General features: G+C 44.3%; 1 protein-coding gene across 1 annotated transcript; it reads right to left on the reverse strand.

Moving 5' to 3' along the window:
• Nucleotides 1-622: 622 nt before the first annotated feature.
• On the reverse strand, nucleotides 623-264724 carry rxfp2b (relaxin family peptide receptor 2b). The gene is given in 18 exon segments (XM_068034408.1): nucleotides 623-909; nucleotides 48733-48951; nucleotides 57979-58389; nucleotides 76327-76556; nucleotides 89245-89316; nucleotides 89724-89795; nucleotides 89898-89969; nucleotides 120084-120155; nucleotides 136556-136627; nucleotides 136787-136861; nucleotides 144690-144761; nucleotides 155077-155148; nucleotides 175096-175167; nucleotides 195470-195541; nucleotides 228591-228696; nucleotides 231505-231582; nucleotides 233728-233874; nucleotides 264634-264724. Coding segments are annotated over 18 exon segments (2292 nt in total).
• Nucleotides 264725-576716: the final 311992 nt, after the last annotated feature.

The raw sequence follows: 576716 nt of genomic DNA on the forward strand, positions 1-576716 counted from the left end.
GGAGAATAATTAAAAAAGGAAGGAAGTGTGATCACAATGAAAATATTTACAGTTAGTGTTTATTTTGGTAGTGCAGGGTTAATATTACAAATTGAAGGTTATGCCACACATTTGGATGATTTTATATAATGCTAGTGTTTGTTTCTAAAAATCTAAAAAAAAGGCTAGCTGAAAGAGCCTGCAATTCTTCAGAGCTGTTGGTGTTCTGAAGGGTTCAAATGAAACACTAGGTGCAACATATCACAGTTAAATAACTGTAGTATAGGCTTCCCATTCTTTTTGGCTGCCTACTCATTTTAACAAGAATTTCACAAAATAACAAAACACAGTTAAATTGAATTTAAAATTATTCTTGTTAAAATAGTATTTCCATTTTCATTTGCTGCCTCTGTAGAACTTATATTGAAGAAAAAGGAATAATACCAATCACCAACATTGTATTTAAAGTTTTAAGAGAAACCATTTTCAGGTAGTAACTGATACATAACTACCAAAGACACTTGCCTTCTTCAAATTTTGCAAATTTCCAACTGTAGTAATGAAGGCACACACTCAAAATACAGGCAACAATTACTTTAGTCAGTAACCTTCTGAATAATTTAATATTCACTTTCCTTGTAAACTATCCTTCCACAATTGATGGTAAGAATTTTTCACAGTGTCAGCGATGTCTTGAATTCATTACATTTTCTACAACAGATACTCTTTTCAAAAATCCAAGTTTAACTGATGAAGTTGACTGTCTTGAAGAACTCTCTGTCCACATGTTCTTTCCATTACTTTTTTGTTGTTTGCACAGAAATTGTTTCATCTTTTCTCTGAAGAAACTGGTTGTGAGTGTATAGAGAATTGGGTTCAATGCGCTGTTTATTGGGAGTATGAATATAACTACCCATGATGTAATTGTTCCTGAAAAATCAAGCAAACACCAATAAGAATACATTTATATTTTTATCAATGTTGATAGATTGAAATACTAAAAGAAGCATGCATTTATATAGTATCTTTCACAATGTCCCAAAGGGCTTTACAGCCAATGGAGTACTTCTGAAGTGTAATTATTGTTGTTGGAAATGCAGCAGCCAATCTGTGTACAGCAAGCTCTCACAAACGGCAATGGGATAATGACCAGAGAATCTATTTTGTGATGTTGATTGAAAGATAAATGTTGGCCAGGACACCAGGGATATCTCCCCTTCCCTTCTGGAAATAATGGCATGGATCTTTTAGTTCCACTTGAGAGGGTAGGCAGGGCCCTCAGTTTAATATCATACCTGAGAGACAACACCTCTGACATTGCAGCACTATCTTAGCACTGCACTGGAGTGTCAACCTAGATTTTTGTGCTCAAGTCTCCGGAGTGGAACTTGAACCCACAACCTCCTGACTCAGAGTAAAAGTGCTACTCACTGAGCCATAGCTGACACCTTACTCCATTTGTTCAGGAAAATATAACAAAATGATTTAAATGTTGCAACTATTGATAAAGAAAAGCTGTAGACCATCCTCTAATTTCTTTATGGAGCCAGCCCAATGTTGCATTTATATTTTTAGAATGAACCAAAATGTTGATTAAGAGAGTAGGCTGGATTTTACCTTAGGCGGACGGGCGAACCCGCTTCCACCTCGCCCAGCCCGAGATCCATCCCGCATTTTATGGGTCCCTGGGCTTTAATTGTCCAGAGGCAAGACTTCCATCCACTTGAGGGAGGAGGTCCCACCTCAGTGAGCTGCCGGTCAATCAGCGGGCCGGCAGCTATTAGTCTCAGCATTGCTACTGGGAGTGGTGGCCACTGCTGGGACTGCAGCCCAGCTGACCTGATAGAGCCAGGAGTCCAGGTAAGTTGGGCTTGCCTCACCAGGGGGATTGGTCCTTCCCTGGTGAGGCTGGAGCAGTTGTTTGGGGGGAGAGGGGGGCATCTTGGGTCCCAGGGGTGGGTTGGGAGGCGGGGCGGCCCTCAATTGGGCACCTTGTGCCCGACTGCCATGGCCCCAACCACCCCCCCAGGGCACGGAAAGGCTGGCAGCTATCGCTGGGTGGCCTTTCACGTCCCCAGCACACCCGCTTGCCGTGGGTAAAATACCCGTAGAGGTGGGACAGGGCCCTTAAGTGGCCACTTAAGGGCCTTGAATGGCCTCGGGTGAGCATGCCGTTTCTCCCCACCCCCCGATGGCGTAAACTTGACTGGAGGCGGGAGCAGGGCGGGTAGGCCTCCCGGAGCCTCCCGCTCAACTTTACGCCGCCCCACACCACCATCGTGCGGCGGTGTAAAGTTCAGCGCAATGAAATTATTGAAATCTTACTTTAAAAATGGAGCTTAACTCAGGGCAGAAAGCTATTTTCATCAGTTTGGTTGACATATTTTCAGAGTGTCATCGAATTAATATTTAGTAGTGCCATTCTATACCAGTGAGTGGCTCTGCTGCACTTTGCAACAATGGTTTTTAAAGAACTTGCGCTTATGTTGCTCCTTTTACAACCTCAGGGTATTAAACAGGTAAGGAACTTGCAGATGCATTAGTCAAAATTTTCCAAAACTCTCTAGATTCAGGAATGGTGGCTTTGGATTGTAAATTGGAAATGTCATTTAATTATTTAAGAAGGGAGGGAGAGAGAAAGCAGTTAACAACAGGTCTGCCAGTTTAACATCCATTATGGGCAAGTTACTGGAATCTATCATCAGATACTGAGTAGTTAAACACTTGAACAAGTAGCAGTTGATAAAAGAGAGTCAGAATAGATACGTGAAGGGTCTGAATAACCTGATTGAATTTTCTGAAGTGATCACCAGTATGGCGGATGGGAGAGTTTCTGTGAATATTGTCTATATGGATTTCCAGAAGGCATTTTAAAGTTCCATGTGCCAGACTGGCAGCAAAATGAGGGTGCATGGAATTGGAGATAACCTTGAGATATGGGTTGGTAATCATTTGGGAGGTAGGAATCGGAGGTAAAAGATTTATTCTCTGGTGGGATGTGCCAAGAGGTGTTCCCTGGGGATTTGTACTGGAGTCTCAGCTTTACACCATATATATTAATGACTTGGAATAAGAAATAAAATTGTGCATCCACAGTAAGTTGTATGGATGGGAAATGGAAGTTCTAAAGGGACATAGACAGACTAAAACAGTAGACAAAATATGGTGGGTGGATTTCAATTTGCGAAAGTGTGAGGTCATCTACTTTGGATCTGAGAAATACTACTATTGCAGTCATGCCATAGTGTTGGAAATGGTATCTGTTGGATGAGATGTTAAATCAAGGCACTGCCTTCCTTCTCAAGTGCGCTGTAGTATTATTCAAAGGAAATTAAGGGGTGTGTCGTATCCACATTTATACCTCAAACTGTTATATGATTGCCTTTAAGAGTGATGTCCCTTTAAGATCTTAGCATGCTAATGAGCTAAGCACCAAGGTGTAATCATGTGATGTGAAGCCAGAGTCACTCTGCAACTGTAACACCCAGAGCAAGGTTCTGTAAATAGTTTGTTCTGTATTGTATAACAGTTTAGCTGTAATAAACTGGTTTGAGATCTTCAACCAACTGGACTCCACACATCTCATTCATGTTGCATCAGTCAACAACAAAAGAACTCATTACTTGGTGGCAACTCATTACATGGTGGCAGCTGTGGTGAGAAAAAAAGTCTAAGTTGAACACCACAGGTAAAACAGCTCTGAAAATGACTTTCCTACAGCCACTGGAGAGAAAAGTAAAAAACAATACTGTCTCAAACAGTAAAGAAAAAAGGGACTTACCTCCAATTGTAGCAGACAGAGCTCATAACGACAGGCTGCAAACAAACCAGTTGAGTCATTGTCCCGATGATCGAGGGGTACTGCTTTAAATAAAAAGCTTTGAAGTCCTTCAAAAGATTGCCTTTTTCTAAAAGCTCCGTGTAAAAAAAAACGGGGAAGACCCGACTCCACTCCCAGGCTGATCGAGGTTGGCACCATTATGGGAGGTGCCCATTAGAAAAAACGTGGGAAAACCCGGATCACTACAGAGCCTTCATCCACGCATTCAAAGTTAAAAAAAACCCATTAAACAACTTGAGGATGAATAGGTGCTTCCATTCACAAAGTCACAGTAAAAAAACATTAAAACCCTCAAGTGTGAAGAACGTAAAAAACTCAAAGAAAACATTGAAGTGCCTATTGAACAGCTGTGTAAACAGGCTTAAATGCTGGAAGCAAGATAAATTGAGTACTAGCAAACAGATGCTCCTGTCAATCAAAGCAGCTGGTATAAATAACAGAGTCTCTTAAAGGGGAAACAGTGCAGATTCATTGAAAAAGTCTTAAATCAAGTTTTAAAGCAAAAGAACAGCAGAAATATGGATACCAAATTTCCCAGCATGAACTGGAAGGCCTTGGATATCCTATCCGACTTCCAACTGTTCAAACAAAGAATGCAGTTATTTTCACAGACCAAATAATTGTAGACCCAGAAAAACAGGTTGTAAAATACTAATAGCAGTTAGAAATGAGGAATTACACAGAATCAACACCTCTGGACAATCTGACAAAGACCATAAAGATCCTGCAAAGATATGGAAAGTACTAGAAGATCAGCTCAGATTATGAGTGAATTTTAGAATTCACTGCCTGGAATTGATGTCCTACAGGCAACAGCCACGGGAATCATGCGACTTCTCAGAAACTGAGCTGTCAGACTGAATAATGGAGCTGGTGATTGTAGTCACACATTGAAGCATTTCAGAAGGACCTCTTGGGGGAAAAAGAAGAGTCACAGCATCGATGCATTGCTGGAGAATGGCAGGAGATACAAAGCCATTGTAGCTGGACAACAGCAACTGCAAGCACTAGGTGCAGCCAACCATATTGGCATGATAACCAGATCAAAAAGAGCAAGCAAGATGCGTGGTAAGTGTGGTCTGTCACACTGACCGCGAAGTTGTCCTGCATTTTGAGACCTGTGCAAGGCATGCAGTGCTAAAGGACACTGGGCCCGCCTATGCAAGAAATATGACTCCAAAGATGCAGCCAGGAATCAAGCAAACAGAAAACAGGGCAACAACAGCAAGGAAAGCACCAGAGACCGCATAAACACAAGCCGATACACAAAGTCTACAGCGAAACAGACCTGAGACAAGAATCAGAGAGAAGCTGTAATAAACCTGTTTGAGACCTTCAACCAACTGGACTCCACGCATCTGATTTATGTTGCATCAAACAACATAAAAGAACTCATTATATGCTGGCAGCTCATTACAAATCAACATCACGAAAACAGAATATTTGGTAATATATCTCATTGCTGGTTGTGGGACCTTGCTGTGTGCAATTTAGCTGCTGCGTTTCTCTAAATTGCGACAGTAACTTCAGAAGTAATTAATTGGTTGAAGCTGGTTGGGACATCCTAAATATCAGAAACAGGAGTTGCCCATTTAGGCCCTCGTGCTTGCTATGCTATTCAATTTGATCATGGCTAATTTGCATCTCAACTCTAACTTTGCACCATATCCCTTGATACCCTTACCTAATAAAATACTATCTATCTCAGAAATTTTTGGCTAAAGTGAACAGCATTACAAGTTCTGCCAGTGGTGGGATTCAAACACACTCCCCACAAAGAATGGAGTTTAAATCCAACACCATAGACTACCTGGCCATACTACCGCAGCTGAGTGTTGCGTGAAGGAATTATGAACACAGTGCTTCAAATGGTGTGACCGGGATCAGCTCAGTTAGATTTTTAAAAAATATTTGCTAACAGAGGATTTCATATACTAAGGTATCATTCGAAAACCACATTCATTTTTGTTACCTCTTGATCTAAATAATTCTATGGCAAGAGTTTACTCCTTCAGTTCCTGTTATTTCCTCACACAGAAAACAACATATTACGTTTTGCATGCAACGTGATTATTGTGTAAGACTTTATTGTTGCTGGATCAAAATCATGGAACTCCCTTCCGAAAAGCACTGTGGGAGTTTCTTCACCACATGGATTGCAGTGATTCAACAAAGTGGCTCGCCACAACCTTCTCAATGGCAATTAAGGATGGGAAAGGGTCTTGCCATTGGTGCCCACATTCCATGAACAAAGAAAAAAGAGAAACTTCTTAGCTAAGTGTTCAGTTTTATTAAATGACATAGAAACAAAATTGAGGAAATTATTCTTCTGTAGTACTGTATAAGGGAACAAACACCATAGATTTATATAAACTGTCCAATGCATATGCATATGCAATTTAGCATAATATGCCTGCTAGAAGCCATGGGGACAATATCATACAAAAGATAGCATTAGAAAGACTCACATTGATTAGATAACCATTGTACTTTTTCAAAAGCCATGTCAAGTTAAAGTACTAAGTTCATGCTATCTGCTACTTTAATACAAAGAAAGACTTTTGTTTAAGAAGAAAGGATTAGGACAAAGAAATGACAAATACACAAATTTTACAAAGAACCTGGAATTTCCTCATGTTTATCACCATAAATGTGGCATGTGAGTGCTGTAGTGCCAACTTTTAACAAGGAAATTAGTGTGCAAGTGATTTCAGACACTTTTTATGCTTAAAAAAGCACTACATGAGATCCCTCAATTTTTTTGGCTGCTCACACCATCTGCTTGGCAAAACCATTTTCCATAGCTCTGCCTCCATCTAATGATGCAGTTGATGTGGATTGCCTGTTTTAATGTCACCAAGATGCTGGTATGGATTTATACCCAGATATAAGAGGCATGGTACAGACCACGTCACCTGAATTTGACGTACCTGTGGAGTTTGAGCACTGAAGAATCCCCAAACATTTCTCTGGATTTCTGCAGTTTGTTTACGAGTTTCCTAGCAGTTTTTAAAAACGTCACCTCAGTGAGACCTATGCTATACATTGCTACAGTACTATCAATCCCACTGCATCTGAGACATTTCAGATCCTTGAATCTCCCAACATGGTCAGAACGACTAAGCAGCAGGTATGAACTATCCAACTGGCATACCTCTGCACTCTATTATAATGGAGGAGGCAGAGGAGCAGCAAAGGCAAGAGGCTATGGAGTGAGATATCATGACAAAAACAGCAACCTATTCACTATTACCCCTCCCCAGAAAGTGAACAGACAGCACAGGTGGTAAGGAGACCTTTCTGAGGAGCTATGCATCAGCAGACTTGTGATTCTTCAAGAAAGCGGTAGACCACTTGTCATTTTGAAAGAACACTTCAAGCCACAGCCAACTGTCCATAGATAGTTCTTTGTACAGATGTAGATTACAAAATCCCTGGACATTTATGAGTTCTGAAGAAAGGTCACAGACCTGAAACGTTAACTCTACTTCTCTCTCCACAGATGCTGCCTGACCTGCTGAGCATTTCCAGCACTTTCTGTTTTTATTACTGGACATTTATGGCTCTGGATCAGTCCAGTTAGTCACAGAGGACCTGTATAATATCAACATGGAACGGCTACAACCTGCATTTGACAAGTTTGACAAATCTTTTCTGAAGGGCACCTGAATTCATGAACTACATAAAGCAGAGGGACTGATCCATTCAATTCTGCAGGCTTGTTGGCTGTGCACATATGGGAACAAAGAACAAACAAAGAACAAAGAATAGTACAGCACAGGAACAGGCCATTCGGCCCTCTAAGCCTGCGCCGATCTTGATGCCTGCCTAAAGTAAAACTTTCTGCACTTCCGGGGACCGTATCCCTCTATTCCCATCCTATTCATGTATTTGTCAAGATGCCTCTTAAACGTCATTATCATACCTGCTTCCACCATCTCCCCCGGCAGCAAATTCCAGGTACTCACAACCCTCTGTGTAAAGAACTTGCCTCGCACATCCCCTCTAAACTTTGCCCCTCTCACTTTAAACCTATGTCCCCTAGTAACTGACTCTTCCACCCTGGGAAAAAGCTTCTGACTATCCACTCTGTCCATGCTGCTCATAACTTTGTAAACCTCTATCATGTCACCCCTCCACCTCCGTCGTTCCATTGAAAACAATCTGAGTTTATCCAACCTCTCCTCATAGCTAAGGCCCTCCAGACCAGGCAACATCCTGGTAAACCTCTTCTGTACCCTCTCCAAAGCCTCCATGTCCTTCTGGTAGTGTGGCGACCAGAATTGCATGCAACATTCGAAGTGTGGCCTAACTAAAGTTCTGTACAGCTGCAGCATGACTTGCCAATTTTTATACTCTATGCCCCAACCAATGAAGGCAAGCATGCCGTATGCCTTCTTGACTACCTTATCCACTTGCGTTGCCACTTTAGTGACCTATGGACCTGTACGCCCAGATCTCTCAGCCTGTCAATACTCATAAGGGTTCTGCCATTTACTGTTTCCTTCCCACCTGCATTAGATCTTCCAAAATGCATTACCTCACATTTGTCCGGATTAAACTCCATCTGCCATTTCTCCGCCCAAGTCTCCAACTGATCTATATCCTGCTGTATCCTCTGACAATCCTCATCACTATCCGCAACACCACCAACCTTTGTGTCGTCCGCAAACTTACTAATCAGACCAGCTACATTTTCCTCCAAATCATTTATATATACTACAAAGAGCAAAGGTCCCAGCACTGATCCCTGCGGAACACCACTAGTCACATCCCTCCATTCAGAAAAGCACCCTTCCACTGCTACCCTCTGTCTTCTATGACAAGGCTAGTTCTTTATCCATCTTGCCAGCTCACCTCTGATCCTGTGTGACTTCACCTTTTGTACTAGTCTGCCATGAGGGACCTTGTCAAAGGCTTTACTGAAGAGTATTTAGATAACATCCACTTCATCAATCATCTTCGTCACTTCCTCAAAAAACTCAATCAAATTAGTGAGACACGACCTCCCCTTCACAAAACCATACTGCCTCTCGCTAATAAGTTTGTTTGTTTCCAAATGGGAGTAAATCCTGTCCCGAAGAATCCTCTCTAATAATTTCCCTACCACTGATGTAAGGCTCACCAGCCTATAATTTCCTGGATTATCCTTGCTACCCTTCTTAAACAAAGGAACAACATTGGCTATTCTCCAGTCCTCTGGGACCTCACCTGTAGCCAATGAGGATGCAAAGATTTCTGTCAAGGCCCCAGAAATTTCTTCCCTTGCCTCCCTCAGTATTCTGGGGTAGATCCCAACAGGCCCATTATACAGAGTAGTCATTATACTGCTATCCTAATGATTGCATCGCACATCAGGTACAGTGCCAGAATATTTTTAATATTCCCCTTAAGATGGCCTTCATGTCATTCTTTAAGTTGTATCTTAATTGCATGGTATATCTGAGCATTTGGACTGTTTCAGGATTTGCAAATTCAATGAAAAACATTCAAGTTTTCAGATACTATCAAACTTGGAGAGCCAGTGTATTTAAAAGAGGCAGATTAGAAATTATAGAATGAGTTGGGCAAGATACAATAGTGGTCAGAACAATAGCAATGAGATTTAGTGCAGACAACTATACAGTGCTACATCTGTGAAAAATAGCTGATGTGTACTCCATGAATGATGTTGAAATAGCTAAAGATGAAATTGAAAGAGATTTATAAGTCCGATTAGACTCAGTGCTAAACATGTCTAATCAATGCAAAACAGCAATCAATAAAGTCAACTGGATGTTGAATTACATGGCCAAAAATAGTAGAATATAAGTTAGAGTGGTGACTAAACTGTATAGCGGCCAGGTCAGACCACACCTTGAACACAGTATCCGGTTCTAGTCATGAAGAAAGAAGAGACATGCAAGCATTTGAGGCAGTGCAGAGAACAGCAGAGATCGATCCCTAATGTCAGGGGTTTCAGTAGTAACAACAATTACTACTACTATTATTTTCATTTATATATTGTTTTTATCATTGGCAAACATCCCAAGGTGCTTCATCGAAACATAATCAGACAAAAATGGATACCAAGCCAAAGAAGGAGAGATTCACAATGGTGACCAAAAGGTTGGTCAAAGAAGTGGGTTTTAAGTACGGGTCATAAAGGAGAAGCTAGGGCTTAGATAATTGAAGCCTGAGCTACAAGGAAATACTGGAGAAACTTGGACCAATGATTGTTTGATGACGTGCCAGTTTTACAGGCATAAAACTTAAGATTTTCCAGGTTTCCCTCATCCTCTTCCTGAGATGTGTGAAACTTATAGAATCATAGAAAGTTACAGCACAGAAAGAGGCCACTTGGCCCATCGTGTCTGTGCCGCCTGAAAAACGATCCACTCAGTCTACTCCCACCTTCCAGCATTTGGTCTGTAGCCCTGCAGATTACGGCACTTGAGGTGCATATCCAGACTCCTTTTGAATGAGTTGAGGATTTCTGCCTCAACTACCCTTTCAGCCAGTGAGTTCCAGACCCCCACCACCCTCTGGGTGAAATAATATGTCCTCATCTCTCCTCTAATCTTTCTACCAATTACTTTAAATCTATGCTCCCTAGTCACTGACCTCTCTGCTACGGTAAATAGGCCCTTCACCTCCACTCTCAGCAGGGCCCTCAAAATTTTGTACATTTCGATCAGATCTCCCCTCGGACTTCTCTGTTCCAAGGAGAACAACTCCAGTCTATCCAATCTTTCCTCATAGCTGCATTTTTCCAGTCCTAGCAATACCTTCGTAAATCTCCTCTATACCCTCTCTAGTGCAATTACATCCTTTCTGTAATGAGGTGACCAGAACTGCACACAGTACTCAAGTTGTGGCCTAACCAATGATTTATACAGTTCCAGCATAACCTCCCTGCTCTTATATTCTATACCTCGGCTAATAAAGGAAAGGATTCCATATGCCTTCTTAACCACCTTATCGACCTGTCCTGCTACTTTCAGGGATCTGTGGACATTTACTCCAAGGTCCCTCACTTCCTCTACATTTCTCAGTATTCTTCCATTAATCATGTATTCCTTTGCCTTGTTTGACCTCCCCAAATGCATCACCTCACATTTCTCACAGTTGAATTCCATTTGCCACTTTTCTGCCCATCTGATCAGACCATCAATATCCTCCTCGCTATCTACCACACGGCCAATCTTTGTGTCATCTGCAGACTTCTTGATCATGCCCCCTACATTTACGTCCTGATCGTTAATATATACAACAAAAAGCAGGGGACCTAGTACTGAGCCCTGCAGAACGCCGCTGGAAACAGCCCTCCAGTCGCAAACACACCCGTCAACAATTACCCTTTTTTTCCTGTCACTGAGCCAATTTTGTATCTACCTTGCTGCATTTTCCTAGATCCCAAGGGATTTCTTTTAACCAGTCTGCCAATGCGGGACCTTGTCAAAAGCCTTACTAAAATCCATGTGGACCACATCAACTGCACCACCCTCATCTATCTTCCTTGTTACTTCTTCAAAAAATGTGATCACATTGGTCAGCCAAGACCTTCCCTGAACAAATGCATGCTGACTGTCCTTGATTAATCCATGCCCTTCTAAATGACAGTTTATCCTGTCTCAGAATTGTTTCCAATAATTTGCCAACTACTGAGGTTAGACTGACTGGCCTGTAATTATTCGGTCTAACCCTCGCTCCCTTTTTAAACAGAGGTACAACATTAGCAGTCCTCCAATCCTCCGACACCACATCTGTATCCAGTGAGGACTGGAAAATGATGGTCAGACCTTCTGCTATTGCCTCCCTGGCTTCTTTTAACAGCCTGGGGTACAATTCATCTGGCCCTGATTTATCAACTTTCAAGGATGCTCATCCCATTAATACTTCTTCTCTCCCTATGTTTATCACATCCAACACTTCACATCACTCTTCCTTAACAGCAATATTTGCATCATCCCCCACTTTTGTGAAGACAGAGGCAAAGTATTCATTAAGAACAATACCAGCATCTTCCACCCCTACACATAGGTTACCTTTTTGGTCTTTTATGGGCCCTACTCTTTCCTTAATTATCCTTTTACTCTTAATGTATCGATAGAACATCTTTGGATTCACCTTGATTTTGCTTGCCAATATTCTTTCATGCTCTCTTAGCTTTCCTAATTTCTTTTTTGATTTCACCCCTCTACTTCCTACACTCCTCTCGGCTTTCTGCAGTATTGAGTTCTCGGTGTCGGGCATAAGCTTTCCTGTTCTGCCTTATTTTACCCTGTAAGCTCCTTGACATCTATGGGACTCTAGATTTGGCTATCCCACCATTTTTCTTTGTGGGAACATGTTTACTCTGAACCCCTTGAATCTCCCTTTTGAATGCCTTCCACTGCTCTGACACTGATTTACCTTCAAGTAGCTGTTTCCAGTCCACTTTCGCTAAATCACTCCTCAGTTTAGTAAAATTGGCCTTTCCCCAATTATAGGGCGGCACAGTGGCGCAGTGGTTAGCACTGCAGCCTCACAGCTCCAGCGACCCGGGTTCAATTCTGGGTACTGCCTGTGTGGAGTTTGCAAGTTCTCCCTGTGTCTGCGTGGGTTTACTCCGGGTGCTCCGGTTTCCTCCCACATGCCAAAGACTTGCAGGTTGATAGGTTAATTGGCCTTTATAAATTGCCCCTAGTATAGGTAGGTGGTAGGGAAATATAGGGACAGGTGGGGATGTGGTAGGAATATGGGATTAGTGTAGGATTAGTATAAATGGGTGGTTGATGGTCGGCACAGACTCGGTGGGCCGAAGGGCCTGTTTCAGTGCTGTATCTCTAAACTAAACTAAACTAAGAACTCTAACTCCTGTTCTATCCTTGTCCTTTTCCATAATTATGTTAAAACTGACTGAATTATGATCACTACCACCAAAATGCTCTCCCACTGCCACTCCTTCCACCTGCCCATCTTCATTTCCTAAAACTAAGTCTGAAACTACACCCTCTATTGTTGCACTTGCTACGTATTGGCCAAAAAAGTTCTCTTAAATGCACTTCAAGAATTCTGCTCCCTCAGTTCCTTTCACACTTAAACTATTCCCGTTAATATTGGGGTAATTAAAATCCCCTACTAATACTGCTGTATTGTTCTTGCACCTCAGATTTGCCTACGTATCTGCCCTTCTATCTCCCTCTGACTGTTTGGGGGTCTAAAGTACACTCCCAGCAGTATGATTGCCCCTTTTTTGTTCCTTAGCTCAATCCATATGGCCTCATTTGATGAACCTTCCAACATATCATCCCTCCTCACAGCTGTAATAGTTTCTGTGACCAAAATCGCCACTCCCCCTCCTTTCTTATCCCCCTCCCTACTGGGTCTGAAAAGCTTGTAACCAGGAATGTTGAGCTGTCATTCCTGTCCCTCCTTAAGCCATGTTTCTCTAATAGCTATGATATCATACTGCCACGTGTCTATCTGTGCCCTCAGCTCATCTGCTTTATTTGCTATACTCCTTGCATTGATACAGATACCCTTGAGCACTGCCAAACTCTTTTTTTTATTTTCTAACCTTTGTTTCCTTTGTTCCAGACTCATCCATTAATGTTCTGCCTTCCGTTTTCATTTCTGATTTTGTCCCAACTGAGCATCCATTCCCCTGCCAAACTAGTTTAAACCCTCCCCAACAGCACTAGCAAAATGTCCCACAAGGAATTCAGTCCTGGCTCTGTTCAAGTGCAACCCATCTGGCCTGTACAGGCCCTATCTCCCCCAGATCCAGTCCCAATGTCCCAAGACATGACACTGGGAGTAATCCGGAGATTACTACTTTTGAGGTCCTGCTTGCTAATTTCTTACTCAGCTCCCTAAATTCTGACTACAGGACCACATGCCTCTTTCTACCTATGTCATTGGTTCTAATGTGGGCCACGACTGCTGGCTGTTCACCCTCCCCCTTCAGGATGCTCTGTAGCCACTCAGTGACATCCTTGACTCTGGCACCAGGGAGGCAACACACCATCCTGGATGAATGTCTGTGGCCTCAGAAACACCTTTCTGTTCCCCTGACTATTGAATCACCTATCACTATGGCTCTTCCAGTCTTTCCTGTACCCCACCCTGTGCAACTGAGCCACCCGTGCTGCCATGGACTTGGCTCTGGCTGCACTGCCCAGATGAACCATCACTCTCATCAGTATTCAGAACTGAACATCTGTTCAAGAGTGAGATGCACTCAGGGGTCTCCTGCACTATCTGCCTGTTTCTTTTTGACTGCCTGGCAGTCACTCTTTCCCTCTCTCCCTGCATACTGTTAAGCTGTGCGGTAAGCACATCTATAAATGTGCTATCCACATAACTCTCATTCTCATGAATACGCCACAGTGTCACCAGCTGCCGTTCAAGTTCCAAAACCCGGAGCTCAAGCTGCTGCAATTGACAACACTTCCTGCACAAATGGTTATCCAGGATACAGGAAGAAACTTGGAGCTCCCACAGCACAGGACGTGCACTCTCGAGGTTGAAGCTACCCTGCCACCCTGCCATTCCTTTATTTATGAGTTGACCCTTTGCTACTGCTAAAAAAAGAAATGTTAACCAATACTAAAACACCTTAGAACTAGTTATAAAACCTTACTAGTACTGATAAATCCTACTAATCAATATAGTTCACTAGTTAAAATAAACCTTTTCTCAAAAAAGGTAATACTCATCAGCTACTCACTTGTTCCTCATTATTAATACTTAATTTTTTACTCGTTTTTAATATGCCTGTTGTTGAGATGCCATAATCCAGGTATTTATAGATACTCCCTAACAGCAGTTACTCACCAACCAATCATCTTACAGCTTTCCTGTGATGTCACTGTTCACTTTTGTTCAAACTCAGGCGCCCCTGGACTCCTGTTTGCCGGTCTCCTGGAAGGTAAGTGCTGTAGCCTGCAACCCTCGGGCTTTATTTAACCGCTCCCCACTCAGTGTTCCTCCCGCAGGTCTGCTCATGTCCGCTGCTTTCCCGGAAGGGAAGCGCTGTAGGCTGTGATCCTCGGTCTTTATTTAACTGCTCCCCGCTCCGTGTTCCTTGTGCAGTTCTGCTCCTGTCTGCTGCTCACCAGGGTCAACAAGGTGAAAGCCTAGCGGGGATTCATTGCTATGTGAAATTAACAGGCTAGAAAGTCTTTAAAGACTGAAAATTGCACAGCTGGTTCTCTGCCTACGTGAAAGGTTTGTGCTCACAGGACTGGTTCTGAGAGCGTACTTTTACTGATTTACAGGTGATTTCCAATATTTTGGAATTAATTTCTGTTATTGTATATTTTACTCACCTTGATCAGTCAGCCTTCACTGCAGCATGGGAGCAGCTGTACTTGGACCTCTGATGAGGCACAAGCGTAAGACCAACAGCAACACCAACAGCACCAGGAGAACAGGAGCAACGCCAACAGCAGCAGCAGCTGCCTTCTCCTCAGTCACATGCCACTCCACAGGACAGAGGAGATGGACACAGAGCTGCAGCTTGGAGGAGGCAATACCCCAGCACAGAGTACACAGGCAGAGGATCGGCTTTTTTGACATGAGTGAGCAATAGTGTCTCAGGAGGCTCAGGCTTTCACAGCAGGTTGTTGCTGACATTGGCAGCCTCTTGGAACAAGACCTCCTTTCCATTGGATCAGGTGAGCATGCAATGCCAGTGGCTATCAAGGTCACCACAGCCCTGAGTTTGTTCACCTCCATGACTCTAAGGTGTTGCTCTGCCTGGCACTGGCATTCTTAGGGCGGCACAGTGGTTAGCACCACAGCCTCACAGCTCCAGCGACTCGGGTTCGGTTCTGGGTACTGCATGTGTGGAGTTTCCAAGTTCTCCCTGTGACTGCGTGGGTTTCCACCGGGTGCTCCGGTTTCCTCCCACACCCAAAGACTTACAGGTTGATAGGTAAATTGGCCATTGTAAATTGTCCCTAGTGTAGGTAGGTGGTAGGAGAATTGAATGAAGATGGGAATATGGGGTTAATGCAGGATTAGTATAAATGGGTGGTTGTTGGTCAGCACAGACTCGGTGGGCCAAAGGGCCTGTTTCAGTGCTGTATCTCTCTATGACTCTATTTCCAGGGATCTGCTGGTGAACATCTGCAGGATTTCACAATCTGCTGCCTGCAAGTGCATCTCCTAAGAGACCAATGTTGTATAAGGACCTGAAAGGGTTAGTGCTGGAGATAGTGAGAGCAACCCCTTCCACTGCAGTGATGATGATGATATAATAATCACATGGTAATGGGCTTTGGAAAAAGAGTGTAGAAGCAAGAAGGATGCTAGCTAGAGAGGCTTGTGGAGAGTGTAAATAGAGATGTGTAAATAATAAGTTATGAGTTGACCTTATCCAGACTCCTAGACTTTATCAACAACATCTTAGCTATGTTACAACTACAACAACACACAACATGGTGACACTAGTTAACACAACTAGAAATTACTGAAAACATTTCACCATGTGAAGCAGTGCCAAGAGAACAGCAGATCTTGGGGGACTACAAAGAGCTCCAGAGCTGCTCCATAGCTGAAGAAGACATGGACAGTCTGTGAGTCAGCCATGCAGGCATTCAGACTGCACCACACAAGTGTGGTGGTCCATAATGAAACAACCAGGTCCAGCAATTGGTTCCAAGTCCAGGATAGGGTGAGAGAATTTTAAAAGGGTCATTTTTGAGAACGGCGCACTGAGTTGGAAAAGTGGGGAGGGAGGTCCATCTCTAGCAAAAAGTTGACTCATGAGTCGGGTGGAGTCGGCAGATTTTATTCAACCAGACCGCAGAGAGAAAGCGCTGGAATTCCCGGAAAGCGTGGGAAACCCCCAGAAAGAGCGCAAACACCTCCATTAAAGTCAAAACAATTTAAAAAAGAAAGGGAAACACCCTAAAATGCCTAGGAAAACAAAATGGATTTGAAATTTAGAATGCCTGAAAGCTTCCATGATCAGGAAGGATCCAATCAGCTACAAAATTGGTCCTTATGGAGTAAAAGATTCCTATGATTTAAGATAGCTTTCTAGCTGCATACTAAATCAGAAGCAGAACAAGTAAATACCCTTTTATACTCTATGGGTGAAATTGCAGATGACGTGATTGTGAGGCAAGGAATAAATGAGGCTTCTGATAAATTTGAAGATGTGCTACAAGTCTTCAACAAATATTTCAATTTAAACTGTAACAAAATTCTGGTAAGAGCAAAATTTAACAAGCAAGTCCAGAAGATAGGTGAATCAGTATATTCTTTTATAAATGGCCTGTACAGACTGGCTGAGGGATGTGACTATGGAGAATTGAAGATGGAACTGATAAGGGACTGAATAGTTGTTGGAATAGCTGATGAGTCTTTATCAGATTTCTTACAGTCGAAAGATGACCTTAAACTCGAGAAGGCAATTCAAATCGTACGGCAGGCAGAAGTCTGAAGACAAACTGAATCATTCTGCTTGCTGAATTGAAGCCTTGGATTAGAAGAAATCCAATGACTGTACAGTTCTTGAAGTCAAAGATGGAGAAGCAATCTATAGAGAAGAAGACACACACAAGTGAGAAGTTGCATAGCACCGGGAAACCGTGCCAGCACTGTGGAGCCAGGAAGACCCACAGACGGGAATTGTGTCCTATTAGTAAAGCGGAATGTTTCAACTGTAAAAAGACAGGCCATATGGAAAATGTACCAGAGCAAGACCACTTCGCTCAAGATTGCAAAGCAAAGGACCTTCACACAAAGAGTGGTTAATGAAGTGCATCAACTTACAGCAGAAAAGGAACCAGGAAATTTCCGAGGTGAAATTAATGACCCAAATCAAGGATTTTGGATGGCAGACATTTATGTAAATGGCCGTCTAATGGGTTTCAAATTGGACACAGGTGCGAGTGTCACAGTTCTGTCAGACCAAGAGCTATGGTTGATGAGACATTGCCTACAACCGGCAGACACACAGTTGCATGGTCCAGGCAGGAGACAACTGAAAGTGAAGGGTAAGCTTCAAGCAACTCTTCAATATAGAGATAGACAAATTATGAAAACCCTATATGCCTTGCAAAACCAAGAATTTTCCCTCTTAAGTAGAAAAGCATGCTTAGACCTGCATCTGATCAAGAAGATTGATGAAATCAAACAGCGACAGGTAAACAGTCGCTTACAAGCAGACTATCCAAAAATTTTCTCAGGTTTAAGTAGACTGAAGACAGTGTATAGAATCACATTTAAAGAAGATGCCAGACCTGTATGTATCTTTACACCCAGAAAGATATCACACCCCTTGATGAACCAAGTTCAAGACCAGGTGGAAGAGATGACCAGGATGGCAGTAATTTCTCCTGTTATGAAGCCAACAGAGTGGCTTTCATCTATGGTTTCAGTCCCAACACAAAATGATACTCTTCGTATCTGTGTGGATTTAACACAGCTTAACAAAGCACTGGTGCGGGAAATTCGTCCAATGTCCACAGTGGATGACAGCTTGGCAAAATTGTTTCATAGCATCATGTTTACCAAATAGTAGGCTTTGGAAGGTTCCCTTAGATGAGACCTCAATATTAATAACGACATTTATGACCCATTAGGAAGGGTTTCTTTCAATCGGTTACCGTTTGGGATAACTTCTGCACCAGACATCTTCCAAAGGTCTACGTCTAACATCTTAGAAGGGCTCAAGGGAGTTATTTGTCACATGGATGACAACCTGGTATATGGACAGTCAGTAAAGGAATATGACCAAACAGTTTGAGCAGTTTTACAATGGCTTCAAGAAACAGGGCTAACACTGAGCAAGAAGTGTGAATTTTCCAAGACATCAATTCTTTTCTGGGACACATAGTAAGCAGTAAAGTTACAATGGCAGACCCACAGAAGACACGAGCCATTACAGAATTCCCTACTTGTACTTCCATTCAATAGCTCCTAAGATTCCTTGGAATGGTGAATCAGTTAGCCAAATTTCTACTTCATTTAGTGAACTGCTAAGACAACTTCTCAAAACAGATCAAGCGTGGTGTTGGAGTTTACATCAAGAACAAACATTCTGGAAGATTAAAGAAATGCTCTTATCATTGGACATCTTGGTACACTATAACCCTACACTACCAATAACGATTGCTGCAGATGCCTCTTCTACAGGGTTAGGAGCAGTCCTTTTCCAGGAGCAACCTGATGGTTCTTGTAGACCAATATACTACGCACCTAGAGCTTTGTCCGAGACAGAGACAAGGTATGCGGTAATTGAACAAGAAGCACTTGCCATCACATGGGCATGTGAGAAGTTTTCTGATTACATTGTTGGATTAAGAGTCATCATTGAGACAGACCATAAACCTTTGGTATCTTTGTTGGATGAGAAGGAGATCGCAAAAATGCTTCCAAGAATCCAAAGATTTAGTTTAAGATTGATGAGATATATGTACGAGACAGTATATGCCCAAGGAAAGATGCAAATGTCCGCTGATACGCTATCAAGAGTGATGGTAGATCATTTGACACAAGAAAATGTGAATTTTGTGGACGAGATAGAATCATATTCACAATACAATGTACAACAATGGCTGGCAAATATACAGAAACTGCAAGAAATTCGTCACGCCCCAAAAAGCGATGAAGAATGTATTCATATAAGGCAGTATTGCAGAAAAGGGTGGCCACAAGAATGTCCTAGTGGGAAGACAATGAAAACTTTCTGTGAATATAGAAAATACTTCACAATCATTGACGATTTGCTCGTTATAATGGCAGACTAGTCATTTCCAGTTCACCTAGACTGGATATCTTGGAACGCCCTACATCAAGGCCACATGGGAATAAGTGCAGAGCAAGAGCACAATCATCAATGTCATGGTCAGGAATATCCAAAGACATTGAAAATGTGATCCAGAACTGCCAGATCGGTGCAAACAAAGACCAGAACAGCATGAATCTCTGATAACTACTCAATTTCTGACCAGACCATGGGAACGTCTAGGTATGGACTTATTCACATTCAATGGAAAGTCCTACTGAATCATCATTATTTCTCAAGATGGATAGAAGTGAGAACATAAAAACATAAGAACTAGGAGTAGGAGTAGGCAATTCAGCCCCTCGAGCCTGCTCCGCCATTCAATACGATCATGGCTGATCTCATCTCGGTCTGAACTCCACTTTCCTGCCCGTTCTCCATAACACTTCAAACCTTTACTATTTAAAAATCTTTCTATCTCCTCCTTAAATTTACTCAAAGTCCCAGCATCCACCGCACTCTGGGGTAGTGAATTCCATAGACTCACGACCCTTTGAGAGAAGTAATTTCTCCTCATCTCGGTTTTAAATCTGCTACCCCTTATCCTAAAACTAGGACCTAGATTGCCCCAGCAGAGGAAACATCCTCTCTACGTATACTTTGTCAATCCACTTAATCATCTTATATATCTCAATTAGATCTCCTCTCATTCTTCTAAACTCCAGAGATTAAAGACCTAAACTGCTCAATCTCTCTTCATAAGATAAACCCTCAACTCTGGAATCAATCTAGTGAACCTCCACTGAACTGCCTCCAGTGCAACTACATCCATCCTCAAGTAAGGGGACCAAACTGTACTCAATACTCCAGGTGCGGTTTCATTAATACCTTGTACAGTTGCAGCAACACTCACCTACTTTTATACTCTATTCCTTTAGCAATAAATGCTAAAATTCCATTTCTTATTACCTGCTGCACCTGCATACTAGTTTTTTGTGATTCATGCACGAGGACACCCAGATCCCTCTGCACCGAAGCACTCTGAAGTTTCTCTCCATTTAGATAATAATTTGCCTTTCTATTCTTCTGACCAAAATGGATAACCTCACACTTATCCACGTTAAACTCTATCTGCCAAATTATGGCCCATTTACCTAACCTATCCATATCCATTTGTAAATTTCTTATTTCTTTATTGCAACTTACCATCCCACCTATTTTAGTGTCATCTGAAAATTTGGCTATAGTACCTTCTATCCCTGCATCCAAGTCATTAATATAGATTGTAAATAGTTGGGACCCGAGGACCGAACCCTGTGGCACCCCACTAGTTACATCTTGCCAACCAGAAAAGGACCCATTTATCCCGACTCTCTGTTCTCTGTTGGTTAGCCAATCCTCTATCCAAGCTAATAGATTGCCCTTAACCCCATGTGATCTTACCTTGTATATTAACCTTTTGTGCGGCACCTTATCAAATGCCTTCTGGAAGTCCAGATATACTACATCTACAGGATCCCCATTATCCACTTTACTAGTTACATATTTGAAGAACTCTAGCAAATCAGTCAAACACAATTTACCCTTCATAAAACCATGTTGACCTTGATGGATTGCGTTTTGACTTTCTAAATGTCCTATTATTACTTTCTTAATGATGGATTATAACAATTTCCCAATGACAGATGTTAACTGGTCTATAGTTTCTTACTTTCTGACTCCCTCCTTTTTTGAATAAGGGTGATAATATTAGCATTTTTCCAATCCACTGGACCCTTTCCCGCATCCAGGGAATTTTGGAATATTATAACCAATGGATCCTCTATCTCTGCTGCCACTTCCTTTAAGACCCTAGGATGTAGGCCATCAGGCCCTGGGGACTTGTTTGCCTTCAATCCCAATAGTTTACTCATAACTTTTTTCCTAGTGATGATGATTGTTCTAAGTTCCTCTCTTCCTATAACTTCTGCATTACTTGTCACTATTGGGATGGTACTAGTGCCCTCCACTGTGAAACCTGAGGCAAAATACTTATATAGTGTCTCCACCATTTCTGTGCTCTCCACAATTAACTCCCCTGTCTCATCCTCGAAGGGACCAACATTCACTTTAGCTACTCTCTTCCATTTTATATACTTATAGAAGCTTTTGCTATCTATTTTTATATTTTGCACTAGTTTTGTTTCATAATTTACCTTTTCTCTTTTTATTACTTTTTTAGTAACCCTTTGTTGATCTTTAAAAGTTCCCCAATCTTCCAGCCTACCACTGGCCTTTGCAATATGGTATGCCTTAGTTTTTGTCTTTATGTTACCCTTAACTTCCTTGCTGAGCCATGGATGTTTTCTCCCCCTCTTACAATTTTTCTGCCTCCCTGGAATATATTTTAGTTGGGAGGATTTGAATATCTCCTTAAACATCTGCCACTGCTCATTAACTGTCCTACCTTGTAGTCTTCCTGCCCAGTCCACTAGGGCCATATCTGTCCTCATGCCTATGTAATTACCTTTGTTTAACTCAAGAACTCTAGTGTGGGACCCCAGTTTCTCGCCCTCAAGCTGAATTTGAAATTCTAGCATTCTATGATCACTCTTCCCTAGAGGATCATTAACTATGAGATCATTAATTAATCCCACCTCATTACACAATACCAAATCTAGAATAGCCTGCTCGCTGGTTGGTTCCGCAACATATTTCTCCAAAATAAATCTCTAATACATTCAATGAACTCTTCCTCGAGGCTCCCCTTGCCAATCCAGTTTGTATGCATATTAAAATCACCCATGATTATTGCCGTACCTTTCTGACAAGCCACCAGTATTTCCTGGTTTATACTGTGCCCCACCGCGGAACTACTATTTGGGGACCTATAGATTACTCCCATCAGGACATTCTTTCCCTTGCTATTTCTTATTTCTACCCAGACTGATTCTACATCTTGATCTCCAGTGCCTATATCATTTCTCACTACAGCACTGATCTCTTCCTTTACTAACAAAGCTACACCACCTCCTTTTCCTTCCTGCCTATCCTTCTGAAATACTGAGTACCCTTGGATATTCAATTCCCAAACCTGGTTTCCCTGCAACCACGTCTCAGTAATCGCCACTAAATCATATCCATTCGTCTCTATTTGTGCTGTTAACTCATTAATTTTATTCTAAATGCTTCGTGCATTCAGATACAAAGCCTTAAAGTTTGTTTTATTATCAAATTTCCCTACTCTTGTATGATTCCTTGGTGCAATATGGCGTTCACACGTTCTGTCCCTACCATTTATATTCTGGTAACAATCAGTCTCATCACTAACCTGCACACCTACCTTCTCCTTTAGCTCTGACTTCCTAATGTTCCATGCAACTGAACCCTACCCCCCACTATTTAGTTTAAAGCCCTATCTACAGCCCTCATTATGCGATTCGCCAGGACTCTGGTCCCAGCATGATTCAGGTGGAGCCCGTCCCATTGGAACAGCTCCCTCCTTCCCCAGTACTGGTGCCAATGTCCCATGAATTCGAACCCATTCCTCCCACACCAATCTTTGAGCCATGTATTTACTTCTTTAATCTTATTGACCCTGTGCCAATTAGCTCGGCTCAGTTAGTGATCTGGAGATTACCACCTTTTTGGTTCTGCTTTTTAATTTAGCCCCTAGCTGCTCATATTCCCTCAGCAGAACCTCTATTCTCATTCTACCTTTATCGTTGGTACCTACGTGGATCACGACAACTGGATCTTTCCCCTCCCACTCCAAGTTCCTTTGCAGCCCAGATGAGATATCCTGAACCCTAGCACCAGGTAGGCAACACAGCCTTCGGGACTCTCGATCCTGGCCACAGAGAACAGTGTCTATGCCCCTAACTATACTATACCCAATTACAACTACATTTCTCTTTTCTCCCCCCACTTGAATGGCTCCCTGTACCACGGTGCTATGGACAGTTTGCTCATCCTCCCTACAGTCTCTGCTCTCGTCCACACAGGGAGCAAGAATCTCGAACCTGTTGAACAAGGACAGGGCTGAGGCTCCTGCAACACTACCTCCTGGATCCCTCTACCTGCCTCACTCAGTCACACCCTCCTGTCCCTGACCACTGGCCGAATTCAAGGTAGTTAATCTAAGGGGTGTGACTGTCTCCTGAGTGTCCAGATAACTTTCCCCTTCCCTGATGTGTCGCAGTGTCCGAAGCTCAGAATCCAGCTCATCAACTCTGATCCGGAGCTCCTTGAGCAGTCAACACTTGCTACAGATGTGGTCATTAGGAACCACATTGTGTCCACCAGCTCCCACATCATGCAGGTACAACACATCACCTGGCCCTGCATCTCTATTTTATTGAATTAGATTTGTTTCTTAAATTTTCGACTTGTCTTTAGTTTTTTAATCTGTAAAATATTTCTCCTATTCACCTTTAATCTGAAATCAACTTAGAATAGGTAATTCAAATTAGCCGTTACTTACCAATCAACGAACTTACAGTTTTCCTGTGATATCACTCTTCTTTTCACTCTGTTTTTACGCCCTTAAATTGCCCAAAAATTAGATTATTTACACTAGGAACCTTGATTACCTAAAAAATCCCACTACCTATTGTATTAAAAGAGAACTGTAGACCTTTCTCTTTACTTTCGTTACTTACCGAGTTATTTAGAGTTATTCCCTAACAGCTGTTACTCACCAACCAATCACCTTGCAGCTTTCCTGTGATATCACTGTTGACTTTTTTTTCAAAACTGCTGTGCGCCTGGACTGCTCTTCGCTCCCTGTGCTGGTCTAGTTCTGTCTCGCTCCTTCCTGCCGCCGCTGCTGTTTTAAACTGTGCTGGTCTTGCTCCGTCTCGCTCCTTCCTGCCGCCGCTGCTCTTTTAAGTTGTGCTGGTCTCGCTCAGTCTCGCTCCTTCCCACCACCGCTGCTCTTTTAAAGAGAAGGTTGTAAGGTTGTATTCAACAACAGAAGCAGTTAGAAGAGTTCTTTGCGACACATGGTATCCCTGATGAAGTACTGTCAGACAACGGACCACAGTTTGCAAATGAATATTTCACACAGTTTGCGAGAAGAATGGGATTTCAACATCTAACAAGTTCACCACATTGTCCACAGTCGAATGGTGAAGTGGAAAGACTTACCTTTCAACCTCACTTCTAACTTATCAATCTACACCGTTGATGTATGGACTATCACCTGCAGAGTTACTGATGGGCAGAAAGATTAGAACGCAACTTACTGTGTTGCCTAAAAAATTGCTTCCAGGATTGGATGTCCAGGACTACAGGAGAGTAAGAAACTGGGATAACTCTTATAGAAGGAAACAAACTTGAAATTACAACAAAAGATTTCATACCAGAGACTTACCAAAACTGAATGAAAGCCAAAGAGTATGGATATGAGACCTAGAAAGGGAGAGTACTGTAATCCACAGAGATGAAAACTACCAGAGATCATATGTGGTACACACAACAGAAGGTATCAAGTGTAGACATAGGAAAACATTATCCCTATTCCCAGAAGCAACAGTCAATCATTTATTTGGAAGAATCAGATGATGAAGAAACCCAGAGCAAACAGAATACCACAATCGTTAGTAAAAATCAACTAAGTCAGCGATCCAGACTCACAAGGAAGACCACTGATTATCCCAGTCAGACTAGAACAAGATCAGGGAGAGTCATGAGCCCTCCTAACATACTAAATCTCTTACGTCAGAGACTTGTGGGGAGAAAGGGTAGTAGGTAAAGTCAAGTATAAATGTTAAAGAAAATGCATGGATAAAGATATGGGCGGAGATGTAATATAAGGACTTGAAAGGGTTAATGCTGGAAACAGTGAGAGCAAGTCCTCCCACTGTAGTGTTGATGATGTAATAGTCACATGGTAATGGGCTTTGGAAGAAGAGAGTAGAAGTACAAAGGATGCTTGTTAGAGAAGCTTGTGGAGAATGTAAATAGAGATGTGTACCTAATAAAAGTTATCAGTTGACCTTATCCAGACTCTGAGACTTTATCAACAATGCACTAGTTATGGTACAACTACAATAACACACAACAACCAAGGCCACTTTCATCCACTTTGCTACTGATGAGGACAGTCAGAACCAGAGGGCTCTCACATTTGCTGCAGTGGCTGGATTCCCACAGGTACAGGGAGTCATGGACTGCACACGTGTCAATCAAAGCAACCGCAGATCAACCAGCAGTCTTTGTCAATCAGAGGGATTCCACTCCCTCAACGTTCAGCTGCTAGGGGACCACCGGAAGGTTTTCTTGCATATCTGTGCAAAATATCTTGGAAGCTGCCATGATGCCTTCATTCTTTGTCAACCACATCTCTGACAGGTCTTCGTACCTTCAAGCAGTGTGAGCCTGTGGCTCCTTGGAGAGAAGGGCTACCCTCTAAGGATATGTCTGATGGCACCAGTGAGGAGCTCTACTACTGAAGCGGAGGAAAAATACAACCAGAGCCACAAGAGCACAAGAGCGTTCATTGAGAAAGCCACTGGATTGCTGAAGATGCAATTCAGGTGCCTGAACAGATTAGTGGGTGCCCTTCAGTATGTACCAGCTAGGGTGTCCAGAATGGTAGTGCCTTACACAACACTGTGCTGCAGAGAGGACTAGAGCTGCAGGAGGAGGAAGATGAGAAGGAGGAAGGCCCTCTGTATCATCAGAGGAGGAGGCGCAGCAGGATGAGGAGGAGTCTAATGTATCAAGGGTGCCTGCATTGGTTCACCTAGCTGCCAGAAAAGGCTGTGACAGACTCGTCCAGGCATAGTTCAGATAACCTGAGTTTGTGAAACGTTACAGCACAACATTGCTGAACCTACTGTCCCTACATCCAGCACAAATCATTCCCACAGTCAGAAATCCCTCCATATCATATCACAGCCTTTGCTCATCTTCCACTCTGGCCATACCATTCTCTTTAAGGCTAATGCCCATTTGGAACTTGTGCAACTAAACAGTCTTACATTTCCTTTTCCTTTTACTTCTATGTAGTGCTACACCTGTGACTTCAGTGGAGCTAGAAGCAGGCTGCATGTTCTCCTGTTCTGACACCTGAGATCCCTGAGTTGGATGTCCTGTGGGTTTTGGGGCCTGTGAAGGACTCTCCAAAGACTGCTTTACCTGCACCTGTGCAGGGGCAAACCCAGTCATCGGAGCAGGAGGCAGCATGTGGGGCTAACACTAAGGGGGTGGGGGTACACTGCCATGGATGAGAAGTGGGAGCACCTTGAGCAGAGTCCCCACTGCTATGTGCCTTTTCTCCATCTTCCCTCTCATGGTCCACCCACACTTCCCTGCTAGCCAAGAGCTGGTGAGTACTTTGCTCCACTTCAGTGAGGTGCTGAATGGCCAAGGTAAGGCTTTCCTCCATCCTACTTAAAGTGGCAGATGGAGGGCTGAATTTTTTGGGCCCTCAGAGATGGGCTAGGAGGTGGGAGGGGGAGGGGCCCATAGAATTGTAACGGGAGGAGGGCCCATCACCTTCCCGTCACACCGCAATTAATTCAGGGATGGGTTAGGCCGAAGATGCCTTTCCCACCCAGAGGCCAAATGAGGCCTTAAAAGACCTATTAGCAGCCACTTAAGGGCCTCTTACCCCCACCACTAAAACCAGCAGTGTTGGGGGGTGGGGGGGCGGGGGGGTGGGTTGGTGGTGGGCCTCCACCACAGGGAGAGGTTGACTAGTAACATTAGGTGACTTCCCTGTGGGCTTTGGTGGGGGTCCCTCCTCTGTGGGCAATCTGTGGCCCCCACCAGAAAACAACACCTCATTGGAACACACCTCCCCCTGTATTTAATGCCCACCCTCTCCCCCCACCTTATCGCTGGGGCCTGCCCGAGTGGCCTCGGCAACCCCACCTCACTTACCTAGGGTCCGGGGCTCCATTACTGGGCCTGGGTCCAAGGCCTCTGCAGTATTGGCAATGGCCACTGCTGTCGGTGGCACTACCGACACTACTGAGTTGCCAGACCTGTGATTGGAGGGCTGGCAGCTCTTGGAGATGGAATCCCCATTTTTAAAGATACCGGGATCCTGGTGCTGGGCTGTTAATTGCCTGGGCGTCGTTGAATCACGCCGGGGCGGTTGGGGGGGTGGGGTGGGGGTGATGCTCCAAATAGCTGAGGCAGGATTCTCCCTGCTTTTTTGGTGATGCTGGGAGCTCTGCCGGCGCCACTAAGTTCAGCCCAGAATGTGCAGGTTATTGGTTTGATTGCCTGCCACATCTGATTCGCCATGCAGGTGGCCACTCTTTCCATGGAGGTGGGCATCAGCATAAATGCCAGAGACATCATTGCACTCTCTCCAAGGGTGTGCATTACTTCTGGAAAGGCTGACAGAACCTCACACATTTTCTGTTGCTGCTATGGAACTGTCCTCTTCATGGATGATCACCACCGCACCACCACCCCCACTCCAAGGCTCAGCATCTGCATCCAGCTGAACAGAGTTTGGCAATTTCCTGCACCCTCTGACAGGGAGCTTCCATTGCTGTTTCTATCTCTATCACCTGCTCACTTGTGATGTGCCCCTCACCTTGTGACAACTAGCTAACTAGCTATCTCCCTTGGACGTCCTCCAGGATGCTTGTATCTGAACTAGTGCATTTGAATCATTTGATGGTGCTTCCACCTCTGCTTCCTCTTGCTTCAACTTCTGTGTCATACTTGAAGGACCTATGGAAGATGAAAAACATGAATTAGAACTACATTGAGAAGGGGTAAATAGTAAACATTCTGCAGATGTTCACATTTCAGTTAGTGGTGATAGCAAATTGACATTAATGATTGTTTGTTTTGTTTTGTGCAAAATGGCAGCGTGATTTCTAATTCTGTCACCAGGTATCTGGGAGGAGAGCCTCATCTCTCCATTGCCAATGGCCATGCATTGCGCCACCCTGTCGATCTCCAAGGTCTCCTCCTTTGCAGTGGTCTGGGTGGCTTTCATTGGATGGCCACTCCTATTCTCTGTCTCTCCCTGGACTTCTGCGCTTTCTTCTGCAAGGAGAGAAAACAGAGAGTTATAAGTATGAGAAATGGATTGTGGGGGAGGACAGAATGGCAACATTTGCGAAGTTATCTCTGAGGAATTGGTTTGAGATGCCAATACGATGAGGGTGGGTGCTAGTGTGTGCTGTTCAGGTAGGAATGCAAGGAGTTACCTCAAGAGAGAGGAATGTCAAGCTGCAAGATGAGGAGTGCTGTGCAAAAGATGCTGGGGAAGTCGGTGTGTGGGTTTTGCCACCTGAATGTGGAACACCACTCCCCTTTCCTGCCCACATGAGGTCATAGAACCTCTTGTGACACAGAATCCAGGTGTGAGGACCACTATCCTGACTGCGTCTTTGACTTCCAGCCACACTTGTTTGGTCTGAGAAGCTGGTCTCTTCCTCCCATCCGCAAGAGGCAATACTTCTCAGCGGGCTCTCACATCCTGCGCTGGACCTCCAGAGAAGAGTCAGAAAGTGGGGGGTGGGCAGCCTTCCCACTTTATGCTTCTATTCTTGTGCTTGTAGAAGCCTCTGGAACAAATCTGGGATGCAGCCATTCTGACCCCTGCTGAGGTCCCTTTCAATTCCATTGTCTGATGTGGGTCGTCATCAGGTCCACACTCTGATTGGTCAGGAAACCTAGAAGAGGGATGTTAATGCTGTGGCTGACTTAAACAGCTATGGCAAAGCCTAATTCTCTCATAATCAGGTTTCTAACCTGCTGCCACCCAACCCCCAACCCCAGTACGAGCAGGTTGGTTAGGTAAAAATTCTGCCAGTTAACTCTGCTTCTCCCTCCAAAGATGCTGCCTGACTTATGAAAGTCCCAAATGACATCCTATGTGAATGTGACCAGGATAGAATATCCCTTCTCATCCTTCTCAACCTTTATGGAGTCTTTGACACAGATGACCACCACACCATCCTCCTACAAACCTTCTCCACCGTCATCCAGTTGGTGGAACTTCATGTGCCTGGTTCCATTCTTATCTATCTAATCGTAGCCAGAGAATCACCTGCAATGGCTTCCAGTGTAGGTTAACAAGCACAGGGGTGTGGGGTGACAGGACTTGGTGCATGTAAGAACACAGGCATCAGTGTTTTGGATAACCTCAAGTTTATGGAGGGTAGAATGTGGGAGGCCATCCAGGAGTGCATTAGAATAGTCAAATATAGAGGTAACAAAAGCATGGATGTAGATTTCAGCAGCAGATGAGCCAAAGCAGGGGCTGAGTTGGGTGCTGTTACAGAGGTGGAAGTAGGCGCTCTTAATGATGGCACAGGTATGTGGTTGGAAGCATATCTTGGGTCAAATATGACACCAAGGTTGCGAACAGTCTGGTTCAGCCTCAGACAGTTGCTAGGGAGAGGTATGGCCAGAATATTATGTTGGGCAGGAGGTTCCGCCCACCGGCCGAAAAGTTGGGGGTGAGCCCAACTCTGCCGGGCCTGGGGAGCCACACTGGGATTTTTCACTCCCCAGGCCCTTAATTGGCCTTGTTTGGGACTTCCACCTCCTGCCAAATGGAGCTACTGGTCAATCAGCGGGCCAGCAGCTCTTAGTCCCAGCAGCGCCACCAGGAGCGGTGGCCATTGCTGGGACCATACCCAACCATCACAAGCAAGGTGAAGGACAGCCCTGGAATGAAGGGAGGTTTTTGGGGCCTAACTGTCAGTTGGGTGGTGGGGAGAGGGGATGAGGAATGTAGTGCGGTGGGGGCGGTTGGGACAGCGGGGGTGGCACTCGGTGGAGCACAAGTGGCCTGATCAGGAGGGCCCCCCAGCCCAGAAGGCGGCCACCAGGCTTTACCTAGTTCTTGGGATCTTTGCCATGTGCCCGCTGAGGGCAAAAAACCCCGGCGGCAGGAGGAGGCCCTTAAGTGGCAGTTAATTGGCAACTTAAGGGCCTTGATTGGTCTGGGGTGGGCAGGCCATTTCTCACCACTGCCGCCCTGCATAGAATTGCAGAGGGGGTGGGAAGGCTTCGGGAACAGACTCCCCGCCTCCCACTCAATTTTACACCGCCCCACCCTGCCACCAGCCCGCTCATTGCAGGGCTGTAAAATTCCGGCCATGGAGTCAGTAGCTAGGGGAATGAGTTTCTAATGGGGACCAAAGACAATGCCTTCAAACTTCCCAATATTTAACTGGAAGAAATTTCTGCTGATCTGGTACTGGATGTGAGAAAAGAAAATGAGTCAATGGAGGAGTCAAGAGAGATATTAGTGAGGTAGAGCTGGTGTCGTCAACATACATGTGAAAACTATTGCTGTGTTTTCCAATGGTGTCACCAAGGCGAAGCATGTCGATGAGAAATAGGAGGGACCAAAGATAAATCTTTGGGGTCACCTGAGTTAATGGTGGAGAGCTGGAAGTGAAGCCATTGCAGGTGATACTCTGCCTACGATTAGATAGGTAAGAATGGAGTCATGATCTAAATAGGTCACACAGCTCAGGTGGTATAAAAGGCTGAGGGCTGAATTTTCCCAACCCCGTGGTGGTGGGCTTCAAGGCGGGGGAGCTGGCAAAATACAGGCAGCCGACAAAAGAGCATCAGGACGGCTCCCCAACACATTCCCACTGCTGGGGAGCTTTCCGTGGCAGGATGGGAGGTGGGTCAGCTGCCTGCTCCACGGAGGCTGGCAGCCAATTGGCATAGTTAAGGTCCCAATTAGGAGCAATCCTGTGGCCTCTCTGCCATTTTGTTGGTCGCGGAGTGCCTCCTCCCCACCAACAGCCGAGTGTGGAGGCTGCCAGCTCAATGGATGCAGCCCCCCTGCGGTAGGTGGAGGGCATTGGAGCCAGAGGCTCTAAGCTGTAAAGAGGGGGCTGAAGTAATGAAAGGCTGCAATTATAGCCCAGACCAATCCAACGAGGGGTTTCCCCTCCATCCATCTGTACTTACCGAACTGGATCCTTCTTATTTGATTACTCCTGTGTGGATAGCAAGGGTGCTTCCATTTTGAGTCACCCTTATCGTCTCCAACCTGCCTCAGCAGCGCCCATCTTTTCTGGTGGGGCTGCCAACCGTCTGACTGGGCCAGCAGCATCAAGAGCCCGGACACTGTCCTTATTGGACGTCAAATGCGGTGGCAGCCAAATGGGAGGCTGCTTCTAGAAAGTTTGCTATGCTGGTCTCACTCTCAGCAGGTGTGGGCTCGAGACCCACATTTGGTCCTGCCATTGGGGTCCCGAAGCCTGTGGCAAAATCCAGCCCTGAATATCAGAAACATGAAGATAAGAATTTTAAATTGGATGCAATGGAGATCAGCAAGGTTAAGAATGATGGGTTGATAGGTGTTAATTGTATATTGTGTTTAATTGTATGCAAGCAGTAGGCATTAACTGGGGATTCACTTGAGCCCAATAAACAGACACAGACTAAAACTGTGGTTGTTGGTTTAGGAGGTATATGCTTGTAATGTGTAACTCTGTAAATAAATAAAAAAGTGTGTAAAGATTGTCTCTAATTCTATACTTCACCAGCTGGCTTTCTGAAATAGAACAATGAGATCTGGCGCAGGATAGAATACAAACAGCAGAATTGTAGATGAGCTGGTTTACAGTTTTGATGAAGAAGACTAGACAGGGATAGTCAAATCAGGAGGTGATAAAGGCATAGATGAGACTTTCAACATGAGATGAGATGAAGCAAGGGCAGAAGCAGGCAGTATTATGGAGGCAGAAGTATGGTAGTCTTTGTGATTGAGAGGATTTGGGTTAGAAACTCAGCTCAGGGTCAAACAGAACACAAGATTGCGCACAGTCTGATACAACCTGGGAGGGGGTTGGAATAGGTGGAGAGGATACAGTAAATGGAAAAGTCCTGGGGAAAATTGATGTACAGAGAGATTTGGGTGTTCAGGTCCATTGTTCCCTGAAGGTGGCAACACAGGTCAATAGAGTGGTCAAGAAGGCATACGGCATGCTTTCCTTCATCGGACGGGATATTGAGTACAAGAGTTGGCAGGTCATGTTACAGTTGTATAAGACTTTGGTTCGGCCACATTTGGAATACTGCGTGCAGTTCTGGTCGCCACACTACCAAAAGGATGTAGATGCTGTGGAGAGGGTGCAGAGGAGGTTCACCAGGATGTTGCCTGGTATGGAGGGAGCTAGCTATGAAGAGAGGTTGAGTAGATTAGGATTATTTTCATTAGAAAGACGGAGGTTGAGGGGGGACCTGATTGAGGTGTACAAAATCATGAGAGGTATAGACAGGGTGGATAGCAAGAAGCTTTTTCCCAGAGTGGGGGATTCAATTACTAGGGGTCACGAGTTCAAAGTGAGAGGGGAAAAGTTTAGGGGGGATATGCGTGGAAAGTTCTTTACGCAGAGGGTGGTGGGTGCCTGGAACGCGTTGCCAGCGGAGGTGGTAGACGCGGGCACGATAGCGTCTTTTAAGATGTATCTAGACAGATACATGAATGGGCAGGAAGCAAAGAGATACAGACCCTTAGAAAATAGGCGACAGGTTTAGATAGAGGATCTGGATCAGCGCAGGCTTGGAGGGCCGAAGGGCCTGTTCCTGTGCTGTAATTTTCTTTGTTCTTTGTTCTTTGTACAGAGTTTCTTTCATGATCTAGCCGCAGCAACTGTATGATCTGAATATTCATTGTGCTCTTACAGCTATGCATTAATTCTGACATAAATGTATTGTCATGCTAGGCCCCCACCTGCCAAGAGTGAGGCACATTCATTTTGTCATGAACATTGATTTTAAACTGTTGCTGGAGTGAGGAAATGACTTGTTAAACAGATCAGCTGTGGCTGGAAAAGACATTTGCATTTTAACAGACTATGCTTGGAAGGATAAAGGACCATTCCCTGACACATTCAACCCACAATGGACCTTGATCACCAGGTATTGTGTGTAAAAGGAGTATTCCAGAGACTGCTCAGGTGATACAATCCAGGACTGGTTAGATCAGCTGGTCACATGACTGATTGGCTGTTCCAGGGTCTTTTGCACTAGCCACAGAGAGTTTGAACTCAGAAAGACTGTTTGTTCCTGGACTGAGAAGATCTCTCCTGCCTGCTCCCATCTCTTTCTCACAAGTCTCTGAATCCACTAAAGACACATGCACCCAAAGAGAGAAAAGTCTCCTACAGTGAACAAGGTTTAAGAAGAATACGGGCCCAACAAAAAGCAAGATCTACCTACAATCAATGACTCTACAGTGAGCTCATAGAACCGTAACAACAACTCTTCAGCTATTGCCTCAAACTTTATTTTTCTTCTCTTTTCTATCTCTATTTGCATGTGTGTATCATGTATGCATGCTAGCGTGGGTGTGTCATGTATCTGTAGGTGTCAACCGAATTAGAGTTTAAGTTTAAGAAATTTCAACCTTCCTTCTATAAACCTAAGAAAACCTATTTGTGCTGGTTGCTTTGCCTTATAATTGGAAAGCAGTGAACAAGGATTCACCAAGGGGGAACTAAAAACATGGTGTGTTTAAAATTAAACCCTGTTCCGGTAAGAACAAGAAATGCTGGAACCACTCAGCAGGTCTGACAGCATCTGTGGAAAGAGAAGCAGAGTTAACGTTTCGGGTCAGTGACCCTTCTTCGGAAGGTAAGACCAGGTGAAGGCTGAGAGGGAACCCTAGACCGCTTTCTAACCTGGTCGTAACAGAAATTTGGGTGCTAGCATCTGGAATTGACCCACAAACGAGAGAAAATAGAAGTGGGAAGCCAAATTGTTCCCAATCAAAAAAGAGAAACATTTTAATACAGGTTTTCCTGTGCTTGTGTGTGCTTGAATACTAACATGTCTGCAATTGAAGCTAATAGCTTCCCAAGCCAGGGTGAAGTAACTTGGGATAAGTTAAAAGCACTGTCTATGGAAGAGTTGAGGAAAATGGCTAAGCAGTGTGGGAACACTGTACGTGGAAAGGCTAGGAAGTCTGAACTCCTAAGGCTAGTGGCCAACCATTTCCCCTTGACTCTGAAGAAGCAGAAACAGGGTTAGACTAACCAAACTAGGTGTCTTTAGATCAACAAATTAGAAAAACTACATTCTTAAATACTACTAAGATATAAACAACATTTAAAATAGAAAGAATTAGCGTCCTTGCATATTTACGCTCCTGCCAAAGTGAAATCTTCCATGTGGAATAGTCCAAGGTTGCTTGAGGTCCTCACTGCCATCCGACGGGGAAAAAAAGTTCTTCAACATTGAACAGTCCATCGTGCAATTCAATGGTTGAATTGATGCTCTTCTTTTCCAGCAATGAATTTCAACAATTACAGTTCAGTAGTTAAAGGAATTGGTTATTTTCTTTTAAGAAATTAATATAGCTTGACATCCAAATTCTGAGTGTATGATAAATAGGGTTTAAATAAACCAAGAGAGAGCTCTCATTTCTTTCAGTATATGCTGGTCCAGCTGTCTGTCTGTGTCTCTGTAAAAAGTGTCCAAAAGCCAGTTTTAACTAGTTTCAATAGTCAATCAGCAACAATGTATCTCGTGTCTTTGGTCCTGAGTGGCTGTATCGTGGGCAACCAGAATGCACTTTGAATCACAGTCTGAGTGGTTGTATCCCAGGCAATGAGAATGCATTCTTTGATGCAGTCTCTGGAGTTTGTTGCCTTAAAGCAGTACTGCTCCCTTTTCAGCCTTAAAGGCACACCGCATTCTTTCCAAAACAAAACAGGATCATAACATCTCCGCCCCTGGCGGAATGAAATGCCTTTCCTAAAAATGTGTTTCATTACAATGTGCAGAAAATACAAATTGAAAAAAATGCTAACATTTTTTTCGCATTTGCTGGCATACACCTTTCTAAAATCTTAAGACTAGAGCAACAAGTTCCACCAGAACACGTTGGCTTTAAATTTTCAAAAGGTTGTTCAAAAGGTTAACCCATTTTAAATTTCCAAGCCTAGTCTCCCAATTGATTCGTGTTTTTCTTACACATGTCCCTATTGTCCATCACCTCAGCCAGGTGAGCTGCACAGCTAGGAGCAATGACCACTACTGGGCTCTGAGAAGTTTCTCAAGTACCCTTTAACCTATGTGGCATCATTTGACACTGGAAAACCCTGTTCAATGTAACAGAAGCTGATTTTTGTACTTACTTTGGGGTGCCAAAGCAATTTGACAGTATCCCTCCAACACATCTATCTCTTAAAGACACATTGTGTTGCCCTCTCTGTCCGTACATTCCTTTAAATAAGAATTTGGGTAGGAGTCTGCCTTCTTTACCACAGTGACTTTTCTAGAGTCTATGCAAGTTTGAGCCAACCCATGAGGTTTTAGCATCAAGACCACCTGCGAATTCCATCTGTCCTGACTAGGTTCAACTAAGCTGCCCTTCAGCATGCATTGTACCTCTGCTTCCACTTGGGCTTGTCTGTCTGGACCTGAGCAACAAGGATTTTGTTTTAAAGGAATGGTTCTCCATACACCCTCTACATGTGTATAAGGTTGTACGTCCCGGCTTATCCCCACAAACTTTTTGAAACATCGTGAAAACCCTGTTTTGGACTTCACACTGTTTTGCCTATTGTTTAATTTTCCTAGCCATTCTATATTCACTAATCGGATAGTTGGAGGTTCAATCTGAGCATTTCCCAGGTCTGCTTTTCTGCATTCTCACAATCCTTTTCCTTCTCCACAGTCCCGAATACCTGACATACCTGTACTGGCTTATCCTCCTCCCTATGGTAATATTGTTTGAGCATATTAATGTGACACAACCGGTTCTTCTTCCGGCGATCAGGGGTGTCAATCAAGTAATCTACCTTACCCACTCTTTTGATCACTCCATATGGGCCACTGAACTGTGCGTTTAATGGTTCTCCCTGTGCTGGTAAAAACACTAATACTTCATCCTTGGTTTTATGGTAGGTTGTGGTTTTCCCACCATTTGACAGGTATGTCATGTCCTACAAAATTGTCTCACGTCCATTGTAAGACCTGGCCAGTAATAATGTTTGCTTATGTGTGATTTGGTCTTCCAAATTCCCCAATATCCTGCAAAAGGAATGTTGTGTGCTAACCTTAATAATCCTTGCCAATGTTTAGGTGGTACCACTATCTGTTCAACAACTGTCCAGTTGTCGTCGGCAGGTCTATGAGGCAGTCTCCATTTCCTCCTCAAAACCCCATTTGCCATATAATAGCCTTCCAGAACTCCTTTCACTTCAGCTTCTGACAGAGCCATCTGTGCTCTTCGGTATGTTTCTGGATCAGCTTGCTGTGCTGCAATGATAGACAATCTGTTAAACATCTCATTTGGATTATCTAAATTGCCAAATAAAGTTTCAGGTACTTGACTATCTATTTGTGGTGCCCCTTTTACCTCAGACAATGGATCCTGTTTAGCCATTGCTCAGATAACTACACATGCAGCAAATATTCCTAGAACTGTAATTGCTCTGTTTCCTTAATTTCACTTGGTTCCTCTGTAACTATAGGAGAAACTGATATTTTTGATCCAGCCAAATCATTTCCTAGGCGTAGATCAATTTCATTTACTGGTAAACTGTGGACAACACCTACAGTTACTATCCCAGATATTAAGTCACTCTCTAGGCGTACTTTATACAAAGGTACGGATATACACTCCCTGCCAATTCCATTAACTAAAACTTTAGTGTTTAAGGCGCTGTCAGGTGGAAACCTCAATTCTTTCCCCAGCAAGAGTGTTTGGGTTGTTCTTGTATCCCTGAGTAAAATGGTAGGTTTTCCCATCTCACTTACAGGATATGGAGTTACTCTCCCCTTTGACAAAAATTCATTATAACTCTCAGGTATTTTATTCTTAATCTCTACACTCCTTTTAGTTTTAGTATCTAGTTTCACAGCTGTCGTTAAAGCTGGTCTGGTATACTCTCAGTCAGAGTCCTTTCCTCTGCGCTAACTTTGCGTACCCCAACAAGTCCTATGGGTTTACCTGGCAATTTCCAGCACTCTGAATGAAGCTGACCTATTTTGCTGCAATGATCACACTTTGGCTTGCGAACCTCACTTCTACCCTCAGCACCTTCCTTTCTGACCTGAAGAGGTGATCCTGGGGCATTCCCAGCTGTTCCTTCTTGTCCCCAGCTATTTGCCTTCCTTTCACTCTCCCACTTTCTACGCTTCTTGGATTTATGGGGGTAATGGACAATATAGGCTGGCTTATTCACAAGCTCAAAATCATCAGCAATTTCTGCTGCTGCCTAGCTTTCAAAACTCTCAGATTAACTATAGGAATACTGAAGAAATTGAGTTTTTAAACTCTAAGAGAATCAATTCTCGAAGGTTCTCTTCGGTTTTTTCTATCCTTAATGCCCGTATCCAATGGTCAAAGTTAACTCTCTCAAATTCTAAATATGTCTGCCCAACCAATCTCTGTAAATTCCTAAACTTCTGATGTTAGCTTCAGGGACTAACTCACACGCAGCGAGAATAGCCTTTTTTGCCATCTCAACCTGCAGAAGCCTCTTCAGGAAGCATGGCATAAGCTTCATGAGCTCTGCCTACCAGCCTGCCCTGCGTGAGCAATGTCCAGCTTTCTTTCGGCCATTTCAGCTGTTTGGCTATTTTTTCAAAAGATATGAAAAATGCCTCTAGGTCCCTTTCCTTCAACTTAGGAAGAGCCTGTATAAATGTAAACAACTTTTTGCTGAGCCCTGATATAAATTCAGATTCTTCCTGACAGTTTTGTCTTAGTTCCATCTCTTTTAGCCTAAATTCCCTTTCATTCTCCCTGCCTTCCAATTCAAGTTTTTCATTTCTAACTGAATCCTAGTCAATACCACTGCATCACTCTCAGACCTACTACTTTCTTGTCTCTCGTATTCCCTTTCTTGTTCCTCGTATTCCCCTTCAGCTTCATCATCGTCATCATTATCTTCTACTAATTCCAGATGTTTAGCTATTATGTCAATTATTTCTGCTTTTTTGGCACCTGATTTTAATTCCAACCCCAATTTCGCTGCCAATTCTTTTAATTTGTTCTTAGTTAAAGTTATCAAGTCACTCAGGGAAACAGTCTGCTTTCCCAAAAACTCTGCTACCTTATAGACTGTAGCTTATTATACAAGAGACCTGGTTCTTTTAATTTCTTTGTAATTGGTGTTAGTTTTAGATCCCAACAATTGAGTTTCCAATTGCTATGATCCCAGATGCAAGAGCAATTAAATACGATGCCAAATGCAAGACCGCAATTTAAATATGATATCCCAGAGAAGAATAGTTAATGATTCCAAATGCGAGCCCTTCAAATTAGTCTGATTCTGATCCTAGATATGAGCGGCTTAATTAAAAATGATTCAATCTCGAGCGAGCCCCCAATTAATATAGGATTCAAATCCCGGACGAGAAACCCAATCAATATGTTATGACCGACTGCTCTCCAGTCAAAGCCCCGATCAAAATAAACGATTCAGATTGTGGTGGGAGAAATGCACCGTTGATTCAGTCTCATCCCTCCACAGATTGCCTAACATATTATTTTAAACTTTCCAAATTAAATAAAGACCCAGCCAAATTGTACCATCTATTACCATCGAATGAGGCTAACCAAACCAGGTGTCTTTAGATTACCAAATTAGCTGTTTAATTAGAAAAACTAAATCCTTAAACATTACTAAGATATAAACAACATTTAAAATTTAAAAAAATTGGCGTCCTTGCATATTGACACTCCTGCCAAAGTGAAATCTTCCAATGTGGAATAGTCCAATGTTGCTTGAAGTCCTCACAGCTGACAGATGGGAGAAAAAAAGGTTCTTCAATAGTAGAACAGTCCGTCATGTAATTCAGTGGTTGAATTGATGCTCTTCTTTTCCAGCAATGAATTTCAACAGTTACAGTTCAGTAGTTAAAGGAATTGATTATTTTCTTTTAAGAAATTAATCTAGCTTGACATCCGAATTCTGAGAGTATAATAAGTAGGGTTTAAATAAACCAAGAGAGAGTTCTCATTTCCTTCAGTATATGCTGGTCAAGCTGTCTGTCTGTGTCTCTGTAAAAAGTGTCCAAAAGCCAGTTTTAACAAGTTTCAAATGTCAATCGGCAACAATGTGTCTCGTGTCTTTGGTCCTGAGTGGCTGTATCCCGGACAACCAGAATGCACTTTTTGAATCACAGTCTCTGGAGCTTGTTGCCTTAAAGCAGTACTCTTCCTTTCCAGTTTTCCAGTCTTAAAGGCACACCACATTCTTCCCCTCCAAAAAACTACAGGATCATAACAAGAGACAGAGCTGAAGTGGCTTGAGTTAACTAGGGGGTGACACAGTAATCCCAGTGAAAGCATGGCCAATATGGAGGAGCATAATTCAGGGCTGGGCACAAAATTGTTGAAAAAAACTAGCTCAACTAATCCCAAAACTCAATGAGGAAGATGTATAAGTATTTTTTGTGTCCCTTGAGAAACTGGCAAGGCAGCTAACATGGCCAGTTGAGACCTGGCCTCTTTTATTACACAGCAAGCTAACCGGAAAAGCCCATGAGGTTTATTCCCTGTTGCTAGATGAGAGTTTATCAAATTATGAACTGACCAAAAATGCTATCCTCGGGGCATATGAATTAGTACCCGAAGCCGATCACCAAAAGTTTAAAACCCTCAAGAAGCAAGCTAATCAAACTTACCTGAAGTTTGAAAGAAGTAAGCAGCTGGCTTTTGACCAGTGGCTGAGGGCGCTTAAAGTTCAGCTCAGCTATGAGAATCTCAGAGAAGCAATTCTGTTTGGAGAATTTAAACACTCTCTCCCACTCTCCATAAAGACCCATGTAGAGGAGCAGCAGGTCCAGAGAGCCCAGCAAGCAGCCATACTGGCCGATGAGTTTGCTTTAATTTATAAGTCGGTTTCCCAGGGGAGAACCTTTCCTAGTCACCCCCACAAATCTGCAAAGGGAAGGTGATAGGAGCTTAAGCACTCCTGGGAGAGAAAGGAAAGAGGGAGACACAGGTGGCCCTCCTTTAGCTAAAAAGGAAGGTGCTGGAGCAAAGGTGAGACCCGGAGACCTGTATGCTTCTATTGTAATAAAGCAGGGCATTTAAAATCTGACTGCTGGAAACTAAAGGGAAAGCCGGTAGGGTTAATCAGGGCACACTCATTCAGTGAAGAAGCGAACCTGATGGAAAGCACAGCAGAAAAAGCTGTGGCTTTAACTGCAGTAAGAGTGAGACCCAGGAAGCTAATGGATGCAAGTGCAGGAAAATTTAATAGGATTCTTGAAGGTTATCAGGGTTTTGTGTCTGAAGGGAAAGTAACCCATACCCCTCGAGTGGGGCAAGCAAGGCCATAGTAATTCTCAGGGGCACAGGGGCCATTAGATCCCTTTTACTGGGAAAAGGCTTGACCTTACCCCCAGAGAGTGCAGTGAACACCAGAATAGTGGTGAATGGTTTTGGAGGGCAGTGTATGCCTGTACCTGTACACCGGGTGCACCTGGAGTGCGACCTAGTTTTAGGACCGGTAATTGTAGGGATTGTCCCTAGTTTGCCTGTGGGCGAGGTTGACCTGCTCCTAGGTAATGATCTGACAGGGGTGAAGGTGGTAGCTCCCCCGAGTGGTGAAAGAAAGACTGCAAGAGGTCAGAGAGACAGAGCCGTGGCAGGAGACAGACCCCTGCACTTTCCCTGAATGTATAGTGGAACAGGTCATGATCAAACATAGCTCCCCGAGAGGAGACTGCATTGGCATTGCAGGAAAATAACCTGGTATGTCTGCCTGAGACTTTCTTTGGAAAGTTAGGAGATCCAGGGAATGAATTAAATGGATTTTCCCTAGCTGAGGCTCAGCGAGCCGACCCAGTATTGCAAGAGTTAGCACAGGCTGCCCAGTCTGAAAGTGAAACAGAGGGAGTCCCTGATACTCTTTAAAGAATGGGGTACTGATGAGGAAATGGAGTTTTCCTCACAGACCTGAGAGCAAGAAGTGGACAGTAATTCACCAGTTAGTGGTGACGCAGAGGTACCGGAGCAAAATATTAAGAAGGACCCACGAGACTACAGAGACTGTACATGCCGATATATGAAAGACCAAAGCCCGCATAAGACAGCAGTTGACTGGCCAAAACTCCACAAAGATGTGGTGGAGTACTGCAGGAGTTGCCACATGTGCCAGGTTGAGGGGAATCCCCAACCTACAGTGAAACCTGCACCCCTAAATCCTGTACCGGTGTTAGGAGAACCCTCCAGCAGAGGGTTGGTGAATTGTAAGGGACCCCCACTGCGAATAAAAAGGGACAGGCAGGCACATGGCTGGAAAAAGGTTAGACAGGGAAGGGGGAAAAGTGACCAAGAGGGCAGGTTAAAGAAAGTCCTGGAGGAATCTCGGATGAAAACCCCTACTGTCCGGTCAGCTAACCCCAGAAAATGTGAAAAGTTAGACCCCACATCCTCCGACGTAAATGCAGACACTAGAAGAAGCCCACCAGAGTTGCGACAGCATTTACAGGAACCTGCAGAGACAAAGACCTCTAGGTGGCAGAGAAACCATGAAGGTGATACCTCACCTAGTCAAAGTGCCACAGGGAGTGCAGTAGAGTCTGCACAAATACCTGCAGGCAGAAGTGTCCCAGAGGACAAAGGGGAGATTAGCAAAGAATCCTCCCTTGCAGTTAGAAAGAAGAAAACTATCCAGCCCCCTAAAGTCAAAAGCCTTTGCATGACTCAGCAAAGTACTGAAAGAGTGTTCAGGATAGACCCGCCCACTACTGACTCTCCTGAGGAAAAAAATTCCAGCTTAGTTCTAATTAAATCTAACACCCCCCACTGCCTTTTCTAGGCAGCCATGGAAATGGGCAAACTGAAGAAAAACTTTCCCCCAAAAAACACATGTTTACTGGGATGCCAAAAAGGTGGGGGGGGGGGCAGTTTTAATAAATTTTGGGATTTATGAATGAATGTGAATGAACGAGAGGGAGAGGGGCGTGTTTTTCCCCTATATTTTATATTTTTTCTCTCGACCCTTTTAATGAAATGTTCTCTTTAAAAATCACATTTCATTCCGGTGGGTGTGGAGGCATCATGCTAGGCCCCCATCTACCGAGAATGAGGCATATTAATTTTGTCATGAACATTGGTTTTAAACTGTTGCTGGAGTAAGGAAATGACTTGTTAAACAGATCAGCCATGGCTGGAAAAGACATTTACATATTAACAGACAGTGCTTAGAAGGACCAAGGACCATTCCCCAACACATTCAACCCACAATGGACCTTGATCACCTGTTATTGTGTGTAAGAGGAGTATTCCAGAGACTACTAAGGTGATACAATCCAGGACTGGTTGGAGGGGAGGTGGTGGTGTAGTGTTATTGTCACTGGACTAGTAACCTAGGGTATTGCTCTGGGGACATGGGTTCAAATCTCACCACTACAGAAGGTGGAATTTGAATTCAATTAATAAATCTGGAATTAAAAAAGCTAGTCTAATGATGGCCATGAAACAATTGTCGATTGTTGTAAAAACCCATCTGGTTTACTAATGTCCTTTAGGGAAGGAAATCTGCTGTCCTTACCTGGTCTGGCCTACGTGTGACTCCAGACCCACAGCAATGTGGTTGACTCTTACATACCCTCTGAAATGGCCTAGCAAGCCACTCAGTTGTATCTAACTGCTACGAAGTCAATAAAAAAAGAACTCCCTTCCTAACAGCACTGTGGGTGTACCTACCCCACATGGACTGCAGCGGTTCAAGAAGGCAGCTCACCACCACCTTCTCAAGGGCAATTAGGAATGGGCAATAGATGCTAGCCTGGCCGGCGATGCCCACATCCCATGAATGAATTAAAAAAAAACAGCTGGTCACAAGACGAACTAGCTGTTCCAGGGTCTTTTGTGTTAAACAGGCAGATGTCCATTCACCAAAATGAGAAATACGATCCACAACTGTTTCATTGGCAATTCCTACTTCAGTCCAAATTTCCTTCCCCCTTTGGACTAACTCTCTATCCAGAGGTAACACCCCCAACTGGGTAAAAGCCCAGCCCTTAAATACAAAACCATAATGAGCAGCACCTGTTCTCTATTAACACTGAAATGAGTCCTGTTTAATTAAAGGGACCAGCATTTTCAATATTGTCATTTTGAACTAGCCACAGAGAGTTTGAACTCAGAAAGCCTGTTTGTTCCTGGACTGAGAAGATCTCTCCTGTCTGCTCCCATCTCTTTCTCACAAGCCGTTAAATCCACTGAAGACACATGAACCCCAAGAGAGAAAAGTCTCCTACAGCGAATAAGGTTTAAGAAGAATACTGGACCCCAACGAAAAGCAAGATCTACCTACAATCAAGGACTCTGCAGTGAGCTTGAAGAATCATAACAAAAACTCTTTAGATATTGCATCAAACTTTTCCACTTTATTTTTCTTCTGCTCTTTTCTATCTCTATTTGTAAGTGTGTATCGCATATGCATGCTAGCGTGGGCGCATTGTGTATCCGTAGGCGCAACTGAATTAGAGTTTAAATTTAGTAGATTTCAACCTTTCTTCTTTAAGCCTAAGAAAACCTGTTTGTGCTGGTTTCTGTGCTTTCTTTGCCGCGGGTCGCAGCGCAGGGGCCAGTAAAATGCTTGCGGGAGAGGCCCGCCTCGACCTGTGATGTCGTGAAGCTCCTGCCGCATATAACCGATGGCGGGGGGACTTCAGTGCGGCCCCCTGCCACCTGGCGGTGGGCCCTTCATCTCCATATGCAGATGGACACTAAATATATGCAAAGTAACTTACCTGCCGTCCCACACCAATTTTACGTTCTTTGTTCGGCCTTCGCACACGTTTGGAACTCCGCACGGAGTTCCGAGGTGAGAACCTGTTGGGGAGGGGGAAGTAATAAAAATGTCAGGGTGGGAGGGGTGAGAAAGCGGGGAAAACAGAATTAATTGATTATGTGAATGGTGGGAAGGGGTCAGAGGCCAGATGTTAGAAGGTTGCGGGGGAAAGTTCGTGTTTTCGAGAAATCAATTGGATGTCATGCAATGAAATGACCATTGGGGGGGGTTGGGGAAGGGCCTCCATAACTTACGTTTCTATTTAGCAACAGTCACTTATGTTTTGCCTTTAAGCATTAAAATGAATTGTAAGGGCTTAAAGCCCCTTAAAAATGGTGCCGGCGCCTGCGTGGTGGCCGCCCCTACAAGTCATCGTGGGTGGGCTCTCCGTCCCCACTATTGAAATGAGGGCTCCTTGGCGGCTGCTAAATGCGGGCACCCTGCTGAGTTTAAAGGACGCTGCCAGGGAGCGCGGTGCTGGGATAAAATCCAGCCCGGTGTATTTAAAATTAAATCGTTACGGTAAGACCAGGTGAAGGCTGAGAGGGACCCCTAGACCGCTTTCTCACCTGGTCATAACAGTATTTTTTTTTATTCATTCATGGGAAATGGGCGTCACTGGCTATGCCAGCATTTATTGCCCATCCCTAATTGCCCTTGAGAAGGTGGTGGTGAGCTGCCTTCTTGATCCGCTGCAGTCCATGTGGAGTAGGTACACCTACAGTGCTGTTAGGAAGGGAGTTCCAGGATTTTGACCCAGCGACAGTGAAGGAACGGCAATATAGTTCCAAGTCAGGATGGTGTGTGACCTGGACGGGAACTTGCAGGTGGTGATGTTCCCAGGCATCTGCTGCTCTTGCCCTTCGAGGTGGTAGAGGCCGCGGGTTTGGAAGGTGCTGTCTAAGGAGCCTTGGTGCATTGCTGCAGTGCATCTTGTAGATGGTACACATTGCTGCCACTGTGCGTTGGTGGTGGAGGGAGTGAATGTTTGTGGATGGTGTGCCAATCAAGCGGGCTGCTTTGTCCTGGATGGTGTCGAGCTTCTTGAGTGTTGTTGGAGCTGCACCCATCCAGGCAAGTGGAGAGTATTCCATCACACTCCTGACTTGTGCCTTGTAGATGGTGGACAGGCTTTGGGGAGTCAGGAGGTGAGTTACTCACCTCAGGATTCCTAACCTCTGACCAGCTCTTGTAGCCACTGTATTTATATGGCTACTCCAGTTCAGTTTCTGGTCAATGGCAGCCCCTAGGATGTTGATAGTGGGGGATTCAGTGATGGTAATGCCATTGAATGTCAAGGGAAGATGGTCATTGCCTGGCACTTATGTGGCACAAATGTTACTTGCCACTTATCAGCCCAAGCCTGGATATTGTCCAGGCTGCATTTCTACACGGACTGTTTCAGTATTTGAGGTGTCGCGAATGGTGCTGAACATTGTGCAATCATCAGCGAACATTTCCACTTCTGACCTTATGATTGAAGGAAGGTCATTGATGAAGCGGCTGAAGATGGTTGGGCCTTGGGCACTACCCTGAGGAACTCCTGCAGTGATATCCTGGAGCTCAGATGATTGACCTCCAACAACCACAACCATCTTCCTTTGCGCTAGGTATGACTCTAACCAGCAGAGAGTTTTCCCCCTGATTCCCATTGACTCCAGTTTTGCTAGGGCTCCTTGATGCCATACTCGGTCAAATGCTGCCTTGATCTCAAGGGAGTCACTCTCACCTCACCTCTTGAGTTCAGCTCTTTTGTCCATGTTTGAACCAAGGCTGTAATGAGGTCAGGTGCTGACTGGCCCTGTCGGAACCCAAACTGGGTATCACTGAGCAGGTTATTGCTAAGCAAGTGCTGCTTGATGACACTGTTGATGACGCCTTCCATCACTTTGCTGATGATTGAGAGTAGGCTGAAGGGGCGGTAATTGGCCGGGTTGGACTTGTCCTGCTTTTTGTATACAGGACATACCTGGGCAATTTTCCATATTGCCGGGTAGATGCCAGTGTTGTAGCGAGACTGGAACAGCTTGGCTAGGGGTGCGGCAAGTTCTGGAGCACAGGTCTTCAGTACTGTTGCCGGAATATTGTCAGGACCCGTAGCCTTTGTAGTATCCAGTGCCTTCAGTCGTTTCTTGACATCACACGGAGTGAATCGAATTGGCTGAAGTCTGGCATCTGTAATGCTGGGGACCTCAGGAGGGGGCCGAGATGGATCATCAACTCGGCACTTCTGGCTGAAGATTGTTGCAAATGCTTCAGCCTTATCTTTCGCACTGATATGCTGGGCTCCCCCATCATTGAGGATGGGGATATTTGTGGAGCCACCTCCTCCAGTTAGTTGTTTAATTGTCCACCACCATTCACGGCTGGATGTGGCAGGACTGCAGAGCTTAGAGCTGATCCGTTGGTTATGGGATCGCTTAGCTCTGTCTATTGCATGCTGCTTACGCCGTTTGGCATGCAAGTAGTCCTGTGTTGTAGCTTCACCAGGTTGACACCTCATTTTGAGGTATGCCTGGTGTTGCTCCTGGCATGCCCTCCTGCATGCTTCATTGAACCAGGGTTGGTCTCCTGGCTTGATGGTAATGGTAGAGTGGGGGATATGCCAGGCCATGAGGTTACAGATTGTGGTTGAGTACAAATCTGCTGCTGCTGATGGCTCACAGCACCTCATGGACGCCCAGTTTTGCATTGCTAGATCTGTTCGAAATCTATCCCATTTACCATGGTGATAGTGCCACACAACATGATGGATGGTATCCTCAGTGTGAAGGCGGGACTTCATCTCCACAAGGACTGTGCGGTGGTCACTCCTACCAATACAGTCATGGACAGAAGCATCTGTGGCAGGCAGATTGGTGAGAACAAGGTCAAGTATGTTTTTCCCTTTTGTTGGTTCTCTCACCACCTGCCGCAGACTCAGTCTAGCAGCTAGTTCCTTTAGGACTCGGCCATTAATGGTGCTACTGAGCCACTCTTGATGGACATTGATGTCCCCCACCCAGAGTACATTTTGCGTCCTTGCCACCCTCAGTGCTTCCTCCAAGTGGTATTCAACATGGAGGAGTACTGACTCATCAGCTGAGGGAGGGCGGTCGGTGGTAATCAGTAGGAGGTTACCTTGCCTATGTTTGACCTGATGCCATGAGACTTCATGGGGTCCAGAGTCAATGTTGAGGACTCCCAGGGCAACTCCCTCCCTACTGTAGACCACTGTCCCGGCACCTATCAGGGATAATGATTGCAGTGTCTGGGACATTGTTTGTAAGGTATGATTCCGTGAGTATGACTCTGACTAGTCTGTGGGACAGCTCTCCCAACTTTGGCACAAGCCCCAGATATTTGTAAGGAGGGTTTTGCAGGGTCGACAGGGCTGGGTTTGCCGTTGTCGTTTCCGGTGCCTAGGTCGATGCCGGGTGGTCCGCCGGTTTTCATTCCTTTTTATTGACTTTGTAGCGGTTAGGTACAACTGACCATTTCAGTGGGCATCTAAGAGACATTGCTGTGGGTCTGGAATCACATGTAGATTTCCTTCCAGATGGGTTTTTACAACAATCGATAATGGTTTTATCATTAGACTAGCTTTTTTAAAATTCCAGATTTATTAAATTCAAATTCCACCTTCTGCCATGGTGGGATTCGAACCCATATCTCCAGATCAATACCCTGGGTCTCTGGGTTACTAGTCCAATGACAATACCACTATGCCACCGCCTCCCCTCACTATTGACATATAACTGTCAGTGGTATTAAACCATGATCTAAATGTGTCATATAGCTGAGTTGGTATAAAATCAGAATTGGTTTAATCAAATGGTTTAATATCAGTAATGCAGCTGTTGCTAGGATTCTTCCCAAAAATTGTCTTAGTTGGTATTTCAGTCCATTGATGGTCAATTGTTTACTGCTTTGCTAAATCCTGAGGATTTTGTTAATCCTTAGACTGCTTGATGACCCAAGGAAATATACCAGCTGATTTTATACATTTTCATCTGATGCATTCGTTCTGAAATGAACAGTGTCATAGTAATAAATTTAATTAAATATCAGGATGAGCTTTATTACTAAATATTAACCACATATACCTAAAATGTTTCTTAAACATTTTTAAGTTTAAAGAAATACTCTAATACTGTCTTTTATCCCTTCCTCTCCATTGTCTCTGTCTTTTTTATTTTTAGCTTTTCTTTTCACATTGTTTCTGCCTAATATAATCTCATTCATTCTTTTTCTTTTAAAGCCCCATTGAAACAAATTACATTGTTTCTTTTTTCATCTTGAAAACTTGAAACACTGAAAGTTGACACAATTGCAATGTACAGCTAGAATTCTACATGTATAAGACAACTTCCAGGAATAAAACTAATGGCTAACCAGAAATATGTGTAGACAAATGCAGCAAATTACATATATGATCAAGAAAACACTGAACCTATCTTTCTGGAACAAACAAAATATTGCGCCCTTTAAGGGAAAGAAATAGCAACAGCAGTAAGAGATACCTGGAATCTCCACCTTAATCAATGAAAGGACTTTTAAGAGAAAAATTGGAATCCAACAGAGGGCATCAGAAAGCACTATGAAGAAAAATCTGTAAGCCACTGTAACTTCACTTCGAATGTGTCTTTTCATTTCTGGTGTTTGGACTCCAGTTTTGTGAATGGAATAAAACATGCTGGAGTAAGAGAAGACAATTATGACGAAGGCAATCAGATTCAAACCTAGCAGAAAAGAAAAAGGAAATGTTGCATAAGTTGGTATCTAAGGATATAATGAATGCATTTATTAATTTTTCTCTCTATGCATACAAGACATAACCAGACCCTTTCTCATGTTACTGTTAAAGCTAGCAACTAGGATTTATCTAACAGCAACACAGCATCACAGAAACAGTAATTTTACCTGTCTACTAGTTGATCACCTGTAGTGATTAACACCAAGGGTAGTTTCAAATAAGGAATCAAGGCCAAATGTAGCTTTTAGGTGAAGTAGGATTAGAGCCTAGGGCTCTCGTTCTGCTTCTCTCTATTCTTGTCTGCTTTTTTTCTTTTCGAGTGGGAAATGGAGGACGGTAAGTGAAGGAAGACACCAATGGCTGCAAGCTGTATTTGGGATGAGAGTGGCAGAGCAAATACAGTCCTCATAGGCTTCCTTACTATCCTCTTCCGCAAATGCTTGTGCATCCTCAATCTCCACCTCATCACATCCTCTACCCCTTCACCTTCTTACTATCTTCTCACTTCCAGCCACTGATTGTTACCCCTATCTTTAGAACTACCCACTCAACCCCTGTATTACCCAACCTGCTTGCTTCACTATCTAGTCACCTCAGCTTTAACTTGCCATCCATTCTTCCTCCATTCCATTTGCTCCTACAAATAATGGGTGGTGAGAAGCCTAGGGCCATCACTCTTAACTAGTTCGTCTCCTTTCCTGCCTCTCTCACCATCCCTTCTTGTTTTCCTAAGACATTTTATTTGCTTTCAAAATTCAATTATTTAACATATACTTGTCTGTCTCAACCCTTGCTGCCTACTTCAACCTCTTTTATCTTAACCTCCTCTTTCTTATAACCTCCTCTCGCTCTCAACTTTCTGGCTCTGTTGATCTCCACTCCTTCCCTTTCCCTTTTAGTTTAGTTTAGTTTAGTTTAGAGATACAGCACTGAAACAGGCCCTTCGGCCCACCGAGTCTGTGCCGACCATCAACCACCCATTTATACTAATCCTACACTAATCCCATATTCCTACCAAACATCCCCACCTGTCCCTATATTTCCCTACCACCTACCTATACTAGTGCCAATTTATAATGACCAATTTACCTACCAACCTGCAAGTCTTTTGGCTTGTGGGAGGAAACCGGAGCACCCGGAGAAAACCCACGCAGACACAGGGAGAACTTGCAAACTCCACACAGGCAGTACCCAGAATTGAACCCGGGTCGCTGGAGCTGTGAGGCTGCAGTGCTAACCACTGCGCCACTGTGCCACCCTTTCTTCCTATCTGTTTTCCTCAGAGTTTTGCTTTCTTTGAAAATGCAACTTAAAAAAAAATCAATTAGAATGAGTCAATAAACTGTCTGCTGGCTTCCTCTCAATTTGTGTCTGTCTGTCTCTCTTACCATGTCTTATATGTGTTAGGAATGAGAACTTCTGTCTCACAGCAGAGCATTATTTCCACTAGCATTAACCTTTTCCAAATGTTAACAAAAACAGGTAGAGATAATTAGTTGGCTTCAAAATTTATAAATTTTTTTTGAAAATTGAACATTAGTCTGAATAAATATTCTGTCCTGAAGTTTGGAAAGGCACTGCATAAATGTAGTCTTTCTTTCTCAGCTTAGTACATTTTCTTAAGTTTGTAGGGCAGAAAATGAAAACTCTAACAGGTGTGTAATTAGTACACTCATTTTTCCTCTCAGTTTTTCCACACAGATATAGTCCTTTTAATAATATAAATTTTACCCCAGTTAAGCTTTTTAAATTTGTCCTCTTGATTTTCAAAATTATTTGAAGTAAAGCTACAGGAAAGTTCCTGAAACTAAAGAAAATTATTCCGTCAGTAGAACTGACTGGTATTACATAGAAACATAGAAAATAGGAGCAGGAGTAGGCCATTCAGCCCTTCGAGCCTGCTCCACCATTCATTACGATCATCCATACCCTTTGATCCCTTTAGACCCAAGAACTATATCTAACTCCTTTTTGAAAACATACAATGTTTTGGCCTCAACTACTTTCTGTGGTAGCGAATTCCACAGGCTCACCACTCTCTGGGTGAAGAAATTTCTCCTCATCTCAGTCCTGAATGGTTTACCCGTATCCTTAGACTGGTTCTGAACTCCCCCATCATCGGGAACATCTTTCCTGCATCTGCCCTGTCAAGTCCTCTTACTCTATTTTCCCCTTAATCAATCCCTTGGTCCTCCTTTGCTGAATTCTAAACAGCTCCCAATCCTCAGGTCTGTTGTTTTTCCTGGCAAATATATACGCCTCTTCCTTGGATCTAATGCTATCTCTAATTTCCCTTGTAAGCCACGGTTTGGCTACCTTTCCCATTTTACTATTGCGCCAAACAGGGATAAACAATTGAAGCATCCTGAGAAATTCACATACAATCCAAATGCAGCTCACATAGTCACAGCTTAGGGCAAAAATACAAAGTTCAAGTCCAGTTATTCGAGAGCAGCTGAAGCCTTCAAGTAAAAAAATTAATGAAGGTATTAAAAATCACAAAATAATTAAATGGATAAATTTAATCATGTTATTGTGAAATGTCATCTTTTTAAATTTGTAAGCTTATTTTAAACCCTTATCTTACAGATGGGACATTAAATGAGGACCCTATCTGCTCTATCAGGTAGATGAAAAAGATCCCATGGCATTATTCAGCTAAGAGTAGGGAACTTTTCCTAGTGTCCTGGCCAAAATCTATCCCTCAATCAGCACCACTAAAATTAGATTATCTGGTCCTCTACCTTATTGCTGTTTGTGGGACCTTGCTGTGTGAAAATGAGCTATTGTGATTTCCTATAGAACAGCCGTGACTACATTTCAAAAGAGCTTTATGAAAGATGGTATAAAAATGCACATTTTTTTCTATTAGAATTCAGTTACAGAGAAAAAAGATGGCAATGAAAATATTTTCAGAAAGCATTTTGGTGATATATGGGAGTCCAGAAGCCAGATTGCACAATCTGAACAATTAGTTTGCTTAGGCAAAACCCATATTAAGAGTGGACATTGGAATTTATAATAGGAAAAGGTTGACATAAAAAGTGTGACAAAAATGTCACAGAGACAGGAAAAGCCCACAAAATTGCAAGATTTTTAATAAGATATGGAACGATGAGCAGCATCTAATACAGCAGCAATACATAATACTTCCTGCAATAGCATGGCCTGGATGTGGAATTTGATGTGCATAGAATTCCAGTACCAAAAGAAGTCCTGAAACGTTAACTCTGCTTCTCTCTCCACAGATGCTGCCAGACCTGCTGAGTATTTCCAACATTTCTTGTTTTTATTTCAGATTTCCAGCATCTGCAGTATTTTGCTTTTACCAAAAAAAGTCTTATTACTCTAGCGATGCAATTGCTTATTTTGGCAATATAATAGGAGTGATTTAGCAGCAAATAATTGGATTGAATGCATTTATACATGCCCAATTTATGGTGTTTGTTTTGACAAACAATTGTGCAAATAATAAACTCCGTGGGTCTGAATAATGACTTTGGAAAGATTTCCAGTAAAAAAAGCAACTTTTTAAGTTACGTAATTTCAATGTGATAGATCTGCTGACTAAACCAAATAAAAACGTAGGGTCATAGCATTTCAGGGTCATATAATGTCCCTTCTTTAGCTGAGAAGAAACAGTGCAACTTATTTTTCTCTAATCAGATGGACCTGCCAGAAAATTCCTTTCCACATGACATTATACCTTGTGTTTATGTACATGTGTATATAACAAGTGGAGGGAAGATGTAGAGATTTGCCTGGATCTACACCAGACTACATATACTCATATTCGAAAACACACAGCCAGCCCATTTTTGATAAAAATGAAAATATCTATCTCATCCATTTTGTTTCTCCTCATAAATCAATCAACGTTAAACAATCAGACTTACCTCCAGGCTGCCTATTATTTGGCCTGACTGATTCCAGTGCAGCCCATCAGGATGCCCATTTGAGGAAAGAAGCTTGACAGCACCATTGAACTGAGTCGCAAGCCTCAAAATAGCTCTGAACTCTCTCTGCTGGAATGGGCAGACTGTTGGCATACATCACCAGTTGATGGCCCAAAAGTTAAATTCGACCAGTTAGTTTCCCGTGGCCTCACAGGTAGCTTCACTGCCTCCGATATATAGGTAAGTTTTTAACAGGATTGGATGTATCCTATGCTTCCGCAGGATTCTACTCATCTTTGAAAATGGCAGAACAATACTATCAACAGACTTTGATTCTGGTTTATTTACTGAACACGTTTATTGTACAACAGATGAACAAGTGAATCGATAACAGTAATATACATTTGCAGTAGACTTGAGACTACTCTAATTCCTCAAAATAAAGAATATAATAAAAAAGTTCAGAATGTATTCGGATAGCATATGCTAATTAATAACCCCAAAACAGTTGCTGGAGCTTCATGCATTTAAATAACTGTCAGTTGACAGTTATTGAAATAACAAGTGATATAGAAGCTTTGGAAAAGGTTCAGAGGAGTGGCACTAGATTGACACCGAGTTTAAATTTTTTTTAGTTATCATGATAGTGTTAGAAAGCTGGGTCTTTTTACTGCATAAAAGTATAGACTTTGGAGAGTTTTGATTGAGGTATTTAAAATAATGAGAGCAATTTGAAGTTGATAGATTAGGAAGAACATCCCCGGGAAAGGCGGAACTCCAAGAACAGGAGGACATGAGGGAAGAAAGAGGGGCTGGAAAGCAACGGAGGCCATACCCTCAAAACAGAATCTACCACTGAAGACGGAGCTACCTGGAGATGACTGAGACCCAGCGCCACAGGAGACTGAGACTCTCCACGCAGATGGTCACAGACATCTGTGACCTCATTGCAGTAGATCGCACACTTCATAGCACTGGTTGCCATGCCCTGCCAGTAGCCATCAAAATCACTATGGCCTTGAACTTCTTCACTTACAGCTCCTTCCAAGAATCAGCTGCAGACCTTAATGGCATCTTGCAAATGCCAGCACTACTTCTCACAGGTCTCTGATGCCCTCTTTGCCAGAGCTGGACAGTACATTTATTTCATGACAGACATGGCCTTGCAGGGATACAGGGCAGTTGTTTTTAGCACCATTGCTGGATTCCCCCAGGTGCTATCAAGGCACCCAGTGACTGCCCACACAGATTCATCAAGAGGAAGGGCTTCCATTCCTGTAATGTTCAACTAGTCCGGCACCACAACAAGAGCTTCCACCATGTGTGCGCTTGCTTTCCTGACAGCTGCCATGACTCCTTCATTCTCTGAAAGTCCAGGTTGCCAGATCTTAATTCCAACAACCAAAGTGCATGGATGGATCCTAGGGGATAAGGGATATCCCTTGAAGACATGGCTACTCACTCTTGATGGGAGCGCCAGACAGAAGTACAGAGGTGATACACCAATGCCACCTGCTCAGTTGGACAACCACTGAGTTGGCTATTGGGTTTCTGAAGATGCAATTCCAGTATCTGTTCCAGTTGGTGGCACCCTCCAATACCTTTCTGCAAGGGCGTCTGTCATTGTGGTTGTGTGATGAGCTCTCTATGGCTCTGAACATGGCCTTCAGAGAGCTGTGGACCTTGAGGACAGTGAGAACCTGGAAGGAAACAACTCATCTGGGAAGAAGGAGCAGGAGATGAGAGAGGAGGAGGAAGAGGAGGTGGAGGGAAATGTCCCTGAACAATGAGATGCTCCTGCTGCATGACATGGTGGTCTCCTCCTGCCACCCTCCGGGAAGAGGGCCTCCCTTCTCTCCCTCATAGTGTCCACCATCAGATCTAGGTTGGCAACAATGAAGCAAGGGGCAGCCCTGCCGAGGGTGCCAGGCCTCCGGCTCTCCTATGATATCTCTCTTCCCTTTGGAGCTGTGGAAGGCTTTGGCACAATCAGCATATTTCTCCCTAGGACAACCAGCAATTTAAATCAGTCCCCTCTTCATCTGACCCACCCCCATTCCCACTCGCCTCCATCCCACCCCCAACATCCCCCGGCTCTAATAGGACAGCAAACCTGTCTCCATACCAATTAAGGGCTTACCCAAGTGAAAATCTTAACTTTAATCAGTTTCCCACCAGAAGCAGGTTTCTGACCCAGAAATAAACCAGGCTGCTGTTTCTTGCTTCCGTGGCGAAAATTCAGCCCATGATCTGGATTGTAGCTGAGTTTCAAATCTTTATGTAATGCAATTGAATTAAAGAAACCATTGCCAAAGTAAGGCTAGGCAAAAATGTTTCATCTTTGTCAGAGTAATCACAAAAAATTTACAGTATTTTGCTCAATGTTGTGTTGCATTAAAAACTATTTTATATTAATGAATGGAGAGCAGGGGGCAAATTTTATGCTCTCCTCCAAGTTGGGTTTGGAGGCAGGGAGGGCATTTAATTGGGCGGGATGGTGGTGAGGGAAACCCACCCCCTTCCTGCCTCCACCCAAATTGTCCAGGAAATTAATACCCAATTAAGGGCCTCATCCCGTCGCCACAGGTATTAGTGTAGTTCCGAAGTTCCGAAGAAGGGTCACTGACCCGAAACGTTAACTCTGCTTCTCTTTTCACAGATGCTGCCAGACCTGCTGAGTGGTTCCAGCATTTCTTGTTTTTATTTCAGATTTCCAGCATCCGCTGTATTTTGCTTTCATAATTAGCGTAGAGGTGGATGGGCATGTCGCTGGACGGGGAGCACGCCAAGCAAACCCGTGCAGGTTGCTTGCTGGCTTCGGGGCTGGGGGGTGGGGGGGGCCTCGTTAAAAGGCACTTAGTGCCTGATTGAGGGACCTGGCATTGGGAAGGGGGTGCCTGCTGAAAGCCACCCCCTGCCCCTGCTGCCTACCCCCTATACATTCCTCCCCCCGCAACCTCTACCCCACAAAACCCCTCCCACCCTGACTTACCTGTGGCCTGGGTCCAGCACCTCCTGTGAGTTCAGTACCTGCATCAGCCACTGCTTCTACAGTGGCACTGCTCAGTTAAACAGCTGCCATCTCTGATTGGCCAACAGCTCTGAGCTGGCGGAACTCCTGTCACTGGGGTCTTTAATCCTGGGGAAACATAGAAACATAGAAAATAGGAGCAAGTGCCTAAATGGCACGTAATCCGGCAGGCCTTCCCCAGAGGAGGCGACGCTTAGCCAGTTGTCGAGTCCCCCATCGTCAAGATCGAGACCCCCCGTCACCAAGATAAAATCCCAGCCCAGTGTTGAAGTGCAAACATGAGCTAAAAGTGAGCACTTTATCAGAACTGTTTACTGCAGATAAGTTGGTAGAAAGTTAATAGATATATATGGTCATTGTTTGGCTACATTACAAAGTATACACTAGTCATTAAATTCCCAATAAAAGTATCAAAAAACTGTTAAGAATGTATTGTTGTTATTGTCATTTCAATATGCTATCCTGAAACACCTTAGGATTCAGACTATTTCTTTATCAATTGACAGGTCTTTCTTACTAACAGTGGCTGATCTTAACTAACAAATATTTTAGAAAAAATTACAACAGTGAAAGACTTGAAAAAGCCTTGCATAGTATCTTATGTTTCTGAGGAACATCTCAAAGTACTTTAAATAAATTAATTTTTGAAGTGAAGTTATTGTTTTTATGTTAGTAAATGTGGCAGCCAATTTAGCTGAGGGGTAAAATATAATAAAGATAATTCCATGCGCTTTAATTTCCAACCAAACAGCCAGATGGATCTCAGTTTAATGTCTCATCTGAAGGACAGCACTTTTGGCAGTGCAGTATTACACTAATCCTCAGGTTTTGTGTTCAAGTTCTATAGTGGGGCTTGAACCTGACAATTGGGCAAATCTGTGACAATAAGTCTATTGTTTGCATGTTTCCATCCCTCTCCCAGTTCCCACTCTCCCCCATCACACGCATTGTCCTTTTCGATCAAGAATGCAGGTTTTTGCTCAAGATTGCAGGATGGTCCATTCATAAATGTCTCCACGGGTGTTGTTGAATACTGCTCCTTGTTTGATTCAGCATGAACAGTGGCGATGCAGCTATTTGGAACTGTTGTTTTCCCTCCCTCCCTTAATGAAATGATGACATTGTCCTCTATAGGAAACTAAAAATATGACAATTGGTTTCAAACTTGAATCTGCTAATGAGAAATATTAGAGTATAAGAACTAAATTGTTGGAAATTTATTCTGGTGAGAGTAGCTAGATTTACACCAAAATGGTTAGGACACCATTTTGACTGAATTTGAAAACCACCAGGAATAAAAATTTAGAGTCAGTTAACAGTCTGAATGCATTATTGTTCTTATCAAAAATGCTTCTGCTATTTAATGAAAGGTTATTTAACATGGGTTAATACCTCTGCTAAAATAGTTGGGAAAGAATTTTCAGATGAATACTTTAAGGCTTTATAAACTTGAATTTCACAGTGTAATTTCAGGGCTCATGTTTTCATGTTAAGAAATAAAGAACTTGCATTTATATAGCACCATTCACTTCTTGAGGACATCCCAAAATGCATTATACCCATTGAAATTTAGCCATTGTTGCACTGTAGGCAACTACAATTGCCAGTTTGTGCACAACACAGTCCCACAAACAGCAATGAGATAAATAACTAGATAATCAGTTTTAGTGGTGTTGTTCGAGAGCTAAATGTTGGCCAGCACACCAGGAGAACTCACCTGCTTTTCTTCCAATTGTGCCATGATATGTTTTATGTCCACCTGAAAGGGCAGGCAGGGCCTTGGTTAATGTCTCAGCCAAAAGATGACACTTCTGACAGTGCAGCATTCCCTCAGTATTGCACTGCAGTATCAGCTCTAAAGTCAGTTTTCAGGCCAAAGACGTTCTTGCCTGGTATTATCTCACCTTTCTTTACTATTTATAGCTTTATATTTATATATAGCTACTGTCCCAATAATGGATTTGTCAGATGCAACTGTTAGCCATGTTTGCTTTAATTGTGTCTTGTACATTTTGCCTGCTGTAATATTTCTACTTGCCCTGTCCAGACAATAAAATTATTAATTACAAAAATTATAAATACATACCAAGGAATATTCCAATAGAATAGCCTTTTGCAGCATCCTTTTCAACTTGGTCTGCATGAAGAGGAAAACAAACTCCATTTCTTCCATAGTAGTTCCCAAATGTATCTTCATTCCAGAGTGGAATTGTAGCAATGATAAATCCAATAAGCCAAATGGTAATGAGTATTATCAAAGTCTGGTGCTTTCCTGGTTTGATATTACTGAATGGAAAGACTATGACAATATATTTCTCCAGACTCAGGTAAGTCAATAACAGAACTGAGACCTCAGTAGAAAGCATAGCCAGAAATCCTATCATTCGACACTGGACACTTTCCATCCATAGCTGTGCATGTTTGTTGTACTCCCCACGATATTTGACATCGAAAATTCCAACAAAGAATAGATATATTCCCATCAGGCAATCGGCACCTTGTATACAAAAAAGGGAGGCATACATCTTTTAAATGAGTTATTTGTATTTTGTAACAATATCATCAGTTACAAACTTTGGTAAAAAGAAAGGAATTATACAAATTTTCATTACCTATCTGGGCTCGAGATATATTGAGCTGGTTACCTATGTTATGAATGCTGGACTTTGTAGTATGGTTATGTTTTAAAAACTGTGATCTTTAATGCAGTGTAAAATGGACATTCGGAGAAAACATGTGACCTCACACAAAATCTACCTAGAGATAAGCCTTGGTTACCATGAGAACAAGAAACCTAGATCAAAGATCCTTTTGAAAGCAGAGTGCAAGGTTGTAACACATAAAGAACAATGGGTTTCACTCTCTCAAACTCACATATTGTAAACAGAGAGCCAGGAGCTCTAAAATGTAGATTTGAGTTGCAATTCTTAACACCTGGAAACAAAGGTGGTTTTCCGAGGGTCAGAATTACTGAGAATTATCAAAGACAACTAACTATTGACTTTTGATCTGAGTAATTCGAGAGGCTTTCCTAGGTCTGGGGGGCTGAAAGGAAGAAACAAAGACCAGCAGTCAGCTGCGCAACCAAAAGAGAGAGAGAGACCAGTGGGCTGTTTCTGGGCAACAGCTGCTCTCAGATCACCAATACAGCAAAAGACTACTATGATTTGAAGGCGGCTCGAAGGCTCGAGGTTTGAGGAGGAGAGAAGACCAACAGGGTCACCATAGATTGCCTTATTAATGGAAATCCAGTCGAATGTGCTCGGAAGAAGTGACTGAAGAAGACATTTGTTTTGAGAAGGACACTGGGAGATCCAACCCATTGCAGCTGGGAGGAGTTTGGGACTTTTAACTGCAAGGATACGTTTTACGCTGAGAACACTGTGTAATGTATAAATGTTGTGTAGGGTTTTCAAGTGTGTTAATAAGTTAATGGGAAATACCTTTCTCTGTATTTTTGTGTATTAGTACCTACTAAGTACTGTTAGTTAATGTTGATTTTTTAGTTTAGTTGTTCTAGTAAAAGTCTTAAAACAAGAAATCTTGTAATATAATTATTTAATTGGTTGGGGAAGTTCATATCTCTTGTTTTAAAATTAGTGGTCTCTAATGATGTTGTAACACCTATGTCATGTGCTCTGAGAACTCTTGTTCCCTCAGCACAAAGCACAGGAAAAGGTTGGAGACTGTTGATGCTGGGTCTCCTGACCCCGAACTTTAAACTTCTCCAGGTTTAACTGGGCTTTCCCTTTTTGAACAGCGGTAGCAGTGAGAGTGCGAGCCAGGGGGCAGCTGCGAAGGTAAGTTTCACTATAAAGTACTTACCTAGCGATTTGGCAGCTTCTTTTTGAACAGCGGTAGCAGTGAGAGTGTGAGCCAGGGGGCAGCTGGGAAGGTAAGTTTCACGATAAAGTACTTACCTAGCGATTCGGCAGCTTCTTTTTGAACAGCGGTAGCAGTGAGAGTGCGAGCCAGGGGGCAGCTGGGAAGGTAAGTTTCACTATAAAGTACTTACCTAGCGATTCGGCAGCTTCGGCAGGGTGGGAAAAAAAAACTGAAAAAGTGACGTCACAGGAAAGCTGTGACCTGATTGGCTGGTAGGGAATCTATACCGAATTTGTAAATAAAACTGATAAAAATTGATTAAAACACTAATTAACTAATTAATAAGTAGAGTAACTAAACCAGAGGGAGGAGATTACTGTATTTAGACAGCATTTAATATTTACTGTAGAAATCTAGCACGAGGGACCACATAGTGAAGTGTATCATAATTTAGTAAGGATTTAATAAGTATTTATTTATTTTATATCAATTAACTAATTAGTGATAGAAATGACAGTTAGAGGGGTGAAGTGCTTCACCTGTGAGATGTGGGAAGTCCGTGACGCTTCCAGCGTTCTAGGCGACTACATCTGCAGGAAGTGTACCCAGTTGCAGCTCCTCACAGACCGCATGGATCGGTTGCAGCGGCAACTGGATGCACTTAGGAGCATGCAGGTGGAGGAAAGCGTCATAGACAGGAGTTTTAGAGAAGTGGTTACACCCAAAGTGCAGGCAGATAGATGGGTGACCGCTCGAAGGGGCAGGCAGTTAGTGCAGGAATCCCCTGTGGCTATCCCCCTCTCTAACAAGTATACCGTTTTGGATACTGTTGGGGGGGATGGCCTATCAGGGGAAAACAGCAGCAGCCAGAGCAGTGGCACCATGGTTGGCACTGTTGTTCAGCAGGGAGGGACAAAGCGCAGAAGAGCAATAGTTATAGGGGACTCTATAGTCAGGGGCACAGATAGGCGCTTCTGTGGACGTGAAAGAGACTCCAGGAAGGTATGTTGCCTTCCTGGTGCCAGGGTCAAGGATGTCTCTGAACGGACAGGGGGCATTCTGAAGGGGGAGGGTGAACAGCCAGAGGTTGTGGTACACATTGGTACCAATGACATAGGCAGGAAGAGTGATGAGGTCCTGCAGGGGGAGTTTAGGGATTTAGGTAGTAAATTAAAAAACAGGACCTCTCGGGTTGTAATCTCTGGATTACTCCCTGTGCCACGTGCCAGTGAGGCTAGAAATAGGAAGATAGTGCAGCTAAACACGTGGCTGAGCAGCTGGTGTAGAAGGGAGGGTTTCAGATATCTGGACCATTAGGCTCTCTTCAGGGACAGATGGGACCTGTACAAGAAGGATGGGTTGCATCTAAACTGGAAGGGCACTAATATCCTGGCTGCAAGGTTTGCTAGTGTCACTCGGGAGGGTTTAAACTAGTGTGGCAGGGGGGTGGGAACCAGAGCAGTAGGACAGCTAGTGAAGTAAATGAGGAGGACATAGTAAATAAGGCCAGTAGGACTAAGAGGAAGAGCAGGCAGGGAGATGTTGCTGAGCACAGCGGGGACTGGTGGTCTGAAGTGCATTTGTTTCAATGCGAGAAGTATAACAGGTAAGGCAGATGAACTTAGAGCTTGGATTAGTACTTGGAAATATGATGTTGTTGCTTTTACAGAGACTTGGTTGAGGGAAGGGCAGGATTGGCAGCTAAATGTTCCAGGCTTTAGAAGCTTCAGGCGGGATAGAGGGGGATGTAAAAGGGGTGGGGGAGTTGCATTACTTGTGAAGGAGAATATCACAGCTGTACTGCAGGAGGACACCTCGGGAGGTCATGCAGCGAGGCAATATGGGTGGAGCTCAGAAATAGGAAGGGTGCAGTCACAATGTTGGGGGTTTACTACAGGCCTCCCAACAGCCAGCGGGAGGTAGAGGAGCAGATATGTAGACAGATTTTGGAAAGATGTAAAGGTAACAGGGTTGTGGTGGTGGGTGATTTTAACTTCCCCAATATTGACTGGGACTCACTTAGTGCTAGGGGCTTGGATGGGGCAGAATTTGTAAGGAGCATCCAGGAGGGCTTCTTGAAACAATATGTAGATAGTCCAACAAGGGATGGGGCCATTCTGGACCTGGTATTGGGGAATGAGCCCGGCCAGGTGGTCGAAGTTTCAGTGGGGGAGCATTTCGGGAGCAGTGACCATAATTCCATAAGTTTTAAGGTACTTGTGGATAAGGATAAGAGTAGTCCTCGGGTGAAGGTGCCTAACTGGGGGAAGGCTAATTATAGCAATATTAGGCAGGAACTGAAGAATTTTGATTGGGGGCGGCTGGTTGAGGGTAAATCAACATCTGACATGTGGGAGTCTTTCAAACGTCAGCTGATTAGAATCCAGGACCAGCATGTTCCTGTGAGGAAGAAAGACAAGTTGGCAAGTTTCGGGAAGCTTGGATAACACGGGATATTGTGAGCCTCGTCAAAACGAAAGAGGAAGCATTTGTAAGGGCTGGAAGGCTAGGAACAGATGAAGCACTTGAGGAATATAAAGACAGTAGGAAGGAACTTAAGCAAGGAGTTAGGAGAGCTAAAAGGGGTCATGAAAAGTCATTGGCAAACAGGATTAAGGAAAATCCCAAGGCTTTTTATACATATATAAAGAGCAAGAGGGTAACCAGGGAAAGGGTTGGCCCACTCAAGGACAGAGATGGGAATCTATGCGTGGAGCCAGAGGAAATGGGCGAGGTGCTAAATGAGTGCTTTGCATCAGTATTCATCAAGGAGACGGATTTGATGGATGATAAGCCTAGGGAAGGGAGTGCAGATAGTCTCAGTCATCTCATTATCAAAAAGGAGGAGGTGTTGGGTGTCTTGCAAAGCATTAAGGTAGATAAGTTCCCAGGGCCTGATGGGATCTATCCTAGAATACTGAGGGAGGCAAGGGAAGAAATTGCTGGGGCCTTGACAGAAATCTTTGCATCCTCATTGGCTACAGGTGAGGTCCCAGAGGACTGGAGAATAGCCAATGTTGTTCCTCTGTTTAAGAAGGGTGGCAAGGATAATGCAGGAAATTATAGGCCGGTGAGCCTTACGTCAGCGGTCAGGAAATTATTGGAGAGGATTCTTCGGGACATGATTTACTCACATTTGGAAACAAACGAACTTATTAGCGAGAGACAGCATGGTTTTGTGAAGGGGAGGTCGTGTCTCACTAATTTGATTGAGTTTTTTGAGGAAGTGATGAAGATGATTGATGAGGGAAGGGCGGTGGATGTTATCAATATGGGCTTTAGTAAAGTCTTTGACAAGGTCCCGCATGGCAGACTGGTGCAAAAGGTGAAGTCACATGGGATCAGAGGTGAGCTGGCAAGATGGATACAGAACTGGCTCGGTCACAGAAGACAGAGGGTAACAGTGAATGGGTGTTTTTCTGAATGGAGGGATGTGACTAGTGGTGTTCCGCAGGGATCAGTGCTGGGACCTTTGCTGTTTGTAGTATATATAAATGATTTGGAGGAAAATGTAGCTGGTCTGATTAGTAAGTTTGCGGATGACACAAAGGTTGGTGGAGTTGCGGACAGTGATGAGGATTGTCAGAGGATACAACAGGATTTAGATCGGTTGGAGACTTGGGCGGAGAAATGGTAGATGGAGTTTAATCCGGACAAATGTGAGTTAATGCAAATGGAAGGTCTAATGCAGGTGGAAGGTATACAGTAAATGGCAGAACCCTTAGGAGTATTGACAGGCAGAGAGATCTGGGCGTACAGGTCCACAGGTCACTGAAAGTGGCAACGCAGGTGGATAAGGTAGTCAAGAAGGCATTCGGCATGCTTGCCTTCATCGGTCGGGGCATAGAGTATAAAAATTGGCAAGTCATGTTGCAGCTGTACAGAACCTTAGTTAGGCCACACTTAGAATATTGCGTGCAATTCTGGTCGCCACACTACCAGAAGGACGTGGAGGCTTTGGAGAGGGTACAGAGGAGGTTTACCAGGATGTTGCCTGGTCTGGAGGGCATTAGCTATGAGGAGAGATTGGAAAAACTCGGATTGTTTTCACTGGAACGACGGAGGTGGAGGGGCGACATGATAGAGGTTTACAAAGTTATGAGCGTCATGGACAGAGTGGATAGTAAGAAGCTTTTTCCCAGAGTGGAAGAGTCAGTTACTAGGGGACATAGGTTTAAGGTGCGAGGGGCAAAGTTTAGAGGGGATGTGCGAGGCAAGTTTTTTACACAGAGGGTGGTGAGCGCCTGGAACTTGCTGCCAGGGGAGGTGATGGAAGCAGATACGATAGCAACGTTTAAGAGACATCTTGACAAATATATGAATCGGAAGGGAATAGAGGGATATGGGCCCCGGAAGTGCAGAAGGTGTTAATTTCGGCAGGCATTAAGATCAGCGCAGGCTTGGAGGGCCGAATGGCCTGTTCCTGTGCTGTACTGTTCTTTGTTCTTTGAAGAGGGGAATGAAGTGCCTGCACTTAGAATTGGCGCAGGCTAAGTACTTCTGTGGTGATGAGGTGGGAGGGGGCATACCCAGATTTACTCTGCTAATGGAGCCATTCTTTGCAAAAACTGCTCACTCCAAGACTAAATTAAGTGATTTCCCAACATTTATATTGATTAAGCTGTTTTGAACAATGTTGAAGCACAAAAGCTTTTTGTTGCTGCTAATGGATTACACTATCAGAAATTGCACGCTGCAAAATATACAATTAACTAATTTAATTAATAGTTGTTTATCTTGACAAAAACAGCCATTTTGCTTTTTTTTGAAAAAAATAATATTTGTCCCAATTTTTCTCAATCTAACTTTGGAAAACAAGATCTAATCTCAATACCTTTTCTATAATTTGTTCAGGGCATGGCCAGCATGTATTGCCCATCCCTAATTGCCCTTGAGAAGATGGTGGTGAGCCATTTCTGTGAACCACAGCAGTCTGTGTGGGGCAGGTACACCCACAATGAAGGAATGGCAATATATTTCCAAATCAGGATGGTGCATGACTTGGAGGGGAACTTGTAGGTGGTGGTGTTCCCATGCGCTTGCTACTCTTGTTTTTGTAGATGGTTGGGCTCACAGGTTTGCAAGGTACTTTCAAAGAAATCTTGGCAAGTTGCTGCAGTGCATCTGGTAGATGGTATTGTTACGAGAGTCCATTTTTGTTTGTTAAAAGTTGAGAATCTGTATTTTAAAAAAACTGAAAAGGATTTCATGGGCATTGAATCTTCTGGAGATGGATGAGCTTTGTGTTTTTGTAAAAAGAAAAATGGTTTGGGATTGAGTTTGACCTGAGATTGGAATGTAAACAGTTATTGGAAAACACCTGTTGCAAAGAACCCAACAGTGGTGTTGTCTTCTGACCTGAGGGGACAGATGTTTACAAGCAAGTGACAAAGGAGTGATTTATGGTGGCCATGTAACTTGTTTCTGGAAAAGTTTAGTTTCAATTTGAACTGTTGAAACAGTCAGTTGTTGTTTCTGCCTGGAGGGAAGAAAACCTGCCCACATTCCCTTTGCAAAGGAATCCTGCATCTCTTGAGAAGAAACCCTTTATTTCGATTGTGGCAGATTCCTATTTCTTCCTGTCTCTGAAGAATCCCTGGATCAAGCTGTACTGTTGCTTCCTGTGTTTTAAGAAATCCTGAATGTTTGCAGAAACCTTGCATCTTTAAAAGATTTGAACCGAATGTGTAAGAATTGACATCTGTTGCTGCACGCCTGATGGAACGCCTATGTGAAGCTTCTGCAGTTGACTGTCTTTGAACACCCATCCAAAACAGACTGTTTATCAACCTCGCCTGGAAAGACTCTGAGTGACATCCAACTATTCAACTTTGGGACACCTCGCCAAACCAAAGGACTTCCAACTCTTGGCTTTAGCATAAGTTTTTTTCTTATTCCTTTTACTCCTTTGAAACAGCTGTAAACAAAACTCCCTTTCTTCCAGTTAACTGGTTTTTGGGTGTATGTGCGTGTGCGTAGGGCTAGGATAATAATACGGCTCTTTAATATTTTGATTCGCATACATATTTACTTCATTATTGGTTTAGACTTGGTTTTATAATAAACGGTTAATTTTGTTGTTTATTAAAGAAACCTGGTTGGTGTGATTTATTCTGGGGACAAATGGAGTATCTAATTGACTATTTCGGTAAGTGGGAACATTTATTGATACGTTTTGACCTGTGGGGAAGTGAGACTGAATTAACAGTGCACTGCTTCCACCTTGGTCATAACATATTAATTGAGGTCTTTTGTCAGGATTAAACCCAAAGCTGATAACGTTTAATTGTAGGTGGAGTAATAATAATTGAATGAGAAAAATAAAAGAACCAGGTTTCTTGTGTAATAGGGTAAAGTCTACACCACCAGAATGTCTGTAGCAACTGCTGAAGCTTTTCTGGGGAAGGAGAATGTATTCCTCAGTGATTTGGAAAATTTAACTAAGGTTAAACTAAAGGATTTGGCAGCACAATTGGGGTTACAATTGAAAACAGGTGCTAAAAAAGCAGACGTAATTGAAGTAATAGCCTAACATTTGAAATTGGAAGAAGACAGTAAGTCAGAGGGTAATGTAGTTGAATTATCTAAACTTCAATTACAACTGAAAAAACTTGAGCAAGAACAGGAATTGGAAAAACATGGGCTTCAACAGGAAACAGAAAAAGAAACAGCAATAGCATTGGAAAGACTTAAGCTTGTATTTCAAAGAGAAAATGAAAAAGAAGCAAGGGAATTCAAATTAAGAAAGATGGAACGAAGACAAGATGGTGGTCTTGACTCCAGGGAAAATTCTGGTCAGAAAGAATCTGAATCCAATCCAGGACCCAGCGAAAAGCTGTTTAGATTTCTACAAGTTCTCCCTAAGTTTGAGGAAAGGGACGTAGAGGCATTTTTCATTTCTTTTGAAAAGATAGCCAAACAAATGAAACGGCCAAAGGAAAGCTGGACACTGCTTATGCAAAACAGGTTGATGGGCAGAGCTCATGAAGTTTATGCTGTGCTTTCTGAAGAGGCTTCTTCAGATTAGTAGATGACAGAAAAGGCTATTCTCGCTGCATATGAGTTAGTCCCTGAAGCTTACCGACAGAAGTTTCGGAACTCCGTAGATTAGCTGGGCAGACTTATATAGAATTTGAGAGTGTAAAGCAAATTAATTTCGAGTGTTGAATATAGGCACTAAAAGAAATCCCAATTTTTTTTTATAGGCATATAAATGGTAAAAGGGTAGTAAAAGGAGGAGTGGGGCCAATTATGGACCAGAAAGGGGATTTACACATGGAGGCAGAGGGTATAGCTGAGGTAGTAAATGAATACTTTGCATCTGTCTTTACCAAGGAAGAAGATGCAGCCCAGGCAATGTTGAAAGAGGAGGTAAGTCAGACACGAGAGGGGTTTAAAATTAGAAAAGCTGTCTGCACTAAAAATGGATAAAACACCAGGACCAGATGAGATGCATCCAAGGATACTGAGGGAAGTGAGGGTGGAAATCGCAGAGGCACTGGCCATAATTTTTCAGTCTTCTTTAGACTCCGGGGTGGTGTCAGAGGACTGCAGAATTGCAAACGTTACACCCTTGTTCAAAAAAGGGTGTAAAGATAAGCCCAGCAATTACACGCCAATCAGTTTAACTTCGGTGGTGGGAAAACTGGTAGAGAAAATAATTCGAGACAAAATCAACAGTCACATGGACAAATGTGAGTTAATAAAGGAAAGCCAACATGGATTTCTTCAGGGAAAATCATATTTAACTAACTTGCTGGAGTTTATTGAGGAGGTAACAGAGAGGGTTGATGAGGGCAATGCTGTTGATGTGGTGTACATGGACTTTCAAAATGCATTTGACACAGTGCCACATAACAGACTTGTGAGCAAACTTGTAGCTCATGGAATAAAAGGGATGGTAGCAACATGGATATGAAATTGGCTGAGTGACAGGAAACAAAGACTATTGGTTAATGGATGTTTTTTGGGCTGGAGGAAGGTTTTTAGTGGAGTTCCTTAAGGATCAGTGTTGGGACCCTTGCTTTTCCTGATACATATTAATGACCTAGACCTTGGTATACAGGTCACAATTTCAAAGTTTGCAGATGATACGAAATTTGGAAGCATTGTGAACTGTGAGGAGGATAGTGTAGAACTCCAAAAGGACATAGACAAGTTGGTGGAATGGGCAGACAGGTGGCAGATGAAGTTCAATGCATAGAAATGTGAAGTGATTCATTTTGGTAGGAAGAACTTGGAGAGACAATATAGAATAAAGGGTACAATTCTAAAGGGGATGCAGGAGCAGAAGGACCCAGGTGTATATGTGCATAAGTCATTGAAGGTGGCAGGACAGGTTGAGAAAGTGGTTATTAAAACATACAGTGTCCTGGGCTTTATTAATAGGGGCATAGAGTACAAGAGCAAAGAAGTTATGTTGAACTTGTGTAAGACACTAGTTTGGCCTCAGCTGAAGAATTGTATGCTGTTCTGGATGCCACACTTTAAGAAAGAGATGAGGGCATTGGAGAGAGTACAGAAAAGATTCACGAGAATGGTTCCAAGGATGAGGAATTTCAGTTATGAAGATAGACTGGAAAAGCTAGGACTGTTTTCCTTGGAGAAGAGAAGGCTGAGAGGTGATTTGAAGAGGTATTCAAATTCATGAGGGGTCTGGACAGAGTAGATAGAGAGAACCTGTTCCCACTCATGAAAGGATCGAGAATGAGAGGGCACAGATTTAAAGTATTTGGTAAGAGGAGCAAAACTGACATGAGGAAAAACTTTTTCACTCATCGAGTGGTTAAGATCTGGAATGCACTGCCTGAGAACGTGATGGAGGCAGGTTCAATTGAAGCATTCAAAAGGGAATTAGACTATTATATGAAAAGGAAGAATGTGCAGGGTTATGGGGAGAAGGCAGGGGAATGGAACTGAGGGAGTTGCTCTTTCAGAGAGCCAGTGTGGACATGATGGGCCGAATGGACCCCTTCTGCACTGTAATGATTCTGTGAAGATGGAAGCCACATTTGAGAACTTTAGAGAACTAATTCTCCTGGAAGAATTTAAAAATTCACTCCCTCCAGTAGTGAGAGCTAATGTGGAGAACCAAAAGGTTTCAAGGTCCAGCAGGCAGCAGAAATCGTTTTTGATTTTGAGCTTGTGTATAAGCCCAAACCCTTTTTCTGTCACTCCCACTATCCCGAGAAGGATAGAGGTGGGAGCGTGAAAGGAAGGCAAGTAGCCGAGGACAAGAAGGGACAGTTGGGAGCACCCCAAGATCCCCTCCTCAGGCCAGAAAGGAAGGTGCTGAGGGTAGAAGAGAGATCCGCAAGCGGAAGTGTTATCATTGTCACAAGGGGAGATATATTCGTTTAGAATGCTGGAAGTTGCGAGGTAAACCCCATGGGACTTGTTGGGGTACACAAAGTTAATGCAGAGGAAGGGGCTCTGATTGAGAGTACAGCAGATCAGGTTGTAGCTTTGACGGCATCTGTAAGATCAAATACAAAAACCAATATGAGTGTAGGGGTTGAGAATAAGATACCCGAAAGTTATAGGGAATTCTTTTCGTAAGGAAAAGTAACTCCTTATCCCTCAAGTGAAGCAGGCAAACCGATAGTTATACTTAGGGAAACAAGAGCAACCCAAACTCTTTTGCTGGGGAAAGGCATAACATTTCCAATAGAGAGTACAGTGAATGCTAAAGTTTTAATGAATGGTTTGGCGGTAAGTGCACCTAGAGTGTGACCTAATGTCTGGTGTAGTAACTGTAAGGAGTTGTCCATAGTTTGCCGGTAGATGGAATTGACCTAGGGAATGATTTGGCCGGAGCAAAAGTATTTCTTCCATAGTCACAGAGAAATCAAGTGAAGTTAAAGAGACACAACAGTTACAGGAAAAAGTTCCAGGAATTTTTCCTTCATGTGTAGTAACCCGAGCAATGGCTAAACAAGTTCCATTGTTGGAGGTAAAATTGGCACCACAGTCAGATAGCTGAATACCTGAAACTTTCTTTGGGGATTTAGATAATCCAAATGAAATGTTTAATAGATCTTCTCTGATCACAGTTCAACAAGCTGAACCAGAGTTAAATAAAGTGGCACAATCAGCTCTGACAGAAGTTGAGGCGAAAGGAGTTCCAGAAGGAAGATGGGACTCTGCTGAGGAAGTGCAGACCGCCTCATAGACCTGCAGACGAAGAATGGTTAGTTGTTCAACAGGTAGTGGTACCACCTAAGTATCGCCGTGAATTATTAAGGTTAGTGCATGAAATTCCTATACCAGAACATATGGGGATCCGGAAGATCAAATCACGTATAAGTCAACATTATTACTAGCCAGGTCTTACCAATGACGTGGTGCAGATTTGTAAAACATGCCATAGGTGCCAGATTGTGGAACAACCGTAACCTGCCATAAAACCGGCACCTCCAATTCCCATACCAGTTATTGAGGAACCATTTAGTAGCGTGTTGGTAGACTGTGTAGGACCCTTGTCGAAAACAAAAGCGGGACACCAATATATACTCACTGTCATGGATATGGCCTGATTCCCAGAGGCCATTCCCTTGAGGACAATTACTGCTAAATCAGTGGTAGAGAAGTTAACCCAAATCTTTACTAGATATGGATTACCAATTGAAGTTCAGTTGGATCAAGATTCCAATTTCATGTCTAAAATGTTTCAAGATGTTATGGGTAATTTGGGTATCATACAGTTAAAGTCTTCAGCATACCACCCACAGGTACAGGAGCTTTAGAAAGGTACCAACAAACTCTCAAAACAATGATTAGCGCATACTGTCATGAATCTCCCCATGATTGGGATAAAGGGCTAGACTTTCTTTTATTTGCCACTAGAGATTCACCGAATGCGTCTATAGGTTTTAATCCTTTTGAATTAGTTTACGGACATAAGATAAGAGGTCCTCTAAAACTAATCAAAGAAAGGTTTTTCGAACAGAGCTATGAATCTTCTCTATTAGACTATGTATCCGTGTTCCAGGAAAGTCTCACAAAAGCTTGCAATGTGTGCAAAGTACTTTCAGCAATGGGCTCTGTGAAAGGAATCATGCAGTGGTTGACAAAATGCTGCATAAAATCTTAGCTGACCAGCCAAACTGCAAATTGACAACTGCCCTGGCATGGGCGGTTCATGCAAAGAATTCGCTTCAGATGGTTGGAGGATATTTTCTTCCTCTTCTTTAGCCTCCTTGTCTTGAGAGACAATGGGTAAGTGCCTGGAGGTGGTCAGTGGTTTGTGGAGCAGCGCCTGGAGTGGCTATAAAGGCCAATTCTAGAGTGACAGACTCTTCCACAGGAGCTGCACATAAAATTGGTTGTTGGGGCTGTTACACAGTTGGCTCTCTCCTTGTACTTCTGTCTTTTTTCCTGCCAACTGCTAAGTCTCTTCAACTCGCCACTCTTTAGCCCCACCTTTATGGCTGTCCACCAGCTCTGGCGATCACTGGCAACTGACTCCCACGACTAGTGGTCAATGTCAAAGGACTTCATGTCGCGTTTGCAGACGTCTTTAAAGCGGAGACATGAACGGCCGGTGGGCCTGATACCAGTGACGAGCTCGCTGTACAATGCATCCTTGGGGATCCTGCCATCTTCCATGCAGCTCACATGGCCAAGCCATCTCAAGCGCCGCTGGCTCAGTAGGGTGTGTATGCTGGGGATGTTGGCTGCCTCGAGGACTTCTGCATTGGAGATCCGGTCCTGCCACCTGATGCCAAGGATTCTTAGGAGGCAGTGCTGCTGTAGAGCAAGGTACTGAGGACACAGGCTTGAAACACTCGGACTTTTGTCTTCCGTGTCAGTGCGCTATTTTCCAACACCCTCTTGGTCAGTCTGGACAGTCTGGTTGGAGGATATTTTCCCGATCAATCATCTATAGGCGGAATCCCAAATTGCTTTCTGTACTGTGCGACAGTCCTCCTGTTCTAGAAGGTACTATAATTAGTTCAAATTTTTTCTGCACATTTGAATGCTTTACATGCAGGGAGGTCGGCTTTCATCAAGGCTGAGGTCTTTGAGAAAATTCGGAGAGCTCTAAGGCATCGTATGAGACCACCTGGGGTGGAATTTAATTCAGGAGATTTGGTGTATAATAAAAGAGAGGTTCATAGGGAATGGAAAGACCCTGGTAAGATAATCAGTCGTGATGTAAGATCGTAGTTATCAAGCATGGAATTCAAACTATTAAGGTTTATTCCTTGCGATTGATCGGGGTTGATTACAAAATCTCAGAATCTGAGCAATTGATAGAGGGAAACGATGCACCTTGTACCTCAAATATTCATGAGTTTTGTGATGAAGGTTCTGAGGAACAGAATGAGGTAGATCAGGGGTTGAAATGTAATTGATCATGACGCTCAAGAAAGAGCTATCACATCCAAAGGCCAATTGCCCTAAGTAGGTACTCGGGTAACATAAATTCCAGAAGGGTCTAATAGATGTAGGGATGCAACGATTGTGGAAGGTGCAGGAAAATCTACAGGCAAGTTTAAATATTGGTTAAATGTTCAAGATGATGGCCAAGAAGCAAGGTCCATAGACTGGCAGAATGGCGTGAAAGAGTGGAGGGTGAGAAAGCGCAGTGCAAGTTGTAACAGTGGATCCGGAAGTAACTCTTGCATAAGGAAGCGATCACATACTGGAGAAAGAGCCTCCAATAATGTGCAAGGGAGATCTTCTAGCAGTAGTCCTGAAAGACATCAAAGTGCTAATAGATGCCGTAGTTTGAATAGATTCCACAATGAAACGAAGGCTAGAGAGCACACTCAGAATAAAACTAGAAACAGAAGTCCTCATGTCTGTGAAGTTTTAGTGGCCGGCAATAAAATTGAAGATAAACTAATAAGAGAAGAAAAACATAAGGAATTAGAGATTTGGAGAGAGTTTGGGGTTTATTCTGAGGTACCAGATAGGGGACAGCCAGATAGATGGATCTGTACTGAAAAAGTCCTTTCTAATGGAACTTATAACACTACAGTGGGGCTAGTTGCAAGAGGTTTTGAAGAGCGACTGGGTGGACACTCCCACAGCTGGAAAAGTAATCTTGGAACGTTTTTTTAGCTCTTTTGGCCACATATTCATAGGCGTGTAGATCCATTGACATAAAAGCCGCATTTCTGCAGGGTGATATTTTTCAGAGAGAAGCGTTTTTGAAACCACCCAAAGAGACAGCAGATGCAGAAGGAAAACTATGGAAACTAAACAAATGCGTCAATGGTTTGATGATGCTTCCGGGGTATGGTATTTCTCTGTGAGATCTTTTTTGTTGAAAATTAGTTGTGTTCAACTAAAAGAAGATCCTGCAATGTTTTATTGGTATCATAAAGGGAAACTTACAGGCATCTTCATGATGCACATTGATGATTTCTTATGGGGTAATACTGCGGATTTTGTGAAATATATTATGAATAAGGTTAGGGCAGAATTTAAGATTGGGAGTCAAGCTTGTGGAACCTTCAAATATATTGGTTTAGATATTAAGCAGACTCAGGGCTGGATTTTACCAGCCCCCTGACATCGGGGGAGCCTGGAAAATGCTTCCGGGAGTGGCCTGCCACGGGCCTCAATGCTGGAAAGGCCCTGCCCCATATCACCGGCAGCAAGGCCTCCTGGCGGCCTCCCCACCGCTCAGTGACGGGAGCAGGATTTAAATATGTTAATTGATTCATTATGACCTACCTGTTCCTGTCAGCTCTCCCGCAGCCATATTCCGGCTGGTTGCCAGGACTTCCTGCCTTCGGATCTCTGACTGGTTGTGGGACACTAGTGGGGAGGGGGGAAGGAGGTAGTTTTTCGGGTGGCGGGGGGCAAATGGGGCAGATCTTTCTGAATGGTCTAGGGGGTGGTGCAGAGGTAAGGTTCAAAGTTTGTAAACTTTGCGGGGGATGGTCGCGACCGCAAGGTAAGTTTTCTGGGGGGGGTGGGGGGCAGGGCAAGTAATAATCTGTTCTCTCATTAGGAGGGGTTGAAGAGTGTATTGAAACTTTTGTTAAGTTTTTCATTTTTAATTCATAGTGTCTACAACTTTAAAAATTGAAATGAACTGGAAGGGCTTGAAACCCTTTAAAAATGGTGCCAGCGCCTGCATGGTGGCGCCAGATTCCATTGCCAGGGATGAAGTACCCCCCTCCCCCATGTCATCCGTGGGGGGGGAGCTGCAGTGCACCCCGGCCATGTAAATGAGCCGCCGTGCTAAATATCGCGGCAGCTCCGTGGAGTAAGTCAACGCATGCGGGCTGCCATCTTCGTCGGTGAGCTGGTAAAATGCAGCCCTAAGTCTGGAATAACGTTAAATCAATAATCCTATTTAGAGAGTTTTACTCCCATCCCGGTTAATCATGTTAGGTCATCACAGAAAGATGATGATGTATCTAAAGCATAGTCTGAGTAATTGTGAAGCTGGATTGGTCAATTAAACTGGTTGTGCTCTCAAACCAGGTCTGATGCTAGTTTTGATGTGCTGGAGTTAAGCATGATGATGAAGCATCCAAAAGTTGAGAATGTTTTAAGGGAAAATAAAACATTAAAAAACTAGATCTGGGGAAATGTGTACTAAAGTTCCCATCCTTAGGTGATCCAAAGAACATGAAGCTAGTAATTTTTAGTGATACTTCACATAGTAATCTTGCTGATGGGTATTCAAGTGCAGCTGGTTTCATAATACTTCTGATGGGTGAAAATGGGAAATGTCCTTTAGCTTGGGAGGCTAAAAAATAAAAAGGGTTATTAAAAGCACTTCAGCTGTGGAAACACTGGGTCTTATGGAGGCAGTGGATATGGGATTCTATTTGTCAAATATTTTGGATGAAATTCTGAACAAGGGACATACTGAAGATAGGATACCCATTGAATGCTATGTGGATAATAGTTCTTTGTGGGACAATGTACACTCTAAAAAAGTGTGAGTGAGAAAAGACTACGTATTGACCTTGCTGTTGAGAAAAGACTACGTATTGACCTTGCTGTTGAGAAAAGACTACGTATTGACCTTGCTGGATTGAAACAAATGCTGGAGAGAAAGGAAATCTCTAAACTTGAATGGGTAAATGCAAGCCATCAGCTATCCGATTGTTTCACAAAAAGAAATGCTCATACAAAGAAATTGTTAGGGGTGCCAGAGGAGGGACGTCTCACAATATAATACTTTGTACCCAATATGGAATTTATTTTGAAATGTTGTTTGAACATGTTAATCTACATTGTATTATAAAAGAAAGAAGGAAATCTGTTAATTGTGTATCAATTGTTTGATTATATGCAAGTGGAGGGTGTTAAATTGGGGTCTTACTTGAGCACTTATAAGCAGACACTTACTGAGACTGGTGGAGGGTTTGAGTGAGGAGCTACATGTCTGTAATCCTTTTCCCTGTACAATAAATGTGAAACTGAGGAAATATAGGCTCCAGAATTATCCTTCCATAACACGCTTTCTGGAATTTAACAGATGGTGAGGGATTCAGCGATTGTAATGCCATTGAACTTCAGGGGAGGTGGATAGAATCTCTCTTGTTGGAGATAGTCATTGCCTGGCACTTGTGTGGCACGAATGTTATTTGCTACTTATTAGCCCAAGCCTGAATGTTGTCCAGGCCTTGCTACATGTGGGCACTGATTACTTCATTATCTGAGGAGTTACAAATGGAACATCCCCACTTCTGTCCTTATGATGGAGGGCAGGTAATTGATGAAGCATCTGAAGATAGTTGGGTATAGGACACCACCATAAGGAACTCCTTCAGCAATGTCCTGGGACTGAGATGATTGGCCTCCAGCAAACAAAACCATCTTCCTTTGTGCTGGATATGACTCCAGCCAGTGAGGAGTTTTACCCCTGATACCCATTGACTTCAATTTTACTAGGGCTCTTGATGACCTATTCCATCAGATGCTGCCTTGATGTCAAGGACAGTCACTCTTAGCTCACCTCTAGAGTTCAGCTCTTTTGTCCATGTTTGGACCAAGGCTGTAATGAGCTCTGGAGCTGAGTGGTCCTGGCAGAACCCAGGGAGTAAGGGCAGGAAGAGTCCCTTTCAAACCTAATGTCGAATTCTATCAAAATATGGTTACTGTTAGACATGTGCTCCCTTACCAATAGATTATTGACTAATTCAGGCTTATTACTCATTACTAAATCTAAGGTGGCATTATCCACAAAAATGTTTTAACTCTTTGTGGATCCTGGACACCCATGCTGGTCTCTATTTGCACAATTCAAATGGCCAGTATCCCTCTTTGCATTTGGACTACCACCTTCCAAAGTTATTCCAAGTCCCTCTAAAGTCAAAGATGCAGGAATTCCCAATGGAGAGAGTCCCTGCTGCTAGCCACACATCTACCCACTCTGACATGGATGCCCTCATAATGGTGAACAGAGGTTACAAAACTACATGAATACTAGATTCCAGGTCCTAATTGTTTTTGCCCCTTTCTACCACATCTCCATTGGAGTTATAAGAGAAATCTTCCAGAATAAACACAGAATTTCAGGCCCAGTGTTACTAACAGACAAATGGGAGGATTACATGACAGATCTGTAATAGTGAAAGCTTTACTGACTTTTTCTTGCAATGCATTTAAAGTTTCAAAAATAAATTATACTTACAGCATAAAATTTTTATGGACATAGCATGAAGTTTGTTTTCAGCTCTAATAAGTGATCTCATGAAAATGACGAAAAGGTTTCCAAAGAAAATGAGACAAGCTATCACCCAGACAAATACTCTAAGGATGATGTTTGCGAGTAGGTCTTCAAAGGAAGATATGCCATCTGTATTTGGTTTACAACTGCGTACATGAGGAGAATACGCACAGTACTGAAATTTATTGAAATATCTGTGAAGAAAAATAGCACAAATAACACTACAGTGACCATTATGTCCACTGTTAGCTGCTACATTATTGCACATCTTGTCAGAAAAGGTATTGTACTTTACATCTATGAAGATGTATTAGAATTTCTGTGGAAACCATAGAAAATCGACATAGTTTCAAATTTGTTTTTAACTCATGTCTGAATGCAAAGTATCAGCCAAACACAGTGGTCAATATCTAGTTTTTCCTCTTTAAAATATATGCTCAGTTTTTAATCTTAGGTTATAACCTAACAAAATTGCATGATTTTGAAAAATGTAGTATCAGTTCTGACACAATAGTAATAATGATCCATTAATTCTTCTCAAACAACTAATTACCACTTAACTGGTATTGGAAAAGTTTGTGAATGCAGTTTTGGAATGCACAACATTTGTGGACAGTGGCCTAACACAATTGAGAAAAGCCTGTTTTACTGAACATGCCCTTCAAGTGCGAGTAGAATTTGTTGGGGAGAGACGTAAACAAAGTTTTGCTGGGTGATGACAGGCTCCAAATATGCAAAAGAGATAGCAAGCATAGCTACTGAAGGAATGAAAGTGTGTCAATTACTCAGGAGTTGACTAGTGATTTGGATACAAACTTGAAAAGGAAAGATTTGCATGGCCATGGGAAATGATCAGGGCAGTGAGACTGGATGGATAGCTGTTTGAAAGAACCAGCACTAGCATGATGACCTGTGTGCTATGTGATTCTATTAGACAGGTGGGAGGAATGGCTATTACAGGTATATTCAGCTGCACTTGAATGGTGCACAGGACATTGAACCACCGTCCTTTGAATGCAGTTCAACATTAAGAGTGTTGAGTTCATCTGTTAGTATAAAATAGCAGCACAGGCCTTAAGGACATAAAGAAAATAATATTTCTTAAAGACTAGGCAAAAATACTGCACTGACACAAAGAAATGCAAGCAAGAATGTAACAAGTAAGGTAGCATAATTAAAACTAGCACGGTAATGCAAATAATATTACACAATCAATGATGGGAAAGAATGCACTGCAGCAAGGAATTTCCCTGGGCTAAATCACTCTTGCAAGAAATTCCCTTGAGGGTTCCCCTAATCAGCTACTGTCATTTTGAAGGAAGACAGATGGGAACCGATTATTGATGCATGAGCAAAGTTTCCGCCAAAGTTATGGTGGCTAATTGGGAGAATGCCTGAGGAAATTCCTAACTTATGGCTCAATCTCCACTGCTCATGTTTACAGCAGAAATCCTATATAACAAGCAAGCACAAGATGGCGATCTCCCTGAATTGAACAAATTGATGCAATTCAAGGAAGCAATAGTTGGAGTAGTTGATTTACTCAGAGGTGAGAGTCTGGAAGGCATTTGGACTGTGGAGATTGGAGTGGTGCACAAAGCTACCAGTGTGTGCTAAATCTATTATATATTGTGCAGATTTGTACACTAGTACATGCAATGACAATGTAGTACTCAGATGAATAAATATGTTAATTACATTTTTAAGGTTCTTTTATCCTTTTCTCCGTCTAGATATTTTTGGCTTCCAGGTTATCAGACTATGCTCATAGGTGAACCCCAGCTCTCTGTGCCTTGAGAGTGCTTTCATTTGCTGCATATTTCTAAGTAATGGATAGGGAATGAACCGAAAATTCACCATTAAAATTGAAATCAATAAATTTTGTTAGGTAATTGTATCAAGGGTTAAAGAGCAAAGGTGGGTAAATGGATTTAAGGTACATATCAACTATGATTTAATTGAATGATGGAACAGGTTTGAGGGCTGAAAGGCCTACTTCTGTTCCTAGAATGAGCTTGAATATTTGAATGTGGATGTAGTTGGTGTTTAATTCCATATGTACTGTGACAGAATTGAAAAACCAATGGCAAGCTAAATCTTAAGACAAAATTTTTACTTTTTATGTCCTTAAAATATCCAAATTCTTTCTTCACAGACCAAGGAGACCTAAAAGTTGGCCATATGCATTCAAAAAGCACCACTTACCTGACCACCAACAATACCATCCTTATTTGAAGAAGCCACTGGCACAGATAAAAACACTTTGAGAGAAGGTAATAATGATTTTGGGAGGAAACATAGGGTTAGGAACCAAGAATTGGTGCTGAAATGATAGCGAAGGTAGAGATTGATGACAAATCAGCAGGCATAAGGTGAAGGCCCATAAAACTGAGTGTAAGTCCTGAGTTGTATGGTATACTGAATTCGATGGCATACTTTTCAACAGAGGCTGTTAGAGCACACGACTGTGTTCTGCAGTTATTTACCCCATATTTAAACCATTGGAGGAAAGTATGGTTAAGGCTAACCAATAATTATCTGCAATGTCCTCTGTTATTGAGCACATGGCAACACCATTGTCATCTGTAGTAGAGATCTCAGTTATGCAGGCCATAAAAATAATAGCAGCATCTCTCTAACGCCCTCACTGCTATTAAGAAAATTTTGGGGACAAAGCTCCAATATACAATCATTGCCAATGCCAACTGTTACATGAGAGTGTGATGCCAAGATCTTATTTATGCCCATTGGGGGAAAGTAAGGCAAACAAACCCAGAGCTCCCTGGATGACAAAAGAGATAGAGATTAATATAAAGAAGTAAAAGTGTGCTTATGACAGATGCCAGGTAGAAAATACTATTGAGAACCAGGCTGAATATAGAAGGTCCAAAGAGAAAGTGAAAAAGCAAATAAGAGAAACAAAGAGAGAGCATGAAAAAAGACTGGCAGCTAGCATTAAAGGAAATCCCAAAGTTTTTTATAAGCATATAAATGGTAAAAGGGTGGTAAAAGGAGGAGTGGGGCCGACTAGGGACCAAAAAGGGATTTAGACATGGAGGCAGTGGGCATAGCTGAGGTATTAAATGAATACTTTGCATCTGTCTTTGCCAAGGAAGAAGATTCAACCCAGGCAATGTTGAAAGAGGAGGTAAGTCAGACACGAGAGGGGTTTAAAATTGATAAAGAAGAAGTATTAGATAGGCTGTCTGTACTTGACGTGGATAAAGCACCAGGACCAGATGAGATGCACCCAAGGATACTGAGGGAAGTGAGGGTGGAAATCGCCAAGGCACTGAGGGAAGTGAGGGTGGAAATCGCAGAGGCACTGGCCATAATTTTTCAGTCTTCTTTAGACTCCGGGGTGATGCCAGAGGACTGCAGAATTGCAAACGTTACACCCTTGTTCAAAAAAGGGTGTAAAGAAAAGCCCAGAAACTACAGGTCAGTCAGTTTAACTTCGGTGGTGTGAAGACCTCTAGAAAAAATAATTCGGGACAAAATCAATAGTCACATGGACAAATGTGAGTTAATTAAGAAAAGCCAGCATGGACTTCTTAAGGGAAAATCATGTTTAACTAACTTGCTGGAGTTTTTTGAGGAGGTAACAGAGAGGGTTGATGAAGGCAATGCTGTTGACGTGGTGTACATGGACTTTCAAAAGGCATTTGACACAGTGCCACACAACAGACTTGTGAGCAAACTTGTAGCTCATGGAATAAAAGGGACGGTAGCAACATGGATACGAAATAGGCTGAGTGACAGGAAACAAAGAAGAGTGATTAATGGATTTTTTTGGGCTGTAGGAAGGGTTGTTGTGGAGTTCCTTAGGAATCAGTGTTAGGACCCTTGCTTTTCCTGATATATATGAATGACCTAGACCTTGATGTACAGGTCACAAGTTCAAAGTTTGTAGATGATATGAAGCTTGGAAGCATTGCAAAATGTGAGGAGGATAGTGTAGAACTTCAATAGGACATAGACAAGTTGGTGGAATGGGCAGATAGGTGGCAGCTGAAGTTCAATGCAGAGAAATGTGAAGTGATTCATTTTGGTAGGAAGAACATGGAGAGACAATATAGAATAAAGGGTACAATTCTAAAGGAGGTGCAGGAGCAGAGGGACCCACGTATATATGTGCATAAGTCATTGAAGGTGGCAGGACACGTTGAGAGAGCGGTTAATAAAGCATACAGTATCCTGGGCTTTATTAACAGGGGCATAGAGTACAAGAGCAAGGAAGTTGTTTTGAACTTGCATAAGACATTAGTTTGGCCTCAGCTGGAGTATAGTGCCCAATTCTGGGTGCCGCACTTGAGAAAAGACGTGAGGGTGTTAGAGAAAGTACAGAAAAGATTCACGAGAATGGTTCCAGGGATGAGGAATTTCAGTTCTGAAGATAGATTGGAGAAGTTAGGATTGTTTTCCTTGGAGAAGAGAAGGCTGAGAAGTCATTTGACAGAAGTGTTCAAAATCATAGGGGTCTGGACAGAGTAGATAGAGAGAAACTGTTCCCACTTGTGAACTTGATTGAGTTTTTTGAGGAAGTGACGAAGATGATTGATGAAGGAAGGGCAGTGGATGTTGTCGATATGGACTTCAGTAAAGCCTTTGACAAGGTCCCTCATGGCAGACTGGTACAAAAGGTGGAGTCACACGGGATCAGAGGTGAGCTGGCAAGATGGTTACAGAACTGGCTCGGTCATAGAAGACAGAGGGTAGCAGTGGAAGGGTGCTTTTCTGAATGGAGGGCTGTGACACGTGGTGTTCTGCAGGGATTAGTGCTGGGATCTTTGCTTCTTGTATTATATATAAATGATGTGGTGGAAAATGTAGCTGGTCTGATTAGTAAGTTTGTGGATGACACAAAGGTTGGTGGAGTTGTGGACAGTGATGAGGATTGTCAGAGGATACAGCAGGATATAGATCGGTTGGAGACTTGGGCGGAGAAATGGCAGATGGAGTTTAATCCGGACAAATGTGAGGTAATGCATTTTGGAGGATCTAATACAGGTGGGAAGTATACAGTAAATGGCAGAACCCTTAGGAGTATTGACAGGCAGAGAGATCTGGGCATACAGGTCCACAGGTCACTGAAAGTGGCAACGCAGGTGGATAAGGTAGTCAAGAAGGCATACGGCATGCTTGCCTTCATTGGTCAGGGCATAGAGTATAAAAATTGGCAAGTCATGCTGCAGCTGTACAGAACCTTAGTTAGGCCACACTTAGAATATTGCTTGCAATTCTGGTCGCCACACTACCAGAAGGACGTGGAGGCTTTGGAGAGGGTACAAAAGAGGTTTACCAGGATGTTGCCTGGTCTGGAGGGCATTAGCTATGAGGAGAGGTTGGATAAACTCGGATTGTTTTCACTAGAATGGCGGAGGTGGAGGGGCGACATGATAGAGGTTTACAAAGTTATGAGTGGCATGGACAGAGTGGATAGCCAGAAGCTTTTTCCCAGGGTGGAAGAGTCAGTTACTAGGGGACATAGATTTAAGGTGCGAGGGGCAAAGTTTAAAGGGGATGTGTGAGGCAAGTTCTTTACACAGAGGGTGGTGAGTGCCTGGAACTTGCTGCGGGGGGAGGTGCTGGAAGCAGGTACGATAGCGATGTTTAAGAGGCATCTTGACAAATACATGAATAGGATGGGAATAGAGGGATACGGTCCCCGGAAGTGCAGAAGGTTTTCGTTTAGACAGGCATCCTGTTCCAGTGCTGTACTGTTCTTTGTTCTTTGTGAAAGGATTGAGAACGAGAGGGCACAGATTTAAAGTATTTGGTAAGGGAAGCAAAAGTGACATGAGGAAAAACTTTTTCACGCGGCGAGTGGTTAAGTTCTGGAATGTGCTGCCTGAGAACGTGGTGGAGGCTGGTTCAATTGAAGCAATCAAAAGGGAATTAGACAGTTATATGAAAAGGAAGAATGTGCAGGGTTATGGGGAGAAGGCAGGGGAATAGAAGTGAGGGAGTTGCTCTTTCAGAGAGCCAGTGTGGACACGATGGGCCGAATGGCCTCCTTCTGCACTGTAATGATACTGTGATTCTGTTTTATGCCTGCTGGGGATTATGTGAATGTGCCCTTGAAGTGCCTTGCACTGAGTAACACATGTGCAACATACAACATGCACAATGACAAGTAGGTATTGCTTCTGAACGCAATGATCCCTCAACAAATATTCTGTCAGGCTTCATCATGATACAGATAGCAGGTTTGGAGTATCCCTTGTAGCTCACTAGTCAATTAGAATCATAAAATCATAGAAAGATAACAGCACAGAAAGAGGCCACTTGGCCCATCTTGTCTATGGTAGCCAAAAAATGTACCATCCATTCTAATCCCACCTTCCAGCATTAGGTCCGTAGCCTTGCAGATTACGGCAGTTGAGGTGCATATCCAGACTTCTTTTGAATGAGTTGAAGGTTTCTGCCTCAACTACCCTTTCAGGCAGTGAGTTCCAGACCCCCACCACCCTCTGGGTGCAAAAACATTTCCTCATCACCTCTCTAATCTTTCTACCAATTGCTTTAAATCTATGTGCCCTAGTCACTGACCTCTCTGCTAAGGTAAACAGGTCCTTCATCTCCACTCTATCCAGGTCCCTCAAAATTTTGTACATTTCAATCAGATCTCCCCTCAGCTTTCTCTGTTCCAAGGAGAAGAACCCCAGCCTATCCAATCTTTCCTCATAGCTGCATTTTTCCAGTCCCGGCAACATGCTCGTAAATCTCCTCTGTAACCTCTCCGGTGCAATTACAACCTTTCTGTAATGAGGTGACCAGAACTTCACACAGTAATCAAGCTGTGGCCTAACCAATGATTTATACTGTTCCAGCATAATGTTCCTGCTCTTATATTCTATACCTCGGCTAATAAAGGAAAGGATTCCTTATGCCTTCTTAATCACCTTATTGACCTGACCTTCAGGGATCTGTGGACATTTACTCCAAGGTCCCTCACTTCCTTTACACCTCTCAGTATTTTCCCATTAAACGTGTATTCCTTTGCCTTGTTTGACCTCCCCAAATGCATCACCTCACACTTCTCTGGGTTGAATTCCATTTGCCACTTTTCTGCCCATCTGACCAGACCATCAATATCTTCCTGCAGCCTACAGTGTTCCTCCTCGCTATCTAGCACACAGCCAATCTTTGTGTCATCTGCAAACTTCTTGATCATGTCCCCCACATTTACGTCCAAATCTTTAATATATACCACAAAAAACAGGATACCCAGCACAGAGCCCTGCGTAACGCCTCTGGAAACAGCCCTCCAGGCACAAAAACACCCACCAACAATTACCCTTTATTTCCTGCCACTGAGCCAATTTTGTATCCACCTGCTACATTTCCCTGGATCCCATGGGATTTTATTTTTTTAACCAGTCTGTCACGTGGGACCTTGTCAAAAGCCTTGGTAAAATTCATGTAGCCCACATCAATTGCACTACCCTCATCTATCTTCCTTGTTACTTTTTCAAAAAATTCGATTAAGTTGGTCAGATAAGATCTTCCCTTAATAAATCCATGCTGACTATCCTTGATTAATCTGCGCCTTTCTAAGTGATAGTTTATCCTGTCTCTCAGAATAGATTCCAATAATTTGTCCATTACTGAGGTTAGACTGACTGCCTCTATCCTTCACTCCCTTTTTAAACAGAGGTACAATGTTAGCAGTTCTCCAATCCTCCGGTACCACACCTATATCCAGTGAGGACTGGAAAATGATGGTCAGACCTTCCGCTATTTCCTCTCTTGCTTCTTTTAACAGCCTGAGGTACATTTCATCCAACCCTGATGATTTATCAACTTTCATTTGATCCCATTAATATTTCCTCTCTCCCTATGTTGATCACATCCAATACTTCACACCCCTCTTCCTTAACAACAATATCTGCATCGTCCCTCTCTTTTGTGAAGTCAGACGCAAAGTATTCATTAAGAACAATACCAACATCTTCCGCCCCTACACATAGGTTACCTTTTTGGTCTTTCATGGGCCCTACTCTTTCCTTAGTTATCCTCTTACTCTTAATGTATTGATAAAACATTTTTGGGTTCACCTTGATTTTGCTTGTCAATATTCTTTCATGCCCTCTCTTTGCTTTCCTAATTTCCTATTTGATTTCACCCCTCCACTTTCTCTACTCCTCTCGGCTTTCTCTAATTTTGAGCTCGGTGTCGGGCATAAGCTTTCCTTTTCTGCCTTATTTTACCCTGTAATCTCCTTGACATCCATGGGGCTCTAGATTTGGCTATCCCACCCTTTTTCTTTTTGGGAACATGTTTACTCTGAACCCCTTGAATCTCCCCTTTGAATGCCTCCCACTGCTCTGACACTGATATACCTGCCAGTTGCTGTTTCCAGTTCACTTTTGCTAAATCACTCCTCAGCTTAGTAAAATTGGCCTTTCCCCAATTGAGAACTCTAACTCCTGTTCTATCTTGTCCTTTTCCATAATTATGTTGAAACTGACTGAATTATGATCATTACCACCAAAGTGCTCTCCCACTGCCACTCCTTCCACCTGCCCATCTTCATTTCCTAAAACTAAGTCTAAAACTGTGCCCTCTATTGTTGGATTTGCTGCATACTGGGCAAAAAAGTTTTCCTGAATGCACCTCAAGAATTCTGCTCCCTCAATTTTTTTCACACTAAAACTATCCCAGTTAATATTGGGATGGTAAAAATCCCTTACTATTACTGCTGTATTGTTCTTGCACTTCCCAGAGACTTGCCTACATATCTGCTCTTCTAGTTCCCTCTGACTGTTTGGGTGTCTATAGTACACTCCCAGCAGTGTGATTGCTCCATTTTTGTTCCTTAGTTCAATCCATCTGGCTTCATTTGATGACCCTTCCAACATATCCTCCCTTCTCGCAGCTGTAATAGCTTCTGTGACCAAAATTGCCACTACCCTCCTTTCTTATCCCCCTCCCTAACATGTCTGAAAAGCCTGTAACCAGGAATGTTGAGCTGCCATTCCTGTCCCTCCTTAAGCCATGTTTCTGAATAGCTATGATATCATACTGCCACGTGTCTATCGGCGCCCTCAGGTCATCTGCTTTATTTACTATACTCCTTGCAGTGAAATAGATTCCCTTGAGCACTGCCAAACTCTCTTTTTTTATTTTGTAACCTTGTTTCCTCTGTCTTCCAGACTCATCCTTTAACTTTCTGCCTTCCATTTTCATTTCTGATTTTGTCCCAACTGAGTCTGCCTTCAGGTCCCCATTCCCATGCCAATCTAGTTTAAACTGTCCTCAACAGCATGAGCAAAACGTTCCGCAAAAAACTCAGTCCCGGCTCTGTTCAGGTGTAACCCGTCTGGCCTGTACAGGCCCCCATCTCCCCCAGAGCTGGTCCCAATATCCTAAGAATTTAAAGCCCTCCCTCCTGCACCATCTTTCCAGCCATGCATTCATCTGTCTTATCCTTTTATTCCTGTACTCACTTGTGCATGGCATTGGGAGTAATCCAGCGATTTCTACTTTTGAGGTCTTGCTTGCTAATTTCTTATCTAGCTCCCTAAATTCTGACTGCAGGACCACATCCCTCTTTCTACCTATGTTGTTGGTTCCGATGTGGACCACAACTGCTGGCTGTTCACCCTCCACCTTCAGGATGCTCTGCAGCTGCTCAGTGAAATCCTTGACCCTGCAGTCATGCAATATTACTACTCCCCAGAGTGCATGGCGATGCTGCACACAAGAGTTCCAAAACATAGCTCACAATACAGAAAAAGCTAATGCAGAGGAAAAACAATTTAATCAAATGCATCTGAAGTAAATACTTAAAATTAAATAATTTTAATGAGGTAGATCTTTGGTCCAAGCAGGTTTTAGGTGGCTGGCCCGTAGAGGCCTTGTTCTTTTAAGGTCCAGGCCTATTTAGCATGGGGTTAGAGAGCAGTGAAAGGAAAATCAGTGCTCTTGGACAGCCCATTGGCTCTAGACTACCACAGTATCAGGAAACGTGGCCTGCCTTCAGGCCCAGAAAAAGATAACATGGAGGTGATATGATCAGGGGTGGTGGTGGTGGTGCATGGGGTGGAAAAACAGTGGTGCAATGGGGCAGGTTATTTGCTGTGCAGCTCAGGGGAGCAGTCTTGCTTCTGACCCTAGAAATAAAATCAGTACTTATATTTGCGCTCCTCTTCAACTGAACTGAGGTGACTCATCAGAGGCTTTATAAAAGCAGTCAGGATTTCAAACCACATGGAGTGTGGGGTGCACAAAGTGGAGACTTTGCCAGAGAGAGATGTAGTCAGAGCGTGAAGGCCGGAATTTGGTTCATATGGGAATTCGGTGCAGAGGGGGAAAGAGGAATTGATGTGTGATGTTCCAGCATCGAAGTTAAGTGATTGGTTGGTGAATATTTTCTCTTTTCTCTTGTCTAAACTAAGGAATTTTATTTGGGGTTAGTATAACATTAATTGGAATAGCAACCAATAAATCTTCTAGGAATTGAAGGCGTGGGAGTGCTGGCCACCGTGCCAAAGATTGCAGCGGGCCCGTAAGTTTGCAGGTAAGTCCATTTAAATTTATGCATGTAATTAATGTAAATATTGAAATCTAGGTACCATCACCCAGTGGCGGGGGGCCGCCACAGAACTTCCCTGCCGCCGGGAGGATTGGGCCGGGCCCTCTCGATGTCGGGCTCCATGGCGAACTGCTGCCGGCCCCCCCCCACCATGGAGCCTGATGTCAAGGGCTTGGTAAAATCCGGTCCATTGTGTGCAGTTTTGGTCTCCTTACCTAAGGAACTATATACTTTCCATGGAGGGAGTGCAACAAAGGTTCAACAAACTAATTCCTGGGATGGATGGATTGTCCTATAAGGAAAGATTGAATAGATGAATAGATTGGGCCTTTATAAGAATGAGAGGTGATCTCATTCAAACATACAAAATTCTTACAGGGCTTGATAGGGTAAATGCAGAAGGATGTTTCCCCTGGCTGGGGAGTTTAGAACCAGGGGACGCAGTCTCTGAATAAGGGGAAGGCCATTTAGGACTGAGATGGGGAGGAATTTCTTCACTCAGAGGGTGGTCAATCTTTGGAATTTTCTGCCTCAGAGGGCTGTGGAGGGTCAGCCATATGTTCAAGACTGAGATCAATAGATTTCTACATATAAAAAACATGAAGGGATATGGGGATAGTGCAGGAAAATGGTGTTGAAGTAGAAGATCAGCCATGATCTCACTGAATGGTGGAGCAGGCTCGAAGGGCTGAATGGCCTACTCCCTCTTCTATTTGTTATGTTCTTATGTTGACTGCTGGTCAGAGCTTGCATATAGCAGTTTCATGCAGTTGAGTCCTAAAATGGCATTTTATCATTGGACCCCAATTTAAATACCTAAATTAGCTATGTTTGCTGCAGGTGGCTGTCTAACTCACCCACTTCAATGACCCTAGAAAAATAACAACCACTGCGATAGTGAAAACTAGGCTGAAAATACTTCCCTGCAATTTTTGGGGTGCTACCATCCCATTTCTGCAAGGCAAGCTGCAACAAAATCTCCCCAAGTATATCTGGCAATCTTCCATTATTTCTTGTGAGGAAAAGAAAGTCTCAGGTAAGCAAAGGCCAAACTAACTAAGTGACTGGCTCTTGTAATATCCCCTGTGAATGCCTTGTGGCATAAAGGTTGAGGGCAGTGTTGACCTTCATTTTCACTGGGTAGTGCAGAGTTGACTAGGGAACAATTTCCTTTTACAATAAGCCATTATAACTCACTGGTTTTTGGGGACGCCACTCGCATTTTCAAAATGAGCTATTGACAGCCATTTAAGATATTTAACAAGGCAACAGACTGCAATTTTACGGGCCCTTCCAGTTTTAACAGTAAGCGCACAGGGGACATGGGGCTTCAGAGCCTCAGCATATTTTAAAAGGTGCAACAGAGTAGCAGCTGTTGTCATTGCTGCATTTGGCAGCCGTGGAGGGAGGCACTTTTCATTCATAGGTAGGAAGGAGTTGGGCCATTGATCTGGGCTCGAGCCCCCTTTAATGCCATTGTGGTTTTGGCAGGGGGAGCACTTGAGAGAGGCCTGAGGGAGGGGTGAAGTGGGTTGTGCTGCAGCAGCTACTGGCAGGGCCCAAGTGCCATAGGCATCGTTAATTCAGGAGGAGGGTCCTCCAGTGAAGAGGGGAACCAAAGAGAGAGGGAGGTGTGGATTTCTTCCGAGGATGCTGGAGGGTTCAGTATTTGGAGGATGATGACGGGTTCAGTGTGTGGAGGATGCTTGTAGGCTTGACTGTTCAGAGGATGATTGCAGGGATGAGTGCTCCAGCAAAGAATGTTTGCATCAGGGCTCAGGTGCTGGCAGCCCTTTAAACATGGTGCCAGCACTTCCTTCTACATCAGATGACAATGTGGCTGTTGCCTCAATGCCCGCCTCCGGCCACTGAGTGGTCGGCCACCCCGCCTGCCAGCCATTGATTGTCCAGTCAGCATAAGATTGCTATGAAAATGGGAGTCGGAGTGGGAGGGCTTACACCACCCCCTTCCAGTTCCGACTTCCCTTTACAGTCAGGTCTCATAAAATTCCAGCAGTAGGGTTTGAAATCTTCAGCCAGATGAGCTTGTGGGCAGTGAGGTGGGGGGCTAATTTGTTGGCAGCATGGTGTGCCTCCTTTGTCCTATCTATTGCACCTGCAGCTTCACTTCTCAAAGCCCATCAACACATCAACTTCTTGTTTTTTCTTCAGAGATGGATTTGCAAACTGTGAAATGAATCATTCCATGTAGATCTGAACAAATACTTCCAACTCATACCAAAGCATTACTATTTTCTAATGCATATTTAATGGTAAATTAAATGCTGATGTATTTGTCTCAAAAATGAATCAATGTGGTGAATCTTCAGTTGTGTACTTACATGTGTTCTAAGTTTTTCATCGGCTTAAACATTCTGCTGTCTATGTTTGTAATTTCTATTCCTTCAATACCGCTGTTCAAGGAAAATGAAAAAAAATTAACATCAAGTTAAACAGGAGATAGGTCCTTAAGTAAAAAAACAGCAAAATGCTAGGAACCTATTTATTTGTTATGGTATCTGAAAATTCATTTCATTAAATAAAAACATGCATAAAGACATACCAAATTTATTTTCAAACAGTAGTCTCATGACACATGAGCAGTACTTTTTCTTTCAAAATGAAGCAATATAATTCTATGCCGTTGTTCACTTGTTTGATCTTGTAAACTATTTTGTCCATGTGATGAACTCAAGCCAAACTATATAAAACTAAATAACTGATTAGATTATGAGCTACATCTTAGAGATGATGTACAACATTCTATTTAATTCCACAAAAATATTAGCTGATATTAGTATAAATTTGGTAATTAACTTACAGAGATTGAAGTTGGTTAAGAGCATCAAACTGATCGAGATGAATAAACTTGAGGGGATTATCAGATATATTCCTGAAAGAAGTTAATGATTATTTTTATTGTAGAAGGAAAAAAATGTATATTATATTAAGTAATAATGCATCAATTATGGTAACATTAAATGGTTTTGCTTACAGTTTTATCAGTAATTTAAAATTTTTGAAAAGATTTTTAGGCAGTTCCTGAATCTTGTTTGATGACAATTCCCTGAGAAAAATACAAAATAAGTGATCATAAAATAGCTATTATTTGTTCAGCAAAACACAGCAACTTCATAGTACATTAAAACTTATAAGACCTTTTGTACATATTGATATTGAAGGTTTAACATCAACAGAAAAATGAATGTTTCAGATATTAGTCCATATGAAATCATCAGAAATCAATCCAAAGATGGCAGAGCTGCACTTCACCGTTCTGTAACTAAAACACTTTGGGCTGAATTTTATGAGTGCTCTGCAAATCGCGGTGGCACGCTCTGATCCCGGCGGTCTTCAGGTGCAGATACGCCGTCGCTGCGCCCCCGTGATATTTCACGCCGGAGCTCATTTAAATGGAGGGGGCGGAGTGGCTACCCCCCATGACATAGACCTGAGAATTTCACTCCTCCCCCCTCCACACCAGTGTCACACCTCGGAACTCTGAACGGAGTTCCGAAGGCGTGGGAGTTCCAGCCATTGGAGGTCATGGCAGGCCTCTCCCAGAAGAATTTTCCAGAATCCCCCCCGCCAAGACCCCTGAAGCTGAAGGGCTCATAAAATTCAGCCCTTTAGATCGATTTTAATTTTAGAATGTGGTTCAGATAATGTTTTTAAAGACATGAGTAGAAACCTCATGAAACAAACATCATGGTAGCATAGCCAATAATATAAATTTGTTGGTAAAAGGTAATGTGAAACATATTCAGGCTAATAATATTCTAAATATAATTTTTTTTCCATTGTATTACCATTAAGCTATAACTAGGTTAATTTATATATGCAAATTAAGTGGGAATCATGCTTTATTTTCATAGTTTACAAAGTAAAATTATCTGGATTCTAGAAAAACATTTAATTGATTGTAGAAAAATATATCATATTGAAAGATATCCACCAGTGTCTACTTTATGAAACAGGACCTATTTTAACAAGTTTTGGTATAATATGATCCCTGTGGAGACCACCAACAAACGAAAAGAATCGAATCCACTGATCGACCCCAATTTAGGAAACCAACCCAGCAGACAAGATTTTACTTCTTTAAATTTTACTTTAACATTCAAGCCAAAACCAACATAAATTAAACATGAAGCAACACGGTCTAAAAATAATAAAAACAAAATACTGCAGATGCTGGAAATCTGAAATAAAAACAAGAAATGCTGGAACCACTCAGCAGGTCTGGCAGCATCTGTGGAAAGAGAAGCAGAGTTAACGTTTCGGGTCAGTGACCCTTCATCGGAACTCATATATATATATATATATATATATATATATACTTAACTATCAGATTCAACAGAGATTGATCTCATGGTTTCACTGGGCAGCCCACCCAGCATATATAGAAACAATTACAGTCGCACAGTTCTTCACAGTCTGAAGTTCCTCAGGTAAGTTTTCTGCACCTTCCTTCAAGGATTTAGCCACTGTTCTTCTTCTGACAGCAGTTCCCTCTCAATCGGAACTCCATGGGTGTTGTCTTCACCATAAGGTGCACTTCTCCAGAACCTCCTCAGCTCTGCTCACAACAGTCTTGATGGTGTGGATTTACCAGTCTTCCCTTTGTCTCCTTCAGTGACAATCTGTGCACTGTATGGTCAGTTCTGGTTAGTCAGCTACTTTAAGTAACAGAAACAGCTCCTGGATTCAGTCTTCACTTTCTTCTGCTTGCTGGCACTCCACTCCTGTCTCCTTTTGTCTGTTTCTAACCGGTGTCAGTTTCCCTCGAAACCTGAAGTTGTTTTTCCAGCTTCTGTTTCAGTTTTGGTTTCTGTTTCAGTTCTAGTTTCTGTTCTAATTCTAGTTTCTTTTGCAATTCTAGTTTCCCTCTTAGTTAGGCGCTAAAAAAAAGCTTTGCAACCATGGATTCCATCACAATATCATAAGCAATTTTATTTAAAGGTATAGCTTAATTTCCTCTGAGAGACAGTGGTTGCGCAGATGCTAAATCCACTGTATGCAGATATTCTGAGCTTGCACTAAAATGTCACGTGTTAGCTTTAGTACATATGTGTAGATGAGGTAAAGCAGTTGATGTAGTATACATGGACTTCAGTAAGGCTTTTGATAAGGTCCCGCATGGGCGATTGGTTAAGAAGGTAAGAGCCCATGGGATCCAGAGCAATTTGGCAATTTGGATCCAAAATTGTCTTAGTGGCAGGAGGCAGAGGGTAATTGTCGAGGGTTGTTTTTGCCAGTGGTGTACCGCAGGGATCGGTGCTGGGACCCTTGCTGTTTGTAGTGTACATTAATGATTTAGACATGAATATAGGAGGTATGATCAGTAGGTTTGCAGATGACATGAAAATTGGTGGTGTCGTAAATAGTGAGGAGGAAAGCCGGAGATTACAGGATGATATAGATGGGCTGGTAAGATGGGCGGAGCTGTGGTAAATGGAATTTAATCCTGAGAAGTGTGAGGTGATGCATTTTGGGAGGACTAACAAGGCAAGGGAATATACAATGGATGGCAGGACCCTCGGAAGTACAGAGAGTCAGAGGGACTTTGGTGTACTTGTCCAAAGATCACTGAAGACAGCAGCACAGGTAGATAAGGTGGTTAGGAAGGCATATGGGATACTTGCCTTTCTTAGTCGTGGCATGGAATATAAGAGCAGGGAGGTTATGATGGAGCTGTATAAAGTGCTAGTAAGGCCACAGCTGGAGTACTGTGTACAGTTCTGGGCACCCCACTATAGGAAGGATGTGATTGCACTGGAGAGGATGCAGAGGAGATTCACTGGGATGTTGCCTGGGCTGGAGCATTTCAGCAATGAAGAGAGACTGAAAAGGCTAGGGTTGTTTTCCTTAGAGCAGAGAAGGCTGAGGGGAGATATGATTGAGGTATACAAAATTATGAGGGGCATTGATAGGTTAGATAGGAAGAAACTTTTTCCCTTAGTGGAGGGGTCAAAAACCAGGGGGCATAGATTTAAGGTAAGGGGCAGGAGGTTCAGAGGGGATTTGAGGAAATTTGTTTTCACCCAGAGGGTGAATCTGGAACGCACTACCTGAAGAGGTGGTAGAGGCAGGAACCCTCACAACATTTAAGAAGCATTTAGATGAGCACTTGAAATGCCATAGCATACAAGGCTATGGGCCAAGTGCTGGAAAATGGGATTAGAATAGTTAGGTGTTTGATGGCCAGCACAGACATGATGGGCCGGAGGGCCTGTTTCTGTGCTGTATAACTGTGTGACTCTATGACATATGCTAAAAATTGCTCCTGGGAGAAAAATAATACAATCCATTATCACAGACTTGGTCCAAATGCTGTTATTTTATGTTAACTATCTAAATAAAGTTTATAGATACACACCAAGTTAAAGACAAATGGTGTAAATTTCCTCCCAATTTACAGCTTTTTGTATTGCGTTAATTATTTCCATTTGGAACTGAGGGTATGAGTTCTGTTGATGCTTTATAGTACTAATAAGCCTCTTTCTTGATATAAATAATGCCAAAATTTCTAGATTACCCAGATGAATTACTGCTCGCATGAGGCATATGGGTGCTGTTAACCCTTTGCAAATAAGGTGCCGTCCTACTGATCCTGCAAACTGTAGAGTGAGGGTGGTCAATGTTGGAGGGCAGCATCAGTGTCCCTTACTATCTTTAGCTTATTTATTAGTTTGTACAATTTTAATTTCCATTCTCAGGTTGTGTGCATTCATGCCAAGGCTGGCATTTACTGCCCATGTCTGGAAAAAGCATGATGCCCTCCCTCATCCAGTTGCTGATCCATCTTCCTCCAAGTGTTCCTCCACCCAAAAGGAACCAGTTATAATTGCACCCAAAACAAGCATGAAAAGCTTGCTGAGGGTAAAATGGTCAAAAAAGTGGGAAAGAAGTGATTTGATAAATAGGAACTCATCTGGAAAACCAGACAACAAAATGATCCTATGATCCACTCACTTACAGCTGAGCGCCCCTTATAAATAGCTTCAGTAGCTCTGAGACTGAGGTTTCACTGGCGCGTCAGGCACTGGACATCACTTTTGCTATTTTAGTTAAAATGGCAGCAGGGTCCTAATTGCATCATATGTTCACAAGGCTGCCGCCTGCTTGTGGTTGCACCTCTCTCGAATCAAAAAACTGCATGGTTAAAATGGCAGCGGGCAAGAGTCCATGGGAACTCATCGGGAAGCACATGACCACATCTTAATCACCTGCTTGCTTTGTTTCTGTAGGTGGACAAGGTTAAAATCAACCCTTTACTATTTAAATGCTTTGCACATACATATGAAATTTTCATTTGAAAAGATTTGTTAGCACTTTAAAATGGGTTAGCACTTTGTTATGAAAATGCTTCCATTTCTTTTCATTTTTTTTGAGGACTTGTGTTAAAACCGAAAAGATTCCATGGATGTGTTTTTTTTTACCAAGTTCACTGACAAGACTTAAGATGTGGTTTGAAAGCCACCTGTGCTGGAAGCCACCTGTGATTTGGGCTCAGAAAGCAGCAGAACCCTTGATAACCTCGGGAAACTGGTTATAGAGAAGCCACATGTCAAGGTTTGTGGCGGTCAGGAGGTCGACTCACTGTTTGGGATTTGAACATTGTTTTCAGTTTTTAGTGGTGGTGTGAACTATTTGAAGACAGTTGGTGCTTTCCTGCCAAGGAGAAAAGAAACCACCCAGCTCACCTCCTTCTCTACCTTTTTGAAGAAATCCTGCCAAGATGCAGTCTGGAAAATAAAATCCCCTGGTACCGTATAGCTCCTGAGGAGCTGAAATAAAATCCTGCGATTCAAATGTGCATTGGTGGAAAAACCTTGAAGCCACATTTCTCCTAGAAAGCCTACTAGAATAATTCTGGACATTTCCAGAACAGACTGCTTCTGAAACGATCCTAGTGAGCTGTCTCTGTATACCTGGATGCCAGACCAAAAAAGGGACAACTGACTTCCTTCCATATCTTCTTTCTTTTGTCATCAAGAATTAGCAAGTATTTGGCCAAAGTAGGTTTTATGTTGTCTTTTTTTTGGTAACAGACTTCTACAGAGTGAATTTCTGTATTTTTCCAGTGTGTAGGTGAGTAGTTACAGAATTTATAAAAAGGGTACTTCCATATTTTAATCGGTGAGTTAATACTTTGCTTCATTCCTGGTTAAGTCTTGTTTTATAATAAACTGATAATTTTGTTGTTTATTAAGAAACCTGCCTGGTGTTTATTGTTCTGGGATAAAAAATATACGATTGGCTATATCGTTAACTGGGTAAACATTTAAATAGGTGCTGTGACCTGTGGAGAAGTGGAACTAGAAAAGACAGTGCACTCCTCCTACCTTGGTTGTAACATCTAAATGGGGGTTCATCATCTGGGATACCCAAAGGCGATGACGTACAATTGTAAATGGTGCGATATTAATTGAAAAGAGGAAAAGAAACAGGTTTCTTGTGCATGCAAGTAATGTTTATACTACTGGAATGTCTTTGTCAGTTGCTACGACCTTTCTGGGGAAGCAGGATGTATCCCTGAGTGATTTGAGAAACTTAACCAAGGCTAGGCTAAAGGATTTGGAAGAATTGTTGGTGTTAGAGTTAAAACCAGGAGCTAAGAAAGCAGACATAATTGAATAGCACAGCATTTGCAATTAGAAGAAGAAGGCAAACCACATGGTAGTACAGTTGAATTAGCGAAAATTTTGTTGCAGATGAGGCAGCTTGAACTTGACAAAGAAAAAGAAAAAGCAATACAACTGGAAAAACTTAAGCAAGTTCACAGACCTAAAAGTTAACTCTGCTTCTCTCTCCACAGATGCTGCCAGACCTGCTGAATTTCCCCAGCACTTTTTGCTTTGTTGCCACATACTTACCCTGCTGTGTCCCAATGTCCTGTGAAGTTGTGATCCTCTTCGTCCACTCAAGTGTAACATTCCTTCTTGTAGGCATGCTGCAACTGGGTGAATAATCTTAATTTTGCACACTCCAGGACGTGAGGCTTAAATGTACCATAAAAGGCAAATGCACACAGAAATAAAACCATAATTGAAGAATATTTACATACTATGGGCTTCTAATCATCTGACTGTGAAAAGCTGCAGACTAATATGAATTTGGAATCGGTTTTCATTTCTCTGCTGTTATGTGAAAAGACATGTAACTGCTATTAAACGATCTTTGTAAAAAAAACAGGAAAATATGGTCATATTCTAGCTGCATTGCCAAATAGAAATATTATGCCACTAACTATGACCAGCTGCTGCAGAAGCAAAGTGTTCGTGAACATGTGTCAATGTGTAATAGTTGAAAAACCATGACAACAGCATAGATTTCCTCATCAGTCCTGCATTGGTTATCAAACATATGCAAGATAAACCTTGCAGCCGTAAGTTAGAGCAGTTACACGGCAGAGTCACCTTTAAGGACCACACCAAAAGTCGAGGATGGTGAAGGGATGCTTTAGGGTGACCCACAGGTCACTGAAGCCTCCCTGCTCACTCTCCTCCAGGTTGTGCAGGCAAGGTGGGTGGTTCTTTTCACCAGGGATGGTAAGAAGAGGCCCTCCCGCCTGAACAAGGCAGCCTGGCTGGAGATGGCAGAGGAGGTGAGTAGCCATGGGGCCATCGGCGTCAAAGGGTTCAATCCTGGAAGGGGATGGACAATCATTCTGCAAGCCAGCCAGGGCCCACTAGGCCTCATGCGTACAGGGTACGAGCGCCAAAGTCGTCCACAGCCAAAGGCCCATCAGATCAACAGCCTTCCTACAGTCAGGCTGCTAGCGCAGAAGTGGCACCGCGTAGGAGCATCCGCAAGCATTTCCAAAAAGCATCGTGACACAAATGGGTCTGCATGGGTGACGCAACAATGCAGAAAGGCCGGACACAAAATTGTCCACACTAACATGTACGTTGCTTTCACTGTGTGAATGAAGTGTGCCAGCAGTGTACCGATTGTGGCTCCTCCCATTAGATCATTGGCCTTTCAGAACTGGCAATGTATGGAATAACATCATTGCCATGCCAGTATCACTCCTGTGTGTTTCCACGGATGCAGTAATATGGACAATGGCTCAGTATTCTGCTGTCAGTAATGGCGGACGCAAAGATGTTGTAGATGTGGACTGCTACACAGCAGATCAGCAAGGGTAACATGTGGCATGCAGAGCTCATGTTGGCTCCTATGGAGCAGACAGCCTTTCTCTGATAAGCCACTGCCGTACATCCCTAGCTCATTGCTAGCCCTACATACAGAGCCTAGGTGCCATTTGCCCTCCCATGCGCCTTTCCTGTTGTAGGTCCTCAGCATCCTCATAGTCAGTGAAGGAATCCTGTTGACGTCTCTCCTCATCATGCCAGGCCTTCCCCCTATCGGGTGTGTAGTTGTGCAGAGCACAGCGAGCAGCAAAGAAAGAAGCTGGCCTTTTCGGCCCATAGTACAGGGCACCACCCTATCCATCCAGGTATTGAAAGCGCTTTTTCAGCTTGAATGGTCCACCTGCTCAATGGTGGCTCTTGTAGCTCAGTGGCTGGTGTCGTATCTCTCCTCTGCAGCAGTGTTGGGGTCTCTCACTGGTGTTGGGAGCCATGTCTGTAAGCCCTTGTCTCCAAGAAGCCACCCCTCCATCTGAGCCAGTTCATCGAACAGCAGTGGCAGCTGGGAATGGCGAAGGGCCTAGGTATCATGGTAGCTGACTGAGAAGAGGGCACAGATTTGCATGAAGCATCTCTGGTGATCACATACCAGCTACACCTAGATTGAGAGGATTCCTGTAATGGTAATGTCTGCAGGTGGTAGCCTGGTGGGAGGCCTGATGGCCACATGGGTGCTGTCTGTGAACCCAAAAACCAATGACAATAGTGCCGAAACCGATGGCCCTCAGGGCCTGGCTGTGACAGTCCGTCCTGAAGTGCACATACTCATTGCCCTCCGTTGCAGGGCATCGGTGACCTCCCTGATGCAGCGGTGCACTGCTGACTGTGTGACCCCACAAAGGTCTCTGGTGGGCCCTTGAAATGCTGCACTGGCATCAAGCTTAAGGACCACTGCCACTATGAGGACCGCAGGCATAGGATGTCCACCGAAGCCCGCAGACTGCAGGTCATTGTTGAGCAGAGCACAGAGACGTGTCACCACCCTCTTTACATGCACAATCGCCTCTGAAACCGGTGCTCTGACATCCGATGGCATGTCATGTGGGGCCTATAGATGCACGGTGACCGTAATGGCGAGCTCCCCTTGGGGGCTGCTGCTCACGACCAGGGGTCTCTACATGGACCGCACCTGCCTGTTGATTTTGCCTCTGGTGCATACGGATCCTCAGGCGAAGCAGATCACACAATCTAGGATGAGCCATACCCATTTCCATGTGATAAATAAAGTTGCATCCCTTATTCAAACGTTCCTAACAGGCAGGGATTAGTGTTGAAAGGTACATCAGGTGCTTTCATGGATCAACTATATGGCGTGGCATGGCATTGCCCATCTTGGCTAACACTAAGAGTGGCACAGCATAACCACATCAAGATCCTACCAGCTGCATCAATTGCCCCCACCATCCATATAGCCTTAATGCTCCTACCCTTTCTGGCATCCTCCCCACACACAGGGTGACTAGAGTGCCATTGCTCCTTCACACACACAAACATTACAGAGCTTACACTGCTTATGCAGAGCTGAGACCCCTGTAATCCCCATTCCCTCCTCCCTCAGAGAATGCAGAGTGAGACCCCTGTAAACCTCAACTCCCTCCCTCACAGAATGCAGAGTGAGACCCCTGTAGTACCCCACTCCCTCCTGCCTTACTGAATGCAGAGCTGAGACCCCTGTAATCCCCTCCTCCCTTACAGAATGCAGAGTGAGACCCCTGTAATCCCCCTTCCCTCCTCCTTTACAGAATGCAGAGTGAGACCCCTGTAATCCCGCCCTCCCTTATAGAATGCAGAGTGAGACCCCTGTAATCCCTCTCACACCTCACCCCTCCCTTCCAGTATGCAGAGCTCAGACCCCTGTATATATCTGGACTTACCTTCACTGTCCGGACTCTTGCTTTTGCTGTCCAGTCCGGTTTTCTATTCGTGAACTTGATGGCATGTGACGGCCGCCCATTCTACGTTAAATGAGGAAGTGTGCAGGAGAGGCGGTGGGATGTATAATTTGCAGAGGTAAGTATCATTTTACATATTCTAATTGGGATGCCGCTGCCCAATGGTGGGGGAGCCGCACTGAGGTCCTCCCACTGCCGGTAATTTGCAGCGGGCCCGTCTCGACGTCATGGGTTGAGGCGGACCTCTCCCCGCAGAATTTTACTGGCCCCCGCGCCACGAACCACAGTATCGAGGGGCCAGTAAAATTCAGTCCTAGGTCACAGTCTAGGTGCACCCGATGCAAAGGTATGTGGCAATACCATTCGCTAAAACCTTGGCATTCAGTGTGCTCTCTGGTGGAAAAGTTATACCTTTCCCCAGCAAAAGAGTTTGGGTGGTTCCTGCATTCCTAAGTATAACTACAAGTTTACCTACCTCACTTGAGGGATAAGGTGTTACTTTTCCTTCTGACAAAAATTCCCTATTACTCTCAGGTATCTTGTTCACATTCCCGCACTCACAGTGGTTTTCGTACTTGGCCTTACAGCTGCAGCCTGAGCTGTCCTACTCTCGGTCAGGGCCCCTTTCTCTACATTGGCTTTGTGTACCCCAGTAAGTCCCATGGGTTTACTCCGCAACTTCCAGCATTCTGCACAAGGTGTCCCACCTTGTGACAATGGTAACAATTAGATTTGCAGACCTCACTTCCACTCTCAACTTCTTCCTTTCTGGCCTGAGGAGGAGATCCCAGGGCGTTACCAGCTGTCTCTTCTTCTCCCCGGCTACTTGCCTTCCTCTCACCCTCCCACCTTCTATCCTTCTCGAGTTTGTGGGGGTGTTGGAAAAAGGGTTTGGGCTTGTAACCAATCTCATAATCATCAGCAATTTCCTCTGCCTGCATGGCTGTTGAAATGTTCTAGTTCTTTACAAGGGTTCTGACCAACAGAGAGAGTGAATTTTTAAATTCTTCCAGGAGAATTAATTCCCTAAGGTTCTCATATGTGGCCTCTACCTTTAGTGCCCACATCCAACGATCAAAATTAATTTGCTTTACCCTCTCAAATTCTACATAAGTCTACCCAGGCTGTCTCTGGAGGTTCCAAAATTTCTGGCTGTATGCTTCAGGGACCAACTCATAAGCAGCGACAATGGCCTTTTTTGACATCTCATAATCTGCAGAAGCCTCCTCAGAAAGCAAGGCATAAACTTTATGAGCTCTGCCCATCAACCTGCTTTGCATAAGCATTGTCTCGCTTTCCATCGGTCACTGCATCTGTTTGGCTATCTTTTCAAATGAAATGAAAAATGCCTCTACGTTAAAGGCCTGCTCCCCGACCCAAACCCAATGGGACCTGACAACATGTGTCGGGTTCGGGTCGGGTCGGGCTGAGTCCGGGTCTGGCCGGGTCCGGGTTGGGCCGGACACATCTGGTAAGTGCTCTGCTGGTAAGTATTGAAATTAAAAAACTTATCTGAGCTGGGAGTCTGGGATGAAACTGAGTCTGCGCAGTGAATGAGTGATGTCACTATGATGTCATCACGCATGCGTTGCAGCTTCCTGCAAGTTCGGTGTCAGGAGGGTAAGTAAATGGATGGTTGGGTCGGGCTCGGTTCGGGGGCGAGTCGGGGTCAGCCTTGGCCCGGGCTCGGGTCCACTGTGGTTCAGTTGGGTTTGGGTCGGGTTCTTTTCCCCCGAACTGAGCAGGCCTTTACTCAATGTCACTTTCCGCAAAGCTAGGGAGCGCTTGCTCAAATTTAAACAGCTCTCCACTGCCTCCTGGGCTGGAGTCAGATTTTTCTCCACCAAAATTTTCACCGGAGCCAAGACCACCTCTTTTTCTTCGTTCCATCTTTTTAAATTCAAAATTCCTTCTCTTACACTTTCGCTTTGACATTCTAGTTCAAGATTTTTCATTGTCTATTCTTTTCCCTTCTCATGCTTTCTCATTTCTATTTCTTTTTCTTTGTCAAGCTTAAGTTTTTCCATTTCCTATTCCTGCTCAAGCTGCTTCATCAGTAACTGAGTTTTAGCTAATTCAATTGCACTAATTTGCCTTCATCTTCTTCCAATTTCAAATGGTGTGCTATTACTTCAATTATGTCTGCTTTCTTAGCTCCTGGTTTGAACTCTAACACCAACAGGTTTGCCAAATCCTTTACTTTAACCTTGGTTAAGTTTCTCAAATCACTCAGGGATACATCCTCCTTCCCCAGAAAGGTTGCAGCAACTGATAAAGACATTTTGGTAAAGTAAAATCAACTGCATAAGAAACCTGTTTTTATCTTTTCCTTCTTTTCAATTAATATTACCCCACTTACAATTATACGTCGTCAGCGTTGAGTTATCCCGCAAGGAGCCCCCAATTATATGTTATGACTGAGGTGGGAGAAGTGCACTGTTTTTCTAGTTCCACTTCTCCACAGGCCACAACATATTTTTAATTTTTTTCCCAGTTACCAATACAGTCAATCATAGACTCTATTTTTATCCCAGAATAAAATAAACCAACCAGGTTTCTTCAATAAACAACAAAATTATCAGTTTATTGTAAAACAAGTCTTAACCAGTAAAGATGCAAAGCATTAACACACAGACTGAAACATAAAAGTTCCCTTTTCACCCTAACCCCTCATGCACACACACATAGACACACACACATACACCAGTTAACTGAAAAAATAAAGAGATTTACTCTTCAGAGCTCGATTACAAAAAAACCCCAGAATATTTTGGCCAAATACTTACTAATTCTTGAAGAAAAAAATAGAACATCTGGAAAGATGTCAGATGTCCTTTGTTTTGGTGTTCCAAATACACGTAGGCTTTCTCTGGGATCTTCCTAGAACAGTTCTTGTCAGATGACATTGAAGATCAGTTTAGGTAGGCTTTCCAGGAAAAATGCAGCAACAGCAGTTTCAGGCAGTTTCTTACATTTGCTTCTCAGTGCTTCTTCAAGAGATGGAAAAGTTGGCAGGCTTTTTTAAAGAGATGGAATAAGTTGAGTTGGGGTTTGCTCCCTTGGCAAGTTTTCTCCAACTGTCTTTTCAAGCCATTGTCCATATCCCAACTGCTGTCCAAAGCAAAACCAAAAACATCGAGGGAGTCAAGCCTCCTGAACCCTATAAATCTTGACCTGTTATTTCTCTGTATATATTTTCCCCACGTCCAAAAGCCCCCAGCTGGGTATTTATCTGAAAACAGGTGCTTTCCAGTAACTGTTGTTTACAAGCAAGTCTAAAAGACCTTATGGCAACATTAAAAAAAAACACAAATTCCAGCATCTATGGAATCCCTTTTTTCAGTTTTAAAACACGAGTCATCAAAATGTAACAAAAAATATAAGTAATTTTGTAACAATTTTTACTGGCCAGGTCTTTCCAAGGACATGGTGCAGTTTTGTAAAACGTGCCAATTGTGTCAGATTGTGGGAAAACCACAACCTGGCAAAAAATCGGCACTTCTAATTCCCATACCAGTGTTTGGGAACCATGTCATAGGGTGTTGGTAGACAGTGTAGGACCTTTGCCGAAAACACCAATATATATTCACTGTCATGGATATGGCTACTCGGTTCCCAGAGACCATTCCCTTGAGAACAATTTCTGCTAAGGTAGGGGTAGAAAAGTTAACCCAGTTTTTCACTAGATATGGATTACCGATTGAGATTCAGTCAGATCAAGGTTCCAATTTAATGTTCAAAATTTTTCAAGAAGTTATGTGTAATTTGGGTACAACAGAAGTAAAGTCATCAGCATACCACCCACAGACACAAGGAGCTTTAGGACGGTACCATCAGACTCTCAAAACGATGATCAGGGCATACTGTCATGAATATCCGCACGATTTCGATAAAGGGCTAGAATTTCTTTTGTTTGCCACAAGGGATTCACCTAATGAGTCTACTAGTTTTAGTCCGTTTCAATTAGTTTATAGCCATGAGATAAGAGGTCCTCTAAATCTAATGAAAGAAAAGTATTTAGAAAAGCGGGACCAATCTTCTCTGTTAGATTATGTATGCTTGTTCCGGGAGTCGCTCATGAGAGCCTGCAAAGTGGCTCAGGAACACCTTAAAGCTTCCCAAACAACCATAAATAAATGGGCAGACAAGCTTGCCAAGACCCAAATGTTTCAACCAGGGGATGAGGTGTTGGTATTACTGCCTTTACAGAGTGAACCACTGAAAGCACGGTTCAGTGGTCCATAGAAAGTGGTGAGAAGAATTGGTAAAGTAAACTATTTGATTAACACTCCTGATCGCCAGAAAAAGAAACAGCTGTGTCATATCAATATGTTGAAACAATATCATCGCCGGGAGGAGGATAAGCAAGAACAGGTATGAAGGGGGAGAAAAAGACTAGGACAGTGAATAAAGAAGAAAGCCTGATGAACCACAAGTTGTTTGAGTAATTGGAATCAGACAAGGGTCAAATATGTTTCATGCGTACATGCCTTAGGGTGAACAAAGGAGAAGGCCTGATGCTGTCAGAGTGAGAAAAAACAGACAACTCTCTGAGTTTCATGTTTACGTGCCTTGCTAATGATTGGATAGTATAAAGTATACCAGCTTAGGATGTAATAGGGTAACCTAGCTATGTACAAATAGACACAATTGGATAGAGATAAGAGAGTAAGAAGTGTAACTGATTGATTGGTAAATGCAAACGAACTGTTATCTGTAAAATGGTATAAGAATGATGCTTTGTAACCACTCGGGGAGTTCGTACGTCATCTTGTATGGGTACGGTCTCCCCTGCATATGCTTGCAATAAACCGGTAAACAAAGGATCTTGAGTCTCGTGTGGTCTATCACGGAATCGGAGGGTGACTGAACTCCCTTTCAAGGTATATCAGGTAGTAGGGATAATGAAAGATGAAAGGGATAGTGAGCATGAGGTAGAAGGAGGCCTAGACCATTCTCAAATTGAACCTCCTACTATCCGGTTCGCTAACTCTGAATTGTTCGGGAGACTGGACACTATGCTTTCATATTTAGATGCAGAACAATGAGAAGATCTAACAAAGTAACTCACAGCATTTAAAGAAGTCTATAGGGCCAAGCCAGGATGTACAACCTTAGCAATACATGATGTAGATGTATGGGAATCCTTTCCTATAAAACAGCATCCTTATTGCTTAAGTCCAGGGAAACAGGCCCAGGTGAAAGCAGAAATACAATACATGTTGGAAAACCATCTAAATGAACCCAGTCAAAGTATCTGGAGCTCCCCAGTTGTATTATGCCTAAATCTGATGGTTCAACTAGATTTTGCATAGACTGCAGATAGGTTAATACAGTCACAAAGGCAGACTTCTACCTAATTCCTCGCTTGGGCGAGTGGGCAGTGTGACGTTTCTTACAAAAATTGATTTTTTAAAGGGATACTGGAAGGTTCCTTTAACAAGCCAAGCTAAAGTAATATCGGCCTTTGTCACACCAGATAATCCTTTCCAATGGCGAGTGATGCCATTCGGGCTAAAAAATTATCCAGCCAATTTTCAGAGACTAATGAACCAAGTGGTAGCCAGTATTCCTAACTGTGTGGTTTACCTTGACAATGTGCTGGTATACAGTGACACTTGGAAGGACCACTTGGAACAACGAGAAGCTCTGTTTAGAGAATTACGATTGGCTGCTTTAGTGATAAACTTAGCTCAGGTATATAGTAGGGCAAGGACAAGTGTTGCCAAGAACAGCAAAAGTACCAGCCGAACTGCAAACACGGCGCAACATAAGGGACGGGAAGAAATACCTGGACATTTTGTTCTGGAAGATGGTCACACACACAGGGTCATCTGTTTTGGCCAGCAGTGAGGGACAGGAGGATGTGACTGTGAGTGAGGCAGGTAATGGGACTGGACAGAGAGTAGTGGAGGAGCCTCAGACTTTGCAATTGTCAAACAGGTTTGAGGTGCTCTCAACCTGTGTAGACGAAAGCGAGGTCTGCAAGGTGGAGAGCAGACTGGCCATGGTACTCTGGTACAGGAAGCCATTCAAGTGGGGGGGGGGGAGCAAAAAAGAATTTAGTGGTAGTAGGGGATAGTATAGTGAGGGGGATTGGCACTGTTCTGTGCAGCCAAGAGCGTGAGTCCAGAAGGTTGTGTTGCCTACCCAGTGCCAGGATTCGAGACATCTGCTCAAGGCTGGACAGGAACTTGGAGTAGGAGGGGGAGGATTCAGTTGTCATGGTCCATGTAGGTACCAACGACATAGGCAGGACTAGGAAAGAGGTTCTGCTTAGACAGTATGAGGAGCTACACCAAATTGAAGAGCAGAACCTCAAGGGTAATTTCTTGATTATTACCCGAGCCACATGCTATTTAGCAGAGGGCACATAAGATTAGTGAAATTACTATGTGGTTCATAGACTGATGTGGGAGAAGTGGGTTTTGCTTCGTGGGGCACTGGCACCAGTACTGGGGAAAGTGGGGGCTGTACTGTTGGAATGGTCTGCACCTGAACCGTGCTGGGACCAGTGTTCTAGCAAACAGTATAACTTGGGAAGTAGAGAGGGCTTTAAACTAAACGGTGGGGGGTGGGGAGCGTGAGGGAGCAAGCTTGGGTAGATGTAGCAAATCAAGGGGGAGAGTCAAGGCAGGAGAGCAGAATAGTAATATGGGAAATGAAGGTCAGAGAATGGCAGGAAGGAACGGAGAGAAAATTCTAAGGGGAGGACCCACCATCCATGGTTAACTAAAGAAGTTAAGGAAAGCATCAAACTTAAGGAAAAAGTATATAATTGCACAAGGATGAGTGGCAGGTCAGATGATTGGTCAGAATATAAAGAATGGCAGAAAATGACTAAAAGCTTAATTAGGAGAAAGAAATTAGAGTATGAGAGGAAGCTAGCTAGAAATGTAAAAACAGATAGCAAGAGTTTCTACAGGTATTTAAAAAGGAAAAGAGTAAGTAAAGTGAGTGTTGGTCCTCTAGAGAGTGAGAATGGAGAGTTAATAGTAGATAATAAGGAAATGGCAGATGTAATGAACAAATAATTTGCTTCTGTTTTCACTATAGAGGATACAAATAACATTCCAGTGATAGCTGTAAATCAGGAGGTGGAAGGAAGAGAAGGAACTTGCTGAAATTACAATCACCAGGGAAGCAGCACTGAGCAAACTGACAGACCTGTGGGCTGACAAGTCCCCGTGTCCTGATGGACTTCATCCTAGGGTCTTAGAAGAGGTGGCTAATGAGGAAATAGATGCATTGGTGTTAATTTTTCAAAATTTGCTAGTTTCTGGAAAGGTTTCAACAGACTGGAAAGTAGCAAATATAACCCCTCTATTCAAGGGGGGAGGTAGAAAATCACAGAAACACAAAATCACAGAATCATTACAGCGCAGAAGGAGGCCATTCGGCCCATTGTGTCCACACCGGCTCTCTGAAAGAGCTACTCCCTCAGTTCCATTCCCCTGCCTTTTTCCCCATAACCATGCACATATTCCTTTTCATATAGCTGTCTAATTCTCTTTTGAATGCTTCAATTGAACCAGTGTCCAACACGCTCTCAGGCAGTGCATTCTAGACCTTAACCACTTGCTGCGTGAAAAAGGTTTTCCTCATGTCACTTTTGCTTCTCTTACCACATACTGTAAAAGCTGCGTTTGCTGACAATGCAACTACTAGCTGCCCCTGCACTAGCACATGCGCAAATGCAGCCTGTTCCAGTAAAACGTCACAGTTTGCGATGTTCAGGCAGCTGCCAGGACTAAAGATGGCACTGCTCAAATAATCACACAAAGACAATGTAAACCATAGCAGCACACAATGGCCGGAGAGAGCGAGTGGGCAGGGGGGGAGAGAGCGAGTGGGCGGGGGGGGGGGGGGGGGGAGAGAGCGAGCGGGGCAAGGGGAGAGAGCGAGCGGGGTGGGGGAGAGAATGGGTGGGGTGGCGGAGAGAGCGGGCAGGGTGGGAGGTGGAGGAGAGCGGGAGGGGGGGGGGGTAAAAGTCTTCGGCCGCTCTCTCCCCGCTTCCCACCCACTCCCTCCCCGCTCTCTCCACCGATTCCCCCCGGCTCTCCCCTACTTCCCCCTGCTCTCTGCCCCACTTACCCCCCGCTCTCTCTCCCACTTCCCCACCCCTGCTCTCACCTGTTTCCCCCCCAATCTCTCTCCAGCTTCTTCCCCGCTCTCTCGCCCACTTCCCCCCACTCTCTCCCCAGCTTCCCCCTGCTATCTCTCCCCATCTTCCCCCTGCTCTCTCTCCCACTTCCCTGCGTTACGCGATGACGTCACCTGCAAATGCGCCAACCAGTTCTGGCAATGCGGAACGCAGTGCACGCGCAGAGAGCAGGTGCCCATTGGCACATGTGCGCATTTGGCGCACTCTGATGACGTCAGCGGCAGGCTGTGTTGTCAAGAATCACTTTGTACTTTAAACCAGTGCCCTGTCGTTCTCGATCCTTTCACGGGTGGGAACAGTTTCTCTCTATCTACAGAAAGTGCTGGAAAACTTCAGCAGGTCTGGCAGCATCTGTGGAGAGAGAAGCAGAGTTAACATTTTAGGTCAGTGACCCTTCTTCAGAACTGGCAAATATAAGAAATGTAAAAGATTTTAAGCAAGCAAAGCAGGGGTAGGGCAAGAGATAACAAAAGAGAAGGTATTGATAGGACAAAGTCACAGAATAGCTAACCAGAAGGTCATGGAGCAAAGGCAAACAATATGTTAATGGTGTGCTGAAAGACAAAGCATTAGTACAGATAGGGTGTTAATGGACTGAAAACTGAACAGCCAGAAGCACAAACATGAAAAAACAGTGGGTAGGCACAGTAGAAACAAATTGAACAAACTAAAATAAAATAAACACAAAAAAAAGAAAAAAGAAAAAATAACTAAGATAAAAGTAAAAAGGGGGGCCCGTCAGGCTCTGAAATTATTGAACTCAATGTTCAGTCCGGCAGGCTGTAGCATGCCTAATTGGTAAACGGGATGCTGTTCCTCGAGCTTGCGTTGATGTTCACTGGAATACTGCAGCAATCCCAGGACAGAGATGTCAGCATGAGAGCAGGGGTTGTGTTGAAATGGCCAGCAACCAGAAGCTCGGGGTTATGCTTTTGGACTGAGCAGAGATGTTCCGCAAAGCAGTCACCCAGTCTCCATTTGGTCTCCCCAATGTAGAGGAGACCACATTGTGAGCAGTGAATACATTATACAAAATTGAAAGAAGTACAATTAACTAGACATAACTAGGCCTGTCTTTTTGTGGGATATTTCGAACATTCCTTGTTCCAGTCCTACTCAGGCCCCCTCCCCCAACTCTTTTTCCAGTACATTGATCACTGTATCGATGCCATTTCTTGTACCCGCCCTGAACTGGAAAACCTTATCAACTTTGCTTCCAATTTCCCCCTGTCTCTCACCTTTACATGGTCCATCTCCGACACTTCCCTTCCTTGACTTCTCTGTCTCCATCTCTGGGGATAGGCTGTCTACTAATATTCATTATAAGCCCACCGACTCCCACAACTATCTCGACTACACGTCTTCACACCCTGCCTCCTGTAAGGACTCCATTCCATTCTCCCAGCTTCTCCATCTCTGATGCATCTGCTCTGATGATGCTACCTTCCATGACAGGGATTCTGATATGCCTTTATTTTTCTTCAACCGAGGATTCCCCCCCACTGTAGTTGACAGGGCCCTCAACTGTGTCCGCACTTCTACCCTCACCCCTTCCCCTCCCTCCCAGAACTGCGACAGGGTTCTGCTTGTCCTCGCTTTCCACCCCACCAGCCTCCATATCCAAAGGATCATCCTCCGCCATTTCCGCCACCTCCAGCGTGATGCCACTACCAAAGGCATCTTCCCCTTCCTTCCTCTGTCAGCATTCCAAAGGGATCATTCCCTCCGCGACACCCTGGTCCATTCCTCCATTACTCCCACCACCTTGTCCCCTTCCCACGGCACCTTCCCCTGCAAGCGCAGGAGATGTAATACCAGCCCATTTACCTCCTCTCTCCTCACTATCCAAGGCCCCAAACACTCCATTCAGGTGAAGCAGTGAATTACTTGTACTTCTTTCAGTGTAGTATATTGTATTCGCTGCTCACAATGTGGTCTCCTCTACATTGGGGAGACCAAATGGAGACTGGGTGACCGCTTTGCGGAACACCTCCGCTCAGTCCAAAAGCATGACCCTGAGCTTCCGGTTGCTGGCCATTTCAACACACCCCCCTGCTCTCATGCTCACATTGCTGTCCTGGGATTGCTGCAGTGTTCCAGTGAACATCAATGCAAGCTCGAGGAACAGCATCTCATTTAGCGATGAGGCACGTTACAGCCTGCCGGACTGAACATTGAGTTCAATAATTTCAGAGCCTGACGGGCCCTCCATTTTACTTTTATCTTTAGTTATTTTTTCTTTTTTCTTTTTTTTTGTGTTTATTTTATTTTAGTTTGTTCAGTTTGTTTCTACTGTGCCTACCCACTGTTTTTTTTATGTTTGTGCTTCTGGCTGTTCAGTTTTCAGTCCACTAACACCCTATCTGTACTAATGCTTTGTCTTTCAGCACACCATTAACATATTGTTTGCCTTTGCTCTATGACCTTCTGGTCAGCTATTCTGTGACCCTGACCTATCAATATCTTCTCTTTTGTTATCTCTTGCCGCACCCCAACTTTACTTGCTTAAAATCTTTTACATTTCTTATACCTGCCAGTTCTGAAGAAGGGTCACTGACCTAAGATGTTAACTCTGCTTCTCTCTCCACAGATGCTGCCAGACCGGCTGAGTTTTTCCAGCACTTTGTTTTTATTTCAGATTTCCAGCATCCTCAGTATTTTGCTTTTATTCTCACTATCTACTCTGTCCAGACCCCTCATGATTTTGAATACCTCTATCAAATCACCTCTCAGCCTTCTCTTCGCCAAGAAAAACAGTCCTAACTTCTCCAATCTATCTTCATAACTGATTTTCCTCATCCCTGGAACCATTCTTGTGAATCTTTTCTGTACTCTCTCCAATGCTCTCACATCTTTTCTAAAGTGCAGCACGCAGAATTGGACACAATACTTCAGCTGAGGCTGAACTATTGTCTTATACAAGTTCAACATAACTTCCTTGCTCTTGTACTCTATGCCCCTATTAATAAAGCCCAGGATACTGTATGCTTTATTGATCACTCACTCAACCTGTCCTGCCACCTTCAATGACTTATGCACATATACACTTAGATCCCTCTGCTCCTGCAACCCCTTTAGAATTGTATTCATTATTCTATATTGTCTCTCCATGTTCTTCCTACAAAAATGAATCACTTCACATTTCTCTGCATTGACCTTCATCTGCCACCTGTCTGCCCATTCCATCAACTTGTCTATTTTCTTTTTGAAGTTCGACACTATCCTCCTCACAGTTCACAATACTTCCAAATTTCGTATCATCTCCAAACTTTGAAATTGTGCCCTGTACACCCAAGGTCTAGGTTATTCATATATATCAGGAAAAGCAAGGGTCCCAACACTGATCCCTGGGGGACTCCACTACAAACCTTCTTCCAGTCCAAAAACATCCATTAACCACTACTCTTTGTATCCTGTCTCTCAGCCAATTCCATATCCATGTTGCTACCGTCTCTTTTATTCCATGAGCTACAAGTTTGCTCACAGGTCTGTTGTGTGGCACTGTGTCAAATGCCTTTTGAAAGTCCATGTACACCACGTCAACAGCATTGCCTTCATCAACCCTCTCTGTTATCTCCTCAAAAAACTCCAGCAAGTTAGTTAAACATGATTTTTCCTTAAGAAATCCATGCTGGCTTTCCTTAATTAACTCACATTTGTCCATGTGACTCCTGATTTTGTCCTGAATTATTTTTTTTCGAAGTTTTCCCACCACCGAAATTAAACTGACTGACCTGTAGCTGCTGGGCTTATCTTTACACCCTTTTTTGAACAAGGATGTAACGTTTGCAATTCTCCAGTCCTCTGGCACCACCCCGAGTCTAAGGAAGATTGAAAAATTATGGCCAGTGCCTCTGCGATTTCTGCCCTCACTTCCCTCAGTATCCTTGGATGCATCTCATCTGGCCCTGGTGCCTTATCCACTTCAAGTACAGACAGCTTATCTAATACTTCTTCTTTATCAATTTTAAACCCCTCTAGTATCTGACTTACCTTCTCTTTCAACATTGCCTGGGTTGCATCTTCTTCCTTGGTAAAGACAGATGCAAAGTACTCATTTAATACCTCAGCTATGCCCTCTGCCTCCGTGTCTAAATCCCCTTTCTGCTCCCTAATCAGCCCCATTCCTCCTTTTACCACCCTTTTACTATTTATACGTCTACAGAAAATTTTGGGATTTCCTTTAATGCTAGCTGCCCGTCTCTTTTCATGTTTTCTCTTTGTTTCTCTTATTTGCTTTTTCACTCCCCCTCTGGGCCTTCTATATTCAGCCTGGTTCTCAATAGTATTTTCTACCTGGCATCTGTCATAAGCACACTTTTTCTTCTTTATCTTAATCTCTACCTCTTTTGTCATCCAGGGAGCTCTGGATTTGTTTGCCTCACTTTTCCCTTTCAATGGAACATTCCTTGACTGTGCCCAATCTATCTCTTCTTCCATTGTTCATCGACCAATTTTCCTGCCAGCTTTTGACTCTAATTTATTTGCCCCAGCTTCATTCTTATCCCATTGAAGTTAGCCTTCCCCCAGTTAATTATTCTTACCCTGGATTGCTCTTTTCCATAGTCAGCCTAAACCTTATGATACAATGATCACTATCCCCTAAATGCTCTCCTACTGATACTTGATCCACTAGGTCCACCTCATTTCCAAGAACCAGGTCTAGCAGTGCCTCCTTTCTCGTTGGAAAATTTTCCTGAACACACTCTAGGAACTCTTGCTCCTCTCTGTCCTTTACACTACTAAACAGGTAACTATAGGCCAGTTAGCTTGACGTTTGTCATGGGGAAGGTGTTAGAATTGATCATTAAGGGGGTTATAGCTGGCCACTTAGAAAAACACAAGGTAATCAGGAATAGTCAGCATGGTTTTGTGAAAGGGAAATCATGTTTAACCAATTTATTGGAGTTCCTTGAAGGAGTAAAATGAACTGTGGATAAAGGAGAGCCGGTTGACTGTACTGTATTTAAATTTCCAGAAGGCATTTGACAAGGTGCCACATAAAAGGTTATTGCGCAAAGTAGAAGCTCATGGTGCAGAGGGTAACATATTAGCATGGATCGAAGATTGGCTGTCTGGCAGAAAATAAAGAGTATGCATAAATGGGCCCTTTTCTGATTGACAGGATGTGACGAGTGGAGTCCCACAGGGATCTGTGCTGGGGCCTCAACTTTTTACAATCTATATCAATGACTTAGATGAGGGGAGCGATGACATGGTAGCTAAATTTGCAGATGACACAAAGATAGGTAGGAAAGTATGTTGTGAAGAGGACATAGGAGGTTGCAGACCGATATAGGTAGGTTGAGTGAGGGCAAAAATCTGACAGATGGAATATGATTAGATTAGATTAGATTAGAGATACAGCACTGAAACAGGCCCTTCGGCCCACCGGGTCTGTGCCGAACATCAACCACCCATTTTATACTAATCCTACACTAATCCCATATTCCCAACAAACATCCCCACCTGTCCCTATATTTCCCTACCACCTACCTATACTAGTGACAATTTATAATGGCCAATTTACCTATCAACCTGCAAGTCTTTTGGCTTGTGGGAGGAAACCGGAGCACCCAGAGAAAACCCACGCAGACACAGGGAGAACTTGCAAACTCCACACAGGCAGTACCCGGAATCGAACCCGGGTCCCTGGAGCTGTGAGGCTGCGGTGCTAACCACTGCGCCACAATGTGGGAAAATGTGAAGTTGTTCACTTTGGCAGGAAGAATTAAAAAGTAGGGTATTACTTAAATAGAGAAAGACTGCAGAATTCCGGGGTGCGAAAGGATCTAGGTGTTCTAGTGCATGAGTCACAAAAAGTTAGTATGCAGGTACAGCAAGTAATAAAGAAGGCTAATGGAATGCGATCCTTTATTACAAGAGGAATTGAAGATAAAAGTAGGAATGTTATGCTTCAGTTATACAGGGCATTGGTGAAACCACATCGTGAATACTGTGTGCAGTTTTGATCTCCTTATTTAAGGAAGGATGTAAATGCATTGGAGGCGGTTCAGAGGATGTTTACTAGACTGATACCTGGAATGAGTGGGTTGCCTTATGAGGAAGTGTTGGACAGACTGGGCTTGTTTTCACTGGAGTTTATAAGAGTGAAGGGAGACTTGATGGAAGTATATAAGATCCTGAACGGTCTTGACAAGGTGAATGTGGAAAGGATGTTTCCTCTGTGATGTGTGTCCAGAACTAGGAGGCACTGTTTTATAATTATGGGTTGCCCTTTTAGGGCAGAGATGAGGAGAAATTTTTTCTCTCAAATGGTTGTGCGACTTTGGAACTCTGCCTCAGAAGAGAGATGGAGGCAGGGTCATTGAATATTTTTAAGGCGGAGGTAGATAGATTCTTGTTAGGTAAGGGAATCAAAGGCTATCGGGGGTAGATAGGAGTGTGGAATTCGAGACACAAACTGATCAGCCATGATCTTATTGAATGACAGAGCAGGCTCGAGGGGCCGAATGACCTACTTCTGCTCCTAATTCGTATATTCGTATATGGGTCAGCAGCCATGGGGTCACCCCCTGTAGCTGGATCCAGTGCCAGAAAAGGGTCAATGACCTGATCCAATCTGCCAAGGTGAGTGCTCCACACACTTCCAACACTTGGACCTAGCTTGTGGCAGAGCGAAAGGTTGCGTTTGGTGGAGAAGGAGTGACCACCAACCGTGGCAATGGGGTTAGGGAGTCAGAAATGACACCTGAGGCATGGCTGCATCTCGATGAGAGGTGCTCATCTGTCAATGCATTCACCTGCATAGTCCCTCGAGAGTGGTTGCATGCAGGAGGCATATGTATGCCCCCATCATGGCTCGCTGGACTATCAACATCAGAGGTCTGGGGCTATTCTCCGCTCCGAGACTAACTTTGTTCATCTTTGTGTCAGCAGGCGAAGACTTCCCACAATAGGAAGGAGCATGCCAAGACCGGCGGTGGAGTGGCCTGACTCTGATGGTGGAGGAGGCCATGGAACTGGCAGGCCAACAAGCTGGCCCCGCCATAGCTGATGGCGAGACAGGATCCCTATGCAAAATAGTGAGTGAGCATCTCCTGGGGCACAAGGGTGTATCTGGTACTAAAGAGCAATGCTGCACATATGATTGCTACTGCATCAATGGAGAAGCACATTTGGGATGGTAGGAATGTCACAACGGGCAGACCCTAATCCTTCAACGTCTATGATTTCTCCTGCAGATCAAATTGAATGACAAGAGAGAGCAGCTGAAGAGGCTGGGGGACAGTCGGCCACCTCTGAGAAAGAGGAGAAGTGAGCCTCTGAGGCTCCACTGTCTCATCATTTTCCCACACCCTCCACCAGTGCAGGTACTCTCACATCAATGGGTAGTTGCATTGTTTAGATTCGGGCACACTACCTGATGAGTATAACACAGACACGGCAGGGCAGCTGACGGAGGCTGTAAGAGCACAGGCTAGTGGCAGTCGCGGATGGTGGGAAGTCAGACCCATGTGAAGCCCCAGGCTGATGACATGCCTCTGGTGTTGGCAGCAACATGGGAAATGCTGCAGCTACGGTGAGAGGTGAGGCCACATTTGGCAAAGATGCCAGAGGCTCTGCATAAACAAGGGAGAAGGATGGAGGAGTCCATTCAGGCCTTGGATGCTGCACAGTCTCTCATGGTTGTGCACCTGGCTTCCTCCATTGAGAGATCAGCGACTCTCATGGAGAGCTACATCCTGCAGACCAATCAGTGGGTGTGGGAGATGTGCGCAGACTTGCACATGATCGCTTTGTCCATGAGCTCCATGCAGCGGTGTCAAGGCAACCTGTCTCCACCTCAGCCGACAGCGCAGGGGGAACACAATATAACAGCACCTGGAAACGATGTAAAAGGAACCATAGATGCACTTAGATGATCACAGGTAAAGATGCAGTAGAAATGGATAGTTGTGTGTTGGTTGTGACGAGGAATAAAATAATAGCGTTGACTCACCACATTGCCTATCTGTTGTTGATACCCTTTGGTAATTCATTTGAATCCTTTCTCCCAAGGGGCTGGAAGCGGGGGACCAAGCCCTGACCGCTCAATGCTTCAGCTTTGCCACTGCGCGAAGTGCACCTGGGTACTGCAGTACAGAAGGAAGGTGGCGACAACAGGGATGCTTAATTGTTGTGGTAAAGCTCAAAGGAAACATGAATGTATAAAGGCGTCTCGTGCCTCCCTGTGCGTAACTCAGGCGCCTTTCCTGCTGTGCCTGGAGCCTTTCATCTGGTGCTGCCTGGGCAGCATCCTCCTCCACATCCTTGTCATTAGAGGAGGCATCTCATTCCACAACATCCTCACTGGTCAATGCCTTCCCTCTCTGTAGCACTAGGTAGTGCAATGCACAGCAGACCACCACAATACCTGACACCCTTGCTGGGGCATACTGGAGGGACCACCAGATCAATCTAGGCACCTAAATCTCATCCTCAGGAAACCAATGGTCTGCTTGATGGTCGCTCGGGTTGATCCGTGGCAAGTGTTGTATCTCTCCTCTGCATCCATGCATGGGTTCCACACAGGTGTCAGTAGTCATGTTCTCAGTGTGTAGCCCTTGTCTCCTAGGATCCAGAAGACCATAAGAAATAGGAGCTGAGGTATGCTATTCGGCCCCTCGAGCCTGCTTTGCCATTCAATAAGATCATGGCTGATCTGATTGTGGCCTTAACTCCACTTTCCTGCCAGCCCCCCACAAGCCTTGACTCCTTTGCAGATCCAAAATCTGTCTATCTCAGCCTTGAATATATTCAATGACCCAGCCTCCACTCTATCTGGGGAAGAGAATTCCAAAGATTTAATGACCCTCGGAGAGAAGAAATTCCTCCTCATCTCCTTCTTATATGGGAGACTGCTTATTTTTAAACTATGCCCCCAGTTCTAGATTCCCCCATGAGTTGAAAGATCTTTTCAGCAGCTACCCTGTCAAGCCCCTCTGGATCTTATATGTTTCAATAAGATCACTTCTCATTCTTCTAAACTCCAATGAGCATCGGCCCAGCCTGCTCAATCTTTCCTTGTAAGACAACTCCTTCATTCCAGGAATCAGCATGGTGAACCTTCTCTAAACTGCTTCCAATGCAAGTATATCCCCCCTTAAATAAGGAGACCAACACTGTACACAGTACTCTAGGTGCGGACTCACCAATGCCCTGTACAAAATCCCTGAAGGCACTCGGGGCACAGAAAAGTTCTGGCACTTGGGACTGCCTTAGTATGCAGGCTGTTTCCCGGGAATCGTGCATACACTTGTAAGATTCATTTGTAGTGGTTGCAGATCAGTTGTACATTAAGACAGTAGAAGCCCTTCTGATTAATGAAGGCAGCAGTCTGGTCCATGGGAGCCTTGATGGCTTAGACCTGGGGGAATCCAGCAGTGGCCCTGAATCCTATAGTCCTCTGAGCTTGATTGTTTGGATCAGCCTCCTGAACAGGGCACTGGTGACCTCCTTGATGAAGCCTTGCACCGAAGACTGGGAGATTCCACACATGCCTCCAGTGGACCCTTGGAGTGATCCGGTGGTGTAGAAGTATAGTGCCACAGTGTCTTTCAGCACCACTGGCATCAGGTTCCCACCAAGTCCCATGGGCCTCAGCTCATACTGCATCATAGCACATGGATGATTGAAGGCCTCGCTGGAGAGGCGCAGTCTGCGGAGGCACTGCTGTTCAGACATGTGCAGGTAGTTGTGCCTTGGCCGTTAGACCCTCTCTGGAGGATAGCTTCTTTTGCAACTGAAGCCTGCATGGCATGCCAGTTGCATCCTTCTCTAGCCTTCCCTGCCTAAGGCTGGCCCTTCTGCGTGCTCCCAGATGGTGCTGGTGCCCTTGTCAGTTTATGCTCCTCCCTCGCTCTCGGTTGCTGCTCCTCCTCCAACTGCGCCTCGAAGCCAGGGTGAATGAGGTCCATGAGAGGTTTCCTCTCCTTGAGTGCAAGGCCTTGAGGCCAGACAGACCCTCCCCACATTCCCTTACTTGTGACCTTCAATGATGAGGCATTGCCCCGATTCCACCCTGATATGTCTCCCCACAATGCTTGCTCCTTACAGTGCTTTCCAATGTCCCTCCTCTCCACCCTTCCTGCCAAGTGACATTGCCTCACCCGATGACTTCCCAGTGAATCCAACACTGAGCTCCTGCCTCCTTCTTGCCTTCCTTCACCAGGCAAGGCCCTGAAGCCCCATGGTTCCCATGTACCATCAGAAAAATTCAAAACGCTGAATAAAATTGCAGTGTATTGGGATATTAAGTACCTTAATTGGCTTAGCACCTCGTGAATGTGCGAAGCCTGCCCTCCATGTCAGCCGCTGACAGTAAAATCTAGAAGGGATTTCACGATGTTGAACTTCCTGTCCGATGTCTTCCGTTCCTATTTTATACACCCCTTCTATTTCCGTTCCCATCTCAAATGGTCCCTTAAAACTCAGCCCATATTCTCTCTTTGCCAGTCTCATTTTCCTCTTAATTTCCCCTCTCAACTTATTGGTTCTTGCTTGAAGAATTCACCTGACATGCATCATACACCCTCATTTTTTTCCCATCATATTCTCTATCTCCCTTGTCATCCAAGGAGCCCTGGCTTTGGTTCCCTTACCTTTCGCCCTTGTTGGAATGTACCTAGCCTGTACCTGAACCATCTCCTCCTCAAAGATCACTCATTGTTCCATCATAGATTTTCCTGTCAATCTTTGCTTCCATTTTACCCTGGCTAGAACCCCTCTTATCCCACTGAAGTTAGCCCTCTTCTAATTTAGAAGTTCTACTTCAGATTGTTCCTTGCTCTTTGCCATTGCTAATCTAAACCTTATAATGCAATGATCACTCTTACCCAAGTGTTCCCCCATAGACACTTGGTCCACCTGGCCTACTTCATTCCCCAGCACCAGACCCAGCAATGCCTCCTTGCTAGTTGGACTGAGAACATATTGGTCAAGGAAGTTCTCCTTAACACGTTTTAGAAATTCCTTCCCCTCCTTACCCTTTATTCTAACCTTATACCAATCGATATTTGGGTAATTAAAGTCCCCCAATATCACCACTCCATAGTTCTTGCACATCTCTGTGACATCCCTGCAGATTTGCTCCTCTATCTCTCTCTCACTATTTTGAGGCTTATAGAATACCCAGTAGCGTAGTCATCCTCTTTTTCTTTCTTAATTCTAACAAATATGTTCTGTCTTTGCCCCCTCAAGGACCTCTCTTTTTACCTTCCCTATCTTTTCTGAACACTTTGTATCCTTGAAATTTAAGCACCCATTCCTTGCCATTTTTAAGCCACGTTTCCATTATTGTCACTACATCATATTCCCACAAGGCTATTTGTACTTGTAGCTCACCAACCTTATTCACCGCACTTTGTGCACTTGTAAACAGTCCTTTTTCTTCTTATATGTGCATTACATGTTTTTACACACATATTTAAAGAGCTTATTTTCCAAGCTTTGATTCAGATTTTGGAAACACCAGAATTTTAGACAATTGGTACCAAATTAAGATCAGAAAACAAAATGAAATTAGATCCTTTTTACTGCACAACTGTAACTGAAATATTTATGTGTGACTTTGTGTAACTCCACTAAAAGCCTTTAACTTATAAAAGTGACAATCAACTGAAAGATAAATCACTTGCAGTTATTAAAAGTGTTCATGAACCAGATTGTATTTCAAAATCCCTGGTATTTTTAAGGTGAACAGTTTTGGGATGCAATGCTAGATTATCTCACTATGGTAGTAAGTGTGTTCACCTATCATTTGGTTGATTTTCTTCTGATGTTAGCCCAGTTGGACTATTTACATAGCATCAATCAGGAGATACTTAGTTCAGAAATGTAACAGTAATGTCTGAAAAGAAAGTCTATCCAAGCAATAAATGTAGCATTGGCTAGCTAATTCACTGCTCACCCATTCCTGATTATTCTATCCTAAGGGCTGAATTCTCCCAGCCCCTCGATGCTGCGAGTTGTGATGTGGGGGCCAGTAAAATGCAACGGGGAGAGGCCTGCCTTGACCCGCGACGTCGGGAAGGGCCCACCGCATATTACCGGCAACGGGGGGACCTCGGTGCGGCCCCCCCCGCAAGCCGCCTAACGGCGGGCCCTTCATCTTAATATTCAAATTAACAATAAAGAGATGTAAATGAACTTACCTGCAGGCAATGGCTGCCCCACGCTGATTTTACAGCTGCTGTTCGTACCCTGCGCGTCTTCGGAACTCCGTATGGAGTTCCGGGCGCGAACCTGGTGGGGAGGGGGGAAGAATAGAATTTTCAGGGCGGGACGGGTGGAGGAGTGGGGCAAACAATCTTTACTGGCTAATGGGGTAGTGGGAAGGAGTTGACTGTCAAAGGGAACAAATTTTGGGGGGAAATTTCGGAATATTTTTAAAGGTTTATTATGGGGGAAGAGTGCGATTGATGTATAATCTACCCATTGGGGGGAAGGTGGGAGAAGTGATTTATATTTGAAATGACATTTCATTGTTATGTCCCAGAGATCGGGACCTTTAAATTTTAAAATGCAACTGAAGGGCTTAAAGCCCTGTAAAAATGGCACAAGCACCTGCGCGGTGGCGCCGGACGCTGTTGCCGGGGATGTGGCGGCTGCCCCCTTACATCATCGGGGGAAGCCGCTCCGCCTCCTCTACTTAAATGAGCCCCGCGTATAATATCGCAGGGGTTCAGGGATGACGCATCCGCGCGGGATGCTCGCCGCTTTTAGAGTGCGCCGCCGCGAACTGCGGTGCACTCGTAAAATTCAGCCCTAACTGTCACCTTATTATCTAGGATGGATCACTTTTCTGGTGGGGAAATGTACTGTTATAGCTTTGATAAATAAAAAGTATGCTGGCATTATCACGAAGAGTAAAATCTAGACACTTCAACTGATATTTCAAAAGTCAGGAACTTTTCAATATATTTTAAAAAAAGCATAGTTGCATATTAGAAAGCACATAAACTTACAGTTCTATCAAATTGTGTAGTGGAGCAAATGCTTTTTCTGAAATGGTAGTAATTTCATTCTGCTGAATGTACCTGTCAATAAAATAAAATCACAACTATATTTCCACTTATTCAAATGGGTATCAAATTATCTTTAAACTCTATTGTTTCCTTCAATAATTAAATGCTTAGACCTTTGTGCCCAATAGAGTTATATCAGACATTCAAGTTGTTTGAAGTTCACCTTTGGCCTCTTGTGCATCTCCCACTCCCTTTTCCCACCATTGGCAACTGTGCCTTTAGACGTCCAGGCCTTTAGCTCTGGAATTCCCTCCCTAAACCTCTCTGCCTTTCGACCTCTGCTGAGTGGGGAGAAGATCAGAGGACAGTGGATGGAGGTGGAATGTGAAGACCGCGAAGGAGAACAAAGACTAGCAGAGCTCGGTAATCGGGTCAGAGAATGCAACAGTGGTGGGGGGCATTTGGGGAGTTGTGGCTGCATTCCATAAGTGTGGGATTCCTTCCAGCTCTATGTTCAGGTAAATATATTTCAACAGCTTACTTTGGTGGTAACTGTTCACAACTGGGTGTCCAATCCCACATGCTCTCCATCACAAAAGACACCTATTTCCAGCTGTACAAGATCTGCACCTGCCTCAGTCCATCTGCCACTTAAATTCTCATCCATGTCCTTGTCACCTGGTGACTCTGTGATGGAATATAGGTATAATTAGGTAATATAGGCTTAATTAGGTAGACTTTAGATATAGTTAATATATTATACCTTTTAGATTTAAAGATTGAATAAATGGTCAGTTTTTAAGACTCACTGACATTCCCCTTTAAGAAGGTAGAGTTAAAAATTTCAAGTTCTTTCAAGGTCCCTGTTACAATACAATGTGAAGCAGAAACAAGTTGGAAAATCCATTTCAGTGTTTCTGTTGCCAGGGGATTGAAGGATAAACACACATTGAAATGTCCTGTGTGACATCAGTAAAAGGTAGCCATAAATTTTATTAATTGATGGTGTTGGTAAATGTAGGCAGATTAGATTAGATTAGATTAGAGATACAGCACTGAAACAGGCCCTTCGGCCCACCGAGTCTGTGCCGACCATCAACCACCCATTTATACTAATCCTACACTAATCCCATATTCCTACCAAACATCCCCACCTGTCCCTATATTTCCCTACCACCTACCTATACTAGTGACAATTTATAATGGCCAATTTACCTATCAACCTGCAAGTCTTTTGGCTTGTGGGAGGAAACCGGAGCACCCGGAGAAAACCCACGCAGACACAGGGAGAACTTGCAAACTCCACACAGGCAGTACCCGGAATCGAACCCAGGTCCCTGGAGCTGTGAGGCTGCGGTGCTAACCACTGCGCCACTGTGCCGCCCTAGAAAGAAAGTTCAAGCTACCATAAAACACAATTATAGATAATAAAATAATAAATTAGAAAAATGCTTACAAAAACAGATGTCAAGTAAAGCCAATTATAAACATTTTGACCAGGGCAGCACAGTGGCGCAGTGGTTAGCACCGTAGCCTCACAGCTTCAGCGACCCGGGTTCAATTCTGGGCACTGCCTGTGTGGAGTTTGCAAGTTCTCCCTGTGTCCGCATGGGTTTTCACTAGGTGCTCCAGTTTCCTCCCACAGCCAAAGACTTGCAGGTTGATAGGTAAATTGGCCATTATAAATTGCCCCTAGGTGGTAGAGGAATATAGGGACAGGTGGGGATGTGATAGGAATATGGGATTAGTGTAGGATTAGTATAAATGGGTGGTTGATGGTCGGCACAGACTCGGTGGGCCGATGGGCCTGTTTCAGTGCTGTATCTCTAAATATAATAAAATATAAATGCTCATAACTTCAAGAGCAGGGGAATTCCAGCAAAACATTGAGTGGAGATGTTTGTTAGTTAATCATGTTCCCATATATGGATCTTGAAAACAAGAAAAACACACACAGTAACACCTATATGCTGAAAGGTCAGATGACACCTTATAAACAGTATAAACATAAGGGTATCTCAAGCAAAAATTAATTCCTCAAACAGTACTTCTCACCCTATGGTTTTCTTGGGGAATTTAAGGTAAAAGTTTACTTTAAATTTTGATGGGTATTCTAAGATATTTTGCTGTAACATTAGCAATGTTAAACTTTTGGATTCTATGTTACAAATAATATTATGTTTTACATCTCTTAGCATTATTTGATATTGTGATATACTTATCCATTTAAAAGTGTATTGCATGTTAAATTCTTTAATAAATATATAAAAGTTAATAAATTGTCTCATGTAATATTCTGTATACAACTATAAGAACCCCCTCTCTGTGTCTCTTTAAGTGGAACGATACATATTGAAGAGAGTTTCCCAGGCCCTTGTAATATCTGGGATATTTATGACTTAGATCTATTATTATGATCATAATTATTAAAGATAGGCTATCTGAGAGATGGTAATATTCTCTGTTAGTTTTCTTTCTTTGAGGGAAAACTAGTTCAATTCTTTGGACCCAAATAAGTGTCTATAAGAATTTGTCTGGTTTGAACTTAATTATGGGAGATTCAAAAGGATGTACGCCTGATTTGGTTTAGTCCCTATAAGGGGTTAATGTCATAAATCACTTCAACTCCACTATTTCAATGCTCTCTTGGCTGGCCTCCTGTTTTCCACCCACCACAGCTCCTCAACTGATGATTCAGTACTCATTCATGTTGAGAACACCTGAAGGAAGCAAAGGCACAAAATATATTATAAGTGTATGACTTTAATGTCCATTATTAAAAGTGGCTTGTTAGTGCCACCATTGACCAAATCCTAAAAGGACATAGCCATCATAATGGGCCTGCATCAGGTAGTGAGGAACTAACATGAGAAAGTAACCTGCTTCCCCTAATCCTAACCTTCACCAATCTAGCTGTTGTAAAAATGTCTGCCCATGAAAGGACAAGTAAGAGTGACCTAGTGGTATCAATCCTAGTGGAGCTATAACAGAGGATTAATGCATGCCAAACACCAAAACCAGCAGGCTACTGAGTGCTAAGTTTTTCCATAATAAACAGATTAGAGTAAAGATTTCCAGTCCTACAATTGAGAATGGTGATCGATAGTCAAGCAATTAACAGAAGCTGAAGCTTTCATAAATATCCCCAACTTTAACTATGATGCAGCCTAGCATGTAAGTGCAAGGGATAAGGAGGAAGCGTTTGCAAATGACTTAAGCCAAAAATGTCGAGTGGTGATCCTACTTGTCCTCCTCCTGAGGCTCCCACCACCAATGTGAAGCCAATTCTATTCACTCAATGTGACATTAAGAAATGGGTGAGTGCATTAGACACAGCAAAGACCCTAACAACATCCTGGCTATACTGCTGAATACCTGGTACCACCAGAGCTATCTGCTCCCCTGACTATACTGTTCCTGCACAGCTATGTCATTGGGTCAGGCAGGTGATTGCCCAGGTATGTTCAATCCACAAAATACATGATAAATTTAACCTGACAATTACCACTTGATCAGCATTTTATTAATCATCATTAAAACGTGTTGGAGGGGGCCAAGAATTAAATCATCAAGCAACAGCTACTCCCTAACAAACTGCTCACTAATGGTCAGTTTGGATTCTGCCAGTACCACTCAGCTGCTGACCTCATTATACCCTGATCCAGACATGGACACAAAAGCTGTATCGTAGAGAAGAGGTGAGAGTAACTACCCTCAAGGAAACATTTGACCTAGTATGGTACAAAGAAGCATTTGGTGAGGAACCATACTTTATATGTTGGAAGATGGTCATGGTTGTTGGAGGTCAACTCCAGGACATAATTGCAAGAGCAAATTGCTGTGAATGCTGGAAATCTGAAATAAAATCAGGCCATCAACCTAAAATATTAACTTTGTTTCTCTCTCCACAGATGCTGCCAGACCTGCTGAGTATTTTCAGCATTTTCTGTTTTTATTACATAATTGCAGGCATTCCTCAGTCCTTTGACCAACCACCTTCAGCTACTCCATCAACGACATTCTCTCAGAGATGAATAAGGTTATGAGTTGGGCTTTGTCACTGATGATTCCACATAATTCAACTCCATTTACAGTTCATCTGATAATGAAGGAGCCCACACCAGCCTACAGCAGGACTTGGGACAACATCCAGGCTTGAGCTAACAAGTGGCAGGTAACATTTGTGTCATATAAGTTTCAAGCGATGACAATCTTAAACAAGAAAGGCCAACCACCTTCTGACATTCAACAGCACGACCATTGCAGAGATCCCCACAACTTCAACTTGGTGGGGTCATCATTGCTTATTGGACCAGGCATATCAACACTGTGACTACAAGAGCAGGGCAGAGGCTACGTACTCTGCAAAATCATGGCTCATATTCTGATGCCTCAAAGCCTTCCTACCATCTGTTGTATTATCTCATTCTAGATTAATACAGACAAAGCTGTAGGGCAGGTATACAGGTTGAACACAGAGCTTTAATGGAGACTTATTGTTGCGTCAATTTACACGTGCTGACTATGCAAGAGAACTGAATCATATAATATAACATCACTTCCTGTGATGACATACATATTAGCATTAACATATGTTTAAATTATTATATTTAACATACTAACAAATCCACTATTACAACATCACCCTTCCCTTAAATGACAAACCACATATAGTATAACACTAATATATATATGAATAAGCAATCCTTATGAGATATAAGAAACTTGACAACTATAATACTACATAAAACATTCAACCGTAACAAGAACATTTGGAACATTCCTCTTCAAGGTGTTGTGCATGTTTGAAACTGTACTGGTCGTTGGCTGACTCAACCAGACCTTGTGACAATGACATGTGGGTGTGTTCTTGAACTGTCCATCCTCTCCTCCTGAAGATTATGTTTGGGAGGATTGTCCTCAGTTGTCGGTGTGTTGCTTGTTGTCTCATTGGTCTGGATTTTAAAAGCCCACCGCCGATCGCGGCGGCAAGCTCAGAACGCCAAAGAGCTGCCGCAATCTTAAGCGCGGCAGCTCATTTAAATAGCCACGGCAGCCCACCGCACCCCAAGCTTGTGGAGAGGACAGGTAGTCCGTCCCCAGTAATGGCATCAACTGCCTGTACGCAGGTGCTGCAGCCTTTTTTAAAGGGCAGCCAGCCCTGCCGCCTAATCTAAATTTTTAAAGACAGACCCAGCCCCAAAATTAAATAAATACATTTCTGATGTCCCTTTCCCCCCACCCCCAATCACAATTACATTAACTATTTGCCCTTCCCCCCAAAACACTTACCTTTAACATCTGACCTTTCAAACTACACAAAGTTTAAAGTACTCCCTTCCCACCATCCCCTACACCCATTACGTTCATTTGACTCTCCCCACCTTCCTGCACTGACGAACTTACCTCCTACCCTCTCCACCAGTGTGGCGCTGTGTTTTCCCGGACAGGGATTTGAAGGCGCAGCAGTGCCAGCTTCTGCGCCAAAGATCATGGCGGGCCCTCAAGATTGCAGGTAAGCCTCAGAGCCTTGCCGCCGCCGGGAGGATAGGGCTGGGCCCTCCCGGTGTCAAGGTCCGTGGTGGACCACATCCGGAGCCATTTTGAGCCCCCCCCCCCAGCTCGCCACAGAACCCGACGCCTGGGAGAGAACAAAATCCAGTCCTTCATCTGCAAAACGTATGCGGCCACGAGCAGGCGACCGCTAGTTGGTCACTTTGTGCATGGCTAGCCGTGAGCCCTCTGAGATGAGATCGATTCCTTCGCAGTACTACACTATTTGGTGTTGTCACCTCATATGAACGTGGTTCTTTGCACACCTTGGACATCTCTGCTGGGGTCCAGGCCTGTTTTTGCGGGTGTAGGATCCTCACCTTCTGGTCAATGTATAGCGGCAGTAATTCTGCACCCACATGCATGTCATGTGCATCTTTCACCTTATCTTGTTTCTGAAGTAACTGGTCTGTGATCAAGGATGCCTTGGTAACATGGCTTTCACCGGTGAACCAAACAGAATCTCAGCAGGTAATGGCAATCTAGAATCTAATGGTTTTGCGCGAAGTCGCAATAATGCAACTTGGGTATCTTGCCCGGTTTCCAAACACTATTTGATCAGAGATTTGACTGTCTTGACCATATGTTCAGCCATCCCATTCCAATGAGGATATCGGGGTGATGATGTGACATGGTGATGGACCATCCTTCAAGCTGTTACAGCTGAGGCAATGCACCATCCATTCAGTCCCATCGCTCCACAGGTCGCAGCATGTTATTGAAGTTTTCCCACCTAACCAGAAAACAGCCAGATTAAACACTCTAGTAATCCCTGGACCAAACCAGGTATCTTTAGACAACAACAAACTAACTATTTATTAAAACTAAATCTTAAACACTATTAAGATAAACCTATGTCTAAAGACCTTACAAATTTCTTATTTTAACCGCACTCCCCCATTCACACACATACACTCAAAAATCAATGGTTAACCGTTTAAAAAAAAATGATGTTTTAAAAATTAGCTGTTTCTTAAGGACAAATGAATAACTGGGTTATAAGTCTTTGTGGATTACGTTCCTGATGGGTGAGGTATCCTGGTGTAAAAATAATCAAATGCCACTCAATGTCTCCACACAGATTTGATGAAACAGTTTTCTCTTATGAGGCATTCAAAGCACTTTGCTGAAGCAGGCGTCAAACAGTTCTTTCAACATGGGGTATAACGACAGTTTTATGTTTGGATTTTAAAATTGGTAGATTTCAGTCAAAGCTTTACTATGAATTCCAGAAAACATGATCAGTCAAGGGAGGTTCAATCTTGAAGCAAAGACTCCTTAGATTGGAAGTAAAAAGAATTTTGCTACCTCCAGCAATACGAATACTCTCTTCAAAAGGGATTTTTTTCTCCTTAGGCAATTAGCACAGCCTGTGGCTCATTGTAGAAATTCTGCTGAGAGAATTCTCTTCTTTCAAGGCAAGCACACTTTGCTGGTATCTCTCAAAAACTGGTTTTACAGTCAAATTGAAACATTACACCATGTGACCTCCTCACTCTCCTGTTTTTGCCTAGGTAACAGGTGCAGCTGGTACACTGCGCCTCTTAGTTTTTAAAGGCACACTGTTTTAATCTGATGAGAAAATAAATACAGTTCCATGACAACACATATCCTCGAACGGGTTTCCTGTGTATTGTAGACCATTGTTGGAGACCACGTCTACTGGAGTATCAAAAGGACTAAAGTTGGCACTAACAGTTTTGGCCACTGCTGCACTCAACATGTCTCAAAGCTTCTGTACAATCGGAAATTTGGAGTGATAGACTTCTCTGCCCACAGAGCACAGATCTGTTGCTATCTTGTTCCATGTAATGACGGTATGTCATGTGGTTGGAGAGGCTCTTTCTGTTGACTAGCTTGATGTTCCTGATACGCATCACAGTTGGACAATGTCCTTATTGATGCCGGGCCTGAACACTGATGCACAAGCAAGTTGTCTTTTCCTCTTTATTCCCATGTATCCTTGGTGGAGCTGTCCAAGTATGTAAGACTGAAATGTTGCCAGAATGAATACTTGGCGTCCTTTGAATAGTACTCCATTGAATATACTGATTTTGTCTCGATATAACCAATACTACCTCAGATTCATAGCAATCTCCTGAATGGTCTAGGGCCAATCCTCTACAGCAATTTGCCACAGCACTTGGTGCATGGGAGTTTCCCAATGGAGTTCTGCTCTGTTGTTTTGACTAAGGCACGTGAGATCTATGTTGTCGACATCTGCCATGATAGCTGATTGTTTGTGTCTGTGTGGGCTTGAGTATTAGATGCTATACGGTACTTGGAAGAGAAAGTGAAAGGAACTCTCTGCACTATGGGGAGTCACCTGACCTGGGGGTTTGTTGCAAGGTCAGATAACACACGTAGCAGAAGTAAGAAGGAGCATCCATTAAAATCATAGAATCATACAAAGTTTATGGCACGGAAAGTGGCCACTTAGCCCATCATGTTTGTGCCAGCCGAAAAATGTTCCACCCATTCTAATTCCACCTTCCAGCATTTGGTCCGTAGCCCGGCAGATTATGGCACTTGAGGTGCATATCCAGACTCCTTTTTAATGAGTTGGGGGTGTCCGTCTCAACTACCTTTTCAGGCAGTGAGTTCCAGACCCCCACCACTCTCTGGGTGCAAAAACATTTCCTCATCTCCCCTCTAATCTTTCTACCAATCACTTTAAATCTATGCGCCCTAGTTACTGACCTCTCTGCTAAGGTAAATAAGCCCTTCAGCTCCACTCTATTCAAGCCCCTCAAAATTTAGTACATTTCAATCAGACCTCCCCTCAGCCTTCTCTGTTCCAAGGAGAACAACTCCAGCTTATCCAAACTTTCCTCATAGCTGCATTTTTCCAGTCCCGGCAACAGCCTCTTTTAAAAACTTATTAAATCTTTGTTAAAGTTAAATATGTGACTTCAAGTGCAATTCTTTCAGCCTGAGATGTGACATTGGCAATGAGGATAAAGATTAAAAAATGCAGAGGTAAATATGATGCTATTTAGGATTGTGCCATGGCATTTGCTGGAGCTGATATGTCTGCAGTCCAGGGAAGTGAGCTGTTTGATCTGACAGGAGATACTAGTACCATCGGCGTGAAATGGAAAGTGTGGCTGAAGGAGTTCGAAGCATATGCTGACAGTCACAGTTTGTCTTTGGATGAGGTGACGGAGGTGCAGAAAGCACAGCGATGGACCTTATTGCTGTCCAATGCAGGTGCTTTGGTGAGGGAGACTTTCAAGATGTTGCCTGACACGGGAGAAAAGTGTGGAGGTCACAGTATTGAAGACATGACTGGGCTGATGGTGCTTGTTTCAGTGAATTGCATGCATGTTGATGATTGTCCTGTCACAGGGAAGGCATGTTTTTCTTCAGCAATTCTCTTAGTGGAGATGCCTTCTCCAAGAAGCTCAGTATGTATGCAGCAAGGAAGTTGGACAGACTTAGACACCTTTGGAGGTCATCCGAGTCCTGCGGTGTCAGCATTGACTAGATGTCTTTGATCTTCCAAGGATCCACGCGGCTATCTGAGCTTGAGTAAATGGCACTGAAAAAATTTATGTGATCTGCCTTAATGAAGCACTTTTTGTTGTTGAAAACCAAACCATCGAGTCTGGCGGTCTCCATTAACAATTATAACTTTCTGTCACGCTCTTCTTCTATGCATCTTACTGTGGTGATGTCATCCGCAATACACACACAACCTGTGACTCATTCCTTTATCCAGTCCATATGCTGTTGAAACATATCCTGGCTGACTGACAGTCCAAATGGTAAATGGAGGAAGCAGTACCTGCCAAAAGGAGTTCTGAATGTTGTTAGCTCTTGCGACTCTCTTGACAACAGGATGGACCAATATCAACTTATTGTGGCTAATTTGGAAAAGTGTTTCGCTCCCGCAAATGTTTGCTTTAATTCTTCTAGCAATGGTATCTTACGAGGATATCTCTTTAAGGCTTTGTTTAGCCTTCTTGAGTCAAAACATAATCAAACTGAACTGTCCTTCTTGATTGCAGTCGTGATGGAACAGTCTGTGTGATGTTGCACTCGTTGAATTATGCCTTTTTTTTTCTTTACTCTGTATGTAACCATTTTTTCCCCCTTTTTTTGTATTTAACCCTTTTTTTTAGTTGTCAATGTAGAGGGAGCCTTTCTCTGTATATAACCCCCTTTTTTTTTCTCCAAGGTGGCCTTTATTCCTCAGGCCCCCTTTATATACATTTTATAAAAATAACTTTATTAAAAAACAGATAAATAAAATAAAAACTCAAATCAAAATGCCATTCTCGGTGACCACCAGTCACGGAAGGCTACGCTACATGCTCCTTCTCCAGGGACACCTGAGCGCGAACGTAACCAGGGAAGAGGGTCAGGCAATCAGGGAGTACAGACCCCCTGACGGCCCGCAGCCTGGACCTATGAATTGCCACCTTGGCCAGGCCCAGGAGCAGACCGACGAGGAGATCCTCCTCCGGCCCACGTCCCTCTGCACCTGGTGCCCAAAGATCAGGAGCGTGGAGCTGAAGTGCAGCCAAAACTTGAGGAGCAGCACCTTCAAATGCTCAAAGAGGGGCTGCAACCTAGCACACTCCATATATACGTGGAACACGGTCTCGTCCAGGCCGCAGAAATTACAGGCGGTCTGGGAGTCGGTGAACCAACTTACAAGTCTATTGCAGGGGACTGCCCTGTGCAGCACCCTCCACCCATGGTCCCTGATGTAAAGGGGCAGGACTCCCGCATAGAGAGACCTCCAATGGGGCTTCCCCTCACCGCCAGATGGCAATATAGAACGCCAAGGCGTGTCCGGCTAGCTGACGAAGGTGAGGAAGTGGACAGTGTGCAGGAGCAGCCCGTACAGGAAACCCCTCCGCACTGACTGGAATGGCACGGAGGGCATTTCCGAGAGGTGGCTCGAGGCTTGCGGGACCGGTTCCCGAGGAGGGTTTTGGGGCCTGGGTCCGATGAGCAGTTCCGGCCGAGCGGGAGTCAGCTCGGCCAGGAGCGCTCCACGCTCCCGAGCCCCCTTGCCACCCACAGTGAGGGGCATCCCAGGGGCTTCGGCTACTCCTCCACCCGTCGGTCCGCCCCCGGATTCGGTCGCCCGGACAGCCGAGGCGCTCTTCTTCGCCGGCGGGGGAGCACCCTGACTGGAGGCAACCATGTTCCAGACTCGGAATAGATCCCGGTAAAAGACAGGCAACTCCCTCAGGGAGGTGTGACTAACAGTCTCCGCCGGGAGCTGCGTGTCGTCTTGAAGGCAGGCACACACTATCGGGGAGGACGCTCGATGTAGAGGTATCTCTGCAGGGTCCGAAGGCGGAGATTCACAGCCTGGGTGTGGACGCACACCAGCGACTGGCCGCCCTCCTCGATCGGGACACCGCGGCAGAGACCCAGTGTTTGCTCTTGCCCATAAGAAATCGAGAAGTTTCTTCTGAATCTTGGTGGCGAATGCAGGGGGCGGGGCCGAAGTGACCAACTGGTACCACAGCATTGAGGCCACCAGTTGGTTTATGACCAGCTCTCGGCCCTGTAGGATAGCACTCGGAGCAGTCCTGTCCAGCGTCCCAGTCGAGTGGTGACTTTCGCCTCCAACTCCTGCCAGTTTGCTGGCCAGGCTTCCTCAGCGGGGCTAAGGTGGACTCCCAGATAGAGGATGTGCATGGTGCTCCACACAAAAGGTGTCAACTCCTCCAGCAGGGAGTCCACCCGCCACTGACCCACCAGGAGACCGGAACATTTCCCCCAGTTGATCCTCGCGGAAGACGCAGCAGAAAAGGTCTGCTGGCAGTTGCGCATCCTCCACAAGTCAATGGGACTTGTGACCACGAGGAGCACGTCATCGGCGTAAGCTGAGAGGACAACCCGAATGGCCGGCTCGCGCAGAGCCAATCCCACCAACCTCCTGTGAAGCAGGCACAGGAATGGTTCCACGCAGATGGTATACAATTGGCCGGACATGGGGCATCCCTGATGCACTCCTCTCCAAAAGCAAAGGGGCGCCGTCAATGACCCATTAGCTTTAACCAGACACTCTGTGGCGGCGTATTAAAGTTGGACCCGGGCCACAAAATGCGGCCCAAGTCCGAAAGCGCGCACAGTCCCGAAAAGGTATTCGTGATCCACCCTGTCGAACGCCTTCTCCTGATCAAGGGAGAGAAAGGCGACCGACAGACCAGTCCTCTGGGAAAGATGGATCAGGTCGCGGACGAGGTGGATGTTGTCTTGGATGGACTGGTCGGGGTGGATCATGTGGGCCAGCACGGAGCCCAGGTGGGTAGACATAGCCCGGGCAAAGATCTTGTAATCCATGCTGAGGAGGGAGTCCGGATGCTAGTTTTTAAGCAGGCGGAGATCGCCCCTCTTCGGCAGCAGGACGATGACCGCCCTGCGCCACAAGAGGGGCATCTCCCTGGTCACCAGGTTTTCCCCCAGGACCCGCGCGTAATCGTCCCCCAGGACGTCCCAGAACGCCCTGAGGAACTCCATGATCATCCTGTCCAGCCCCGGGGATTTGCCCCTCGAGAGCTGGTGGAGGACGCCAGTCAGCTCCGCCAACATGAGCGGAGACTCCAATCCTTCGACGCCCTCCGGGCTGACCTGCGGCAGGTCCTCCCACAAAACTCTGCACGCGTCCTTGCTGGACGGATACGGAGAGAACAACATACTGTAATAAGTATGGACCCAGGAGGCCCATTCCCTCCGGTGAAATGATGCGTTGTTTTTCCATTCCATTCAATGCCATCCTCAACTTTTCTCGAATGTGCAAGCTGCATTTTCACAGTAGGTCGATTGATAGCATTGCACCTTCATTAAGGTGTAGGACTGCATCTCCATGGAAATTCCCAACTGTGTGAAATCAGTCTGGGTACAACCTTTGGAGGTCTTGTATCGACGCAATGAGCATGCTTTTGACTGTTGTGGTCTTCTGACTGGGTCAGTTCATCCATGGTTACCATGTTAAGTTTGTTGCACACTGGCAGCCCTGCTACTGCTGGTCCTGACACATTCACTTTGTATAATACCTGAGTACAGCATGTTGACTCTTTGTACCTGCATTCCAGGTCTAGCAAACCTGGGCACTTTACTGTGAAGCCATTGTATGCTGTATGCTTCACACTTGGGCGGCACAGTGGCGCAGTGGTTAGCACCGCAGCCTCACAGCTCCAGGGACCCGGGTTCGATTCCGGGTACTGCCTGTGTGGAGTTTGCAAGTTCTCCCTGTGTCTGCGTGGGTTTTCTCCGGGTGCTCCGGTTTCCTCCCACAAGCCAAAAGACTTGCAGGTTGATAGGTAAATTGGCCATTATAAATTGTCACTAGTATAGGTAGGTGGTAGGGAAATATAGGGACAGGTGGGGATGTTTGGTAGGAATATGGGATTAATGTAGGATTAGTATAAATGGGTGGTTGATGGTCGGCACAGACTCGGTGGGCCGAAGGGCCTGTTTCAGTGCTGTATATCTAATCTAATCTAATCTAATCTTGTGGGTTGGACCACAGACTTCCATGCCTTGTTGTACATGTCCTTGAGAATGCAGAAAAGTAGAATGTTGGCACCTGCACCTGTGTCAATCTTCACTCTCAGTTGATGCTGTCCAGCCTTATTGGGGTAGACTATCTGGAGCATTGCAAAAGCTTCCATTTTGTTAACGGATTGGACCTGTTCTGCTAAGGTGACGGTGTGAAATAACTGTTCACCTGTAGTGTTTGCACCTCGATTTACCTCATTCATTTTGGTCAAGTGTTCCCCCATTTTGTGGATGGGGGAGCTTTGACGACGCCTGGAAGTGCTGCGTCTCCCTTCGCCCCTGGGTGACGTACTTCTGCAATTTGATCGTTGTCCACTCTGGCTTCTCCCTGCGTTCCTACTTCTGGACCGTCTACAAAGTTTGGCCCTGTGCCCTCTAAGCATGCATGCCTGCGTATACCGGGCATCTACGCGGTTGGTGGAACAGCCTGCAGTTATTGCACACCTTGTTCTGTCTGGGTGCCTTGGATACTGTACCCACAAGTGTTTCAGACCCTAAGGCTTGCAAATACTGTCTCCCTGTGATAATTGCCTCATATCTGCATCCGTCCTGTAGTATGCTCTCCATGCCACGTCCCTTCAGCTTTTCCAGGAGGTCTTTCAGGAACACCTCAATAGGAGTGGAGGAGATAACCAACTCTATAATTCGTACTGAGAGTTCAGCATTAGAGATGTCGCATTCTTTTGTTTCTCTCTGCATCGGTTAACAAAGTCATCCAAGCTCTCATTGGCTTTCAGTCTATATCTCATGAGTTCCAGGTGGTGGACTCTGAAATTGATTTTAATCTTAAGCTGATTTTCTAATGTTGCCCATAGCTTTGATGGATCCTTCTGGTCAGCAGCAGATAAACCAGAGGTATTGATTCTGTGCAGATCTTCATTTCCTATGGTGATTGTAATTTTTATAGCCTGCTTCTCTGCATCCAAGACCTTGTGGCCTATGGAGTATAGTTCAATCCTTTGTTTAAATAACGAACTCACCTAGGACATTGGACACTTTCCAGTTCATCTCGGGGAATCTGATTGCCATGACCTCAGCCTTCAACCACTGTTCCCCCTAAGGAGCAAGTCTCAGTATTGGAGCTGCAACTACCCATGATGTCTATGGAGCTGAGCCAGTGCCACACCCTGAGTTATGTTGCTGCAGCACAGGCTTCGAGCTTGCAAGTGGGAGCTGCTCTGGTGATGGGGTCGGTTAGTGACACGAAAGTATAGCGACGGCAGGAAGAAATCTGTACCCAAACACATGCTGTCCTGGTCTCTCTGACTAAAACGGTGGCTATATTTGCTGTGATGTGGAGGGGAAAACCCAGGGTGCACTCAAGCCACTCTAAATCTCACTATTCACACCTTGCTATCCTGATATGAGAGCTATAGTTCGGTTGTACCACTTCTGGCAAGGTTTCAGATTCCACTGTCGATTCTGCCACTGATTAATGCTGCCGATTCATCACAGCCGCCATCATATTGTATTATCTCTTTCTGGATTAACACAAATGAAGCTGAAGGGCACGTATAAAGGTTGAACACAGAATGGAGACTTTTTTTACATCAGCTTACATGTGCTAACTGACTACAACAGAACTGAATCATGTGATATTGCATCACTTCCTGTGATAACATACATATTGGGGCGGCACAGTGGCGCAGTGGTTAGCACCACAGCCTCACAGCTCCAGCAACCCGGGTTCAATTCTGGGTACTGCCTGTGTGGAGTTTGCAAATTCTCCCTGTGTCTGCGTGGGTTTCCTCCGGGTGCTCCGGTTTCCTCCCACATGCCAAAGACTTGCTGGTTGATAGGTTAATTGGCCATTATAAATTGCCCCTAGTATAGGTAGGTGGTAGGGAAATATAGGGAAGGTGGGGATGTGGTAGGAATATGGAATTAGTGTAGGATTAGTATAAATGGGTGGTTGATGGTCGGCACAGACTCGGTGGGTCGAAGGGCCTGTTTCAGTGCTGTATCTCTAAACTAAACTAAACTAATTAGCATAAACATATATTTAATGATTATATTTGACATATTAACATCATCCACTATCACAACACCATCTACTAATCTGAAGTCGGGAGTGTGATGGAATACTCACTACTCATCAAATGGGTACAACCACACCAACAGTCAAGCAGCTTGACACTATCCAGAACAGAATCTTCATATTCAAAACCAACAAGCACCTGTGCGATGTCATCCCTTCGCATGCCTCGGCCGATCATGGTGCCAGCCACTGAAATCAACACCCACCTCCTTCATCACCGATGCAGGATGATTGCAGTAGGTATTAACTGCAGGATGCACTACAGCAACTCACCAAGATTATTCTGACCTCCATCTCACTTCCCAACTAACTGAGATGTGCAAAATGGGTAAGAAATACAATAGAAATAAAAGAAAATCTATGTGGAAAACAAGGCAAGAATTTGTGAAGAACAAAGATGCATCTCAGCCTAACAGGAAGCACTCCTAAATCATATGGCTCTCACACCTGGCAGGATAGATTGAAGTGAGAGATTTAGCAACATTTTCTTTTCATGTTATTAAGCTGCATTGCAGAACAAAGTCTATGCCAGGAACAGAGCCTTAAAGGTCTACCCCATAAGATTCAGCCACATATGACTTAGCAGTCTATTGAGATAGAGTTGTTGAACCTCTGGGATCATGAGAGAATAAAATTACTTTCTTTACAAACGTCCACCTACTTGTCAGATTTTTTATTTATTTGTTCATTTTAATTTTTCATGCTACAATCTGTGGGTTGGCATATGTCCTAACATCCTTAGACTTTTGCACTGTATCTTATTTGCATTTAACTGCTACCACCCCTTTCAGGAATGTCAAAATGGATGCAATCACTGCAATATTGAAATAGTAGAACAAAGAGGTCACTGGCCTCTAAAACCATAGAGTGAATAAGCTTAAAAAGAAAACTCCCAACAGATTACACACCCTCCACCATAAGATATAAGTTGAAAATAATCTGTGGTATTTTACAAGACACTGATTTGTGATTTTCAATAAAAAAAATGAATGGAATATAATCCCCAAAACACCAGATAAGCTTCCATCAAATCCCACAGTTCTATGCACTAAAGACAGAATTTGATTTATTTAGTCAGCATAAGCCAGTAGGCTGAATTATGAATGGACAGAACTACAGAATGAAATGCCAAAATACTGGTTAAAAATGCCACTACTCCATGTAATAAAAATGAATTTGAATTATTCAGTCTCGGTAAAGCATCGGCTGTGATAGTGAACTCTCGGATAGCCATATCTTAATCCCTGCAATAATGTCAACAAATAATAATATGGATGAGTGGACTTGACTATTTTGTGGACTTCTCCAAATGTCTTTATCTTACAAATAGATTTGTCTGTATAAATATACTTACAGCACAATCAGTTTATCACATCTCAGGAAAGTTGAATAATCTAAAGACTTGATGCGATTATTATCAAAATCCCTAAAAAGAGAGTTGGTACCAAAATAAATTTGAGCACAGATAAAATAGGATTAATTGGACCACAATAAGTGTTTATAAAATTAATAGTAATTTCTGAAAACACAAGTTACACCAGAAAGCAAAATACTAACTTTATAAATAGAAAATGTATTCACTCACAGCCAATACACACTTGGGATTTCAGCACATATTGTTCTCTTTGGCAATTTTTCCAGTAAATTGTTGACCATGGATCTAAAAAAAAACAGATTTACTACAGTATGCTGAGCTAAGAAATTAAGTATTCTCCTACTTGTGTTATGACGGTGCTTCTATATTTGTTGTTAAGTATTTTTTTGAGGACTCATGTATTTTAGTATTGTGGACATTGTTTTATTTGGGATAACAGAAAAGGATTCCATGGATTTTTTTTTTCACTGGGGTCATTGAAAGGATACTGAGAGGACTTGGTTTGTAAACAACCCTTACTGGAAGTCACCTGTCTTCAGATAAATACCTAGCAGGAGCTTTTTGACTTGGAGAAGATGTTTACAGAGAAGTGACAAGTCAAGATTTATAGGGGTCAGGTGCTTGACTCTTGGGATTGTTTTTAGTTTTGCTTTGGACAGTCAATTGGGATTTGGACAGTGTTCTGAAAGAAGTTTATAAAAACCAGCAAAGAGAGCAGTCACCCCAACTCAGCCTTTACTATCTCTTTGAAAATCCTGTCAACTTTTCCATCTATTTAAGAAGGTCTTAGAAGTGAGTGTAAGAACTAGAGAAATTGATGCTGCATTCCTCCTAAAAAGCCTGCCAGAAACCCCCGTTGCCACTTTTCTTCTGGAAAGCCTGCCGAACTGATCCTCAATGTTGCCAGAAAAGAACTGTTCTAGAAAGATTCCAGAGACAGTTGTCTACGCATATTTGGGATGCCAAACAAAAAATGGACAACTGACATTGTTCCATATCTTCTCTTTTTTTCTTCAAGAATTAGCAAGTATTTGGTCGAAGTATTTTTTGTCTTTTTTTTGTAACAGAGCTCGAAAGAAAATAATCTCTATTTTTCGGTTAACCGGTGTGTGCATGTGTGTGTGTGTGTGTGTGTGTGTGTGTGAGGGGCTAAGGTAAAAAGGGAACTTTCATTTTTCACTCTGTGTATTAATGCTTTGCTTTGTTACTGATTATGTCTTGTTTTATAATAAACTGATAATTTTGTTGTTGATTAAAGAAACCTTGTTGGTGTATTTTATTCTGGGATAAAGAATAGAGTCGATAACTGGGTAAACATTTTCATATATATTGTGACCTGTGGAAGAGTGGAACTAGAAAAGACAGTGCACGCCTCCCACCTCTTTCGAAACACTTGTCATTCATTTGCAGAACAAAGAAGTAGCACAATATCACAAAGGCAAATGAGCAAGGTCATTTGACCCATCCTCGTTTTTAGGCCTGAAACGGGTGCTGCAGACAGAGCACCATTAATACTAATTTTGCGACCTCAATTTCCCACTTCCATATGTAAGGGGCCTAACACTTCTTTTAGATAGCCATCAGTGACGCCTGAAAAATGGCCTGACTAAATATTGGGTCGGATATCTTCCAGGCATCCTTGGGTGGGGAACATTGGTCCCTGAAATTGACACTCATTGCATCCATTTTACACCCGTAAAATGGGCATGACAAGGTGCAATTTCTGCCCCAAACTGTTTCCAGTGGTTGAGGGGTTGATTAATAAGGGGACATAGATACATGATTAAATGTAGACAACTTAGAAAAGGGAACAGGAGAAACATTTTTATGCAGCAGGTTGTGAGACTGGGGAATACACCACTGGTATTAATGAGTGAAGCAGAGGTCATGTCAACTTTAATAATAGGTTAATTGGTGGTCAAATCTAGATCTAGATCATCTTTCAAACTTGGCTTTAAATTCCTGGACTTCTCTCGACATCAAAAAGATGCTTCTACATACGAACATATGAATTAGGAGCAAGAGTAGGCCACTTGGCCCCTTCGTGCCTGCTCCGCCATTTAACAAGATCATGACTAATCTGATTATGGCCTCAACTCCATTTTCCCACCTACCCCTGATATCCTGTGACTCGTTAGTCAAGAATTTAGCTACCTCTGACTTAAAAATATTTAATGGCCCTGCCTCCACCGCTCTCTGGGGAAGAGAGTTCCAAAGATTCACAGCTCTCTGAGAGAAAAAATTTCTCCTCATCTCCATCTTAAATGGGCAATCCCTTATTTTTAAACTGTGTCCCCTAGTTCAAGTCTCTCCCACAAGGGGAAACATTCTTTCAGCATCCACTCTGTCAATTCCCCTCAGGATCTTATATGTTTCAATAATATCACCTCTCATTCTTCTAAACTCCATTGGATACAGACCGAACCTGTCCAACCTTTATTCATAAGATAACCCCCACCACCTCCCCCCCATCCCAGGCATCAGTCAAGTGAACCTTTGCTGCACTGCCTCCAATGCATTTATATCCTTTCTTAAATAAGGAGACCAAGTTCTAGTCTCTCCCACAGTTTTTCAGCATTTCAGTCTTTCCAGCATTTCTTGTTTTTATCCCTACTTTTACATTCCATTCCCCTTGCAATAAATGACAACTTTCAACTTGCCTTCCTAGTCACTTGCTGTATCTGCATACCGACCTTTTGTGACTTATATACCTCTGTACCTCAGAGTTTCACAATCTCTCTCCATTTAATAATATGCTGCTTTACTATTCTTCCTGCCAAAGTGGATAACTGGACTACACTGGCTATACTATAAGACCTAACTTCTGTCTCTGAATTGCTGCTCTTCTGTGATATTTAAAGTAACTTTGATCAGTCTACTGCCCCTCCCTCACCACTGCTGTGACTTCAATCTCCTGCTGAGCCTGTTTTTCAGCTTTAGTCTGTTCTTGGCTAGAATATCACCCACCTGGACTGAAGAACAAACCTCTGCTGCTTTTGGATTTTATGGTGTCCTCCAACTTCACCATCATCTTTTTATCCTGCAGCTGACTCTGTACACCTCCTGGATCTTCATTCCAATGAAAATATCTCCATCAGTGCATCCTCCGATACTCCACCCTCAAATGGCTTCTGGACTTCACTTGCTACACCTGTCTCCAAACTCGATCAGCAGCTCATTGATGCTCCATGCTGATTGCACCCTACCTAAGTCATCATTATTCCACCACGGGATCTATGACTTTAACTCTGGACTCCTTCCTATTATCTCCATCTGTTTCCTATTTCCCGTTTACTATCATGTTTTTATGAATCCTAATTTTTATGTAACTGCACCTATGTAATTTGAGCTCTCCCTGAGTCCATTTGTGTGCACATTTTGGCTACCGTTCTGGACCCTAGCCCATCAATCTATTTCGACTTTTTCCCTTTCTTTTTAACTTCTTTTCTCTTTCCCCCTCCAAGACTCTCTTCTGTTGTCATGCTTCCTTTCACTTCTTCACTCTCAGGTACCCTGTCCTCCCAATTCCCTACCCCAACCCTTCAGTACTCCTTGACCTTCCTGCTCTCTCATTCCAGGTTTGATTCCCTATTAGATACACCTACAGCTTCCCTCTGTGCTTCTCTTGGGCTATTCTGACAGGCTCATTGAGGCATTCGGCACTGGCTCATTATGAGCAGCAATCCCAATTGCCCCATCCCATTCTTTCGGTCCGCCTACTGGGGGCTAAACTTGCCAATCCTTTTCCTGTCATACTCACCCCTCCCATTGCTGACCCTGTGGACTCTGCCAACAAATCAGCTCTCACCAGACCTCTATGCATCTCCCTCCAGAACGTCTGTTCACTTGTGAGATCGGCCCTTGCCATCCATAAACTTACTGTGGATGATTGCATCAACACCATGCCTAAACAGAAACCTGGCTGAGGGTTGAAGCCACATTGCCACATAATGATGCCGCCCCGCCAGGCCAGATCTTCCACCACTTGACACACCAAGACCATTGTGGTGGTGGTGTGGCGCTTATCACTAGATCACACCTTGGTCTGACCCCCTTACCCCTCTGGTAATTGCTCCTCCTTTGAGCATCGCACCTTGTTCCACCCCTTTCACTTCTCTTTCAGAATCATCATTCTCTACTGACCTCCCAAGTATGATAAGAATTTTATCACTGATATATCTTCACTGCTTTCCTCCCTCAGACTCTGCGCCAAACAGCTTCTCATCCTCAGTGATTTCAATTTCCTTCTCAACTCATCATGTTTTCTCTTCTTTGAGTTCACTGCCCTGCTATCCTCCCTAAATCTCTCCCTACATGTAAACTCCCCAACCCATATTCATAGCCACCCCCTCGGCCTTGCCAGCTGACGTGATCTTGCTCGTCCCATCATATCAATTACAGATAAGGCCATCTCTGATCACTTCCTTGTATCACTCTCCATCCAGATCCACCTTCCGCCTCCCAACCTTAGCTCATTCTGTATCTATCCCTGGAAAAAAACTACCCCCCTATTCATTTACAATTGCATGTTCAAATTGTCAACTATCTAGCATTTGGCTGTCCGTTTGTCACAACATTTCTACAGCTACTGAGTTGCTCAACCGCATCCTCACCTTCACCTTTGATGCCCCAGTCCTCAATAAAAAGATCAGTTTCTCTCACCCTGGCCATTCCCCCGGAACGACACCCATCTCCACTCCCTTAATTCCAAGGGACACAGACTTGAAAGAATATGGTGGACAATTGTTTTGATATCCATCGTTAGATGTGGGCGGACCACTTAAAACAGTCTCGGGTCCTGCTCTCATTTGTTAAAATTGCTCACTATTCCAGGATCATCTTGGAATACAAAGATAACCCCCAGCTTCTTTTCCCTACTGCAAATCGTCTTCTTAAACCCCTCTCCCCGTTCCCTCCACCCTCACCTCCAACAATAGGGGTGAGGTACTCATGGACTTCTTTGTCACGAAGATTCAGACCATCTGATCAGCTGCCTCTGCCATGTTCCTTTCTTCCACTAGTCCACTTGGCCAAACTTCCTACAATGCTCCCGCCTCCCTAGCCCTGAACGCACATCTTTCTCTAGTTTTTTCCAATCTCCCCTTATGTCTTCTCTGAACTCATCTTGTCTATGAGACCCATCTCCAGTACCCTTGATAATATTCCCACTAAACAGCTGATCATCCAACCTCCCCTCCTGGTCCCCATGTTAGCCAATGTTGTAAACGGTTCTCTGTCTTCAGGTGTTGTTCCTCTCTCCTTTAAATCTGCTGTCATCACCCTTTTCCACAAAAAAAAAACACTTGACCCCACTGCCCTTGCAAAATACCACCCCATCTTCAACCTCCCTTTCCTCTCTAAAGTCCTTGAACGTGTTGCAACCTTTCAAATCTGTTCGCATCTTTCCCAGAACTCCATGTTTGCATCCCTCCAATCCGGTTTCTGCCCCACCACAGTACAAAAACAGCTCTTATTAAAGACACAAATGACATCCTATGAGATTCTGGCAAAGGTAAACTTTCCCTCCTCATCCTTCTCAACCTGTCTGCAGCCTTTGACGTGGTTGGCCACACCATCTTTCTCCAATGCATTGCCACTGTCTTGCAGCTGTGTGGGACTGCTCTCAGCTGGTTCCATTCTTATCTCACTAATCGTAGCCAGAGCATCACTAGCAGTGGCTTCTCTTCCTGCTCCTGCACATTTACCTCTGGTGTCCCCCAAGGAGCTATCCTTGGCCCTCTCCTATTTCTCATCCACATGCTGCCCCTCGGCAACATCATCTGAAAGCACAGTGTTCATTTTCACATGTATGCTGACAACACTCAGTTCTACCTCACCACCAAACTCTGCTGTCCATGTCTTAATTTGCACCAAGTCCCATTCACCCATCACCCCTTTGCTCGCTGACCTACACTGACTCCCAGTTAAGCAATGTCTTGATTTTAAATTCTCATCCTTGTTTTCAAATCCCTCCTTGGCCTCACCCTTCCCTTTCTCTCTAATCTCCTCCAGCCCCACGACCCTCCAAGACATCTGCGTGCCTCTAATTCTTTTGACTCTTCCACCGTTGCTAAATTATCAGACTGCTTATCAGATATCCAGTTCCGGATGAGCCGAAATTTACTCCAATTAAATATTGGGAAGACTGAAGCCACTGTTTTCTGTTCCCCACTCCAAACTCCATTCCCTAGCTCCATCCCTCTCCCTGGCAATAGTCTGTTCGCAACTTTGGTGTCACATTTGACCCTATCACATTTGAGCTTCCGACCTCATATCCATGCCATCATGAAGACCGCCTCTTTCCACTTCCGTAACATTGCCCGACTTTGCCCCTGTCTCAGTTTATTTGCTGCTGAAATCCTCATTTGTGCCTTCGTTACCTCTAGAATTGACTAGTCTAACGCACTCCTGGCTGCTTTACCACATTCTACTCTCAGTAAACTTGAGATCATCCAAAACTCTGCTGCCTGTGTTTTAATTTGCACTAAGTCCTATTCTCCTATTACCCCCGTGCTTGCTGACCTACACTAACTCCCAATCAAGCAATGTCTTGATTTTAAAATTCTCATCCTTGTTTTCAAATCCCTCCTTGGCCTCACCCCTCCCTATCTCTGTAATCTTATCCAGCCCCACAACCCTCCAAGATATCTGCACACCTCTAATTCTGGCCTCTTGTGCATCCCTGATTCTAGTCGCTCCACCATTGGTGGCTGTGCCTTCAGTTGCCTGGGCCCAGGCTCTGGGCTACCCTCCCTACACCTCATCACCTCTCCATCCAGCTGTCCTCCTTTAAGTCGCCCCTTAAAACCTACCTCTTTGAGGTATATATTGGTCATCTGACCTATCATCCCCTTTTGTGGCTCTGTGTCATGCTTTATTTTATAATGCCTCTGTGAAGTGCCTCAAGATGTTTTAATACATTAAAGGCACTATATAAATATAAGTTGTTGTTGGTGGTCAAAGATAACCAGGATAAAGGGATATGAGAACAAGGCAAGCATACGGAATTACGATTACTGCTTGCATGGAGGATAAAGACTGATGTGGAATGGTTGGGCTAAATAGCCCATTTTCATGTTGTTATTTCTAGGTAATTCCATGTTGTTATGTTGTGCTTTCTTCCAATAAAGTGAAGGAATATTAATTATATCTTCAGCTTAAATTTTGCACCACCCATGATAGTTTTATTATTAGGGCTGTCTTGGAGTTCTAATTTTTTGGGAAGCTGTGCCAGCTTTTGCTAGTTTTGTAGTTTGACATGTTTGACATAAATGTTGTTTGAAGATCTTCATGGTAAGAGTGGTAACATTGAGTAAGACAATTTTATGATTTAACACCATGTGAATTTGCTCTGAAAAGAGAGTTGTTCTTTGAAAAAAGTTCTTAGAAGAACTGGCAGGCCCCGATGTTCCCTTTTTTCAAGGAACAACTGCTCTTTTCAGAGCAAATTCACATGGTGCAAAACCGTAACATTGTCTTATTCAACGTTGTTTGCCATAAATATCAATTACGCCTGCAGGCACATAATTTGCCTATATAGAAGGATTGCATGTTGCAACAAGAATGGGAGGGAGAAAGATGCAACAGAGGCAAAATAAATTGGCTATGGGCCTCCAATTTGGATTTCGGAGCCAGGTCCAATTGGAGAAGAAATTGGCATTGTTGAATCCCAGATGATAGTGCCCTCCTTGGTCTGGGTTGCAAAGGCAGGCAGGAGAGAGAGATAACTCGCCCACTTCTCGAAATGTCAGATGTTATGTTTGGTTGGCACAGTAGCGTGCAGGTCACTTAAATGCAAAATAAATTACGTCAACAGAATAAGCAAAATGTCTCACCAGAGGCATTAAGCACAATGCCTTTCTTTTATGTGAGCTATATATCTTCTATACTTTTGCAATCTGCAGTGTACACTATATACCACACAGAAATGTTAAAATACATCAGCCTTATTCAGAACAATGATATCAGTAAATCAATTACAACCATCTGAAAACCTTTGAGAAAGAATGAATGCCAAGTGTTCCAAAACACAAACTGCAATAAATTCACATTATTCAGAAAGAAAACCCTCAAAATATTTACTAAATTGGAACTGTAAAAAAATGCAACTTACAAAATAAACAAAGACTTTAGTCCAATAAATAACTGTGGTGAGATTTTTGATATTAGGTTGTCATCAAGAAATCTGAAAAAAGAATCACAGTATTTCAAGCAAGAAAAGCAAAATATGCAAGATGTACATGGAATGTACATTACAGAAACAGACGATTCGGTCCAACTGGTCCATGCTTGTGATCATGCTCCACATGGGCCTGCTCCCACTCCTCTTCATGTAATCCTATCAGCATAACCTCTATTCTTTTCTCCCTCACGTGTTCATCTATTTTCCACTTAAATGCATCCAAGATATTCACCCCAACTACTCCTTGTTGGGTAGTGAGTTTCACATTCTAACCTCTGCCTGGGTAAAGAGGGTTCTCCTGAATTCCTGATTGGGTTTATTATCTTATTATCTTATATTTATGGCCCTGAGTTTTGGTCTCCCCCATCTGTCTTGCAGTGGCTATAATCAAATATAGTTCTGAAGAAGGGTCACTGACCTGAAACCTTAAGTCTGCTTCTCTCTCCACAGATGCTGCCAGACCTGCTGAATATTTCCTGCATTTCTTGTTTTTATTGCAGATTAGCAGCATCCGCAGTATTTTGCTTTTATCAAATATTATAGGATGCATAAAGCATTTCAGGGCTGGTATGAGGCAACAGTGAATGCCAAGCTGCAGAGTTTCCTGTTCCTGCACTTGGACACATTGGATTGTTGGGCACAGTGAATAGAGGAAAATCAGTTGGAGAGGTTTGCGTGCACGTAAGGGAGCCTCCCAGCATTTTATCCGTTAGTTTAAAACAATTAAAGTGATGGGGAACACGCCTGTGATTTCCTGATTTTGGCTCCTGGTGATATTGATCTGCACCAGGAGTGCGCATCCATAAAATCTACCCTGTTGGTGTGTGCTCCTTTGAAGGATCAATGTCTTCTGAGTAGAACCTACTTCGGTAAAGTGTTTTTGAATTTTTTATTATTCATTCATGGGATGTCGGCATCACTAGCAAGTCCAGCACTTATTTCCTATCTCTAATTGCTCTTGAGAAGGTGAAATTGATGCGCTTTCTTGAACCGCTGCAGTGCTTATGGTGCAGGTACTCCCACAGTACTGTTAAGTAGGGATTTTGATCCAATAAGGATGAAGGATACTGTGTGACTTAGGGGAAACTTACAGGTTGTGGTGATCCCATGCGTTTACTGCCATTTTCCTTCTAGGTGGTAGAGGTCAGGGCTTGGGAAGTGCTTTTGAAGAAGCCTTGGTGAGTTGTGCTGTGAGTCAACCTTAAGAGCAGACCACCTTCAGAAGCTGTAAGTGAACATCACCAGAGGAAGTGGTGTTGCATCACATATAACCAGTTAGTTGTAGGTGGAGCCAACAGAGCATGATGTCTTTCGATGTAGCTCGTGCAGTAACTGTTTGTATATATATATATATATATATATATATATTATATGTTCCAGTTAAGGTATAATAAAACTCTCATTTTCTTTGGATATTACTTGTAGTCCTGTGAGTCTTACAATAGCTCACACACCAAAGGAACAAGTAATATTACAAGTTGCGGCAGTGCATCTTGTAGATGGTACCCATTGCAGCCATGGTGCACTGGTCGTAGATGGAGTGAATGTTTAAGGTGGCGGATAGGGTGTCGATCAAGCAGACTGCTTTGCCCGGATTGTGTTGAGCTTATTAAGTGCAATAGGAGCAGCATTCATCCAGGCAATAATTCCATCACATTCCCAATTTGTGCCTCGTAGATAATGGAAAGGCTTTGGGGAGTCAGGACAGGAGCCACTCACCACAGAATACCCAGCCTCTGACCTGCTCTTGTAGCCATAGAGTTTATGTGACTGGTTCAGTTACGATTCTGATCAATGGTGACTCCAATATGTTGACGATTGAGGATTCAACGATAATAATGCTGTTGAATGTCAAGGGGAGGCGTTTAGACACTCTCTTGTTGAGATGGTCATTGACTGGCACTTGTGTGACACGAATGTTACTGGCCACTTATCAGCCCAAGCCGGAATGTTGTCCAGGTCTTGCTTCATGTGGGCACAGACTGCTTGAGTATCTGAGAAGTTGTGAATGGAACTGAATGCTGTGAAATCATCAGCAAATATTCCAACTTCTGACTTTATTATTACTGAACATAGAGACATGTTGTCAAAGCTTTTCGTCTTGCATTCATCAGGACAATTACAAGAATAACCAATGTAACTTCTTCTGCATGAGAAGAGAGTGCTGATTGGTTGGCAAGTGAACTCGGATTGGTAGAGGCGAATGTACCTGTTTACGATGATTGACAGTTAACTGCCAAGCTTTGTTTAAAATTTAAACCAGGCAGCTTGACTCTGGTCCAGGCATTGCCCTGAGGAATGAACTAGCGAATGGTTGTCACTTAATTTGTTCAGCTGAAACAGGCGCAATGTTTGTACATATTCGTTCTGTCTGCAAAGAACAGGGCCCTGTGTATTAAACTTTTGTTGCAGCAGTTTTTTCGGAAGCAGAGATAGTGCGAGCGAGTTAACAGCTGGGAAGTCAGTTTCAGCTTAAAGTAGATTACCTTTTGTTTCGGCGGACCAGGGGACTGCTGGGTAAGTAAAAACCTATATATTTGGGCAGTGGCTGAACCCGAGACACTACACGTGTAGTGTCTCCCACCCGCCCTCCTCCTCTAACCAAAAAAAAGGACTCTGGTGTGTTGATAAGGTAAGCTTTTTTATTTCTTCTGTATCATGTGATTGGTTAATAATTTACTTTCTTTTTTTTTACTTTCTTTTTTTGATTTATCTATTAATTGGTTATTTGAAAAAGACCATAGCAGAGAAGTATCAGAAAGTATTTAACTCATAAATTTATATAAAGTAATAAAGTAATTAACTAAGTAGAGATGGCTGGGCAGGTGATATGCTGTAGCTGTATGATGTGGGAGCTGGCTGTCCCCATTGTGAACGGCAGGGACCACATCTGCAGCAAGTGTTGGTTGCTGGAAGAGCTCCGGCTCAGAGTTGATGATCTGGAATCTGAGCTTCAAACACTGCGGCACATCCGGGAGGAGGAGAGTTACCTGGACGTTTTGTTTCAGGAGGCAGTCACACCTGGTAGATTAAGTAATTCAAATTCAGTTAGTGATCAGGGACAACAGGGTGTGATTGCAAGTGAGGCAGGTAGGGGGATCCTGAGTTCAGGAGTGGAGGAGCCTCAGCCTTTGACCTTATCCAACAGGTACGAGATACTTGCTCCCTGTGTGGATGAGGAAAAGGGCTGCGGGGAGGATGAGCCAACTGACCATGGCACCATGGTGCAGAAGGCCATTCAAGAGGGGGGAGCAAAAAGACAAGTGGTAGTTATAGGGGATTCTATAATTAGGGGGATAGATAGTATCCTTTGCAAGCTGGATCGGGAGTCCTGCATGGTGTGTTGCCTGCCCGGTGCCAGGGTGCAGGACATCTCTGACCGGCTTGAAAGGATATTGGAGCAGGAGGGGGAGGATCCAGTTGTTGTGGTCCACGTTGGGACTAACAACATAGGCAGGGCTAGGATGGAGGACCTGTTTGGGGATTATAAAGCACTAGGAACGAAATTAAGGAACAGGTCCTCGAGGGTCATAATCTCCGGATTACTGCCCGAGCCACGTGCAAATTGGCTTAGGGATAAGAATATTAGGGAAGTAAACACGTGGCTAGGGAGTGGTGTGGGAAAGAGGGGTTCCATTTCATGGGCCATTGGCATCAGTTTTGGAACCGGGGGGATCTGTACCGATGGGACGGTCTCCACCTGAACAGATCTGGAACCAGTGTTCTAGTGAAACGGATAAATAGGGTGGTCTCTAGGACTTTAAACTAGTGACTCGGGGGGAAGGGAAAGGGAAAACGACAGGGAGTATGATGGCAAATAAAAAGGTAAGCAGCAGGTTAACATGTGTGCAGGAGGGTTTAAGTTCAAGGCAGACTATGAAAGAAGCAGAAAGGAAGGATAACTCAGGAGTTATTATTAGAGATGTTGGAAATCATGAGGGTAAGAAAGCTAGCATAAAGGCACTTTACCTGATTGCTCGTAGCATTCGTAACAAGGTTGATGAGTTAACGGCACAAATCATCGCGAATGAATATGATTTGGTAGCCATTACGGAGACATGGTTACAGGTTGGTCACGACTGGGAGTTAAATATCCAGGGGTACCAGACTATTCGGAAGGACAGACAGGAAGGTAAAGGAGATGGTGTAGCTCTGATATTCAAGGACGACATCAGGGCGGTGCTGAGAGATGATATAGGTTCTATGGAGAATGAGGGTGAATCCATTTGGGTGGAAATTAGAAACTCTAAGAAGAGTCACAGATAGGCGTAGTGTATAGGCCACCAAATAATAACATCACATTGGGGCGGGCAATAAACAAAGAAATAACTAATGCCTGTAAAAATGGTACGGCAATTATCATGGGGGATTTTAATCTACATGTAGATTGGTCGAACCAGCTCAGTCAGGGTAGCCTTGAGGAGGAGTTTGTTGAGTGTATCCGTGATAGTTTTCTTGAACAGTATGTAATGGAACCGACGAGAGAGCAAGCTATCCTAGATCTAGTCCTGTGTAATGAGACAGGAATAATTAATGACCTCATAGTTAGGGATCCTCTTGGAAGGAGTGATCACAATATGGTTGAATTTAGAATACAGATGGAGAGTGTGAAGATAAAATCCAATACCAGGGTCCTGCGCTTGAACAAGGGGGCTACAATAGAATGAGGGAGGACTTGGCTAAAGTAGACTGGCAACAAAGATTTTATGATGGGACAGTTGACGAGCAGTGGAGGACTTTCAAAACAATTTTTCAAAGTGCTCAGCAAAAGTATATTCAAGTGAAAAGGAAGGACTGGAAGAAAAGGGGTAATCTGCCTAAGGAAATAAGGGAGGCTATCAAATTGAAAGAGAAGGCATACAAAGTGGCCAAAAACAGCATGAAACTAGAAGATTGGGAAAACTTTAAAGGTCAACAGAAAGCCACAAAAAGAGCTATAAAGAAAAGTAAGATAGAACATGAGAAAAAACTAGCACAGAATATAAAGACAGATAGCAAAAGTTTCTATAAATATATAAAACAAAAAAGAGTGGCTAAAGTAAATGTTGGTCCTTTAGAGGATGAGAAGGGGAATTTAGTTATGGGATATGATGAAATGGCTGAGGCATTGAACAGGTATTTTGTATTGGTCTTCACAGTGGAGGACATTAATAACATGCCAGTAATTGACAAAGAGACGAACGTAGGTGAGGACCTGGAAACAATCATTATTACGGAAGAGGTAGTGTTGGGCAAGCTAATGGAGCTAAGGATTGATAAGTCTCCTGGCCCTGATGGAATGCATTCCAGGGTACTAAAAGAGATGGCGGGAGAAATAGCAGGTGCACTGGCGGTAATTTTCCAAAATTCACTGGACTCTGGGGCAGTCCCAGCAGATTGGAAAACAGATGTGACGCCACTGTTTAAAAAGGGAGGTAGACAAAAGATGGGGAATTATAGACTGGTTAGCCTAACCTCTGTAGTGGGGAAGATGCTTGAGTCTATTATCAAGGAAGAAATAGCAGGGCATCTCGATAGAAATTGTCCCGTTGGGCAGACGCAGCATGGGTTCATGAAGGGCAGGTCATGCTTAACAAATCGTTTGGAATTCTATGATGACATTACGAGCAAGGTGGACAATGGGGACCCAGTGGATGTGGTGTACCTAGATTTCCCAAAGGCCTTCGACAAGGTGCCGCACAAGAGGCTGCTGCATAAGATAAGGATGCATGGCGTTAGGGGTAAAGTATTAGCATGGATAGAGGATTGGTTGACTAACAGGAAGCAGAGAGTGGGGATAAATGAGTGCTATTCTGGTTGGCAATCAGTCACTAGTGGTGTGCCTCAGGGATCGGTGTTGGGATCGCAATCATTTACAATTTATATAGATGATTTGGAGTTGGGGACCACGTGTAGGGTGTCAAAGTTTGCAGATGACACTAAGATGAGTGGCAGAGCAAAGTGTGCAGATGACTGTGAAACTTTGCAGAGGAACATAGATACATTGAGTGAGTGGGCAAAGGTCTGGCAGATGGAATACAATGTTAATAAATGTGAGGTCATTCATTTCGGTAGGAGTAACAGTAAAAAGGATTATTACTTGAATGGTAAAACGTTGCAGCATGCTGCTATGCAGAGGGACCTGGGTGTCCTTGTGCATGAATCGCAGAAGGTTGGTCTGCAGGTACAGCAAGTAATTAGGAAGGCAAATGGAATTTTGTCCTTCATTGCTAAAGGGATTGAGTTTAAAAGCAGAGAGGTTATGTTGCAGCTGTATAAGGTACTGGTGAGGCTGCACCTGGAGTACTGTGTGCAGTTTTGTTCTCCTTACTTGACAAAGGATATACTGGCACTGGAGAGGGTGCAGAAGAGGTTCACTAGGTTGATTCCAGAGTTGAGGGGCTTGGCTTATGAGGAGAGACTGAGTAGATTGGGATTATATTCATTGGAATTCAGAAGAATGAAGGGGGATCTTATAGAAACATATAAAATTATGAAGGGAATAGATAAGATACAAGTAGAGAGGATGTTTCCACTGGCAGGTGAAGCTAGGACAAGAGGGCATAGCCTCAAGATTAGAGGGAGCAGATTTAGGACTGAATTAAGAAGGAACTTCTTCACCCAGAGGGTTGTTAATCTATGGAATTCCTTGCCCAGTGAAGTAGTTGACGCTTCTTCAGTAAACGTTTTTAAAGCTAAGGTAGATCTTTTTGAACAATAAAGAAATTAAGGGATACGGTGAGAGCGCGGGTAAGTGGATCTGAGTCCACAAAAAGATCAGCCATGATCTTATTGAATGGCGGAGCAGGCTCGAGGGTCCGGATGGCCTACTCCTGCTCCTAGTTCTTATGATCTTATGAATATATGTAGCTTCCAGTACACACAAATGCACCACACTGAGAGCTCTTCTGACAATCTTAAATTGGTTGTCAGCGTAATTCTTAGCACACTGTGGATTATTTAGAAAATGCTGTCCAATCGGGGAATCACATCTAATGTTGTACATTGTGTTTTGAGTTTTGCAAGCATGGGTTGGTTGGGTACGGCCCATACCTTACCAGCTGTGAACAGCAGAAAGGACATGTTGTTTGATATCATTCGCCAGTCTTTGGGAGTATTTGCGCATACTAGAAGGTACATATTAATACACAGGGCCCTGTTCTTTGCAGGCAGAGAGAATATGTACAAACATTGTGCCTGTTTCAGCTGAACAAAATAAGTGACAGCCATTCGTTGGTTCATTCCTCAGGGCAATACCTTAACCAATCAGAGTCAAGCTGCCTGGTTTAAATTTTAAACAAAGCTTGGCAGTTAACTGTCACTCACCATAAACTGGTATATTCTCTGTGGCAAAGCCTCTACCAATCAGAGTTCACTTGCCAAACAATCAGCACACTCTTCTCATATAAGTTGTTGTTTTCTCTTATATTCATTATTCTTGCGATTGCCATGATGAGTGCAAGATGAAAAGCATTGACAACACGTCTCTATTTTCAACAATACTCAAATTCAGTACTGCTAAATGACTATTCTGACTTTATGTTGGAGGGAAGGTCTTTGATGAAGCAGCTGAAAATGATTGGGCCAAGGACACTACCCTGAGGAACTGCTGCAGCGATGTTCTGGGACTGAGATGATTGGCCTTAACAACCACAACCATCTTCCTTTGTAAGAGTTATGACTGTAGCCAGTGGAGATTTTTCCCCTGATTCCAATTGATTTCAATTTTACTAGGGCTCCTTGATTCCACACTTGGTCAAATGCTGCCTTGATATCAAGGGCAATCACTCTCACCTCTGGAATTCATCTCTTTTGTCCATGTTGGGACCAATGCTTTAATGTGGTTTAGAGCCAAGCGATTCTGGTGGAACCCAAACTGAGGATTTTTGAGCAGGTTATTGGTAAATAAATAACAATGGTAGCACTGTCAACAACCCCTTCCATCACTTTGCTGATGATTGAGAGGAGGCTGATGAGGTGGTAACTTACCGGATTGGATTTGTCCTGCTTTTTGTACACAGGACATATTTGGGCAATTTTCCACTTTGTCAGCTAGATGTCAGCATTGTAGCTGTACTGGAACTGCTTGGCTAATGACATGGCTTGTAATGGAAGACAAGTCTTCAGCACTACAGTCGAGATGTTATCGAGACCCATAGCCTTTGCTGTATCCAATGCACTCAGCTGCTTCTTGATATCACCTGGAGTGAATCAAATTTACTGAAGACTGGCTTCTGCTATGGTGGGGACCTCAGAAGAAGGCCGAGATGGATCATCCACTCGATATTTCTGGCTGAAGATGAGTGCAAACCATTGCTGTCTTTGCAGCTGTAGTATGGAGAATAATTTACATTGATTGGCATTCTCACATACACTTTTTTCATCAACACTGTTATATTTCATTAATCGTATTTGTCTTAATTTATTTTATTCATTCACAGATTGTGGGTGTCGCTGGCAAGGTGAGTATTTATTGCGCATCCTTATTTGCTCTTGAGAAGATGGTGAGGAGCAGCCCTCATGAACTGCTCCACGTCATAGATTCATAGAGTTATTCAGTACAGAAGCAGGCACTTCGGCCCATTGTGTCTGTGCAGGCCATCAAACACCTAACTATTCTAGTCCCATTTTCCAGCACTTGGCCCGTAGCCTTGTATGCTATGGCATTTCAAGTGCTCATCTAAATACTTCTTAAATTTTGTGAGGGTTCCTGCCTCTACCACCCCTTCAGGCAGTGTATTCCAGATTCCAATCACCCTCTGGATGACAATTTTTTTCCTCAAATCCCCTCTAAACCTCCTGCCCCTTACCTTAAATCTATGCCCCCTGGTTATTGACCCCTCCGCTAAGGGAAAAAGGTCTCTAATCTATCAATGCCCCTCATAATGTGGTGAAGGTAGTCTCACAGTCATGTTAGGTAGGAGGTACCAGGAATGGCAATGTACTTTCAAGTCAGGGTAGTATACGATTTGGAGGGAAACTTGGAAATTCCTGTCCTTCTAGGTTGTAGAAATCGTGCGTTTGGGAGGTGCTATCAAAATTATGTTTGAATTCATCTGAATCCAAAGAGATATCTTGAACTCCATGGCTGATTTGCTGCACCTGAAGTCTGTTGCACTTGGTCAGACTCAAGAACATTGCTACTTCCTGTTCCAGGCCATTAAAACAGGCGTGGAGGCACCTTTGATGCAGACCTATACATTACTGGGCCTTGTGTCCAGGTGCAGGCCTCTTCGATCTGCAGCTTTTGTGAGGCACTAAGATTGGGGGACTTCTGGCTGCTGCTGGAGATGAGGGTGGGGGCTGAGGGTAGGATCCTAAAAAGATAGAATACTCACCTGCATTTTAGCCTTTCTTTAGCTTGCATCTGGGAGCCTGCAGACCTTCCAATTAGCTAGGGTCAGGGGACAAGCCATTGCATCATATTTCACTTGGTGTCCCTGCACTTGTATACTCCTTTGCTATTGCTATACCAGGCTTTTATCATTCCATGACAAGCCCATGGACACCCTCTACTGTACCAAAGTTGGATTCAGCTACAGTACACATTGCTGGCTCTTGTCAAGCAGCCACTTGAAGCACCACATTTCTCTCTCTTATCATTTATTGTCTGTTACATTACATGGCATCAGCTTCCCAACCTCCACCCTCTTACGCCCACTGTAGTTTACAATTGATTGATGTAAGGAATAATTTTAGAAAATTGCACTCCTGCCAGGGAACTTCCCTCACTGGAAAGTTTCCCTCATCACAAATATGTTTTCACACACCCTATGATTTTTCATCCATTTGGACAGAAATTCACATCCAAATTGCCAATATGTGTTCTCAGCAATGAAGCACCACACAAGGAGTATGCTTTTGTAAAATTACCCTCATAATGCCAAAATTGTTCACAAAGATAATGTGCCTCGTTTCTAACTGAATTGATTAATCAGTATGATGACTTAACCTTAAGTTTTTTTTTGGTGTTTCAGCTTGCAGGAGGTGGAAACAGAAAATCAAGTGTTAGCACTTAAATCCAAAGTTCAGGCATTATACCTAACTTATCAACTAATTACCCTTAACACACGTATCTTGAAAATTCAGATCAGACAAAAAGATTCTCTTCACTGGCTTATGAATGTTTAAAAATTAAAATATCAATGTGGCCAAAGTATCCCATTTGAAAAGAAATGTTTATCCTAATAAGCATTTAATTAGTACACCAAAAAATCTTGTAAATTTAAAGAACCTCAAAAGTACAGTTTTTAAAAAATAAATTGGAAATGATCAAAACTGTAAAATTGAAACTGCACTGCAGCAGCAGAGAAGTACTTTGGGAATGGTTGATACATACAAAATTTCCAATTTGTGAAGGTCTTGAAATATTCTTGGCTTCAGAGCTGTGATTCGATTCTGACTGATGTACCTAGAAAATCAAAGGTAATGTGAAACTAACTAACCTTGCTCACAAAACCATTGTAATTATTTCCAGTAGATATGTAAATATGAAAAATTTGGAGATAATTTAAGGAAATGAGATAGATAACAAATCATCCTGAACACATAGTTGAATTGTATTGTAGTACAAGATGCAACACTTGGGGAACTTGAGGAATGATGTGTTATTAATTGACTATTATCCTAAAGAAAAATATATTCACATTAAATTTACGAAGAAGGCAAAGGAAACTGCAATAGAGGTACTCTTTGTCCCCAAAATATAAACAGCATGAACTGTTAGCTGGACCCCTCCCTCTGACTTGTTACCTACTCTTGATCTTTTCATTGAAAACTGTCGGCGAGACATCGGCCATCTCAATTTCTCTGGCCCCCTCACTCACAATAACCTGTCTCCCTCTGAACTTGCTGCACTCAGTTCTCTCAGGTCTAACCCCGACATTGTCATCAAACCTGCAGACAAGGGTGGTGCTGTTGTTGTCTGGCGTACTGACCTCTACCTTGCAGGGGCTCAGTGCCAACTCTCAGACACTTCTTCCTACTTCCCCCTGGACCATGACCCCACCACCGAACATAAAGCTACTGTCCACAGGACTGTCACTGACTTCATCTCCTCTGGAGATCTTCTCTCTACAGCTTCCAACCTCATAGTCCCGCAACCACAGCCAGCCCGTTTCTACCTCCTTCCTAAAATCCGCAAACAGGCCTCTTCTGGCAGACCCATCGTTTCAACCTGTTCCTGCCCCACTGAACTTATTTCTTCCTATCTTGACTCTATCTTTTCTCCCTGGTCCAGTCTCTTTCCACTGACATCTGTAACGATGTCATTTTGACAATTTCCAGTTTCCTGGCTACAATCGCCTCCTCTTCACTATGGGCTTCCAATCTCTCTCCACCTCCACCTTCCCATCAGGATGGTTTGAGGGCTCTCTGCTTATTCCTTGAACAGAGTCCCCATCCACCACCACCCTCCTCTATCTGGCTGAACTTGTTCTCACATTGAACAACTTCTCCTTTAACTCCACTCACTTCCTTCAAGTAAAAGGTACTGCTATTGGTACCCACATGGGTCCTCGCTATGCCTGTCTTTTTGTGGGATATGTCGAACATTCCTTGTTCCAGTCCTACTCAGGCCCCCTCCCCCGACTCTTTTTCCGGTACATTGATGACTGTATTGGTGCCGTTTCCTGCTCCCTCCCCTGGAAAACTTTATCAACTTTGCTTCCGATTTCCACTCTTCTCTCACCTTCAGATGGTCCATCTCCGACACTTCCCTTCCCTTTCTCAACTTCTCTGTCTCCATCTCTGGGGATAGGCTGTCTACTAATATTCATTATAAGCCCACCAACTCCCACAGCTACCTTGACTACACTTCTTCACACCCTGCCTCCTGTAAGGACTCCATTCCATTCTCCCAATTTCTCTGTCTCCGATGCATCTGTCCTGATGATGCAACCTTCCACGACAGTGCTTCTGATATGTCTTCCTTTTTCCTCAACTGAGGATTCCCCCCCCACTGTGGTTGACAGGGCCCTCAACCGTGTCCGGCCCATTTCCCGCACCTCTACTCTCACCCCTTCCCCTCCCTCCCAGAACCACGACAGGGTTCCCTTTGTCCTCACTTTCCACCCCACCAGCCTCCACATCCAACGGATCATCCTCCGCCATTTCTGCCACGTCCAGCGTGATGCCACTACTAAATGCATCTTCCCCTCCCTTCCCCTGTCAGCATTCCAAAGGGATCGTTCCCTCTGTGACACCCTGGTCCACTCCTCTATTACCTTCAACACCTCATCCCCTTCCCACTGCACCTTCCTATGTAATCACAAGAGGTGTAATACCTGCACTTTTACCTCCTCTCTCCTCACTATCCAAGGCCCCAAACACTCCTGTCAGGTGAAGCAGCAATTTACTTGTACTTCTTTCAATTTAGTATACTGTATTTGCTGCTCATAATGTGGTCTGCTCCACACTGGAGAGACCAAATGCAATTGGGTGACCGCTTCGTGGAACACCTCTGCTCAGTCCGAAAGTATGACCCCAAGCTTCCGGTTGCTTGCCATTTCAACACACCCCCTGCTCTCATGCCCACATATCTGTGTTCCAATGAACATCAACGCAAGCTCGAGGAACTGCATCTCATTTACCGATTAGGCACGCTACAGCCTGCCGGACTGAACATTGAGTTCAATAATTTTAGAGCATGACGGGCCCCCCTTTTTATTTTCAGTTATTTTTTCTTTTTCTTTTTAGTTTGTTTCATCATTCATTTTTCTTACTATGTGCCTGCCCACTTTTTATTTTCATGTTTGTGCTTTGGGCCAGGGCTGTTCATTTTTCTGTCCATTAACACCCTCTCTGCACTAACAGTTTGTCTTTCAGCACACCATTAACATACCGTTTGCCTTTGCTCCATGATCTTCTGGTCAGTTATTCTCGGTGATCTTCTGTCCTATTACCACCTTCCCTTTTGTTATCGCTTGCCCCACTCCTGCTTTATTTGCTTAAAACCTATTACATTTTTAACCTTTGCCAGTTCTGATGAAAAATCACAGACCTGAAATGTTAACACTGCTCTCTCTCCACAGATGCTGCCAGACCTGCTGAGTATTTCCAGCATTTCTTGTTTTTATTTCAGATTTCCAGTATTCGCAGTATTTTGCTTTTATATTTATGAACTGTTAGCTATTATTTTTAAAGATAACTAACCAAAACAAAGTAACTGGAGGCAAAAATGCTGCAGTTTATGCAAGATATTTTTGAAATGAAAAGCCTATCTTTAGGATAATAGCAGACTTGCCCCATAAAGATAACTGATATAAAGCTACAGCCAAAACATCAGTTCCTGCTGGACACCAGTAAGGCTCAATGTTGCTATGGGTGTTTAATTATAGTGTGTGGATAAAGGCTCTCATTATTCACCACCCTAACTGTCATTAGGTGTTATTAAAGCTAGCTCAATATAAGTATGACCACCATTCCAAATCATAGAATCCTAAAAATTTACAACAAGGAAAAAGGCCATTTGGTCCATCGTGTCTGCAGCGGCCGACAAGTACCCATCCAGCCTAATCCCACTTTCCAGCTCTTGGTCCATAGCCTTGTAGGTTACGGCACTTCAAGTGTATATCCAAGTACTTTTTAAATATTGTTATGACCAGGTGAGAAAGGTGTCTAGGGGTCTTTTACTGTCTTCACCTGGACTTATTGTAACAGTGTTTAATTTTAAACACACTGTGTTTTGAGCTCCCCCTTTGTGAATCCTTGTTCACAGCTTTCCAATTATAAGGCAAAGAAATGAGCACACCAGGTTTGGTTTAGGTTTAAAGAAGAAAAGTGAAATTTATTAAACCTTAAACTTAAACTCTAATACGTTTAATGCCTTCGTATATACGAAGCACCCACGCGAGCATGCACATACGATACACACATGCAAATAGGGACAGAAAAGAGCAGAAGAAAAATAAAATGGAGAGGCTGAGGCAGTCTCTAAAGGGGGTTTCTTGTTACTGTTTCTGTGTTTCCAGCTTGCCGTGGAGTCCCTGATTGTAGACAACTCTTACTTTTCATTGGGGCCCAGTATTCTTCTTAAACCTTGTTCACTATAGGAGACTTTCTCTCTTGGAGTTCATATGTCTTCAATGGTTCCAGAAGCTGGTGAGATGAGAGCGTACAGGAGAGAGATGTTCTCAGTCCAGGAGCTAACAGCCTTCTGAGTTTAAAATACTATTGGAAGTTCAAATTCAAAAACTCCAACAGTCAGTCAGTCATGTGACTAAATTGGTCTGACCACATTGGTTTGTGTATTCAGCCATTTTAGTAATTAACCTGGAATGCTTCAAAAGTCCATTGTGGATTACATTGGAGCAGGGATTAGCTCCTTTGTCTTTTGAAGTACTTGTCTGTTGATATGCTAATGTCTCCTCCAACTAAAGTCTCCAATTGTTTTTTAAAGCAAGTTCTTTCTTCACCATCAGCAGTTTAAAATCAATGTTCATGTGGCAAAATTAATTTTCCTCATTCTTGGCAGGTGAGGGACTTGCCTGACAATATTATGAGGGTTACTGCCTCTACCACCCTTTCAGGCAGTGAGTTCTAGATCCCCATCACCTTCTGGCTGAAAAGGTTTTCCCTCAAGTCCCCTCAAAACCTTCTACCTCTTACCCTAGATCTATGTGCTCTGGTTATGGACTCCTCAACCAAGGCAAATAGAACCTTCCTATCCACTCTATCTAGATCCCTTATAATTTTATACACTTCAATAAGGTCTCTCCTCAGCCTCCTCTGTTCCAAAGAAAACAACGCGAGCTTATCCAATCTTTCCTCCTAACTAAAATTCTCCAGTCCAGGCATTATCTTCGTAAATGTCCTCGGTACCTTCTCTTATGCAATCATATCTTTCCTATAGTGCAGTGACCAGAACTGCACACAGTACTGCAGCTATAGCCTATCTAGTGTTTCATACAGTTTCAGTATAACCTCCCAGCTCCTGCCTTTATTAGCCGAAGCATAGAATGTAAGTATCTCGTATGCCTTCTTGACCACCTATCTACCTGTCCAGTTCCCTTCAGAGATCCAGGGACATGCACTCCAATGTCCCTCTTTTCCTTTACACTTCTCAGTATCCTACCATTAACTGTATATTCCCTTGCCTTGTTCGGCATTACCAAATGCATTACCTACGAAGGTATGAGGCGCGAGTTGGCCATGACAGATTGGGAAACGTTACTTAAAGGGATGAAGGTGGATAGGCAATGGCAAACATTTAAAGAGCGCATGGATGAACTGCAACAATTGTTTATCCCTGTCTGGCGCAAAACTAAAACGGGAAAGGTAGCCAAACCATGGCTTACAAGGGAAATTAGAGATAGCATTAGATCCAAGGAAGAGGTATATAAATTTGTCAGGAAAAACAACAGACCTGAGGATTGGGAGCAGTTTAGAATTCAGCAAAGGAGGACCAAGGGATTGATTAAGAAGGGGAAAATATGAGAGCAAGCTTGCGGGGAACATAAAAACTGACTGTAAAAGTTTCTATAGGTATGTGAAGAGAAAAAGATTGGTGAAGACAAATGTAGGTCCCTTACAGTCAGAAACAGGGGAATTTATTATGGGGAATAAAGACATGGCTGACCAACTAAATGCATACTTTGGTTCTGTCTTCACAAAGGAGGACATAAATATCATACCAGAACTGTTGGGGAACACAAGGCTTAGTGTGAGAGAGGAACTGAAAGAAATCAGTATTAGTAGAGAAATGGTGTTGGGGAAATTGATGGGATTGAAGGCCGATAAATCCCAGGGCCTGATGGTAGGCATCCCAGAGTACTTAAGGAAGTGGCCCTAGAAATAGTGGATGCATTGGTGGTCATCTTCCAAGATTCTATAGTTCCTACAGATTGGAGGGTAGCTAATGTAACCCCACTATTTAAAAAGGGAGGTAGAGAGAAAGCAGGGAATTATAGACCAGTCAGCCTGATGTCGGTAGTGGGTAAAATTCTAGAGTCCATTATCAAGGATTTTATAGCAGAGCACTTAGAGAACAGTGGTAGAATCGGGCAGAGTCAGCATGGATTTATGAAAGGGAAACATGCTTGACAAATCTACTAGAATTCTTCGAGGATGTAACTAGTAGAGTTGATGAGGGGAGCCAGTGGATGTGGTATATTTAGACTTTCAGAAGGCTTTCGACAAAGTCCCACATAAGAGATTAGCATGTAAAATTAAAGCACATGGGATTGGGGGTAGTGTATTGCGATGGATAGAAAACTGGTTGGCGGACAGGAAACAAAGAGTAGGGATAGATGGGTCTTTTTCAGAATGGCAGGCAGTGACTAGTGGGGTACCGCAGGGATCGGTGCTAGGACCCCAGCTATTCACAACATACATTAATAATTTAGATGAGGGAACTAAATGTAATATCTCCAAATTTGCAGATGACACAAAACTGGGTGGGAGGGTGAGTTGTGAGGAGGATGCAGAGAGGCTTCAGGGTGATTTGGACAAGTTGAGTGAGTGGGCTAATGCATGGCAGATGCAGTATAATGTGGATAAATGTGAGGTTATCTACTTTGGTAGCAAAAGCAGGAAGGCAGATTATCTGAACGGCTATAAACTGAGAGAGGGGAATATGCATCGAGACCTGGGTGTTCTCATACACCAGTCGCTGAAGGTAAGCATGCAGGTGCAACAGGCGGTAAAAAAGGCAAATGGTATGTTGGCCTTCATAGTGAGAGGATTCGAGTACAGAAGCAGGGATGTCTTGCTGCAATTATACAGGGCCTTGGTGAGGCCACACTTGGAATATTGTGTGTAGTTTTGGGCTCCTTATCTGAGGAAGGGTGTTCTTGCTATAGAGGGAGTGCAGCTAGGTTACCAGACTGATTCCTGGGATGGCGGGACTAACATATGAGGAGAGATTGAGTCGGTTAGGATTATATTCAATGGAGTTCAGAAGAGTGAGGGGGGATCTCATAGAAACCTATTAAATTCTAACAGGATTTGACAGGGTAGATGCAGGAAGGGTGTTCCTGATGGTGGGGGTGCCCAGAACCAGGGGTTATAGTCTAAGGATACAGGGTAAACCTTTCAGGACTGAGATGAGGAGAAATTTCTTCACCCAGAGAGTGGTGAGCCTGTGGAATTCGCTACCACAGAAAGCAGTTGAGGCCAAAACATTGTATGTTTTCAAAAAGGCGTTAGATATAGCTCTTGGGTCTAAAGGGATCAAAGGGTATGGGGCGAATGTCGGAACAGGCTACTGAGTTGGATGATCAGCCGTGATCATAATGAATGGTGGAGCAGGCTCGAAGGGCCAAATGGCCTACTCCTGCTCCTATTTTCTATGCTTCTATGTTTCTCGCATCTCTGGATTGAACTCCATTTGCCACTGTTCTGCCCACTTGACTAGTCCATTGCTATCTTCCTGCAGTCTACAGATTTCATTCTCATTATCAACTGCATGGCCAATTTTTGTATCATGAGCAAACTTCTTAATCATACCCCCTACATTCAAGTCCAAAATATACACCACAAAATGCAAGGGAGCCAGTACTGACCCCTGCGGAACCCCACCAGAAACAACCTTCCAGTCACAAAAACATACATCGGCCATTATCCTTTGCTTCCTAACTCGAGTCAATTTTGGATCTAACTTGCCATTTTGCCTTGGATCCCACGGGATTTTACTTTCATGACCAGTCTGCCATGTGGGACCTTATTAAAAGCCGCGCTAAAATCCATATAGACTACATCAAATGCACTACCCTCATCCACTGTCCTTGTTGCCTCGTCAAAAAAATTCTGTTATGTTCGTCAGTCATGACCTTCTGTTAATCAATCCATGCTGACGGTCTTTGATTAATCTGTGTCTTTCTAAATGAAGATTTATCCTGTCCCTCAGAATTTTTTTCCAATATATCAGAACAAAAATCTAAAATGGCTGAATTCTTGTCGCCATTGAAGCAGGACCCCAGGCATTCATTTGTGCTGCAATTTAGAAGAGGAAAAAAACAGCTCAAACTCTGTTGTGGGGTGATGTTTTCACTTCCCTTCACTATCAGCAGCAACCATGGTTTCAGATGCGCAATCATTTTTTTGGATGAGGAAATGCTTGTGAATTGATAGGTGATCCCTTTTTCACTGCTGATTTCAACCTCATTCTGCACTAAAATTTGTATTGTGCCGATTTTCGAGCGGGGGGATCATGATGCATGATTACCCCATGCTTGCTCAAGGTGATGCAAGTAGCACATAAACTTCGTCCTGCCTGCTCATCACCATTATTGCGGTGTGCAGCCCAAGCTAAACACACTGCTGACTTGCTGCACGCTCAGGGTGGGGGGTGGGGGAGCAGATGTGTGCATGGCTAGCACAAGTTAAAGCTCGCCTGCACGTCTTAAAGCCAGCATGTGCCTCTTAAAGGGGAGGTGCACACTGGTTGCAGCAGGTGGTAGAATGGAAAAGGAAATGTAGCAATGGGACAGCAGGCCAGAGAGAGGGTTCTGAGGTTTTCTAATGCAGTGCTAGAAGCTTTGATCCAGAAGGTTGAATGGAGGACAGACATCACAGGCTAGATTATCGTTACAGAGGTGGGAAACAGGAACCTGGCCCCTTTTGTTTTGGGAAACTGATTCAGATTCAGATTTTCAAATGGGTAAGCCCTTAATTGGTATGGAAACTGATTTCCTATACACCTAGAGCCAGTTGGGCCGGGAATAGAGGTGAACCAGATCAGGTGTGGGACTCATGTGGACTTCAACGGCAGCCATCACTTAGGCCACTGGTTATCCTGAAGGAGAGATCTTCCTTCCAAAGCACCAGAGGAAAGCAAGAGGTCACGGAGGAGCTGGAGGCCTGGCACTAGGAGCAAGGCAGACCCTCACTTCATCGATGCCCAGCTGGATCTAATGCTGGTCGTGAGGGAGAGGAGGGAGGTCCACTTCGCAGAAGGTGGCAGGAAGAGGCCACCTTGTTGTGCAGCAGGGGCAACCCTCTGTTCAATTTTATCCTCCTCCACCTCTCCTTCCTCCTCATCTTTTACTTCCTGCTCCTCCCCGGATGAGCTGTCTCCTTCCAGGGCCTCACTGACCTCAAGGTCCATACCTCTCTGGAGGGGCATGTCATGGAGAGTGCAGCAGACCACTGCAATGACAAAGACATATTGCAGGAAGGTACTGGAGAATGCCACCCAACTGGAATCACACCTTCAGAAACCTGATGGCCTGCTCAATGGTTTTCCTGCTGAGCAGGTGGCATTGGTTGTATTGTCTCTGTGCCTCTGACTGGGTCTCCTGTAGAGGGGTCAGGAGCCAACTTTTCAAGGGATTTCCCTTGTTCTCTTGGATCCATCCATGCACTGTGGGGGTGGATTGAAGATCTGAGGCAATCTGGACTGGCGGAACATGAAGAACTCATGGCAGCTGCCAAGAACGGGAGTGCACATACAAAGAACAAAGAAAATTACAGCACAGGAACAGGCCTTTCGGCCCTCCAAGCCTGCGCCGATCCAGATCCTCTATCTAAACCTGTCGCCTATTTTCTAAGGGTCTGTATCTCTTTGCTTCCTGCCCATTCGTGTATCTGTCTAGATACATCTTAAAAGACGCTATCGTGCCCGCATCTACCACCTCCGCTGGCAACGCGTTCCAGGCACCCACCACCCTCTGCGTAAAGAACGTTCCACGTATATCCCCCCTAAACTTTTCCCCTCTCACTTTGAACTCGTGACCCCTAGTAATTGAATCCCCCACTCTGGGAAAAAGCTTCTTGCTATCCACCCTGTCTATACCTCTCATGATTTTGTACACCTCAATCAGGTCCCCCCTCAACCTCCGTCTTTCTAATGAAAATAATCCTAATCTACTCAACCTCTCTTTATAGCTAGCGCCCTCCATACCAGGCAACATCCTGGTGAACCTCCTCTGCACCCTCTCCAAAGCTCTACATCCTTTTGGTAATGTGGCAACCAGAACTGCACGCAGTATTCCAAATGTAGCCGAACCAAAGTCTTCCCCCACATGTGGAGGAAGCTCTTGTTGTGGTCGCAGACCAGTAAGACATTGAAGGAGTGGAGGTCCTTCCTATTGGGGGATCTCACTGGCTGGTCACTGGGTGCCTTGATAGCCATGAGGGCTCAATCAATGATGCCCTGCACCTGAAGAAATCCATAGATGGAAGCAAAACCCAATACCCTAGGTGTCTGCACAGACCCATCTCTGTCAAAGTGGATATAGTCACTTGCCTCCCTGAATATGGCATCCTTGACCTGCCTGATGGCATGATGAGATTTCAGTAACAACCTGCTCACTGATGCTCAGTTTGGGTTCCGCCAGGGCCACTCAGCTCCTGACTTCATTACAGCCTTGTTCCAAACATGGACAAAAGAGCTGAACTCAAGAGGTGAGGTGAGAGTGACTGCCCTTGACATCAAGGCAGCATTTGACGGAGTATGGCATCAAGGAGCCCTAGCAAAACTGGAGTCAATGGGAATCAGGGAAAGCTCTCCGCTGGTTGGAGTTATATCTAGCACAAAGGAAGATGGTTGTGGTTGTTGGAGGTCAATCATCTCAGTCCCAGGACATCACTGCAGGAGTTCCTCAGGGTAGTGTCCTGGGCCTCACCATCTTCAGCTGCTTCATCAGTGACCTTCTCTCCACCATAAAGTCAGAAGTGGGGATGTTCACTGATGATTGCACAATGTTCAACACCATTTGCAACTCCTCAGATACTGAAGCAGCCCATGTCCATATGCAGCAAGACCTGGGTAACATCCAGGCCGGGGCTGATAAGTGGCTAATAACATTCACGCCACACAAGTGCCAGGCAATGGCCAACTCCAACTAGAGTGAAACTAACCATCTCCCCTTAACATTCAATGGCATTACCATCGCTGAATCACACACTATCCACATCCTGGGGGTTACCATTGACCAGAAACTGAACTGGAGTAGCCATATAAATACCGTGGCTACAAGAGGAGGTCAGAAGCTGGGAATTCTGCGATGAATAACTCACCTCCATCTTCCTAATGCCTGTCTACCATCTACTAGGCACAAGTCAGGAGTGTGATGGAATACTCTTCATTTGACTGGATGGGTGCAGCTCCAACAACACTCAAGAAGCTCGACACCATCCAGGACAAAGCATCCTGCTTGATTGGCACTCCATTTACCACCTTCAAAATTCACTCTCTTCACCACCGATGTACAGAGACAGCAGTGTGTACCATCTACAAGATGCACTGCAGCAACTCATCAAGGCTCCTTCGACAGCACTTTCCAAATCCGGTCTCTACCACCTGTCTGCGTGGGTTTCCTCCGGGTGCTCCGGTTTCCTCCCACATGCCAAAGACTTGCAGGTTGATCGGTAAATTGGCCATTATAAATTGCCCCTAGTATAGGTAGGTGGTAGGGAAATGTGGGGATGTGGTAGGAATATGGAATTAGTGTAGGATTAGAGATGGGAGATTGATGGTCGGCACAGACTCGGTGGGCCGAAGGGCCTGTTTCAGTGCTGTATCTCGAAATAAAAATAAAAATAAAGAGCAGCAGATGCATGGGAACACCACCACCTGCAAGTTCCCCTCCAAGCCACATCTATCCTGATTTGGAATTATATTGCTATTCCTTCAGTGTCACTGCGTCAAAATCCTGGAACTCCCTTCCTAATAGCACTGTGGGTGTACCTACACCCCAAGGACTGCAGCAGTTCAAGAAGTCAGCTCATCACCACTTTCAGGGCAGTTAGGGATGGACAATAAATGCTGGCCTAGCCAGTGATGCCCACATCCTGCAAACGAATAAAAAAAAAAGTCTACTATGGGATGCCACCGAGGTCCACAGCTGATACCTGGAATGAACTGGTTGCTTAGAAATGCAGGGTGATTTTGATGACTGCAGGTAAGGGTCTTCCACGGGGGAAGGCAAGACCTCAGGTCATTGTGGATTAGAGCGCAAATGATCGACACCATCTGCCTGGATAGGCATAACCTCATATGGCAGTAGTGCTCTGTCTTTCACAGACAGTTGACTCTTGGGTTGCAGACCAATGCCTTGGGTAGTGCCTTCTTCCCCTTGCAGCCCCTCGCTGTGTTCCTCTGGCCTCCTGCTGTCTAGGAGGCTACAACTGCTGAAGCTCATCCTGGCTGCTCTGTCCAATGTCAGAGTAGCCTGTTCCCATCTGAACTCCCTCAGCTGGGCTTTGTGCATTCACCAGGCCTTCCCCTGCCAACTCCAGGTGCCCCACTGATGACAGTGGACTCAAGTCCCTCTTCAGATTCCTACCATTCACCACTGAGAAAAGCAAGTCTTCCAGCTATAGTAACGGCGACTCTGTGGCACTCTTGGAGCAGCTGAGCTTATTTTCTGTCCCTGTACTATTTTAATCAGCCCTTCCCATAGTTCTCATGGCCTTCTGCATTATTCATGTCTCTTAAACCCTTCTGTGGTCCAGACATGGAGTTCTCCCAGTTCCCTTCCTTTAAAAATTCCAAATTGCTGCTGACAAGCCTATTAATGAGCTCCTTAATGGGTTCAACAGGCACTTAATTGGAAGTGTGTGAACTTGCTGCACCTCATCCTCTCATGTTTACCACTTTTGCCAGCCTCACACCCATACCTTGGAGCTTCCACATACTTCCAGTTATTCAGCTATCACAGGTACATCACACAAACACATTGCAACACACAAACAGACAAAGTAGCACATAACTGGAGGGAGCAGCAGAGAACCGGCAGGGGACATGCAGGCCTGCATCACCTGAGTCCCTTGGAAGAGACGGTATTGTGAAGCATTAGACAGGCAGTGACGGAGGCCATTGCAAATGGCATTGCCGAGAACATCCAGGATGATGGTATTTTCTTGCCTTATGCATCTTCTCAAATCCCACTTCCCCTCATCCTGCAATCTGGCATGAAGTACAAGCTGTACGCGGTGTGACCATGGATCTCTTATTTTCCAGCCAACCCCTTTCCTTCAGCCCAACAACACTCCCCTTGTGCATTTATACTTTCAAATACCTAAGAATTACTACCCAGCCAGCCAGTGTAGCCTCATTGAAGGGCAAAAGTAAGTGCAGCTGCCTGATGAAGAAGTACTAGCACTTGCTCTGGCACTTGCAAACGCCAGCTGAAATGCAGTTGGGACAGCAGACTGCCATAGAATGAAGGCATCATGAGGGCTGGCAAGATGCCAGACACTGACCTTCATGATGCACTGCCTATGGTCACACATTACCTGGATGTGGAGGGAGTGGAATCCTTTTTGGTTTCAGTACGTGCAGAGTTGACATCTAGCTCCCACAATGCAATGTGCGTGCAGTCAATGGCACTTTGCACCATTGGAAAGCTTGCAATCCTAGCAAACCCACATGTCCACTCTGCCTGCTTACCTCTGGCAAGGGAGAATGAAATATAGTTAGCTGTCTTTGAATAGAGAGCTTCAGTGACCTCAGTTATGCACAGTGAACGGCGAGTGTGAGATGTTGCTAACATCTCCAGCACCAGCCTGACTGGAGCCTGATGCATAAAGGTTCATGGCCATGGCCGCCTTCACAGCCACTGACAATGCAGTGCTCGTCCATCTCTCAGATTGGATTTGTGGCTGCAGTAGTTGGCAGATTTAAGTGAGGACCTGTTTAGTGAAGGGGGAATGGGTGGCATAATGGTAATGTCACTGGCTTAGTAATCCAGAGACCCAGGCTAATGCATGGTTTCAAATCCCATCGTGGCAGCTGTTGGATTTTAAATTCAATTAATTAATTAAAAAAAGGTAATTAATAAAAATATGGAATTGAAAGCTAGTCTCAGAATGGCACTGTTACGACCGAGGTGGGAGGACTGTACTGTTAATTCAGTCCCACTTCTTCACAGGTCACAGTATATCAATAAATTTTCCCACATATCGAAACAGCCAATTAGATACTCTATTTGTCCCCAGAATAAAGCGCACCAACCAGATTTCTTGAATGAACAACAAAATTAACCGTTTATTATAAAACCAAGTCTTAACCAGTAATGAAGTAAATATATATACAAATTAAGATATTAAAGCTCCTTATTTTTTCCCTAGCCCTCATGCACATGCACATACATCCAAAAACTGGTGAATTGGGAAAAAATGGATTTTTGGTTTACAGCTGTTTCAAAGGAATAAAAGGAATAAAAAAAAACTTAGACTGTAATGATCTGGAAGGAAGTTCTTTGGTTTGGCGAGGTGTCCCAAAGTTGAATAATTGGATGCCACTTGAAGTCTTTCCAGTCGAGGTTGATGAACTCTATGTTGGGCAGGCATTCAAAGAAATTTAACTCTAGAAGGCTTCACATAGGTCTTCCATCAGGGATATAGCAACAGGTGTCAGTTCTCACATTCAATGCAAAAGTCCTTTTAAAGATGCACGGTTTCTGCAAATTCAGGATTTCTTTAAAAATACAAGATTTTTCTTTCCAAGAGCAAAGTTTCTTTAAAGAAAGGTAATATTGCTGAAAATAGAGATGTGTTGTTGAAGCTTTTCGTCTTGCATTCATCAGGACAATACGTATGAATATCCAATGTAAGGGAAAACAACAACTTATAATGCATGAGAAGAGAATGCTGATTGGTTGGCAAGTGAACTCTGATTGCTAGAGGTGTTAACAAAGAACAAAGAACAAAGATAATTACAGCACAGGAACAGGCCCTTCAGCCCTCCAAGCCTGCGCCGATCCAGATCCTCTCTCTAAACATGTCGCCTATTTTCTAAGCTTCTGTATCTCTTTTCTTCCTGCCCATTCATGTATCTGTCTAGATACATCTTAAAAGACTCCATCGTGCCCGCATCTACCACCTCCGCTGGCAATGCGTTCCAGGTGCCCACCACCCTCTGCGTAAAGAACTTTCCACGCATATCCCCCCTAAACTTTTCCCCTTTCACTTTGAACTCGTGTCCTCTAGTAATTGAAACCCCCACTCTGGGAAAAAGCTTCTTGCTATCCACCCTGTCTATACCTCTCATGATTTTGTACACCTCAATCAGGTCCCCCCTCAACCTCCGTCTTTCTAATGAAAATAATCCTAATCTACTCAACCTCTCTTCATAGCTAGCGCCCTCCATACCAGGCAACATCCTGGTGAACCTCCTCTGCACCCTTTCCAAAGCATCCACATCCTTTTGATAATGTGGCGACCAGAACTGTACGCAGTATTCCAAATGTGGCCGAACCAAAGTCCTATACAACTGTAACATGACCTGCCAACTCTTGTACTCAATGCCCCGTCCGATGAAGGAAAGCATGCCGTATGCCTTCTTGACCACTCTATTTACCTGCGTTGCCACCTTCAGGGAACAGTGGACCTGAACACCCAAATCTCTCTGGACATCAATTTTCCCCAGGACTTTTCCATTTACTGTATAGTTCACTCTTGAATTGGATCTTCCAAAATGCATCACCTCGCATTTGCCCTGATTGAACTCCATCTGCCATTTCTCTGCCCAACTCTCCAATCTATCTATATTCTGCTGTATTCTCTGACAGTCCCCTTCACTATCTGCTACTCCACCAATCTTAGTGTCGTCTGCAAATTTGCTAATCAGTCCACCTATACTTTCCTCCAAATCATTAATGTATATCACAAACAACAGTGGTCCCAGCACGGATCCCTGTGGAACACCACTGGTCACACGTCTCCATTTTGAGAAACTCCCTTCTACTGCTACTCTCTGTCTCCTGTTGCCCAGCCAGTTCTTTATCCATCTAGCTAGTACACCTTGGACCCCAAGCGCCTTCACTTTCTCCATCAGCCTGCCATGGGGAACCTTATCAAACGCCTTACTGAAGTCCATGTATATGACATCGACAGCCCTTCCGTCATCAATCAACTTTGTCACTTCCTCAAAGAATTCTATTAAGTTGGTTAGACATGACCTTCCCTGCACAAAACCATGTTGCCTATCACTGATGAGCCCATTTTCTTCCAAATGGGAATAGATCCTATCCCTCAGTATCTTCTCCAGCAGCTTCCCTACCACTGACGTCAGGCTCACCGGTCTATAATTACCTGGATTATCCCTGCTACCCTTCTTAAACAAGGGGACAACATTAGCAATTCTCCAGTCCTCCGGGACCTCACCCGTGTTTAAGGATGCTGCAAAGATATCTGTTAAGGCCCCAGCTATTTCCTCTCTCGCTTCCCTCAGTAACCTGGGATAGATCCCATCCGGATCTGGGGACTTGTCCACCTTAATGCCCTTTAGAATACCCAACACTTCCTCCCTCCTTATGCCGACTTGACCTAGAGTAATCAAACATCTGTTCCTAACCTCAACATCCGTCATGTCCCTCTCCTCGGTGAATACCGATGCAAAGTACTCGTTTAGAATCTCACCCATTTTCTCTGAGTCCAAGCATAACATTCCTCCTTTGTCCTTTAGTGGGCCAATCCTTTCTCTAGTTACCCTCTTTCTCCTTATATATGAATAAAAGGCTTTGGGATTTTCCTTAACCCTGTTTGCTAAAGATATTTCATGACCCCTTTTAGCCCTCTTAATTCCTCGTTTCAGATTGGTCCTACATTCCCGATATTCTTTCAAAGCTTCGTCTTTCATCAGCCGCCTAGACCTTATGTATGCTTCCTTTTTCCTCTTAGCTTGTCTCACAATTTCACCTGTCATCCATGGTTCCCTAATCTTGCCATTTCTATCCCTCATTTTCACAGGAACATGTCTCTCCTGCACTCTAATCAACCTCTCTTTAAAAGCCTCCCACATATCCCATGTGGATTTACCTTCAAACAGCTGCTCCCAATCTACATTTCCCAGCTCCTGCCGAATTTTGGTATAGTTGGCCTTCCCCCAATTTAGCACTCTTCCTTTAGGACCACTCTCGTCTTTGTCCATGAGTATTTTAAAGCTTACGGAATTGTGATCACTATTCCCAAAGTAGTCCCCTACTGAAACTTCAACAACCTGGCCGGGCTCATTCCCCAACACCAGGTCCAGTATGGCCCCTTCCCGAGTTGGACTATTTACATACTGCTCTAGAAAACCCTCCTGGATGCTCCTTACAAATTCTGCTCCATCTGGACTTCTAACATTAAGCGAATCCCAGTCAATGTTGGGAAAATTAAAATCTCCTATCACCACCACCCTGTTGCCATGGGAAATGCACCAGTTTACAGTGAGTGACAGTTAACTGCCAAGCTTTGTTTGAAATTTAAACCAGGCAGCTTGACTCTGATTGGTCAAGGCATTGCCCTGAGGAATGAACCAGTGAATGGCTGTCACTTATTTTGTTCAGCTGAAACAGGCGCAATGTGTGTACATGTTCTTTCTGTCTGCAAAGAACAGGGCCCTGTGTATTAATAATTAATTAAGGTAATACTTGTCTGGTTCTTCTTCTGATCTCCTGGCAAGTCCAGATCAAATTCCAATTGTCTGCTTTAGTCCAAACTCACTGGCGTTTAAAGTTCAAAATGAAACTGAAATTTTCCAGAAACAAGTCACATGCTAAGTAATAAATTCTCTCTCGTCACACAAAGGGTAGCTCTTTGGTCAAACCTTCTGCTGGTTTCCTTGAAATTACCTGGTTTCCAGTATTTGTTTACTGGTCAAAACCAAAGAACCTCTCGTTCACCCTGCCTTCCTTCCAAAAGCATCCATAAAGTTCGGCTATCTCCAGATTTCTCAATGTCCACTGAAATCATTTTAATTTTTTTTAAAAACATAGATTCTCAGGTCTTGGCAAAAAATATGGACTCTGTGTGACAGTACCATGAAACTATCATCAATTGTCGTAAAAACTCATCTGGTTCACTAATGTCCTTTAGGGAAGGAAATCTGATGTCCTTACCCGTTTGGTCTACATGAAACTCCAGATCCACAACAGTGTGGTTGACTCTTAACTGCCCTCTGAATGGCCTAGCAAACCATTCAGTTGTCAAGGGCAATTAAGGATGGACAATAAATGCTGGCCTTGCCAACGACGCCCACATCCCATAAAGGAATGAAAAAAAGCACAGACATTTCACACATTGTTTCCCGCCAAAGTTCAAGCAGGAGAATTTCTCCCTGAACACCCTGGGTGGATATGGCCTGCCACGTGCCCTTCTTCTCCTCATCCTCCTCCCTCTTCTAGCAACTTGTCCTGCTATGTGTTTTCTCTGCTGATTCTCCGAGTCATACTCTATTCCAACTGGTTTGTACAGAAGCCTTGATGTCAGCAAAAACTACTTAAGCATCTGCCACACCACTCCCTTGACAGAACTATGGAAATCTTGTAGAATTGTAGCATCAGCTAGAATAAATCAATCCGTAATTAACCTGTTAATTGACGATCCCTTTAATAGTGCCGGTGGTGGGGTGGGGGTGGGGGTGGGGGGGAATCCTTCCTGCTACTTTATGTATGTTCATCTGTGCGAGCTTAAAGGAGGGCCTCAGCTGGACCATTGAGCTGCAAAATCTCAGTGCAGGCATCTAATCACCATTGCATATGATCTTACTCTGCAAACATCTGGCGTGCCAGCGATAATTCCTGAACCAAGATAGCTTCCAGTGCGCTTTGCATCACAAGAATGCACGTGCACCATGAATACCATTTTGGATGGCTGAGGGCTCTCATTGCACCCTAAAAATGGGTGCTACCAGCCCAATTTCTCCCAAAGGGATTTAAACAGGATTTTTAAGAGGAATAGGCACATATCTGGGAAGCAACATGTTCAGGGATTTGGGGCAAAGGTTAGTGATGGGGTGGTACTTAGAGAAGATGAAAAGGTTATGAGTGGATTTATTGAGGAGGGGTTGGTAGCAGTGTTAATTTTCAAAAGAAGCGAAGATGACTTAGCAAAGCGGGCCACTAACAATTTGGCAAATATGAAGAACTGGAAAGGTAATTAAATGTAAAGAGCTTGGGCAGGGTGGACACCAAGGAAACAGGTTGGGGGGGCGGGGGGGAATGTCTCATGAAAATGTATGGTAAAAGAAAACTTTCTTAGTATGTGGTGACACAGGCCAGGCCATATTAATTGCCCATTCCTCGTTGCCCTGAGATAATGGTGATAGATATTATGGAAATGCTGCAGTCCTTGAAGTGTTGGTGGTGCCTCTATGATTATGTTAAGTATGGGATTCCAAGATTTTGACTCAGCGATGATGAAGGAATGATGTGAGACTGGGAGGGGAATGTGGAAGTGATAATGTCCTCATGTCACTTTTGTTCATTTAGATCAGGGTTGTCCAACATACGGCCAGTGGGCCAGACTCCAGCCCACCAAAGGTTTCCATCCAGCCTGCCAAGGATGAGAAACTTCCACTAGAAATCTGCCATTGGCTTCTTCTGGCCCGTCTTTGACTGACAATGGCTGCAGCTCCTTCACTGACATGGCAGAGATGCCTTGCTTCTCATGTCCTCCTTTATAAAGATGGTGGATACTTTTCAGTACTTGATGTTCTGGCTCCTTTAGGAAGATGGCATCACCTGGGTTGAGCTGCCCTTCTGCTGGCGCTTCCCACACAAACTCCGTTCCCGGTGCAGCCTTCCTGGCCTTGAGCTCGGGCCCAGGCCCAGCACTGGCTCTGCCTGTGTACAGACACAGCCTGGGCCTTGTGCCCTGGGCTCTTCATCTCCGCCACTGTCACTGAGGAGGAGCCGCCTGAGGAAGTGGCGGGGCCAGAAAGGGAGGACAGAAAGAGAGACACACAAAGAGAGAGACAGAGAGAGAGACAGAGAGAGAGACAGAGAGAGACAGAGAGAGAGACATAGAGACAGCAAGAGACAGAGAGACACACTGAGACAGAGAGAGAGAGACACACACACAAAGAGAGGTAGAGAAAGAGACAGAGAGAGTGAGAGAGGGGGAAGAGAGAGTGATCAAGATCATTCCTGACAGATGGACATCTATCCGGAATACTCCGTATGGCTACAACCAGCGTGCAGGAAGAATTATCTACTTCTGCAAGCAAAAACAATGCCAGGTATCTCACTAAATCAGCATTCAACTTAGCGACGAGAAGGTAAGTTAATAAATTAGTTTTCTCATCTAAAGTTTGTTCACAAAAATGCACATTCTTTGTGGTTTTGATTAATAGTAAAATAAATTTCTCATACCTTTATCTTACCGAAAATGTGTCACCGGTTTCCTATGTAAGACAGAAATTATAATGCGGCCCTCACGCGAAAAGGTTGGACACCCCTGTTTTAGATGGATTCCTGGCCCTAAGCAAGAATCATGCTCCAAGATTGTATAGGCTGGAGATAGGGATATACACTCTGTTCCAGCTTGACTCACTGCTCCAAACAATCTGTGGATTAAAATGCGGCCCTAACTACATTTCATTTAGTCAATTATGTTAAACCTATGCTTATGTTTAAACATGAAAACATTTATTAGCCTTATCCCCAAGCATTAAAATAAGTCACTATGTATAACTTAACTGTTTACTTACAATCGTCTGAGTTTATAAAGTCCAGAAAATGCAGTTTTTGATATGGATCTGATCCGGTTATTCTGCAGATATCTGCAAAACAATGAAATAACAGTATTGTAACTGTCTTCATAGTTACATTGTTAAAGATAATGGCTTGTAATTTGTGATAGGAATGACGGTGAAACTGTCAGTGTTTGCAGTCATTGCTGCTCTGAAACTGACAGCAACTTCTACAGCCTGCACATGCACAGTTAAATCTGGAAATCTCGAAGTTGCTGTCAATGACTCTGCACTTCTTCAGAGGGTGCTTGGTTGAAGGCTGCCCAGACTGCAATCAATTAGAAGTCATTGAACTGCCAAGAACTTCCACTCTTATGTTCTTCGTATTGCTGTGAAAGCCCTTGAAAAATTTACATACACCTTCTTGAATAAGATGTACTGGGATTTTAATGGCATACTAAGTTTATAATTACTGCTAAACAGCCTCACTGGCCCTGAAAGAGTAGTTTTATACTTTTTTTTTTGATTTAGAGATACAGCACTGAAACAGGCCCATCGGCCCACCGAGTCTGTGCCGACCATTAACCACCCATTTATACTAATCCTACACTAATCCCATATTCCTACCACATCCTCACCTGTCCCTATATTCCCCTACCACCTACCTATACTAGGGGCAATTTATAATGGCCAATTTACCTATCAACCTGCAAGTCTTTTGGCTGTGGGAGGAAACCAGAGCACCCGGAGGAAACCCACGCAGACACAGGGAGAACTTGCAAACTCCACACAGGCAGTACCCAGAATTGAACCCAGGTCGCTGGAGCTGTGAGGCTGTGGTGCTAACCACTGCGCCACTGTGCCGCCCCCTTGTTCAATGTCAAATTTCTCCATTATAATAAGAAATTCCACATATTTTTAAAATAACTTTTTAAAAAGTTGTTTACAATATTTTGGCTTCTACCTTAATCCCATGTATACGTCCCAATCATTTATTTTGCTACCTGTAAAATTAAAAAATTAAAAGTGATGGAATTCAGTGGCTTTTACTTCCTGATTTACTGTCTGTGAGAATACTTCAGTGTGATTGGCTGCTTACCCTGCTTGCTGACCTCACCATTGCTGGATGCCTGGAGATTCCCTTGAGTTGATGCCAAATTTAAAGGGCTGGATTTTATGGCAATGCTGGGACCAGAAACGGGAGGTGCTGCGTTTCGGTGGGAGGGCAGGTTCTGTGGTGGCCAACCTTTATTAAATTGCATGTATCTGTTACTAAGGATCATGTGGTTCCTGGGCATTGTCAGCATCCTGCACCTTGTCATCATCTTCCTCCATCTCCTCATCATCAGAGGAGGCAGCGTGCTCAACAATATCCTCATTGTTCAATTGCTTTCCCCTCTGTAGCACGAGGCTGTGGAGGGCACTGAAAAGCACTACGATGTGCCAGAGCCTTGCTGGGCCATACTGGAAATCTGTCTAGGACTCTGAAGTGCATCTTCAGAAGGCCTAAGGCTGCTTGATGATCACTTGAGCTATTCCATGGCAGATGCTTTAACTCTCCTTGCAGCAGTGCTAGAGTTCCTCATAGCCGTCATTAACCATGTCTGAAATGCATAGCCCTTGTCACCCAGTATCCATTCTTGAAGGTGCATAGTGGGCCCGAAAAGGTCTGGCACCTGGCACTGCCTTAGTATGTAGGCATCATGGCTACTTCCAGGAACTGTGCACACACCTGCAGGAAGTGCTTGCGATGGCTGTAGACTAGCTGTACATTGATCGAGTGGAAGCTCTTCCTGTTGATGAAGGTTGCAGGCTCATCACTGGGAGTCTTAATTATCACATGCGTGCAGTTGAGGACACCATGCACCTGGGGAAATCCAGCGAGGGCCCTGAACCCTATGGCCCTCTCAGCGTGACTTTGGATTGGTGTGAAAGCACACACACTGGCTGGACCTCTTGAACATGGCACTGGTGACCATCTTGATGCAGACTGGGAGATCCCACACTGGTCTCCAGTTGATCCCTGGAATGATCCTGAGGCTTGGAAATTAAGTGCCATGGTGACCTTCAATACCACTGGTATTGGGTGGCCACCACTTCCCAGGAGCTCAGCTCATACTCCATCATGGCACACAGCTCTGTGATGGCCTTCCTGGACAGGTGAAGTCTTTGGTGCTACTGCTGCTCTGACATCTGAAGGTAGCTGAGCCTTGGTCTGTAGCTCCTCTCTGGTGGGTAACCTCTTATCAACACAGGGGACTGGCTGCAAGACCCTCTGCTTCCTTCTCCTCCATCTCCCCCCCCCCACCCCCCATGCACCAGAGGCTGGTGCTCTTGCTGCCCCTCTGGATACAACTGTCCCAATGCCTATGGCTGCAGCTGTCTCCCTCTCTGATGCTCCTCCTCACTGAAGCAACTGAAACCTGAGTGAACAAGGCCCATGGCATCCAGATTTATTCAGTCTCCAGGCCTCTTTGCACCCCTCCTTTACTCTCCACACAAGTGCCAGCTTCAATATGCCACTCTGGCAGTATGCCCCTGCACTTCTGGCACCTTTTCCCCTTCTCTGCATTGCCTATGCCAGTGTTGGTGCTGTTCCACCCTCCCTGCCAAAGCACGTTAGGACTCACGATGGTTGCCATTTGGAGCCAAAACTGAACTCCCAGTAGCTCACTGCTTCCTTACACCTGGTGAGGCTCTGAAACCCCAGGGTTTACTTGCACTATAGAAAAATTCAGAAACACTTAAAATTGATATTAATTGCCTTTTAAATAGGTTTAATTACCTGCGCGCCACGTGCAAGCATGAGGTCCTTCCACTATGCCGGCTGCCCTTCGCCATATCCGCTTCTGACATGAAGAGGTTGGGCTTCCATCCCAGTATTCCCACCCCATTTGCCTTCCAGCCAGCCTCCAATGAGCTGGGAAAATGCAACCCAAGCTGAAGTCATGAAAGCTGAAGTCTGCACCAAAGAGATCGCTAAATCTTTGTGGACACCTTTCTTTGAGATCAGTGGAGAGTGCCGTTGCTTTGCGGTTGACCGCAAAAATCACTTCAATAGTAAGCATTGCAAATTTGAACAATCCATGAAGAAAGCAAACAACTTGGGCACGTTTGTGTTCGAATTTATATTTAACACTCTTTCAGGAGACCAAAAAGTAAATTTCACCTGCCTCATAGAATCACAGGATCGGAGGCCAAGCTCAAACTTATTTGCGTATCGAACATAAAATCTTCCATGAAGCAGTGCAATTGGGCAGTATTTTAGAACATAATTTTTATTTAAATTTTTGCATTCAAAAATATTCCATGATATATTTAAGAGTGATGCAGTATTATTAATACAGCTGAAAATGGGTTTATCACAAAAAAGCATCTTTGATCAGAATCTTTGGATTTTCAGGCCGATGACCTTTCATCAGAACAGGTGATGGTCTTCGATCTGAAACGTTGCACTGAATTTTAACTGCCAAGGGGAGGCGGGTTCAGACACAGGCAGGGATTAAAGCCCTGAAAAGTGGCGTTGGGATGTGTACCTGACATGGTCCCACCCACATCCGAGTTTTACCCGGGCGGGATTGCATGCAAATGGTCATACACTAGTTCTGCTGCAGTGGACTCGGGTAAGGACTTTAATGGGCCAGGCTCTTCCACCATCATCATCCTCCACCTGGCTAAACTTGTTCTTACAATGAACAACTACTCCTTTGACTCCATTCACTTCCTCCAAACAAAAATTGTTGCTATTGGAACTGTATATGTTCTAGCTATTATCAGGCAAGCCCCCCCCCCCACCTGCCAAGAATGAGGAAAATTAATTTTGCCACGTGAACATTGATTTTAAACTGTTGTGGGTGAAGAAAGAACTTGCTTTAAAAAACAATTGGAGACTTTGGCTAGAAAGAGACATTAGCATATCAACAGACAGTACTTCAAAGGACAAAGGGGCTATTCCCTGCTCCAATTTAATCCACAATGGACTTTTGACTACCAGACATTGAAGCATTCCTGATTAACTACTAAGATGGCCAAATACACAAACAGATGTGGTCAGCCCAGTTTAGTCACACGACTAACTGATGTTGGAGTTTTTTGAATTTGAACTGGCCACAGGGTTAAAACTGTTTGCTCCTGGACTGGAAAAGACCTCGCTCCTGTCTGCTCTCATCTCTTTCTGTTGTAATGGAAGACCTATTGAAGACACGTGAACTCAAAGAGAGAAAAGTCTCCTATGTGAACAAGGTTTAAGAAGAATACTGGCCCCAACGAAAAGTAAGAGCTGTCTACAATCAAAGAATCTACGGCGAGCTGGAAACATAGAAACAGTAACAAGAAACCCCCTTCAGCAACTGCCTTAAACCTCTCTACTTTATTTTTCTTCTGCTCTTTTCTGTCCCTATTTGCATGTGTGTATCGCATTTACATGCTAGCTTGGGCACGTTGTACATCCATAGATGTTAAACCAAATTAGAGTTTAAGTAAGTTTAATAAAGTTCACTTTTCCTCTTTAAACCTAAGAAAACCGAGTGTGATCATATCTTTGCCTAATAATTGGGAAGTGGTGAACAAGGATTCACCAAGGGGAGCTCAAAACACAGTGTGTTGAAAATTAAACCCTGTTACAATAAGACCAGGTGAAGACAGTGAAATACCCCTTTCTCACCTAGTCGTAACAGAAATTTGGGTGTTAGCGTCCAGAATGATGAACGAGAGAAATTGGAAGTGGAAAGCCAAATTGTTCCCAATCAAAAAAAGAACAGATTTTCTTGTGGTTGTGTGTGATTGAATACTAACATGTCTGCAACTGAAGCTAGTAGCTCCCCAATCCAGGGTGAAGTAACTTGGGATAAGTTAGAAGCACTGTTTATGGAGGAGTTGAGAAAAATGGCTGAGCAGTGTGGGATCACTGTACGTGGCAAGGCCAGGAAGTCTGAATTCCTAAGGCTAGTGGCCAACCATTTTTCCTTGAATCTGAAGAAGCAGAAGCAGGGTGAGAAGCAGGCCCAGAGAAGGCAATGCTAGCAAAGATACAATTGGAACAAAGGAAACTTGAATTAGAAGACAGGGAAAGAGAGAGAGAGAGAGAGAAAGAGAGAGAGAGAGATTCGGGAGAGGAAGAAATAGAGAGCCTTCCAAAAGGAATCTGAAGAAAATGGAAGGCAGGAAAGAGAGAGAGAAAGACAGGGGAAGGAACGAGAGAGGAGCGAGAGAGAGAGAGAAAGAATATTCCAGAAAGAATCCAAAGAGAGAGAGCTGAAGTGGCTTGGGTTAACTAGAGGGTGACAGAGTAACTCTAGTGAAAGCATGGCCAATCTGGAGGAGCAAAATTCAGGCTGGATACAATATTGCTAAAACATGCTCAATTAATTCCAAAATTCAATGAGGAAGCTGTGGAAGCATTTTTCATGTCTTTTGTGAAACTGGCAAGGCAGCTAAAATGTCCAGCTAAGACCTGGTCTCTTTTAACACAAAGCAAGCTAATTGGAAAAGCCCATGAGGTTTATTCCTTGTTGCCAGATGAGAGTTCATCAAATTATGAACTGACCAGAAATGCTATCCTCAGGGCATATAAATTAATACCTGAAGCCTATTGCCAGTTTAGAATCCTCAAAAAGCAAACCAATCAAACTTATCTGGAGTTTGAAGGAAGCAAGCAGCTGGCTTTTGACCAGTAGCTGAGGGCTGTAAAATACAGCTCAGTTATGAGACTCTCAGAGAAGTAATCCTGTTAGAAGAATTTAAAAACTCTCTCCCATTCTCAATAAAGACCCATGTAGAGGAGCAGCGGGTTCAGGGAGCCCAGTACGCGGCTGGTTTGGCCGATGATTTTGCTTTAATTTATAAGTCGGTTTCCCAGGGGAGAACCTTTCCTAATCACCATTACAAATCCGAAAAGGACAAAGGGTGGGATGATGATATCTGCCCAGGCAGTCCTAGAAGAGGAAGGAACAGAGAAGACTTGGGGCCCTCCTCCAGCCAAAAAGGAAGATGTGAGCAAGAGTGAGACCCGGAGACCAGTGTGCTTCCATTGCAATAAGGAAGGGCATTTAAAAGCTGACTGCTGGAAATTAAAGGGGAAACTGGTAGGGTTAATCAGGGTATACCCGCTCAGTGAAGATGGGGACCTGATGCAAAGCACAGCATAACAAGCTGTGGCTTTATTTGCAGTAAGAGTGCAACCCAGGAAGCTTACTACAGCAAGTGCAGGAAAAGATAATAGGATTCCTGAAGGTTATCAGGGTTTTGTGTCTGAAGGGAAAGTAACACATATCCCTCCAGTGGGGCAAGCAAGCCCATAGTGATTCTCAGGAACACAGGGGTCATCAGATCCCTTTTACTGGAAAAAGGCCTAACCTTTCCCCCAGGGGGTGCAATGAACACCAAAATGGTGATGATTGGTATTGGATGGCAGTGTATGCCTGCACCTGTACACCTGGAGTGCGACCTAGTTTCGGGACCAGTGACTATAGGGATTGTCCCTAGTTTGCCTGTGGATGGGGTTGACCTGCTCCTAGGTAATGATCTGGGAGGGGTGAAGGTGGTAGCCCCCCCAATAGTAAAAGAAAGACTGCAGGAGGTCAGAGAGACAGGGCAGTGACAGGAGTCGGTCCCCTGCAGAATCCCTGAATGTGTAGCGGATCAGGCCCTGATCAAACCAGCTCCCCCAGAGGAGACTGAATTGGTACTGCAGGCAGATGACCATGAAGTCTGTCTGATGAGACTTTCTTTGGAAAGTTAGGAGACCCAGGGAATGAATTAAATGTATTTTCCCTAGCTGAGGCTCAGCGAGCTGACCCAGTATTGCAAGAGTTAGCACAGGCTGCCCAGTCTGAAAGTGAAGCAGAGGGAGTCCCTGACTGCTACTATTTAAAGAATGAGGTACTGATGAGGAACTGGAGTTCTCCTCACAGACCTGAGGGCAAGGAGTGGACAGTAGTTCACCAGTTAGTGGTGCCACAGAGGTACCAGGGAGAAATATTAAGAAGGGCCCATGAGACTACAGTGGCTGTACATACGAAAGACCAAAGCCCACATAAGACAGCAGTTTGAGTGGCCAAAACTCCACAAAGATGTGGTGGAGTACTGCAAAGTTATCACATTTTTTTTTTTAAAAAAGAGATACAGCACTGAAACAGGCCCTTCGGCCCACCGAGTCTGTGCCGACCATCAATCACCCATTTATACTAATCCTACACTAATCCCATATTCCTACCACATCCCCACCTTCCCTTACCACCTACGTATACTAGAGGCAATTTATAATGGCCAATTTACCTATCAACCTGCAAATCTTTGGCTGTGGGAGGAAACTGGAGCACCCGGCGAAAACCCACGCGGTCACAGGGAGAACTTGCAAACTCCACACAGGCAGTACCCAGAATTGAACCCGGGTCGCTGGAGCTGTGAGGCTGTGGTGCTAACCACTGCGCCACTGTGCTGCCCCTATGTGCCAGGTTGAGGGGAAACCCCAACCTACAGTGAAACCTGCACCTCTAAGTCCTGTACCGGTGTTAGGAGGACCCTCCAGCAGAGGGCTCATGAACTGTAAGGGACCCCCACCGAAAATAAAACGGGACAGGCAGGCACACGGCTGGCAAAAGTTTAGAAAGAGAAGGGGAAAACGTGACAAAGAGGTCACGTTTAAGGAAGTCTGGGAGGAATTCTGGATGAAAACCCCGACTGTCCAGTCAGCCAACCCCTAAAAACATGAAAAGTTACACCCCACATCCTCCTATGCAAATGCAGACACGAGAAGCACCCCACCAGAGTTGCTAACAGCATTTACAGGAACCTGCGGAGACAAATAGAGATCTCCTGGGGGGCACAGAAACCATGAGGCTGATGCCTAACCTAGTCGAAATATCACAGGAGAGTACAGTCAAGTCTGCACATATATGTACAGGCAGGAATGTCCCAGAGAACAAAGGGGAGATTAACAAAGAATGCCCCCACCCACAGTCAGAGGAAAAGGGAACCGTCCATCCACTACAGTCAAAAGTCTTTGAATGACTCAGAGATTTCAGGATAGACCCATCCACTACTAACTCTCCTGAGAAACAAAAGGGAAATTAAAGCAGCCCTGGCACCCAGAAAAGACCATATTTAATAAGCTTTAAGATTGATGAATGAATGTGAATGAATGCGAGAAATGCATGTTTTTTCTTTCTGTATCTTATATTTCTCTCAAACCCTGTAATGAAATGCACCTTTTTTTTCAAATCGCATTTCATTCCCCTGGGTGTGGGGGTGTCATGCAAGCCCCCCACCTGCCAAGAATGAGGAAAATTAATTTTGCACATGAACATTGATATTAAACAGTTGTGGGGGAAGAAAGAACTTTCTTTAGAAAACAATTGGAGACATTGGCTGGAGAGAGACATTGGCATATCAACAGACAGTGCTTCAAAGGACAATAGGGTTATTCCCTGCTCCAATTTAATCCACAATAGACTTTTGGACTTCTCTCCCGTCTGCTCTCATCTCTTTCTCACGGAATGGAAGACCCATTGAAGACACGTGAACTCAAAGAGAGAAAAGTCTCCTATATGAACAAGGTTTAAGAAGAATACTGGGCCCCAATGAAAAGTAAGAGCTGTCTACAATCAAAAACTCTATAGTGAGCTGGAAACACAGGAACAGTAGCAACAAAAAACCCTTCAGAGACTGCCTCAAGCCTCTCTACTTTACTTTTCTTCTGCTCTTTTCTGTCCCTATCTACATGTGTGTATCATGTGTGCATGCTAGCATGACTGCATTGTATATCTATAGGTGTTAATTGAATTAGAGTTTAAACAAGTTTAATAAATTTCACTTTTCTTCGTTAAACCTAAGAAAACCTGGTGTGCTCATTTATTTGCCTTATAATTGGAAAGTGGTGAACAAGAATTCACCAAGGGGGAGCTCAAAACATAGTGTGTTTAAAAATTAAACCTTGTTACAATAAGACCAGGTGAAGACAGTGAAAGACCCCTAGATACCTGTCTCACCTAGTCGTAACACTGTGCCTGCCTTTTTGTGGGATATTCTTTGTTCTAGTCCGACACAGGTCCCCTTCCCTTGCTCTTTCTTGGGACATTGATGACTGCATCAGTGCCATTTCCTGCTCTCACCCCAAATTGGAAAATTTCAAAATCAATCTGCTTCCACTTTCGCCTTCAGGTGGTCCTTCTCCAACCTTCCCTTCCTTAACTTCTCTATCTCCATTTCTGGGGATAGGTTGTCAACTAATATCTAGAAGCCCACTGACTCCCACAGATACATTCACTATGCTTCCTCCACTCTGCTTCCTCTAAGGACTGTATTCCATTCTCCCAGTTTTTCTTTGTGTCGCATCTATTCCGATGCTGCCACCTTTCATACTAGTGCTTCTGATGTTTTCCTTTTTCCTCAAACAGGATTTCCTTTCACCAGGGTTGACAGAGTCCTTGATCGTGCCCATCCTATTTCCTGCACTTCTGCCCTCCCCCCTTCCCTGAACCACAATGCAGTTCCCTTACCTTCACATTCCACCCCACCAGCCTCCACATTCAATGGATCATTCTCTGCCATTTCTGCTACCACCAAACACATCTTCCTCTCCCCTCCCCTTTCAGCATTCTGAAGGTGCCATAACCTCCACGACACTTTAGTCCATACTTCAATCACCCCCAACAACCCCCAGCCCAGAGCACCTTCCCGCACTAGCACAGGCAATGCAATACCTGCCCTTTTACCTCAGGCCTTCCTACAATCCACTCCCCAAAATAGAGGTGAAACAGTGGTTTACATTTAGTATACTATTCTTGCTGCTCATGATGCCATCTCTTCTACATTGGAGAGACCAAACACAGATTGGTGATCGCTTTGTGGAACGCCTCTGTTCAGACCACAAGTGTGATCCTGAGCTTCTGGCCGCCTATCTTTTACTTCTCCACCCCACTAAGACCTCTCTGCCCTTAGCCTCCTACACTGTCCCAATGAAGCTCAACAATAGCTTGGGAAGCACACCTCATCCTTCAATTAGGCACTTTACAGCCTTCCAGACTCAACATTGAGTTCAATAATTTAAGATCATAAGCTCTGCTGCCATTTTTCAGACATGATTCTGCTACTGCCATTTAACACATTCTCTAGACCCACCTTTTGTTTATTTTGTTTATTGTTCATATATTTTGTCCCATTGGCATCACCTTTTGCTTTGCACCATCCAGCCCTATATTTCTATGAATGTGTTTTTCTTTGTATAGAGAGCTTCTTATACAGCAGTGCACTGTAAGGTGCAAGATGTTGCCTACATCTGAAGTGGTAGTCTGAAGGGATTCAAGCACATAAAAATTGACTGCCACGATCACCTCAACAGCCATATGCAATGCTGTCCTTGCCCTACTTTGAGACTGTAGTTATGGCTGCAACAGTTGCCAAATTTCACTTATGCCCTCTTGTGTAAAATGTAGATGTCTCACTCATTGGTCCTCGCTGAAGTTGAAGCAAGGGTATTGGGACTGCTCCCTGAAGATTCTCGTTGGATATGGCCTCCAGTCAAGTGCCCCTCCTCCCACTTCTAGCAGCTTTTCCTGCTCTTAGTGACCTCTCTTCATTCTGCCAGTCATGTTCAACTTCCAGAGGTAAATATATCAGGTCACCCATGTCTAGAAACAACTTCTTTCAGCTCAAGATTTTTTGTGACAAAGATAGTACCACAAGAGAAGCCAGACCACTCCCTGTAGAGTACTCAAACTTTAGCCAAGTATAGGAAACCTCCAAAAACACATCTAATTGCACCAGCAACTAACATGTAAGTACTTCATGATCCTCTTTAAATAGCGCTGGTGGGAGGTCCTTCTTTCTGTTTAACAACTTGTTCAGCTGCATGAAGTTAGATAGGAAATTGGCTGGAGTGTGGTGTTTGAAAAAGGGGTCAGTGACTTCAAATCAGCATTGCACACTGATTTGCATCATATGCTGCCTGCTCTGCATGTTGCCGGTGGTTGTTAGGTGTGCATTTGCGCAAACTACTTTACCAAGATGGCATCTTGAGCACTTTCCATCGGAAGTGAGCATATGCCTCTTGGACCCAATTTGAGGCTTATGTAAAATAAAAATAAAATACTGCAGATGCTGGAAATCTGAAATAAAAACAGAACATGCTGGAAATACTCAGCAGGTCTGTCAGCATCTGTGGAGAGAGATACAGAGATAATTTTTCAGGTCTGTGACATTTTTCATACAGAGTAAATCTGTTTCTCTCTCCACAGATGCTGCCAGACCAACTGAGTATTTTCAGCACTTTCTGTTTTTATTTGAGTGTTATGTGGCTGCGCAGCACCTAGAAAATGGGGACTACCCAGCTCAATTTAGCTGCAGAGGAAAGATCAGGTAAGTTTTGCACATGAGGGAAGGGTAAGTTACCACAAGCTACTTTTATGCAACTGCTAATAAAGGATTATGGTCAGGAATTTTCTTGGAGCTGTGCTCACTCTGTCACTTGCACTTTGCTGGAAGTGCCTTCGACTGGAAATGCCTTCGACTGGAAATTTTCTGCTGAATTTATGACTGGAATTTTAAAGGGACCACCGGAAGTCCAATGTCTTTACGCGTTTCTGCAATCTACCGCAGCGGCCAACATGGAGGGCAGACTTTGCACATTGACCTGTTGGGAAGATAACTAAGGCACTCAACTGACCAACTGACTGCAATTTTATGGTGCATTTTGAATTTTACTAATGGCATATAGGAACCACGGGATGTCAGAGCCTCATCTGGTTAAAGGAGATGGCAAGCAAACAGGAGCTCAGTGCCGGCTCTCTCCGGCAGCCATTGACAGAGCCTGGGTGACTTGCCAGGGAGCGTGAAGCAGCACGGGCACCAGCAACTGAAGGCAGGAGGGGGGAAAGGTGCCAGTGCTGCAGGGTTGGGGGGAGTGGGATGGGGATGCTGCCATGGTGCCATCGGGGCAGTGTTACGTAATCAAAAGAGATGAGGGGGGGAAAGGGTAGGGTCCATTTGCATAGAAGGCCTTACATATGGAGAGAGGCCACCTGCCATGGGCCTCATTCACCCTGGCTTCGGGGCCGTGTTGAGGAGGAGGAGCAGGAGAGAGGGAGGAAGGGAGGTCCAGGCACTGTCAGTGGGACATCAGCAACTTCAGGGTCGACAAGAGGGCCTGCCTTGGGATGGGAACAATGGAGAAGGGTGCAGAGAGCACATGAACAGCCTCCTGTGTGCAGAAGAAGCTATTTGGAACCTGTTCATCTGATTCTTCAGTGGGTAGATCCATATTACCTCACTTTTAATTTTCTTGTGATTTATACAAGTGCTGTTTACCTTAGGGAATTTTTCCTTCCTTTTTTCCTTTACTTTGGTTTTTTCCCTAATCTTCCCATGTCCTCTGGGACACTACTGCTCGCCGGTGTCTGTCTAGCTTTCATTGCACTCCCCTGTGACACTTCAATTAGGTGAGACATCACCCTCACTTTGGCTAGCCTGTTTGGGAATTTTCCTTGTTCCTATTTAAATCTGTAAAAAGGGTTTCTGGGAACCATCTCTCTGGTACATTTCCTTCAACTGCTGCTGCTTTCATCTCAGCTCTTTTACTTTTTTCCGACTCTATCTTGGCATATTGTGGGATTTTTGGAACTTCCCCAGCCCTCTGCATCTGTGCAGAATTTTGCTTGTTCCCCTCAGTTTCCCCAGTCTCCATGGACTGCTCTGAACCCTCTGGAAACAGTACTGTGTTTCCTACCAAGTCATTGCCCAGCAATAGGTCGACCCCCTGCATTGGTAAGCTCGGAATGATCGCGACCGTCGCTATCCCAGTGACCAACTTACTCTGCAGATAAACTTTAACTAAGGGAACCTTTAAGCATTTGCCAGAAAGCCCTTTCACCAACACTGTGGTACCTGTTCTGCTTTCAGGGGGCATTTCTTGGTTGCCAGTAGTGTCTGAAAACAACTGGCATCCCTGAGGAAGGTTATCTCTTTGCCTGCGATACAAAAGGAGTCATTTTCCTTCATGCAAAAAGTTTTTGTAGGTGATTTGATCCAGTGCTACATTAGCACACATGTTCATCACTTTCAATGCTATAGACACTGCCTTGTCTGCAGCGCTTCCTTTTGGTTTTCTTGTAGACCAACAATTTGTCTTGATGTGCCCAGATTTTCCTCACTGAAAATACACCAGGTGTGCCCCTACTGGTTTGCCATCATGGTTCCTTCTTCTAAAAGTTGGAGATTGATCTGTTTTTCTTTCCTAACTCTCCTTTTCTTTCAAGCCCATTTCTGCTTCATCTATAGCCATCCTATCTTCCCTAGCATGTAAGAGTTACTAGACCCAAGTTTATTTTGAGTTAGCGATCTGTGTGCTAATTCATAGCCGTCTGCAATGATGGCTGCTTCCCTGGCTTTTGAAACTCTTTGTTCCTCTACATGAGTTTTATATACAGGAGGCAATTTTTGAATTCCTCCAACAGGATTACCTCTCTTTATCCCTCATACGTGCGGTCAATGTTGAGTGCTCGCACCCACCGCTTGAAGGTGAGTTGTTTAATTCTCTCAAATTCGAGGAAGGTTTGAGTGGGCTTTCTGTGAGAGTTCCTAAGCTTCTCGTGATATGCTTCCAGTACTAACTTAGGATAACCTATTTGTCTGCTCATAGTTTGAGGCAACAACAGGCCTCGTGGGCTTTTCCCGTTAACTGACCTTGCAGCAGGAGAGTCCAAATTACTTTAGGCCACTTTAATCGATTTGCAAGCTTCTCAAAGGGTATATGGAAGGCTTCAATATCATCTTCTTCAAATTTGGGTACTATCCGGGAATACTTCAAGAAATCAAAGCTTGCCTCTGGACCAGGGTCATTTGAATTACCAGCGGCTTCTCCACTACGTAAAGACAATATTCCCTAGCCAATTCAATCTGTCTTATTTTACTGTCTGTTTGTGCTTGTAATTCCTTCTCAGACTTTTCCCTCTGGAAGGCTTTCACTCTCTTTCTCCTGAAATTCCAACTCTAGACTCTGCTCTTGCAGGCAAATTTTTGCTAAGGTAACCTGGTCTATTTCAAGTTTTATATCTTCTACCTGTTCTAGTTTTGGGATGAGGGAGAAATGCTCAGCCAGCATTTTTAGCACCTCTGGTCTTTTTGCCCTTTACCTCACACTAAATTCCACCTGGTCAGCTACTGTTCTGAGCTGTTCAATCTTTAAGGTCGCTAACATATGCCAAGTTAAATCCTCCAGTTCTACAAATGATTGCACGTTAAAGTCAGCCATTCTATTTTCTACTGTTAATATACGCGCAGCCAGCTACTGTAGTCCTTTTTTTTAAAGAAATAATTTCAGCTGTTGGACTTTTCCCTCTTGCTTCCAATTTATTCTTTTAATATCAGATTCAGCTCCTTTTAGTCCAATGTTCAGTTCCCAGATGCAGTCCCCAATTCTGTTATGGACAGAATTGAGAGAGAACTGAAACCCCAGTTCTTTTCCCTTTACTGATCGTATTCAGTGTGTTTTGAAAAGGACGATGTGTGTGTTTCTTAACCCCTGAGTGTATGGCCAATCTGAATAACCAGCAGCACAATTTTTATGGGTTAAAATAAAGTGGATTATTTTTAGTTACACATTCAACCCAAAAGTCTAATGCTACGTCACTCACTCACCACTCACACACACTTGAGAAAGAAAGCCGTTAAAAGGATAGTGCACTTTAACAAATTAAAAGCCAAAGAATAGTTCATTAGTCACATGATTTGGCTCACCTTCGGGAAAAAGGGATGCATTGTGGACCCGGAGAAGGCGGCGTCTTCACTTCTGAAATGTGGTTAGGTGGATTCGATAGACGTAGTTGTATATCGAAGTCCAATAAGAGAGGACACAGTTTTGAACTTAGTTTTAGGAAATCAAGATGAACAGGTGGAACGAGTGACAACAGGAGAACATTTTGGTGGTAGTGATCATAATTCAGTCAGTTTCAACATAATTTTGGAAAAGGACAAGGATAGAACAGGAATTGGAGTTCTTAATTGAGGTAAGACCAATTTTACTAAGCGGAGGAGTGATTTGGAAAAGTGGACTGGAAACAGCTACTTCAAGGGAAATCAGTGTCAGAGCAATGGGAGGCAAAGGGTAGATTCAATGGGTTCAGAATAAACATGTTCCCACAAAGAAAAAGGGTGGGACTGCCAAATCTAGAGCCCCATGGATGTCAAGGAGCTTACAGTGTAAGATAAGGCAAAAAAGGAAAGCTTATGTCCAACACTGCGAACTCAATATGACAGAAAGCCGAGAGGAGTATAGAAAGTGGAAGGGTGAAATCAAAAAGGAAATTATGAAAGCAAAAAAGAGAGGACAAGAAAGACTATTGGAAAACAAAATCAAGGTGAACTAAAAACTGTTTTATCAATACATTAAGAGTAAGAGGATAACTAAGGAAAGAGAAGGGCCCATAAAGGACCAAAAAGGTAACCTATGTGTAGGGGCAGAAGATGTTGGCATGATTCTTAATGAATACTTTGTGTCTGTCTTCACAAAAGAGGGGGACGATGCTGATATTGTAGTTAAAGAGGAGGAGGAGTGTGAAGTATTGGATGTGATAAACATAGGGAGAGAGGACGCATTAGTGGAATTAGCATCCTTGAAAGTGGAGAAATCACCAGGGCCGGATAAAACGTACACCAGGCTGTTAAAAGAGGCCAGGGAAGAAATAGCAGAGGGCCTGACCATCATTTTCCAGTCTTCACTGAACACAGGTGTGGTGCCAGAAGATTGGAGGGCTGCTCACATTGTACTTTTGTTTAAAAAGGGAGCAAAGGATATTCCGAATAATTACAGGCCAGTCGGTCTAGTAACGGGCATTTAGAAGGGCATAGATTAATCAAGGATAGTCAGCATGGATTTGTTAAGGGAAGTTCTTGTCTAACTTGATTGAATTTTTTGAGGAAGTAACATGGAGGATAGATGAGGGTAGTGCAGTTGATGTGGTCTACATGGATTTTAGCAAAGCTTTTGACAAGGTCCCACACTGGTTAAAAAATAAAAACCCATGGGATCCAGGGAAATGTAGCAAGCTCAATACAAAATTGGCTCAGTGGCAGAAAACAAAGGGTAATTGCTGATGGGTGTTTTTTGCGACTGTAAGGCTATTTCTAGTGGTGTTCCACAGGGCTCAGTACTAGGTTCCCTGCTTTTGTGGTATATATTAACGATTTGGACGTAAATGTAGGGGGCATGATCACGAAGTTTGCAGACACAAAGATTGGCTGTGTGGTAGATAGTGAGGAGGATAGCTGTAGGAAGATATCGATGGACTCGTCAGGTGGGCAGAAAAGTGGCAAATGGAATTCAACCCAGAGATGTGTGAGGTGATGCATTGGGGAGGTCACACAAGGCAAAGGAATAGACGATTAATGGGAGAATACTGAGAAGTGTAGAAGAAGTGAGGGCCTTGGAGTGAATGTCCACAGATCCCTGAAGGTAGCAGGACAGGTCAATAAAGTGGTTAAGAAGGCATTGGGATTCTTTCCTTCATTAGCCAAGGTATAGAATATAAGAGCAGGGAGGTTATGCTGGAACTGTATAAATCATTAGTTAGGCCACAACTTGAGTACTGTGTGCAGTTCTGGTCACCTCATTACAGAAAGGACGTAATTGCACGAGAGAGGGTACAGAAGAGATTTACGAGGATGTTGCCAGGACTGGAAAAATGCAGCTATGAGGCAAGATTGGATAGGCTGGTGTTGTTCCCCTTAGAACAGAGAAGGCTGAGGGGAGATTTAACTGAAATATACAAAATTATGATGGGCCTGGAAAGAGTGGATGTGAAGGGCCTAGTTACCTTAGCAGAGAGGTCAGTCACTAGGTGGGGTGGGGGGGGGGCATAGATTTAAAGTGATTGGTAGAAAGATTAGAGGGGAGATGAGGAAAAATATTTTTACCCAGAGGGTGGTAGGATTCTGGAACTCACTGCCTGAAAGGGAAGTAGAGGTAGAAACCCTGAACTCACTCAAAAGGTATCTGGATAGACACCTCAAGTGCCATAACCTATAGCGCTATGGACCAAATGCTGGAAGGTGGAATTAGGCTGGATAGCTTGTTTTTCGGCCGGCGCAGACATGGTGGGTCCAGTGGCCTCTTTCTATGCCGTAAACATTCTATGATTCTCTGAAGTCGTTCCAGGATTCTCTCGAAGAGGTGGATTTTCAGCAGGTCATGAAGTTAGTTGTTTGTGGACATCACGAGGAAGTTGGTTTTCTGTACTGGTTTGAAGAATCTAAAATGCTACAGCCTACAGTTCTTTTAAGGCATGATGGTACTGCCTGGTCTGCTTGCTGCTTTTCCTGCAGTCTGTATTTTAAAGATTTTTAAAAGGAGACCAACATGGCTGCCCTACCATGTGACCTCTCACCGTTCCTTTTCCAAATATGGTGGGAGTCTAGGTTGATTCGCCTCATCCTGTTTATTGTTCTAAAACATCAGCCTGAGGAGGGTTAAGACCATCACCTTCTTTGTTTCAGAAGAAAACCATTCACTTCAGGAATGTCTCCTCATGGTTTCAGGATGGGCGTTAATAATACCACTTAGGTTTCAGACAGTAAGACAGTTCTCGAATACACAAGCCGAGAGTCAGCTGACCTTCAGCAGCTATCTTTGCAGCTGATGTCCACTGTGGTTCATTTAAAACAAAAGGAAAATTCAGTTCCAGAAGATACTATGCTGAAGATAGTCCATGTTGAAAGTTATGAATAGGACATGCCTGTACTGGGCATGACACCAATAAAGTGTGACCTTTCTGCAGCCCTGCTGTTGCCGCCTTCACTTTGCACTCCATCACCCAGCGCTGAGGTACACATCGCACAGTGGCATGGCTGAAGCATTGACCAGACGTGCCTTGGTCCATCCCTTCCAGCCCATTGAGGGAGGCAGGCTGTAAATTAAGTCTCAAAGGCAGCAAGAATTGGAAGGAGATGTAGCAGTAATACATTAATCCTTTATTACATGGCACAACAAACATGAGGCTTAACTTCTACATATTCTATTCATCCATGATTCACAAGTACAGCTAGGTGCTCTTAAATCTTTTACGAGCACTCCTACACGGTGCTCCCATTGCACATTAACTGAGGTGGAGGCAGGCTGCTGACCTTCCTTCCCTTGGCTTGGGATTACCTTGGCGTTCCACCTCTGGCTGCCTGAGTTCTGGAGGGCCCCGGCATGCTGAGGAGCTCCAACACAGGTTCAGGACTCCCCTCTGTGTTGCAGCTACATGAGGCCCTTGTTTCACTGGCAGAGGGACTGAGGAGCTGCCAACCACACTAGGAGCGCCCTGAGAGGAGGCCCCAGATGTGGAAGGCAGCGAATCCTCTTCTCTCGCAAGGCACGCTTGTACCTGCTGTCCTGAGAACTACAAAAACTGTTGGCGTCTCCAAGCGCCTCATTCCTCTCTCTCCTTGCCACTGCTCAATAGAGCTCATGAATGAGGCCATGGCATTCAGGTCTGTGTGCATCTGCACCATCCACTGAGTGGTCTGCTGGATGAGGCTCTCCATGAGGGTCGCCAATCTTTTGATGGAGGAAGCCAGAGACATGGCAGCACTTATGGCCTGGATGGTCTCCTCAATCGCCCGCGCATGGGTGCACATAGCCTTTGGATGCTTCGCCAGATGTTCCCTTACCTCTTGGTGTAACTGCAGCATTTGCTGTGTTGCCGACAATTCCAGAAGCATGTCATCAGCCTGGGGCTCAGCATGGGCCTTGCCTCCCACAATCCTCCGACTGTTAGTGGACTCAGCTGTCAAAAACTCTGTCAGCTGCTCAGGTGTGTCTGTGCTGTGTTCACTAGGTCATGTGCCCAATTCTAAGCAGGAATGGATACACACTGTGAGTCTATCTGCATTGGCGGAGGGTACGGGGGAATGATATGACAGTGCATCCTCTGAGGCTCCCTCCTCCTCCTCAGAGGCAACCAGTTGCCCCCCAGTGTCTCCAGCTCTCTGCTCATCAGAATGACCCTGACCTGCATGAGAACAGATGACTTGTGTGTGCCAGGTGCACCCTTGTGTCCCTGCACTTGTTCACTCACTCTCTTAGGTGGGCACTCTGTTTCATCATCAGCAATGGAAAGGCTGCCGTGGTACCCTGCCAGTTCCAAGGCCTCCTCCTCCATGGGGGTCAGGATGGACAGATATGTCACCCCTCTGCCTGTCTTGGCCTGCTCCCTCAAGCTATGGGCTCTCTTCTCCTGCAAGCACATAAATGAAGTCTGTTCGTTTCCCCACCTATGCTGGAGGCAGTCCGTAATGGGGGCTCACAAATGCCTCCTACATACAGCCACACTCGCTGGTATTCTACTACCTAACCCCATTACCAATGACTACGTAGTCATTCCCTCGCCAATAAACTCACACTCTTGCATTGCCACAGGCAAGCCCCAAAGGGAAAAGAGGTATGGAGTACTCACCTTGGCAGACTGAATAAGGTCACTGAGGCACTTGTAGCACCGAATGCAGGTTCCTGGGGTGACCCCTTGGCTGCTGACTCTGCAATCTCCATCCAGGCTTGCTTGATTAGGCAGTGGGTATTCTCCTCACATCCCTGAGGAAGAGGACCTCCCGTCTTGCCCTTGCTGCCTTGAGGACAGCTTGCAGGGAGACCGGGCTGAACAATGAGGCCACCCAGGGTCTTCCTTCTGTCATTGTGCTGCCGGTTTCCTTTCAATTTTCTCCTTTGCAGACAGATACACAGCAGTGGATGGGAGTCAGTCAGAAGTAAATTGCAGGCAGCCAGTGGTAAAATGCAGGCAGTCAGAATTGAATGCAGGGCTGGCAGTCCTCTAAATATGGCTACAGCACCTCCTGCAGTGTTATTTGTCGCTTCCCACCTCCGCGCTGTGAATGGATGGCCCCCGCACCTCCTCACTGCTAATTGGCCAGCCGCTGGAAGATTGCATGCAGCCAGCTGCTCGCCACCCGAATGGAAGCGGCACCCACTTCCAGTTCCACCTTGCCGCAAAATTCTGCCCTAGATTATTACGGATGTAATAAGGTGTACAAATTCAGGTAAAACAAAGGCCTTTGTGACTGGTTACACAGTAGTATCAGTGAAAGCTTAAATTTAGTTCATTTGCCTACACTTTTGGCCAAGAAATGGTGCATTGTATGGAGAGATCAGAAACCTAAGAAAAAGCGTCAGTTCTCTAATTTTATTCAGGAAATATAAAAATAAGATTTCCCACAGTATACGTATGACAACCTGAAAACAGTGGCGAGTTATTCTCACTAAACAGAAAATGTTGATTTAATTTTTTGGATTACCTCAATATAGACTTGAAAAACTAAAATATCATGGAAAAAATAAATAAAACTTTGAAGTTAAGAAAATACTATAGAAAGTTATTGACAGAAAAAAAGATGGAAATGTACTCACAACTGCTCCAGGTCATGGTACATGATGAAAACATCAGCGGGCAGTCTTTTGATTTCATTGCTCTTGAGAGATCTATTATGGATAAAAGTACTTTTAATATTTAAAATGCAATTTGTGTGGTGTAAAATTTCTTTCACCATGTTAGCTGGGCAAATTGTGTTAAGTTGACGCAAATAATGATATATTAACAATGGCATGTGCATAAAAAATACATATAGGAAATCTTTTATGTATGGCATTAATCTAATGGTTCAAGCAACCAAAAAACGCAAAGGAACAGAAAATCCACAGAGGTGTGATCCCAGGATTGCACCTGTCTTTAACCTGTTGAGGGTCGCAAGGTCAGGGTAAGAGAATGCCTAGGCCTCAAGGATAGGGCCTTTGGTCATGTGACGGGGTTGCTAAACTGGGACAGGCAGATTAGGGGCTGGATTTTCAAAGCCCGATGGGGATGGAACCGGTGACAGGAGGGCAGAAATATCGCCGTGGGAGAGGGGTATGCCAATTTGCCAGTATCTTTCCGCGCCTGGGCCATTTTTAAAGAGGCCAAGTCGAAGGCACAGCGGCTACCCACCTGCAAGCAGCAAGTAGCCAATTGAGGCAATTAAGGGCATATGAAGGTCCCTCTCCTGCATCGACTGGAATTTTCCAGTCGGCCTGCGGGCCCCTGTGTGGTGGATGAAATACAGCCAGTTTTTAAAAATGTATTCTTTCACGGGATGTGAGCGTTGCTGGTTCAGCCAGCATTTATTACCTATCCCTAATTGCCTTTGAGAAGGTATTGGTAAGCTGCCTTCTTGAACCACTGCAGTTCATCTGGTGTGGGTACACCCACAGTGCTGTTAGGAAGGCAGTTCCAGGAATTTGTCCCAGCAGCAGTGAAGGAACAGCGGTATAGTTCCAAGTCAGGATGGTGTGTGGCTTGGAGGAGAACTTGCAGGTGGTGGTGTTCCCATGCATCTGCTGCTGTTGTCCTTCTAGGTGGTAGAGTTAACGGGTTTGGAAGGTGCTGTCGAAGGAACCTTGGCGAGTTGCTGCAGTGCATCTTGTATATGGTACACACTGCTGCCGCTGTGCGTTGGTGATGGAGGGAGTGAATGTTGAAGGTGCCAGTCAAGCGGGCTGCTTTGTCCTGATGTCAAGCTTTTTGACTGTTGTTGGAACTGCACCCATCCAAGCAAGTGGAGAGTATTCCATCATACTCCTGACTTGTGCCTTGTAGATAGTGGACAGGCTTTGGAGACTTAGGAGGTGAGTTACTCTGACCCTCTAACCTGCTCTTGTAGCCCCAGAACTAGCCAGTTCAGTGTCTGGTCAATGGTAACCCCCAGGCTGTTGATAGTGGGGGATTCAGCGATGGTAATGCTGTGGAATACCAAGGGTAGATGGTTGGATTACCTCTTGTTTGGGATGGTCATTGCCTGGCACTTGTAAGGTAAGGTGTGAATCTAACTTGCCACTTATCAGACCAAGCCTGCAAGGTCTTGCTGCATGTGGACAAGGGCTGCTTCAGTATCTGAGGAGTCGCAAATGGTGCTGCACATTGTACATTCATCAGCGAACATCCCTACTTCTGACCTTATGATGGACAGAAGGTCAGCTGAAGATGGCTGGGCCTAGGACATTACCCTGAGGAATGCCTGCAGTGATGTCCTGAGACGGAGATGACTGACCTCCAAAACCCACAACCTTTGTGCTAGGTATGGCTCCAACCAGTGGAGAGTTTTCCTCCTGATCCCCACTGACTCCAGTTTTGCGAGGGCTCCTTGATGCTACAGTGAAAGGAGGCAACCTCCTGGCAGCAGACAGGGGCCGATGCTCCAAAACACTTCTTTTAACACATCCCCCCCCATCCTGGCAGCCCACTTACAAATGGCCACAGGTGTTGCTGCAGGCCACCCTGTTGGAGGGGTTCCTCCTGCACAATGGCAGTCTGACAGCTGTGGCCATTTTTAATTTCAACAACTTTAAAAGTGCAGAGAGGGTGCCTGCATCTCGAAGTGCCCTCTCGCTTCCTTAACTGCATCAGCTCTCTCTCAGTACTGGATCCTGCCCGCCATCCCTAATTGGATGGCGAGCACACCCTCTGACCATTAACTGGCCAATTCTACAAAAATCGTGTCAAATGACTATTCCTGACATGGTGCAGGGTCACGATCCGCAGTCCCGATCCCTAATGGAAAATCCAGCCCTGGAAATCTACTCTACGCTCCATCTTCTGGCAAAATTGTGCAATTACACAACATGACAAGTTTCTATAAACAAAATTACTAACAACTGTGGACATAGGACATTATATATATATAAAAAAGCTGATATGAAGCGTGCCAAAACATTACAAAAGAAAGTCAAGTTTTGCAGACAGGATTTGCACACAGATAATTTCTGAAAATGTTCTTGGCTTTATGGCAGCAAAGCGGTAGAAGGCCCAACAGAAGTTCCAGAAAAAATGTTTAGATAGATTTGAAGAAATGCAGATAAAGAAATAGAGATAGATTAAAAGATAGACAGAAATAGACAGATGCAGACAGATAAATCGAACACTGATCTCTGGTGCGAGTCCGAAAGGCAGCCATTAATTACTACTCTCTGTTATCTTTTAGCTCATTTTGTATCCAAGTGCCTGGTAGCCAATTGAGCTAGTTCAAAGCCTATTAAGGCCTATTGTCAGAGGACAACTGGAATTTTCCAGTCGGCCTGCATGCTCCTGAAGGCATCAGGGACTAGGAAGCTACGTGGAGGCAGCCTCCCGGCAGAAGATCAGTGAGTGGGGTGGGCCAGCGCTCCAGGCCGGCTTTGAGACCCTCCCCGTCTGCATGGCCTCAGCTGCAGTCGCAGACTGCCCTTTCCCTTCTACAATGGTGGCCCGGCTGATGATTCCATTTTTAAATTTAAAAGTTCAAAAAGTTAGAGAGAGAGCGCCTCAAAATGTAGACACCCTCTCTCTGTTACCTGAACTGCAGGCTTCATCTCCTTCCGAGCTGGAGGGCCTCCTATTGGTCCTTCAGCTTTGAGAGGCCGCCTGCCATCCTTAATTGGATGGTGAGCCCACACCCTCTAGCCACTCGGGAAAATCACTGCCGGTTGACTGTTTCCCACACAGCGCACAATTCTGACCTCCATTTGACCCTGTGTCAGGGTCCCGAGCTGAAGTGCAAAACCCTGCCCTTTGTTACAATGCTCCTTAATTTTAATCAATAAGCCTTTTTCGGAACATAGGAATTTGGAGCAGGAGTGGGCCATTTCGCCCACTCGAGCCTGCTCCACCATTCAACTACATCATCGTTGATTTTATTCCTCAGCGCTATTTTCCTGCACTATTCCCATATCACTTGGTGCCTTTAATATCTAGAAATCTATCGATCTCTGTCTTGAACATACTCAATGACTGAGCCTCCACAGTCCTCTGGGGTAGAGAATTCCAAAGATTCACCACTCTGAGTGAAGAAATTCCTCCTCTCAGTCCTAAATGGCCTACTCCTTATTCCGAAACTGTGCCCCTGGTTCTAGAACGCAACCCCCCCCCCCCCCCCCCACCCCCCCACCCACCTCAGCCAGGGAAAACATCCCTCTTGCATCTACCTGTCGAGTCTGTAAGAATTTTGTATGCTTCAATGAGATCACCTCTGATTCTTCAAATCTCTAGAGAATACAGGCCACCCTCCTCAATCTCTCCTCAGAGGACAATCCCGCCATCCCTGGAATTAGTCTGGTGAACCTTCGTTGCACTCCCTCTATGTCAAGTATATCCTTCCTTAGGTAAGGAGACCAAAACTGTACTCAGTACTCCAGGTGCAGTCTCAACAAGGCTCTATACAATTGCAGCAAACCATCTTTACTCCTGTACTTAAATCCTCTTGCAATAAAGGCCAACATACCATTTGCCTTCCCAATTGCTTGCAACACCTACATGTTAGCTTTCAGTGACTCATGAACAAGGACACCCAGGTCCCTTTAGACAACAACACTTCCCAATCTCTCACCATTTACTACTCTGTATTTCTGTTTTTCCTACCAAAGTGGATAACTTCATATTTTTCCATAATATATTTCATCTGCCATGTTAAATTCTGCCTGTCTAAATTCCTTTGAAGCCTCTTTGGATCCTCCTCACAACTCACATTGCCACATAGGTTTGTGTCATCAGCAAACTTGGAAATATTGCATTTGTTCTCCACATCCGAATCATTGATATAGATAAACGCTGGGGCCCAAGAACTGATCCTTGCAGTACCCCACTAGTCACAGGCTGCCAACCTGAGAATGCCCCATTTATTCCTACTATATATTTTATGTCTGTTAACCAATTCTCAATCCATGCCAATCCCATGTACTCTAACTTTGTTGACTAACCTCTTGTGTGGGACCTTATAAAAAGCCTTCTGAAAATCCAAATACACCACATCCACTGGTTCCCTCTTATCTATTCTGCTATTTACATCCTCAAAAAACACCAACAGATTTGTTAAACATGATTTCCCTGTCAGAAAATAATGGTAGTATTGGGCAGATTTATAAGTGTCAAGTTATCACATCCTTTGTAGCATTTTCCCTATTACTGATGTCAGGCTAACTGGTCTGTAGTTCCCCATTTCCTCTCTCCCTCCTTTTTTAAATAGTGGGGTTACATTTGCAACCTTCCAATCTGCAGGAACCGTTCCAGAATCTATAGAATTTGAGGATGACCACCAATGCATCCACTATCTTGACAGCCAGCTCTTTCATGCTGCGCCTTATTGAATACCTGTTGAAAATCCATACACACAACATCCACTGCATTTCCTTTCGCAATACCCTCAATTATTTCTTCAAAGAACTCCATTAAAATCTTTCCAACACAATAGAACACCAATTGATGACAACACAGCAGAAGGCCAATCAGGCCAGTTTGCAAGGGAGAATTCTTTGTTAGAGCAATCCAAAACTAGTCCCACTGCCCTACTCTTTTCCTATACCCATGCACCTACTTTTGCTTTCAACATTTTTCCCTTAAAACATGCAATGGTCCTTGTCCCAATCGCTCTCTATGGAAGGTCATTCAATACGCAAAAACTATGTAAAGAATTTTTTTCTAACCCGTCTCCTTATTCTGGTAACTTTGAATTGATGACTCTTTGATAGTGATTCCCAACCAGAGGAAGTATTCTTTCTCTATCTACCTATTAAGATACAGCATAATTTTAAAAACATCTTAAATCTACTCAACTTTCTCTGCTTGAATGGAAATGGTGTCAGTAGCCTGAAACTTCCTCAGGAGGAAGTGATCCCCACAGTCATGTTGAGATCACTCTCGCCGCTGAACTATGCTGGCGATTTCACCATAATTGCATCAGAGATAACTTCAGAAATAAGAATTTTTTGGGCCTTGTCTTTGGACCCTTCAGACCCTGATCCCCGTTTGGACCCTCAGGTGGGCCCCACTTATGTTGGGGAGGTATGCCTCATATGACTTGAAGACATAAAAAAGACAATTTTGTAGTTTAAAAAAAAAAGTTATCAAGTAAATTTTCAAAATGTTACAAACCAGCTGGGTTTTATGCAGGAGGCGGGCTCCCAGCACCAGGCCAAAAAGGTAGTGGGAAACCATGCCTCTGCATTTCCTCTGATCCTTGGAGTGATCCTCTGGTCTTTTGGGGTCAATGTTTAAGTAGGCGGGATCCCTGTCCCTTTAAAAACTTAATAAGGAGGGGGATCCTGCCCCCTGTGATTGGCCGGCAGCTCAACAATATTGGCAGCGCCACTGGGAGTGGTGGCCATTACCAGTACTGCAGAGGCCTTGGACCCAGGCCCAGGGTTAGAACACTGGACCCGAGGTAGGTGAGGCAGGGTCGGTCCAGAAGGCCACAGCAAGGTAGGCTTCCAGTCCAGGGTTCCAGGGGGAGGGGTGTCCAGGGGGTACAGTGGTTCCCGGGGGTTGGGCGGGGGGAGTCCTCCATGGGCCACGAATTGCCCACGAAGGAGGGACGACCCCACCTCAAGCCTGCAGGGAGGGTGCCACATTTTCTTAGGTGTCCCCCCTCCCACTGTTGGTAAGATCCCAGCGGTGGCGGGAAGAGGCTCTTAATTGGCTGTTAATAGGCCACTTAAGGGCCTCAATTGGTTTCTGGGCGGGATGGCCGATGTCGGTCTAACCCGCCCCCAAGAAGATTGGGTCCGGCAATCCTGGCGACGGGTTCTGTGGCGGCCGCTGCCACTCTGATTCTCCGGCCACCACCATCACCCCCACCAGGGAACTTGACATCAGTCTGGGAACAAAATCTAGCCTATTGAGGCTTTAAATTTCTGTGACTATTGTCCCAATTCCCCACTATAACTTTAGTGGGAGAACTGTGGCATTTCTAGATAAATTAATAGACTTTGATTTCAGCCATTTCTAGAGTGGTTCTGTCAATCTCCTGAACTTACGGTAGGAGATCAGGAGAGCCCCATAGAAAATCAGGACTAGAGATTTTACTTATTAGAAGCTGTAAGTATTTTGAATTTCTGTGAGCACTTTGGTATAACAAAATTTCAGCAAAACAGTGGGCTTGCAATTATGCTGCATGTATGAATACTTGATGCATGCATCTGAAATTCCTCTCTGCAGGCATTAGCTCATTGATTTCAAATGGGTTGGCACCTCTGCTAAGATAAAGAGAATTTCAAACTGATATGCTAATATCTGTACCTATTCCCCAACACAATGCAATGTCAAGACCTTTGTTTCTTTGGATAGTTTTATTTCTGTGATATTTGGAAGAGTTCAGAAATTTTCTGCTCTTTTTGCAGCTAAAGGGCTACTACCAAGGTGGCAGCTGGCCAAAACAAGATGTTTACTGTGTTTCATACTTTAGATTTATCATCATCCTTACTGGAAACAGTAAAATATAATCATCTTCAGTGAATGCACTATCAGATGGTTGGTGTAGTCTGAAAAATATTGCTTTTGATTGTAAGTGGAGAATGTTATACTTCAACATTGAATTAGTTTACTTCAACTAATAAAATACAGATCGTAAAAAGAACTTTAGAAACATATTATGGCAGTAATGGATCGATATATTATCCATTTTCCATTTATCCATCTAAGTTCAAGACTAGTTTTTGTTTTGTTTACATCTAACAATTAATTGAAATTCCTGTTTCAGTTAAGAGGTAAGTTAAGTTTCTTGCAGTTTTAAACAGGGGTATCAGTAAATAGTTAATTAGGTACCTAGCTTAAGCTGGTTTCTGAGCTGTAGCAGAGCTCTAGCAGAGCTGACACAGCATTGTTTTCAGAGTATAAATTCAAGGGGATCTCAGTGCTGCTTGTCTGCATTGAGTGCTGCTGGAGGGCACAGAGTGTTAAGAAGGGAGTTTTCTAATTGAGGGAATTCAGTGAGGGGAACATAAATTAAGAAGAAAATAAATGTGAGTTCACAGAGTGTAAAGTTGGAGTTTGGTGCGTGAGGGAGGGGCCCCTTTCTTTCTTTCTTCAACCTTTTTAAGACTCCTGTAGCTGCCTCTCTCTTCGGTATAGGGGAAGAAGCTGATTGGTGAGTAACCGGTAAGTTATATTACTTCTCATTGTAATAAGTTTGTAAAGTTATGATATGCCAGGTCTGCTCAGCCAAATGGAATGTACCTCCTGCGGTATATGGGAAGTCATGGATGGTGGGGATAGTTTTCTAGAGTATGTTGAGGAACCAACTAGAAAACAGGCTATTTTAGATTTAGTTTTATGTAATGAGAAAGGGCTAATTAATAATCTTGTTGTAAAAGGACCTTTAGGGATGAGTGACCATAAGATGATAGAATTTTACATTATGTTTGAAAGTGAGGTTGTTCAATTTGAAGCCAGGGTGTTAAATTTGAATAAAGGAAATTATGACGGTATGAGGGGCAAATTGGTTGAGGTGGATTGGGAAAATACATTAAGAGGTATGTCAGTACATAGGCAATGGATAGTCTTTAAAGAAATATTACATAGTTTACAGCAACTGTAAGGCACAAAAACCTCAAAAGTAAAGGCAGTCAACCGTGGATAACAGAGGAAGTTACGAATTGTATAAGATCAAAGACCTTTAAAGTTGCCAGAAATAGTAGTAAACCTGAGGATTGGGAGGATTTTAAAATACAGCAAAGGAGGATGAAGAAACTGATAAAGAAAGGGAGAATATAATATAAATGTAAGCAGGCAAAAAATATAAAAACGGACTGTAAAAGCTTCTACAGGTACGTAAAAAGGAAACATTTGGCTAAGATAAATGTGGGTCCATTATAGGCAGCGTCAGGAGAATTTATAATGGGGAATAGAGAAATGGCAGAGAAGCTAAATGATTGCTTTGTGTCTGTCTTCACTGAGGAAGATACAAGAAATCTCCCAGAATTGGAGATCCAAGGGATTAGGGGGAATGAGGAATTGAAGGAAATTAGTATTAGTAAGAAAGTAGTATTGGAGAAATTAATGGGACTGAAGGTTGATAAATCCCTAGGACCTGATATTCTACATCCCAGAGTGTTGAAAGAGGTAGCTATGGAGATAGTGGATGCATTGGTGATCATCTTCCAAAATGCTATAGATTTTGGAGCAGTTCCTGCAGATTGGAAGGTCGCAAATGTCACCCCACTATTTAAGAAGGGAGGGAGAGGGAAAACTGGGAATTACAGACCTGTTAGCCTTACATCAGTCGTTGGGAAAATGCTAGAATCTATTCTAAAGGATGATAAATGGACACTTGGATAATAATAATCTGATTGGGCATAGTCAACATGAATTTATGAATGGGAAATCATGTTTGATGAACCTTTTGGAGCTTTTTGAGGATGTTACTAACAGAATTGATAAAGGGGAGTCGGTGGACGTGGTATATGGATTTTCAGAAGGCTTTCGGTAATGTCCCCACAGGAGGTTGGTTAGCAAAATTAAAGCACATGGGATAGGAGGTAATATACTGGCATGGTTTAAGGATTGGTTAACAGGCAGAAAGCAGACAGTAAGAATAAACGGGTCATTCTCGTGGTGGCAGGCTGTGACTAGTGGGGTACCGCAGGGATCAGTGCTTGGGCCCCAGCTGTTCACAATATATATCAATGATTTGGATGTGGGGACCAAATGTAGTATTTCCAAGCTCGCAGATGACACAAAACTAGGTGGCAATGTGTGTTGTGAGGAAGATACAAAGCAGCTTCAAGGGAATTTGGACCGACTTAGTGAGTGGGCAAGAACGTGGCAGATGGAATATAAATGTGGAAAAATGTGAGGTTATCCACTTTGGTAGGAGGAACAGATGTGCAGAGTATTTCTTAAATGGCAAGAGATTAGAAAGTGTAGATGTACAAAATAGTTAAAGGGATAGACAGGGTAGATGCAGCTAAGATGTTTCCCCTGGTGGGAAGTTTGGGACCAGGGGACACAAATTCAAAATAAGGGGGAAGCCACTTAGGACTGAGATGAGGAGAAATTTCTTTACTCAGAAGGCTGTGAATCTTTGGAATTCTCTACCACAGAGCGCTGTGGAAGCTCAGTCATTGAGTATGTTTAAAGCAGAGATTGACAGATTTATACATACAAATGACATAAGGGGATATGAGGATAGTGTGGGAAAAGGGATTGAAGTGGATGATCAGCCATGATCATATTGAATGGCGGGGCAAGCTGAATGGCCTTCTCCTGCTCCTATGTTCCTATGTTCAATGCAGAGAAATGTGAAGTGATTCATTTCGGTAGGAGGAATATGAAGAGACAATATAAAGGTTGATAGGTAAATTGGCCATTGTAAATTGCCCCTAGTGTAGGTAGGTGGTAGGAGAATAGTGGGGATATGGTAGGGAATATGGGGTTAATGTAGGATTAGCATAAATGGGTGGTTGTTGGTCGGCACAGACTTGGTGGGCTGAAGGGCCTGTTTCAGTGCTGTATCTCTAAAATAAAGAGTACAATTCTAAAGGGGGTGCAGGAGCAGAGGGACCTGCAGGTATATGTGCATTAGTCATTGAAGGTGGCAGGACAGGTTGAGAAAGCAGCTAGTAAAGCATACAGTATTCTCGGCTGTATCAATAGGGGCATAGAGTACAAGGGCAAGGAAGTTATGTTGAACTTGTATCAGTCATTAGTTTGGCCTCAGCTGGAGTATTGTGTCCAATTTTGGACGCCGCATTTTAGGAAAGACGTGAGGGCACTGGCGAGAGTACAGAAAAGATTCACGAGAATGGTTCCGGGGATGAGGGACTTCAGTTATGAGGATAGAGTGGAGAAGTTAGGACTGTTTTCCTTGGAGAGGAGAAGGCTGAGGTGTGATTTTATAGAGGTATTCAAAATCATGAGGGGTCTGGACAGAGTAGATAGAGAGAAACTGTTCCCACTCATGGGCGGATAGAGAACGAGAGGGCACAAATTAAAAATATTTGCTGAGAAGGAAAAGTGATATGAGGATAAACTTTTTTCACACAGCGAGTGGTTAAGACCTGGAATCCACTGCCTGAGAGTGTGGTGGAGGCAGCTTCAATTGAGGCACTCAAAAGGGAATTAGACTGTTATAGAAAAGAAAGAATGTGCAGGGTAACGGGGGAGAAGGGTGGGGGGGGAATGGAACTGAGTGAACTGCTGTTTCGGAGAGCTGGTGCAGACACGATGGGTCGAATGGTCTCTTTCTGCACTGTAACGATTCTGTGATTCTGTGATTTTCAGATAGGTAAAAGATGAGAATTAACTTAAACCTGAAATAAAAGTCCCAATATTTTACGGGAGGTGGGCAAGGTGCAGAGGAGGCTGAACATGGCCAAAGAACTTGGCAAGGTCAGGGACATGGAGGTCCTGCCAAATTTAATGACAGGATCTTATTATCATTTTTCTGTTCCAATTTCCACCCAGCAGCTAGCTAAATGGACAGACTGGCCAGCAGCTGGGAGGCAACACCATTGGGGATGTTCCTGAGCAATCAGTAGGGCCAGGAAGTGATCACAGCTGGGGGGGGAAGGCTGCCTGCAAACGGGGCTGGGTTTCCTTTCGATGCCAGGTTTCCAGTGAGTAAATTTTAAATTTGGCAGTCAATTGCACTGTGGGAGTCTGATTTAAATATGTTAATTAAATGCCCCTATTTGGGGGGTGTTCTCTGTGCTTAAATCTTAAACACCCCCAATATCTAGACCCTCTTGCCTGCCTGTTCTGGGGGTTAATATCAAAACCAAATTAACTTTTTTTGGGAGTTTTCATTAAAATGGAGACATTTATTGTAAAATCTGTTGTACAATTTGTCCTTTTCTGAAAACATGCTGTGTGCACCGAGTGGCAACTAACTGCCAGTGCAGATTATCGTTTTGACAGTTGATTTACATTAAAGTTGCTGTTATGAAGTATATTTTAAATTTATAAGTTTACAATCAGTTTTGATCTCATACTCCAATTGATTTCAATGGAATACAAATGGAGCAGGCGATCCACTCTGCCAGGTTACCAATCAGGCGTTGAGGTGAAAATTACTGCCCCCCGCCCCCCCCCCTTTATCTATAACCAGTCAGGCAAGAATTGATAGAATTGTCTGGTACTTTTCAGTTACCTTCTCAGCTGAATTTTCCCCCCGTCTTGCAACCCACATTTGTAAGCACCGAGGCAGGAAGTGCAAAGAATTAAATTCAATTACTGAGTCTGTTATATAACACATGATCAGAGTAAGGTTACATGGAAAAAATGATGAATTGGAGTCATGTTGCAAATAGCTTAAACAAACTGTCCAATTGTATGAAAGGCAGTTTTTAATGTCTAGGAACAAAGGCCATGCAAGCCTTCAAGCCTGTTTCCCCCATTCAGTTAGATCATGTCTGATCTGTATCTTAATTCCATTTAGCCACTTTGGTTCCGTAACCCTTAATACTCTTCCCAAACAAAAATCTATCTCAGTTTTCAATTGTGCAATTGACCTAGCCTGAAGAGCTTTTTGGAGAACGAGTTCCATATTTCCACTACCATTTGAGTGAAGAATTGGTTTCTGACATAACCCCAACTCTAAATTTAAGATTATGCCCTTTATTCTAGGAATGAAACTCCCCCACTGGGGAAATATTGGGTGGAATTTAATGGGCCCCTGGGAGATGGGCTAGGAGATGGGGGAGTTGCCTATAGAATTGCTACGGAAGGCGAGGAGGCAGAGGGCCCATCGCCTTCCCATTACACCACAATTAAGTCAGGGACGGGAAAGGCCAAAGACAGCCTTCCCGCCGATAGGCCAAAAGATACCCTTAAGTGGCCAATTACTAGTCTCAATGGCTGCCGGAGAGTCAAAACTGAGCTCCGGCTTGCTTGAAGCCTTCTTTAACCAGGTGAGGCTCTGAAGTCCTGTGGTTCCCATGCACCATTTGTAAAATTCAAAATGCGTTGTAAAATTGCAGTCAATTGGCCAGTTAAGTGCCAATAATTACCTTCCTGCTAAGTTGATGTGCAAAGCTCACCCTCCATGTCAGCCATTCTCGGTAAAACGTGGAAATGGTGTGAAGGAGTCTTCCATTCTGATTTTACAGCTATCCCTGCACACCTGCCTGTGAGCACGTTCAAAACGGTCCCATAAAATTCTGGCTGATGCCACCAAGTTCAAGAAATAACTGTACAGAACCTACAGCTACATTGTATTATATTCCAGCTTTAATTTGACTTAAGTGTTTATCCGTGACAGAAGAAAGGACTGGCATTTCTATAATGCCCTTTATGACCTCAGGACATTCCAAAACACATTACAGCCAATGATGGACATTTATCTACTTTTTTAAATTTTTCTTCAATTTTATGGTAAAACTAGCAATTTGAAAACCTAATTATTGTGGCTTCTGCTGCAATTCAAGAAAAGTCCAAGTAAATGAAATCTAAGAGTTAAACTTGTGCAATCATTTAATAGTACTGCCTATGTTTACAAATTGAATTTGACTTTTTCAGTAGTTTTAAGGAATATTGGGAAAGGGCAGAGGAATGGGACTAAGTGGGCAGCTCTTGCAAAGAGGCATTAGGGGCCAAATTTGCTGTAAAATTACCATGGGATAGAAATTCCAGTTCCACATTCACCCATTCAATTTTAATATATGGAAACTCATGGGTTGGCAAGAACAGACACAGAATTTCTACTCTTGTGATTCTAACTGGTTCTATTATTTAAAACTTGTATAATTAAAACATGCTTGTATACATGCTGTCAGGCAAGCCCCTCACCTGCCAAGAATGAGAAAAATTAATTTTGTCACATAAACATTGATCTTAAACTATTCATGGTGAAGAAAGAACTTGCTTTAAAAAACAATTGGAAACTTTGGCTGGAGAGAGACATTAGCATATCAACAGATAGTACTTCAAAGGACAAAAGGAGCTATTCCCTGCTCCAATTTAATCCACAATAGACTTTTGATTACCTGACATTGAAGGTGGAAAGGCTAGCATTCCAGGTTAACTGCTAAGATGGCCGAATACACAAACAGGCGTGGTCAGACCAGTTTGGTCACATGACTGGCTGACTTGGATTTTTTTGAATTTGAACTTCCAACAGGGATTTTGAACTGAGAAAGTTGTTTTCTCCAGGACTGACAACACCTCCCTCCTGTCTGCTCTCATCTCACTCTCACCAGCTTTGGAAACATATGAACCCCAAGAGAGAAAAGTATCCTACAGTGAACAAGGTTTAAGAATAATATTGGGCTCTAACAAAAAGTAAGAGCTGTCTACAATCAAGGATTCTACAGCGAGCTGGAAACACAAAAACAGTAACAAGAAACCCCCTTTAAAGACTGCCTCAAACCTCTCCATTTTATTTTTCTTCTGCTCTTTTCTGTCCCTATTAGCATGTGTATCGCGTGTGCATGCTAGCGTAGATGCATCGTATATCCATAGGCGTTAACTGTATTAGTGTTTAAGTTTAAGATTTAATACATTTCACCTTTCTTCTTTAAACCTAAGAAAGCCTGTTTAGGCTCATTTCTTTGCCTTATAATCGGAAAATGGTGAACAAGGATTCACCAATGGGGAGCTCAAAACACAGTGTGTTTAAAATTAAAATCCTGTTACAATAAGACCAGGTGAAGACAGTAAAATCCCCATAGACACTTTTATCACCTGGTCGTAACAATGCAATTATGAAAGCTCTTTGCAGGAGGCCTATTTTTCCTGAGTACTACTGATGAATATTGTGGAGTTTTACTTATTTCAAAGCAACGTCAACTGACAAGTTATATTGCTTGTAAAAAAAAAAAACTGTACATTATCATAGCCCAGATTTTGCTGGAGTGGGACATTTTGATCTATTCCCCGTTAGTTAGGCATTTTCCTTCACCTTTCAAGCAAGGGGGTGAAAGGTTATCGGGGATAGGCAGGAATGTGGAGTTGAGGTTACAATCAGATCAGCCATGATCTTGTTAAATGGTGGAGCAGGCTCGAGGGGCCGGGTGGCCTACTCCTGCTCCTAAATCGTATGGTCGAAGTGTAGGCACTGTTGTGATGTAGGAAATTCAGCAACCAATTTGCGCATAGCAAAGTTCCACAAACAGCAACGTGGATAATGATCATATAATATGTTTTAGTGCTGTTGCTCGAAGGATAATTATTGGGCAATACATCAGGAAAACTTTCTTCAAAATCGTGCCAAGGATCACTTACATCCACTTGAGAAGGCAGAGAGGGCTCTGGGATTGGTATCTCATCTGAAAGATGACACCTCCTTTAGTGCAGCACTGCAGTGTCTTCCTAAATTTTGTGCTTAGGTTTCTGGAGTGACATTTGAACACACGACCTGATTCAGAGGTGGGAGTGCTATCCACTGAAGCATGGCTGAAACCTGCTGGCATATAGTTTTAACAAATTTTTACAGTTAAATTTTACAATTGCAAGTTACGGCCTATTTGCTTACAAGGGTAGTGGAAGCTGAGATGATCAATGATTTCAAAAGGAAATTGGATAGGCAATTGAGGGAAATAAGCTTGCAGGGCTATGGGGATGAAGTGGGGTAGTGGGACTGACTGGTTTGCTCTATAGAGAGCTGGCATAGACTCAGTGAGCCAAGTGGCCTCCTTTTGTTCCATAATGACTTTGTGGCCAACATTTTACCTCAAGTAAGCAAGTCCCACCCACCAGCCATGGGTGACATGGCCGCATGGGTGGGCAGCAGAGTGTGAGCGTGATATTGTCAGGGCTGGCCAATTAAGGGACAGAAGGTGGAGGAGGTGTCCACTGCGACGGTGCAGGCAGAGGGGGGGGGGGGGGGGGGGGGGGGGGGGGAGTTCTGGATCCTGAAACCTTGGCCAGCCAGTAGAAGATGATAATGCAGTTGTCCTGGACGGAGCAGTGAGAACGCCCTGGCAGCAGCACAAAATGAAAACATGGCTGAAAGTAGTTCAAGGGTCCAAGATTCAATGATACCTTCCTGGAGGTACTCCTCCAGGCTGTAAGGGAACTGAGGGAAGTCCTGTTTCTTTGGGGATGGCAGGAAGAGACCGACTCGCCAAACCAAGCAGGCCTGACTGGAGATAGCAGAGGATGTCAGCAGCTGTGGGGTTGTCCCTCGTACCTGACTGCAGTGCCCAAAGAGGGTCAATGACCTTGTGTGTTCTGGCAAGGCGAGTGCAGCACATAATATTAATCTTGCAGCCTTAAATGTGACTGAAGATAAAACGGAGATTGGAGAAGGAGTTGCCCACCCACTCAGTGGAGATGCCCAGGCATCAGCATTGGTTGTCAAATGCATATTAGTCTCTCTGTGCAGGACACGGGTAAGGCAGGCGCGATCCTGCACAGCCAGCTGTTGGCCGCATGCAGGAGGCATACCACCACATTGGACAGTCAGGCTGCCGCGAACATACGAGTTGTGTGTCACTTTGATGGGTGAGTAACAATGGGAATTAATGTGCTTGCAGGAGAAGAGAACTCACAACGCATGGGTAATGTCAAGAACGGGAGGCAATGTGCCCTACATGGCCATCCTCACACCTATGGAGGAAGACAGACTGGAGCTGGGAGGCAGGCAAGGTAATCGCGGATAGTGAGATGGGTGTAGAGCCCCGAGTGAGTGAGTGAGTGGTCTAATGGATGGGTGTGGAGACCCTCTGGTGAGCACAAAGAATAGTGCTCTTATGTCCATCACTGCTCACATAGAGGTCCAGATGATGGAGTAGCTAGAAGGATGTGTTGTAAAGCGCATAGCCCTCTCAGCACTCTTTTTACTCTTGTAGGTCATGAACAAGAGCGGCCAGCTCCCAAGCCTAAGCGACAGCTCCCCACCTCCGAGGAGGAGGAGACCTCATAGGGTGCACCATCACATCATTGCCCCACACTCTCCACCAGCACAGATACTCTCATGTTGCTGGGCACTCGCGCGTGGTTAGTAATGGGGTCACAATCCGGTGAGCACAGCACAGATGCACCCAAGCAGCTGACAGAGGCAGTGATATTTGATGCCACTCTCACTCAAGGAATGTGGGAAGGCCTGCGAAGTTCAACTTCAGGATGATGACATGCCTCAGGCTGATGACATGTCTCAGAAGTCATCAACAAGGCAGCAGATGCTGGAACAGTAGCATGAGGTGCAGAAACATCTGATGGAGCTTCCAGAGTCTATGCATTCCCATGCACGGATAATGAAGGAGTCAATCCAAGCCATGAGTGCAGCCATGACTCTGGCTTGTGCTTGAATAGCTTCCTCCATCGAGAGATTGGTGCCCCTCATGGAGAGCCAAATTCAACATTCCAACCAGTGGATGTCGGAGATGAACACGGACCTATATGCCATTGCCACCTCCATGAGCTGTGTGGAGCAATGGCTGGGTAAGAGGGGAATGAGACAACTGGAGCCATCACCAGGTCCTCAGACTGCTTTGGTGAACAGAGATGGCCAAGTGGGCTCTGAAAGTGTGGAAGAATAGCTGTCTGCAGCATCTGGGTGCGCCTCTCAGGGTACTCCTGGCATGGATGGTGGCACCAGTGCCTCACAAAGCCATGGAGAGAAAGGGTGCTCTTGCACCTGTGAAGGAGGATTCCAATGTGCCAGGGCCTCAGGCAATGATAGGATGATTACCACAGTCAAGAGCCATGGAGCAGAAAGTTCAGCAGCCTACCTCCACCACAGCCGACAGTGCAGGGGGAGCATCACGTGGGAGCACATGCAAACATGTGAAAAAGTCCACCAAGCTGCACTTGGGTTTCACGGGTTTATATTTTGATTTTAGATGTCACCTTCCTGTGTATGTGTCTTAAATGAATTGTGAAATGGTACACCGCTAAAAGAATCCTTTACTTCTTTTACCACTGCTGGGCCAATAACTGTTTGCTGACTCCTGCAAAGGGCTTGATGGGAAGGAGCACACCGAATTAAGTCAATGCATTTCCTATGCTGTTAACTAGTGTGATGATAGCTCCAGGAAAATGGTAAAAGTAATCAAGGAAACAACAGCAGGTGAGCAGAAAGTGAAGGGTTCTATTGGATTAACTGGGTGTGTAAGTAATGCTCGTGAAACCTGTCTGTATCAGCAAGTAACGAGCCTCCCTTGTGTGTCTCTCATCACGATTTGTCTGTTGTTCTTAGGGTCTTCTTCCTGTTTCGCCTGGTCACCAACCCCTTCATACCCTCATTGTTAGAGGAAACATCATGCTCCATGATGTCCTCATTGTTCAAAGCTTCTCCCCTCTGTAGCACCAGGTTGTGCAGAGCACAGCACACCACCACAATACATGAGACCCTTGTTAGGGCAGACTGAAGGGCTGCACCAGATCTATCCAGGCATCAGACCTGCATCTTCAGAAAGCCTGCTCGATGGCCGCTTGAGTTGTTCCGTGGCAAATGTTGTATCTCTCCTCTGCATCTGTGCTTGGGTTCCTGGCAGGCATAAGTAGCCATCCTCTCAGTGGGTAATTTTAAGGGGATAAATTAAGGGTAAGTCAAGACAGAGCAGCCTGGCAACGTGGAGTGCTCCTCCTGTGCAATGGGAAGTTAGGGATACTTCCAGTGTCCAAGGCGATCACGTGTGCAGGAAGTGTCCCCAGCTGCAGCTACTCGAAATCCGCATTTCGGATCTGGAGCGGTGGCTGGGGACACTGCGAAGCATCCGTGAGGCTGAGATCATCGTGGATAGCACATACAGGGACGTGGTCACACCGCAGGTAAAGACTGCTCAGGTAGAAAGGGAATGGGTGAGCGCCAGGCAGAGTAGAAGAACCAAGCAGATGGTGCAGAAGTCCCCTAGGTCCATCTCCCTATCTAACAGATTTTCCACTTTGGATACTGTTGGGGGAGATAGCTTCTCAGGGGAATGCAGCAAGAGCCAAGTCTGTAGCACCACAGGTGGCTCAACTGCACTGGAGGGAAGGAAAAGGAGTGGAAGAGCTATAGTGGTAGGGGATTCTATCGTAAGGGGTACAGATAGACGTTGCTGTGACCGCAAACATGACTCCAGGATGGTATATTGCCTCCCTGGTGCTAGGGGCAAGGATGTCACAGAGCAGCTGCAGGACATTCTGAAGTGGGATGAATAGTCAGAGGTCGTAGTACACATTGGTACCAATGACATAGATAGAAAGAGGGATGAGGTCCTGCAACAAGAATTTAGGGAGCTACGTAGCAGATTAAAAAGCAGGACCTCAAAGGTTGTAATCTCTGGATTACTCCCGGTGCCACGTGCTAGTGAGTATAGGAATAGGAGGATAGAGCAGATGAATGCGTGGCTGAGGAGATGGTGCAGGAGGGAGGGCTTTAGTATTCTGGATCACTGGGTCTGTTTCTGGCAAAGGTGGGACCTGTACAAGTTGGACGGGTTGCACCTGAACTGGAACGGGACCAACATCCTTGCTGGGAGGTTTGCTAGTGCTGTTGTGGGGGGGGTTTAAACTAATTTGGCAGGGGGATGGGATACAGAATGGAGGTACAGTAGGGGGTGATGCACAGTCAAGTATAAAAGAGAAACTGAGTCAGTCTGGAAGGCAGAGCAAATATAGACCTGTTAAGGCGCAGTGAAAAATGCAAAGCTGGCTTGCATCTATTTTAATGCAAGGAGTCTTACTAGAAAGGCAGATGAATTAAGGGCAATGATTAGCACATGGGATTAGAATATTATTACTGTCACAGAGACATGGTTGAGAGGGGGACAGGACTGGCAGCTCAATATTCCAGGGTATAGAATCTACAGGTGAGACAGGGGAGGGGGTAAAAGAGGAGGTGGCATTGCACTGTTGATCAAGGAGTAAATTACTGCAGTAAGGAGGGATGATATCTTAGAAGGTTCCTCAAATGAGGCCATATGGGTAGAACTTAAAAACAAAAAGGGGGCAATCACTTGGCTGGGAGTGTACTACAGGCCTCCAAATAGTCAGGGAGAGATAGAGGAGCAGATATGTAAGCAAATCTCAGAGAGGTGTAAAAATAATAGTAGGGGATTTCAACTTCCCCAATATCAACTGAGATAGTCTTAGTGCAAAAGGCTTAAAGGTGGTGGAATTCTTAAAATGCATACAGGAGAGCTTTTTGAGCCAGTACGTAGAAAGTCCTACAAGAGAAGGGGCAGTACTAGACCTAATCCTAGGGAATGAAGCCAGACGAGTGGTAGATGTATCAGCGGGGGGGGGGCATTTTGGGGATAGTGACCATAACTCTATGATTTAAGGTAGTTATGGAAAAGGACAAAGATGGACCAGAAATAAAGGTACTGAATTGAGGGAAGGCAGATTTCAATATCATAAAACAGGATCTGGTCAAAGTGGACTGGGAGCAGCTACTTGTAGGAAAGTCTACATCAGACCAGTGGGAGTCAAAGAGGAAATAACGAGAGTTCAGAGCCAACATGTACCCGTTAAAGGTGAAGGGTAGGGCCAACAAGTCCAGGGAACCCTGGATGTCAAGGGATATAGAGGATTGGATCAGGAAAAAAAAAAAAAAGAGGCTCATGGCAGATTCAGAGTGCTGAAAACAGCAGAGGCACTAGAGAAGTATAGAAAATGTGGGGGGTGGGGGGGGGTGGGGAGTTACTTAAAAAAGTAATTAGGAGAGCGAAGAGGGGACATGACAAAACATTGATGGGCAAGATAAAGGAAAATCCTAAGGCGTTTTATACATATATTATGGGCGAGGATAACCAGGGAAAGAGTAAAGCCCATTAGGGACCAAAGTGGCAATCTGTGTGTGGAGCCGGAGGACAGAGGTGAGGTTTTAAATGATTACTTTTCATCTGTGTTCACTATGGAGTAGGATGATGTAGGTGTAGAGATCAGGGAGGGGGATTGTGATATACTGGAACAAATTAGCATTGAACGGGAGGAAGCATTAGCTGTTTTAGTGTGCTTGAAAGTGGAGAAATCCCCAGGCCCAGGCTGTTATGTGAGGCAAGGAGGAGATATCAGGGGCTCTGACACAAATTTTCAAATCCTCTCTGGCCACAGGAGAGGTACCAGAGGACTGGAGGACAGTGAATGTGGTACCATTATTCAAGAAGGGTAGCAGGGATAAACCAGATAATTACAGGCCGGTGAATCCATCAGTGGTAGGGAAACTACTGGAAAAAACTCTGAGGGACAGGATTAATCTCTACTTGGAGAGGCAGGGATTAATCAAGGATAGTCAGCATGGCCTTGTCAGGGGGAGATCATGTCCAACTAACTTGATAACATTTTGAGAGATGGTGACTAGATGTGTAGATGAGGGTTAAGCAGTTGATGGACTTCAGTAAGGCTTTTGATAAGGTCCCGCATAGGAGATTGGTTAAGAAGGTAAGAGCCCATGGGAACCAGGACAATTTGGCAAATTGGATCCAAAATTGGCTTAGTGGCAGGAGGCAGAGGGTGATGGCCGAGGGTTGTTTTTGCGAGTGGAAGCCTGTGACCAGTGGTGTACCACCGGGATTGGTGCTGGGACCCTTGCTGTTTGTAGTGTACATTAATGATTTAGACGTGAATATAGGAGGTATGATAAGTAAGTTTGCAGATGACACGAAAATTGATGGTATCATAAATAGTGAGGAGGAAAGCCTTAGATTACAGGACAACATGGATGGACTGGTAAGATGGACGGAGCTGTGGCAAATGAAATTTAATCCTGAGAAGTATGAGGTGTTGCATTTTGGGAGGATTAACAAGGCAAGGAAATATACAATGGATGGTAGGACCCTAGGAAGAGGGTCAGAGGGACCTTGGTGTACTTGTCCATAGATCACTGAAGGCAGCAGCACAGGTCGATAAGGTGGTTAGGAAGGCAAATGGGAAACTTGCCTTTATAAGCCGAGGCATAGAATATAAAAGAGCAGGGAAGTTATGATGGAGCTGTATAAAACGCTAGTTAGGCCATCGCTGGAGTACTGTGCACAGTTCTGGGCACCACACTATAGGAAGGATATGATTGCCGTGGAGAGGTTGCAGAAGAGATTCACCAGGATGTTGCCTGGAGCATTTCAGCTATGAAGAGAGACTGAAAAGACTAGGGTTATTTTCCTTACAGCAGAGAAGGCTGAGGGGGGCCATGATTGAGGTATATAAAACTATGAGGGGCATTGATAGGTTAGATAGGAAGAAACTTTTTCCCTTAGTGGAGGGGTCAATAACCAGGGGGCATAGATTTAAAAGGTAAGGGGCAGGAGGTTTAGAGGAGATTTGAGGAGAAATTTTTTCACTCAGAGGGTGGTTGGAATCTGGAACGTACTGCCTGAAGGGGTGGTAGAGGCAGCAACCCTCACAACATTCAAGAAGTATTTAGATGAGCACTTGAAACGCCATAGCATACAAGGCTATGGGCCAAATGCTGGAAAATGGGATTAGAATAGTTATGTGCTTGATGGCTGGCACAGACACGATGGGCTGGAGGGCCTGTTTCTGTGCTGTATAACTCTATGACTCTTATCAGCCAGTACCCATGCTTGAAGGTGAGCCTGAAAATGTCGGCCACCTGGGACTGCCTTAGTCTGTAGTCATCGTGGCAGCTGCCCAGGAATCTTGCACATTGAGCGAGTGGAAGCCCTTCCTGTTGATGAAGGCTGCTGTCTAGTCTGTGGGAGCCTTGATGGCCACATGTGTGCATTCAATACACCCTGCACTTTGGGGAATCCAGCGATGGCCCCGAATCCTATGGTCCTTTCAGCTAGATTGTTCGGATCGATGTGAAAGCGTACATACTGGCTGGTCCTCTTGAACATGGCATCAGTGACCATCTTGATGCAGCAGAATGGGAGATCCCACAGATATCTCCAGGTAAATCCCTGAAATGATCCTGAGGTATAGAAATTCAGCGCCCCGGTGACCTTCAACACGACAGACATTGGGTGCCTGTCCCTCCCCATAGTACTCAACTCATCTGCCAAAATGGCACACAGCTCGATGACTGCCTCCCTGGAGAGGTGCAGTCTTCAGCAACATTATTGCTCTGACATTTACAGGAAATTGAGTCTCTGATGGAAGACCCTATCTGGTGGGTATTGTTTTCTGCAAGCAAGAGGCTGATTGTGTGCCCCTCTGTGCCCTCCTCTCCCTTCCGCCTTCCAGGCTCATGATCCTGGTGCCCCTCTGGGTGTTGTTGCTCACTCCTGGTGGCTGCAGCTCTCTGCTTCTCTGATGCTGCTCCTCACTAGAGGTCTCGAAGCCTGAATGAATGACACCCATAGCAAACAGTTGCACTCAGTTCTCTGGGCCTCTCACACCCCTTTCCTCTGTACATACAAGTGGCAAGTCAGAGAGGGCACTCAGGAAGTATGCCACCGCTGTGCTCAGTAAGTTTGTCCCTGCTCCGGATTGCTACTTCTGCTGTCCATTCTGTTCCACCCTCCCTGCCTAGTCAAACTATCATTTGCAATGGCTGCCGACTGCAGCCAACATTGACATCCCACTAATTCACAGCCTCGTTATCGCTGGTGAGGCTCTGAAACTCCAATGTTCCCATGCACCTGTTGTAAAATTAGAAAAAGCTGATTAAGCCTGTTAAACAGGCAACAGCAATTTTATTACCTTCTCTCCATGTTCCAGCACGACCTCCTCCCACCAGTCCAGCCACGTTTAGTAATATTCGGTCACGATGTAAAGATGTTGGGCTTCCTTCCAGACTCCTTTTGCCGCCATTTAACCACACCTCCTGCCTCCAAGCCTGTCTCCAATGGGCTGGTAAAATTCAACCCTATAAGTCTATGGGCTGAATTTTACTAGTCCTCTGGAGTCAAACTGGGAGGCGGGAGGGGTGGTAAAATGGTGGTGGAAGGCGTTGGGAGGGAAGCCCAATGTGTTCCCCCATCACGGGATATTATCCACAGCAGGAGCAGCAGCGGCTCAGTCAATCGCCGACTGAGGTGGGCAACCAATTAAAGGTAATTAATTGCCCTATTGATGGCCATTTTACACCACTCCCAGGATTTTATGAGATTTAGAACTGCCGTCTCAGCAACAGCCTCTTATTTAGCCCCTGCCAGTAAACAGCTCTGCTGTCCTGTCGTTCGCCTGTCTTGGTGGCAGAACCCACAGTGTGTTGGCAAAACTCTGGCTAATGACTCTATTGTGTATTTGGCTGGAGTAATACATGCTTAAGGGCTTTGCACACACTGGATCTTGCCCTTAGCCTCCCAGTTTTTATGGAACTACTAGATTTCCACAATAATTGCCCATTAAACTCGTCACTGAAAGTTAAGTCTGGTAACTAACCACACAAGTACCTTTTTAATGACAGGGTAATTGTTAATACAATGCCAATCAACCTCTTTGGCTCTGAAACTAAACAATTTAAACTGTGGAGTCTGATTACTTCATGTAGTAAATTGCTCGAGAGATTTTAAAAGTGCCATTTTCTGCTCTTTTCACTTCAGTCTTTTTTTTCCTTTTTCCCTTAATTCAATCTTTCTTTCCTTCTTTATTTCTCTTTCTGTATCTGATTGACTCCAATTCATCCTTCTCAGTTGTTTCTATTTCTTTCCCAATCCTTAAATCTCATTGTTAGAGAAATACACTGTTGGTTCCACCATTGAGGTCCCAGTTACCCCAGGCTGAATATTCCCAGTCCTTTGGAAACAGGCTGGCAATATGGCGGGAAAGGCATCAGAAGGAAGCTCAACATCTTCCCATCACCATGGCATACTGCCAGTGGCAGGAACCTTAGCGCCACAGTTGCTCACCGGATGGTCAATTGAGCCACTCAAGGGTTTAATAAAGGTCACATCCCACCCTTGCAGGCATTTTGCCCGCACTAGGATGACCCGCCACTGTGGGGAGACTACCAAGTAAACCCAGGTGGCACCTCAGTGGGTTCCTGAGGGGGCCCAGCAGCAATGGCCACCCCCACGCCTAACCCGCTGCCAGTGCAACATGAACATGCCTTGCCAACCCATCTGATTGGCTGGCTGTTCAAAAATAACTTACTTGCTCTTTGGGGATGCCTTGGCATTGAGGAGCCCTCTCCTTCATCCTGCAGCCTCAGCAGTAGCCACTGCTAACAGTGCTGCTGCCGAGGCTCCTCAGCTGCCTGCCCTTTGATTGGCTGCTGCCGGCAAAATACTGTCCCAGGGCTACCGCTTTCAGCCCTGGTGGCAGGACTTGGCCATCAACAGAAAAATTCAGCACACCACCCACCTCGCCCACCCCACTGCGATCATGCAGCGGGTGGCCGTTTTGCATAATGGAGGTGCGGGCGGCCCCCCCCCAATCATGCGGCAGGGCAGGAGGTGAGATGCTGAATACAGCATCACATGACTCCGGAGCAGGTGCTCGTGCCATATATAAAGCCCTGCTGGCATTGTTTCCTTGCATTAATTTGCTGCTAGCTGCTCCAAACTGAGACCTTGACTCTGGACCCCACCCCCCCAACCCCCCTTGAAGCGGACCCCACAGGATGGCAGGGCCAAGACACAGGGTGGCCCACAGTTCAGTGATGCCTCCCTGCAGATTCTCCTCCAGGCTGCAAGTGAAAGACAGGAGGTCCTCTTCTCCAGTGATGGCATTAAGAGGTCCTCCCACCTGATCAAGCAAGCCTGAATGGAGATAGCTGAGGAGATCAGTAGCCATGGTGTCACTCCCTGGAACTTGGTACAGTGCCACAAGTGGGTCAACAAGGTGAATACTTCACCCCTTTCTCCTTTTTAAGAGTTGGCAAGTGGCTACACAGGAGTTTGCGGGACACGGAGAGGGTGGCACTACAACAGCGATGGCAGAGGGGGTTAGGCACCACCTCATCCTGACAGAAGCATGGCTGCATCTCGGCCACAGGCCACCTTCTTTCACAGATTAACCCCTTCCCCCACCTCAACTCCCCTAAGACCAGGTGGCAGCATGAACTATATGTGAAAGTCCACTAGGCGACGAGGGGCTGACACTAGCAGAATTGTCAAATTGATCTCTGTGAAGTATGACTATTTCCATCTTTCCTCTTGCAGAGCAAGAGGGCCCACAACAGGAGGGAGACATCATGAACGTGTGGAGGCATATCGGATCTTTGGCCTCTCACCACAGCCAAGGAAGGGGTGTTAGAATTGGCAGGGATACAAGGTGGTCGTGCCATATCTGATCTGAGACTGGAGTCTCCGTGCAAAAGATTGAGGATTGGCTTCCATCAACATAGTTTACTTCTGGGACTCACATCCGGTATGGTTGGCAAGACAAAATCTGCACAGCCTAACCCACACATGTTTGTGTTCCCTCATGCAGGTTGGTGTCTGCAGGAGACTCAAACAGAAGGGGGACAGCCAACTATCTCTGAAGAGAAGGAGCACTCAGAGGATGCACTGTCCCATGACTCTCCTGCCCCTTCCACCAGCGCAGATATTTTCATCTCAGTGGTTTTCAGTCAGCTGCAGAATCAGGGTCACAAGCTGGTGAGAGCAACGCACACACGCCCGAGCAGCTGGCTGAGACAGCCGAGGCCTCTGACAGTTGGTGGCCAGGCCGTGCTGAGCCCCAGGCTGATGAACCTCTGGTGTCGACAACACAGGGCATGCTGGAGTTGCAGAGAGAGGCAAGGCAACATATGGCAGAGATGCCAGAGGCAATGCGCAGCCATGAGTGGACAGTGGAGTCCATCCATGCCATGAGTGCTGCTATGTCTCAGGCATGTGAGCGCGTGGCTTCCTCCATCGAGAGGTTGGCAACCCTCATGGAGACCCAGATCCCACAGAGGCACGCAGACCTGCACACCATTGCCTTGGCCATGGGCTTGACGCAGCAGTGGCAAGGCAAGAGAAGGACAAGGTGCTTGGAGTCTTCTTCAGCTCCTCATCCTTCTCTGGTGAGTCAGGAGATTCAAGAGAAAAGGGAGGAGGGCTGGGGGCTCCCCTCAGGGTGCACTGAGTATGGCCAGGGGCTCCTCAGCTCTTCCACCAGTGAGCCCAGCTCCGCCAGCCACGACACCTATGCAGGAAACCCTCAGACAGCTGGGTCCTTCCAGGCCTCGGGCAGCTTGATGATGGCGGCTGAAGTCATCACATGCCAAGGGGCAGCCTGCCTCCAGCCCAGCTGCTGGTGCTGGGTTCACACCTTATAGAAGCACAGAGACACATTTGGTGGTTTACAGGTGTTTGATATCTGACATGTGATGCTTCAAGTAAAATTCTTTTGTTCAAGCCACCAATGTTCTTTGTGTAAAAGTGATTATTCTATCATGTTTTAACTGTGAACTGCTGACTTCACCCTTCCCCACTTAGTGGATTGCCAACATAAGCACAGCCCTCATTTAAACATGATCTCCCGTGGGAACTAGTGTGTGTTTCAGGTGGGCAATAGGTATGGAACACAAATGGAAAGGAGGCAACAGTTTACATGCATTGAGGTGAGTCTTCACTGATTTCTCTGCGAGTGGATATCAGGGTGGCTGGAAGCAGGTAATTATGAAATTCGTTTTTTCCTCCTTGGTATGTCACTGAATCTGCCTGGCACCTGGTGCAAGGGCTTCAAAATCCAGTGCTGCCTGCTCATCACCCTCTTCCGGGACCTCCTCCTCAGTGGAGGAGTGTTGCTCAGGCATATCATGCAAAGCCTCCCCCCTCTGCAGTGCTATATTGTGCAGAGCATAGCAGACCACTATGATACCCTCGCAGAGGCATACTGCAGGGCTCCACTGGATCGATTGTGGCAGTGGAATCTTATCTTCAGCAGCCCAATGGCCTGCTCGATGGTAGCTCCTGTGAAGCCGTGGCAATTGTTGTACCTCTCCTCCTCTGCATTGTGACGGTTTCTCACAGGCGTGAGTAGCCAAGCCCTTGTCCCCAAGAATCCAACCCTAAAGGTCTGCATGAGGGGTGGGGGCCTAAAAAGCTGTGGCACCTGAGATTATCGAAGTATCTAGGTGTCATGGCTGCCTGCAGGGAATGCTTTTGCTGCTCGCAGACGAGTTGAACATTGATGGAGTAAAAGCCCTTCCTGTTGATGAAGGTGGTTGGTTGGTCTGTGGGAGCCTTGATGGCCACATGCGTGTAATCTATCACACCTCGCACGTAGGGAAATTCAGCAGTGGCCCTGAATCCATTGCCGCTCTTGACCTGACTGTCAGGATCAGTTTGGTAGCGCACATAGTCATCATCCCTCTTGAACAGGGCATCGGTTGCCTCCTTGATGCCGCAATGGGCTGCTGCCTGTGAGACACCACACATGTCTCTGGTGAATCCTTGGAATGATCCAGACACGTAAAAGTTTAGTGCCACTGGCATTGGGTGATCCCCAAATTCTATTGGTCACAACTCATCCTGCAGCAGGGCACATAAGTCAGTGATGGCCTCCCTGGAGAGGTGCAGTCTTTGGCTTAAAATGCCACTCGAACATTTGGAGGTAGCTGATTCGGGTCTGGTACACTGTCTGACACGAGTGGGCCCTTCTTGGCGTGGCCAGCTGCTGCTGCTCTTCGTGGAGCTTCATGGGCAGGTGCAACTGCCTCTTGGCCCTGCCATCAGAGGTGCCTCATCATGCCACAGGAGCCCAAAAAGGCAGGGTGTACGAAACCCATGCTAAGTAACCAATGGGCCTTCAAACCGGTATCAATAGAAAGTTGGCCCTGCCCTGGCAACTGAGGTTTTGCTCCTTCTCCTGGCAGAATCCCTGATGGCCATCAGTGTCCACTCTTACTGATGGCCAACCCTCTCATCCAGCAGTATTGGCAAACAAACATTTCACCCAGTAGTTTGTTCATAGAGCCACCCAAACGCAATTCACCCCCTTGCAGACTTCCTGCAACCCCAACCCTCTGACCCCACATCACCCTGCAGAGCCCACAGCACTATGAAAATGGACTTGGCTGTTCATGGCTGCCTCCCCGTCACTGAAGTATCGGGCTGTCTGCCAGCTCCAGGAACAACCGGGGGTTAGGTGTGGGACTCTCGTTAGAAGGCATATAGTGCCTGAATGAGGGACCCGGCATCAGGAAGGGGTGGCCCACTGAGAGCCAACCCCCTGCCCTTGCTACTGACCCCCATACACCCCCCTCTCCCTCGACCCCCACACTGTGAGGCCCCTCCTGCCCTGACCTACCTGTGGCTTGGGTCCAGCGCTGCTCCTGGGCCTTTGGTAGGTGCTCCACCAGTAGCACCCTGGTCCACTCTGCCATCACCCCGACACCTCATCCCCTTCCCACAGCACCTTCCCATGCAATCACAGGAGGTGTAATACCTGCCCTTTTACTTCCTCTCTCCTCACCATCCAAGGCTCCAAACACTCCTTTCACGTGAAGCAGTGATTCACTTGTACTTATTTCAATTTAGAATACTGTATTAGCTGCTCACAATGCGGTCTCCTCTACGTTAGGGAGACCAAAGGCAGTTTGGGTGACCACTTTGCAGAACACCTCCGCTCAGTCCACAAGCATGACCCTGAGCTTCTGGTTGCTTGCCATTTTAATTCACCACCCTGCTCTCACACCCACATTTCTGTCCTCGGCCTGCTGCAGTGTTGCACTGAAGTTCAATGCAAGCTCGAAGACAGCACCTCATCTTCCGATTAAGCACACAAATTCAGACCATAAGCCCCATTATTTTTATTTTTACATATTTTAATTTTTATTTCATTTATTTTTTAACCATGTGCTGGTCTTAAAACTTGTTTTTTTTATGTTTTTGCTTTCGACAGAACTGTTCATTATTCTGCCATTAGCACTCTCTCTCTGGACTCATGCTTTGTATCGTACTACAACTATTTAGTATTCCCTTTGCATTCTGTTCCATGACATCTATTTCATTTAATCTCTCCTGCCCTCCGTCCTATCACAGGCCTTCCCTTTTGTTCTTCTTCTCCCTGCGCTCCCCCCCCCCCCCGCCCCCTTTCTCTTGCTCAACGACTGTTGCATTTCTAACTTTTGCCAGTTCTGATGAAAGGTCACAGACCTGAAATATTAACTCCGTTTCTTTCTACATAGATGCTGCCAGGCCGGCTGAGTATTTACGGCACTTTCTGCTCTTTTCATTTCAGAGTTCCAGCATCCACAGTATTTTGCTCTTATTCTTTCCCCACTACTCTTTAATTTGTGTCCCTTAGCCAATTTTGTACCCATGCTGCCATGGTTCCTGTAATCCAATGGGTTTTTATTTTGCTAACAAGTCTATTATGTGGTACTTGATAAAACATCTTTTGAAAGTCCACAGACACAACATCAATACATGACCTTCATCAACCCTTTGTTACTTCATCAAAGAACTTGGCTTTAACAAATCCGTGCTGACTTTCATTTATTAGCTCATACTTTTCTAAATTCCAATTATTATTTCTATAAGTTTTCCCACTACTGGCATTAGGCTGACTAGCCTGTAGTTGCTCGGTTCATCAATCTCCCCTTTTCTAGGCAGGAGTGTAACATTTGCAATCCTCCAGTCTTCTGACACCGTCCCCATATCCAATGAAGACTGGAAGATTGTAGATAGAGCCTCTGCAACTTCCAAACTTACTTCCATCAGTAACCTAGAATGTATCCCTCTGGACCGGTGACCTTTTTACTTTGAGTATTGCCAATCTTCTAAGGAGCCAAAGAGAGTTCAGAACAAATATCTTCCTACAAAGAAAAAAAGGGTGGGACTCCCAAATCTAGACCCCCCCCCCACCTAGATGTAAAGAGCATAGAGTAGATAAAGGCAAAAAATGTACGCTCATATCAGCTCAATAGGCAGAAAGCCTAGAGGAGTATAGACAATGCAGGGGAGAGGTTAACAAGGAAAATTAGGAAAGCAAAGAGATGGCATGAAAATATATTGGCAAGTAGAATCAAGGAAAATCTAAAGATGTTTGATAAATAAATAAAGAACAAGAGGTTAATTGAGGAAATTGTAGGGCCAATTAGACATCCAAAAGTTAGCTTGTATGTGGAGGCGGAAGATGTGGGCATGGTTCTTAATGAGTTTTTTGTGTCAGTTTTCACAAAAGAGCGGGATGAAGCAGACATTGTATTTAAGAAGTGTAAAATATTGGATCGGATAAACATAGTGAGGGAGGAAATATTAAAGTGTTTCACATCCTTGAAAGTAGATAAATCACCAGGCTGCTAAGAGAAGCAAGAAACAGCGGAAGCTCAGGCAAAAATTTTCCAAACCTCTCTGGCTACAGGCTTGGTGCCAGAGTAATGGAGGATAGCTCATGCAGTTCCATTGTTCAAGAAGGGAGGAAGAGATGGGCCGAGTAATTACAGGCCAACCAACCTAACCGCAGTGGTGGGCAAATTATTGGAAAAACTTCAGGGACAGTATAAATTGTCATGTAGAAAGGTACAAATTAATCAAGGACAGTTAGCATGGATTTATAAAGGGAATGCCATATCTGACAAACTTGATTGAATTTTTTGAGGAGGGAACAAGGAGGGTTAATGAGGCTAGCATGTTTGCTGTAGTCTACATAGATTTTAGCAAGGCTATTGACAAGGTCCTGCATGGCAGACTGGCCAGAAAATTAAAAGCTCATGGAATTCAAAGGAAGGAGGCAAGTTGGTTCCAAAATTGGCTCAGTGGCAGGAAGCAAAAGAATTATGGTCAATGGGTATTTTTGTGACTGGAAGGCTGTTTTGCATGGGTTCCACAGTACTCCGTATTGGACCTCTTGCTGTTCATGGTATATATAATGATTTAGACTTAAATGTAGGGGGCATAATTACGAGTTTGCAGATAATACGAAAATTGGCCATATAGTTGATAGTGAGGAAGAAAGCTGTAGAATGCAGGAAGATATCAATGGACTGGTGAGGTGGGCAGAAAAATGGCAAATGGAATTCAATCCAGAGAAGTGTGGGGTAATGTATTTGGGGAGGGTAGACAAGGCAAGGGAATACACAATAAATAGTAGGATTCTGAGAAGTGTAGAGGAACAGAGGGAGCTTGAAGTGCATATTCACAGATCCCTGTAGGTAGTAGGACAGGTAGAAAAGGTGGTCAAGAAGGCATACGGGATACTTTCCTTTATTGTATGTGAGCTGGGAGGTTTTTTTGCTCTGTGTAAAACACTAGTTTGACTGCAGCTAGAGTACTGCATACATCTCCTGGAAATCTGACTGCCGGACCTCAAGCCTTTCACTTCCAATGTCATGGACCACAAATTCTGGCTGTTCCCTTTCTCCCTCAAAATGTTCTGCACCGTCTCAATGATGTTCTTTACCCTGGCACCAGGGAGGCAACACTGGACTCACATTGGTGGTTGGAGAACCACCTGTCTTCCCATAACTACTGAATCCCATAAAATCACTGGATTTTTACACTTTGCTGTGCCCCCATGCACTCAGTTGCCCCATAGTGCTGTGGATGTGCTCTTGACTGCACCTCCCCAAGGTGTCATCATCCTCACTGCTATTTCAGTGCTGAAAACTGCTGAGAGAATGCCACATTCCTGGCAGATTCCTGTGCTGCAAGCCTTTTCCTACCCTGACGGATGGCCATCCACTTACTATCCTCCTGAATTCTCTAACTACAGGGTGATCACCTCCTGGAACATGTGCTGCAGAAAATTCTCAGTTTCCCATATGTCCAATAGTGACTGCAGCCACTCCTCAGGATCAGAAACCCTTAGCTCGATATGGAGCAACTGGAGGCACTTTCTACACACATAGGGCTGAATTTTGTTCTCAGCCCGACGTCAGGTTCTGTGGTGGGGGGGGGGGGGGGGGGAAACCAGAGAATCAGAGCAGCAGTGGCCGTCACGGAGCCTGACACTGGGATCACTGGGCCTGATCTTCCTGGCAATGGCGAGGCTCCGTGGCAGCATCTCCGCTGCTCTGTGGCAGGAGACTACTTTAAATATTTAAAATATCTCTGCATAAATTTAAATTCAATTCCTCACGATCTTACCTTCAGTTCCCAATCTCGGGCATGTCGTGCGGCACTCATGTGCCTTCATTTTTCCGTCCAGGAGAAGTTGGCACCACCGAGTTGGGGACAGGGTCAACTCTGCATTATTTAGTGTATGGGGGTGGTAGGAAGGGATCAACTCTGCATTATTTTAAATTGTTTGCAGTTTTGTCAGCCTTTTAAAAATGGCGCCAGCACCTGCTCCTGCATCAGGTGATACCATGAACAGCGTCGCCAATGCTGCCCCCATGATTGGGCAGGGGCGGCTGCTGTCAATGTTAAGTGGCCCCCGCCGCATAATTGTGGCGACACAGCAGCATGGGTCTCATGCGGGGTGGCCGCCATTTTCTGCACCCACGGCCGCTCCCAACAGCGGGACAACAAAATCCAGCCCATGGTTGTCCAGGACCATGAAGCATCTGGGAGCTCCCACATGCCACAGCAGCTGTGGGCAATGGGGCTCAACTGCCCTCTCATTTCCCTCAACAAAAAATCCCTTTCGATCTAGTTAATTTCTCTGATACATTTCAATCTTAACAACCCTTTAAGCCCAATATTATCCACCTAGCTTATTTATTGCATGTTCTATATGTCTCCATCTTTACAGTGGAATGTGCTCGGTCTTGAAATTAATCCTTCTCCAATGTGCCAGCACTATTGAGGGGAAAAAACAGGATTTGCAAGAACGCAGTTTAAACCAATTCTTTCTATTGCTGTTCTGTACCGGAATAAAGTAAAAACATATCTACACTTGTACAATGTCATGAAAATGTGTTCTCTTTTTCTGAATTTTCATATAAAACTGTAAAAGGGATTCTGTATGGAGCCACTACTTTAACATTTTATGAATGGATTTTAAGAGCTCTAATGTATATGAAGGCTTTTAAGGAAAAGAAAATGAAAATGAAAAAGAAAAAGACATGCAAACAATGCAATTAAGGAAAATAATGTATTTTCTTACAGTAAAGTCACGTTTACTGAAACTTGTGGCACATAGCGTAGGTGCACATCTACACATTCCAATTCTGTTTCCTGGCAATCACACCTCTGGGGGTAGTCCTGAAGTACTGTAAAATAAGTACATATCACATCTGATAACATGCAAAGGATTTCTTAATAACTTTTGTCCAGCTGCTATAGTTTCTTTTCTGCATATTAAGACCCAAAAGGTCCAGGCTGACTAGGGTTTGAATATTCAGTCTGGTTTATTTAAACTAAAACGTATTAGGGGTTATTTTTGTCTTGTCACACTGAAAGTCATGGCATTCACCAATTTAAAAAAAAACACCCACCAATTGGCCTTTTGAGGCCTACCTGATTGGATTTTCGAACAGGTCTTGAAATGGGCAGCCAGGCTCCCTCTTAAAGGCAGAATCACAGAGTCATTTATGGTACAGAAAAAGGCCATTTGACCCATTAAGTCCATGCCGGTTCTCCGCAGAGCAATCCAGTCAGTCCCACTCCCCTGCTTGATCCCAGTAGCCCTGCAAGTTTAGTTACTTCAAGTGTCCATCCAATTTCTTTTTGAAATCATTGATTGTTTCCACTTCCATCACCCACATGGGCAGCAAATTCCAGTTCATTACCACTCGCTGCTTAAAAACGTTCCTCCTCACATTCCACCTGCATCTCTTGCCCAAAACCTTCAATCTGTATCCTCTAGTCCTTGTACCATCAGTTAATGGGAACAGTTTTTACTGGTCTACCTTATCTAAGCCTGTCCTAATCGTGTACACCTCTATCAAATCTCCCCTCAATCTCCTTTGCTCCAAGGAGAACAACCTTAATTTTTCCAATATAAACTTTGCAACTAAAAATCCCCGATTCTTGGAATCATTCTGGTAAATCTCCTCTACACCTTCTCAAGGACCTTCACATCCTTCCTAAAGTGCAGTGACCAGAACAGGACACAATACTCTAGTTGGGGCCTAACCAGAGCTTTATAAAGGTTCAGCATAACTTCCCTGCTTTTGTACTCAATGCCTCTATTTATGAAGTCCAAGATCCCATATGCTTTGCTAACCACGCTCTCATTATGTCCTGCCACCTACAAAGGTCGATGCACATGCACACCCAGGTCCCTCTGTTCCTGCACACTCTTTAGAACGTGCTTTATTTAATATTTAAAATTCTCATCCTCATGTTCAAATTCCTTCATGGCCTCCCCTTCCCTAACCTCCTCCAGCCTACAATTCTCCATGAACTCAGCTTTCCTCTAATTCTGGTCTCCTGTGTGTTCTCCATTTCCTTTGCCCCCATCATTGGCAATTGTGCCTTCAGCTGTCTTGGTCCTAAGTTCTGGAATTGCCTTCCCAAACTCCTCCACCTCTCACTTCTCCTCCAAGACCATTCTTAAAGCCTATCTCTTTAACCAAGCTTTTTGTCACCTGTCCGAAGATCTCCTTCTTTGGCTCAGTGTCAATTTTTGTCTGATTACAGTCCTGTAAACCTCCTTGGGATATTTTACTATGTTAAAAGGTGCTATGTAAATGCAAATTATTGTTGTGGAATTGAAGTCTTATGTCTGTTGTAGCAATTTTGACATACCAATTGGCAGAGAGTGCATTGCACATACTCCACTCGGTAATTCCAGAAATTAAAACAGCCTAACTAGCTGCAGAATGCTCAAAGCAAGATTTAAGGTTTAAAAGTGATTTTTTAGGGGTCAGAAGGAGCATTAATGCTCTACCAAGCCCCTTTAAAAAATCCACTTCTATGATGAACAACTATTCTCAGCCAGCCCCCAAAATCACCTTCCCCTCATTCAACTTCCCTTTTATCAATGGGCTCCATGTCAAATTTTCATCCATCTCTGATGGGCGAGCTACTCAAAATGCACGAGTAGCTAGCTGGCAATATGGAAATAAGGCTTGACCATGAAAATTAGTTGGGCATTGGATGGATTCCAACAGATGGGCATTGGGCTTACACTGCCCACTAATTTCCCGATGGAATTGATCATCTGAAATTAACCTGCACTAAATTTAAAACTAAAATTGGATGTCTTCACCCCACCAAATCATATTACAATAGCTACCCAAAACAATAGGTAGAACAGGTTTTTAAAATCTTACTTTCAGACATATGCAAAACCATTGAAAAGGGCAACTCTTTGCTACTGTAATCCCTCCCCATACCATATTAATCTTACTATAGTTAGAAATTAAGGTTTGAGTGGAATGAATTTACAAAGTATAGCAGTAACCTAGTGGCAATTGAGGGGAGAAAAGATATTTCTTTTTTAATGAAATTGAGGATACATGGAGTTCTATGAAAGGGCCCTTTTAACAGGGTCATTTTTAAAAACAGAAATTAGACTTAAGAAAGTGCTTACCAAACTTATCTTCAGGTGGAATTCTTACCATATAACCTTGTTGCCAGGCTACCCTGGGAATTCCACTTGAAGTACCCTCTATAGGCTCAGTGAGACCCACATGAGCCTGCAGGTAACCCCAAAGTAAAAGAGGTAAATACAATCAATCCCTCTGCATAATGTGACAAAATGTCATCACTCAAGAACTAAATTTACTTTTTTTAAATCTTCTCTTCAACCCAAATGGCCTCTTGCACTTCCTCTTGGAATGGCAGAATGTCACCCAGAGACTGCATTGCCTCAATGGGCCAGGCATCTCAGTTATATTTGTCATATATGTGGGTGCCTGCCCAAATATTTAAATTATCCCATTCCCCAGGATGGGGTTAAGGAAAGGTGGAACTGGTAAATGGAAATTCCAGCTCACTAACTTCTGGCATTACGATTGGGTTGCCAAAATTTTAATTCTTTAACGTCTGAAATAACATTCTAGTTTTATCAGATTTTTTGAAAAACCCCAAGGAATAGATAAACATTTGAAGTATGAGACTATATCACTTACAGCAAACTTCTGATATGTTTTCATTGCCAGTTGAACTAAAGACGATTTCAAACTTATCTGCCCAGCCAGTATTATCATCTAAAAGGATAGCAGAGCACAATTCAATATATTTTAGACACAGAAAAGTATTTGAAGCTGACATAGATTTTAAAGGAGCCCTTGGTGTCGGTATCCGTGGTGGGAGGGGCCTGAAGATGGCCCCAGATGAGGCCCGCCACAGACCTTGACACCAGCAGGGCCCAGCCCGATCCTCCTGGTGGCAGTGAGGCACTGTGGCAGCCTCTCGGCCGCTGGGCAATGGGACCTGAATTAACATATGCAAATTAATGAAATTAATAAATTAACATGCACTTACCTGGTATCTTAGGGGTCCGCCACGATCTTCAAAGCGACGGCCGGCATTCCCGTGCCTTTGGATCCCCGTCTGGGGAAATGGGGTCAAATTAACTTCATGGGTGTAGGGGATGGTGGGAAGGGTTGTAGTTTAAACGTTGTGCAATTTGAGGGGGGAAAGGTCAGATAGTAAAGGTAAGAGTTTTTGTGGGGGGGGGGGGGGAGAAAGGCATGTATTTTTGTAATTTTATTAAATATTTAAACAAGCTGACGCCATTGCTGGGGACAGACAGCCGTCCTCTACACATGATTGGGCGGGATGGCCCGCTCTGGCTATTTAAATGAGCTGCCGCACTAGAGATCGCGGCGGCTCTCTGGCGTGCAGCCTGCGCAGGCAGGCCGCCATTTTTGAAGGCACCGATCCAGCCCATAGTAAAACCTTGTTACCCCAGGATTAAAATCAAAATTTAAATAATAATCATTTGATTACTTCAGAAGTGAGCTAAAAGCTTGGACCAGAGGACAGAAGTGGAGATTAGTGACAAGTAAACTTAGAACATATATTAGGAAATAATATGTTGATTAAATACATTTATAATAATCTACCAAGCAGGTTAAGAAAAGGCAAAAATACTAGGGTCATTTAAAATACAATTAAAGATTATGATACCTGAACTAATATACCAGAGGATGAGTTTCAATGGAATTGAAGTCCTTTTTCAATTTTGGTTTTCTTAACTCTTTAGAATCATGGAAGATGAAAAGGTACCAATATAAACATAATAAAAATCACCACTCCAGTATAATTTTGCTTTACATCAATGTACATCATTGTAATTCCATACATTCCTTTCACATTTACCCTAGTTAGGAGCAGTTGTTGCTATAAGTATCTGGATGAAAGGATTCGTGAGAATAAGTTAAACTGGCAATTTTAGCTCCTTCATATTCTTTCCTCTTTATAGCCCTGCTAATGAGTATTGGAAAACCATAGACATATTGCCCATTTTTTATGTCCTTTGCTCTCTACTGGTATAGTTGAAGCTCAACAATCAAATGTACATTGCCTGGACAGAACTTTAGAGCTCAGCTCCACTGAGATATGCACAATATCAAGAAGAACGAACATCAAACATTGTGTGAGAATACATGGGAAGACTTCAGTCTAAAATACACCAATGCATGAGCTATAGTATGGTAAAATACATTTAATAATTTTTTTCCCATGCTAATTCACCTGCAAACATTTCAGAATATCATTTTGACTGACATACAATGGGAACACTTTAAAATAACATTCATTTGTTCACTGCAAAAAAATGTTTTAGTTTACAATGCACAGGGAATCACCTCTGGCGATGCAACATGGCAGTTACTGTTCCCTCTATGGAATCAAATCTGAGTCCCAGTCGAAGCTAATTCTTCAATAGCATTTGGAAATCAGTCTAAAATTCTGGAGATAATGGCCAAGAATTTAAAGCTGTTTAACATTATTGTAATCATTACTTTGCAAGAATGTCTGGACAAAGCGGTGTTCAGAAATCATTGTTAAAATGTCAGGTTTAAAAAAAAAATAGCTAAAGATAACTCAATAACTGACTTCACTATTCAAATTTATGGGGGGGCGGGTGTGGTGGGTAGAAAAACAAAAATGAAAATAACCAAATTTATCCTATGCTGGCTCAATCTATTAGTGTCAAAATTTCATAACCTTTCAACTTTGCAGCGTTGGCAACTTTCACTGAATAAGCAGATCTAATCCAAATCCACATGTAACAACACGTCAGATTATAATTGTTCCAACAATGCTTTTTCATAAACTGGAATTATATGCAATGTAAATGACAGTCTGACATGTTACTCCATTTCAGATGATCAAAAGTACATTACCACAATCCTCCTCATCTGCTCCGTTTTCACAGTCTTTAATTTTATTGCAATGCGATGATTGTGGTATACACACAGAGAGATTGCCACATGGGAAAAATCCAATTGGGCAACTAGGATTCTGAGAGATAGTTTCTGTCATTGCAAGTTCTAAAGAGGAAAAAGAGAGAGAATGAAATATTGCAATTGTTTTTACATAAAGACTTACTTGTGAAAAATTGCTCCTTTCAAGACCAAGTTACAAATTATTGAAATATTTAACAGGAGTTCAGCAAATGAATAAGGCAGCCAGGATATACAAAATACAACAAGGAACAAACTATTTGATTCATGTCACCACTTTAAATTGATCCTGGTCCACTTGAAAGAACAAAATTATTTAACCATTTTGTTTTTTGTTTCCAATTTTCTTACATTTCTATTCTCCTCACTAGAGGGCTCTGTCTGCTGCTGGCATTCATGGTTGGATTTTGTGTTGGAGGTGAGGCTCCGGGCGCTAGGCCGAAAAGGAGGAGGAAAGCCCGCCTCTGCCTTTTCGCGCCCCACCACCCCCTGGGGCAATCCTCTGGTCTTTTTAAATCAAAGTTTCATCAGTAGCCGGGATCCCTATCCCTTTAAAGATGGGGATCCCACCTCCAAGAGCTGCCAGCCAGTTAGAGGGCCGGCAGCACAGCAGTAGCGGCAACGACATTGGGAGAGGTGGCCACTGCTAGTACTGCAGAGGCCTCGGACCCAGGCCTAGTGATGAAACCCCGGACCCAAGGTGAGTGAGGCAGGGTCACCAGGTCCAGTTCAGAAGGCCCCAGCAAGGCGGACTTGGGGGTGGGGGTGGGGTGTGGTGGTCACACAGTTCAGGGGGAGGTGGGTCCTGAGGGTTAAACTGGTTCACGACAGGGGTCGCCATGGGCAATCTCTGGCCCACGGAGGAGGGACCCTCCCCCCTCAAGCCCGCAGGCAGAAAGGGCACCTCATTTTACAAGGTTACAAGGTGTCCTCCCTGCATGGCAGAAGCCCCTGCACCCCCCCCCCCCCCCACCACTGCTGGTAAGATCTCAGCAGCAGTGGGAACAAGCCCTTAATAGTCCACTTAAAGGCCTCAATTGGCCTCTGGGTAAGGAGGTCATCGTTGGCCTATCCCACACCTGGGAAGATTGCTTAGCGATGGGGAGATGATGGGCTCATCAACCACCAACCCCCCCAGATCCCCCTCACCACCAATTGCAATTCTTTGTGCCCTATCCTGCCTCCAACCCCACCTCTGGGGGACACATGTGTGAGCTGAAGTAGTGCGTATGAGGTTATTCATTCACAGTAAGAATCAGAGCCAAACCAGATTCTTTCACAGACACACAAACACATTTTTCAGTGCAGGAGCAGGAGTCCTGGCTGTTTTTTTTTTTTCTTTTCTCCCTGACGAGAGGATGCCAAGGAAAATGGTAGTGCCCTCATATTGCCCCAGTTGAGATCAGTTAGTTAAGCAAATATAGGCACTAAATTTAAGACTAAGGCTCAGTATCACATCTTGCTGTGCATCACTTTACTGAGAACTTGGAGCCATGACCACATTCACAGATTTGGTAGAAGATCCCAAAAATATACATACTATTCTTTCGTTTTTTTTTAAAAAAAAAAGAAAACCCTCCAGTTTGTACTTCTCAACTTCTTAAAAGAAAAATATTAAAAAAATACAGGTGTCTATAGCAAAATTTTAACTTGATCAGTTTTGTTTATAAAATATTCTGAAGTATGAATATATTTAAGATATGATCTAATTGAGGTGTTTAAAGTAATTAAAGGAATTGATACAGTAGATAGAGAAAACTATATTCTCAGGCTGAAGAATCCAGAACAAGGGGGAAATAATCTTAAGATTAGAGCTAGGCCATTCAGGGGTGGTGTCAGGAAGCTCTTCTTCACACAAAAGTTAATGAAAACACAGAACTCTCTCCCCAAAAAGCTTCTGGGGCTAGGTCAGAGTTTTACAGCACAGAAACAGGCCCTTCGGCCCAACGCGCCTGCGCCGACCATCAAGCACCCGCCCTAACTAATCCCATTTCCCCGCAGACTTGTATGTTATGGTGTTTCAAGTGCTCATCTAAATATTTCTTGAATATCATGAGTATTCCTGCCTCCACCACCGCCCCCCAGGCAGTGTGCTTCAGATTCCAACCACCCTCCAGGTGAAAAAATTCCTCCTCAACTCCCCTCCAAATCTCCAGCCCCTTAACCTAAATCCATGCCCCCGCAGTCACTGACCTCTCCGCTAAGGGAAAAAGTTTCCTCCTATCTATCCTATCAATGCCCCTCATAATTTTGTATACCTCAATCAGGTCCCCCCCAAGCCCTCTCCGCTCCAAGGAAAACAACCCCAGCCCATCCCGTCTGTCCCCTTAACTGAAATGCTCCAGCCCAGGCAACATCCTGGTGAATCTCCTCTGCACCCTCTCCACTGCAATCACATCCTTCCGACAGTGTGGCGACCAGAACTGCACACAGCACTCCAACTGTGGCCCAACCAGCGTCCTATACAGCTCCATCATAACCTCCTCATTCCTGCACTCCACACCTCGGCCAACAAAGGCAAACATCCTGCATGCCTTCTCAACCACCCCATCCACCTGTGCCGCCGCCCCCAGTGATCTATGGACAAGCACCCCAAGGCCCTTCCGACCCTCTGCACTCCCAAGGATCCTACCATTCATTTTATATTCCACTGCCTTGCCAGACCTCCCAAAGTGCATCACCTCACACCTCTCAGGATTAAACTCCATCTACCACTACTCCGCCCATCCTACCAGCCCATCCATATCGTCCCGCAATCTAAGGCTTTCCTCCTCACTATCCACGACACCAATTTTCGTATCGTCTGCGAACTTACCAATCACAGGGGCGGCACAGTGGTTAGCACTGCAGCCTCGCAGTTCCAGGGACCCAGGTTCAATTCTGGGTACTGCCCGTGCGGAGTTTGCAAGTTCTCCCTGTGACCCCGTGGGTTTTCGCCGGGTGCTCCAGTTTCCTCCCACAGCCAAAGACTTGCAGGCTGATAGGTAAATTGGCCATTGTAAATTGCCCCTAGTGTAGGTAGGTGATATGGGATTACTGCAGGGTTAGTATAAATGGGTGGTTGTTGGTCGGCACAGCCTCGGTGGGCCGAAGGGCCTGTTTCAGTGCTGTATCTCAAAAAAAAACCATCTACATTCACGTCCAAATCATTAATGTACACCACAAACAGCAAGGGTCCCAGCACCGATCCCCGCAGTACGCCACCGTTCACAGGTCTCCACTCGCAGAAACAACCCTCTACCATCACCCTCTGCCTCTAAGCCAATTTTGAATCCAATTTGCCAAATTACCCTGGATCCCATGGGCCCCTACCTTCCTAACTAATCTCCCATGCGGAACCCTATCAAAAGCACTACCGAAGTCCATGTAGACCACACCAACGTCTCCACCCTCGTCTATACCTCTAGTTACCTCCTCGAAAAATTCAATCAAGTTAGCCAGACACTATCTCCCCCCGATAAAGCTACGCTGACCATCCCCGATCAATCCCTGCCTCTCCAAGTGGAGATTAATCCTGTCTCAGATCCTGTCCAACAATTTCCCCACCACTGAAGCCTGACTCACCAGCCTGTAATTACCCAGTTTATCCCTGCTACCCTTCTTGAATAATGATACCACATTCACTGTCCTCCAGTCCTCTGGTACCTCTCCTGTGGCCAGAGAGGATCTGAAAATTTGTGTCAAAGCCCCTGCTATCTCCTCCCCCGCCTCACACAACAGCCCGGGATACATCCCATCTGGGCCTGGGGATCCATCCACTTTTAAGCCCGCTAATACAACGAATGCTTCCTTCTTTTCAATGCTAATTTGATCAAGTATATCACAATCCCCCTCCCTGATCACTACACCTACATCATCCTTCTCCATAGTGAACACAGATGAAAACCTCACCTATGTCCTCCGGCTCCACACACAGATTGCCTCTTTGATCCCTAATGGGCCCCACTTTTTCCCTGGTTATTCTCTTGCTCCTAACATACTTATAAAACACCTTAGGATTTTCCTTTATCTTGTCTGCCAGTGATTTTTCATGCCCCCTCTTCGCTCTCCTAATTACTTTTTTTTTAAGTACTCCCCTACACTTTCTATACTCCTCTAGGACCTCTGCTGTTTTCAGCACTCTGAATCTGCCATACGCCTCCTTTTTTTTCCCCTTATCCAATCCTCTATATCCCTTGACATCCAGGGTTCCCTTGACCGGTTGGTCCTACTCTTCACCTTTACAGGAACATGCTGCACCTGAACCCTCACAATTTCCCTTCTAAATGACTCCCACAGGTCTGATGTAGGCTTTTCTTTAAGCTGCTCCCAGTTCACTTTGGCCAGATCCTGTTTTATCATATTGAAATCTGCCTTCCCCCAATTCAGTACTCTTATTTCCAGACCCTCTATGTCCTCTTCCATAACAACCTTAAATCTTAGAGTTATGGTCACTATCCCGAAATGCTCCCCCACTGACACTTCTACCACTTGTCTGGCTTCATTCCCTAGGATTAAGTCCAGTACCGGTCCTCCTCTTGTAGAACTCTACGCGCTGGCTCAAAAAGCTCTCCTGAATGCACTTGAAGAATTCCGCCCCCTTTAAGCTTTTTGCACTAATACTATCTCCTCTAACATAGGGAAAGTTGAAATCCCCTATTATTACCCTATTATTATTGCACCTCTGAGATTTGCCTACATATCTGCTCCTCTATCTCTCCCTGACTATTTGGAGGCCTGTAGTACACTCCCAGCCAAGTGATTGCCCCCTTTTTGTTTTCAAGTTCTACCCATATGGCCTCATTTGAGGAACCTTCCTTACTGCAGTAATTGACTCCTTGATCAACAGTGAAATGCCACCTCCTCTTTTACCCCCTCCCTTGTCATGCCTGAAGATTCTATATCTTGGAATATTGAGCTGCCAGTCCTGCCCTTCCCACAACCATGTCTCTGTGATAGCAATATTATCATAATGCCATGTGCTAATCAATGCCCTCAATTCATCTGCCTTACTAGTAAGACTGCTTGCATTAAAACAGATGCAATCCAGCCTTGCATTTTTCACTTGTGCCTTAACAGGTCTATATTTGCTCTGCTTCCAGACTGGCTCAGTTTCTCTTCTATATTTGACTGTACATCACACCCTACTGTAACTCCACTCAATATCCCATCCCCCTACCAAATCAATTTTAAACCACCCCCGCCCCCCAACAGCACTAGCAAACCTCCCAGCAAGGATGTTTGGCCCGTTTCGGTTCAGGTGCAACCCGTCCAACTTGTACAGGTCCCACCTTAGCCAGAAACAGACCCAGTGATCCAGGAAACTAAAGCCTTCCCTTCTGCACCATCTCCTCAGTCACGCATTAATCTGCTCGATCCTCCTATTCCTATACTCACTAGCACGTGGCACCGGGTGTAATCCAGAGATTACAACCTTTGAGGTCCTGCTTTTTAATCTGCTACCTAGCATGTGCATCGATCTTTGAAGGTGGCAGGACATATTGAGAGAGTGGTTAGTGAAGCATATGGGCTTGCATTGATGTTCACTGGAACATTGCAGCATGTAGTATACCGTATTCGCTGCTCGCAATGTGGTCTCCTCTACATTGGGGAGACAAAACGCAGACTGGGTGACCGCTTTGCGGAACATCTCCGCTCAGTCCGCAAGCAGGATCCTGAGCTTCCGGTTGCTTGCCATTTCAACACTCCCCCCTGCTCTCATGCTCACATCTCTGTCCTGGGATTGCTGCAACGTTCCAGTGAACATCAACGCAAGCTCGAGGAACAGCATCTCATCTACCGATTAGGCACACTACAGCCTGCCGGACTGAACATTGAGTTCAATCATTTCAGAGCATGACGGGCCCCCCATTCTACTTTAATTTTCCGTTACTTTTTCTTTTTTTACAACTTTTTTTTCATGTTTATTTCATTTCATCTTAGTTTGTTCAGTTTGCTTACCCACTGTTTTTTTTTCATGTTTGTACTTGCTGCTGTTCAACCTTTAGTCCGTTAACACCCTATTTGCACTAATGCTCTGTCTTTCAACACACCATTAACATATTGTTTGCTTTTGTTCCATGACCTTTTGGTCAGCTATGTGGCCTTGTCCAATCTACACCTTCTCCTTTGTTAGCTCTTGCCCCACCCCCGCCTCACTTGCTTATAACTTTGACATTTCTAATATTTGTCAGTTCTGAAGAAGGGTCACTGACCCGAAACGTTAACTCTGCTCCTCTTCAGTTGTATTGCCTGTATGCCTCTGTCTCTGGCCCTCGTAGATTGGTCAGTAGCCATCTCTTCGAGGGATTTCCCTTGTCCCTGAGAATCCAAGCACAGCGTTTGGGGGAGCGGAGTGAAGATCTGCAGCTGCCTGGACTGGCAGAAGTAGTAGTCATGACAGCTGCCAGGAAAGCAAGCACATACTTGGAGGAAGCTCTTGTTGTGCTTGCAGACCAGCTGAACATTGAGGGAGTGGAAGCCCTTCCTTGAAAGATCTGACTGGCCAGTCACTGGGCTCCATAGTGCAATCGCTGATGCCTCGCACTTGGGGGAATCCAGCGATGGAGGTGAAATCCACAGCTCTCTGTGCCTACATGGCCATGTCTGTCTGGAATTGAATGCACTGCCCAGCTCTTTTAAAACAGGGCATCAGTGATCTGCGAGATGCAGTGGTGTACAGCCATTAGCGAGGTGCCATCAAGGACCCATGTGGGAAGTTTAAGGCCACTTTGACTTTAAACAGTTACAGGCAAGGAGTGGCGAGCAGTGCTGCGAGGTGGGAGGTCCTTGGTGACAAGGGCACAGATCTCTGTGACCATCTGCCAGCAGAGTCTCAGTCTCCTGTGGCATTGGTTCTCAGCCATCTCCAGGTAGCTCCTTTTACGGCGGCAAACCCTATGTGGATGGAATGGCCTCTATGTCCTTTCTGCCCCTTGTTCCTCTCCTCTGCCCTCCTGATGCCTGGGGCTCTGCTCTTGCTGCAGTGGGCGTTGCTCCTCATTGCCACTGGGCCCAACATCTAAGAGTTGTGCACCCACTGCCAGCTGCTGTCTTCCTTGTGTTCAGGTAGTCTCCCAATTGTGTTTGGCAGCCTTGCCCCCTTCTCTTACATCCCTGCAATGCCAGGAGGGTGACAATCCCCTGCACTGCCCGGGTGCTTACTGCCCAATCTCCCTGCAACCTGTGCTGAGCCAGTGGCCCTTGTTTCCCAATGGCCAAGTTTCTCCACTGACCACCTCCATTTAGCTGGTCTGCCCCAGACAGCGCATGCAGCCTACCTCAATTGGGCCTCTCCAATCTCTCTATCATCAATGACCAATACTAGTGCCACCCTGCCGATCTCAAGTGCTTCCTCCTCCACGGCAGTCAGGGTGGGCATAGCTGCAGGTCCACCCCCTGTTCGCTGCCTCTCCATGGAGTTGTGTGCTCTCTTCTTCTGCAATGAGAAAGGGCAGAGCATTAGCTGTGAGAATTGAACTGATTGCTGAGGCAGAGGAGAGGAACAAGGGGCAGGAAGGACATGGAGGCCATTCCATCCATATTGGATCCGCCACCGTAAAAGGAGCTACTTGGAGATGGCTGGGAATTGAACTGATTGATGAGGATGGTGGGTGAACCTCTGAAGAGGGTGGCTATGAGGAATGGATACAAGGCGGCAATAGGATGGGGATCAGTGTGAGTGCTGTTTCTTGACAAGATGATATGAGGAGGAGGCTAGAGAGAAAGGAATGTGTGTGACAGAAAGGTGTGCTCGGTCAAAGGAGTTCTGTGCAGGAGAATGCAAGGGAAGTAAAAGAGTGATTACTGCCAGCTAACAGTTGTACAACCCTCACCTTGCTGGATCTCATGAAGTCATTAAATCTTTTGAAGCCCTCGATCCAGGTCTAGGGCACCACACTCCTCCTGTTTACTGCCTCTACTACTTATAGCCATGCCTGCCTGGCGAGGCTGGCTGGCCTCCTTCTCCTGTCCTCAGGGAATAGGACTTCTCTTTGTGTCCTCATTGCATTCAACATGATCTCAAGGGCCGAGACTGAGAATTGGGAGGCAGCCTTCCCACATGCTGCAGCAGTTTCATCCTTCCTACTGCTATCTTGAATGCTTCCTTCAGTTCTGCCATTATGAGTCGGCTGCGGTCTCATTAAATAGAGATCCTTCATTGCTTGTTTAGGCACAACATCCTGCCTGCCCTCCTTGATTGGTCAGGGAACCCAGAGGCTGAATGATAATGCCGTGGCTGTGAGAAAGAGCCTCGGCAAAGCCCATCAATTAGTGAATCGGGTCCCTGACCCGCAAATGGTCTCATTGTTCCAGCAGGGACCAAGTGCAGAAAATTCTGCCCCATGAATAGAATGCAATTACACAGAATGTGGGCTATAATTTGAATCAATATTCCAGATGTTTGCTTGATTACTTTGGGCGGCAGAAGTATTTTCAACTAGGTTTCTCTTCTTGGAGTGTAAATGTAATTGATTGCCTTCAAGAAAAGGTAGATGAGTGAATTAGAGGTGGTAGTTTTCCCAGGCAACGGGAGGTGGGTTTGGATGCATGTTGGGAGTTAAATCCCTAAAGGTGATGTTGGGTTGGGAGCCCGACATCATTCCATTCTTTTCTGCTTTCATCCGGGAACCCCTGTGCAGCTGGCAGGTAAGGTATTAAAATTTTTTAAGTAGCTAATTAAGTTATGTTTTAACCAAGGACTCTGGCTTTAACAGCCAGAACCCCTATTTCCTGAGCTGTTCGCAACTCGCCAGGGTCCACTTTAATGAAACAGACAGGTTGGGAAGCCTTTGATCAGTGAAACTGAACAGCTCCAGGTATGGCCAGGTGAGAGGCTACTGCTCACAGCACTCCTTCTCAGAGAATAGGTGATTGCCAACTTCTTGGAAGTTACTTCACCTGTCTGGCACTTCACTTCAGTTACACTTCCCTTCTGCCAGCCTTCACCATGGCAAGGGAGCAGCTTATGCAGCTCTATCTTGCATCCCTGATGAAGGGCAAGAGGAGCAGCAACACCAACACTGACAGCAGCAGCAGTGGGAGCAACATGAGCAGTAGCAGTGGCTGCCTTTTCCTCAGATACACGCCGCTCCACAGGGCTGGACACAGAGATCCAGCTCGAAGGAGGCGAGTTTCCCAACACAGGGTCTACAGGCAGAGGATCAGCTCTCTCAAAATGTGAGAGCACCAGTGTCTCAGGAGGCTCAGGTTTTCATAACGGTTGATCCTGACATCTGCAGCCTCAAACTCCTTTCCAGTGGGTTAGATGGGCAGGCATTGCCAGTGGCCATCAGGGTGCCTGTCACTGGGCGGACGACCCTTTCTGGTCTCTGCCTGTGTGCTCTCTTCTCCTGCAAAGAGAGAAAGCAGAGAGTTGTGAGTGTTAACAATGGCTTCTGTGGGGAGCGGGAAAGCACAACATTTGTGGAGAGCGACTGTGAGGCATGGGTGAGAGCGCTTAGGATGAAGGTGAGTGTGAGTGTTGGCTGCTCAGATGGGGACGTGAGGAGGTGCTGGAGAGAGAGGAATGAGTGGAGCTGCAAGGTGTGTTGTCCTGAGAAGTGCTGCGCAGGAGAATGTTGTGAAAATCAGAGTGCGGGGCTTGGTACTTGAAGTGTTATGCCACTCACCTTAACTGCCCTCCTGAGGTCCTGGATCCTCGGTGCATTGGCTCCAGGTTGGAGGAACAACATTCCTGCTGCTGATTTCCTTGGTCAGTTCCATCCACGCCTGCTTGGTTGGAGAGGTTGTCGTCTTCCTCCCATCCTTGGAAGAGCTCACCTCACTGCAGTCCCTTGGATCCTGCAGCAGGACATCCAGGTAAAAGTGAGACACCCGGGGAGCAGCCTTCCCAGATCTTTTCTCCATTCCTGTGGTTGCTGCAGCCCCAAGAATCCATGTCCTGTTGAGGCATTGTAACCCATGGTCCCTTTAATTAGAAATTCTTCCTTTCAAAGATCCAGTGTATCATCCCACTCACCATCCCTTCTGCCCCCAATTGGCTGGGAAACATGGAGGTGGGATTCTAATGCCATGGGCTGAATTTTTCCATGGGCTTTGTGACTCCGACATCAGGCCGAAAAGCGGGTCCCAAGCCTATACTCACTGGCAGCAGGACCAGCTGGTGATTTTACTTCAGGTGGCCTCCTAATTGGCCACCTGCTTATCCGCCATCCAGGCAGACGCCTGATACTGCCAGCCCAATCAGAGGGCAGGCAGCTCTGAAGTCTTAGCAGTGCCATAGGGAGAGGTGGGCGCTGCTGAGGCAGGCAGGAGAACTCTGAGCCTCTCCAGGTAACTAGATTTAAAATAAAAAATTCAGAGGGCTAAGGGTCAGTGGGAAAGCCCTCCGGGGGATCGTTGGGACCATGAGGTCTGCCTTTCCTGTCTGCAACCCCCTCTTTGGGCCATGGAGCTTCTGGCTCTGATGGCCCCTGGGCTGCACAGGGAGGCAGTCTCCATGAAGCTAGTGGCCTCCCAATACGGTGGGAGGCCACTCTGCTTTGGCAAAATGCCAGCTGTTCTGAATCAGATAAAGGGCTTCTGGAAAGCCTAATGGAGAGGTCAAAGGGTTCCTGACCCACTAATAGTGGCCATTTCAGCAGAGACCAAGTTCAAAAAATTCTGCCCAGAGTGTATGGTCAGACAAATTGTATGTGATTTGTAAAAGGAATAGATCAAATAGCCTTTTACTGTTTCTTACACTTTGTTTTTAATATGAAAAATGGAAATGTTGCTTTGGTGCAGTAGGAGGTGCATTAATATTGATGATATGCCACACTACTGGATTAGAGTAAAGAGAGCTTTACTCTTCATCTAGCTGTGCAACAACCTGGCATAGAACTACTTGTATAATGTTCTTGAGAGGCAAAAGTGAAAAATGTCCCATTCCAGTATTCACAGTCCTTCGCCTTGATTATTATAAAACTGCCAAAACAAGAAAAATTTCCATTTGTTTTCCAAGAATAAATGCAAGTACATGATTTCATAAATAATGAATCTTCCCAAGTATTGTCCAAATATCACACATAATATACTGATTACTGCATATCTTTATGTTTCATTTTAATGCAATGCATTTTTCTATATTTATGGAAGAATTCATTTTAAAGACATGACCATGCTGCAATAAAAATGATTCATCTCACAGCAAAGCACTTATTAATGCAACAATCTCTGATTAGTTCCATGGGCGATGCAAGAGAATAGGCTCTCTAAAAGCAAGTCTCAAATTACTTTTATGGAGTCCCAGAGGAGCTGGAGTGCACCTCCGGCGCCTACAAAATAATTGGTGCTACTGCCGGCTCGAGATACCCACCCTCTACAATTGCAACCTCCCATCCTGCAACCCACCTTGCGGTTGGCAGATCTGGCTCAATTTCCAGTGTTCAATCTGGCGAGTTCCATTGGGACAGCTTGTGGTGAATTTAAATGAAGCCATAGTCCCAAAATCACAGGAACCACTTCACCACCAGAATGGGTGACTGATCAGCACACTCTGTCAGTTGCCTGCCCACATGTCAAAATCCATCCCTCTGTGCGCACAAGGTGACTTAAATTATAGGAACAGGAATAGGCCATTCAGCCCATCGAGCCTTCTCCGCCATTTAATATGATCATGGCTGATCATCCACTTCAATGCCCTTTTCCCCACACTATTCCCATATCCTTTGATGCCATTGGTATTTAAAAATCTGTCAATGTCTACTTTAAACATACTCAAAGACTGAGCTTCCACAACCCTCTGGGGTAGAGAATTCCAAAGATTCACAACCCTTTGAGTAAAGGGTGGCACAGTGGTTAGCACCACAGCCTCATAGCTCCAGGGACCCGGGTTCAGTTCTGGGTACTGCCCGTGCGGAGTTTGCAAGTTCTCCTTGTGACTGCGTGGGTTTTTCGGTTTCCTCCCATTGCCAAAGACTTGCAGGTGATAGGTAAATTGGCCATTGTAAATTGCCCCTAGTGTAGTTAGGCGGTAGGGAATATGGGATTACTGTAGGGTTAGTATAAATGGGTGGTTGTTGGTCGGCACAGACTCGGGCTGAAGGGCCTGTTTCAGTGCTGTATTTCTAAATAAAAAAAAAAAAAAAATGAAGAACTTCTTCCTCATCTCTGTCCCAAGTGGCTTCTCCCTTATTTTGAAATTGCGGCCCGTGATTCTAGACTCCCCAACCAGGAGAAACATCTTACCGGCATCTACCCTCGCTATCCCTTTAAGTATTTTGTAGTTTCAATGAGATCACCTCTCATTCTTCAAAACTCTAGAGCGTACAAGCCCAATTTCCCCATTTTCTCTTCATAGGATAGTCCCACCATCCCAGAAACAAGTCTGGTGAACCTTCATTGTACTCCCTCTAGGGCAATAATATATTTCCTAAGACAAGGGGACCAGAACTGCACACAGTACTCAAGGTGCTATCTAACCAAGGTTCCAAACAATTGAAGCAAGACTTCACTACTCTTGTTTTCAAATCCTCTTGCGATAAAGGCTAACATACCATTAGCCTTCCTAATTGCTTGCTGCACTTGCATGTTAGCTTGCAGTGACTTATTGACAAGAACACCCAGGTCCCTTTGTACATCTACACTTTCTAATCTTTTACCATTTAAGAAGTACTCTGCACATCTATTCCTCCTACCAAAATGGATAACCTCACATTTTTCCACATTATAGTCCATCTGCCACGTTCTTGCCCACTCACAAAGTCTGTCCAAATCCCCTTGAAGCCGCTTTGCATCTTCCTCGCAACACACATTGCCACCTAGTTTTGTGTCATCTGTGAACTTGGAACTATTACATTTGGTCCTCATATCCAAATCATTGATATATATTGTGAACAGCTGGGTCTCAAGTACTGATCCTTGCGGTATCCCACTAGTCACAGCCTGCCAACGCGAGAATGACCAGTTTATTCCTGCTCTCTGTTTTCTGCCTGTCAGCCAATCCTTAATCCATGCTAGTATATTACCTCCTATTCCATGTGCTTTAATTTTGCTAACCAACCTCCTGTGGGGGAACTTTATCAAAAGCCTTCTGAAAATCCAGGTATACTATACCCAGCGACTCCCCTGTATCAATTCTGTTAGTAACATCCTCAAAAAGCTCCAACAGGTTCGTCAAACATGATTTCCCATTCATAAATCCATGTTGACTATCCCCAATCAGATCATTATTATTCAAGCATCCATTTATCATATCCTTTAGAATAGGTTCTAACTTTTTCCCTACTACTGATGTCAGGCTAATAGGTCTGTAGTTCCCAGTTTTCTCTCTCCCTCCCTTCTTAAATAGTGGGGTGACATTTGCTACCTTCCAATCTGCAGGAGTCGCTCCAGAATCTATAGCATTTTGGAAGATGATCACCAAAGCATCCACTATCTCCATAGCGACCTCCTTCAACATTCTGGGATGTAGAATATCAGATCCTGGGGACTTATCAACCTTCAGCCCCATTAATTTTTCCAATGCAACCTTCTTACGAATACTAATTTCCTTCAATTCCTCATTCTCCCTAGTCACTTGGATCTCTAATTCTGGGAGATTTCTTGTATCTTCCTTAGTGAAAACAGACACAAAGTAATCATTTCGCTTCTCTGCCATTTCTCTATTCCCCATCACAAATCCTCCTGACTCTGCCTGTTATGGACCCACACTTGTCTTAGCCAAATGTTTCCTTTTTACGTACCTATAGAAGCATTTACTGTCCATTTTTATGTTTTTTGCTAGTTTACATTCATACTCTATTCTCCCTTTCTTTATCAGTTATTGGTCCTTGTTACAACCAGGTGAGAAGTGTGTCCAGGGGTCTTTTGCTATCTTTACCTTGTCTTAGTGTAACAGGGTTTAATTTTAAACACACTGTGTTTTAAGCTCCCCTTATTGTGAATCCTTGTTCACAGTTTTCCAATTTTAAGACAAAGAAACCAATTCACACAGGCTCTCTCAGGTGTAAAGAAGAAAGATTAAATGTTATTAAAACTTAAACTTTAATACGGTTCATGCCTACGGATATACGACGCGCCCACGCTAACTTGCACATGTAATTTACACATGGAGATAGGAACAGAAAAGAAAATATCTTGTTACGATGCTTCGAGCTCATGGTTTAGTCTTTTTTGTAGGTAGTCTTGCTTTCGTCAGGACCCAGTGTTCTACTTAAACTTTGTTCACGTAGGAAACTTTTCTCTTTGCCTTTCACATTTCTTCACAAGATTCAGTTCCCTGAGAGATAAGCAGGCAGACACAAGAGGAGGTAATTCTTGCTTCAGTTCCCAGAGAGATCTTTCCTCCATGAGCACACGGCTTTGTCTGAGTTCAAATCCTTTGTGGTAAGTTCAAATTCTCTGCAACAGCCAATTAGTCATGTGACTAAAACTGGTCTGACACTTCTTCTGTGTATTAGGGAAGCAACGACTGGGTCCCTTTTGCCCCAACACTGCTAGTACTATGCAAGTGTCCTTCCAGTCAGGGGCTTGCAATTTTAAGTTTTAATGTTCGTGTGGCGAAATAATGTGTGCCTCAGTCTTCGTAGGTGGGGTTTGCCTGATAGTCCTCCTTTGCTGTATTCTAAAATCCTCCCAATCCCCAGGTTTACTACTATTTCTGGCAACTTTATAGGCCTTTTCTTTTAATCTTATACAATCCTTAACTTCCTTTGTTATCCATGGTTGACTGCCTTTACTTTTGGGGTTTTTGTGCCTTGGAGGAATGTATAGTTGCTGTAAACTATGTAATAATTATTTGAAGACTACCCATTGTCTATGCACTGTCATACCTGTTAATGTATTTTCCCAATCTACCTCAGCCAATTTGCCCCTCATACCTTCATAATTTCCTTTGTTCAAAATTTAACACCCTGGCTTCAGATTGAACTACATCACTTTCATACATAATGTAAAATGCTATCATATTATGGTCACTCATCCCTAAAGGTTATGTTACAAGAAGTTTATTAATTAGCCCTTTCTCATTACATAATACTAGATCTAAAATAGCCTGTTCTCTAGTCGGTTCCTCAACATACTGCTCTAGAAAACCATCCCTAACATACTCCAGAAACTCGTCCTCCACAGCATTAGTGCTCACTAAGTTTACTCCATCTATGTGCAGATGGAAGTTAGCCATAATTAGTTTATTACCCATGCTACTTACTTCCCTAATTCCCTGATTAATACCATGCCCCACACTACCACTACTGTTTGGTGGCCTATAAACAACTCCTACCAATGTTTGCTGCCCCTTGCTGTTTCTTAGCTCTACCCAAACAGATTCCACATTTTGTTCTTCTGATCTGAGATCCTCCCCTACTAATGTACTGATTCCATCCCTTATCAGCGCAACACCACTTCCTTTTCCTTTTTTCCAATCCTTCCTAAACGTTGAAGAACCCTGAATATTCAATTTCTAGTCTTGGTCACCCTGTAGCCACGTTTCCATAATGGCAATTAGATCATACCCATTTACCTCTAGTTGTGCCTTTAAATCATCTACCTTGTTGCGAATGCTGCATGCATTCAGGTCGAGTGCCCTTAACCTGGTCTTCTTTATATTATTCTGCATTCTAAACTGAGTTGATACTTCTTTGTTTTGCCTACCTTCTATTGTCGCTTGCTACATTTATACCTCCTGTTACCAACTTTATATCATTCCAATTTGAGCTACCCCTCAGGTTCCCATCCCCCTAACAAGCTAGTTTAAACCCTCCCCAACAGCATTAGCAAATCTCCCTGCGAGGATATTAGTTCCAGCCCTGTTAAGGTGTAGCCCGTCCATCTTGTACAGGTCCCACCTGCCCCAGAACCCGTCCCAATTCCTCAGACATTTGATGCCCTCCCTCCTACACCAATTCTCCAGCCATGTGTTCAATCGATCAATCCTCCTATTCCTATGCTCATTGGCACTGGAAGTAATCCTGCTTTCTAGGTCCCACTATTTAATTTCCTTCTTAAGTCCCTAAAATCTGCTTTAAGAACATCATTCCTCTTCTTACCTATGTCATTGGTATCAATGTAGATCACAACCTCTGGTTATTCACCTTCCCCAGAAGGATGTCCTGCAGCCGCTCCATGACATCCTTGACCCTGGCACCAGGGAGGTAACACATCATCTTGGAGTCACGCTTAATGCCGCAGAAATGCCTGTCCAATCCCCTGACTATCGAATCCCCTATCACTATTGCTTTTCCATTCTTCTTCTTCTTCCCTTCCTGTGCTGCTGAGCCACGAGTGGTGCCACGGACTTTGCTCTGGCTGCACTCCCCTGAGGAACCATCGCCCTCACCAGTATCCAAAATGGAAACCTGATTAGCAAGCAAGATAGACTCAGGGAACTCCTGCACTGCCTGCCTGGTTCTCCAAGACTGCCTGGCGGTCACTCATTCCCCCTCTGCCTGCATTTTCCTAATCTGTGGTGTGACCACATCCCTAAATGTGCTCTCCACATAGTCCTCTGCCTTGTGGATGCACAATAGTGACTCCAGTCACCGCTCAAGTTCCGAAACCTGGAGCTCAAGCTTCTGCAGCTGGTGATGCTTCCTGCAGATGTGTTTGTCTAGGACACATGGTGCGTCCATGACTTCTCACATACCACAGGATGTACATTCCATTTGGCCGAGCTGCCCTATCATACTGTAACTTTGAAAACATTTTATTACAATGAGAAGTAGAATAACTTACCAGTTACTCACCAATCAGCTTCTTCCCCTATACCGAAGAGAGAGGCAGTTACTGGAGGCTGAAAAAAGGTAGAAAAAGGAAAAGAAAGCAAGGAGCCCCTCCCTCACACACCAACTCCCACTTTACACTCTGTGCACTCAAAGTAGCTCTCAGTGCAGATAAATTTATTTTCTTAATTAAGTTATACTTCCCCCCCCTTACCGAACTCCCTTCTTCTCACTCTGTGCCCTCCAGCAGTCCCTTGAATTTATGTACTCTTAAAACAATGCTGTGTCAGCTCTGCTGGAGCTCAGAAACCAGTTTAAGCTAGCTACCTAATTAACTAGCTACAGCTACTCTCAGAGAGCTTGTATACCCCTGTTTAAAAACTGTAAGAAACCTAACTTTGCTCTTAACTTCAAGAGTAATTTCAATTAATTGCTAAATGTAACAAAACAAAAACTAGACTTCAGAGAGATTAACCCTTAAAATCCACTGACTTACCAAACTCCCTTCTTCACACTCTGTGCCCTCTAGCAGCACTCAGTGCAGATAACTCAATTTTCATTGAAACAGCACCTTACAAGCACAATTAAATTTGTACTTCACATTTGCAGATTGCTTTGGCGAACAAAAATTCCCATACTGGGCTTTATCGGTCATGATAACTACCCAGTCCCAATGTACACTGCCGAAACTATCACCTATAGTCCCAGAAGGCAAGTTACTGAGACAAATGAATTCCAGATTTAGTCACTGGTTTCATATCTAAACATGTACATTCACCTTTGCTCCAACACCTGTCTGTAAGTTATAGTGATTTTAGTAGCACAAAATGTCCAATTTAATAAAATCACTAGTGAAACCATTTGAATTAACAAAACCGAGGATAGATTTATCTGAACTATTCTCTTTAAACTTAGCACAGGGTGGGAATGAATTTGGTACATATTGCTCTGTGAATCCTTTGTTAAAAATGAGTCACCTACCCTAATTCTAGCTGATAATTTAGTTGACTACTTGGTGTTGGAATGAGGTTCAAAATCTGAAAAAGTACATCTTTGTGCACAATATTCCTTATCTTTTTGAACTATTAAAATACCCATTACTATTTGTAAATGTGTTACATTCATTGTAACAAATGGGGACACTATAAAAGAAAAGATACAAAATCAAAACCCTCAATGTAGTGACTATTGATTATTGGGTCAGAGACCAATAGAAAGTGGATATTATAATTAAATTTGGGAATTTTGGGGCCGTTAAGTCCTTGAACAGTTAGTGTTCAATGGTTGCTTATGAATCCTATAGCAGATGATATTTCTTCTGCAGCACTGCTAATGACTTTCAGTAATAATGTTATAAAATGAGAGGCTCATTTTGATTTGACAAGTACTACTCCTGGAGTTTCTGACAATATATTGGCTTAATCACTTCATTTTGGTGTACTCATTTTTTGACAGCAATATTTATAGCCTTAGAAAAACTATCTGTTGGATAGGTAACAGCAATTTTCGCTGTAGTATAACTATGCCACATTGATAACTGATTTTTGATTACCTTGAAATGATCTAGATATAATTTGTTCACCATTCACGATCAATTGGAAAATTCTGACCAAAATTCTGAAACTGCCTGCATCCTCAATTACATCCCTTAGACTTAATAGCATTATAATGGAATGTCACAACTTCAGCCTATTTGTCATAATCACGATGACAGCATGTGCTTTCTTTATAAAAAATTACCTCATTGTGTACATTCCATTCTGCAGTAGACCCCAGTAACTTAACTCATGGTCAGACCTGTGAATGCATTTATGACAGCAACAACAATCAATGATGGCATGGCGGAAATCTCTTCAAGATGTTGGCTGTCACAAGGATGGTGAGAAAAAAAAACCATGGGCTTGCTTCCACTGCCTGCTGGCTCTTTTCTCACTGTTTTATTGGAATGAAGCTGGAGGCCTAGGAAAGACAATGGGCTGGATCTTATGTAGCTGCTGCCGTCGTAAAAGATTGTGGCCCACAGGCACGGCTTTCACTCCATGGAGCCGCCGCTATCTTACACATGGTGCCCATTAACATGGCCGGGGTGGACCACACCCCCCCCACCCCCCCCAATGACATGGAGGGGGCTGGCGAGCTGTCCCCAGCAACACAGGTTCCAGTGCTATTTTTAAAGGGCTTAGAGCCCTAAATGACAATTAAAATCTTTAAAGGAACAGTGAATTCAAAATTATTAAAAGTAGTTTAAAATATCTTTCCAGCCCCTCTCCCACCCCGCCCCCCAATAGCATTACATGTCATTCCTGCCCTTTCCCCCAAAAATACTTACCTTGAATATATGACCTTTGCCCCCCCGCTGCAAAGTTTAGATCCTTTTACCTTTACCCCATCCCATCACCCCCTAAACCAATCAAGTAAGTTTGACCCTGCTCCCTCCCGCACAGATAAACTTCCCTCCTCCCCACAGGTGGTGCACCTCACTTCCCCGGATGGGAATTCGAAGGCGTGGCAGTGCCGGCCGCTGGGATGAAGATCGCGGCAGCACTTCAGGAAGCAACAGGAAAGTCATTAATTCAGGTAAGTAAATTAATCTGAATATTTAAGTGACAGTCTGCCACGAGGCCACGCTGCCACCGTCAAGATCAGGATGGGCCTTGATGGCATCGAGGTCTGTGGTGGGCCTCATCCGGGCTAATCTTCATGCCCCCTCTATCACGGAATCCGACGTCGAAGCCCCAATAAAATCTAATCCAATGGTTTAGAATACATTAAACTTATCAAGATAAGAGTGCATTACAACTTTTACACATCAAATTACCCTTTACATTTCACTAACACAATAGCTGATCTGGAGACTCCTTCTGTCTGCAGCCAAGGACAAAATCTCAATATTTCCATTTGATGAGCACATACAGGAGGTCCAAGTATTTAATTCCCTGGTGTTCAACATGCTGCAAAGTGTTATTTGCACCAGCTACAAAAACAGTGTTAACTAACAAAGAAACAAGAGGACAAGCTTCTTTCACTTCAATAAGAGTGACAAGGTAGATTCAAACCAATAGGGAAATTCCAAGCTGGGGGGGGGGGGGGGGGGGGAGATTAAGGCTACATGGGAAATTGAACAGCTAAAGATATGGCACAAGAGGTTACAGATAAAAGTAACCTTCATCACAGAAAATCCTAGATCGGAATAAACTGGAAATCATTTTAGCAAATTAACGATCCAAAGGCACATGGAGTGGCCAAACATCAACAGTTTTGCCAGCTCCCTGAAACAGCTGCCTGTTGAAGTGCCACGTTCGCGCAAGGAGAAATTATGAACTGTAAAATGAACTGATGTATCAAACTCAAAATGGACACTTTTTGTTGCAAAACAAGATGGAATAAGCTGTCAGGTGACCTCTCCTGTACTGTAAATACACATGGCAACTGCTGGAACCCTGAACCAATCATCATACCTGTTCAAGTGTTGAAGAAAGCATTATAAATGTAAATGGCCCATTCAGTATTAATGGCTACCCCGCTTCAACAAGTTGGGCTGACAATGACTTTGCACACAGAAATTCCAGACTCAAACGCAGGATAAAGGGTGTGAAAAAATACCACTTTATCAAGTCAGCATAGTGATGAGCAATATTCAAATCCATTGTCTAACAATAGCCACTCTAGCAAACACCATTTATGAAAACACAATGTGACAGAAACTTTGGTCACCTAGCAGAAACCAAGTCGTTGCTAAGGAGTTTAAATAAGAGACATCTTCTGTACAGAAAGACAGAAGCCAGGAGTAAGAGAGGGACCCAGCCCAGCTAGAAGAACTCTGTCAGAATACCATCTATAAACTACGTAGAGGCAGAGACAGACGCCCTTTAAAACTCCCTACCTGTGAAATTGTAACAAGATTTTTGCTATTGAACTGTGACTGAAATTTGACCAAAGAAGTCTGCAGCAAAGCATCTGTACACCTGAAACTTTCCAAAGTTTGATGTCAGTGAACTTGGAAAAAGGTGAAACAGGCCTGCAACATTTTTTAATTTTCCTCCTGGGGAAAATGTTGGGTTTGTATTAGTAGCATTGTAGGGTATTCTAGAGAAAGTCTTAGACTCTGGTAAAGGTTAACTAACAACTCTCTTTTATTTACAGTTACTATATACACTCTCCACAAGCCACGTAAGCTAGCATCCTTTGAACTGCTATACCTTCTTCTTCTCAAGCCTATCTCATGTGACTGTCACATCATCGCTTGTACAGTGGGAGGGGTCTCTCACTGTCTTTGGTATTAATCCTTTACATCTTTATACTTATTTTAAAACCATCAGATCTAAATGCATGTTATCTTTTAACCTTTGTCTTTTCTTGTGTTTGTGTGTGTTGCGAATATTTTCGGATATTGTTTAATAAGCATTTATCTTTCTTTAAAACCTATAAAAAAAACCTGTCATTTGTCTGTTTATTGATTATTAAAATGTTCCAGGGTTAAAACACAATTCTATTAAAAATGCCATCTTCCGTCAGTTGTGAGGTGAAATAGGAGAACCATCCCTATCATTTCCCACCTGTCCGTAACAGAGGCCAAACAGAAGAAAAGAGAAAATGACAGAGATTCTGCAGCTCCAACGCCCCCAACAATCCATTCTCGAAGCTCTTAGGAAGGCTTATGCCACAATCTCCAGGGTTTCCTGCTCCATGAGACTTAGACCTAAATGGAAGCTATCCCTCTTCCTGTTTGCTTCTGGTTTGACAGCTCCATCAAGACTGGTGAATTTGTGTGAGGTATGCTTGTATGTGCATAATGAATGCAATATTCAGCAATCAGTACACAGGACGTAGAAGTGTCAGAAAGCAATAATACAACAGAGGGTGATATTTGCTGGAAATTACAAGCAGTCGGCATAGCTTTCCACGTGCAACCAGGTGACAGCAATATGCTGCATGTGCATCCTGTGAAAGCAACTGCTGATAGTGGAGCTGAAAGTCGAAGGAGGGTAGACTTACTTCCCATTTCTAATTAGAGTATGGGCAAGTGGAAAGGAGGGTGGGGGTTCCTATGGTTGTGGGGTAGGGGATGGGTGGAGGGGTGGTGGGGTAAGTGCTGTGGAAAGTTGTGATGCAGAAATGAGGCATCTAACAAAATATGTTCTTAACCTGGGTAAGCAGATTAGATGATTCAATTTTTTCACCATTGCAACCATGTCCTGGTTTTGAAATCTCCCTGCAGGCTTGCTACAGTGCCTGCCTTGGCACTTTAGTTCTAGTGGAATAGAAGAGGTCCTTGTGCACCCTCACTTCCTGCAGCAAGATCACCATGGTAGTGTCTGATAATCTCGACGCCTGTGCCTGTGACATGGCAGTCCTTCAGGTTCACCTCCCAATGTATGGAACAAACAATGCCCTTGCTTTAAGATATGCAGCTTCTCTTTATATTGAAGCTGAGTGCATCTTGTCACGAACACGTACTATGCTGACTGTTTTTCATTCATCATCAATCGGCTGGAAATCTGAATTAAATTTTAAAAAGGAGTAAAATGAACAGACAAAAAAGCAGCTAAAATGGCCACCGAAATTTGCATCAAAATCCCCTGCATTCCAAGACATTGGGAGGGAGTCAAATTGTGTGGCCATTCCCTTTTAAAACAATGACTTGAGAAGTTTGGAGTGGCTCAGCTGGCCAGTCTCCATTAACAAGACATTAAAGGCAATCTTGGGACATTAAACTGGTGGAGATGAACTAATTAAGTTGCAGGGGTGAAGGTGGTAACTTCCCAAGTGATTTTAGAGAGACCGAAAGAGGTCCCTGGCATTTTCCCTGACTGTGTGGTGACCTGGCCCTTGGCCAAGCAAGCTCTATCAGAGGAAACTGAACTGGCACTGCAGATGAATGACCAACAACATCTTTCCTCAGCCATACAGTGCACCAAAGAGGTATCTTGAATTCCATCGAGGTTGCGAGAGAGAGAGATTATTTCCAGCCAATACAGCTGAACCCTGCTGAGACAAGTTGGAAGCTAGCTGCAGCATAGACAAGAAAGCGCCTTTGTAAAAACAACTCTTCTACTGGTGAGAAGTGGCCTAAGATATCATCACTGTCTTCAACCCAAAGTGAACCGCCAGGAGACTGCAACAGTTCAACGAATGCCAGACAACCAGCAAGCAGGTCAGCAACTTTAAAAATTCACCTTCCAAGGGGATCCCTCAGGTTATTCCTGAAAAACCAGAATTTTACAGCCTGAACTCTGAACACCTCTTACCCTGTACTTTTCTATCTATCTTCTCGTGAGTGCATGTGAGAGTGAATGCATGCATGAGTGGTGTTCACTGAGCTGAAACATTAACTCTGCTTCTCTCTCTACAGATGCTTCCAAACCTGCTGAGTAGTTCCAGCATTTGTTTTTATTTCAAATTTCCAGCATCTGCAGTATTTTGCTTTTATATTAGTAGACGCGGGTGTGGATTTGAGTGCATAATATGCTGAGAGTCATGTGTCTTGTCCTCCATTTTGTTGTCAGCACATGTACCAGTCTCTTTAAAACTGTTCCAATTATTAAAAACTCTTCAGTTTGGTTCTGTATTTTCATCACTGCACTTCTCATGAGCGTGACAACAGTCTTTGTCTCATCCCATCGAAGTCAGCCTTACCTAAATCAAGAATCTTAGCAGCTGTTTCATAGAGTCATAGAGTTATACAGCACAGAAACAGGCCCTCCAGCCTATTGTGTCCATGCCAGCCATCAAGCACCTATCTATTCGAATCCCATTTTCCAGCACTTGGTCCATAGCCTTGTATGCTATGGCATTTCAAGCACTCAATTAAATAATTTTTAAATGTTGTGAGGGTTCATGCCCGTACCACCCCTTCAGACAGTGTGTTCCAGATTCCAACCACCCTCTGGGTAAAAAAAAAACTTTTCCTCAAATCCCCTCCAAACCTTCTGTCCCTTACCTTAAATCTATGCCCCCTGGTTATTGACACCTCTGCTAAGGGAAAAAAAATTCTTCCTTTCTATCTTATCTATGCCCCTCATAATTTTATATACCTTAATCAGGTCCCCCCCTCAGCCTTCTCTGCTGTAAGAAAAACAATCCCAGCCTATCCAGTCTCTCTTTATAGCTGAAATGCTCCAACCCAGGCAACATCCTCCTCTGCAGCCTCTCCAATGCAATCACATCCTTCCTATAGTGTGCCGACCAGAACTGTACACTGTACTACTACTGTGGCCTAACTAGCATTTTATATAGCTCCATCTTAACCTCCTTGCTCTTATATTCTATGCCTCTGCTAATAAAGGCAAGTATCCCATAAGCCATCCCAACCACCTTAACTACCTATGCTGCTGCCTTTAGTGATCTATGGACAAATCCCTCTGACCCTCTGTACTTCCTAGGGTCCTGCCATCCACTGTATATTCCCTTGCCTAATTATTCCTACCTCATACTTCTCAGGATTAAATTCCATTTGCCACTACTCTGCCCATCTTACCAGCCCATCTATATCATCCTGTAATCTAAGGCTTTCCTCCTCACTATTTACGGGACCACCAATTTTCGTGTCATCTGTGAACTTACTGATCATACGTCCTATATTCACATCTAAATCATGAATGTACACTACAAACAGCAAGGGTCCCAGCACCGATCCCTGTGGAACACCACTGTTGACAGGCTTCCAATCGCAAAAACAACCCTCAACCATCACCCCCTGCCTCCTGCCACCAAATTTGGATCCAATTTGCCAAATTGCCCTGGATCCCATGGGCTCTCACCTTCTTGACCAATCTCCCATGCGGGACCTTATCAAAAGCCTTACTGAAGTCCATGTAGACTACATCAACTGCTTTACCCTCATCTACACACCTAGTCACCTCCTCGAAAAATTCAATCAAATTTGTTAGACATGATCACCCCCTGACAAAGCCATGCTGACTATCCCGCCTCTCCAAGTGGTGATTAATCCTGTCCCTCAGAATTTTTTCAAATAGTTTCCCCTCCACTGATATTAGACTCATTGGCCTGTAATTACTTGATTTATCTCTGCTACCCTTCTTAAATAATGGTACCACATTCACTGTCTTCCAGTCCTCTGGCACCTCTCCTGTGGCCAGAGAGGATTTGAAAATTTGTGTCAGAGCCCCTATCTCCTCCCTTGCCTCACATAACAGCCTGGGATACATCTCATCTGGGCCTGGAAGTTTATCCACTTTTAAGCTGCTAAAATCACGAATACCATCTCCCTTTCAATGCTAATTTGTTCAAGTATACCACAATCCCCCTCCCTTATCTCTACACCTACATCATCCTTCTCCATAGTGAACACATATGAAAAGTAATCATTTAAAACCTCACTTACATCCTCCAGCTCCACACACAGATTGCCACTTTGGTCCCTAAAGGGCCCTACTGTTTCCCTGGTTATCCTCTTGCCCTTAATATACTTATAAAACACCTTGGGATTTTCCTTTATCTTGCCCGCCAATGTTTTTTCATGCCCCCTCTTCACTCTCCTAATTACTATTTTAAGTACCCCCTTTTTTTTCCCTTATCCAAACCTCTATATTCCATGACATCCAGGGTTCCCTGGACTTGTTGGTCCTACCCTTCACCTTTATGAGAACATGTTGGCCCTGAACTCTCACTATTTCCTTTTTGAATGACTCCCACTGGTCTGATGTAAACTTTCCTACAAGTAACTGCTCCCAGTCAACTTTGGCCAGATCCTGTTTTATCATATTGAAAAAAATCGGCCTTACCCCAATTCAGTACCTTTATTTCCGGTCCATCTTTGTCCTGTTCCATAACTACCTTAAATCTTAGAGTTATGGTCACTATCCCCAAAATGCTCCCCCACCGACACTTCTACCACTTGCCCGGCTTCATTCTGTAAGATTAGGTCCAGTACCACCCCTTCTCTTGTAGGACTTTCTGTGTGCTGGCTCCCTTTCAAACACTATGTTGAACTCCACTATATGATGATAACTATTAGATATATGTTCATGCACCACAAGAACACAAGAAATAGCAGCAGACACCGACCATTTGGCCCATCAGGCCTGCTCCACCATTCAATATGATCATGGCTGATCTTGGGCTTCAATTCCACTTTCCTGCCCGTTCCCCATATCCCTCGAGTCCCTGCGAGACTAAAATTCTATCTACCCCAGCCTTAAATGTATTCAATGATGGAGCATCCACAACCCTCTGGGGTAGAGAATTCCAAAGATTCACAACCCTTTGAGTGAAGTAATTTCTCCTCATCTCAGTCCTGAATGATTGACCCCTTATCCTGAGACTATGTCCCCGTGTTCTCGATTCCCTGACCAGTGGGAACAATCTCTCAGCTTCTACCCTATCAAGCCCTCTCAGAATCTTGTATGTCTCAATTAGATCACCTCTCATTCTTCTAAACTCCAGAGAATATACACCCAATTTACTCAGCCTCTCATCATTGGACAACCCCCTCATCCCAGGGACCAATTTAGTAAATCTTCGCTGCATTGCCTCCAGTGCAAGTATATCCTTTCTTAAATGTAGAGACTAAACTGCACACAGCATTCCAGATGCGATCTCACCAAAGCCCTATACAATTTTAGTAAGACTTCTCTATTCCTGTACTCCAATCCCCCTGCAATAAAGGCCAACATGCCATTTGCCTTCCTAATAGCCTGCTGCACCTGCATATTGACTTGTGCATTCCTTGTACAAGTACCCCCAAGTCTCTCTGAACATCAACACTTATCAGTTTCACACCTTTCTATTTTTACGACCAAAGTGAACAACTTCACACTTCCCTACATTATACTCCATTTGCCATCTTGTTGCCCACTCAATTAACCTGTCTATATCTCTTTGCAGCCTCTCTACGTCCTCCCGTAGCTTACCTTTCCACCAAGTTTTGTATCATCAACAAACTTAGATCATTACTCTCTGTCCCTTCATCCAAGTCATTAATAAAGTGTAAATAGCTGAGGCCCCAGCACTGATCCTTGTGGCACGCCATTATTCACTGCCTGCCAACTTGAAAATGCCCCATTTATGCTCACTCTCTGCTTCCTGTCTGTTAACCAATCCTCTATCCACACTGTATATTACCCCCAACACCATGAACCTTTATCTTGCCTATTAATCTTTCATGTGGCACCTTATCAAATGCCTTTTGAAAATCCAGGTTTACATCGACTGGTTCCCCTTTATCTACCTTACTAGTTATATCCTCAAAATAAATTTGGCAAACATGATCGCCCTTTAGTAAAATCATGCTGACTTGTTCTAATCATACTATGCTTTTCTAAGTGCAAAATGTTAAGACTCCCTTAATAATAGTTACCACCATCTTCCCAACAACCGATGTTAGGCTAACTGGCCTGTAGCTCCTTGTTTTCTCTCTCCTCCTTTCTTGAAAAGCAGCGTAACATTTGTCAACTTCCAATCTGATGGGACCATTCCTGAATCCAAGGAATTGTGGAAAATCATAGCCAGCACATCCACTATCTCTGCAGCTCTCTTTTTTAGAACCCTAGGATGTAGGCCAAGTGGTCACAGGGATTTGTCAGATTTTAGTCCCTCAAGTTTAGGGGCAGTACAGTGGTTAGCACCGCAGCCTCACAGCTCCAGCAACCTGGGTTCAGTTCTGGGTACTGCCTGTGCAGATTTTGCAAGTTCTCCCTGGTGCTGCGTGGGCTTCCGCCGGGTGCTCCGGTTTCCTCCCACAGCCAAAGACTTGCAGGTTGATAGGTAAATTGGCCATTGTAAATTGCTCCTAGTGTAGGTAGGTGGTAGGAGAATGGTGGGGATGTGGTCGAGAATATGAGGTTAATGTAGGATTAGTATAAATGGGTGGTTGTTGGTCAGCACAGACTTGGTGGGCTGAAGGGCCTGTTTCAGTGCTGTATCCCTAAATAAGTTTCTCCAATACTTTTTCTCGACTGATATCAATATCCTTAATTTTCTCACTCTTTATGGCCCCTAGGTTACCGCCTATTTCTGGTATGGAACTTGTGTCTTCTACTGTGAAGAGAGACACAAAATATTTGTTCAATGCCTCTGCCATTTCCTCATTCCTCATGATGATTTCTCCTGTCTCTGCCTCTAAAGGGACCAATGTCTACTTTAGTTACTCTCTTCCTTTTTATGTACTGTTAACTAGATATGGCTCATTACTCATTACTAAATCTAATAGGGCATGCCCCCTTGTTGGCTCTTGGATATATTGTATGCCGAAATCTATCCCGGACACACTCAGGAAATTCACTATCTTTCTGTCTTCTGCTTGTCTGCTTATCCCAATCTACATGAAAGTTAAAACCCCCCATTAAAACCACTCTGCCTTTACTACATGCTTGTCTAATCCCTGCATTTATACAATCTAGCACTTGACAGCTGTTACCAAGGAGCCGACTCACAACCCACTACAGTATTAAATTATTTTCCTCTTACTTTGACCCACACATTCTCCATTTCCTGCTTACCTCTCATTATATTCTCTCACATCATTGAACTGATTTAATTCTTCATCATTAATTCTGTCTTTGAAAATGTAACTCAAGCAATGACTTAAACATTGATCCTTCCCAGTGTAAACTAACAATGATTAATAACCAGCAATAAAAAAAAACTTATTCAGCAAAACATCAGCAAACTGCAGTTTTCATTCCTTGTTATAGATTATTTAGCTATTTACTGTTCATAGGAAGATGTTTATAGATGCATCTACACTGCCACTTTCTCATTAATAACGATCAGTTCTGATGCTCATTGATCAAAAGTGAATACGTCAGGACCTTCAACAACTTATATTTATATAGCACCTTTAAAGTAATTCCCCAAGGTGCTTATAAAACAAAATATGACAGAGCCACATAAGCAGTTATTAGGTCAATTGACCAAATGCTTGGTCGAAAAAGTAGGTTTTAAGGAGTGTCTTAAAAAAGGAAAGCGAGGTACAGAGGTGTAGAGAGGCAATTCCAAATGTTAGGCAACTGAAGGCACGGCCAGCAATGGCAGAGCAATTAAAATGAGGGATGGTCAAAAGGCCAAAACTGCAGATATCTCGGAGAGTTGTGGGGCTGGAGGAGATTACAGAGATCGGAAGGGGCAAGGCCATAGAGGAATTTGAAAACAAGGATGAGAGTTTTAAAATCAAGACAGTTTGACCGAGAGCCAGATGTAGATAGTATTCCAAAGATAGGAAAATTAGTTTGTAATGTTTTGAGAACTTGAAATTTAGCTGCTCAGAAATAGCGGACCAGGTGGCGCACCTTGTGGATATATGTGCAAGCACATGCCCATAGCTGCTTTGAGAGTCGGTTTAGTGCGAGGTGCAATCAGTAACATAATTCAAGTCTGCTGATTGATATCGGAATCTGTAGTGCAACTGCTGCACCCTATAGCTACTTTATATTATAAGATCGGTCTGGCTTGGGGACCACTATTGGTGGTTAGGGTTCCTGTTAACTGTGGGTTTAAAAACCTGGTTCGGGTCAATAGAAAGCTCAGATTAATCGATCGGATTGGGAATTGCTGTTAGGAAATCCTGTTTTTGATCGACAAATTTAGTTACTATAAAATTAACATTAACTTCTGAAGTTAAAGGGCAGTTTGGCTAAATTCAGAGTTAGCAGATACAGAATGTTGCTATTAACACTGGGGTAGAATTCACAGCCTTGTTTTCAAATTGGGCTAAAGTAAAACAGCGATGTTACCACCAAAGCACAGAAACTGCAGACTCCTCCCGATAACACGCCAAAAGGAAACAGCAAAATATTCCTCCAGGTCCCCAGGTTATTCGACAATTACTCTCATGAAAAAGAACAAAAGCTTCTGAAATGAAAGACTATTGGCGCAGTTTTTAGTTTGGGTGGGGGTGGGACAGATTTAATGTGTTTTTTTTTGTACCGAATTAATAAATCGACAGATTGGAAGGCAACATTCGTTTTGTGAAAACAGTTGATTGTAATGTCCAGTTTGGATTCCACTCAAAATATATTACGAGTATTCCGCCTTGGGCAACTCGCGTTTCTGTTCAACAAATGTGGAAACAGCTAAAAAGTGACAAAGATCGCTTTTCAAATTAACGTCTCAACATTGCCCATAAATTGTAGTCTTTCATGTGGCTAACTTTCCAGCCGCGTGCCGTACTGTCCAGATGTAATTTATAGAATAAAATACTTTCGAATGTTAAGCGAAATCACGTTTCAGAAATGCCTTGAAGGTTTCACTCAAACAAACGTTTACACTTACAGAATTTCTCAATAAAGTACAAAGCAAAGAAGACAATCGGCCCAAATCAGCTCGATTACTTTCTTAATGCCGTACAATAAAGTGCATACAGATCTTAGCAAGCGATTGGGAGGCTTGTCTTCAGCAACGTCAAGCAGAATGTGATATCGATTGTGATATCGCCCACTCCCCTCGAGTAATCTTCGTTTCAGGCTTAGCTCAGTTTCTCCCCCCTCCCCTCCCCTCGAAACTACAGCCGATAAATGTCTAGCTAAAACCTTCGGCAATCTCGACTGACATTACTGGGAGGATGGGGGAATGGTGGTGTGCAGAAAGGAGGAGGTAAACGTCTAAAATTCGGCAAATTATGACATTAGGAAATGAATTAAATGTTGTGGGGTTTGGCTTTGCAAAGGTTACTGTCATTTATCTCACTGGACAGACATACTTGAACCCACTTGTTTCAATATTGTGAAACACGTTCATTTTCCAAAATCAGGTATGGCACTATTCAGGGTAATGTGTGTACCGCTTGTACCCAGCCTTACCCTAACTCTAAACCGCTACTATTATTACTAGTCTTTGCCCTAATTTTAAATAGAACTTTAAACTCACTCTACGGTTTGTGCTATCCTTACCATAATTAACCCTTATTCAATGCTACCGTTTGGTCTTTCCTTCAACTAACACCAAACCAAGCCACCACTGCTAATCCATATGAACTGCAGGCATGTTTCCCACTTACTATGACCACGTCTGATACAACTACTATTGATACAAGAACTTACTCGAATGATAATCCTAAAAGACTACTTACTTCCACCAAGCCATTCTCTAAGTCTAAAACAACCATTAATTCTGCAATTTTCAGGTGACGCGACTATGTAATTGAACGAAAATACTCTCTGGCACGTTCACACAACAAAATAATAAGCGTCGCAGCCTTTGACAAGCAGCGGAAATTAATCGTAAAATGGTAGAAAAGACGTCTTACCATTTAGTTGACCGAGCACAAACAGATAAGGAAGTATCATCGCGGTGTGTGTACGGGCCAACAACGGCGAGAGACGCTGTTCGGTTCGCATGTTCTCTGCTTCGCATCTCCGGCTCCTGCTAATAAAGCCAGAGTCCAAGAGCCGCGCAGGCGCTGCTCTCGGACCGACAGGATCTGTGCTGAACTGCAAGGTAACAAGGAGCTCGCACTTTATTACAAAGGATATCTGTAACCTGACTACCTTCAAAAGAAACTCCCACCTCTAATCATTTAGTGCTCAGTGTTAGTCGGAGTACACTATCTCGTTATGAATTACGGGGAAATTACTGTTTCGTCTCTGTTACTGAAAGAGAAAGACAACACTGTCCGGTACTAAGACACTGTATAGAAGCCAGTGCTGCTAGTTTGCCGTTGACAAGTCAAACCTGCGATACAAAATTACAACAATTCAGTTACGAGCCACTTGAAAGGGGCTCTCTGCACTCCCTAGGACAGCAGGATCCTAATTACTGAGTGAACGGTCATCAAATGATTTACAAGGGATCTCAAGCATGAATTCGGAACTTGTATTTAAACTCGTTATAACATGGCAATCGCTAACACAAAAAAACTCGATAAATATTATAATTTTGACACCAATTATAATTATAACACCAATTGTAATGTGTCCTTCAACTCGATCGAATTTTCCAGATCTATTTTCAAACCAAATATTGACAGGTCAGGTCAAATTGTGCTTTGCTGAATGTCTATGTTGCAAAAGTCTTCACTTGATATTCACACCGGTTTACGGTCACTCCTGTGAGCAGATCTATTTTGCTCTAAGATAAGGAGAATTCTTTTATTACCCAAAATATGTATACATGATACAGTGATCTAGGGTCCTAACAATAAGAGCCCTTTATGTGTAGGGCTACTTGTGCCCCACGAACATTTCTTTTGTTTTCTGGAAGGTAGTCGAAGACAAGTTGTTACGACCGGGTGAGAAAGAGGTCTCGGGTTCCCTTTCAGCCTTCACCTGGTCTTACCACTTCGAGGTGGTAGAGGTTGTGAGTTTGGAAGGTGCTGTCGCATAAGCATTGGTGAGTTGATGATTTCAGTGACAGAGTGGCTCTCACTTAGAAACATTCTTTGACTCTGCTACTCTGTTCCAAACCAAAACTATTGTAGACTTCTTTAACCCTGAATGAGATCGGCAAATGCTTAATTTGCTCCATTTCAGCTATCTGTGCTGAAGATTGACTCATTGAGCTGTCAATCAAAGCTACCCCCCCCCCCCATTATGTCTGCCATGGAAACTACATTGCCTTATGTCGCTAGGACTCAATGAATGGAAACTATTCCCACAATACCATCATCATCACCACTCAATGTTATTACTCCTTGTGGAATATAGATCTTTTACTGTTTTTATCCATCAAACTCTGTTTTGAGCAACCACTTCAATCTGCTCCCATGTAGCCTATTCTCTTTGTTTCAGCATCCACAGTTCAATGCCAAATATTTTTTTGGTTTGCCTGTCCTTTTACCTTCAATTCCTTTTCAACAACTGTCTAGTGACACATGTTCAGAGACTACTAACCCAACCCAATTTTCTCCATCTTATTTACAACCCTGTTCACTCCTCCTGCCATGTGTCAGCTGTGGCTCAGTTGGTAGCACTCCTGCTTTTGAGTCAGAATGTTATGGGCTCCAGAGCACTTAATCACAGAAATCTAGGCTGATGCTCCAGTGCAGTACAGACAGAATGCTGCACTGTTGGAGGTGCCATCTTTTGGATGACAAGTTAAACTGACCCCTGTCTGCTTTCTCAGGTGAACATAAATAATCTCACAGCAGTATTTTGTTGAAGAGTAGGGGAGTTATCTCTTGTGCCCTGGCTGATATTTATCCTCAATCAGCATCACGTTTTAAAATTATTGTTAGTGGGACCTTTCTGCATTTCCCACATATAGCACTGACTACACTTCCAAAGTACTTCCTTGGCTGTAAAGCATTTTGGGATCACCTGAGGTCATGAAATTTGCTATATAAGTGCAACTCTTTCTTTCTTTCCCACAGTTGCTCATTCATGATGGTCTTTGGCCAACAAATGTCCAAGATTGCTTCTAGAAATTTATCAATAAATGCCTGTACCTTGTTTTTCATGGACTTTGTTTCTCTCCACAATTCCACTCCTTACAAAAGCATTCATTTGATATTAGTGTTCAAAAGGCAAAGTTTGGTCTTTTGAGATCTCTAAATTTGCTTTAGGGATAAGAATGTTCTCATCTTTCCTATTTTTGCTTGAATATCTTCATCCATAATTATAAAGAAACTGACAATGCTTCTCAGATAGATTAATTTGTTTAAGTCCTTGAGGGCTTTACCATTTAGGGTAATCCTTTCATTCTTCATGCTTATGTGCATACCTTTAGCTGGCTAAGTAGTATGCACTGTATGCTGAAGCTACATCCCTCTGTTGTCCTTTACATTTTCCAGTCTATCATTAAGAGGAATAACAAAGGCAACAACAAGCATCCCTGTTGTACTCCAGATTACACTTCAAAGGGTCTGTGAGGGTTCCATCATGCACTACTTTGCATTATGAACTTTTGTATTTGTTGTGGGTTATGCTAATAAATTTCTTAGGTTTTCCATAGTGTCCCATAAATTTCCAAAAGGTATTTTGGTATACCCTCTATCAAATTCCTTATTAAAGTCTACGGTACAAATATCGCTATGAGTTGTCCAATGAACTCCATTGTATCAAATGTAAAAAATATAATTTTGTTGACTCTATTATGAACTGGTGGTAAGGGGTGTGGGTCATTCCCACTGTTCACCTCTCAACTGACCACAATTGTGTTTTGTTAAAATGATGCTTTAGCTCCTGAGTGTCTTTAGGGTCAAATAAACAGACAAATAACAGGTTTTCTCATAAAATACCATTTATTTTAAACAAATCCCAAAATGATCGCAACATCACTCATGCACACATTCACTGCCACACACACTCTCAAGAGAAGATAAATAGAAAAGTACAGAGTAAGAGGTGTTCAGAGTTCATGTTGTAAAGGTCTGATGTTTCAGGAATAACCTGTGGGATCCTCTAGAGGTGAATTTTAAAGTTTCAGGCCTGTTTGCTGGTTGTCTGGTAATCATTGGGCCTTCGCAGTCTTCTGGTGGTTCACTTTGGGTTGAAGACAGTGCTGATCTCTTAGGTCACTTCTCACCCATAGAAGAGTCATTTTTACAAAGGCACGTTCTTGTCTTTGCTGTAGCTATCTTCCAACTTGTCTCAGCAGGGTTCATCTGTATTGACTGGAACCGATTACTCTCTCTCAGACTTGCTGGAATTCAAAACGGCTTTTTTGTTGTTGTACTGTGTGGCTGAGGACAGATCAGACTGAAATAAAAATAAGAAGTGCTGGTAACACTCAGCAGGTCTGGCAGCATCTGTGGAGAGAGAAGCAAAGTTAACGTTTCAGGTCTGTGACTTTTCATCAGAACTGGCCAAGGTTAGAAAATAATTAAGTTGTAAGCAAGTGAAAGGGAGGAGGCTGTGGGAGAGAACAAAGAGGAAGGTGTTTGTCCTTGGACAAAGGCAAAGAGTGTGTTAATGCTTGTGGCAAAAGACAAAGCATTAGTCCAGAGAGAGTGTTAATTGCAGAATAATGAGCAGCTCTGACTACATGAAAAGCAGACACATGGTTAAAAAATAAAATATTAAAAAAAGACCAGTCACGCTCTGAAGTTATTGAATTCAATGTTCAGTCCGCAAGGCTGTAGCGTGCCTAATTGAAAGACCAGGTGCTGCTCCTCGAGCTTGCATTCGAAAGCATGACCCCGAGCTTCCAGTTGCTTGTCATTTCAACACTGCCCCCTGCCCTCATGCCAACATTTCTGTCTTTGGCCTGCTGCAGTGTTCCAGTGAACATCAGTGCAAGCTTTTCATGTATTCAGAGGTGTGATTATCTGTTGCATTTCCATGCAGATGGGGCTTAATTGGTTTTCTGTCTTAGTAGACATGGATGTGGATTTGAGTGCAAGAGATGCTGAGGGTCATGTGTCTTGTTCTCCATTTTGTTGACAACACATGTATCAGTCGTTGTTCCAATTTTTTATAACCCTTCAGTTTGGTTCTGTATTTTCATCGCTACACTTCTTGTGGGCATGACAATTCCTTCATATGGCACCCCAGCTAGTGGTTTTGATTAACATCCCAGGTAGCTTATGTAGGCCTAAGTGTTAATCCCTTGTCACCCACATTTAAATTCATAGCAACATTGTACTATAAATGATTCTAAAACCCCTTTTAGATTAAATAGGTAAAAAAAATTACAATGTGGAAGTCTCCCACAACTTTTAAAATACTGTTATAATTTATGTTTCTCATTTTATTGTGGTTCCCACTGGACTTGACTCTTTACTGTGCGAGGACGAGCACCAAATTTCCCTTTGCTAAAGACATGTAGTTTTCACCCTTGAGGTAAGAAATACTGTAGCATTTAGCTGACATCTACACAAACTTCACTATAATCAGCAACTGAGTGAAATACAAATCTGGAACTTTTCTACTTGGTGCATTAATGCACATTTTGCAGTGTTACTTTACTGCTTTAAAAAGAGAGTCAAATTTGCATTTATATTTTAGCTGTTATATCCTCAGGACATCCCAAATAAATTCACAACCAAATAATTGCTTTTGAAGAGTAGTCACTTGTTTTGTAGGCAATTGTGGCAGCCAATTCAAATGCAGCAAGATTCGAGAACAGCAACGGGATAAATCAATAGTTAATCTGACAGTTTTGTTTATAAGCCATCCATTCCTATGGCCAGAACAAGTGTCTGAGGCCAATAGCAACTGTATTTAAACTGTCTTCATTGCGTCTCATGTAAGACAGTTACAACTCTTAGTGAGGAGGTATTATCTTTACCAATCTGGACAAACTTCAAAGCCCAGGTTTGAGAATGCAGCATGCATGACACAGTAGAAAATGTCAGACGTGCCCATCTGTGTGCCATCTTTCAGCAATCATCACATTTGATAGATGGCTCCTCCCATCCAAATCCTGCTAATACACCAATTTATATAATGAAAACTCATAGCATCATCCAAAAGACAGATTTTTAGTATCAACTAAAGATTTAATTAAATCAATAAAACCAGTATAGATAAAGCACAGCATAAGAGTTCAGTCACTGCCATCTTTATGACCTTTATAAACTTTCCATTTCATGCAAAAATAGGAAAATTGGTATTGTGGAACTACATCAACTGTCTGGCTTATGATTGGCCAAACCTGTTACTTAGCAAGAGTTCAAGAAAGACCTTTCCATTCCCTCTCTCAAATACAGCAACAACTTGCTTTTATATCATGCCTTTAATATAATAAAATGTTCCAAGGCATTTCACAAGAGCATTATAAAACAAAATTTGACATCGAGCGACATAAGGAAATATGAGGTCAGATGACCAAAAGTTTAGTCAAAGAGGAACATAGGAACACAGGAAATAGGAGCAGGAGAAGGCCATTCGGCCCTTCGAGCCTGCTCCGTCATTCAACTAGATCGTGGCTGATCTTCTACCTCAACGCCATTGTCTTGCAGTATCCCCATATCCCTTGATGCCTTTAATATCTCAAAATCTATTGCTCTCTATCTTGAACATACTCAGTGACTCAGCCTCCAGCACCCTCTGGGATAGAGAATTCCAAAGATTCACCACCCTCTGAGTGAAGAAATCCCTCCTCATCTCAGTCCTAAATGGCCTACCCCTTATTCAGAGACTGTGTCCCCTGGCTCTAGACACCCCAGCCAGGGGAAATATCCTTCCTGCACCTACCCTGTCAAGCCCTGTAAGAATTTTGTTTGTTTCTATGAGATCACCTCTCATTCTTCTAAACTCTAGAGAATACAGGCCCACCCTCTTCAATCTCTCCTCATAGGATAATCCTGCCATCCCGGAGATCAGTCTGGTGAACCTTCATTGTACTCCCTCTATGGTAAGTATATCCTTCCTTAGATAAGGAGACCAAAACTGTACATAGTACTCCAAGTGCGGTCTCACCAAGGCTCAATACAATTGCAGCAAGACATCTTTACTCCTGTACTCAAATCTTCTTGTAATAAAGCCCAATATACCATTTGCCTTCCCAATTGCTTGCTGTACCTACATGTTAGCTGTCAGTGACTCATAAACAAGGACACCCAGGTGCCTTTGGACAACAATACTTCCCAATCTCTCACCATTTAAGAAATACTCTGCATTTGTGTTTTTCCTACCAAAATGGATAACTTCACATTTTTCCACATTATATTCCATCTACTATGTTCTTTCCCACACACTTAGTCTGTCTAAATCCCCTTGAAGCCTCTTTGCAATCGTCCTCATAACTCACATTCCCACCTAGTTTTGTGTCATCTGCAAATTACATTTGGTCTCCACATCCAGATCATTGGTATAGATTGTGAATAGCTGGGGTCCAAGCACTGATTCTTGCGGTACCCCAATAGTAAAAGCCTGCCAACCTGAGAATGATCCATTTATTCCTGCTCTCTGTTTTCTGTCTGTTAACTAGTTCTCAATCCATGCCAGTATATTACCCCCAATCCCATGTGATCTAATTTTGTTTACTAACCTCTTGTGTGGGACCTTATCAGAAGCTTTCTAAAAATCCAAATACACCATATCCACTGGTTCCCCCTTATCAAATCTATCAGTTACATCCTCAAAAAATTTCAACAGGTTTGTGAAACACAATTTCCCTTCCGTAAATCCATGTCGACTATGCCCAATCCAAGCATTGTTTTCTAAGATGTCTAGTTATCACATCCTTTATAATAGATTCTAGTATTTTCCCTACTACTGATGTCAGACTAACAGGCCTGTAGTTCCCCGTTTTCTCTCTCCCTCCTTTCTTAAATAGTGGGGTTACATTTGCTACCTTCCAATCTGCAGGAATTGTTCCAGAACCAATAGAATTTTGGAAGATGACCACCAATGCCTCCACTATCTCTACAGCTACCTCTTTCAATACTGGGTGTAGATCATGAGGTCCAGGTAATTTGCCAACTTTCAGTCTCATTAATTTCTCCACTACTTTTTTACTAATTTCTTTTAGTTCCCCATTCTCGCTAGTCTCTTGTTCTCTAGTATTTCTGGGAGGTTTTTGTATCTTCCTTCATGAAAACATATGCAAAGTATTTGTTTAGTTTGTCCGCCATTTCCTTATTCCCCATTATAAATTCTCCTGTCTCTGCCTGTTGTTATGACCGAGGCGGGAGGAATGTACTGTCATTTCTGGTTCCACTTCTCTACAGGTCACAACATATATTTAAATGTTTACCCAATTACTGATGTGGCCAATCATATACTCTACTCTTTATCCCAGAATAAAATACACCAACCAGGTTTCTTTAATAAACAACAAAATTATCTGTTTATTTCAAAACAAGACTTATTAGTAACGAAGCAAAGCATTAACACACAGATTGAAATATGAAAGTTCCATTTTTAAATTAGCCCCTCACACACTCACACTCACTCAAAACATACTGAAATTCTCTCTCTGCAGAGGGTTTGTTACAAAAAAACAAAAAAAAAGGAATACTTTGGCCAAATACTTGCTAATTCTTGAAAAAAAGATATGGAAAGATGTCGGTTGCCCCTTTATGTCTGGCATCCCAATTACGCATAGACAACTGTCACTGGGATCTTCCTAGAACAGGTATTTTCAGGTGACATTGAGGATCAGATTTTTCAGGCCTTTCAGGAGAAATGCGGCAACAGTTCTCATCTTGTTTCTTACACTTGCTTCTCAGGGCTTCTTAAAGAGATGGAAAAACTGCAAGGCTTTTCAAAGAGATGGAACAAGCTGGATTGAGGTTTGCTCTCTTGACAAGTTTTCTCCAACTGTTTTTTTTAACACTGTCCACACCCGCAACACTGTCCAAAGTGAAACCAAAAATTCTCTCTTCAAAAGCGAAACTTCAAACAGCAGGTCAAAAACTTCCTGACCCTCATAAATCCTGCCTTGTAGCTTCTCTGTAAACATCTCCCTGTAGTCCAAGGTTTTTGTTGTTTATCATAAATCACATGATTTTCAGCAAACGGTTGTTTACAACAACAACATCTCAAGTGTCCCCTCAGTGAACTTTACAAAAAACAGAGTCCAGTAACTATGAAATCTTCAGCCTCCAAAAAATTAATCCACTTCTATAATTTAAATATAAGTCCTCAAAAATTTAACAAAAAATGGAAGCACTGTTGTAACACTGTAATGGGTCTTCTTTGCTAGTCTTTTCCTTTTTACATACCTATAGAAGTTTTTACAGTCTGTTTTTATATTTCATGCTAGTTTATGTTCATATTCTATTTTCTCTTTCTTTATCAGCTTTTTGATCCTCCTTTGCTGAATTCTAAAATGCTCCCAATCCTCTGGCTTTCTACTTTTTTGGCAACTTTATAAGCCTAGGTTTTAAGGGATGTCTTAAAGGAGGAAAGAGAGGTAGAGAGGTGATGAGGTGCAGGGAGGGAATTACAGAGCTTAGGGTCTTGGCAGCTGATGGCACAGCCACCAATGGTGGAGTGATTAAATTCAGGGATGTTCAGGAGGCCAAAATTAGAGGAGCGCAGAAATCAGAGGGTTATGAGATTGGAGGAGATTACAGAGGGTTTGGAAGGGCAAGGTCATGGAGGGATTTGAAAACAGGGATGAGAATGTTTAAGTCAAGGCATTATTATACCAGGAGTGAATGTAGGTCAGTGAGCGCAGGGGTGAAGCATGAATCGGCCTTTAGGCTGTGGGCAGCAGAGATTTGGACATCCTCAAGTTTATGGCGAGTAGAATGCAGGTGATCAGTCAGGAATGTGTTGGAATAGTCAAGTCTATAGGTAATAAATGGGGGTTTCAGTAGCAGATGAGCTGAGGCAAGGGCTGAGTTGGGCAATGTTACGAAGGTAGAAATAGGCACTCATAGTGATGGCATGGATATGACATGGTAGGGAGCTCATCTCGGGATCAAATATGGCACCAAGGCTGCAAACACAAGAACACAAGAAATAGGAACAAAAGTAGACCATATGGCCATTCTTCTAAACTCCAGAGACTCCATCTAAACAGTCTGCTTCAGCCTCAGACAGCTGCCAGGGAGAAGAAAGGAGTTGGTCGCTAGGAAACAGTGTTTGCAGTAGGGACCGAAGACAATGACTTCGGTCTTCTCAATATTTAGTTGGAACAAGTTTCTGCCCATGCAATACAGGATGCCAGACAAACAGTCTGACAATTTAGAGACAGTGGAGGGGTTGAGAGATGTGGTCTTGAGGTAGAGCTGGGTGTTGTCAGTGTACATGTGGAAACTGACATTCTGTTGTCACTGAAGGGCAACATGTAGATGAGAAACAGGAGGGGAACAGATGCTTGGGAGACACCAGAGGTAACAGTGTGGGAATGAGAAGTGAGCCATTGCAGATGATTCCCTGGCTACGACAGGATAGATAAGAATGTATATGTATAAGAATGTAAAATATAATGTTCCCAAACAACTTTAACAGGATCAAAAAAGGAAGGGGGCATAAAGCTTGGAAAGTTAGGAACTGTACAATAGCTTCCTCAGTCCAGCCCAACAATCAATCAAGTGGGCTGCCTCATGTTGCCAATCTTCTGCACTTGCCTGTCAAGATAATTAGCAACCCAAATCACTATTACTAACCATGTCCAAATCATAGTACTGAGCATGCATACAAGACTTTATTCTGGCAAACTTTGAGTGCATAAATATATTAACTAATTAAGTTACGCATAATTTTATTTACCATTTATACAAGTTTCACTAATTTCTGTTGGCTTTTGTAGCTAGCTTAGACTTTGGAGCTTCAGTTCGTCAATGTTTTTAGCAGCTATTCATTACTTCCCAGATCTGATCTGGAAAATGTTCATGTTTCAAGCAGAATGTGATGAGGTGTATTTACTCTACTTCTTAAAGGCTATAGATATTGGCTCAAAATCCAATATCAGAACAAACAAAGCAGAGGATCAAGGAAAAGTGACAGTCACATATAGCCTTTACACTGTTGATCTAGGATGTACAGTAGCTCATGGCTTCCAACCAAGAAACGTCTTAGCTTGAAAAACTCCCGATAAACATGTTTATCCACCCCCTAACTCTTCAATCATGGTTTCAATACAGCAATTCCATGAGTTAAAAAGGGATGTCTCAAAATTCCATTGGGGAATGGAAACAAGTGACATTAGATAGATCTCAGTTATCTACAACTTCCCAGCAAGAGGGAGGCAACCCTCAGATACTACTGATAGTCAGCATAAGTTTAAGATGTTGTGGCCAGGTGTTACCTGGTTGGCTCTGAAGGTGAAAAACATGACCCTCAATACATGCAGCATTGTTCAAGTAAGTGAAGTTATAGGAATAAAGTTGCTCCTGTAAGCATAACAAGCATTAACAATAGATCTATGACTAAAAGTAGCATCTCAAGAATCAGCCATGCTTATGCCATTTTTAATGATAAGTTGAGCTACCATTTAAGCATAGTTGTGTACTAATATCCACAGGAGCTGGGTTAAGGCTGTCAAAACCTATTTCACAATATACTTATAGGTATTAGAAATAGACTTTTAGATTCAAAGCCAAGATCCAAGGTTGAAAAGTATCCCACCTGTAGGAAGCTACAGAAAAAACCTCCTGTTGGCATCCCAGTATAATTACTCCAAATCTTTCTAGATTGCCAGAAACCAGCCAGGTCCACTGTGAGATATCTGCTCTTGTTATACTTTACTTTAGCTGCACCTTGTTGATGTACCTAATATATATATATCAAAAGAAAAATTCAGCACCATGCTTGCCCATTGGTCCAATTTAGTAGCCTCAGCTTTGGGAGCTTTTTCAGTGTAAGAGATTTTAAGCAATCTTAACAGATCCTTGTGAATATAGGATTGTAGCACAACCTGGTGAAGCTACAACACAGGACTGTATGCGTGCTGAACAGTGGAACCCACATGCTATAGATAGAGCTGCAACCAACAGATCAGATCAAAGCTTTGAAGACCTGCTGCATCCAACTGTGAATGGTTTTGGACAATTAAATAACTAGCAGGAGGAGAAGGCTCCATGAACAAGAAGGATTACAGATATGATTCCTAGTTTGTGAAAGTTAGTTGGTCTCAGGTGGGGGACCTGAAGCTCTCAGCTAGAGAAACCATTGAAATGCTAAAATTGGCTTTTGCACCTCTGGCTAGGAAAGGAAGGATGGGGGGTTTAGCTGATCTTCCACTCCTGATCACCATAACCAATTCTTGATGGAAAGTATGTGTTGATGTTATGTGAATGAGATCAGGCTTAATTGTGATGCCCCCACACTTAAATGGCCTACCAATGCTCACCACCTAGGGTTACACATGCAGATAGAAGGAGAGATTACACAAACTAGGGTTCTATTCCCTGGAATTTAGAAGATTAAAGGGTGGTTTTATCAATACTGATAGTACTACTTTCATATGATGGGAAAAGCTTACAATGGGATGTCTAGTTCAGCTATCCAGTCAATGGCCTCCTGAAATGCTGCTTGGAGAATTGAGGTGCCTCCCGCAACAGATCTTAGGGGGCAGGTTAATGTGATGTTTTCCAATGTCGGTGACTAATGGTCACAGTCACATTTCCGGTTGTCTCTCCCCTTCCACTTGTGGAGCATGTGGCAGCATCGCACATGCCCTGTGCAGATTCGTTTTTGTTTTTCTTTTGATTCATTCATGGGATGTGCTGGTGTTCCCATGCATCTGCTGCCCATTTTCTTCCAGGTGATAGAGATCACGGCTTTGGAAGGTGCTGTCAAAAGGAGCCTTGCTGAGTTGCTGCAATGCATCTTGTAGATACAACACACTGCAGCTGCTGTGCACCAGTGGTAGATGGAGTGAATATTTAAGGTTGTGGATGGGGTGCCGATTAAGCAGGCTGCTTTGTCTTGGATGGTGTCGAACTTCTTGAGAGTTGTTGGAGCTACTCTCATCCAGGCAAGTGTATTCCATCACACTCCTGAGTTGTACCTTGTAGATGGTGGACATGCTTTGTGGAGTCAGGAGATGAGTTACTCATTGCAGAATTCCCAGCCTCTGACCTGCTCTTGTACCCACAGTCTTTATATGGCTGATCCAGTTAAATTTCTCTTTGATGGTAACCCCCAGGATGTTGATGGTGTGGGATTCAGTGATGGTAATGATGTTGAACATCAAATGGAGATGGTTTGATTTTATCTTGTTGTAGATGGCCATTGCCTGGTTCTTGTTACTTGCCACTTATCAGCCCAAGCCTGAATGTTGTCCAGGTTTTGCTGCTTCAAGAGAGGTTGAAGCCAGGGACCTTGGCTTTTGGGTTAGTGTTTTATGCTACATGCGTCCCATGATTCCGTCCATCTGGACAGTGGGTACATGAATATTAACTGCTGTTGCCCATAATTGCCAACATGTTTATAAGTGCTTTCTTTGTAGGTTTTTTAAATCTTCGTGAATGGGAAGGTTGGTGTTGCTCATGATTCTTTCCATCTCACGGAGCTTGGTGATGTCACGGCTAATGAAAAATTGGACAATATGGGAAAACCCAGGGAGCCATTCAGTCAGAGTGGATTTAAGCATTCCTGGCATGGCCCTCCTGGTGGCATTTAGTTGCACATGCATGATCTTTGTGCAGTGATTGTAGGACCATGAGGCAGAGCAGTATTCTGCAGCAGAATAGGCTGGGGCCATTGTTGCGATGCACAGTGTTCTGGAAATGCTCCCTCATGACGCCCCAGCAAGATTCCAGACCAGGTTCACTCTGGTTTTTACATTTTGGCTGATGATGATGAGATGAGGCTGATAGGGAAGAGTCCTGCCTGGGTGACTCCCAGATATTTTGAGTGGCGGTGATGGGTAAGTCGCCTTCCACAGAAGGAAACCTTGAGTTCTTTCTTGAGTTGTTGTTCAGATGGAATGCCGACACAACGGTCTTCTCTGGATTAAAGCAGATGCGCCAGATCCGGCAGTGCCATTGGCATAGATGACCTTTTAGGATTTAGTGCAGGGCATGCCTGTTTGCCCGCTGAATAGATCTTGAAAGAGGCCGGTGTGAGCACTGACCCCTGTGGCAGACTATTGTTGAATGTCCATGTTCAGCTGGCCTTTTCGTCACGATAGACGTGGAACTTAAGGTTTCCTGTCAGGGTATTGACAAGCCTAAGAGTTTCTTGGCATTGCACGATTGTTAAAAGTTTCAGTCACAGGCCTTTGTTCTAGAGAGTGTAGTATGCTGATGACAAGTCTAGGAAGACAGCTCTAGACTTCAGCTGCTCCTGGAATGCTGTTGGTAGGGAGTGCAAGCACTTGATCAAAGCAGCTTCTTCCTTCTCTGAAGCCCATTTGCTCGTTGGGAGGGCAACTTCTAAACTCAGTTTTATTTGCTTAAGGGCGAGATGTCTGATTACTGCAGACAGAAAGGTGATGGACAGTCACTTTTGGGATCATTGGCTGGTTTTCCTGGCTTTGAAGTGGCATCAGAGTTCTGGGATTACCTCAGTGTGAAGGATTTTGGAGGAGAGTTTAGCAAGCTACATCCGTCCATTTGGGCCCTGGTTCTTGAGGAATTCTGGGTATATGCCAGTGACCTCAGCAGCCTTCCCAGATTTGGTGACTGTCAGCACTGTGCTCACCTCTTCAGTGGTGAAGGGGAGTTGATGACAGCCTACACATAAACCCTATGTGAGCAAGTTCATCGGTAACTTGCCTGCTAATGTCATCAAGAAGAGAACAAAAGGCCCGAGTGTGGCCTCCTGGTCTGAAAAGCATAAAAGGGGAACTGATAGGGTAGATAGTGAGAAACTATTTTCATTGGGAGGGGAATCTAGGACTAGGTGACAAAGCCTACAAATTAGAACCAGACTTTTCAGGAGTGAAGTTAGGAAGCACTTCGGCATGCAAAGGATGGTAGAAGTTGAGAATTCTCTCTGTAAATATAGTTAATGCTGGGTCAATTGTTAATTTTAAATCTGAGTTTGATACATTTCTGTTAACCAAAGGTATCAAGGGATATGGGACAAAGGTGGGTATCTGGAGTTAGGTCTCTGGTCAGCGATAATCTCACTGACTGGCAGAACAGGCTTGAGGGGCTAAATGACCTATTCTTGTTCCTATCTTAGTCATAGAGTCAGAGTTATACAGCACAGAAACAGGCCCTTTGGCCCATCGTGTCCGTGCTGGCCATCAGGCACCTAACTATGCTACTCCTATCTTCCTAATTAAAATTTGTATTTATTGTGCTCCTTACTCTGTAAGTGCAGCCAAAAACAGAAGAACTGAATAAAATAAATTGAAAAAAAAATGAAATACCAAATACGAATGAATCTGAAGGTGAAATGCAAAGCAATGAATGTAAATGAGTTAAACGAATTATGATTCAGTACTTCCCTGTTAAGTATCATCTTCCTAGTAAGCACCATGTGAGCCAGCAGACCACACTGAAATCTCAACCTTAATAAGGCTGTCCAGGAAACACACCAAAGGAGTCAAAAAGCCCCTGAAAAAACAGGCAGCTGGCAATTGAAAATTGGAGGGCATCTGTCCTGCTCATTGATACAATTTACTGATGGGCTTGTAAATGGGCGAACAACCTGCCCACCTGTTTCATGTTGTAGGAGGCACTGAGCAGCCTAACCAGCAGTCCTTCAAGGCTGGCTTAGTGTAGGAGCTGGCCAATTTCCCATCTTGCACACCAAGTGAGCTGTAGCAGGGTGCCCATTTAACAATTTGCTGGTGGCAGTCAGATGAGGCCCAAGCTGAAATGGGGTTTGTGCTTTCCAACACTGACTTTCAGTGGGTGGCACGGCTGCTGTGCTGACTTAATGCCCATTTCACATGGAAGTTGAACAAAGAACAAAGAACAAAGAACAGTACAGCACAGGAACAGGCCATTCGGCCCTCCAAGCCTGCGCCGATCTTGATGCCTGCCGAAACTAACACCTTCTGCACTTCCGGGGCCCATATCCCTCTATTCCCTTCCTATTCATATATTTGTCAAGATGTCTCTTAAACGTCGCTATCGTATCTGCTTCCACCACCTCCCCTGGCAGCAAGTTCCAGGCACTCACCACCCTCTGTGCAAAAGACTTGCCTCGCAGATCCCCTCTAAACTTTGCCCCTGGCACCTTAAACCTATGTCCCCTAGTAACTGACTCTTCCACCCTGGGAAAAAGCTTCTGACTATCCACTCTGTCCATGCCGCTCATAACTTTGTAAACCTCTATCATGTCGCCCCTCCACCTCCGTCGTTCCAGTGAAAACAATCCGAGTTTTTCCAACCTCTCCTCATAGCTAATGCCCTCCAGACCAGGCAACATCCTGGTAAACCTCTTCTGTACCCTCTCCAAAGCCTCCACGTCCTTCCAGTAGTGTGGCGACCAGAATTGCACGCAATATTCTAAGTGTGGCCTAACTAAGGTCCTGTACAGCTGCAACATGACTTGCCACTTTTTATACTCTATGCCCCGACCGATGAAGGCAAGCATGCCATATGCCTTCTTGACTTACCTTATCCACCTGCGTTGCCACTTTCAGTGACCTGTGGACCAATACGCCCAGATCTCTCTGCCTGTCAATACTCCTAAGGGTTCTGCCATTTACTGTATACCTCCCACCTGCATTAGACCTTCCAAAATGCATTACCTCACATTTGTCCGGATTAAACTCCATCTGCCATTTCTCCGCCCAAGTCTCCAACCGATCTATATCCTGCTGTATCCTCTGACAATCCTCATCATTATCCGCAACTCCACCAACCTTTGTGTCGTCCGCAAACTTACTAATCAGACCAGCTACATTTTCCTCCAAATCATTTATATATACTACAAACAGCAAAGGTCCCAGCACTGATCCCTGCGGAACACCACTAGTCACATCCCTCCATTCAGAAAAACACCCATCCACTGTTACCCTCTGTCTTCTGTGACTGAGCCAGTTCTGTATCCATCTTGCCAGCTCACCTCTGATCCTGTGTGACTCCACCTTTTGCACCAGTCTGCCATGCGGGACCTTGTCAAAGGCTTTACTAAAGTCCATATAGACAACATCCACCACCCTTCCCTCATCAATCATCTTCGTCACTTCCTCAAAAAACTCAATCAAATTAGTAAGACACGACCTCCCCTTCACAAAACCATGCTGTCTCTCGCTAATAAGTTTGTTTGTTTCCAAATGGGAGTAAATCCTGTCCCGAAGAATCTTCTCTAATAGTTTCCCTACCACTCACGTAAGGCTCACCGGCCTATAATTTCCTGGATTATCCTTACCACCCTTCTTAAACAAAGGAACAACATTGGCTATTCTCCAGTCCTCTGGGACCTCACCTGTAGCCAATGAGGATGCAAAGATTTCTGTCAAGGCCCCAGCAATTTCTTCCCTTGCCTCCCTCAGTATTCTAGGGTTGATCCCATCAGGCCCTGGGGACTTATCTACTTTAATGCTTTGCAAGACACCCAACACCTCCTCCTTTTTGATAATGAGATGACTGAGACTATCTGCACTCCCTTCCCTAGACTTATCATCCACCAAGTCCTTCTCTTTGGTGAATACTGATGCAAAGTACTCATTTAGCATCTCACCCATTTCCTCTGGCTCCACGCATAGATTCCCATCTCTGTCCTTGAGTGGGCCAACCCTTTCCCTGGTTACCCTGTTACTCTTTATATATGTATAAAAAGACTTGGGATTTTCCTTATTCCTGTTTGCCAATTACTTTTCATGACCCCTTTTAGCTCTCCTAACTCCTTGCTTAAGTTCCTTCCTACTGTCTTTATGTTCCTCAAGTGCTTCATCTGTTCCTAGCCTTCCAGCCCTTACAAATGCTTCCTTTTTCTTTTTCACTAGGCTCACAATATCCCGTGTTATCCAAGCTTACCAAAACTTGCCAAACTTGTCTTTCTTCCTCACAGGAACATGCTGGTCCTGGATTCTAATCAGCTGACGTTTGAAAGACTCCCACATGTCAGATGTTGATTTACCCTCAAACAGCCGCCCCCAATCTAAATTCTTCAGTTCCTGCCTAATATTGTCATAATTAGCCTTCCTCCAATTTAGCACCTTCACCCGAGGACTACAAGTACCTTAAAACTTATGGAATTATAGTCACTGCTCCCGAAATGCTCCCCCACTGAAACTTCGACCACCTGGCCAGGCTCATTCCCCAATACCAGGTCCAGAATGGCCCCATCCCTAGTTGGACTATCTACATACTGTTTCAAGAAGCCCTCCTGGATGCTCGTCACAAATTCTGCCCCATCCAAGCCCCTAGCACTAAGTGAGTCCCAGTCAATATTGGGGAAGTTAAAATCACCCACCACTACAACCCTGTTACCTTTACATCTTTCCAAAATCTGTCTACATATCTGCTCCTCTACCTCCCGCTGGCTGTTGGGAGGCCTGTAGTAAACCCCCAACATCGTGACTGCACCCTTCCTATTCCTGAGCTCCACCCATATTGCCTCGCTGCATGACCTCTCTGAGGTGTCCTCCCGCAGTACAGCTGTGATATTCTCCTTGACAGGTAATGCAACTCCCCCACCCCTTTTACATCCCCCTCTATCCCGCCTGAAGCTTCTAAAGCCTGGAACATTTAGCTGCCAATCCTGCCCTTCCCTCAACCAAGTCCCTGTAATTGCAACAACATCATATTTCCAAGTACTAATCCAAGCTCTAAATTCATCTGCCTTACCTGTTATACTTCTCGCTTTGAAACAAATGCTCCAGTCCCGCTGTGCTCAGCAACATCTCCCTGCCTGCTCTTCCTCTTAGTCCTACTGGCCTTATTTACTATGTCCTCCTCATTTACTTCACTAGCTGTCCTACTGCTCTGGTTCCCACCCCCCTGCCACACTAGTTTAAACCCTCCCGAGTGACGCTAGCAAATCTTGCAGCCAGGATATTAGTGCCCTTCCAGTTTAGATGCAACCCATCCTTCTTGTACAGGTCCCATCTGTCCCTGAAGAGAGCTCAATGGTTGAACATGGATGTGCTGTCCAAAATGGGGCTTCGGAAGGGAATCTGCAATTGGATCTATCTGCTTTGCAAAAACATCAGTAGCACAGTTTCAATCAATGGTTGTGAATCAGAAAGCTTTCCAATAAAATCTGGAATCAAGCAGGGCTGTCTTTATTCCCCCATCTTGTTTATGTGCTATATCGAACCTTTTGCTGAGTCCATCAGGAAGGAAGTGGGCTAACAGGCAGTGGAGGCACTCAGGTCAAAGCCTCCCTGTACATGGATGATGCTGCTGTCTTTTGCTCAGATCCCCTGTCAGTTCGCAGACTGATGAGCTTCTTCGACCAGTTTGAACTGGCCTCAGGAGCCAAAGTAAATAGCGGCAAAATTGAGGCATGTTCTTTGGGAGTTGGGCTGACCGATCCTTTGTCCCCTTCACTGTCAGGTCAGATTACCTGAAGGTGCTGGTGATATGGTTCGGAGGGGTCAGGGCTTGTGCCAAAAACTGGAAGAAGCCAGTAGCTGTGGTGAAACAGAAACTGGGCATGTGGGAGTGGCAATCTCTCTCCATTGCGGGTAAGAACCTGGTCATCCAGTGTGAGATGCTCCCATTGTTGCTCTACGTGGTGCAGGTCTGGCCCTTACCCAGCTCTGCACCATGGCAGTCACTTGAGCCACCTTCCGCTTTATGTCGAGATTGAAAATGGACCGTGTCTGCACGGACATGATGTACAAACCTCTGTACAAACGGCAAAAAAAACATACCTAATGTCGCCCTCATCCTGATGGCCACCTTTGTGTGCGGCTGCATCAAGCTGTGTATAGAATTTCGGTAGGCAAGTACCAAGGGCTGAATTTTAAAAGGCAAGGGGGGCTGCCACCTCAGCCTTTTGAAAACCCCCATGACTCTATTTAATGGCCCTCAGGCAATTAACTGCCTGGCGCCGTGGTCCCCATCCCTTTAAGGACGGCAATCCTGCTTCCAAGACTTGCTGGTCAATCAGAAGGCCAGCTGTGCAGTGGTATTGGCAGTCCGACTGGGAGCGGTGGCCACTGCCAGTACTGCAAGAGGCTCAGGACCAGGACTGGGACCAGCACTAGAACCCCAGATCCCAGGTAAGTGAGACAGGGTCACTGGGGCCAGTCCAGCAGGACCCCGGTGGAAATGGGAGTTGGGGGAGAGTGGTCATTGAGGGCAGAGGAGGGCTGGTGGAGGAGTGGCCTTTGACACGGGGGGCCTTCTTTGGGCCGCAGATTGCCCACGGAGGAGGCCAACCCCCCTAGCCCACAGGGAGGCTGCCTTGTTTTACTGGGTGACCTCCCCACGTGGAGGAGGCCCCCCCTCCTCCCGCTGCTGGTAGAATACCAACAGTGGCAGGAAGAGACCCTTAAGTGGCTATTAATTGGTCACTTATGGGCCTCAATTGGCCTCTGGGTGGGTAGGCCGTCTTTGGCCTTTCTCGTTCCTGATAAAATCGTATGGCAATGGGAAGGCGATGAGCACTTCACCCGCCGCCTTCCGGTGCTATTTTATAGACCCCTTTCCCGCCTCCTGTCCCATCTCCCAAGGACTCATAAAATTCAGGCCCAAGTGTCACTATGTGCTGAGGTTCTACTTGTCCCCAGTGTTGCAGTGGAACGCTCCATTTAGTTGGACCGTGCCATACCACCTATCCCTCGTGGAAAAGTTTGTACAGAAAAATACCTTTGACCACATGTCCATCAGGCAGTGGTCCACACGTAACATCCTGAAGGCCCTGGTTGATGGTTGATCCTGTTGGACGGTTTCCTGAGCAGACTGTCAAACTCATTTGGCAGAATGCCTCATTGCCAGAATTTTCAAACAAGCACCAAAACATAGCTAGATTTAGATTTAGATATACAGCACTGAAACAGGCCCTTCGGCCCACCGAGTCTGTGCCGACCATAAACCACCCATTTATACTAATCCTACACTAATCCCATATTCCTACCATATCCTCATCTGTCCTTATATTCCCCTACCACCTACCTATACTAGGGGCAATTTATAATGGCCAATTTACCTATCAACCTGAAAGTCTTTTAGGCTGTGGGAGGAAACCGGAGCACCCGGAGGAAACCCACACAGACACAGGGAGAACTTGCAAACTCCACACAGGCAGTACCCAGAATTGAACCCGGGTCGCTGGAGCTGTGAGGCTGCGGTGCTAACCACTGCACCACTGTGCCGCCCCACAGGCTGGTAGTGAGAAGGGCCCTCCCCATTAGATCCTTCCTGCACACCCAGAGTCTCACCACCTCCGCATGCTGCCCAGTGAAAAGAGCTTTCGATGACCAAATGTTGCAGACTGGCATATTCCAAGGTCCAGGACTACGTAGAGGCCTGCTACCCGACCCAAACCCGATGGGACCCGATGACATATGTCGGGTTCGGGTCGGGTCTGGCCCATCTTCCGGGACCGGCTTTCGGGCTTGGGTCAGGATCAGGCCGAGTCCAGATCGAGTCAGGTCGGGTCGGGCCGGACACACACGGTAAGTGCTCTGCTGGTACGTATTAAAAATAAAAAAACTTAACTGTGCTGGGAATCCGGGACAAAACTGAGTCTTTGCAATGGGCAAGTGACGTCACTATGATGTCTCGCGCATGCGCTGCAGCTTCTTGCAAGTTTGATGTCAGGAATGTAAGTAAAGGGATGATCGGGTCAGGCTCGGGTCGGGCCGACTAGTTGTGGGTTCAGGTCGGGCTCGGGGCAAAATCAGAGGGACTCGGGCCAGGTCAGGCTCGGGCCCACTGTAGTTCGGTCAGGTTCGGGTCAGGTTCTTTTTCCCAACCTCAAGCAGGCCTCTAAGACTACATGCTGAGGGATGCACTAAAGCTTGGGGCAGCCACTGCAAAGGCTCAATGGGGAAAGGCCACAGTCTAAGGCCCTCCTGTTATAGTACACTGAAGAGCTGGAAACCGTGTAAAACCCCTCAGGCTGTATTTACCACAGCATGTTTGACATGAAATGCAAATATACATGGTAAGTACAACCTGCAATGGCAAGTGTAATGAGACACCTCATGTACTGTATTGAAAGAAACTGATCTGTAATGCACTTTTTATAAAGTCAAATTTGAACTGTTCTGTAATGTACTTTTATAAATTTTAAGAATAAGGTATATTTTTGGAAAAAAAATTCAGTTAGCAGTTGAAGATCACCCCCACTGTCTCATATTGAATTCTTCATAATTGGAGGTGGGTGGGGTGGGGGCACCTGCCCTCTGAATTGGGCTGCCTTGCCAATGGAAATATTGGCAGTATAAATAACACTTGGATTTATCTAATGGCTTATTCCACCTCTCAGAAGGTGCTTCACATAAAGAGAATTATTTTGAAGCCATTTCATGCAGATAAAAATCACATAAACATCAACGAACAGAAAAGACTTGCATTTATATATCATTTTTCATGACCACCTGATAGCTCAAAGTGCATTACAGCCAATGAAGCACTTGTTGTATTGTAGAAAACACTGCAGCCAATTTGAACACAGCAAACACCCACAAACAGCAATGTGTTAATGACCAGATAATCTGTTTTTGTTTTGTTGATAGAGAAATAAATTTTGGGCAGGACACGGGGGATAACTCCCCTGTTCTTCTCTGAAATAGTGCCATGGGATTATTTTCATCCACCTGAGCAGGCAGATGGGGACTTGGTTTAACGTCTCATCCAAAGACAGCACCTCCAACAGTGCATCACACCCTCAGTACTACACTGGAGTGTCAGTCTTGATTTTTGTACTTAAGCCCTGGAGTGGGATTTGAACCCAGAGGCAAGAGTGCTATCGACTGAGCCACAACTGAGCCACAACAAGATCAATGAGCAGTTAATCAACTTTGTCAGTGATAGTAGACTTGGAGTGGAATATTGGCTCAGACATCAAGAAAATGGTTTGCAGTTCTTTGAGTAACATTGCAGGATCTTTAACATTCACTTGAACAGGCAGGCAGTATAATATCTTCAGCAAAGGATTGAGATTAATCTAGTTTTACACATAAACCTGCTAGCTGTATTTGAAGTCCATTAATAACATTATAATTATACAATAGGTCATAATGCGATTCATATCAGTATTGTGTTTGGCTAACATGACAACATAGAACTCCCACAATATTGCAAAACCCCTCCTTCATACAGTCAATGAGAACGTTGTGTTTAGATTCTTTAACTGTGATGTTCATGTGCATGATGAATAGACTTTGCCTGTTATGACTTACATAAGATCATTAAAGATCTAAGGGATAATTTTGGGATGATTCATTCTGTGTCAAGCCTCATCAGAAAGGTGTGTGGGTTACAGCATTGGCATTGGAGGGTTATAAATGTCTCTGATCTATTCTGCTGTCCAGCAAGGTTAAATGGTAGGAATGGAGCTTTGCAAATGTACCCCGAGAATGCTAATATTAAACTAAGAGGGTAAGTGCTGAAAAGAACACATAAGTCTTGATTTGAAACCTGCCTGCTTGATGGGAATGGGGCATGCAATTAAAATAGCGGTAGAGGACTTACTGCTGAATTCTCCATCTGATGCAGCCCACCGCCATTTTAACTGTGCAGTTTGTGGAGGTGGCCAAGGCAAGTGGGATCCTCACAAATACATTTGAGTTCGAGTCCTATGACACAATTAGGGCCCAGATACCATATTTCTTTCAAGCTTTGGAAACCTTGCCCAGTGCTCAATCCGCCATTAAAACCTCGCATGATTGGTCTTTCAGAGCCAGTGAAGCAGTCATTAAGGGAATCTCACCTGCAGCTGATTTGATCACAGGATCTTTGTGTCATTTGAATTGCCAGGAGAAATTCTAGCTTCCAGATAGCTCATTTCTCACTACTTTTGACTTATTACCCTCAGTAAGTTTTATCTCATGCTTACTATTATTGCCCGTTTCATTTAGTTGAAGGAACACTTGAAGGAAGAAGAGCAGGAACAGCAGTCTCAGCAACAGCTGTTTTTTGGAGACACCAGATGAGTGGAGTTTCTCATAACAGGCCGTACCCAACATGCAGGCTCTACAGATCATCACTCTTTTGGATCTATCCGAAAAGAGGTATCTCTGGAGGCTGCACTTTTCCAGATAGGATACTGTAGAGCTCTACAGTCTAGACCTACTATCTCAGGGTTGTCCAACATATGGCCCACGGTCCAGGATCCGGCCCACCAAACATTTCCATCCAGCCCACAGATGTAAACTGTTCCTGGAGCCGTTCCTCATCCTCACCCTGACTGGAGATTGTATATTTCCCTTTGTCTTCTTCTTACAGAGCGGCGTCTTTAAAAACATCGCACTGTTATTTTCACAGCTGTTGACATCGGGAACAGCTGTTTCCCAAAAGACCCAGGGTTTTCCGGCGTGTTCTCACTTTTTTTTTAAAAAAGCTTGCCGGAAATCTCAGACCTTTGGCAGCCCTCAGCTGTGAAACTGACAGTGCAATGTTTTTAAAAAGAATTGATTTACCATCTGCTGAGCGTTCTGCTCTCTGCAACTGTGTGTGAGAGAGGGGTGGAGAAAGGGGGACAAAGAGAGAGAGAAACGGGGAGAGAGGGAGAGGGGGGTAGAGACAGAGAGAGAGGGGAAATCAGAGAGACACAGCGGGGAACACTCAGCGGTGAACACTGCGAGGGGAACACCGAAAGAAGAACACCGAGAGGGGAGCGGGGAACACTGGAGACATGGTGGGGGGGAGAGATACAGAGAGAGGGGGGTGGAGAGGGATAGAGAGAGGGGGAAGAAGGAAACAGAGAGAGGGAGGAGAGGGAGACAGAGAGAGGGGGAGAGGGAGACAGAGAGACAGGCAGACGGAGAGAGAGAGAGAGACAGACAGAGAGGGGAGAGAGAGTCAAAGAGTCATTTACTTGTGCTCCAAAAGGAGGCTACTCTGTCTATCGAGCCTATGCCAGCTCTCCACGGAGCTATGCAGTCAGTCCCACTCCCTGGCTTGATCCCCGTAGCCGTGCAAGTCTATTTCTCTCAAGTGGCCATCCTGCTTCCTCTTGAAGTCATTGTTTATCGCTCCTTCCACCCCTTTATGTGCAGCAAGTTTGAGGTCATTACCACCCGCTGTGTAAAAAAGTACTTCCTCATATTCCCCCTGCAGCTTTTGCACAAAACTTTCAATCAGTGTCCCCTAGTCCTAGAGGGGAGTGGGGAGGGAAAAGAAAACGAGATATGTACATACGAATTGGGAGCAGGAGTAGGCCACTCGGCCCCTCGAGCCTGCTCCGCCATTCAAAAGGTTTATGGCTGAACTGGTTACTCCATAATCTCCCCTATCCCCGATAATCTTTCACCCCCTTGCTTATCAAGAATCTATCTACCTCTATCTTAAAAATATTCAAAGACTCTGCTTCCTCAACCTTTTGAGGAAGAGAGTTCCAAAGACTCACAACCCTCTAAGAGAAAAAAATTTCTCCTCTCTGTCTTAAATGGGCAACTCCTTATTTTTAAACAGTGACCCCTAGTTCTAGATTCTCCTACAAGGGAAAACATCCTTTCCACATCCACCCTGTCAAGACCCCTCAGGATCTTATATGTTTCAATCAAGTAGCCTCTTACTCTTCTAAATTACACACACACACACACACACGGAGCAGTGATAGCGGGGAGAGAGATCATGGTCTCTCCTGACAGATGGAAATCTGTCCAGAATACTCGGCATCACTACATCAAGTGTGTGGGCTGAGATTGACTATTTATGCAAGCAAAAACAATACCAGAGATGTCACTAAATCAGTTTTTAATATAGTGTTGAGAAGGTAAGTCAATAAATTAATCTTCTCATTTAAAGCTTCTTCACAAAAATGCACATTTGTTGTTGTTTTTATTAGTAAGATAAATTTTTTATGCTTTTATCTTTCGAAATTTGCTCACTGGCTGCCTGGGCCGAGCAAAAATCGTAATGCAGCCCTCCACCCGAAAAGATTGGATAATCCTGTGCGACCAGGAGGAAATTGCTTTGCAAGAGCCTGTCAAAATCACCACAGCCCTTAACTGCTTTACCATGACCATTAACTTACCATGAGACACAATAGCTGACCAATCAGTGGAAAGAACAAGAACATATAATGATCTATCAACAGTAAGATCCCACCCACATTCCCATTCCCCACCACATACAAACCTACTGTTTCCACCCATTCCTGTTATTCCTTCAGACGACAGCTGGAGTATGCTGCCTGAAATGTCGAGGCCTGCCAGATCTTCTAAGAACTCCTTTTTCCAGGAAACAACTGCTCTTTTTAGCATAAATTCATATGGTGTAAAACTGTAAAAACATCTTACTCAAGATACAAACAGTTTATTCTCATTATGAATGTTCTGGTAGGTCTGCATTTGGATGTGGAGGAGGAAGGGGAGTAGCAAAGAAGACAGGAGAGGGCAGGAGCAGTTAGGAGAAGAGGAAGGAAAAGGGCATTGAACAGAAGGCCATACCCAAAGCAAGTCTTCAGGGAACACTTCTCAAACCTCATCTTCACCAAGGAGCAATGTGTGAGGTGTCTACTTTTCAGCAAAAAGATTGTTACTGAGCCCCATCACCTGCTGCAGCTACAACTGGAGCCCCAAACCAGGGCATGGTCAGCACTGCTTGTAGCTGTCAAGGACACTATGGCTCATAACTTTCATGCCATGGAGTTGTTCCAGTCTGTAACAGGTAACATCAGTGACATCTCTCTGTTTACTGTGCACCACTGTATCAGGGAGGCAACCAAGGGTCTCAATGTCAGGAAGAACACAATCATCATATTCAGATAGAGCAAAGCAGGATGATAGTACTAGACCTCGCACACATTGCAGGCTTCCCCAGGATTCAAGGTGCCATGGACTGCATCCACAATGCCTTGCGTGCTTCCACCCAGCATCTTTCGTAATAGAAAGCAATATGACCCCCATAATGTCCAGATTGTTTGCAAACACCTGTAGTGCATGATGAAAGTTTGTGCCTGGTTTCCTGACAGCAATCATGATTCATTCATTCTATGCTAGTCCTCTGTGTCACCTGTATTCCAACCAGATCTCCAGTTCACAGTATGGCTGCTTGGTGACAAGTGGTGTTCACTCCAGACAAGGCTCATGACTGCTGGCACATATACAGAGCAGATACATCAAGAACCATGGCACCACCAGATATTTAATTGAACAGACTGTCGGCATGATTACTCTGCATGGACCATTCAGGAGGAGCTGTGCAATAGTCCACTGACCACGTCTCCAGTTTCGTGGTTGTGTGCTACATGTTGCATAACTTTGGTATACTGAAGGACCAGCCCTGACCTCAACTTGGGCTGCAAGGAGACGGAGGAGGAGAAAGAAAAGAAACATGAAGAGGAGGAAGAGCAGGAGCAGCTTCAACCACTGGTGTCCCTTGCTGCGAGAGTTCTGAAGAGAATAGCTTCACGTAAACCATCCACACCCTCTCCAATACATCAACAGTACCACAATCGTTTTTAACTGTGATCCTCTTAACGACCATTTGATTGCCTGTGGTCTAGCCTCATTTGACAACAAATAATACCAACACCAAAACCAGATATGAAAACTGTCCAGGCCTGTACAAGTGTGGCCCCGGGGCAAACTTGTGTGGCTGTTGGTGAACAGTACCCTAACCTTGTCCTAACCCCCTCTACTAGAACCTCCAGGAAGGTATCAGAAAACTGGCAGCAGTCCAATGTATCTTCCCTGCTGCCTCAATTGTTTCCAGCATTGTTCAACCAAAGATCAAATCAATGAATGAAACCTTGCTTCAAGAGGTGCATCCACGCTTCAAATCAGCCTCAGGTGGCCCACTGTAAACTGTGCATGCCGTGTATGCAACCTGCCCAATCTCCAACATGATCAGCTGGGTAGCCCATTAGTCATATTAAAATTAACTGTAGGTAACTAAAATTGCCCAGACCTCACACTTGTGACACCATGGGGGTTTCCTGCCCGTCTCATCTGCCCTGCTCGATTCACATCCCAAGTTAAAATTAGGGCTACATTATCCAACACAAAAACCAAAAGTGTTGAAAACACACAGCAAGTCAGGCAGAATTTATTGAGAGAATATAAGTCGAAGATAATACAGAAGAACAGTATTAAAAAAACAAAGAAAATTGGAGGGAAATACACGAGAAAAAAAAATGACTAGTTTAAAAAAAAGAATGACTGAGTGGTGCAGTGGTTAGCACTGCAGCCTCACAGCTCCAGTGACCCAGGTTCAGTTCTGGGTACTGCCTGTGAGGAGTTTGCAAGTTCTCCCTGTCATCGCGTGGGTTTCCGTCAGGTGCTCTGGTTTCCTCCCACAGCCAAAGACTTGCAGGTTGATAGGTAAATTGGCCATTGTAAATTGCCCCTAGTGTAGGTAGGTAGGTAGGTGGTAGGAGAATGGTGGAGATGTGGTAGGAAATATGGGATTAATGTAGTATAAATGGGTGGTTGTTGGTCGGCACAGACTCGGTGGGTCTAAGGGCCTGTTTCAGTGCTGTATCTCTCAATAAATAAAATGCTTGAACAGAAAACAAGAGATGGTTCAATGGCAGAAGTGATATTAGACAATAGAAGACATAATGAGAAGAATGAAAGACATTTATGAGATGCAGAAAATATGGAGGAGATGGAGGGATAGGCAGGTAGAAATGGGAGCATTACAATCTGGCAACGTGGAGCAGCATCCATTATCTAACCATGCTCTAAGTATTCATATAGTAAGAAATTCATAAGAAATAGCTGGAATGGATTTTGAAAAGTAAGATGACGTATGATTAACTTCCTTGATTTATTTGAAGGCCTGACAGGTAAAGTAGCTAATAGATTTCCTTATGAAGCAGTCTTTTCTGCAGTCTCAGAAAGCTCTTGACAGAAGTTCCATATAAAGAACTCCAAATTAAATGACGAACCAGAGATATCCAGAGTAGAAAGAGGGGCTCGATCAGAAATAGAGGATACTCATCAGAAAAAGAAATGTCATACTTGGGAGAGGCGTTGAGTGAAGTGATGATCTATGCTTGGACACCAAATCTTACTAATTTACATTAATAACCTGGATTTTGTAAGCTTGTCAAATTTGCCAACAATACTGAAATAGGGGAGAAGAGTAGAGTGCTGAGTATTAACTGCCAAAAATGGGTGGGTTAGGGTCAGCTGAGATGTAATTTTGTTTATATCTCAAAACTGATCCCAACATGCCTCCAACTCAACCACTTCCAGGTTTAACAGAGGTTGGTTGGCCATTTAAATACTGTAATGAGGCTGGCAGACCCACATTTAACTTCTCTTACAAGATTAACCCAGACCTGCCATGTTTCCCAGTTCCCAGCAATTCAAGAGAGCCAAGGACAGCTTAAGGGAAAAGGGAGGTGCTTGTGGGCCAGGAGTGCTTTCCCCCCAGACCCCCAAGCTTACCTGCTTCGCTGGGATCGGATTCCTTCCCACAGTTGGGTATTGAGCCACCACTACTGGCCACCCCCCCCCAACCCCCATGCTCCTCCTAGCAACTTCAAGCTCTTTACCTGAGGCAAGGCTGTGGCCTTCTCTGGAGTGTTCCGCACCCAACTCGAAGCCAAGTCTGACCTTCAGTTGAGGATCGTGACTAAAGAAGATATGCACACTTTGGCATCAGAACTCCACAGCATGTGAGTATCTGACCAAATGTCCACCATACACCCCCAGCTCGTAAAACCTGCTTCTGTCAGTATCAGGGTCAAAGGATGCAAAAGTGTTTAGATAGATTATGTATTGGGCAGAAAAATGAAATTCGAACTGGTAAATGTAAAATTTTGCATCTTCATATAAAAAAATGGAACAATTGGGGTACAAGAAGGATGAGCTTTGATGGAATGCATGGCCATTCCTTGTCCTTGACTTTTGTAATGTAGTTATTACAATAGATTAAAGTCTAGCCTTTAAAAATAGCAACAAACTCCAAAAGTATTCCCAAACTGACAGTGTTAAAAGACCAGTGATTGTTTCAGCATTTGGCTTCACTTTGTCATGAGTTTCTTTGTGTTATCTTAAGCAGCACAATGAGGTGTGTGGATTCCAGTTCTTTGAAGATCTCTAGAAGGTTTATTAACAGCTAAACTAGTATATACAATACAGAACAAACTATATGCAGAACCTTTGTCCAGCGTGTTGTTTGTGCTTCTAGTCACATGACTACATCCTGGTACTTAGCTCATTAGCATACTGAGTTCTTAAAGGGACATCACTCTTAAAGTAATCAGATATCACACTTCATTTCAAAATAGTAGGTTGGTGACCAATTCCTTCTACATACATGTCTTCTCATTGACTACTGCTAATTTAGCAATCATTTCAATATTAATATATACTATTTGTAATTATGAAGTATTTCATTATAATTGAACAGAATTACCAAGGTAAATAAATAATTTGAATTATTATATTGTCATTACACTGAAAATTAAAATAAATTGTTCCAACAAATTTCTATGTAAATAATGTGCAAGTACTTCAGCCTAATGCATTTAATGGAAATCGTTAATGAATTGTAAATGAATGCACCAGCACTCTATTTTAATTTAATTCTTATTACAGGATATGCTTTTATGAAGGGTGTTACGATCAGGTGAGCAATGTGCCTAGGGGTCTTTGGCTGTCTTTACCTGGTCTTATTGTAACAGGGTTTAATTTTAAACACACTGTGTTTTGAGCTGCCCTTTTAGTGAATCCGTGTTTACAGTTTCCAATTGAAAGGCAAAGAACTGAGCACAAACGGGCTTTCTTTGGTTTAAAGCAGAAAGAAGAAATTTGTTAAAACCTTAAACTCTAATACAGTTCACGCCTATGGATATACGGCGCGCTCAGGCTAGCATGCACACGTAATATAAACATGCAGATAGGAACAGAAAAGAGTGGAAGAAAAGATAAGCAGATCAGTTTGAGGCAATATCTTGTTACTGTTTCTTGAGCTCGCTGTAATCCTTGATTGAAGCTATGGCCTTGCGATTCATTGGGGCCCAGTAATCTTCTTAAAACTTTGTTCACGTGGCAAACCCTTTTCTCTTTGAGTTTAACATGTTTTCACAAGATTCAGTTCCGTGGGAAGAGATGAAGGCAGGCAGACAGGAGATGTTCTCAATCCCAGGAGAAGGTCTTTATTCCATGAGCACATGGCTTTGTCTGTTCTCAAAAAATATTTGTTGGGAGTTCAAATTCAAAAATCTCCCAGGGTGCGCAGCAGTTTAGTCATGTGACCAGCTCATTATATGGAACAGTCTCTTCAACATCCTTTGTTGGAAGTTCAAATCCAAAAGCTCCAAACAGCTAGTCATGTGACCAAAACTGGCCCGACCACTTCTGTGTATTGGAGAAGCAGCTGCTGGATCCCCATTGTTTCAACATTGTCTGTTACCATGGAAATGCCTTTCCGGTCAGGGCTTGAAATTTTAAGTTTTACTGCTCATGTGGTGAAATAATGTGTGCCTCAGTCTTGGCAGGTGGGGTTTGCCTGACAAAGGCATCAAAACTGAAAACACAAGGGAATATGAGCAGAGTAAAAGTGTCTACAAGTTCTGGTATTGATAACAATCATTGGATTAAAAAAGCAAATTCTCACATTTGGTCCATTTTATCTTTAAAGTAAACTTTTACATCCAATATCTGGTCGGGGTGGTGGAAAGACACAATTAGTGGGGGAGGGGGGTGGTGATGGCAGATTATTTTTTGTGGTGGCTGGAAGAGCATTTCTGATCAGCCTCATCCAAAAAAAAAATTATCTTTCCAGGGCCTCTTTGGCAGTATGATAAATGAAACTTGTTGGAACATATACACCACACACTGGACTGAATTTTATACGGAGTGTTACATTGCTATATTATCCAAAATGACTTAGGAACTACATTGTTCAAGCGTATGTATATATATCTCCACAAAACCACATCACTCACTATTGCTCTACAACCAGTGTGCCAAAACACATTTTGTATCATTCGCCACATATGGGGAGATGTGAGAAAACATACTCGATGCAAGCTCCAATATCTTTCTCAAAAATGTGATTATTAAAGAAGTTCTGGGAACCACAAGATAAAATATGGTGGCAGCAAGGTGTTTGTGAGTGGAATTCAAACCTTATGAGTGACGTAAATGCTGAATTTGATTGTGGAAAAATAACCTGAACTGGCGCCAGAAAAAAAACACTCGATAAATCACGCGAAAAATGAGATGGCTGCTGCCACAGCAATGAATGCACAGTTCCAGCCCATGATGAATTGGGAGCCTGACGATATTATGGAGGCATTTGAAAAGTTTAAGTTAAAGTGCAAATTGGCATTCAGCAGCTTTCTGAAAGGCACTAATGAAAAGGAAAAGGTCAGCTACATCCTATTGTGGACAGGAGAGAAAGGATTAGATCTTTTCAATAGCTGGTAAATGAATGAGGATGATAGTAAGAACCCAAACAAGATTTTTGAGAAATTCAGTACACATCTTCAGCCAAAGTCAAACTATTGGATCCACTGCTATGATTTTCAGAGCCTGAGACAGGAACAAGGTGAGCCGATTGACAATTTCTTAACAAAATTGAGAAACATAGCCAGGAAGTGTAAATTCAAAGACATGGATGAAAGGCTGGTAGATCAGCTCATCTGGGGCTCTGCACACCCTGATGTACAAAAAGCTTTAATTTCAAAGGACAAGCTTACAATATCACAAGCTGTAGACACTATGAGAGCATATGAAGTCACAAGTAGACAGATGAAAACACGATTATCCAAATGGCTAGAATTCAGTTAAGGCAAGGGAAAGGAAACAGGGTTGATGCAGTGAAACAGCAACAAAGGAAAGCACACCAGAGAGAGAAAGAAAGATGTGCAAGCAATGTGGCCGACTAAGAGTCCGCAGACAGAATGAAATGTTCCGCACACATGTCAAACTTGGAAAAGATGTGCAGGGCAAAGAAAATAGATCGTAAAGGAATTACCAGAGGCAGTGCAACAGGGCAAATGAGACATAAAAGAAACAAAAACATCCATACCCTGGAAGACGATGTGGAGTTTGAGGACACAATAGACATAGGAACCATAGACTCTCTGCCCCCCTCACTCACTCTAACCTGTCCCCCTCTGAACTTGAGGCACTCCGTTCTCTCAGGTCTAACCCCGACATGGTCATCAAACCTACAGACAAGGGTGGTGCTGTTGTCGTATGGCGTACCGACCTCTACCTTGCAGAAGCTCAACGCCAACTCACGGACACTTCTTCCTACCTCCCTCTGGACCATGACCCCACCACCGAACATCAAGCCACCGTCCAAACGACTGTCACTGACCTCATCTCCTCTGGAGATCTTCCCTCTACAGCTTCCAACCTCATAGTCCCACAATCCCGGACAGCCCGCTTCTACCTCCTTCCCAAAATCCACAAACGGGACTGTCCCGGCAGACCCATTGTGTCAGCCTGCTCCTGCCCCACTGAACTTATTTCTTCCTATCTAGACTCTATCTTTTCTCCGCTGGTCCAGTCTCTTCCCACCTACATCCGTGACTCTTCTGACGCCCTACGTCATTTTGACAATTTCCAGTTTCCTGGTCCCAACCGCCTCCTCTTCACTATGGACGTCCAATCGCTCTACACCTCCATCCCCCACCAGGATGGTTTTAGGGCTCTCCGCTTCTTCCTGGAACAGAGGCCCAACCAGTCCCCATCCACCACCACCCTCCTCCGCCTGGCTGAACTTGTTCTCACATTGAACAACTTCTCCTTCAACTCCACGCACTTCCTTCAAGTAAAAGGTGTCGCTATGGGTACCCGCATGGGTCATAGTTATGCCTGTCTTTTTGTGGGATATGTCAAGCATTCTTTGTTCCAGTCCTACTCAGGCCCCCTCCCCCAACTCTTTTTCCGGTACATTGATGACTGTATCCGTGCGGTTTCCTGCTCCTGCCCCGAACTGGAAAACTTTATCAACTTTGCTTCCAATTTCCACCCTTCTCTCACCTTTGCATGGTCCATCTCTGACACTTCCCTTCCCTTCCTCAACTTCTCTGTCTCCATCTCTGGGGATAGGTTGTCTACTAATATCCATTATAAGCCCACCGACTCCCACAGCTACCTTGACTACACTTCTTCACACCCTACCTCCTGTAAGGACTCCATTCCATTCTCCCAGTTTCTCCGTCTCCGACGCATCTGCTCTGATGATGCTACCTTCCATGACGGTGCTTCTGATATGACCTCCTTTTTCCTCAACCGAGGATTTCCCCCCACTGTGGTTGACAGGGCCCTCAACCATCTCCGGCCCATTCCCCGCACCTCTACCCTCACCCCTTCCCCTCCCTCCCAGAACCGTGACAGGGTTCCCCTTGTCCTCACTTTTCACCCCATCAGCCTCCATATCCAAAGGATCATCCTCCGCCATTTCCGCCACCTCCAGCGTGATGCCACTTCCAGTTGCATCTTCCCCTCCCTTCCCCTGTCAGCATTCCGAAGGTATCATTCCCTCCGCGACACCCTGGTCCAGTCCTCCATTACCCCCACCACCTCGTCCCCGTCCCATGGCACCTTCCCCTGCAATCGCAGGAGGTGTAATACCTGCCCATTTACCTCCTCTCTCCTCACTATCCCAGGCCCCAAACACTCCTTTCAGGTGAAGCAGTGATTTACTTGTACTTCTTTCAATGTAGTATACTGTATTCGCTGCTCACAGTGTGGTCTCCTCTACATTGGGGAGACCAAGCACAGACTGGGTGACCGCTTTGCGGAACATCTCCGCTCAGTCCGCAAGCAGGACCCTGAGCTTCCGGTTGCTTGCCATTTCAACACTCCCCCCTGCTCTCATGCTCACATCTCTGTCCTGGGATTGCTGCAGTGTTCCAGTGAACATCAACGCAAGCTCGAGGAACAGTATCTCATCTACCGATTAGGCACACTACAGCCTGCCGGACTGAACATTGAGTTCAATAATTTCAAAGCATGACAGCCCCTCATTTTACTTTCATTTTTAGTTATTTTTTCTTCCTTTTTTTAACATTTTTTTACATTCTTTTTTACATTTTTTGCAATCTTTCTTTTGCATTTATTTCATTTCATCTTAGTTTGTTCAGTTTGCTTACCCACTGTTTTTTTTCAGGTTTGCACATGCTGCTGTTCAATATTCAGTGTATTAACACCTAATCTGTACTAATGCTATGTCTTTCAACACACCATTAACATTTTGTTTGCCTTTGCTCCGTGACCTTTTGGTCAGCTATGTGGCCTGGTCCAATCTAGACCTCCTTTGTTATCTTTTGCCCCACCCCCAACTCACTTGCTTATAACCTGTGACTTTTCTAATATTTGTCAGTTCCGATGAAGGGTCACTGACCCGAAACGTTAACTCTGCTTCTCTTTTCACAGATGCTGCCAGACCTGCTGAGTGGTTCCAGTATTTCTTGTTTTTATTACCTACATGGAATGTCTAGATGTGAAAGTTCCCAGAGAAAAGAAATTAACACAACCATATGGATCAGGAAGAAGGTGAAATGTAAGCCCAAAACCATAAACCTGAAGCTGTTGTGTTACTGGGTTCTTCACACAAAACTTACCAATCACACACTGATGAATGGTAACAATACATTGGGTCCTTTTTATTGAAGACTCACAATACTATACAAGTTACAGGAGCACTCTACATGCACATCTTACTAGGGATCAACACAACCCCTACAGCTGTGTCACATGCTGTGCAACATCACTTCCTGCAGTGATGATGCACACTCACTATTTACGTAATCTTTTAACACAATATCACAACATCCCCATTTCCCTTAAGTAGAACATTACACAATAAGAGTAAATCGCATAACACAACAGGATTGCTGTGAACAGTATTTACATAAAAGTTAGACCTTCAGCCATCATTTAAAGATCTTAAAACATATAGTTGGTTTACTAATGTGCCTGGGCCTTGTAATGGTAAAACTCCTTTGAGATCTAGAATCATCACTATGGTGTTTTTGACTTATCAATGCAGATGTGTGGGTATCCTGTACATTAGCATGTGCTGGTTCTCTTCCCAGTGGTCTTCCACAATTTCACTCAACACTAAAGAGAGGGCCAAGACCCGTGGAGGCGTTCCAGATCTATGTATCCTGACCCCAACAGAGAAGGAGGCCCAGGATCTGGCTGGGTCTCAGGGCGGTCGTTCCTTTGCTGCTGGCAAAACATGAGTGTCATCACAGGAGAGTGAGTGAATGAGTGCAGCAGTAAAAGGGTGCTTCTGTCCCACACATGAGGCACAGTCTGTGCCAATCACTGGACAATTGGAGCTCCACATCCAGCTTAGTCAGGATGAGGAAATGGGAAGCTCTTAACCTCTCATCATTTGTGCTCTCTCATGTAGGTCAAGGTCATCCTGAAGGACGTGGAGCTCGAGAGACCGGGGCCAGCGGCCACATCTGAGGAGAAGGAGGGATCCTCAGAGGGTGCACCGTCACATCTTTCCCCCGCATGCTGCACCAGCACAGATACTCTCATGTCGGTGGGTATGCATTCACGATTAGATTCAGGATCACAAGATGGTGAGCATGGCACAGTCGTGTCCAAGCAGCTGATGGAGGCTGTGACAGACGAGGCCTCTAACAGTTGGAGGATTGTGGGAGGTCAGGCCCATGCTGAACTCCAGACTGATGACGTGGCTCTGAAGTCATCGGCAACATGGCACCTGCAGCGGGAAGTGAGGGAACATCTGGCAGAGCTTCCAGAGGCTATATGCACCCATGTGCGGACAATGGAGGAGACCATCCAGGCCATGAGTGCTGCCATGTCTCAGGCGTATGTGAGCCTGGGTTCTTCCATTGCAAGGTTGGTGACTCTCATGGGGAGCCAGCTCCAGCAAACCACTCAATGGATGCCAGAGATGCGCGCAGACCTGTATGCAATCACCTTGTCCATGAGCTCTATGAGGGGCTAGGGAAGAGGGGGACGAGGCACCTGGAGCCTCAACCAGGTGCTCATTCTTCTCAGGTCAGGGAGGAGGAACAGCTTCCTTCTGCATCTGGTGGCTTCTCTCAGTGTGTTCCTGGTGTGGACAGCGGCTCCTCAGCCCCTCTGATAGTGACCCGAGTCCTTCCAGTAGCTGCAATCACAGAGGAGCATCCTCCACCAGTGCAAGAGACCCTCAGGATACTGGTGCCCTCCAGGCCTCGGGCAGCCAGAGGACAGCTGCCAAGATCATCCCATCCACAGGGCAGCACAATCAGCAACCTGCCTCCACGTCAGCTGCAAGCACAGGAATGGCACCTCGTAGGAGCAGATGTAAGTGAATTAAGAAGAGCATCTTGCTGCACTTGGGGTTCACAGTTGTTTCGATTTTGTACATGTGAAAGCTTGATTATGTTGTGCCGCCCAATAAATGTTCGACCCACTGTTATTGGTTATCCTTTCAATTCTTGCTGCCTTGTTCAATGTCATCTACTGCCTTACTAGCTGTAGGATCCTCACTGGGCTGCTAGTGTTGGAGCAGGCTGCGTCTGGTCAGCTCCTCAGATTTGCTAGTCTGCACTGTGAACCTGGGCTCTGGGCGGTGGAGTGCCAGGTGAAAGAGGTGACATCAGGGGCACTTGAAAGTGAGGCTTTATTACAATGATTGTGAAAGGGCATCAGGGTCACAAGAAACAGATAAGTATGAGATCATCTGTTACCTCGCTTGCACGCCTTTCATTTCTTGTTGTCTCTGGTCCAAGGGGTTCCTTATCCTGTGCCTTCTGTTCAGCAGCCTCCTTCACATCCTCCTCTTCAGATGAGGAGTGGCAATCGATAATGTCCTCATTATTCAAGGCCTCTCCCCTCTTCAGCACAAGGTTGTGCAGAGCACAGCAGACCACCACGATACACAAGACCATCGCTTGGGCACACTGAAGTGCTCCATTGGAGCAATCTAGGCTCCGGTATCTCATTTTCAGCAGCCCAATGGCCTGCTCTATAGTCGCTCAGGTGGATCTGTGGCAAGTGTTGTACCTCTCCTTTGCTGCAGTGCAAGTGTTCCTCACAGGCGTGAGTAGCCATGTCTTCAATGGGTAGCCCTTGTCCCTGCATATCTATTCTTGAAGGCGTGTGGGGGGCGGCACAGCTCTGGCACCTGGACTGCCTTCGTATTAAGGTGTCAGGGCTGCTTCCCGTGAAACACACACCTGAAGCATCCACTTTTGAGAGTCGCAGACAAGTTGGACATTGATGGAATGGAAGCCATTTCTGTTGATGAAAGCTGCTGGCTGGTCCCTGGGAGCCTTGATGGCCACATGCATGCAGTCAATGACATCTTGCACCAGGGGGAATCCAGCGATGGCATCAAAGATGAAGGACCTCTCCACCTGACTGTCCGGGTCAGTTCGTTATGGTGGCCGATCCCTTGAACAATGCATTGGTCACATCCTTGATGCACAGATGGGCCGCACATATCCCCAGTGGATCCCTGGAAAGAGCCGGAGGCATAGAAGATGAGAGTCACGGTGATCCTCAGAACCACTAGCATTGGGTGTCCACCAACCCCCATGTATCTCAACTTGTCCTGAAGCATGGAGCAGAGATTGGTGACCACCTCCCTGGGGAGCCTCAGTCTGCACTGACACTGCCGCTCGGACATCTGGAGTTAGCTTATCTGTGTACAGTAGACTGTGTCCTGGGGATAGGCCTTTCTTCATGCAGGAGGCTGTTGGCATGCCTCTCTGCACCCTTCTTTGGTGTGCCCACCCAGAGGCTAGCCCTTTTTCTACTTCTGGCATTCCTGCTGTGCCCCCGCTGGTGCATGGACCTCCCTCCCTCTGCGCTGCTCCTCCTCCTCCTCCTTGGGTGGGGGTGGGGGACACAAAGACTGGGTGGATTAGGCCTAGGGCAGGTGGGCACTCTCCTAGTCCTGCGCGTTCTGTCCCCCCCCCCCCCCCCACCTTTCCCTGGCTAGTCCCTTGGGAGCAAGTGCCCCTCTGTGACCCTTACAGCACAGTCCTCTATCAGTGCTGGTACCTTTACATGCTCCCTTCATCAGTGCTGGTTCCTTTACACTCCTTCTGCCATCTTCTGGCAATGCCCTGCATTCACCCCCCTCCCTTCAACTGCATGTTCGCTCTCTGGATGGCTGGCTGGCAGAGGCAGCACTGAACTCTCACCTGCTTGTCGCCTCCTTTAACCAGGTGGGGGACTGAAGCCCTGTGGTTCCTGTGCACTGTTGATAGAGTTGTAAAAGCACAGTAAAATTTGGATTAATTGCTATTTTAACAACTATAATTGATGTACCGCCTTGCCGTTGTGAGAATTCTGCCCTCCATGGTTCCTACCTGTCGTAAAATTTGTAACCGACATTATGATGTTGGAATTCCAGGCTGAACGCGTCCAAACCACAATTTATGGTTTCCCCTGCACTGGCCTCCAACTCCGCTCTCAGTGACCCAGAAAAAGTCCGCCACTATGACAAGTTCTGTCTTAAATTGGCAATCAGTGGGCTACACACATCACAGAACCCTGATTTGTATTTTAAAAGAGATCTAACAACTGAAACAAGCTCATGCTGCACCACTGGACCAACTGTTCTACATATAGGGCCTTGACCTTAATACTTCCCCACATCCTTCTGTTTTTAACTTAGGGACATAGGGCACAGAAAGACGGCTAATCTGTATATTAACTCCAGCAATTTTTAAAGCCATTATTTTATAGAACTGTCAAAATCAAATAAAATATAGTTTTCTTAATACACCTGTATTTCATCACATTTTTCATAATTTTGTCTGCTTCTCATTACCTGAGTTTAAGTGGTCATGAAATGAGATCTCCTTAAAGAATACCAGAAAGATTGCTCAGTTCCACATAAGATTGGAGTGGAGAGGCAATGACTATCAACATTCCAGTGATCTGTTTGCAATCTTGTTCTCTTCACCATATTCACCAGAGGGATTTCAGGTAATATTATAAAATTTGCAGATAGCAGTTATGTAGTCAGATTATAAGGGAGATTGATAACATTCAAAAGGATCTGGAGAAATCATTCAAGTAGATAACAGATGGCCAGTGTAATTCCGACAGCTAGTATATTTATCAGAACAGAGTTTAGGTGTAGTGATGAATAGATGGTTTTAAAAAATGTTGGAACAGGAAAATGATTTGAGAGTAAGAATCAAAGCATAACCAATCTGAATATGTTATAACCATATGTTTAATGCACAGGTTATTATCCTGAACCACCCTTGACAAATATGTGCTAGCTATGCCTCTGTACTGGATTGTCATACTGCCCACATTGCCTGCAAGTTTAGGGAGTTGAAAGAGAAGATTGATCGTCTTTCTGGCAAGAAGTTGGAAGATTGCCCCAAAGCTGTGAAGTCTGCAGATGCAGCCATTGTAGAGACGGTTCCAACCAAGCCCATGTGTGTGGACAGCTTTTCAGAATACCCACCTCTCGGACGTTTTGCTGTCCGTGACTTGAGACAAACTGTGGCTGTAGGTGTGATCAAGTCAGTTACTAAGAAGGACTCTGCTGTGAAAACTACCAAGGCTGAAAGTAAAATATTAAAGAAGTGACTATCACCGCTGAGCCCTAGCATTCAGCAAACCCTGTTGAGACTGACATCACGAAAACATATTTTAGGATGTACCTGAAGGGCACTTAATCATAAACTGAAACAGGCCGTGTATTCTATTCCATGTATGGACTCAATTGTGAGGAGGCATTTGGAATGCAGTGTGTACTTTTGGCCAACTCATTTTCAAAGGAACATCGCACAGTACTTATTTTGCTTACAGATTCTTATTTACAAATGGCTGCACTTGAATATTAGATATTTGTAGAGCTAATTCAGTCCCTTGCAGCTGGACTCAGACAGAATCCCAGAGGACTGGAAAATATCAAATGTTACTCTCATCTTCAAAAATGGGGTGAGAGATGAACCACCAAATTATAAGCTTTGCTTCCACTGTTGGAGAAGAGCTTGAAAGTGTTATGAGGGATAACATACAGGAGCATCTTGGGGGACATGAGCTAATCTGAGCCAGTCAGCATTTTCTTAGGAGTGGGTGGTCATACTTGACTAATTTATTGGATTCCTTTGAGCAGGTGACTGTCTTAGTATTTATTTAGAGATACAGCACTGAAAGAGGCCCTTTGGCCCACTGAGTCTGTGCTGACCATCAACCACCCATTTATACTAATCCTACATCCCCACCTTCCCGATACTAGGGGCAATTTATAATAGCCAATTTACCTATCAACCTGCAAGTGTTTGGCTGTGGGAGGAAACCAGAGCACCCAGTGAAAACCCACACAGTTCACAGGGAGAACTTGCAAACTCTGCACAGGCAGTACCCAGAATTGAACCTGGGTCGCTGGAGCTGTGAGGCTGCGGTGCTAACCACTGCGCCACTGTGCCGCCCCTAGTAAATAGGAGAGAGACAGTGGATGTTATTTACCTGGATTTCAAGCAGACATTCAAGTCAATCTCATATAATAGGCTTTTACATAAGGTCCAACCCATGGGATAGATGGGAGTATATTCAAATGGACTGGCAGATGGTTGGCTGGTTGATAGGTAGCAATGAATAGTAGTTCATGGGCAGATATCTGGTTGTGACCAGTTATTGACGAAGTTCCTAAAGTTCATTATTGGGGTTGCTGTTACTAATTTTCATTAATGATTTAGAGGAAGGAATCATATCCAAAGTGTCCGACTTTGCAGATAGAATTAACTTGGAGGCAGTAGCAAATGATGAATATCAATATGCACAAATTTAAAATGTTCCAATTCTGGCCTCTTGAGCATCCTCAATTTTAATTACTCCTCCATTTGTGGCTGTACCTTCATCTGGCAAGGCCTTAAGCTCTGGAATTCTCTCTGTAAACCTCTCTACTTCTCGACCTTGCTTTCCTCCTTTAAGATATTCTTTGACCAAGCTTTTGTTCATCTGCCCTCTTACCTCCTTATGTGGCTCATACCAAATTTTGTTTGATCACATTTCTGCTGTCTGCAAATCTCACCAATTGACCTCCTACTTTGACAACCTTCTGTACTTCACCTAGTGTGTCTTTTATCATGGTTTCCCATAGATGTTAAAGAGCAATGGTGATAATAGACTGCCTTGTCTCACTCCGTGCCTGCTTATACCAAGTTCAATTTCACCAAATACTGTCCTGATTGCAGTAGTCTGTCCCATGTACAGAGCTGCAATCATTCTTTTATCTCTCCAGTCAGCTCTGATCATCTCCAGCACTTTCAACAGCTTTTGTCAGTTCACCTGCTTGAAGCATTTTCATAATCCACAAAGCAGGTGCACAATTCTTGCTGGTATTCTATGCTTCTTTTGCTTAACACTCTCATCACAGTTATAACCTCTCTAGTTCCACAATCCTTCCTAAAACCAAATTTATCACAGCCAATGTAATGGCTTGCTTTAGCTTCCAGTCTGTTTCTTAGGATCTTAAACATGACTTTGGATGCATGTGTAATCAAAGTTATGATGCGTTGCTCTTCACATTTAGTGGTATTTGTTGCCTTCTCATCGAATGGGACCATTGTGCTCCTCAAAAAGTCTTCTGGCCATTCTCCCTTAGTGTACATCTCCTTACACAAGTTAATAAATTCTCTTGTTGCCTTTTCATCAAGTCCTTTTCTCATTTCTGCAGAGATTCCATCATACCCTTCTGCTTTTCCTGGCTTCAGTTCTTTTTTAGCTCTAATTATTTCATACTCCAGAAGATCAGATCCTAAATCATCCTGCGAAATGTCTTTTTTCTCTGGTTCTAGTTCTGTTGGTTTGCAGATGACCAGGCTCTAGTGGCCAGCACAGCAGAAGATCTACTGATAGTGATGGATCGAACGAATGAAGTGGTGAAAGCTTATGGAATAAAAATTAATGTAAAAAAGATGAAAGTTATGAAGATTGGAAGAAATAATGGTGGAAAAGCAAAGATTAAGTTAAATGGTCAACAGCTGGAACAGGTAACACAGTTTAAGTACCTGGGAAGCATTTTGTCAGATGATTACTGCCATAAAGAAATCAGAGCTAAAATAGCAATAACAAAGGATGCATTTTCCAAACATAAAGAGTTGCTCAGTATAGGAATGAGTAGAGATCTTAAAAGAATAATCAAAACTGTGATTTGGAGCGTCTCATTGCACGGGGCTGAAATGTGGACCTTGAGAAAAGCAGACCTCCAAAGACTAGAAAGTTGTGAAATGTGTGGTTCTGGAGAAGGATGGAGCAAATTAGGACAACTGTTTTAAGGACTGAAGGGCCAATAACATGAGGGCACAGATTTAAGGTGATTGGCAAAAAGAACCAGAGGCGACATGAGGAAAATCTTTTTTACACAATGAGTAGTTATGATTTAGAATGCACTGCTTGATAGGGTGGTAAAAGCAGATTCAATGATAGTCATCAAAAAGAAATTGGATAAATACTGGAAGGAGAAAAAATTGCAGAGATATGGGGAGAAAGCAGGAGGTGGAACTAATTGGATTACTCTTTGAACAAGCCAATGCAGATGTGACGGCCTCCTTCTCTGCTGTACTATTCCATGATTCTATATCCATCATGGCAATGGGTAGATGATGAGGAGATGGCGGGGGGATAAGACGCATCGCCCACAAGTCAGCTGTTGACATGAGTTTCTTCCCTGAGGTCAGAGCAGACTGAATTTCAACAGGTGGCTACATTGTGACAACTTCCAGCAAATATCACGCTGGCAAGCAGAATCCTCTGCATGTTGTCACATACAATTTGTACTTTTGAGGAGTGGAAGCCTTCCTTTTTGAGCAGGTTGAGGGGATTGACAGTAGGAGGTGCAAAGCAATGTTAGTGTCATCGATTGCAAGCTGGGGAAAGTAACCCATGTTTATATCGCACCCTGGTTGATATAACAGAGGTACCTTGTGGTCCCTAAAATGAGCCTATGCCATAAAAGTTGAGTATGGAGGTCTCTTTCATAGACAGAGACAAAGCAATCTAGACAGATGACTATTGTTAGAGGTCCTCATACAACTGGTAGTAGAGATCTCCCATTGCTTCTTTTCTGAAGCATACACTTCAAATACATGTCTCTTCATTAAGACCCTCATAGGACATGTGTTCCTTGTACATTCTGTGAGTTGGTGTAATATCTGGTGGGTTTATCTTTAAATGCTGCCTCACTTGCTTTTCCTTCGTCCTCTGCTTTGTTACTTCCTACTCATCCTCCTTGATAATGGCAATGCTCTGCCCATAGGGAATGCCATTCCTGATACCTGAGAGGTGGTTTGGAAGGGCCAAAATATCCTGGTCATCTCACTCCCAGAAGCAAGTGTAAGACTGTGCAGACAGAATGGCAAAAAAAAATATCACTCCAAACCTTATTGACCTGTCCTGCTACCTTCAGGGATTTGAGAACGTTCACTCAAAGGTCCCTCACTTCATCTACACCTCTCAGTATTTTCCCATTGATCGTGTATTCCTTTGCCTTGTTTAACCTCCCCAAGTGCATCACCTCACACTTCTCTGGGTTGAATTATATTTGCCACTTTTCTGCCCACCTGACCAATCCATCGATATCTTCCTGCAGTCTACAGCTATTCTCCTCACTATCTACCACATGGCCAAATTTTGTGTCGTCTGCAAACTTCTTGATCATGCCCCCTACATTTACATTTAGGCCCCAGCTGGAGTGTTGGGGCCAATTCTAAGCACACTTTCGGAAAGATGACAAGGCCTTAGCAAGGGTGCCGACGAGATTTACTAGAATGATACCAGGGATGAAGGATTTCAGTTATGTGGAGAGATCGGAGAAGCTGGGATTGTTCTCCTTAGAGCAAAGAAGGTTAAGAGGAGATTTGATAGAGGTGTCCAAAGTCTTGAAGGGTTTTGATGGAGTAAATAAAGAGAAACTGTTCCAATGGCAAAATGGTCAGTAACCAAAGGATACAGACTTAAGGTAATAGACAAAGAACCTGAGGTGATATGAGGAAAACATAATTCATGCAGGGAGTTGTTGTATCTGGAATGCACTGCCTGAAAGGGTGGTGAAAACAGATTCAATAATGACTTTCAAAAGCAAATTGGATAAATACTGGAAAGGAAAGACTTTCTGGGCTATGGGGAAAGAGCAGGGGAGGGGGGTGGGGGTTGCTGATTGGATAGCTTTTTTAAAGAGCCAGCACAGGCATGAAGGGCTGAATAGCTTCCATTGTATGATTTTGTGATTCTAACATTGAAACAATCTTAATTGAGATGCTAGAAATGATGTCTACAATCAAGTTTTCAAGGAGATGGTAGTAAAAGTTAAAAAGTAATGTGAGTATGATATGCAATGTTACTGGATTAGTAATCCAGAGACCTGGACTAATAATGCAGAGATATGAGATCAAATCCCACCAGTTGGAGAATTTAAATTCTGTTAATTAAATAAATCTGGAATAAAAAGCTAGTATCAGAAAACCACCAGATTGTGGTAAAAGTCCAACTGGTTCACTAATGTCCTTCAGAGAATATGCCATTCTTACCTGACCTGGCCTATAGGTGATGCCAGACAAGCAGCAATATTATTAACTCTTAGCTGCCCTCTGAAATGGCCTGCCAATCACTCAGTTGCATCACAACCTAGGAAAAACCATAAAATCAAACCAAAAAACACAACTGCAGTGGTTCAAGAAAGTGGCTCACCACCACCTTCTCAAGGGTAATTCGGAATGGGCAATAAATGCTGCCCCTCCGGTGTTAATATGTAAATAATGGACAATTATTTTAAGTAGACCAGAATTCTTCAACTATTTACAAGAAATTTAATCACAGATCAGCTGCATTTATTGTATTCATGATATAAAGAGCTAATACAATTGCTTATATTACAATTAGTTGGAATAAGATTCATAGAACATCAAAAGGCTCTGTAGTGCAATTCTGGAGTAATTTCAGTATTTGTAAAACATGGATGAATTTTACAAATTCAGTACAACTTGAACGCACTTAAGGGAAAAGTAATACATTAAAAATAATACTTAGGTGGCAGTTCCACTATTTTGATGAACACCCTGGCAGAAAGAAAGCTATTTTCTCCATACGTATATATAATGGCAATGAAAACATAGTCATTTGCCAAAGGAATCCAGGAAATAATAATGCAGGACAAAGGGTCATCTCACAATATTGCATCCACAATATAGTCTTTTATTTTTCTCCAGCAAGGAAAATAATGGTGATGCACAAATAATAAAATATTTTGTCATTGACATGTCATAAATAAAAATATGAATAAATGTTTTGATGATTTGTCAATCTCATGATTTTCCAAGGAAGAAGATGCTGCCCAAGTCATAATACAAGAGGAGGTAGTTGAGAACCTGGATGGGCTAAAAATTGATAAAGAAGAGGTATTAGATAGGTTGGTTGTATTTAAAATTGATAAGTCGCCAGACTGAATGAGATGCATCCAAGGATACTGAGGGAAGTAAAGGTAGAAACTGGGGTGGCACTGGCCATAGTCTTCCAATCCTCCTTAGATACAGGTGTGATTCCAGAGGACTGGAGAATTGCAAATGTTACCCCCTTGTTCAAAAAAAAAATAAGGATAAGGCCAGCAACTACAAGCCAGTCAGTTTAACCTTGGTGGTAGGAAAGCTTTTGGAAAGGATAATTCAGGACAAAATTAACAGTCACTTGGGCAAATGTGGATTAATTAAGGAAAGCCAACAAGGATTTGTTAAGGGCAAATTGTATTTAACTCACTTGCTTGAATTTTTTGATGAGGTAAAAGAGAGTGTTGATGAGGATAATACAGTTGATGTGGTGTACATGCACTTCCAAAAGACATTTGATAAAGTGCCACATAACAGGCTTGTCAGCAAAGTTAAAGCTCATGGAAGAAAAGGGACAGTAGCTGCACAGACACAAAATTGATTGAGTGACAGGAAACAAAAAGCAGTGGTGAACAGTTGATTTTGTACTGGAGGAAGGTGTATAGTGGAGTTCCCGAGGAATTGGTGTAAGGATCACTGCTTTTCTTGATATATACTAATGACCTAGACTTGGATATACAGGATGGAATTTCAAAACTTGGAAGCATTGTGAAGTGTGAGGAGGATAGTGATAAACTTCAAGGGGACATAGAAAGGCTGGTGGAATGGGCAAATAAGTGACAGATGAAATTTAATGCAGAGAAGTGTGAAGTGTTTCATTTTGGTAGGAAGAACGGGGAGAGGCAATATAAAATAAAGGGTGCAATTCTAAAGGGGCTGTGGGAGCAGAGGGACCTGGGAGGGTATATGTGCACAAATCATTGAAGGTGGCAGGGCAGGTTGAGAAAGGCATATGGCATCCTGGGCTTTATATATAGAGGCATAGAGTACAAAAGCAAGGAAATTATGATAAACCTGTATAAAACACTGGTTCGGCCTCAACTGGAGTAATGTGTCCAGTTCTGGGCACCACACTTTCGGAAGGATGTGAAGGCATTAGAGAGGGTGCAGAAAAGATTCACGAGACTGGTTCCATGCGTGAGGAACTTCAGTTACGTGGATAGATTGGAAGAGCAGGGGCTGTTCTTCTTGGAGAAGAGAAGGTTGAGAGAAGATTTGATGGCGGTGTTCTGGACAGAGTAGATAGGGAGAAACTCTTCCCGCTGATAGAAGGGTCAAGAACCAGAGGACACCGATTTAAGGTGATTGGGGAAAAAAGCAATGGCAACATGAGGAAAAACCATTTTGATGTCGCGAGTGGTTTGGTTGTAAAATGCACTGCCCGGATTCTGGTGGAAGTAGATGCAGTCGAGGCTTTCAAAATAGGTTCAAAGCCTATTACGTTTCTAACCTTTGCCAGTTCTGATGAAAGGTCACAGACCTGAAACGCTAACTCTGTTTCTCTCTCCACAAATGCTGCCAGATCTGCTGTGTATTTACAGCACTTTCTGTTTTTATTCCTTCAAAAGAGAATTGGATAATTATCTGAAGAGAAAATATTTGCAGCGCTACATGGAAAAGGCAGGAGAGTGGAACTAGGTGAGTAGCCCTTGCAGAGAGTCAGCACTGACACGATGGGCCAAATGGGCTCCTTCTGTGCTGTAACTATTCTATGATTCTAATTATTTTAGTAGGAAAATATCTGCTTTGCATAGAAATAAACTGGGTCGATATTATGAATTTATGGTTATACATGTTGTCAATTATTTGAAGTTTGCCGTTGTGCTTGTGAAACAATAACACAAGTTAGGGTTAAGAAGGAATTACTTTTTTTTTGGTACTAAATCTACTTAGGCCATTATTTCCACGAGTCTTATTTCCGATTTTGAATTAATTGCAGATGTTAAGGATGATAACAGAAATAGAAAGCCACCAGTGAATGCAATAAATAAATGATAGCCCTAATCAAATTACACGTTGATGTTGCATGACTCTTTTAGTCTTTAAACAAATATGAAATTATAAACTGTAGGGGGAATTTTAACTGGGAGCAGGTTTTGGAGGGGATGAGGAGAGTTGGTGGGCAGGGAAATCCCCACAACTGCCTGATGCCAGTCGATTGTAACTCCTCGTCCCTCATTTGCATGTGATTGATGGGCTGTTCACCACTTTTAGGGCACTATTTCAGGTGGGCCTTCAGAGGCTTATTTGCAGCAACAACAAATTGCTTTTATATAGTGCCTTTAACATAGTTAAATGTCCCAAAGTGTTTCATAGGAATGCTACCAAACAAGATTTGTCACACAAGGAAATATTTGGACATGTGACCAAAACCTTGGTCAAAGAGGTAGGTTTTAAGAGAGGTTTAGGGAGGGAATTCCAAAGCTTAGGGCTGAGGGAACTGAAGGCATGGCCGTCAATGGTGGAGAAATTTAAATCGGAGATGTATGGAAGGCCAGAATTGGAGGAGGGCATTGGAAAGTTGTAGGGCTGGAGGAAGTTACAGAGATAGTGAGGGGTGAGGCCATGGAGGGATTTGCAAACAAGGATGAGAATTTTCAAATTGCTATGTTGCGGGATCAGTAGTCAATATAGGTCAGCGAGTAAAGGGTTGATGGGTGAATGGGATTTGGTGTGAGTTAAGATATGGGTACCAGAGTTTTGATGGGCTACAACTTATGGAGGGTGGAAGATAGGAGGTCAATCAGGATAACATTGGAATAGTCAAGTCTAGAGGTAACAAAGGCATCGATGATGGCTTCAGCAGCAGATGAGCTGAGGCAGGGGTGGAGATGAGCAATATTACAGAGGTGGAAGTCGGCGATCTTGATATTGAAGAGGATGTGGGGCTGGACGTTCAGCTCATGGACAAGTGGGATGCTCAGTTAGTGAACAGTCTGGTGTAGCCTGAGAATGTGGCCAGAGAGACGCATGAAGTCAGTTCCTATGGAATGGAGTTTAGGGCGGGAACCAAAGACAGTGCCGTGATATTCACTGGGGCGGGATTTCGGAGTGGATGGGTAGGAAGAGATGTGGTCAGGAAACTCAGAAGTACGGGGTTTCCTCAAATGACTTGCAGCTTTAACTCCAAGGCGTGCCTGTTCTTTGCAAACATATCCCCAAACGGACACCAGACTGATTGACAGGCTTGACTGCCCGCTGGTTTTCCCAAGCTCCAGGAAATCTGGCCAACGTGGGTTAAAAATAGAAAGCATGTAAAAATGGATGCATGCAGTCTCGTTCAAAGGTGTTAATGACTGACCTGCCTCCTGAGAGCAGATTGGTTGTCCATCCCTTGTCCCATTTTCATTGAAACTAGATATGGAAGGGTTTGAGGAGAATAGGATTCGTATGTCAGATTTTTAACATTTGAACTTCCCATTCAAATTAAACCATCCTGTTTTGAGGGGTTAAAATTACTCTGAATGGCTTTGGTCTTCCTAATATTTGGTTAGAGGAAATTGCTGCTTATCCAGTACTGCATGTTGGACAAGCAATGTGAACAATCAGAGGCAGCGTCATTAAGAGGTAGCATGTAAATGAGAAATAAAAGGAAGCTAATTCTAGATCTTTGGGGATCTCCAGAGGCCACTGTGTGGGAGCAGTAAGAGAAGTCATTGCAGGTAATTCCCCAGCTACTAGTGAAGAGTTATGTTTTAAATGAAATAGTTGCTGCAGTGCAAGTATTAAATTGTGCTATGGGGACTCTTTTATGCTGTTCTTGATCACTGTAATAAAACAAGGTTAAAAGGGTAAAAAATAAAATCCAAAATCATTTCCTTCGTCATAAAAATAAGAAAGGATCACATTTCTGGTTTTGTAAAATGGGGAAGCAGTCAATTATTTTTGATTAGCGAGATTGGAGTTTACCCAAGTTTGAGCTGGCAAAAACACAAATAAACTACAATGAGAATTCCTTTGATTTGGGAGAGAATATGAGGAAATGCTGTCATATTCTATAATGGCTATTGGTAATGGCAACTAGAATTATTTACAGGACATCTTCTTCTTCTTTGGCCTCCTTGTCTCGGGAGACAATGGGTAAGCACCTAGAGGTAGTCAGTGGTTTGTGAAGCAGCGCCTGGAATGGCTATAAAGGCCAATTCTAGAGTGACAGATTCTTCCACAGGTGCTGCAGAAAAAATTGGTTGTCGGGGCTGTTACACAGTTGGCTCTCCCCTTGTGCTTCTGTCTTTTTTCCTGCCAACTGCTAAGTCTCCTCGACTCGCCACACTTTTGCCCCGCCTTTATGGCTGCCCGCCAGCTCTGGCGATCGCTGGCAACTGAACTCCCATGACTTGTGATCAATGTTACAGGACTTCATGTCGCGTTTGCAGACGTCTTTAAAGCGGAGACATGGACGGCCGTTGGTCTGATACCAGTGGCGAGCTCGCTGTACAATGTGTCCTTGGGGATCCTGCCATCTTCCATGCGACTCACATGGCCAAGCCATCTCAAGCGCCGCTGACTCAGTAGTGTGTATAAGCCGGGGATGTTGGCCGCCTCGAGGACTACTGTGTTGGAGATGCAGTTCTGCCACCTGATGCCAAGGATTCCCTGGAGGCAGCGAAGATGGAATGAATTGAGACATCACTCTTGGCTGACAGGCCTCGCTGCCGGAGAGCAAGGTACTGAGGACACAGGCTTGATACACTCGGACTTTTGTGTTCCGTGTCAGTGCGTCATTTTCCCACACTCTCTTGGCCAGTCTGGACATAAGTGTAGGACATTTAGAAGAGAATGAACTGGACGAAAATTCAAAATGAGTCCCTCTGAAGAACTCTACCCATTGCTGTCTTTGGCTCAAGTTCAAAAGCAGAAGCAAAAATGTTATCATTTGGGTAAAGAGAAAAGAATGCTGTGAATTGGATGTAAATTGTAAGATGGAAAAAGATGGTCTTATAAATATGTTAGAAGCAATGCAAATGTTGTAAAGCCCACAATTCCCATGGTTATAGTTTAAAAATAATAAAATGAGTCTGGTTAGCTATCAGGAAAAGAATATCTAGAAACCAGATTTAAAAAATGAATAAAATGGATTATTTGATATGGAAAGTATAAGATTTTGGGCGAGAAATCCGGCTTCGTAGCTCTGGCTCCAGCTAAAGGGCCTCTGTGTGGGGTGCAGAAAGCTTCAGGTGCAGCCTACATGACACCCTGTGCTGGGAAAGCTTTCGTGCGGTTCAGCCATGCGTGCGCCATTCCGCTGATTTGACGCATGATTCACAAACTTGGACCCCGCAGGTCCATTCAACGTATTTTCTGTCACTCATTAAAGAGCATTCGTTCAGTTGGAAGAGGGACCCACAACTAATGTTATTTAAAGGGCCAGGCACCCAAATTTCAGGTGAGGTGTTTTAGACAACTTTTACTATTGCAAAGTTTCTGGAAGTATGGTGGGGTGTTTCTGGTGGTGTTGTGGTGAGTTGCTGGATTTGGCAGTGAGTGTTGCTACATCCTCATAGAGAGGCTCTATCCACATAAAGACTACAAAAGGCAAGGGGGCTGCAGTTGCAGTGCCTCTAGGTCTGTGCTCTCCTATATGCTGCCCCATTGAATTCCTCATCTGAATACCCTGTAGCAGAACTTGTCTGCGACCTCACTCTCTGGTGAGCTGGCACACGAATGATCCTTCCCCCCACCCCCACCACACCCCTCCCCCCAGCCTGGCTGCAACCACATGTGTTTGGTGACTCACCATGTTCATATTCCAATTCTATAGTAGTCTTCAAGGTATAAGCACAGAATATGAGCTTGTGGCTGCATGTGTCAGATCAAATGATGGGGCCTCTTCATCAGTGCTGTGCTGTTGCTCTCTGTCTTCCTCCTGGGTCTGCTGTGGCTGGGTAGGCAGCAGTTCTTGAATGTCTGAAAGCAGAAATTCAGAAAGGGGAAATTTGGGGTAACAGAAGCAGGGGCTGGGCTGGAAAGCAAGAGATCACACCATCAGCAGCTTACACATCAAGCCAGATGGCAGGATGAGGGTGAGCTTGGGAGTTGAGAATGGGCATAAGGCAGGAACAAACCATCATCCTCAAAGTTCTCAGTGACACTGGATGCCAGTGGCTTTATCGCAGCTGACCCTCACGATGTGGAGAACCAGCTCCTCCGTAGGGCTCAGACGATGCAGTCGTCCTTGTCGCCCACTTTTTCTGCTTCTGGTTGGTATGGATCACCTTGTCCTGCAAGAAAGAGGGAAAAATGTCAGTAATTGTGTCACATTGTGTTTTGGTAATGTGCCTGTCATAGCTGAATAGCTGGAGGTATGTAGAAGTAGCAGGAACTGGGTGTGAGGCTGACATCATTGGAATGTGTGTGAGGGTGAGATGGAGTATCTGGATCTTAGGCATGAGTCCTAAGTGCCAGGGACTGCTGATGGATAAGTGATGGGGATGTGGTGCATTGAGCAGTCTGTGAGGTTGGTGGTGCAGTGGATATGAGGTCTTTTGAAGATGCATTCCTTGACCTTGACCAGATCATTAAACCTTTTGTGACACTGCTGCCAGATCCTCGGAGCCAGACCTCCCTATTACCTGCTCCCAAAAATGCTGAGGGTGGTACTTGAGGGCTTCCTAGCCCCCGCAGAAACATGACCTCTTTCCTCCTGTCCACTTCTATGACTAAGGCCTCTAGCGCCACATCCGTGAACCTAGGAGCTCCTCTTCCCTGTGCTCTATTTGTGCAGCTCTTAGATGCAGCCACTGTCAGAACAGGCAGGCAGCAGTAACCTCTTTACACTGAGTGCAGCTCCCTCTTAAGAGGGCAGGCTTCCTTTCAGAAAAGCAGACTGGTTGCACCATGTGCCAGCAGCAGGGCCCCATTCAGACCAATGCTGCAATCAGGTAAATGAGGAGACAGCACCAAGTTTGCGTGCTGTCTGCCTTTATGGCAATGGGCACATTGAGGTCACAAAACGCTATCCCCCTGCCTGAAAACAGACCATATCGAATTTTTATCCTATAAACGTTTGCCCTAGATGATCGATTAATTAGAACTACTTCTAATAATATTTTGTTCCCAAATTTGTTTGCAACTAATGATTGCAACAGTAGGTGAGAGAAAATATAATGCATCCAAATGGGTGAAAGACCTTGTGATAACTGACAAATGAGAAATTGTGCATAATTAGGTTATGTGTGAGAGAATGGTGAAGCTTCTGCTGGGCAAAGTTAATTGTGGGCACTTTTACTCTTTTAATGGCTCAAGTTAGGAGTTAACAAGTGTGAATTTGTGGAGTACCAGAGTTACTGGTAACTGGGGAAACATATAACTGGGACATCTTTAGAACTGTACATTTAACATTTTTATCAAAACAATAATGCTGCATTTAAATTTGAACTTTGCAACAAACTATTGCAAATGAAACAATGACTTAACAACCGCATCAGAACTAAAACTAGCCCCAACAATCAAAGTGACCTGCAAAACACAGGACTAAATTATTTATTGGCAAGAGCATATTGGGTCCTGCCAAACAGCCCAAGAAATTGTTCAGCACTGACCCTATAAATCTCAAAGAAGGACAACATTTGCATCATTTTGCAAATATATCGAGAATTTTTCACTATCACAATGGCTTATTATACTCAAGTATATCTAACTATGTGGGAGAAAATGACAGGTGAATTTGTTAAAGCATGAATGAGAGAGCCAAATTGCTAAACTTGCAGGATCTTGTTAATATGTATAATTTGCCAAAAGAATTGGATGTTCCTATGTGGCCTATGTGCTCAGTACAGTACATACAGTACCCTAACTGCCCACTCAAAATCCCCAGCAAAAAATCATAAAATACTGTCCAGAGGTTCAATTAAGATCAGAGCAGTGTGAAGCAGACTGGGAGCATAGTGAAGCACACTGGATCGGAGCAGTGTGAAGCAGACCAGGATTACTGTGATGCAGTTCGGGAGCAGTGTGAAGCAGACCAGGATCACTATTATGCAGGTCGGAACCAGTGTGAATCAGGCCCGGAGGAGTGTGACGCAGTTCGGGAGCAGCTGATTGGTGAGTAGCTGCTAAATCTTTCTTTTTTTAAAGTAGTAATTTTAATAGTCTAATAAATAGAAGCATGGGAGGGCACATAATGCTCCAATTGGGAACTCCAGGATGCCTCTCATGTCCTGGCCAACCACATTTGCAGTAAGTGTTGTCAGCTGCAGCAGCTCGAGCTCCAGGTTTCGGAGCTTGAGCAGCAACTGGAGTCACTGCGATGCATCAATGAGGCTGAGAGTTTCATGGATAGCACATTTATAAATGTAGTCACCCCGCAGCTTAAGGGTATTCAGGCAGAGAGGGAATGGGTGACCGCCAGGCAGTCAAGAAGGATCAGGCAGATACTGCAGCAGTCCCCTGAGTGCACCTCACTCACCAACCAGTATTCCATTCTGAATACTGGTGAGAGTGATGGTTCCTCTGGGGTGTGCAGCCAGAGTCCAGACCACGGTACCACAGTAGTTCAGTTGTACAGGGGGGCAGGAGGAAGATTGGAAAAGCAATTGTGATAGGCAATTCTATAGTTAAGGGAATGGACAGACGTTTCTGCGGCTGCAGACATAAATCCAGGATGGTATGTTGCTTCCCTGGTGCCAGGTCAAGTATATCATGGAGCAGCTGTAGAGCACTCTGAGGGGGGAGTGTGAGCAGCCAGTAGGCGTGGTCCACATTGGTACCAATGACATAGGTAGAAAGAGGGATGTGGTCCTGCAGGCAGAGTTTAGGGAGCTTCGAAAGAAACCAGCAAGCAGGATCTCAAAGGTAGTAATCTCCAGATTACTCCCAGTATCACATGCAAGTAAGTATAGAAATAGGAGGATAGAGCAGATGAATGCTTGGCTGGAGAGATGGTGCAGGAGGGAGGGGTTCAGATTCCTAGGACATTGGGACCGGTTCTGGGGGAGTGGGACCTGTACAGGCCGGATGGCTTGCACCTGAAGAGAGCCGGACAAATGTCCTTGTGAGATGATTTGCTCGTGCTTCTGGGGATGGTTTAAACCAGGGTTGTCCAACCACATAGATGGGGGGGGTGGGTAACATTACAATTTTTGTCTTACATAGGTGGCCAGTGAGACAGTTTCAGAAAGACAAAGACATTAAAAATGTATCGTACTATTAATCAAAACAACAAGTGTGCATTTTTGTGAAGAAGCTTTAAATGAGATTAATTTATTGACTTACTTTCTCATCACTATATTGGACACTGATTTAATGAAATGCCTGGCGTTTTTTTTGCTTGCACAAGTAGTTTGCCCGCATACTTATTGTAGCGATGCGGAGTATTCCAGATAGATGTCCATTTGTCAGGAGTGCTCTTAATCATTCTCCATGCCTCTCTCTCTCTCTCTCTTTCTGTCGCTTTCTCCCAGTTCCCCTCTCTGTGTCGTCCTCAGTCTCTCTGCCCCCTACCTCTCTCTGTCGCCTCTCCCTCTCTCTGCCCCCTCCCTCTCTCTGCCGCCTCTCCCTCCCTCTGTCCCTCTCCGTCTCTCTGTCCCTCTCTCTCACTCCCCCCTCTCTCTCTGCCCCCTCTCCCTCTCTCTGCCCCATCCCTCTCTCTGTCGCCTCTCCCTCTCTCTGCCGCCTCTCCCTCTCTCTGCCGCCTCTCCCTCTCTCTGTCCCTCTCCCTCTCTCTGTCCCGCTCTCTCACTCCCCCCTCTCTCTCTGCCCCCTCTCCCTCTCTCTGCCCCCTCCCTCTCTCTGCCCCCTCTCCCTCTCTCTGTCCCTCTCACTCCCCCCTCTCTCTCTGCCCCCTCTCCCTCTCTCTGCCCTCCTCTTTCTCCCTCTCTGCTCTCTCTGTCCCCATCTCTCCCTCCCCCCTCCCTCTCTCGGCCCCCTCTCTCTGTCCCTCTCTCTCACTCCCCCCTCTCTCTCTGCCCCCTCTCTGAGCAACCCCCCCCCCCCCCCTTCCCCTCTCTCTCTGACAGTTACAGGGAGCGGAAGTGCTCAGTAGAGCTGCTTTTCAGTTGGTCAGTTTATTTTGAAAGCATCACGCTCAGTTTCACAGCTGACAGGTGCTTTGAGTGGTAACAGTGGTTTCCCAAATTTGGACAGACTCAGGGTTTTCCAGCAGGCTTTTAAAAAAAAGTCAGAAAGCCCTGAAAGTGTCCAAAGTTGGGAAACTGCTGTTACTGCTCAAAGCACCTGTCAACTGTAAAACCGAGCACAATGTTTTTTAAAAAGCCTGTCTGAAATAAGACAATGGGAAATTTCTCATCTTGAAATACATCAGCGGGCTAGATGGAAACCTTTGGCGGGCCAAATCCTGTCCTGTGGGCCATATGTTGGACAACCCTGCTTTAAACTAACTTGACAAATGTGTGAGAACCAGGAGATAAATTTAGAGAGGAAAACCAAGGTGTACAGAGAATTGGGAGAGACAGATAGCACTAGAGTCAAAAATAGTAAGGCATTAGGTGGAGTCAGTGTAAGAGGGAATGTAATAAGGTCTAAATTAAGTTTACTGTGCGTATATGTGAATGTGCAATGTGTGGTAAATAAGGTTGGTGAGCTGCAGGCGCAGACAACCACATGAAATATGATGTCATGGTGATAAAGGAGAGGTAGATCAAAAAACAGCAGGACTGGATACTGAATATTCCTGGATACAGATGTTCAGGAAAGATAGGGAAGGAAGGAAAGGAGGAGGGGCAGCTGTATTGATTAAGGGGGAACATTACAGTGCTGGAGAGAAAGATGTCCTAGAGGGGTCAAGGTCAGAATCTATTTGGTTAATGCTAAGAAGCAGTAGAGGTACCATTACATTACTGGGGGTATTCTATAGGCCACCAACTAGTGGGAAGAACATAGGGTAACAAATTGCAAGGAAATTTTAAAAAGGTGCAAGAATTAGAGAGTAATTATAATGGTGGACTTTAATTATCTTAATATAGACTGGGATAGTAATAGTATAAAGAGCAGAGAGGGGCAAGAGTTTCTAGTATGTTCAGGAGAATTTTCTACATCAGTATGTTTCCAGTCTAACAAGGAAGGAGGCTCCTGGATCTGGTTCTGAGGAATGAGGTGAGTCAAGTGAATCAAGTGTCAGTAGGAGAACATTAGGGGGACAGTGACCATAGCATCACAAGGTTTAGGCTAGCTATGCAAAAGGACAAGAAGCAATCTAGAGTAAAGCCAATTCAATGGGGGAGGGCCAACTTCAATGGAGTGAGAACAGATCTGGCTCAAGTAAATTGGAATCAAAGATTGGAAGGCAAAACTCTAACGGAACAATGGACTGCTTTTAAAGAGGAGATAGCTAGGGTACAGTCAAGGTACATTCCCATGTTGGGAAAGGTAGGGCAAACAGATCCAGAGTCCTCTGGATGACAAAAGGGATAGAGAGAAAGATGGAGCAGAAAAACAAATTTCAGGTGGATACTACAATGGAGAACCAGGCTGAATATAGAATTTTCAGAGGGTAAGTGTAAAAATAATAAAAGAAGCAAAGAGAGAGTATGAGAAGAGGCCTGTGGCTCACATAAAAGGGAATCTAAAAGTCTTCTATAGGCACATAAATAGTAAATGGGTGGTAAAAGGAGTGGGACTGATTAGGGACCTAAAGAGAGATCAATGCATGGAGGCAGAGGGCATGTCTGAGGTACTAAATGAGTACTTTGCATCTGTCTTTACCAAGGAAGAAGATGCTGCCCAAGTCATGGTGAAAGAGAAGGTAGTTGAGACACTAGATGGGCTAAAAATTGATAAAGAGAAGGTATTAGATAGTCTGGCTGTACTTAAAGTTGATAAGTCATCAGGAATGGATGAGAAGCCACCAAGGATACTGAGGAAAGTAAGGGTGGAAATTGCAGAGGTAATGGCCATAATCGTCCAATCGTCCTTAGGTACAGGAGTGGGACCAGAGGACTGGAGAATTGCAGATGTTACACACTTGTTCAAAAAAGGGTGTAAGGAGAAGCCCAGCAACTGCAGGCCTGTTAGTTTAACCTTGGTGGTGGGAAAGCTTTCAAAAACAATAATTCGGGACAAAATTATCCATCACTTAGACAAATGTGAATTAATTAAGGGTAAAATGAGAGTAAAATGAGGGTTGGTGTGGTGTACATGGACTTCCAAAAGGCATTTGATAAAGTGCCACATAACAGGCTTGTCAGCAATGTTAGAGCCTATGAAATAAATGGAACAGTTATAGCATGGATATGAAATTGGCTGAGTGACAGGAAACAGAGAGTAGTTGTGAACAGTTGTTTTTCAGACTGGAGGAAGACTGTGGCACTTTATCTAATGCCTTTTGGAAGTCCATGTACACCACATCAACTGCATTGCTCTCATCAACCCTTTCTGTTACCTCATCAAAAAACTCAAGCAAGTTAGCTAAACACGATTTGCCCTTAATAAATCTGTGCTGGCTTTCCTTAACGGGGATCCTCAGGGGTCAGTGTTGGAATCTGCTTTTCTTGATCTAGACTTGGGTGTACAAGGCACAATTTCAAAATTTGCGGATGACACAAACTTGGAAGTATTGTGAACTGTGAGGAGGATAGTGATAAACTTCAAGAGGAGACATAGGCTAGTGAAATGGGCAGACATGTGACAGATGAAATTTAATGCAGAAAAGTGTGAAATGCTTCATTTTGGTAGGAAGAATGAGGAGAGGCAATATAAAATAAAATATGCAATTCTAAAGGGGATGCAGGAACAGAGGGACCTGAGGATATCGAGCCATAGAGAGATACAGCACTGAAACAGGCCCTTCGGCCCAACGTGTCCACCCCAACCAGCAACCAGCCATTTATACTAATCCTACATTAATCCCATTTTCCCTCTCACATCCCCATCTTCCCTCAATTCTCCTACCACCTACCTACACTAGGGGCAATTTTTACATAGAACATAGAACAGTACAGCACAGTACAGGCCCTTCGGCCCACGATGTTGTGCCGAACCTTTAACCTACTCTAAGATCTAAGTAACTACCTACCCTTCATTCTACTATCATCCATGTACCTATCCAAGAGTCGCTTAAATGCCCCTAATGTATCTGCTTCTACTACCACCGCTGGCAGCGCATTCCACGCACCCACCACTCTCTGTGTAAAGAACCTACCTCTGACATCTCCCCGAAACCTTCCTCCAATCACCCTAAAATTATGCCCCCTGGTGATAGCCCTTTCCACCTTGGGAAAAAGTCTCTGACTATCCACTCTATCTATGCCTCTCATCATCTTGTACCCCTCTATCAAGTCACCTCTCATCCTTCGCTCCAATGAGAAAAGCCCTAGCTCCCTCAATCTTTCTTCGTAGGACATGCCTTCCAGTCCAGGCAGCATCCTGGTAAATCTCCTCTGCACCCTCTCTAAAGCTTCCACATCCTTCCTATAATGAGGCGACCAGAACTGAACACAATATTCCAAGTGTGGTCGAACCAGGGCCTTATAGAGCTGCAGCATAACCTCACGGCTCTTAAACTCAATCCCCCTGTTAATGAAAGCCAACACACCATATGCCTTCTTAACAACCCTATCAACTTGGGTGGCAACTTTGAGCCATCTATGGACATGGACCCCAAGATCCCTCTGTTCCTCCACACTACCAAGAATCCTGTCTTTAAGCCTGTATTCCGCATTCAAATTCGACCTTCCAAAATGAATCACTTCACACTTTTCCAGGTTGAACTCCATCCGCCACTTCTCAGCCCAGCTCTGTATCCTGTCAATGTCCCGTTGCAACCTACAACAGCCTTCCACACTATCCACAACTCCAGCAACCTTCGTGTCATCAGCAAACTTGCTAACCCAGCCTTCCACTTCCTCATCCAAGTCATTTATAAAAATCACAAAGAGCAGAGGTCCCAGAACAGATCCTTGTGGAACACCACTGGTCACCGAGCTCCATGCTGAATACTTTCCATCTACTACCACCCTCTGACTTCTATGGGCCAGCCAATTTTGTATCCAGACAGCCAACTTTCCCTGAATCCCATGCCTCCTTACTTTCTGAATGAGCCTACCATGGGGAACCTTATCAAACGCCTTTCTAAAATCCATATACACCACATCCACTGCTCTTCCTTCATCAATGTGTTTTGTCACATCTTCAAAGAATTCAATAAGGCTTGTGAGGCATGACCTGCCCCCCACAAAGCCAATGGCCAATTTACCTATCAACCCACAAGTCTTTGGCATGTATAAGTGCACAAATCATTGAAGTTTGCAGGGCGGGCTGAGAAAGTGATTAATAAAGCAAATGGGATCCTGAGCTTTATAAATAGGGGCATAGAGTACAAAAACAAGGAAGTTATAGTAAACCTGTATAAAACTGGTTCGGCCTCAACTGGAGTATTGTATCCAGTTCAGGTCACCACACTTTTGGAAGAATGTGAAGGCATTAGAGAGGGTACAGAAGTGATTCACGAGAATGGCTCCAGGGATGAGCAACTTCAGTTACACGGAAAGTTCAGGGAAGCTGAGTCTGTTCTTTTTGGAGAAGAAAAAATTAAGAGATTTGACAGAGATATTCAAAATCATGAGGGGTCCGGACAGAGTAGATAGAGAGAAGCAGTTTCCATTAGCCGAAGGATCCAGAACCAGTGAACATTGATTTAAGGTGATTGGCAAAATAAGTAACAGTGATGTGAGGAAAAACTTTTCACGCAGTGAGTGCTTAAGATCTGGAATGGACTGCCTGAGAGTGTGGTGGAGACAAATTCAATCGAGGCCTTCAAAAGGGAACTGGATAATCATCTGAAAATCATTTGCAGGCTACAGGGAAAAGGTGGGGTGTGGGACTAGGTGAGTTACTCTTGCAGAGAGCTGGTATGGATATGATGGGAAAAATGGCCTCATTGTGTGCTGTAGCCATTCTATGATTCTATGATCCTATATTAGATAAAACAGTCGCAGCCCAAACATGAAAACAGGACACATTTTATTGACCTTTGTGTAATGCTCTGGAGAAAGCGAAGATTTTTTCAATATTTTAGTGGATGCCCAATGTCTTTTGTGACAACAAAAACAATGACTTGAATTTATATCGTGCCTTTAATGTCATAAAATATCCCAAGACGCTTCACAGGAGCGTTATAAAGCAAAATTAGACACCGAGCTACATAAGGCAATATTAAATAGATGGCTAAAAGTTTGGTCAAAGAGCTAAGTTTTAAAGAGTGTCTTAAAGGAGGAAAGAGAGGTCAAAGATTGGGGAGGGAATTCTAGAGCTTAGGGCCTAGGTAGCTGAAGGCACAGTCACCAAAGTTAGAGCAATAAATATGGGAAGCTCAAGACGCGAAAAATAGATGAGTGCAGATATCTTGGAGGGTTGTGGGGCTGGAGGAGATTACAGAGATAGGGCATGGCAAAACCATAGAGGGATTTGAAAACAGGATGAGAATTTTAAAATCAAGACCTTGCAAGTCCAGCAGCCATGTAGGTCAGGTCAGTGAGCACAGGAGTAATATGTGAACAGGGCTTCATGCGATTAAAGAAAAGGGCATCAGAGTTGGGATGATCACAGGTTTGCGGGGGGATAGAATGTGGAGATCAGCCAGGAATGCGTTGGAATAGTCAAGACTCGAGGTAACAAAGTCATGAGTGAGAGTTTCAGCAGCAAATGGCAGAGGAAGGGGCGAGGCCAGGCCATGTTATGGAGGTGAAAATAGGCGGCTTTGGTACTGGCATGAATAGTGGAGAGTGGCAGGAAATGGGATAGGGAAGTGAGTCTGCTGGCATCACTAAGGAAACTGGGGTTGGCACGGAAAGGCCTGGTAAACGTTGAAGACTCAGCTGACATAAGAGGCTACTCTGACATTGGACAGAGCAACCAGGATGAGCTGCGGCAGATGCAACCTCCTGGACAGCTGAAGGCCAGAGAAGAATAGTGGGTGGCTGCTGGGGGATAAGGTTTATCCCCACAGGAGGTGCCTCCTGACACCCGTTCAAGACCCAGAGATGGATGGAAAGAAGCATTATAACATGAGCCATCTCCTAAGACAAACCCCTCACAGAGCAGACCATTGGTCTGCTTCCATTGCCTTGACGGTCGGGTGGTGCCCTCCAATAGCGGCCAACCAGAGTGTCTCATTTCGTGGTTGTCTGCTGTGCCCTGCACAATGAGGCAATGCAAAGAGGGCTGGAGATGGAAGAGGAGGAGAAGCAGGGGAGCCACTCAAACTCGGAGGAGGACTGGGAGGAGGAAGAAGAGGAGGAACAGGAAGGGGAATTGCTGGATGGCAACAAGGCCAATGCTGATTCTGCCGCACTTCACCTGATCTCCACCTAACCCTTGCAGCTAAGAATCCCACTACTCACCTTCCAACATGCAGGACGATTGCACCACTTAGACCCAAGACTGTGAGGTTCCATTGGCAGCTATGGACATGCAAATGGAGCTTTTCTCCATCCACATTCTTTCAACATTGAAAAATTTGGGCACATAGCAGTCTCAGAGCTCCACACAACAGCCACTGATGCCACAATGTGGCATCCCACTTTCCAGACAACACACATGCCTGAATGATGGCAAGAGATTTGTATTGTGTGGCATTAGAAAATACAGAGAGAAGTGATCATTAGCATCCCCATGACCCTAGAGGTGAATTCAGCGCTGTGGCGCCTTCCTCTCCCTTACACTTCTGCAGGGTGCTCCCCTTGTGGCAGAGGATGAGGTGGAGGCAGCCTGCTTCCTACTCTGTGCCACCTGCTGAGATGCCTTTGGCTTCCATACTCTTCCTTCAGGTGCCCATGGGGGACCCTCCACAGGCTGCCCTGTCTACATCATGATGTGGGCTGCCACTGTCACAGTGTCCTGCCACACAAATAGCTCCTGAGTCAGAGGGGGTGAGGGTCCGAGCCCCCTGAAGAATTGCCCCATCATCTCCCACTAGCTTATCTCAGCCCTTTCTCGATGCTCCTGGATGCTGGAAGTGGGCACCGGCTGGGGCGCAGCTGGCACTCACTCCAAGCATCTCTGCACTATCAGCGACGATGATCGGTCTATGCTGCAGAGAGTTTCACTCTTTCTGAGAATATCAACGCGCTGCTCCTGCATCCATTCAGAGTGGTGCTGCATTTGGCTCTCCAAGAGGTTACCCAATCTCTCAATAGAGGGACTCATGCAATCGAAGCCCTGAGTCATGGCAGAGCACATGCGCTGCATGGACTCCATTGCCTACCCAAGGCTCCACAAAGCCTCAGGGAGTTCCAACAAATGGGAAATTACCTCCTTCTGGTTCTCAAGGAAGGCCCTTCTTGTTTGTGATAGCCAGGGCATAGCATCTTCATCCAGTGAAGCATCACTATGACTGTCCTCTGTCCTCTGAGGGGGACTGCCCATAGCTGACACTGCCTCACCTTCCTCCTCCTGCTCACACGTGATGTGTGGTTCACCCAGTGCTCCCCTTTCTACACTAATCCATGGCCCAACTGCGCTGGTGGAAGGTGCTGAGGTATGATGTGATGCTGCAGTTTCCAAGGAATCCTCCTCAGCTATTGATGTCAGTGCCAAAATGTAGTGTTGCATTGGAAGCCTCTCTGTGACAGGCCCTGTGGGAGACAGAAGACAATGGTAGTGAGAAGTGGTTCTAATCTACAAGTGCCCTAGCACAACCAGTCCCTTATATGACAGCGGACTTAGATCCAGAGTTCTCATTGGGCAGGAGTCTTCTCCATGCCCTTCACCTCAAGAAAGAGCTATGCAATGACCCTGCTGCTCATGGACTCCAATCTTGCCGTTCCACACGAATGCTGGGATGGCACCCTGGAGATCTCCAACGCCACCTCCTCCACTGAAGTTAGAGTATGAAGCTGGGCCACTCCACCTCCCGTTCTGGCCATTGTCCATGTATTATTGGCTCTCTTCTCCTGCAGGGTCAGACAAGAAAGATCCCATAAATATGCTGCCTCCACCCCCTCATTTCTTCCAGCATGGCATTCAAAGTGGGCTTATGTCCCCGTTGGTGACGTCCCCTTCTGAGTGTCGTTGTGCAGCAAGCGTGCACTTTAACAGACAATTTGAAGGAGATGTATGGACATGCTGTGAGGTCATCTCGTGTGCATTCTTGTGCTGAGAGAGTTTGTATCCATTCAACCAGTTGCCCCTGACCACACGCCTTACCAGACTGTAATAGATCATTAAACCTTTTCCTGCACTGCACCCAGATCCTCCTCATGCATTGCTGACTGCTGATCTCTGTGGCCACCTCCATCCATGCCTTCCTGGTCTCATGGAGGCATACATTCTCCTTGGGGCTGGGTATAAGACCTCTCTCCTCTCGAACACAGCATCTATTAGAGCCTCCCGAGAGGCATTGGAAAAGCAGGGTGCCACCCAAGGATGCATTCTCATGTCCACATAGGCCATCCGAGATCCCTGGTGACTCATTTGCGTAGGCAGCGGCAAGCCCAGTGATAGCTGTCGCGTGCCTTTAAAGATTGTATTCAGTTCCTCGATCCCACGTCCATAACGCTTCTGGTGTCTCTAATTCGGTGTCAGACCCATTCCCAGACCAATTACTGCTCCTGTCGTCAGGGTTCTGACCTGAAAATGACAATCCAGCCCATGGTTTTGAAAGAATAACAGATTTCATGAAATTAGCATTCACGGCATCATTTATCATTGAAATTATTTAAAAATAATGTGTTACTCTTCTGGAACAATCAAATGCAACCAAATATAATAGTTACTAAACTTGGTTTGCTGACCATTGGAGTGTTCTATTAGAAGTTATGAAGCTTCCAATCAAGTATGACATTCAGTAGTTAACAACAAAGAATTAATAGCAATAAAAGGATGCCCAGTGAAGGTACAGCATTCTCAGTGAACCCAATTCTTAGGGGGCTTTCTACATGAGTAACAGGTATTGTGCTGTTTGTTATCTATGAAAACAACAAAATATCATGTGCGAGGATTACAAAAAATATGTTTAACTCTGTTAAACAAATCAGAATTTTGAAATAATCTTTGCTTTAAAATGTTGTTAAAAACATTGTAATTATTAAATGAGAAGAATTTTGAGTCTGCAACATCTTTTAATGATGCAAAAAAAAAGAAATCAAAGAGCTAGGGTGGCATATTGGCTGCCAAATATATTTACACGTGGGAGATTTAGCAGCTCACCTGAAAAGCTATTGAGAAATGCAGATCAGCTGCAATGATTTACACTTTAGGAAACCTCCAGAGTGGGTGTAGCAGTAGCATATTAGTTGAGTGTATATTTGTGAAACCTGAACACAAAACTATACGAACTGTGAATACTCATGGCAAGGATTTCTCAGTGGCGATTTTAACTCCTGGGCGGGAAGCTGGTAGGATGCTCAGTAGTCTCCGTGCAGGCCCGGTCCACATTAATCACAAAGTGATTTACTTCCTGTTGGCCAGCTGCACACCTGAAAAGGGGGTAAAGAAGGCAACGAAAGATCAAGGGCCTTGGCTACCTCGTAGGACCCCAATTAGCATATAATAATCAGACTGCCACCTCAGTCAGGCAGTTGCCTTCGCCGACAGCAAAAGCTGCAGGATCAAACCTGTTGTGGGGCAGATATAGAACAGCAGGTGGAGCCACTCAATTTTAACTGCCATTCTGCCTGGTTTCTGATAAGCAGAGCAAGTTAAAATGCATCCCTCTGGGGGGTAAATGCAGCTTTGGTGGTGCAAAACAAAAGGTAGTGGATTGGTTGTCCATTATAAACTCTGCTCAATCTTCCTTTTCAATGGAAATTTAACAAATTAAATTTGTAGCTACACAGCTCTAACGGTCGCACATAACCACAGCACAGCTTCACACCATCCCCCACTTTGCACATCGGAATTTACAGGACCATAATAGGTCAATAGTCCCTCTGGCTTGTCACAATATTGAAATAGTAGAGCAAGTTTTTTTTGAATAAAATCTGCACTATTTAATTTGGAAACCACTGATTTTATTATTCTGCTAACAGAATTGCAAGGTACACGAGTTATTAATACAAGCATTAAACATAAAATTGAAAAATCCCTCTTTTAAACACACTTACGGAAAGTAATGGAAGTAAAGGTCAGTACATTTTGCAACAGATGTTAAAACTGGATCAATTGGTCAAAACTAAGTCTTTCTGGGTAAGTTCACTGGTTGGAAGAACAGAAGCTTAAACAAGTAAGTAACGAGAAGGAGGACAGGCCCCATGAATGAAGTAGCCATGGCTACAGAAAAGAAAGTTCAGTTTAAACGATATAATTGTAGAAACATTTGTTCAAAAGTGTAAAAGCAATGGAACCAGACAGTACAACTGACATTGTAAATCACCGAGTATGAGAACAATGATGTCAGTGCTTTGGTAACAGATGACAATACAATATTCTTGGCTCCTTTGGAAAAAAATGATTTATCTCATAATGATGTTGTGTAGTGATCTGATCTCAATCATATTTTAAAAATATATTTGACTGCATACAAAGCTTACAATTCTTGCATAACACAAAGTAGGCATGTGATTCATCATTGCAAGAGACATCTCTACAGGAGGTTTTGACTCTATAATCATTCATCATACATTATACGCTGGGCACAGGTGCTGCTAGTCTACCATTTCTTCTGGATTTTCCAGTCAGTTGTTTGCTGCCATGACAAACACAGACATTGACCGGAATTTGACGACCCCCAGATGAGCGGGCTGATGGCAGTGGGAGGGGCATAAAATTGAGTGGGAGGTGGGGGGGGGGGGGGGGGGGGGCGGGTGGGGCGGGGGCGCCATTCCCAACCCCCTCCCATCCTGCTGCAATTTTACACGGGGAGGCAGTGGGGAGAAATGGCCCGCCTGTCTCAGGACAATCAAAGCCCTTAAGTAGCCAATTAACTGGCACTTAAGGGCCTCCTCCCATCGCCACAGGTATTTTACCCTTGGTGGCTGGATGGCAAAGGCCTCAAGAACCCTGCCTGGTAAAACCAGGTGGCCTTCTTGCGGGGTGGGGGACCCTCCTGATTGGGCACCCTGTGCTCCACGGAGTGCCGCCCCTGAAGCCCCAACCAACCCCAACGCACAACACTACCCCACCCCCCCAACTGACCCCCGTTGCCTTGTCGGGCCTGGACGATTATCCCTGACTAGGGGCTAAAAACTTACTGTAGTTCCAGGGCCGTCCTTCCTCTTGCTGTGATGGCTGGGTGTAGTCCCAGCAGTGGCCACTGTTCCTGGTGGCACTGGTGGGGCTAAGAGCTGCCAGCCCACTGATTGGCTGGCAGCTCCATTAGGCAGGACTTCCTGCCTCAAGGAGGTGGAAGTCCCGGGCAAGACCAATTAAGGGCCTGGGGAATAAAAAATTTGACATGGCTCCCTAGGCCCAGCGGAGGCGCACTCACCACTGACTTTTCGGCCATTTATTCTGAGCTCCTCTCAAAGATACCTTTCTTTCTAAAAACCTTTAAACTATCTTTCATTATTCAAGTGGTGAAAATGGTCAATCTGGAAAAGTTTCTATCTGATTATTACACTAACTGGGGTACATCGCTTTTTATGGTGATGTTTCAAGTTAGGTATGTCCTTCAAAGATTGCTTTGTAGTTCTGAAAATTACAAGTATTAGGTTCGTTATGGAAAATCCTAAATAATTATAGCAAAGCCCTAGAAATGTTGAGCACTGTAATAGAATTGACTCAATATGATCACTCAAATGTTTTTATAACACATTGTTTTGTTGTGTGCCTTGGAATGATTTTGCATGAAATCACATCCAATGGTCTGGACCCTTGTGCCTGATGAATATACATTGGAATATATGAAAAAGATAGACAGAAAAAGACTGCCCTGTTGCGACTAAGTATCATGATCCCCAATGCTCCCTCTCCACTAGCAGCCACGTAATCTCTTGGGATAGGCAAATATAAAGCCCTAGTTCTTTTACCTAACTTTTAGTCGTACCTCCTAGCTTCTTCTTTCCTGTCTTGTGTGTCTATTTATGAAGCACCGTATGGGATTTTACACTAAATAAATGCTTGTTCATATTGCTACTGCTGTCGTAGCTGAATCTGCAGGAGTAATCAACATTTGATTATTTTTATTGCGAGGGAAAAATTTAAAGTGGACAGAAAGAAACTTTAAAATTACTGAAGGGAGATGCTGAAGGTACAAGAATTATTTTGAGCTAGGTCTGGGGTTGTCCTCCCCCCTCCCCCCACCCCCCACCCCCCCCACTCTGTAACAAAATTGATTTTTGACGCTATCTGATAAGGTTTCTGACGTTTTAGCGCCAATTAATTATTTACCGGATGCAGCTGATGCTGACAAAGCCATATTATCTATTCATTTTTTATTCATTCACAGGATGTGGACATTGTATGCAAAGCCAGCATTTATTGCCCATCCCTTGAGAAGATGGTGGTGAGCCGCCTTCCTAAACCACTGCAGTCCTTGTGGTCGAGGTACACCCACAGTGCTGTTAGGTAGAGAGTTCCAGGTTTTTGACCCAATGAGAATGAAGAAATAGCGATGTATTTCCAAGTCAAGATGGGGTGTGACTTGGAGGGGCACTTAGAGGTGCTGGTGTTCCCATGCAGCTGCTGCCCTTGTCCTTCTAGGTGGTAGAGGTCACAGTTTGGGAAATGCTGTGGAAGAAGCCTTGGTGAGTTGCTGCAGTGCCTATCCCAAGTTTCCTTGAGAAGGTAGCGATCAGCCTTCTTCTTGAACCACTGCAGTCCTTGTGGTGAAGGTGTTCCCGTAATGATCTTAAGAAGGGAATTTCAGGATTTTGACCCGATGTCAAAGAAGGAATGGAAATATAAATTCAAGTCTGGATGGTGTGTGGCTTGAGAGTGAACTTAGAGCTGTTCCCATGATGCTGCTGCTTTTGTCCTTTTCAAGGGTTAAAATGTGCTGTCAAACAAAGCCTATTAAGTTACTGCAGTGCATCCAGTAGATGGTACATATTGCAGCTACAGTGCATCAGTGATGAAAGGGGTAGAATGCTGGTCAAGTGGACTGTTTTGTCCTGGATGGGGTTGAGCTTCTTGATTGCATCTGTTCAGGTATTTCACCACACTTCTGACTTGATCCTAGCAGCTGATTAAAAAGGCTTTAAGGAGTCAGGAGGTTAGCTCACTGATTTAAGGGTAATCATCTGCTGTCCTGGTCTTGTAGCCATCAAAGTTAATATAGCTGGTTCAGTAAAGTTTCTGATCAATGGTGATTCCCCAAGATGTCTTTTTTCTTTCCTTTTCCGCTCTATCTGTATTTTAATTGAGACAGTCGTCATTTTATTTTGAAAGAATTCACATCTGTTAAAATAGTGGATTGAGGAATGTTATACAAATACACTAAATGTTTCATATGATTGGCAATAGTAATTTCCAGCTTATATTGCTTTCTTAACTATTATGAAGGTTATTTTCTTGGGAAAAAAAACTAGTGTAACAAGCACAGGGAGCTGAATTTTTTGCTGTTAGGTAAATCTGATTGATTGTTTTTGGTTTGGTATTTATATTATGTTATACTCTTACTGTTTATTAATGTCACTTTTCAAATTTTCCCATGGATGTTCTCTGCTCCAGTATGTACAGTGCAGTGCTCTCCCCAGTTATAACATATTAACAAAGGGACAAAGAAACGGAAGACAACTTTCAAATTTGTAGAACGCAACAATACTCTCACAATGAATAATCCAATGGTCTGTAGCATGTATCATGGTAAACTGTGGTAAAAACTTAAACAATAGAATCTCAGTATGATCTTTTAAATTAAGTAAAGCCTTTCCCAATCCACTCTTCGTTTTACACTAGAAATTCTTGCTGGCTTCTTAATGGCCCCAATATCCTTTTTGCAGCGGCGACAGGGAGAGCGAGGTGGCAGCTGGGTAAGTAAGTCCTATATATTTGGGCAGCAGCTGAACCCGAGACACTACACCTGTAGTGTCTCCCACCCGCCCTCCTCCTCTAACCAAAAAAAAAGGACTCGGTGGTGTGCAGATAAGGTAAGGCTTTTTCTATTTATATTTTTTTCGTGTGATTGGTAAAAACTTTTCGTTCCTTTTTCATTTATCTAAGTTAAGACTAAGTTAAGCTTAAGATTAAAAATGGCAGGAGATCTCAGACCCGTGTTATGCTCCTCTTGCTCAATGTGGGAGCTCAGGGACACGGCTGATGTCCCTGACTCCTTCACGTGCTGGAAGTGTGTCCAGCTGCAGCTCTTGTTAGACCGCATGACGGCTCTGGAGCTGCAGATGGACTCACTTTGGAGCATCCGCGATGCTGAGGAGGTCGTGGATAGCACGTTTAGCGAATTGGTCACACCGCAGATTAGGATTGCTGAGGGAGAAAGGGAATGGGTTACCAAAAGGCAGAGAAAGAGCAGGAAGGCAGCGCAGGAGTCCCCTGCGGTCATCTCCCTCCAAAACAGGTATACCGTTTTGGATACTGTTGAGGGAGATGGCTCACCAGGGGAAGGCAGCAGTAATCAGGTTCATGGCACCGTGGCTGGCTCTGCTGTTCGGAAGGGCGGGAAAAAGAGTGGAAGGGCTATAGTCATCGGGGATTCGATTGTAAGGGGAGTAGATAGGCGGTTCTGTGGTCGAAAACGAGACTCCCGAATGGTATGTTGCCTCCCAGGTGCACGGGCCAGGGATGTCTCAGATCGGCTGCAGAACATTCTGAAAGGGGAGGGAGAACAGCCAGTTGTCGTTGTGCACATAGGCACCAATAATATAGGTAAAAAACGGGATGCGGTCCTACAAGCAGAATTTAGGGAGTTAGGAGCCAAGTTAAAAAGTAGGACCTCAGAGGTAGTAATCTCAGGATTGCTACCAGTGCCACGTGATAGTCAGAGTAGAAATGAAAGAATAGTCAGGATGAATGCGTGGCTTGAGAGATGGTGCAGGAGGGAGGGGTTCAGATTTTTGGGACATTGGGACCGGTTCTGGGGGAGGTGGGACTATTACTAATTGGACGGTCTACACCTGGGCCGGACTGGCACCAATGTCCTTGGGGGTGCTTTTGCTAACGCTGTTGGGGAGGGTTTAAACTAATGTGGCAGGGGGATGGGAACCAAATGAGGAAGTCAGTGGACAGTAAGGAGGTAGTAACTAAAGCCTGTAAGGAACTAGATAATGAAGTCAGCGTGACTAAGGGAAAGAGTAGACAGGGAGCAGATGATGAACGCAAAGGGACTGGTGGTCTGAGGTGCATTTGTTTTAATGCAAGAAGTGTAGTAGGTAAGGCAGATGAACTTAGGGCTTGGATTAGTACCTGGGAGTATGATGTTATTGCTATTACTGAGACTTGGTTGAGGGAAGGGCATGATTGGCAACTAAATATCCCAGGATATCGATGCTTCAGGCAGGATAGAGACGGAGGTAAAAGGGGTGGAGGAGTTGCAATACTGGTCAAAGAGGATATCACAGCTGTGCTGAAGGAGGGCACTATGGAGGACTCGAGCAGTGAGGCAATATGGGCAGAACTCAGAAATAGGAAGGGTGCGGTAACAATGTTGGGGCTGTACTACAGGCCTCCCAACAGCGAGCGTGAGATAGAGGTACAAATATGTAAACAGATTATGGAAAGATGTAGGAGCAACAGGGTGGTGGTGATAGGAGATTTTAATTTTCCCAACATTGACTGGGATTCACTTAGTGTTAGAGGTCTAGATGGAGCAGAATTTGTAAGGAGCATCCAGGAGGGTTTTCTAGAGCAGTATGTAAATAGTTCAACTCGGGAAGGGGCCATACTGGACCTGGTGTTGGGGAATGAGCCCGGCCAGGTGGTTGAAGTTTCAGTAGGGGACTACTTTGGGAATAGTGATCACAATTCCGTAAGTTTTAGAATACTCATGGACAAAGACGAGAGTGGTCCCAAAGGAAGAGTGCTAAATTGGGGGAAGGCCAACTCTACCAAAATTCGGCGGGAGCTGGGGAATGTAGATTGGGAGCAGCTGTTTGAAGATAAATCCACATTTGATATGTGGGAGGCTTTTAAAGAGAGGTTGATTAGCGTGCAGGAGAGACATGTTCCTGTGAAAATGAGGGATAGAAATGGCAAGATTAGGTAACCATGGATGACAGGTGAAATTGTGAGACTAGCAAAGAGGAAAAAGGAGGCATACATAAGGTCTAGGAGGCTGAAGAAAGACGAAGCTTTGAAAGAATATCGGGAATGTAGGACCAATCTGAAACGAGGAATTAAGAGGGCTAAAAGGGGTCATCAAATATCTTTAGCAAACAGGGTTAAGGAAAATCCCAAAGCCTTTTATTCATATATAAGGAGCAAGAGGGTAACTAGAGAAAGGATTGGCCCACTCAAGGACAAAGGAGGAAAGTTATGCGTGGAGTCAGAGAAAATGGGTGAGATTCTAAACGAGTACTTTGCATCGGTATTCACCGAGGAGAGGGACATGACGGATGTTGAGGTTAGGGACAGATGTTTGATTACTCTAGGTCAAGTCGGCATAAGGAGGGAGGAAGTGTTGGGTATTCTAAAAGGCATTAAGGTGGACAAGCCCCCAGGTCCGGATGGGATCTATCCCAGGTTACTGTGGGAAGTGAGAGAGGAAATAGCTGGGGCCTTAACAGATATCTTTGCAGCATCCTTAAACACGGGTGAGGTCCCAGAGGCCTGGAGAATTGCTAATGTTGTCCCCTTGTTTAAGAAGGGTAGCAGGGATAATCCAGGTAATTATAGACCGGTGAGCCTGACGTCAGTGGTAGGGAAGCTGCTGGAGAAGATACTGAGGGATAGGATCTATTCCCATTTGGAAGAAAATGGGCTTATCAGTGATAGGCAACATGGTTTTGTGCAGGGAAGGTCATGTCTTACCAACTTAATAGAATTCTTTGAGGAAGTGACAAAGTTGATTGATGAGGGAAGGGCTGTAGATGTCATATACATGGACTTCAGTAAGGCGTTTGATAAGGTTCCCCATGGTAGGCTGATGGAGAAAGTGAAGTCGCATGGGGTCCAGGGTGTACTAGCTAGATGGATAAAGAACTGGCTGGGCAACAGGAGACAGAGAGTAGCAGTAGAAGGGAGTTTCTCAAAATGGAGACGTGTGACCAGTGGTGTTCCACAGGCATCCCTGCTGGGACCACTGTTGTTTGTGATATACATAAATGATTTGGAGGAAAGTATAGGTGGACTGATTAGCAAGTTTGCAGACGACACTAAGATTGGTGGAGTAGCAGATAGTGAAGGGAACTGTCAGAGAATACAGCAGAATATAGATAGATTGGAGAGTTGGGCAGAGAAATGGCAGATGGAGTTCAATCAGGGCAAATGCGAGGTGATGCATTTTGGAAGATCCAATTCAAGAGTGAATTATACAGTAAATGGAAAAGTCCTGGGGAAAATTGATGTACAGAGAGATTTGGGTGTTCAGGTCCATTGTTCCCTGAAGGTGGCAACGCAGGTCAATAGAGTGGTCAAGAAGGCATACGGCATGCTTTCCTTCATCGGACGGGGTATTGAGTACAAGGATTGGCAGGTCATGTTACAGTTGTATAAGACTTTGGTTCGGCCACATTTGGAATACTGCGTGCAGTTCTGGTCGCCACATTACCAAAAGGATGTAGATGCTTTGGAGAGGGTGCAGAGGAGGTTCACCAGGACGTTGCCTGGTATGGAGGGCGCTAGCTATGAAGAGAGGTTGAGTAGATTAGGATTATTTTCATTAGAAAGATGGAGGTTGAGGGGGGACCTGATTGAAGTGTACAAAATCATGAGAGGTATAGACAGGGTGGATAGCAAGAAGCTTTTTCCCAGAGTGGGGGATTCAATTACTAGGGGTCACGAGTTCAAAGTGAGAGGGGAAAAGTTTAGGGGGGATATGCGTGGAAAGTTCTTTACACAGAGGGTGGTGGGTGCCTGGAACGCGTTGCCAGCGGAGGTGGTAGACGCGGGCACGATAGCGTCTTTTAAGATGTATCTAGACAGATACATGAATGGGCAGGAAGCAAAGAGATACAGACCCTTAGAAAATAGGCGACATGTTTAGATAGAGGATCTGGATCGGCGCAGGCTTGGAGGGCCGAAGGGCCTGTTCCTGTGCTGTAATTTTCTTTGTTCTTTGTTCTTTGTTCTATTAATTTACGGGTAGTTTCTGAGTGAGGGTTGCAGCAGGCGGTGGGCATGGAGGAGTGGAATTGCATGGGTGAAAACAGGAAGTCAACTTAAGGGGTCAGTATCTACAATCGCAATTGAACTGGAGCAATAAATTTTCACTTCCGGGTTTCGCATCCCCAAGTTGCGCATTGGGCATGATGTGTCGTCGCATGACATGATCTTAGCTCTATTTAGAGGGACAATGTACAAAGGGAAATTGGAGGAGCCAGCAGGTGTTTACAATGGATACTGCACATTGAACAAGGGCTTTAACCACCACCTGGATCATTTTGGAGCAGGTTAATGTTAAGTTGTCGAGCAAGGGAGCCGTGGTTTACTCAAGAAGTTGAAGCGCTTGTCAAGAGGAAGAGGGCGGCTTATGTTAGGATGAGACGTGAAGGCTCAGTTAGGGCGCTTGAGAGTTACAAGCTAGCCAGGAAGGATCTAAAGGGAGGGCTAAGAAGAGCAAGGAGAGGAAACGAGAAGTCATTGGCGGATAGGATCAAAGAAAACCCTAAGGCTTTCTATAGGTATATCAGGAATAAACGAATGATAAGAGTTAGAACAGGGCCAATCAAGGATAGTAGTGGGAAGTTGTGTGCGGAATCAGAGGAGATAGGGGAAGCGTTAAATGAATATTTTTCGTCAGTATTTACAGTAGAGAAAGAAAATGTTGCCGAGGAGATTACTGAGATACAGCCTACTAGGCTAGATGGGATTGAGATTCACAAGGAGGAGGTGTTAGCAATTTTGGAAAGAGTGAAAATAGATAAGTCCCCTGGGCCAGATGGGATTTATCCTAGGATTCTCTGGGAAGCCAGGGAGGAGATTGCAGAGCCGTTGTTGTTGATCTTTAAGTCGTCATTGTCGACAGGAGTAGTGCCGGAGGACTGGAGGATAGCAAATGTTGTCCCCTTGTTCAAGAAGGGGAGTAGAGACAGCCCTGGTAATTATAGACCTGTGAGCCTTACTTCGGTTGTGGGTAAAATGTTGGAAAAGGTTATAAGAGACAGGATTTATAATCATCTTGAAAAGAATAAGTTCATTTGCGATAGTCAGCACGGTTTTGTGAAAGGTAGGTCGTGCCTCACAAACCTTATTGAGTTTTTCGAGAAGGTGACCAAACAGGTGGATGAGGGTAAAGCCGTGGATGTGGTGTATATGGATTTCAGTAAGGCGTTTGATAAGGTTCCCCACGGTAGGCTATTGCAGAAATTACGCAAGTATGGGGTTGAAGGTGATTTAGAGCTTTGGATCAGAAATTGGCTAGCTGAAAGAAGACAGAGGGTGGTGGTTGATGGCAAATGTTCATCCTGGAGTTTAGTTACTAGTGGTGTACCGCAAGGTTCTGTTTTGGGGCCACTGCTGTTTGTCATTTTTATAAACGACCTGGATGAGGGTGTAGAAGGGTGGGTTAGTAAATTTGCGGATGACACGAAGGTCGGTGGAGTTGTGGATAGTGTCGAAGGGTGTTGTCGGGTACAGAGGGACATAGATAGGCTGCAGAGCTGGGCTGAGAGATGGCAAATGGAGTTTAATGCGGAGAAGTGTGAGGTGATTCACTTTGGAAGGAGTAACAGCAATGCAGAGTACTGGGCTAATGGGAAGATTCTTGATAGTGTAGATGAGCAGAGAGATCTTGGTATCCAGGTACATAAATCCCTGAAAGTTGCTACCCAGGTTAATAGGGCTGTTAAGAAGGCATATGGTGTGTTAGCCTTTATTAGTAGGGGGATCGAGTTTCAGAGCCACGGGGTCATGATGCAGCTGTACAAAACTCTGGTGAGGCCGCACCTGGAGTATTGCGTGCAGTTCTGGTCACCGCATTATAGGAAGGATGTCGAAGCTTTGGAAAGGGTGCAGAGGAGATTTACTAGGATGTTGCCTGGTATGGAAGGAAGGTCTTACGAGGAAAGGCTGAGGGACTTGGGGTTGTTTTCGTTAGAGAGAAGGAGGAGGAGAGGTGACTTAATAGAGACATACAAGATAATCAGAGGGTTAGATAGGGTGGATAGTGAGAGTCTTTTTCCTCGGATGAGGATGGCAAACACGAGGGGACATAGCTTTAAGTTGAGGGGTGAAAGATATAGGACAGATGTCAGAGGTAGTTTCTTTACGCAGAGAGTAGTAGGGGCGTGGAACGCCCTGCCTGCAACAGTAGTAGACTCGCCAACTTTAAGGGCATTTAAGTGGTCATTGGATAGACATATGGATGTAAATGGAATAGTGTAGGTCAGATGATCGGCGCAACATCGAGGGCCGAAGGGCCTGTACTGCGCTGTAATATTCTAAAAAAAAAACAAAAGAATGGATTTTAACTCCCTCTGCTTGGTGAAAACCAAGCAGGGGTGGGCAATTCAACTGGAGTGGGGAACTTACATATTTCCCACCTGCTGCAATCTGGCCAACTGCAATTTTATCTGCAGACGACAAGGCCGCTCATCCCAAACCAGTGAATTCCTCTATAAATATTCAGAGCAGGCTATGATGACATCATCAGGGACCTGATCTGCTATTTTAACCTGAGGCCTAAGTGGGAGAAAAGTGATGGCTTCCCTGGCCAGGCCAGAAGAGGCCGAGCAAACTATGTTTATAAGTTTTCTTTTACCTTCCTCATGGATCAAGCTGAGCTAGAGCAGGAGTGCTCCTTTGGGCCCCATAAAGAAACCTTGGGCCTCTCCTGCACTGGGGTTCTTCCCATCTCTCTCTGCTGGAATTCCTCTTCCAGACCTACCTTGTGTTATTGACTGTACCCCTGAACCCCCAATCTCTTGCCGCCGGATTTTAATGTCCAGCTATCCGCTTGTGGTTGGGAAGTGACATGCTAATAAAGCCTGACTGCAAGCCTTCATCCTGCAGATAACTTGGCAGTTCTAGCTTGGCATTTGACACATCAGGTGTGTCTTGCAGCAACATGTTAATTTGCCAAACAGTTAAATTGTTGCCCGCGTGCTGTGCCCCTTGTCCGAGGGATGCAGTGTAAGGGGATGGAATGATCTTTCTCTTCTCTATTTTTTGTAACAAGTATTTGGTAATAACCTGTGTGTAAGAATAAGTTGTAGTTTGCAAATTGTCACGCGAGGTGCAAGCGGATACGTCAACTATAAGCTAAAGTGTGAATGCCTGCAAAATGCAGAGCTGAGGATAGATGTATCCTGTTATGAAGGAACTAGTGTGAAATGAATGTCATGTGACGAAAGCAGAGTTATGTCTCTTCAAGATATTGGATATGATTATCATGGATTAATTTAGTAATAATTGTTTCACTGATTCATTTGCCGATATACTGTTGTAAGGATAGGACTCTGATAATGCAGTAATCTGAGTAAATTTTAATGGTGCAGTAACACAAGTAGCTTTAGAAATGCAGTAGTAGCAACAATGCTGGCTTAATTTTACGGGAGGCAGCCAATTAGTAGGCTGCCTCTGTGTTTACTGTTCAGTTAGGGGCAGCAGGCAGCACATGGATGCAGGGGGGGCAATCGGCGGAGCCAAATGGAGGGCTGGCCAGCAGCCCCACTGGGAAAGCTGAGTGCTGCTCAGGCATCGGAGAGCGAGAGGGCACTACAAGATGGAGGTCGCCACGTAAAGGTTCAGATGAGATCCTATGAATAGTGGCCAAAACCATCTTGGGGATTAGTGTGCAGGGGAAACAGCTCCAAATGCTTGTGGATGTGCTGCTTATAACCTTTCTAATTATTTTTACATGAACCTGCAAGATCGTATGATGGCTCTTCGACCTCCCACCATGAAGCCATCTTTGATACGTTGTTGGACTGCTGACACAGTGGGGGCCCATACATCATACACCATGCAAAATTTCATTGCAGTGCCAGAACAGGAGTTAACTGTCCTTCTGAGTACCTTAATTGGCTACCCGCTGCCATCGGGTGGGTAGCTGTTGCTGCCAGGAGCCTGCCTCCAGGAAAAGCACACAGAGGCGGGAACACATCAGGCAACCGACCAGACGCACTGCATTCTAAATTCACATAATTTCTAACTTACCTTACCAATTTACTTGATCCAGAAAATAACTTCCTCATTTGCCTCCATGTTCTTTTCTTATACAATAGAGCATTCATGTGCTTTGTCACGTCACCCAGTCATTGCATCCAATCATAAGAACTAAAAGTTGATCTTGAGCTCAAATTTGTCCAACCAACAGGGACACAGCTTCCTTGACCTGTCTGAACAGTAGTGCTTCCGAAGGCTCCGAATAACATGCCAGGTGGTCACAGACCTCAGCAGCCTTCTTCAAGAAAAGCTGTGCCCTACTCAACCTGGTGGCCACACACTGTCAAGCACTGTTAAAAACACCACCACACTAAATTTCTTTGTCTCTGGTTCCTCCAGATTGTCCTGGAGACAATCTGCGGGTCTGTCAGTCAGCAACCCATAAATGTATACGGCAGGTTACGATGGTTTGCCAGGGCGTTGACTTATAGAACATAGAACAGTACAGGACAGTACAGGCCCTTCGGCCCACGATGTTGTGCCGAACCTTTAGCCTACTCTAAGATCAGACTACCTACCTACCCTTCATTCTACTATCATCCATGTACCTATCCAAGAGTTGCTTAAATGCCCCTAATGTATCTGCTTCTACTACCACCGCTGGCAGCGCATTCCACGCACCCACCACTCTCTGTGTAAAGAACCTACCTCTGACATCTCCCCGAAACCTTCCTCTAATCACCTTAAAATTATGCCCCCTGGTGATAGCCCTTTCCACCCTGGGAAAAAGTCTCTGACTATCCACTCCATCTATGCCTCTCATCATCTTGTACCCCTCTATCAAGTCACCTCTCATCCTTCTTCACTCCAATGAGAAAAGCCCTAGCTCCCTCAATCTTTCTTCGTAGGACATGCCCTCCAGTCCAGGCAGCATCCTGGTAAATCTCCTCTGCACCCTCTCTAAAGCTTCCACATCCTTCCTATAATGAGGCGACCAGAACTGAACACAATATTCCAAGTGTGGTCGAACCAGGGCCTTATAGAGCTGCAGCATAACCTCGCGGCTCTTAAACTCAATCCCCCTGTTAATGAAAGCCAACACACCATACGCCTTCTTAACAACCCTATCAACTTGGGTGGCAACTTTGAGCGATCCATGGACATGGACCCCAAGATCCCTCTGTTCCTCCACACTACCAAGAATCCTGTCTTTAAGCCTGTATTCCGCATTCAAATTCGACCTTCCAAAATGAATCACTTCACACTTTTCCAGGTTGAACTCCATCTGCCACTTCTCAGCCCAGCTCTGCATCCTGTCAATGTCCCGTTGCAACCTACGACAGCCTTCCACACTATCCACGACTCCAGCAACCTTCGTGTCATCGGCAAGCTTGCTAACCCAGCCTTCCACTTCCTCATCCAAGTCATTTATAAAAATCACAAAGAGCAGAGGTCCCAGAACAGATCCCTGCGGAACACCACTGGTCACACAGCTCCATGCTGAATACTTTCCATCTACTACCACCCTCTGTCTTCTATGGGCCAGCCAATTTTGTATCCAGACAGCCAACTTTCCCTGAATCCCATACCTCCTTACTTTCTGAATGAGCCTACCATGGGGAACCTTATCAAACGCCTTGCTAAAATCCATATACACCACATCCACTGCTCTTCCTTCATCAATGTGTTTTGTCACATCTTCAAAGAATTCAATAAGGCTTGTGAGGCATGACCTGCCCCTCACAAAGCCATGCTGACTGTCTCTAATCAAACCATGCTTTTCCAAATAATCATAAATCCTGTCTCTCAGAATCCTCTCCAATAATTTGCCCACTACCGACGTAAGACTGACTGGTCTATAATTCCCAGGGTTATCCCTATTCCCTTTCTTGAACAAGGGAACAACATTTGCCACCCTCCAATCATCCGGTACTACTCCAGTGGACAGTGAAGACGCAAAGATCATCGCCAAAGGCGCAGCAATCGCTTCCTTCGCTTCCCGTAATATCCTTGGGTATATCCCGTCTGGCCCCGGGGTCTTATCTGCCCTCATATCATTCAAAATTTCCAGCACATCCTCCCTCTTAACCTCAGCCTGTTCGAGCATATCAGCCTGTTCCACGCTGTCCTCACAAACGACCAGGTCCCTCTCACTAGTGAATACTGAAGCAAAGTATTCATTTAGGACCTCCCCTACCTCCTCCGACACCAGGCACAAGTTCCCTCCACTATCCCTGATCGGCCCTACCCTCACTCTGGCCATCCTCTTGTTCCTCACATAAGTGTAGAATGCCTTGGGATTTTCCTTAATCCTACCCGCCAAGACTTTTTCATGTCCCCTTCTAGCTCTCCTAAGTCCATTCTTCAGTTCCTTCCTGGCTACCTTGTAACCCTCTAGAGCCCTGTCTGATCCTTGCTTCCTCAACCTTAAGTAAGCTTCCTTCTTCCTCTTGACTAGCTGTTCCACATCTCTTGTCATCCAAGGTTCCTTCACCCTACCATCCCTTCCCTGCCTCATCGGGACAAACCTATCCAGCAGTCGCAGCAAGTGCTCCCTAAACAACCTCCACATTTCTGTCGTGCATTTCCCTGAGAACATCTGTTCCCAATTTATGCTCCCCAGTTTCTGCCTAATAGCATTGTAATTCCCCCTCCCCCAAGTAAATATTTTCCCATCCCGTCTGCTCCTGTCCTTCTCCATGACTATAGTAAAGGTCAGGGAGTTGTGATCACTATCACCGAAATGCTCTCCCACCGAGAGATCTGCCACCTGGCCTGGTTCGTTGCCAAGCACCAAGTCCAGCATAGTCTCCCCTCTAGTCAGCCTATCTGCATAGTGAGTCAGGAAACCTTCCTGGACACACCTGACAAAAACTGCTCCATCCAAACTATTTGCACTAAGGAGGTTCCAATCAATATTAGGGAAGTTGAAGTCACCCATGACAACAACCCTGTTACTTCTGCACCTTTCCAAAATCTGCCTCCCAATCTGTTCCTCCATGTCTGTTGCTATTGGGGGGATCTATCGAAAACTCCCAACAAAGTGACTGCTCCTTTCCTGTTTCTGACTTCCACCCATAATGACTCAGTCGACAAACCCTCTTCCACGACCTCCCTTTCTGCAGCTGTGATACTATCCCTGATTAACAATGCCACTCCCCCACCTCTTTTACCTCCCTCCCTATTCCTTTTGAAACATCTAAACCCCGGAGCATCCAACATCCATTCCTGCCCCTGTGATATCCACGTCTCCGTAATGGCCACAACATCGTAGCTCCAAGTATTGATCCATGCTCTAAGTTCATCACCCTTATTCCTGACACTTCTTGCGTTACAATAGACACACTTCAACCCACCATACTGGCTGCAACTTTGCCCTGTCAACTGTCTAATCTTCCTCACAGACTCTCTGCACTCGGTATCTGCCTGTTCAACAGCTACCCCATCCACTGATCCGTGGCTCCGGTTCCCACCCCCCTGCCAAACTAGAGGGTGGTGAATCTTTGGAATTCTCTACCACAGAGGGCTATGGGAGCTCCCTCGTTGAGAATGTTCAAGACAGAAATCGATGGATGTCTGGATACTAATGACATCAAGGGATATGGAGATAGCGCGGGAAAATGGCGTTGAGGTAGATGATCAGCCATGATCTAATTGAATGGCGGAGCAGACGATGGGCTGAATGGCCTACTTCTGCCCTTATGCTCCTATGTTCCTAGCGGGTGCTTGCATTTCCCTCTCTGGTTGACTTCCCATAGGCACAGGGTGCCGTCAATTGCACGCACATGGAAATCTGAGGACCACTAGATCAACCAGCAGTTTTTAAATCAACCACAAGGGATTTTCCTTCATCTATGTACAGCTGGTATGCAGTTGCAAAAAGAGATTCATGCAGGTGTGCACCAGATTCCCTGGGAGCTATCATTTTGCTTTTAAACTGCAGCAGTCTAACATTCCAGATAATTTTGTTGCATGAAACAGACTTAAGGGCTTTCAGGAAACAAGGGATACCTCCTTCAAACTTGGTTCATGACTCTTGTCACAAACCCTAGCAATGAGTTACAGGAGTGCTCCAAGCCATTGTCATATTGAAGACATGCTCCAGGTATCTTATTGCTGTTTGTAGAACTTTGCTGTGCACAATATGACTGCTGCATTGCACTATATTAAAACAGTAACTAAACTTCAGTAGTATCTTATTGGTTATGAAACACTTAATGATATGCTGAGGTGTTGAAATGTGCTGGCTTCATGGAAGCTCCTTCTCTATCAGGGGCCCAATAAATGTGCCCAAACTTTTTCTGTTCTTTGGCGGTCTGGATTGCAATCCAGACCGGGACACCCAGATGGGCCCCACTTGTGCCATCTGGCACATCTGCTTCCACTCAGTATACCAGTCCAATGACGTCCTGCCAGGTTGGGGATGAGTAAATCTTTGGCTTGCAGCTTCTTGTTCCTAGTCGTATCCCTTCTGACATGGAAACCATGTTTTGTGCAGGGAGAGTGCCCACAGAGACAGGGGGTTTCCAGGTCTTACTCCTAATTTACAACATTACAGCAAAATGCCACAGATTTTGAGCCCCACTTGCACATGGAGAAGGAGTAGCATCTGAAACTTTGTCTTTGGCATTCTGTGTGGAAGTTTTGGATTGATCTGAAATAATTTAAAGTGCAGCTGCCGTAGCTGTTGTGTTCCTGGCATAAAGATGGACGTTTGGATTAAACATTAGCAAGACTTTTGGGGCTGCTACAATTGTAATTTTGTAAAGAACTGACAGCCCATCTGTTACAGAATGTAGGCAATGCATGCAATTGAGCATAATCATGCAGTCTACAAGAGTGCTGTTTTACATCCAGGAACCAGAGATGTATTTATTTCTGTATCTTGCCAAATGAAGCCACAACATTCTCTTATTGAGTGAATATAAGCCTGATAATCCACTATTCAGGGGCTGATGGAATACATACAACAGTGACTACATTTGAAGTATTTCATTAGCTAGAAAACACATTGGAATGTCCTGAGGTCACGAAAAGCACTATATAAATGCAAGATCTTTCTCTTCGCTTTTCATAGACCACCCCCCTCCCCCACCCCCCCCCCCCACAACCGCACCACCACCACCCGCACCACCACCACCACAAACCCCCCCCACACCCATTCAAATTTCCTTGTGCTTTTTGACCCTTCCAGTGAGCGGCCCGCTGTGATCCTGAGTGAGGTTATTTAAATATATTATATTATTTAAATATATTATAATAAGTGCTGGTAGGACTACAGCTCCAAGTTTCTTGTTTCACATTCGCAAAACAGTCAGGGTAAACTGCAAATTATAAAGTGCAGCTGTTGCCAGGATCAGCTAAGATGGTAGAAGTGAGTAGATCTCTACATCTGGGAATGACTTTCAGCAGGGATTCTTTTGGCATTCTGTCTGCACAGACCTGAAGCTCAGCTTCTGAAATTTGTGAGACCACCAGGAGGTTTCACAATAACCATGGAGGAACAAAAGCACCATAGGATGTAACAAAGAGAGTCAAGTAGCACTTAAGGAGAATGCACCCCATCAGACAATAACTTTCCCCCCACCCCAATCCAAAAGAATATACTGCCAAAACCAGACATATGAGAACCATAGTATTGAATTGTGTATAAAGAATAATGTGCTAAAGAGACAATGTACTAAACAATGAAGGACAGGAAAAGGCCTATCAAGCCTTCTCCATGCAGACACGAGTGTGTCTAAGTGTGATAATTTATAGCACCCTCCAGCATCCATGTGATTCCATCAGGGAAGCAAATAAAAAGAGAAAAATCCCAACATCATCTTCAGGGGAAAAAAGGTAAGAAATTTCCTCTCTGACCCCCTTAGGCAATCAAAACTAGTCCAGGAGACCACATTGACCAATTGGGCAACAATACTACCTACTGCATGAAGACCTCTACCAATGGTCATCTGCCTGCACTGCCTTCTTTGCAGCAATGTAGGTGGCGACCACACTCAACTTTTCTGGCACTGGCTCATTCCAGGCTGCCACAGACTATCACTGTAATATTACTCTAAGTATGGGAAAGCATCCATCAGTTGAGTGATACACTTTATTTGAGAGCTGGGAAATTAAGCAGCATTGGGCGGCACAGTGATGCAGTGGTTAGCACCGCAGCCTCACAGCTCCAGCGACCTGGGTTCAATTCTGGGTACTGCCTGTGTGGAGTTTGCAAGTTCTCCCTGTGTCTGCGTGGGTTTTCTCCGGGTGCTTCGGTTTCCTCCCACAAGCCAAAAGACTTGCAGGTTGGTAGGTAAATTGGCCATTATAAATTGCCCCTAGTATAGGTAGATGGTAGGGAAATATAGGAACAGGTGGGGATGTGGTAGGAATATGGGATTAGTGTAGGATTAGTATAAATGGGTGGTTGATGGTCGGCACAGACTCGGTGGGCCGAAGGGCCTGTTTCAGTGCTGTATCTCTAAAAAAAAAGAAATAGCAAAATCTGGCCATGCAGTTTAGGTTGGTTGCTCATATTCTGCAAAAGGGTCATAAGTGACATGACCTTCCCCTCAAGATAGCTGTCGATTGGCAGAGAGCTGCTGCTGACTGTTTCTCTGAAACTTATGCCTGGGCAACCTGGTATTGCCTCTTACGCTCTGCTGAACTCATGATCTGAGGGGTTGATTGGAGGCCTGGCACTTGCTCCTGTTCTGAGAGATGGCAGTATTAACAGTAGACTATAGCCATGACTGAATCTGTCACCAATGAGCAGTGGGATGGTTAATCTTATGGTAGCTTTCAGAACCTGAGCCCTGAAAAATAACAGCATTCATCACAGTCGCCATGGTCTGGGAGCTGCTACACAAGGTGTTGTCTATTCTCTTCCCTATTATCACTGGAACTGTAGTCTGTGCTTCCATGGGAGTGGAGGCAGAGATTGGTCCCGGACTAGTTCTTTGTGTTCCTTAGGTGGGAAACTGCTGCAGATTCCAATGAAGCTGCCACATGCTATATTGATGCCTGCAATGAAGAAAATGCTTCCCTGATGTTGCCACAAATGATAGCTGTAGACTCAAGATTCATTCCTGTCAGTTGGCACACATGCTGGGAAATGGATCTCAGAGTCTGTTGCAGGTACGTTGTTCCTCAAACTTCCTTCTTTACAAGCAAGTCTGAGACCTATGATTCCAAAACCATGGGTAGTCCTCCTCAGCCTCTACTGAGAAGATGGCACATCCTCAACCACTGCTTACTCCTCCAGATTCCTTATGCTGTGTGAATCATCCAGGCCCACACCCTGAATAACACTATCTAATTTCCTCTGGGTGAAAGTAGCTGAGCTGGTGCATTGGAGTAAGAAAGCAAATGGCACAGGTGATGGCATTGAAGGGATTGGACAGATGAATATGGGGAAACCATGCACCAGGGACTCCTGTGTGGCTTGATCCTCATCATCCTGTTCCTCCCCATCTTCATCATCATTGTCGTTGTCATAGTCAAAAAGAAAGACATTTACTCTCTGTTGTGCTTCCATCTTCCACAGTAAGAACAGAGTGTCCATCCATGAGCTGCATGGCCTGCCCATCAAAGGCTGTAAGGTCCTTCCAGTCTCCAGCCCCTTGTAAGCATTGTGCATAATTTTCTGAATAATATGTTTAAGTAAATGAGGTGAAGACTGGCAGTTGAGAAGAGTTTGCCAAGTGGCATGGGCAGAGCCAAAGTAAGAGATGCATTGGTATCAGCCTGTTAAAGCGGGGGAAGTTGTTTTAGGTTTCTGCATGCAAGTAATTGTTCTTGGGGAAATAGGTAGCTACACTGTAAAATTCTTAATTGGAGCCTCCTTTAACCAGGCTGCATTACAAAGGGTTAACTTTATAACTATTATTTTAGAGGTTGAAGAGTGTGTTGAAGAAGAAAGGGAGAATGTCCGAACCTTGCCTGCTCTTGTCAGGTCATTAAACGTTTTGTGACGCATGTACTCCATCCGAGTATTAGTGCCCCCTCCCTTCACATGACATAAGTGACATTTTTGGCATGTTTCCTACCACAGATGCCCAACAGTTTGTGTCTCCTGAGATCAATTTCATGCAGGAGGCTTGCAAGTCCCTTTCCATTAAATTATGGCATATTTTCCTCTGCCTCTGTGCCATGTCATTGTATCTTGTTTGGCTGCCTCTGCATTCTGGAAAAGCAGCAGTCAAGCTAAACTGACAATCAACTGACTGATCCAAGCACTATTCTTAACTACTGCTCCACAAGCCTGGTGCTGCATTCAGCCAGAACTGACTTTTTAAAGGCTGCACTCTGATTTTCCTGCACCTCGACAGATTACTCCCATTTTACACATGTTTTACAGGAATTATTTACTTCAGTGCATATGAAGATGAGGTAATTTGGGAAGTAAATGTCTCTCCAGACCATAGGTGGGTACAATTCATTTCTACTTACGTAAAAACGTGCAACTGACCATGTGGAATTTCTTGAGCTGAGGAAGATGAAAAGTGGGGCTACCAACTCCTCCCCTATACAGGGATTTGCCTGAAGATGTGCCAATGAAACTGACTACCATTCTCCCAAGAGTTTATTCTCAACAAGGATGCATTTAATTATGCACCGATAAAGAGCACTACCAATGATCACTTCCCAGATAGCAGGTTGATGGAGCAGAGATCCATTTTGTTCATGCGGCAATGTCAAAGAGCCTAGATGGCCACACAGGTGCCATCGATCACTCAATGTACTTCAGGAAAACCAGAAGTCTTATAGAAATCATGCCGACGTTTATAGTCATTGGTAAAAGAGTTGAAGGTGTTGGCCAACAGCATCAGTCACTTGTTTGATACATCTAAGGGAAGCAAAAATTGAGTGCCATTTTGGCAGGCACTATTTTTTTTGTATTCATTCATGGGATGTGAGCATTGATGGCTAGGCCAGCATTTATTGCTATCCATAATTGCCCTTGAGAAGGTAGTGGTGAGCCACCTTCTTGAACCGCTGCAGTCCAGGTGGTGTTGGTACACCCACAGTGGTGGTAGGAAGGGAATCCCAGGTTTTTGACCCAGTGACAGTGAAGGAACAGCAATATAGTGCCAAGTCAGGATGGTGTGTGACTCGGAGGGGAACCTGCAGGTGGCAGTGTTCCCTTGGGTGTGCTGTCCTTTTCCTTGAAGGTGATAGAGGTCCCAGGTTTGGAAGGTACTGTCGAAAAAACCTTGGTGAGTTGCTGCAGTGCATCTTGTAGATGGTACACACTGGAGCCACTGTCTGCCAGTGAATGCTTGAGGTGGTGAATGGGGTGCTGATCAAGCAGGGCATTTTGTCCTGGATTTTTTGTAAATTCTTTCATAGAATGTGGGCATTGCTGGCAAGGCCAGCATTTGTTGCCCATCCCAAATTACCTGTGATATCTAAATGGCTTGCTAGGCCATTTCAGAGGGCAGTTAAGAGTCAACCACATTGTTGTGGGTCTGGAGTCACATGTAGGCCAGACCAGGTAATGACAGCAGATTTCCTTCCCTAAAGGACATTCGTAATCAAATGGGCTTTTATGACAATCGATGATAGTCCTTTTATTAGTCAATTGAATTTGTTAATTAATTGAATTTAACTTCCACCAGTTGCCATGGTAGGATTTGACCCTGAGCCCCCAGGGCAATAGCTTGGGACTCTGGAATACTCGTCCAGTGACATTACCACTATGCCACCACCTCCCCCCTTTTAGATACCCAAGAACTTCTGCCTGACCAGCATGTACAGCCTCATCATGAAGGGTGAGAGCTATGCCATCACTTGATCTGACACTTGCAGCCACCGGCTCAGGTACTGGCACCATGTGAGCTTTAGAGGGTAGTCTAGTTAGGATCAGCACATGGTGAGTTACCAGGTACGAGTGGGCTGCAGCCCGGCCAAGGGGAAAGGATAGTTTGTTTCACAGCTCACCAGAGGGCAAAGTTGCAGATTAGTTCTGCTGAAGAGTACTCAGATGAGAACTTGGATGGGGAGGCCTACAGGGAAACATTAGAGGGCATGCACACTGAGATGCTTTATGCATTGGTAGATCTGCAACAGAGACTTTTGGCACTGTCAAGGATCATGTAAGAGTTCGGCTCCAACTTGACAGAGGACGTCCCGCAGATCCTGGAGCCCATCCTTTCCAGTGTGTAAGTGGTGGCCATTTCCATGACATTGCTTGGGGACCCATCTGTGATGTAACGTGATGGCTGATATCTCAGTTCCCATTGCGGCACAGGCAGAAACTACCCAAAGTCTCAGTGCTGCAGTGGAAGCTCAGACTGAGGTCAAGACATCCATATTTGCTGCCACACAAGCCCATTTTATTGCCATGCAGGCTCAGACATCTGCCATCATGGCTATGGATACTAGTCCTCAAAGGGCCTAGCAGGCTCTCGCAGCAGTCCAGCGATTTATCTTTTAACTGATTACTGGAATTGCTGAGGTGCTGCCGCAGGTGAGTGCCAGTGGCTCCGTAGAACAGAAACCTGCTGTCCTCTCTCAGGATGACAACACGTGCTCCCACCACTGCCACTCTGCCTGTACCCTTGCTGTTGTCTCTCAGCCAGCCAGCCCAGACTGCCAATGCCTGTGCCAAGGTGGCGCAGTCCAAAGCCAGGCCCACAAGACTTAAAGCTGCTCCAAAGGCATCTACAGTCAGCAGCCCTTCCACTAGCCATGCTGTAGCCTCCACAGTAGCACTGCATAGCAGCACTAGGACAAGCAAAGGCACTCATAAGACAGGCACTAAGGGAATGCAGAAAGGTAAATAGATCAGTATTGTGTGTATTACTGGAAGTCTTGTTGGATAAAGTTATTATAGAATGGTTTCTTTGTTCGTGGCTTTTATTCCAAGAATTTGGCCAAGAGGATGCTGTGATGGTACAATAGCAGAGGGATTGAAAGGTGGGGAATAGCAGAGCAACTGTGATGGGGGTATGGCATCTCAGGGAAGACTGAGTCTGAGTATTCGCTCATGGATAACCCATCTGGAGCAAAGGTATCCCAGATGCCTCCTCCCTTGCTCCTCCTCCTCCTCCTCTGGAGGTGACCTCAAGGGCTGATGGGAAGCGCTTCACTCTCGTGACAGCATAGTCATGGAGGATGCAACAGACTGCTGCAACTTGGAGACACGCTCTGATGAGTAATGGAGGGCTCCTCCTGAGTGATCCAGGCAGTGGAAGTGTTGCTTCAGCATGCCAATGATTTGCTCCATGACGGTCCTGGCTGCTGCATAGCTCTCATTTATAGGTGTGCTGTCCTTGCATGTTCAGGTTGAGGAAGGGAGTCTTTTTCCAGGTGTGTATCCAGAAGCCAGCCTCTGGTTCTTTGTGGTGAACTCAAGATGGTGGGTACGGCTGACTGGCACAGGATGATTACATTGTGGCTGCTGGCAGGATAGCAGCATTCACTGAAAAAGCAAGGTCGGATAGCAACTGGACCTTAATAGAGTGGGAGCCATTGCAGTTATGAAACATTTCCACAAGTGGGGCTCACAGAGCCATCCGCCTGCAATCAATTGCACCCTGCACCATTGGGAATCCTGCCAGTCTGGCAAATTCATATGCACTCTCCTCCTGCTTCTGTCTGGACAATGAGAAGATGATGAAGTCCCCTCTCCTTCTATACAGGGCTATGTCACATCCCTGATGCAGCATTGGACAGCAATCTGAGTGATGTTACTAATGACACGTGTAAGGATCCCCTAACATCACCATCCCCACCCTGCTGTGAGGCTGCAGGTCTGCTTGTAGGAGGCGGCACTGTTCTGTGGCCACCACCTTGGTGAAATGTAGGCACCTCACACACTGCTCCTGGCTGAGCTGGAGGTTGAAGACGTGCTCCCTAAAGACACTCGGTTGGTAGGGCCTTCTATAAAGAGCCCTCCTCCTCCTCCTCCCGCTCCTCCTTCTGCGCACTGCTTCCCCTCTTTGCTGCCTGGGCTCCATTTCCAGATTATATTGCAGCCTAAGAGGAACTACAATTATATCCCCTAATACTGAAGCAGGCTTTCTCCTGACAAAGCAAACAACTTGTCTGATCGCCTTGTCAAGATCCAGCACCACTCCCTTGAAAATACAAAGTTTGGAAAACTCCAGCACTAACACAGGACTTCCACTAGCTTTGCACCAGGAAAAGTAAGCCAAAAGCACCTCACCTGGCAGTTGAATGGCTAGTGTTTAAATAACACTGGTGTTAGTGGGGAGCGGCGGGGGGGAGGGGGTGGTGGTCGGGGTCCTTATGCAGCTGAGTGCATGTTCACCTGGGAGTGAATGAGAGAGGGCGCTAACTGGATCTGCACAGTCCAGAATAGCAAATCATGCATCAAAACAATGCTAGAAGCTGTTTGATGTTACAATCCATCCATTCTGCATGCTTCCAGTGCATTCACGGCACGCCCACACTAGCGATTTCAGATCATTGTAAAGTGTGTAATATAACAGGTGCAATGTCAGCCAAATCAAAGTTAGGCAAGCAACATGAGGTCGTCCAATTTTTCTATTCTGATTATTTCTGCAGATACTTTCAAATGCCAGAATGACTACCATTGTCCAGATGTTTAATCCATCTTTAATTCAATAGTTTCCCAGTTACAAATGTCATGTTAATTACTCCAATATTCACTCAATGAATCTGCCAAACACTGTATGCAGATGGTTGGAGGTATTGAACCATCCTTACAGTTTTTATTTTTTAAAAGCAGTACTCATTTTCTCAAATTACTCAATTTGAAGGATACCATCTGCTTAATTCTATATTATTCAATAAATCCTGAACCCATGGCATTTTCAACATTCCAATAGTAAGAGATTTAAATTACATATAACATTCTTTCAAGGCAAATTCTTGCTTGAACTATTATTTTGAAGCTTAGTATTGAATGAATTTCACATTGAACAGTGTACAAAGCATAATTCATTGCTTTAGTTCTTTTGTTTTTTTCAACTCTTTCACAGGATGTGAGCAACTATGGCTAGGCCATCATTTATTGCCCATCCCTAATTGCTCTTGAGAAGGTGGTGATGAGCTGCCTTCTTAAACTGCTGCAGTCCATGTGAGGTAGGGACACCCACAGTGCTGTTAGGAAGGGAGTTCCAGGATTTTGACCCAGTGACACTGAAGGAACGGCAATATAGTTCCAAGTCAGGATGGTGTGTGGCCTGGAGGGGAATTTGCAGGTGGTGGTGTTCCCATGCAGTCCCATGTTTAATTAATTTAATTTAGTGTTTAATTCACTGCCAGTTATCTTCCACGAATGCCCACCTTGAAGAAGTTCTGCACTTCTCTCCAACGGCATTTCCGTTTGTCTCTTTTACCTTATTCACCTTCTTTGTTTTCTATTTCCATTCTTGTGTTTGATCAAATATCTACCGAAACTTGCTTTCACAGCCACATCTTCGTTTGCAACTGTCTCCGGCTCTGACCTATTTCACGTGGATTCCAACTAAAACTCCACCCTTCACCTTCTGGATCCACCCTGGATTACAGGTATCACCTAGACATTCAGCATACCTCGGACCACTGTTCTCACTGCATCCTAACATCCACACACAGTGCCATGTGCTGCCACATGTACACCCTCGACCTCTCTCTTCAGCAGCACTGACTCATTCTGTGTCAAAACTGTCCTACTCCGCAGTTTCATTTCATCATTCGTCACATGCAATGCCCTAACAAAACACTTTTTCTCTTCCTTTCAGGTGTGAAGAATCGCAGTCTCCAACACCTCATGGGTACCAATGCTGCTCCAGATCTTCCTTCCCCGACACTTCCCTCTGACCCCATCCTTTCTTCTAATCTTACTCCTTGCCATGTATTCACGATATCCTCCAACCTTCCCGGCTCTGGCTCTGAATGATCTCTCTTCAGCAACGACCTTAAGCTCATCCCCTTACACTCCCATCTCAAAGAATTTCAAGTTCGGCAGGATACTAAGGTCTTCTTCCCTCGTCTTCACCTCCGTGCCCACTTCTTTGGCCAGGAGTCCTCCCCCACACAGCTGACCCTTTTACCCATCTCCAGTATTCTCCCTCCACCTTGACCCCTCCCTTTGGCCTCTTACCCTCTCTTAATCTTTTTTTAGAATCATACAGAACTGAAATAGGCCCTTCGGCCCACCAAGTCTGTGCCAACCACCCACTTATACCAATCCTACATTAATCCCATATTCCCTACCACATTCCCACCTTTCCTCAATTCTCCTACCACCTACCTACACTAGGGACAATTTACCTATCAACCTATCAATCAGTCTTTGGCTGTGGGAGGAAACCGGAGCACCCAGTCGAAACCCACTTGCAAACTCCACACGGGCAGTACCCGGAACCAAACCTGGGTCACTGGAGCTGTGAGGCTGCGGTGCTAACCACTGCGCCGCCCTGATTTCATTGAGAACTGCCAGCAGGACATCAGGTGTCTCAATTTCTCTCATGCCCTCACTTACCATAACCTGTCTTCTTCTGAACTTGCAGCACTCTGTTCTCTCTAGTCCAACCCTAACATCGTGTCTAACCTGCTGACAAGGATGGTGCTGTTGTTGTCTGGCTTACTCACCTCTACCTAGCAAATGCTAAATGCCAACTCTCCAACACTTCCTCCTACCTTCCCTAGACCATGACTCCACCACCGAATATCATGACATTGTCTCCAGGATTGTCACTGACCTCATCTTCCCTCCATGGCCTCCAACCTCATAGTCACACAACCCCGAATAGCCCACTTCTACCTCCTTCCCAAGATTTACAACCAGGACTGCCCTGGTAGACCCATTGTTTCAGCCTGTTCCTGCCCCACTGAATTGAATTCTTCCTCTCTCAACTCTATTTTTTCTCCCCTTGTCCAGTCTCTTTCTACCTACAACTGTCACTCATCCGATGCCCTCCGTCACTTTAACAGTTTCCAATTTCCTGGCCTTATCGTTGCCTCTTCACCATGGATATCCAATCGCTCTACATCTCCATCCTCCACCCATGATGGTCTAAGGGCTCTCCGCTTCTTCCTAGAATGGAGGACCAACTGATCCCCATCCACCACCACTCTCTTTCGCCTGGCTGAACTTGTTCTCGCATTGAAAACTCCCCCTTTAACTCCACTCATTTCCTCTAAATAAAAGGTGTTGCTATGAGTAACCACATGAGTCCTAGCTATGCCAGCCTTTTTGTGGGATATGTGGAATATTCTTTGTTCCAGTCCTACTCAGGCCACCTCCCCCAACTCTTTTTCCGGTACATTGATGACTGTATCAGTGCCATTTACTGCTCTCTCCCTGAATTGGAAAACTTCAACTTTGCTTCCACCCTTCTCTCACCTTCACATGGTTCATCTCCAACTCTTCCTTCCCTTCTTCGACTTCTCTGATTCCATTTCTGGGGATAGATTATCAACAAATATTCATTCAGTACTCAAGCTGCAGTCTAACTAGTGTTTTATACAGTTCTAGCATAACTTCCCTGCTCTTATACTTTAGGCCTTAGCCAGTAAAGGAAAGTATCCCGTATTCTTTCCAAGCCATCTTATCTACCTGTCCTTCTACCTTTAGGGATCTATGGACATGCACTCCAAGTTCCCTCTATTCCTCTACACTTCTCAGTATCCTACCATTTATTGTGTATCCCCTTTTCTTGTTTGCCCTCCCGAACTGCATCATCCTATACTTCTCCAGATTGAATTTTTTTAAATCCTCCATTATTCCACAGCCAATGGCCCAATCCCTTCTGCAGATTTTTAATCGGTGGAAAATGGATTGCAAAGATTTAAAGAAATGTCAGACTTTTTGACCTGCATCAAAACAGACATGCACATGTGCACTCTAAGTCTAGTAGGATTAAAGTACTCTAATATTATCTTCGACAGCACCCGTTTCTCTCCAGTTTCTCTGATGTGTATGATACCCATGCAAAATATGCAAGCATTTTCTTTGACTTATAGGATGCTCTTGAGAAGAACCATCATGTGTGCATAATCATAGTGGCTTTCAAAAGGGAACTGGATAAGCACCTGAAAGAAAAAAATTTGAAGAGCTATTGTTGTGCCTAACACGCACGCATGCTACTCTTAAAGAATCCATGGAGTCCGATTGGTGGAAGGTATCTCAATACTTTATTCCCACACTAAATCATCAAGTACAAGCTCTCTCTACTTGTACAGTATCAAAACTCATCAAAGTAAAAGCTCTCACTACTTGTACAGTATACTACCTGTGAAGACACAAGGTGATCAGTCTCGGACTTGCGGCTGCTCTTCTGTTCTCTCAGCCCCTGGCTCAGGGTATCTTCTCGAGTGTTCTTCCCCGGGGTTCTTGTACCTTCCTCAGTTTCAGTCAGGGGTTAAATCTTGTTTCTAAGACCTGCCCCTCTTACTTCTCATAGGGGTCTGGTATAATGACATAATGATAATTCCTTATTTGGCTCAGTGAGAACCTGTTCAAAGCTTCACAGTTTCCCATTGTCTATTATGAGTTTAATCATATCTGGTGTCCATGACGACTCCCTATATCTGCTAAGTCCAAGGACAGCTTCTGGGATCCTCCTCAATACCTTTTCTTTAATCATATCTACAATTCCTCGGCTATCTGTGTGCTGTGCCCCTTTGTTTTAACTAAGTTCTTATGTGTTTTTGCTATATGTGTTTTTACTGAGTCTGCACTATGGAGTAAGGGCGGAGGTCTGGGACTAGCTAAGTTACTCTTGCAGAGAGTTGGCATGGACACGATGGGTCAAATGGCCTCCTTCTATGCTCTAACCATACCATGATTCTATGATTCTATGATTATAAGCCCACTGACCCGCACAGCTATCTTTACTACTTTTCGTCACACCCCACTTCTTGCAAATGCTCCATTCCATTCTCCCAGTTTCTCTATTGTTCTGATGATACAACCTTTCATACCAGCGTTTCTGATATGTCTTCCTTTTTCCTCAACCGAGGATTCCCCTTCAAAATGGTTGACAGGGCCTCAACTGTGTCTGTCCCATTCCCCATATTTCTGCTCTCACCCCTTTCCCTCCCTCCCAAAACCATGAAGGGATTCTCCTTGTCCTCACCTTCCACCCCACCAGTATTCGTACTCAATGGATCATCCTTTGCTGTTTCCACCACCTCCAGCATGATGCCACCACCGAACACATCTTCCCTTCCCCTCCCCTTTCAGCATTCCAAAGGGACCATTCCCTCTGTGGCACACTGGTCCACTCCTGAATCACCCCCAACATCTCATCCCCTTCACATGGCACCTTTCCATGCAAGTGCAGGAGATACAACACCTGCCCTTATACCTCTTCCCTTCTCACCATCCAGGGCCCCAAACACTCCTTCCAGGTGAAACAATGATCTACGTGTACTTCTTTCAATTTAGTATACTGTATTCGCTGCCTATAATGCGGTCTGCTCAGCACTGGGGAGGCCAAACGCAGATTGGGTGACCACTTTGCAGAACACGTCCTTTCAGTCCACAAGAATGACCCTTAGTATTACGACTGAGGCAAGAGGAATGCACTGTCTTTTCTAGTTCAATTTTTCCACAGGTTACAACATTTATTTAAATGTTTACCCGGTTACCGGTACAACCAATCATACACTCTTTTTTATCCCAGGATAAAATACACCAACTAGGTTTCTTTAATAAACAACAAAATTATCAGTTTATTATAAAACAAAACTGAACCAGTAATGAAGCAAAGCATGAACACACAGATTGAAATATGAAAGTTCCCTTTTTAAAATTCCCCAATTACACTCACATGCACACTGGAAAAAATACAGAAATTCTCTCTGCAGAGGTGTGTTACAAAAAAGACTACTTTGGCCAAATACTTGCTAATTCTTGCAAAAAAAGAGTGAAGATATGGAAGGATGTCAGTTGTTCCTTTTTTGGTCTGGAGTCTGGGTATACGGAGAAGGGTCACTGAGATCGTTTCAGAAGCAGTCCATTCTGGAGATGTCGAAAATTATTCAAGTAGACTTTCAAGCAGAAATGTGGCATCAGGGTTTTATGCCAGCACACACTTGAATCGAAGGATTTTTTCCAGCTTCTCGGGAGCTATGCAGCACTAGGGATTTTAGCTCTTTCATGCTGGATCTTTGCAGGATTTTTTCAAAGTGATAGAGAAAGAGGTGAGCTAGGTGTTTTCTTTTTTCTTGGCAGGAAAAACCCCAACTGTCTTCAAACAGTTCACACCCAACCAACTGAAAGCAATAACCAAACCCCAAAGAGAGAGTTGATCTCCTGACCTCCATAAACCTTGACATGTGGTTTCTCTGTAACCATTTTTCTTCAGGTCACCAAGGGTTCTGTTCTTTACTGAGCCCAAAGCACATAACTTTCAGCACAGGTGGCTTTCAAACGACATCTCAGTCTTATCCCTGTTTTTCTCTTGTTTTGCTTTTGGGCAGCAATTGTTCACCATTCTGCCATTCACACCTGCTCTAGGCCATCTTTTGTTTCGTTTCTTGCACCATTACAACTCCCTTTGGCCCTGCATGACGAATTCCTTTGTCATTTAATCTCTCCTATCTTCTACCCTATCAAAGACTTTCCCTTTTGTTCTTTTTCCCACCCTCCCCCATTTCATCTGCTTAAAACCTATTCCATTTCTAACATTTCCCAGTTCTGATGAAAGGTCATTGACCTGGTAAACTTTGTTTTTCTCTTTCCACAGATGCTGCCAGACCTGCTGAGTATTTCCAATATTTTCTGTCTTTATTTGAGATTTTGTTTTTTTTTTAGAGATACAGCACTGAAACAGGCCCTTCGGCCCACCGAGTCTGTGCCGACCATCAACCACCCACTTATACTAATCCTACCCTAATTCCATATTCCTACCACATCCCCACCTGTTCCTATATTTCCCTACCACCTACCTATACTAGGGGCAATTTACAATGGCCAATTAACCTATCACCCTGCAAGTCTTTGGCATGTGGGAGGAAACCGGAGCACCCGGAGGAAACCCACGCAGACACAGGGAGAACTTGCAAACTCCACACAGGCAGTACCCAGATTTGAACCCGGGTCGCTGGAGCTGTGAGGATGCGGTGCTAACCACTGCGCCACTGTGCCGCCCTGTGTTCTTGTATTAGTTGCTAGATCTGTTCGAAGTCTATTCCATTTAGCACGGTGGTAGCGCCACACAATACAATGGTGGGTACCCTCAGAGTGACGATGGGACTTTGTCTCCACAAAGACTGTGCAGTGGTCAGTCCTGCCAATACTGCCATGGACAGATGTCTCTGCAACAGGTAGATTGGTGAGGATGAGGTCAAATAGATTTTTTCCCTCTTGTTGGTTCCCTCACCACCTGCCGCAGACCCAGTCTAGCAACTATGTTCTTTAGAACTCAGCCAGCCCGATCAGTAGTGGTGCTATTGCGCCACTCTTGGTGATGGACATTGAAGTCCCCCACCCAGAGTACATTTTATGCCCTTGCTACCCTCAGTGCTGCTTCCAATTGGTGTTCAACATGGAGGAATACTGATTCATCAGCTGAGAGGGGGGTGCAGTAGGTGGTAATCTACAGGAGGCTTCCTTGTCCATATTTGACCTGAAGCCATGAGACTTCATGGGGTCCAGCGTCAATGTTGAGGATTCCCAGGGCAACTCCCTCCTGACTATACACCACTGTGCTACCACCTCTGGTGGGTCTCTTCTTCCGGTGGGACAGGACATACCGAGGGATGGTGATGGTGGTGTCTAGGACATTGTCTGCAAAGTATGATTCTGTGGGTATGACTATGTCAGGCTCATGCTTGACTAGTCTGTGGGGCAGCTCTCCCAATTTTGGCACAAGTCCCCAGATGGTAGTAATGAGTACTTTGCAGGGTCGATAGGGCTGGTTTTTTTTTTTCATTTGTGGGATGTGGGTGTCGCTGACTAGGCCAGCATTTATTGTCCATCCCTAATTGCCCTTGAACTGAGTGGCTTGCTAGGCCATTTTAGAGTTGCTGTTTCCAGTACATAGGTCGATGCCGGGTGGTCCATCTGGTTTCATTCCTTTTCTTAGAATTTGTTGTGGTTTGATGCAACTGAGTGGCTTGCTCGGCCATTTCAGAGGGCACTTAATAGTAAACCACATTGCTATGTGTCTGGTGTCACATGCAGTCCAGACTAGGTAAGGATGGCAGATTTCCTTGCCTAAAGGACATTACTGCTGCTCCTAGTTCGTATGTTCTTTGGCCAGGAGTCATTCCCCTGCTCAGCGGACCCTTTCACTCATCTCCAATATTCTTCATCCACCTGGGCCCCTCCCTGTGCCCTCCCTCGATCTTTTCTTTGAGAACTGCTGGTGTGACAGTGGCCTCCTCAATTTCTCTGCTCCCCTCACTCGCTCTAACCTATATCCCTCTGAACTTGCATCACTCCAGTCTCTCAGGACCAACCCTATTATTGTCATCAAACCTGCTGACAAGGGTGGTGCCATTGTTGTCTGGCGTACTGATGTCTACCTAGAAGAGGCCAAATGCCAACTCTCTGATACTTCTTCCTACCTCCCCCTGGACCATGACCCCACTACTGAATATCAAGCTATTGTATCCAGGATTGTCACTGACCTCATCTTCTCTGGGGATCATCCCTCCATGGCCTCTAACCTCATAGTTCCCCAACCCCGAGCAGCCTGCTTGTACCTCCTTCCAAAAATACACAAAGAGGTCTGCCCTGGTAGACCCATTGTTTCAGCCTGTACCTGTCCCACTGAAATGATATCTTCCTGTCTTGATTCTATTTTTACTCCCCTGTCCAGTCACTTCCCAGTTACATCCGTGACTCTTCTGATGCCCTCTGTCACTTTAACAGTTTCCAGTTTCCTGGCCGTCATTATCTCCTATTCACCATGGACGTCCAATACCTCGACACTTCCATCCCCCACCAGGACAGTCTGAGGACTTTCTGCTTCTTCCTAGAACAGAGGACCAACTGGTCCCCATCCATCACCACTCTCCTCTGCCTGGCTAAACTTATTGGAATCATCGAATCATAGAAAGTTTATGGCACAGAACAAGGCCACTTGGCACATCATGACTGCGCCAGCCGAAAAATGAACCATCCAGCCTAATCTCACTTTCCAGCATTTGGTCCATAGCCCTATAGGTTACAGCACTTGAGATGCATATCCAGACACCTTTTAAATGAGTTGAGCGTTCCTGTCTCTATTACCCTTTCAGGCAATGAGTTCCAGATCCCCACCACCCTCTGGGTGAAAATAATGTTCCTAATCTCCCCTCTAATATTTCTACCAATCACTTTAAATCTATGCCCCCTAGTCACTGACCTCTCTGTAAATGTAAATAGGACCTTTACATTCACTCTATCCAGGCCACTTGCAATTTTGTACATTTCAATCAAATCTCCTCTCAGCCTCCTCTGTTCGAAGGAGAACAACCCCAGCCTATCCAATATTTCCTCATAGCTGCATTTTTCCAGTTCATTTTTCCAGTCATAGCAACAACCTCATAAATCTCCTCTGTACCCTCTCCAGTGCAATTACATCCTTTCTGTAATGAGGTGACCAGAACTGCACACAGTACTCAAGTCGTGGCCGAACTAATGATTTATACAGTTCCAGCATAACCTTATGTTCTGTTTCTCAGCTAATAAAGGAAAGGATTCCATATGCCTTCTTAACCACCTTATCAACCTGTCCTACTACCTTCGGGGATCTGTGGACATTCACTCCAAAGTCCCTCACATCCTCTACACCTCTCAGTATTCTCCCATTAATCGTGTATTCCTTTGTCTTGCTTGACCTCCCCAAATGCACCACCTCACGCATCTCCGGGCTGAATTCCATTTGCCACTTTTCTGCCCACCTGACCAGTCCATCCATATCTTCCTGCAGCCTACAGCTACCCTCGTCACTGCAAACCACACAGCCAATTTTTGTGTTGTCTGCAAACTTCTTGATTATGCCTCCTACATTTACATCCAAATCATTAATATATAGCACAAAAAGCAGAGGACCCAGGACTGAGCCCTGTGGAACGCCACTGGAAACAGCCTTCCAGTTGCAAAAACACCCGTCAACAATTACTGTTTCCTGCCACTGAGTCAATTTTGTATCCAGCTTGCTACATTTCCCTGGATCCCATGGGCTTTTATTTTTTTAAATCAGTCTGCCATGTGGGACCTTGTCAAAAGCTTTGCTAAAATCCATGTAGACCACATCAACTGCACTACCCTCATCAATCCTCCTTGTTACTTCTTCAAAAGATTCAATCAAGTTTGTCAGACAAGGTCTTCCCTTAACAAATCCAAGCTGACCATCTTTGATTAATCAGTGCCCATTTAAGTGACAGTTTATTCTGTCTCTCAGAATTGATTACAATAATTTCCCACTACTGAGGTTAGACTGACTGACCTGTAACTATTTGGTCTATCCCTCGCTCCCATGTTAAAAAAAGGTACAATGTTAGCAGTCGTCCAATCCTCCAGCACCACACCTGTATCCAGTGAGTATTGGAAAATAATGGTCAGACCTTACGCTATTTCCTCCGTCTTCTTTTAACAGCTTGGGGTACATTTCATCCGGCCCTGGTGGTTTATCCACTTTCAAGGATGCTAATCCCATCATTACTTTCCTCTCTCCCTATGTTTATCACATCCAATACTTTACAACCCTCTTCCTTAACTACAATATCTGCATCGACCCCTCTTTTGTGAAGAAAGATGCAAGCATTCATTAAGAACCATACCAACATTTTCCGCCCCTAGACATAGGTAACCTTTTTGTTTTTTTATGGGCCCTACTCTTTCCTTAGTTATCCTTTTACCCTTAATGTATTGATAAATCATCTTTGGGTTTGCCTTGATTTTGCTTGCCAATACTCTTTCATGCCCTCTCTTTGCTTTCCTAATTTCATTTTTGATTTCCCCCATCCACTTTCTATACTCCTCTCGGCTTTCTGTAGTATTGAGTTCTCAGTGTCAGACATAAGCTTTCCTTTTCTGCCTTATCTTACCCTGTAAGCTCCTTGACATCCATGGGACTCTAGATTTGGCTATCCCACTCTTTTTCTTTGTCTTTTTCTTTCTCTTTTACTCTGAACCCCTTGAATCTCCCCTTTGAATGCCTCCCAGTGCTCTGACACTGATTTCCCTTCAAGTAGTTGTTTCCAGTCCACTTTCGCTAAATCACTCCTCAGCTTCGGAAAATTGGCCTTGCCCCAATTAAGAACTCTAACTCCTGTTCTATCTCTGTCCTTTTCCATAATTATGTTAAAACTGATTGAATTATGATCTCTACCACCAAAATGCTCTCCCACTGCCACTCCTTCCATCTGCCCAGCTTCGTTTCCTAAAACGAAGTCCAAAACTGCACCCTCTCTTGTTGGACTTTCTACGTACTGGCCAAAAAGGTTCTCCTGAATGCACCTCAAAAATTCTACTCCCTCAATTCCTTTCACACTAAAACTATCCCAGTTAATATTGGGGTAGTTAAAATCCCTTACTATTACTGCCCTATTGTTTCTGCACTTCTCAGAGATTTGCCTACATATCTGCTCTTCTATCTCCCTCTGACTGTTTGGGGGTCTATAGTACACTCCCCAGCAGTGTGATTGTCCCTATTTTGTTCCTTAGCTCAATCCATATGGTCTCCTTTGATGAACCTTCTATCATATCATCCCTCCTCACAGCTGTAATTGTTTCTTTGGCCAAAATTGCCACCCCCTTTCTATCACGTCTGAAAACCCTGTAACCAGAAACATTGAACTACCATTCCTGTCCCTACTTAAGCCATGTTTCCGTAATAGCTATGATATCATACTGCCACGTATCTGCCTGTGCCTTCAGCTCATCTGCTTTATTTGCTGTCCTCCTTGCATTGAAGTACTGCCAAACTCTTTTTTTAACTTACTAAGCTTTGTTTCCTCTGTCTTCCAGACTCATCCACTAATTTTCTGCCTTCCATTTTCATTTCTGATGTTGTCCCAACTGAGTCTACCCTTAGGTCCCCATCCCCCTGACAAACTAGTTTAAACCCTCCCCAACAGCACTAGCAAAACACCCCACAAGGAACTCAGTCCCAGCTCTGTTCAGGTGCAACCAGTGGTTCTCACATTGAACAATTTCTTCTTTAACTCCACTCATTTCTTCTAAATAAAGGGTGTTGCTATGACTAATCACATGGGTCCTAGCTATTCCTGCCTTTTTGTGGGCTATGTGGAACATTCCTTGTTCCAGTCCTACTCGAACCGCTCCCTCCCCTCTTCTTCCAGTAAATTGATAACTATATTGGCGCCACTTCCTGCTCTCACTCTGAACTGGAAAATTTAATTGACTTTGTTTCCAATTTCCACCCTTCTCTCATCTTCACATGGTTCATTTCCGACTCTTCCCTTCCTTGACTACTCTGTCTCCATTTCTGGGGATAGGCTGTCAACCAATATTTACTATAAGCCCACAGACTCCCTCAGCTACCTGGACTATTCCTCCTCACACCCTACTTCCTGCAAGGACTTGATTCCATTCTCCCAGTTACTCCTTCTCCGTTGCATCTGTTCGGACAATGCAACCTTTCATACTTGCATTTCTGATATGTCTTCCTATTTCCTCTACCGAGGATTCTCCACCACTGTGATTGACAGGGCCCTCAATCATGTCCGATCTATTTCACGCCCTTCTGCTCTCACCCCTTCCCTTGCTTCGAGAACCATGATAGGGTTCCCCTTGTCCTCACCCACCACCCCACCAGCCTCCGTATTCAGTGGATCATCCTCTACCATTTCTGTCACCTCCAGCGTGATGCCACCACCAAACACATCTCCCCCACCTTCTTCTTTCAGCATTCTGAAGCGACCATTCCCTTCGCGACACCCTGGTCTACTCTTCAGTCATCCCCAATTCTCTCCCCTTTCCTACGGCACCTTTCCGTGCAAGTGCAGGAGATGCAACACCTATTCTTTTAGCTCCTCCCTTCTTGCCATCCAGGGCCCCAAACACTCCTTCCAGATGAAACAGTGACTTGTACTTCTTCCAATTTAGTATACTGTATTCGCTGCTCATGATGTGGTCTCCTTTTCATTGGGAAGACTAAATGCAGACTGGGTGACTGCTTTGTGGAACACGTAGAACCATATAACCATAAAAAGGTCATGGCCATTCAGCCCATTGTGCCTGGGCCAGTCGAAAAATCTAGCCACCCAATCTAATCCCTCCTTCCCGCAGCTGGTTCGTAGCCTTGCAGGTTACAGGTTACAGACACCCACCACCCTCTGGGTGAAAAAGCTTTTCCTCATGTCACCTCTAACCCTTCTACCAATCACCTTAAATCTGTGTTCCCAGTAACTGATCTCTCCACCAGGGGAAACAGGTCCTTCCTGTCTACTCTATCTAGGCCCTTCATAATTTTGTGCACCTCAATTAAGTCATCCCTCAGCCTCCTCTGTTCCAAGGAAAACAGCCTCCGTTCAGTCTGCAAGCACAATCCCGAGCTTCCTGTTGTTTGTCATTTCAATTCTACCTCTTCCCTCCACTCTGACCTTTCTGTCTTTGGCCTGCTACAGTGTTCCAATGAAGCTCAACGCAAGCTCGAGGAATGGCACCTCATCTTTCTTTACAGACTTCCGGACTCAACATTGAGTTCAACAATTTAGATCATAACCACTGCTCCCATTGTTTTTCTTTTTTCATGTTTTTTTTGCTGGTTTGTTCCCCCTCCCCCCCCCCCCCATTTCTTTCTTAATCCCTTTACTTTGTGTTTGGATGGGTGCTATTCTTCCATTTATAGCTCTGTAATGAGAAGCTTTTTTATGTTGTCTGATACAACATAAATGAGATGCGTGCATCTTTTGTTTCTTTACTTGGCTTTGTACCATGACACCTTTTGTCATTTAATCTTTCCTGCCCTCCACCCTATCACAGACCTTCCCTTTTGTTCTTTTCCTCCCCCTTCCCCCTTTCACTTGCCAAAACCTATTACATTTCTAACCTTTGCCAGTTTCATGAGCGGTCATCAACCTGAAACACTAACTCTGCTTTTCTCTCCACAGATGCTGCCTGACCTGCTGAGTATTTCCAGCATTTTCTGTTTTTGTTTCAAATTTCTAGCATCCGCGGTATTTTGCTTTCGTATTGAAGAAAACTAATGGTCCTGATACTAACCCCTGGGTGACCCCACTGCATACTCATTTCCAGTCAAAAAAAAAATCTGCTCACCACTACTCTCTACCTCATATTCCTTAACTTGTTACATACCCACATTACCCACATCATGTGCTTCTATTTTCCAAATAAGTCTGTTATGCGGTACTTTATCAAAAGCCTTTTGAAAGTTCATACATACTCTACCTTCATTAGCCCTCTATTACTTCATCAAAGAATCAATCAGGTTAGTCAAACTCGATTTACCATCAAAAAATGTGCGGTGGCTATCCCTTATTAACCCATGCTTTTCCAAGTGCCAATTAAATGTGTCCTTGACAATGTATCTAGTGGTTTTCCCACCATTGGATTGATTGGCCTGTTGTTAGCAGGTTTATCCCTTTCCTTTTTGAATTGTGGTGTAAGATTTGCAATTCTCCAGTCCCCTGGCACCACTCCCATATCTAAGGAGGATTGAAAGATTGTAGTCAGAGTTTCTGCTATCTTCACCCTAGCTTCCCTCAGCAACCTTAGATACTGGACCAGTTGATCTGTTAACTATGAATGATGTCAACATATTTACCACCTCCTTTCTATCCATTTTTATCTTATCCGATATCTCTAGTTCCCCCTCCTCTACTGCAACATTAACTTCATCCTCTTCTTTTGTGAAGACAGATGCAAAGTATTCATTCAGTACCTCAGTCATTCTATCTGCCTCCACAAGAAGATTTCCTTTTTTGTCTCTAATTGGCCCCAACCCTTCCTTTAACTATCCTTTTACTTTTATATTTTTATAAAAGAGTTGTGGTTCCCTTTTATTTTACCCACTAATCTTTTCTCATACTCTCTCTTTGCCCTTCTTATATTCTTTTTCAATTTCCCCTGCACTCTCTGGATTCTGCTTGGTTTTCTATTATATTCTGTACTTGACCTTTCTCATAAACCTCCTCTTTCTGTTTTATTTTAACCTCTCTTTCCTTTGCCATCAATGAATCTCTAACTTTGGATGCCCCATCTTTCCTCCTTATGGGAATATGCTAGTTTTGTATCCTAACTATGTCTGCCTTAAAGGCCTGCCATTGCTCATTTATTGTTTTCCTGGGCAATCTTTGCTTCTAATCAACCTGTGGTAGATCCTTTCTCAAACCACTGAAATTAGTTCTCTTCCAGTTGGGTATTTTCACCGTTGACTTTTCTTTGTTCTTTTCCATAACTATTTTAAACCCAATTATATTATGATCATTATTACCCAGAAGTTCTCCCACTGCAGAACACTCTACTTCATTCCTAGAACTAGATCTAGCACTTGTTTCTTTCTCATTGAGCTAGAAACATATTGATTAAGAAATCCTCCTGTGCACATTTGAGGAATTCTTCACCCCCCTTGCCCTTTACTCTTTTTTCCTCCGTTTATATTGGCGTAATTGAAGACCCTGACTATTACTGCTCTAATATTTTTATGTTTCTCTGAAATTTTCCTACAGATTTTCTCCTCTATTTCTTTCCTGAATAAATAGCAGCAAGGAATGTTTAGTTCCCATTCCTGCCCATGTTTAAGCCAGGTCTCTGTTATAGCAACTATATCATGACCCCATGTGGCAACTTGCACCTGTAGCTCATCAACCTTAGTTGTAACACTCCTGCATTAACACACATACATTATGACACCATGCTAGTCAGCTTTGCTTTTTTCTTCTGTCTAATTCAATTCCTTTCTATACTGTTGCAAAAGCAAAATACTGCAGATGCTGGAACTCTGTTCTGATGAAAGTTCATCAACTTAAAATGGTAACTCTGTTTCTCTCTCCACAGATGTTGCCTGATCTGCTAAGTATTTCTAGCATTTTCTGTTTTCTTTCTACACTATTTGTTCTGTTGCTGCTTGTCCCTCCTAATTTTCTATGTACCTTGTCTTTCCTTTTTGTTGCTACGTCCTGGTGCCCTTCCCTCTGCCAAATTAGTTCAAATACTCCTCCATCAGTCCGTTGTTGCCCTACAAATCTCCATTTTCATTTTGAATAGCCACACACCAACATTCTGAAGGACAAAACAGCACACAATGCTTGACAGGAGCAAAACTGTAGGTGGAGTGAGAATACCTGACAAAAGGGCCCTCATCCAAATGGAGCAGAAAGTTCTGGAGATTAGTGGCCTGATGAGTGCGATGAGCATTAGGGAAGGCAAGGTTGGGAGTTTATCAGAGCAGGGTGTCTTCCTATTACCTATACTGTCATTTCACTCAGGAAAGTGCACAGTCAGCCAGCTTGACAAGTTGCATTGTTGCATTCTAAAGACTCAGCTGACGATGTTCAGCCTGTCAGTACAATGGTAAGTCTTGTCCCTTTTTTCTTTCCTCTTGGTTCTTGTCAACATCTGGACTCTACAAAAGTCACCTTGGTGGAGGAGAATCCTGCTGAGGAATCACATCCATGTGCTTCATTCATCCCAAGCATCAGCAAAAGTGAGCATAAGCACCAGAGATTGGTACCCCAGTTAGGTTAGGTAGAGATTTAGAGGGGACTGCACTTGGTAATGCACTGAGCATGAGGAAGTAGTGGCAGGGACAGCAGAGGTCATCTCCCAGCTCTGGTGAGCAGAAGAGGCATGCGGACTTCAGGGGTCCAACCTTGAAAAGATGCTTCCTTGAGCACACAAACAGTTGCATGATGAATTGGGAGGCGTGCCATGGTGTTGACAGATCATGGCTGAAAATATGGAGAGCTCCGCTTCCAACTTGTGTACCATCATCTCACATGGCATCAGCACTCTAGTCTATCAAGAAACATATAGCCACCTCCAAGGATGCTGCAGCTGGGCCTTTGCAGCATAGGTGGAAGCTCAAATGGCTGCAATCCAGAAACTGGGCTCTATGTTGGAAAGTCTGGTGGTCTCCATGAATAAGGGATTTCAAGATGTCACTCATCTGCTGCAGTATGGATCAGTGGGACTGATGTGCCTCAACCCTTTGTGAGTGGCAGTGATGGAATGGGAGTGTCAGTATCTCTCAGGATGTCAGTATGTCTGCTCCCTCCCTCACAATCCTTTCACTCTATACCTGCTAGGGTGCTAGGAAGTCATCTGGGTCAAATTTCCCTGGTGCCAGCCGATGCTGTATCAGGGCCTGCACAGCTTCCAGCATCCAGAAATCATCAGCTGCAAGCATCCAAGGGTTCCAACTTCATCAACACCAGCCTTCCACCACCTTTGTCGTGTGAGTAGTCAACTTAGTAACCTTTCACAAAATGCACCATGGCTTGACACTTGGATGAGAACAGAATTCATGATAATTATTATATTTATGATGAAATTAATCAGCTTTATCACATTTGACATTTTGGTCTGCAGTGTGATTTTATAGCATTTTCTGAGTCTGCATTGTCAGTATGTCATTGATATAGAAGTTGGATGAATAGTTTCAATGTGCTGAATACAGGATTAAGGGAATTATAAAAGTTATAACAGGAACTGTTAATGCAGAGGGACATTGAGTGCAGGGGAGTGAGCAGGCCATCATAATCTGTGGTATTAGATCATGCCTGGTATCTCTGGCTACAAGTTGTTGCGGTAGCCCTCCTCCTTCCGCTCCTTCCTCATCTTTATGCTAGTCTTCCTCATCTGAGGAGGACTGCTGCCGTTGCTGTGTCAACAGGTTTAGTTAATCATCACCTGTTCTGGCTGGACCACATAAAGCACTATCAGCTCATGCTCTCCTCTGCCAAAACTGCTCACAATTCCAGCATCATCCTGGAATGTCAAGATAACCTCCAGCTGCTCTTTTCCACTGCAAACCATCTTCTCAAACTCCTCTCCGCTGCATCCTCCACCCTCACATCCAACAACAAATATGTGGAGCTCGTGGAGTTCTTTCTCCCTAAGATTGGGACCATCTGTTAAGCTGTCTCTGCGCTTCCCTCCAATGTTTCCTTTAAAATTTAGTTACTGTGTGCAGCCCATTTATTCAGTATGCGGTCCCTTTAACAAATTTTATGCCCGGCCATGCACACGTGTTATTTATCACAGAACAAGACCTGCACAGTAACTTGCAGGCTGCTGCACAGCAGTGCACCCACACAACTGAACAGGAACATTACTTACCCCGCTTTTGCCTAGCCTACCAAGCCAAACATCCCCTAACATTCCCCCTGCCCTAGCTCTGAATTCTCCTTAAAATCTTTGGTCAAGCTTTTGGCCACCTTTGGCCTCCTTCTGTGGCTTGGTATCAAATTTTGTTTGATGACGGTCCTGTGAAATGCATTTGGACATTTTATTACATTAAAGGTGCTAAATAAATGCAATTTTCTGTAGTAGTTGTTCTACAGTCCAATTGCCTGTTCAAACTCAGCAGATAATGATGGTTGGCTGGTTGCTTCCAGGCAATGATCGGGTGGCTCAGAGACCATCCATCAGCACTCAGATTAAGTCAAAGGGGGTTTTTGACAGGGTCATGTGGCTAGGAAGGAGGTCGGGTGCCTGGGCCAACAGAGGCCCAGACTTTCCTTGTGCACTTACCCTACAGGTCAAATTCTTCCTGCAGACTCGGTTTCATTGAGTGGGCTGTCTATTGTGGCTGTCCCGTTCATTCAGCAGTTAAAATGCCATTCGGGTCTGAATGACATTGTAGGACCCTGTTTGTATGTATTAATGAGGCTCCTACCTGATTCAGGCAGGCACCTCGTCACCTAACAAAAAGGCCCACTTAAGGTGGGGATGAAGAGGCAATGGGTTAGCAGTTTTTTAACTGCATGCCCACCCCATTTCCACAGGCAGGTTGGTTATAACAGTCCCGTGGCCTTTCTTTATTAATCCAAAACAGGATCAGGACCTTCTTAGTGTAAAATTAAATGGAAGCAGGAATTATATTTGGCATACTATTACATGCAGATAAAATATGTAGCCAATGATCTTGACAAGAAGCTTCAAGAACATAAAAAGGGAGGCGCAACATAAATTACAGTGTTAGGGAAGGTTATGCTTTGAATTATGAGGAGGTGATTCCAAGGACTCATGAGAAGCCATGTTCTTGAAGACTAAAGTCTCATTAAAAAAATTACAAAGGGCACCACCAAAGCAAGTTCTCTATCATTGCAATTTGTGGTTCAGAACCAGACTTATTGCAAATTAGATTTAGAGCACTAATGGCCACTATATTTATGGAAAGGCAGGGAGAGAGTTGGTGTGGTGCCAGCGGCCAGGAAACCTGGAAATACCGGGTTTGTGGAGGTCCTCATTAGAATTTTCTTTACTCCGTTTCCTGCCTAGAAGCCAACCACATTGCAAGGTTGGCTGGCTCTCAGGTGGGAAAGCCGGCTATACAAGGCAGCAGTCAACAGGTTTACTGTAATGGAAGCACACCGGGTCTCACTCTTGCTCACAGCACCTTCCTTTTTGGCTAGAGGAGGGTCCCCTGGGTCTCCTGCTTTCCTTTCTCTCCCAAGACTGCTTGGGCTCCTATCACCTTCCCACACTTTGTCCCTTTAGGATTTGTGAGGGTGACTAGGAAAGGTTCTCCTCTGGGAAATTGACTTAGAAATTAAAGCAAACTCATCGGCCAGGACGGCCGCTTGCCAGGCTCTCTGGACCCACTGTTCCTCGACATGGGTCTTTATGGAGAGTGGGAGAGAGTGTTTAAATTCCTCTAATAGAATTACTTATCTGAGATTCTCATAGCTGAGCTGGACTTTAAGAGCCTTCAGCCACTGCTGAAAGGCCAGCTGCTTACTTCTTTCAAACTCCAGATAAGTTTGATTAGCTTGCTTCTTGAGGGTTCTAAACTTTTGCCGATCGGCTTCGGGTACTAATTCATATGCCCCGAGGATAGCATTTTTGATCAGTTCATAATTTGATGAACTCTCATCTGGCAACAGGGAATGAACCTCATGGGCTTTTCCGGTTAGCTTGCTTTGAAGTAAAAGAGGCCAGGTCTCAGCTGGCCATGTTAGCTGCCTTGCCAGTTTCTCAAAGGACACAAAAAGATCTTCTACATCCTCCTCATTGAATTTTGGAATTAATTGAGCTCGTTTTAACAATTCTGTACTCAGCCCTGAATTATGCTGCTCCATATTGGCCATGCTTTCACTGGGATTACTCTGTCACCCCCTAGTTAACTCAAGACACTTCAACTCTCTCTCTTCGCATTCCTTCCGGAATATCCTTTCTCTCTCCCTCTCCTCAAATTCAAGTTTCCTCTGTTCAGAGTCTGCTTTTAACCCTGTTTCTGCTTCTTCAGATCCAAGGGATAAATGGTTGGCCGCTAGCCTTAGGAGTTCAGACTTGCTAGCCTTGCCACATACAGTAATCCCACACTGCTCAGCCATTTTCCTCAATTACTCCATTGACAGTACTTTTAACTTATCCCAAGTTACTTCACCCTGGCTTGGAGAACTACTACCTTCAGTTGCAGACATGTTAGTATTCAAGCACACACAACCACAAGAAAACCTGTATTGAAATCCTGCCCTTTTTTGATTGGGAAACATTTGGCTTCCCATTTCCAATTTCTCTAGTTTGTCTGTGAGTAAAATCCTGGATGGTAGTACCCAGATTTTTGTTACAACCAGGTGAGAAAGGTGTCTAGGGGTCCCTCTCAGCCTTCACATGGTCTTACCGTAACAGGGTTTAACTTTAAACACACCGTGTTTTTTTAGCTCCCCCTTTGTGAATCCTTGTTCACTGCTTTCCAATTATAAGGCGAAGACACCTGCAGGTTTGAGGCAATATCTGAAGAGGAGTTGTTACGGTTCTTCGAGCTCACTGTAGAGTCCTTGATAGTAGGTAGAAGTTACTTTTTGTTGGGGTTCAGTATTCTTCTTAAACCTTAAATAAAAACAAGAAATGCTGGAACCACTCAGCAGGTCTGGCAGCATCTGTGGAAAGAGAAGTAGAGTTAACGTTTCGGGTCAGTGACCCTTCATCGGAACTGACAAATATTAGAAAAGTCACAGGTTATAAGCAAGTGAGGTGGGGGTGGGGCAAGATATAACAAAGGAGGTCTAGATTGGACCAGGCCACATTTTGCTTTTATTCTTCTTAAACCTTGTTTGCTGCAGGAGACTTTTCTCTCTTGGGGTTCATGTGTCTTCAGTGGATTCAAAGGCTTGTGAGAAAGAGATGGGAGCAGACAAGAGAGATCGTCTCAGTCGAGGAGTAAACAGACCTTCTGCCCAAACTGTTTGTACAAATTCAAAAACCTCAGGTTGCCCAGCAGGTTAGTCATGTGACTAGCTGGTTTGACCATGTCTGTTTGTCTATTCAGCCATCTTAGCAGAGAACCTGGAATGCGTGCTCTCCCACCTTCAACATCTGGTGTTCAAAAGTCTATTGTGGGTTGATTGTGTCAGGGAATGGCTGCTTTGCCCTTCCAAACACTGTCTGTTAATATGCAAATGTCTTTTCCAGCCATGGCTGATCTATTTAACAAGTCCTTTCTTCACTCCAGCAACAGTTTAAAATCAATGTTCATGACAAAATTAATGTGCCTCATTCTTGGTAGGTGGAGGCCTGGCATGCAAGCCCCAAAGATAGGTATGGAGGACTCACCTTGGCGGAGGGAAGGAGATCATTGACTCTATTGTGGCACTGGACCTGGTTTTTGGAGGGTCACCCCTCAGCTGTTGACCTTCTCTGCGACCTCCATCCAGGCTTACTTGGTCAAGTGAGAAGGTCTCTTCCTGCCATCCCCTGGAAAAAGGAACTCCCACCTTTCCCTTACAGCTGGAGGTGAATCCTTCGGGAGTCATCACTGAAAAGTGGGGCCGCCCGGTGTCTTCTGCCTGACATGGGCCCCCTTGGCTTCCGGTCAGCTCCTGGCCTTATGAGGGCTTTGTCAATAGCACAATAGCACAGGGACTCCAGGCATGGGGGGGATCAGCAGCACACCAGTATAGCAGCAAAAAGGCAAAGCAATAGATCCTCAGTGAAGCAGCAGCTGAAGCAGTGCTGGCAGCACTTGAAATATGGTGCCTGCCTCTCGCGATGATACCATTGTCGTCTTGCTGCCCATCCCTGTCCTCCAGCGGGACAGCCCCCACGCCTCCTACATTGAAATGGGCTGGCTGCCATGTGATCACGGTTGGCTTGTTGCACACGTGACGAGCAGCAATGCCACCCTCAGCTGGTCCCACCACTGGGATCCGCCACGGGCTGATAATATTCAGCTCAAAGATGTGCATTGATTCCGATAATCCACTTGCACATGACCCATAAGTCGTTTGCTTAGAGGTAGCACTCCTGCCTCTCTCATGGGTTCAATTCCAATTCCAGAAACTTGAGCACATAATCTATACTGATGCTTCAGTAGAATGCTGCACTGTCAGATGTGCCATCGGTTGGATAGCATGTTAAACCGAGGCCCCATCTGACCTTTCAGGTGGATATAAAAGATCGTACTGCACTATTTGAAGACCAGGGGAATTTTCCTGGTCAAGATTTATCCCTCAATCAACATCACCAAATTAGATTATCTGGTAATTATCTCATTGCTGTTTGTGGAATACTGCTATACTCAAGTTGCTGTATTGTTTCTCTGCGTGATAATACTGACTACACTTCAAAATTACTTCATTGCTTTGGGACATCCTGAGGTCATGGATGGAGCTTTGCAATATTCTTTCTTTTCATCAAAATTTCATTAATTACCACAGAGCTTCCTAGATCTGTGCACAATTTCTTCATCTTACCCACTTCTTGTATGCAAACATTTTTAGGAGGATACTCTCTATAAGGAGAACTCTCAACTTGGCTGATGACACTGGTGCATAGATCTCAAGTGATCGAATTTATGGTTTGCAACTTGACTGAATACACAAAGGGTAATTAAGCAGTAGAAACATCGAAAACAGAAATGTATAAAATGTATGGCACAGAAGGAGGCCATTCAGCCCATTGTGTCTGTGCCAGCTGAAAAAGAGCTATACAGCTTAATCCCACTTTCCAGCTCTTTGTGCATAGCCCTGTAGGTTACAGCACTTCCAGATCCAACAATTACAAACAGCATGCTAAACCAACAATATCAGGCTTAATTTAGTTGTCCCCACAGGCTCAGGGCCATGGCAGGGGAGGCCTGAAGATCGCTCCAGAGGAGGCTCACCACCGATCCTGATGCTGTGAGGGCACAGTCCAATCTTCACGGAGGCAGAGAGGCCTCGTGGTGGCACCCCCACCACTTGGCAACCTGCCCTTCATTTAAATATTTAAATAAATCTACGTATCTGACATAATTGCAAGCCTCCGGTCCTGTTGTGATCTTTGTGCTGCTGGCTGGCACTCCCGCACCTTCTGATTCCCGTCCGGGGAATCGAGGTGGCGCACTGGTTGGGAGGGGGAAGCAGGTAATTTTATCTGTGCGGGGCAGGGGGGTGGTGGGGTGGGGGTCGGTGTTAGCAGCGATAAAGGTCTCTCATTGGTGGAGGGGATGGTGGGAAGGGTTAAAAGTTTATAGTTTATGCACTTTTGGGGCGGGGGGAAAGTTGAAGCACCTAAGTGTTTTGGTGTGGAGAGGGCAAGCATTTAATATTGTGGTTATTGGGGGGGGGGGGGGGGGGTGGGGTGGTTGCGAGTGGGAGAGGTGCAAAAATACCATTTTTAATTGTTGTTAATAATATTTCCTAGTTTCTTTTAAAAAAACCAGAAGGGTGCCAAGCCCTTTAAAAATGGCGTCAGCACCTGCGCACAGGCAGCTGACAACATTGCCGGTGACGGACGGGCCGCCCCCTCCACGTGATCGGGAGCGGGCCACCCCATCCATGCAATTGTGCCGCCGCATGGAAGATCGCGATGGCTCACCGACGGGCGGCTGGCGCGGGCTGGGCGCCACTTCCTTCACCCGCCACTGAGGTTGGCATCGGCAGAAGAAGATTCCAGCCATCAATTCTCATTGAATTCACAGTGACAGAAATATCACATCACCTCAATTGCAATAGGCTATAACTATTGGTAACCCAGTTTCAGAGAACAATATGGCCAACTTGAAATACACTTAAGGTGTGAAATTGAGTAGTGTAGTGCTGCGTCACAGAGGCCCACCACAGCTTTCCATGTGTGAGCTCTCCTGCTTGTGATGGTGTCTTTGGGCTGCATTTTACAGACCACCCGACGCCAGGTTTCGTGGCGGGTGGGGGGGCCGGAAAATGCCTCCGAGAGAGGGCCGCCACACACCCTGACGCCAGGAGGGCCCAGTCCAATATTGCTGGCGGTGATGAGGCCTCGTGGTGGACCCACCCACCACTCGGCAATGGGACCCCCATTTATATATTCAAATAAATTAAAATAAATGCATTAATTATACTTACGCTGCCACCTTCCATCCCGATGCGATCTTCCTGCCTCAGGCTGGCACTCTCACGCCTTCGGATCACCATCCAGGGAAACAAGGCAGAACTCTGATGGGGGGGTAAGTTTCTCAGAGTGGGTGGGGGTAACAGGGTCAAAGTAACATCATTGGTGTCGAGGATGGTGGGATGGGTTTTAGGTTAAAGTTTATGCACTTTGTGCAGTGGGGGGATGGTCAAGTGGACAAGGTAAGTGTTTTCGGGGGGAGATGGAAAGTAATTAATTTAATTGTTATTTGGGGATGGGACAGGGGCAAAATAAATGTAATTAGTTTTTTTTCATTCACTTTAGCTTTAAATATTTAAATTTAACGGTAGGGCACAAAGCCCTTTAAAAATGTTGTCAGCGACTGCGCACAGGCAGCTGATGCCATTGCCGGGGATGGACAGCCCACCCCCTCCACATGATCGGGAGGGGGAGGGGGAGGGGGTGGCCCACCCCGGCTATTTAAATGAGCCGCCGCGCTTAGGATTGTGGCGCACAGGCGGGCCGCCGTTGTTTTCGGCTTCTAAAATTCAGTCCTTTATGATCTTATACTGCTTGTGTTTTTTTTACTGAGTGATTAACTGGAAATGAAACTGAAAGCTATAGAGAGTTCTAGGAAAGCAAGGCTGGTCCTAATCAGTTTGAAACACATAGTCTTATGATCAGAGACATGTGACTGGAGCTCAGGTTTCAGTTTAGAAGAACTCTGCAGTGGATTAAAAAAAACCAGCCAGGAGACAAGCTGGGAACTGCAGGGTTTTTGCGCTTCCAGAGAAACTGCTTGGAATTGACACAGACTACAAAGCAGCAGGTTGGAACAGTTGTTTCGGCTGCAGGCAGAGGATCCTGGACTTAGGGCTGACCATCGGTGAATGACTTACAGCAGTTGTCTTCAGTGACTTATAGAGTTATCAGTGGGACCACACCATCAGGATGGTGGAACTGAGAGGCAACAATACTGAACCATTATAGGGAAGATTGCATTGCTCGGACATCATTATTTCCATATTTGCATCCTGGAGAAGAGGACTTGGTAAACTAGCTGAGGAAGTTCCTGATTTTGTTGCACTGTGTGACTGTTCGGCACCATCTTGCTGATAGGACTGTTCAGAAGATTCATAAGTATTATCTTTGTTGCATCTGATAATTAATGTCTAACCTTTAAGATAAATCTGGAATTATAAGCTAGTCTAATGGCGACCATGAAACTAATGTCAATTGTTATAAAAACCCATTTGGTTCACTAATGAACTTTACGGAAGGAAATCTGCTGTTCTTACCTGGTCTGGCTTACATGTAACTCCAGACCAACAGCAATGTGGTTGATTCTTAAATGCCCTCTAAAATGGCCTAACAAGCCAATAAGTTCAAGGACTATTAGGGATGAGCAATAAATGCTGGCCTAGCCAGCACCACCCACATCCCACAAACGAATGTAAAAAAAAAATCATAATTTTACTGGTACTTTATGTTTAATTTATGTAGGTTTTGGTTTGAGTGTCAAAGTAAAATTTATAAAAGTGAAATCTTGTCCGTTTGGTTTTTGTTTCCGAAATTGGGGTCAGTCGGTGGATTTTATTTTTTTGGTTTGTTAATGGTCTCCACGGGGATCATAACACACTGGCTGTTACCTGTGCAGTCCACACGGAATGGAGTGATGCCAACATGTGCGTCCACTGCATGTGCCGGAAGACCTAGAAAGGACTCTATCATGAAGCAAGTGATATGAATGGCTGATACAACACAAGGATACCAAATTTGATCAATGCATGTGCAGGCAGCATCTTCTTTATTCACTTCTGAAACAACAATTTTATGAAGCAAGCTGGGCCCTGTTCTGGGGCTATTTAAAGGATGACATAAAAAGTTGAGGTGTTTTTGACTTAATTTTGCTCAGGTAAAGTTTGTGGAAGCACTGTTGTGAGTTGCTGGATCAATTTAGAAATATTTGCGGCACACACTAATGGAGGAAAAACAGGTATGGGGGCAATTGTTGCAGTACCTCTTGGTCTGACTAGAACATGGAGAGGAGGAGGCAGAGAGGAAAGTACATACACTGTGCAACTGGATGCAGTGAAAAGACCGTCTTATGAGGCTGTGCTTCTGTTAAAAGGAACTTACCCACCCCAACATGGAACTACCATTTCCCAACTTTACATCCATATCAGGCTGCCCATCACTATGTCCCCTTGGCCAACATAAATCAATAAAGGTCAACATCAAAATGTTCACTAAAAAACATTATCCAGCGACAAATTAGTAATGCAAAAAAATAAAAATAATCATCCTTGTGAATCCCCTTAATGCTTGTCTTGCGGGTGCCTTTGCCTGTCCTAGTGCTCTTACACAGTGCTATGCCAGTGGCTGCAGCATGGCTGGTGGAAGGCGCTGACTTTCAGTAAGGGAGACTGCAAATTACCTTGTAGAATGACCTTGAGCAATTCTGGGACTTAAGGGTTTGGCTTTGGACTGCACCATGTCAGCATAAGCAGTAGCAGTCTGGACTGGCTGAGATGCAACAGCAAGGGCACTGGTGGAATGGCAGTGATGGGAGCATGAATGCTGTCCTCCTGAGAGGGGACAGCAAGTTTGTTTTCCAAGTTGCCACTGCCACTCCCACAGGGCAGCAACTCAACAACCATAGTAATCTGCTCTAGCACAGAATACTGGACTGCTGTGAGAACCTGCATGCCCTGTTGACCATTGAGATCAACACATACAATGGCAGCATTATGTGCCTGGATAGTAACAAGTATTGGAACTCATGATTTCTGTCTGAGGTCCCACTGCAGGACTGATACATCAGCAGGACTCAATTTGTGCTGCAGTCAAAGCTGAGACAGCAGCCAGCAGATGCTCCATTATCGGTCGGGCTGGCAGTGCTGCCTTGAAGTTGATCACCACTTGCATGCTGGAAAAGATGGTGTTATGAAAGTACTTCAATTTTGTGTTAAATTTTGAGGGCTTGTGTTTTATTTGGGAAACCTGAAAAGGATTCCATATATGTTTTTTTCACTGGAGTCATTGAAAGGGCTGAGAGGTCTTGTTTGCAAACAACATGTACTGGAAGTCTTCAGATAAATACCCAGCAGGGCTTTTTGTCTTGGGGGAGATATTTGCAGAGAAATAACAGGTCAAGATTTATAGGAGGCTTGACTGTTGAGATATTGTTTTGGTTTCACTTTGGACAATCAGTTGGAGTTTTAAAAACCAGCCAGGAGAGCAGCCACCCAGCTCAGCCTTTTCCATCTCCTTGAAAAGCCTGCCAGCTTTTCCATCTCTTTGAGAAGCTCTTAGAAGCAAGTGTAAGAAATAGAGAAATTGATGCTACATTCGTCCTGAAAGGCCTGCTTGAAACCCCTGTTGGTGCATTTCTCCTGAGATGCTGGGAGAAAACCTGCCTGATAAATCCTCGATGCTGCTTGAATAAATTATTCCAGAAAAAGATCCCAGTGACAGCTTTCTATGTGTATTTGGGACGCCAAACCAAAAAAGAGACAACTGACATCTTTCCATATCTTGTCATTTTTCTTCAAGAATTAGCAAATATATGGCCAAAGTATTCGTCTTTGCTTTTTTTTTGTAACAGAGCTCTAAAAAGAAAATCTCTTTTTTCGGTGTGTGTGTATGTGTGTGCATGTGAGTTGCTAAGATAAAAGGGAACTTTCATATTTCAATCTGTGTGTTAATGCTTTGCTTTGTTACTGGTTATGTCTTATTTTATTATAAACTGATAATTTTGCTGTTTATTAAAGTAACCTGGTTGGTGTATTTTATTCTGGGATAAAGAGTAGAGTCTATGATTGACCGTATCAGTAACTGGGTAAACATTTAAATATATGTTGTGACTTGTGGAGTAGTGGAACTAGAAAAGACAATGCAGTCCTCCCACATCAGTCATAACAATAGGCTCTAAACTCTGCACAATGCCTGTGCCACATGGTAACCATACTCCTCCATGCTCCCTGCCAGTGACTGGAGGCTGCCTGGCAGACCTGCCAATGCACCAAGCTTGTTGGTGTGCATTGATATCAGCATTTTCCTTCAATCTGCCCCAATGAGGTCCTCATCTGATCCCCTGCAGCAGAACAGGTTGCGACCTCGTCCTCCATGGAGTTTGCACATGAGCTATCCTGTCTGTGTTGCAGCTCAGTTGTGCCCGGTGACTCACTACATGATGATCCTGACTCTACAATAGCCTCTATAGTTCACTCAGTGTCAGAATCTGAGCTGGTAGCTTTGACTATAAAGTCAAGTGACGGTGCCTCCATTTCACACTTGGGGGGTTATTCTCTCTCCTTATGGCTCTTCTTGACAATCTGAAAGCACACAAGCTTAAGGGGAGGGTTGGAGTGGAGGAAGAATGACGAGGAAAACAGGAGGTCCACAGTCAGTCCATCTGCAATTTCTATTTCATGTCACCTTTCAGGATGAGGGTGAGGAGTGAGGGGAGACAATGCATAAGGGAACAGCTTATGAGCATCCTCGGTGGCCTCAGCAAAAGTGGGTGCCATTGGCTCTGCAGCATTGGTCTCCATGATTCGATGGACCATGTTATCCAGGGTGCTGAGGGGATGCAGTTATACTAGTCCTCAGCTGGTCCTCTGGGTTTCATACCTGTTGTGAGTCACCTTCTCCTGTAAGAGAGAAGGTAGAGTATTTCATTGTGCTTGGGTGATGTTCTTGTCATAGCTGAATAGCTGTAGGTTAGAGGAGGTGTGTAGAGGTGTGACTGCAGCAATGTATGATTGGAAGGTGTGTGCGCGTGAGGTATCATATAAGGATGTTAGGAATAAGTCCTGAGTGTCAGGGAGTGCTGCTGGGTGAGTGATGGGGGTGTGGTGCATTGAGCAGTGTGAGAAGTAGGTGGTGTGGTGGGTTTGAGAGGTGATGTGCAATTGCATTCACTGATCTTGACCACCCAAGTGAGGTCAATAAACTTTTTTGGCACTGCTGCCATGTCCTGGGACGATACTGTGGGCATTAACCACCTTTGTCACCTGATCACATTCCTGGAAGGATTCCTGACCCCTGTTGGAAACACGGTCGCTCTCCTAGCCTCCACTTCTTGAGGCTGTGCCTCTAGGGCGGCGTCACTGAAGCATGGAGCCCCGTCCCTTGCGCGCCGAGACATCTTTGACCCAGAGTGCTCCAAAGTGATTATCCAGCAGCTTTCAATCAATTGGGGCAGATTCCCTTTTACAAAGGGAAGATTGCCTGGAGCATGTGGTTTCCTCACTACGCTCTTCAGCCCTTTGCAGCGTGCAAAGGCCGTCAACCGCACTACAGAGAAGAGTGCAGCACAGGAGCCGCTCAGGGCTGCGCTACAGTCATGGAAAAGAAATGGGTGCACCAATTTTTTGTGCTGCTCAACTCATTCCAAACCTGTGCGGGCACGCCAGAAAAATTGGGGCACACAAATTTCTAGCTCTCAATCTTTTTGTTGGAGCAATAGAGTACCCCTCAAGTGAATACTAGTTGGCTGCACTCTGTTCCATGCCTTCGTCAGAAACAATCTGGAAGTTTTCGGTGATAACATCACGCTCCATACCTGAGAATGATGTTATCACAGGTTCAGAAACAGTCAATATAGTTAGAGATCAAAGATAGTAAAGGAATTGTTACATTAATGGTGTTGTACTAGACACCCCCTAAGTTTGAGAGGGAAATAGAAGAGGAAATTTGCAGGGAAGCTGGTTTTGACGCTTGTTTGTTTTAAAAAGCTTTCCTGAGTCACCACCAGTCTTTTACATACCCCTGCCTGAGAAACAGTCGAGCTGTGAATGGGGGTTTCCTGGACTTATCCTGCTGGTGCAATCAGGGTAAGTAACATCTCTTTCAAAGAAGATGAGTTTCTGAAATACAAGAGGCTGGTAATGTTGTATTGAAGATTTTTGTAGCTATGAAAATGTTTTTTGTTTGTATCCTGGCAAAGACACTGGCACTTGTTTTTGACTGTTTTTTACAGGGTCTGAACACTGGCAGACTTTTGTATGCCGTATGCTACCCCCCCCCCCACCCCGCCCCACCCAATTCAGGGATATTCAGTGTAAAAGAAATACTTTTCCAGGCTTCCATTTTACAATAAGGCTTTCTGTATAAACATTGTATCATTAACAATTGGGTAGTTGAAGATTCAAACCTTGGGTAGGATTTTCCCTGTAGGCTTTTGAACCTCGTCATCGGACTGAAATGTGGGTCAGAAACCTGCGCTCTGTGAGAAACAGTCACTCATTGCGATTTTTCCCAGGACAGCCAATTAATGGCCAGAATCCAGGCTTGTCATGTAATTAAGGACGGCGGGCGGGTTCTCGAAGCTGGAGGCCCAATCAGAGGTCTTCCCGCTTGAAAGGAGCAGTAGGCTACAATGGAAGGTAAGTAAGAGAGAGGGTGCATCAAGATGGAGGCACCCTCTTACTCCAACTTTTTAAAATTTAAATAAAAAATGGTTTTTACAGGCAGACCACCACTGTCTGGGGTGGTGAGGGTGTGGGTGCAGTGGGGGGGGGGGGGGGCCCTCTACAGGGCGGCCTGTGGCTGCTGCAGCACCCAGGCAGGGAGGAGCATCTCTAGAACTGCCTAGAGTACTGCCCTTCCGATCTGCCGCCACTAGGCCGCCTCCAGGCACCTAAACTGGACACCGCCATCTGCTGGAACCTGGAGGATGACTGGAAAATCCCAGTCGGCCTTCTTTAATTAGCCTTTAATGGCCCTTAATGAGCTGTATAGGTTACTCAGAACACGCAGGTGAGTAACCCTGCACCCCCACGCCGTGCCCCCCGCCCCCGCCCCCACCAACCTTCCCACCTCTGCGGGATGGAGCAAGGGAAACAACACACCAGCCGGCGGTGCCATTTTTATTTCCTGCCCACCTCCATTCCTGGCCCCGCAGGTCCCAAAATCCTGCCCCCTATCTCATCAAGCCTGTCCTTGGAACACTCCAATTAAAGAGGCATTCATTTATTTTTGTTATTGTATGTTTATAGGATGGTTTTTGAGTGGCCTGGAGAGCTGGGTATATTATGTTATCATGGATGAGGTAATAGAATAGATGGCTGTTAGGCTAAGACGTAGATAACAATTGATGGAAGTCTTTTCAGGAGAACAAGGATAGTTAGGGCGCCTTTTTAATATATCTAATGAAGATGTAAAGCCTGGATTATTAGAACGATCTTGGAGTGGAACTGGGCAGGCTCAATGTGACTCTGATCACCTTTGATCCTTGCAGATATTAACAGGTTGTATTTCAATGTCTTCCTCACTGTATCAACCTTTATTGTTAACTTCTTTCTTCTATTGTAGTTTCTTTTGTAACCGTATTAAACATATAGATCATTTTCAACAGCTCCTTCAGGTGCTAAAGAGTCACTGAGGTAACCAAGATGGGATCTTGAGCTGCAACTGTGAAGCCGGTTTATCCCGTGTTTAGCACAAGACTTTCTGGGACACTTTGTCAAGACTTCACCTACAGTTTATCAATGTATATTCTGAAAATTTTCTGATGACTTCACCTAAAAAGATTGAGTGCTGAGCTACTCTACCTTATTGGACTCCTCAAGCAGTCACCAGGAAAAAGGGAGTGCTTAGTCATGGGCATCTTACTAGAATTCTGCACTGGGCTGCAGAAGGAATGGGAGGAGGACCTGAGGCTGGGCAGAGCAACACCAGCTGCAGAAGGAAAGAGGCACAGGAGAAACAAGAGGGCAAGGTAGACTTCTTCCTCCATGCGGGTACATGACATTCCTCCTCCTTTGGACATCATCCGCCAGGACCTCCAGTGTTGCATCTGGGAACCTGTGTGCCCTCTCACTCAGTTTCTGAGCCATCCTGAAACCTGCTGCTTTGTGACAGTCAGCCACTCTACACCATCAATGGAAGTGGGTGCATGTAGCCCACATACAGTACTCCACAAACGTTGCATCTAATCTGTGCTTGAGTGTTAAATTTGCAGATACCTGTTTTAGTGCCTCCAGGCAAGTTCCAATTCTGGTGATCAGTAATGAGGACTGAAATTGCATGTTAAACAAGACTTTCAAACAGGAATGCCATACTAGCACAGCACTCATTTAGCGACTGTTTTCATCCTTTGACAAAAATAATCCCCTCTTACTTTGGAACAAGGCTCCATCTAGTCTCTGAGTATCACAGCCCGAATCTAATATAAATCATTTCAATTCAGGAGAAAGTATGGCATTCCCCATGGTCACCCATTCTCTTGCTTCAAGGTGCCCCCTGAGGGCTGGGATTGCAGTAATGGTTGGCTGCTCAATGTACCCAGGAGGTTTGTGCCATTGAGGTGACCCTCGTCTCATGGTAGCTGGTTCCTGGCATGTAGCCTCTGCTGGCTGCATCTCTGCAGTGTGGTCTGGGCAGATTTATCTCACCTCCTGCATTCCAGTGCTATGGAGCCCTGAGGGGGATGGCTAAAGGCCTGGGAAATGCTATTGTCCTGTGGAATGGCAGTATCATTCAGCTGTTACTCCTGGATGGCTTTGTTCTCATCATTATCTTCACTATCATTTTACCCCTCCTGTGCCACCCATTGCTCTGGTGCATCTGCAAGGGGGTGGTGGTGGGGGTGTGCAGGGGGTGTTGTACAAGGTAAGAATGGATGAGTGCTGGACCGACACAGCGATGAAAGGTTCTGTCTTGTACTGTTTCATGACAGTGTAGTGTGAGTAACTCCGAGGTTTTGAAACACGCAGTATGCAGTTGGCAACATCAAGAGTTGGATATATTTTGAAAACCTGCTTGTCTCATCAATCATAGGAAATTCCACTTCCTTGACATGTTATGTTCATTACCACATAATTCACAGGATCAATTCTACAGATGATAGATTCACAATGATGTGCTATCTTTAGCATTGAGATAATCAAATCAATAACTCTGTTAAAAAAATGTAAACATGACGTAACAGAAGGGGTGATTCCACAATCTCAAGGTGAGGTGCACTCACAGGGAATGTGGGCTGTAAATAGGGCTACAAATTTGTAACCCCAATTCTTTCATGTCGGCTGTCTGTAAACATGGCTATCCTGTGGGATTGCTGCATTGTCGAACCATCCCTCCAGTAACCTAGCAATTTTTGGGTAGAAGAGCAATGGTCCATCTGGCGTACCCTTCCAAAGTACCTATTAGCTTCTTTAACATGGTTCTACAGCCAATAGGCCCATATCCCCTATCTGAATGGGAATCCTGCAGACCTCTTTTAAAACCTGGCAAGGCTTTATATTCCCCTTTCCCTGCTGTTTATCTACCTACAATTCTATCACCTTCTTACTCGAAATAATGTTGCCTACATTTCCTATTTTCTTTTGACAGCCTGAACTTTAAACTGTATCGTCTAGTCCTTGAATTCTGTGCTGACAGAAGGGCCACGAAATTTGTTAAAGCCAGAAAATAGGTGCGGGGATTGTGATGCATGATTAATTCAGGCCATTTCCTTCCGATGCAGACAGCATGCAAACTTCATATTGCCTGCCCACTACCAGGATTTTTCTGTGCAGCCAGCGCTAAGTGTGCTGCTGATTAGCTGCACACTTGAGTTGGTGGTGAAAAATCTTGAGAGGCTAGCACCACTTAAAGCCAGGCTGCACCTCTTAAAGGGGAAGTGAATTTTAATTGGATCAGGTGCTAGAAGTGGTTGGGAAAGGGTGTCACAGCAGAAGGAGCACTGAAAAATGGCACAAAGGGTGAAAAGCAATCTCCAAGGTTCTCTGACACAGCAGTGGAGGCCTGGTGCAGGGGGCCGAGGCCCTCCAGACTGACACTGCGAAGGCAGTGGGAGCAGGTAGCCATCGCATTCAATGCCAGCTGTAGCCCCATGTGCCGCAAGAAGTTCAATGACTTCACACAAGTGGTTGAGGTGAGTGAACACACTTTTAAATGCTATATCCTTACAAATGAACCACCATCCTCACACACTCAATTCACCGCCACCCCTTCACTCACGTACCAACAATCTCTATCAACCATGATTCAGATCTTACGTTCATAGCTTCACCTACCCCTCACATACTTGGTACTGCTGGAAGCCTCACACTGACAACTTGCAGCTTCCATACACTGCCAGCTTTTCAACTATAACAGCCATGTCACCCAAACGCATTGCAACACATTCACTGACACACTTCCTTCTCTCTCGCAGGCCAACTTCAGGCAGCATCTAACCCATCAGGGGATAGGCATGGCTGCATGTTCTCACCCCAATGTAGGAGACAGTGCTCCCCATCATTGGAGCACCTATGACTGAGACCATGGCCAGAGGTAGGGCTGAAAGGATCGAAGATGATGGCACGCTCATTTCTAATCCTTCTTCTCACATCTGCTATCTCCCTCATACCCATTCTCTTCTGAGTTACAAGCTCCACATGGTCTAAGCATGCACCTCCTGCTTTCCTCCTCTCCCTTCACCACAAACCTACCCTTGTGCCTTTTGCCATTCAGATCCCTAAGAACTGCAAACTAGTCAGGCAGTAGTGCAGGAGCAAGAAGTGGAAGAAGGAGAAGAAACTAATGAAGAAGAAACAACCACACCCCCGGAGTTCGCTGGGAGGCTGCCAGGTGGAAAGTGGGCCTTAATTGGTCACTTAAGTGACTCAATTGGGCTCCCAGCAGGTGCCCAATGTGCCACCTTTCTCGCCTCATACCATTTTGCCAGCCTTCCTTCCTCCCAGCCTGTCGCTAAAGGCCTGGTATAATTCCACCCATTGTCACTCGCTCTCACACTTGCAACCACCAGTTCAGATACTGGTATTGCGTGTACTTTAGAGGGGAACTGAAAGACAGGATCTGCACATTTTGAGACACTGGGCATGAGTGGCCTGCAGCTAGGGCAGGAGAAAAGATGGTGCAGGTGCCAGTTTGCCGGAGGATGAGGTTGCACATCTGTCCCACTGCAGTGGACTCTGATGAGGACTTAGATGGGGCACCCTACAGGGAAAAGCTGATGGTATGGACAGAGAAATGTTTGGTGTTATATATTGTTATACTATCGGTAAAGTGCTGGGAATCAATAAGCTAGGAACTAGTTGTTATGTGTATCGGTCTTCACTATTGAGGATACAAGTGACATCCCAGTATTAGCTGTAAGTCAGGAAATGGAAGGGAGGGAGGAACACAAGAAAATTACAATCACTAGGGAAGTGGTACTGAACAAATTGTTGGAGCTGCGGGCGGACGAGACCCTGGGTCCTGATGGACTTCATCCTAGTATGTTAAAAGAAGTGGCTAGTGAGATAGTGGATGCGTTAGTTTTAATTTTCAAAAATTCCCTAGATTTGGGGAAGGTTCCATTAGATTGGAAAATATCGAATGTAACTCCTTTATTCAAAAAGGGAGGGAGACTGAAAGCAGGAAACTACAGGCCAGTTAGCTTAACATCTGTCTTAGGGAAAATGTTAGAAGCTATTATTAAAGACGTTATAGCAGGGCATTTAGAAAAACTCAAGGTAATCAGGCAGAGTCAACATGGTTTTGTGAAAGTGAAGTCATGTTTAACCAATTTATTGGAGTTCTTTGAGGGAGTTACACGTGCTGTGGATAAAGGGGAACCGGTGGATGTATCATACTTAGATTTCCAGAAGGCATTTGATAAGGTGTTACATCAATGGTTATTGCAGAAAATAAAAGCTTATGGTGTAGGGGGTAACATATTGCGAGGATAGAAGATTGGCTAGCTAACAGGAAACAGAGAGTAGGCATTAATGGGTCATTTTCTGGTTGGCAAGATGTAATGAGTGGTGTGCCACGGGGATCTGTGCTGGGGCTCAACTTTTTACAATTTATATTCATGACTTAGATGAAGGGACCGAAGGTATGCTTGCTAAATTTGCTGATGATACAAAGATAGGTAGGAAAGTAACTTGTGAAGAGGACATAAGGGGGCTACAAAGGGATATAGATAGGTTAGGTGAGTGGGCAAAGACCTGGCAAATGGAGTATAATGTGGGAAAGTGTGAAATTATCCATTTTGGCAGGAAGAATATAAAAGAAGCAGATTATCTAAACGGTGAGAGATTGCGGAGCTCTGAGATGCAGAGGGATCTGGGTGTCCTAGTGCATGAATCGCAAAAGGTTAGTATGCAGGTACAGTACGTGATTAGGAAAGCTAATAGAATGTTATCATTTATTGCGAGGGGAATTGAATACAAAAGTAGGAGGGTTATGCTTCAACTATACAGGGCATTGGTGAGACCACATCTGGAGTACTGTGTACAGTACTGGTCTCTTATTTAAGGAAGGATGTAAATGCATTAGAGGCAGTACAGAGCAGGTTTACTAGACTAATACCTGGAATGGGCAGGCTGTTTTATGAGGAAAGATTGGACAGGCTAGAATTTAGAAGAGTAAGAGGCGACTTGATTAAAACATATAAGATCCTGAGGGGTCTTGACAGGGTGGATGTGGAAAGGATATTTCCCCTTGTGGGAGAATCTAGAACTAGGGGTCACAGTTTAAAAATAAAGGGTCACCTATTTAAGACAGAGATGAGGAGAAATATTTTCTCTCAGAGGATCATGAGTCTTTGGAATTCTCTTCCTCACAAGACGGTGGAAGCAGGGTCTTTGAATATTTTTAAGGCAGAGATAGATAGATTCTTGATAAGCAAGGGGGTGGAAGGTTATTGGGGATAGTTAGAAATGTGGAGTAATCATTTCAGCCATGAACCTATTGAATGGCGGAGCAGACTTGAAGGGCCGAGTGGCCTACTTCTGCTCCTAATTCGTTTGTTCGTATGTGTAAGTGTTCCAGTGAGGCCACATTCATGGCTGCACTGGAGAATCATGTGATATATAACACAAAAACCAGTTTCACCAGTCCTACAGCAGGCAGCATGGTGAGCTGTATTAAACACAAAGAGCTCCAACCATTCCAAGTCTAAAGTGTGTTATTCCTGACATCTGGGAATGAGAAAACAACAAGAAGAAGTAACATGGTGGCAGTGAATGTCTGTGAGTAGCCCTAGAACATTTTAAAAGAAATAGATTGGGAAAATTGATCCAAATTAGTGCCAGAGAGTGAGAAAGAGAAACTGAGTGACTCGTGCGAAAACGAAAAATGAAATGACAGCTAGAACAGGAATGAATGCACAGCTACAGCCCATAATGAATTGGGAAGTTGATGATGTCATAGAGGCATAGAGAATTTAAACAAAAGTGCAGATTGGCATTCAGCAGTTTCCGAAAAGGCACTAGTGAAGAGGAAAGGGTCAGCTGTATCCTTCTGTGGGCTGGAGACAAAGAATTAAATTTATTTAACAGCTGGGACCTAAGTGAAGAGGACAGCAGAAACCCAGACAACATTTTTGAAAGATTCAACACCCATCTCCAGCCAAAATCAAATCATCGGGTATACCGAAATGAATTTCAAGGCCGCAGACAGGAACTAGGTGAGCCTGTTGACAATTTTGTAACAAGATTGAAAAATGCAGCCAGAAAATGTAAATTTAAGGACACAGATGAAAGGCTGATAGATCAGCTCATTTGGGGTTCTGCACATCCTGAAGTACAGGAAGCTCTAATCACAAAGGACAAGTTCACAATATCGCAGACTGTAGACACTGCCAGAGCACATGAAGCCACAAGCAGACAGATGAAGACACTGACTACCCAAGCGGCTAGCCTTCAGTTAAGCCAAGAGAAAGGCAAGAGGGTTGATGCAGTGAAACAACAACAAAAGAATGTACAGCAGAGAGAGAGAAAGACGTGCAGGAGCTGTGGATGACTACATGAATTGACAGTCAGAAGGAAATGTCTCGCATATGGATCAATCTGCAGAGCTTGCGGAAAGACCCATCACTGGGAAAAGATGTGCAGAACAAAGCAAGAAGGTGGGAGACAAGTTACCACAGCCAGAGTAATGGGACGACTGAGTAGTGAAAGAAACCAAAACATCCATACTCTGGAAGATGGCCATGGGTTTGAGAATATGATGGACATAGGAATCATACAATTGCATGGAATGTCTGGATGTTACAGTTCCCAGAGAAAAGAAATTCACACAACCATTCAGATCAGGAAAAGGGTGAGAAACAAGCCCACAACGATAAATCTGAAGGTGAAGATTAATACTGGAGTGCAGAGTAAAATCATCCCGCTCAGACCATACCAGAAGATCTTTCCTGAACATTTGGAGGAAAATGGTTATCCAAGGAAAGGTGCTCTGAAACCAAACAACGTCATGCTTACAGCATACGAGGGAACTGAGATTCGACAGATAGGAACAACCCAAATCAGAGAGGCACACAAAGGAAAAAATGTTAACTGTATGTTCTACGTCACTGAAACAGATGGTCCTTCTATACTGGGGTTGAGCAGTTGCGAAGAGCTGCAGATTATCTCAGCAAACCATGAGGTGAAGGAGGCGACACTAAAAGTTAAAGACAATACACCCATTGAAAAGCATCCTCCGATCAGAAGCAAAGAAGATCTGGTACAAACGTGCCCAGAGTGTTTTGATGTGATGGTTGGATGCTATGAAGATTTTGAATATCACATCACTATTGACCCAGCGATAAAACCAGTGATTCAGCCCTCATGTAAAGTACCAGTAGAACTAAAAGGAAAGCTTGAAAGAGAGCTCCAAGAAATGGAAGAAAAGAAGGTGATTGCTAGAGTCACAGAGCCTATAGACTGGGTAAGTTCTGCCGTGGTGAGAGAGAAGCCAAATGGACAGCTAAGAATTTGCCTAGATCCTAAAGATCTTAACCAAGCAATAAAGAGGGATCACTACCCTATTTCCACACTGGAAGAAATCACACCAGCACTGGCAGGTACAAAAGTTTTCAGCAAGCTTGATGCCAGAAATGATTACTGGAATGTGACGCTAGAGGCATAATCTTCATTATTGACAACATTCAACACACCCTTTGGACGATACAAATTCCTGCATCTACCTTTTGGCCTCAAAGTGAGCAGGATGTGTTCCAACAGACAGTAGACGAGACATACAGGGGATGCAAAGGAGCAGTCGGCATAGCAGATGATATGCAGATATATGGTGCAGATGGAAAAGATCATGACAACCATCTATATGAAGCCATGAAGAGAACCAGGAAAGCTGGGATTAAGCTAAATGCAGACAAATGCATTGTGAAAGTGACAGAATGCCAGTTCTTTGGAATGGTGTACATACCAGACAGAATCAAGTCAAGTCCTGAAAGAATCTCACCCATCTCTGGGATGGGCGCCCCAAGAGATAAGAGAGAGTTGAGAAGTTTCCTTGGTTTGATAAAATACATGAGCTCCTTTATTCCAAACATGTTGGAACACACAGCAAGCCTGTGGGAGCTGATGAAAGAAGATGTAGGGTACCAGTGGTCAGAGTCACATGACAGGAGTTTCAACAAACTCAATAAGGTAGTATGCAAGGAGACAAGACTGTCATACTATGACAGAAAGAAACCTGTCACTCTGCAAGTAGATGCTTCCAAAAAAGGACTGGGAGCAGCCCTGGTACAAGAGCGAAAGCCAATAGCATTTGCATCCAAAGCTCTAACATCAGCTGAGACAAGATATGCCAGCATAGAAAGAAAGCTTTTGGCAGTCGTGTATGGATGTGAGAAGTTCCACGTGTATCTCTATGGGAGAAAGTTCATAGTGGAGAGTGGTCATCATCCACTAGAGCAGATCTACATGAAAAATCTATGTAAAGCACCAGCAAGACTGCAGAGGTTACTCCTGAGGCTTCAGAGTTACGATTTCACCTCTGAAATATAAGCTAGGATGAGAAATGGTGCTGGCAGACACCCTATCTCGGTTGTCACCACAGGAGAAACACGAGGTAGAAAATCTAGGTATAAAGATTCATCACCGAGTGAATGTAACACCACTGAAACTTCGTCAAACTAGAGCTGAGACCAGCAAAGACAAGGAGTTACAGATGCTCGCTCAGCAAGTGATCCAGTGATGGCCTGATAAGATACAGCACACATAGCCAGCAATACGGCAGTACTGGCCTATCAAAAATGGCATCTCACTAGAAGAGGGTGTTCTGCTAGTTGGATCCAGAATAATCATACCCAAAACAATGCAGGAAGAACTTCTCCAAAAGATACATGAAGGCCACATGGGAATGGAGAAGTGTAAGCTCAGAGCCAGATCAGCTGTGTACTGTATAGACGTATACGAAGATATTGAAAATATGGTGTCTACATGCAATGTATACCAGAAATACAGAAACACACATCAGAAAGAGGAGATGACAGTTACTGAGGTACCACCCAGACTATGGCATACTGTAGGAGTCAATTTATTCACACATAATCAAGAACGGTATCTCATAGTCGCAGACTACTACTCAAAGTTCCCTTTTATCCGGAAAGTGAAAGACTTGAGAGCCACAACAATCATCTCAGCATTACGTATTCTGTTCGCTGAGCAAGGGATTCCTGAAAGGTTAATATGTGACAATGGCACCCAATTTACATCCGGAGAACTTAAGGAATTTGCTGACCAGTATGGGTTCAACACCATCCCCTCATCACCACACTACACACAGGGACGTTGATTTATAGAAAGACATGACCAGACAGTCAAAAGAACACTTGTGAAATGCCATGGGAAGAAGGGAGACCCAAACCTGGCCTTATCATCACTCCGATCCACACCTCTCAAGGCTGAGATGAAATGACCTGCAGAGTTGTTGAATGGAAGAAAATATGAGACTATTCTACCAAGCAAAATACATTCTTCAAGGAGTTGGGAAGGAAATTAAAAAGCAGGACCTCCAAAGCAGTAATCTCAGGATTGCTCCCAGTGCCACGTGCTAGTGAGCATAGGAATATGAGGATTGATCAATTGAACACATGGCTGGAGAATTGGTATAGGAGGGAGCGCATAGATTTCTGAGGCATTGGGACCAGTTCTGGGGCAGGTGGGACCTGTACAAGATGGACGGGCTACACCTTAACAGGACCGGAACTAACAGCCTTGCAGGGAGATTTGCTAGTGATGTTGGGGAGGGTTTAAACTAGCTTGTCAGGGGGATAGGAACCTGAGGGGTAGATCAAATTGGAAGGACGTAAAGCTGGTAACAGGAGGTGGAAAAGTAGCAAGTGACATTAGAAGGCAGGCGAAACAAAGGCGAGCATCAACTAGGTTTAGAATGCAGAATAATGTCAAGAAGACAAGTTTAAGGGCACTCTACATGCATGCACACAGCATTCGCAACAAGGTAGAAGATTTAAAGGCCCAAATAAAGGCAAATGGGTATGATCTAATCGCCATAACAGAAATGTGGCTAAAGGGTGACCAAGACTGGGAACTGAAGATTCAAGGATATTCGACACTTAGGAAGGACAAGCAAAAAGGAAGTGTTGTTGTGCTGATAATAAGGGATGGGATCAGTACATTAGTAAAGAAGGAGCTCAAATCGGAAGAACAAAACATGGAATCTGTTTGGGTGGAGTTAAGAAACAGCAAGGGGCAGCAAACATTGGTAGGAGTTGTTTATAGGCCACCAAACAGCAGTGGTAGTGTGGGGCATGGTATTAATCATGAGATTAGAGCAGCATGTGGCCTGGGTAATATAGTAATCATGGGTGATATCAATCTGCATATAGACTGGGTAAACTTAGCACTAATGCCGTGCAGGATGAGTTTCTGGAGTGTGATAGGGATGGTTTTCTAGAGCAGTATGTTGAGGAACACCGTGAGAGAACTGGCTATTTTAGATCTAATTTATGTAATGAGAAAGGGCTAATTAATAATCTTGTTGTAAAAGAACCTTTAGGGACGAATGACCATAATATGATAGAATTTTACATTATGTTTGAAAGTGAGGTAGATCAATCTGAAGCCAGGTTGTTAAATTTGAACAAAGGAAATTATGATAGTATAAGGGGCAAATTGGCTGAGGTGGATTGGGAAATATATTAAAAGGTATGACAGTACATAGGCAATGAATAGTCTTAAAGAAATATTACATAGTTTACAGCAACTATACATTCCTTCAAGGCATAAAACCCTAAAAGTAAAGGCAGTCAACCATGGATAACAAAGGAAGTTAAGGATTGTATAAGATTAAAAGAAAAGGTCTATAAAGTTGCCAGAAATAGTAGTAAACCTGGGGATTGGGAGGATTTTAGAATACAGCAAAGGAGGATGAAGAAACTGATAAAGGGAGAATAGAATATGAATGTAAGCCAGCAAAAAAATATAAAAACTGACTGTAAAAGCTCCTATAGGTACGTAAAAATGAAACGTTTGGCTAAGACAAATGTGGGTCCATTACAGGCAGAGTCAGGAGAATTTATAATGGGGAATAGAGAAATGGCAGAGAAGCGAAATGATTACTTTGTGTCTGTCTTCACTGAGGTAGATACAGGAAATCTCCCAAAATTAGAGATCCAAGGGATTAGGGGGAATGAGGAATTGAAGGAAATTAGTATTAGTAAGAAGGTTGTATTGGAGAAATTAATGGGGCTGAAGGTTGATAAGTCCCCAGGACCTGATGTTCAACATTCCAGAATGTTGAAAGAGGTAGCTATGGCGATAGTGGATGCATTGGTGATGATCTTCCAAAATTCTATAGATTCTGGAGCTGTTCCTGCAGATTGAAAGTAGCAAATGTCACCCCACTATTTAAGAAGGGAGGGAGAGAGAAAACAGGGAATTACAGACCTGTTAGCCTTACATCAGTCATTGGGAAAATGCTAGAATCTATTTTAAAGGATGTGATAAATGGACACTTGGATAATAATGATCTGATTGGGCATAGTCAACATGGATTTATGAAAGGGAAATCATGTTTGAGAAACCTGTTGGAGTTTTTTGAGGATGTTACTTTTGGAATTGATAAAGGGGAGTTGGTGGATGCAGTACACTTGGATTTTCAGAAGGCTTTTGATAAAGTCCCCCACAGGAGGTTGATTAGCAATATTTAAGCACATGGGATAGGAGGTAATATATTGGCATGGATTAAGGATTGGTTAACAGGCGGAAAGCAGCGAGTAAGAATAAACAGGTCATTCTCGTGGTGGCAGGCTGTGACTAGTGGAGTACTGCAGGGTTCAGTGCTTGGGCTAAGCTGTTCACAATATATATCAATGCTTTGGTGTGGGGACCAACTGTAGTATTTCCAAGTTTGCAGATGACACAAAACTAGGTAGAAATGTGTGTTGTGAGGAACAAAGAACAAAGAAGAACAAAGAAAATTACAGCACAGGAACAGGCCCTTCAGCCCTCCAAGCCTGCGCCGATCCAGATCCTCTATCTAAACATGTCGCCTATTTTCTTAGGGTCTGTATCTCTTTGCTTCCTGCCCATTCATGTATCTGTCTAGATACATCTTAAAAGACGCTATCGTGCCCGCGTCTACCACATCCGCTGGCAACGCGTTCCAGGCACCCACCACCCTCTGCGTAAAGATCTTTACACGCATATCCCCCCTAAACTTTTCCCCTCTCACTTTGAACTCGTGACCCCTAGTAATTGAATCCCCCACTCTGGGAAAAAGCTCCTTGCTATCCACCCTGTCTATACCTCTCATGATTTTGTACACCTCAATCAGGTCCCCCCTCAACCTCCGTCTTTCTAATGAAAATAATCCTAATCTGCTCAACCTCTCTTCATAGCTAGCGCCCTCCATACCAGGCAACATCCTGGTGAACCTCCTCTGCACCCTCTCCAAAGCATCTACATCCTTTTGGTAATGTGGCGACCAGAACTGCACGCAGTATTCCAAATGTGGCCGAACCAAAGTCTTATACAACTGTAACATGACCTGCCAACCCTTGTACTCAATACCCCGTCCGATGAAGGAAAGCATGCCCTATGCCTTCTTGACCACTCTATTGACCTGCGTTGCCACCTTCAGGGAACAATAGACCTGAACACCCAAGTCTCTCTGTACATCAATTTTCCCCAGGACTTTTCCATTTACTGTATAATTCACTCTTGAATTGGATCTTCTAAAATGCATCACCTCGCATTTGCCCTGATTGAACTCCATCTGCCATTTTTCTGCCCAACTCTCCAATCTATTTATATTCTGCTGTATTCTCTGACAGTCCCCTTCACCATCTGCTACTCCACCAATCTTAGTGTCGTCTGCAAACTTGCTAATCAGACCACCTATACTTTCCTCCAAATCATTTATGTATATCACAAACAACAGTGGTCCCAGCAGGGATCCCTGTGGAACACCACTGGTCACACGTCTCGATTTTGAGAAACTCCCTTCCACTGCTACTCTCTGTCTCCTGTTGCCCAGCCAGTTCTTTATCCATCTAGCCAGTACACCCTGGACCCCATGCGACTTCACTTTCTCCATCAGCCTACCATGGGGAACCTTATCAAATGCCTTACTGAAGTCCATGTATATGACATCTACAGCCCTTCCCTCATCAATCAACTTTGTCACTTCCTCAAAGAATTCTATTAAGTTGGTAAGACATGACCTTCCCTGCACAAAACCACGTTGCCTATCACTGATAAGCCCATTTTCTTCCAAATGGGAATAGATCCTATCCCTCAGTATCTTCTCCAGCAGCTTCCCTACCACTGACGTCAGGCTCACCGGTCGATAATTACCTGGATTTTCCCTGCTACCCTTCTTAAACAAGGGGACAACATTAGCAATTCTCGAGTCCTCCGGGACCTCACCCGTGTTTATGGATGCTGCAAAGATATCTGTTAAGGCCCCAGCTATTTCCTCTCTCGCTTCCCTCAGTAACCTGGGATAGATCCCATCCGGACCTGGGGACTTGTCCACCTTAATGCCTTTTAGAATACCCAACACTTCCTCCCTCCTTATGCCGACTTGACCTAGAGTAATCAAACATCTGTCCCTAACCTCAACATCCGTCATGTCCCTCTCCTCGGTGAATACCGATGCAAAGTACTCATTTAGAATCTCACCCATTTTCTCTGACTCCACGCATAACTTTCCTCCTTTGTCCTTGAGTGGGCCAATCCTTTCTCTAGTTACCCTCTTGCTCCTTATATATGAATAAAAGGCTTTGGGATTTTCCTTAACCTTGTTTGCTAAAGATATTTGATGACCCCTTTTAGCCCTCTTAATTCCTCGTTTCAGATTGGTCCTACATTCCCGATATTCTTTCAAAGCTTCGTCTTTCTTCAGCCTCCTAGACCTTATGTATGCTTCCTTTTTCCTCTTAGCTAGTCTCACAATTTCATCTGTCATCCATGGTTCCCTAATCTTGCCATTTCTATCCCTCATTTTCACAGGAACATGTCTCTCCTGCACGCTAATCAACCTCTCTTTAAAAGCCTCCCACATATCAAATGTGGATTTACCTTCAAACAGCTGCTCCCAATCTACATTCCCCAGCTCCTGCCGAATTTTGGTATAGTTGGCCTTCCCCCAATTTAGCACTCTTCCTTTGGGACCACTCTCGTCTTTGTCCATGAGTATTCTAAAACTTACGGAATTGTGATCACTATTCCCAAAGTAGTCCCCTACTGAAACTTCAACCACCTGGCCGGGCTCATTCCCCAACACCAGGTCTAGTATGGCCCCTTCCCGAGTTGGACTATGCAAGATGAAAAGCAGCTTCAAGGGAATTTGGACAGACGTAGTGAGTGGGCAAGAATGTGGCAGATGGAATATTATGTCGAAAAATGTGAGGTTATTCACTTTGGTAGTAGGAATAGATGTGCAGAGTATTTCTTAAATGGTAAGAGATTAGGAAGTGTAGATGTACAAAGGGACCTGGGTGTCCTTGTCAATAAGTCACTTAAGCTGACATGCAGGTGCAGCTAGCAATTAGGAAGGCCAATGGTATGTTAGCCTTTATCACAAGAGGATTTGAGTGCAGGAGGAGTGACGTCTTGCTTCAATTGTATAGAACCTTGGAGTACTGCGTGCAGTTTTGGTTCCCTTACCTTAAGAATTACATTATTGTCATAGAGGGAGTGCAACAAAGGTTCACCAGACTTGATCCCGGGATGGCAGGACTGTCCTATGAAGAGAAACTGGGGAAACTGGGCCTGTATTCTCTAGAGTTTTGAAGAATGAGAGGTGATCTCATTGAAACCTATAAAATACTTAAAGGGATAAACAGGGTAGATGCAGGTAAGATGTTTCCCCTGCTTGGGGAGTCTAGAACCAGGGGACAAAATTTCAAAATAAAGGGGTAGCCACTTAGGACAGAGATGAGGAGAAATTTCTTTACTCAGAGGGTTGTGAATCTTTGGAATTCTATACCCCAAAGGGCTGTGGAAGCTCATTCATTGAGTATGTTTAAAGCAGAGATTGACAGATTTCTAAATACAAATGACATAAGGGGATATGAGGATAGTGTGGGAAAAAGGCATTGAAGTGGATGATCAGCCATGATCATATTGAATAGCGGGGCAGTCTCAATTGGCTGAAAGGCCTACTCCTGCTTCTCTGTTCCTATGTTCTTACTGTTCAGTTTCCATTGAAGTACAAGCAGAAGCCACCCAACATCCAGCTGCTGCAGTGGAAGCTCAGACTGAAGTCATGCAGGATCAGCTTGTTGCCGCGCACACTCAGACTGTTGGATTACACTGGACAAAGGGGCTTGGAGGGTGTCACAGCAGTCCAGCAATCTATCCCTCAACACATCATTAGGATTTCTGAGGCATTGCCCCATGGGAGTGGCAGTGGCACTGTGGATCAAGAACCTGCTGTCCTCTCTCAGGATGATTGCATCCATCCACAACTCTGCCAGTGCGTTGCTGTTGTCTCTCAGCTATCCAGCCTAGACTGCCGCCACCCATGCCAAGGTAGTGCAGTCCAAAGCTGAGCTTTCTAGGAACAAGAATTGCACAAGGTCGTCCTGCAAGACCATCTGCAATCTTTTCCACTGAAAGTTGGCAGCTTTCCGCCAGGCATGCTACAGCCACTAGGGTAGCACAGAATATGAGCACTAGGAAGTAAAAGGCACAGGAAAGACAGGCAGTAAGGGAATTCACAAGGGTGATTAGTTGACTTTGTATGGAATATTGGATGGTTTGATTGATAAAGTTGGTTTGGAGTGGTTTTTTTTGGTGGCTTTTATTTTTGCATTGTGGCCAAGCATTGTGGTCAATAACAGAGGAAAGTAAGGTTGGGGCTGTTGGTCAATGGGAATTGGAGTTGCATTAACTGATACTGCAAGCAGATGAGCCAATCACAGCCCAGCCAGAAAGGGGATGCATAGGTTGGCTCCTCCCTTCCTCCTCCTTTTCTTCAGCTGGTCGTCGTAAACCTGGTGGCAAGGGCTCTGCCCTCGTGATGATGGTATTATACAGGACGCAGCTGACAAGTCATCACATGTGCTCGGGTGAGTACTGCAGGACAGTTGAGGTAGCATAAGCATTGCTTAAGCACTCCAGTGATCTGCTCGATGACATTCCATGTGGCAGCATGACTCTTTTTATATGAATGCGGGACATATGACTGGAGTCCTGGCCTAGGTGACCAGTGGATAGTCCTTGCCACCCAGTAGTCAACCTCTGCTTTCTCATGGTGACTCAAATGACGATGGTTCAGCGAACTGGCGCAGAATAAAGGCATCATGGCTGCTGCCAGGATACTGGGCACTGACCTGACTATAGTCACAAAAAAAACTGAATACTGAGGGAGTGGGAGTTTTTGCGGTTGTGATACGCTTCTGAATTCACATGCGGCATCTGCAAAGCGACGTGTGCAGTCAATGGCACCCTGCATCACGGCCAAGGGGGTAAATACTACTGCAAGCATGACTGGGAGAAAATGGTCTGAGCAGAACCCTTGAATTGAGAATCTAGGCTTTCATCATGTGCCACACCAGTTCCCGTGAACTTCATCAACTTTAAGCAGCAATACAATCCTCCAAACACTTCTACTAACTCAGCAACAACCAGTAGAAATCAATTAGCAACTAACCTGAAAGTAATTGATGATAGAGCTGGGGTGAGGGGTGGGGGGTGGTTGGTGGAGGCAGGGGGTCATTCCTACTGTTGAACACAAGTTCAGTTGTGCGAGATTAAGAGAGGGCATTAGTTCGACAGCTGAGGTTGAAAATGGCACCGTTAGAATCAAATCAGTGTGACACACTGACTGACATCACGATCTGTCGACTCTGCATACTTCCAGCACATGTTCCAGCACCCATGCTAACGACCTATACAAAATGGCATCTGGTACGGTCCTCATCAGAAGTGTGTATGCACCAAGTAGATGTAATTTTGAACCTGAAAATACGGGCGGCCTGCAACCAAATTTTGTAGCCAGGGTCTTTCCTGGAACCAAATTCTCTGTACTGTTGAAAGTCTTAAAAACCTTAATCATATCCTCCCTCATTCTCTATTTTCACCAATGTGTAAACTCCTCATAATCCAGCCCTGTAAATTCAGGAAGCAGCCTCATAAACATCCTCTGGACTCCAGCCAATATTTGCACCTCTTTCTTGTAATAGGGACTCCAAATTGACAGCAGTACTACTGATGTGTCTCATTATTTATCCACTGGAACAGTACAACCTCTTCACCTATAAAGATGTCAGCTCTTCAACATAACAAGTACATCTAAGCTTATAACTGAGAAAACTAATGTGGGAGATGATTGAAAAATATGGCAGAAGTGTTGGAGTTCTGAGGAAACTATAGCTTCAATCGTCCACAAACCTTTTTGCCACCTGAATCCATTACTACCCAGTATGCAGCAGCTGAGTTATCTTGTGGGTGTGACCAAGCAACTGGCAATGCAGTCAAGATCCATTGAGAAAAGAGATTGTAATATTTTGGTGTATCCCTTTGCATTTGTCTTTTGAAGGGTTACACTTGAATACTCACTTGTCTGTTCACTTTACAGCTCAAAGCAGACATGGGGCTGAATTTACTGAGCCCATCATGGGTCCTGGCAGCGGGCCCGTAAGTGGACATCATCCCCACTCATTGTAATATTACTTGTTCCTTTGATAGGTGAACTATTGTCAGACTCACAGGACTACAAGTAATATCCAAAGAAAACATGGGTTTTTATTATAACCTAAGTAGATGTATATATACAAACAGTTACTGCACGAGGGCATCTAAACATATTTCATTCTGTCGGGCTACACCCACAACTCCCTGGTCATGTGTGATGTGACATCACTTCCTCTAGTGATCTTCACTTACAGCTTCTTAAGCTGGTCCAATCTTAAGGTCGTCCCACAACATCCCCCTTTTTTCCAAAGATAAAAACATATGTACAATACACAATAATGTTATGGTTCGGACTAACTATACATGATCAAAACAAAATATTATTTACAGGTAAGCAGGTTTAACAATCTCTAAAATGTAGAGGAGGTTTGCTTATTCGTCTCAATCTTGTTATCATAAACCTCTTCCCAGAGCTGAGCTTGTCTTGACAACTCTTCTGAGACACTGGTAACTCAGAATTCTGGTTGGCATGTTCTCCCCCTGTGCTCATAGCCTCTGTACGTTCACCTTCAGTCTTTGTCTTTGAACATGCCTGCAATGCCAGTGTTGTCACATGTAGTGTTGTCATATAGCTCTCTTGGATCCATCTGAGAATTGCACCATTGGGTGTCTGGATCTCGTACGATCTGGGCTGGTTGCATATGCTCGCAATCTCTGAAGAATACCAAGTTCCTGACATACGATTGAGGACTCTAACCTTATGTTATATATGCAATCAAGCTAATTCTGGTCCTTCTTGCCTGTCATATGATTGCTTCATCTTCCCTTGCTTGGAAAGCTTAGAAAAATGATGACTGACAACATCACCAATCAACCAGGCAATCCCTCTAGCCTTCAGGTACTTGCTGTAACAAACTGAAGCCTGAGGAGGGACTCATGGTCACACCACTTCTTTGTGTCAAGACTTCCAGCCTTTGTGTTGTCTTTTACATGAATTGACCCAAAACACTCGACCTGGATGTTTTCTACCATCTTCGGTGCGTTACTGACTTCACGCATTGTGACAATTCGTAGACCTCGGCATACTGGAAACCCTGTGACAGTTGGTCCAGTTGTGTCTATGATATAAAACATTTGTGGTAGTCATTTGGAGCTCCCATAATTGCACTGAAAGCTTATCATTCCAATGCTCTGGATTGTAGAACCATTGTAGGCAGTCAGCCTAGACATGGTGGGTCATACCATAGATTCCCATTTCTTCAAATGCATGTCTTTCAGTATATGAATTGGCAGAATATTTGTACTTGCTCCGGTGTCAATTTTTACTCTGCAATTATGCTTGTCACTGTTCTGTGGACATATAATTCCGATCATGGTGAATGCCTCAGATTGCGTGATAGCATTGACACATTGATCCAAATTAACTATATGAAATGCTAGCTCGCTGTTCACATGAGTGCATTCTGCATCCATGTCCTCCAGACAATCTGTCTCTCTGCTGACCTGTTGTACCTGCTTGGGCTTTTGTTGTGTGTCGGCATACCTTTTGTTGCAGTTACCATCCTGTCTTGTAGATGTTCTATTAGCATATGATCTGCCACTATTCCTGTGTGCAGTATCTGAGCCCAGCCTTCTGCAGTGCTTTGCCCAATGCCCTCCCATGTCACAAACTTTGCACTGGTCCTGGTACACCAGACAACTGCGAATTAGGTGAGTTAGCCCACATTTGCCACAAGGCTTAGGAGACTTCGGAGCCTTGGTTACCATACCAATTGTCATAGCTACCACCAGTGCTTGTAACTGTTGGCGCACAGCCATAATGTCTTCAAATTTCCTTCCATCATTGAGTAGTGCATCTATGGTGTGCCCTTTCTTCTTTTCTAGCAGGTCTTTTTGAAAGGCCTCAATTGGAGTAGACGTGATTACTAGCTTCCAATAATTTAATGTCCGCGAAGTCACATTCCAGAGCTTTGCCTCGACACTTCGCAAGAAACTGGTCAATGCACTCATCTAGCATTTTCCGGTAGGTCATAAGCTCAAACCTATGCGCTTGTAAATTTACCTTAATCTTGAGTTGCTGCTCCAGGAATGTCAATAGCTTCCTTCGGTCCCTCTGAACCTCAGCTGACAATCCTAATGTGTTGATCCATTGCAGGCCCTCATTGCACAGTGCAATCTTAATTTTGGTAGTTTGTTTCTCTGATTCACTTCTTGATACAGGAAACAATTCACTGTCAGAACAGATTAATCTATAACTAGATATTTGAAAGCCATTGTCTTAAAGATCCTGCTTTTTTATAAATATAGGACTTTTTAAATGTTTTCTTTTTGTTTGCTTTTTAAGTCAGATTTGTTTTTGCAGGCCTGCCCCTTTTAAGACTGAGATATTATAGCTTTCGTTGTTTACACAGCTTGTTTTTTTCATACTGAGAGATCAGCTCATTGTTTATGCAGCTGTTTGATTATTTTTAAACTCAGAGCTTTTTTTTTAAACTGAGAGCTGTTGTTTTTGAGAGAGCTGCAGCTTGCAGTACTGGGAGCTGCCACAGCCAGTCTTTTACTTTGTGCTGGCAATGTCCAGTGGCACAGTCGAGTTCTTCCCACTCTTTTCAGCTTAGGCTCCATTCCATGAAGCAAAAAAATGTGAAAAATAAAACAGTAAAGGCTGTAGCTACCGCTTTTCATATTTTTCAACCTACTGCCAGATTAGGTAAAAATCACAGTTCCCTGGCAAACTGCCTGCTGTACTCACAGAGTTTCAACACCTCCCAGGGTCCTCTCTGTAGCCTTGCTCACTGCAGTGTTGTGGGGTCCAATGCCAGCTGCTCTAGAGGAATTTCAGCCACTCAAGGTAGATAGCTTGCTCTTCTTTGTTCGCTCTTAGTGTGTTCTTCAGAAAAAAATCAAATGCTGCCATGATGTAATTTTGGTGGTCAACAGAAAAGATATATCCCAAAAGTTCCCATCATGTAATATTACTTGTCCCTTTAGTATGTGAACTATTGTAAGGTTCACAGGACTACAAGTAATATCCAAAGAAAATGTGGGTTTTATTATAACTTAGCTAGAACATGCATATATATATATATATATATAAACAGTTACTGCGCGAGCACACCTACACACATCTCACTCTGTGGGCTACACCCACAATTAACTGGTCATGTGTGTGACATGAAATCACTTTCTCTGGTGATATTCACATACAACTCTTAAGGTGGTCCACTCTTAAGGTGGTCCCTTCTTAAAGTCATCCCACAACAGAAGGGAACTTGCAGGTGTTGGTGATCCCACGCATCTCCTGCCCTTGTTCTTCTAGGTGGTAGAGGTCATGGGCATGGAAGGTGTTGTTGAAGGAGCCTTTGGTGAGTTGCTGCAATGTATCATGTAGATGATACACACTGTGTGCTGGTGGTGGAGAGAGTTAACGTTTAAGTTTATGGATGGGGTGCTGATCAAGTGGAATGCTTTGTCTTGGATGGCATTGAACTAATTGAGTGTTGCTGGAGCTGCACTCAACCAGGCAAATGGAGAGTATTCCATCACACTTCTGAGATGTGCCTTGTAGATGGTGGACAGGCTTTGGAGAGTCAGGAGTTGAGTTACTTGCAGCAAAATTCCCAGCCTCTGACCCACTCTTGCAGCCATAGTATTTATAGGCTTATCTAGTTAAATTTCTGGGCAATGGTAACCCCAGGATGTTGATAGTGGGGGATTCAGCAATCATAATGCTGTTGAATGTCAAGGGGAGATGGTTAAGTTTGCTCTTATTGGAGATGATCATTGCCTGGCATTTGTGTGATGTGAATGTTACTTGCCACTTATCAGCCCAAGCCTTAATGTTGTCCAGGTCTTGCTGCATGTGGGCACAGTCCTCTTCAGTATCTGAGGAGTTGCGAATGGTGCTGAACATTGTGCAATCATCAGTGAATATTCCCACTTCTGACCTTATGATGGAGGGAAGGTCATTGATGAAGCAGCTGAAGATAGTTGGGCCTAGGACACTACCCTGAGGAATTCCTGCAGCGATGCCATGGGGCTGAGATGATTGGCCTCCAACACGACAATCATCTTCCTTTGTGCTAGCTGAAAAGTGCATGAAGGAGAGTTGCTCACTGAGTTGGTGCAGCCACCCAGGTCTCTTGTACTTGGTTGTACTTGAGGAAGAAATTTGTTGGCATCAGGATGATGTTGCAAGTAAGTGTGCTATTCACTTTTGTTTAATTTCTTTTAAACTCATCAAGTTTGGCGCAAACCCAAGGTGAGGCTTACTGCACCCCATTTCAAGCATTGTACATGACCATCACTGTTTTGCAGAATATTTTGTTTTGTATGGTACACTTTTGTTGCAGGTAGATGTGATTGCCAAAGAGCTGCAAACAAATACTCAGCTGTTCCAGTAGTGCTCCTTTGCTGGTGTAAGGTTTTTTAGTGGAGATGGCAACATGAATACAGATGGTAGTTCTCTCAATCATCCAGTGTTCCTTCTCCTTTAAATAACGAACACACATTGAAGGCATCATGCCGGCTTCCTGAATAATGGTTGTTGATATACATTATCAGATTTCTGTGGTCAGATACTATCTGAACATTCATTGAGTGCTAACCATTGTTGGCTACCATAGAGTCATTACAGCGCTGAAGGAGACCATTTGGCCTATCGAGTCCATGTTGGCTCTCTGGGGGAGTCCAGAACCAGGGGTCATAGTCTAAGGATACAGGGTAAACCTTTCAGGACTGAGATAAGGAGAAATTTCTTCACCCAGACAGTGATGAGCCTGTGGAATTTGCTACCACAGAAAGCAGTAGAGGCCAAAACATTGTATGTTTTCAAGGAGTTAGATATAGCTGTTAAGTCTAAAGGGATCAAAGGTTATGGGGTGAAAGCAGGAACAGGCTACTGAGTTGGATGATCAGCCATGATCATAATGAATGGCGGAGCAGGCTCGAAGGGCCGAATGGCCTTCTCCTGCTGCTATTTTCTTTGTTTCTATTATTAGTAGAGAAATGGTGCTCGGAAATTGATGGGATTGAAGGCTGCTAAATCCCCAGGGCCTGATGGTATGCATCCCAGAGTACCTAAGGAAGTGACCCTAGAAATAGTGGATGCATTGGTGGTCATCTTCCAGGATTCTATAGATTCCATGACTCTGGAGAGCAATCCTAACTACGTGGATCATAGTGTTCATATGCAGTCTTGATTCTCAAATGGGTAGCACCTGCAATGTTTTTCACTTGAAGGGACTCTACCACCCAATGATAGCTCTATACTCTGTCCAGCTGGTGCCTTTGCCACAAAAAAAGTGATGATATTGCTGCCACTTGAAAACATAGACCTAGAATTTCTACGCAGTGAGTAACACCGCAGTTGCACCTTTGGTAAAAAAAATTGCACTGACTGGTAGCAAGCCGAGAGTTTCATAGGTCTGTTCGTTTGCATTCCCATGCTGCAGTCATTAGTATAAAACCCATGTAAAATGGATGCAAGCAGCTTACAAATAACTTCACTGTATGTCTTATCAGTTTTCTTAATCATAGTTTTTACAGAACAATGACCACTTATGCTTCATATGTACCCAGAGGGCATGGGATAATGCAAACTATTACTGATACAGAGCTCCAAGGAACCAGAAGGCAAGAAATGTAGATGCTATCACATTTGCCAGGAACATAACTCATGCCACCTTGAAGAAGATGACACTGGCCCAGTGCCGCAACAAGTTCAACAACTTCACCTGTGCTGGCAAGGAAGAAAATTGGCCACTCTTTCTTCCTTGCTCACTTCTCAGCACTGGCATATTTTTCACCCTCTTAAAGCAACATCTGCACAAGAAACCCTTCACACTGTACTCTGCTTAAGGGTGGTACTGTGACCCCACCCCCCCCAAAGGTCCCTGAATATGGAAAAGCAAAACCCAAAAATTCTTTGCCTCCATTTCAGGTCTCATACCCCAATCTTGTACTTTTGTTTGGTACATGCTCCTCAACTGCCAGCCATAACCCTATTTACTCTATCTATTTCCAGGACAGCTTGGTACACAATGGCTACCAAAGGCAGCCCACCTTTAACCCTCCTGAGCAAATACATTGAGCAAAATGTCATTAAAATTGTGAGGAAAAAAGGACATTTACTGGTAACTCAAACAGTAAGCTCCTCTTAAGAATCCTTCTTGACCAGACAAGGTCCCAAAACTCTCTTGTGTCTATTTTGTATGGACAAGGTGCACATTATGGATGGGGTCTTAGTTTATGATTTGGTGAAGGGCTTGCATTAATTTATTTAAATATTTTAATGAGGCTTGTAAATGGTCCAAGTCACTCTCTGCAAAATGTGAAATCCAGCATATTGGATCACCTTGCACTGCCAGTGGGGCCTCACAAAATTGGTCCTCATGTTTACCTATACTAAATTTTCTGTTCCAAAACAAATGTTTTATTAGACATTAGAAAAATCATTTTGCTATTACATCTGCAATATTTTTAATTGCTGAGTTAACTATCCATTACAATTAGAATATGTTTGGGCTTATATACGCCACCAGCCAATTTGTAACTGTTGGATTAATGATTTTTGATCTTTTGCCCTCTTTATGGTAGCTACCTACTGAAACTTATTTGTTATGTAATGTAACTAATAAAAAAAAACACGTGAACCAGACCATGCAACCGACTTAGGAGAAAGCTCCACCTACTCTACCTATTAATCATCCTACACATTGGATGCTGGGTTAGTCATCTAAACATAATACCTAATCAGACTTCATCTTTTTCTGCCCTGATTTATCCAGTTGTTAACATCATATTTGCTATGCAAAGTCTGGGAAACCATCATGACTTTGGAACAAAGCGTAGAGAATTAATAAATCTGTTATATCTGAGTTGACACAAGCATCTGGAGATTAATTCAAGCAGGACAAGTTTATTTGTTTCTGAAAAGATATAATGGCAAAGTATAAATAAAGTGCTTCACTGTGCCAGCATACTGAGGAGCTAGACTGTAACTTTCCCAAGAATCCATAGAGTTATCATAATAGTATAAGGGCACTGTGTAGAACACTGCAAAGGAACATAACTCATACGTCCTGCATGATGGACAGTGTCTTCCTCTTCTTAGGCAGTCCCTTGAGAACAAGGATGACTTTCTTCCACTCCAGGATTGTGGGTCTTTAGGTGACTGAATAGTCCAATTCTGGATCCGCACACTCTGCCACAGGTAGGGCAGGTGGTGTTTGATGAGACGAATTTCCAAATGCTCTTTCTGTTGTTTGTGCTTGGTCGCTGCCTGGGCAAGTCAATGTTCTTCGAACTGGCTGGCACCTTCATGGTTGCTTCTTCATTTTGGGTGTTCTCGGGAAAGAGATTCCTACGAATCAGTGTCGATGTTGCATGCTGTCCATCACAGGGAAGGTCATCGCAAGAATACTTCTCAATCACCTCCTTCCCATGGCTGAAGAGTGTTATGTTTATAAAAGCAAAATACTGCGGATGCTGGAAATCTGAAATAAAAACAAGAAATGCTGGAACCACTCAGCAGGTCTGGCAGCATCTGTGGAAAGAGAAGCAGAGTTAACGTTTCGGGTCAGTGACCCTTCATCGGAAGGGTTTATTGCTTAAGCAATCAAACACAGAGCTCACAGTTAAATGGACAGACTGATACAATCAAACCCAGATCAATCAAACACTACATTTTTCCTCCTTTTGACGAAAGACATTATTTTTTAATTAAAGTAGTTTAAACAACAAGTTTATGCTGGGTTGCTGGATATAATATGTATATCTGATTTATCTCAGAGCAGTGCAGATATCACATTTGTATTAGATCACTATCTGGTTTATTTACAGAACTTTAAAATATAAAAGTTCTTACACAATCACAGTACAATGTCTTCACAGAGCAATCAATGTGTTTTCTGTTGAAGATACAAGCTGTGCCTTTTAGTTTCACTCTCAATTCTTAAGCTCCACCCATACGCTTAAGCAATCAAACACAGAGCTCACAGTTAAATGGACAGACTGATACAATCAAACCCAGATCAATCAAACACTACATTTTTCCTCCTTTTGACGAAAGATATTATTTTAAAATTAAAGTAGTCTAAACAACAAGTATATATACATCAAGTTATTTCTTAGTGTTCAACTTGTCTGTTTTCTCTAAGTACAGAAATAGTGTTTGAGATAGGAAGGTCTCTTAGAATTTAAGGTTGTTGATCTGTTTGATCAGCTTAATGAGGCGGATTATTAACATCACTCGTAGAAAAAGGAAATGTATCTTCATAACCATTATCCTCATAACCACTTCCTAGCAAACGTTTTGCATTCCACTTGCTGTTGTCATCCAACAGATAAGCATTTGTACCGAGCAAACATTTAATCTGCTTTGGACCTGATACTGATGAAGCAAGTTTGTGGTAGTGATTTGGCCGTTTGATTCGAATCCAATCTCCAACTTTAAATTGTGGATCCCTTGTACCTGTAAGTTTGTCCAAGTAAGCTTTTGTTTTACCTTGTCGCTTTGCGATTTCATTTGCTTTCGCTCTGACATCCTTGTTAACTGGTAGTGATGGCTTAAGAATGGTCTCTGGCATGCGAAAGCTACGACCTATCATAGGTTTGACTGGTGTCTTTCTGGTCAGAGAGTGTGTAGGCTTTACTCCAGCTGCTGTCACTCTGTAAACTAGAAAGCCAATCTTGGGTGCCGCAAAATGTGCATTTGTCCTTGTTGAGCATCAAATTGTGTTTTATAAGTCAAGTGAGCACTACTGATAATCGTTGATCATGTTTAGCTTTGTCCCTTCCGCGGACAACGATGTCATCAAGTAGATTGATTGTCCCCTCAACATCCGACATGACTGAAGAAACAATCTACTGGATTGTGCTGGGTGCTGAGCTTAGTTCATATGGCATTCTGCATTACTGAAACACACTTTCATGGGTAACAAAAGCTGTAAGATATCGGCTTTGTTCTGTTAGAGGTATCTGAAGATAACTCCGTCGCATGTCAAGCTTTGTGAAGACTGTGGAGTCATGAAATTATGCTGACATTTCTTGAATGGTAGGAAGTGGATACTTGTCTGGTATGATAGCTTTGTTGACTGCCTTAGGTCAATGCATTGTCTAAATTCACCATTTTTACATCGTGCAATGACTAGATTTGATATGTACGGCGATGAGTCAATTCATTCAATGACACCATCTGCTTCCAGTTGTTTCAGCTCCTGTGACACTTCAGCACAGATTGCAAATGGCAACCGTCTCAAATTTTCTGAAACTGAAAGAATTGATGTGTCAATGCGAGGAGCATGACAGCACTCTCTGATCTCCCCAAATCCAGTAAATAAGGAAGGATACCGGTGTGTCTAATCTGCATTATCAATGCTATTAATGTGATCCCATTAGTGGTCAGCGAGTTTGAATCCAAGCCTATCGAAAAGATTTTCCCCCATAAGGCTTTGGCCGTTAGCTACATAGAAAGTGAACCTGTCTAGGGGGACGATTTTGTAGCATACTGGAACTGTGATCATCACTGAAACTGTAATGATAGTGTCATCATAAGCTTGAACAGTGTCTGTTGCAGGAGTGAGAGAGAATTGCGAAAAATACCAATGGTAGAGTTTGTCACTCAAAATAGCTACTTTCGTGCCGACATCGATAAGAAGTGACACTGAGTTGCCTGCGATCTCGACTGAGCACTCCTTAAAGTGACCTGCTGCTTTACTTTTTGTGATGGTAAATATATGTTGTACCTCACTCTCAGGAAGAGACTCCCCCACATGTCATAGAGTCGTACAGCATGGAAACAGGCCCTTCGGCCCACCACGTCCATGCCGAACATAATGCCTATCTATACTAATCCCACCTGCCTGCATTAATTCCATATCCCTCTATGCCTTGCTCGTTCAAGTACCTGTCCAGATGCCTCTTAAATGTTGCTACTGTTCCTGCCTCCACCACCTCCTCTGGCAGCTCATTCCAGATCCCACTATTTTTTGTGTGAAAGATTTACCCCTTTGATCCCCTTTAAACCTCCCTCTCACCTTAAATCTATGCCCTCTAGTTTTAGTCACCCCTACCATGGGAAACAGACTCTGGCTATCTACCCTATCTATGCCTCTCATAATTTTATATACCTCTATCATGTCCCCTCTCAGCCTCCTTCGCTCTAGGGAAAACAGACCCAGCCTATCCAATCTCTCTTTATAACTCAAGCCATCCAAACCAGGCAACATCCTTGTGAACCTTTTTTGCACCCTCTCGAGCTTAATCACATCTTTCCTGTAGTGCGGCGACCAGAACTGCAACATTACTCCAAATGCAGCCTAACCAACGTTATGTACAACTGTAACATGACATCCCAACTCTTGTACTCAATGCCTCAGCCGATGAAGGAAAGCATGCCATACGCCTTCTTCACCACCCTGTCTACCTGTGTTGCCACTTTCAGGGAACTATGTACTATGTCAAGCCAATGAAGTCTTTTGTTTTGATGTCCTGCACATCTTTGCAAAATGGTTCCACTTTAAACTTTAGTTACACTTTTTCCCTCGAGCTGGACACGATGTTGTGACTTGATGAGCATTTCCACAACTTGGGCACAGTTTTGAAGGTAACTTATCATGATGGGGCACATTTTGAGAGGTTGCTGAAGTCTGAGGCTGGTTGGGCAAGCTGTGTCTGCAACCCTGAGTCTAAGGGTGCATATGTGTGTAACCTCTTTGAATCTAACATGGCAGATTCGATCTGGACTGCTAAGGTGATGGCTTTTTACAAGGTTAAATCATCATTTTCCATGAGAAGACGTTCCCTAATTCGTGGAATTGAAGTCTTTTCAATCCATTGGTCTCAAATTTGTTCATTGGCTAGTGTGCCAAATTTACATGTAACTGCCAATTGCTGCAATGTTGTCATGTATTTTTTAATGGACTCACCATGTCCCTGGGATCTCTGGCGGAATGTGTATTGCTCTATCATCACACTTTTCTTTGGCCTGAAGTATTTTTTGAGAGCACTTACCGCCATATCAATCGTAGACATATCTTCTGTGAGCTGCTCGAAGAGTCACTGGCCTTCTGCTCCTATTGCTTTCTTATGATTGGCTGCTGTATCTGGGCTGTCCATCCCCATGGCAAGCAAGGAGGTCTTGAACCCCAAAATCCAAGGCTCCCAGCACAAGGAAGGATTTCCTGGCATTGGAAGAAAAGTTTCTGGAGATAATAACACTAGATTTTGTTGAATCATCTTTGTTGCCATGTTTTTGTTATGTTTGCGCCGGGTTGCTGGATATAGTATGTCTATCTGATTTATCTCAGAGCAATGCAGATATCACACATATATTACATCACCAACTGGTTTATTTACAACACTTTAAAATATAAAAGTTCTTATATGATCACAGTACAATGTCTTCTCAGAGCAATCAATGTGTTTTCTGTAGAAGATCCAAGCTGTGTCTTATAGTTTCACCCTTGGGTTAAGCAATCAAACACAGTGAACGCAGATAAGTGGACAGACTGATACAATCAAACCCAGATCAATCAAACACTACAAAGAGTTCCTATCGGAATCACAATGCAGATTCTGTCCATCAAGATGCAAAGTGGACATGATTTCCACAGCAAGACAACTCCAAGAAAAATGTAGGGAGCAGCAGCAACCTTTATACATGGCCTTCTATGACCTCACAAAGACTTTCGACTCTATCAACCGGGAGGGATTATGGAACATCCTCCTCAAATGGCTGCCCGGAGAAATTTGTCACTATTCTTTGCCTGCTGCACAACAACATGCAATCTGTAATCCTTGCCAATGGATCTGCCACTGACCCAATCCAAGTGCAAACTGGGGTCAAGCAAGGCTCTTTTCCATCTTCCTTGCCCCAACACTCCACCTCATCTCCATGATGCTCCCTACCGGAATAGATCTATTCTACAGGACAAGCGGGAAACTATTTAACCTACGTCGCCTGCAGTCCAGAACCAAAGTCACCCCAACCTCTGTCATCGAGCTGCGGTAGGCTGATGGACAGTGTGCAGTTCAACGAACTCCCCACAACGTTCTTTCTGAATGTCAAACTGCTTTCATTGACATCAGTCTTTTGGATAATCTTGCTTTCAGCTTTCAGACAGTTGAAGTAGATGGAATCCTGGGGCTGGACTTTCAAGTTGCTGCTCCAGTGTAAAACTGGTGTTACAGATCTGATGCTCATTATAGAAACAGCCTGAAATTCGTTTCCATTGATTGCATTTCTATAATCGGCGACCAGCACATAATGTCAGTTTTACACTTGGACAGCGCGTTAAAATCCACTCCCGTATTTCCCTCCTGAGAATTCCAATTAGCACTGGTAAAGGCCACTTCAGATCAGTTACCTCAGTATGTTTGATCTGGTGCCAAATGGAATGTAAAGAAATACTAGCCTTATTCCAGTTTAGAACATCTTGACTTGGCTAAGCTGCACTCAGTACTTGCAGAGACTGGGGAGGAAACATTAGGTAGGTGCTGCTGTTTTATCAGAGAGCTTCTATGTTACTGACTACAGCCAGAATATGAGTCTTATTTGTAAAATATAAGGTATAAAAATCATCGCTGAACGTGACTCATCATCTAGCAGTTAGAGTCAAAAAGGTATGATAAGAATTATCAATTTGTACCTTCAGCAGAACTGAAGAACAATTGAACAGAACACTTTAATGTCTTACATTTGCTCTACTAATAGTAACCCTAGTAACCACAAGCTGTATCTATGGGAATGATGTGGCCTTCTTACTTGTGTCACACATTGAATTATCTGGTTTTGTCAAGCAGTTTCCTCTAAAATTGAAGCTCATAAAATTCTGTCCGAGGCCTGGAGATAGAGCAGATTGCAGATCTGCATGCAACATGGCCATGGAGGGATTTGAAGATGAGCTTTGTTATGTTATTGAGTCTTTTTAACCTTCCTTGCTTGAAATTTGTTTTAGTCTTTCATACTGCACTCATAAGTCAATCCTCCCCACCGCTATCCTATATCACACTTGTTATGATATATAGATAAGTTTAATAGTATTCCCAGGATAATAAACCCAAACTACTTTTAGAATGCTGTAGTAATTGGTTCTATCATACTGACTCCATAGGTTTGAGAAGTTGCAGAATAAAGTACACTAGATTTGTTTTCACTTTGAATGCCAAGAAAGTTTATTGAATAGTAAATGAACAACAAAAGAATAGCTGTTAAAGCTTTGCTAAATATATCACCTATGGAAGTTATCAAATAATACTTGTCAGAAGATCCAGATAGACCAAATTTGTAGATTCCAGCTAAAACTCATTGGTTTTAAAAGCCCAATAAATGCCCCCAAAATAGTTAATGGGGCTTTCTGAATTTATATAAATGCTAAATTCAAAAGGAGCTACTAACCGGACACATATCTAAACAAATCGCACCGTATGTTTGTGTTTCATTATATGGCTTGGTTTTCCCCCAAGCAAACTGTCCAGTGATAACTGATTAGTCATTGTATATGGGACATTGGGCTGACTCTTAACGCCCAAAAATGGGTGGGTTGAAGCTGTGTCAGAGATTAAAATGTAAAAAGGTCTGGAACAGGAATCAAACATGCACACTTCTGCTTTTAACGGAGGTGAGACATAAGGCAGGCAGCCAATCCACTCACGGGAAGTGGGTTGGTCATTTGAATATTATAATGAGGCTGCGTGCCTGGATCTTACCAGTCGTTCTATTTTTAACTGCAGGTGGCCAGGTTTCCTGGACTTTGAAAAGCCCAACTGGTAAAAGCGGGTGAGAAGGGCTGAATCTGTGAGGTAAATGCCTTTACAGTACAGCTTGTGAGCCAGGAGGAGTTGGAATGTTTCGCCCAAACCCAACAAGCTTACCTGCAAACCTCCCTGCATTCTGTCTGCTCCCCACCGACCCTCATCTGTTTCCACCCACCACTATTGGACCCCCCAGACCACCATCAGACTCTCCCCCCCGCAATGATCCAAACCCCCAGACCACCATCACCAGACTCTGCACCGCGATCCAGATCTGCTTCACCCAGTGATCTGGCTGCCTGCAGTTGGGTTCACACTTAAAGGCACCCTGCAGTTAAATTCTGCAGGACAATTGGAAATTCTATTCTCTGTTAGTATTTTGCTCAGGATTGGTGATAATGCCCAGGAGACCTGCAGGTTCAGTCCAAGCAGGTAGCTGGGCTCAGAAGAGTAAATTGATGTCTGAGCTGCAAAATTTTTGTTGATGTCAAACAGGATGGTTTTATCTTATTAACATTGAGCTGAAGAAAAATTCTGGCTGTCCATAAGAAAGAATGGGAAAGTAAGAGAGCAGAATTGAGATAAAGACACAGCTGGGAAAAGTTCCTGTAGCGATCCCTGGGTGCAGGAAAGAGGGAAGCAGAGAACCCTGATTGCCAAAGAACTTGAGCCCTGAATGTGCCAGAGATGCAGAGAAGTCTAGTACAAAATTAGAAGCAGTCCAGTGGAGAAAGGAAGTACCTGACAACAGCACAGAGAGATGCTTACTGTAAACATCTTTGGTGCAAGGCTATACAATTTATTGGAAAGTAAGGGTGGCACGGTGGCACAGTGGTTAGCACCGCAGCCTCATGAGTTCAATTCTGGGTACTGCCTGTGCGGAGTTTGTAAGTTCTCCCTGTGACCGCGTGGGTTTTCACCGGGTGCTCCGGTTTCCTCCCACAGCCAAAGACTTGCAGGTGATAGGTAAATTGGCTGTTGTAAATTGCCCCTAGTGTAGGTAGGTGGTAGGGAATATGGGATTACTGTAGGGTTAGTATAAATGGGTGGTTGTTGGTCTGCACAGACTCGGTGGGCTGAAAGGGCCTATTTCAGTGCTGTATCTCTGAATAAATAAAAAAATAAGCTGTACTCATTTGGGGTAATTTTGCAATTTTGTTTTCCAGGCAGGGAACACAGTAGTGACCTAACCAATCACCTGCAGATTCATCTTCAAATTATTGCTTTTGTATTCCATTCCCTTATATATAAACCCAGACTGCCATTTGCTTTTTTTCACCTGCAATCCTGCTTTTAAAGATCTGTACCCATAAAGGTCAATATAGCAATACCCATTGCCCATTAAGCTGATGTGCATCAGGTGCCACAATTCCATCTTTGATCTTGCATCCCTAGATAACCAGAGGAGAGCACCAACATCTGGAAGAGAACACAAGGTCCATTGTTTTGTCTCTCTGGAACTCTTAAAAGTTTTAAAGCTGCTTAGCATGCCTCCATGTATCAACTCATCAATTCTCTTTTGTTACAAGATAAGCTGATGAACTGACATTTTGCACCATATAGTGCAGCCCCACCCATGACAGATTTGAAAGAGTTTCTTCTCTGACATTTGCTGCACCAACACTCAGTCACTTACTTGATACCTCCATCCAGTCACCTGCTTATCATAGTGCAGGTTCATCTTGGTTGGCTTTCTCCACTTTGTATGACGTTGTGGATCTCTCACACATGCTGTACTAAGTCTCACACCCATTGCTTGGAGGCTGCTCCTTCTTTCATCACTCCAGTATTGGGGTGTTGAGCTGGTGTTCAGACAGATACACTTCACAGCCAGTCGTTGCCTCAAATGGTATAACTCCTGTGCTTTTCTATATGGAACCTCTTATAGCCATTAGAGCTGTAAAGTTTTGAAGTCCCAGTCTCACCTTGTTTTCACTGTCCAGCAGTGGTCAGCAACATGAATCTGCATGCTGGGATGGCCTGAACCCATGTCTGAATCAACTATCATCAACAAATATTTAATGGCACGAGTGGTCTGAGGTAATTCTCCTACGCTGTCAATTTGTATCCAATCCCAAGGACCCATGGGGGGATTACGATTTAAGAAACCCTAATTTTTCTCAGGGTTGTGCTTAGCATAAGCAAGGCAGTTGTTAATAATTACACAGATGTCCTCAGCCAGAGTCCACCAACCTACTCTGAGAATTATGTCAAGGATGTTTTCCTGGGCCAGGTGTTCAGGAGACCATGTATTGCCCTCAAAGGTCTTCTGTAAGGGGTGATGGAACAACCCATAGCTAGAGATAGCCCACCTGTAGTTATGCCATAAGAACACTGTCTTTGAATGTAAGTGAGAGTGAGCTAAATTTAACCTTAGAATCATTTACTGCATTAACTGTAATCTGTCACAACTGTTCATCCTCTTCCTGTACAGAATGTAACTCAACAACTGTGCCACCCTGACAAGCCATAGACCAGGTGGTAACTACCACAACCTCTATGGAGATGAGGTCATGTCAGGTCTCAAGACTTGCTGAACTGCAGTCTCCTTCCCAGGCTAATTGATCTAATCATTCTATGATTTAATATTAATCTATCAAGAGCGGGCTTTATAATGAACAATTAAACATTTATTAAGCTGTCAAGAACCAGCAATTCGATAAATGAGGTGAAAGAAATCTTTAATTGGACAAAACTTGTAATAAGTTATTTATGTTTTTTGATGCAACATAAATGAGATGCATGGAGTCCAGTTTGCTGAAGATCTTTAACAGGTTTATTACAGTTAAACTATTATATACAGTACAGAACAAACTATTTATAGAATCTTACTCTGGGTGTTACAGTTGCAGAGTGACTGTGGCATGTACTCACATCACTGCATCCTGGTACATAGCTCACTAGCATACTAAGATCTTAAAGGGATATCACTCTTAAAGGTAATCATACAACATTCCCTTTCTTTCCAAAGATAAGTCTCGTATACAAGTAAAAACACATAACATTAGAGAACATCAAAACTAGTTACACAGGGATAGAGATTGTGAAATTTACAAGCATCTAGGCTTAAAAGTCCATATGTCGTTTTGGTGGTTTGACAACTCGTGCAGAGGGAATTTGTGTCTCATCTGTTGCTGTTTTTTCTGAAGTTTCTCCCTCTCTGCATTCAGTTTCTGTTGCTCTGCCTTCAGCTGCTAATGTATCCTGTTGCTTTTCTCAGGATGACCACTTTTGAGGCCTTGCCATTCTTGGAAAGTTCCGGCACCTCATCTCAAAGAGCCAACAGACAATACTTCAACTCATTCCTCCTCTGCCTCTTCAGGACATTGCATGTCCTTCACCTCTCCTCATCCTCTGTTTCTGAAGGCCTGGGGTTCAGGGTCGAGGACTTGTTGGGGGAGGAGTACCTGGCCTCATGAAGGTATCTGTCTATTCTAGCTTGTTGTGCTGCTGGCAGTTCTCTAGAGAGTTGTGCTGTTGCTGGATTTCCAGACTGCACTATTTGATGCTGGCCAAAGTCTGCGAGTGGGTTCTGGTTGAGATTTCGCCTTGGCAATGCTCTCGTGGATAGTTATGATGTTGAGGTCCTTACACACTGGTAGTCCTGCTGGTCCGCTCGTGTCTACCAGGTAAAATATTTGCGATTTCCATGCTAACTTGCCATAGCTGCATTGCATTGTTACTGTGCCACTGCAAGGAATGGGTGATCCGTTGTATGCAGATAACCTGGCAGTTGTCGGTTGAATCATTGATTTCCAATAACTCCGGTGCATATCCTTCAGGATTCAGGCTGGTAGGATATTTGCACTAGCTCCAGTGTTAATTCTAACCCTGGGTGTGTGTTTGCCAACTTTCTTTGGGCACATGATGAAAATAGTCGTGAAAGCTTCCAGTTGTTTGACTTCATCAACACAATGTGTCAGGATCACAATGTGAAATGCTTTCTCATCTTTTGGCTGAGAATTGCTTCCCTCTGAGTCTTGTCTCAGATCTGTTTCGCTGTGGGCTTTGTGTATCAGTTTGCGTTCACGCAGGTCTCTGACGCTCTCCTTGCTGCTGTTGCCTTGTTGCCTTGTTGCTGCGCCTGCCTTTTGTTCATTTGTGCCCTGTGACTTCTGGTTCCGTCTTTAGAGCCATATTTCTTGCATAGGCGGCCTAGTGTCCTTTTATACCACACGCCTAGCACAGGTCTTGATATGCAGGACAACTTCACGTTGAGTGGGTCTAACCACACTTGCCACACAGCTTGCTTTCTCTTTTCGACCTGGTTATCATGCCAGTACTTTTGGTGGCACCTACTGCTTGCAGGTGCTGTTGTCCAGCTACAATGGATCTGTATTTCCTGCCAACTTCTAGCAATGCATCAGTGCTGTGACTTTTCTTTTTCCCTAAGAGGTCTTTCTGAAATGCTTTAATTGGTGTTGACACAATCACCAGCTCCATTATTCAGTCCAACAGCTCAGTTTCTGAAAAATCACATTCGTTGCCATTGCTACGGCATCTACTGATGAACTGATCTATTGATACCTGTGGCTGTTGCCTGTAGGGCATCAATTCCAGGCAGTGAATTCAAAAATTCACTCGTAACTAGAGCTGATCTTTCAGGTCCTGTTTAGATAAGCCAGAGGTATTGATTCTATATAATCATTCATTTCAGTATTTTCACAGCCTGTTTCTCTGGTTCAACAATCACTTGGTCTGTGAAGCATAACTGCATTCTTTGAAAGGTTGGAACTCAGATAGGATATCCATGGCCTTCCAGTTCATGCTGGGAAATTTGGCATCCATCTTCCTTATGTTCTTTTGCTTAAAACTTGCTTTAAGACTTGTACTATGATTCTGCACTGTTTCCCCTTAAGTAACTCTCTGTTTTTTGGACTAGCTGCTTGGATTGAGAAGAACAGGTGTTTGACAGTGCTCTGTGTTACTCTTCCTTGTAGCAATTAAGCTTGTCTGTTCACACAGCTGAACAATAGGCAGTTCAATTGCTTTTTTTTGCTAGAGTGTGTTTATGTACTTCATGCTCGAATGGTTTAATGTTTTTTTATAGCTGTGGCTGCATGAATGGAAGCTCTTCTTCATGCTCAAGTGGTTTAATGATTTTCTTTTAACTTTGGCTGTGTGAGTGCGAACTCTGCAGTGATCGGGGTTTTCCTGAGCTTTTTGCAATTAGACACTGCCTATAATGACACCAACCTTGATCAGCCTGGGAGATGAGTTGAATCTTCCCCTTGTTTAATGGAGTTTTAAAAAATCAATCTTTTAACCATTTCAAAGCTTGTTTTTTTAAAATCAGAATCCCTCACCCATCGGCACAAGGACTCACCTGATTTGCTTGCAGTCTGCTGTTCTGTGCTCTGTCTTCTACAGCTTGAGGTAAGTTCTTTTTTTTCACTGTTTGAGCCAGTATTTATTTTTTTGAACTTTCTCTCTCGTGGCTGTAGGAATGGTCATTTTTAGAGCTGTTTTACCCGTGGTCTTCAACTTAGACTTTGTCTTCTCACCATGGCTGTTCTTCTCATCATGTCTGATGCAACATAAATGAGATGCGTGGAGTACAGTTTGCTGACGATCTCAAAAATGTTTATTACAGCTAAACTAATATATACAGTACAGAGCAAACTATTTACAGAATCTTCCTCTAGGTGTTACAGTTGCAGAGTGACCCTGGCATGTAGTCACATGACTTCATCCTGTTAACTAGCTCATTAGCATAATAAGATCTTAAAGGGACATCACTCTTAAAGGCAATCATAAAACACAATTAATTTAGCATCAGGTGACCAAGGAAAGCTGTTGGGACCATCAATACAAAATTAGAGTCTGAACAAATAGCAACTGTGGATCTATCAGGTGCTACCTTCCAGACACGCTGTAGGACTGTAGCAACATCCACAAACTGCGCTGAAGCCTCTCTACATTTAAACACAATTGGCTATGGTTCCTGGATGGTCCATAAGGAAAACCTGAAACAAACTTGCTGGCCACATCCCAACAGGACGAATTAGCATAATGAGTGGGGTAGTCTGAATGTTGTTCATCTTGGGGCAAGATATTGTGTGAACAGGCCTTAAAGGAACTCATGTTCAACTGTGGGTGTACCCAAGCTATTACACATTTACAAGGGCTGCCCTCGACAGTAAGATCTGCTGCCATCATGTCAGGACCTTTCAAGTGTACAACCTCAAAGATCTCTTTCGACAGGAGGAGAATCAAGGGATGGACGCAAAACCTAATGGAGTGTGGTGAAAGAACACTTTGACCTTACTTAAGCCCATTGTTACAATCAGGTGAGGAGGGTTTGAAAGGATCCCCTCTTGTCTCTCTCCTTGTTTAACCACAAGAGTGTTTAAACAGTGGATGTGGTTACCAATTCAGTGAGTGTTTAACCCTTTATGTGCTATGGTCATAAAAGCAACAATCGAACAGGTTTTCTAGAATTTAAACAAGAACGAGATTAATTTATTGTACTTAAAACCAAAAACCTGATCTAAGTAAAATAATAAACTATGCTCCAACTTTCATGCATGCACACACACACATAACACACTGTTGGCCAGGGGCTGCAAGAAACACAGAATCAGTTACAAACTGCTGGGATTGTTTGACCTGTAGTAACCTGGAGCTCGGACACTGGTCTGTGCTGGTAAAAACCAGTTTGAGCTAATTACTTTATGGGACAAGACAAAGAACAGGACACAGGAAAAGGGCCTTATTTGGACACGGTGTGATACCGGGGTCTTTGGGCCTGGGCCAATTAAGAGAAGCTGTGAACGAGGTGATCAAGCTTAAACCAACCGGAAAGACACAGCTCAGATTTGGAGAGATAAGCAACAGGATAAGAATAGAGCTTTTTGGGCATAGAGCCAGTGAAAACTCTGGAGATCAACCATCGGGTAATATCCTTTGTATTCTGTGACTAGGACAGGGAAAGGCCAGAGGAACCTAGTGGGTGTGCTTATGAATTCTAGCTAGTTTTGTTATTAACTGTATAACTCAGGGGAGTTATATGTTTTTGTCTAACTAAGTGTATAAGCCTTATTCTTACATTGTACAACAACGTGAATAAAGTAAATTGCTAGTTTAAAGAAAGGACTGAGTTCCCCCTCTTTGTACTAAGCCAGTAACTGTAGCTGTGGACAAGGGGGCGTTGACTCCACTCCACGGTTAACAACACACACACAAATAGGTTACAGAGTGAAGAAGAATAGAATATACAGTCTGTGTAGTCTGGTAATTCAGTTGCCTTCTGGTTGAACTTGTGCTCCTAAAGTTTCTAGCTGATAAAGGTGGCCCACTGGTTCAGGGTTTTCTTGGAGACGGTGATGCAGGTGATTTCTTCCTGGGTTCTCTGTCTGCAGGAAATGATAGACTTGGATGTTTTGCAGCCAGAAGGCAGGGTTAAAACTTGCAGGGTGGCCTGGAGAGACAGAGTGACAGACCCCTGCTTGGACCTTGCACTGGGCAAACTCCGGTGCTTATCAGCTGTAGAGAGAAGTAACTCCAGGTATTCACCCAGATGGAGAAACATCACATGATTGTCCAGTGTATTCTCTCTTTTGCAAATTAATTGGATAATCTCAGGGTCCCATTGTTCCAGGTTTACCCTCTGAGTGGCTTCGGGTTCCGAAGAAGGGTCACTGACCCGAAATGTTAACTCTGCTTCTTTTTCCACAGATGCTGCCAGACCTGCTGAGTGGTTCCAGTATTTCCTGTTTTTATATATCATTTGACATAGCACGTGTTCATGCCACCATCATTAATCTCAATTTGCCTACCCCTCCAAAATGATGCCAAAACCAGTGAGTTTCAGCTCAACACCATGCAGTTGCCTAGAACCATAGGTGATGGGTCTTTTACTTCTGCATTGTTCCTATGCCACAGAATTGTTGCTGCATGACAGAGAATGGAGAAGGCGCTACCTGGAACAGACTGTTACAGGGGCAATCCTTCAACTTGCTGTGAGACTCAGACTGTTCCCAACTGGTGTTCTTGTAGAGCAACTCGTGGTGTGGGTTGGCCACCTCTGCATAGTCGGCAGGGTTTTGGTAATGTGTCCATGACTGGTTTTGGTAATGTGTCCATGACCAATTTCAGAGATGAGAAATTTTCACCAAATAGCAGATTTCCGATATTGGGATTTCAGAAATCCGTCATTGACTTCTTCTTTCCGACCAGACCAGCTTTAAAAAAAATTGCAACTGTCAGTTTCACAGCTGACAGGTGCTGAGAGCTTCTGAATTTCAAACAGCTTTGTGGTTTTCCGGCAAGCTTTTTAAAAAAATTGGAACCTGCCAAAAAACCACGAAGCTATCCAAAGTTCGGAAGCCGCTGTTCTGCTCTCAGCACCTGTCAGCTGTGAAACTGACAGTTGTAACTTTTTAAAAAGTTGGCCAACCACAAAACTGCACAGCTGACAGTTCCCGCTCTCAGAAATGGTCAGAGAGCATGGAGCACACAGAGAGAGGGAGAGAGAAAGAGGGGGCAGGGAAAGAGGAAGGGGAAAGAGAGAGAGAGTAGGGAGATAAAGAGAGGGAGGGGGAGAGGGGACAGAGAGAAAGAGAGAAGGGGTGGACAGAGCGAGGGACAGAAAGAGAAAGGGGGACAGAGAGGGGGGAAGAGAGAGGGGAGACAGAGGAAGGACAGAGGGCACAGAGAGAGAGGGGGGACCGAGAGAGAGAGGGGGAGGGCAGAGAAGGGAGAGAGAGGTGGGACAGAGAGAGGGGGGGTTTCAGAGAGAGAAAGGGGCAGGACAGAAGACGGGGGCAGAGAGAGAGAGAAATGGGGACAGAGAGAGGGAGGGGGCAGAAAGAGGAGGAACAGAGAGAGAGGGGTGACAGAGAAAGGGGGCACAGAGAGAGTGTATGAGAGAGAGGGGGGATTCTGAGAGTGAGGGGGAAACAGTGAAGGAGGGAACAGAGAGACAGAGAGAGAGTTGGGAGTCACAGAGAGAGGGTATCAGACAGAGAGGGGAGGTTCTGGCGTAGTGGTAATGTCACTGGAATAGTAGCCCAGAGGCCCAGGCTAGTGCTCTGGGATATGGGCTCAAAATCCACCATTGCAGATGGTGACATTTGAATTCAATTAATAAATCTGGAATTAAAAAGCTAGTCTAATGCTGACCATGAAACCATTGTCCATTGTTGTAAAAACCCATCTGGTTCACTAAAGTCCTTTAGGAAAGGAAATCTGCTGTCCTTGCATGGTATGGCCAACATGTGACTCCAGATCCACAGCAATGTGGTTGACTCTTAAATGCCCTCTAAGATGGCGTGCAAGCCAATCGGTTCAAGGGCAGTTAGGGATGGGCAATAAATGCTGGCCTAGCCAGCGACGCCCACATCCCATGAATGAATTAAAAAAAGAGGGGGGACAGAGAAAGAAGGGGGTGGAGAGAGAGGGAGAGAAGGGGACAGAGCAAGAAAAAGGAAGAGACAGAGAGAGAGGGGGAACACTGATATGGTCACAGACTGGTACATAGTTTAAAAAAACAATCAAAATGGCGGTCATAGTCTGAAGTTGTTGAACTCAATGTTGAGTCCAGAGGTCGCAGATCATGACTGCCCTGAGTCCAGACCATGACTGCCATTTTGATTGTTTTATACAATGTACCATTCTTAAACTTGTTTTTCATGTTTTTGCTTTCGGACAGAACTGTTCATTACTCTGCCATTAACACTCTCTCTGAACAAATGCTTTGTCTTTTACCACGGCTATTACTACTCCCTTTGCCTTTTTTCCATCTTTGTCATTTAATCTCTCCTGCCCTCTGCCCTGTCACACACTTTCCCTTTTGTTCTTCTTCTCCTACCCCCACTTTCATTTGTTCAAAGCTTATTACATTTCTAACCTTTGCCAGTTCTGATGAAAGGTCACAGACCTGGCATGTTAACTTTGTTTCTCTCTCCACATCCCTGACCTGCTATGTATTTCCAGAACTTTCTATTTTTATTTCAGCATCCACAGTTTTTAGTAAAACAGAATGTCTTTTGGGTCTCAGACTGATACTTGTGACCCAGAAACTAATCACTTTTTAACAATTCAATTATAATGCCAATCTAAGTTTGTCATTAACACACAATGCTTCCAGGCTTTGCTGGCTCTCAAGCTCGGAACTCTTAACAGCTACAGCTAGGCCAAACTACTGATAAATTTAAAAAGGAAAATAAAGTAGCCATAAATTCATTTCCGACTGATTGTGACTGCTTTGTTTTTTTAGGTAGTCCTACTCCCAAGTATTGGCCATAGATACCTTTTCTTTAATGTTTTAAGTTTATTTAATTGTTCAATTGTTTTTTCTCATAAAGTTGGAATGCTTTTATAATTTTTGTGTCAATATTCACTAAATGGAGTGGATGTCAAATTGGTTTGGTTATGGTAACCTAATGGTTATGGTACTGGACTAGCAACCAAGACATCATGAGATCAAAGATAGGAAGGGCTGGATTTTATAAGCCTGCTGCCCATCTCAGCAGCGAGCTTCAAAAATGGCGGGCCGCACACCAAAGAGCCGCTGCAATCATAAGCGCGGCGGCTCATTTAAATAGCTGGGGGAGGCCGCCCCCCCCCCCTCCAATTATGCGGAGGGCGTGGGCTGTCCTCCCCGGCAATCGCGTCAGCTGCCTGTGTGCAGACGCTAACGCCATTTTTAAAGGGCTGTCAGCCCCTACCGGCTTATTTAAATATTTAAAGATAGATGGAATAAAATTAAATAAATACATTTCATTTGCCCCTCTCCCACCTCCCCAATAACAATTAAATTAATTATTTGCCCTTCCCGCTCATAACACTTACCTTAACCATCTCACCTTGCACCCGCAACTGCACGATGTTTAAACTACAACCCTTCCCACCATCCGCTACACCCATGACTTTAATTTAATCCTGTTCCCCCCACCTCCCTCACTGATAAACTTACCTCTACCCCACTCACCCCCCCCCCCCCCCCCCCCCCCCAAGTGTTGTACCACATTTCCCCGGACGGGGATCCGAAGGCACGGGAATGCCGGCCGCCAAGCCATAGATCACAGGGGGCTATGAAGTTGAGACATAAGTACATTTAAATTTATTAATTGCACTGATTTGCATATTGAAATTGTGATCCTGTCACCCAGTGGCCGTTATGGTGCCTCGCCACCACCAAGAGGATCGGGCCTGGTCCTGCCAGCATCGCTGTCCAAGGAGGTTCTCATCCGGGGCCAGCATTAGCATTATTCTCATCAGGCCCCCCTGCCACAGATCCCAATGTCGAGTGCTCCTTAAAATCCACCGCTAAGAATTTGCATTTATATTTTCAGCCTTACCCTGCAGAGCACCTTTCCAGTTTTGCAAGTCAAAGGCCACTTCAGTCCCATGGCCCTTCTGTAGAGCATGAGAAGGCACCCATTTCCCATATTTTTGAGTTCGAGAAGAAACTTAGAAGGAGCGCGAGGAACCTGCGAGTATATGTGCATACGTCATTGAAGGTGGCAGGACAGGTTGAGATAAAGCATACAGTATCCTGGGCTTTATGAACAGGGGCATAGAATACAAGAGCAAGGAAGTTATGTTGAACTCATATAAGACACGAGTTCGGCCTCAGCTGGAGTATTGCTTCCAATTCTGGGCCGCACTTTAAGAAAGATGTGAGGGCATTGGAGAGAGTACAAAAAAGATTCATGAGGATGGTTCCAGGGATGAGGAACTTCAGTTATGAAGGTAGATTGGAGAAGGCTGAGAGGTGATTGGATAGACATATTCAAAATCAAGAAGGGTTTAGACAGAGTAGGTAGAGAGAAACTTTTCCCACATATGTAAGGATCGAGAACGAGAGGGCACAGATTTAAAGTAATGGGTAAGAGAAGCAAAAGCAACATGAGGAAAAACTTTTCCATGCAGCAAGTGGTTAAGGTCTGGAATGCGCTGCCTGACAGAGTGGTGGAGGCAGGTTCAATTGAATCATTCAAAAGGGAATTAGACTGTTATATGAAAAGAAAGAATGTGCAGGGTTACGGGGAGAAGGCAGGGGAATGACACTAAGTGAATTGCTCATTTGAAAAGCTGGTGCAGACACGATGGGCCCAATGGCTTCCTTATGCGCTGTTACAATTCTGTGATTCTGGTAATATAGAAAGGTACGTGTAGACACCAAGGTGAAGCACAGTGTTAGGAAAGAGCAGGGTGACTGTGTTTTTTGGGACTTGGCCATTATTGTATTAAGTAGAATCTGCACTTATCAGGCTGTATTTAATGAGCCTGGCACTGGGACTGGGCCCAGAAAAGGGAGCTGTTCCTGTTCATCACGCAGGCAATTCCACAGCGGGTGGCCATTTTGCATAGTGGAGGTGCTGAGGCTGAGACAGCCAATCAAATGATGGGGACAGGAGAAGAGTCGGTGCTTTCAGCGTCAGATGACTACGGAGGAGGTGCTGGCACCATATTTACAATCCTTCCAGCCTTGCACTCACGCCTGCCTTCGAGTCATTTGCAGCTTTGTGCAGATTAAAACGTTGCTTAACTGGTTCCTGTAACTCGCCACCCCTGAGGAGGGTAGAAAATGATAGCTGAGGCAAGACACAGGGTGGCCCCACAGTTCAGTGATGCCTCCCTGCAGATTCTCCTTGAGAATGCAAGAGAAAGGAGGAAGGTTCTCTTCCCCAGTGATGACAAGAAGAGGTCCTCCCGCCTGACCAAGTAAGCCTAGGTGGAGATCACAGAGGAGGTCAGGAGCCGTGGGGTCACCCAATGCAACTGAGTCTAGTGCAGGATGAGGGTCAGTGACCTCCTGCATTTTGCCAAGGTGAGTCCTCCTTACCACTCGCCTTTTTGAGGGTTGCATATGACTATGTGGGAGGGTACGCAACATGGGTGGGGAGGACGAGGACCACTAAGAGGATACATCATTCCATGACTCTCCTGCGCCCTCCACCAGTGCAGATACTTCACCACAGTGGATAACCGCTCACATTAGAATCAGGGTCACAAGCTGGTGAGAGCGTATGGCCTGTGCAGCTGGCTGAGGCTGAGACAGCCAAGGCCTCTGTTAGTCCGAGGACTGTGGGTGGCCAGGCCCCTGCTGAATCCCAGGACGATGACGAGCCTCTGGTATCGACAGCACAGGGTATGCTGGAGTTGCAGAGAGAGGTAAGGCAACATGTGGAAGAGATGCCACAGGCAATACGCAGCCATGAGTGGACGATAGAGGAGTCCATGCCATGACTGCTGCCATTTCTCAGGCATATGAGTGCTTGGCTTACTCCATTGAGAGGTTGGCAACCCTCATGGAGAGCCAGATCCCACAGATATGAGCAGAGCTGCACACCATCACCCTGGCCATGAGCTCACACATCAGTGGCAAGGCGAGAGAAGGAACAGGAGCCTGGAGCCTTCTCTTGCTCCTGACCCTTCTCTGTGAGCAAGGAGGCTCAAGAGAGTCTTCAAAGGGAGGAAGAGAGGCTGACAGCCATATTTTTTTTTTTATATCTGAGGGCTTCCCTCAGGGCGCTCCGAGTGTGAACACCGGCTCCTTAAACCCACCACCAGTGTGTCCTGCTCCAGCAACTGCGATGCCTGAGGAGAGTCCTGCATCAATCCAGGACACTCGCAGGCGGCCGGGGCCCTCCAGGCTTCAGACAGCTGGAGGACAGCCACCAAAGTCATTACAGGCCAAGGGGAAGCCTGTTTAGCAGCCTGCCTCCTGCCCAGCTGCTGTTGCAGGGATCACACCGTGTAGGAACACATACAAGAGTATTAAGAAGAACACCTAAGAAGAGTACCATTGACCAGAAACTGAACTGGAGTAGCCATAAAAATACTGTGGCTACAAGAGCAGGTCAGAGGCTAGGAATCCTGTGGCAAGTAACTCACCTCCTGACACCCCAAAGCCTGTCCACCATCTACAAGGCACAAGTCAGGAGTGTGACGGAATACTCTCCATTTGCCTGGATGGGTGCAAGCTCCAATAACACTCAGGAAGCTCGACACCATCCAGGACAAAGCAGCATGCTTGATTGGCACCCTGTCCATAAACATTCCCTCCTTCCACCACTGACGCATAGTGGCAGCAATGTGGACCATCTACAAGATGCACTGCAGCAACACACCAAGGCTGCTTAGATAACACCTTCCAAACATGCCACCTCTACCATCTAGAAGGACAAGGACAGCAGATGAATGGGAACACCACCACCTGCAAGTTCCCCTCCAAGCCACACACCATCCTGACTTGGAACTATATTCGCCATTCCTTCACTATTGCTGGGTCAAAATCCTGGAACTCCCTTCTTAACAACACTGTGGGTGTATCTACCCCATATAGACTGCAACAGTTCAAGAAGGCAGCTCACCACCACCTTCTCAAGGGCAATTAGGGATGGGTAATAAATGCTGGCCTGGCCAGCGACGCCCACATCCCCATAAACGAATAATAAAAAATAACCTAGCCACATTATGGGTCTCACTGGCGTAGCAAATTTGTTTTGCAGTAGTTAATTAAAATTTCTTTTGTTCAAATCATTACATATAAGCATACGAACATACGAATTGGGAGCCGGAGAAGGCCACTTGCCCGAGAGCCTGCTCCGCCATTCAATAAGTTCATGGCTGAACTGATTACTCCACATTTCCATCTACCCTCGATAACCTTCCACCCCCTTGTATATCAAGAATCTATCTACCTCTGCCTTAAAAATATTCAAAGACACTGCCGCCTTTTAAGTAAGAGAATTCCAAAGACTCACGATCCTCTGACAGAAAACATTTCTCCTCATCTCTGTCTTAAACAGGTGACCCCTTATTTTTAAACAGTGACCCCTAGTTTGAGATTCTCCACAAGGGGAAACATCCTTTCCACATCCACCCTGTCAAAACCCCTCAGGATCTTATATGTTTCAATCAAGTCACCTCATACTCTTCTAAATTCCAGTGGATACAAGACTAGTCTGTCCAATCTTTCCTCATAAGACGGCCTGCCCATTCCAGGTATTAGTTTAGTAAACCTTCTCTGCACTGCCTCCAATGCATTTACATCCTTCCATAAATAAGGAGGCCAGTACTGTACACAGTACTCCAGATGTGGTCTCACCAATGCCCTGTATAGTTGAAGCATAACCTCCCTACTTTTATATTCAATTCCCCTCGCGATAAACGATAACATTCTATTAGCTTTCCTAATTACATGCTGTACCTGCATACTAACCTTTTGCGATTCATACACGAGGAAATCCAGATCCCTCTGTATCTTAGAGATCTGCAATCTCTCACCAATTTGATAATATGCTTCTTTTTTATTCTTCCTGCCAAAGTGGACAATTTCACACTTTCCCACATTATACTCCATTTGTCAGGTCTTTGCCCACTCACTTAACCTATCTATATCCCTTTGCAGCCCCTTTATGTCCTCTTCACAAGTTACTTTCCTACCTATCTTTGTGTCATCAGCAAATTTAGCAACCATACCTTTGGTCCCTTCATCCATGTCATTTATATAAATTGTAAAAAGTTGAGCCCCCAGCACAGATCCCTGTAGCACACCACCTGTTATATCTTGCCAACCAGAAAGTGGCCCATTTAAGCCTACTTTCTGATTCCTGTTAGCTAGCCAATCTTCTATCCATGCCAATATGTTACCCCCTACACCATGAGCTTTTATTTTCTGTAATAATCTTTGATGTGGCACCTTGTTAAATGCCTCTGGAAATCTAAGTACAATACATCCACTGGTTCCCCTTTATCCACAGAATAGGTAACTCCCTCAAAGAACTCCAATAAATTACTTAAACGTGATTTCCCTTGTTGAAATCATGTTGACTCTGCCTGATTACCTTGACTTTATAATGTCTTTAATAATAGCTTCCAACATTTTCCCTAAGACAGATATTAAGCTAACTTGCCTGTAGTTTCCTGCTTTCTGTCTCCCTCCCTTTTTGAATAAGGGAGTTACATTCACTATTTTCCAATCTAACGGAACCTACCACAAATCTAGGGAATTTTTGAAAAATAAAACTAATGTATCAACTATCTCACTAGCCATTTCTTTTAACACACTAGGATGAAGTCCATCAGGACCTGGAGACTTGTCAGCCCGCAGCTCCAACAATTTGTTCAGTACCACTACCCTGGTGATTGTAATTTTCTTGAGTTCCTCCCTTTCATTTCCTGACTGACAGCTAATACTGGGATGTTTTTTGGATCCTCAATAGTGAAGACTGATGCAAAATATCTGTTCAATTCATCTGCCATCTCCTTATTATCCATTATTAATTCCCCAGACTCACTTTCTATCGGACCAACCCTCACTTTGTCAACTCATTTCTTTTTAAAATATCTATAGAAACTCTTACTATCTGTCTTTATATTTCTAGCTCGCTTTCTCTCGTACTCTAATTTTACCTTCCTTCTCAATCTTTTAGTAATTTTTTGCCGTTTTTTATATTCTCTCCAATCTTCTGACTTGTCTCTCATCTTTGTACCATTATATGCTTTTTCTTTAAGCTTGATACTATCTTTAACTGTTTTGGTTAACCACAGGTGGCGGGTCCCACCCTTGGAATTTTTCTTCCTCATTGAAATTTATCTATTCTGTGTATTCTGAAATGTCTGCCACTGCATCTCTGTTGACCTAACCCTTAACCTAATGTGCCAGTTCACTTTAGCTAGCTCTGCTTTCATGCCCTCACAATTGCCTTTATTTAAGTTTGAAATACTAGTCTTGGACCCACTCTTCTCTCCCTCAAACTGAATGTAAAATTCAATCATATTATGATCGCTGCTACCTAGGGGCACCTCAACTATGAGGTCATTAATTAATCCTGTCTCATTGCACAATACCAGGTCTAGTATAGCCTGCTGTCTGGTTGGCTCCAGAACATACTGTTCCAAGAAATTATCCTGAAACATTCTATGTACTCCTCATCTAGGCTACCTCTGCCCATCTGATTTTTCCGGTCTATATGTAGGTTAAAAGCCCCCATAATTATTGCTGTAGCTTTCTGACAAGCTGCCATTATTTCTTCATTTATATCCCGTCCTACAGTGTGGTTAATATTCGCTGGCCTGTACACCACTCCCACAAGTGACTTCTTGCCTTTATGATTTCTCATCTCTACCAAAACTGCTTCTACATCCTGGTTTCCTGAACTCTATTACACTAAAACCATCATTAATTAACAGAGCTACCCCTCCACATTTTCCTAGCTTCCTGTCCTTCCTAAATGCCAAGTACCCTTCAATATTCAGGTCTCAATCTATGTCATCCTGCAGCCATGTCTCTGTAATGGCTATCAGATCGTACTTATTTATTTCTACTTGCACTCTCAGTTAATCTGTTTTGTTTCGAATGCTACGTGCATACAGATACAAAGCCTTTAGTGCTGTCCTTTTATTATTTTTGTAACGTCTAGCCCTATCTGTTGATTTATTGTTAGATTTGTACGCTGTCCCATTCTGTCACAGTCTGTTTATCATTTCCCACATTAATACCTTTCTCTCTTGCCTTGTTTCTACTCCTTGACTAACCATATCTTTCCTCACCCCCACTATTCAGTTTAAAACTCTCTCCACTTCCCTAGTTATGCAGCTCACTAGAACACCAGCCCCAGCACAGTTCAGGTGTAGACCATCCCAACGGTACAGCCACCACTTTCCCCAGTACTTGTGTCAGTGCTCCATTATAGCCATCATTGTATGAAAGCCATGGCCATCATGCTTTAGTTATGAGCTGCTGACTTCCCGTTTCCCCCTTGGAGCAATGCCAATGTGACCACCATCCTCATTAGCATGCCAATGTGATGAGAGCCCTTGTTAACATATGGTCTCCCATGGTTACTAGAGCACATTGCAGCTGCTCGCAATACAGAAACTACAAATGGAACGGAGATGACAGAGACCAGGCATTAAGGTGCACCTTTATTTCACTCTCTGTGAATGGACATCAGGGTGGCTGTAAGCGAATAATTATGAGGTTGTCTCTTGCCTCTTTTGCGCGTTGCTTAATCCGTCTGGCCTCCTGTGCAAGGTCTTCATCATCCATTGATGCTTGCCCCTCTCCCTCCTCTGCATCCTCTTCATTGGTGGATGAATGTCGCTCAGGCTTGTGATCCTCATGTAAGGCCTCCCCCCTCTGCAGTGCTAGATTGTACAGAGCACAGCAGACCTCCACGCGAGACCCTCGCTGGCCTATAGAGCAGGGCTTCACCAGATCGCACGAGGCAGCAGAATCTCATCTTCAGCAGCCCAATGGCCTGCACAATGGTCACTCAGGTGGAGCCATAGCAATTCTTGTACACCTCCTCCGCTGCATTGCAAGGGTTTCTCACAGGCATCAGAAGCCATGTCTTCAATATGTAACCCTTGTCCCTGAGAATCAATTCCTGAAGGTGAGATCTGGTTTCTAGCTAAAAACAGCAGATTAAATAACTAAAAACAACATCTGAGAGTTTGAAATCAGAATGTTCTAGGTTGGAGTAGCGATCTCAGCTATGAGATACATTTCATCCATTAATTTATGCTACTTTGGTTTTATGTTAATTCCTTCTTTTTGTTTACCATTGATAATGAACACCAAACATGTTAAGGCAGTGGGAATATTCTAGCTCGTACTCAGTTTCATGTGACATCAATGTTTCACTTTAATGCACCCATCAGAGGATCTACCTGAACAGTAGAGGAAGGAACCTCTCTCTCAACAGTTTTCTCTCTCTACCAGCTTCCTTCCTCCTCTCCGCCCCAACTTTTCCTCCCCCAATTTCTGGTGTACTTATGAGGCCCAATTTTTACCCCTGCCAGTCCGGAAGCCAGCAGGGTCCTTCTTTAAATATGCAGATTGGGCTCCAATGATGTATTCAGGAGTGCTCCTCTGAGCCCCAAAATGAAAACGTATGCCTCCCCTGCCCCAATATTCCCCTCTCCCTCCCCCAATTATGAGATCCTCCTGTACCCGCTCCTACCACACCCCCACCCCCCAACTACTTACCTGAGTGCTAAGGACAGTTCCTTCAGGTCCCCAGCAGCAGCCTTCTGCAGAACCATTACCCACCCTACCACACCCACCAGCTAGCGCCAGATCTTAAAAGCATAAAACGTTCCTTAAGAATACAACTTTTATGTATTGTGTTTTTTTTCAGTAATTTGCAGTTTATTCGTTCGTTGACTAACTGTTAATGATCTACAATTGAATTTAGTTTGTTACCACTGTGCTTAAAAGTTTCCTGTTGGTATTGAATAAATTACTGCGGTATAATTGTTTGACAAGAGGTAAATGAAACAAACGTAGTGAAGATAGCATGTCTGGTCTAATACATCATATGACATTTAATTATAATACTTGAGTTCTTTAAACTGCATTATGTTGCCAAAAAATAAATACACCAAAGGAGAGGGAACTCAGTCTGACATTAGAAAACTGTCAGGATTGTGTGTTACATTGTGTGTTACATTAATAATTTGCATGCATTCAAAAGCCAAAAACAGCCTGACTGTAAAATAAAACCTGCAATTCTTGCTTTCCACTTCTTAACATTAGAACAATGCAACTTAACAAATCAGACATATCGGGCTGAATTTTCCCAGTCGCAAGGAGGTGGTTTAGGAGACGGGATCGGGAGCAAAATGAGAAAATAGCATGTCTGGTCAGCTCTCCGACATGTTCCCCATTTTCGAGCAATCTTGCTGGAGGCGGGGTAAAACAAGCATTGGCCACTGACTCGGCAGCAGTGGATAACCAATTAGAACAATCAAGTGCCCACTTGAAGGCAAACTGGTGAAACTACTGGAATCTTGCCACCATTGGATGGGCTCCTCTCTAAGGTTGAAGCCCGGCAGGTGCCTGGAGGTGGCGCAGCAGTAGCAGGCTGGGGGCAGGGGGGTGGGGGTGGCAGCTGTCGATGCTGCCTATGACACCCCCATCAAGGAGCCATAGGGATCAGACAGCCACTGTTGCAGCCACAAGTTATCTTGTGAGGGGTTCTCTCTCCACAACGATGGCCTGACAGCTCTGGCCATTCTTTATTTCTAACTTTGTTGAACTGTTCAGAGAGTGCCTCCATCTTGTGGCACCCCCGCACTCCCCTACCTGCATCATCAGAAGTTACGGCTCCCAGTTGGGCTGCTGTCTGGCCTGTTCTGCAGGCTCTCTGGACCTCCCGCTTTGAGAACCCACCCGCCATCCATCATTGGATGGCGAATGTGGAGTTGGCCAATTTGGAGGCTCAGAACTCCCAGATTGTCTCAACATTGGCTGCCCAATACCTGTTGGCAAATTCAGCCCATCATTCTCCACTGACTAATCAGTATTTCACTGTAAAACAATGAAATGACCATTGTCTGAGTTTGAACTATACTAAGCCACGGTGAGAAATCACATCAAAATTACAAATCATAGAAACAGTAGTAGACCATTCAGCCCCTTGAATCTATGCCTCCATTCAGTTAGATAATGACTGCTCTGTATCTCAACTTCATTAACCAACCTATTTTATGTCCCTAACAACTATTTATTGCTCTCATTGTTGCAAATTTAGTCCAACATCCACAGCTTTTTGAGGGAGCAAGTTCTAAATTTCCATTACCTTTTATTATGCACATAGGTTAACATTTCAATTAAACTGTTTCAGCCATCAACCAACTTTTTGTTAATTTTTTTCTCAGAAACCAGCATGCTCATGCTGGACACTTATTTCCCACTCTGATATCAATTCATTCCTGATCCGGGTACAAATGTGGAATCCAGATCCAATCAGAACATCTTTGCATTTTCTAATTGGTTAACATGTTTGAAAATTGTTAGTTGAACTTCTTGGCCCAGATTTTGCACTGGTAATGACAGCGAAATTGTCAGTGGAAGTCCGCATAAGTGCATAATAATGTGGAAATCCAGAAGTTGTTGTCAGTGATTCGACGTTTCTCCAGAGTGTGCACTGTTGAGGTCTCTCCCACTCTGCAGTCAAAAGGAATCATTGAACTTCCATTCTTACGCTCTTAGTCTTGCTATAAAGACCCATGAAAATGTTACATCTTGTTGATGAGGTGTAACTGGGTTTTTAATAATGTACTAAGTTCATAATTACTGCTAAACACCCTCACCAACACTGAAAAGTTAATTTTATATTTGTGAAATGCCAATTTTTTCCATTATGATAAAAAGCCACATACTTTTAAAAATATTTTTTAAAGTTTGATTTAGATATTTTAGTTTCTATCTTAATCCAATTATAATCATTTATTTCAATATGTGAACATAAATTAGAATTGAAGGTTAATCAGTGGTTCGAAAAATCATTGACCTGAAACGTTAACTTTGTTTCTCTCTCCACAGATGCTGCCTGACCTGCTGAGTATTTTCAGCATTTTCTGTTTTTATTTCAGATTTCCAGCATCTGCAGTATTTTGCTTTTGTTTTAACTTCCTGATTTGCGCTCTGAGAATACTTCAATGTGATTGGCTCTTACCTTGCTTGCTGAGATCACTGCTGTTGAATGCCTGGACATCACCTTGACTTTGTACCAGATTTAAACTGCCATCAGGGAAGGGGTAATCCATGCCACAGAGATCACTAAATCTTAGTGAGCTGCTTTCTTTGAGGTCACTGGCGAATGCCGTTGCTTTGCCATTGACTGCAAAATCCAGCCTGTCGTTTATCACTTACATGGGTACAATCTCTGAGAGGATTTAAGTATACAAAATAAATCTGCATATGTGATTAAGTTGTCTGATATTTGAAATTGTCATTAAATTTCAATTTGTTCAGTTGATACAAATTCTGATTGGTTGCTAAACTGATTATATATTTATCAGGAATCAGTTTCAGTTTGACATGAATGGACCCAAGCAAAAGGAGGATAAAGTTCCAATAAAGTTTGCTGTAGGTCTTTATTTGGATATTTTGAGCTCCTACATAATTCTATTTCGTATACATGAATGCCAACAAATTTTTATCTTTTGAGAAAATTCAATTTTACTGCATCTTGGTCAAGGAAGTCAGAAAAGGCTCATGGATATTTTTTTCCCAGTCCACCAGATAATCTCTTTAAGCAAGAACAATTATACTATTAAGAATTAAGGACAAACAATTGGATCAGATCAGCTAAAAAGCAACAATTATCTCTTATGGCTTCCTCTACAGAACTCCCATTTAGGACATCTTTAATTGAGCAATAACAACGAAAAACATGTTTTCTTTCAAATTATTAATTTGCAAAATGCATTTTGAATCTATTTGTTTCTTTCCAAATATTTGTTTCTGTCCTCATAGCAAAAGTTCAGAGAAGCTGTCAGTTTCTGTTTTAAAACAAAATCTTCTCTCAGTGCCAAGCCTAAAGCCCATGTGGTGTAACTGTGAAGGTGAATACCTACTTGCTATTGTTTGCCCTACCATAGGTGCAGCCTGATGGAGTTATTGAAAACAAAATATTGCACAATCAGTGAAACAAAACCAAACAAATGTACAGTTGACCACAATGTAAATTATGTTCAGGTGAAGATGGCACATCCATTTTTTCCTGAAAGTTGCTCTGAGTCTCAGCAGCTAATGTGTCCAGCCCAGCCAAAATGGACAATACTGCTACAAGAATATCTATTAGAACTCCTCTTTAGTTACACATGATAGCAAACAACGATTATGAACCACTGCCCACTAAACCACTTCTCAAACAGTCCAAACCTAACTTTAACATTTACAATGTGTGGAAATTTCAGACTCGGAGGCCAAGACATGGTGTGTTTTGTGCCTTTCAAGAGCTCAGCTCTTCATAAAGCAATGGAGGCAAACACTCAGCCAATTTGTACAGAGCAAGGCCCATAAATAGCAACTAAATAAATGACCAGATAATCTATTGTAGTGAAACTGGTTGCAGGTTAAATATCATTCAGAATACCTGGAGATCTCCCTTGCTCTTCTTTAAAGGATAGCACCTCAGACAGTGCAGTTCTCTCTCAGTCTAGATTAGGTGCCCAAGTCTCCGGAACGCAGCTTGAACCTACAACCTTCTGGCTCATAGGCAAGAAAGCAACTACTGAGTCAAGATTAGTACCTAGGTGGCAACCATTGCCTATTTTAATTCTCAGGGTAAGGGCAACACTGGCAATGCTGTATTCATTATCCATCTTTTGTTGCCCTGAGAAGGTGGTGGTGGATCTTTTTCTTGAACTGTTGTAGTCCTGATAAGTTACCTGATAATTAGAAGGTCGTAAGCATAAACATTCCAGTAAACTAAAGAACTCCACTGAAGTAAAGACTTTGTTGGATCGTGCCAACTATTGTGGACATTTTATTTTAAATGTTATCATAGAGACATAGAGCAGGATTTTATCCTGTGCTTGGAGATGGGATTGGAGGTGGTGGAAGGGGGAGCACACAAACTAGCAAGGGGTAGTGTCAGAATGCATGCCCAACTTGGTCCTGGCCCCCTGCCATTTTGCCCAGGGAAGGGAAGGCCGAGGACTGCCTTCCCACCCCAGGCCAATTGAGGCCCTGAAGTGGCCAATTAATGGTCACTTAAGGGCAGCCACCCACCTCCATTTCAATTTTATTAATGTCGGAGGGGCCTGCCACTGCGTAGAGGTACCGCCAGGTGAGACCAGGGGGCCTCCTAATTGGTTCGGGGGAATTCCCTCCTCTTGGGGCAATCTATGACCCCCAGGGGGCCCACTCCCATGGTAAGAACACACCCACGCGCACTCACCAAACCAGTTGCCCCGCCCCTTGCCGGGTCCCGCCTGGCTGGCCCTGATGACCCCGACCCCACTTACCTGCGTCCCGTCTTCTGTGATGTCTTGTCCGCTGTAGGCCTCCTGCAATACCAGCAGTGGCCACCGCTCGCAGTGGTACTGTCAGTACCTCAGAGCTACTGGCCCTCCGCTTGGCAGGCTGCTCTGGAGGTGGGAGCTCGTCCCTTTTGGGATGGTGTCCCAATTGCGGCAGTTAAGTGGCTGCCCATTGTGAAATTGCAACAGGGGTCCGAAACAGGGCTGAGACAAGGCCTCCCCCCCACCACCCCACCTTCTGGATCGCCACTGGGAACCAGTTGCCAGGATAAAATCCCGTTCTTAGAGTCATAGAATCATTAAGGCACAGAAGAAGGCTATTCAATCCATCAAGTCCATGCTGGCTCTAAAGAGCAATCCAATCAATCCCATACCCCCGCTTTATCCCCATAGCCCTGCAGGTTTATTTCCCTCAAGTGTGCATCCAATTTCCTTTTGAAATTGTTCATCGTCTTCACTTCCACCAACCTTGTAAGCAGTAAGTTTCCGGTCATTACCACTCACTACGTTAAAAAAGTTAAAATAAAGTGTTAACGTTTCAAGTCTGTGTGACCTTTGTCTTTCTCTCCAAAGATGTTGCCTGACCTGTTGAGTATTTCCAGCATTTTCTGTGCTTCTAGCTAGAATCCCTCATCCCTGCAACAATGCTGGTAAATATTCTCTGCACCCTCTCAAGAACCCTCACGTCCTTCCTCAAGAACGGTGACCAGAATTGGACACAATACTCTAATTGTGGCCTAACCAAAACTTTATAAAGGTTCAGCATAACTTCCCTGCTTTTGTACTCAATACCTTTGCTAACCATTCTCTCAATATATCTTGCCACTTTCAAAGATCTATTCACATGAAACCCCGGGTTCCTCTGTTCCTGTACACTCTTTAGAATTGTGCCATTTAGTTTGTATTGTCTCTCCCTATCCCTTCTGCCAAAATACATCACCTCACACTTCTCTGTATCAAATAAATGTCTGCCCATTTTTTAGCCTATCTATGCCCTGTTGCAGTCAGTTGGAATCATCCTCACTGTCTGCCACACCTTCAAGTTTGGTATCATCAGCAAATTTTGAAATTTTATTTTGTATCCCAATAACCAAGTCATTGAAATATATCAAAAAAGTCAGTGGTCCCAGTACTGAACTTTGGGGAACATCCTCCAGTCTGAAAAACAACCATTTACCACGATTCACTGTTTTCTGTCCTTCAGCCAATTTTTTTATTCAAGCTGACATTGGTCCTACTATTCCACGTGCCTCAATTTTGTTAACCAGCCTTTATATGGCACTTTGTCAAACATTTTCTTAAAATCCATATGGACATCATCCATTGCTTTCCCTTCAATAACCTTCTCTGTCACTTCATCAAAAAATCAATTAAATTAATCAAGCATGATCAGCCTTTTACAAATCTATGCTGGCTCTCCTGAATTAACTCAAATCTCTCCAAGTGCCTGTTGACTTTTTTCCCTGATTATTGTTTTTAAAACCTTACCCACCACTGATTTTAAACTGACCGGCCTCTAGTTACTAGAAATGTCCTTACACCCTTTCTTGAATAAGGGTGTCACATTTCCTAGTCTCTAATCCTCTGGCACCTCCCCATATCGAGGGAAGATTGGAAGATTATGGCAAGCCCTTCCACTATCTCCACTCCCACTTCCTTTAGCAACCTGGGATGCAAGCCATCCACACCAGGTGATTTATCCACTCTAAGTGTAGCCAGCCTATCCAGGACATCCTTTCTATCAAGCTTAACCCCATTCATTACCTCCACCATATCCGTTTCTACTGATACTTTGTTAGCATCCTCTTCCTTAGTAAACACCGATACAAAGTATTCATTAAGTATTCTAGCCTTCCCCTGCACCTCTAAGCATATATCACCCTCTTTGTCTCTAATAGGCCCCAACCCACCTCGTACTACCGACTTACCATTTACATGCTGGTAGAAGATATTTGGGTTCCCCTTTATGTTAGCTGCCATTCTATTCTCATATTTTCTCTTTGCCAGTCTTATTTTCTTCTTCATTTCCTCTCTCAACTTATTGTATTTGGCCTGGTTCTCACTTGAAGAATTCACCTAACATGCATTATACACCCTCTTTTTTTGTTTCATTATACTCTCTATCTCTCTTGTCATCTAAGGAGCCCTGGCTTTGTCTCCCTTATCTTTCACCCTTATTGGAATGTACCTATCCTGTACCTGTACCTCCTGCTTAAAGATCACCCATTGTTCCATTACAGTTTTTCCTGTCAGTCTTTGGTTCCATTTTACCCTGGCTAGATCCCCTCTCATCCCAATGAATTTAGCCCTCTTCCAATTTAGAAGTTCTACTTTAGATTATTCCTTATTATTAGGAAAAACAAATGTGCTGCAAGTTCCAGCCTTTGAGCCTTGAAGATGCCTTGAAATAAAAAGGACTGCATCAGCAATTCTCCAGAACTCTATATGCCAACAAGGTGCCTTGCCTGTAGAAAAGAGTGAGAGAAACCTTTTCTATGATTTGCAGTTGAATAGATTTTCGTTTGTACCAGTATAGTTGCCACTTCACAGGCCACAAACCCTGGAATCACTCTCTAGAAGTGTCTTTTGAAAGTCACTTCCTTACATTGAACGTGAGCAGTAGAAAGCAGCAGAAGAACTTATCTCAATGAAGGTCACATTCATTTGGTTTATTTGGATTGTTATGACCAGGTGAGATAGGGGTTCCCTCTCAGCCTTTACCTGGTCTAACCGTAACAGGGTTTAATTTTTAAAAACCGTGTCAGTGAATCCTTGTTCACTGCTTTCCAATTGCAAGACAAAGAAATCAAATCAGACAGGTTTTCTTAGATTTAAACAAGAAATATGGAAGCTTATTAATCATAAACTCTAATTTGGTTAACGCCTACGAATATGCGACACAACTATGCCAGCATGCATACGTGATAAACACACACGCAGATAGAGACAGAAAAAGTCAAACGAATAAAGGGGAAAAGTTTGAGGCAATAGCTGGGTTGTAATTACAGTCCTTGGAGTTCAATGTGGAATCTTTGGTTGCTAGTAAGTCTTGCTGTTTGTTGGGGCCCAGTGCACGTTTCAACTTGTTTCAATGTAGGGGTCTTTTCTCTGTTGAGGTTTAAGTAACTTCAGTGGGTCCAGAGGTTTGTGACAAAGCGAGGGAGAGATAGCCAGGAGAGAGGCTATCTTGTTCCAGGTTCAGTTGCAATCTGCCGTCTGATCTAACTGTTCTGTGAGCACAATTCAAAACTCCAAGTTGGCTAGCAGGTTAGTCATGTGACCAGCTGGCTTAACCATTCCTGTGTTGTGGATTCTATCATCGCAGCAGACCCTGGAATGCGAGCTTCCTTACACCTTCAATGTCTCGTGATAAAAATCCATTTGGGTTAATTGGACCAGGGAGTAGTTGCTTTGTCTCCACAAGCACCATCTCTTAGTATGCAAATGTCCTCCAGCCAAATGTCTGGTGATCTCCTTAAACAACTCATTTTTTCACTCCAGCAACAGTTTAATATTAATGTTCATATGACAAAATTAATATGCCTCATTCTTGGCAGGTGGGAGTCTTCATGACAGGATGCAATTCCAAATGACATGTTACTGTATCAACTCTGAAAAGAAATATAATTTGATCCTTACAAAAGCAAACTTGAAAGAAGTACAAGTAAATTGTTGTTTCACTTGAAGGAATGTGTGGGGCCTTGGAGGGTGAGAAGGGAGGAGGTAAACGCGCAGATGTTACATCTCCTGCACTTGCATGGAAAAGCACCATCAAAAAGGAAGATTTCCAATTTCCATCCTTCTCTCACTGTCACATGGTCCATCTCTGACTCTTCCCTTCCTTGACTTCTCTGGCTCCATTTCTGGGGATAGGCTTTCAACCGATATTCACTATAAGCCCACTGACTCTCACAGCTACCTCGACTACACTTCCTCACACCCTGCTTCCTGTAAGGATTCTATTCCATTCTCCCAGTTTTTTCCATCTCTGTTGCTTCTGTTCAAAGATGCAACCTTCCACATTACTGCTTCCGACATGACTTCCTTTTTCCTCCCTAGTGTCCCTGTGGCTCGACACTGGCCACATAAAGGGCCTGCTCCTCGAATTGCATCAGTACCGTGAGTTGGGGGACCCTACTGTCTAGGTGCGCCCTCTCGTTCCTCGTTACTGCCTCCAGCAGCACCTCCAGAAAGTTGCCAGCAAAACAGAGGGCTGCCCAGACACGTGAGTCCTCCATATCCACTGCCCTCTGCTCAGGTTATACTTCCATTTTTTTGGGCAAACGGCAGCCTCAGCAATTGCTGCCAACTACCCTTTAAATCGGGCCTGCTGCTGCTTAAGTCTTGCCTCCTTGTGTGTGCCACCGCTAATTGGGTGGCAAATGCAACTCCAGGCCAATTAAGCTCTTGCTGATTAAAACGTGCCGCGCATGGAGATTTCCACACCGGTGCAGGGTCGGGAACCCGGAAGCCATCACGATGTCGGGATTCTGACCTGCGATTTGAAATCCCGCCCAATTAATCTGAAACTTCATAGTGCATCTGAAATTGGGATGTGAGTATTCTATAATTATTACAACTTATATTTACATAGCCCTTTTAATGTAATAAAACATCCCGAGAAACTTCACAAGAACATTATAAAAAAATGTGATACTGAGTCACATAAGGAGATATTAGGGCAGATGACCAAAAGTTTGACCAAAGAGGTTTCAAGAAGCATCTTAAAAGAGGAAAGAGATATAGGGAGTTGGAAAGGTTTAGGGAGGGAATTCTAGAACTTAGGGCCTTGGCAGCTGAAGGCACAGGCATCAATGCTGAAATTATTAAAATCAAGAATGCACAAGAGGCCAGAGTTAGAGAAATGCAAATAACTCGGAGGGTGGTGGGATTGGAGGAGATTACAGAGATAGGAAGGAATGAGGCCATGAAGGGATTGGAAAACAAGGATGAGAATTTTAAAATCGATGCGTTGCTTCACAGGGAGCTAATTTAGGCCAGCGAGCAGAGGGGTGCTGGGTGAATAGGACTTGGTGCGAGTTAGGATATGGGCAGGCAGAGCTGTGTATGAAATGGCATTTACGAGAGTAAAATGTGGAAGCCTGCCAGGAGCGCATTGGAACAGTCAAGTTTATAGGTAACAAAGGCATGGTGGATAAGGGTTTCAGCAGCAGATGAATTTAGGCAGGGGCAGAGTCAGGCGATATTACAGAGATAGAAATAGGCGGTCTTAGTGATGGCACAGACAAGTGATCAGAAGCTCATCTCCAGGTCTCATATGGCACCAAGGTTTCAAACAGTCTGGTTCAGTCTCAGACAGACAGTTACCAGGGGAGAGATGGAGCCAGTGGCAAGGAAATGCAATTTGTGGCCAGGTCCAAAGACAGTGGCTTTGGCCTTTCCAATATTTAGCTGAAGAAAATTTCTGTTCATTCACGACTAGATGTCGGACAAGGTGTCCGACATTTTAGAGGAAACGGAGGAGTCAAGGGAGGTGTTTGTGGGGTAGAGAGAGCTGGGTTTTGTCAGCGTACATATGGAAACTAATGCTGTGTTTTTGGATCATGGTGCCAAGGGACAACATGTAGATGAGAAATAGGAGGGGGCCAAGGATAGATCTTTTGGGGACATCAGAGGTAACGGTGCAGGAATGGGAAGAGAAGTCGTTGCAGGTAATTCTCTGGCTGGGATTGGATAGATAAGAATGAAACCAGATGAGTGCAGTCCCACCCAGCTGGATGACAGTGGAGAGGTGTTGGAGAAGGATGGTCTGGTCAACCGTGTCAAAGCAGAGGACTAGTTTACCTTTGACATTTGTGACTTTTATAAGAGCCATTTCGGTACTGTGGCAGGGTCGGAAACCTGAGTGGAGAGATTTGAAAGTAAAATATAGTAAAATTACCATTAATTAAAGTCATTCAGCTTTTTGATGTGCCATTTATTGTAAGTTGTGCAAGCTTAAATTTTCTTCATCTGAGGCCTTGGGAAGCTCAAGGAAATGCTCTTTCCATTATGTTTTTAAATATACATTATTTTCTGTTCTTCTCACTCTTTTTTTGATGTTTTTATCACTACTTTTTTCTCTCTGCCACATGCATGCATCACCTCCATCCTTGTGCCTACAATTTAGTGTGGCCATCCATTACTCTGTGCATTATTTTGAAGTACCCTTGGACTGAAAAGTTAATATGATGCTTTTGAAGGGAAATGTGTATTTCAATAATTAATTTGTTTAATTTTTTAATCTGTTAAATTCTCTCACATCATGATGTAGAAATAGACTTTTTAGAGTAATTATGGAATTTTGTGAACAGTGCCACAGTTTGATTACACCATAAGATCAATGATTACTAAGTTATGCCAGCTTGGGCCTCATTGCTGCTTCATTCTGAGACAGTGGATTGTGGTTTAAGGAGATCAGATTAAAGAACACCAACTGGGATGAAACAAGGATGGTGACTGGAAAGGGACTGACTAACATTTCAACTTTCTAGAAATTGTTTGGGACAATAGTGGACCAAATTTTGCATTAATAAAAATAGTGAGGCTATCAGCATTCACTGTTACTATGAAGTAAATTGGACAGGAATTTTGGGGGGGAATTTTATGCTGGCAGCGGGGTTCTCGATGTCGGAGGAAACTGACACTGAAATCCCAGGGTTGCTCCTTTTCCGGTAGCCCCGCCAAATTTAGTGCCACTAAATTTAAGTCCACTTAAGTGGACAGTGGCAAGCCTTCCACAGGATTTAGGACCCCGCCGTTGGAAGTCCCGCCCTTGGAGAGCTGCTGGCCAATCAGAGGCCAACAGCTGTAGTGCCAGCGCAGAGGCAGTGGCTGCTGCTGTAACTGCACCTACCTGAGGCCGAGGAACATTGCTGGAGCCAGGCCTTGGGTAGGACAGGGCAGGAGGGGTCTTGCGGGGTGGGGTCCACAGTGGAGTGGTGGGAGGGGCGGAGATGCAAGGGCAAGAGAATGGCCCTCAGCGGGCACCCCCTTCCCACTGCCGGGTCCCTCATTCAGCCACTAAGTGCTTTTTGACGAGGGAAACCCCCGCCCCCACCTCCCACCTTCCCCCGGAGCCGGGAAGCAGTTGCATGGGTTTTTGTTCTTTGCTTCCCATGAGTCGACAGGGCCACCTTTTGGCGGAAGCGGGATGACGGCAGCAACCCCCCCACCCCCACCACCATCTCACCCGATTTCATGCCCTCCCTGCCTCCACAGCAGCTGCAGGAGAGAGCATAAAATTCCACCCTTAGAGTTCACATATACACAGTGAAATGCAGAAATCTGGAAGTTGTTGTCTGATTTGCCCTGCTCTTCTGCAAGCTGTGCTATACCTGCACCTCACTGATAGACTCAGCATTCAATTTTTTTGAATTTTCTTATGGGATTATGGGATTTATTATGGGATGTGAGCATCACTGGCAAGGCCAGCATTTGTTGCCCATCCCTAATTGACCATAAGAAGGTGGTGGTGAGCCACCTTCTTGAACCGCTGCAGTCCATCTGATGTATGTATACCCACAGTGCTGTTAGAAACCGAGCTCCAGGTTTTTTGATCCAGTGAAGAAATGACAATATAGTTTAGTCAGGATGGTGAGTGCCTTGGACAGGAACTTGCAGGCAGTGTTGTTCCCATGCGCCTGTTGCCTTTGTCTTTCTAGGTGGTAGAGATCATGGGTTTGGAAGGTGCTGTCGAAGGAGGCTTGGTGAATTGCTGCACTGCATCTTGTATATGGTACACACTGCTGCCACTGTGCTCCAGTGGTGGATGGATTGAATGTTGAAGGTGGTAGGAGGAGTGCTTTGTCCTGGATGGTGTCGAACTTCATAAGTATTGTTGGAGTTGTACTCAACCAGGCAAGTGGACGGTATTCCATCACACTCCTGACTTGTGCCTTGTGGCTTTGGGGAGTCAGAGGGTGAATTACTTGCTGCAGAATTCCCAGTCTCTGATCTGCTCTTGTAGCCACAGTATTTATATAGCTAGTCCAGTTAAGTTTCTGGTCAATGGTCACCCTCAGGATGTTGATGGTGGTTATGCTGTTGAATGTCAAGGGGAGATGGTCAGATTCTCTCTTGTTGGAAATGATTATTGCCTGGTACTTGTGTGGCATGAATGTAACTTGCCACTTATCAGCCCAAGCCTGAATTTTGGGCAGGTCTTGCTACATTTGGATATGGACTGTTTCAGTATCTAAAGAATTACGCACGGTACTGAACACTGAGCAATCATCAGTGAACATCCCTACTTCTGACCTTATAATGGAGGGAAGGTCATTGATGGAGCTGCTGTAGATGTTTGGGCCCAGGACGCTACCCAGAGGAATCCCTGCAGCGATGTCCTGGTGCTGAGATGATTGGCCTCCAACTAACACAACCATCTTCTTTTGTGCTAGTTTTCAACCAGTGGAGAATTCCACCCTCCTCCCCCGATTCCAATTGACTTCAATTTTGCTAGGGCTCCTTGATGCCATACTCGGACAAGTACTGCCTTGATGTCGAGGGCAGTCACTCTCACCTCACCTCTTGAATTCAGTTCTTTTGTCCAAATATGGAGCTGAGTGTAAGGGCATTATGTTGCATTGTTTACCCACTAATTAACCACTAAACACACCAAAAATAGTTAGATCTGGTGCATTCAGGTGTAACAGCATGATAAGTCTTAATTGAATAAGTTTTTTTTAACTCCAGTTGGTGCAGTGAGGGATACTTACTTGGAGAGTAGGTAGAGTGGAGGGAGTGCATTTGTTTGTATTTGACCATAGTATCTTTGACCACTAAACGCTCAATTCCTGAAGTAGAAAATGATTTCATATTCCAGCACTGACACTCTTCACATTGATGAGCAAAGACTAAGGAAAGGTGATGGTGATTTTGTCTACTATTTGGGATAAATGACCTGTGCAGTCTGGGTTGTGGTGGTTAGGGGAAATTAAGTTGCTGGATAACTCATCATATTGTTTTGTTCTGAAAATAGTAATGTAATCACATATTGCTTTACAATGAATTCAAAAACAGTTTGGGGATGGCTGGGTGGGGGCGATGGGGGAAGGGTCGGGGTGGTGGAGTGGAGGGGGATTAAGCGAGTGGTTCCTGCATATGATTCAGACTTTGGTGATATCCTATTTTGTTCTCAAATTAATTTTTTTCATCAAAATTATTAAAAGAAGGAATTTGATCCCAAAGCTTCTCCATGGAATTAAATAGGGAAATTGACTATTGTTTTAAATTTTGATCTGTCCGTATCCATACACCCAAGATCAAAATTGTTAATCAATCAAATTTAGAAAAGTAACATGGGATTTCTGTGAATGAGTTAGAGATTCAGATGATTTGATAAAACATTTTTAAAGTTCTAAAATAAAAGGAAAATACTGCAGATGCTGGAAATCTGAAATCAAAACAGAGAGTGCTGGAAATACTCAGCAGGTCTGGCAGTATCTGTAGAGAGAGAAGCAGAGTTAACGTTTCAGGTCTGTGACCTTTCATCAGAACTCTTCTAAAGTCCTAATCAGCCTCGGGCATTATCATTTCAGCAGTGGAAGGAAATTGGATTAATTGGCACATTTGCCCTTGATAGTTTAGTATCCTTTTTAATTGGATGTTCTCAGCTTTATCACAGTTATAAGGTATTCTACAGTTTATCAGTGGAGTTGAAATAAGGCCATTTGCAATAATATAACTATATAATTTTAAATCCTGTGCTAGTGCTTGTACATTTTGTCACAGACAGAAAATTTTCAAAAGATAGTTATTAAATGAGTCCCACTTAGAGAAATATGATCTAATGCAGTTAAGGAACTGTAAGATTTCTTTTATGATGAAGATAGGCGATCCTTCTTCAACAAGGTATGGAAACATATTTAAAGTGTATATTTCCCATTCATCCAAATAGAAAAATTAGTATGTTATATTTATTTGAAAAATGTAAAGGAAACTAATGTTTGCAGTAAGGTTCTAGCACACCTAAATGATCAGTTAAAATATAAAATTGGAAAATTAAAAATTGGATAGTCTTACCTGAAGACATGGAGGGAGAAATTAGCTAAACTCTGAAAACAGGAGTGGGGACTACAGTATGCAATTTTTTTCATTCTTTCACAGGATGTGGGCATTGCTGGCAAGGCCAGCATTTGTTGCCCATCACAACTGAGTGTCTTGCCATTTCAGAGGGCAGTTAAGAGTCAACCACATTGCTGTGGGTCTGGAGTCACATGTAGGGCAGACCAGGTAAGGACAGCAGATTTCCATTAGGGAACCAGATGGGTTTTTATGACAATTGATGATAGTTTCATAGCACCATTACTGAGACTAGCTTTCAATTCCAGCATTTATTATGTAAATTTAAATTCCACCAACTGCCATGGGGCCTCTGGATTACTAACTCAGTGACATTACCACTACGCTACCATCTCCCCTTTGAATTAGGTCATGCTGCCAGCTGCTTTGCATGATTGCTGCGTACAGTCAGCATTACCTGTGCTGTTCATTGGCTGCGTGCATCAGCAGAGGCTCCGGTATCGCAAGTGGCTGAACATATGAGAGTGTGCACTGACACTGCACTGGAGATCTTGGTGGAAGAGGTGCAAAGAAGGAGAGACTGCAGCAGGGTAGAAGTCCCTGCAGGCAGATGCTCAGGAGGTAGTGGGAAGAAGTAGCAGTGGAGGTCAATTTCAGGAATGTTGCTCCAAGAATATGGATGCAATGTAGGAAGAAGTTAAACACTTTTACCTGAATTAGTGAGTTCCTCTTTAAATGGCAAATTATACCACCTGCACCATAAGCATCACCCACTGCACAATTCACTACCATCACTGTCAATCAGTACTCAACCCTTTAATTCATATGCTTTACTTCACCCTCACACACTTAGCACTGCTGCAAGCCTCGTATCGCCAACTCACAGACCTCACACACTGGCAGATATTCAACCATGGCAGCCACATCACCCAAACATATTATCAATGAATCCCTGCCCTCTTTCTTGCAGGAGATAGTGGCGCATAAAAGCAGACAAGAGAGAACTGGAGAAGGACAAGCACATTTGTATGTTTAATCCATGTGGAGGAGACAGTGCTGACCATCATGGAAGAGGCATCACTGAGGCTATGGCCACTGATGAGACTGAAGTGATCAATGATGAGGGTATCGGCATGCCTTATCCTTCTTCTCTCATCTGACTTCCCCCTCATTCCTCAATCTCTTCTGACTTAGAAGCTGCAGATGGTATAAGCACACACTTTCTTCTTTCTCCTCTTCCTTCAAACAATCCCATCCCCTGTTTCTTTTTCATTTCAAATACCCAAGAACTGAAATCTTCCCAGTTAATAGAGAAAAAGGAAGAAGATAATAAAAATGAAGAGACACTGTCACTCAATTTTACAATCGCAGCTACCAGCTCAGATACTGACACCGTGAAATTTTACAGACTATGATAGAAGAGGGATTTGCAGACGGTGATATGCCGGGTACAAGTGTGTGGAAACCAGGATAGGGGGAAAGGATAATTCAGGTGTCAGCTCACCAGAGGGCGAGGTTGCACATTAGTTCTGCTGCAGAGCACTCAAATGAGGATTTCGACAGGCCACGGTAAAAATAAGCTTATGAGTGTACATAACTAAATGCTTGGTGCACTGAGAAGCCTGTGCAATGTCAAGGAGCATAGAGAAGTCCAACTTGGCGCACGCCTCTGTGTAGTTTGGAGCCCATCTTTTCCAGTATGGAATGGGTGGGCACCTCCATCAGCACACCTGTGGAATCCAAAATGATGTAGTGTTTGATGTCTCAATTTCCATTGTGGAACAAACAGCTTCCATGAAAGGTCTGAGTGCTACAGTGGAAGCTTAGACTACTGCCATCATGGCTCTGGATATCACTGGACCACTGCAGTCCATCAATCAACAGGTCAGTAGGATTTCTGAGGCACCGCCCAGGATAGTGGCAGTAGCTCCATGGAGCACTAACATGCTGTCCTCTGACAGGATGTCAGCATTCAGGCTCCTATTCCTGCAACTCCACCAGTGCCCTTGCTGTTGCCTGTCAACCAGTCAGCCCAAACTGCTGCAACTGAAGCCAAAGTGGTGCAGTCTGAAACCAGGCCTTCTTGGCTCAGAGTTGCTCAATGTCGCCCCAAAGGCCATCTGCAGTCACATCAATAGGTCAGCAACCTCCCACAAGCTACACGACAGTCACTGGGGAAGCACCTCATAGAAGCACTAGGAGAGACAAAGGCACACGGAAGACAGACAGTAGGGGAATGCACAAGGCTGATTAGTTGACTTTTGTATGATTATGGTATGAGTGAATTTATAAATTTGGATTGGTACGTGTATTTTCTGGTGGTTTAAATTCTTGTGTTGATGGAAAGAGGACTGTAATAGAGGAAAGGTAGGGAGTCTGGGACTATTGGTGAATGGGGGGGTGGCTGTGGTTGAGGTTACTAGTAACACTCATGAATTATTTGATCATGTGCAGTCCAGGCAGAAAGGTGCTGTCCACATTGTAGCCTCTCTTTCTCATCCTGTTCTCCATTTCTTGTAACGCTTCCTACTCCTCCACTTCCTCCCCCTACTCTTCTTTATGTTCTTGCTCCTCAGCTCCTTGCCTGATAGAGCTGTTCCCTCATAATGGCTAGGTTGTGTAGCATGCATCAGGAGCAGGGAGTAGGGATGTCTTGCTGCAATTATACAGGGCCTTGGTGAGGCCACAACTGGAATATTGCGTGCAGTTTTGGTCTCCTTATCTGAGGAAGGATGTTCTTGCTATAGAGGGAGTGCAGCAAAGGTTTACCAGACTGATTCCTGGGATGGCGGGACTGACGTATTAGGAGAGATTGAGTCGGTTAGGATTATATTCGCTGGAGTTTAGAAGTGAGGGGGGATCTCATAGAAATTCTAACAGGACTTGACAGGGTAGATGCAGGAAGGATGTTCCCGATGGTGGGGGAGTCCAGAACCAGGGGTCATAGTCTAAGGATACGGGGTAAACCTTTCAGGACTGAGATGAGGAGAAATTTCTTCACCCAGAAAGTGGTGAGCCTGTGGAATTCGCTACCACAGAAAGCAGTTGAGGCCAAAACATTGTATGTTTTCAAGAAGGAGTTAGATATAGCTCTTGGGTCTAAAGGGATCAAAGGGTATGGGGCGAAAGCGGGAACAGGTTACTGAGTTGGATGATCAGCCATGATCATAATGAATGGCAGAGCAGGCTCGAAGGGCCGAATGGCCTACTCCTTCTATTTTCAATGTTTCTATGTTTCTATGTCTATTTATCATACTACCACAAATCTTGTTACCCAATCAGTGCATACTGCAGGGCTCCTCCAGAGCAGTCCAGGCAGCAGAAGCATTGCTTGAGGATGCTAATGATGTGCTCTATAATATTCCTTGTGTCAGCATAGCTCTCATTTTATGTCTGCTGTGCACATGTGCATAAGTTCTGGACTGGAATCACAAGCCATGTCATAAGTCACTAACCCTTGTCACTCAATAGCCAGCCTTTGACTTACCATGGCGGTTCACATATGGGTGGCAAAACAACGGAATTGTCTCTGCTGCCAAGATAATAGGCATTCACCTGCATGGTGCACTGCCTATGGTCACACATCAGCTGCACATTGCAGGATTGGAATCCCTTTCTATTTATGAAAATGGCCAAGTTGGCATGAAGTACACACAAGGCAATGTGCATGCAGTCATTGGCACCTTGCATCAAGAAGAAGCTTGCAGACCATGCAAACCCTCGTGCTTCCTCTGCCTCCTTGCAATGAGGAATAAGATGAAGTTGTCTCTTTGTGTATAGAGAGCCTCGATGTCCTCCCTTATGCAGCAGTGTACCACAAACTGCAAGATGTTTCTTACATCTCCAGTGCTATGCCAATGTGTTCTGTTGAATGATAATTTTCTTTAGTCCACTGGCTGGAGATCTGAATTTGTATTTTTTTTTAAATACATTTTAAAAAGATGAGGCCAGCAAAGTCATCCCTTCAGCTTAAGATGATCACCTAATTTGCAACACTGTATCCTATATTGCAAAAGACTGTGAGGAGAGAGAGGAAATGTCTGCTAATTTGCCAGAAAGAACCAAGACCCAGGAAGTTTAAAAGAACTACCTGTTCTCTCAGCAAGTAGAGAAATACTGCTAACTGCTATGTTTGAATGACTGAGTGGCAGTCATGTGACAAGTACCTCCCATCTGTGGTTTCAAGCTGGTGTTTCCTCTGTAGCAGAGGAGAAGCTTTTGGACTCTGACATGCGCAGACCCTGAGTGGGGTCCCTTTCTCTATCTCCATTTCAGTTTGAAAGTTTTCAAATCCTACTTGTTGACTGACCACCTTTGCATACTCCGGCTACAATCAGAAACCCCGTTGGAGTAAATCATCCGCATTGCTATCTCCAAAGGACTCACCAAACCAGTCATCTACCTCTTCAAAATAAAAGTTTCAGGACCACTGAATTCTGCAAGAAGCCAGATGAATCACCTATCTCCACAGACTGTATACCTTTTGTTTTATGGATTCTAACTCAACCAATCTACCAATGTAACCTAATTGTGTGTGTGTAAACCTCTAGTGCGTGTGTGAGGGTGAAAGTTGGTGTGTTGTTTATTATTTTATTAGTTCGATTTAGGTACAATAAAGTTAACGTCTTTCTTTGTTAACTCAAGAAAACCTGTCCAATTGATTCTTGTCATGATCATAGCAAGTAAGTAATCAAACACCTACCGAATTGGCCAGCACATCCGCTTTAAGAATGAATTAAACCTGTTATGGTCAAACAAGGAGAAGGAAAAGAGGGAAGCCCTTCGACCCTCCTCATTTGACCGTAATACCAGCAATAGCCTGGAAGGAGCCAAATGCATAAATATTCAGAGCCACGGTCACTTTGACAGCCATAGGCAATGCTACAGTAGTTGGCAGATTTTAGTCCTGGCCTCTTTAGTGAAGTGAAGACGTCTCAAGTGTTTGTCGTCACTGAAGATGAGGTCAGGGAGTTGCTCCCTAAAGATCCTCAGCGGATATGGCCTCCTGCTGTGAGCTCTTCTCCCTATCTTCCTCCTCCTCCCTCTTCTGGCAGCTTATCCTGCTGGCAAGGCCTCTCTTTATTCTCCCAGTCATGCTCAGTTCCAAGAGGAAGGCCTACTAGCCCACCCATGTCTGGAGCAACTTATTTCAACACAAGCTTTTAAATGAACAATAAAATACTTCCGCACCTGACAGACTGTTCCCCGTAGTCTCTTGAAAGTTTACACAACTATAGGAAAGCTTCAAAAACGTGCAGAATTGCTCCAGCAGCCAAAATAAACAATCTAGCAACTAACCTGTTAAGTAGTTCACAATCCCTTTAAGTAGCACTGGGGGTTCCTTTATATCCTTTATACCATTTAACAACATGTTCAGCTGTGTGAGGTTAAGACAGGGCATAGACTGGAGGGTGGTGTTAGAAAATGGCAGTGCCAGCGTCAAATTAGAGTTGCACACTGATTGACATCATAACCTGCCTGCTGCATGCTATTCATTGTTAGTTGTGCATGTGCAAACCTTTTTACTAATAAGGCATCCGATGCACTTCCTGTTGCAATTGTGCATGCCCATCTCAGATACCATTTTCACGCATTGTGTGGCTTCATAGTGCCTAAAAAATGGGTAATACAGAGTCCAATTTCTTCTCCAGGAGCTCGGTATTTTAACAACTGAAAATTCCTCATTGTTTGCAAACTGGTGATAAAGAGTGTGATACAAGTGCTTCAGTTTCCTGCATTCATATGGTCATTTAGGATGTGCAAATTATTACCTGTTCTTTGCAAGTTCCTGCTTGCATATTAGGCTGCATGAGCTTGTGTACGCGTGAGGTTCCACATGTGATAGGATATTAAGGGGCTTCAGCAACCATTTAAACAACTGTACTGTCACCTGCAGCATGAAGTTTCAAATTTTGAGTTGCAATATTGCACCTCCTTGACCCACACCACCAGATGTACTAACATTGCACTGGAATTCATTTTGGATAAAGTGAGGGAAGAGACAATAGTCCTCTTTAGCACTGAAGCACATTCTCTATAGAAAAGATAAGTGCAACTAGCCTGATAGGAATAAGCTGACTGTTGTCACCTGGCTCTGAATGTGGGAAAAAATGGCAAATCTGAATATAGCCTCCAAGTTAAGGCTATTCAATAGCTTCCTAATCCAGGTAGCTGCCCCAACTATCCAGGACATAAGTGCTTTCTCATAACCTAATACTATTTTACTGTTGCTCTATTCAATGTCTTTATAAAACCTTACAACCTCATGAATGCTTGCTAAAACAAAGCACAAGTGCAAGCTAAATGTGCAAATGAAACTGTTGCCATTTTGATACCTTAAAAGGGTTTCACAAAGCAAACCATTATAATGCAACCTTACTGTATGATGTTTCTTTGTTTAATAACACACAGGGTTAACTGCATTACATTTTTACTTGCAGCCTGAAATGAGAATAACAAGGGACAGACTTGAGCTAGAGGAGGATTCAGAAATGACAAGCCCTGGATTCCCTTTGAGCAAACCACACTGACATCATTTTCTTTGAGGGCATTAAGATAATACTGGAGGGACAGATTCTTATATCTTATCCTTCTATTAGTTCACTCAAACCAAAGCACACAAGGGCCAATGTTCCAAATGCAAGCTCTTGGTGAAAAACATCAGTCACCAATAGGATATTTCAGGAAATCAAACCACTTTCTGCCTATTTAGATTATGGGATCATGACTGTGATTTCTCAATATGCGCTCCAGGCAGGCAAGGCTCAGCAATGAGGATATCAGCAATACATTTATAAAAATCAGTCCTATGTTATCTTGCAATTTAAATAATGTTTGCTGATGTTCCTTGGAGCAAGCACAGGAGAGCAAGAGTTCACCAGATAGTAGGAAAACAGCAAGAACAAAGCATAAAGAGCCAGAGAGAGAGAGAGAGAGCTCAGAGAGCGGAAAACAGCGAGAGCTGTGAAGGAATGGCATGATGGTGTGTGGCTTGGAGGGGAACTTGCAGGTGGTGGTGTTCCCATGCATCTGCTGCCCTTTTCTTTCTAGGTGATAGAGGTCACAGGTTTGGAAGGTGCTGTCGAAGGAGTCTTAGCAAGTTGCTGCAGTGCATCTTGTAGATGCGAAACACTGCTCTTGATTAAGGATAATATTACAGTGATGTTGTCCTAGAGGAGTCAAGGTAAAATCTATTTGGTTAGAGCTAAGAAACAACAAAGGTCCCATTACACTACTAGGTGTATTCTATAGGCCACCAGCTTGTGGAAAAGATATAGAGGAACAAATTTGCAAGGAAATTACAGAGAGGTGCAAAAACTATAGAGTGGTTATAATGGGGGACTTTAATTATCGTCACATACACTGGGATAGTAATAGCGTAAAGGGGCAGAGAGGGCTAAGAGTTGAAAAGATGTGTTCAGGAGGAGTTTCTACATCAGTATGTTTCCATTCCAATGAGGAAGGAGGCATTGCTGGGTTTGGTTCTAGGGAATGAGGTGGGTCAAGTGGATCAAGTATCAGTAGGGGAACATTTAGGGGACAGTGGTCATTGGTTTAGGTTAGCTATGGAAAAGGAAAAAGAGCAATCCAGATAAAAATAACTAATTGGAGAAGGGCCAATTTCAATGAGGTGAGAATAGATCTAGCGCAGATAATTTGGAATCAAAGGTTGGCAGGCAAAACTGTAATTGAAAAATGGGCTGCCTTTAAAGAGGCAATAGTTTGGGTACAATTGAGGTACATTCCCATGAAGGGGAAAGGTAGGACAAACAAAGCCAGAGATCCTTGGATGACGAAAGAGATAGAGAGTAAGGTGAAGCAGAAAAAGGGTATATATGACAGATGTCAGGTTGATAATACATGTAATACATGTGAGAACCAGGCTGAATATATAACGTTCAGAGGGGTAGTGAAACAAGAAATGAGAGAAGCAAAAAGAGAGTATGAGAAGAGACTGGCAGCTAACATAAACGGGAATCCAAAAATCTTCTATAGGCATATAAATAGTAAAAGGAGTAGGGCTGATTGGGGACCGAAAAGCAAATTTACGCCTGGAGACAGAGGGCATGGCTGATGTACTAAATGATTACTTTGCACCTGTCTTTACGAAGGAACAGGATGCTGCAAAAGTCATAGCAGAAGAGGAGGTGTTTAACACACTGGTGGGAATTTTATATATAATATAATATATTTTATGCTGGTGGTGGGTGTCTTAACGTTGGGGGAAACCGACGCCAAGATCCCAGCATCGCCTCTTTTCCAGAAGGCCTGCCGAATTTAGTGCCAATCAGGCACTTAAGTGAACAACAGAGGACCTTCCATAGGATTTAGGACCCCATCGCTGGAGGTCCCGCCCTTGGAGAGCTGCCAACCAATCAGAGGCCAGCAGCTGCAGTGCCACTATGGAGGTGGTGGCTGCTGCTGGAAGTGACTTTATTGGACACCGAGGAGCGTCAGTGGATCCTTGTCTCAAGTAGCTCAGGGTGGGAGGGGTCTTATGGGGTGGGGGTCATGGGGGCGCGGGGGAGGGGTCTCAGCAACAAGGGCAGGGGGCTGGCCCTCAGGGGGTCCCCTCCATTTCCCGATGCTAGGTCCCTTGTTCAGGCACTTATGCCTTTGAACTAGGGCCCCCCAAACCCTCACCCCCCCCCGGAGGCGGGAAGCAGTCCGCACTGTTTTTCGTGCCATGCTTCCCATGCAGTGACAGGGCCACCCATTGCTCAGGTAATTGTGGCTGCAGTGGGATGAGGCTCTTAATTGGGGGTTACTTCCCCAGTTAAGGGCCTCATTTGGCAGCGTGGCGGGTAAGCCTTTCACAGGCCTTCCTGCCCTGGACTAAATTTCGGTGGAGGCAGGATGGGGGCGGCAACCTCTCACCCCCCTGACTGCCACCATCCCACCCGATTTTATGCTTTCCCTGCCTCCAACCCTCCTGCGGGGGAGAGCATAAAATTCCACCCACTAAATAGGCTAAAAATTGATATTCAAGAGGTATTGGAAAGGCTGGCTGTACATAAAGTTAATAAGTCACCAGGACTGGATCAGAGGCATCTGAGGATACTAAAGGAAGTATGGGTGGAAATTGTGGAGGCACTGGTCATAATCTTCCATTCCTCCTTAGATGCAGCGGTGGTACCAGAGGACTAGAGAACTGCAAATGTTACACCATTGTTCAAAAAATGATGTAAGTATAAACCCAGCAACTTCAGGGCAATCAGTTTGACCTTGGTAGTGGGAAAGCTTTTAGAAACGATAATCCAGGAAAAAATTAAGTCATATGGACAAACGTGGATTAATTAAGGAAAGCCAGGATGGATTTGTTAAGGGTGAATTGTGTTTTACTATTTTGATTGAGTTTTCCGATGAACCAACAGAATGTGTTGATGAAGGTAGTGCGATTGGAGTGGTGTACTTGTACTTCCAAAAGGCGTTTAATAAAGTGCCACAAAACAGGCTTGTCTGCAAATCTGAAGTCTACGGAATAAAAAGGACAGTGGCAGCATAGATACAAAGTTGGCTGAATGACAGGAGACAAAGAGTAGTGGTGAACCATTGTTTTTTGGACTGAAGGAAGGTACATAATGGGGTTCCCCAGGGGTCAGTATTAGGATCACTGCTTTTCTTGATCTATCTTGATGATCTGGACTTGGGTGTTCAGCATGCAATTTCAAAATTTTCAGATGACACAAAACCTGGAAGTATTGTGAACTGTGAGGAGGATAGTGATAGACTTCAGGAGGACATAGATAGGTTGGTGGAATGGGCGGGCACGTGATAGCTGAAATTTAATGCAGAGAAGTGCGAATTGATACATTTTGATAGGAAGAATGAGGAAAGGCAATAGCAAAGGGAATGAAGGAGCAGAGGGCCCTGGGGGTATATGTGCACAAATCACCGAAGGTTGCAGGGCAGGTTGGAAAACTGTTAATAAGGCTTATGGGATCCTGGGCTTTATAAATATAGGCATAGAGTACATAAGCAAGGAAGTTATGGTGAACCTTTATAAAACACTGATTTGGCCTCAACTGGAGCGTTGTGTCCAATTATGGACACCACAATTGAGGAAGAATATTAAGGCATTGGAGAGGGTGCAGAAAAGTTTTATGAGAATGCTTCCAGGAATGAGAGACTTCAGCTATGTGGATAGATTGGCGAAGCTGGAATTGTTCTCTTTAGCAAAGCAAAGATTGAGAGGAGATTTGATAGAGGTGTTCAAAATCATGAGGGGTCTGGACAGAGTAGATAGAGAGAGACTGTTCCTAATGGTGCAAGGGTCCTGAACAAGAGGATACCAATTTAAGGTAATTGGCAAAAGAACCAGAGGAGTGATGAGGACATCTTTTTTCATGCAGCGAGTGATTAGTATCTGGAATTTGCTGCCTGAGATTGTGGTGGAGGCAGATTTAATCGTGGCTTTCAAAAGGGAATTGTATAATTCCCTGAAGAGAAAAAATTTGCAGGGCTATGGGGAAAAGGCAGGGGAGTGGGACTAGCTGAGTAGCTGTTATAGAGAGCTGGCACGGACACAACAGACTGAATGGCCTCCTTCTGTGCTGTAACCATTCTATGGTTAGAGGCAGAAAGGTCTTAAATATTTTCATTAACACTATTAATGCAGATATTTTTATATTTTGCAGCCATGTAGTTCTCAGAAACTGATAAAAACACTGAAAGCATAGAAACCATGCAGACTGCACTGTAGGTTTTGAAGGGACTTGGCACTGCCTTATATTGTTTAAATATAACAAGTGCCAAATCTAATGATATGGTGACATGTCAAGAAATCAGGGCAATTCTATCTACTGGGATAAAAACAAGAAATGCTGGAAATATTCAGCAGGTCTGGCAGCATCTGTGGAGAGAGAAGCTGTGGAGAGAAACTCTGCTTCTCTCTCCACAGATACTGCCAGACCTGCTGAGTATTTCCAGCATTTTTTGTTTTTATTTCAGATTTCCAGCATCCGCAGTATTTTGCTTTTATCTATCTACTGGGAACGGTAAATGGATTGATCTTGCTTGATAAACAAAGAAATAGAAAAGCTTTGATCAGTGGGATGTTGACCACCTGAAGTAGGTTAGTATACAGGTACAACACGTATTTAGGAAAGCTAATTGAATGTTATCATTTATCATGAGGGGAATTGAATACAAAAGTGGAAAGGTTATGCTTCAGCTATACAGGACATTGATGAGACCACATCTGGAGTACTGTGTACAGAATTGGTCTCCTATTTAAGGAAGGATGTAAATGTGTTGGAGGCAGTTTAGAGAAGGTTTACTAGACTAATACCTAGAATGGGTGGGTTGTCTTATGAGGAAAGAATGGACAGGCTAGGCTTGTATCTGCTGGAATTTGGAAGAGTAAGAGGCGACTTGATTGAAACATATAAGATCCTGAGTGGCCTTGAGCAGATGTGGAAAGAATGTTTCCCCTTGTGGGAGAATCTAGAAAAAGAGGTCACTGTTTAAAAATAAGGGGTCGCCCATTTAAGACAGAGATGAGGAGAAATTTTTTCTCTCAGAGCGCGTGAGTCTTTGGAACTCTCTTCTTCAAAAGGCGGTGGAAACAGAGTCTTTGGGCTGAATTTTATACAGGAGCCGTGCTCTGCGGTAGCGCCCTTTAACCTCTTTCAGCAGCCGACGAAGAGCCCCCACAATATTTTGTGCCAGGGCTCATTTCAATAGTGGGGGCAGAGTGCCCGCCCCCTATGATATAAGGGACCCGCCTCCGTGTCCCCAGCGATGGCGTCCGGTGCCACCGCGCAGGTGCCAGCACCATTTTTAAAGGTCTTTAAGCCCTTACCAATAAGTGTAATTTTTAAAGGGATAATAGACATGATTTTTATTACAGATAAAAATAAAAATGACCATCAATTGCTTGTTCAAATACCAGAATTTTCTCCCCGATCTTTTGCCCTCCAACCCCTTCCCACCATCCCCAGTAAAAATTGATCTCCCTGCTTCTCCCAACCAGGTTCTTGCCTGGAACTCCATACAGAGTTCCAGAGGCACGCGGTGAACCAACAGCGCCATAATATCTAAGTGGGATATCCACTGCCTGCAGGTAGATTATTTAAATATTTTAAACGTTCATCTACATATGCTGATGAAGGGCCCACCGCCTTGCGGTGAGGGGTGGGGGGGTGGCCACAGCAAGGTCCCGCCACCACCGGTAATATGTGGCAGGCCCTTCTCGATGTCACGGGTTGAGGCAGGGCTTCTCCCTGCAGCATTTTACCGGCAGCATTTTACCACGGCGCCGAGGGACCGGTAATATACAGCCCTTTGAATATGTTTAAGGCAATGGTAGATAGATTCTTGATTAGCAAGGGGATGAAAGGTTATCGGGGGTAGGTGGAAATGTGGAGTAATCAGTTCAGCCATGAACTTAATGAATGGTGGAGCAGGCTCGAGGGGCTGAGTGGCCTACCCTGCTCCTAATTCATATGTTCGTATGTAACCTAAAGCCAGATCAATGTGAAACACAGCGCCTCATTATTGCTACAAAAATATGGAATATAGCAAACGTAAAGAAGAAATCTTGTATATATTTTAAATAGGTTATTATTTAAGGGAGTAAGTAAAATAAAAGAAGTAAATCAGGAATTCTAATTTGGCTAAAGATAAATGATAGTGTATCAAACTAAATAAAAAGGAGGAATAAAAAACAAAGGAATGGCCTAGAAATGTAATCACACCTGAAAACAGGTGCCTGACTTACCTCTTCAGGTGGACAAAGGACCATGTGATATTTATGCTGCAAACTTTTTATTATAATGAGTTATGCCTGCAGCCAGTGCTACCTGCATGATTCATTGACTACATGCCTGTTTGGTGGGGGTAGAGTGGGGCAGGAAATCGGGCTTGACCGGTATCACTTAAAGGTTGCCAGCACATCTTAAAGAGGAAATGCACACTGACTGATGGTCGATATTGTTCCTACTCTTCTTCCTCTTTGTGTTGCTTTTCCTCCTCCTCTTTCTCTTCCTCCTTTTTCTCTTCCTCCTTCACCTCTTGCTGCCAAGCAGGTCGTTAGGACTGGTCCCTCATTGTTACAAAGATATACAGCATGCAGCATGACAACAAATCTGAATTCCCTCCCTTTGGGCTGTGCTGCAAAGCATTTTCCGAATGGCCCAGGCAGTTGAATTATTGCTTGAGTATGCTCTATTCAATTATATTTCTGGTGGCAGAATGGCTCTCATTGCAGGCCACCTCTGCAACTGTGCCTGCATTACTGAAAGGAGCCATAAGCTATGTCTGAAGGGATTATTTCTTGTCACCAAGTATCCCACCTGTGACCTGATGGCATGGTTGGAAAAAAGAGGCATAGAGGACTGGCCCAGGATGAATGAATTGTAACTGCTATCAGGAAACCAGGTGCAGTGGAATCCCTTTCTGTTCAGAGAGATATCAGGATGGTGATGGGGTGCACATAAGGCAATGTGGATGCAGTCTATGACACTTTGGACCCTACAATGTGAGCGAAGCCTAGTGCTTCATTGTGCTGTTTCACTATTTATTGCTATTTATTGGGAAGATGATGTAATTGTTCCTCCTGCTGAAGAGAGCCTCTGTGGCATCCCGGGTACAGAGGTGCATAGCAAACTGGGAAATGTTGCTGCTGTCATTTTCTACCACCTCAAAGGAGCCTGTTGCATAAACATTATGTGTCATTCTTTAAATATACAGATTGGGTTCTGATCAGTCACTGGCCTCTGACTGCGATTTTAACTCAGGTCTGGGAAATCACTGTGGCTTTCCACTAGGTTGAAGAAAGCCGGGTCCAGCTGGAAAGATGAAAAGGCCCAAAAGGCTACATTTGATATTTTGCATTGTAGGGCCAGAAAGAATAACAGTGCTCCTATGATCCCTCTATGGAAAGTCGCAACCTCTCTGCCCTACACTCCTGTTCCATGATTTCCTCCCAGAATCCCTTCCCCATATCTACCATCATTTACAGAGTTTGGCAGCCACATCCTGCCTACTTTCAAACACGCTCTGCCCCTTGTCCATCTGAAACCTACCTGAATGCAAAAGAATCAACCCGTTATTCTGAATTTTTAGTTGAAGTTTTGGCCTTATTAACACTAGAAAGATCTGAGCATCAAACTAAATCACACAAAGAGCTGGATTTTAAGCGATCTTAAGCGCAGAGGCTCATTTAAATAGCCAGGGCGACCCGCCCCAGCACCCCCCACCCCCCCACCCCCCCAATCATGTGGAGGGGGCAGGCAGTCCATCCCCAGCAGTGGTTTCAGTTGCCTGTGCGAAGGTGCTGGCACCCTTTTTAAAGGGCAGTCAGCCCTGCTGGCATATTTAATTTTTTAAAGAAAGATCCCCAAAATTAAATAAATAAATTTCTTATGCTCTTTGCCACCACCCCCCCCGAATAACAATTACAATAACTATTTGCCCTTTCCCCCCAAACTCTAACCTTTTACATCTGACCTTCCCCCCACCAAATTGCACAAAGTTTAAGGTTCAACCTTTCCCACCATCCCTGACACCCATTACATCAACGTGACCCCGTCCCATCCCTCCCGCACTGATAAACTTACCTCCTCCCCGCTCCCCACCAGTGTAGCTCCTCGTTTACCAGGATGGGGATCTGAAGGTACGGGAGCACCGGCCACTGCATCGAAGATCATGCCAGGCCCTCAAGATCTCAGTTAAGTGTATTTAAATTTATTAATTTTATGAATGCGCATATTTAAATTGTGGTCCCATGTCCAGCGGCAGGGGGACCGCCACAGTGCCTTGCTGCCACAGTACCTCGCCTCCACGATGCCTCGCCACCACTGGGAGGATCGGACTGGGCCCTGCCGGCGTTGAGGTCCGTGGCGGGCCTCATCCGGAGCCATCTTCAGGCCTCCCCCGCCACGGATCATTACATCGAGGGCTTGTTAAAATCCAGCCCAAAGATACTAGATAGAGATACTCCTTCAATATATGCTGTTCAGTCAGTATTCTTCATGGTATCTGTATTTTTAAAATTCATTCATGGGATGTGGGCGCCGCTGACTAGGCCAGCATTTATTGCCCATCCCTAATTGCCCTTGAGAATGTAGTGGTGAGCCTCCTTCTTGAACCGCTGCAGTCCATGTGGGGTAGATACACCCATAGTGTTGTTAGCAAGGGAGTTCCAGGATTTTGACCCAGCGACAGTGAAGTAACGGCGATATAGTTCCAAGTCAGGATGGTGTGTGACTTGGAGGGGAACTTGCAGGTGGTGATGTTCCCATGCATTTGCTGCCCTTGTCCTTCTGGTTGGTAGAGGTCGTGGGTTTGGAAGGTTTGGTGCGATGCTACAGTGCATCTTGTAGATGGTACACACTGCTGCCACTGTGCATCGGTGGTGGAGGGAGTGAATGTTTGTGGATGGGGTGCCAATCAAGCGGGCTGCTTTGTCCTGGATGGTGTCGAGCTTTTTGAGTGTTGTTGGAGCTGCACCCATCCAGGCAAGTGGAGAATATTCCATCACACTCCTGACTTGTGCCTTGTAGATGGTGGATGGGCTTTGGAGAGTTAAGAGGTGAGTTATTCGCCGCAGCACTCCTAGCCTCTGACCTGCTCTTGTAGCCATGGTATTTATATGGCTACTCCAGTAGGGTTTCTGGTCAATGGTCGCCCGTAGGATGTTGATAGTGGGGGATTCAGCGATTGTAATGCCATTGAATATTGAGGGGAGATGGTTAAATTCTTTCTTGTTGGAGATGGTCATTGCCTGGCACTTGTGTGGCGCAAATGTTACTTGCCACTTATCAGTCCAGATCTTGCTGCATTTTTACACGGACTGCTTCAGTGTCTGAGGAGGCGCGAATGGTGCTGAACATTGTGCAATCGTCAGTGAACATCCCCACTTCTGACCTTATGATTGAAAGAAGGTCATTGATGAAGCAGCTGATGATGGTTGGGCCTAGGACACTACCCTGAAGAACCCCCTGGCAGGGGCTCTGCAAATGTAATCTCTATTGTGCAGAAAACACATCAGGGGGTAATTTTGACTTTGCAGTCTGTTCAATATCTCTTCAGATTTTTATTTTCATTGACTTCAAAATCAACTTCATTCATCCAGTTTGATACTTAAGTTGTACTTAAGATGTGGCTTGATAAAGGCAACCTTACATTTCATCTATAATCCAAGAGCAGATCCTCAGTGATCAACAAGATAGTTTCTCATCTTTTTGATCTACCTCGAGGAACATGGCAAGACCTTCTGTTAAGTATTATTTTCTCTTACTTTTGAGCCTTCTTTGTCATATGGGCCAATTGGGACCTTCACTGGAGAAGATTGCAGTCAAAGCCATGACATTTTATTATATCCAGATGGACAGTTTTAATATTCTGCAGCCTTCAGTTTCGAGATTATTTTCCTAATGTTCTGGCCCATGTTTAACAATATTGTGATCTTTCAAGATTAATTACAATAACATGGAAGCTATGGACCTAGAGGCGTCTTCTGGTATTAAAACGTTCTTCTCTTTCAGTAGAAGTAATATTTCAAATGGTCTTTCATTTTTTGCTGGAATGGTAAGCAGCCACACCTCCAAATTTTCAGGGCAGATTCTCCTTTCCCTGTTATTGGCAATGGAGCATCAATCATACTATTCATTCTTATAGCCAGCCTCATTCTCTTTTCCAGATTGGCAAATGCTTGGCTCACATGTGGCCTGATCCACAAGAAAACTGCCACTTGTACCATCCCAATTCCTTTTTCTGCTGACTCACCCTTTACCTTCAACCCTGATATCTCCCATTACTTAGAGGGAGTGGGATTCAGCACTTGATGTGACAAATGGATTCTGGTTCTCTCTTTAAGAATTTGTCTGATTATGAATCACAAGATGTGTACTGGCAACTGTGTTTAAGGTACTTTGATCACAAAATTCAGTTGCATAGCACTCATATTTTTAGTACTAAGGCTGCCGTTTCAGATCCAAAATGGGAATCGTGCTCCGAACCCGCGACCTCTACAACCTAAAAGGACAAGGGTAACAGATGCATGGGAACACCACCACCTGTAATTTCTCCTCCAAGCCGCACACTATCCTGTATTGGAAATATATCACCACTCCTTCACTGTCGCTGGGTCAAAATTCTGGAACTCCCTTCCTAACAACGCTGTGGGTATACCTGCACCCGAAGGACTGCAGAAGTTCAAGAAGGCTGCTCACCACCACCTTCTCAAGGACGATTAGGGTTGGACAATAAATGCTGGCCTTGCCAACATTGCTCACATACCATGAACAAATATTTTTAAAAAGTGGACTGCTGTGAGACCCTGCAAGCCCCTTTGAACACTCGTTTCCGCAGCCATGTGGCAGTAGTCTGAGTTTGCATGGCCAAAAAGCTGCATTTGCATGACTTCAGTCTGAGCTTCCACTTGCAGCACTGGCGCATTGAGTGGCTTCTGTTTGTGCAGCAATGGAACTTGGGACATTGGCCATCAGACACTGCGTCGTGGTTGGGTCCACATGTGTGATAATGGAGTTGGTCACCACTTCCACGTTGGAAAAGATGGTCTCCGGGCTCTGTGAAAAGCCATGTGCAAAATTGGTGCAAGACTCCTCCTTGCTCCTTGACAGTGTCCACAGGCTTTCTGGCAGGCCTACCAATACACCAAGCATTTCTGTGTGCACACCCATTGAACTTTTTCTGTACGTCGCCACATCAAGGTCCTCATCTGTATCCTCTGCAAAGGAACCCATGTGTGACTTTGCCCTCCAGCGAGCTGGCACCTGCACTATCCTTGCTCCCTGCCCTGGCTAGAACCCACTCGCACGCGGTATCTCACCACGTGCAAATCCTGCCACTAAGCTACCCTCTAAATTACAGACAGTGTCAATATCTGTGCTGGTTTCTGTGAGTGTGAGAGCAAGTGATGGTGCTACTTCATATTCAGTCTCTTCATCCTCTTCCACCTCTTGCTCCTGCACCACTGCCTGGCCAGGTTGCAGTTCATGAGTATCAGAAAGGAGGAAGGCACAAGGGTAGGATTGTAGTGAAGGAATAATGGGAAATAAGTGAACAAAGAACAAAGAACAGTACAGCACAGGAACAGGCCATTCGGCCCTCTAAGCCTGCACCAATCTTGATGCCTGCCTAAACTAACACCTTCTGCACTTCCGGGGCCCATATCCCTCTATTCCCTTCCTATTCATGTATTTGTCAAGATGTCTCTTAAACGTCGCTATCATATCTGCTTCCACCACCTCCCCTGGCAGCAAGTTCCAGGCACTCACCACCCTCTGTGTAAACAACGTGCCTCGCACATCCCCTCTAAACTTTGCCCCTCGCACCTTAAACCTATGTCCCCTAGTAACTGACTCTTCCACCCTGGGAAAAAGCTTCTGACTATCCACTTTGTCCATGCCTCTCATAACTTTGTAAACCTCTATCATGTCGCCCCTCCACCTCCGTCGTTCCAGTGAAAACAATCCGAGTATTTCCAACCTCTCCTCATAGCTAATGCCCTCCAGACCAGGCAACATCCTGGTAAACCTCCTCTGTACCCTCTCCAAAACCTCCACGTCCTTCCGGTAGTGTGGCGACCAGAATTGCACGCAATATTCTAAGTGTGGCCTAACTAAGGTTCTGTACAGCTGCAACATGACTTGCCAATTTTTATTGAGCTGGCAAGATGGATACAGAACAGGTAGATAAGGTAGTCAAGAAGGCATACGGCATGTTTGCCTTCATCGGTCGGGGCATAGAGTAGAAAAATTGGCAAGTCATGCTCAGTATGCCATGCGGGACCTTGTCAAAGGCTTTACTAAGGTCCATATAGATAACATCCACTGCCCTTCCTTCATCAATCATCTTCGTCACTTCCTCAAAAACTCAATCAAATTAGTAAGACACGACCTCCCCTTCACAAAACCATGCTGTCTCTCGCTAATAAGTTCGTTTGTTTCCAAATGGGAGTAAATCCTGTCCCGAATAATCCTCTCTAATAGTTTCCCTACCATTGATGTAAGGCACTGATGTGTGTGAATACATCATGTACAGTTTGTAAGCTTGTAAACCAGAAGAAATTTTGAAATGAGGGGCAAGTGGGATGTTAGAAGGAAGTTTAGGTATGAGTATACCATCATCTTTAATGGTTTCAGCCCCACTGTTGGCTACGGCCTCAGTCGTGGAAATCCAATGATAGCAAGCACCATCTCCTACATCAGGGCATGGACATGCAGTCATGACTGTCCCCCGCCAGTTAGCTCCTGCTGCCGCCAATTGTGTGCCACCTTATCATGCAAGAGAGAGGGAAGTGTGGTGCAACATGTCGGGGTGATGTGATTGTCATGGTTGAATCGTTGGCAATGTATGAAAGCTGTAAGATGTGGGTGTGAGGTTAGCAATAGTGCTAAGTGTGCAAGCGTGAGATGGAAATATAAATGTGAAGTTTGAGTTGGGGTCAGTAGAGATTGTTGATAGGTGAGGGATGGAGTGCAAATGGTGAATTGAGCAGTGTGTGAAGCTAGTGGTTCAGTTGTAATGATATGGCATTTGAAGATGACCTTGACCACTTGCGTGAGGTCACTGAACTTCCTGTGGCACTGTATCTAGGTCCTCTGGACTAAACTGCTGGTGTCTCTCTGGAGCACCTTCTGGTCCCCTGCAGATAGGGGACCTCTCTCCTCCTGTCTACCACCTGCACCAAAGCCTCCAGGGCTGTGTTGGAGAACCTTGGGACATGCTCTCTACTATATTGCGCCATTATTCAGAGTTCTTTCTGCTCGGACACTCTTCCCCAGTAACTTCCAGCACATGCTGCAGCCAGAATGCACCTCTCCTTTACAGGTGCAGGTTGGCTCTAAGTAGTGATGTCTAGCTTTAAGTGGTGCTAGCTTCGTACTAACTTGGGCCCTCTGCTGAGGTGTGCAACCACTCAAAAGCACACTTACAGCAATTTTGTGCGTTGCCTGCATCAGAAGGAACGAGTGCCAGGTTAATCACGCATCATGATCCCTCCACCCGCTTTTGGGGACTATCCAATTTTGATCCCTTTCTTTCTGTTATAGAGATGTTTAAACCTGTCTTAAATAATGACACTGAAGCCTTTATGACCCACAGTCACTTTTGAGACAGTGTCTGCCTGCTTTATTCCATTTTGTTTTCCATCAATCCAGTGAGCAATCAACAACAATGTGAAGCATGGAAGGTGTCTGTCAATGATCCTATCAAAGAAATAGCATTGGAAGATATCGCATTGGTATTAAGAAATGTCCCTATAAGTAACTTACCTAGGAGGTGAAAATAAAAAAAGCAGCCTTACTAGCATGAATTTCCTGCTGAAACATTTCAGGATCTGACATTTGTTGTGGAGGTTGGAGAAGTCTGTGGTCTTTTTTTGTAGTTTCTAGGATCTATCCAGGTGAATAAAGTCAAAAATAGGGATTGACATTGATGTTAATTCTTTCAATACTGGTTCGGATGGACAGAATCCATTTGGACACCAATATAGCCTCTTTCTGTGCACCGCACAGCAATGTATCTGAGTGTTGTGGCATCAGGCAGTGCTGACTATACATTCACCATGGATTCAGAGGCTCTGTCAAAGGAGCAGATGCACTCTCCAGCTAAATTAAGTCAACTTCTGTCAAATTAGATCTCCATGCATGCTCCATTGTGCACAACGATGGTGACAGCTATATTATCTATCAAAGCCTTAATCTTAACTTCTGCCCTTGGGTTGTTTAAAATTGTAGTTCACAAGAACAAGTGCAGACAGAGGAAGATATTCATCTCATCTAGTTTAAGCTAAAACGGTAAGTTTTCTGGCTACTTGCAACTGATTAATTGGAATAAACCAGACATTAACGAAAATGGCAGAGAATCATTATGCTAGATTTCCATCCCATTTTCCAATCAGGTTTCATACTAATGCCATTTTTTGTTAAAATTAGGCCCAGATGATATAATTTCGTCATCATGCACAATCTCCTAGTATATATACTGATATAGTGCTCAGCATCTACCCACTCAAAGTAGATGTGAGTTCAGGGCTGGGAGGGTACATTATTTACAACAGTCCTATACTATAATAACATTTGTAAGAGGAATTTTGAGACTATTTCCAAAACTTTGTTTTTATTTCTTTCCTGTTTCCTCTTAACTGTGCAAGTTCAAAAATGCCCGTAATATTGGAACAATAGGTTTCTCAATGGGGATTTCTTTTTTTTTGAAGAAAGAAGAGGAAGAACAGTAGGGTGAATCCAGGAAAGCCAGGCTGTTCCAGAGGTAGACTGTGCCATCAATGTGAGAATACCCATACCATAGGGCTGACTTTGCCAGAGCCAGTATGGTCAGCTACACCCTCAAGTCTTCTTCACCTATTCATTCCAGGCATGCTGCAATGAAGTCCTGAGCGAGGTGCGCTGAAATAGAAATCACCATCTGAACTGCTCTACTTCACTAGCCATCAAATAGTGGGGTGTAGTACTTTGCCATAGACTCAACTTCTTGCTTCCATATTTATTGTGCTAGCTACTAGGTTCTGTCAGACATTTATGTTACCCAAACAACCTTGTAAATGTTACCAAAATGTAAGTATTAAAAATAGTAGTAATCTTTGTAAAGGTTACGAACATTTTTAATCCTCGTGTACGGTGAGCTATATTTCCTTAGTGAACTCATTAAGTGTATTAGCCTTGCCCTGTATCTCTAAGCATATGCTATCCTCTTTGTCCCTAATAGGCCCCACTCCAAATCTTACTATCCGTTTACTATTTACATGCCGGTAGAAGATTTTTGGGTTGCCTTTTATGTTGACTGCCATTCTATTCTCTTTTCTCTCTTTGCCAGTTTTATTTTCCTTGCCACTTCCCCTCTCAGCTTTTTGTATATGGCCTGGTTCTCACTTGAAGCATTCACCTGCCATGCACCATACACCCTCTTTTTTTGTTTAATCATAATCTCTATCTCCCTTGTCATCCAAGGAGCCCTGCTTATGGTTCCCTTACCTTTTGCCCTTGTTGGAATGTACCTACCCTGTACTTGAAGCATCTCTTCTCTAAAGATAACCCATTGTTCCGATACAGCTCTTCCTGTCAGTCTTTGTTCCATTTTACACAGGCTAGATCCCTTCTTATCACGTTGAAGTTAGCCCTCTTCCAATCTAGATGTTCTACCTTATTTCGTTCCTTGCTTTTCTGCATTACTAGTCTAATGATATGATGATCACTATTACCCAAGTGCTTCCCGACTAGACACTTGGTCCACTTGGCCCACCTCATTTCCCAGCACCAAATCCAGCAATGCCTCCTTTCTAGTTGGGCCAAGAACATACTGATCAAGGAGGTTCTCCTGAAAACACTTCAGAAATTCTTCCCCTCCTTACCCTTTACTCTAAACATTAGCCCAATTGATATTTGGTTAATTAAAGTCCCCCAATATCGCGATTCTATAGTTCTTGCACATCTCTGTGATTTCCCTGCAGATTTGCTCCTCTCTCTTTCTCACTCTCACTATTTGGAGGCTATTAGAATGCCCCTAGCAATGTGATCATAACTTTCTTGCTTCTCAACTCTAACCAGATTCTATCCTTGCCCCCTCAAGGACATCCTCCCTTTCCAACACTACAATGTCTTCCCCAATCAGTACTATCACCCCATCTCCCTTTTTTCCTTCTATATCTTTTGTGAACACGATATATCCTTCTATACTAAGCACCCAGTCCTCGCCATTTTTAAGCCACATTTCTGTTATTGCCACTACATCATATTCCCATATTGCTATTTGTGCTTGTAGCTCACCAACCTGATTCACCGTACTTTGTGTGTTTACACACATGCATTGTAATCCTGTCTTTGCATTCCTCCAAGTCCTTCTCAGTCTGCTCCTATCTAATTCAATACTACTCCCTTCTCTAGCACTGTCTAACACTCTCACATTATGCACCCTATTCCTCTTTTCTACTTCTATATGTTGGTGCCCATCCCCCTGCCAGTTTAGTTTAAACCTCCACAACACAGATTATAGAATTATGATTGTAATGTAAGATACTAAACGGTATAGCTTCGTCTTTTCACTAACTTTAGCAAGGAAATAGATATGAGCGTGAAGCAATGTTTCCTTACTTTGTGCTCACATCGAGTTTTGCTAAAATTAAGGAAGAGAGGAAGTGTTGCCTTAAATGACCACCTGCTCAGGTTTTAACAAGGATAATAGACTAGTTAAATGAGGGACTCAGTATATCCTTTTCAATGCTATTCAATTTCACAAGAGAATGAAAAACAATTTTTATCGTGAAATTGTAAATAGGACATGATGGCAGCAGCTGGGATCAGTGAAATCATAGACTGTTTCAGGAGGTATAATTTATATCTTTTGAAAGGTACGTTCCCAATTTAGATTATAGAAAAGGAAGGTTTTGTACTTTCGGAGTAAAACCCTGTGAAAAGAGTTTCAGCTAAAAAAAAAATCAAGATAAGAACCCATTTTCCGATCATCTGAAAAGATAAGGAACATCAAGGCCCATATTTTCTATAGGTGCAAAGTTAAAAGAACCTTTTTCAGCTGGTAAAGTGCAGAAGAGGCCAGCCTTTGATAACAGATCCAAAAAAGCCATGTGTAACGCTATTCAGTTCATTCTGCTCACTGAAGAAAGGCTTGTGCGATTGTTGGAAAATTAAGTGGGGAAATTGGTTACTATATTATTAAGGTTTTTTTTATGCTGTTAAGGCCTTGTTCAAGATAAATGTCTTTCTATCTTTCTTTCTGTTTCTTTGGCCTCCTTCTCTCGAGAGACGATGGGTAAGCGCCAAGTCATGGTCAAGTCAAGCGCCAACCATGGTCAGTGGTTTGTGGAGCAGCGCCTGGAGTGGCTATAAAGGCCAATCCTAGAATGACAGACTCTTCCACAGGCGCTGCAGATAAAATTGGTTGTCGGGGCTGTTACACAGTTGGCTCTCTCCTTGCACTTCTGACTTTTTTCCTGCCAACTGCTAAGTCTCTTCGACTCGCCACACTTTAGCCCCGCCTTTATGGCTGTCCGCCACCACTGGCTTTCACTGGCAACTGACTCCCACAACTTGTGATCAATGTCACAGGACTTCATGTCATGTTTGCAGAGGTCTTTAAAGCGGAGACATGGACAGACAGTAGGTCTGATACCAGTGACGAGCTCACTATATAATGCGTCCTTGGGGATCCTGCCATCTTCCATGCGGCTCACATGGCCAAGCCATCTCAAGCGCGGCTGGCTCAGTAGGGTGTATATGCTGGGGATGTTGGCTGCCTCGAGGACTTCTGCATTGGAGATGCGGTCCTGCCACCTGATGCCAAGGACTCTTCGGAGACAGCGAAGATGGAATGAGTTGAGACGTCACTCTTGGCTGGCATACATTGTCCAGGCCTCGCTGCCGTAGAGCAAGGTACTGAGGACACAGGCTTGAAACACTCGGACTTTTGTGTTCCGTGTCAGTGCGCCATTTTCCCACACCCTCTTGGCCAGTCTGGACATAGCAGCAGACGCATTTCCCATGCACTTGTTGATTTCTGCATCCAGAGACAGGTTACTCGTGATAGTTGAGCCTAGGTAGGTGAACTCTTAAACCACTTCCAGAGCGTGGTCACTGATGTTGACGGATAGAACATTTCTGACGTCCTATCCCATGATATTCGTTTTCTTGAGGCTGATGGTTAGACCAAATTCATTGCAGGCAGCCGCAATCCTGTCGATGAGTCTCTGCAGACACTCTTCTGTGTGAGATAAATGTTTTATAAATGTAAAACTGATTAATTCCACAAGGTGCTTCACAAAAACACTCTCCTTTCTGAAAGTACACAGGACCTTGCATTCATGATGGAAAGAAGGAAATGCTTCAGAATTGAAAGCAGGGTCCAGCAAAAATATGTATTCCCAATGGAATTCTGAGGTGAATCGCATGAATGCTAGTCCCTTAGATATCAAATGGAAAGGGTCAGATGGAAGAGAGGGAGGACGTTGAGCATAGAGGTCATCGGAAGTGCGTCAGTGCCCAAAGGAACTACCTCAGGATGATGTATTATTTATTTAGACACAGTTGCCTCAACTTAACTATGGATCAATGGCTCAGAAGGCTAAAGCTAAGTAAAAAATACAACTGGCACTTTCCAGGTACCAAAAGACACATTTCTGGGGTCAGTCTATGCTGTCAATGAATGTATCATGGACATAACTGAAGCACTGTCTCAACACACAGACAGCCATGTCATCCTCAGCAAGGACAAAGATGCTGCAACAGAAACAGCTGGACAATTTTTATATGGCTAATATCCCCAAGTTGCTGGTCATCACTGTCTGCATTTATAAGCATTTATGCACAAAGCAACAATCCAGAGGAAATGGCAAAGGGCTATTATTCACTAAGTATCCAAATGGACTTTACCACACACCTGACAATAATGCATATGAATATACATTTACCTGGCAGTATAGGTATTTATTTTCAGACAATCCATCATGAAAAGCTGCTTTATAATGAAGAAAGATGCCTGGCTCTTTGGAGACATGGGACAGTTATTGCAACTATGATTTATAACATGCAAGCCCAAGCACAGCTAAATTGTAATACACATGTTAGCTGACTAGGGAATTAAAACAGTTCAGATGTGTTGATCACTTGTGAAGGTGGCCAAACTTTTAACTCATTTATTTTAAATAGGTTAATACCTCCAGTAAAATAGCAATCAAAGGAATATGCAAATATGATAAGCACTCTCCATGTTAAAACTCATTTCTATCTTGTGGATTGTGCCATGTTTCAGTAATTATAATATCAATTTCCTACTGCTATATGTGCCTCTAATTGTAACATTTTATAATGAATGCTTCAAACATTCAAACATCGGCACCTAATTGTGTTCCTTTCTCTTTTTTTATTATATGTAAGTGTCAAATGAAAGTGAATAGATATGCTTCTTTTTATAAACAGCATATTCTCTCTATAATCTTGGCAGACTGCTGAGACTGAGAATTTCTTGAAAACATATGCTTTTAGATTAAAATAGAATCTTAACATAGGTGTTATAAAACAGCCGCCTGTGACTCAGTTTGGTTTATCTTGCCACAGAGCAGGGAGATAAATATGACTTTGTAAATACACACTTACATCTTTTTTTAATGAAGGCCTTGAATCTCTTCTTACTGGAGGAAAGAGTTTGAATAATTCTTTCTCAGAAAGATTTTATCCCAAGTTCTATAAGAAAAATTCAGAGAGACATGTCTTATGAGGTTTTTATTTCAGATTTCCAGCATCCGCAGTATTTTGCTTTTATTTATGTCTTATGAGATTGTTTGATTAACCCCTTGGAATCTGTCTCCAGGCTCCCAGTACTATAAGGTACTTCTCAAATGCCTTTATTACTTGCTACTGTAAATCACAATACTTGTGAATTAAACTGTTCAATAACAACCTATTATAAAAAGTATCTGACATGGCTAATATTAGTTGTCTTCTGAAATGATGTGAAACAGTAGAATCCTGTTTACTATGCACTAATAAATTTACACTAAAGGGAGGATTATCCCTTATACCAAATATATAAGTCATAGAGTAATAGAGCCATTACGTCACAGACTGAGGCCATTCAGATCATTGAGTCCATGTCGGCCCTCTGTAGAGTAATCCAGTCAGTTCCATTATCCCACATTGCCCCCGTAGTCCAGTAAACTTATTTCCCTCATGTGTCCATCCAATTTCCTTTTGAAATCATTCATCATCTCCGCTTCCATCACCCTCGTAGGCAGTAGGTTCCAGGTCATTACCACTCACTGCTAAATAAAGTTCTACCGCATAACCCTCTGCATCTCATGCCAAAATTTTACATCTGTGTCCCCTAATCCTTGGACCATCAGCTAATGGGATCAACTTTTCTTTGCCTACCTGAACTAAACTTGTTGTCATTTGTGCACCTCTATCAAATCTCCCCTCAATCTCTTTTGCTCCAAGGATAACAACCCCAGTTTCTCCAACATAACCTTGTAGCGAAAATCCTTCATCAATGGAACCATTCTGGTAAATCTCCTCTGCACCCTTTCGAGGACCTTCACATCCTCCCTAAAGTGTGGCAATCAGAACTGGACACAATACTCTAGTTGTGGCCTAACCAGAGCTTTCTAAAGATTCAGCATAACTTCCCTGCTTTTGTACTCAATACCTCTATTTATGCTGCCCAAAACCACATATGCTTTGCTAATTACTCTTTTACTATGTCTTGCCACCTTCAAAGATCTATGCACATGAATCCCAGGTTTCTCTGTCCCTGCACATTCTTTAGAACTGTGCCTCTCCCTATCCCTTCGGCCAAAATGCATCACCTCACACTTCTGCACATTAAATTCCATCTGCCGCTTGTCTGCCCATTCTGCTAGCTTAGCTATGTCCTGTTGCAGTCCATTGGTATCATCCTCACTGTTTACCACACCTCGCTGTTTTATGTCCTTAAGGCAAATTTTTTATCCAAGCTAACACAAAATGAGCATGCATGCAGCCATCTACCATATTGGACTGCCAGGTGACCTGTTTCATGCCTATTCCATGAGCCTTAATTTTGTTAACCAGCCTTTTATGTGGTACTTTGTCAAACACTTTCTTAAAATCTATATAGGCAACATCGATTGCATTATCTTCATCAACATTTTTTGTTACTTCATCAAAAATTAGATTAGTCAAGCAAGATCTGCCTTTTACAAATCTGTTGGCTCTCCTTAATTAACTCATGCCTCTCCAAGTACCCATATATTTTTTCCCTGTTTATTGTTTCTAAAACTTAGCCATCACTGATGTTAAACAGAAAGGCCTGTAGCTGCCCTTACACCCTTTCCTGAATAAGGGTGTCAGATTTTCCACTCTCCAATTCAATGGGGCATCTCCCGTGGTATCAAGAGAATATTGGAAGATTATGGCCAGCCCTTCTGCTATCTTCACCCCCACTTCCTTTTGCAACCTGGGATGCAAGACATCTGGACTAGGTGATTTATCCACTCTGAGCATAGTCAGCCTGTCCAGTACAATCTGCCTATTAATTTTCACCCCTCCATTGCCTCTACCCATCTCCACTTCTACTGATATTTTGTCAGCATCCTCTTCCTTAGTAAACACCGATACAAAGTATTCATTAGGTATTCTAGACTTGTCTTGCGCCTCTAAGCATCTATCACTCTCTTTGACCTTAATAGGACCCTCCCCGCCTCTTACTACCTGTTTATTGCTATTTACATGCCAGTAGAATATTTTTGGGTTCCGTTCTATGTTAGCTGCAATTCTATTCACATATCTTCTCTTTGCCAGTCTTATTTTCCTCTTCACTTCCCCTCTCAGCTTATTATATTTGGCTTGGTTCTTGCTTTAAGAATTCACCTGATATACATCATACACCCTATTTTTGTTTCACCATATTCTCTATCTCCCTCATCATCCAAGGAGCCCTGACTTTGTTTCCCTTACCTTTCACTCTTGTTGGAATGTACTGAGCCTGTACCTGAAACATCTCCTCCTTAAAGATCACCCATTGCTCCATTACAGTTTTTCCTGTCACTCTTTGTTCGATTTTACCCTGGCTAGATCCCCTTTCATCCCATTGAAGTGCAACCTCTTCCAATTTAGAAATTCTACTTTAGATTGTTCCTTGCTCTTCTCCATTACTAATCTAACCCTTATGATGCGATGATCACCCACAGACACTTGGCCCACCTCATTTCCAAGCATCAGATCCAGAAATGCCTCATTCCTAGCTAGACTGAGAACAGACTGGTCAAGGAAGTTCTCCTGAATACATTTCAGAAATTCCTCCCCTTCTTTTCCCTTTACTCTGACATTATCCCAATCAATAATTGGGTAATTAAAGTCCCCCAATATCATCACTCTATAGTTCTTACACATCTCTGTGATTTCCCTGTGATAAAGTTAAGCTTCAGATTATGGGCTTGGAAATTTAGCATAGTTGTCATTTTTACTTATAATGTCATCCTGATGTTGCTACTTTGCTGTAGATCTGGTTCCAGGAATTCACACATGCCTTAGATCATGGAACAATGGTAACACAGTCTTCTTGCTCACTGTTCCTCTAAGTAAGATACTCATAATGTAATGAGCAGTAGTGAGTTTTGAAAATATTTCTGTGATGTGGTCACCCTATCTCCCTACTTTTACTCCTTTAAAATACCTAACACACAGAGACTTGGCTACACCAGTAGGGTGGAACTCATCAAGAGGTTCTTCTTTTGGACTATCTCCAGACTCAGAGTACTGTGTTGTGCTTCATAGAGATTTGTTTGCTCCTGATGCAGAGCCAACAAGACCAGAGTGTTGCAAGCAAGGTGTGTGCTTGCACAAATCCGCGAGCTCTTACACAGCTAGCCCTCATTACCTCTGCAATGTTGATTCCTATCTAGTTTCTGCCTGCAGACAGGAGCTCACCAAAAAGTGGGAGAAGTATGGCGTGTCATCAGCACTTAAAAGATCTGCATCCTACAATTAAAGTGATTTGGTGACTTAAAGGAAAGTAGCTGCATGTGAGAATGAAATATATTTCAGCCTTTCCAAAGGATGCAAGGTCTTTACATTTAAACCTTTCCAAGAGCAGTATGAGGGGAAAAAAGTGTCTTGTAAAAAACCAAGTCAAGACAAACTGAATGTGGAGGAGGGAGCTGAGACTGGGCTAGTGACGGCGTAGCATAGTAAACCTTTCATTTGTTGGATGGCTAGCGAAGTAGAGGTGAGATGGCTGCAATGAGGGTCCCCAGAGGATATCAGTACAGAATACCTATAAGGCATTGATGGAACACTACCTGAAGGATCTGACAACAAATGCCAAAGAAGGAATCTGCCCAAGTAAGACTACTGTACAAGAGTAGCACTGGGGCCTTTCATCATATAATTGCATTTCCCCAAGTAAAGAAGGTCATTATGGTAGCCATATAGCCATCCTCATATAGTCTATCTTCTGAAGCTTACTAACTATGTGCAGCTGTGCTTGTGCTTACAAACATAGATGAGAGAGGACACTGGGAACTGAAATGTGCAATCTTGTTCTGGGTCACAAGCAGTACTGGTGGGCACCTCCTCCAGGCCTAGAATGACAGAAGAGGAACATCTGAACAAGTGTAGTTAGGGTGATTTAAACTCAAGCCCTTCACTAATTAACACATTTTTAAAATTCGTTCATGGGATGTGGGCATCACTGGCTAGGCCAGCATTTATTGCCCATCCCTAGTTGCCCTTGAGAAGGTGGTGATGAGCTGCCTTCTTGAACCACTGCAGTCCTTGGTGTGTAGGTACACCAATAGAAGTGAGTTCCAAGATTTTGACCCAGTGACAGTGAAGAAACGGTGATATAGTTCCAAGTCAAAATGGTGTGTGACCTGGAGGTGAACTTGCAGGTGGTGGTGTTCCCATGCATCTGCTGCCCTTATCCTTCTAGGTGGTAGAGGTTGCGGGTTTGGAAGATGCTGTTGAAGGAGCCTTGGTGAGTTGCTGCAGTACATCTTGTAAATGGTACACACTGCTGCCACTGTGCATCAGTGGTGAAAGGACTGAATGTTGAAGGTGGTGAATGGGGTGTCAATCAAACGGGTTGCTTTGTCCTGGATAGTGTTGAGCTTCTTGAGCGTTGTTGGAGCTGCACCCATTCAGGCAAGTGGAGAATATTCCATTACACTCCTGACTTGTGCCTTGTAGATGGTGGATGGGCACTGGGGAGACAGGAGGTGAGTTACTCCAAAACAGTAGTGGTAGTGTGGGGCATGTTATTAATCAGGAGATTAGAGAAGCATGTAGCATGGGTAATACAGTAATCATGGGTGAATTCAATCTGTATATAGACTGGATAAACCTAATGAGCACTAATGCTGTAGTTTCTGGAGTGTGTTAGGGATGGTTTTCTAGAGTAGTATGTTGAGGAACCAACTCGGGAGTAGACGATTTTAGATCTAGTAATATGTAATGAGAAAGGGTTAATTAATAATCTTGCTGTAAAAGAAACTTTAGGAATGAATGACCATAATATGATAGAATTTTACATTATGTTTGAAAATGAGGTTGTTCAATCTGAAGCCAGGGTGTTAAATTTGAACAAAGGAAATTATGAAGGTATGAGGGACAAATTGGCAGAAGTGGATTGGGAAAATACATTAAAACGTACGACAGTACGTAGGCAATGGATAGTCTTTAAAGAATTATTACATAGTTTACAGCAACTATACATTCCTTCAAGGCACAAAAGCCCCCCCAAAAAAGTCAGTCAACCGTGGCTAACAATAGAAGTTAAGGATGCTCTAAGACTAAAAGAAAAGGCCTATAAAGTTGCCAGAAATAGTAGTACACCTGAGGATTGGGAAAATTTTAGAATGAGGCAAAGGAGGACCAAGAAACTGATAAAGAAAGGGAGCATAGAATATGAATGTAAAATAGCAAAAAACATAATAACGGACTCTAAAAGCTTCTATAGGGAAGTAAAAAGGAAACATTTGGCTATGACAAATGTGGGTCCATTACAGGCAGAGTCAGGAGAATTTATAATCGGGAATTGAGAAATGGCAGAGAAGCGAAATGATTTTGTGTCCATCTTCACTGAGGAAGATACAAGAAATCTCCCAGAATTAGACATCTGAGGGACTAGGGAGAATGAGGAATTGAAGGAAATTAGTAAGAAGGTTGTATTGGAGAAGTTAATGGGGCTGAAGGTTGATAAGTCCCCGGGACCTAATATTTTACATCCCAGAGTGTTGAAAGAGGTAGCTATGGAGATGGTGGATGCATTGGTGACTATCTTCCAAAATTCTATAGATTCTGGAATGGTTCCTGTAGATTGGAAGTAGCAAATGTCACCCCACTATTTAAGAAGGGAGGGAGAGAGAAAACAGAGAACTACAGACCTGTTAGCCTTACATCAGTAGTAGGGAAAATGCTAGAATTTATTCTAAAGGATGTGATAAATGCACACTTGGATAATAATGATCTGATTAAGCATAGTCAACATGGATTTATGAATGGGAAATCATGTTTGATGAACCTGTTGGAGTTTTTTGATGATGTTACTAACAGAATTGATAAAGGAGAGTCAGTGGATGTAGTCTACTTGGATTTTCAGAAGGCTTTTGATAAAGTTCTCCACAGGAGGTTGGTTAGCAATATTGAAGCACATGGGATAGGAGGTAATATAATGGCATGCATTAAGGATTAATTAACAGGCAGAATACAGAGAATAGGAATAAATGGTTCATTCTCACATTGGCAGGCTGTGACTAGTGGGGTACCGCAAGGATCAGTACTTGGGCCCCAGCTGTTCACCATATATATCAATGATATAGATGCAGGGACCAAATATGATATTTCCAAGTTTGCGGATGACACAAAATTAGGTGGCCATGTGTGTTCTGAGGAAGATGCAAAGCGGCTTCAAGGATATTTGGACAGAATTAGTGAGTGGCAAGGACATGGCGGATGGAATGTAATTTGGAAAAATGTGAGGTTATCCATTTTGGTAGGAAGAACAGATGTGCAGAGTATTCCTTAAATGGTTAGAGATTAGAAAGTGTAGATATACAAAGGGACCTGGGTGTCCTCCTCAATAAGTCACTGAAAACTAACATGCAGGTGCAGCAAACAATTAAGAAGGCTAATGATATGTTAGCCTTTACTGCAAGAGGATTTGAGTACAGGAGTAGTGAAGTCTTGCTTCAATTGTATAGAACCTTGGTTAGACCGCATCTGGAGAACTGTGTGCAGTTTTAGTCCCCTTACCTTCGGAAGGATATTATTACCATAGAGGGAGTGCAATGAAGGTTCACCAGACTTGTTCCTGGGTACTGCCTGTGTGGAGTTTGCAAGTTCTCCCTGTGTCTGCGTGGGTTTTCGCCAGGTACTCCGGTTTCCTCCCACCACCAAAAGACTTGCAGGTTGATAAGTAAATTGGCCATTATAAATTGCCCCTAGTATAGGTAGGTGGTAGGGGAATATAGGGACAGGTGGGGATGTGGTAGGAATATGGGATTAGTGTAGGATTAGTATAAATGGGTGGTTGATGGTTAGCACAGACTCGGTGGGCCGAAGGGCCTGTTTCAGTGCTGTATCTCTAAATAAATAAAGGCGGGACTGTCCTATGAAGAGAGATTGGGAAACTGGGCCTATATTCTCTCAGGTTTCGAAGACTGAGAGGTGATCTCATTGAAACCTACAAAATACTTAAAGGGATAGGCAGGGTAGATGCAGGCAAGATGTTTCCCCTGGTTGGGGAGTCTAGAACCAGGGGACACAATTTCAAAATAAGGGGGAAGCCACTTAGGACAGAGATGAGGAGAAATTTCTTTACTCAGAGGGTTGTGAATCTTTGGAATTCTCTACCCCAGAGGGCTGTGGAAGCTCAGTCATTGAGTATGTTTAAAGCAGAGATTGGCATATTTCTAAATACAAATGACATAAAGGGATTATAGGAATAGTATGGGAAAAAGACATTGAAGTGGATGATCAGCCATGATCATATTGAATGGCAGAGCTAGCTCATTGGGCTGAATGGCCTACTCCTGCTCCTATGTTCCTACTCTGGCCTGCTCTTGTAGCCACAGTATTTATGTGGCTGGTCCAGTTCAGTTTCTGGTCAATGGTAACCCCCAGGATCTTGATAGTTGGGGATTCAGTGATGGTAATGCCAATGAACATCAAGGGAGATGGTTAGATTCTCTCTTGCTTGAGATGGCCTTTGCCTGGCACTAGTGTGGTGCAAATGTTACTTGCCACTTATCAGCCCAAACCTGGATGTTGTCCAGGTCTTGTTGCATCTGGACACAGACTGCTTCAGTATCTGAGGAGGCGTGAATGGTGCTGAACATTGTGCAATCATCAGCGAACATTCTCACTTCTAACCTTATGATGGAGAGAAGGCCATTGATGAAGCAGCTGAAGATGGTTGGGCTTAGGACACTACCCTGAGGAACTCCTGCAGTGATGCCCTGGGATTGCAATGATTGACCTCGAACAACCACAGCCATCTTCCTTTGTGCTAGTATGACTCCGACCAGCGGAGAGTTTTCCCACTGGTACCTATTAACTCCAGTTTTGCCAGGGCTCCTTGATGCCATACTTGGTCAAATGCTGCCTTGCTGTCAGGTGTAGTTACTTTCTCTTCACCTCTAGAATCCAGATCTTTTGTCCTCTAGGATTGACTTGGCAACTATCACACAATGCTGCAGCTGGCACTTGAACATTTGCAAATTTCCAGTGAAAATTTGAGCTATAATTGTCCCCCAATATGTTCCTTCTTTTTTAGGCTCTTCATATATTGCTGAAGTCTTCTGAGTTATTCACTTACACTTAACCTTTCAGGTGATTATACAGATATAGGAGGTGGAATTAGTCTTTGGCAGTAGCATGAAATGGGTGATCATAAATCAACAGGCCATTTTAAACCACGCATGATATTCTTTTCCATTGATAAATTGGACACAGTGTAGATGGTCTGCCAATTTGCTGTGACATTTTCAAAATAAACATTTTCTATTCAAAAAATGTTGATTTTTGTGCCAGTATGGCTCATTGCAGAAGATGCTTCACCCTGCCATGGTCATTTGGATTTTTTTCCACAAAGCACATCGGAGATGGCTGTTATTCCATTGTGGATTTTAAGATCTCAATGTCTCAAATGTGGCAGTGGGAGCATTCATGAGAGATGCTCCTACCATGCCTACACTCTGCTCCACTTAAGTCTCCACAGAAATTGTCAAGATAGGCAACTAGAGTGCTATCAAACAATAACTCCATCCTGGCAGACCCGAGCGATTAGCATTTTTATCACTGTACATATGGGATTGTGGGCTTGGACTTCTCCTAACTATTCATTGTAACTTCAGTGGATGATCTGCAGAAACCCTGGAGAAACAAACATTTACACCATTTCTGTTGGCTTTTTGTGGATCTTCCACTGAAATTGTGGCAAACAATCAGGGGAAGTCCTGCTTAAACCCAACCATAAAATATAATTTTATAATTTTATGGTGTTCCAATGCACAGCAGAAGGTATGTACATTGACAGCAATCAGCAAAGGGATTGCTAAGATTTATGTGCTAATGCTGTCAGCTAATGAGTCCAAGCTGTGGTGATAAAAACTTTGCTGTGTGATTCATTTCTAACGGTGCTCTGCAGAAATTGCATCTTGCCAAAGCTGTGAGTAAATAACATTTATTTGATTAGTCTAAACTGAGGAAGATTCTGCATTTCTAAGCTGAGCAGCCTTTGACAGTTCCATAACCCCCCAAGTTATAATGGGCTTATTTCTATTTACACTTCAAAGAATGTCAAGAGATAAATAATAAATAAAGGTCTGGTACCACTCTACAATGACTTTTCTCACAAGGTAATTCAAATCTACCTTACTGTTAGTATAGAACTTCACATCACAGAGAGAGGCTGCATGGCTTATTGTACCAGCGTTGGCTGTCTGCAAAAGCTATCCACTTAGTTTAATTGCCCATAACCTTTGGCAGTTTTATTTTCCAAATAGTGATTCAGTTACCTTTTAAAACCTATTATGGATTCTGCCTCCACCACTGTTACTAACAGGATATCCAGATCTTAAGAACATAAGAAATTCTTTCTTTTCTTTTGGGCCTCCTTATCTCGAGAGACAATGGATACGCGCCTGGAGGTGGTCAGTGGTTTGTGAAGCAGCGCCTGGAGTGGCTATAAAGGCCAATTCTGGAGTGACAGGCTCTTCCACAGGTGCTGCAGAGAAATTTGTTTGTTGGGGCTGTTGCACAGTTGGCTCTCCCCTTGCGCCTCTGTCTTTTTTCCTGCCAACTACTAAGTCTCTTCGACTCGCCACAATTTAGCCCTGTCTTTATGGCTGCCCGCCAGCTCTGGCGAATGCTGGCAACTGACTCCCACGACTTGTGATCAATGTCACACGATTTCATGTCGCGTTTGCAGACGTCTTTATAACGGAGACATGGACGGCCGGTGGGTCTGATACCAGTGGCGAGCTCGCTGTACAATGTGTCTTTGGGGATCCTGCCATCTTCCATGCGGCTCACATGGCCAAGCCATCTCAAGCGCCGCTGACTCAGTAGTGTGTATAAGCTGGGGGTGTTGGCTGCTTCAAGGACTTCTGTGTTGGAGATATAGTCCTGCCACCTGATGCCAAGTATTCTCCGAAGGCAACGAAGATGGAATGAATTGAGACGTCGCTCTTGGCTGGCATACGTTGTCCAGGCCTCGCTGCCGTAGAGCAAGGTACTGAGGACACAGGCCTGATACACTCGGACTTTTGTGTTCCGTGTCAGTGCGCCATTTTCCCACACTCTCTTGGCCAGTCTGGACATAGCAGTGGAAGCCTTACCCATGCGCTTGTTGATTTCTGCATCTAGAGACAGGTTACTGGTGATAGTTGAGCCTAGGTAGGTGAACTCTTGAACCACTTCCAGAGCGTGGTCGCCAATATTGATGGATGGAGCATTTCTGACATCCTGCCCCATGATGTTCGTTTTCTTGAGGCCAAATTCATTGCAGGCAGACGCAAACCTGTCGATGAGACTCTGCAGGCATTCTTCAGTGTGAGATGTTAAAGCAGCATCGTCAGCAAAGAGGAGTTCTCTGATGAGGACTTTCCGTACTTTGGACTTCGCTCTTAGACGGGCAAGGTTGAACAACCTGCCCCCTGATCTTGTGTGGAGGAAAATTCCTTCTTCAGAGGATTTGAACGCATGTGAAAGCAGCAGGGAGAAGAAAATCCCAAAAAGTGTGGGTGCGAGAACACAGCCCTGTTTCACACCACTCAGGATAGGAAAGGGCTCTGATGAGGAGCCACCATGTTGAATTGTGCCTTTCATATTGTCATGGAATGAGGTGATGATACTTAGTAGCTTTGGTGGACATCCGATCTTTTCTAGTAGTCTGAAGAGACCACGTCTGCTGACGAGGTCAAAGGCTTTGGTGAGATCAATGAAAGCAATGTAGAGGGGCATCTGTTGTTCACGGCATTTCTCCTGTATCTGACGAAGGGAGAACAGCATGTCAATAGTCGATCTCTCTGCACGAAAGCCACACTGTGCCTCAGGGTAGACGCGCTCGGCCAGCTTCTGGAGCCTGTTCAGAGCGACTCGAGCAAAGACTTTCCCCACTATGCTGAGCAGGGAGATTCCACGGTAGTTGTTGCAGTCACCGCGGTCACCTTTGTTTTTATAGAGGGTGATGATGTTGGCATCGCGCATGTCCTGGGGTACTGCTCCCTCGTCCCAGCACAGGCATAGCAGTTCATGTAGTGCTGAGAGTATAGCAGGCTTGGCACTCTTGATTATTTCAGGGGTAATGCTGTCCTTCCCAGGGGCTTTTCCGCTGGCTAGGGAATCAATGGCATCACTGAGTTCCGATTTGGTTGGCTGTATGTCCAGCTCATCCATGACTGGTAGAGGCTGGGCTGCATTGAGGGCAGTCTCAGTGACACCATTCATAAGAAATAGGAGTGGGAGTATGACCCATCGAGCCTATGACTCTAACATTTAAGAAGTATTTAGATGAGCACTTGAAATGCCATTGCATACAAGGCTACAGGCCAAGTGCTGGAAAATGGGATTAGAATAGATAGGCTTGATGGCCGGTGTGGACACGGTGGGCCGAAGGGCCTGTTTCTGTGCTGTATAACCCTATGACTCTATGACTTTATGCTCTGCCATTCAACAAAATCATGGCTGAACTCTTACATCAACCTCACCTTCACACCTTATCTCCATATCCCTCGATTCTTTTAGTGCCCAAAATTATCTTTGTCCTGAATATACTCAATGACTGAGCATCCATAGTAGAGAAAAATTCACCATCCTCTGAGTGAAGAAATTTCTCACTTCTGTCCTAAATGGCCATCCCTTTACCCTGAAACAATGACCCCCTACTTCCAAACTCTCCAGCCAGGGAAAATAGCCTCTCAGAGTGCTTGACAGGATCGATGTTAAGAATTTTTAACGTTTCAAGGAGATTAGCTCTCATTCTTCTTAACTCCAGAGAATATAGGCCTAGTTTACACAATCTCTTCTCATAGAACAGTCCTCTTACCCCATGATCAATAATAGTGAATCTTTATTGAACCCCTTCTAACGCCTCTTAATATCATTTCTTAGGTAAGGAGACCAAAATCATACATGGTACTCCAGGTGCGGTCTCACCAAAGCCCTATATAATTGCAGCAAGACTTCCTCACTCTTAGGCTGGGATTTTACTGAGCTCCCAACATTGGGCTCCATGACGGGGGCGGGCAGATTGTTCCGTCAGTGGCCTGCTACAAAGCCCACCGCCAGGAGTGCCGAGCCCGATCTTCCTGACGGTGGCAAGGCTCCGTGGCAGCACCCCACACTCCCGCCGCCGGGCAACGAAACCCAGATTAACATATTTAAATTAATGAAATGAATACATTTAAATAAAATCAACAGCAATCTTACCTTCGAGCCATGATCTTCATAGCAGCGGCCGACATGTGCATTCACTTTCCCGTCCAGCGAAAGCAGGCGCCACAGTGGTGGGGAAGGGGGGAAAGTTAAGATTTTTTGTGCAGTGGCGGGGTCGGAGGAAACGGGCTCTAATGCAAATTATTAGTGTAGGAGAGGGTGGGAAGGGGAGACCTCTGCACTTTGATCGGTTTGGTGGGGGTGGGGAAGGTCAAGTGTTGAAGGTAAATGTTTCAGTGGGGAGAGGGCAAATGTTGAATTTAATTGTTATTGTGGGGGGTAGTTTGATCAGCAGTACATTGTGGGGGGATAGCCCTTTCAAATTTAAATGTCTCAGCCCTTTAAAAAGGGCGCCAGCACCTGCGCATAGGCAGCTGACGCCATTGCCGGCATCGCAGAGCCCACCCCCGCCATGTGATTGGGGGGAGGGGGCGGCCCAACCAGTGTATTGTCTTGAGCTGCTGTGCCGTAGATGTATAGTGGCATGTGGTGAAGCATGGCTACCCGACCCGACCCCGACCAGACCTGATGAAATGTGTCGGGTTCGGGTCGGGTCAGGTCTGTCTTCCAGGTCCAGCATTTGGGTTTGGGTTGGGTCCCTGAGCAAGGCAGCACTGTGTCTGCATCCATATACCGCACAGTCACCCTCCACAAATGTTGTCCTTCCCTCTTCTCTACACCAGCCATTTCTCACAGTAATAACTGCTTTCTCTCCTTGCAGCTGGGGTGCCTCCAGCGACAGGCACCTTGACAGCCACTGGTAATGCATGCCCATCTGGTCCACTGGAAAGGAAGTTTTGTTCCAGGAGGCTATAGCTGTCAGCAATGACCTGCTGTGAAAACCTGAGCCTCCTGAGGCAGTGGTGTTCAGACATGTCGAGAGAGCTGATCCTCTCCTTGTGATGGGGTCTCTCCTGACAGCTGGATCTCTGTGATCCTTTCTGTCCTATGGATTGGCATGTGACTGAGGAGAAGGCAGGTGCTGCATCTGCTGTTGTTGCTCCTGCTGCTGTTGGTGTTGCTGCTGCTCTTGTTCTTCCTCTGGTGTCCAAGGTCGAGCTGCACAAACTGCTCCCATGCTGTGGTGAAGTCTGACAGCAGGGAAGTGCAGATCAAGTTGAGTGAAGTTCACGAAGGGGAAGTGACTTCCAAGAAGTTGGAAATTGCCAGTCAAGCAGTGAAAGCACGCTCCCAGAGAAAGTGCTAGGAGCACCAGCCTCTCACCTAGCTGCAGCTATTCAGTTTCACTGTTTGAAGGTTTTCCAGCTTATCAGTTTCACTGAACAAGCACTGGTTGCTGTCCTCTTGCATGGTTGACACTGGTGAGTTCCACACAGCTCATGAAATCTGTGCGCTGGCTGTTAAAGGCAGAAATCTGGGTTAAATCCTGAGCTAATTGGGGATTTATATATTTTAATTACTTACCTGATAGCTCCATGAGATTTCGCACTCACCTGCAAACCCACCTGGGGTGGGAAATGGTTTAAGAATGCAGCAGTTTCCGTTCATTCGTCAGTTTAAATCCTGCGCTGTCACAATGTTCCTGCAGGCAGCCTGAGTTAAAGTTGTGTCTCGATGTCCTTTAATGCAGTAATGAAGATTGAGGAGATAGGTTCCCACACTTCAATTGAAGAGGAGCTCACAGACAGATTTTAATGTGTTTTTGAGAGGCCGGAAGGAGCAGGAATGTTTCTCCAGGCTCCATAAAATCAGACTGGCCCATGGCCACTGTGGCTCTGGATCCCTTGCAATTAGCAGATTGGACTTCCATCAGAACTACCTTCTTCCAAGGCGGAACCAGCAGGCTGCCCTGAGACACTTGATTTCCGCCCAAATGGACCAGACCCCACACTGGGACTATCAGGTGGCCAGTAGGCACACTCTGCCATCAGGTTGGTCAAAGTCCATACCAGAGAAAAATCTACTTCCGTTTCACCATAGTCTCTCATAAGGTTCAACCAACAGTTGCCAACTCTTACCTTTGGAAAAAATGATCCTGCAGGTTACTTGCAGATGTGCATCAACAATGTGCAGTGGATTTTTTTAGTTCAAATAAAATCATTGATTCTGCATAAAAGACAAGCAATTGTGTGTGCCTTTATTGCCTATATGAAATGTGATTAAGCTCCTACCTGGCCTCTGCCTTGTTTCTTTGATCTGTTCTGACTTCCACCACAGTGTTTGACCAAAACAAAAACAGAGGAGGAGAATAATAAGTAGCGGTCAAAACTACAGCTATGTTAAACTACTTTTTAAAAAAAACCTCATGTGTTTAGTAACCTGTAAGTGAATTTTAAAATGCTGCTAAGAGGTTGTATGCTATACTAAGGTTATCCCAGTAACACACTTAAAGGTATTTGAAAAAAACAAAAGACAAGACCGACATAACTTTTCAGTTGAAGAGAGAGAACATAATCCCACTAGGTTAATAAGAAAACTGGCTAAAGATCTGGTCTTACTGATGGGTGGGAAATCAGACAGATTCCATTATAGGCATGTGAAGCTGTCTGAATTTCCTCTACGCACTCCATCCAGGCAATTGTACAAAGAAAATCTGCTCTATGTTTTTATGATGGTATAGGCTCAAATGATCTTTTTGTTTTAGCCCTAGCTACCTTACTGATGAAGCTCGATTATGAGTGATTTTGGATGTACTATCAAAGGGACATGTATCAACTGTACTTAGATTTGGTCAGAGACTTGGGCCTTAATGTTATGAAATGAGACACACACAACTGAAATAGTTGTCAGCAAAAGAAAAGATTGAGCGAATCCATGATCCAAGTATTCAGAATACTGAGAGGCATGAATAACATGAATTGGTCTAAGTGCACTATTTAATTTAAGCAATGATTGCAAACAAGTCAAGAGATTAATATTTATACCCAGTGAAAGGTTGATATTTAGAATACTTTGGTTGAATAAAGCAGTGAAGCGAATGTCAACTAACCCATTACAAAACAGCAAGAACCCCTTTTGTTTCAGAAAGTTATGAAAGGTTATCGAGTTAAAGCTGACTTGTGGAGCACAATTAGAATTAGAATTAGAATATTACAGCGCAGTACAGGCCCTTCGGCCCTCGATGTTGCGCCGATCATCTGACCTACACTATTCCATTTACATCCATATGTCTATCCAATGACCACTTAAATGCCCTTAAAGTTGGCGAGTCTACTACTGTTGCAGGCAGGGCGTTCCACGCCCCTACTACTCTCTGCGTAAAGAAACTACCTCTGACATCTGTCCTATATCTTTCACCCCTCAACTTAAAGCTATGTCCCCTCGTGTTTGCCATCCTCATCCGAGGAAAAAGACTCTCACTATCCACCCTATCTAACCCTCTGATTATCTTGTATGTCTCTATTAAGTCACCTCTCCTCCTCCTTCTCTCTAACGAAAACAACCCCAAGTCCCTCAGCCTTTCCTCGTAAGACCTTCCTTCCATACCAGGCAACATCCTAGTAAATCTCCTCTGCACCCTTTCCAAAGCTTCGACATCCTTCCTATAATGCGGTGACCAGAACTGCACGCAATACTCCAGGTGCGGCCTCACCAGAGTTTTGTACAGCTGCATCATGACCCCGTGGCTCTGAAACTCGATCCCCCTACTAATAAAGGCTAACACACCATATGCCTTCTTAACAGCCCTATTAACCTGGGTAGCAACTTTCAGGGATTTATGTACCTGGATACCAAGATCTCTCTGCTCATCTACACTACCAAGAATCTTCCCATTAGCCCAGTACTCTGCATTGCTGTTACTCCTTCCAAAGTGAATCACCTCACACTTCTCTGCATTAAACTCCATTTGCCATCTCTCAGCCCAGCTCTGCAGCCTATCTATGTCCCTCTGTACCCTACAACACCCTTCGACACTATCCACAACTCCACCGACCTTCGTGTCATCCGCAAATTTACTAACCCACCCTTCTACACCCTCATCCAGGTCGTTTATAAAAATGACAAACAGCAGTGGCCCCAAAACAGAACCTTGCGGTACACCACTAGTAACTAAACTCCAGGATGAACATTTGCCATCAACCACCACCCTCTGTCTTCTTTCAGCTAGCCAATTTCTGATCCAAAGCTCTAAATCACCTTCAACCCCATACTTGCGTATTTTCTGCAATAGCCTACCGTGGGGAACCTTATCAAACGCCTTACTGAAATCCATATACACCACATCCACGGCTTTACCCTCATCCACCTGTTTGGTCACCTTCTCGAAAAACTCAATAAGGTTTGTGAGGCACGACCTACCTTTCACAAAACCGTGCTGACTATCGCAAATGAACTTATTCTTTTCAAGATGATTATAAATCCTGTCTCTTATAACCTTTTCCAACATTTTACCCACAACCGAAGTAAGGCTCACAGGTCTATAATTACCAGGGCTGTCTCTACTCCCCTTCTTGAACAAGGGGACAACATTTGCTATCCTCCAGTCCTCCGGCACTACTCCTGTCGACAATGACGACTTAAAGATCAACAACAACGGCTCTGCAATCTCCTCCCTGGCTTCCCAGAGAATCCTAGGATAAATCCCATCTGGCCCAGGGGACTTATCTATTTTCACTCTTTCCAAAATTGCTAACACCTCCTCCTTGTGAATCTCAATCCCATCTAGCCTAGTCGGCTGTATCTCAGTAATCTCCTCGGCAACATTTTCTTTCTCTACTGTAAATACTGACGAAAAATATTCATTTAACGCTTCCCCTATCTCCTCTGATTCCGCACACAACTTCCCACTACTATCCTTGATTGGCCCTGTTCTAACTCTTATCATTCGTTTATTCCTGATATACCTATAGAAAGCCTTAGGGTTTTCTTTGATCCTATCCGCCAATGACTTCTCGTGTCCTCTCCTTGCTCTTCTTAGCCCTCCCTTTAGATCCTTCCTGGCTAGCTTGTAACTCTCAAGCGCCCTAACTGAGCCTTCACGTCTCATCCTAACATAAGCCGCCCTCTTCCTCTTGACAAGCGCTTCAACTTCTTGAGTAAACCACGGCTCCCTTGCTCGACAACTTCCTCCCTGCCGTGTTGTGAGAATCATGGAGAAGACAACTCCGGAAGGCAACCAGTGTGGGTTGAAGAATGTAGGCTGTAATATGAGACTGATATTTGAGAGTTTCATAGATTATTTTATGAAGTGATGTTCATAACACAGTCCAGAAGACATTTGAGGCCCACTTCTCTTTTCCTTGATGACCTCAGCAAACTAACTCCTCCATTTGCCTTTGGGGTTCCATTTCCTTTGTGCCCTCTTTTAGAAAGATGACCAAGGTGGCATTCAATACTGTTCCCTCTCCTGTCATTGCTTTCCAGAAAGAGATAGAAAGGGAATATTATTAGGAGGCAGGAGTAATCCAGCTTCCATATAGCAAATGAAAGGCCTATCAAAATAGAACTATTAAATAGACCAGTTAGTCCTATTGGTTTTTGAAGGGCTCCATTTTCCCGCAGGCTTCGGGACCAAAGTGGGGTGGGGGGGGGGTGGGGGAGGGGGGAGTGTCCCAAGCCCACATTTACCAGCAGCGAGACTGGCTCAGTAATCTTCCAGAAGATGGCTTCCTAACTGGCTGCCTGCGCCTCAACGTTTTATTATGGATGGTGGGCTTGCTTCTGATGCTGCTGGCCATGTCAGAGGGCCGGCAGATCTAGAGCCTCAATAGCCGCACCAGCAGAGTTGGGCACTGCATGTGGTGCCCTCGGAGGCATACATTTAAATAAAAAATTCAGGGGCGGAGGACAGCAGGCCCCTCGAGCGGAGGGGAAATCTCTCTGAGTGGATCATTTGGGTCATGGGTGCAGCCTTTCCTGCCCGCAATCCTGTCATTGGGGCATGGAGTCTCTGGCTCTGATGCCCCCCCCCAGCCTGACACAGGGAGACCACCTCCATTGAGCTGGTGATCTCTGCAAAATGCTGGCTAGACTGCAAAAGTCACCCCAAATTGGGGCCTTAATGTTAATTGGCTGCCCACCTCCATGCAGTGAGCAGCCAATGCACTTCCCAGCCCGCCCCTGGTAAAGTTCCATGGCGGCGGGAATGTATTGGGAAGCCATCCTAATGCAGCTTTTCCCTATGTTCCCAGCCTTCCTCCCGCTTCCAGGCCCGCCACCACAGGGCTGGGAGAATTCAACTCAAACTGTCTGGCCTCTATTTGGCAACTTTCCACAGTGGTGCAATTTATATCAGGGATTTACTGTGTGGAAAATCAAAGGACAGATAGTTCATAAAAATCTCTGAAATTGCACAGGGCCAGTTGCCAGAAGATGCATTATTCTTCCAGGATTACCTCCCACAGACACCCCAACCTGGCACCCCCACCCCAACCATCGATCCACAGCAGCTCTGACCCTCAGATAATTTGGGGTGGTCAGCTTATTTTCGTACCCACTACCGTCAGTGGAGGGACAATTCCATGTAACATCGGAGTACTGTGCTCAGCAGGAAGGAAAGCTGACATCCTTTTTATCTTGAACTACTCGAGGTGGAAGCAGAGAGCTAATTATGGGATTTAAGCACTCCCAAACCATTCCAGGTCATTTTAATATAATGAGCTCCAGGCAGCATTAGTATTAGCAGTCAGATGGGAGCACAGCCATTACAGGTGGAAATGCAGTGGAAAACTGGATCCACCCAATTTTCAGGCCTCAGTGACTACAAATGCCATTATAGTGACAGAAAAAGTCAAGAAAATCTGTGGCTTGACGGTTAACAAGCTTTTCAACTTTGGCTGGAATCACAGAAGTCACTGATCCTGTCCTCAGCTGATATTATTGCAGAGATTGGAGACGATTTCAGCCCTTTGAGGTCCAGGGTGCTGGGGCCAATTTAGTGCCTTTAATGCTGTCAGGAACAGCAAAGATTAGACATTTTGGAGCCAAAATTGGAGCCATTCTAGTGGATTCCCACAATAGCTCTAGTAGGGGTTTAACAGAATGGCCACAAACAGGGTTCCAGGCTTCACCAGGAGTTCCTGTAGGGCCTAAAATGGATTAAACTCCTGCCTGACCCTTACTTGGAAATTCAAGCCAGAGAGGCCAGAACCAAGATGAAATACTGTGAATTCTTGCCTTCTCAGCCGACAGGCAGCACTGCATAAAATTGAGAGTTGGTATATTGAGGGAGAAGAAGCATTACCAGTCTCCATGGCGGCACAAGAACGCCCCCAAGGCATGGATCCAGGCTGGGATTTTTTTTTAAAGAATGAATCACTCTATTGCAATGGGGGCTGTTGCTCGTTTTTTATCCTGGGGATCCAGAACCCCATTCACTCTCTTCCCACTAACCACTTACACTGCATTATGTGGTCACACCTGATACTGGCACCCATGCAGGGGCTGAATTTTATCAGCCCATCACGCGTCCCAGTGGTGGGACCGGATGAGGGTTGTGTTGCCACTCGTGACGTGTGCAGCCAGCGAACCTCGATCACGCAGCGGCCGGCCCATTTGAATGCAGGAGGTGCGGGGCCCGGAGGAGGGGAGTGGGCACAAGATGCCAATGGCGTCCTCAGATGAGACAAACGCAGGTGCTGGCGCCATATTTGAAGAGCTGCCAGCCTTGCTTAAACTGCTGCTTCACTGAGTGAGTTTGCTGCTGCTTCGCCCTTATGCTGCTATGCTGCTGAACCCCCCTGACCCCCCCCACACCCCCACAGCTGGAGACCCTGTGTTGCTTTGCTGCTGAACCCCCCACAAGATCTTCTCGCCTGATCAAGCAAGCTTGGATGGAGATCGCAGAGGAGGTCAGTAGCCATGGAGTCACCCTCTGAAATTGGGTCCAGTGCAGCAAGAGGGTCAATGACCTCCTTCGCTCTGCTAAGGTGAGTCCTCCACATCCATCCCATCTTTGGGGTTTGCGTGTGGTCACGCGGCAGAGTGTGTGACATGGTCAGGGAATGGCTGCAAAATGGGTGGCAAGGGGCTGAGGCAACAGCAGATCATGTCATATGCATGGCTGCATCTCCAAGACAGTGGGCCTTCTGTCCTAGCTTGTCCCCCACACATCCTTTGAGAGCAGACATGAGGAGGAGTCATTGGGGAGCTCCCATCAGGGACAAAGGGCTGCTACTGGAACAAATGCTCTGCTGGTCTCACAGGAAGACTAACAGTGTCCCTCTTTCTGCTCGCAGGAGAAAATGACCCACAGCACTAGGGAAAGGCAAAGACTGGAGGTGGGATCCCGGACATCTGAGAACTAACCCCAGCAGATGACAAGGCCCTGGAATTAGCGGGCTCCCAGGACAATTGATCCATAACAGATGGAAAGCCTGTAGTGTCACCCCAAGAGAGTGAGAAGGCATTGTGTTCATGTGCCAACCAACGCCCTTCTAGAGAACCACATCACACATGGTTGGCATGGGCAGATCCATGCTGCAGAGCCCATAAGTGTTGTGTTTTCTAATGCAGGTCGTGGCACCTGAGAGGGAAGATTGTCTGCTGGCGTAGCTGGAATACTTTCTGCCTCTGAGGACGAGGAGGAAGAATCCTCAGTCAGTGCATTCTCACACCGTTGCCCTGCACCCCCCACCAGTGCAGAAACTTTCATGACAGGCAAGGCCACCGACAGTCGGAGGACTGTAGGAGGCCTGGCCCATGCTGAGCCCTCAGGTGATGACGAGCCTCTGGTGTCGGCAGCACAGAACATGCTGAGGTTGCAGAGAGAGGTTAAGGGAACATCTGGCGGAGCTGCCAGAGGCAATGCGCAGTCATGCATGGATAATGGAGGAGTCCATCTATCCCATGAGTGCTGCCATGTCTCAGGCATGTGAGCGCATGCCTCCTCCATCGAGAAGTTGGTGACCTTTCTGGAGAGTAGGATCCCAGAGATGCGCGCAAACCTGCATACATTTGCCTTGGCCATGAGTTCAACACAGCAGTGGCAAGGATAGAGGAGACAAAGCACCCAGTATCTACTCCAGGTCCTAGTCCATCTATGGACAGCAGGGAGCTTCAATCAGCCTTGAAAGGGAGGAGGAGAGGATGAGAGGGGCTCCCCTCAGGGCGCTCTGAGTGTGGACAGTAGCACCTCAGCCCCTCCACCAGTGATCCCCAACTCCAGGAGCTGCAACGACTGAGAAGGCTCCTGCACCTGTGCAGGAACCCCTCAGCCAGCCAGGCTCCTCCAGGCCTAAGGCCAAAGGCATCCCAGGCTACGAGGCAGCGCATTCAGCAGCCTGCCTTCACCTCCGCTGCTAGCGCAGGGGGAGCACTTCATAGAAACTCACGGAGGCGTGTGAGAAAGAGAACCTAGACGCACTTGCAGTTTCAAGGGTATTTGCAACTCAGTCTTGTTATTGGATATTGTCCCTGAAGGGGGGACCATGGGCCAGAATAGCTGTGGCATCTGGGACTGTAAAAGTACTGGCGTTGTGGCTGCTTCACGGAAAGCGAGCACAGACCTGCAAGAAGCACTTTCAGTCGTCACAGACCAGTTGTGCATTGATGGAATGGAAGCCCTTCTTGTTGATGAAAACTGCTGGCTGCTCCCTGTGAGCCTTGATGGTCACATGTGTGCAGTCGATGCCACATTGCACCTGTGGAAATCCAAGGATGGCTCCAAATCTGATGGCCCCCTCTGCCTGATTGTTATGGTCAGTCCAGTACTGTACACAGTCGCCCTCTTGAACAGGGCATTGGTCACCTCCTTGATGCAGTGGTGGGCTATGGCCTGGGAGACCCCACACACATGTCCCCAGTGGATCCCTGGAAAGAGCCAGAGGCATAAAAGTTGAGTGCTGCGGTGAGCTTCAGACCCATGGGCATTGGGTGTCCACTGAAGCCCATTGGTCGCAGATCGTCCTGCAGCATGCCGCTTAAGTCTGCGATGACCTCCCTGGAGAGCAGCAGTCTTCGCTGAAACTGCCACTCAAACATCTGGAGGTAACTGAGGTGTGTCTGGTACACACTTTGCCATGGATAAGCCCTTCTTGGCGCAGCTGGCTGCTGTGGCTCCCCCAGTCGATCATCATCAGCTTGCAAGCCACTGCCTGGCCCTACCGCACTCTGAGTCTCTGCTGTGTGGCAAGGGGATCTACAAAGACTGAATGTATGAGACCCATTCCAGCTGGTCGCTCCCAGTCCTATGTGCTGTCCCTGGAGAGAGGACCTTGCCTTTGGAGCCTTCCCCTTGCCACTCCCCTCTGAACACAGGCTATTGTCCCTCAGTGGCCACCCTTTCAGGGGGTTCACAGTCTGAGATGAAGCCCACACTTGCTATGAGGGCTGCAACCCCTCTGCACCAACCCTTGCCTCGAGGGCTGCACTGCTGTCGGGCAATGGCACCCACACCCTCTGATCCCCTTCCTGGATTCATCCAACACTCCCCACGGCTGTCTTCCTGTGGCAGCACTGAGGCCTCACCTTGGTGCCACCACTTTTAAGCGGTCGGGGATTTGAAGGCACATGATCCCTGTGCGCCATTCACCAAATGGGAAACCTCCCCATAAAATCCTAATCAGGCTGTTGCAAATACATGGTAAATACTGTTTAGCAATTTATTTGCAGCCCCACTCCCCACCACATCATAGTGGCAACACCGTTCCTGCCACTGACAAAATCCGGAACCAACGTCACCACATCGGGTTTCCAGGCTCCCAATTTTTTGACCCCCCACCCCCCACCCCCATGCCTTCTACAGGCTGAATAAAATTCAGCCCCAGATGTGCCTCTGAGGTGCTTTTTTTTGGGGCAGTTAAACTCTGATGGGATCAGCAATGATGGGTGCAGGGAGACATATCCAGGCACATACACTGGGATGCACTCTCCTATGTGATTTTTGAGCCTTCTACTTTCCACTATGAATCTGGCTGGTGGCAGAGATAAATGTATCAATTTATTTTATTTTTATTTGATTTTTTATTTAGCGATACAGCACTGAAACAGGCCCTTCGGCCCACCGAGTCTGTGCCGACCATCAACCACCCATTTATACTTCTTTGGCCTCCTTATCTCAAGAGACAATGGGTAAGCACCTGGAGGTGGTCAGTGGTTTGTGGAGCAGTGCCTGGAGTGGCTATAAAGGCCAATTCTAGAGTGACAAGCTCTTCCACAGGTGCTGCAGAAAAATTTGTTTGTCGGGGCTGTTACACAGTTGGCTCTCTCCTTGCGCCAACTGCTAAGTCTCTTTGACTTGCCACACTTTAGCCCCGCCTTTATGGGTGCTCGCCAGCTCTGGCGATCACTGGCAACTGACTCCCACGACTTGTGATCAATGTCACAGGATTTCATGTCGCGTTTGCAGACGTCTTTATAGCGGAGACATGGACGGCCGGTGGGTCTGATACCAGTGGCGAGCTCGCTGTACAATGTGTCTTTGGGGATCCTGCCATCTTCCATGCGGCTCACATGGCCAAGCCATCTCAAGCGCCGCTGACTCAGTAGTGTGTATAAGCTGGGGATGTTGGCCGCCTCGAGGACTTCTGCGTTGGAGATACGGTCCTGCCACCCGATGCCAAGTATTCTCTGGAGGCAGCGAAGATGGAATGAATTGAGACGTCGCTCTTGGCTGACGTACGTTGTCCAGGCCTCGCTGACATAGAGCAAGGTACTGAGGACACAGGCTTGATACATTCGGACTTTTGTGTTCCATGTCAGTGGGCCATTTTCCCACACTCTCTTGGCCAGTCTGGACATAGCAGTGGAAGCCGTTCCCATGCACTTGTTGATTTCTGCATCTAGAGACAGGTTACTGGTGATAGTTGAGCCTAGGTAGGTGAACTCTTGAACCACTTCCAGAGCGTGGTCGCCAATATTGATGGATGGAGCATTTCTGATGTCCTGTCCCATGATGTTCGTTTTCTTGAGGCTGATGGTTAGGCCAAAGTCGTTGCAGGCAGCTGCAAACCTGTTGATGAGACTCTGCAGACACTCTTCAGTGTGAGATGTTAAAGCAGCATCGTCAGCAAAGAGGAGTTCCCTGATGAGGACTTTCCGTACTTTGGTCTTCGCTCTTAGACGGGAAAGGTTGAACAACCTGCCCCCTGATCTTGTGTGGAGGAAAATTCCTTCTTCTGAAAATCCCAAAAAGTGTGGGTGCGAGAACACAACCCTGTTTCACGCCACTCAGGATTGGAAAGGGGTCTGATGAGGTGCCGCTATGTTGAATTGTGCCTTTCATATTGTCATGGAATGAGGTGATGATACTTAGTAGCTTTGGTGGACATCCAATCTTTTCTAGTAGTCTGAAGAGACCACGTCTGCTGACGAGGTCAAAGGCTTTGGTGAGATCAATGAAAGCAATGTAGAGGGGCATCTGTTGTTCGCGGCATTTCTCCTGTATCTGACGAAGGGAGAACAGTATGTCAATGGTCGATCTCTCTGCACGAAAGCCATACTGTACCTCGCGCTCGGCCAGCTTCTGGAGCCTGTTTAAAGCGACTCGAGCAAAGTCTTTCCCCACTATGCTGAGCAGGGAGATTCCACGGTAGTTGTTGCAGTCACCGCGGTCACCTTTGTTTTTATAGAGGGCGATGATATTGGCATCGCGCATGTCCTGAGGTACTGCTCCCTCGTCCCAGCACAGGCAAAGCAGTTCATGTAGTGCTGAGAGTATAGCAGGCTTGGCACTCTTGATTATTTCAGGAGTAATGCTGTCCTTCCCAGGGTCTTTTCCGCTGGCTAGAGAATCAATGGCATCACTGAGTTCCGATTTTGTTGGCTATACGTCCAACTCATCCATGACTGGTAGAGGCTGGGCTGCATTGAGGGCAGTCTCAGTGACAACATTCTTCCTGGAGTACAGTTCCAGGTAGTGCTCAACCCTGCGGTCCATTTGCTTGCATTGGTCAGTGATTATGTCCCCTAATTTAGATTTGAGGGGAGCGATCTTCTTGATGGTTGGCCCAAAAGCTCTCTTCATGCCATCATACATTCCTCTGATGTTTCCAGTGTCTGAGGCCAGCTGAATATGACTGCATAGGTGTTGCCAGTAGTCATTTGCGCAGCGCCTGGCTGTTCTTTGTGCGGTGCTTCTGGCTGCTTTAAGTGTTATGGATGTTAACTCGCTGGGGGCTTTCTTGTAGTTCAACAGTGCAATGCGCTTAGCGGCTATGACAGGTTCCAGCTCTGCATTCCTCTTCGCACGTTTGCCGTAGGTGGTCAAAGCTGACTCATAGATGGCGTCTCTGATGTGGGCCACCTTGGTCTCAGCAATCCCTGTGGGAGTGTTTTGAAGGGCTTTTACAAGTGAATTTAGAAATTTTTGTAACAACTGTGGGTGAGAAATTCTGCTCGTGTTGATGCGCAGGTGGCCCTTCTGCTTGGAGTAATGCAACTTCTTTGGTCTGAGTCTAACCTTGCTGCACACCAGGGAGTGGTCGGTGTCGCAGTCCGCACTGTGGAAGCTGCGTGTGATTTGAACGCTGTTTAAGGAGGCTCGCCTTGTGACGATGAGGTCTAGCTGGTGCCAACGACGCGATCTTGCGTGCCTCCATGAAACCTGGTGACAGGGTTTAGTGTGAAAGAACAAGTTGGTGATGCAGAGGTTATGATAGGTACACAATTCAAGCAGTCTCTGTCCATTCTCATTCATCCTTCCAACACCATAGCGCCCAAGGCAGGAGGGCTATGAGTCATGTTCGGCCCCAACCCTGGCATTAAAGTCCCCCAGCAGGAACAGGTGTTCGGTGTTGGGGATGCTACTAATGATATTATGGAGTTCCTCGTAGAACTGGTCTTTAGCTTCAGGTAGGGAGCAGAGTGTTGGAGCATAAATGCTGAGTAGGTGTACTGGAACAGAGGTGGTGAGCAGTCGGATGGACAGTATGCGTTCCGAGCCATTTGAGGGAGGCTCTGTCATGCTGGGCAAGGAGTTTCTGATGGCAAAGCCCACTCCATGCTGTCTTGGTTCTTCAGGATACCTACCCTGCCAGAAGAAGGTGTAGTCTTGCTCTGTTAGAGATCCACTTGCAGGGAGGCATGTCTCCTGAAGTGCTGTAATGTCTACATTGAGTCTACTGAGCTCGTTGTTAATGATGGCGGTCTTCCGAGAATCGTTGATTTGTGTAAGGTCTTCCGACAGGCCAGGACACATAGTTCTGACGTTCCAGCTTGCATTCCTACATTAATCCTACATTAATCCCATATTCCTACCACATCCCCAACTTCCCTCAATTCCCCTACCACCTACCTATACTAGGGGCAATTTATAATGGCCAATTTACCTATCAGCTGCAAGTCTTTGGCTTGTGGGAGGAAACTGGAGCACCCGGAGGAAACCCACGCAGACACAGGGAGAACTTGCAAACTCCACACAGGCAGTACCCAGACTTGAACCCGGGTCGCTGGAGCTGTGAGGCTGCGGTGCTGACCACTGCACCACTGTGCCGCCAATTTTCAGAGATAATTGGCCAATTAATTGGCTTAATTGGCTTATTTTCACAATTCTGAAGGAGCTGAAAAGCTTAACTTATAAATCCGGCTATGGGAGTACAAAATTAATGTTTCCTAAATTTTGGAATATTTGCAAACCTCAGTTCATGTTAATTCTGACATGACCCCACTTCTATTTCTGAACTGATCTTCCCACCACCATTACTAACCTGATGCACAGTGCTGTTATTAGGCTGCCTTCTACTGAATAACAAGTTAATTAGGTGCTGTTATCTTGCTAGCTCAAAGATAGATAATTGCTGGATCACTGTAGTGAGAATGCACTCTGAAAATAAAGTGGTTGGACAAATAATGTATTTTTTTCTGACTCTGTACTATACACTAAAATTCCAATGAAACATGTAAGCATAGCATGTAAGAAAGAAATTATATTAGTATAGCTCCTTATTACATGCTCATATCTCAAAGCATTTCTTAAGCAATGAATTACTTTTGATGTGAAGTCACTATTGTTATTGTCATGGAACTGTAATAATTTTTCTCTTCGGATTCAAAAAACAGTGTGTGCCTTTAAGACTCTGTTTGAAAACAGTGTGCCTTTAAAACTGAGAACAGGGTGCCAGCTGCACCTGTCCCTAGGACAGCAGGAGAGAGACAGAAGCCACGTGGTATAATGTTTCGATTTGTCTGTGTGTAAACCTGGCAAAAACCAGTCTGAACCAGTCAGTTTAAGAGATTCTCAAGCGAAGCGTGCTGAAGGAAAGAGCTGTCTATTCTCTCTCAGCAGAAATTCTACAAGGAACTGCAGGCCGAACTAATTGCCTAAGGAGGAAATAGCCTTTTTTGGAGACCATTTTGTATTTCTGAAGGTAGCAAAACTCCTTTTCTTTATTTCCAAACCAGGATGCATTTGCTTCAAGATTGAATCTCTCTTGACTGATTGTATTTTCTAGAATTTGCCGGTGGTCTTGATGCCTGCTGCAGCCAAGCAGTTTGAATGCCTATCAAAAACAGACTGTTTCATCAAATCCATGTGAAGACTTCGAGTGGCATCTGATTGTTTTAATCTGGTCACCTCATCAACCAGGAACGTAACCTACAAAGACTTATTTATTTATCCTTAAGAAACAGTGAATTTTTAAAAACACCACTTTTAAAACCAGACTACTGTTATTTTTGAATGCATGCGTATGAATGGGGGAGTTAGATTAAAATAAGAAGTTATAAGGTCTTTAGACATAGGTTTATCTTAATAGTGTTTAAGATTTAGTTTTAATAAACAGTTAATTTGTTATTGTCTAAAGATACCTGATTTGGTCCGTTTTATTCTAGGAGGTACTAAAGTGTCTAATTTGGCTGTTTTTCCAGTTGGGTGGGAAAACTTCAATAATATCCTCAGACCTGTGGAGTGACGGAACTGAATTGACAGTGCGTTGCTCCTGCCTCTGTCCTAACATTATATAGCAAACATTGCAGTGACCCACAAATATCCAATGAATAGATAAGATGTTTTTGGTCATATTATGACAGGAATACTGACCAGGACATTGGAAAAACTGTCTGCCCTTCTTTGAATAATGCCATGGGATCATTTGCATCCACCTGAGCAATTCGACATGGCCTCAGTTTAAGATCTCATCTGAAAGACAACACTCAAATGAAATGTCAGCTTTGTTTGGATGTTTAAATGCATAACTTGCATGACTTGAGGTGAGAGTACTACCAGCTGAGCCGCGTTGACATGTAGCAATTGATCTCACGTAATATTAAAGCTGTACATGCCTGAGCTGCAGTCTCATCATTCATTCAGCTCACGGAATCTTTTTCAATTATTCTTTTCACTCAAATTCAAACACAAATTGCAAAATAATTTGATTTATTGCTCCTGCTGAATTCATGAGCTGGTCAGAAGGGTAAAATGACTTTTACAGAATGTTTTTTTGATGAATCTTGGAATGAACTATATTGAGAATATTAAGACTCCAGCTTAATCCCCAGTTTTTTTGTTTCAGAACTTTTGTCTCCTCTCCTTTATTTCTAAATGTGTTGGCTCTTGCAAACGTTTGATTCCACAGACACACTTCTGTACCTCACCAAGTGGCATTTTTGTTTCAGTGGTGATTCTAGATCATTGACTAGTAATCAGCTGAAAGATTTTCTCTGTGTAACTTATGTAATAAAATCATAAATATGCTCTTTAGATATTGTTACACAAAGCATATAGAGGAAATCATCTGCCAAGACTGGGAACCTGGCTGATCTTACCCTGCCTAGCACAAACATAGCTGACGCCAGTTATAAAGCCCCCGACTGCTCACCACATTGAGACAAAAATTGAACTGTATGAGTTAGTTATACATTGCATTAATCAGATGAGCCCTCAGTAGATTAGTACTCCACCCTATCAAGGAGTGAATTCCTGCCAGAGAACCTCCGAGTAATTCACTCCCAGTTTTGATTTCTGAATTATTTTAAAATTCATATCAGCATTCCCTCAGTATATTATATGCTCTGCCTATAAAACCATTGGCTGTACCTGTTAAAGTCATTCATGGTGTTTGAGGAATCTGGTTGTCAGATCATCAGCACACATTCTTCAAATATAAGTGGTGGATTTCTTGTGTTAAAGGCTGTGGTACCAAGACTGATGCTGACTCCAATCTCCCCTTCTCTGTCCGTTCTGTTAAAAAATCTAAAAGCTTTAGAGTACAGATCATTTATAACCAGAAGTTAATAACAAGGTAACTTTTCCTAAACACTCTGAATTATCTGTGGGAATTTAACCAATGGTTAAATTAATTTCACTTCAGAGGATAATCAATGTGTTTACTTGTTGTATCTTTTCTAAATTCTTGAAGTTTGAATTCCTCACATCAGCTTCAAGGATCTGGAATGTCTCATAGCTGAACTCATACAGAACAACAAATGGTTATAGAGCCAGCCGAGGCTACCTCTAGTACTTTTGAGATATTTTTTGTGAGGCAGTACTCTTCTCAGCTAGTCCAACTATTGCTGGACTGTTTAGATCAATAAATCACCTTTTATTTAGCACGGAGTAGGGTTTCTGTTTATTAATAGCAAATGAGAGCCAACAACCTCGAAATTTGATGGCACTGTGCCGGTTTCTCGGGCACTAAATAGGCATGTAAGCCTCCATTATGGTAGGTAGGAAGCATGTGCTCATGATGTCAGAAATGCTCCAGTCACCATATTGGTATAGGCAGAAAAATAGGCAACCAGGTCCGCACCTGAAACAGGTATTAGGGCCTTTGCACAATCTAATAAAGGGCCGAATGCTTGTTATCCATCAAGTAATTGGGGAGCTCAGTTGCTCTATCAAATGAGCAATACCTGCAAAATAATGCAAACCATCCACTGTACTTCATGTATGCAGAATGTTGAAAGTCTGTATCAAATAGTTCCATCTCACTCAGCTCGTATGTACCTGTGACATACTTCCTGAAGACAAATCCACAATGGGCACTGATCCAGGAGCTAAGTGAATAGCTGTTCAGCCATTAGGAGCTTTGTACATTCAAATAAGGGGCCTAACAGTTGTTTGATGATCCAACAAAAAATGGGGTTGAATGTGGCCTTTCCCAGCGGTCCTTAAATGTACTGTCACAGGCTGCCACCAGAAAGCTATGTTTTGAAAGATTCTTACCCGAATATAAAGTCAGGCAGGAGATACAGGAGGCACTTTGCTCGGCTCCACAATGAAATCACTGACCACTGCTCTCTCTCTCCCTCCCAAACACCCCCCTCCCAACCAACCCATTCCCAATTGACCCCCTCCTGACCGACCCCCTCCCGATCAACCCCCTCCTGATCGACCCCCTCCCAATCGACCCCCCCCACAACCACCCCACCCCGATCAACCCCTCTCAATCAACCCCTCCCAATCGGTTGCCTCCTGATCGTCCCCCCCCAATCAGCCCCCTCCCGATCAGCCCCTCCCAATCGACACCCCCCCATCACTCTTTCCCAATCACCCCCCTCCCAATCGACCCCCCTCCCTATCACCCCCTTCCAATTACCCCTTTCTGATCACCCCCATCCTGATCACCCCCCAATTAACCAATCCCAATCGTCCCCCTCCTGATCACCCACCCTTCCAATCACACCCTCCCAATCACTCCTCTTGCAATCACCCCCTCCCATTCATCGCCCTCCCCAGTCGATCACCCCTTCCCAATCACCCCTCTCCCAACAACCCCCCCCCCAATCAACTCCCCTCCCGATCACCCCCTCCCAATCACCCTCCCCGCCAATCGACCTCTCTCCAATCACCCCCCTCCCAACCTTTCCCCCAATTGACCCCTCCCCAATTGACCCCTCTCCCAATTGACCCCTCCTGATCACCCCCCTCCCAATCACCCTCCCCCACAATCGACCCCTCCCCCAATCAGGCCCCTCCCGATCGATCCCTTCCCAATCACTCCTCTCGCAATCACCCCTCTCGCAATCACCCCTCCTGGTTGTTATCCTCCCAATTGCCCCTCTCCCGATCAGATTCCCTTCACTCTTTAAGCACTGGTGGCACAGTGGCCCAAAATACCATGTCTGCTCACCAGTGAGCTGCCTGAGGATTCCCAACCCTCCTGCTTTGGACAGGAGTCCACCGGAATGGGCGATTAGTCTCCCGAGTACTGCTGGCACTCATACACCTCACTCCAACTGTCATGTCTTGCAACCAAAATGCATTGTCTGAGCCCTGCTGGCACCCATCCCACCATCCCCCCTCTCCAACACCATTAAGAGACGCTGCTTCCATGTTGATTATGAGGGTGACAGTGATGGGGCCAAGGAATATCACATGGAAACTCTGAGTCCTGAGAAAGAAAATGTGGGAGGGAGACAACGAAAGCAGCACAAACTGAAGAGTGTGTGTGTATGAGAGACAGAGAGCAACACAATCTAGGGAAGGGAGAGAGGAACACAAATGGGGGAGGAGCAGAGAATGAAACACAAACTGAGTGAGGGAGGGCGGGACAGAAACATAGACTGGAGACAAAACTGGGAAATGAGAGAGAGATAAAAACACAAACTGGGGAAGGAGGAAGAAAGAGGTACAAACTGATGGGAGAGAGAGGGAGTGCAACACAAACTGGGGGAGGGAAGGAGAAGGTAACATTAACTGGAGGGAAGTGGGGAAAGATCAGATCAGCCTGTGATATGCACTGTTTTAAATAAGAGCAGGAGTAGGCCATTTGGCCCCTCGAGCCTGCTCCGCATAATGTGTTTTGCTCCGGAGTCAGGTGGTGGGGTGTGAGAGTGATAAATTGAATTAGGTTCGGTATTGGATTAATTTTTTTTAAACCTGCTACATATTGTTAAAAGTCAAAAAATTGTACGAAAATGTTGGTTAGAAGTTACTTATATCAATGATGCTTTTGTTGAATTACTGGAATTTATTTATTCTCTCAATCAAAACTCTGTTGCTTATATCCTAGCCGACAAGTCCTTGCTGATCTACATTAGCTCCAGGACACCAATGCCTCACATTTAAAATTCTTGTCTTTTTCTTTAAATCCATTTGGGGCCTTAACCCTCCACATCCAGACCTAAAACCCCTCCCTTCCCACAAACATTCCATTCCTCTGATTCTAGCCCTTTGTGCATTTCCCTCCCTTCACCTCACCATTGACAGCCATGACTTCAGCCACCTTGGTCCTACTCTCTGGAATTCTGTCCCTAAATAAAGAATTCAGGAGAAACTTCTTTACCCAAAGAGTGATTAGAATGTGGAACTTGCTATCACAGGGAGTAGCTGAAGCGAATAACATTGATACATTTAATGCGAAGCTAGGTAAGTCCATAAGGCAGAAAGGAATAGAAGGATACGCTGATAAGGTTATACCAAATAGGGTGGGAGACAACTCATGTGGAGCATAAACATTGCCATAGACCAGTTGGGCTGAATAGCCTTTATTTCTGTGCTATACATTCTTTGTAATTTTGTAATTCATTGCAGCCCATTCTGTAGAAACATCACAGAAGTAGATTTTATTTAAACATTACTTATCCTTAAAACTTTCTGTTCATTTGTGTTCTTTCTTTAATTATAAATTATATTATTCATCTTACTGAAAATCAAAAGTTCTTTTTTTGTTCAGGGCTTGATGATACTGGGACACTCAACGAAGATTTGCAAACAGTGCACCAATGTCGCATGAGCAAATGCCATGAGATCAAATGTCACCCAGTCAAATCTCCAGGAATATGTCAAACCAGAGTTGGCACCCCTAAGCTGCTGGCTACAGCTTTCTGGTCTCATTTATATGAGGATTGGTGCCCAATATCTGGTGCACCTGGAGACTACCCATTCTGGGACAGAGATTGTTCCTTGCATCATTTTCACACTGGGAGGCTGTCACGAATGAATATCCAGGCCACACTGTTTTTGGAAAATGCATTTATGTCTCCTCTCCCATCCCACCACCCTCATGCAAGTAATCATTACTCATCCTTTGTATTTTTCCATTTTCATAGATCTACAAATCTCTCAGTGAACTTTCCAGCTAAACTGTCTCAGGTCTTCCTTTAAAATGATGCGACTATTCTTATTAGTATGTAAATATATTGCAATTTATGTAAGAGAATTCAAAGATGTTCCTTTAACATCAATAAATGCCAATGTTTTCATTCAGTGTACCTGGTTAGAAACAGATTACAGAAGCAAAAAGAGGCTGCAAGCATTTCCAGTGAGCTGCTAACCTTGCCTGAATGTAAAGTTGGTTATACTCATAATAAATTGTTACGATCAGGTGAGGAGGGGTCAAAAGGCTCCCCTCTTGTCCCTTTGCTTGTTTGATCGCAACAGGGTTTAGTTCTTTTAGACAGTGGATATGCTTACTAATTCAGTGAGTGTTTAACCTTTTACGTGCTATGATCATAAAGGAATCAATTGGACAGGTTTTCTTGAGTTTGAACAAGAAAGAGGTTAGTTTATTGTACCAGAAACCAAAACCCGATCTAAGTAAAATAATAAACCATGCTCCAACTTGCGCGCAGACACACATAAGAATCACACACTAATAGGTTAGAGTGAAGGAGAGTAGATTGGTTGGATTAGAGTCCAGAACAATACAAAAAAATATACAGTCTGCGGAGTCTGGTAATTCAGTTGTCTTGCGGCAGATGGGGTCTCTCTCTGCAGCAATGATAGGCTTGGATGTTTACAACCAACAGGCAGGGTTCAAACTTGCAATGTCACCTGGAGAGAGAGAAAGAGAGATATAGAGAGGGGTAGACCCCACTTGGGTCAATCTCTTGTCTATCCGTAAAGAGAAAGAAAAGCTAGTTTCTCACAGATGGAGAGTCTATCACGTGATGGCCCAGTGTATTCTCTCCTTTACAACTTATTAAATCAGGCCTAAGAATTCCAATCTCTCTCAGGCCCCATTATTTCAGTGTTTACCCTTTGACTGGTCCATCTCCACCAGTGTTAATGTTACAGGATTGCCTTTAATGTCTTTTTAATGATGGTAAGGCAGCTAGCCCATTCAAAATTTTGAGGCTATTGTTCTGGTTGGAGATTTACCTACATCTCCACCTCGATACATTGTATGTAGAGTGTTTAGATGCAAGTTCTGGTGGTCATTTTAGCTACTAGCAGTGACCTTTTATCAGTGCTTTATCTCCTGCTATCTTTTTAAAGTTTATTTCAGGTTTCCAACTGATAGATTTAAAAAAATTATCATTCGGCACAGCACATGTTCATGACAAATGTAATTGTTCTTTATCACTCGATGTTGATTATGAAGTGTAACCATATAAGAATGAATATATTAGTCAGGGGCTTAAGTGCCTAACATACATTTCAGAGTTTTTCACGACCTACAAATTTGTTAATCAATTGACATAAATGTACACTCAGTACTAGAAGCCTAGAGGGGCAATCAGGAGAAAATTTTTCACGAAATAGATTATTAGAATATGGAATGTATTATCACAGTGGTTATTGAAGCCACGCCAATTACAGCATTTAACAGAATGAAATAAACACTTGAATAAATATATCAAAGGTGCAGAGATAGAACAGGGAAATTATATTAGAATAGATTGAAATTGAAATTTCAGCATAAGAGGAGACTGATTGTGTCTGTGTTCCCTCCAACTCCATATGGGGACTATCTATTCTAATAGATTATTCCTTTGATATTTTTATTCAAGTGTTTATTTCATTCTGTTAAATACTATAATTGGCTTGGCTTCAATAACCACTGTGATAATACATTCCATATTCTAATAATCTATTTCGTGAAAAATTTTCTCCTGATTGCCCCTCTAGGCTTCTAGTGCCGAGTGTATTTATGTCAATTCATTAACAAGTGAAAGTTTTTCACCACTTAGTCTCATTAAATATTTCTGAACAAATCATCTATGGCTACAGATTGGTCTTCTCTCTTTTTCAGACATGGGGGAGTGGTGTGGTGGGTTGCCATTCGCAATCTGCCTGCGCCCGATCCCTTTGAGGTACATGCTGCCTCCTCATTTGAATGATTGTGGCATTTAGCCATGCATGACTGCCAGTAGTGCAATTGTCTGCAGGTAGAAGCTAAACAAATGGAGCACCAAAGAAGAGAGAGGACTCCGAGGTTCGTAGATGTGACACCGGCATCTTTAGTGATGGAGGTTGACAGAGGAGAGAAACCATGTTTCTGCAGGGAGCAAGGAGGCCCTCAAGAAACAGAAGAGAATGGGAACAGGTGGACAGGGCGATCAATTCCAGAGTCTGGACCCAAGGACCTGGCAGCAGTGTTGGAAGAAGTTCAATAACCTGAAACAGTGGTCAGGGTCAGTGAATACATCTTCAAAGGACATCTCATACCTACTGTACCAGCAAGCTCTAACACTGCTCAATGCACCACACACCCCACCGCTCACCTGTCACAAGTTCCTCGCAGTCAGGACTCAGGTATAACAGTCAAATACTCCACCTCGCCCTCAACCATCCCCAATGATGCCAGCCTCACACCCACTTCTCGCTGCCTTCCCATACCTCCACTCCCAAGGCATTTTATAAGTATATTAAGGGCAAGAGGATAACCAGGGAAAGAATAGGGTCCATCAGGGACCAAAGTGGCAATCTGTGCGTGGAGCCGGAGGACATAGATGAGGTTTTAAATGATTACTTTTCATCTGTGTTCACTATGGAGAAGAATGATGTAGGTGTAGAGATCAGGGAGGGGGATTGTGATATATTTGAACAAATTAGCATTGAAAGGGAGGAAGTCTTAGCTGTTTTAGCAGGCTTAAAAGTGGATAAATCCCCAGGCCCAGGCTGTTATGTGAGGCAAGGGAGGAGATAGCAGGGGCTCTGACACAAATTTTCAAATCCTCTCTGGCCACAGGACAGGTATCAGAGGACTGGAGAACAGCGAATGTGGTACCATTATTCAAGAAGGGTAGCAGGCATAAACCAGGTAATTACAGGCCAGTGAGTCTAACATCAGTGGTAGGGAAACTATTGGAAAAAATTCTGAGGGACAAGGTTAATCTCCACTTGGAGAGGCAGGGATTAATCAGGGACTGTCAGCATGGCTTTGTCAGGGGGAGATCGTGTATAACAAACTTGATTAAATTTTTCGAGGAGGTGACTAGATGTGTAGTTGAGGGTAAGGCAGTTGATGTAGTCTACATGGATAAGGTCCCGCATGGGAGATTGGTTAAGAAGGTAAGAGCCCATGGAATCCAGGGCAATTTGGCATATTGGATCCAAAATTGGCTTAGTGGCAGGAGGCAGAGGGTGATGGTCGAGGGTTGTTTTTGCGAGTGGAAGTCTGTGACCAGTGGTGTACTGCAGGGATCAGTGCTGGGACCCTTGCTGTTTGTAGTGTACATTAATGATTTATATGTGAATATAGGAGGTATGATCAGTAAGTTCGCAGATGAGACGAAAACTGGTGGTGTCATAAATAGTGAGGAGGAAAGCCTTAGATTACAGGATGATATAGATGGGCTGGTAAGATGGGCAGAGCAGTGGCAAATGGAATTTAATTCTGAGAAGTGTGAGGTGATGCATTTTGGGAGGACTAACAAGGCAAGGGAATATACAATGGATGGTAGGACCCTGGGAAGTACAGAGGGTCACAGGGACCTTGGTATCCTTGTCCATAGATCACTGAAGGCAGCAGCACAGGTAGGTAAGGTGGTTAGGAAGGCATATGGGATACTTGCCTTTATTAGCCGAGACATAGAATGTAAGAGCAGGGAGGTTATGATGGAGCTGTATAAAATGCTAATTAGGCCACAGCTGGAGTACTGTGTAGAGTCCTGGTCACCACATTATAGGAAGGATGTGATTACACTGGAGAGGGTGCAGAGGGGATTCACCAGGATGTTGCCTGGACTGGAGCATTTCAGCTATGTAAAGAGACTGGATCGGCTAGGGTTGTTTTCCTTAGAGCAGAGAAGGCTGAGGGGGGATCTGATTGATGTATACAATATTATGAGGGGCATTGATAGGATAGATAGGAAGAATTTTTTTTCCCTTAGTGGAGGGTTCAATAACCAGGGGGCATAGATTTAAAGTAAGGAGCAGGAGGTTTAGAGGGGATTTAAGGAAAAATATTTTCATCCAGAGGGTGGTTGGAATCTGGAACACACAACTTGAAGGGGTGGTAGAGGCAGGAACCCTCACAAAATTTAAGAAGCATTTAGATGAGCACTTGAAACGCCATAGCATGCAAGACTACGGGCCAAGTGCTGGAAAATGGGATTAGAATGCGTAGGTGCTTGATGGCCGGCACAGACACGATGGGCTGAAGGGCCTGTTTCGGTGCTGTATAACTCTATGACTCCATGACTTTATAACTATTCAGCTGTGGCAGGCACTTCACCCAAACAGAGTGTAACACACTCATTGACACTCTTCCCTCTCTGTTGCAGGATAAGGTCACACATAATCACAAGGAGCAGTGCAGAATCAGCGGGGGCAGGGAGCAGTGCTTGCATCGTCTGAACCCTATGGAGGAGATGATTCTCTGCATCTGGGCCACCTGCAAAAACCTATGTCATCGGCATTGACAAAAACATTGAGGATGATGGTATGTTACTGCCTTATGCCCCTTCTCAATTCCCACCTCACCCTCATCCTGCTATCTGGCCTGAAGTACAAGCTGCTGATGGTGTAAGCATGGACCTATTGTTTCCCACCCCACTGCTCTTTTCTTACCCCAACGTCCCCCTTCAGATTTTATGCTCTCTGACACCCCGGAACTGCAACCTGCCCAGCCACAGCAGCCCCAGGATGAAGAGTGAGGGCAACACCACAGCATTGATGAAGAAGTACCATCACTTCACCTGACACTCACAAGTACAAGCTCAGATACTGACTCTGTATAAACGTTAGAAGCTCATATGGAATTGGTAAAACAACAGAGATGAGTGGGCTGCAGACCGGCTGGGGAAAGGACAGTACGTGTTCCAGCTCACCATAGGGCAAGGTGGCAGACGAGTTCTACTATGGGGACTCAGATGAGGATTTGGAATGGGGTGGCATACAGGAGAAGACTGAAAAGCCTGCACACCAAGATGCCAGGTGAATTGGCAGGCCTGCCTGACAGCCTCCTGTCGCTGTTAAGGAGCATGGAGGATTCCGGCTCCAGTGTGGCTCAGGGCATTGTGCAGATCTTGGAGCCCATCCTATCCACCATGGAGGTGGTGGCCAACTCCATGACAGCACTTGTGGACCGTAATGCAATATCTGGTGGTTGCTTCCTCATCTTCCATGGCAGTGCAGGCGGAAGACACCCAATATCTGATTGCTGTAGTGGAGTTTCAGATTGCTGCCATCATGTGCTCAAAGAGACATGCAGACTGTCACAGCAGTCCAGCAATCTGTCCTGCAGTAGCTTACTGGGTTTGCTGAGGTGCTGCCCCGGGGGAGTGCCAGTGGCCCCATGGAGCACAAACCTGCCGTCCTCTCTCAGGATAACAGCATTAATGCTCCCACCACTGCCACTCTGCCAGTGCTCTTGCTGGAGTCTCTCAGCCAGCCAGACCAGACTGCCATCACCCATGTTGAGGTAGTGTCGTCGAAGCCAGGCCCTCAAGACATGAGCTGCTTGAGGACATCCTGCAAGGCCATCTGCAGTAAGCCCCAGTGAAAGTCAGCAGCCTTCCACCAACCATGCTGCAGCCACTGGGGTAGAAGCACTAGGACAGGCAAAGGCACCGGCAAGACAGGAACTAATGGAAAATACAATAGTTCAGTTTTGTTTCTATAATTGCATGTGTTGTTGCATAAAGATGTTATGGAAAGGTTTTTGTTAGTGGCTTTTATTGCAGGATTTTGGCTAACAGAATGTTGTGAGGGGACATTGTAGATGGAGCCATGGTGATGAAGGGATGACATCATTAGGGAAGCAGAGGCTGAATAGGTGCAAATAGCTCCCGGATGCCTCCTCCCTGCCTCCTCCTCTTCCTCAACCTCCCAAGGTGGCCTCCTTATGCCTCGTGGCAATAGCTGCAAGCTCATAATAGCGGGGTTGTGGAGGATGCAGCAAATCACAAAAAACGGAAGATACACACTCTGACAAGTGTTGTAGGGTGCCCCCTGCATGGTCCAGGCACCAGAACCATTGCTTAAGAATGCCAACAGTCTGCTATATGATGTTCCTGGTGGGAGCATGGTTTTCATTGTATGCCTGTTGTACTTGTGTGGCCGGGTGGTTGGGTGGTTAGGGTTGGAGGTAGGGTGGAGGTCAACAGCCATGTGTAGGCAGCATATCCCTTATTTCCGAGCAGCCAGCCTCTGTTTATTCTTGGTGGCCCAAAGACAGTGAGAATGGCAGATTACATTTGGATGAACGCATCATAGCTGCTGCTAGGATAGTGGGCATTCTCTGATGTGATGGTCTGGATCTGGTTAAAGGAATGGCTGCTTGATATCACTATCTGCCCACACAAAGCATCCAGCACATGCACAGCACATACACGTAAGCCCCCTTCCCACCATTCCTCCATCACCATCTCTGGGTATGTCCCGTCCCACTACCAGGACAGGCCCACCAGAGGTGGCGGCACAGTGGCGCAGTGGTTAGCACCGCAGCCTCACAGCTCCAGCGACCTGGGTTCAATTCTGGGTACAGCCTGTGTGGAGTTTGCAAGTTCTCCCTGTGTCTGCGTGGGTTTCCTCCGGGTGCTCCGGTTTCCTCCCACAGCCAAAAGACTTGCAGGTTGATAGGTGAATTGGCCATTATAAATTGTCACTAGTATAGGTAGGTAGTAGGGGAATATAGGGACGGGTGAGGATGTGGTAGGAATATGGGATTAGTGTAGGATTAGTATAAATGGGTGGTTAATGGTCGGCACAGACTCGGTGGGCCGAAGGGCCTGTTTCAGTGCTGTATCTCTAAATCTAAATAAATCTAAAAAAACCCATAAAGTCTCATGGCATCAGGTCAAACATGGGCAAGGAAACCTCCTGCTGATTACCACCTACTGCCCTTCCTCAGCTGATGAGTCAGTACTCCTCCATGCTCAACAAGATTTGGAAGAAGCCCTGAGGGTGGCAAGGGCACAGAATATACTCTGGTTGGGGACTTCAGTATCTATCACCAAGAGTGGCTCGGTATCGCTACTACTGACCAAGCTGGCTAGGTTGCGAAGGACACATCTGCCAGACTGGGCCTGCAGCAGGTGGTGAGAGAATCAACAAGAGGAGAAAAACCGTGTTGACCTCGCCCTCATCAATCTACCTGTTGCAGATGCATCTGTCCATGACAGTATCGTGGAAACAAAGTTCGGCCTTCACAATGAGGACACCCTCCTATGTGATATGTGGCACTACCACCATGCTAAATGGGGTAGACTCAGAACAGATCTAGAGATCAAAACTGGGCATCTATGAGGCGCTGTGGGCCATCATCAGCAGAATTGTATTCAACCACAATCAATAACCTGATGGCCCGGCATATCCCTCACTCGACCATTACAATCAATCAGGAGTCCAACCCTGGTTCTATGTGGACCAGCACCAGGCATATATATAAATGAGGTGCCAACCTGGTGAGGTTACAACGCAGGACTACATGCATGCTAAAAAGTGGAAGCAGCATTCTATAAACAGAGCTAAGCAATCCCACAACCCACAGATCAGATCAAAGCTCTGCAATCCTGCCATATCCAGTCATGAATGGTGGTGGACAATTAAACAAGCAACCGGAGATGGCCTCTCCTAAAATATCCCATCCTCAGTGATGGGGGGAGCCCAGCACATCATTGCCAAAGACAAGGCTTAAGTATTTGCAACCATCTTTAGCCAGAAGAGCCGAGTGGATGATCCATTTCGGCTTTCTCCTGAGGTCCCCACCATCAGAGATGTCAATCTTCAGACAATTCGATTCACTCCACATGATATCAAGAAATGGCTGAAGGCACTGGCTACAGCAAAGGTTATGGGTCCTGAAAACATCCCAGCTGCAGTACTGAAGACCTCTCTCCAGAACTAGATGCGTCCTTAGCCAAGCTGTTCCAATACAGCTACAATACAAGCATCTACCCAACAATGTGCAAAATTGCCCAGGCACATCCTTTCCACAAAAAGCAGAACAAATCCAATCTGGCCAAATACCATCCCATCAGCCTACTCTCAATCATCAGCAAAGTGATGGAAGGTGTCATCAACAGTGCCGTCAAATGGCACTTACTCAGTCACAAAGTGTACACCAATGCTCAGTTTGGGTTCTGCCAGGGCCACAGGGCTCAAGGCCTCAATACAATCTTCATCAAAAGAGCTGAATTCCAGAGGTGAGGTGGGAGTGACTCCTCTGAACATCAAGGCAGCATTTGACTGAGGTGTGGCATCCAGGAATTCTAGCAAAATTGAAGTCAATAGGAATCAGGGGTAAAACTCTTCACAAAGGAAGATGGTTGTGGTTGTTGGAGGGCAATCGTCTCAGTCCCAGGACATTACTGCAGGAGTTCCTCAAGGTAATGTCCTAGGCCCAACTATCTTCAGCTGCTACGTCAATGACCTTCCTTCCAACATAAGGTCAGAAATGGGGATGCTCGCTGATAATTTCACAGTGTTCAGTACCATTTGCAACTCCTCAGATACTGAAGCAGTCCATGCCCACATGTAGCAAAACCTGGATAACATTCAGGCTTGGGATGATGAGTGGCAAGGAACATTCACTCCATTCAAGTGCCAGGCAATGACCATTGCCAACAAGAGAGAATCTAACAATCCCCTTTGATATTCAATGGCATTACCGTCACTGAACCCCTGACCATCAACATCCTGGGGGTTACCATTGACCAGAAACCTAACTGGACCAGCCACATAAATACTGCGGCTACAAAGCAGGCCAGAGACTGGGAATTCTGTGGTGAGAAAGTCCCCTCTAGGTCTCACACCATCCTAACTTGGAAATATATCGCCGTTCCTTCACTGTCGCTGGATCAAAAACCTGGAACTCCCTCCCTAACAGCACTGTGGGTGTACCTACACCAGATGGACTGCAGTGGTTCAAGAAGGCAGCTTGCCACCACCTTCTCAAGGGCAATTATGGATGGGCAACAAATGCTGGCCTGGCCAGGGACACTCACACCCCATGAAAAGGATAAAAAAAACTTGCTGGTCGTGGTCTTCCCATGCTGTCTGCTGCTCTTGTCCTTCTAGGTGGTAGAGGTCGCAGGTTTGGAAGGTGCTGTCAAAGAAGCCTTGGTGAGTTGCTGCAGTGCACTGTGTATATGGTACACACTGCTGGCACTGTGCATTGGTGGTGGAGGGAGTGAATGGTTAAGGTTGTGGATGGGATACCGATCAAGCAGGCTACTTTGCCTGGATGGCGTTGAGCTTCCTGAGTGTTGTAGAGTCACACTCATCCAGGCAAGTGGAGAGTATTCCATCACACTCCTGAATTGTGCCCCTGTGTTTTAGATTCCCTAGCCTGGGGAAACCACCTCTCAGTGTTTACCCTGTCAAGCCCCTTCATAATCCTGTATGTTTCAATGAGATCACCTATCATTCTTCTGAAGCAGCGATAGTGCGAGCGAGGTGTCAGCTGGGAAGGTGAATTTCAGTTTAAAATAACTTACCTTTTGTTTCGGCGGAGACAGGGACTGCTGGGTAAGTAAACTTATATATTTGGGCAGTGGCTAAACCCGAAACACTACACGTGTAGTGTCTCCCACCCATCCTCCTCCTCTAACCCAAAAAAAAAGGCCTCTTGTGTGGAAGGTTTGGTAAGGTAAGATTTTCCTTTTTTTTAAAATCTCTTTTGTCAATTTAGTGCGGAGGGGATGGAAGCTAGGGCAGTTGCATGCTCCTCTTGCAGGATGTGGGAGGTGAGGGTCACCACTGGTGTCCTTGCTGACTTCACCTGCGAGAAGTGCACCCAACTCCAGCTCCTCGCAGACTGCGTTAGGGAACTGGAGCTGGATGAACTTCGGATCATTCAGGATGCTGAGGGGGTGATAGAGAGCAGTTATAGGGAAGTAGTGACACCCAAGTAACAGGATAAAGGTAGCTGGGTGACCGTCAGGGGAGAGAAAGGGAATAGGCGCAGAATGCAGGGATCCCCTGTGGCCGTCCCCCTCAATAACAAGTATACCGTTTTGGATACGGTTGGGGGGGGGGACCTACCAGGGGAAAGCCACATTGGCCAGGTCTCTGGCACTGAGCCTGGCCCAGTGGCTCAGAAGGGAAGGGGGGAGAAAAGGAGAGCGATAGTGATAGGAGATTCAGTGGTTAGAGGAACAGACAGGAGATTCTGTGGTCGCGAACGAGACTCCCGGATGGTATGTTGCCTCCAGGGTCAGGGATGTCTCGGATCGAGTCTACAGGATTCTTAAGGGGGAGGGGGAGCAGCCAGAGGTCGTGGTACATATCGGTACCAATGACATAGCTAGGAAAAGGGATGAGGACCTGAAAAGCGAATATAGAGAGTTAGGTTGGAAGCTGAAAGACAGGACGAGCAGAGTAGTAATCTCAGGATTGTTACCGGTGCCACGTGCCGGTGAGGCTAGAAACAGGGAGCGAGTGCAGCTGAACACGTGGCTACAGAACTGGGGCAGGAGGGAGGGATTCAGATATGTAGATCATTGGGATACCTTCTGGGGGTGGGACCTGTACAAGAAGGACGGGTTGCATCTGAACTGGAGGGGCACCAATATCCTGGGTGGGAGGTTTGCTAGAGCTCTTTGGGAGGGTTTAAACTAGTTTGGCAGGGAGTTGGGAACCGGAGCCATGGATCAGTGCATGGGGTAGCTGTTGAACAGGCAGATACCGAGATAGAGAGAGTCTGTGAGGAAGGTTAGACAGTTGACAGGGCAAAGTTGCAGCCAGTATGATGGGTTGAAGTGTGTCTATTTTAACGCAAGAAGTGTCAGGAATAAGGGTGATGAACTTAGAGCATGGATCAGTACTTGGAGCTACGATGTTGTGGCCATTACGGAGACGTGGATATCACAGGGGCAGGAATGGATGTTGGATGTTCAGGGGTTTAGATGTTTCAAAAGGAATAGGGAGGGAGGTAAAAGAGGTGGGGGAGTGGCATTGCTAATCAGGGATAGTATCACAGCTGCAGAAAGGGAGGTCGTCGAGGAGGGTTTGTCTACTGAGTCATTATGGGTGGAAGTCAGAAACAGGAAAGGAGCAGTCACTTTGTTGGGAGTTTTCTATAGACCCCCCAATAGCAACAGACATGGAGGAACAGATTGCGGAGGCAGATTTTGGAAAGGTGCAGAAGTAACAGGGTTGTTGTCATGGGTGACTTCAACTTCCCTAATATTGATTGGAACCTCCTTAGTGCAAATAGTTTGGATGGAGCAGTTTTTGTCAGGTGTGTCCAGGAAGGTTTCCTGACTCAATATGTAGATAGGCCGACTAGAGGGGGAGACTATGTTGGACTTGGTGCTTGGCAACGAACCAGGCCAGGTGGCAGATCTATCGGTGGGAGAGCATTTCGGTGATAGTGATCACAACTCCCTGACCTTTACTATAGTCATGGAGAGGGACAGGAGAAGACGGGATGGGAAAATATTTAATTGGGGGAGGGGGAATTACAATGCTATTAGGCAGGAACTGGGGAGCATAAATTGGGAACAGATGTTCTCAGGGAAATGCACGACAGAAATGTGGAGGTTGTTTAGGGAGCACTTGCTGTGACTGCTGGATAGGTTTGTCCCGATGAGGCAGGGAAGGGATGGTAGGGTGAAGGAACCTTGGATGACAAGAGATGTGGAACAGCTAGTCAAGAGGAAGAAGGAAGCTTACTTAAGGTTGAGGAAGCAAGGATCAGACAGGGCTCTAGAGGGTTACAAGGTAGCCAGGAAGGAACTGAATAATGGACTTAGGAGAGCTAGAAGGGGACATGAAAAAGTCTTGGTGGGTAGGATTAAGGAAAATCCCAAGGCGTTCTACACTTATGTGAGGAACAAGAGGATGGCCAGAGTGAGGGTAGGGCCGATCAGGGATAGTGGAGGGAACTTGTGCCTGGAGTCGGAGGAGGTAGGGGAGGTCCTAAATGAATACTTTGCTTCAGTATTCACTAGTGAGAGGGACCTGGTCGTTTGTGAGGACAGCGTGGAACAGGCTGATATGCTCGAACAGGTTGAGGTTAAGAGGGAGGATGTGCTGGAAATTTTGAATGATATGAGGACAGATAAGTCCCCGGGGCCAGACGGGATATACCCAAGGATATTACGGGAAGCGAGGGAAGAGATTGCCGCACCTTTGGCGATGATCTTTGCGTCTTCACTGTCCACTGGAGTAGTACCGGATGATTGGAGGGTGGCAAATGTTGTTCCCTTGTTCAAGAAAGGGAATAGGGATAACCCTGGGAATTATAGACCAGTCAGTCTTACGTCGGTAGTGGGCAAATTACTGGAGAGGATTCTGAGAGACAGGATTTATGATTATTTGGAAAAGCATGGTTTGATTAGAGGCAGTCAGCATGGCTTTGCAAGGGGCAGGTCATGCCTCACAAGCCTTATTGAATTCTTTGAAGATGTGACAAAACACATTGATGAAGGATGAGCAGTGGATGTGGTGTATATGGATTTTAGCAAGGCATTTGATAAGGTTCCCCATGGTAGGCTCATTCAGAAAGTAAGGAGGTATGGGATTCAGGGAAAGTTGGCTGTCTGGATACAAAATTGGCTGGCCCATAGAAGTCAGAGGGCGGTAGTAGATGGAAAGTATTCAGCATGGAGCTCGGTGACCAGTGGTGTTCCACAAGGATCTGTTCTGGGACCGCTGCTCTTTGTGATTTTTATAAATGACTTGGATGAGGAAGTGGAAGGCTGGGTTAGCAAGTTTGCCGATGACACGAAGGTTTCTGGAGTTGTGGATAGTGTGGAAGGCTGTTGTAGGTTGCAACGGGACATTGACAGGATGCAGAGCTGCGCTGAGAAGTGGCAGATGGAGTTCAACCTGGAAAAGTGTGAAGTGATTCATTTTGGAAGGTCAAATTTGAATGCGGAATACAGGCTTAAAGACAGGATTCTTGGTAGTGTGGAGGAACAGAGGGATCTTGGGGTCCATGTCCATAGATCGCTCAAAGTTGCCACCCAAGTTGATAGGGTTGTTAAGAAGGCGTATGGTGTGTTGGCTTTCATTAACAGGGGGATTGAGTTTAAGAGCCGCGAGGTTATGCTGCAGCTCTATAAGGCCCTGGTTCGACCACACTTGGAATATTGTGTTCAGTTCTGGTTGCCTCATTATAGGAAGGATGTGGAAGCTTTCGAGAGGGTGCAGAGGAGATTTACCAGGATGCTGCCTGGACTGGAGGGCACGTCCTACGAAGAAAGATTGAGGGAGCTAGGGCTTTTCTCATTGGAGCGAAGAAGGATGAGAGGTGACTTGATAGAGGGGTACAAGATGATGAGAGGCATAGATAGAGTGGATAGCCAGAGACTTTTTCCCAGGGTGGAAAGGGCTATCACCAGGGGGCATAATTTTAAGGTGATTGGAGGAAGGTTTCGGGGAGATGTCAGAGGTAGGTTCTTTACACAGAGAGTGGTGGGTGCGTGAAATGCGCTGCCAGCGGTGGTAGTCGAAGCAGATACATTAGGGACATTTAAGCAACTCTTGGATAGGTACATGGATGATAGTAGAATGAAGGGTAGGTAGTTAGTTTGATCTTAGAGTACGTTAAAGGTTCGGCACAACATCGTGGGCCGAAGGGCCTGTACTGTGCTGTACTGTTCTATGTTCTGTGTTCTAAACTCCAGAAAGGGTAGGCCCAATGTACTCAGCCTGTCATCATAGGACAACCATTTTATCCTAGAAAATCATTCTATTGAATCTTCGATACATTGCCTTCAATGCAAGTATATCCTTCCTTAAATAGAGAGACCAAGGGCCTGACTTTTAGGCTCTGCTGGGGCAGGAACAGCAGTGGGTGGGCGCTAAAAGTAGCACTGCTGGCAGGCGTGCCCCACTTTCCTGGCTGCCTTCCATCCTGGGCCATTTTCCCAGAGGCGGGATGGTGGGGGCAGAGAGGCTGCAAGGCTACTCGCCCACACACAATGGGTAGCTGATTAGGCTCATTAATGGCCACTGAAGGCCAATTAAGGAGACCGACTAATGTTTTCCATGTACCCAACTATATCAACTTCAGTAATATAAAAGCAAAATACTGCAGATGCTGGAAATCTGAAATAGAAACAAGAAATGCTGGAAATACTCAGCAGGTCTGGCAGCATCTGTGGAGAGAGAAGCAGAGTTAACGCTTCAGGTCAGTGACCCTTCTTCAGAACTGGCAAATATCTGAAATGTAATAGGTTCAGGATTCAGGATAAACTTCAGGATTGACTCAAATGAGCAGACACAGCTGTATTTTACCAAATTGCTGACTCATGGTACAAGTATCATTCACACTATTCATTTAGTGATTCATGAACCCACCATCAATTGTATGACATAGGAAGGATTATCATTCTATAAATATGCAAATGGAATAATAGTTACCTGGGGTATGCAAGATGCTTTCTTTTGAAGCAATTAAGTATTGACATAGCACTGTAAAAGAGAATGAAGGAATAATGATTCGCTTTTTGGACTTCAACAATAATAATGATGCCTCTGTAGCACTCTGGAGACCAGCTTTGAGTGATAGTGTAAACTGGGTGATATTAATTTAGTTGGACATTGACTTCAGTGGAAATGAAAATCAGGAGAGATGTATAATGAGCGGCTAAATCAATATCACCCATTTTCTAGATCGCACAAAGTCAAAATTACCCACAATATGTGGGCTCAAAAAGAACAGATTGAATTTTGGAACAAAATTAAAAAGCTACACTTACTATTATTCACAACTGTGATATAGTACAGCTTGTGCTTGTATTTTTGAGACAGTCCTTGATCTGAGGCTGAGGGGTTTCCAGGTTCTGGAAGTCAAACCCAGGTTAGACAAACAAACAGTCCTGTGATTGAGAACAAACAGCTTGTTTTTTTTAAACCAATGATATGTGACTAGAGGTTCCATTTCAATTTGTCAAGAAAATTCTACAGCAGTGTTGTCCAACGTACGGCCCACGGGCCAGGATCCGGCCCGCCAAAGGTTTCCAACCGGTCTGCAGATGTAAACTGTACCCGAGGCCGTTCCTCATCCTTGCCATGGATCCGAGACTGGAGATGGGAAATTTCCCACTGGCTTCTTCTTGCAGACCAGCCTTTTTAAAAATATTGCGCTGTCAGTTTCACAGCTGACAGCTGCTGAACCAGGAACGTGCTTCCCAACTTTGGACAGACTCGGGGGTTTCCAGAAAACCGAATCTGTCTGAAGTTGGGAAGAGCATTCCTGCTTGAGCAGCTGTCAGCTTTGAGACTGACAGTGTGATGTTTTTAAATAAACTTCTGCTCTCTGCGATTTTCAGAGAGAGGGGGGAAGCAAAGACAGAGGGGGGAGCAAAGAGGGGGGAACAAGAGGGGGGAACAAAGAGAAGGGGGAACAAAGTGAAGGGGGAACAAAGAGGGGGGGACAAAGAGAGGGGGGAAAGAGAGGGGGGAACAAAGAGGGGGGAACAAAAAGGGGGGAACAAAGAGAGGGTGGAAACAAAGAGAGGGGGGAAACAAAGACAATGAGATGGAACAAACAGAGAGCGAGACGGAACAAACAGATAGTGAGGGGGAACGGGGGAATAGAGAGAGGGGGGAACAGAGAGAGAGGGAACAGAGAGGGAGGGGAGAAGAGAGGGAGGGGAGCTGAGAGGGAGGGGAGCAGAAAGAGGGAGGAAGCAGAGAGGGGGAGCAAGAGGGGGGAACTGAGAGAGGGGCAACGGCGAGAGAGGGGCACGGAGAGAGAGGCAGATGGAGAGAGAGGGGGACGGAGAGAGAGGGGAGAACGGAGAGGGGGCAGAGAGAGAGAGGGGGGAACAGAGAAAGAGAGACAGATAGAACGAGGAACACAGAGAGCATGACAACACAGAGTGGGGGGGGGGGGGGTAACACAGGGAAAGAGAGAGACATAGAGAGAGATCAAGCTCACTCTTGACAGATGGATATCCATCCGAATACTTCACATCGATACAAGAAGCATATGGGCAGCCATTCACTACTTGTGCAAGCAAAAAAATGCCAGGTATTTCACTAAATCAGTGTCCAACATAGTGATGAGAAAGTAAGTCAATAAATTAATCTCATTTAAAGCTTCATCACAAAAATGAACATTTGTTGTTTTGATTAATAATAACTTTTTGATGCCTTTATATTTCTGAAATTGTCTCACCGGCCCCCTATGTAAGACAAAAATTGAATGTGCCCCCCCCCCATGCGAAAAGGTTGGACAACCCTGCTCTACAGAGTGTTAAGTCAGCTAAAAGGAAAGCTGTGTGGTTTGTTGTTTGACCAGAAGTTTTTGGAAAAAGGTGGAAGCCAGTTACAAGGTTGCTTTGTTTTGTAAAATACAACTTTTTGAAGAGATGTGAAGCACTGTCCAGTGGATGGAAAATCAGCCAGATTGTTTTAATGAGACTGGCTGACAGCTACAAGTTAATGGGCTTCAAGAGAATCAGACTACAAAGCAGCTGGTTGAAGCATTTTGACTGCTGGCAAAGAAGCCTGGACTGGGGGCTAACCATTGGTGAATGACTTAGGCCGCTGTCTTCGGTGACTGAAGTTATCAGTGATGCCATGCCATCAGGACAGTAGTGAGCAAGGCTAATGTGGTCCAAGACCAAACCGTTAAAGGTAAGATTGCATTGCTCACTTTCAATGGAACCTCATTACTTCCGTATTTGCATCCTGGAGGACAGAACTTGAAGAACTATATGAGATAGATCCTGATTTTGTTGTACTGTGGGACTATTCAGTTACACCTTGCTGATAAGACTATTCTGAAGATCCGTAAAGACTATGTTTTATGCTTCTGCTAATTAATGTGTAACCTTTAAGGTAAGAGCCAGGAGTTAATTATTAGTTCTTGTTTAACTTTTGTTGGTTTTGGTTTGAGTGTCACAGTAAAATACATAAGAGTGAAATCTTGTCTGTTTGGTTTTTTGATTTCCTAAATTGGAGTCAGTCAGTGGATTCAATTCTTTTCATTTGTTGGTGGTCTCCATGGGGATCATAACACCAATATCTTCTTCACTTTCTCAATTACTTACGAACACTGTACTGACAGGTTTAGTAACCATACACCAAAGCTGAAGCACATTTCCATTTATTCTTCAATCCACATGACCTTTTCCTCTACCAAATTTCATAACTTAACATTTTTCCATTCTAAGTTGTAACTATCTCTCCCCACAGATCCAGCAGCAGGGATTTTCCAATCTCATTCAATTAATGTACAATTCTGGCAGAATGGAATTTCCACCCATTCCACCATCTCAATTGGGAGGGAATTGCAGGAAAATACCTCAGGTGCGGGGAGGGCACAGAAATGACCTCAAATGGAGAGGACTACCAGGAATGCCTCAGCAGGATGGGACTCTCAGGTGGGGATGGGGACAGTGGCGGGAGAAAGCATACTTAAGCTAGATGAGTTACGAACTGTGGTTGACATAACATCATACAAAAGGTAGGTGGTGTATTGTGTAATGTGTCTCCCGGTCACTGTGGCCCCTAGAACCTGCTTGAGCATAGTCAAGAGTCGCAGTTGAATTGGCCTAGAGTTCTCTTGCCTCTCCCATGAGATTACATGGACCCTGGTGGATGAGTGAGTTGGGGATCATTGTGTGAAATTGCACAATCATTGTATGTGACAGCTTGATGGACTAACTGGTCTTTACTTGTCTGTTATTTTCGTATGCTAATAATTCCAACACCATTTTACTCAGTTCCAGATAATCAATCCTCCTGGACAAATAACACCACTCCACACCCATCTTTCTTTCTCTGTTCTTCTTAAAACTCAGTAATGTACAGTCAGTACAATAACAGAATGTTTCACAGTATTTGACAGCATCAATGGCACGGATGAGCATTAAAATTAGTAGAAAACTGGGGAGAAGATGAAACTTTCCATTTTCTGATCCTTTTCTGCCCTCTAAAAACCAGAAATTAAATTGGTGACAACATTTCTTTGCAAACTTTTGCTGTTGCTTTTTAAAGTATTGTTGTTTTTTAAAGTATTGTTAATGACCTTTCAGAGAAAGATGTGGAAAGATATTCCACTGGAGAAAATTAAAGCAACCAGTTTGCAATTAGTTCACCTATTAAGCTAAATGCTTTGACAGATTAGCTGTCTAAAAGTGAATTTCCCTGCACTGTAGCATTAACTAGTTCAATATGTCATGGCCAGATGAGGAGGGGTCTCAGGCTCACCTCTTGCCCTTCCTCTTATTTGACCGTAACAGGGTTTATTCCCTTTTTAAACAGCAGCTCTGCTTACCACCTCCGTGAGTATTTACCTTTTACCTTTACTGTGATCGTGAAAGTACCAATCGGACAGGTTTTCTTGAGTTTAAACAAGAACGAGGTAAGCTTATTATACTTAACACTCTAGCCCCGATTTAAAATAATAAAAAATACGCTACACATTCACGCACACATTCACATGAGAATCACACACACACACACACACACACACACACACACACGCATGCACACACACACACGCACACAGATTACAGAGGGAAAAATAGATTTGGTGGTTGGATTAAAGTCCAGAATAAATGGAATTTAAATACACTGTGAAGTGGATGATCCGGTAATCCTCGGCTGAAGCTGTATTCTTAAAGTCCTCGCTGGTCAAAGTGCACTTCGTGGTTGGCCTGCTTTGCTCAGGGTTTTCTTGAAGGCGGAATTGTAGTTGGCTCTCTTCCTGGTCTCTGGCTGTAGCAGTCTGTAGGCTTGGAGGGTCCACAGTTTTCAAACTTGATGTTTTCTGAGGAGAGAGAGAAAAGGAAGCCCACAGCTTTCTCTGCTGCTGCAGTCTCAGTTACTGCTTTTCTTCTTGCCCAAAGGAAACAAAACCAGCTTCCCCCCAAGATAACAGACAGTCACATGGCTGCTTCAGGTTTTTTGGAACATTCTAATAAAACTCAAGGTTAGGAATTAGCTACACATGCCCCAAAATGTCACTTTACACTTAGAGGGGTTTGCTCTTTCAAAGTCACTATGTTAGGATTGCCTTGACTGCTGTGCTAATGAAGCCATTTTAGGTAATTTAATCACTTTGAGCAAGCCATTGTCCTGGTCCATGCTGCTCAAACTTCTGTCTCCGGTTGGATATTTTGAATATGAAAAGGTGTTTTAGATGCAAATTGTAGTGGCCATTTTGGCTGCCAGTTTTTTTTAAAGTTACTGTCGGATTTTTTCCCATTAAAAGTCTAATGTAAGTTTCCAACCGATGCAATTAATATTTTTCATTTGGCATGGGTTTTCTTGATAAATATAATCAATGGTGAGAGAAGACTGTTTAGAAGTCCACACTCTGTGGTAGACCGAGTTACCTAACCCATAGGAGATTAAGAAATCAATCCACCAATTACCATCAGCTTTTTAATTCTGCATTTACTTTAACGCACTCACTGACCCTTCAATCAGATGGCCTCAAGGACTCTTTAAACAGACAGGTAGTGCTGGGCTCAGGGTCACTTTAAAACAGATAAGCAGAAAACAGTTAAAAAGCTGCAATGCACAGCCTTGCTCGTTCTCCTTAATGAGAAATTGAAAATCTTACTATTTAATTGAGCGTATTTAAATAAGTAGAAAGTAGGCCAGAAGAAATCAAGAAATTAATTTAAATGTAATTTGTTGAACAATCTGAAAACAAAGCCGGTGTGCACAATTTTTACAACTTGAAATGTAACTTTCTCTTTGTTTCTGATTTCAAATTTCAGAGATTTATTACACATATTTGACCAAACACTGATTCTAACCTTATAGATCCATAGTTCAGTCTTTGAAAAGTTAGAATTGGTCATGTCAGTGAACTGGGGTGCACAAATTCGTCAATCTGCTTAACTCTTTACAATTTCCAGTTCGCCAAACTGATTAAAGTCCTTGGCTGTTACTTGAACAATTAAGTAGTGTTAAGTTAGTTGAAAGGCACAGACCAAATTATACTCCAAGTGAATATTGGTTGGTCAGATTCTGCCAGCAAGTCGAATGAAGTCCTATAGAAGAAGCCCACTCAATGGAAAACTAAAGTAATTTGCATTTCTATTTGGTGCCATTAGAAAAATAAAAAAATGTCAAAAGTAACACCCTGGTTTGTAAAGGTAGAAAACATTCCCTGAAATGCAACTACAAGAATATTTTACATTTATACAGTGCTTTTAATGTGGAAAGATGTATCAAGATGACAAGAGCAGAACAAAGCACATCACAAGCAGGGTGTAAAACTTGGGAATTTTGTACAAGTGAGACTCTCTGGTATGTAGTACTGGATGAGTAGTTTTAAACTGAAATTTATTTTATATTTTTGAATTTAACTTAGAACTTTAAAAACTGTAAAAGAAACTGCAAGTTAGTCAGCATTTAATGGAAACTGCCTATTATGGCAGTTAACTGTCAATCAGCTGTAAGTCATTGCCTAAATAGATGTTAATTACTGAGACCAGAGAACTGAGTGAGCAATTGTAACTTGGGCGTGGCTCAAAAAAGTCAATAAAAGTAAACAGTACCTGCTAACGTACAGAATGGTTGTAAATATAGTGTATAAGTTGGGAATTTGGTGCAAGTGGGAAGAAGGTACTGCTTTATTACCTCCAGTATTAGTAGTGGTTTGTGTTACAAGTAAAAATGTAATTTAATCTACATATAACTTAAATTAGATCAAGTAATTGGTTAAAAGACAAATCTAAAAACTAACCAAATACATAGACTAATTAATTAATTAAATAAATCAATAAAAAAGGTTCCAAAGGGATAGTAGGGAAAGTGGTGTGCCATAACTGTAGCTTGTGGAGAGCGTTACAATTCCAGACAACCACATCTACAATAAGTGTCTACACCTTAAAGAACTTCAACTCAAAGTTGTTGAACTGGAGTTTGAGGTGTAGACATTGTGGGGCATCAGGGAGGTGCAGAATTCTTTGATCCAGGAGGCAGTCACACCCCTTAGGTTGAGAAATGGTACCGGTCTGGTTAGTGGGCACGGACAAAAGGATGTGACTGAGAGTCAGGCAGGTATGGGAACCCAGGACACAGTTTTTGACCGTGTCCAACAGCTATGAGGTTCTTGCTGCCTGTGTGGATGATGGCAAAGTCTGTAGGGTGGATGAGCAAACTGATTGTGGCATCGTGGTACAGGAGGCCATTCAAGATTCAAGTGGGGGAGTGAAAAGTAATATGGTAGTGGTAGGGGACAGAATAGTTGGGGGGATAGATAACTTCAGTCTAGCCTCAATCAGGAGTTCCAAAAGTTGTGTTGCATACCTGGTGCCGGGATTAAGTATATCTCCTCATGGCTGGAAAGAACTTGGAGTTGGAGGGGGAACAATTCAGTTGTTGTGGTCCATGTAGGAACCAGCTATATAGGTAGAACAAGAAATTAGGTTCTACTGAGCAACGTTCCTTCTCAGCCGTGCAACAATCCAAACTTCTCTGCGCGGGTTGGCACCTTTAAATAATCATGTGTGTGTGTGTGGCTGTGCAAAACAAAATGTAGAAGGGCCGCGTACTCCCAAAAGAAATTAGAAGGGAAGTGGAGTTGAAGTTAAGGATCAGCCATCTTATTAAATGATGGAACAGACTTAAGAGGCCATATGGATTACTTCTGCTCTTATTTTCTTGTACTCATTCACAATTACCACAAGTATAACAGTTAGGAATTAGCACTGAAGGCTTGGTGCGAGAGAGGACTTCTAAGGTAGAAGGAGAAGTGAAGTCTAAGGAGAGAGTTTTAGCAAGCAGGGCCAATGTGATCAAGCTGTACTCCAAACATTGAGGCGAAGTAAAGATAGCCAAAGGGGTAAATTTTTCACACAAAGAATAGTGGGTATCTGGAATGAGCTGCCAGAGGAGGTGGTGGAGGCAGGAACAGTAGCGACATTTAAGAGGCATCTGGACAGGTACTTGAATGTGCAAGGCATAGAGGGATATGGAATTAATGCAGGAAGGTGGGATTAGTATAGATAGGCATTATGGTCGGCATGGACATGGTGGGCCGAAGGGCCTGTTTCTATGCTGTATGACTCTATGACTCTATAAGTTAGGCAGGTATGAATAGAAGATCAGAGGAGTAGATCATTCAGGTCAGATTATAGGGCTGGAGAAACATGTTTAAGATAGGATGGAGGGATTTATGGTTAAGAACAAAGATTTAAAATCTAACACATGGAAAGCTAGGGAGTCAGTGGAGGTCTGAGAGCATGGTGGTGATGGACAAGTGAGATTTAATGTAGACCTGCACATGAATAGTTAACTATTGGATACTTTGGAGAATGAATAAAAGGTGGTAGGAATCCTGCCAGGGGATCATTGGCTCAGTCATGTCTAGATGTGACAATGCATAAATAAGGATTTTAGCTGTACATGCGAGCATACGAATTAGGAGCAGGAGTAGGGCACTCGGCCCCTCGAGCCTGCTCCGCCATTCAATAGGTTCATGGCTGAACTGATTACTCCACATTTCCACCTACACCTGATAACTTTCCACCCCCTTGCTTATCAAGAATCTAACTACTTTGGCCTTAAAAATATTCAAAGATTCTGCTTCCACTGCCCTTTGAGGAAGAAAGTTCCAAAGACTCACGACCCTCTGAGAGAAATAATTTCTCCTCATCTCTGTCTTAAATGGGCGACCCCTTATTTTTAAACAGTGAGCCCCAGTTCGAGATTCTCCCAAAAGGGGAAACATCTTTTCCACATCCACCCTGTCAAGACCCCTCAGATCTTATATGTTTCAATCAAGTCGCCTCTTACTCTTCTAAATTCCAGCGGGTAAAAGCCTAGCCTGTCCAATCTTTCCTCGTAAGACAGCCTGCCCATTCCAGGTATTAGTCTAGTAAACCTTCTCTGCACTACCTCCAACGCATTTACATCCTTCCTTAAATAAGGAGAACAGTACTGTACATAGCAGTCTAGATGTGGTCTCACCAGTACCCTGAAATGCTGAAGCATAACCTCCCTACTTTCATATTCAATTCCCCTCGCGATAAACGATAACATTCTATTAGCTTTCCTCATTATGTGCTGTACCGGTATACTAACCTTTTGCGATTCATGCACTAGGACACCCAAATCCCTCTGCATCTCAGAGCTCTGCAATCTCTCACCATTTAGATAATATGCTTCCTTTTTATTCTTCCTGCCAAAGTGGACAATTTCACAATTTACCACACTATACTCCATTTGCCAGGGGTTTGCCCACTCACTTAACCTATCTATATCCCTTTGTAGCCCCCTTATGTCATCTTCAGAAATTACTTTCCTACCTATCTTTGTGTCATCAGCAAATTTAGCAAATATACCTTCAGTCCCTTCATCCAAGTCATTTATATAAATTGTAAAAAGTTGGGCCCCAGCATAGATCCCTGTAGCAAACCACTCATTACATCTTGCCAACCAGAAAATTACCCATTTATGCCTACTCTCTGTTTCCTGTAAGTTAGCCAATCTTCTATCCATGCCAATATGTTACCCCTGACGCCATGAGCTTTTATTTTCTGCAATAACCTTTGATGTGGCACCTTATCAAATGCCTTCTGGAAATCTAAGTACAATACATCCACTGGTTCCCCTTTATCCACAGCACATGTAACTCCCTCAAAGAACTCCAATCAATTGGTTAAACATGATTTCCCTTTCACAAAACCATGTTGACTCTGCCTGAGTACCTTGAGTTTTTCTAAATGCCCTGCTATGATGTCTTTAATAATAACTACTAGCATTTTCCCTAAGACAGATGTTAAGTTAACTGGCCTGTAGTTTCCTGCTTTCTGTCTCCCTCCCTTTTTGAATAAAGGAGTTACATTCACTATTTTCCAATCCAACAGAACCTTTCCCGAATCTAGCGAATTTTGGAAAATTAAAACTAACGCATCCACTATTTCACTAGCCACTTCTTTTAACACCCTAGGATGAAGTCCATCAGGACCCGGGGATTTGTCAGCCCGCAGCTCCAACTATTTGTTCAGTATCACTTCCCTGGTGATTGTAATTTTCTTGCGTTCCTCCCTCCCTTCCATTTCCTAACTTACAGCTAATACTGGGATGTTACTTGTATCCTCAATAGTGAAGACCAATGTAAAATATCTGTTCAATTCATCTGCTATCTCCTTATTATCCATTATTAATTCCCCAGACTCACTTTTTATAGGACCAACGCAGTAGACAAACTAAGTTAAGGGCAGACATGGGCAAGAAGGAAGTTATCTTGTTGATGGAAAGGAATAAGTAGCAAAGGCAAAGTGGCAAGTTAGATCCAAAATTGGCTCAGAGGCAGGAAGCAACTGGTAATGGTTGATGGATGTTTTTATGACTGGAAGGCTGTTTCCAATGGGGCTCCAAAGGGCTGAGTCAACGGCCCCTTGCTTTTTGTGGTATATCATCAATGATTTGGATTTGAATGAGGGTGTATAATTAAGCAGTTTGTAGATACAAAAATTGGCTTTGCAGATACAAAAAGTCGGCCATTTGGTAGATAATGAAGCTAGCTGTAGACTGCAGGAAGATATCAATGGATTAGTCAGATGGGCAGAACAGTGGCAAATGGTGTTCAATCCATAGAAGTGTGAGGTAATGCAACTGAGGTAGGCTAACAAGGCAAGGGAATACACAAATTGAATGGCAGAATACTGAAGTGTGGAGGAACAGAGGGACCTTGGAGTGCAAGTCCACAGATTCTTGAGGTGACTGGACAGGTAGATAAGGTAGTCAAGATGGCATACGGGATGCTTACCTTTATTAACAGAGGCATAGATTACAAGAGCTGGGAGGTTATGCTGGAAATATAAATAATGAGTTAGGCTACAGTTGAAGTACTGTATGCAGTTCTGGTCACTGCACTATAGGAAAGATGTGATTGCACTAAAGAGGGTAAAGAAGAGATTCACGAGGTGTTGCCCGGACTGATGAATTTTAGTTATGAGAAAAGATTGCATAGGCTAGGTGTCATGCAGGCCCCCACCTGCCAAGAATAAGGCATACAATATTTTGCCACATGAACATTCAAAAAAATTGCTGCTGGGAAGAAAAGAGGGCCTATCACAAGGAATTGCGAGGCTCCTTGCTGGAAAGACCTTTTTTGCATAGTAACAGACAGTACTAGGAATGGACAAGGAGGCCACTCCCTGCTCCAATTTAATCCACAATGGACTTTTGATTACCAGATGTTGAAGGTGGAGAGGCTAGCATTCCAGGTTAACTGCTAAGGTGGCCGAATACACAAACAGACGCAGTCAGACCAGTTTAGTCACATGAATAACTGACTGTTGGAGTTTTTTTGAATTTGAACTTGCCACAGGGAATTTGAACTCGGAAAGCTGTTTGCTCCTGGACTGAAAAGATCTCTCTCCTGTCTGCTCCCATCTCTTTCTCACGGAACTGAAGACCCATTGAAGACACATGAACCCCAAGAGAGAACTCCTGCAGTGAACAAGGTTTAAGAAGAATACTGGGCCCCAACGAAAAGCAAGACTACTTACAAAAGAACGACAGTGAGTTCGAAGGACAGTAAACAAGAAACTCTTCTGATATTGCCTCAAACTTCTCTACTTTATTTTTCTTCTGCTCTCTTCTGTCCCTATTTGCATGTGTGTACCGCGTGTGTATGCTAGCGTGGGCACGTCATATATCCGTAGGCTTTAACCATATTAGCGTTTAAGTTTTAAGAAAATGTCAATTTTTTCTTTAAATCTAAGAAGGCCTATTTGTGCTCATTTCTTTGCCTTATAATTGGAAAGTGGTGAACAAGGATTCACCAAAGGGGGAGCTCAAAACACAGTCTGTTTAAAAATTAAACCCTGTTACAATAAGACCAGGTGAAGACAGTAAAAGATCCCTAGACCCCTTTCTCACCTGGTCGTAACAGAAATTTAGGTGCTAGCGTCCGGGATTTTACCCACAGACAAACAAGAGAAATTAGAAGTGGGAAGCCAAATTGTTCCCAATCAAAAGAAAAAGCAAGATTAATACAGGTTTTCTTGTGGTTGTGTGTGGTTACTGAGGGAAGCGAGAGAGGAAATAGCTGGGGCCTTAACAGATATCTTTGCAGCATCCTTAAACACGGGTGAGGTCCCAGAGGCCTGGAGAATTGCTAATGTTGTCCCCTTGTTTAAGAAGGGTAGCAGGGATAATCCAGGTAATTATAGACCGGTGAGCCTGATGTCAGTGGTAGGGAAGCTGCTGGAGAAGATACTGAGGGATAGGATCTATTCCCATTTGGAAGAAAATGGGCTTATCAGTGATAGGCAACATGGTTTTGTGCAGGGAAGGTCATGTCTTACCAACTTAATAGAATTCTTTGAGGAAGTGACAAAGTTGATTGATGAGGGAAGGGCTGTAGATGTCATATACATGGACTTCAGTAAGGCGTTTGATAAGGTTCCCCATGATAGGCTGATGGATAAAGTGAAGTCGCATGGGGTCCAGGGTGTACTAGCTAGATGGATAAAGAACTGGCTGGGCAACAGGAGACAGAGAGTAGCAGTGGAAGGGAGTTTCTCAAAATGGAGACGTGTGACCAGTGGTGTTCCACAGGGATCCGTGCTGGGACCACTGTTGTCTGTGATATACATAAATGATTTGGAGGAATGTATAGGTGGTCTGATTAGCAAGTTTGCAGACGACACTAAGATTGGGGGAGTAGCAGATAGTGAAGGGGACTCTCAGAGAATACAGCAGAATATAGAGAGATTGGAGAGTTGGGCAGAGAAATGGCAGATGGAGTTCAATTCGGGCAAATGCGAGGTGATGCATTTTGGAAGATCCAATTCAAGAGTGAAATATACAATAAATGGAAAAGTCCTGGGGAAAATTGATGTACAGAGAGATTTGGGTGTTCAGGTCCATTGTTCCCTGAAGGTGGCAACGCAGGTCAATAGAGTGGTCAAGAAGGCATACGGCATGCTTTGCTTCATCGGACGGGGTATTGAGTATAAGAGTTGGCAGGTCATGTTACAGTTGTATAAGACTTTGGTTCGGCTACATTTGGAATACTGCGTGCAGTTCTGGTCGCCACATTACCAAAAGGATGTGGATGCTTTGGAGAGGGTGCAAAGGAGGTTCACCAGGATGTTGCCTGGTATGGAGGGCGCTAGTTATGAAGAGAGGTTGAGTAGATTAGGATTATTTTCATCAGAAAGATGGAGGTTGAGGGGGGACCTGATTGAGGTGTACAAAATCATGAGAGGTATAGACAGGGTGGATAGCAAGAGGCTTTTTCCCAGAGTGGGGGATTCAATTACTAGGGGTCACGAGTTCAAAGTGAGAGGGGAAAAGTTTAGGGGGGATATGCGTGTAAAGTTCTTTACGCAGAGGGTGGTGGGTGCCTGGAACGTGTTGCCAGCGGAGGTGGTAGACGCGGGCACAATAGCGTCTTTTAAGATGTATCTAGACAGATTCATGAATGGGCAGGAAGCAAAGAGATACAGACCCTTAGAAAATAGGTGATAGGTTTAGATAGAGGATCTGGATCGGCGCAGGCTTGGAGGGCCGAAGGGCCTGTTCCTGTGCTGTAATTTTCTTTGTTCTTTGTTCTACTAACACGTCTGCAACTGAAGCGAGTAGTTCTCCAGGCCAGGGTGAAGTAACTTGGGATAAGTTAAAAGCACTGTCTATGGAGGAATTGAGGAAAATGGCTGAGCAGTGTGGGATCACTGTATGTGGCAAGGCTAGGAAGTCTGAACTCCTAAGGCTAGTGGCCCACCATTTTTCCCTTGAATCTGAAGAAACAGAAGCAGAGTTAGAAGTAGACCCAGAGAGGGTATTGCCAGCAAAGATACAATTGGAACAAAGGAAACTTGGATTAGACGACAGGGAAAGTGAGAGAGAGAGAGACAGGAGAGGGAGAAAGAGAGAGCCTTCCAAAAGAAATGTGAAGAGAAAGAAAGATAGGGGAAGGAACGAGAGAGAGAGGAGAGAGAGAGAAAGAATATTCCGGAAAGAATCCGAAGAGAGGGAGCTGAAGTGGCTTGAGTTAACCAGGGGGCGACAGAGTAACCCTAGTGAAACATGGAGGAGCATAATTCAGGGCTGGGTACAAGATTGCTAAAACTCACTCAATTAATTCCAAAGTTCAATGAAGAAGAGGTGGAAGCGTTTTTCATGCCTTTTGAGAAACTGGCAAGGCAGCGAAAATGATCTGGTCTCTCTTCTTGCAAAGCAAACTAACCGGAAAAGCCCGGTTTATTCCTGTTGCCAGATGAGAGTTCATCAAATTATGAACTGACCAAAAATGCCATCTTCGGGCCATATGATTTAGTACCTGAAGCTATCGCCAAAAGTTTAGAACCCTCAAAAAACAAGCCAATCAAACTTATCTGGAGTGTGAAAGAAGCAAGCAGCTGGCTTTTGACCAGTGGCTGAGGGCTTTAAAAATACAGCTCAGCTATGAGACTCTCAGAGAAATAATCCTGTTGGAGGAATTTAAAAAGTCTCTCCCATTCTAAATAAAGACCCTTGCAGAGGAGCAGCGGGTTCAGGGTGCCTGGCAAGCGGCCGTTCTGGCCGATGTGCTTGTTTTAATTTATAAGTCGTTTTCCCTTGGGGGAACCTTTCTGAATCACCCCCACCAGTGTGCCAGTGCTTCATGCAGGCCTAGAGGTTGTCCCTGCCTGAGTGCAGGGGCAGTCACATGCCAATCTGTAGGGGTTACCTCCAATCCCACTGCACCCCACAGTGGTGGCCTAGCAGCAAGATGCAGTTTTTAACTTAATATTAAATAAATTGGAGAGAGGGCACCTCCATTTTGAAGCGCCCTTTCCCTTACCCTCTATTGCCAGCTACTGCTCCTTTCAAGCTGGAAGGCCTCTGCTTGGCACTCCAGCTTTGAGAGCCCGCCCACTGTCATTAACTGGATGGTGAGTCTGCCCTCTGGTCATTAATTGGCCGCCTCTGTGAAAATCGTGGCCTGTCACTGTTTCCACCCGGGGCGAATCCAAGACGAAAATAGTCCCAACCTCTCATTTCCGGTCTCCGTAGGGAAAATCCTGCCCAGTGTGTGAACAGCAATTGCATCATGGAAACTATAGTTTTCATTCTACTTCACTACACTATCCAGAGGAAAGGTGTGTGTGTGTATTGTTACGACCAGGTGAGAAAGGTGTCTAGGGGTCGGTTACTGTCTTCTTGTAACTATGTGATACTTGGTTGGAGCTGTTGTTCCCAACTGGATTTTGGAAAAGCAGTACGGAATTCTTGAATAACACATTTCTGTCCCAAATGAAAGTGTGGTGCAACTTTCATCAGGAATTTCGGGTGAATTCTAAGGACTCCCAATCCAGATAATGAATAATGTAGAATAAAACTGAAAAAGTCAGAAATCGGAAATTAAAACAGGAAATGCTGCAAGTGCGTAGTAAATCAGTCAGCGTCTGTGATTGGAATTGAAAAGGTTATGATGTTTCAAGTGTTTACCCTTCATCAGGCTGCAAATAAGATAGAGTTTGTTTTCAGTAAGAGCCTGCTATTTGCTAATTCTGTCTGCTGAAACTAATGCACAGTTTTCAAGAAAAACACTTGAGATTGCAGGTAGCAAGTGGCTTGAAAAGTGAGTGCATTAATTTTTGTAATAATAAATTAAGGTCTTAATTCAAAGCCAAGTAAAATGTAACTGGACATGATTTCCAAATAATCTTCATTAATTGAGATCTTCTTCTTCTTAGGCAGGCCCTCGGGAATGAGGATGACTTCCTTCCACTCCAGAGTTATGAGTGCTGAGGTGACTGAATATTTCAATTCTTGATCCGCACACTCTGCCACCGGTGGGGCAGGTGATATTTGATGAGGCGAGTGAATGGGATGCTCGAATTTCCGAACGCTCCTTCCGCTGCTTGCGCTTGGTTGCTGCCTGGGCATGTCAACATTGTTCGAACTGGCTGGCACCTTCACGGATGCTGCTTCTCCATTTTGGTTGGTCTCAGACAAGAGATTCCCACGAATCAGTGGAGATGTCACATTTTTTCAGGGAGGCGTTAAGGACATCCTTGTAGCGTTTCCTCCGCCCTTCTGGTAGCCGCTTGCCATGATGGAGCTTGGAGTAGAAAGCTTGTTTTGGGAGTCTTGTGTCAGGCATGCAGACAATGTGGCCTGCCCAACGCGACTGACTAGCCATGATCAGCGTTTCAATACTGGGGGTGTTGGCCTGAGAGAGGACACTGAAATTGGAGCACCTGTCCTGCCACTGAATTTGCAGGATCTTGCGGAGGCACCGCTGGTGCTATCTCTCCAGGAGTTTGAGATGTCTGCTGTAAGGTGTCCATGTTTCCGACGCATACAGGAGGGCAGGTATCACTTCGGCCCTGTAGACCATTAGCTTGGTGCCAGGTTTGAGGTCTTTGTCATCAAACACGCTTTTGCTCAGATGACTGAAGTCTGCACTGGCACACTGGAGGCGATGCTGAGTTTCATCGTCACTGTCTGCCTTTGCTGAGAAGAGGCTTCCAAAGTATGGGAAGTGATCCACATTGACCAGTGTATCCTGGATCTTGATAGTCGGTGGGCAGTGTTGCGCTGCAGGAGCAGGTTGATAGAGGACCTTTGTCTTCTGGATGTTTAGCTTAAGGCCCATTCTTTCATACGCCTCCGTGAATGCATTGACAAGGGTTTGAAGCTTGGCCTCTGAGTGTGCGCATACGCAAGCGTCATCAGCATACTGCAGCTCAATGACAGAGGTTGGAGTGGCCTTGGTTCTGGACTGGAGGCAATGTAGGTTAAATAGTTTGCCGCTCATCCTGTGGAGTAGATCTACTCAAGCAGGGAGCTTCAAGGAGATAAGGTGGAGTGTTACGGCGAGGAAGATGGAAAAGAGCATTAGTGTGATGACACAGCCTTGCTTGACCCCAGTTTGCACTCGGATTGGGTCAGTGGCAGATTGGTTGGCAAGGATTACAGCTTGCATGTCGCCATGCAGCAGGTGGAGGACGGTGACGAATTTCTCCAGGCAGCTAAATTTGAGCAGGATGTTCCATAATCCCTCCCGGTTGATAGAGTCGAAGGCCTTTGTGAGGTCAAAGAAGGTCATGTATAAAGGTTGCTGCTGCTTCCTACATTTTTCTTGGAGTTGTCTTGCTGTGAAAAATATGTCCTCTGTGCCTCTTGATGGATGGAATCCACATTGTGATTCCGGTAGGAGCTCTTCAGCCACGGGGAGGAGGCGATTGAGAAGGACTCTTGCGATGACTTTCCCTGTGGCAGAGAGCAGGGATACTCCTCTGTAGTTACCACAGTCAGTCTTGTCACCTTTTTTGAAGAAAAGAAGTTCTAAAGAACAGCTGATGGGCTGAAAGAGTACAGGAAGTACAGCAACTTGCTGACAGCTATGACACATGCATGGATTCTCCAGCTCAGTCAAGACCATTTATGGTCCAAGTACCCAAGGACCTACCCCACTGAGAGCAAAGAATGGAGTGGCGCTGATCAAGGACAGAGAGGCAGTCAGCACTCATTGGAAGGAGCACTTCGAAGATCTCCTCAATCGCGACTCAGTCCTTGATGCAGGCGCCCTCGACTATATTCCACAACATGACCTCAGCACAACTCCAGCCCAAAACGAGATCAAAAAAGCCATCCGACAGCTAAAAAACAATAAGGCTGCTGGATTAGAGGGATTTCCTGTCGAAATTCTAAAATACGACAGAGAGGCACTCTTGACACAAATACATGGTCTCATCTCCCTCATCTGGAAGGAGGAGAGCGTGCCAGGGGATCTCCGAGACACCATAACTGTGACCTCTTCATTAACTGAAATACTCAGCAGGTGATACATGATTGAATGATACACTAGAGATTTGTAAAAAACTGTAATGGCCAAAGTATGACTCCTAATGGAATTGAGTTTTAAACTGGCCATAAAAAATCTTTGCATATAAAATAATACACAGGTAACATTACAGGAAATCATGGTAACTCATTGAGTGAAATGCACCAAAACAATTTCCAATTTGCATATTCACCTTTGATAATAGCTCAGACAGTGGAGCAAAATTGATTCCATGCTTTTCATTGCAAAAAGCCAAGAAAATAATGCTAAAGGCAGCATAAGTCAAGAAATTCCTCAGAGCGGGTACCATTCTGCAGCGTTACTAAGGTGGAAGCTTCGTTTTTGCTCCTAAATTGGTCCCTGCAACATTTCCAGTGAAGTAATACCAAGATAGTGTGAGCAGCTTTGAGGAATTTTGAGGATCATTAGTCCAAAACTGGAAAGAATGAACAGTTAATCTGTTTTTGATAGTGCTGGTTGAAGAATGAATATTTGCCAGGACACTGGGAGAACTCACTGTTCTTCTTTAAAATGTATCATGGGACTTTTTATATCTGAGCAGATAAATGGCAACTCAATTTAACTTAGCAGCCAAATGACAGCAGGTCCAACAGCGTTGCAGCCTTCAGTAGTGCTGTGAAATGTCATTTAAATTATGTTCTTCAGCAGTGGAACTTGAATCCACAACTTTCTGACTCAAGAGGCTAGAATACAACAAATTGAACTGAGTTGAAACTTGATGGTCCAGCACTCACCATGGTGAGTATGGATTAAAATTTCAGACAAGGGGATTTGTGCCCAATTTGCATTTTTTTGCCTTCTGTTACAAAAACCATGATGAACCAAAGGGAGGTTGTATTGCTGACCAGAGGCAGCCAAAACGTAATGTTAAAAATGTTTAACATTGCACTCTTCTGCCAAAACTCCATTGTTCTGGCAAGACCTGCACCTGGCTCACAATCTGTCAAAAGAAAAAAGGCAAAAGTATTGATTCATTAACCTGGCATTCTGAAGTTGGATTCTTAAAAGTTTAACTTTCATTTGGTAAAGTTGATCCACAATTTGTGCTTTATTTTGTCAGAAGCATAGATATTTAGTTGCATTGGGCCCCATTAATTAGTTTATTTTGTGATGGAGAATGCCATTTTTGCATTTACATTAGTTCTTTACCAAGCTTTCCGGCTTGCTGCTGCAAAGAAACTTGCAGCAAACTAAATGTTGTAAATGCAAATAGCTTGGAGAATTTCACAATTTAGATGAGGCTCATAAGGGAAGAGCAAATGCAAATGCAATAGCAACAACATCTGAAGCTTTGGACGGGATATTAGCTTGGGGGCAAAGAGGGAATGGGGTGGTCTGGGGGAGCCTATTTTGATTCTGGGAATCCGGAAGTACAGGCTTCCCAAATGTCCTACAGCTATTAGTTGCAGACTGTCATTACATTTTTCCTGTAGGTTCTGATTGACAGCCGGATTGACATTCTGGCTGCTTATTGGGCAGCAAATCCTGCAATTTAAGACCATGGCAGAGCTGGGCTGACAGCAGATGTGTCTAGTGACAACTTAAAATGTTACATTGAGGGAGGCTAGGTCATGGAGTAAATGGTTCCAGATGAGTATACTTTAGGTAGCTGTTGTGGGAGAGATTGTGGGGTGGTGGAGGGGTAGGGGTCAGCAGGGGGGCTTCTAATCACAGTGGGGTATAACTGCAGAGAGTGGGGTCCAATCATGGGGTAGGTGGCAGATGGTGGTTGGGGAGTCCAAGTGTGGGCCAGCAGATGGTGGTTGGGGACGATCTGATTGTGGCGATGCCACCGACTGCACTGGTGGGGAGCAGACTGATCGTGGGGGCGGGTTTACTAGTTAGCTTGTTGGGCCTGGAGGAAACACTTCTGCTTCTCCTGGCCCACAAGAAGTGCTGGAAAAGGCACTTACCTAAGGGTTCGGCCCTTCTCACCTCCTTTCACCTGCTGGGGTTTCCGAAGATCTGGGAAATCCAGCTGACTGTGGTTAAAATAGAAACACTGTTAAAATGAAGGCACACATCCTCATTAAAATATTTTAGTGACCAACACACCACCTGCGACTGGATTGGTCACTCGCCCCTTGTCCTGCCTCTGTTAAAAGTGGAGATTGAGTTCCTGTTTTAGATTTTTAGCTTTTTATCCTCCTGCCTGAACAAAACCCACCCATTTTGGGGGGTTAAAATTCTCTCCTTTATATCTATGCCTGGCACTCGACCAGGAGTTATATTTACAGACATGACAGAGTGGGAAAATTGGATAGCCACCGAAAACGGGTGTGGGGATTGCAAAGCCTGATTAACCTATGCCCACTCCTTCCGATGCAGCCAGCACACAGAATTCGTACTGCCTGCTTATTTATATGACAACCTCATTAGGAAACCCATTTGATACCCTGCTGCTTGGCACCTTATGTAAATGATGCCAGAGACACAATATTACAGCCACCACTTCGTTTTGAGTGGGGGTGACCGGCCAAAAGTCAAAATCAACCCCATGTCACCTTAACTATGCAGAAACCCATGCTGTCTGCCAAGTACTGGTCAGAAAGTATTATATGCTGTTGACACTGACTCCTGTGCCGAGACCCTCACTGCAATGCCAACAGAGGGGACCCCATGTTCCATACCAGACCACACAGTACTGCTGCCACCCTGCTAAAGTGCCAGACATGCTGAAATTGTGCTCCATATCCCTCAGACATGCTGCAGCAATTCCTGAGTAGGCTGGCCAATACCAACAATCATTGTTGATGCATATCAAGCTGTATTCTTTCAAAGGCTGTGCCTTAGAAGACAGCATCTCTGCATGATTGACGTGCTGGCTGCTTGTCGGGCAGGAAATCCTGCAACACAAGACTAAGGCAGAGCTAGGATTCGGGCTTGCCCTCCAGCAGGCATTTTCTGGGGTAATCTTTCCATTACCCCCTTCTTCTGCTTACTTGTGCTCTATGAATCACCTTGTGCATCCCCCTCTAGCTTGCCATCCGACCCAACTGGGATGCCAATTTCAGTGGTGTTGCCTGCTAATGAATGATGTACTACTCCTGGGTGGTTTCCCCCTTCCAGTTTTCTCTTCAATGCACTGAGGAATGCCAAAAACCTAGAGAAAGGGCAGAGGGACAAAGTGCAGCATGGAAAGATAGTCTGGAAGATGACTTTGTAATATATTTCCGTGACAGTTTCCGAGAACAATATTTTGCAGAACCAACTAGGGATAAAGTTATTTTAGATCTAGTATTGTGTAATGAAGCAGGGTTAATTAGTAACCTCATAGTTAAATATCCTCTGGGAATAAGTGAACATAATACAATTGTAGTGTTTTGAAAATTGCATTGTGCATTTTGTCCACTTAAGGCTACCATACACATATACCAGCAGAGGGCGTATAAGGGAATAAAAGAATCCATGTTTTTAACAGCATGCAGCAATTCTGTTTTACTAACTCTGACTGAATGTTACTCCTTAATCCCAAGAACTTCACAAGAATTGAATTTCATCTTAAATTTGAGAGCAACATACTCAAGCCCCAAACAAGAATCTTAAACTTAAAGCCAATTTCATCAGAGGGGAGAGCTGACTAAGATTAATTAGGTAAATAAACTAAAAGGTATGGTGGTAAATAAAATGTGTGAAGGAATCCAGCTACAATGAGGCTTTATAAGGTTAAAAGAGTTATTTTCCTATGAATTAGGGATTAAAAAATCAAAAGAAGGGTTCATCTTCCTAAAAGATTAAAAATGTTCATCTCTATAATGCTAACTGGACATGCCTCTGTGTTAACTCAACACACGGTAAAACATTGATAACATAGTTTTGCAAACGGTCACGAAAGCTACACAATGTAATAGTTGATAAGATGGTTTAATACAGATAGCCCTAAACCACATTCAACTGAAGTTTTGACAAAACTGACCAAATCCAAAAACTGAATTATAGGGCTGAATTTTATTATCCCGCTGCTGAGAGTGATAGCTGGTATGCAAAATGGCGGCGGGCCCACTTGTGATGTTAGCAGCCGCGCCACCGCGATTACCTGGCGGGCGGCCATTTAGCATAAAGACGGCGGCCATCCTCGCCAATCACATGGCGGGGGCAGCATTGGCAATGCTGTTCACAGTATCACCTATGTTGGAGAAGGTGCTGGCACCATCTTTAAAAGGCTGCCAGTCCTGCATTTAGTCTCTGCGTTAATTCATCGTCAGGTCCCTGAGACTAAAATTCTGTGCTCTTCAAAGCGTTATTTTATCTACAAGCAGCCCCCCTGGGCATAATTATGACAATGTCTGATGTTTGATCAAGGGTGGCCCCACATTTCAGTGATGCCTCCCTGCTGATTTTCCTTCAGGCTGCAAGGGAAAGGTGGGGGGTCCTTTTCCCCAGTGATGACAGGAAGAGGTGCTTCTGCCTGACCAAGCAAGTCTGGATGGAGATCACAGAGGAGAGATCAGTAGCCGTGGGGTTACCTATCGTAACTGCGTGCAGTGCAGGAAGAGGGTCAAAGACCTCCTATGCTCAATCAAGGTAAGTTGCACGATTCCAGATAATCTGTTGTGATCTGCTTGGCCACAAGCGTAATGCCACATGGTTGGCAGAGCCATTCTGATGACAGGAAGGTCATCGCAGAATGATGGCATAAGTGAGACAAGTCTCCTTCATTTCTAACTCAGCCCAAGTGAGACCCATGACAGATAGAGTCATATGAGAGAAGAGACATCCCCCAGCTGCTGATGAAGGGCTCATGTTAGTATTTTCATGATGTAGATACGTTTGGAACTTGACAATAGCTGCATCCTCTTTCAGGGGAACAGGGCCCAGGACAGCAGGGAGGCAGTCAGGACTGGTGGTGGGGTGCCCGACCTGCAGCCTTTGTCTCAAGCCGAAGAGGAGGTGCTTGAGTTAGCCGGGAGCCAAGGAGCATGTGTCATCTACGACATCAAACTCAGGGTCCCAGCTAAAGGGAGTGATTATTGCCAAACACAGAATGAATTAGAATTACATTTTATAGAGAAACACAATTCTGTCATCGTTGGGACATGTGTACCCTAACATCTAACTATCTATTGTTTACATTTTATCTTGCAGAGCGCCCCTCGCAAATGATTCCAGATAATGATCGAATGATGACAACCTTTGAGGACGAGGAACATTTAGAGGATGCACGGTCCCATGACTCCCCTGCACCTTCTACCAGCGCAGATACTCTCACCTCAGTGGGTTTCCGCTCGGCTGTAGAATCAGGGTCACAAGCTGGTGAGAGCACAACACACATGCACGAGCAGCTGGCTGCAGCAGAGACAGCCGAGGTGTCTGGCAGTGGGAGGACTGGGTGTCCAGGCGCATGCTGAGCCCCCAGGCTGATGATGAGCCTCTGGTGTTGACAGCATAAGGCATGCTGGAGTTGCAGGGAGAGGTAAGGCAACATCTGGCGGAGATGCTAGAGGCCATGCACAGCCTTGAGCAGACGTTGGAGGAATCCATCCATATCATGACTGCTATCATATCACAGGCATATGAGTGCATGGCTTCATCCATTGAGAGGTTGGCGGCCCTCTTGAAGAGCCACACTCCACAGATGCGGCATGACCTGCAAACCCTCGCCTTGGCCATGACTTCAAATCAGCAGTGGCTGGACAAGAGAAGGACGAGGAGCCTAGAGAGTTTTCCCGCTCCGAGTCCTTCTCTGGAAAGCAGGGAGGTTCCAATGAGCCTCAAGAGGGCGGGGGCGAAGATGCACTCCACATCTGGGGTCTCTCCTCAGGGTGATTTATGTGTGGACATAGGCTCTTCAGCTCCTTCACCAGTGAGTCCAACTCCAGCAGCCGCGATGCCTGAGGACATTCCTGCATCAGTGCAGGAAGCCTTCAGGCAGCCGGGGTCCTCCAGGCCTCAGGCACCCAGAGGATGAATGCCGAAATCATCACAGGCCAAGGGCATCCTGATCAGCACCGTGCCTCCAGTCCAGCTGCTACTGCAGAGGTTACAGTGCAAAGGAACACCTGCAAACATACTAAAAAGACACCTTGACACACATGGGTATTCACGGGTGAGACGGATATGTCATGTTTAATTAAACGTGCTTTTATGCCTATCATCAGCCTTCATTGTTTGAAAATAATTTTCCACCATGGAGTGATTGTGACTCCTGCAATCCCATCATATGCTTTACAGCATTGACAATGTGACCATTGGCATCATTAAAGTCCCAATGAGCATGATGTTTCATTGCGTGAATGATGTCACATAGACAGTGGCTCTATTTGTTGCTGCCATTCATGCTAGGGAGACAGTACAGAGGTGGAAGACTTGAGACTACATGCATGATGGTGAGTTTTTGTAGTAAGCATATTTATTGCGATTCCGAAGAAGGGTCACTGACCCGAAACGTTAACTCTGCTTCTCTTTCCACAGATGCTGCCAGACCTGCTGAGTGAATCCAGCATTTCTTGTTTTTGTTTCAGATTTCCAGCATCCGCAGTATTTTGCTTTTATTTATTGCGATTCATGGATTGTGAAAACGGGACATTATTAGTCTCTGCCTTGCCTCCTTTTTGCGCTGCTCACCATTTCTGGCCTCCATCACCGTACTCTGATCTTCCATGCGTGGTTGGCCTTGTGTGCCCTCTGTGTCCTCTTCATCAGAGGATGTCTCATGCTCTCTTATTTCTTCATCTGCCAAGGCCTCCCCTTCTGTAGTGCGATGTTGTGTGGAACATAGCAGACCACAACGATGCAATGGGGCATACTGAAGGTCTCCACCAGATCAATCGAGGCAGCGGAACCACATCTTCAGCATACCAAGGGCCTGCTCGATGGTCGTTTGGGTGGAGCTGTGGCAATGCTCTTGTAATGCTCTTCCGCATCATTGCTAGGGTTCTTACTGGTATAAGAAGCCATGTCTTCAAGGGGTAACCCTTATCTCCAAGAATTCACCCTTGAAGGTGAGAGGGGGGAATGAAAAGCTGTGGCACCTGGGACTGGCAAAGTATGTATGAGTCATGGCTGCTTCCTGGGAAGTGGGCAAACACTTGTAGGAAGTGCTTTCTGTGGTTGCATACTTGTTGGTCATTAATTGAATGAAAACCCTTCCTGTTTATGAAGGCGGCTTGTTAGTCCGTGGGAGCCTTGATGGCCACACGCATGCAGTCGACCATGCAGTCTTGGCCTGACTCTCCGGGTCTGTCCTGTGGCGTACATAGTAGCCGGCCCTCCTGAACAGAGCATTGGTCACTTCCTTGATGCAACAGCGTGCTGCGGATTGAGAGACCTCCAGACATATCGCTGGTGGAATCCTGGAATAATCCAGAAGCATAAAAGTTTAGGGCCACGATCATTTTGAGGGCCACAGGCATAGAGAGACCACCAAAACCCATTAGTTGCAAATCATCGTTTAGCAGTGCGCAGAGGAGGTGGCTATAGAGATAGTGGATGTGTTGGTGGTTACCTGTCAAAATTCTATAGATTCTGGAAAACTTCCTGCAGACTGGAAAGTAACAAATGTAACCCCACTATTTAACAAAGGGATGAGAGAAAAAATGGGGAACTGGGAAACTGTTAGTTTGGCGTCAATAGTAGGGAAAATGCTAGAATCTATTATAAAGGATGTGATAACTAGACAATTAGAAAATAATGATACGATTGAGCAGAATCAACATGGATTTATGAAAGGGAAATCATGTTAGAGTTTTTTGAGGATGTGGTGTATTTGGATTTTCAGAAGGCTTTTAATAAGGTCCCACACAGGAGGTTAGTAAACAAAATTAGAGCACATGGGATGGGGTAATTTACTGATATGGATTGAGAATTGGTTAACAGACAGAAAACAGAGAGTAGGAATAAATGGGTCATTCTCAGAATTGTAATCTGTTACTAGTGCAGTACGACAGGGATCAGTGCTGGGGCCACAGCTGTTCACAATCCATATAAATGATTTGGATGTGGGGACCAAATGTAATATTTCCAAATTTGCTAATGACACAAAACTAGGTGGAAATGTAAGTTGTGAGGAGGATGCAAGGAGGTTTCAAGGGGACTTGGACAGCTAAGTGAATAGGCAAGAACATGGCAGATGGAATATATTGTGAATAAATGTGAAGTTATTCAAAGACAGAATTACAGAGTATTTCTAAAATGGTGAAAGGTTGGAATGTATTGATGTCCAAAGGGACCTGGGTGTCCTTCTTCATGAGTCACTAAAAGCTAGCATGCAGGTGCAGCAAGCAATTAGGAAGGCAAATTGTATGTTGGCCATCATTGCAAGGGGTTTTGAGTACAGGAGTAAAGAGGTCTTGCTGCAACTGTATGGAGCACCTGGAGTATTGTGTACAGTTTTGGTCTCCTCATGTAAGGAAGGATATACAGGAGAAATGTCGCGAACAACAGATGCCCCTCTACATTGCTTTCATTGATCTCACCAAAGCCTTTGATCTCGTCAGCAGACGTGATCTCTTCAGACTACTAGAAAAGATTGGATGTCCACCAAAGCTACTAAGTATCATCACCTCATTCCATGACAATATGAAAGGCACAATTCAACATGGTGGCTCCTCATCAGACCCCTTTCCTATCCTGAGTGGCGTGAAACAGGGCTGTGTTCTCGCAACCACACTTTTTGGGATTTTCTTCTCCCTGCTGCTTTCATATGCGTTCAAGTCTTCTGAAGAAGGAATTTTCCTCCACACAAGATCAAGGGGCAGGTTGTGCAACCTTGCCCGTCTAAGAGCGAAGTCCAAAGTACAGAAAGTCCTCATCAGGGAACTCCTCTTTGCTGACGATGCTGTTTTAACATCTCACACTGAAGAGTGCCTGCAGAGTCTCATCGACAGGTTTGCGGCTGCCTGCAATGAATTTGGCCTAACCATCAGCCTCAAGAACACGAACATCATGGGGCAGGACGTCAGAAATGCTCCATCCATCAATATTGGCGACCACGCTCTGGAAGTGGTTCAAGAGTTCACCTACCTAGGCTCAACTATCACCAGTAACCTGTCTCTAGATGCAGAAATCAACAAGCGCATGGGAAAGGCTTCCACTGCCACGTCCAGACTGGCCAAGAGAGTGTGGGAAAATGGCGCACTGACACGGAACACAAAAGTCCAAGTGTATCAAGCCTGTATCCTCAGTACCTTGCTCTATGGCAGCGAGGCCTGGACAACGTATGTCAGCCAAGAGCGACGTCTCAATTCATTCCATCTTCGCTGCCTCTGGAGAATACTTGGCATCAGGTAGCAGGACCGTATCTCCAACACAGAAGTCCTCGAGGCGGCCAACATCCCCAGCTTATACACACTACTGAGTCAGCGGCGCTTGAAATGGCTTGGCCCTGTGAACCGCATGGAAGATGGCAGGATCCCCAAAGCCACATTGTACAGCGAGCTCGCCACTGGTATCAGACCCACCGGCCGTCCATGTCTCCGCTTTAAAGACGTCTGCAAACGCGACATGAAGTCCTGTGACATTGATCACAAGTCATGGGAGTGAGTTGCCAGCGTTCGCCAGAGCTGGCGGGCAGCCATAAAGGCGGGGCTAAAGTGTGGCGAGTCGAAGAGACTTAGCAGTTGGCAGGAAAAAAGACAGAGGCGCAAGGGGAGAGCCAACTGTGTAACAGCCCCGACAAACAAATTTTTCTGCAGCACCTGTGGAAGAGCCTGTCACTCTAGAATTGGCCTTTATAGCCACTCCAGGCGCTGCTCCACACACCACTGACCACCTCCAGGCGCTTACCCATTGTCTCTCGAGATAAGGAGGCCAAAGAAGATGTAAGGAAGGATATACTTGCCATAGAGGGAGTGGAACGAAGGTTCACCAGACTAATCCCTGGGATGGTGGGATTTTCTTGAGAGGAGAGATTGCAGAAACTGGGCCTGTATTGTCCAGAGTTTCAATGAATGAGAGGTGATCTCACTGAAACTTACAAAATCTTACAGGGTGTGACATGTTGGATGTAGACAGGATGTTTCCCCTAGCTGGTGAGTCTAGAACCAGGGGACATAGTCTCAGAAAAAGGGTGTAGCCGGATGGTTAACTGCTAAGCATCTGCAAAGCATGAAGGGAAAAATAGCCATCCTTACACAAGGATAAGGACTGTGAAACAGCTGCAGTTGCAGTTTAACGAACCCAGCCAGCTGAATAGGCAGTGTGTGAGATAAAATGTGCTCCGAATGAGACTGTGAGACTGCTAGACAAGGATAGATAGCAAGAACAAGGCCAACAGATGTATTTTGTTTTGCTTTGCAACTAGCACTAAGTAAAATGGATGACTCCAAATCAGGGGTGTACGTGACTAAGAACATTCTCGAGGCTGGGAACAACTGGATAAAAAGGGGAGGCTAGGAGCCTCCAAAGGAAGAAGACCTGCAGGACCAGCGTGGAAAGGGAACCTTGAGTCCACTTCAGTGAAGAGAACCCATCAGAGGGAGACTGATCACCTTGCCTCGCAACGGGTAGTATTTAAGTCCAAGGCATGGGTCTTGTGATTTATTGTAACAAGTAACTAGTAGTTTAACAAGTGAAATAACAGCAGATAAGATTTAAATATCAATAAAAGTGTTTATACAAAGTATCTCATGCAGGTGTCTTTTGTCCGCCACGTCAGTTGACACCCTAGTTTGAGGGTCAACAAGGGGTAGGCCATTTAAGACTGAGATGAGGAGGACTTTCTTCACTCAGAGGGTGGTGAATCTTTGGAATTCTCTACCCCAGAGGGCTGTGGAGGCTCAATCATTGAGCATGTTCAAAACAGAAATTGATAGATATCTGGATACTAATGACATCAATGGATATGGGGATAGTGCAGGAAAGTGGCATCGAGGTAGATGATCAGCCAATAAATAATTGAATGGTAGAACAGGCTCAAAGGGCTGAATGGCCTACTCCTGCTCATGTGTTCCTATGTTCTTAGCACAGCAAGGGGATCCAGGGAAACAGGGTGAATCATACCCATCTCTATCATGTTTGGAACTTTAGCTTCCTTCAAAGGTAAAGTACACCTATCTGAGCAAATATTTGTGTTAATTTTGGTTCTGCAGGATTCCTGCATTAGCTCTATGGTATGGATTGATGTTGGTGTCACAACTTTTCAAAAAGTACGCGCCATCATGAGCATACAAGCACCATTTAAATACCCTGTACTGGACCCCCGACAAAAACCACCTATACACTTCCCGAGCTCTACCCCACCCAACACTATAGATTAGATTTAGATTAGAGATACAGCACTGAAACAGGCCCTTCGGCCCACCGAGTCTGTGCCGAACATCAACCACCCATTTATACTAATCCTACACTAATCCCATATTCCTACCAAACATCCCCACCTGTCCCTATATTTCCCTACCACCTACCTATACCAGTGACAATTTATAATGGCCAATTTACCTATCAATCTGCAAGTCTTTTGGCTTGTGGGAGGAAACCGGAGCACCCGGAGAAAACCCACGCAGACACAGGGAGAACTTGCAAACTCCATACACTTGCCGAGTTACCCCCTCCCAAAACTGTACATTTGCCAAGTTTCTCCGTCCCCTTCCAACACTATACACTTGCTGAGTTCCGCCCCCAACACTATACACTTGCAGAGATCCCCTCCACCACCACCGTCCACCAACCACCCACCCCGCCACGGAGTCCAACGTCGGGAGCTGAACAAAATTCAGCCCAATATGTGTAACTTTGTCTTTCTTGCCTCTTCACATTATGTTCCACATATAACTTTTAAGTCTCAGTCTGAGTATATAATAATACAATAAACATGCCACCTGTAAATTATGCCATTCACACATGCCAGGTTTAAGGGAGTGTGTGATACTGGGACTGGGGTGTTAGTTTTCTAGTGTACATCACTGAAAGTTACCACAAAGGCAAATAACGAATAGTGCTATTAACAACTTCATTTAGGTCATTAACTTCAATTAGGTTTATTCAAAGTTTGACTTTGAACCTTAGAACTTGTGGGAGGGAGCATTTTTTCTTCATTTTCTATAGCTATTCCTGTGTAGTTTTGCACTATTGTGATTTTCAAACCGCTGAATGACTACAGAAGATCAAGTTGTATGAAAGTAATTATGGCTAGCTTCAACTTGCCATAAACCCCACAGAAAAATAAAAAAAATTACTCTACATGCATAATTATTTAGCACTTCATCTCTCAAAAAAAAATTTAAATAGCTTGAATATTAACCTTTTAATCAGTTGGGTGATAGTTCTCGTCGTTACCAAATTATGTAGAGCAAGGGATTTTCCTTGACTTATATTTTAATTTTTTGCTACATCTGACATGTTTATCCTTAATTGCAGTAACATGTGAAATATGACATATGCTTGTATTTACTGTGAACATTGTTATGATATAAATTATTACATATTCATATCAAAATGGCTTCTATTATGTTAATAGGGCTATTCCATGCAGTACTGAGGGGGTGTTGCACTGTCAGATGAAGCATTAAGCCAAGATCCCATCTGCCTTCTCAGGTGGATGTGAAAGATCTTATGGCACTACTCAAAGAGCAAGCGAGTTCTCCCAGTGTCCTGGCCAATATTTATCCCACAAACAGCTTCAATAAAACAAATTATCTGGCCATTTACATCGTTGCTATTTCTGGGATCTTGCTGTACACAAATTGGCTACCCTGTTTCTCTATATTACGACAGTGACTACACTTCAAATGTACTTAATTGGTTGTAATTGGTACATCCTGAGGTCATGAAAGGTACTATAAATATAAGTTCTTTCTTTTTCTTTATTCACCCATTTCTTTTAAATGGATAGGCATGTCTGTTAAAGTTGCAGAGAGCAATTTGATTGAATGTTTTAAGCTTTTGTATCATAACATTGTTCACAATTATTTTCAGGCTATAGTTTATATAACACACCAACAGTGGTAGTGCAACTTTGAAAATACTCTCAAATGACTTGGGTCATTTAGGAGTAAATGTAATAACAAGCATGTTACGCTATGTGATCTTTTATAAATCCATTCAGTTGATCGATACTTTGAATTACAGAGCTCTTCAAAATAGATGCGCTTGAATAATATGCTCCAAAGAGACAACATGAATAGTTGTGCTGCAATTATAGTACTCTACTGAATGAGGGTCTTCTGTTTTTGCTTTTATTAAAGTTTAGGATGAGTATTTTCTGAAAAATATTGGGGCAGATCAAAGGGAAAATATATATCTATTATAACACTGGCTTAGATGCCCCATAATAAAAATGAAATTCTTGTGTGTATGAATCACCTGCAATGACTCATTTTCTCACTCCTGCACAGTTACCTCTGGTATTCCCCAAGGATCTTTCCTTGGCTCCTTCCTATTTCTTATCTACATGCTGCCCCTTGGTGACATCATATGAAAACACAACATCAGTTTCTACACGTGCGCTGACGACACCAAGCTTTACCTCACTACCATCTCCCTAGACCCCTCCACTATCTCTAAATTTTTAGATTTCTTATTTGACATCCAGTACTGGATGAAAAGAAATATTGGGCTGAATATTACAAACGCCCCGACGGAGGGCAGAAGATGCCTCCGGGAGAAGCCAGCCACGGACCTCGATGCCGGGAAGTCCCAGCCCATTAGTGCTGGTGGCGGCAAGGCCCTGTGGTGGCTCCACCTGCTGCTCGGCGATGGGAGCCCAATTTAAATAAATTTAAATAAAACAATTAAGCACCTTCATACTTCCACCGTCTGTCCCAGTGTGATAATCGTGCCGGTGGCTGGCACTCCCGCGCCTTCGGATCCCGATCCAGGGAACCGAGGTGGAACATTGGTGAGGTGGGGAGGAGGAGGTAAGTTTCTCAGTATGGGGGGTGTGGGGAACGGGGCCAAAGTCATCTCATTGATGGAGGGAATGGTGGGGAAGGGTTATAGTGTAAAGTTTATGCACTTTGTGGGGGTCAGGTGGACAGGCTAAGTGATCTGGGTGGGGGGTGGATGAAGAAGGAAAGGAATTAATTCCATGGCTATTGGAGGATGGGAGAGGGGCAGGATAAAATTATTTAATTTTTTGAAATCAATTCTGTTTTAAATATATAAATGTAACAATAGGGCTCAAAGTCCTTTAAAAATGGCATCAGCGTCTGCGCAAAGGCAGCTGCGCCATTGCCGGGGATGGACTGCCCGCCCCCTCCACATCATCTTGGTGGCAGTTCCACCCCAACTATTTAAATGAGCCGCTGCACTTAATATCGCAGTGGCTCTGCGCGGGCAGACCACCATTGTTTTCGCCCACCACCAATCTCAGCGACGGGCCTTTAAATTTCAGCCTATTGGGAAAACTGAAGCCATTGTCTTCAGTCCCCACCACAAACTCCCTTCCCTAGCCATTGACTCCAATCCTCTCCCTGGCAACTGTCTGAGGCTGAATCAGATTATTCATAAGGTTGGTGTAATATTTGAACCCGAGAAGAGCTTCCTCCCATGCCATCGCTAAGAACGGCTATTTCAATCTCTGTAACATTTTTGACTCCACCTCTGCCTCATCTTATCTGCTACTGAAACCCTCATTCATGCCTTTGTTACCCCTAGACCTGACTATTCTAATGCACTGCTGGCTGGCCTCCCACATTTTAATCTCTGTAAACTTTAAGTCATCCAAAGCTCTGCTGCCTGTGTCCTTACTCGTACCAAATCCTGTTCACCTATCACCCCTGTGCTTGCTGACCTACATTCGCTCCTGTTTAAGCAACACCTCAATTTTAAAATTCTCATCCTTGTTTTCAAATCCCTCCATGGCCTTGCCGCTCCCTATCTCTGTAATCTCATCCAGACCCACAACCCTCTGAAATATCTGCAGTCCTCTAAATGAATGTAATCATTCCACCACTGTTGGCTATGCTTTCAGCTGCCTGGGCCCTAAGTTCTGGAAATCCCTGTCTAAACCTCTCTGCTCTCTACCTCTCATTTCTCCTTTAAGATCCTCCTTAAAACCTACCTCTTTGTTATTTACCCTAATATCTCCTGATATGGCTCAGTGTCAAATTTTGCTTTATAATGCTCCTATGAATTCCCTTGAGAGGTTTTATTAAAGGCGCTCTATAAATACCTCTTGTTGTTGAAGTATGATGGTGTTGGCTTCGTTTTATCTGTATCGTTACATAAGGGGTCTTGAAACCAGGCTCAATCATAGAAAATAGCCCAGATTATTTGGATACATTAACTCAACAGGTTAATGCCTCCACCAAAACAACAGGCAGAGGAATGTCATTCAAATGCTTCAAGTGTTAGTACTGCCAATTTTGATCTCTGGACTATAATTATTATGAAGCCAACGTTAATCAATTTTTTTTTCATATTGAAAGCCTTAAATTTTTCCTGTAGTTTCTGATTGCAGACCTTGAAGCTAGTGAGAGCATAGGAGAGGAAACTAAAGCACGCAAGGAATAAAAATAACATAAGATACATTCATCCAGGCTAAACAAATAGAATAGCTGAAAAAGTGGAATGTTAAATTACAGATCAAGTGAGGCTCAAAATGAAGAGGTCTCTTAAGCTGCAATATTGATTGTAACATACACTTCATTTGTTAATTATCTTGGGATGCGTTTGAAATTATGTTGGTATATCCCACATCAAATAATATTTTATAGCAGAAGGAAAGGACGACTGTAGTTAGTGAAATAAACATGTACCAATAGGTGTAATGAATTTCCATCCTCATAAATACATTTGTGGCAGAATGCCATCTTCATTATAATGTTGAAATTAATAACTTCTGGACAACTTGGTTTATGCATTCCTCTCTGAATAGTTTTCCACATTCAGCAACAAACCTTAACCAAAAACATAGTCCAGAAAATTAGGGGGAGATAGAGGGAGGGACAGCCTTTGCTGCAGCAGTAGATTTTCTTTTATATTTTATTCGACAATGGGAATTGAATGATAAAACTACAATTTCGATTTCATATGGAGGATACACAATAGAAGAAAACGCTTATAGAAATTAAGCACAGCTTGGCTCAGGCTCAATGACTTACAACCACTACAGGTGCGCTTGAATTATGATACTGAGGTTTATTTATCAACAGTTGTTGGTTCACCACTAAATATTTGCCTCAGAATTAATTGTCCTTCTGCACAACTGGGCCAGGATTGTACTGAGCTCCCGACATCGAGCTCCATGGCAGTGGGGGTGGGGGGCCCGGAAGATCATTCTGGCGGTGGCCCGCCATGGAGCTCAACGCTGGGAATGCCAGGCCCAGGAGAAGAAAATCCAGCTCCTGATGTGTAAATCTAAGCACCTTAGATGCTTTGAGATTGGGTAATGTGTACTGCACCATAATGTGTGGAGCTGATGATGAAAATCACATTATTGAATCCAATATTAACCAAAAGTGATTAATTCCATTAGTATCCAATTGTTATGTCATCACCAGCACAAACTAATGCAGGTGAATGCTTATTCCTTGGGAAGTTTCACAATGCCTTTTCTTAAAGGCAATCATCTGCGTCACAATTATTTTAAGTAGAAGGAAGAGGAGAAGGATAGCTTCTGGATAAGGCAGCTATGTATCATGGCATGCATGAATCATGGAGAAGTAGAGTGCGGGCACAATTATTATTGAAGGCACCACTAGGATCTTGAAGGGGAGTTCCAGATATCTCAACGTTACAAACCTTTCCCCCTAGGGTTTCAAGGTAAATTGTTATTTGCTACATATTCCATACCTTTATGTTGCAAAGAGGCCTCAGCATGTAGATTTATGACAATGTATGACAGAGAAAGAGGGTGAAGATTACAAAGAAGTGATTATGAATCAGCAGTACAGCAAGAAGACTAGTGTGCAATTGCTCACACGGAGGCTAACTGCCAATATGAACTGCTTGAGCTAAATGGCCTGTTCCCACATTGTGATTTCTCTGTTATGAAGTAATTCAATGTGTCAATAATTCCAGAGTGCCAGAGCTACACTACCTCTTGAAGCTGAAAAATATATATCTACAAATTCACAGTGCCCAAACCACCCATTCCAATCCTTGAATGTTTTGTTCTTCATCTGGCATATATTGCCATCTTGTGCTGGGATGCTGCTTTATTGTAATTAATGACACCTCGGTACACTGTTTCTATCTACAGGAACTTTGGTCCTATCATATCCAACAATACTTCTCACATCCCTCCAATCAAATTTTTCAACAGCTACTTATCCAGCTTTCTACTTTTTCAATTTTATTGGTTGGCTTGCTGTGCAAATGTTAAAGCTATATTTTAGACCCAAGCACTAAAAATAGTAAAATCACAGGTAGTAAAAACAGTGTTCAATGTGGGAAAGTGTGAGGTAATCCACTTTGGTAGGAAGAATAAAAAGGCAGATTATTATTTAGATGGAGAAAGACTACAAAATACTGCAGGGATCTGGGTGTTCTTGTACATGAAACACAAAAATTTAGCATGAAGGTGCAGCAAATAATTAGGAAGGCAAATGGAATTTTGGCCTTTATTGCTAGGAGGTTGGAGTTTAAAAATAGGGAAATATTGTTACAACTGTACAGGGTGTTGGTGAGGCCATGCCTGGAGTACTGTATACAGTTTTGGTCCCTGTATTTAAGGAAGGATATACTAGCATTGGAGGCAGTTCAGAAAAGGTTCACTAGGCTGATTCCTGGGATGAAGGGGTTGTCTTATCAAGAATGGCTAAACAGGTTAGGCCTTTATTCATTGGAGTTTAGAAGACTGAGACGTGATCTTATTGAAACATATAAGATCCTAATGGGTTCTTGACAGGGTAGATGTTGAGAATATGTTTCCATTGGTAGGGGAATCTCGAACTCGGGGACATAGTTACAGAATAAGGGAGCATACATTTAAAACTAAGATGCGAAGGAATTTCTTCTCTCATAGGGTGGTAAATCTCTGGAATTCTCTATCTCAGAGAGTTGTGGAGGTTAGGTCACTAAATGTATTTAAGGAGGAGGTGGATAGATTTTTGAAATCTCGGGGAGTCGAGGGTTATGCGGAGCAGGACTGAAAGAGGGGTTGAGGCCTGGGACAGATCAGCCATGATCTTATTGAATGGCGGGGCAGGCTTGAGGGGCTGAATGGCCTACTCCTGCTCCTATTTCTTATGTTCTTATGTAGATGTTTTGACTGAATTCTCCCAGGTTCCCAGCATTGAGCCTTGCTTATTGGAAACATACATGAGGAAACTGTGGATACATTCCCCTCATTTTTCTATGCAAATAGATGGAAAATTGTGGGGAAACTCGTCTGTGATTCCTTATTTGCAATTTCACCAGGTAAGGCCCTGCATTTGGAGCATACATTCATAAAATGTACCCCCATGTATTAAGCAGAATTCTCTATAACCTCCAAAAACCTAATTTTTAATTTAACTCAATTTTTAGAGCATGTTAAAGATAATCACAGTAATAAAGCTTTTTTTTAAATGCCATTACTTACCAAATATTTATAATCTTGCTTTAAAAATACTACTATTTTGGCCTATCACACACATAAAAAATAACATCTGTTTTTAAAAATAGCTTTGCAATTTGTCTCATTCGTTTGATCATAAATCTCAATGTAATTAGTTCCCTAATCTTGAGTGATATAAATTAATATTATATTCAGCTCGAGCTTTAACCTGGTTCACTGGCACAGCTGTTTCTTTTTTAAACCGGGATTTTCTTTTTTGACCCTGGATTCCAGTTAATAGCTTTAATTGGTAGCATAATTGCTCATTTTTAAAATATCTTTAGAGTATCTTCACTTTTCATACTGTTTAGAAGATTGCAATGGTTGTCATCTCCAATGTACTGAAATGTCCTTTTGATTATACACATGACAGAACGATAGTTACTGAAGGAAAGAAGGTAAAATGAAGGAGATGACTGATTTCTCATTCTGACATATTGAGGGAGATTTTCAACTTCACTATCTAGTCAGTAGCCTGGAATCAATGGAGTGCAAATTGGGTAGGTTCTACAGCAGGCAGGCAATCCACTAGCCCAGGATTACCCCACTGGCTGCAACTTAACTGCAAGATAATATGTTAAATTTGGAAAGCATTCAAATACTTACAATGTACTGTAGTTTGCAAAAGAGGGTAATGTTATGTTACTATAGTTACAGCACAATGGACTGTATGATGCATTTAGTGAAAGCAACTCTCTCTTCTGCAATGGTGAAAATGTTTACTCTAGGTTGGGATCACTTGAGTAATTTTGTCAGGGAGTCCTAGCTAAGGTGCAGCAAATGGCTGCTTCAGGACTGAAGGCTAGCTGCTGTATTATGTGGCTGGCTGCTTTTGTGTTGCCTTAAAAGTTAAAAAAAATAATTGAAATTTCAAGATGTAAACCATAGCACATGTGATTTATTGGTCTGTAATTTATTGCATGTTTTTTGGACTTTTAAAATTTAAATACCACCTCCTTTTGCTAAGTATAACGATGCCTGACTCCAGGGAAGATGCATTCATTGGACTCAACATTGCAAATGATGAATATACATCAGACTACATGGGCAGGATTTTCCCACAGGCTTTGGGACCACGACGTCAACACCAAATGGGGGTCCCAAGCCTACACCTGCCGGCGCCAGACTGGCAGAGTTATTTTCCCTGAGGTGGCCTCCTAATTGGCCGTTTGGCACTTGCCATCCTATTAAGAACAGAGGGCCGGCTCCTGATACTGCCAGCCCAGTCACAGGGCTGGCAGCTGTAGAGCCTCAGCAGCCCCACCAGGAGAGGTGGGCACAGCTGAGGCATGTAGGGTCTTTCAAAATGGAGGTGCCCTTGGAGCCGTAAAATTAAATTGTTAATGCAGTGCAGAGAAGGTGGAAAGCCCCGTGGAACGGAGGGGAAAGCCCTCCAGGGGGATCGTTAGCATCACGATTGCAGCCTTTTCTTCCTGTGGCTCCCTCTTTGTGGGATGGGGCCCCTGCCTCCGATGCCCCACTCCTCCAGCCTACTGCAGGGGAGCTGCCACCATAGAGCTGGCAGCCTCCCCATGTGGTAGCGGGAGTCTATTCTGCCGCCGGCAAAATGATGAGCCCTCTAAATTGCCTCTAATTGGGGTCTTAAGTGTGTAAATTGGCTACCACCTCCGTGGGGCTGGCAGTCCATTTGCATTTCTGCTCGCCTCGGAAAACTTCCCCAGCAGCAGGAATACGTCGGGGAGCTGTCCCGACGCGGCACCCCCATTTTCCTAGCCCCCCCCATCTCCAAGCCTGCCACCATGGGGCTGGGAAAATTCTGCCCAATAATTTCCTTCATTTGCCTACTGCTCTAATAATGCTTGCCTGTACATGACTGGCCCGAGTTAATGTCATCTGTCAGTTATGGCGTAATTTTAAGTCAATCCGTCTGGTGAGAAACTGGCCATCTGCTTTACACCTCATGTAATTTTACACATTTATTTATTTATTTAGAGATACAGCACTGAAACAGGCCCTTCGGCCCACCGAGTCTGTGCTGACCAACAACCACCCATTTATACTAACTCTACAGTAATCCCATATTCCCTATCACCTACCTACACTAGGGGCAATTTATAATGGCCAATTTACCTATCACCTGCAAGTCACTGTATGGAAGTGCATCCCTATACTTTTCACACAAATTTTTTAAAAATTATTTAGCTTGAATTATGGTTAGGCATCACAAATGAATCTTTCTTTACCTAAGCAAATAATTTTTAAGTTGAAGAAATTAATGAAATGTGGAAATTATGACCACTTCAATTATAAATGCTTACATAACAAGCAGCCAACTACATAAATGACATCTTTTGGTCAGGGCTGGATGCCAGGTTAGTTGGCCCTAGGAAGGATAGAATACAAATGAATCAATTCTTCAAAATTATAAGCATCTTAAATCAAGTAAGGTGCATGGTCCAGAATTTGATTACCTACATAAACCATTTACTTTCTAATTTTGTGTTTATTCATGTTATGTGGAGAGATGATACCTGCTAAAACTTTCTAATGTTATCTCCCTGAAAGCTGAACTTAACGACTGAAAATTATCCTTGCAAATTTTGTTTATGAAACCATTTTGAGATCATATATATCTACTTTTTCATATTTAATGCTGAATAGCAATAAGTAAAATTGCTCAGTAGCTGCTAAGGTCTGAGTTAGAAATGTATGCAATGTGTAAAATCAAAAATTAAAATCAAATTGATTTCAATTTTCCAGAGATGAGGAATTTTACCTGAAACCCCCTTCATAAAAATATAGAGGTTGATCTTCCTGGTCCTGGTAGAGCACATCTGAAGCAGAGGTTGCAGGAGCAAGAATATGGGACCAGTTCTTTGTGGCGTTTTGTTAGACAATGGTGGGTACTTCATCCACACTCCATCCCAATTCCCTGGCCCATGTTGACATCAGGATGGGTGGAAGAATTGGCAAGATGATACTAATGATATCAAGGGATATGGGGATAATGGGAAAAAATGGCGTAGAGGTAGATTATCAGCCATGATCTGTTTGAATGGTGAAGCAAGCTCGACAGGCTGAATAGCCTACTCCTGCTCCTATTTCCTATGTTCCTGTGATGTCAGCCACCAGAAATATCACCAGTTCTGCATCACAAAGTATGTCTGCATCATATATTGGCTCCCTTTATGCAAATAACACATTGCTGGGATTTGGGATGGGATCTGAGACTGACAGATGGAAGTTCCACTGTCTCAATGCTCATCTGTGCCTATTTGTAAACTTTGTAATGATTTGCATCATGTCACATTAAAATGTATATTGTGCTCTTGATGGATAAACAGAGTTTAAAGAATATTGATTGAGAACTGTGAAAGGATATTTAATCTCAGCTCTGCAAAACAATAGTATTGTAAGATTCACTAGCTGATAGGAGTTATTCTCCCATTCTGAAGATGATTTAGGGGATTGAGACCTTAATATTTCATATTGCAGTAGATTTACAAACTATTTGCAACAAAACAATATGCAAGGGGAAAACAAACTGAGCCAATTAGCCCAGGGAAACAGGCAGTCTAACGGTCAATTTACTGATCATATCCACTTTCCTAACAGTTTTCACATTCCTATCGCAATATATTGCTGAGCACTCTCGAGTTCTGATGAAGAGACCCACTCTGTTTCTCCTTCAGATTCTCACAGACCTGCATTTTATCTGTCATTTCAACATTCATGTTTTTTCTTTATAACTAATTACTTTCTGTGGCTCAGATAATTTTGAGGATAACTATAAATGATTTCTATTTAATTTCTATGTTAAGTACCCTATTCTTAAAACTCAGAAAGAACATAACAGATATTGAAAGGGTAAATATAACATCAAAAGGTGAGAGCACATAAGTAATTTGGGTAGAAATTATTGATAGGTAACAAAAGTAATATTTTGCAATGTACCAACCCCCAAAGTGAAAGAATAGATAATGGGTAGCATGAATACATTTATAAAAAAGCTTTAGGAAATCTTAATATTAGGAAAAACTCCATGGGGTAAATTTCCAACTTTACTGCCTGGATGGCAACCCGGCAGAACAGAAACCCTGCCTGTTAATGAATTGGCAAGATTTTCATTCCACAGAAATCAGTGGAATCAAAAGTGGGCAAGTTCTATGACCAACAGGAGATCCACTCCATCAGAATACCACCAGGTAATGTGAAGATGAGAATTTGCCCTTTGCTTTTTTGAGGGGCAGTGACATCCCAAGTGGACATTTGCAATTTCAGTATGATGTGCTATGACTACGCCTCCAGAAATCCTGCTTTGCATCCCTGCTGAATTTTAATTTCACCCCCATTATCTTAAAAAAGAAATCGAAGTCTCAAACTCACAATTATAATATTAGACTCACAAAACTGAGATTGTTTTTATTGGAGAGATGTAGATTGATGGACACCATGACCCAAGTCATTAACACGATGAAAGGACACGATGAACTCTAATGTAAATAGGTTTTAACTTCAACAACAATTGGGTAATTAAGAGGGTGTAAACTCAAATAGCCAAGTCCCCTTTGAGGTAGGTATTCATGAAAATGTTTTCCCAAGAATGTTTGATGTGTGAAATAGATTTCCAATTCCTTTCCATTAGAATCCTTGGCTGGTCTCCCACATTCTACCCTCCATAAACTTGAGGTCATTCAAAACTCTGCTGCCTGTGTCTTAACTCACACCAATTCCCATTCCCCTATCACTCTTGACCTGACTGACCTACATTGGCTCCTACTCAAGCAATGTCTTGATTTTAAAATTCTAATTCTCATCTTCAAATCCCTCCATAGCCTCACCGCTCCCCATCTCTGCAATCTCCTCCAGACCTACAACCCCGCGAGATAACTGTGATCCTCTAATTCTGGCCTCTTGAGCATCCTCGATTTTAATTGCTCCATCATTGGTGCCTATGCCTTCAGTTACCTAGGGCATAAGCTCTGGAATGCCCTCCCTACACCTCTCCTCCTCTCCACCTCGCTTTGCTCCTTTAAGACACTCCTTAAAACCTACCTCTTTGATCAAACCTTTGGTCAGCTGACATAATGGGCTGAATTTTACGCCACCCCAGCGGGTCGGATGGTGGCGTGGGGTTGAATGGGAACGGTGTAAAATTGAGCAGGAGGCTCCGGGAGGCCTTCCTGCCCCGCTCCTGCCTGCAGTCAACTTTACGGCAGTCGGGCGGGGGAGGGGGGAAACAGCCCACCCGCCTGAGACCAATCAAAGCCCTTCAGTGGCCAATAAGCAGACACTTAAGGGCCCTCGATCGCCTCCACGGGTATTTTACCCATGGCAAGCGGGCATGCTGGGGACATGAAAGACACCCCAGCGATAGCTGCCGGCCTTTCCAAGTGCCGGGGGGGGCCATAGATGTCGGGCACACAGTGCCACTCCCGCCTCCCAACCCACCCCTGCGACCCAAGATGCACCCCCCTCCCCCTCCCCAAACGACTACCCCAGCCTCACCAGGGCACGACCGATCCCCCTGGTGGGGCATGCCCAACTTACCTTCCCTCCTGGCTCCATGTCACTGGCTGGGCTGCAGTCCTAGCAGTGGCCAGTGCTCGCAGTGGCACTGCTGGGACTATGAGCTGCCGGCCCGCTGATTGGCCGGCAGCTCACTGAGATGAGACTTCCTCCCTCAAGTGGGTGGAAGTCCCGCCTCAGGACAATTAAAGCCCGGGGACCCGTAAAATGCAGGATGGATCCCCAGGCTAGGCGGAAGTATGTCCGCTACTGGCTTTTACATCAGTGGTGAATTCCCATCCGCCTAAGGTAAAATCCAGCCCCAATATTTCCTTATGTGGTTTAGTGTCATACTTTGATTAACAATGCTCCTGTGAAGGGCCTTGGGATGTTTTATTACGTTAAAGGCATTCGATAAATATAAGTTGTTGTTGAGTGATTATAGGAACATAGGATTATGTATCTAGAAATGGGATTAAAGGTTATAAAGATACACTGAAGCATTTATTATTTAGCAGTTTATGGAGCACTAAGAGGACTGTTTGTCAGAATTATTATCTGTAAGTTTACAGCTTTGGCTTCTTTGATGTTTTATCTGTATTTGGCCATCTGCCTCAGGAAATATAACGATCCATCACAAAGAATGTGCCATTCTATACTTCCTTTTGTTCTTATGAAGAATAGCCACTTGGTGACTTACTGGGGGTCTGCTAGCACCCATGAAACTGAACTCCAACAAGAGTACATGCCTTCAGGAAAGGGGAGATAAAATGAGTAGGCGATCATCTTAAAATAATTTCCTGGTACAGTCATTTGGTCCACAACAATCTGAACTTAACCTTTCCATGAGAGGGGCTATGCAATTCTGCCTGAGCAGATTCAACATAATTAGAATCCTCAGCAGACAACTCTTTCAACAATATCATTGAAATCAGATTGGAAGAATAATTAATTTTTCTTTTACTGCCAGTTTTCTCCATCAATTTGTTCTCTGTCACCTTCACTCTTGAAGGCACTGACCCTTTCTGATTCCACAGTTCTAGTTATCTCCTGGTACTTTGCCAAAATGGCCATTTTTCATGTATCAGATTTGATAGTGTATGTTGACAGGTTATTAAACTGATGGGAGTTAGAGTTGAGTCTGATCTTATCCTTAACTTGTATCCATACATGCGCACTTTCTGCTGAGGCTGCTGGATAGTTATTAGAAGAAGGAGTTAGTAGCATGGAGTCCAGTTCTACAGAGTACTGCTTCTACAGAGTACTAAACTCAGGGGATTTGATGAGTGAGCAAATTCGGTGCAATGAGGGAAGAGATCCTGATGCTGTTCTGGTATTTTAAAAAACAAGGAGTGGTCTGAAAGAGGGAGTGGGAGACAGTAGGCTGAATTTTCATTTTGAGGTTTGGACCCCAACTTTGGGAGCATTTTCGGGTCCCGATCCCGCACTGAGAAAGGCAAACCCATTGTCAGAGGTAGGCACTGCTGATGTAGGTAGGAGAGAGAGTGTCCTCAAAATAGAGGTGCCCTCTCAACACACTTCATTTTTCAAAACAAAATTGGACACAGCTGCATGACTGTCATTATGGAGGGGGAGCCCCTGCACGGGGTCGACTGCGGCCATAGCAATGGCCATCTGTGTATGTTAGCCGCAAAGGGGGTGGTGGGAGATTACAACGATGCTGGAGCATTGCCCCTTGATCTGCCACTGGGAGGCTGCCGCCATGCAGCAGCTGGGCTTCGGCCGTCGTAGGGGCCCACTGTCTGATTGGAAAATTCCAGTTGGCCTCAGAACATTGGCGTTAATAGGCCCTTTTAATAGCCCCAATAGGCTACATGCTGCATGTGGGTGGTTATCCGTCACACTATCCCCCACCCCCCGATCCTGCCTCTACCAAAATGAGCCAGAGGCTCCGGGAGCCCTTCCTGACCTGCTCCCACCTCTGCCGCCACTATACACAGGGCGGCAGCAACGGAAAACGGCCCACCCGCCCCAGGCTAATCAAGACCCTTAAGTGGCCACTTAACGGCCACTTAAGGGTCTTCGCCCGCCTCCACGGGGATTTTACCCATGGCTAGTCGGGCGGCCAGGCCCCAGAAAAGCCGCCTGTTAAAAGCACGATCCGACGGAGGGCCACCACCAATGCTCCAACTACCCCCAACACCCAACACGCCCCCACCCCCCACCCTCCCAATCGATCACCCTTGCCTCGCCGGGGCCTGCCTGATCACCCCTGGCGAGGCAACCAAACCTACCTGCGTTCTGGGGTCCCCGACATCTTTTTTTTGAAGCTGGGCTGTAGTCCCAGCAGTGACCACCGCTCCCGGTGCCGCTGCTGGGACAGAGAGCTGCTGGCCTGCTGATTGGGGCAGGGGGAGCTCTATTAGGGGGGACTTCCTACCTCAATCGGATGGAAGTCCCGCCTCACACCAATTAAAGCCTGGCGACCCGCTAAATAGGGTCGGATCCCTAGGCCAAGCAGAAGTAGGCTCGCCACCGACTTTTCAGTCAGTGGCCGGCTCCCGTCGCCGAGGGTTAGATACTGGCCATTGTAGTGTTGGAAAGAGAGGATGTCCTTGAGGGGGCAAAGACAGAATCCATCTGGTGTGAGTTGAGAAGCAAGAAGCGTATGATCATGCAACTGGGAGTATTCTATAGGTCTCCAAATAGTGGGAGAGAGATAAAGGGGCAAATCTGCAGGAAAATCACAAAGATGTGCAAGAAATACAGAGTGGTGATAATGGGGGACTTTTAATTACCCAAATATTGATTAGAATAAAGTTAGAGTAAAGGAAAGGAGGGGGAGGAATTCTTGAAATTTGTTCAGGAGATTCCTTGACAGTATGCCTTGGTCCAAGTAGGATTTGGTGATGGGGAATGAGATGGGCCAAGTGGACCAAGTGTCTGTGGGAGAACACTTGGGACCAGGCATAGGCACCAACACCATGGACACTTGACAAAATTATAAACTAAACCATGGACATGGGGGTAATTAATTTGTATATAAGGTGTATAGCCAACCTAATGCCATCAAAATACAGTCTGATTTAAAACTCATTTCTCCATATTTAGTGAGTACCTGGCATTGACTACTTGTGCAAGCAAAAACAATGTCTGTTCTCACACTTAATGTAGCGATGCAGAGATTCCGGATAGTTGTCCATCTGTTAGGTGTGATTTTGATCTCTTTCTCTTCCCTCTCGCTCTGTCTCTTTCTCCTCTGTGTCCATCCATCTCTCCCCTCTCTCTCTCTCTCCCTCTGTGTCCATCTCTCTTACCCCTCCCTCTCTCCCTCCCCTCCCTCTCTCTCCTGCTCCCTCTCCCGCCTCCGTTCTATCATGTCTCCCTCTCCCCTCCATCCCTCTCTCCCCCCTTCCACTCCCCTCTCTCTCCCCCTCTCTCTCTTCCCCCCATGTGTCCATCCCTCCACTTTCCCTCCCTCCCTCTCCCCCTCTCTCTGTCCCCCCTCCCCCTCTGTGTCCATCCCTCTCCCCCCTCCCCTACCTCTCTCTCTCTCCCTCCCTCTCTCCTTCCCTCTCTCTCTCCCATCCCTCTCTGCCTCATCCCCCTCTCTCTCCTCACGTCTCTCTCCCCCGCTCTCTCTCACCCACTCTGAGAGCTGAGGTCTCAGGCATTAATTAAAATTAATAGAGTCATAGAGTTATACAGCACAGAAATAGGCCCTTTGGCCCTTCGTGTCCATGCCGGCCATCAATCACCTTTCTATTCAAATCCCATTTTCCAGCACTTGGCCTGTAGCCTTGTATGCTATGGTGTTTCAAGTGCTCATCTAAATACTTGTTAAATGTTGTGAGAGTTCCCACCTCTACCACCCCTTCAGACAGTGTGTTCCAGATTCCAACCACCCTCTGGGTGAAAATATTTTTCCTCAAATCCCCTCTAAACCTCCTGCTCCTTACCTTAAATCTATGCACCCTGGTTATTGACACCTCCGCTAAGGGAAATGTTTGTTCCTATCTACCCTATCTATGTCCCTCATAGTTTTGTATACCTCTATCAGGTCTTCCCTCAGCCTTCTCTGCTCTAAGGAAACAATCCTAGCCTATCCAGTCTCTCTTCATAGCTGAAATGCTCCAGCCCAGGCAACACCCTGGTGAATCTCCTCTGCGCCTTCTCTAGTGCAATCACATCCTTCCTATAGTATGGTGCCCAGAACTGTACACAATATTCCAGCTGTGGCTTAACTAGCGTTTTATACAGCTCCACCATAACCTCCCTACTCTGATTTTCTACACCTCGGCTAATAAAGGCAAGTATCCCATATGCCTTCCTAACCACCTTATCTACCTGTGCTGCTGCCTTCAATGATCTATGGACAATTATACCAAGGTCCCTCTGACTCTCTGTACTTCCTAGGGTCCTCCCACCCATTGTAGATTCCCTTGCCTTGTTCGTCCTCCCAAAATGCATCACCTCACACTTCTCAGGATTAAATTCCATTTGCCACTGTTCTGCCCATCTTACCAGCCCATCTACCTCATCCTGAATTTTAAATTTCACCAGTCATGGTGGGAATTGAACTTTAATTACCATTAGCGTGGGTCTCTGGATTACTAGGCAGAGATTACCATTACGCCACTGCCTCCCCTGCTAAATAGTTAAATAATAGTTTAAACAAGTTACTAACTAGACTTTGCAAGAGGGAATAGAGTGCTTTTTAGATCATGGAGCATGCTTACAATTCCAGTGCCATGTGGGAAGTTCAGAAGACTTCATGTGTTTTGGGGACCATGTGTGTAGGAAGTGTCTTCAGCTTCAAAAATCAGAACCCACCGGAAAAACCCTGAACTTGTCCTGAGTTTGGAAGCCGCTGTTCCTGCTCCTGTCAGCTGTGAAACTGACAGCTGTGAATCTTTTTAAACTTGGACTTGTCTGGAAAGAAGAAACCAACGGGAAATTTTTCATTCCTGAAATTTCCAGTCACGGACTCCAAAATATTTTACCACGGATACTGGTGTTCATATGAACACATTGCCAAACCATGCTTGGGTAAGAGTAATCATCGTATCATGAGGTTTAGATTAGGAATGGAGACGAGCAAGGAACATGAGGAACTATCAAAAGTAAAACTTCTAAATTGGATGAGGGCTAATTTCAATGAGGATGTTTCCCCTTGTGGGAGAATCTAGAACTAGGGGTCACTGTTTAAAAATAAGTGACCGCCCATTTAAGACAGAGAGGAGGAGAAATTTTTTCTCTTAGAGGGTCATGAGTCTTTGGAACTCTTCCTCAAAAGGCTGTGGAAGCAGAGTCTTTGAATATTTTTAAGACAGAGGTAGATAGGTTCTTGATAAGCAAGGGGTGAATGGTTATCGGGGGTAGGTGGAAATGTGGAGTAATCAGCTCAGCCATAAACTTTTTGAATGGCGGAGCAGGCTCGAGGGGCCGAGTGGCCTACTCCTGCTCCTAATTCGTAAGTTCGTATGAAAGGGGATCTAGACCGAGTAAAATGGAACCAAAGACTGACAGGAAAAGCTGTAATGGAAAAATAGGTGATCTTTAAGGAAGAGATGTTTCAGGTACAGGCTACGGACATTCCAACAAGAGGGAAAGGCTGGTGAACCAAAGCTAGGGCTCCTTGGATCACATGGCGCGAGAGATTATGATGTAACAAAAAAAAGAGTGGATGATGCATGTCAGGTGAATTCTTCAAACGAGAACCAGGTCAAATACAATACGTTGAAAGGGAAAGTGAAGTGGAAAATAAGACTTGCAAAGAGAGAATATGAATATAGAAAGACAGTTAACATAAATGGTAACCCAAAAAACTTCTACCCACATGTAAATAGTAAGTGGGTACTAAGAGGCAGGGTGGGGCCTTTTAGGGATAAAGAAGATGAAACATACATAGAGGTGCAGGGCAAGGCTAGAGTACTTAATTAGTACTTTGTATCTATGTTTACTAACGAAGAGGATGCTGACAAAATATAGGTAGAAGAGCAGATGGTAGATGTAATGGATGGGGTGAAAATTGATAGGCAGTATGGACTGGAAAGGTTAGCTATGAGTGGGTAAGTCGTCTAGTCTGGATGGCTTGCATCCCAGGTTGCTAAGGGAAGTGAGGGTGGAGATAGTGGAAGGACTTGCCATAATCTTCCAATCTTCCCTCAACAGAGGAGGTGACAGAGGATTGGAGAGTGGCAAATGTGACACCCTTATTAAAGAAAGTGTGTAAGGACAGTCCTAGTAACAACAGGCCAGTCAGTTTAACATCAGTGGTGGGTAAGGTTTTAGAAATAATAACCAAGAAAAAAAACCAACAGGCATTTTCAGAGATTTGTGTTAATTAAGGATAACCAGCACAGATTTGTAAAAGGTGGATCGTGCTTGACTAATCTAAATGCTTTTTTTTTTGATGAAGTAACAGAGAAGGTTGATGAAGGGAATACAGTGGATGTTGTTTATATGGATTTGATAAAAGCGTTTGATGAAGTACCACATAAAAGGCTGGTAAATAAAACTGAGGTTCATGGAATAGGAGGACAAAAAACAGTGAGTTGTGGTAAATGGTCATTTTTCAGACTGATGGATGGTAGACAGTGGTGTTCCCCAAGAGTTGCTGCAAGGGCCACTGCTGTTTTGATATATATATAAATGATTTGGATATTGGAATACAGAGTAAAATTTCAATGTTTGCCGATGATGCCAAACGTGGAGGTGTGGCAAACAGTGAGGATGATACCAATTGACTGCAGCAGGATATAGATAGATTGGGAAAGAAAATGCGTAATGAAGTTGGTATAATTCTAAGTTTTATTTAATTTATTTAAAATTCAGGATTTTGGATATTTAGGATTTTACTACAATGTATGAATCTGATGCAAACTATTGGCTTGTGAGTCTAAGGGCCCAGTTATTTTTTCTAACTTTAATGGTTGTTTGCAGTTTGTTTACTTGTGCATGCGGTTACTGTGGAAAAATTAGTTCATGTCAGAATGGGCAAAATCCACAGTGATGTGAGGGCTGACATCAATCATTAGTCAGAGTATAATAGATTATAAGCCCCACATTGGAAGCAGGTGCAATTGAGAGCACAAAATTCAGATTCTTCTTCCTGCAAAACTAATATTTATCCTCAAGATGTAGACATTGCTGACAAGGCCACAATTATGGCCCTTCCCTAGTTGCCCTTAAACAACAACAACCTATATTTATATAGCACCTTCAACGGAATAAAACGTCCCAAGGTGCTTCACAGGAACATTATAAAACAAATTATGACACTGGGCCACATAAGGAGATATTGGGTCATATGACAAAAAGCTTGGTCAAAGATGTGGGTTTTAAGGAGTGTCTTGAAGGAGGAACGTGAGGTATAGAGGTAGAGAGGTGTAGGGAGGGAATTCCAGAGTTGAGGGCCGAGGCAACTGAAAGCATGGCCACCAACTGTGGAGTGATTAAAATTGGGGATGCTCAAGAGGCAAGAATTAGAAGAGCATGGATAACTCGGAGGGTAAACTGTTCAAATCCTTGTGATAATGAAGCTCCCACAATGGAGTTAGGTAGCGAATTACAGAATTTTGACCAAGCAACAAAGAAAATAATGGTGATATATGGTGATACATGTCCACAACAGTGTTCATATCTTCATACGGTAAGCAAGGTTCAGATGTCTGCTAAATCTTGTTGCAAATGTGGTTTGTATCATCCAATTTGCAGTTGTCTGGCATATCGGGACCAGTGCAAAGCTTGTGGCATTCAAGGACACTAGGCAAGGCAGTGCAGAAGACCCAGCTGGGTATTGCACACAGGAATGGTGGTAGATCACATGCAAAAAGAACGTCTGCAAGGCAGGATAGCAAACACAACAATAAAGGTGCCAACACACAACAAAAGCTCAAGTAGGTACATCAGGTCAGCAGAGAGACAGATTACCAGGAGGACATGGATGAAGAATGCACTCGTGCGAACAACAAAGCAAGCATTCCACATAGTTATAGGAACATAAGAACATAGGAGCAGGAGTAGGCCATTCAGACCTTTGAGCCTGCTGTGCCATTCTAGATCTGGCTGATCGTCTATCTCAATGTCATATTCCTGCACTATCCCCATATCCCTTAGTGTTATTAGCAACTAGAAATCTATCGATTTCTGTCTTGAACTTACTCAGTGACTGAGCTTCCACCACTCTCTGGGGCAGAGAATTCCAAAGATTCACCACTTCACCACCCCCTGAGTGAAGAAGTTACTCCCATCACAGTCCTAACTGGCTTGTCCTTTGTTCTGAGATTGTGTCCCCTGGTTCTGGACCCCACAGCCAGGGGAAACATCCTTTCTGCATCTACCTTGTCTATCCTTTAAGAATTGTGTAAGTTTCTATGCGTTCACCTCTTGTTCTTCTAAACTCCAGAGAATACAGGCCCAGTCTCCTCAATCTCTCCTCAATAGGTCAATCCCACCATCCCAGGTGAACCTGGGATGAACCTCAGACTGGTGAACCTCTGCTGCACTCCCGCTATGGCAAGTATATCCTTCCTCAGGCAAAGGAACCAGAACTGCACACAACGGGTTGAATTTTATGTGCCCGCAGCTGTAATCGGCGGCGGGCGATGAAAATGGCGGCCCTCCCATGCGGGCAGCATGTTGCAGAGCCACCGGAATCTTCTGTGCAGCGGCTCATTTACATAGCTGGGGTGGGCCGCCCCCCCAATCACGTGGAGGGGGCGGGCTCTCTGTCCCCGGCAACGGCATCAGCTGCCTGTGCGCAGGCGCTGAAGCCGTTTTTAAAGGGCTTTCAGCCCAATGGGGAAATTTAAGTACCTAAAGGGAAATGGAATTAAAATAAATAAAGACATTTCTTTTGCCCCTCTCCCACCCCCCCCCCAATAATAATTAAATTATTTTCCCTTCCCCACCAAAACACTGACCTTGTCCATTTGACCTTCTCCCCACCCCCCCACCACAAACTGCACAAACTTTCAACTCCAACCCTTCCCACCATCCCCTACACCCATGATGTTAATTTGACCCCGTTCGCCACCTCACCTCCTCCCCCCTCCTCACCAGTGTCAGTCTCGTTTCCCCAGATGGGGATCTGAAGGCGCGGGGATGCCAGCTGCCAGGCCAAAGATCACAGCGGGACATCAGGAGGCAACACGAGTTTCACTAATTCTGTAATTTTAATTTATTTAAATATTCTAATTGGGGCCCTGTCGCCGAGTGGCGTGGGAGTCCCCACGAGGCCTCGCCGCCGCTAGTAATATCGGGCTGGGCCCGCCCGGGGTCAGGCTGCGTGGCAGCCCTCTCCCGGAACCATCTTCAAGACACCCCCGGCCACGGAACCCGATGCCTGGGGGAAAACAAAACCAGCCCAATGTTCCAGGTGCGGTCTCACCATTGCTCAATACAATTGAAGCAAGACTTCTTTACTCCTGTACTCAAATCCTCTTGCAATAAAGGCTAACACACCATTTGCCTTCCTAATTACTTGCTGCACCTGCATGCTGGCTTTCAGTGACTTATGAACAAAGAAACCTAGGTTCCTTTGGACATCAACATTTTCAAATCTCTCACCGTTTAAGAAATACTTAGCACCTCCGTTCCTCCTACAAAAGTGGATAACCTCACACTTATCCGCATTATATTCCATCTGCCATGTTCTTGGATCTTGGATCTTGTTAATTTGGAACAATGTGTTAATGCTATCACGCAATCTGAGGCATTCGCTGTGATCAGGATTATATGTTCATAAAAGAGTGGCAGGAATAAAAAAATTGACACTAGAGTAAGTGCAAATATTCTGCCTATGAAGGACATGTATCTAAAGAAATGGGTATCTATGAAGCAACCCACAACAGCTAGGATGACTGCCTACAATGGTTCTTCAATCAAATGCATTGTAACGGTAGCCTTGCAGTGCAGTTATGGGAGCTCCAAATGGCTAACACATATGTTTTATATTATAGACACAACCGGACCAGCTGTCGCAGGACTTCCAGTATGTCAAGGTCTACAAATCGTCACAAAACATGAAGTCAGTAATGTACCAAAGATGGTAGAAAATATCCAGGTCGTGTGTGTAGGGTCATTTCTTGTAAAGGACGACATAAATGCTGGGAGTCTTGACGTGAAGAGGAGATATGACCGGGAGTCTCTCCTCTGGCTTCAGTTCGTTGCAGCAAGTACCCAGAGGCCAGAGGGATTGCCGATAATTGGTGATGTTGCCAGTGATCATTTTTCTAAGCTTTCTAAACAAGGCAAGATGCAGGCAGCAAATGACAGGCAAGCAGGAATAGAATTAGCTCAATTGTGAGTAGGACAGCAGGTGAGAGTCCTCAATTGTGCTTTAAGAACTTCGTATCCTGCCGAGGTCACGAAGATATGCGACCAGTCCAGATCGTATGAGGTCCAGACACCCAATGGTGCAATTCTCAGACGGAACCAAAGTCAACTCCGAAAGCTGTACGACAACGCTACATGTGACAAGCCTATGACATTGCAGAAGCGTTCAAAGACAGTCTGAAGCCAAACGTACAGAGGCTATGAGCACAGAGGAAGAACATGCTAACCAGACTTCTGAGTCACCAGAATTTCAAAGGAGCCATCAAGACAAATTCAGCTCTGGGAAGAGGTTTACGATAACAAGATTGGGATGAAAAAGCAAACCTCCTCTATGTTTTAGAGCGTTAAACTTATTCACTTGTAAATAATGTTTTGTGTTCATCATGTATAATTAGTCCGAATCACAACATAATTGTATATTGTACATATGTCTTTATCTTTGGAAAAAAGGGGGATGCTGTGGGATGATCTTAAGAGGACCATCTTAAGAAGCTGTAAGTGAAGGTCTCTGGATGAAGTGGTGTGGTGTCACACATGACCAGGGAGTTGTGGGGGTAGACAGAGTGAGATGCGTTTAGATGTGGCTTGTGCAGTAACTGTTAGCGTATATATATGTTCTAGTTATGATAATAAAATCCATGTTTTCTTTGGATATTACTTGTAATCCTATGAATCTTACAATAGTTCACACACCAAAGGAACAAGTAATATTACATACTCAACCACATTGAACTTCTGATACTACCCATTCACACCTTGGTCTCTCCCTGCACTCCTCTGATACTTCCTCCTTCTTGGACCACCTCACCTTGTTTCACCCTTCTCACCTC

This window comes from Heterodontus francisci, chromosome 6 (genome assembly GCF_036365525.1).
Source record: "Heterodontus francisci isolate sHetFra1 chromosome 6, sHetFra1.hap1, whole genome shotgun sequence".
Classification (NCBI taxonomy): domain Eukaryota; kingdom Metazoa; phylum Chordata; class Chondrichthyes; order Heterodontiformes; family Heterodontidae; genus Heterodontus; species Heterodontus francisci.